General features: G+C 41.0%; 10 protein-coding genes and 1 long non-coding RNA gene across 38 annotated transcripts; 6 read left to right on the top strand and 5 right to left on the bottom strand.

Annotated features, from left to right (window-relative positions):
- Positions 1-28,633: 28,633 nt before the first annotated feature.
- On the bottom strand, positions 28,634-169,148 carry LOC134553570 (uncharacterized). 7 transcript variants are annotated; one of them, XR_010081099.1, is made up of 6 exons: positions 169,094-169,148; positions 168,308-168,425; positions 101,484-101,555; positions 40,321-40,387; positions 38,832-38,903; positions 28,634-34,019 (listed from the first exon to the last, which is right to left on the bottom strand). It is a non-coding gene; the product is annotated as an uncharacterized LOC134553570 (long non-coding RNA). The 7 variants fall into 7 exon arrangements; XR_010081100.1 differs by having other exon boundaries at positions 169,001-169,135; XR_010081101.1 differs by lacking the exon at positions 101,484-101,555.
- Positions 169,149-172,442: 3,294 nt separating this feature from the next.
- RNF144B (ring finger protein 144B) lies at positions 172,443-262,545 on the bottom strand. Of its 8 annotated transcripts, none has more exons than XM_063403366.1 (9): positions 262,408-262,545; positions 248,049-248,096; positions 208,953-209,141; positions 195,328-195,432; positions 187,286-187,346; positions 182,410-182,614; positions 181,118-181,262; positions 179,290-179,379; positions 172,443-179,092 (listed from the first exon to the last, which is right to left on the bottom strand). In XM_063403366.1, exons 3-9 carry the CDS (start codon positions 209,115-209,117, stop codon positions 178,952-178,954), a joined length of 912 nt encoding a protein of 303 aa, XP_063259436.1. In that variant the 5' UTR covers positions 209,118-209,141; positions 248,049-248,096; positions 262,408-262,545; the 3' UTR covers positions 172,443-178,951. The 8 variants fall into 8 exon arrangements, with proteins under 8 accessions (XP_063259436.1, XP_063259454.1, XP_063259445.1 ...); XM_063403384.1 differs by lacking the exon at positions 262,408-262,545 and adding an exon at positions 262,048-262,378; XM_063403375.1 differs by lacking the exon at positions 262,408-262,545 and adding an exon at positions 262,126-262,378.
- On the bottom strand, positions 262,175-268,891 carry LOC134564991 (basic proline-rich protein-like). The gene is made up of 4 exons (XM_063424631.1): positions 268,882-268,891; positions 267,803-268,527; positions 267,047-267,391; positions 262,175-262,822 (listed from the first exon to the last, which is right to left on the bottom strand). The coding sequence occupies exons 1-4, from the start codon at positions 268,889-268,891 to the stop codon at positions 262,175-262,177; spliced, it is 1,728 nt and encodes a 575-aa protein (XP_063280701.1).
- On the top strand, positions 268,004-285,238 carry DEK (DEK proto-oncogene). The gene is made up of 11 exons (XM_063403295.1): positions 268,004-268,197; positions 269,874-270,023; positions 271,708-271,809; positions 272,329-272,438; positions 274,316-274,410; positions 275,782-275,902; positions 276,945-277,127; positions 278,945-279,077; positions 281,310-281,458; positions 282,726-282,794; positions 283,681-285,238. Exons 2-11 carry the CDS (start codon positions 269,885-269,887, stop codon positions 283,690-283,692), a joined length of 1,113 nt encoding a protein of 370 aa, XP_063259365.1. The 5' UTR covers positions 268,004-268,197; positions 269,874-269,884; the 3' UTR covers positions 283,693-285,238.
- Positions 285,239-288,804: 3,566 nt separating this feature from the next.
- On the bottom strand, positions 288,805-316,367 carry KDM1B (lysine demethylase 1B). Of its 3 annotated transcripts, XM_063403248.1 has the most exons (22): positions 316,283-316,348; positions 316,034-316,100; positions 313,474-313,576; positions 312,484-312,611; positions 310,561-310,650; positions 309,653-309,764; positions 308,850-308,966; positions 307,819-307,857; positions 306,522-306,726; positions 305,270-305,454; positions 304,178-304,354; positions 303,184-303,258; positions 302,423-302,560; positions 300,812-300,983; positions 299,867-299,994; positions 298,330-298,461; positions 297,841-297,915; positions 296,846-296,962; positions 295,856-295,981; positions 294,309-294,431; positions 292,247-292,399; positions 288,805-291,716 (listed from the first exon to the last, which is right to left on the bottom strand). In XM_063403248.1, the coding sequence occupies exons 3-22, from the start codon at positions 313,561-313,563 to the stop codon at positions 291,633-291,635; spliced, it is 2,466 nt and encodes an 821-aa protein (XP_063259318.1). In that variant the 5' UTR covers positions 313,564-313,576; positions 316,034-316,100; positions 316,283-316,348; the 3' UTR covers positions 288,805-291,632. The 3 variants fall into 3 exon arrangements, with proteins under 3 accessions (XP_063259318.1, XP_063259327.1, XP_063259336.1); XM_063403257.1 differs by lacking the exon at positions 316,034-316,100 and having other exon boundaries at positions 316,283-316,367; XM_063403266.1 differs by lacking the exons at positions 316,034-316,100; positions 316,283-316,348 and adding an exon at positions 315,874-316,014.
- Positions 316,322-326,001, top strand: TPMT (thiopurine S-methyltransferase). 4 transcript variants are annotated; one of them, XM_063403329.1, is made up of 9 exons: positions 316,322-316,448; positions 316,893-317,053; positions 317,807-317,899; positions 318,988-319,120; positions 319,605-319,657; positions 323,186-323,260; positions 323,982-324,067; positions 325,031-325,075; positions 325,867-326,001. In XM_063403329.1, the coding sequence occupies exons 2-9, from the start codon at positions 316,914-316,916 to the stop codon at positions 325,980-325,982; spliced, it is 741 nt and encodes a 246-aa protein (XP_063259399.1). In that variant the 5' UTR covers positions 316,322-316,448; positions 316,893-316,913; the 3' UTR covers positions 325,983-326,001. The 4 variants fall into 4 exon arrangements, with proteins under 4 accessions (XP_063259399.1, XP_063259389.1, XP_063259407.1 ...); XM_063403319.1 differs by lacking the exon at positions 316,322-316,448 and adding an exon at positions 316,455-316,600; XM_063403337.1 differs by lacking the exon at positions 316,322-316,448 and adding an exon at positions 316,459-316,596.
- Positions 326,002-326,155: 154 nt separating this feature from the next.
- NHLRC1 (NHL repeat containing E3 ubiquitin protein ligase 1) lies at positions 326,156-333,465 on the top strand. Its single transcript, XM_063403280.1, has one exon. The coding sequence runs from the start codon at positions 329,245-329,247 to the stop codon at positions 330,400-330,402; it is 1,158 nt and encodes a 385-aa protein (XP_063259350.1). The 5' UTR covers positions 326,156-329,244; the 3' UTR covers positions 330,403-333,465.
- Positions 333,466-344,694: 11,229 nt separating this feature from the next.
- Positions 344,695-449,180, top strand: KIF13A (kinesin family member 13A). 4 transcript variants are annotated; one of them, XM_063403138.1, is made up of 40 exons: positions 344,695-345,254; positions 345,470-345,560; positions 384,912-384,924; positions 391,064-391,124; positions 398,546-398,638; positions 399,130-399,310; positions 400,182-400,269; positions 401,528-401,662; positions 402,178-402,290; positions 407,419-407,530; positions 407,936-408,148; positions 409,753-409,863; positions 411,016-411,150; positions 412,295-412,425; positions 414,220-414,306; positions 414,421-414,587; positions 419,727-419,937; positions 424,452-424,614; positions 425,232-425,372; positions 427,014-427,163; positions 427,322-427,486; positions 428,040-428,213; positions 428,767-428,918; positions 429,032-429,164; positions 429,258-429,404; positions 430,375-430,413; positions 431,714-431,813; positions 431,905-432,031; positions 433,094-433,149; positions 434,197-434,321; positions 435,332-435,508; positions 435,882-435,974; positions 436,808-436,960; positions 437,353-437,430; positions 437,937-437,984; positions 438,448-438,559; positions 439,514-439,665; positions 440,210-440,293; positions 445,692-446,793; positions 447,661-449,180. In XM_063403138.1, the coding sequence occupies exons 1-40, from the start codon at positions 345,200-345,202 to the stop codon at positions 447,945-447,947; spliced, it is 5,955 nt and encodes a 1,984-aa protein (XP_063259208.1). In that variant the 5' UTR covers positions 344,695-345,199; the 3' UTR covers positions 447,948-449,180. The 4 variants fall into 4 exon arrangements, with proteins under 4 accessions (XP_063259208.1, XP_063259182.1, XP_063259192.1 ...); XM_063403112.1 differs by lacking the exon at positions 440,210-440,293 and having other exon boundaries at positions 344,698-345,254; XM_063403131.1 differs by lacking the exons at positions 344,695-345,254; positions 440,210-440,293 and adding an exon at positions 355,095-355,147 and having other exon boundaries at positions 345,546-345,560.
- Positions 449,181-451,771: 2,591 nt separating this feature from the next.
- On the top strand, positions 451,772-460,978 carry SIRT5 (sirtuin 5). Its single transcript, XM_063403204.1, has 9 exons — positions 451,772-451,924; positions 452,157-452,295; positions 454,334-454,467; positions 455,943-456,168; positions 457,557-457,644; positions 458,035-458,088; positions 458,957-459,080; positions 460,343-460,458; positions 460,809-460,978. Exons 2-9 carry the CDS (start codon positions 452,181-452,183, stop codon positions 460,882-460,884), a joined length of 933 nt encoding a protein of 310 aa, XP_063259274.1. The 5' UTR covers positions 451,772-451,924; positions 452,157-452,180; the 3' UTR covers positions 460,885-460,978.
- Positions 460,979-461,112: 134 nt separating this feature from the next.
- NOL7 (nucleolar protein 7) lies at positions 461,113-465,310 on the top strand. 3 transcript variants are annotated; one of them, XM_063403236.1, is made up of 9 exons: positions 461,113-461,294; positions 461,821-461,881; positions 461,961-461,984; positions 462,030-462,070; positions 462,224-462,255; positions 463,190-463,304; positions 463,895-464,016; positions 464,096-464,173; positions 464,943-465,310. In XM_063403236.1, the coding sequence occupies exons 1-9, from the start codon at positions 461,113-461,115 to the stop codon at positions 465,014-465,016; spliced, it is 729 nt and encodes a 242-aa protein (XP_063259306.1). In that variant the 3' UTR covers positions 465,017-465,310. The 3 variants fall into 3 exon arrangements, with proteins under 3 accessions (XP_063259306.1, XP_063259297.1, XP_063259288.1); XM_063403227.1 differs by having other exon boundaries at positions 462,021-462,070; XM_063403218.1 differs by having other exon boundaries at positions 461,961-462,070.
- Positions 465,311-465,716: 406 nt separating this feature from the next.
- RANBP9 (RAN binding protein 9) lies at positions 465,717-505,226 on the bottom strand. Of its 5 annotated transcripts, none has more exons than XM_063403160.1 (14): positions 504,512-505,226; positions 496,081-496,192; positions 485,410-485,462; positions 482,789-482,956; positions 479,707-479,729; positions 477,575-477,759; positions 476,661-476,773; positions 475,234-475,342; positions 473,633-473,823; positions 471,830-471,977; positions 470,003-470,121; positions 467,764-467,915; positions 466,996-467,107; positions 465,717-466,659 (listed from the first exon to the last, which is right to left on the bottom strand). In XM_063403160.1, exons 1-14 carry the CDS (start codon positions 504,972-504,974, stop codon positions 466,529-466,531), a joined length of 2,079 nt encoding a protein of 692 aa, XP_063259230.1. In that variant the 5' UTR covers positions 504,975-505,226; the 3' UTR covers positions 465,717-466,528. The 5 variants fall into 5 exon arrangements, with proteins under 5 accessions (XP_063259230.1, XP_063259221.1, XP_063259239.1 ...); XM_063403151.1 differs by having other exon boundaries at positions 470,003-470,124; positions 504,512-505,225; XM_063403169.1 differs by having other exon boundaries at positions 470,051-470,124; positions 504,512-504,974.
- Positions 505,227-515,307: the final 10,081 nt, after the last annotated feature.

Raw genomic sequence — 515,307 nt, 5'->3', positions numbered from 1 at the left:
TGGCCATTATAAATGTTGTTTGCTAGTAGACCTGTGCATACACACCTATATGTTTCTGTGTGTAATGATACATTCTGGATCATTGAAATCACATGGATATGTCTCCTACCTCCCAGTTTTTCCACACAACATGCTATCACACAGTTCCCTGAAACTTGCCAAGTCCTATGATACTTGTATATTAGTTATCCTTTCATTGCAAGTACTCTGCTTATGGCTAATGAACCCGTACCTCACTCCCAGAATAACAAGAAAAGTTACTTTGGTGGGCTGCTTTCGACTGACAACATTTACAGTGTGTATCCAGGAAGATCTACAGTATTAGTAAAATTAAATGTCAGAAGGAAGGGAATTTGGATTATCTGCATTGAGCAGATCATGGATTCACAACAGCAGAAGGGGCTGCTTTCTTACAGCAGCTTCACCAAATGTCCAGTGACTTTTCTACACAGTAAATAAAGTTTTTGCTTGTAAGGATGGTGCTGGGAGGAATTTATTTTCTCTGACAACTGCATGTCAACTGTTCCAACTTATCAAGAGAAAAAAGCTGTCTTAAATTGCTCTATTAGCTTGTTGAGGAGGAAAGCATCCATTTTAGCACAAAACCGTGTATGGCTGTTCTTTAGACCAAGAGAGACCTTTGCTTATCTAACTACTTCCAGAGGTTGTTTTATTCCCATCAATTAGTTTCTATTTCATCACCTAAGCAAACAACACTCAGTAGTCTATTTTTTGTAAGGTATAGGCTTTGGCAGTGCATTTCATCTTGTCTGCATTTTGTATGAAACAATACTTTCTGAAGTTCCTCTGGAGGGAGGAGAAGGTAGTGGGGAACAGATGGAAAGAACCCACCACCACCAACTTGACTTTTCTCCAGCAGCATGAAGCACTGGAATTAACTATTCCGACTGTCTCTCTTGGATCATTTCTTGATGTTGGGGAGGTTGAGTGATAAGGCAGAGTTCTTGTTTTTTCCCCTCCTACTCCTAACTGACTGAAAGGGTTATATTTAAATAATGGATCCCTTAGTCCTGTCTGCTCTGCAAGCTGATGCTCAAGTGGTTGTTCCTTTATTGTAAAGTTGATAACACATTTTTTAAATGCAGAGCCTTCACAGCAGGCAGCTGAATGGCTGGCCAGATGGCTGAGTTGTTATTCGAGAGTCCCTGAACTAGCAGCTCCTTAGTCATCAAGGTTCTCCAGTTATTGTCATCTCCCACTTAAATGTGTCTCCATTGATTCATATCAGTACCACAAAGGGCCATTTATTGGACTTAGCCCTAAGAAACAAGGATGGCAAAAATGTATGGGAATTGCTATTCACAATAGCCAAAAGTGGCCCATACCCTTGCAACCAAGGTTCTTGCTTTTGTCATTGCAGGTACAGCAGTTCACAGTAAATGGCATTCAGTATAACTAGAGACCAGAAAAAAAATCATCAGCAAGGCATTGGTACAGACTTCTAAAAGCAAGACTGTCAGGGAACCACTTCTTAATCTCATTTGAATTCTAATGCAGCTTTACATGTGTTGGATGCATATGTTTTTTCACATTAAGATGTAAAGTTTACACAAATCCGAGGTGTGAATGGTTCCCCTGAGTGCTGATGACAAATATTCCAGTATCAACACTTAGCTGCTAAGCTTACCTTAGAACTTGCTGGGGTGATAAGCTGCTGGTAATTTCTCTGCCAGCATTAGGCGGAAACAGCGGAGCTCCTGTGCACTTCTCACAGTGACTAACTGGAGCACAGGGTATGTATGAACTTTCCTAGTCCTGCTGTTCCAGCTGGCTGGTAATTCATGATTAAAGATCTACAACATGAGAAGTCGCAGCCCAGAATCTTTGAAGGAAGTTGAAAACTAAAGTCTTGAGAGTCCTGGGAGTAGATAGCCATGGTCTTATGCAAATGAAGCAGAAAAGTCAATTAATTCTTCTTGACTGAGCATATAGGTACTGATTTTTTTTTAATTATTCACATATACTCTCAGTAAGAAAAGTTCCAACAAGATTTCTATAAAGGAAATGGCAAAAGAAGTAAAAGGCAGAAAAAAATATTAACTTATCTCTACTTTTAAATGTCTCCTAGATATCTTGGTATTTCACTGATGGTTGTAGGAGAGATAAGAGAATGCCCAGTTTCCACAGATAACTTTATCTGGTATAGTCCCCACAGTGATCTCAGAGCAGACAAGGAGAATAAACAATTGAACTAACAGGGCTCTTTCCTCTGCAACTTCTTTAACTCCTGATGATCCATAACACTTTAGTGGAGATATAAGGCTTTTCTATTAATAAAAATCTAAGGAAGTTTTGCAAATCAAAATCCTGGGGGACTTTAGCCAGAATCCAAGAACCCAAATAATTTCTGTATCATATTTCATTACAGGAAAGCTTAGGGAATTTCCACATGAAAACTGAAGGAATGAATCTGAGCAACTGTTTAATATCAAAATGTCAGTAGAAGAGGTTTTAAAATACATCATCAAAATTAATAGTAAATTCTTACATTCATGTGGTGTTACCCAAACTTCTGAAGAAAGTCAAACATACAAAACTGGCTTTCATATCAGACATACAAAAAAGGACAGGAGTGATGCCACTATCGAAAAAAAGGCTCTTCAGGGGAGCTGGTCAAAAAAACTACAGGCAAATTGTCCGAGTTCCACATCAACTGTGAATAAGAAAGTAATCAGTTTACATAGAGATAAATTTGTTATAACGATATGGTCAACAAAGATTTTCAGGAAGGAATTCACATCATCAAAATTTATGAAGGTCTTCGAAGGGTGAACAGATAGAAAAGGACAATGTCATTGATAAAGTTTACTTGCATATCCAAAAGGTTTTTTATGAAGCCTTACATCAATAGATGAGTTTCTCATGAGGGATGGTAACTTGGTAAAAGACAGAAAGCAGAGAAATATATGACCAGTTTTCACAGTGGAGGGAAGTCTAGTGGAATCACACAGTGATGTGTACTGAAACTATATTCACAAAATAGGATGAAAGGCTCAGTAAATAATGAAGTATGTTGATGCTACTAAATAATTCAAGGCAGCAAAAATGCAATTTGTCTGCAAAGAGTTTGGATATATCTCCTGATATTGAGTGGCTGGCAAATAACAGGGCAAAGTAAATTTGATTCTGACAGTTGTGACATACCATGCACAAAGAAAACAGCATCTGTGTGTGCACACATAGACACAGTGTGTTCTGGCTGAACTCGAGCCTCTCAGGAAGGACACGTTGTGTCATGTGGACAAGGCTCTGAACACATCCCTTCAGTCACTATCATCTGCTAAAACAGCATATAAACTGTTAGTAATTAGTAGGAAAGAAATCAAGGGCAAAAAAAAGAGAAAGCATCAATACATGTATTGTATAAATTGTATAAATATTTTGTGTTGCACCCACCATTGTGAAGAGGAATTGCTAGTCTGAGGCAAAGTGCAGAGCAGGCAGCTGGGATGACTGGGATTTAGATAAAGCTTCCATACAGGAAGAATAAGGTCACATCTATGTTAGAACGTAATTGGGTGGACTGACAGATCAAAGCAATTGCTGTTGAGAGCTCTGCTCCTGAAGGGAAATCATTTCAGGCCAGAAATAGTTCACTCACCTGGGCTGAATGTCCTTCCCACACATGGGGGGCAAAGCTGACAGCAGAATCAGTGGCAGGTTGGACCCTTCTGTTTCTGGTAGCACTTGGAGCATATTTACAGCAACCCTGGAGCAGAGCTTCTAGTCTGGCACAGCCAGAAGAAAACAAGCAATGTACCATACGTGAAAGTAGTTGCATCAGATCTCACTTTGAGTAAAAATGCTAATGCAGATGCAGAATGGTTGGATTGTTGCTTGTTTGGGGTTTTGGGGCTTTTTTAATTTCATAGGATTTCCTTGTTCAAACCAGAAGAAAGGTGATTGAAAAAGGCTATAATAGGGGTCAATAAAATTAAAGATTACTTAGGAAAGGTAAACAAGGAAAAACAATTCCCTCTTTCTTCTATTATAAGAAGTAAAGATATCTAATGAAATTATGAGGCAACAGGCTTAAAAGCAAAAGGAAATACTTTTTTACACACTGGATAATGAAATTGTGGAACACATTACCCAGGATGCTTGCAAGGCCAAAACCATAAATAATTTCAAAAAGAAATGATACAAATTAATGGAAGAAAGGTACATGATGGGTTAAACCTGATAATGTGGATGAAATTTTCAGGTCAGGAAGAATCCCAGATTTTCTGAAGCTACAACCACTGTGTACATTCCTTACTCTTACTCTTCCACCCGCCACAGTCAGAGATATGATGTGTGCTCTGGCCTAATTTTCTTCTCAGAAAACTATATCTTAAGGTTGCTGTGAGCCTGGACAACCCAGTCTACAAAGTTTAAGGACAAAGATGCCATCAGATTTAACCCCTCACACAATTTTCCATTTTGATAGCAATTCAGCTCTCCATGTTGGCACCTTCTGGTTTTAAGCTCTCTCTGATTATCATGAGTGCATTATGCAACAGCTCCTGTATGCACATTCATAGGGACCAGCTCAGGCTATGTTCACCTTGGCTGGAACACCTTTCAGATAGCTCAGTTCAGTTGAGCTTTCTGAGCCTGAGGAACAGTCTGAAAAGAGTGAAAACAGAGAAAAGGTGGTAAAAATTACTTTGGCTGTTCAGTGGTAAGTTTTGTAGCCAGACGACCATCTATATAGTAGAATTAATGGTGCTGAGAATTCTGTACCTGCACTATATGTCTTTCTGTGGGGTTTAATTTAAACTAGATACAGTTTGATCCCAGAGATATGAATACTGTGAATAGTTGGATCGAACTAAGCGTGCTGCTGGAGCACATGCTACAACTGAGTTTCATCCAAATGGAATCCAGTTTGCACACGGCAAAGCCTCTCCACAGTAACAACCAAAGCAGGGTGTGGGGGCAGTCAGGAGATTCATTGCAGGAATGCATGCCTGATTCAAACTCAGATGCTAATCTGGTACCCCCACTGACTACTACAAGAAGGCTTTGTAAGTGGTTATTGTCAGTGTGCCGTAGGGCAAGAGTTTCGCCTACTGTGAACCATTAAAGTTCTCCAAATTATTTTCCTTCTTCTCCTTTCCCCTCCCTACAATTTGCATTCTGATTGTGTCAATCCATTTATTTAGCAGTTAATTCACTGCTTGTAAGTCAAAAATATGGCTCATTTAGCTTACAGACAATGTCATTTATTTTCCTTTCATTTTTTAAGCAAGAGGTTGAATTTTTTGTCTTCTTTTTAAATAAAGCTTCCTAGACACCATCAAGAAGTCATATGTGATGGGGGCACACTCGTGACGTTACATGCTGCCATGATCACAACATGTAGCTCTCAACGTCCTTTGTGGCTCTGAAGCAAAATGCTTGTATATCTTTGCATTCAAAATGTTGGCACTGTCATGCGAACTATTATATCCACACAGGAATGTGTCTGCTTTCCAGAGCTGGGAAGGTGGGGTGAGACAGAGGCTGAGCAGCCAGGGTGGGGATTCACCATATTCACTTTAGGGCCAGCATGTTTGTACCTGACAGAATTTGAACTGGGTTTCTGTGGGTGACTCTCTCACTGGCATCGCTCATTACCAACAGCAAACCATGATTTGGGAATCTGCCTTTTCAGGAGAGGAAAGTCAATAACATCAGGTTTTAACTCCACTACCAGCAGCATTTTCTCTTTCTTTGCAAGCTCAGGCCAACACAACAAACTCTGCCCCAACCTAGTGTTAGAAACCTTAAAAAAAACCCCAAACCGAAAAATAAACAAAATCACAAATAAACAACAACAACCCCCCACAACTCCAAATAAGGCACAATAAATGTGACACTGACATAATATCTACATTTGACTATAAGGGCAATATAGACCAGTTATCTGTGTATTTATTCTTCACTGAAGAAGGCATAAGAAAAGCAGATGTCCTTGTAAAGAAAGCATCCATAATCTCTTGGTTTGCAATATTTACTATTTCCTAGAAAGGGTAAGATGTGACCAGCATGCCCATATGATATAAACAGTGCTGGGAATTACAGTTCTGTAATTCAGTTCAAATGAGCCTAGATCAGAGGCAACTGGTAGGCTGATGAGCTGCAGTTTACAGGGTGGAAGTCAGAGCAACCAATGGGATTTAATAAAATAATTCCAAAAAAAAAAAAAGGTACTTGACCTTGCTATGCCTCCTCTTCATCTGAATGAAAATACATTCATTTACTGAATTAAACCAGTGAGCATATCTCACTGGTGGCATGCACCATCATTCCTAACACTTCCCCAGCAGCGCACCAGGATATGGAAGCTGAAGTCCAGGAGAAGGAAGTTACCAGTGTTGGTGTGCTAGAAGCATGCTAAGAGTGCATCTTTCCTCCCTCTGAATGCTGATTTTTCTTTTAAGCTACCAGTAGGTGAATGAAATGACATTGCAACTACATTCTTTGAAAACAAAAAAAAATTATGTCTCTTGGCTTAAAAGTCATCACAGTTTTACTAAACTTTTGCAACAAATATAAAATCATTTTCTGTGTTAGTAATAATTCAAAGTTCTGATTGAACCTAGTTTGAATTTTTCCTCGCAGCTCTGTGTCCAAGTTTCTTATGTTCACAGTACTTCATACTATCACATCAAACTACAAATCAGTAAAACGAAAGTGGTGGAGCTCAGGTGCAGCTGGTCTTTGCTATTTAAAAAAAGAATCCAACTATCAATGATACCCATGGGAAAAACTGTTGTGGTTTAATAAAAGGGTTGTTCCTCAAACTATTCCTCAGGAGCTGCATTGATTGACAACATCCAGAGTATAAGTAACATTTAAACTGCCTCATACAACAGAATTTCAGAGCAACCCACATCATTCAAGCACCAAGGGTAGGAGCTTTCTCCCAAGATAAAATGTGCTGCTGTGATTTCACTTGCAGATGAAGGCTGGATGTTTATTGATGTGGAAGGCAACAGTTTAACAGTGCATAGTAATATGTAGTATTGTTACAGTATGTACAGTATATTTACAATACTACATTAATATCCAGTTCACACATGAGAGTTGTGAAGTTGAAAATGTGAATACTACTGCAATAAGACAGTAAGATCCTTAGGATGTTGTGATGTTAAATTTACATCAAGAATGAAAGCTGCACTGAGACCAAGTTAGGGCTTATGTACTTCCACAATTTGCTTTCTCCTTTTTCAGTTCCTCTCCAGCCCAAACCTGTACCTTAACTGAAGGTCGCATATTGAATCTGCTCTGTGTTCAGTCTCCTTTTGGAAGTAAATTCTCTTCTGCATCATGTTGAAGTAGATGGCACTATCCTTAATACCTTCAGCTTCATTAACATTATCTCCCTTCTCTTGTTACAGCCTGATCATAAATGTTCACAACAGTGCACTACAAAAGGTTGAGTTTTAATGACATTCTGAGGCTATGATATATGATCACGGATCCTACGCTATATGTCTTTCTACAAACAGCCTTGCAAATAGCCCCTGTGTTAAACATAAACCTTTATATCAGAGCACTGTGTTCAGCAATTCCTCAAGGAAGAAAAGGCCACAAAAAATATCTTACAGAATTAATGAAACATCCAGGGGCTGATCTGGACAAAATTTCCATTTGTGGGATTTTTTAATTCCATGTTGCAAATAATAGGAAGGAATGGTACATACTCTTCTTTTCATTTCTACATGCAAGTGCTCTCGTAGAGACAAGTAAATAAAATGGAGACTTACAGAAAACCAAATTCTTGAAGGACAGTTATCAATGCTATAGCATACTCAACTTCCTATGCAGCTAGATATTTATATGCTGTCAAAACGTAGTATTTTTTTTTGCTGTAAATCCTATGGATCTTTTCAAAGATTTTTACAAAGAGCAAGGAGATTATTTAAATTTTTTTTTTGCACATCTGACCAATTAAGATCTTATTATAAACTAAACTTCTAAATCTCTGAAGCAAAGTAACATCTAAAAAAGGGAAACAAACAATTAGACCAAAAGACACTTCATCAGGATTCACATGCAAACTGACATGGTAGGAAGCTGACAGAGATTGAATTTCTGAAACCCAAGTTGTATTCACAAGTATATTCAAAGCTGGCTAGAAGGATCTGCCTTCTCTAGATCAGCTCATGACAAATCCAAAGAGAAATAAACCTAGCAAGCTTGTTTCCTTTCTCGTTTCTTATTTTTCATAATTGACTTCTATTAGATTTGATTACAAAGTGTACTGAAATTACTGACTCACCAATCCCAAGAAGGCAAGTCTTTAAAGTAATGAGATTAAAACTGTTGATCAAAGAAAATATCCATAGATGCAAGGCTCTGCTTTTGTTGGTGAAATGCATTGTTAGAGATCTGGTTGGACTGATGGGTATTTCATGCTGGCCACCACGGACAGCTGCACATGGGAAGGATTGCTCCTAAAACAACAGAAAGCCCTGCCCACAGGAGATAACCCCTAGTGGAAGTTCAAAGGTTTCTTCATCTCTCTTTTCACAGATACTAGAAAATGTAGTAAAAACAGGAAATGAACTGTCCATCATAAGCAGACTCATCCCAGTGTCCTTTATTAGTCCAGAAGCTCTGGGAAGGTCTTTGTGCCTGCCGGGAAGCTCTATGAATATGGAGGAATTAAAGAAAATTGTCTTTGGAGGATGTCACCCTTCCCAGAGTTTCTGTCAAACATGCCACAGTGAATGTGCCAGAGCATCCTCATCCTGAAAGGCTGGTTCATACAGCTTCCCAACACCAGTTTGGATGTTTCCAGAGGAGAAGAAACATTAAAATCTTCCCACCGTTTTCAGGGCAAATGCCAACATTTCATTTAAGTGAAAGAAAAGGAAAAGGATCCAGGTGGAATGGGTGCTCTTGGGGACTGGGAGTTGGGGCAAAGTGAGCAATAAAAAGAGCAGCCAGGCAAGATTAAATTGAACCCCTTTAGCTGCATGGTGATTAGATTGAATGTGTTGTATCCACTTGGGCAAGAAGGCAATTTGTTGCTCCACATGGCTATTAGCAGGATAGATTAGCTTCATGGAAATAGAAGCTCTAAGGTTTGGGATAAGCATTCCTGAAGGAGAAAAATGGATACAGATAAACTTCAATACAGCTTTCTTTTTTCCATTCTCTTCCCATAGAAAGTTAGGCAGGCATACGGTACAGACTGTGCTTCTAGAACAGAGAAAAACAGGAGTGTTTTCCCTCAGTCCTACTTATACTCATCCACTTTGAGATCCCTCTGTGAAAAAATAGAAAGTAATAGAGAAGAAACACAGTTTGAACAAAAACAAATAAAAAGGGCCATTTCTGTGACCTTGGTGATTGTTTTACACTCAGTCTGCTTTGAGCTTTGCTGATGGGACTCCTCACCAACACATACATGGGAACAGATTTTTCTAAGTACTGTAAGTGTTCACAGTGTGAAGATGGTAAGGGGGTTGCAGGACCCCATTAGAAAAGACCCCATGAAGCAGAGCCTCAAGTGGCTGAATTGTCCTTGCCACGATCAAGTTTCCCTATGAAAAAAGGTCAATGTCTGTTCTGCTTCCAGTGTACCTCAAAATTCCCTTATTCTGAAGAAACAAAAAATGCTTTGGAGGCAGACTGTATGCAGAACTCCTCTGCAAGTATTGTTGATGAAGAAAGCAAAGCAATGATACCATCTTTCCCATCACATCTATGCAGGCCATGTAAACCACAGGAAGAGTGGCAGCCCTCAGTAAACAGTACACCACAGAGACACTCATTTTATCATGGGTCCCTCACACCCTGTGGAGCTGAGAATGAAGAACACTTTTCTCCAGATCTCAGACTGAAACTTACCTGTTTCAAAAGTGGAGGATGGTTCTTGTAACCACTAAGTTCTCTTTTTTTTCCCCTCTAGATTTTCATCTGAAAATAAACATTTTTTTAAAATCAGAATACTTCCTGACATGACCAACATTGGGAATATAGATGATTGACACCAAAACCTTTTTCTCAGACCCATGCTGTTCCAATTACATTAATTTCTTTCAAATAGGCATTTAAAATGCAAAATTCACTCTCTGCTCACCCAAATGGATCCAACTTAGATTGTCCTTATAAGAAATATGTGCCAGTGATACCCACACTGCTTGCTCCTCCCTGGAGATCAGTGGTGTAGGCACAGAGTGGAGGCAGATACCACTACCAAGAAGCAAGGATGGTCTTGATCCTCTCTGAAACATGATACATCTCAGCCTGGAACTGGCACTTCTTGGCTGGATAGGGCTTTCTGTTTCTATTAGGCTAATTCCCGTTGTAGTGCAGCCTCCTGATCTTACATGGGGCACAGAGAGTGACCTGAAGCCAAAGGCAGGGGTGCACCAAACAGGGTTGTTACGAGCCAGGTACTGAGTGGCCCCTTTTCTATCCAGTTCTCCTCTGCAAATCACAGGCACTGAGAATCTTTCACTAAAAAAATATGATTTTCTGTCACATTTGGAGTTATTTTCACATCACAAATCTTCCCTTGATCAAGCCCCTCTTTGCTATTAAAAAGATTTTTAAGGGCTTCAGGCTGCACAATTTTATATGTTTTAGCACAGCATGTTCATGAAGGAATCAGCTTGAGGCAGGTGTGATCTCAGGATATGTCAGTTGACCTTAAAAGTAACCATGAATTTTAGCACAGTAATTTCCACAGGCAAATAACCACATCTATCCACATTCATGTCAAGAGGAAGATTAGAACTAGAATCTCCAAATGTCAAGCTCATGAAAGTAGAAAAAAAGAAAAAAAAAGCACATCAAGAGCAATGGCAGAATCTCCCCTCCTGACCCCATCAGAAGAGGTGAACTCCAACAGGCAAAAGGAAATATAATGACAGTGCCAAAAAAGCAGTTATGCAGCTTCAGTTGCAAGGTTATCACTAGGATATCACTAGGATACCTCATTAAGAGCTCACATCTAACAGGACTTCTGGGCTGAAAGCTCAAAGGAAATTTTGTGCAGTACTTATATTGAGATTTGCACATCTTCACACTTAGACCTGGGCTTGACTTCAACACATACAACACCTCAGCAGAGAGATGAAGAAGAAAGCTTAGCTACTCAAACAGTAAAGCTTGGTTTGCCAGAGAGAAGGTACAGATCGAATTTTCACCCTTTCTATGATTCCTGCCCTCTGTGTTTTGACACAATAGAATGTCTTGACCATAATAAGAATAAAAAAAAAAATGCAAGTATAAAAAGGTCTCACAGCAGATGTGGAAACAAAAGAATAATTTTTCTCCAAAGAATTGAGAATGAGACCTGTTTACTTTATAGGAAGAGAAACTAGATCAGGAGTTCTGGCAGCGGGAGGAAAGGCATATGCAGAGACCTGCAGAAAGAGAGATGATTTGGAAACATAAATCCCATTGCTGGGGTATCAAGCCAGCTGTAGCATCAGCCCTATAGATGAGACTAATCATCAGGTAGGTCCAGTTAGTTTTGGTTCCCTGTTCCATAGTGAAGCTTCCTAAAAAATTCCTGAATTCTCAGTAAAAGGCAGGAAAATTCACCTGCAAATTAACCATTTATTGCCAGAGACTCAGTGCATTTTTTAAATCACAATCCCTTACTATAATCAATGTGTGTGCTCTCCAGGAATCTACACTAGCTCATAGCCAGGGAAGAGGGCAAGTGATAGAATAAAGCTAAGAAGAATCCTCCCAAAGAGGACAGAATTGAAAAAGTAACCCACCGCAACAGATTCCAAATGCATCTTTAATTTTACATTATTACCTGTCTCCACAAGGATTTGGCCAAGGAAATTTTTAAAAATGTCACTGAGTATTGACTTGGTCAGGATGGTGGTCAGGATATAACTGTGGTGAGGGCACTGCCTCAGCACTTTCAGCCCCTCTTTTTGGCAGTCTGAACACTAAGTCCTAAATCAGCCTTGGGATTGAGCCTTACACTGAACCCCGTGCCTGTTAGCACCACTGCCGCTGAATTCTCCTCCCAAAATACTACAGGATCAAAGTACAAGAGAAATCAGCTCAGAAACTGCTGTGGAGTGATGTGTGGGAAGTAAAAGCCTCCCAAACACTGCAATTTCCTTCAATGATTTTGGTGCTATTATATGCTCAATTTCTGCCAGAAGTTTGTGTTCTGGCAAGCTCCTAGCTAGCAGCATAAGAAGGGGGAAGACATTTCTTTTAAGGATTTTTTTCCTCAGTTATGCACCACTGAAGAACCTTGTGACAAATTATTTTGCAAAGTGTGTTAAATAATATAAAAAGGGCGTTCCAACACATGATCACAGATAATTACGTTAAGAGCAACTTAACAAACAGCCCTTTCTCAATCTTGCTGCTGTAATTCCCCATGTGCATTTAACCTGCCTATGGTGGAGAGGCAGAATGTACCATTTAGACCTTTGCTGTAACTTAGGGTGTCAAGGAAGCCCCAATTTTGTGAAGAGAAACTGCACTTTTACAGAGAACTCACTTGAAAAACATTTGACATGGCATATTTTGTGCCAGCATCATTTCTATTATGAAGCAAGAGAAGGAGGGGAAAAAAAAAGGGGGGGTGGGGAACCCACCCCTGCCCTGGAATTTTTTGGTGAACACTGGAATAACAAATAGGAGGCACATGATGCTTTAAGCAGTGAACAGGGAATATGAAAGAGGAACTGGAGCTGGGGCAGCTGAGGGGAAGAGAGAAGGGCAAAGGAATTTCCACGGGAGAAGGCTGTAAGGACACAGGGCACAAATCCATAAAAGCACAGGCTTCACAAGCTACAGTCATACAGCAACTTGTTTTTCAAGGGTGGAAGCCATTTCACTATTAGGCCCCATTGTGCTATTTTGAACAAGAAACCTTCTTTTCATTACCAGGAACCAACATTAGCCCTCTTATGTCTGTCAGACTCAATCTCAGATGTCTGGCAATTACTTGAAATTGAACTCAAAACAATACTGAGGTTTTATTGATAGCTTCTCATCAGTTGCTTGCCTTTCAACCAATAGCCTGGAGAGCATCCAATTCTCCTACACCGTGCCCAACAGGGTCAATTTTCAGCAAGGTTATTGACTGGGACTTGACATTTAAGGAACATACGACCACTGTGGCATGAGCAGCTTTTTACCAGCTCATAAATATTGCTAGGTTGAAACGTCCTCTTTCACATGCTGAAAATTGAAACATTATTTCCTTGTTTCTCTTCTGGCTCAGCATTTTAATACTGTAATTTGCAGTTTCCCTAGATTTCCAAACTGTGAAGGGATAAATGATGCTGTGAGAGTTATTTCAGGTAGCCAATCCTGGAGCCTGTGCCAGCTGGACTAAACAAAATCAGTCAAATCTTGTCTAGCAAGAATTTCAAAGAGAAGAAGCAATAGATATGTCAATACTTCATGGATTTTTTTTTAATGAAATCTCTTGGCAACAGGAGAACTATTGGGGTTTTTGTTGTTGTTAGTTTGATCAGACTCTGGCCTTTTACTTGCTGGGAGGGATGGAGGATTCTGTCAAGAGAAGGTCAACATCTTGAAGATATGACTTGTTTATAGTGAAATTGGCCTTTGCAAGGCTAAACTGCTATTGTATGCCTCTGATTCCTACTTTTTAGGACTCCACTTTAAATCTAATGCTAAAGCTAATGGTCTGTTGACTGATGTGTTAAACTTTAAATTTCCCAGTGACTTGGAAATGATCTACCTCCTTAAAAAGTAGACACTAACTGAAAAGAGAAAAAAACACATGGGTTTCACACACTTGTTTTCATCTAAAATTCAGCTTTATGACTTCACTCACTAGAAATCTGAGAAGAAGTCCAGGACAGCCCCAAAGGCAATGTCCTAAAAGAGGGCAGAACTACTGGAGACCTCTTGGCCCCGGCTTTAGGCAGAAGTTAACAGTGATTCTGAGCAAATTAAAATGGTTTTATAATTTTAGTTTCTAGAGTGTTTATTAATTACTGCAATATAAGGTAAATATAAGCCTTTGCAACCTCCTTCACACACATCTCATCAAGTTCATTTCAGAGCAGAGACTTCCTGGACTCAACAGGCCCATTGGGTTAATATTTTTATGACATCTATTTAAAGGATGAGGTTCAGCTATAGTGCATTAAGTAATCAACACATTTTGACACCTAGTTTGCGTGACATTACTGAGACACAGCTTGGCTGTGAACTTTATGTCCTTACAGCTGAAATTTTGTTTTCTTTATAGAAGTTCACTCTCTCACCATTGAAGATCATCAGTTGCATTGGTCTAAGGTGCACTAAAAAGAGAGCTGGTTAGAAGGACATCAGACATGCTCTTCCATCAGAGAATGTACTTTGTTTAAAAAACAAAATAAAGACAAAATCCAATTACATTAATATTTTGGCATTATTGTGTATTTTTTTCAATTATGATAGAACACATTATTCCAAGAATACAAAAATACTTCATTTGGAGATTATTTTTCACTCTGTGTTACTGTATAATGTGTTATTTTCCTTATTCATTAAAAATATCTGTATATCAAGCATCTCTTCACTTCTGACGTCTTGAGATTAAAGGATAAAAATATTTCTACTTATAAAATAATATATAATTTATATAAAAATACTTTAGGATTCAATATCTCAGTCAAGTAGAAACAAAACATTTGGATGTTTTTTATTTGCTATTTTCACAGCACTGATTCCCTGGAAATTTCAAAGTCTTGTTTTGGAATTCAGATTCAGAGAACTGATCAATTTGAAAACGTTGCCATTCCCTGAGGAAAAGAGCTTGTTTGTCGTACGTGGGTGCAGCTGTACCCTCTGCACACAAAAGCCCAACACAAGAGAGATGCCACAGTTGGGTAAGAAATCTGATGACAGGACAGGCACTGCCCAGAAGGTTGTAAGTTTAGCTGGATTCCAACACTAACAGTAAATGTGTGATACCCACAACTATTATAAATGAAACCTGTACCCTTTCATCAGTGATATGACCTTAAAAATAAGAAAAAAATTGATCAACTGTGAAAATAAGCAAACACCAAACATGAAATGAAACCCAAGTTCCCTACAGTGCTAAATGGTTTGGGTTTTTTTATTTTAGCAGTGTAGTTATGTGTTAATTATACATATTGCAAAACATTTTGCTGTGTGGTAGAGCAAGAGCACAATTTTATTTTAGAAAAATATTAGTAAAAGTAGCAGTCTGACTCAGTCGAATCGAAGCTGAGATTTGGAGGGACCTGAAGTGCTATCACTTAAATCGGATTATTTATGCACCAGCCAGGTGAGAACTAGCGAGAGCTATGTGTAGGCAGTCAATTCTGAGACATTTGGGTTCACATAAACCTATAAGTGTTATTTTCAGATGCTTTTCTCACTCTTCATAGAGTAGCAGAAAGTCCTTGTGGTAAACTAGAATGACAAGGACTACTCAAAAGCCATTAAAGCAGTCCCACTTCCAGCTCTTCATTTTAGTCAGAAGAAGGAAAAGAATGGATGTTCTCAGCCGTGCTGCCAGGGGCTGGTGGAAGGGGCAGCAGCTGAAGAGGAAAGAAAAGGAAAACTGACCAATCCTCAAATTACCCTGACCCTCAAAGCCAGCAGGCTGCTCCACGGGCAACTTCATAACTAAGCCATGAATGATCCAAAAAGCCTTTAAGGTTAGTCTCCCACTTGTTTTGCTTGTTCATGAGAATATGTTGCTCCTGGGAAGTGATGTGGCCAGCATGTTGTGAGTCATGAATTGCACTGATTGCAAGCACAGCTGGGAATCCTCTTCAGCCATTCCCAATTGCTTCCTTTCTCTAGCCTATTTTATCTTTTGATTTTTTACTGGCAGAATAAAAAAGTTACATTAAAAATAGGGCTTTGTTGCTTTTTCTGGCCCCAGCACTTCTTGGCAGCTGATTTCACTATCTCTTTCCCTTTCTTTTAATTTTTTAAAATCTTCATTTATTTAGAGAGCATCAGACCCACCCTTCTATGTCCAGAAAGTCTCTGCTCCTCATTGGTCTGGTGACTTGCTGTGGCAATTTTTGTTTGCACCAGGTATCACACCCCCTTCTTTCCCATTCTGCCTCCTGCCCTGCTCTTGCACAACCACCCATTTTGTGTGTGGGCTTGACATTGGAAATATCTTTTGTTAAACGCTCTTATTGGCTTTCCAGCAGAACTGGTAGCTAAAACCCTGGCAATGTAACTCAGTAAAACCTTTTTGTGTTTTTCTTTGCTCTTTTTTTCATACAAGAGCCCAGAAATTTTCCCTGCAGTCTTATAATTGTGCTGCCATTATAGGATAGGTCTTTTAAGCCAATCATCTTAAATGCCCATCTTTCTGTGGCTGGCAATATTTTGTGTCAGAAAAAGCAAATCTCCCTCTCTCCTTGCTGTGCAGACATCCCGATGCAGAAATTAGGCTGTGAAAATCTATCTCCTAACAATCCAAAATAAGAAATGAGTCTCACATCAAAGTCAGTGAAAAGTCTCCCACGGGCTTCAAATGGCTTTGAGTCAGATACTGAGGGTGAATCTGAGGTCTCTGCACTATTCAAGTTCCTCTTTAAACAAGTTGATTGATGAGAATGGGTATTATTCATTATCAGAAGAGTAGTATCAACTTTGGAAAACTTTTCCTTATTCTGGGAACTGCTTGGCTACAAGGGATTGGGACACTGAGACCTGCTCCCTTTCCCTCTCCCTCACACGTACCCAGCAGCTGCCTCTGGCATGAGAGGCACTGTGGTAAGCTCTGCCTTTCAGCTCAAATTTTTTTGCTTGCAATATTTGACACATATTGTATCCTGTTTCTGCTGCGTCAGCACTGTTTCTATAAACATGTTAGCTCATCCACGCATGAAACTCACAATTGTTTTCCCACTTGCAAAAACAAACCACGTCCAATAAACCCAGGGGATGGGGCAGTTATTCAGATTTCTACTAAAGCTGCTCAACCTGAGAGAAGTGGTTAATAAAGTTACTACTCTCCTTGGCAATCCATCAGCTGCCTCTGATGTATGAAGTGTTGCTGACATGTCAGGAATGATGACATTGCTTTTCAGCAGCCTCATCCTCGTCCCTCTGAGAGGACTGAGCAGGTTGAGAAGACTGATAGGTTGTCTCTCCTGGTGGTAACAGGGGTCTGGTTCCCTTTCTGTTCAGTGCACGGCAGAGGAAATAAAGCACAACAGCACCGCCTACAAATTCTGCTTAGCTGGGACTGACTGCTGGATCCCAGGCTTGAATGCTCTGGGGCTGCTCTCTCTGGGAGGATACAGAGGGGAAGTTAGGTGGATAGCTGGAAGCAACCTGGGGAAGAGGGAGCAAAGGTCTCTTGGCTCAGGAAATGTGCACAAAAACAACCTGTTTGTTCATGCAGGTCTGTTAGCTAGACAGGCTCCTGTTCATTTCTGAATACTGAAAGATAGGAAGCAGCAGGAGCAGCCAGGAGATACATCTACCAGTCTCTATGTTTATCTTTATACACCACAGCAGACAGAGCATCTCAAGATGCCTTTTAGCCCTGCGGGCAATGAGAGCATGGCAGCCTGAATTCATCCCATCTACCTGAGCATTGAACCCTTTCACTGATTTGGGAGAAACAGGGACAGATAGACAGACAGACCACATAAGCTGTGCAAACACAGGGCAGGAAGAGGTGCCCTCTGCCAGTACCTTCTGCTCCACAAACTGGCTTAAGTCAGCCAGGACATTCCCAAGAGAGTAGGCATACATTTTGTCTTCTGCACCAATTTCTTTGCTCCTGGATTCTGTTGTCATTGCCATTTATCATGTGATGTCTCACACAGACTTTATTGAGGGCAGTAGCTGAGACTACCCCAGGTGCTGATGACAGCATTCCCTTCTCTGCCCCACCCCTCTCACAGTTTCTGGTGGGAGGCTCCTGCTGGTGCAGCTCGCTTAATTTCTGACCTGCTATTACTCACAGACCCGTCTGCACACCTTCAAATTGTTTGTAAAACAAGCAAAGCCCCAAACATTCCCAAAGCATCTCTGTTAGAGATGGAGTCTTTGTGCAGGTTCATCCAGGTTACATGTCCCCTGCTGCCACTTGCTGTAAGTCTGGTGCTTCTGAAAAGATTCATCCTATGCCCAGTAGAATTTAGGATGCCTTAGTTTGGGTCTGCGTTTTGGAGAAATAGGGAAACCTTCAAATTTCTGAAAATTGCTCCTTTTGTTAAATCTCTTTCTTTATGTTAACATATATTCTTTCTTATATCTGCCTTTTTTTGTATCAATATTTTCATATTTGAAACAAGAATATTGAATTAATACCTTTCACAAAATCAATATGAAATAATATCTTATTAACATCCATTGAGCCTGTTACATTTAAGCTCTGATCCTATCAACCAGTGAGTTTTAAACAGCCTGTTTAAATAAAATCATGCATAATACATCATTCCTCAGGGATGGAGACAGAGTCTGGACCTAGCTGTTCTTTACTATCAGGAAGCACAGCCCTAGGGTCCAGCTGAAGGGGGGAAAGAATAATATTGAACTGTGACAATGCTGAGTACAGACAAACCATGGCTTTCAGGAACAGTTACTTTGTCTTTATCCTCCCAAAGTAAACTATATTTTACACAGTCTATAGACTTTGTCCTCCAAAAATGGAATGATAATAAAGGTATGAAATCAGCTATGTCCTAAGAAACACTTGTTTTAAATTAATTCCTGATTGTATTAAGTGTTATTATTTATATGTCTGAATCCACACAGTATATAATTTCAAAAGTGGGTGGGTTTGATCCATGGCAAGAGACTAAAACTCAGATTAAATGTAAAAGCAAATTGAAGTCTTCTAAATTAATCTGTGAAGCTTTATACATGCTGGAGCAACAGAACTAGCAGTTCTGGATAACAGAACTGTATCTGGACTGAATTTGACACATTATAAAATTATTATTCAACTGTCTAAGGCAGTAAAGTCCATCTGAACAAATCATCATCTCCAGCTTAGGATCATGAACTTGTGTGAAAAAGATTTGCACTGATTTTAATTAGATTCAGGGGTTATTCCACAGGGGGTTTTTGTTGTTGTTGTTGACTGAAAGATACATGTTGTATTTAAATGACTTTACAGTAATGAGTAATAGTTTTCCCAGTGAATCTGTTAAAAATACACCAATGTAATTTTAAGAAAATAAATGCTATATTACCCTGGCACATGAAGTAGGTTCCCTCTTCTCATAGAAAGTGCTCTGGAGTCTGAATGTCTGAAGAGGACTAAAATGGGCCTTAAACAGCTGTTTTAAAGTTCTTTATACAATCAGTGTAAGAATGGTACAGTGCTACTAAGAATCAGGTCCCCCCTCCATGTGATAATCAGATAACAGTTGAATACTCTGTGTGCATTTTCCTTCTGACTCCTGACTTCTTGACTGAATCCTCTTGAAAAGCCACAGAATGTACAGAATTATCCTGTTGCATGAGACAAGTTTTGCTTTGGGGTTTTAAGGTATGCTTCAGAAATGTCAGGGGGTTGAGTTTCGTGGGTTCAGCCTTTTGTAGCAAGCTACCTGGGAAGAGAAACACATTGCAGACAAGTGCTAAATCCCAGCTAAAGATGCACAACCTTCCATGATTCTGGTCTTCTTTTAGCCTCAGGAACAACTTCTGCTTTTAGAAACACTAACAGTTAAATCCTTTTGAGTCTTGGATGAACATTTACAAGAAGCAAGCATTTGTCCTCAAATACCAAAGGCTTTTGAAAAGCTCTGTCACTTCTCTCAGATGATGGAAAACAGCATTTGTGGAAGAGACGCTATTCTCTAATGACTGCCTGCTTTAATCCAGAGCACACCAGAGGCTAAATAAACTGAGTGGGTTAAGCCAAATGTGCATACAGTTCACATAGGCCTTGCTCAGGCTAATGGATCATTGTTATGCCAGGATATAATGGATAGATTGGCAAGTGTCTGTCCCTTGCTTTTTTGATGCAGTCTCTGGATGAGTGTGTAAGGCCACATTTGCTTGCTTTCCACAGTATTCTTTCTTACAGTCAAAACTTAATTTGTATTCTCAGAATGATATAAAAAGTTCCAGAAATAATTCAAAGTAATTAAAAATAAAAGGGCAGGAATCCAGTGCCAGGGAGGGGAGCATTTTCTCTTTTAGCCTCTGTTTGTGGATCCCATTGTGCCAAGACAGAAAACAGTAAGATGTTCAAATATTAATAAAGTGGTAGCACAGCCAAATTAAAATGCCCCAATTCTCATAAGTAATGTTTCCAGCAGAGCACAAAAGAATAATCAAGCCCCCAAACTAGTGAAGGAGAATTTATGACCCACCATCTAAGCTGCCAACAACTCCCTACATGCCGTCACTGACAATGGCCTGAAATTGCTCTGCCTCTAAAACTTCACCCAACTCTGTGCTACAGAAAAATCCAGTGCCATGAAAAGTCTTTTGCTCACTTCTTGATGCAGTCAGTCCCTGCTTAGCCATGCCTCCATACCAGCACAAAGACAGGCAGCATGGTCCTCTTTGAAGCAGCAACTCTTGCAATATGAGGAGTGGCTCAAGTTGTGCGCAATGTGCAATCCCACATTACCATGCAGGGAAAACCGTTGGGTCCTGGGGTCATCCAAACTGAACTTGGACACTGAAATTAGTGCATCAGCAGGGAGAAGTAGGATTTTGTAATGCTATTTTATTTTATTTATTAAGAGCAGATTCAGACTTTAAATTTCTTGAAGGTGCTCTTCAAGCAAACCAGCTTGAAGGAAGAGCTTAAACACTGACCTCTCTGCATGTCATATGAGCTCATCCTATGTGCTGTAGACACTGCACTACATCTGGACTGGCCTTTTCCTGTATGGTTCAGGCTACACTTGAAACTTGTGTGCTGTGATATCATAAAGAATTTTGTGGGTTTTAGCATGAAGTGAGGCAAAAACTCCAAACACTCTCTTTCCTATGCAGCTCTTCTCTGTGCTACATTCAAGTCCCTTCTAACCATTTGAACATTAGGACAAACTGAGCTAATAGGCATCTTATTCCACAGCTCTGATGAATTTGAAACATAAAAGTTTTCTTTACATGTCCTTCCTTTGTCATGCATTCTGGCTCACCTCAACTTTTCAGTGTGGCATACCAAATTTTTATTTGTCTTCCCATTATGCATTCAATAGTCAGACAAACCCATCTCTCTCTAGGCAGTTTTTCCATTCCAAAATCTTTACTACATACATTTCAGCTGTGATTTTGGTCCAATCCTTGATGAGATATGAAACATTTCCTAATATCAAGCATCCTAATGCAAATTTTGCAAAGCAGCACCTGTCATTTTATCCTTAATCTACCCATGACAAGCTTCTCTGTCAAAGAGCTGATTTCTCTAACTCATGTGGTTTGCCTTTTACCAGATCTTTTTCTACTGCTAAAGAGATATACTGTCCCTCACTTTTCACCTCGTATTGTTAACACATGTATAAACTCTATGCTTCTCTGTCTCTTCATATAGAAAAGGGAAATTGCATATAATCAAAGGAAGTGGATGTAAATCAGTTTCAAGAAATGTAGATTTAAACTCTTCTACTCACCCTTACTGATCACTGGTAGTGACCACTTTCTACAAGTGAAGACTGAAGATAGGTGTGTTTGGGAGTGCCCCTTTCAGGGTTTAAATGTACAGCTCATGCATGCATCCCTGCCATGCAAAGCAGTAGGAGACTGCTGCACACATTCCCAAGAAGACTCACTGCTGACTAAACTGTTTGTGCCTATGCCCTCCACATCAGGTATTTATCTTCTGCTCATCATGCTGGAGTCTAATAAAAGCTTCACTGTCTTCCCCTTGTTATGCTATATGCCAGTCTTAGGCAGATATGTGTCACTGGATGTGCACATTTTGTAACTCTCAGTGCATGTGGGCTTAATCCATCTTGCTGTAATAAGTTCCATGAGTTAAATGTACACCACATGCAAAAGGAGACTGTTTCAAGACATCCTTCTGTCCCTAGCACACTCAACAGCAAAAGTCTACAGAAATAATACAGGAGGCTGCTTGGTCCTTTCAGTTTACTAGAAATTTTGTCTGATTAAAAATAGACACTTTAAGAATTAGTTCAGGTTTGCATGTTCCAATTCGGGCAGACAGCTGTGGTACCTTCATGACAGCAAAATCAATGCTGACAGCCATACATGGACAGCATTTACAGAAATGTAAAAAGAAAGGTTCCTGGCCTAAGATTCCAGCCTAATTGAGCCAAACGCAATAAACATGATAATTATTCCTTCTCACAGTGAAGTGAACAATTCAATTTGGAAGGAAAGATGTGCCATTGCTATTCCCCAATCCTGCTGTTACTTTATTTTATATGCCCTGTTACTGCTCGTCACAGAGATTTTCTGCATTTAGTTAGGGAGTACCTTTGCCAGAGAGTTCAATTTATGGCCTAAACTGGGGTTAATGTGGCTTCTGAGGGCTTGTCTACATGGGGTCGTTAGAGTGCGATAATGGAAGCTGTTAATTTCCATCACGAAGCCTTTCTGGACACTGTGGGCCGGGCGCAGAGCGGTCGCTCACTGGAGCTTCCTCTGGCCGCGCCGGAGCGCGCTCTGCTCTGACAGCTGTGTGGCTGCGCGGGTGCCGCGCTCTTCCCAAGCTCGGCGAGGGATCTGGCTGCGACAGCCCGCACTTGGCACTCCAGGCAAGAGACTGTCATCTTTGGGGAGAGCTGGCAGGCCAGCCCTCGGCCTCCCCTCCGACAGCCGTCAGAGACTGCTGACTCCAGCCTGGGGAGCACACCTGCCTCACTGCATGCCTGCCCCCCAGACTGACCAGCCCAACACACACCAGCCCCAGTGCAGAGTCACTGGGGAGGCTCTCGAGCAGCTGCCATCCCACACCCTTTGCAGATCCTTGAACGATTACAGCTCTTGCAAAAGCAAACGGACCCAGTGTGCGCGTTTTATGTGGGTGGCGTCAGCCCTGTCTGCCCAGCAGTGTGCAAAAAGAGCGCCAGCCTGGGGACTGTGTTGCTGCACCATATTCCTCCAAACTACCATGCAGAAGTGCTCCAGTCTGATGAGATCACAGAGTAGTTTAGCTATTTCCTCTTCTCTGCTTAGCACCGAAGTGTGCCACGTCTGAATTTCTTGCAACATTACATATGAGGTTAAAAGAAGGAAAAGGTGATGAAAGACTTTTCTCCCACAAGGAATGTGGCATTATCTGTGAAAATCTGTGCAATGCTTGCTTACTTTGGTGTCATGGCCTTTGTTTCTTGCTTCAGAACAATGGAGATGTCTATAGGGGCCTGGAAAAGTGGAAACTTATGTGGTTTCTGTCAAGGACAATGCTACCACTCACCTGCTGTCCCCTGATCTCCCATGCAGGGCAGCCTGGCATGCACTGCTGCAAGGGGAACATGCTCAACAGGCAGCGTGCACTCATGGGTGCTCCGGGGGAAAAAAAACAGTGAACAGTGGTGAAAGAAGGAAGATGCACAGATGTTTACCCCATCACCACAGCACACAGTGGGCCTGTTGCCAAACCTCGATGCTTTCTCAAGCTCAGAGGTGGACTCAGGTGCACCTCCGGGTGGGAGAGAGCATGAACAAGGCTTTTAGAATAGACTAAAAACATTGGTTCTTCATGGACAAGCCAGGCACAGCTGAGCACACCACAGCTTAGTCCATGGGTAGATATCCTGAACTTAACTTCTCCCAAGCATAGCACAAACCTCAGGTCCATCAAGTGCCATCATTGCAGGTGGAAATGTGTTCTGCGACTCATTCCACTATGCAGAAATACCTGCACACACCACCTTTTTTCCCTGTTGGGTTCTCAACTACACTAATAAGGTGGCAATTTTTATATCAAGGAAAAGTTAGCACATAGGTGAGAATGCTGCTCACATTTGTTTATACCAAGGCTGAATGACAGAATGTGGGGGAATAATTAGTGATTAATACTCATCTATCTCCTAGTTTCTGAGGTAGACTGGTGTCTATTGTGGAAGGAAATCGCTAAATAAACTGCTGGTGTCACAAAGTAGTTAAATAAACTGGGCCAGGAAAATGGCAGTTTCTCCAAAGGAAGGTTAATAGCTGGCCTGGAAAACAGGAACTAAAGGAGAATAATTGTCTGCATACAGGTGAAAAAGAGAAAAAATAGACTGTCTTAGAAACTTTCTTCTATCTCTGAACCAAAATATCCATGACCCCACTCTGATCCGACTGGCAAGGAAATTCCATAAAAAGCACAATAAGTACCTCCCCAAATGACTGATGATCGGATACACATCCATGGAACCCTTGACAGGAGAAAGCTTCACTTTAAAGAGTTGAACCCTGAGCAGAAGTAGAGAACACATGTTAAAAACCAGATAGAGGTTATACATATAAAGATTGGTTAAAAGCCTGAAAATAAGAGGGTATAACCTCTTGTCTAATCTTGCTGGGGAACATAGAGCACATATAAACACTTCACCCACAGGCCATCCCATCTGGGTCAGGGTGAAATCTTTTATTGCTCTTCCCAGAGTCCCTCTTGGCGGTGGCCATAGCACAGGGTTGTTCCCAGCACACTTGTCCCCAGCCCCAGAAATCTTCAGCAAAACTTAAGCCATCATTGCCATGGACCTTGGGTAAAAGAAGAAGGAAATAAGGTTTGATAATATTCTTCCCCAAACCAGAGGCCGTGGAGTCTGAGTGCCTGCTGCACACACCAACAACCCAGCTTCAGTGGTAAAGCTGCATCAGACTAACTCTCATTCCTCGATCCTCCCTGCTGGAACCAGGGTATACCTTCCTCCTCCAAGGTGGAAAAAGCTTTGACTGTGCTAACTTGGTTTAGTCGTACTCATTCCCTTTTATTTCACACAAACTTTGGCAGAGGAGATTTGGGTGTGAGGCATGTATTTATAGTGTAGCTTTTATGTATTTCCAGTGTAGCTTTCATTAATTTCTTTGTACCTTTGCCATTGGGATACATTGAAAAGAAATGCAGCATTCAGCATCACAAATGTTTTCTGCTTCACCTTATCTTTCTCGTTGCTCAGATGTCCAAGGAAGCCCATGGGCTTTGAGGGAAATGCATTTCATATGTCAGAAAGAAAGGTAGAATGTGAACTCAGTTTCATCAGCTCCATTTTGTTGTGAGCTGATACTCTGCTTGTAGCAAGAAGTCTCTCTGTACGGGCTAAGTTTTCATCAAATCTTGTGAATGATTTTTTGTTGGTATTCTCATCCCAGACAAACCATACTGCAATCTATCACAATTCACTGAATGCTCAGCGTACTTGCCAGGCTGCTTCACAGTTTTGCCGTGCTTAGAGGTGCTGATGAAAACATATTTTCTGTCTGTTTGCTATTACAGCAATTGCACTTATTAAGCTACACCTTTTTCACAGTTAGTATGGAAGAAGGCAAAGAAAAAAATCCTCCCTTCAATCACTGACACCTCAGCTGTTTTGACTGCAGCAGTTGAATCCAACAGATTTTGCACTCAAAAATGTGAGTGAAAGTTGTGTTTGGCACAAAAAGGGCACAGCCATTTTGAGACATGTGAGATCCCTTCCCTTTTAGCCACAATTTCACAAGCTGTGGATGCTCCAGTTTTCAAACATGCTTGTTACAGTTAGCTCAGATCCCAAGTTCTCTGGTGTATATAATTCCTGAGAAAGCAGTTCTTCTGGCAGATTAAGGGAACAGTTTGCTTTTGCCTGAGGCCATTAACATTTTAATAAAATGGTCGTCAAATGTGATAACAATTTATCTTTAGGGGACTTTATCTATTATTAACCTTATTAAGTAACAAGTTTATTTTTGCTGACATGTAGATTTTCCAATCTTCGTCAAGACTGATTCTGGTTTTTTCTTTTAATTCCATGTCCATTATGTTGTGTTCCATTGTTAAAAGTATGTTTTATGAGTCTGTTTGGTTGGCTTTTGCACTGATTTTTCAATGCTTTCCATCTCCTCTGAGTTACGAGGAATTTATGATCTCATTAGAAGTGGTTGTAGTATTTTACTTGTCTATCAGTCATTTCCATACAGGTAAAAATTCCAGTTCTTCACATCCTGATTTCTCAAAAGGCACTGGATTATCTAAAAATTATTTCTGTCCCCTAAAATCAAATTCAGAGAACTAAAATTTGTCTAGCAGAAGCTATAATTATCCAAGGTTTCAAATGTCTGCCAAGATTACCAGGGTTGCCATTATTCAGTGTAATTAATGCTTTCACCAATTTAGAAGACTGTACAAACATCATGGCCTCATGCTACTAGACAATGAGCACTTTCTATGAGATGATAAATGTCTTTGCCTCCTGTAGATTCCTCAGTATCTTGCAGGTTCAGGATCCATGGTGGTCACATATAGGAAAGGCTGAACCAGTTAAGAAAAAAACAGCTTTCAGCCCCAAGTCTCCAATGTGGCCACTGAATAGAAAGCACAGTCTATTACTAGAAGTAAACATAATCATTTTAATTTTTTTTTTATAAGTTTACCAACAGTTTAAATAAGAGTTCACTTCATCCCTTCTTTATACTCTCACATAGTCATGCTATTACTGAGCTTGAAACAAAATGCTCTGGAAATTTCACAAGAAAGAAAAATCCAAACATCTGTCGCAAGCTCTTGCTAAACTTCAAGGTGTTTATCTGCACGCCCTTTACATTATTTCTATCTTAATTGACAACTACTCTTTCTAAATCCAGCCAATAGGGAAAATGGAGTAGCTGTGCAGGGCTTGTTGTCAGTGAGTGTGCTCCCTTCCACTGGATTTACAGGTGACTGCACTGCAATATCTGCTGCATGCCAGACTTGGTTCTCCTGGGTGGAAGTCTGCACCCTCCAGAGTAGGTCTCTCTGCTCAGTCATGAAGCCTATGGTGTAAACTGAGCAGACCTCTGCTACAACTGAAAAAGGAGGTAAAAATCACTCGTTTGTGGACAAAATTCTCTCTCCTACACCATCTTAACTTTTTTGCAACCTGTCTAAGAATAGTCCATGAATCAACAACAGTGGAATGAACAAAAACAGTGAACAGGTTCCTCCCTAGATTCTAAATAGAGATGAGTTTGAAAAGATTTATGGAGGATTTTGGGCTTAAAAAATTCAGAGTAATAATGATTTGTTATTAAAAAGTCATAAATTGTGACAAATACACAGGAAGCTCATTCAAACACATTCCTTTCAAATCACTCTGCATGAATCACTGACTCTGCAGAAGATGGCCTCTTGAGTCAGTAATACAAGGCTGAAGATTGGGATGGCATTCCTAAATCTACCACAAAATATGTTTCTGGCATTAGTTAAAAATTGCTCTGTGGGCTTCCTCATCAATCAGTGTTGGGTGAACCAAGCTTCTGCCAACACTTTTATAAGAATATTAGTTCATTTGTGTCATTAAAGCCTGATCTAAAAAAAGATGTCTGAATGAAAAGAATTTTTAACAATCCTAAAGATCCAATTTAAAAGCTAAAGTCTTTTCCTCTGAAAAGATTCCTGGAATTGTTTAGGTCTGAACATATGCCTGTTCCCTCTCAATGTCAGGAGACAAGTCATGGGTCAGATCTGTGTCAGCCGTGAGCTGTGAAAGAAGTCTATGAGCAAGCTCCATAGGCTGTTGAAACAGCCTATTTCAGTTCTATCATAAAATTACCAACAATGAAGAGTCTTCAGGGTCCTCTGTAAGAGGACAATTTAGCAGACAGCCCTTCTCTTGGCAGCACTGTTCCCTAGGAAAGTCCTCAAATGGAAGCTGTTGAGACTTGAGTGCTTGGCCTGCCTCGGGAGAGCGATGAGCGGAAGACCTCCCTGCCAACACTCTTCCAGACACAATTGCTAATTGGTATTATTTTCTCTTTAAAATCCAGTACCAGTGAAGCTGCCCTCACCACTGTGAGCAGGCAGAACAACCCACATCTACTTGATTTCCTGCTTTATTGCCCATTGAAAAGAAAGGCAGCTTGCCCTGGTGCTGTACAACAAGAGGCTGTGAGACAGCAGACATCCATTTCCACGCAGGGTACAAGTTTGATTGTGTTTGGCTAATTATCTCATTAACCTATACCTCAAGATCCCATTACTGTAGTGGTGGGTGACTGAATAAAAGGCAGCAGCAGCAGGCCTGGACTGTGGGATCTTTGCATAACTTCTTTGGGGTGTTTGTATCTGCCTGAGCCAAATTATCCTTAAGAGAACAGCAAAATTTAGGGTTTTATTATGATCATGAACAAATAGCACTACTATTTCTCTCTCTCCCTACTCCCCCAGTCATCCCCTCCCCTTTATTTTCTTAATGAAAATTTCACTAGTGTTGAATCACTCAAATAACAAAGGCTTGAGTTCTAAACCAGTCACAACTCATGTGCAAGCATGAGCAGAATGGCTTTGTGGCAGACTCCATTTCTTAATAACATTTGTCAGAATAATGTTAATGCCACTTGAATAGTAGATGTTGATCCTATCACTCACACAGAGCTACAGGAGGTAAAATACTATGGAACTACCTGGTCTTTATTTTCACACCAAGTTCTAGAAGATTGTGAAAGAGATTAGAGGTTCAAAATGCACGTGCTAAAAATCCTAGTGATATAAAATATTCATAAACCTAAACAGTGCTCACACCTAACCAGTAACAAAAGGTTGACATGAGGAAAAAATGGTATCAGGGTAAGGAGCAATTATTTTTAATAATACTAGAAATTATTTAGATGGAAAAGAAGAAAAAACCTTATACTAATTAGAATCTACAAACTGTTTAGGGAGGGAAAAGTTCATGAACAACCAGTATTACCTATAGGAACTTTTAAACCAGAAAAGTACAGGGCTGGTGGAAAAGTACACTTGAGATGAGCTTAAAGAAAGGGCTTATGATCTTTCAAAAAATATTTTCAATTCCCGACTAAAGAATATTTTGAGATAAGGAATCCTGTTTCTCCAGATAACATTCTCCATTGCAAAGAATATTTGTGTGATCTATTCAGTCAGAGACAGAGATTATCACTACCAAAAACTTCAGAAGTGATTCTGGGAATTATAGCCTGGGTGTTCAAAATTTGGTGGAGTTTTGCTTATTTGGCAGCCAACCTACAGAGATCAAATAATTTACCCTGCCCTATTCTTAACAGCAGAGAATTAAATCCAGACAAAAGGCAGGCTTCTCCATGAGACACATTTTGTCTCCTTAGAGTGGGAAATATCTTATTTTTTGCCTAAATAGGGATCAGCAAAGACCTCAAAATCTACATGCCAACAAGCAGCTCTTTTAATTAGACTTCTCTTCCGACTATCCTGTTGAATTAGTTTCCAGAAAACTTAGCAGATAGTGTTTTTCATTACTGGTACTCTCCCCATCTGTCCTTGTGAATAGAATATCTGTGCAGGAAAAGAATTTGCGAGGCTGAAGCCAGAGAAGAGCCTGCTTGGAGATCATTATATTGGCAATTGTGGACAAAGGAGAGGTGTAAGTCCCTTCTATATTGTGAGAGTTATCTGCTTATTGCTCACTGACAGTTTGATTGACTGATTTTATTTCTCTTTCAGTAATGTTTGGTGTAAGTTCTGGGCAGTGTTTCTAATATCACATGGTTACTGGTTGGTGATTTTCACCCTGAAGTTTAATTTCTTGTGCCTAGAGGCCACAATCTGGGCATGTGTTAAATTACAAAACAGCTGAGAAACAGGATTTGCAAATGAAACCTCCCCTCTTCTAGTTTGTATCTGGATGCTTGTGTTGGGATGCACACAGTATGGGGTTTTTTTATTAATGTCAGCAGCAGTGATTACAGCAATACTTACTGCACAGTCCAGCATTCCTGCCTGCCAGGGGCTTCCTGCGAGCACGGGTGTCATATTTCCCACTCTCACCCTCACTTTCTGTCCCTTGCTCTTCACTGCTCAAGATGTCAGTGATAACCCTGAATTTTTCAGAGTCTGCCGTAGGAAGGACACCACCTTTGTCTATACACCTGCCACCTTCCCCCTCCAGCCTTTGAGATAAGTGCAGCTGAGTAGCCCTTGCTGTCAATCCCTGGAGCTATCAGGCTCAGACAGTGCTTCCTTAGGCAAGGACTTTTGTCTGGAAACCCTCCCTTCAATATGCCTATTGATGCCCACCTTCCGTGAGCTTCAGAGGGCGATTTAAGAGGATTCCATGATTCTGCGGGGACTTCAGTTGTTTGGTTTTTATTTTATCAGGACATAAAGCAAACAAAAGGGGGACAGTTTTAACTGTGGCCATTGTGCGTGATGAAGTTTTGCACCTTATTATTTTTTATGTGGAATGTTCATATTCAACTAAGTGCTCTGTCAACAGACACTCCAAGTCTTTGAATAAGAATGCAACAATACATCCAGGACCAAGAGTTTCTATTTAGAAACCGAAAGATTGTTACATTGCACAGTGTACCAGGGTATGTCACATCATACTGTGTGACATCATTTGACCTGACCTCATAGAAGCTGAGTGGCATTATCCATGAGCCAGCACAAAAGAATTATATGGGATATTCTGGCCGGTGCTGGAGTCACCGGTCCCATAAGTATTAAAATAAGTATGTGATAGACAATAGGCTACCAGTTTTGCCAATTGCCACTCACCTACTGCTTTAAAACCAACTCTACAGTTTGCCATGTCTTTCCTCCTTTATCACAGGTGAAAGAAGACCTGATATAATTGGTGATACAAAAGCTATTCCTAGGCAGGAAAAAGGGAAAACTTTTTTGTTCATAAAATTATTTCTGACACTACCTTGAAATTTTCTGGTCTGGGTAATCCAGAAGTGGGAATGGTCTTTGGTAACACCTAATTGGCACAGTTTTGCTGAAGTGCAGTTTAAGCTTTATCATCATGTGTTTTCTCCTGGGGCCAAAACAAGTCTTTTTTTTTTTTTTTTCAATTTAATATCCTTTTCTGGTGCTAGACATACAATAGCATTTCCATGAAACAGTGCCTATGACAGTTATGGAAACAATTAAAGAGCCCAGAAATATCACCTCCAATGAGATGAGCCCTGCTTAGACTGGAAATATTGATCTTGGCTAAGTGAAGATCTCTGTTGTGAAACAGCAAATTCCTGCAGGACATCAGCATGCCACACAGCACCCAGGTGCTGAAAATCCTCACCATGTGTGCTTCTGTATCTAGGTTCCCTCTGTTCTTTGCTAGACTAATGGAAAGTGATGCAGAAACAAGCTTGGGGGAATACAGGAAGACACACACCTTCCTAGGATAGAAGCTCTCCCCTAGAAAATGTGTTAAAACATTTAGGAACAGACAGCAGACAGGCTATTATGGTAGCATTTGATACTGAACCACATAAGCAGACACCAGTACAGCAGCTTCAGACAATTTTCCAGTGAGCAGTGTAGGCAACAGATCTGCTGGACATCTTCATGTTTTCATCTATTTGGACCTGGGCCATTTGGTTCAGGTAGCCTTGTTAAAAAGGGATTTGCAGGTCTTTGTGGTGTTACAGCCCTGCCAAGCTGGAAGCTATAGACAAGGTCAGTGTCTAGGACTCTCTTGTATTAAACGAGCAAGTAAGCTTATATGCATTGCAGATTCCCTGCCCGTGAGACCTCTTGTCTGAAGCAATCTGCTGAAAGGTGATAGGGTTGAAGTGTAGGCTAGACAACATGCATATGGCAGAGGGTTTGTAATATTCTAAATAGCATCCACTGTGTTTTCCTGGGTCAACATACAAAGAAAGAGTGTTGGTAAATCAATAGTTTAATCCAAGTGTGACAAGACAATTTATCAAATCTCTTAAAAAATTGCTTCTCTGTGAGACAAAGCAGCATTGCTGGCAGAAGCTGTTTTACTCCACATGGCGTAACGCAGTTATAGCCAGGGAGAGGTGCCTACAACCTCGCCTTTCTGTGCTGAGAGGAGGACGAGCTGGGCCACCCCACTGTTTGTGCTTGGGAAACACTATTAAGCACACAGTGACATCTTGCATTATAATATTATAACACAGAAGGGATGGAAACAATGGCTGTGTGTGTTCAGCCTTAATTACATGGGGGAATTTGTTTTGCTTTCAGTTGAAGAACAGGAGCAATTGTTCCCTGGGCATTATAAAGACACAACTCACTGATCTGAAAGACTTCATCTCTTTCAAAGGCATGGTAGGGATGCTGCTGCAAGAAAAGGGAAGGCTATCACTGTGTTACTGTGACACCTGCATTGGGGAATAAAAGAATTGGGCACTTGCATTTTGCCATTTGATAACTTTCTGTGAACCAAGAGCAGCATTCACAAAGCCTGGGTTCCTCCAGTTCAGTCCTGAGCTCTGTATTCAGACATTAAATTCCCTCAGCTTCTGAAATCAAAGGGAACAATAGGTACATGCACAAATTAGCAAACGCGTGTGATCACAAGTGTAAGGCCTGCAGGTTTGAAAGATCCAGGCTGAGACTTTGCAGGTGTACATCTCTACATATCAAATAGAGGTGCCCTTCTAAATTCCCAGATTCAAAAATGTGCTCAGAGCCCCCATCAGGATACATATATTAAATGTGAAAATTCTTTGACCTAAGGTCTGAATAAAGCAAACTAAATTAAAGCCAAAGGAAAAGAACGGTAGGGGAAAAAAAGCCCCTATCCCTTTCAAAAATATGTATAGTTAGATAGAAGCCAAAGCTTTTATTCTGAAAAAGCCTATGTATTATTTTAAAAGAATTCTTGAAAATAGTTTTTTGTGTATCAAAAAGGGGTTATACCTTGTCCTCATATAGAATATTCTTATTATGAAATAATGGTTATAAACAAAGAACACTGAGAAAACTTTTTTGTAAGACCATTAGAGCCTAACAGCTACTTTAAACCCACATATAATTGCTCACAGGATAAGAGCCTCTATTCATATTACTCAAATACCTTGTCTCAGCTGGAGACAGTTGAAAAGAGTACAGTGTGCCACAAGACTGAGTGAATGAGCTCTAACCTTTCCTCACTAAAGCAAAGCAAAAGATACCAGGCTTGTTTTACGCTGTGGATAATGAACACAGTTCAATCTCTCATTCAGTTACCTTCTTCATGGTCCAGGCTATGTGTCATTGTGCAAAAGCTGGGGTTTTATTATTTTTAGTGGGTTTTTTTTCACTTTTTCCTTCAGAGAGAATTATGGATGAGAAGGCAGGAGTCCTGTCTAGGAGAATGCCTTGTTCTTGGCTCCTCCTAGTTCACAATTTTAGCAGCAAAAAGCTATAGATATTTCAGCATCCTTAACTGGCATCAGCTGATGTCAATGCACTTTCTGTGAACACACTCCATTTAAATATCTGTGTCTGTACTGTGGGACAGTATGACCCACCACATTCCCCAGGAGTGGTCACCGACCTTTTGGAGGGTATCACAGTTCCTTCCCTGGTTATGCCCCAAACTCTCTTCCAAAGGAAAGCAGGGTGAGAGAATGGAGGCTGAGCAGCACAGTGCCCTAGAGCATCCCTGCAAACACTGCAGACAAAGCACGTGCACCTGAAGGAGAGATGTAGCTCCTCTTTACCATGGTTACTATCTAAAGTTTTGTAGCTGGTTAAAACCAAACAACACAGTACATAAAAGTTCATATTGATGAGTCAGTACAGAGTGATTAGGAAAAAAAAAATCCAGGATGCAAAAAGAAAACACCTTGCCTTAATTCTTTCACTGAAGCTGAAACACTCCAAGTAGCCAATTGTAATCTGTGTGATTCTGTACAGCTCAGGGAAATGGTAACAGAGTCTTAGTCTTGAAAAGGTTATTAAGAGCTTTAATAATAGATGTTTCTTGCTGCATATTGAGGTTTTCCTCTTCCTTTTAGCTCACAGACATATCTCCTGTTTATTTCATGTAGGAAGTAGCCTCCTGTTTATTTCATGATCAAACTCTAGTTGGAAATAAATTTCTTTTCCCCATCATTTTCTAAACTGCACAATTCAACATGGAGCAGAGGCTAACTGATGATCACCTTCATGCTTTTACATATTTCCTCCAGAAAAACAATTCAGTATTCATGGATATTCACACAGAACTGTAGAATAGCATGCAGGAATAGCATGTAGAATAGCATGTACTTTCCTGAAATCAAAAGGACAAATATAATCAGTACTTTGGTTTTTTTATGTTACATATCTACCACATTAAAAAAAAAACATTATTCCCCAACATCCTTCCCTCAGAGATATTTCCATTAGGAAAAAGCTATATAGGCAATTTCTGATTGTCTTTCAGTGAAACTAAATATTCAAGTTCAGCTACACTGCATTTAGCATTCATTGTCCTTCAGGAAGTGAAGAAAGAACCCAAATTGAAAGCACCAAGGAATGGAAATACTTACTTTTTTTAATTCTTAGTGCATTCAAATATCATGGAGCAAGTCTTCAAATAGGCAGGTATCAGATTCTCATCCCAGAGGTGAAAATGGAAACAAAAAAATAGGCAGGAGAAGAACAGAAAAAATAAATAGAAAGATGGCATGTGCAGATAAAAAGTAGATGAGGAGAGAAGGAAAAACTGTGACAACAGGGGAACATCCTGTGAAATCGCATGTGGAATTTTACATGCTGGCCTCAGAGACAAGCAAGTCCCAGGATGGTTCCTGGGGCACAATTCCTCTCCACCTCTGTGCTACCACAGTCACCTGATAATGTGGTAAATGGAGGAGTCAATACCTGCCTTTTTATTTAGTAGTTTTCCAACTCAGTTGGTATGCATTTACCACTGCAGAAGGGTAGACAGGACTTTTTGAGGACCTAATTTTATTTACTTTAATTCTCCATTTTTTGACAATATCTTTCACCACCTGATTAAGATTTCCTAAAAAGCCCAAAAGTTTTACACACAGCTGCTAATGCTACTGAATAGCTAATGAAATAGCTAATGGAAATAGCCCCAGTCACCTAAAGAGATCTAGGAAGTTGACTAGGAGGTTGTTGGTTTACCAAGGTGAACCATTCTGTTATTTCACCCTGAGCAACCTCATCTAGTGGGGGGCATCTCATGGCAGGGGGGTTGGTTCTTCAAGGTCCTTTCCAACCCAAACCATAATATGATGCTTTTATGATGACTCCTGAGATAAAGGGCTGCACTTTCAGAGTGGTAGAACCAGTGCAATGCTCTGTCAGTAATGACACTTTGAAGAGTGTGTGGAACAGCAGACAGGAGAACGGGAGATCAAACAAATGATGTTTCCCTCTAATAACTATGGAGCAGTAGCTCCTTTTTTTAAGGAATAAAATAATTTCTGGAAGTATTTTTCCCTCATAAGGTCGCAGTAACCATAAGTGGAAATTCAGTGATTTTTTCACTAAGTTTGTTAAGCAGGAGAGATTTTTTCATTTCCCCAAGTCCTCAATAGGATGCGTAGTTTCAGCTCCCATGTCTTCCAGCTCTAGAAGCAGTTACTCTAATCATGGGATGTGATAGAAGCCAAGGTCATCAGCAGTGAAAACCTGTGTCTTTGCACTCCCTCACGTGTGTCCCTCCGGCCCCTGCAGCTTCCTTTCCTGGCAGCAGCTGCTCCTGCTCTTCATGCTGCTCTTAAAAGCAGCAAGGAATGGGAAAGTGAGGGTAACACAAGTGAGCAGCAGCAGCAGAGTCGTGCAAATGAGCCGGCACAACATGTCCAGCTATCATGTTCTGTGTAGCTCCTTGTTTGATGCACCTCTAACAAATAAACTGGCAAAAATCTAAAATACCTAGGAACTCCTACTCATGTTCAAATTTGTTTGAAATGAGCAAGCGTTATTGGAGGGATGCACAGAGAAGTAAACAGATGGAACATGATCTATGGATTCTGTGTATATATGTACAAACACACATAAGTCCAGTGATTTTGTGGAGCTGGGTTTAACAAGTTCAGCTGGGCAGCCCCAAGTCCAGCTTTCCACACACTTCAGTGTGACAGCTTGATCGACTCCAACATTTCCATTAGAGGCATCTCAGCATCCTGGGCAGTTCTTGTATTTCTAGCTTACCCTAGGAGAGGGAGCACAAGACATGGCAGGTTTTTTCTCCAGGAGGCTAGAGTTTCTTCACCCTCCAAATTAACCTCATCCTTGACTCTCCAAATGGATTGAGGACAATCTGAAGTGGTGCTGACCTGAAATTTGGAGTTTCTGCCAGTAATGATTTGCCCCCCTGTGCTAGTCCCAGTTCATGCTTCACCTCTGAGGAGAAGGAGGGGTTAGAGATCAGGCTGCTGAATAGGACAAGATCTAACTCTGGACTTTCTTCAGCTCAAACAGTGGATTCTGTTGGAATTCCAGGTCCTCTACACAAACTCCTCAAGTCTTTCAAATAAGTGCTCCTCTAAAGATAGTTTTGCATAAGCTGTGCAATACATGAGACACACACAAGAGTGAGTGGGGATGAAAGACTATCCCCATGAGAGTTAAAGCTGTGCTGCCAAGCTCCTTAAAGTTATGGCTTTACATCCTGAAGAGTATCAAGATGGTGGCTCGCTAAGACTCTAGGATAAAACAGGACCTGTACCTTTCACTGTGCAGTATTTCCAGCTTAAACCAAACTGCCTTTTAGTGGCACATTGCTGCCCAAGAACCTGTGCCTCCAGGGATGCCCTTCAGCACAGTGGGAATTTTAGCTCAAGTGGGAAGCTAGTCCCATGTAGGAAAAGTGGGAGCATAATACTCCCCATCTTCAGCTTCACCACACCATGGTCAGAAAACATGTTTTTCTGGTGACCAAATGTGGTTTGGTTCTGTTATCTCTTAGCTTATTTCATGGTTTCTTGATGATATAAAAAACACCCCAAAAGCACTTTTCTGAGAAAACTCTTTTGGACTTTTAATTTCAAAAAAACCCTCTCAATTTCTTCCCCCATCCCCCCTTTTCTTTTATTTTCCATCAATTATCAACAATCATTAACACTAATATCAGATTTTTTTTTGATGGGTTATAGTTTCCTGGTTTTTCCCTGCAGCTGTAACTACCTGTAACATTTTCTTGCAATCTTCCCATCTAATTGCCTTTCTGTAATTAAATATAACATTTTTCCCACGTGAATTATCACTAGGACCTAATCCCAGATCCCCAAATCTCATAGTAAAGATCTGTTCTGTACATGCTGACACAACAGTAGTCAATTCATTGAGCACAGACTCATCTTTTCCACGAAGACATTTAGCATCTTTGCTAAAACTGTCTCACTAGCAATTTCAGCTAATAAGAAAATGAAGTTAGTGCAAAGCTCCTGAAAATAAATTCTGCAGAAGACATCTCTCTGCTTTAATAGAGATTGAATGCAGTCCATTTCTCTTTCCCCGTGTCCCAAACAACACATCAAAACAACATTTAGCAAGTGAGCTTCATTTCACAACACCCTTGCATCAGAGGTGGACCTGGCAGCATAAATGCACTAGAGATAGGAAAGTTGGTTATTTGTGGTTTGTTTTTTTTTTTTTCTTTTCTGTCCAGCCTGTTTTCTCCCAGTGCTTTAGGATTGCCCAAGATTACTGCATCATCTCACTTGAGTCTCCAGTGGCTCTTAACCCTCTGCATTACCTAAGTGCGAGCACCAGAAGCCTTTTCCCCTGCCCCTTGGATTTGATTGCAGAAGTGTTGGGGAGCACTGTTGTTAATTCCTGGCATATCCCACCTAAGTTTGACTCAAACACCATGAAATCACAGGTGGGAGAGAGGGAGACAGTCGCTTTTAAAAACAGGCATTCCAAGTTCTCTTTAACCAAGAAAGGGGGAAAGAGCTGGAGACATCACCCAGAGCAGGTCATCTGTATGGGGATTTTCCCTCATTTTTCAGTTTGCTTAATGGTTTCAAAGCCTCTATTTTCTCAAGTGCAGTGGTGGTTCAATAGTATATGTGCAATGTTACTTAACTTGCAATTTTCTCTCCAAGTCGTGTGGCCTCCATAATGTGGGTCTTTTTAAGTTACTCCTGTGCTCTTTGGTAGGAGTAACTGCAGGCCAGGTATCGGCATGTTTGATGTGGCTCATCTGGAGATACATCTCAGAAAATTTGGCTCATAAAACTCCTTCTCAGATTTCTCAGCTTCTCTGCCCAAGATTATTAGAAATGTAACACTTGAAATCCGTTTTCCCGAAACATTTGGTCTAGTCAAGAGCCTTCACACAATGTATGTGGCAGGCAGATGCAGCGGGGACACAAACACGGCTGAGACAAATGCTAACCCATTCAGCAGAGGATGCGTGGATTTTTTCTTGTTTACTGCTGCTAGACAACTCTATGCACTGCTGGTGATGGCTGTATCTGGGTTTTGGCAGGGGGGCGCGGTTTGTGTGCTTACATCTTACCCAGTAGCTTTGTTCATGGAAATAAAAGTATTCTTAACAGCTTGGAAATCTGCCTTTTCTTTAACTTGGAAAGGCTGAATTCAGTTCCCAAGGACCTCAGTGGGAGCTGGATTAAGCTGTGTGGCAAAATCCTTTACCTCTTACCATGCTGCCACTGCAGCAGGTGCTGAATTTACTTTTACTGATTGGTTAATTTATCTTTTTGGGATTGCAATGTACCAAAAAGTCCTACTTTTCTTCCCATATGTAGGGTTTTAATGAGCTTCTGCAACCAAAGACACCCAGACCTTCTCCTTCTAGAGTCTGTAGCCATTTCAGAGCCCCAAAGCTTCAGCCTCCACAGGAGCTGTCCCGCACCAAAGAGTTCTCTGTGCCGATCAGGGAGATTTGCAGTATTTTTCACTGGATTTTTTTGCATACTCCATCTCCAGAGTATGTTTATCCTTCCATATGGCTATCTTGCCTAACCAAATCATAGCTCTGGGTAGAACTGCAAGCAAGGACAGGCATTTCCTCTTACAGGCCAAGGGGGAAGAGGAGGAACAAGGACTTTTCAGGTGAAGTTTGATATGAAATCTAAAAAATAAATAGTGTATTTACCTTAGCTGGTATCCATTTTCAGTTTGATAAATACATACAGTTATCCCCAGGACATCAGGTTAGTCAACATACCTTAAAAAGAAATAGAAATATGCTATTTCTTCCTTTATAAAAAGCTCTGCCAGTCTTTGTTTTCCTGTCTTTCTTTGCTTCTCTTCAAACTAATTAGTTTGATATCTTTGAAGACCTTTTTAAAAACAGTCTTCTATTTCAAAAAAAAAAAACCACGTCAAATTGAGAAGGAGGCTCACCAGAAATAGAGCAGTGTTTCTACAGAAATAACTCTGATTGATGAATTCTACATAAATCACTAAATAAAAATCCTTTAAGATAATTAGGCTGCCAAGGGATGGCAGCTCATCTGCTGAATTTAATAATTACATTTTAGGTTCCCAATGTTCATTGGAAAGATAATCTTCACATGCTACGGTGTGGTGTTCCATAAGACATCCACATCATATATGCTTGTGTTTGTTATTCTTTTCAGAACATGGTGGTTAATTTAACTCTTGTTTGATATGTACTGAAGTACCTGAAGTGCCTTCAGGCACTCCAAAGATTTCTACCCTCTGATAATAAGACATGAGAGAAAGCATCATGATATTTATAAATTGTGAAACTAATCACACCCAGACTTTGTTACTGAATGGATCCTGATATAGTTACTCTGGATTTATGCCTCTATAGGTTGAAAAAGAAAACCATAGCTTTCAGACAAATCAAAAATGGCAACACTGCTTTAGCAGAGCAGGTAGAATCTGTATTTTGGGCTTGCTCTGTTTTACAACATCTTTAATGAACAGCACCTAACTACAGGCAGCTATAGATCTAGTCTTATAAACCAAGCCAAAATAATTAAAAGAAAAAATAAAAATGCACGTGTTCCCAAGTTTTATCATGTTCTCACCACTGGAGAAAGGATTTTTAAAACAAGCCCTCCATAACATTTTGAATGTTCAAATACAGGGCTGAAACAGAAGCTGTAAGCACTTACCATGCCTCAAAATAAAGTGAAAAATTTCCGTTCAAATTAGAAGGAAAAAAAAAAAAACCAACAAACTGGAAAGGCAATCTCCTCATCTGTTTCTGTAAGTTACTTTTAGAGATGGGCACAAACCATACAACTCAGATTCAGATGTAAACCTAAGATAATATGGCTCAGAATGGAGCTGGGTAACGTATCCAGACCACCACGGTTGCTGTCAAAAAGGTAAGAACTGGTTAGTCAGCAAAGTCCCCTATCTCACAGTATATTTCCTGATACACTACATCATCTTATATCCTGTGTTGATGCATCATAGATCTAACACCTTAGGACCCTGTGACAGGTATAATATCTTTTTTAAACAAGTATATGGCTGGGATAAAAATTTTCACTAAAAGGTTTGAGTCTCATTTATGGAATCTCCTACAAATCTATTTCACTTAGTGAAAGACAAATTCTACTTAAAAATCCAGCAATAATGGATATTTAAATACAGCAACTCACCTAAAATATGACCCAAATCCCAGTCTTTGTGTTGACAAATTCCTGACAATTCCAGTTTAGTCTGGGACTAAAAGCAGAAGCAGACAAATATTTAAATACATGAGCTTTTACAGAATGCATTCATACTGAACACAAAAGGAAGACACAAAATGGAGATAGTAATATTTTTCATTTGAGGAGAAAGGAGTTTATTAAAGACTATCATTCAGCTAATCTAATGTGTTGCCAATATTTGTTATTTGATACCAAGGAAATAAAGAGACTCAATAAAGCAACTTGGATGATGACAAGTAATAGGGTGCTAGGTCCTAGACACCCATATTGCCTCCTTAATCATAACAGTTCCTACATTGTTTAAAATATAAATCACACAAAGTGGTCAAATACAGCTTTAATTCTCAGTCTAATGATTACATTGGTCAATTTCCAAGACCACAGCTAAAGGCCATGAGAACTTTTTAAATATTTTCCCAACCATACACATATTGTACCAAGAATTAAAAAAAAAAAAAAAAAAAAAAAAAAAAAAAAAAAAAAAAAAAAAAAAGGCAAGCAACCAAGAAAGAGAAAGAGCAGAAACCATACAGAAAGCACAACTGTGAAGTAAAACATTCAACAGGGAGTTACTGCTCTGCAAGTGAGCTTTGAAATTACCAGGAGACATTTGAAGATTTTGATTCAGCATCCCACTGAATTTTCATGATCATTTTGGAAGACAGAAGAGACCACATATGTAGTACCTTAGACATCTTTACAATGGGTTTGAGGAGTTTCAGGTTTCTTTCTTTCTTTTTTCCCTCTTTTTCTTGTGAGAAACAGATTATTCATAGAAATTTATTTCAAAAGCTTTCCCTTCACTTTCCTGTGCAGAGCTACAACAGAGTGCTATTAGCATCTGGTTCTGCATATGCCTAGAAGCACATTCATTTCAAGCCACTTTCAGAATCAGGGCCTTGACATGTGATAATTCCCTAAAATATCTGATATGGATGGAGTTTTTTTTCTTAGAATGAACTTGAAATTTCAAAATATTCCCAGCTCCCTGCAAGTCTCCTCTCAGGAGACTAACCTTCTGGGGAATCATTTCTCATAGTGTTCCAATAAAGAAGCAGCCTGACAAATGCCTAATATGATGAAAAAAAAACCCTGAAAGACATCAAAATAAAAATATAAATACAAATTTACAAGCTGTAGTAGTAATAATTAACCAGTCAGGAGAAATAGCAGTGTATAAAGATCTGCTATGTGAAAAGTATTGAGTATTTTAGCAATTATTTCGGAAGGTACTGAACTTTCCTGGAGACTAATTATTCATCCATAAAACTTTCCTTATTTCTTCCTCAAATTACTGCAGAACTTTCTTCTCCTCAATGAGATCAGGGGTGTAATGACATGCATGTATACAGTGCACAGACAAAAACACACCCATAAAAAAAGCCACATCAGATACCACCCCCAACTTTCCCCAGTTGTACATTTGATGCTTGCTGGTGCCATTAAGCAAACACAAAACAACAGCAAGCGCATTCTGTTGAAATGTTTAGCTAAATGGAACCAAAACAGTCACAGTTCACAATTTCATAAATACATTAATTAGAAGTGTCTCCAAATAGCATGTGATTTTGAATTATTAACATAAAACACTGCATTATAAATGACTGCAAATTGCATTCCTTAGTGCTCTCCATGCTTAATTTATTATGCTGTAGGAAAATTTGCAAATTACTTCACTGTTTTATATTTAATGGATAGTTTTATACGTATATTGTTTCATTAAGATAAAATTAAACCACTGTGTACGTATTATATGCCTTTCCAGTGACATAAATGTCACTAGAGACCCTCTGACTTTGTCAGAAGGGGAGCGTACTTTCTGTCATCTCCAGGATTTATTAAAGTGGTTTTGAAGAGAAGTTTTGAGTTTCTGCCCTTTCCGTGCCCATCCATAATCCCTTCTTCCAGACAGCCCATTTCCAAAGATTGCAGATGGCACTGCTGAAAAGTTTCCTGCATTTTTGAAAGTATGGAGGGGGTGTGGTGGAGAAGCCAGGGCTGCTCCATGGTTTGAAGGCAAAGGAGTTTTTCCAGGAGTGGTCTCTGCTGCTGGGGCAATGCAGGTGCTATGCCACCTGAGCTTTGTGGGTTGAAAACAGAGGTGGCAAGCCAGGTGGATCTCCTGCCCCAAACCCCACAAGCACAGACACCTGTGGAAAACCACTTCAGCCTCCCAGGAAGAGGAAAAAATGGCTGGCATGGGCTGGCTTGATACATTAACAAGGTTTTTACTGTCATATCCTCCTGCAGTAGGGAAAGGATGGAAACAAAACATATTAGGAAATCCTGGTGATGGTGGAGATATGTGCCTGGAGAAACCCTAGGGAGGGAAGGTGAAGGACACCATGTATGAAAGGAAAATTCATTAAATATGTAAATACAAAGACATCCATCTTTGACAGCTTCTTTGCATGCTGTCTGTTCTTAGCCATTTGTCTTCCCTATTTGTAAATTCCTCAGAAGAGGAACTGCCTCTAACCATGCGCTTGTTGAGTGCCTGTTTACAAGGGGGACTCAACTTCCCTGAAAACCTGAAATGCAAATAGACCGCAAATAATAGATATTATTTATGATACATAAATAAATAGCATTGGGCCATGAAGATGCATCCTAGATGTGTTTTAAAAGGCTGTTTGATTCCCTGTTTTCTGAGAACCAATAACATTTCTTTAGTAGATGTGATAGATATTTCTTTGAACCTACTTTTAGGCCTTTTAAAAAGACAGCAAAGGTACTGGTTACCTGAGTGCATGGGTTCTGTGTAGCTTTCAGAGGTGCTTTTGTTTAATAAAAATATAGCACAATGAAATACTGCAGTGTGGGTAGGAGGTGGAGAGATGGCCTGTTTGGGAAAGCTATAAATTCTGCTGTAAGTTGAAATTGTATTAATGAAATTGAAGCTACAAGACGATGCGTGCGAGAGAGAGACAGCCCTCTGAGCTATTCTTTTCAAGTAATGAAGATGAGACTCTGTCAGAGATTGAGGTGTCAAAACTGGAAGTGCTGGAACAAATTCACAAATTAAAGAGCAACAAGTCACCATGACCAGATGGCATACATCTGAGAGCTCTGAAGGAACTTAAGAATTAAGTGGTTGAGCTGCTAACAGAAAAATATGCAGCCTTTCATTAAACTGCTACCATGCCAGAGGACAGGAGGTAACATATACCTCATCTCACAAAATCTGGAAGGTGTGTTCCTGCAAGCTTGATTAAAGCTGCAGATTGCTTTTCTCTTTTAATCATCCTGGCCTCAGAGTGAAGTTGGGCACATCCAGCAAAAAGAGCTGCCCTCAGCTGACAGGAGCCCCTGGTGAAAGCCAGCACAAGCATTTTGCTGACTCAGCATACAGTGCTGACCATTAACCTGGCTGTGGCTGGGGGGCCTTGCAAGGACTGACTTCAGCGATAATTAAAAACCAACTGCCCTAATTACCCCCTGCCTTCTTAAATTGCATATACATTCCACAAGTCCCTCTCCCTTCCAGTATTTTCAGTATAGCTTAACTCTTTCCTGGGCACATTTATGAATGTGATGAGAGAACAAAGCTATCACCTTACCAACCAAGGAATATCCTAATGGTTTTATCTTCCACTTTCATTTCCTTATGATCCAGATAAAAAAAATGTTTTTTGTGGTAGCATTCAGAGGAGAAAGCACAGAGAGGAAAAATAATAGTTCAAGATCTACTTATGCAGCATGTACCATGTATTTGCATCGTTGTGTAGATTTTAAGGGGTGTGTTTGATCACCTAGTGCTGTAGAGCACAGCTGCTGTGCTGCTCCTCAGTTTGCACACCAGCACAGAGCCCAGCTGATGCACTGGAGGCCGTGCAGGTGTGGCCCCACAGCCTCAGGTACACCCCACATCCACAGACCATCACTGCAGGGCATCAGCAGAGCACCCCTGCCTTTTCTGCCAGGTGTGCATGCAGACAGGTCTTGCCTCCTCAAGGGCAAGGCCAAGGGGTGCAAAGATCTCTGATCACATCTTCTGGGAGTAACAGAACAGAGAGTTTTTGCATTATTATGTTCACATCAGATTGACTACAGTATATCTTCCTGCTAGGTGTTTAGGCTGTGACAGACAATTTCAAGATTTAGGAAAGTCATCTGTACTACTGAAGGTCTCTACTAGTCACCGGTAGTATTAAAAATATGTCTCTCTTCCAGAGGGAATACGCTTGACCTTCAAGGCCAGACATTTTTTGTGTTCTTACGGTTAATGAAGGCCCTCGGGAAACAAGTTATCTCTTTGAAGATTACAAATAGATTTCAAACTATCAAAACAAGAGCTGTGGGAGAACAGCTTAGCCACCCCCAAAAAACCACGCTGAGATTTAAAAAAAAAAAAAAAAATAGAGTAAAAAAGAAGATGGGGTTCTTCTGCAGCAGAACCTGCACCTTGTAGAAGCTTTCATGTGTGACAACTAGAGAGTCTCCTACCATTTCAAAATATTCAGAACTGGAGAACTGTTATCTAGGATACACAGAAAAGGAGGGGGAATATCTGCTTGAGAAAAACCAGACACTTGGTGCTTCAGACACACATTTCCAACCTGTAGGAGTGAGACTTACGTTGCTAGTTCTAGTGAACACCCCAAGCTGTTATTCGGGGTGAAAGAAGCTCTTTTTCCAGTTTGGATAAGAAGTTGAAAACAAAACATACACACATGCAAGAGGTTTGAGTTTGTAAAAGTATTTTTTCCCACAAATTAAACACTAGGTAAGAGCAGATGACTGGCCACGAGCACTCTTGCTTGTTTAGGGGCTTCATGGCATCCTGAAACCATTTCTCTTGCATGGGAGGACAGCTGTAAAGCAGATGTTAAGCACCTCTGATTCAGAGGCATGGGCTGGGGGCCAGCTCTTACCTTGCCAGTACTGTTCAGGCTGGCAGTCAGATTGGAGGGACCAGTGCCTGAGGGCTCCTCGCTGAATGCAGGAGCTTCAAGTGTGGGGGACTTTTTCTCTGAAGTGAGTGGTCTAGAGAGCAAACCCCTTTCTTCCACAGATGCAACAGGGAAGTGCTGGTTACATCATCTGTACACTATAACAACTTTGGGAATATGATGCTTTTTAACCCTGGATCATTCCTAGCTAGAGCTGATGCATTGGCACAAAGAAGGAGGAAGACTGCTGACAACAGCTGTCTTCTGACAACAGTTGACAAACCTGCTTTCTTCTTCCAGTGCATATATACTCATATTTTAAAGGAAAACATGGACATTTGTTCAGGAAAACAAATAATAGCAAAGAGTGGTTTAAACTTTGGCTTAATTTCTTGGTATTCTTAAAATACACATCTATAAGTGAGCAGCAAGGGATGAGAAGTCCAAATCCCACCAGTAGCAGTTTGGGTGAGCTGGTGACGACCATCGTCTTTCATGTTTTCTCCCTCTGGTGGGTCTGCTGTAGATGTTCTATTTTTCCCGATATATCAAAAGTCCTTACTTTTCTTTCACTGTTACCAAAGGGCCATTTCTCTCTTGTCTTTACATCAGTTTTCACCTTCAGAAAGGCAAATTTAAGCAGATACATCAAAGTTGTCAGAATGGTCAAAGCCACTCAGTCTTCTCCTAGAATGGACAATCCCAGGTTTCATATCATGATGGAAAGTCCCACCATGAGTGACTTTTAAAAGTATTTTCAAAATCTGTTGGAGGAACCGCAAACAGATGTTCTTGCAGAAATGTGGAAAACAGGATATGTGTGGGAGTCCTTGCTGGGACAAATGGTGGCAGTCCTGTGGATTAAGTAATGGCCATAGGCCTTACACTCAGCAGAAGCCATCGGCTTAAAAATATCTAGCCCTCCCAAGTTATTCCCTGTGCATTCCTTTCATGGCAGTCACTTCCTTATCCTAAATCGGGCAATAAGTATGGGCAAACTCACAACTTGCTCTAGTGACTTTTAACCTAGAAATGCAAGCTGCTTTTATGTTTTATCACAAGTGAATTCCACGCATGATTATGAAAACCCAAGTTTTCCCATGCTTGAGTCAAATCAAGGCCCATGCCAACATTTTTGCAGTCCCTAGGCTGGAGCAGTGCAACTTTTTCTTTGTGAAGCCATCACTGGAAAACTCTACTTGGTTCAGAAAATAGACATCCTTTAAATGTTCTGCAGTGGTTACTGGCTGCTTTTGAACAAACGTGTGGTGCTGACCAAGACTGACAGATCCCTCCATGTCAGGGACCCACTTCACAAAGAGATAGATCTTTTCTTTATGTCACTTGCAGCCACTGAGCTCTCTGGGCTTTCCTGCAGACCTTGATGCTGTCCCAGGAGACAGTCGCAGCTAGTGGCCATCTCTCTGGCTGCATCTGCTGGATGTCTCATAGTCACTTCCATCTCTACACTCTTTTGGAACAAGCAGAAGCTCAATTTCATAAGCTTCGAGTTGGCCTGAAAAATGCAAGTGTTTTTCAAATCTCTAATTGGCTTTTGGCAAAATTTACCTCGGGCTCTATTTTTTATGGCATTTTTACTGTTAGCATTATTTTCTTCTGGTTGAAATGATAGGCAGGCAGGCAAGTGACACATATGTATGAAACTCTCAGAAAGCAGATAGATACTCAATGAAAACAAAATTATTTCTTTTATTAAGGCTCAAATTATAAAATCAAGTTGACCTTGAGTGAAAACCAAGCATGGTTTCTTGGCTTACAAGCTTAAGCAACTTCAGGACTTTTGTCTTTCCCTAACAGAGTCTGGACACAGAGACTGGTGAATGCAGAGCGTTGCCCCAAGCAGGCAGTATGAAAGCGGGTTTGGGAAAGCCAATGTAATCTGTGTGTTCTTACCACTGGGACAGCTCCTGCCTGCTGCAGTTAATGGAGGCAGCAGCTCTGGTATGGTGCCAGGCTTCTCCCCAACTCCCTATCCTTCTCAATCCAGCCAAAACTGTTCATCTGGAAATTTGGGGGTATGATGAGATCAGCCTAAAGCACTTCTCCAGCCACTGCAAGAGAATTCCACAGCGGATGGACCAGCTTGCTTCTGTTTGATGTAGCACAGCACTTAGGGTAAGGTCATTAACTTTTCCAGGATGTAATTTCTTTCATTTTGTGGAAGTCTCAAGTCCCTGAGCTTTGCTCAAGGCCCAGAATCTAATGTCTTTTTCTGTTTTCTCCCTGACAAGTCTCAGAGATATTAAAAATCAAAAGAAGACTCTAAGGAGCAAATAAAGTCTCTTTCAAGTACTGTTCCACTTTTGTGTTAACTCACAGAAGCTTTTTGCTCTCTCTGCCTGGCCCCAGTCAGATCTTGCATAAAAGGGAAAAAATGCACTTAAAAGTGCTGTTTTCTTTCCACTTCCCCCTGCACCTCAAATCATTAGCCTTTCTGCATTTTTCTTTTATTCCCAGACTGGCTTGTGCCGAATCAAATTATAATACATTAAACCTCCAAGAAACACAAAGCTCTCCAAAGTGCTCTTTGGGGTCTCCATACTTGTGTTCTCTTGCTCTTTCCTGCAATAATTGCTGCCATCCCAGGGTCAGCTCCTCTGTTCAGGTCCCAATCCGACACACAGCCTCACCTCCTGTCGCTGCAAAATGAATTCAGGACGGGGTTTGCCTGCACATCGCCTCTGCTTTTGTGCATAGAAGCAAGGGAAATGCCTTGTCTGCAAGGATGCCCTGCCCTACTTTTCCAGGCTCAGTCCCTTTTTGCAGAAAGGGGTTTCTTCAACCTCTTTAGAGAAACAGGGACAGTGGTATTCCAACCGACTTCTCTGGAGCATTTTCATTCCCTCTGCTAAAGGCAGAGCTGTCAAATCACAGTCCTGGCCTGATTGTCATCTATGCCTAGGCTCCACTGATTTCGGTGAGACCATGGCCCTTACACCTGTGGAGTCAAATGATGACAGCCAGTGCTGGGAGCAGTTCAACAGCATTTGCGCTTTTGGAAGGAAACACTCTCCTTAACTTGGCCTTTACACCGAGCAGGAAGAAGGTTCTATAGGGATATCACTGCTGTAAAGAACAGCCTCATCCTAGGACAGCACAGTGCAAAGAGCTGACTATAAGGCTATTGCCAACCACACAGACATCAGTCAAAAAGCAAACAGAAATAAAACACAGTGAGGCACTACCCTGAGTGTGATTAGACTCATTAGTCACAGGTTATTGGACAGCAGTAGCTCTTGTATTCCCAAGCAGTACTTCCTGCTCCCCATAGGAGGGACATAAGGAGCTCCAGGAGGGGCTCAAAGGTACAAATAGCCCTCATCTGTGGTGGCCAGTGCTGCTTTATCATGTGGCTGCTAAAGCTCCTGAGACTTCTGCTGCTTCAGAGGACGTCAAGTGAAAGGAATGATCCACAGCCATGGGTGAGCTCTGCACCTGGAAGCACCTGGGGACCACTTCTGCCCACTCAGTGTCGTTATGGCTCAGAACACAAGAGCGGTTATGAACCCACAGTAAATGAGTCACTGCAAGTTCTGCAGAAAACCTATTACTGGGAGAAAAAAAAGATATCAGCCTGAACACTTGACATCCAAAGAAACATCAGTGTGCTCTGAACCCACATAACAGCATTTCTTGGCTTTTGCAGCGGCAGCACACATCAAAATTCTTGGTTTCATCAAAATTGGCATTGTGTGTTTCCATCAGGCCTTACACACAGAATAAATGTCTATGGAAAGGAAAATATTTTTCTTCAAGCCACCACCACAGTTCCTTTCTTTCTTCTGGAGAAGCTGAGTCTACATTTCTTGTGAGAGTGAAGGAAGAACAACAGTGAACCAATAGGCACAAGCTTCCACTACAGTTTTGTTAGAAAACTTGAATTCCCTCATGAAGTGCTACTCCCCTCCCCATCCTGATCTCTTCCTCTGAAAAGAAGCCTGCTTTCACTTTTTTGTGGTGGTTTAATAATGTGGGAAAATGGGTCCATGATGGAAAGAGGTAAGGTTGAAATCCATTTCTACTCTTGCCCTAAGCAGGAAATGAGCAGATACCTCCCAAAGTGAAAGCCTGCTTATCTAGCTTGCTGCAATGCTATGCCAATAAAGAAGCCTTTTTTCTATTTAAAGAAGTAATATAATAAAATGTTGGTTCATTTCATTATAATAGCTAGGAAGGATTTGCTACTTTCACAGCATAAATTTAGATTAATTTTTAGATTTGACAACGTTATAAAAATTATATTGATTCTGAAATTATAATTTTAGATTGGCTCTGTCATTTTAGCCTATTAGCAGTCTTTAAATGAAGTGATCCAATGTTACAATCAATCTTATCTTCCATTATGCACTTCCTGGTGCTAAAAAGTGAGATCGATTCTAATTAACTACACTGGTTCAGTCATTTGGGTAGTTCGTTCAGAAAAAAAAAATTACTGCCCTAATATCACTAAACAATTTGTTATACATTTATGTACCGAATTTATATCCAAAACCAAGTGTCACTTCTATGGTAAAACAGTATGGTTGCTGCTCTCTAAAATACAGGATGGCAACATTAGTGCTGCTGGTTTAGCCAGTGCAGCACATGAAATATTTTCAGGGTCTACTTGAGGCTTAAGAAGCAAAACAGGGTCAGGAAAAAAAAAACCTTCCTCTGCAGCACAGGCTGTAAATCTATATGTACATTCAAAGCAACTTGGAAAATGGCATTTCCAACATGTAGCTGTGGCTAAGAGGACAGGCTTAAATGCTGCTGTAAGAGACCATGATGGTGAAAATAATGCTGTGAAGCAAGCTTATGTGATTTAAATATGAATCATCTCAAATTCACTTATTTCTTCCAGCATTTCCTGGCTTCAGCTTGCACTGGGTAGACCTTGACAACCACCTTGCTCTGTGCCAGTCTCAGGCTCCGTAGACCACTAGCCTTCAAATGAACTCCATAGATATTGGCATAGGTGCAGGGCTGTGGGGGAGCAGCATGCTGTGATCCTACATCAAATGAACCTGAACATCTGATGAACTCTTGGAGAGAAAAGCAGAAGCCAGAAAGGTAGACTGATTTTAAAAGAGACAGCAAAGGCTGACCTCTGGTAAAACTTGAGGGAACATGTCAGCCTCTTGCAATTTTATTCCTTAGTATGCTTAAATCACTCTCTTAAGTAAAACACTATTACCTCAAGTACAAATCTGTTCATTTTCTCATTTATAATGCTTGTGCCTGGAGTCCCTTCTAACTAGCTCCTTGCTTTTCCCTGCTGCAGCTTTAAAGAAATGCAGTATATACACCCTCACCACTAAATCAGCTTGTCTATCTGTCACATTCAGGGCAACTTGGAAACGATCTACAGCTTAAGGGATGCTAGGTTTGCTTTTCCAATCACTACCACTACATCCTTTTGGTGGATGTGCTGGGGAATGAGTCAAGAATAAGAAATGTGGGGCTGGCATCCTGCTGCAGAGTATTTCTTGACTTTCTTCCCTTTATAGGCCCTCATGCATGCTTTGTTCCTATTCTCCTAATGGAATCATGTTACTAAGAAGCCAAAGTGCTGAAAAGAACTGTGAAAGGGAGCAATAACTTCAAAATGTTCCACTTATTCATGGCTTTTTTTATTGTTTTTCTTTAAGATTTCAGCCTTGGTCATTCAATGGAAAAAGATCAGAAATTACTGTAAGCCCCTGTATCTGCCTGCTTTGAGCTGAACAAGCATCTTGGTCAGGGGACAAGTCCTGCAGAGGAGAAAAACTAAGTGGATGGCAAGGGGACTAGCACTGTACTTCCCTGTAGGCCCTCAAGTATTGCTGCCAGTTGTCATGAAGCTTGCCAAAACTTCTTACGAAGGGGAAATCTCAGAACCCCATTTCTTGATCGGCTCCTTTCATCCTTTCCTTGAACATGTCTCAGTACTGAAGATGTGCTGGCTGAAAAGATTGACTTTGGATTCTGTGGAAGGCCAATGCAAAATCACCCTGGGTGATGCTGGAAGCTTTTGCATGGGAATATCCTTTTTATGCTGGCAGTTTATTACTCAAGTGACAGACAAATGCCTGGCAAGCAAAAGCCTCGATTTCACTGTTCCTGTTATTGCATTTGTATTGCACACTATCGTTAATTATTTGCCATCTTGTAAGAAGCCCTCGGGAGCCTGATTCTCCACTGCCTCACACCTCATGTAAACATTTACATCAGTGCAAAGTGAGTGCAAAACACTCTCACACATCTGCACACAGAGAGGTCCAGCTCCAGCGGCATTCCAGCAGGGCGATGGAGGGTGAGTCTGGAAAGCATCACAGGGTACATATGCACACCACTCTTGTTCGCACAAGACAAGCAGCATTGCTTCACCTTTAGCTTGATGCCACCAGCTAAGCAAGAGGTCAGACAGACTCCTGACTGCCTCACAGCAGTGCCCTGAAGTTCCTCGAGTCTCACCACCAGCTGCACGAGGTGCTGCAGACACTTTGCAAGGTGAGCCTGTCAGTGACAGTGGCATGTGGGTCATGTACCCTGCTTGTGGTGCTTTGTGGGGTGATAAGGGTTCCTTCCTGCTGCAGCCCTGGGATGTGCCAGATCCCTCTCCATGCCCAGAGTTCCTCCCAGCACAGCAAGACACCCCTCCTGAGCTGGATTTCTAAATGCAAGGTGGGCATTGCTGGCTGGGCTGTGGATGGGAAAGGCCAGGTCCCGGGGCACCTGAAGGAGAAGATGGCTGGGGTGACATGGAAGGAGACCATGATGCATGGCCAATGTCACCCAGGAAAAAAAAAAAGGGTGTGGTAGCAGGACAAGGTGAGAGATACTGCAAAATAGAGGAGGTGACATTTCTGCAGTAAAACTGCTTTTGTTTCTTTCCCATTTCACAGGCAGCATGTCTATTAAATGTGGCTTTTGCTGCCAAAGGACTTGTCATATTGCATTAGGTTTAGCAACTTCTGCTGTGGCAAAGTGTGCAGCGTCTCCCTTCACATAAAGAAAATATTTTCACAAGTCTGTTCAACCTGCTAACTGTGATTACAGACAGTTGGCCCCTGACATGACATTTATTGCTCCAACGTCCAAGTAAGAGCCTCACAGCACTGCCCAGCCAGCTACCTGAAGAGCACATATGTGTGTGGAGATCTTAAACAAGTTTCTGCTAATGGCTTCATTTTGTACCCTTTTAGTAGGTCTTTAGCAGCTTGATAGAATACATGGTACAGTAAAGTAGTAAAAATAAAAAGAGCATGTGCAAGCCCCCTCTTTTTATGCTCACCTTGAAATGTATGATATGATGCAATATATTATATCCATTTGCTGCTGCAAGTACTCTTTGCATGCATATTTCTACTCTGCTCAGCAATATTCATCATAACTGAGAATCACTGCAACTGTCTACCTCCACTTGAGAGACAATCTCACACAGAGTGAAAATAAAAGACAGTAAGAACAACAGCAAAACCAGAGACCTGCAACCTGACAACAAACAACAGGTTGACCTAGTAGGGCGTCTACATCAAGGAGGCTAAGAGGCAACTGGCTAGAGGAAAGTTTGCCATGAAATAAAAAACAAACAAACAAACAAACAAACTGAACCCCAAGAAAGCCCAAAGCAGAGCAAATAAGCAAAGCAGATACTTCCCTGTTCCCCACAGGATATGCTGATCATGGTCACAGCATCTACTGGCAACAACTGACAAGAGACCAACTTCTCCATCACTGCATCCAGTAACTGCGCAGGCTTCTGCAAGACTTATCTATATATTTTCCTGGCATTTGGGAAGAAAGAAAACATAATGAAGCCTTTGTCAGTACAAGAGAACATAATCTGGCAATCATTTGGTTATTAATGATTGGGCTTTTGGGGGGAGTGAGTTGTTTTAAATTGGGTTGGTTATTTTAAATATTTTGTATGAGTTTAAATCATTTAAAAATGTGTTAAATGGCCTGGCTTTTTGCCTTCAATTTCCTTTCCTGCACAAGACATGTGTAGGGCCTGGATTCTTACATGACTTGGCCTATTCTGTCTCACTTTTTGGCAGGTCACTTTGCTCTATTCTTCTCCAAACAGAAATTAAGCTCTGGCCAAGGGAGAAGCAGAGCAGAATGCAGCCTGCTACAACAGCTTGTAGTGAGTTGGAAAGAACTCTGTGTTATAGATGAGAGCTGATCAAATACCCTTCTCTTTTTTGTTGTTAATTTCACTGTCTTATTTTTAAACTTGCATGTGCATCTGCCAGCAGCACTTCATCTTGTTTTAATATTCTTATTAAGCAGGTGGATGAATCATGAGCAGACAGGATTTAGTTCCATTTTGGTTAAGGCTAGGCCCTTCAGTGATTAAGTTTCATCTACATCTTCTGCTGGATTGGGAATTCAACTGATTCTACAGCGTCAGTCCGAAGAGTCGCCCTCACAGTTTTATCATATCAGAAATTTATTTACAAAAAGACCACATAAGATTCAATGCTGGACACTCATAACTTCTTTTGCCAGAGTTCTACCCCCCTTGGCAATAAAGTAACTCATGCCCAGAAAGGATAAATAAGAGCTGTACAGCTCTATTCTGTGTTCCTCGTTTGCACTCTTTTTTGTTGGTGGTGGGTTTTTTTCAATTTTCCCTTTTATTGTTTGCTTGTATTGATATCTGAAATGGGCCTGGATAACAAAAAGAGGTGGGTGTCAAAACTCAGGGATGAAGAGCTCACATTCCAAAACAACACCATTTTTCTTTCTCCTTTTTTGCCCATGGTTGAAATACAAGAAATCATCCAAGACCAGCATACTCTGATGCAGAGATTGTTTCTTGGAGATTTCTAATATACTACAGTAAAAACCATTTTTTCCCCAAGACCCTGTTTAAGTCCCCAGGGATTTTTCTTGGTCCAGTCTTTGTTAAAATAGAAAGCATGTTTGGGGGGAATAACTAATCCCCTGCCTGAATGCGACATGCCATTTGGACACTTTGTGATCTCGTACGCTGTCTGATTTGTTTGGCCTTGTGAAAACCTTTTAAGCTAGGCTCTGGAAATTTACCCCTGAAGCCTCTTCTGGGGCTTGTGTTTTTTATTTTTCTCCCATTTCCTCAAATCTTTCCCTTGTTTCTAAAGAGTGCCATCGTCCGTTCCTGAGCCCTCAAATCCAATTACCAAACACTGTACAAATATATGGCTGAGCGTGGTCTATGGGAACAGCTGCAAAATTGCTAATATTAGGTCTAATTTAGCTACAATAAATTAGCAAGTGTGTGGAAGCAAAATGATGACAGCATAATTATAACAAAAGTCGATGTGTTGAAGTATATGGATGACAATACATACTAATTTTAGCGAAAAAACGCAGCAAATGAAATGCATGCAATGAACAGACGGGACTAATAGCTCAGACACATATACTTAATGTGACCAGTCAGTGTAAAAACAAAAAGATAGATGAAGCTGTTCAGAATCTAGTGCTAACAAGCAGTGTAGTCTGAAACCATTAACTGTCAGGGGTAATAACACTCAAAGTACTGAAGTGCAGTAAAACAGCAGCACTTTTCTCGGGATGATGTGCTGATGTACAAGCACACACCTGTGAAGAGGGTACTAAATCTATCCTCGCGTTTATTACTATGGAGGGAGGAAAAACAACACTAATAATGTAAAGTATAAACGAAAATAGCAGACAGCAGAGAGTGACATTTGCATGGTCCCAGTCAGCTTGTTAGCTGAAGTGGGTTTTAATTAGCTATTTTCCAGCAAGCAAACGAGCAAATTAGTGGCAGCCATAAACAAGCAGAGACAATCAGGCCCAAAGAAAAAAAAAAAAAGATCGGACCTTTTTCTGTGTGTTTTCCTTTTGGAAATACAATGCCTTCATGCTTCAGCTAAATATTTCTATTAACCAAAAGAATGTGGTAAAGCAAAGACCTTGGCAACTGTGCAAGTTCCCGAAGTGGCTCAAAACACGAAGTTAACCGTACAGCGGGGACACAAAGCCCTGCTCTGAAGAAACCCACATCGAAGGCTGAACCTTGGGCCTCCTGTGCAGAGCCTCAGGGCTCCAGTGCACCTCGGCTCTGCTCAGCTGCCCTCCCACTGAAGAGTGTCCACCCGTCCTCAGCTCTTGGGGCAGGGCCCCAGCCCCATCCCTCACTCCCACTCTGGATGCGCAGCAGCAGGTGCTTCAAAAAGCGAGATGCAGGCTGTAGGTGCCACCTTCTCCCTTGCACCGCAAGAGGACGAGATGGGTGTTGCCAAAGGCGTGCCTGAAGCTACCAGCTGCTCCTGCTGCCGAGGAAGAGGGATATAGCTCTGCAGGGGCTGCAGCAGACGGGCCACCAGGGTGACTGTGAGGAGGGGAGTGAGGTGAACAGCAGGGACAACCCCTGTTGCTAAGCTATCTTGCCTAAGAGAAGATGCTTATCAGTGTAGGATGGAGCCCTTGGCAGACAACATGGATTCAGGCAGTAATGAACAAACCCACTTCTGGTGCTTCTTTTATTACCTAAGTGTTACTGGCTGCATAATGAAACCTGCCCTGCTGTTATGGCAACATGAACATGGTATGAAGATCCTTCAGAGCCTGGTCAAGCAAGGCCCAAGGTTAAGTAATTCACTGTAGTACTTTTGCTACTAAACTGATTATATTAATAATCAGCCATAATGAAAAACACGGCAAGCTCATCCCTCGAGTCAGCCGTGTTTACCCTGCTGTTCCCTCTGATTTCAAGAAATGCTGATGTGGTAAAGATGGGAAACCCAATACAAAGGACAGATTGCATACTTGTATCTTATGCTGAACGTGCCCAAATCCTTCAGGTATAAAACCTGACAGCTGAAAAGTCACTTAGCAGTAAACAACTACTAGACGTAGTTGCTAGGCAGGAGAGTTAGTGGTTTGAGCACTAATCTAGACCTTGGGAAAGTTGAAGTTCACATTTCACTCTATCAGAAACTTCTACAGCCATGGGTGACCCAGCCGATCTGTCTGGGGATAAAAGTACTTCTGCCTCAGGAATTTGCTGCAAAATGCTCATTAAATCTTGGGAAGGGCTCAGGTATTATGGAGAAGGGGCTAATTAGTTGGAAGGAAGGGAAAACACCTAATAGAAATTAATCTTATTTATGCATCGCTATTGGTACATGTGGCACTAGAGAAAGACATTGCAGCAGGCTTTCGGTTGGTATAAATTATCAGAGAGCTGCAGGAGAGACTCTCTTGCCTCCCTGTCCTTGTCTTGTGCCAAGGGTATTAGAGTCTAATTAATACAGATAACATGAGTGCAGACGCCTACCTGTTGGGCGCCGTTGGAATATTAACACAAGGGGAGGGCTGGTGGAAGGCTCTTAAAGAAGGCTTATTTTATTTAGTTCATTTGTTTGGTAATGTTTTGATGGTCAGAAAACCCTGGCAATGAGTAGAGCCCAAGAGGCAATTAGCAATGGGGCAGAAAATGTAATGAGCCAAAAAACGAATTAACTTGAGCAGACTAGGCACAGACACAAGGGGCCAATGCTTTTTGCTAGTTTATAACCCCTGCCCCTCTGCTGAATTCAAAAAAGTGGGAGGAGGTGAGATTTAACATAGAAACAGCCTGCAGGATATTTCCTACCACACCCGGGGTAGCTCTTCTCCACACAAAGCACCAGATGATGTGGTGGCAGGCAAGCAGGCAGCCTGGATCAGCTCTTGCCTAAAGCCAGCCTCTGTCTGTAAAGTTTCCTTCCATTGCCACCACTGAGGAGGGCAGAGCACAGCACCCAGCAGTCTGCCACCGTGCCCAGGAAGAGCAGCAGCCAGGGGTACCCCATCAGACAGCAGTTCCTGGCATCGTCCTGCCAAGGCAGAGGGTTATCAGCAGCAAGAGTGGGGCTTATGGAGTACAATGAGCCAAATTTTGCTCTCTTTGCCTCTTCTGAGTGTCTTTTTGTCCTTTGTTTATTTTTTTTTCTTTGATGGCTTTCAGTTTATGCTATTAGCAAACATACATGCTTTGTATTTAGAATTAGTTCGAAGTCACAGGCTGATTTTGTTTTCAGCTTGTACAGAAACATAAGGCCTTTAACCACGCTCAAACTGTTTGCACATTTTGCTTTAACATGAAGTTGTTTCCCTGCATCTGACAGCAGTTCATGAACATTGCAGGGGAAAAAGCATAGGCAATTGCTCTTGCAGGTACACTGGGATGGTAACTATCCAGCTTCCACAGGGGGCACAAGAGGTAACTATAACCCAAATTACCACGTTAGCCATCCTGCTAGCCATTAGAATCAAAGATAAGGATTTGTAATTTAGAGAGCTGCTTGACTGAATCACAGAAAAACACAACTGCCCCCAAGTGTGTGCTAGGATGATTTTCAATGCATGCTGCAGTTCTGCAATGCTCAGTCTTACACAGCCCATAGGCTTTGTCCTGAGGGATATTATTTGAGCAAAAATCTAAAGTTGTTATGTGGAGTTCAGGAAGGGAAACTTTGAGGAGGAAAAAAAAAGTTCACATAATTTTAATTCCCTTCTTGCATGGATAGCTCAATGCCAAATGAAAGAACAGGAAAGTCACAAAGCACACACACTTCAACACCGCTCCTCTCTCCCTGGGTCATGCCCAATGCCATTTCTTCATGGCTAGGGGACTTTGGGGGAAGCGGGAGCAGAAGAGAAAAAAGAAAGATGATCTTTAAAGGAACAGAACTGTTGAAAACTCAGAGCAAATGAGTCAATTCATAGCTTTATCAGCATATAGCAAGTGGAATAGCAAGATATTCCTCTTCAAAGAGGAAAGTCCCCAAATGGATAAAGGTTAAGATAAAGGGGCAGAATTTCTGCCTGGCTCCATGCAGCTCACAGATGCTCTGACATTGGCTGGATCTTTCGTCTTTTTTGGGTAAAGTATTGCTGAGCATAGGAAAGTCATGACCAGCTTCCCAAGCACCCCGATGGAAAAAAAAAGCAAAGGGTCTGATCCAAATCTTTGACACTTTATTTCAACAGCTGTAAATCTTGCCTCAGCTCCTGCCAGCCGCAGAAGTTAAATGGACAGGACTGTTCATTTCTTATGCCTACACTGCTCCATTGCTTTTAGTGAAGCTGCAGGTTGTAATTGAGAGTCTGGTAAGCATCCCTTTTCACTGAGTGATGTTACAATCTTCTTTGCTGGAATTATTTTAGCCTTGTAATAGCTCTTTTTAAAGAACAGCCTGATCTACTTTCCAAAATCTTCTTCAGAAAATAAGTTGCATTCATAACACAGGAATGAGGTTGAAATCCAAGGCCTTCCCCAGCAATATCTCACTCGCCTCAGGACATGTCTTGATGATCTCACCTCTGTGTGGTGGTGCTTCAGCAGCAGAAGGAGAAACAGCTTTCAGTAAGGATCCTGACGGATCAGAGAAATAAGCCTTCAGCAGCCCAGGGAGGTCAGGCAAGCAGGAGACAAAGAGCTCAAAGTTCAGCCCCACACACATCCAATCTGCCTGGAATATCTGGGTTACTCTTCACCTGGGCACTGAAGCAACACTAGCAAAACCTGCTCTCTTTGGCTTCTCTGCCTGAAACATGCCATACAGACAATAAAGATAAAATGGGAAGGGTTGCTCTGCTCGAAGTCACCCCCACTAAAGAGTTACTGCTCATCTCTCGGGTCTTGCCGAAACACAGTGGTGAGACTCTGGGGTTTTCTTTACTGCAATAGAGAGACTGCACCAATGCCCACAGCAAAACTGAATTTCTTCTCTATTTTTCTATCCCCATCTCTCTTACTCCTTCATTTGCAATCCTCTTCTGTCTAAAGTTAGCTCTGCCATCATTACTTGCACTGAGTGCATATTAGACTAGGCTCTCAGGAATTAATGAGAAGGCTTAGCAAAGGAAGATAACATACGGATCAGGATGGCAGAACTGGGTGCTAAATAGCAGCTTCTTTATGACTGGATATTGGAGGCACAAACCTACCTTCAGTTCTCACTGATTTCACAAAGAGCTTCAGGAAATAAACTCTTGTGACACCACTTGTTTTCTGCTGGGTTGCTGTAAAAGAACTCCCGATGGACGCAAAGAAATGAAAGTCTAAGCAGACGCATGCTAAAACCTACAGAGGTAAGGTCACACCATAGCTAGCAAGGGGGTACCTAGCTTTGCCAGCCAGCGTGGTCCAGAAGGTCAAGCCATGGTGTTGGTTTTGTTAGAGGAAGCAGTCATGTGGTGTCTGTGACAATGACAAAAAAATTGCCATTTTGGAATAGGCAGTCTTTTTAATACGGGCTTTTTAAGCTGTAATACTTTTACAGTGTTTTGTGACTAATTTTCCTTATGACAAGGCAGCAGATGTATTTCTGTAGGAACTGTGGCCAGTCTGACTGGTTAGAAAGGAAAGCAGTTGTATTTTCTGCATTGACTATAATCAGGAAGAGTTAATCCAGTCACATATTTTCATGGGACATAGACCAGACTGAACAAGTCTCTCTTCTTTCCCTTCCTGGTAGCTCTCCTTCTGATAAATAGGGGAAGAGCCAAACTTCTAATTACAAATATTTCCCACCAAGTAATGGAGAGAAACTGAACATATCACTCCATTTCTTCTCTTCCTCTTTGCCTGTTTTTCTTCTTGAATGGAAAAAAGGGTACTCATTTCAAGCATCTTACAGTAAAGCATGGAGGATGCCTCAGGCTGCTATTTTGCAAATGAATGACAAAGCCCAGATATGAACTGAGGATCAGACTGTAGTCATAATAAAACTACTGTCTGCATATGTGATTACTGGTAGCAGTGGGAACATGAGAAATTCATAGGCTGAGACACAATGAGCTCCCTTACAGTCTGAGCATTCCTCTGTAATTTAGATAGATTAGGGGTGCAAATCCCTCAGGATTTAATCTTACAAGTGCATTTTCCTGGTACTTTGTACTTTGCCAAAAAGTGCTTTTCCCCTCCCACTCTTTCTATCCTTCCATATTTAGTTCCAGCAAAAAGCATGGGAAGAATGGAGTAAACCCAAAACCTGTCTTGTTCTGAAACTCAGCGATCCTCTTTGGATCTGAAAGATTAGGTCAAGCTGTATGTTGGAGAAAATTATTGACATTCCTCAAAATTAACTAATCTAGTCAGTTCACTCCCAATTCTTATTTCTATTTCTTTAAGCTCCTATAACAGAAAATATGCCTGCAGTTTTCTTGACACCAAGGTGTAGCAGTGATCTTCTCATAAAAGATACCTTACACCAAAGGGCAGATAGCTCCCTTTTTTTCCCTAAATGCTAGTACAACTAAAAGAGATTCTTGAATAAGTGGGATATAAGCACAGAAGCACTTTTTTTTTGCATTGCTAATACAGAAGATCAGATTCCAAGCTACTGAATATTATATAAATATTATATAAGCCTTTTATAGATTAAAATTAATGGAAATATATAGTCCTGTTGATTTCATTTGGCTTTGGTTCAGCCAAATGGATCACTATAGATATCCAAAGCAAAGAAGATTTTGACAGAAGCAAAAAGGCTGCACACAAGAACCAGAAATCTGGAATTTGGAAGACAAATAAGCCACCCATATAAAAATATTCTATGACTTCTCATGCTGCAAATATTTGCAGTGATGACTCTCTCAAGATTTTCAGATGATCTATGTGTTCCCTAGGTCTCATCTTTTCTGCCATGACCTTAATTTTATTCAAATGCAGCACACAGAAAAAAAAAATTGCCTTTTTCCTTAGTTTGATTCTGCCATTATATAACAGACCAAAACCCATGAAAATGGGAAATGCAGAAGAAAATCCAGACCCCAAAAAAAGCATTTGTGCAGGAACTATAAAAAAAAAAATCAATTGCTAAAATTACTGTCTTGGTATTAGCTTTTAAGCAGCAGTGGACAGACAAAAAGAAAGTCTCCTTCTAACTCTTATCTGAAGATAAGAATGCCTGAAGTATTCAGATTTGCAAAGCTGTGTGGGCATCTTGTAAATTCAGGTTTGCACAGAGTCAGGAAAATCCATTCCCTTCTAATATCAACATTTTCCCTCTCTCATGAAGTGTGAGGGATTACCAAAAAACAACCCACTTAGGGAAAACACCAGTGGTGTTTCCTCACCAAGTCCCCTGCTGCAGCCCGGTGTTCATCACGGCTCTGCTGTAAATTTCCCCTGTAATTGCTGAGCCCTCGCTCACCAGGCCACCAGCGATGACACTCCTGGACCTGTGCACAGATCCAAACAGCACAAGCACGACAGAAAAGCATTGCAGGTTGCTTCATCTGTCTCTTTTTTATTTATCTTCTTTTCCTTACACATTCCTTGGCCTTCCTATGACATAGCAACATGATAGAGAATGTGCATGTCAGACAAAAATCACAGAGTAAAGTGAGGCATAAAATTTTAGAAAGAGGTCTTCCACTAAATTCATAGTCTTCTGCTGTAGTAAACATTTCTGCTATGCTGTATGGATGATGATTAATAGAAGAGACTTGACACAAAACAAACAAGATAAAAGAATGGCACTCATTGTCCTTCTCTCAGCATATTTTCTTCTAAGATCTTTCCAGATTAGAAAAGGAATTATCTCTCAGGACTTAGGTATTTCCAGTTCTGGAATCAAAAATTATGTGTCAAATTATTGAAAAATATTGATGATATCTCTAAAGATACAGGAATTTTCAAGCTGTGACTTAAAGGCAAGAGAATTTTTTTCCTAACAGGAGAGTGTGAAGACACAGCCGCTTCCTTTGAAGGACAGTGTGAAAATTCAGACAGGCTTCCATACTGCTCCAAATGAGTGCAAAATAAAGTAGGCACTCCAGATCTCTTGGGAAGAGTATCGGAAAGAGCTGAAAAAAGAATCATACTTCTGGAGCAGGGATAACTGGCTTTCTGAAGGGATCTAAAGATAGAGATTAATTCACTTCCCAAGACAGTGCAGTGGGACAAACATAATTTCCTGGATGTTACCGGTTAATAATGCCATTAATAGCATGGTAGTGACAGATCACACCTGGCCACAGTAGCTGTGAGATAGAAGTGACAGGCTTTCAGAATAAAACACTTCATTGATATTGTGCAAGCTGGCACTGAAAGATGGCTGTAAAACAAAAAGCCCTAACTGCTGATGAAAGTGGGAGCACCATCCAAATTGCATCCTCAAAGTACCTGACCTCAGTGGGAGAGCTGCTGCATTTTTGTCTCCCAAAAACTCTGGTTCCTTTTGGGCAAATTGCTTTAGTGTTCATGGGTCCTGCTCCTCCCTCCTCAAACAAGACAAACCAGCACCAGATCTCTCAGAACACCTCTCCTGACACCCTTTAGGAAAGCTGTCATGTCAGAGGCCACTTTGCTTTTCAGTCCTGACTTCCCTTCCAGCACATACACACACAGAGGAGGGACAGGGACAAAACACTTCAGATTTCAAATCACTGACACAAACGTTCTTAACACAGACTCCTGTGAGCAAAAAATATTCCTAGATTCCTTTGCTTTAAATCAAATATTTTCATCCTTAGAAATTTCTAATGGTGCCTTAATTCTGGAACACGCAAATTGCCATTCAGAGTACCAAGGTTTGGGACCTAGGCGATCCTTGCCAACAAAGATGACAAGGAGGCAGCTATAAAAATTGTGTGATGCTTTTCCCAGTACTTTTTTTAAAATTAATATTATTATTTTTCTTTGTTATTTTCTGTAATGAAAGAGAGAACCTTGGAGATCACAGGAGGTTGATGTAACAGGCAAACACAATATATTTGTCATAGTTTTCATGTTATATTTCCCATATGCATATTAATGCTCCCTTTCTATTGGCAGAAGAGAGAAACTCTTGTCCCACCATCTTGTTATTGGTTTCAGCAGCATAAGCTGAGCTTTTCTTTATAAGAAGAAATGATTCATGAATCCATCCCATTTGTCTTTGGTTTGGATGGGAGCATCTCTCTTTCCCCAGCAGAAGAAAAATCGTCACTACCTTTATTTTTCACCAGGTCTATAATTGATTATCTCCTTGCTGGGGAAGAAAGGGAATAGAGACTCTTCTGCAAAACAAGAAATGACCCATTGCTGGAAGAACTTAACCCAGACATAAAACCGTAATTGCTAGAATTTTCTTTGTTTCTTTTTTTAATCACTGCCTTTTCAGACAGAGGCCTCCTGCAGGTACCCTCATAGCTGCCACCTGAACATGAGACCTCTGGGTGCAAACATATGAGCCCTACCTGTTGCATTAATGTAGGATTTCTATCAGCTGTCACTCAGAGCAGCCCCGACGTGCTTCTCCAGGACTCCCTGCTCTAGGTTAGAGACTGCTGCAGCCCTGAACAGCAGGAGCCCATTCCTGCATATTTTATTGATCTCAGTGTGCACTTAGGCAACGCTTTCCTTTTTTTTTTTTTTTTTTTTTTTTTTTCCGTTTAACATTTATTTTACAATTGTTTTCACAGCCTGGCACAAAAGTGGAGATTTGCTCTCGTGCCACCAAAGGAGAGTGCAGTGTGACATGGTAGAGTGGATGTAGTGCTGAGGGCAGTGCAACCAGGCCCTCTGAATGCCAGGGGACACTGTGTGAGTGTGAGGGGGGATGGGATTGGAGGCTGCTGCAGCACCAGGTACTGGGAAGACAGAGACCAGCAGCATCCCTTGACAGTCACCACACAGGCAGCTGAAAAAGCCTGTCATACTGGGAAGGCTCAATAGTAAAAATTTTCCTCTATTTAAAGAATGATCTCATTGGTGCCCTCAGGCTTGCCCTGGTAAAAATCTCCTGCTCTTCGACCTTTACAGCTGGACTGCAGCCATACAGACATTGCATTGCCCAGCATTTTATTTTCACACACCTTTAAAAAGAGAGCTGCTAGAAATCGTTTTCAAGTTACAGAGTATTTTGTTCCCCAGACAATACTTCAGTTTCCTATAATCACTGATAAATGAAGAAGTGTTCTGGTAATAATACTAGCAAAGATCATTCACTTTCAGAGAAGGATATGTTAAAAATATTCTGGGAAACTGCAGGTAAAGAAAAAACAAAAGCTCTGCTTGTTTGCTCTCCCCTCCCCAGCTCTGGTGAGGGTTGCAATAACCCCACAAGCCAGTCATAGCCTGGGCTGCATTCAAAGCAGCATGGCCATTGGGGCAAGGGATGGGATTCTGCTCCTCTATCCTGCAGCACATGCAGTGCTCTATCCAGCTCTGGGGCCCCCAGCACAGAAGGACGTGGCCCTGATGGAGAGGAGGCCACCAAGACGATCTGAGGGGTGCAATGCCTTTCCTAGGAGGAAAGGCTCAGAGAATTGGTTTTATTCAGCCTGGAAAAGAGTAGGGTTCAGGGTGAAGTAATTGTGACCTTTCAGTATGTGAAGGGAGCCTGCAAAAAAGGAGGCGAGTCCATTTACAAGGATATGAAGTGATAGGAAAAGGGGGAGTGGCTTCAGACCGAAAGAGAGTAGGTTTAGATTAAATATTAGGAAGAAACTTTTTACTGTAAGGATGATGAGGCACTGGTACGGGAGGCCTAGAAAAGCTGTGGGTGCCCCATCCACATTCAAGGACAGGCTGAATTGAGATTTGACTGACTTGGCCCAGTGAAAATGACCTGCCCCTGGCCTTTCTGTGATTTTCCTCAAGAAATGCACAGCAGGTTGGGGACCAGCACCTCCCCCTGCCCTTAGTGGGGCCAGAGCAGGACAAGAGAGCTGCCCATGAGTCAGCAAGTGGGGCTAATGCCCCAACACTGAGATGAGGGAGCAGGAATGTCTTTTTGCAGGTGCTCCTTTGTGTATCTGGACTCACACTGACTTTCATCCTCCCTATCTCAGCCAAGAAAAATGCGGTCCGGTGCTGACAAGAAGTCAGTTGCCACAAAGATTTCCCCTCAGCTCTTCAGCGAGGAGCACTTTTCTGTCTGCTCTGCTGAGGAACACAGACTCCCCCCAGGTCTAGGCCCTGATTTACCCCATTTGTACCCACAAGCAAGTGCCCAAATGCTATGGCAGCACACAGCATTTTACACTCACCTTGCACAGGTGGCAGTGGGAAATAAAAGGAGATGCAAGCTCAGGCTTCAGCAACCTACTAACCAGAGAAGCTACAGAACACAGGAGACTGCAGATCATCTCTCAGAAAACCAAAGCATTGATTTTCATTAAAAATGCCCAAAAATGCTGTGTTTTGTAGATTTGAAGGGGAAGATGGCAGAAACATTTCTGTTAGTCTTCAGTGTTTCTGCTGAGACCACCTGTAATAGAATAAGAAAAGGAGGGCACAGGGGATGCAGCCCGGGTGCAGCAAGTTATAATGATGCATCTCCTGGAGACAACATTGCCTTCAGATGAGACATCGCCCCAAGAACACTGTCACTCACGGCTTACTGCAGGTGTCAGGTGCTCCAGCTATTGTTATTATTATTATTAGATATTTGCCAAGTGCCAGCGGTGCACCTGGTGCTCATCATCAGCTCAAATAAGCTGCTGATTTTTAACAGTGGACTGACTGCATTTCCACTTGTGAAAATTTGCCTGTTTGCTTCTTCAGGCACTATCTTCTCCAGGGGGAATTATGCAATATACTTTTGTTTCCTTCCTCCAGGACTTTTGGTACCTGTTATTTTTTTTAAAACACAAAACAGCCCAGCTCCTCACCACGGTAAGCCAGTCTTTTTTATCCGTCATCTCTTCGGGATCAGATCACTAATTCACGTACAGGATAAGACAACTGCCAAATTATTATACTACAAAGAGAAGATCTTCAGACACCTGTCATCTTGATGAAAGCAGCACCATCAACTGACCTTTGCCAGTTCAAGGTCGATAATGAGACAAGTCAGGCAGGAAGAGCAGCGTGTGCTGACTCCATTAACGCTGGCTGTGTGCACACTCAGTAGCACTGCGTCTCCTGTCAATTAGTGTGGGTAAACTAGGGACTGCTGATTGCCAGAGACATGGCATAGCGAGCTGCTGCTACCTTTACTTCTACACCCTGCTGCATTTTAATTAGCTCAGTTCCCCTGACTATTTCTTCAGAGCTTCGTTACTGCCGTCTTCAAGAAACCCAAGGCAAGCCTTTTACACTGCACACAGCTAATGAGAGGAGATGTGAGCATCCTCGCCACAGAGCCGGATAATGCCGGACTGTCTGCATGTGCACATGAGGGGGCACAGGAAGATTTAAGGGCCTTCTCAGCATAATGCAGTGTAAGCACTGCTCAGAGATGGCAAAAGAATAGAATGAGCCAGAGCTCACAAGGGAAGGTATTCCCAAAATGACCAAAAATATAGGATGGAAGAATGGTGCACGGTCCATGATGTGCACAGGTGAACGTGTGTGTGCTTGCCTAAGGTGTGGTTTCATTAAGGATTTTTGAAGACCACCCGCATACACCACAGTTTAATAGCCTGAGGTTGTAAGTTTGGAAATAAAGAGTAGCCCCAGGGGCCACCATCTTTGGCTCGCACAGTCCACACAGGACACAGACAGCAACCATGAAGAGCTGACAGACAAAGGACCTGGAGCACCACTCAGTCATTTCTAAGACTTCCCATGGAGTGCCACAGCTTTTCAACAGAAAGACAGGTGTTTGTGATGGGTTTTTTGCTGTATTTTTAACCTTTTTTGCAGCCAGTTAGTCAGTTTTGCAGTCACATGATATCAGTGTGGCTGTTCTAATTTTCCTTGAGTTTCAATTATATTTGAAACAAATTGTGATAGACAATTGCTGTCCTTACAGAGAAGTGCTGGCCAGACTGACTTACAAAGAGCTCCAGGTTAAAATACTAGGGTCTCTACAGCTCTCCCTTCACAATACCCAGCTGTGCTTGGTGCAGGTCATCTTCGTGAGGGATCCATGTTGGCATTTTGAGTCAAAGTCTTGATCCTGCTTTGTTTCCCCAGCTTCATCAGCATATGGGTGGTTTTGCTGCTACTTGGCCCAGACAGCTATATACCCCTGTTATAGCTCAATATGAGTGTTTCCTGAGTCCCACTCCCAACCCGTATGACCACCAGCATTCATTCCATCCTCACAACAATAGCTCTTTTAATTAACTTTTCTCATATGTCACTCATGTCCTCGCAGACTCGCAGCTAATGAGCCAGAAAATCTACTTTGGGATTGTTTTCCTCAGTGAGCACTGGCACAAATCTTGTAGATGCCACAAAAAGTTGTGATGAGAGCATTCATGTTGGAGAAGCTGTGGGATGGTCTGAAAAAATTCTGTTTTCTGCATGGCTTCAGGAACTTCTGGACAAGAGGTGGAAAATTAATTAGGCTGGGTTTTTTTTTTTTTGACAGTCCTTTTATTCTCAGCAATTGGTCAGAAATTAAGGATGTGTTTTCTTCAGTTCGGTAGCTGCTTTTACTGCTTTAGAGGAAAATGTTCCTCAAAAAGATATGTCCCTGGGAAACCTCCCTCACAGTTAGTGACCCAGCTTCACTTGGTGTTTATTGCTGTCTCTGCATTGAGCAAACTTAGGCCTAGAGACAGCTGTGGATTAAAAGTGGCTTCAATATCCTTTCAGCTGCTTTTGAACATGCCCAGCAACAGCTGCTGTCCTCTAAGTGGCTGCTCATGCAACAAGCCAGTCCTCCAGGAGAGGATGCTCCCATGAGTGTGATATGATGGGAAGAAAGCAAACCCAGAGAAGCTGGCTGGACATAGGGGAAATCTCTCATCATCCTGTCAGGAAGTGGTGCAGGATTCCACCTCCAGTGAGCCTGTGGCTCATCACAGAGTTGTTCTACAATGGCACATTCTGGCCTTAGCATATCCTTCCATCACAAAAAAAATAAAACTAACCCACCCCAAAACTGAAACACTGCCTTCCCCCCCACACACACCTGGAGTCCTTTTTTATTATTATTTCCCTTGAAGGTCTAAAAGAAACATACTTTGCACACAAGCGTGAGATATCAAAAAAAAAAAAATCACGTCACCAAAACAGGGTTTGTTTTTCTAAAGTGCCTCCACCTGATGGGGTTTTTGTTTTCTGTGAAATGAGGCTGCTGTCAGCCTCTGCACATCCCTCTGCATTCTCCCGAAACTAACCAGGAGAAAAATAATCCTTTCTTTCTTAAGGCAAATAACCATTATCCAGAAAACCCTGGACACCCAACACTGGTTCTCCTTTTATTCCTCACCCACAAGCAGTCAGATTGCTTCAACATTCATGTTGTGCTATCTAACAAATGCTTGCTAGCCACCTGTGTGGATATCTTTAAAACAGTAACTTTAAAAAACACCCACCAGCATCCAAACATATGGATATGTGCCTGAGGGTTGGATACATTCTGTACATACAGTTAATCTCATGCTCGGTGCAATCTGATACTCCATCTATGCTGTTGCAGGGACACCTCCCTGCATCCTCCCACAGGCTCCTACACAGCAGCTCAGGATCAGCCAGCGGGTATCAGCGACAGCCGCAATCTAAATTCTCTTTATCATCCCAAAGTGCTGGCACTTTATCGCACCACCCTGATTGATAAAGATAGAGCTGACATAAAGGAATTGTATTTCAAAGCAAATGCGTGAGGTCATACAGATGATAGCAAGGACGGGTGCATGTCTGCTGCCACAGGGGAGCCTCGCCTTACAAACCTCTCAGCGGAGCAGGTGAAGCCGCTTCTACCAACTCTGGCTATTCTATTAGAAATACCTTTTTATTTATTTTTCATAATGCTCCAGCTGTGCATGCCCACGCAGCATGAGGCTGACTTGAGGAGCCTGAAAATATTAGCACTAAAGCTCAAAATAGAAGCAAACCACTCCAGATCCCAAATCTCTTCTCTACAGGTGACAGGATCGCTGCCTAGAAAAGTGCTTCTTTTCCCATGCTTGATTATAATTTTTCCATTAAGATGAATTAGCTCCTTGACAGAAAATAGTATTACTAATAGAGCTAAGCCTACTTATTCCCCCACAAAATTGCTGCATTTTCACTGGGAAAAAAAATAAAAATTAAAAAAATATCTATTTTTGCCACACACTTCACTGAAAGCAAAATATTTCTGACATGCATTTCATTGGAAACCAAAATTTTTTGACTGGAAATACGGCTGCAGTCCCTCAGGAGACCTGCTAGTTCATTGACTTCCTTTTCCCCAAGGGACTCTATGCAAAGAGAGCATAGAAAAAAAATCCACTTGCATTTGCACAGACTCTGTATTTTTCGCTTTCCCCACACTTCCTCAGACCACATTCACTGCCAATCCAGACAGCAGACGAAGGACATCCCTTCTCATTCCCCGAGCAAAACGTAGCGATGCCCACCACCCATAGCAAGGTATCAGAGTGGCCATGACAGTTACACGAGAGACCAGGAAGCCAAAGGAATTTTTCCCGTAGCTCTCTCCTAACCGGGCTGTGCCATTTCCAGCCTGCACAACAGCATCTCCTTCCCTGCAGCGCCCGCACCACATCTCCGGGGAGAGCAGCTATTCTGCCCAAAGAAAACTGTCCTGCAGCCTTTCAAGCTCCACACATAGGTGAAAAAATTGTGGATGCCCGTCACACCTCATGACTCACTTTGGGGCTCTGGCGCATCCATGAAGTGTACTCCGAAACGTCTGTCACTCTGCATCTCCTCTGCTTGGCTGACAGCTTAGTGAGAGGCTGGACTCTAATAAACAGAAGATAGCACAGTGGCAGCAGCATCCAGCCAAGGCATCTATCGTGCCTTGAAAGACAGACACACACAGAAGATTTTTGTCTTGATCATAATTAAAGACTGTTCTCAGTCAAAAAATAAGTGGCAGCTGAGGTAAAAATTTGCTGTGGTGTGCAGGTGTCTAAACAAGCAAAGTAACAGGATTTTTTAAAGCATGGAGGCACCTACCACCCCTTAGAAATAAGCTGACAAGAAAAGCAGAGGAAAGACAAAGCAATGCTGATCAAAATAAAGGAAAAGAAGGATTTAGGGATTTATGTTTGCCCAGTAGTCAGCTACACAAATTGCTTGCGCATAAGGGTTTAAAATGTTTCAAAATATGTTTGAAGCATATCTAGGCTTGCTTATTTGCCAGGGAATAATATCTATGCATTTCTATCTGTTCTGTTCTAAATCACCCAAAATAGACTGTAATGTTGCTAATAAAGCAATATGAATCCAAAAAGAGCAGGAGCAGAAAAAAAATCGTCCCCAATTAAGGAAATAAGAAATAAAAGATATGGATGAGTTCTGAAGCTGAGAGTAATTCATGCAAACAAACAAATCACCAAAAGCATGCTAAAGAAGCAGGAAGGAGAAAACATGTGGTGTAGAAAATACCATGTGTCCATAGGAGATGTATCTCAAGAATCTCTCAAGCGCCAGTGTTATCTGCCTGCTAGGAGTGTAGGGATATTTAAGCAACATGAACCATTAGCACAAATTCTCGAGACAAAGAACCAAAGAGGAGAGAGACCAAATGGAAAACCATGTGACTTTCTGGTTTTCCCAAGATTGACCCGATTTTGCCTTGGAACAAAGCCGGGAAAGAAACAAACATGGCCCTTTCTCAATGAAAAAAATAGAAGCTGAGACCTGGGCTAAACTTGAGAGATTCAGGGCCAGGTTGTGACCATTATTTCATAGTTTGGTACCCATGACAGCTGCCCTCCATCCAGCCAGCTTGCATGGTTTCACCTCTGGGTGAACATTTTAAGGTTTGGTCACACTGGAAGAAGCTTTACCTTAAAGATAAATACTATCTTTTGCTGGGTCATTAACTACAGCTCATGACTGGACTGTGAAAAGCCACATTTCAGCATGGGTTAAAAATGTAAGGGTTAATTAGTGACCTTCACTTTCCTACCTTGGCCACCAGAACAGAAGTAATTTCAGCTGGGTTTGTGCTACAAACATCAGGTCCTGGCTGTAAGGCTAAAAGCAGCTTCAAATGCTTTGTTCAACTCTCAGCAAGGAAAAAGTATTAGACAAACAGCCAAGTACAGACCACATTCTGCTTTCCCCTAAACTCACATAAATTTATGTGGGGCACCTCCACTAGCTTCCATCCCCACCTGTGTATGTGTGGATTGTATGAGAAGGATTTGGGCCTGTGTTTTAAAGTTACTTGTGAGAACCAACATTCTGAAGCCACCCTAGGAAATGTGTGTGAAAGAAATCTCCTTGGCTTCTTTCTCCCCTAGCAACAAGGTAGTAAACTCCATGGATAGTAGAAAATAAGATAAAGATAAAAAACTCCTAAGAGCTATCACAGAATGGATAAAACAGCACGATATATGAGGAAAAAAAAGAAAAAACAAAGACCTCAAGACCCTAGCAGTGCTCACTAGGCAAAGTGAGAATGGAATAAGTCTCTATTCTTTTACTCCCTATTAAAATGTGCTCGTTCCCCCCTACTGACCATATTATTTAATTTTTTTCTGGATGATTTTCTGTGATAATCACTGGAAAAAAAACAAGAATAGAAATCTACTTTGTCTCTTGGGCCTTGGCAGAATTATTTTAAATTCAGCAGAGCACAGAAGAAGGAGGGAAGGTTTGCATTTTCTGTTTGAGTCCTGGATCTTCTATTATACAGCAACCCTCCATTATTTCAAACATGCTCATTAGGTGCTGAGCTAAAGGTAACTATAATTAAATTCAATTTTCCATCTAGCACCAAGGTGCATAGGTTTCCGGGCACCCAGCTCCTTGTCACCTTTCCTGTGTACTTGTGGCTAAGTATGAATATTAATGAACTCTGAGTTCTCCTCACCCCTCCCATTTCCCCATTTTTCCACAACGATTCTGTCTTTCTGTAATGAAAGAAGAAAAAAAAGGCAAAATATAATTAGCTTCTCTACAAGAATCCCTCAGTCTGCTCTGGCATCAGTGACTGAGCCTCCCACCTTGCTAGTGGACAGTGTACTGATGAAGAAAAGAACCTTTAATAAGACAGGGGTTTGATTATAATCAGAAGCACTGACAACCTTCTGAGAGCCCAGGAATGAAAATAAGATTTCTTGCTTGTGTTTCGGGCAAGGAAAGAATCTTGCTCACAAGAACAATAAATGTTTTACCCAAATTTGGGTCACACATTTCTTGATAGAAAATCTGAAGACTCTCATAGAGAGTGAGGACAGAGGGTTTGGTCTAAAACTACCAGTGCTAATAGGAATAATGACATCTCCCCTCTGCCAAGCCATCACTTCTCTACAGCTTGCAAATTAGCTCTAATACTGGAGTGGGAATCCATAATTATCAAGCCACAGACTTGCTACAGACTGCCAACACCAGTCCTTCAGGCAAAGCCTCCTTTCACCAATCCCAGGCACGGTGAGGGCACAGCAAGTCAGTATGTTCCACCACAGGCTGAGCCCAGCTAGGGGAGCAGAGGCAGAGTGCAGATGTCACCACAGCCTATTTTATCCTTCCAAACTTGCCTCATCTCAGAGAGCCAATTCCAGGGCAGCACTTCCGCATCGAGGGCAGGAGAACCTACAATGGAAAACTGATCACAGGATAAGGTACCCTACCACCAAATTGGAGAGAGCTTCAACAGGGAGGGAAGTATACCAAAAAGCAGCTCAAAACACAAGTGGTTGCACTTACTAGCCTAGACAGGAGCTGCCACCTCAGCAGAAAGAAGACCAAGCCTCTCTTTCTTCAGCTTGCCTGTTTTTCCTGGGCTGCATCACCACAGGATCAGTCCTACCAGCTCTTTGGTTCCCAACCCCACTGAGCACCTGTTGCAGCAGCCCTTTTCTCAGAGGGTAAAAATGATCTGAGGCACAGATTTCTTGTTAAACACAGCATAAAAAGGGTCCTGGTTTATTCCTCTTCATGGCTTAGTCATCTTAACTCCAACTATTCACTAACTCTGACTGCAGCAAACTCATCCCTTAGGTTTTCCCTTGCAGCCTCTGACTGCTGGTTCTTTCCTGCTAAACTGTGGCTGCAGGCATTGGTTTGCAGACTCTGACTGCAGGCTTTTACCCAGCTAGACTGGGACTGCAGGTTCCAACAACAGGCTCCAACTGCAGACCCAGACTGACCTCACAGCAGTGATTCTCCCTCCCCAGGATCTTTCTTCATGATTCTCTCCTTCATGCTCCTCAAAATTCCTCCTCCCTGATGATCCTCCCCTTACCAGCTAAGCCCCTCTTTTATCTCACTCATCCTTGTTGGATATAGCTATTACTCATCAGGGGTGAGGCTGTATTGGTTAATTAACACAGCTGGTACTTATCAGGGGTGAGGTCGCCTGTATTCTCCTACAGGCACCACCTCTACTGAAGCTCAGTGCAGCAAGAGCATCCATTTCTCACCTTCCCTTCACCCCACAAAAAAGGCTGGTGACCAGGACAGTTGCAAGGACCTTCTCAGTGCCATGATTCATCATTCAAGCCCAGACAAGTCCATGGGCTCGTTCATAGCACACATAGCACACCCCGTTCAGCTCTCCAAATGGGGTGCACATGTCACTGCATCTTGAGGTCCAAAAGCATACTTGTCTTTTCACACCCACACCCAAAAGGTACAGGCTTGCACAGAGCGTGTCTGCATTTGGACTGATGAGTGTTCCCCAAAATAAAAGAAAAAAAGCTTATTCCAACCTTCTCCAAATTATTTTATATTAATAACAATTTGCATTAAAAATTAATTCCGTTTGACTGTGTTCACACCTCAGTGGTGTTTACTGACTGAGAGCATGCTGGTAAATGTGTTTGCTGAAGAAACATTCCCTGCACTGGCAAATTTTAGGCAAATATTTGTGGTAAGCCATTTTCAAAACTGCAAACCCAAATATTTATCCCAGAAAAAGCATTCTAGAAGTCCACTCGCAGGACAGAAACATTCCACACAACCTCTGTTTCTACCAGTCTGACAGGAGCCCAGCAGCTCTGAAGACAAAGAATCCTTCAGAGGGGTACTGGGGACAGCTGATAAAATCCCAGCTTGCTTACAAGAAGACCAAAACCTGAAGGGGAGGAAGGAAAAACTTTATGATGCAATCAACTCATGGCAATTATTTCCTCAGTATGCCTATCACATTTGGTGAAATGAGGAAGTGCACACGAAGCCTGACATAGCTCCATGGAGGTTGAGGTAGAATGAGGTTTATTCCCTTCTGTTTCTGTGGCAAAGAACAGTGCTCCTTCAGATTGTGTTTTTGCAAGCTATATGCCCTCAGAAGGAGGGTCAGCTGGATGATGGCCACTAGACCTCAATTAGACAGGAAAATACTATGTCAATGGAAAGCCATACAAAGCTGCAGAAACGTCCTTATGCCTGCACAAACCAGAGAAGAAGAAAGCTGCTTAGAAAGAAAATTTTCTACTAGATCTAAGCCAAGCATCTTTAGTACATGTTTTGTTTGGTATTCTGGTACACAGAATCTATCGGAAAACGAAGGTGCCTTTAGTTGCCAAGGGTAGCAGATGTGTTTGCTGCAACCTACTGCCAAAAAGTAAGTTACAAAAGGAGAAGAGGGAAGTTCAGCTCCTTCAGCATAGAGAGCATGGTGTCCAAATACTTCAAGTCAACCCATTTGCAATAAAATTTAAAGTATTTAACTCAGCAGAGACTGCAGCTGATTATTTTTAGTCTAGACAATAACACAATGCCCAAGCAGCAGCAGCAGAGTTCAGCCTTCCTGGAGTGTAGTTTTGTCTGTCACCCATAAGGGATATGTGGGAACAGTCAGAAGACCTACCCTGGGCCAAGCTTGAGAAACTGCAGAGACAGGACTTGTTTGAGGATGTTGCTGCTGCCTCCTCCAAATAACCTGGGTGGTTCAGGCTACCCAACAACTTGATCCTGCAGCCCAGTCCTGCCTGACCAGTCCTCACTGCTCCTTCTCATAGGCTCAACCACAGAGGACAGGGCTTGACCCACCTTTGGCACCATGTCCCCAGAGCTCAGTACCTCCCAGTTCAGTATCTCAATGGGAGGGCAGAAAGAAATCTACATTGCTACTAGCCTGGTGCAAGAGACCTACTGCACTCCTAAAACACAAAGTATTTTAATTTTTTGAGTTCTCAGCCTTTCCATTTTTCATGACCTAAAATTTCATTCTCAAAGGACTTCCTTGAAGGCATTTTAAACAGAACTACACATAAAAAGCTCAAATGGCTGACAGAAGATCAATAGTGTTTTTCCCAATGCAACCTGTGAAAAATTGTATTTTTAAAGTGCACTTTTAACCTCTCTCAAACTCCCCATCTCAGTGACAGCCACATGGCATATGGTTCTAGCCATCAGAAAATTTAAACAAGTATCTACAAAGATAATGAAGCAGTAAAACCCACAATAGAGATTAAACTCTTTGGAAACCTGTAAGTGGAAAAGGTTTAGAACAATGCTTCATTGCAAATTGCAAAACAATCAGAAGATAATTTTGTTTTAAAGCAGAAAAGAATATGAAGACGCTGTGAAATTGTAGAAGAATTTTTAATGTAAGGCAGAGGAGTCAATCATCAAATATTGGGCGGGCTACCCTATGCTTGCCAAGGGAGCAGAGGTTGATCAGTACCAGCAATAAAACATCCAGTCAGAGCCTGCTGGGGGAACAAAGTCTTTGTGCCACAATGAGAGTTTACCAGGCAAGGAAAGTTCTGGACCAGCATGCACAATCTTCCAGCAGAGTAAGCACTGCAAAAGGTTCAATGCACCTACTGGGGAGCAGAAACACAGAGCTCAGAGCTGAGACAGGAGGCGCAGTGTGCTAGGCAGTTCTCACCATTTCAAGGACACAACACCATAAGCAGCCAGATGAAGAGTAAGGTTTGCATCCACAGCATGGTTTCTTAGAGGCAGGCACCTGTCACAGGACATGGTATCTTTGCAGAGGCCACGTTTGTGCAGAATTCTTGTGGGAGGGAGGCAGAGTCTGGCCCCTGCCTATTGCCCCTGGTGCAATCTCAGGTTTGAGCTCCAACACGACTTCAAGTGGCACGCTGTCAGACAGGATGCTGCACCACCTGCAGGGACACCCTCTGAACCACAGCATGGCAGAGAGCCTCTCTGAGTATCCATGGATGGCGCATGGCTGAGAATTCCCCTTTTCCTGTTGTCCCTGGGAGGGGGAGAAGCACACAAGCACGACTCCCTGAAGATTTTGCAGGAACCTATGCACCCGTTGTGCCGCATGAAAGTTCTCATGTCAGAGTTCTGGAAAGGTTACAAACTGCTAATTTTGCAAAGACTGAGAGGGAAACAACATGGCACCTGAGTGATGCAAGAGCCACAAAAACTTCCCTACTGCAGTATCATAAAAACTGCATTTTAGCCTCTGAGAAAGGCTCCCAGCTTTGTAAAGCCTTACATACATTAATAAGCCAAAGTATTTGTGAGTCTCTGTAGCCTAATCATTAACATTTGCAATTAATGCAAATGTCATTCACTATGGCTGCACCTACATTACCTGCTTAGCTATCTGCTACAGAGTCTGGCGTTCCTAAGGGGTCGTGGTATACTCTGCTCTCACTGGGCCTGGGTTTTCCTTGTGGAGACTAATGTGCACTAGTTTCATCCTAAGAAAACCTGTCCTCAGGCTCAGGAACCCAGAAGTGCTGCTACACTCAATGATATGCTCTATGTAAGGACAGAAAACCTCACCAAATGTGCCCCACAAGCCCACGCAGAAAGGTGGACACTCAAAAGCACCTTCCATTGAAGGCCAGCAAAGAGAATAAAATATGTTTTCTTTATTGCTTCACAAGAGATTAATGCTATTGAAAAAGGAGTAGCCAATAACAAGAGCAGCAGACAATACTTTCTGGGATTAAACTGTAAAGAAATATTTGCAGGAAACTGCACATTGATTCTGACTCTGCAAGCTTCAGGGATTTTTCCTGGTTGTGAGTCCAAGCTTCCACCTCCACCCCACCGAAGCTGATGGAAATGGACAGTGCTGGCTATTCAAGCTCTCATTTTCAGAAGAAGAAAAATGACAGGAAAAACATTTATATCAGCACAATCATTCCTTTGGCTCTTTCACCCTCATTCTCCCAGTCCTAGCTATTAAATAGATTGCTCTAGCTAGAAAGTTCTTCATACAAATTCCTTACCTATACACTACTGCTGACTGTTTGATGATGCTGTCACCTTCCCAATGCCACAATGTTTTTTCAAAAAAAAATGCAGGTTTTTTTTTTTTTCTGGTGACATACTATTTAACAAAAAATCATCAAGTCCCCAACTTCAGATAGAGCAGAAAACCATCATCCTGTGACCAAAAACCGCAGAATGCCTGAGGTAGGAAAATACTATTTATTCTTGTAATGGATTTTATGAACAAATCAAATGAGGTGAGATGTTTCTGAAAATTTGATCATTCATCACCAAAGCCTTTTCCCATCTTGTACTCATCATTTCTACTACCTGCCACTGCTGGAAATATGTCCTGCTCATAGAAATAGATATAACACGCACACACCCACTTACTCATGTGTACACACTCCAAGCAAGTGCCTGGCCTTCTTTGGAGAGCAGCAGATTTATAAAGATGCAAGGAACATTTAATCAGTCATTTTTATTTGCTTTTCTTTTAATAAAAAACTACTGCAGCTATGGAATGTGAACTTTTGCCTACTTCTTAAATGTCGGACCATTCTCCCTTCTTTTGTCTTCCATCTCAGAAATAGTCTTAATAAAGCTGCAGAGGATATGCATCATATTTCTCATGTTTGATTTTTGTCTCTCAGAACAGCAACAATTTTAGCATTACAGAGATATAAAACATCCCAAGCATTTGAGTAAACTTATAATTTAGCTATCTCCATGCATTTTTCTGAGGCTTCAGGAAAGAAGATGCTGTGATCATGAAAAAAAAGTGGGTTTAATTTTGGTAAAGTTTTGCACATGTGTATACATATTTTTATGTGTGTGTTTTAATGTCAGAAAATACCAGAAAAAAGTTTGGGGTGTTGTGGGAATAAATTTTCAACATTCTTGCTCATTTAAGGGCAGCCAAAAAAAGTGTATTCACAGAAGCTTGGCAGCAATCCCTCATGGAGACAAATAAGTACATTACAAGACAGTGCTGTTCCCTTTCCACTGTGTAGCAATGTAGAATTTCACACTCTGTTCACATTGTAGAATACTGAATAAAATTTATCAATGCTGGAAAGGTTCATTTAAAAAAAAAAAAGCAAAACCCAATCCTTGCTGCATGAGCACCCAAGGTTGTCAGCTGCTGGTGTGGGAGGTGCTGTGGTGGGCTCGAAGAATGGAGCACAGCTCTGCTGGGCCGTACCATTACGGGCTGCTTTGTCTCCTCATCCAGCAGTGTGGTCATTCCTGGAGCCCCTCCATGGCTTGCCCTTGGGAACTTTCCCTCCGTTTTTAAGACTGAAGGCATATACTTCTCTGCCATTTGTGGCTCATGGGAACAAAAAAAAAAAAAAAAAAAAAAAAAAAAAAAAAAAAAAAAAAAAAAAAAAAAAAAAGAAGTAAAAAGGTGTAGAATTTCTCTCATTTGCTTTTCACTACCCGGGTGGCCAGTGGTCAAATGTGACAGCTGATAGAAATGGTCTTTGGCTGTCCACCATCCCTGATTTTCAAGCTGTATAGAAGCAACGTTGCAACAATAAACACTTTTGAAACTACTTACTTAAGACATCATGAGACCCCAGTTCCAAGATTATTGCCCCAAAAATAAAACCACTGAGGTTATTTTTCTCTTCTCTTACCCCAACATCCTCTTTTTCCCCTTGCTCTGGAAAACGCTTTTCCTGCATCTTTCATTCTTTCTTCCCTCTTAGGTGCTGTTTTATCTCCCAGGTGCATACAAATTTCCTTCTCAATATCATCTTACGGATTTTCTCTGTCTGCCTCTCAACATCCTTAAAAGATACTCTCCCAGAAATCAGTCTCCCTGGACAGATGGTCTTCAGCTATCCTGTACGTCCAGAGACTCTCTGGACTTTGTGGCTCATACAGGATGTATTGAAACCAATTGCATCTTTCTGGCTCCCTCAGGGAAGCCCTGCAGCTTCTGGGGTAGTAAAAAAGCTGAGCTGCAAAATTTGGGAGGCAGAGGAATCCAAAGGAACACCAAGAAACATACATTCAACATCATTCTTCATATCATTCTTCATATTTAATAACATCATCTTTGCCAGAAGTCACCCTAAATCTTCACCATATTTCCTGCTTTAATTTTTATATCATTGAGACCCACATAGATCTAAACTGAGAAAACATTTGGGTTGGACTCCAAAACTGGTCAAACACTTCTAGTCACTACAAGATAACACAATTATGAAAATTTTTTCAATAAATGAAGCATATTAAAACAATTTTTTTTAAAAAAAAAGAAACCCCTAGGGTGACCATTACAATTTACTTTAAAATCTCAAAGATGTTAATGGCAATGGCTAGCTTGTTTCTAATACATTGGGAAATAACAAAAAAGAATATATATAAAATCTATGAATTTTCATAGTTTTAAGAAAATGGACCATTTTCCCTGATAATTGATTTGTTCATGAAAATACTTCCCTCACTGCCCTCATACTGTAACAATATCAGACAAGCCAATCTGTTCAGGCACTATTGAAGGAGGAATTTTTTTATCCTTTTGTTTAAGTGTAATTATGAAGTGGTTTCACAAATACACTCAAATACTGCCAGACTGAATGAGAGGCAACTTCTGAAATGCATGTGGTTTTTACTTCTAGTATGGAGATTTCCTTCACGGTGGAGAGACAGGCTTGAAAAGGCATGAATGCCTCCTGTGCCACTGTGATGCCCCCTGAATGCCCCCTGTAGATGAAGACCAGACACACTGCCTTCAGAGCTTAGACCAAAAGGGCTTCATCTTCTTTGGTCTGTTAGTTTTTGGCTTCATCTGGGTCAGATAGTCTGGGAGCAGCCATACAGGCTGGAAAGCTGCTGTTAATCTGTTGAAGCTGGTGTAGCCTAGAAAATGCATCAGTATCACCGTGTATTGTTCTGGGAACTAGAGAGAATCTCTTCAGGACTACCTTTCTTTAAGTGAAGCCATGTTGATTATTGGATTGAGCTTGGAGAATCACTGCTCTCATGGCAAATTTCTCTTCAACAGCAGCTACTGCTTTAGAGGAATTTGCTGACAAGAGAGGTTCCATCTATACTAGTAAAAGAAGGATGACCAGGAACATCCTGGGGGAGTAAGATCAATTGGCCTGTGTCCATGAAACTAAGTTCCCCTACCTTTTCAAAATGCATCCAAGCTGCCTCTCTCCATGGAAGTGTCATTAGCAATGCTTGTTTCCCAGTACATACCCCATTATCTAAAGCACTTCTTCCTACTGGCACCACAACATCTGCCAAAAGACCAGGGACAGGTAACCTGAATGATGTGCAGAACAAATATTCTTACCTACTCAGAGAGACTGAGGGGGAAAAGCAGCACTACAACAAAAGCTCCTCAGAAGAATGCAAGACTACTGCGTGTGCAAGAAAGCTGTGGGAATGTCCGACAGGCTCAAGGGCATCCTTATGATGGCCTAATTTTTTTCTTTTTTTTCATTCATCACAAAGCACAACACTAAAATGCAGTTCTACAATTCTAAGGTAAGTGTTGGGGTGATGTGTTTGCTGGTTGTCACAGGAAAAACTCTCATGAGCATAAACGCGGGCATGTTAGTGCATGACCAGTTTATCCTCTCACTGCCCCATATTTTCTGCAAATGTGGCATCATTCCTTCATTCTCACAAAGTGAGACATTGTGGAATCACAGGAGACAGAGCTGGAAAACACCTTGAGATGTCCCAAGATAGGACAAGCTATCTCAAGCTCTATCTCAATGCCATTCCTAGTGGTTGCTTGTCTCCCCTGCTCTGAAAAATACCTCACCAATGAGGATGGTTCCCCATCTCCACAGATATTCTTGTCCAATTCCTCACTATCCTTGTATTTTCTCTTGCTTTCTCTCCCAGGTCCTTCTCTCTGCAGCTTATGACCAATGTTTCTTGCTTTGCCTGCTACAGATGTAGAGAATGGATCATTCCCCTCTCTTTCCACTTAAAAACGGTTATCCTGTCCCATTTCCTCTATCAATCTGCTCTCCCTTAGAGTAAGTAACCCAAATCTTTGCCTTTTTTCTTCTTAGGCTATGTGTTTAGATCACATTTTTTTAATAACTTAATCTTCCCTTCATCCTCTCCAAGTGATCAGTGCCTTTCATGAAGCACAGTGCCAGACAGTGGACACGAAACAGCTTTAGCAGTGGAAGCATCATTTCATGTATTTGCTGTTTACGTGTCTCAGGGTGGACTTTCTCCTCTTCACAGCAGGCTGACATTGTTCACATCTGCTTCGCTTGTGATCCAACATCGCTCTCAGATCTTTCCTGGAAGAAACCAACAGTTTCTCACCCTTATTTAATTAATGATTTTTTTGTTGCCCCCCAGTTGCCCACAATTTTTGATGTGGAATTTCATCTTATATTTAGGAAAAATCTTCAGTTTTTCAGAATTGCTTTTAATTCTAACTCTTTCCCTGTTTGCTTGCAGTCTTTCTCAGATTTGTTTTAGCTTTGGGTTTGCTAAATCTCCCTTGATTCAGGTCATTAAAGAGAGCATTGGATGAAAGTGGATGGAGAACAGGCACTTGTGCACTATTCACAAGGCGAGATTTCTAAAAAGATGGCACTTTATCACAGTTCCATAATAGATATTTTGACATTCCTTTCCCCCTTTTGCTATCAACCACCACTCTTCTGGGCTGTGAGTTTCAAATTTCCTCCTACACAAAGGCTGTAATAAGATCCTAGAAAGCATTTTCTAATTGATAACTCTGAACTTCAGCCAGGAATATAAATCTGAGATCTTTAAATTATCCTAATTGATATCTGTGGGGATTCGTGCTTACTACTGGACATTTTATATCTCTTGCAACTGAAAAAATGGTTTGAAAATCCTGTGGCCTTCTTTCTGATGCTCTGCATCCCCTCATTGAAGATAAATTTTGTGCACATTTTTGCGTCACGGCATACAATTTATCCTTTACTTTTTGACTGGTACAAACTTACTTTTTTTTTTCCTGTGCTGCATTTCTTACCACCTGAGTCTTTTTGGTGTGGCAGATCTGTGTGTTAAAGGTCTGTGACACACAGGTAGCACATTCCTTGTTTTGAGCACTGCTGTGAGTCAGGAACCTTTTTGTTTCAACCCTGATTTTGCTATATAGGCAGCTGCATACCTCTAGAAGATATTTTAGCTCCCTACCTTGTTTTAGTATCAGCCAGTGCTAAAACAACACAGCAGACAACATTGTCTTCCTTGCTTTCAGTGATAGTCCAAAATTAATACCTGCAGTGAATTGCACCCAGCTAAATGCACTTAGCTACAATTATTCTTTCAGGTTTTCAGAGCATATTTACAAACATCTTGGAAACAGGCTACCAGATCTTCAGCTGGTGTAACCGTGCGGCTCCACAGATGGCCAGGAGAACTGTTCACAAAGGCATTATGTTATCGAACTCTATTATGTTATCGGGTTCTGTAAATCCTATTTGACAAGATCTGCTATAAAACCAGCTTCTGCACCCCTGAGCTTTATTGCAAAACACCTGCATTTATACTTCTTTCTTCTGCTGAGGGCAAAATATTTCAGAAGCTGAATCTCTTAATGGAATTGATGTATCAAGAAGAGCAGGTGGATTTCTTGGGAAAAAAAAAAAGATTTTAAAAAGCAAACAAAGGGAAAGGAAGCAAAGGAAGAAAGTATAACTTCACTAAAAAAAGCTTTCCAGCAACAGAAGACTAAAGAAATGCTATTAAAAATCAAACACTGGATGATTAGGAGATACAAAAACTGAGGCAAAGAGAATTAGGACAAGAGAAGCAGAGCAGGAATACAGTCACAAAGGTCAATTGATAAAATACGTAGCAAGTGCTGAACCAACACCAATCAATACCTCTCAGTATGAACTGAATCACAGCCTAACAACCACATCACATCCACTTCATGGTGCTATCTGTCACAGCACAGCAGGAGGCACTGCCCAGTCCACTTTCTTCACGCTCACATGGACTGGCCTTGCCAAATAGTCCAGAGGAGCAAGGTGGGATGTATTTCACCCTTGGTGCTCTGCCCCTCCAGTACTGAAAAGCGCCTAAAATACGCAACACCACAGATTAACCAAGCAAGATGGAGCTGGGAAGGGCAGCGCTGAGTGCAATGCCTGCCACACCTTCCAGCTGGGGGGCACTCCACAGAAGGGAGCATCCTGGTGCTCTTCCCTCCTGTGCACAGCTGTGCACCCTGCTCATCACCCCAGGAAGAACAAAGGAGGCTTAGCCTCACTGCCTTGCCTTCTGAGTTAATCCCAGGGTTCCTCTGCAGGCTCCATCTCCTGAACAACTTGCAGGTCAGCAGGGAAATCCCTATACCCAGCAAGATTTGGTCACAGTGACTCCATCCCAAGGTCAGCTCTGGAGTAAAAACTCTGCCTTCTCCATGTAGGAGGATGAACTCACATAGAAAATAAGTAGAGATTGGATTGAGAAGAGGCTTAACATCAAATGGTGATATCAAATTCAAGTCTTTTTACATATTCTGGAAAAATCTTGGCACCTTTCAAATCAGTAAAAGTCTCCAAAGTGTTTTAAAAGGCCCAAGAATTCATGGTGAGCTTTGATATAATGCTTAAGATGTTTGACCTGCATCTTTGCCAAAATGCAGGTGGATCTCATTCAAAATTTTTATAAGGAGGGATAATCAGCAGTATATGCTCCATAAAGATACTGCACTATTGCTTGGATATAACAGCACGTTTGGGGTAGGCTGCAGTTACTACTGTGTGCCCAAAAGGGAGTGCTGAAAGAAAAAGATAAAACCCCGCTTTTTCTCCAGTTACCCTTACTCCAGAGAAGCATCGGATGTTTAATGGTTTCTTATCCATACAAAGCCACAGAAAAGCACCTCTCCATCTCGAGCCCTGCCTGGGCCTGGAGGCTCCCCAGGCCAGCGCCGTGGCTGGCATGCCAGTGCCTGCTGCCGGCGGGAGGGCCGGGACTGGCACTGCAGCTGCCGCCCGCTCCCCTGCCCGAGCGCAGCCTGGGGCAGCGCAGCCGGGCAGCGCACCGGGAGCCTGGCACGGATCCGCAGCCAGCCCCGCGCTCCAACACCTGTGGATCCGCTGGAGATGACTGCAGCCCCTCGGGCAGCTCGCCTGCCAACGCAGCACACACAGATGCTATCGAAGCAGTAGCCCTGCAGAAGACTGGGGAATGATTTCCTTGGTTTTATCCACACCTCTTCCCTGTCTTTCAGCTGGTCTTGTGCCTAGGACAACACCTTTTTTTAAAGCGTGTGTTCTCCTCTTGCTTGTTATGATTTTACATTTTGAAGAGGTTAATCATCACTGCCTGACAGATATACCGAATTCAAGATTCTAGGAAGCCTTCTGGTTAACTCCTTTTCTAAGAAAATTAAATGTATATAACAAATCCACAATGGGCTGAACAAGCCTCGCATTTCAAAACATTTCATCTCACCAAAAACATCTTTCACAATCTTAACTGGCTGAAGCATGACTAACCAGCAAAGCAGGCTTACACCACTCCTTGACTGTTATAGTCCTTCTTCATAGCATAACTAAACTTTCACAAAACATTCTTTACCATAGTTTTTCTTTTCCATTTTCAGTAGCAACATGCTATACAACTTAGAGGACACTTCTTAAGATTACCATGCATTGCTTACATATTATATGTATTAATATTATATATACTCATACAACACATATACCAAGATCTCACCAATATAAAGAAATAATTCTTACCGCATATGTCTACAGAGCTGTTTGCAAGATTTTGGAGTCTAATTAACTGAAAATTCTCCCCAAATGAGAAAATTAAAAATCACAGGGAGATTGAGAAGTGGCACAGGAGTGGAGTTGTCTCAGGAAATTAATCAAAATGTGCATAACCAATTATTTGACAGATATTACGTCTAATTATAGCCAGATATCGCAGCTGACAGAGAAGGTAAGGTAGCTTTTTACATAACAGCAGAGCACAGGACATCTGTCACCGAAATCTATTCCATGGCTAATTCTCTTAGTATCTCACTTAAGGCTGTGTCTGATCAAAATCATAGATAAATAACTCTGTACATTTCCTATTCTGTGGCTTTGTAAGCAAATGAAGTCCACAAGCTCCTAGGTCTGGAAAATACTGTCTTGTGTGCTCAACTACCTGCCCACGTTCATGGAGAAATCCAGCTGAGCTTGGTATCTTGACCCATGCTTGCAATACACTTTTGTGCCCATGTTATCCCATACCATTTGAAAAGACAAAAAAAGTTGCTGAGTTTCTAACACACATTATTTCATCATTTTATGTGCTGCTAATCTTCAGGGCTGAGGATGACTTTGCTTAGTTTCAGAGTCATCAAACTAAACTCAGTCCACTGGGATTAATTCATCACCAGCAATGCTGGCAAGATTTTTATGCTGCTCCAAATACTGCCACTGTAGAGTTCAAACACACATGTACCTGTGTTTGCACATGCCCACACACACGTAAAGGTGTCTGTATATAAACTGGGTATACACACATATGGAAGCAAATGCAGTTTGATCATGTTTTCCTTTAAAAATAATTTTAGCCAGTGGCATTGCAAAATCTGCCTGGCCTATAACCAGGAGCCTGCACCTGCACAGATCCCAGTTGCAGAACCCATCCTGTAGTTGTTAAGCAATTTGCCTGTTAAACACCGCTGGCAAGAGTCTGGCAGATCTTACGCTCAAAAAAACCCAGTATTTGTTTGGCTCATATGTTACTAAGACACTGCACTATTCCTTAGACCATCTAGAAAGCTGCTGTTGTCATACTGACAAGAGGTTTTGCTTTTCCCTTTAAATTAATGAAACGTTCCTGTACATGCAAGGAGCACAGCTCAGAAGTACCAAATCCTCCCTAAAATTATATTTCTATCCTAGACATTCTTCCTATATTTGGAGATGTAGGAAGGAGCAGGGCTTATCGTTCCCTGCTCCCACTCCTACTCTTTTAAAGAGGTGCTGGCTCAGGAAAAGGAAGTTCATACTTTTTCCCTTGGAGAAAACAATTGCTTTCTATTTCTCCTCACTTCACTCTCTTGCCAGACTTTTTAGATAGTCTTTCACTAATGTAGGCCTATCCCTCCTGGTCAATGCAGCTGGCATGGGCAAGAGCAGTGAAAATGCACTGCAGCTCAGGCTTCAATATATGACAGCAGCCAGACTAAAGATGACCCACAGATTTTGAGTTCCCATGGTTCTCTGAAAACCACATTGCCCTGTCTTCACTGTTACTGCCCTCTTAGCACATGCTACTTATTAGTGAGGGGCAGAAAAACATATCCAAAACCACCAGCAAAACCAAGATTTGCATAAACTCTGTAACAGGACTGCAAATAAAGGCTCTCAAGGACATCAGGGAAATGCTGGCAGAAGAGGTAAGGAAGTAAGGGCTGAGAAACGTTTTCCATTCATTTGATTCCCCAGGTTCCAAGAAAGCCGAATTACTTATTTAGAAAAACACAAATGTTGCATCAAAACTACTTGACTGGATACCTGGTTATTGCACATAATGTCCAAGGCACTACAATTTGGCTGCCTGCTCAGCTCAAAAACAGTCAACCAAAATTAGTCATGCTCTCCATTTCCATGAGCTTCCCTTTCTGGTTTCCTCCCCTTCCTTTCTGGGTAGAACAGAGAAAGATCTAACATAACCAAGTACACAGACCTCTGGTGAAAATTTTTCAGCGTTTTCTGGAGAGAAGCACAAAATCACTTCTCATAAAATCACAACCTAATTCTCTGTCTGGAAGCACATCTGCTAACCTGAAATGGTTAATATGCTAATCTTTGCCCTCTACAGTCAGTACAGGGCAACAGGTTGACAGATTAACCCTCTAGAGGTGCCAGACTCAGATACATGCCCTGGACAAGACAAGACAAAACAAACTTTGGAGATGCCTCTCTCTCCCAAAGTTAACAGTAGGAGGATCCTGGAAAACTTTGGGTCATGTATATTTATAAGGGCAGTAATATATGAATGACTTGCAGTGAAGGAGCTGAAGTCGGGTGAGAGGGGTCCTGCCTTAAATATCTTGTGGCAAGCATAAAGCACACACAGAAAGGCATGGCAAGACTAGAGTGCTGATTGCTATAGAAACCACAGTGCCATTTCTGTGTCTTTTTTTCTGTGTCTTAATTTTTATTTCTCCTGCAAGTCTGGCACAAGTAAAAATCTGGACTACCAGTCCTTTCTTTTGTGGTTTCTTTTTTTAACAGAACAAATTTTAAGGCCATTCTTTGCTTTCTTTACAATTTCTCCCTGCATACACACCAGATGAAAAGCTTTCTAGCATGCCATTAATCTGCAGGTGCTTTAGTGAGGAGTTGATGTGCAGGTTTAACAAACTACTGAAGATCAGTGCTTGAAAAATGAGGACCATTATTATTCCATGCCTTGCAGATTATGAACTGATAGCTGTAGCCTCCATCCTTTGCTTGTGCTTCATAACTTGGAAATCTCTGCACATTCAGAGAAGCATTCAGTTAAAACGGAAATGGATTTCTCTGTCTAATTAGACTAAGTGCTCTCTCCTAGCCTTTGTCCTTGTCTTTCTGGGATCTCATTTACGGTGCTATTTAAAAGGAGCCACATCTGTTACAATGAGCTGTCTGTCAACTAAACACCCCATATCAGACACAATTTTCTCTCACCTTTTACTTATACTTTTCAATAACAAGATGATAGATGCAGATTTTAGTCAGCAGTTTTTTAAAACTGCTGAAAGGAAAGTTTGCCCTCCTCCCTATTCTCTTCCAGCTTGCAAAATGGTCCTGATTTAGACACACTATGAACACTGAATTAAAAACCTGCATTAGTTTGGCCTCTAAGTTTGCTTTTATTTAGACCACTAAACTAAAAATCATCCTGGTCTTTGCATGTTTTAATTGAAAATACTGCTAATCGCTCAGTAGCAATAGACATATGCCTCACTGTAAATTTTACATTCACCCCTAGCAGCTGCAGCTGGTGTTGATTTAGTGTTACCCTGATAACCCTGCTGGGTGGTTTTTTCCTTGATTTACATTCCCTGTGAAGGGTGGAGGTAACATTTCTGAGAGTGTGAAAACAAAGTGACCTTACAGCTAAACTCTCCTTCCTACAAGCACCAAAGCACTGGTTTTCACCATCTGACCTTTAAAAGTGAAAATCCAAGGGTCATCCTGAGCAACTCTGCTGCAATGAGCTTTGTTTTAATCTACCAACCACAAACATTCAGGGTCAGCTCTGACTGTTTGTTCATTGCTTTGATTTTCCTCCACTGGTGTTTTCTGCACATGCACACGGGAAGGCAAACACAGCCCAGGGGAAGGAGGGATGCCCTGCAGGGCCGGCTGGCTGCCGGAGTGGATGTGCTACGGGTGCACAAACACACACAGCACCATGCTAAAGGCTGCTGTGCCACCTCCAAGCCACTCAACCATGTTCTCCAGCCCAGTGCTGGGCAGAGAAGTTAACCTGGGTCCTGCAGCCTCATCAAGGCTTAGCTCAGGGCATCAATTATGCTGCTCAGGCAAGGGCTGCCACAAGGACTCAGCTGCAGTTTTCAGGCTGGGTGTTCTCTCCACAGCAGCTCGCTGTGTTGCTTTTATAAGACAGCTCTTTCTCATGGCTCTCTTGTGCATTTAAGCTATGAATTCTTAGTATTTGTTGGGCCTGGTTCATCAGTGATCTGGTTTCACTAGGTCTTCAGAGGTTCAGTCATGACACAAATAATGATTAATTGTAACAATAAAATCCTTTGTCTGAAATACCTGTGTATCATTTGTAATGGATAGCTGGTCAATACTTTACTCTGAAACTTTAGCATCCTCCAAGGGAAAGAGCAATTTACTTTTTTTTAAAAATCCAGTTCCTATAAGTGAGTCATCAGTTACTTGCAGCTCTCTGGTGTACTAATTCTTGTGGATCTGAAGTCCAAGTTTTAGTCTAACATTTCAGACTCAGTTGAAAAGCAGACACTGCCCTTCCTCCATTAGTTGTATATCGAAAGCCAACCCTAACATTCCATGTGGGAACTGTGAGAAGAGCAAGCAGCAACACAGCTCAGCCTTTACAAAGACCAAGGTGTGCCTCTGCCTGAGTGGAACAGCTGTGACAATAGGTGGCACCAACACGCAGGGCTGCTAACTGCTTCTTTATGTCATTTTCCACCATTTCCCTTCCAGGCAACAAAACTCCATTGGCACCAACTGCTGCTAAACATCTAATGTTTTGAAATATTTGGCCTTTTTGACTGCAGTAGGATTTAAATTAAATTTTGACACATCATCTTAGCATACCCCTTAAGACCTCTAGCTCTGGTTTACACCACGAGGAGGGTACGATAGATGCAGCCCTTATCTGATCTGAGCCAGCCACAAAGCAGGCAGTCTTTGAAGCATTTTATCTTACAATACAGATACCTTCTCTTGGATTGTATTTTGTCTTTGCCAAGTTTAGTGTGAAGCACAGTGTACAGCCAGAGGGAACAAAATCTATGTTTTTAAACCATGTTCCTTAATGAGCCTGCCCCAAATTAAAACAGCCTCTGTTATAACTTCAAAAACCTTCCCACTCCTCAGAGATACACTCACTGCATATATCTCAGAAGCAAAGTTCATGCCAAAGGGCTTTTTTATACTCTTTTTTTCTAGCTTAGCTGCCAAATGCTGCATTAACTCAGTAGCTGAAATGCTGACTCATCAGACCCTACTCGTTAGAAATGCCTGTGTGCTCTCAAATAGAGATTGCTTTCTTTTCTGAGAGTTTTGATGCCTCTTCTGTGACAAGTTTCAAGCTTTATGGCCTCAAAAGATATTTTATTATTATTTGAATCTGAATTGCCACCATAGATTTAGACCTAATGGCTACCTTTTCAAACTCTCTCATGTCTGGAGTGACATGATATTATTATTACTACAATTATTACTATCACTGTTGTGATGTTTAATATTTTTGTTGAATTGAATTATTTGCTCTGGTCTTTTTACAAAATTTCCTCATTTGAAAGCTGGATCACAGGTGTTGCTATCTATCCATCTTACAAGGGATATTTGTTTCAAGGGACCCCAGCTCAGCAGGCACACATTCTTTAATTGAAACCAATTTACAATGCCATCAGTTCCCTGTACTTTCAGATTTCACTGAAATCACAAGATTTCAGCAGGAAGTTGGAAGTAAAGACAAAATTAACACAAGAACAGAAATAACGAGAGAATGGCACAGTGATGCTGAAATTGCAGGAAACAATATTGTTTGGGTAGTTCAAGGCAAAATTCATTGCTGTGTAGAGATAGATGATGTGACCCAAAGTATGTCTAGTGGGGGGAATAATCATCTTGCTCAATAAATGTAAGAGATCTGACAGTATTAATTTTCTCACACACATTTGGTGAACACAGTTTAGAAAAAAATTACCACCTTTTTAACCTCAAAAATGCTATAAAATTTACAACCTGACTTATGAATCTTAAGGGCCTGAGTCTGGCAGGATCTTTTCAGGTTATTTCTCTCCTTAATGAATCTAGAACAAACAGTTTAGATTAAATTTGCTGATAGGCAGAGAGTATATAGGACACAGGTTACGATAAATTTCATAACAAAAAAAATCAAACCACATCTTATTCACATAAACCTGGTGATGAAGAAATTCCAGCAAAATTTCTTTTTTACATTCAAAGGTACTTGGGTTTGGCCTGAATCTTTTCAAATACAGCTCCTGTTGCTATTTACAATGTTATCAAGTGATAGTGGTTTTTAAAACATTGTAATTCCCCTTACACTGATATTTTACGGGCTGAAGTCCCATGATCCCTCATGCAGCTGTCAAAACCTCCAACTTTCCCAGGACAACTGTTTCAGTTTATTTAAGTGCTGTCAGTGCCAAAATCTGGGGCATTCTGGAAATCTGATGGTAGCATAAAATAAACTGAAGCTGAGTGTCAGAAAAAAATGGAACAGGGAATATATTACTCACTGACTGAGTTAATAAGAAAATGAATTATATAATGAAAAACCTTCTTTGAAAAGAACAAGCCACCAGAAGAATTTTTAGTTTTGCTGCAAAACCCAGTACTGAAAGGCTACAAAAAGTAGGCGCTTCACCCCAGAACTGAGGGCTGGCTTCACACCACTGTGCAAACACAGCTTTTGCCACAGAACAGGCACGTTCTTTTATGGCTTAATAAACATGGCAGTCATCCAGTCACGTCCCATGCATGCCAAACCTTTACTTTCCATACTCGGCCCTCACCGTCAAAGACTTTTTTTCTCTGGTGAGACCCCACCTGAAGCGCTGCATCCAGCTCTGGAGTCCCCAGCTGCTGGAGCAAGTCCAGGTGACTGACACCAAAATGATCCGAGGGATGAAGCACCTCTCCTATGAGGAAAGCCTGAGAGAACTCAGACTTTTCGGCCTGGAGAAGAGATGGCTTCAGGATGAACAAATTGTAGCTTTCCAGTACCTAAGGAGCCTACATGAAAGATGGAGAGGGACTTTATACAAGGGCAAGTAGAGACAGGACGAGGGAGAATGGATTCCAGCTGAGAGTAGCTTTAGATGAGATATTAGGAAGAAATCCTTTACCAGTAGGGTTGTGAGGCACTGGAAAAGGTTGCCCAGAGAAGTTGCAGATGCCCCATTCCTGAAAATATTTTTTAAAGTCAGGATGGGATTCTGAGCAATCTGCTCTAGTGGAAGCTGTCCCTGCTCCTGGAGGGGCCATTGGAACTAGATGATCTTTAAGGTCTTTTCCAACCCAGGGCATTCCACAATCCTATGACTTAGGGTGACTTCTACAGGGCCATTTGCAAGGACGGGAGAGATACTAAGACCTGACCCTAAAGGAGCCAGGCAAGACACGCAAAAAATGGACAGGTCTGGGAAAGGTAAGAGCAAGACAAAGGTCCCAGCAAAAGTTTACAGAGGCCTTTTCTCCTTGTATGTTTGCTTGCAACTTGGTTGAGGAAGAACCTGGTCTACCTCAGTGGCAGAGGGGCATTTTGGAGGTCAGGGCTGGAAGGCAGTGACGGGATCAGCCAAGAGGCCACATATCACAAGGCTTTTCCACTGCATGTTTTAGATTTGCTGGCCTGCCAGGCTGTGCAGCTTTTCTGATACAAAATGTAGCATCCAAAGAAAGTGTGCTGATCAGTCTTAAGGTAAATGCAGGGTTACAGACTTAGTTTTCAAAGTTTCCTTTCAATTTATTTAAAAAAAGATTAAATTGGTGCCACCGAATTTAATGACAAGGCTACCCTGCTGAGTGTGGAGCCCAGAAAGCTATTGTCTCCCTGGTCTATGTATCCTAGACTGTGCTAATGTTTCCTATAATGCGGCTAATAACCAACCATCAGCAATAAATGCCTTGTCATCTCATTGTTGCACTCCAGCAATAGCTGGAGCAGTGATACTGACAAATGAACCTGTGTAATCACTTTAGATTTCTTTGTTACATTTCACAGTGTGAAGACTGCTTCTGCTCAGCACGTCACAAAAAAACAAACAAGAGCTATAGCTGTCTCTTCCATCAATCTCAGCTTATTTTTGTCAGTCCTCTGCCTGTATAACCACAACCCCACCACTGCTTGACAGTGAATGGGAGAGCTGAGGGTTTGAGGAAGGGAAGATGGATGGTGGTCAGAGCGAGACAGATGGACCTCTGCACTCTCCTTTCTCCTTTGTAAACATTTTTTTGCCTTGAGAGAACAAGCAGGCAGGGGGAAACAACTTTTTTCTACTTTCCAAGGCTGCTTCATAGGGAAAAAGAGAAAAGTGGGAAGGGGGGACTCTCATTAAAATCCAGTCGAGTCTACCATTTTCTCTTTTACCTTTTCAATCTTTTTATAGTTTCAAATCATTAACTATCAGCATGAAGCTCAAAGGTAGCAGTAGCCGTCTATGAAACAGTGACACATTTGACAATAATGCTTTTGAAGAGCTTGTCACATCCTCTTCCCAAATCAGTCTCATTAATGCTCAGACTGTCTTCTCTTTTCTCCCTGCTTCTTTTCTCCTGATTTCTCTCTAATTAGCTTGTTTTTTTATGCTCCCTCGTTCCACAGTTTGAGCTTAAAAAAAAAAGAAAAAAAAAAGAAAAAAAAAAAAAAAAAAGAAAGGAGGTGGATGTCATTTCCATGAACCCCAAGGCCAAGTTAATCAGCAGAATTAATGACTCTATTACCCATTAGACTTGGGGCTATGGTGCTTGTATGGCAGCACCCAGTGTTCTCGAATCCCACGCTTCTTCACTTTGCTCTCGCAAATGTAAACTTTTGCTGCCTCCTGCAAGCACACTCCCTGATCCAGCCAGCCTACCATGCTCTCCTTTGTCACAGCAGCTGCCATGACCCCAGGGGCAGCCTGGCCATGCCGCTGCTGCCCTCCCTTACCTCTGCAACAGGGAAAGAAGCAAAACCTGCCATCTGGAAAAAAGGAGATGGGAAAAAGTGAGGTGGCATCACTTTTCCTTCTCCCTTTGTCACATTTATCTCCCCGGCACCGTGCCCAAGGTATGCCAGTCCCACTCCACGCAGATGCTTTGGGCTCCTGACTTGGAAAGATGGCTGGCAGATCTCAGCGCTTTCAAACCCAGAGTGAGGCACAAGGCTCTGCAAAATAGGATGCCTGCAGGACTTATCTCCCCCAAAGTGCTTTACATCTTCACAACCCACCCATGGAATGGGCAAAACGTCACTTGCCTTTTCGTGGAACAGAAACAGGAGCAGAAAGATAGACTTCAGTGCCAGGAACAACCCAAGGGTTAAAACTATCCAACCGAGATGTGAGCTCGTTATGTCTGTGCCACTGGAGGATGACCACGAGGATTGAAGGCAGGGAAGAGCTTGTACAGGCCAGGAGTCTCTCTGTTAGGGCAGTGGGTTCCCCAAAAGCCATCTGCAGGGTTTATTTTGAGAATCCTGTCACGGTACAGAGGGCCTGAGCTGCCCTCGTCAGCTACCCTGCTGAAGGGTGCCAGTCCTGGCTCCTCCATCACTGAGCAGAAGAGCAGAGGCATCCAAGACTCCTCGGCATGGGCAGCAGTGTTGCATTGGAACCTGCTTTTTCATAACACCAGCGTGGCACCACTGTGCAGATGAGGCCAGGACTGAAACAGGGTCACCAGGACAGTTTGCTCTGTCTGCTGTTCCTCACTTCTAGGAACACTTTCACCCAGGAGGAATTAATGATATTGCTTGCATCATTGGAGGGAGGACATGAAAAGGCCCTGAGCTGACAGAGAGCTGATCTTTTTGTGTCACTGAGTTTTGCGTGGAAATTTTGGATAATTTTTTCTTCTATTGATCCAATTGCCTGATCCACACTTTTAACAACATTGCATTGCTACATAGTCAAAATACAGACAGTCCTGCTCCCCCATACTCACCTACCTTTGTTCAGGAAACAGTGATCAAGAAAAGGATATGATAAGAAAGGGCTTTGCTTAGCTTGAAGAATGAGAGAGACTTAAATTGTCTTTCTGAGAGGATAACGCTATTTTTACTCTTGTAACCGAAATAAAGCATGATCCCTAGGAATGATTTGCACACCTGCTCTAGTCAGTAGCCATGCAGCCTTAAAAATCAGTGGCAGCTCTTCTTTGATCTTGCTAGGAGCGGACTGACTTCTGGCAGGCTTCTTGTGCCAAAGCAGTGCAGGAGGGCATCATCCACGGGACTCAAACCTCCCAGGAGGCACAGCAGCCCTCACAGAAATGTCTGTGTGCCTCTGGAAACACCTCGATCCTTTTAGTCTGGGTGATCCCTGCACTTTTTGGAAACAGAAAATTGAGCTTCCCTTCACACCATTTGCGCATTGAAGCCATTTTGCTGATAAAAACGCAGCCTCTGCACTGAGGTCCAGAGCCTCTCCCCACAGGAAAGTGCAGGGCAACAAACCCAAGCCATATGAGGTACAAGCTGCTTGCATTGCAACTAGTGGGATATTTTCAACTACCAGAAATAGAAATAAAAGGCAAAAGGCAAGTCTTACATGTCAACGCATCTGAGAGCATCTAGAAAACACAGACACCTCTTCATTATGGACCCCATTAACTCACTACACAGATTTTAAGATTCACACACAGACAAATCTTGATGTAGCACAGATGCAAACTGGGGGCAGACAAGACTGAACCCTTCACTTCTCCTTCTCTGCAGAGCACAGCATATAAATGAAGGGGACAAAAATAGAACAAAGCCTCAAAGTGGCCGTGTGTGGTTTCCTGCTCCTCCAGGGAGTGAAAAGGTTGGAAGCACGACCTCTTCCAGCTCTGCTGCCTGCCCTGGACAAGCTCAGCCTCTTGCCAGAGTTTTTATGTGATAGCTTCATTATGGCCACCCTGGTGATCATAATGACCTCTCCTGCTCTCCAGCTCTGTCCCTGACCATTTCTCTCTCTGAGTACTCAGCAGTGCTGATTTGGGTGGCACAGCTCATCCCAGCCCACATCCTCCTCCACTCAGGTGTGAAGGTTTACACTGCAGCAGCTTGCATGCTTGCACAAGCTGCCTGCACAAGTGCTGAGCAAAGGCCACGCTGAGCCCCAGCTCGCCACCTTCTTTCTGTGGGTTGTAGCCAGAGGGAGGGTAGTCTCATCTCCCAAGTGCCAGCAATAGGACAAGAGGAAATGGCCCCAAGTTGTTCCAGGAGAGATTTAGATTGAATCTTAGGGGCAAAAAGTTCTCAGAAAGAGCTGTCAAGCACTGGGACAAGCTGCCCAGATAAACAATTGAGTCACCATCCCTTGAGGTCTTTAAAAGTCATGTATTTGTGGGCTTGAGGGACATGGTTTAGTGAGGGACTTTGCAGTGTTAGGTTAATGGTTGGACTTGATGGTCTTAGAAGTCTTTTTCAACCTAAGCAATTGTATGACAAATTTCCTTATATGAACTCCACAGTGCAGCAGAAAAAGTTGGCCTGAAATTTGCCTGTGAAACAGGGCGAAAAGTTACCTTGGTGTTCACCGAGGCAGAATAATAATCAGAGCAAAAATTAGGATAAAATCCATGAGTAAAAACCGAGAAATAGGCTAGCCAGTGATTAGCATTAGCATGTATCCCACATGGAGCCATTATATTTTGCCACCATCTCTTTTCACGCGCTGTTGTCTCAGATTCACTGGACCAATGTGACTGAGCAACTGCTCCCCACACCCTAAACTAAACAGACCTGAGAGAACGTCTTTGATTTTGCCTGGCCTTAAATGCCTGCTCAAAATTCAGTGCTTTTTTACATATAGCTTTAATATGCGCTTTTCCAAAGTGCTTTCAACAGTATTTATAGCAGGCCAGGGATAAATTTGGCCCAATGTGTTTAACTACCTGCTATAGAGCTAAGGCACAGGAGACATCCTTGAGTCCCAACTCATCTGCCCCCCAAAATCCATAATAATAATATTTTTATTTTAGCACTTATACCTGAAGGTCTCTAGGTACTTTAAAAAAATGTGGAGTAGTAAAAGCAATTTAGTCCCCAATACTTGCGTATTTTAATTCATGGTATATTATTGTTCCTCTGCACACATATTGCTTTAGTCATCTACATTTTTATGCCCTTTCTTTTTACTGTAAAACTGAATTCTTAACTATATTTATGGACTGCTGTATTTTCCCTGTACACCTATGCACCTTATTATTTATTCATAATCTCCCATTTCCTCTTAAGCTATGGTTTGCAATATATTTTTTAAAATCAATAGTAAAGCTTAAACTCCAGGTTTTGACTTTTTAAACGAGAGACTGCACGGGGCTAAGCAATGCTTTGTTTTACACAAAAGAGCAAAGACAGGATTTGGCCCAAGAATACATCACTCCAGGTAAGCAGGAAACCATTAAGATTCACACTGCATCCTTCATCTTTGGCACACAAACTATGAGCAGACAGGTATCAGCTGACTCCACACTCATTGTGAGGAAAAAATTTATAACATCTCATTTATGATCAAAATTCCTTGTAGCAGCAGGTTACCCAAGGCCTTGCCAGCATGTTTCAGCATTTCTCATAGCACATTCCTGGAAGTAAGGATGGTCCTAGCAAGTCCTTCCCAAGACCACTGTTCCCCCTGAGAGCACCAACACAGACAGGTCTGCATGCAGCCATTCAGTACAGGAGTGCTGTGGCACCAATTCTCTGTAGTCAGCAGCGTAGGATGTTTAAAAACATTGCACTGCTCAGACTGGTGTTTTTCCATATCTTGTTCCCTTGAAGGGCTTTGCCAGAGAGGAAAACTGAGTACAGTTAATCTGAATTAAGTGCTAAAAAGGATTATTTTAAAATGCATTAAATCTCTGCTTACGTATTCTCCTTCAGAATTAACTTGGCCTTTATGAGACTTATCTTCCTTTACCTTAATTCTGAACAAGGACATGTACACAGGGATTTAATGGAATTTAATCAGTTCACTTTAAATTCAGATCGTTTAGCTAGCTTGGGTTTCTTTTCTTCCACATGCCTCTGTGGAACCTATGACTAACATATCTGAGGAATGGCTGATGGAGGGAAAGAATTTGTACAGCATTGTAGCCATTTTCCTGAGACATGGTGTCTGCTTCCTATTTTCACATACGTGTATGCACTCAAAAATTCTGACAAGGCACCCGCACGCCCCTGTAGCTTTCAAAGAAACTTCCTTCTGAAAACAACCATGACCCTCTCCATCATAACCACACAAAGGCACTCAGCAATGGCACTCAGGAAGCCAAGGTGGTTCTACCAGGGCAGACACAAGACCCTCCTCCACATAAAATTGAGACATCAGGATGCAAGGGGGCACCTCTACCATTTTTTGTTCATGGCCTCCTAAGAACCAAGTCATGAGGAGACACAAACACTATTTCTTAGAGTAACTTCTGTTTACCAAGCTGTTATTTCCAAGAGGACATGACACAGAGGTTTTTTTATCTAGCAGCTATTCCAGCAAACTAAAAACAAATGTCCCCCTGGAGTTACAGACCAGTTCATCCCACTTGATTGTTTCTGGCAATGCTTAAATGCAGATCATTTAAGCTGTTCAAGAGGAACTACTATGTTCCCCTGACTTTTCTGTTCCAAATGGGAGGAGAAATGAGCTGTGAATGCAAAACCTTGCTGTCTGTCTTACAGATTTCTCTCTTTCCCCATATATTCCAATATATCTAAGCCACCTTCTTCTTCATTCAGTATATTTCTCTTCAGAAGTCATATATTCCACTGTTCATCTCCTAAGGGCAGCCAGAATATCACATGAAAGGGAGTTGTCATTTCTCTGCTATTCCTTTGGGTTTCATATAATAATTCAGAAAGGCCCAGACAAGCCTGTAACCTGCAGGATTTTGCAAGATCTTCTTGCATGCTGTCCTTTCTAAAGACATTTGAAATCAAATTCTAAACACCAGCAGCCTTGGTGCATATGAGAAAAATATTTTTTGTTGTTGGGTTCGAGATGGAGGAAGAGACAACAGTGAGAATCAGGAAGGCTGCATTGGATTAGAAACAAGGGAGGTGTAGGCTGTGTCACTGCCCTCTCACAACTTATCCACTTAGATTGCATGAGAAAAGGTGGAATTTTTACATTGTACATGTCCAGCCACTGCTATCTACAAAAAAATTGGTTTGTCATGAACACCTGGATATGTCTCACCAGTGCTCTCTGTCAAAGGTAGATGCATAAGCATACGGGTTTGTTCTGGGTTTCACACTTGTTCCTAAGGCAGTGGATCAATGTCTTTCCCTCCTCTGTGTCTCCATATGGAGTCAGGCAACAATTCCTCAGTGTATTTACAGCACTGCTCTGTCCCTCTGCTTGCATCCATCCTTCTCTCTTTGGCTCTACCATCATGTTGTCATCAAGCTCTGTACACTAGAGGGGAACTGCCATGGATTATCCTTTCTCTGACTTATGTACAGAGCAGTTAAAACCCCCCTATTGCTCTAGTTTCAGGTCTTCTTTTTTTTCTATTCAAATAACCAAAGCATTTGTTACTTCCCCTCTTGAGGCCTACAGACTCACCTCTGCAAGGAGTATCAATTATTTGCTGTGGCATCACTTCCTCTTCCTTCTAAGCACGTTGTGAAGTTGATGTCCAGCTTCGTGCACCTCACACCTTTCATATGCACTCCAGCCTCTAGCTTCATTTCCCACCAAATAGCTCCTCCTGACTGCCGTGACACCAGCTTTGTTGCCTGCTCTTCAGCTTCTCGTGATATCTCAACATGCTGACTAATACAAGTCTTCACACAAACACCCTGTCTACACCTGTCCACCAGGATTATCCACCAGTCATCCTCATTCTGCTCCTCTCTGCAGGGAAGTCCCACAAAACCAGCCCCTCAGCAATGGCTGGAGCAGCCATCAGCCAGATAAGGCAATCTGCAGAGTATTTTTATCACAATTGCTTGCAAAGCTTAGAATTACTTTGCTCTTCTTTGCCCTTTCTCCCTTCTCTTAGGCTACATAAACTTTCAGCCCAAGAGAAGGGAAGGGTGTCCATGCTTGTACAGCATCAAGCAAACACTGCTACTCCTGAGCCCCAGTTGCTCCTACTGGAATGCAGACATTAAAAGATAGTGTCTTCGGGCACTGGAAGCACCCTGAATGCTAAGATAGGCATTGTCTTGTCTAACACACACACATTAGGTGCTCATGTAGCAAATAAGTGAGAGGCCCTATTGAAGATACAGTTAGCAAATTGCCCTTTTTTCATACATCTTGTTGCAGTAGGAATATCTGTCACTCTCTTAGTGGTTTGCTGCTTGGAGGGTGATTTTAATTAAAATGTAAAATGTCAAACATTAGTAAGAAAGAGGATAACCCTGTGGGGAGTGAGGATGAATCAAATTTATTAGTCACTGAGCAGCAGGCTGGTAGCCCTTCACTTGGAGAAATCTTAAAGGCAGTTAATGTGAAATAAAGAATCATTCTAATCTCCCCCTATTCAAACTAACCTTCTGAAAACACTATCACAAGTTTTGACTAATTCCAGAAATTAAAGACAAATCTGCTATAGAGATAAAAAAGCCTCATTTTGTATGTGTAGAAAACACAAAAGTTAAGTCCCATTTATGAACTGTAAAGGAAAATGTCTCTCTTAGGGGCATTTCTCCCTGTTATAAAGAAATGGCTGTGTTAGCACTGTACACATTGTGCAATAGGATTGTTAGAGCCACTGGCATTTGGTAGCAAACACGAAAACCAACCCCTGGGACTAGTTTTTGGGAACTCTTTCCAAGAGCAGAATTTGCTAGTCCACAGTGCTCAGGAACAAGGTTGATTATAAAACTCTCAGGAGCAGAGAAGGTCAGGACTGCAGCACATGCAGGCTTCACCTGTCCTCATATTGGCCTGATAGTCTCTGTAGTTCTGCTTTACACTGTTCTTGAATCTACTGGATGGTTCTATCATCCTTATCATCCACAGAAAAATAGTATCTCTGTTATTTTGCAACGCTCACTTTAAAAAAATATTTTCACTGTACTTTTTACTTTGCTAATATAAAGTTAACAAACATTCTTCTTTTATTTTTTCAAGTTTCAAATTTAATAGAGCCAAAGGAAGAGAGAACAACATCCTATCTATCCCATGAATAGATTGCCTTGTGGCTTGTTCCCCATAAAGGTAGCTGAGAAGCTTTTGGGTACTTTCAGAGCCCTTTGCCTAACAGAGCAATGCACACAGTGACAAAGTTAATGCTGTCTTGCAAAAGAGGGGCTGTGGGTGGAGACCTCCAGGTAGATTTTTCAGCTCTACAAATGGATAGTGACATTTTGTCTGAGAACCTCTATGCATGGCAGAAGTCACAGATTTTGGTTGGTAATCATGTCCTTGTGCTTATTTCCAGCCCCTGCACACTGTTTAGTCATAGGGCAGGTAACAAGCAGTACTCTCTGGTCATTCGTGGTTCACATTTGGGCTGTGATCTCCTTCATGCTAGGGCTAAGCTTCCTTTTACAAAGGGGGAAATTCCCTTCCTTGAGAAGGCATCAGCTGCTACAGAAGGAATCAAGGCAGCTGTCTCAACAGAGACATTAAATACAGGATAATTTTTGTACCATCATTTCAAATTGCAATGCTTTTATTTTTTTTTTTTTTTATTTTTCTAAACTTATGATAGGGTGTAAACTCTTGTGAACATTTTGAACAGCTTTTAGCTAAGAAGATTTTTAAGCTTTCAAATTAAACTGTTTGATTCAGCTTGAAATCTAATTCTATATGGCAGAAAAGACAGGCAGCATTTGGGAGGTGGGGGTAGAAAAAAAAGAATAGAGCAACAATATAGAGCTTACAAATTACAACCAAGTGGAGCTGTCAATAAGATCTTGCTCACCATATTGTCACAGAATTTTCCTTCTGTGTCACGTTGGTCATTACTGTAACACTACATGAGAAATCACTCCATCTGTTAAAAAAGAAAAGAAAAGCAGCTGCTATCCTCCTGCAAAGATAGAATTAACGAACACACAGTAACAGTATTCCTTTAAACTTTTGCAGCCACAATTTTAGTCCCATTTTATTTGTTCCACACAAGCCACCAAGCAATTCCACTGCCATAGTAAGAAGGCCCTCAAAAAGTTCAGTAACCAACATGAAAGGTGCTACCTACAGAAACTGTATGACTGTGACAGCTTCTTGCTCTGATGATTTGGGGGCCTTTGAATTTTCTCCAAATGGCAAGGAAGGGGAGTTTAACATTTTGGGGAGTGGAGGAGTAATCCTGTTCTTGCAGGAGACTAGGAGAAATATTCGTAGAGATTCAAGGTTATTTTGCTAACTTAGCTTGGCAGTTGAAACAGGTGAGTCCCATTACATCCGAGCACATAAAATAAAAGCATTTGACTGCATGAAGCCATGGAGCCTGGATCAAGAGCAGCAGGTTGCCAGCAGAGGCACTCAGGCTCAGGAGGAAGCCTGGGTTAAGATTTTATGGCTTGCCATTAACACTAAACAACACATGGACCCCCGGGAACTAGCTCCTTCAAGATCACAGCTAGGCTGTATATACCAATAAAAGGGCTGGGTGTGACTGCACCTGTATGCCATGGTTTTCTGTTCCGATATTGTGCTAGAGGACAGCCTGTAACCTCTGCAATTCAGGAACATTGATCCAAGATCAGGGAAACCCCAAATCAAGCACCTAACAGAGCACAAATCCTAACAGTCACGTTCCTCCCATGAAGGATGACATCACTAAATATGACTTAGCAGCAGCAAAACCAGACACGACAGCCAGTGCATTTGAACGGCTATTGAAGGACAAAGGCTGCTTTGGGTGTGATCAGGTGGGACTGTACTGGAGACAGCACATTCCAGGTAGATGGAGCTGCTTGTTAAAGAACGTCTCAGGCAAGCTGCAGCCTGCCTGGGGGACACCCCTTCTTCTTCATGTTTGTGTGCCTTCTTGCCCTCCCCTCCCCTCAGCCTTGGCTCTGGATTTACACATCCCACCAATGTGTGCCCTCGCACTGGCAGGTCCTGTGCCAGCTTGAGCCATGACCAGCACGCTCAAGAGCCATGGAGCAACCAGAGGGTGTTCCGATGTGTCGCCATGCTCATGCCACCCTCCTCACACTCCTCACCAAGCACCTGCTGTTGGCCAGGAACAGGGATAGGAGCCTTCTTAGAGGCACAGAGTTACAGTGAGTACAGTGGCCATCGTGCAAGGGTGCTTGTTTTTTGGCCTGGCAGGTTGTTTCCACAAGCCTGTAGGCACATCTATGCCAAAAGAGGAAGCACAAAAGGCAAGTGCAGCTCCAGCTGTTTGAACAGAAACCCTCTGTAGTCAAAGAGGGTTCACCCCAGGGGCATTCCTGATCCATTTACTATCCTGTAGGACTCTTCAGTTCACTAGGGAGTGATTTGCAACTATTTTGTGGCAGAAGGAATATGGCATTAGGCAGCATCATTCCAACAAGCTGCAAGATGGTACTCTAATTTTCTGGAAAGAGTGAATTTCATTATAAGTGCGTAAGTTTATCTGTGCATCTGGTCTGTTAATTCATCCAAAGGCTTCACCATTCTAATAGGCTCAATGGCTACTATAGCTGTTAAGGTACCTCAAAATAATTATTAAAAGTACTCCATTAAATAGAGTATTATTTACTTTGTAGCAATACAAAGATCTAAGTGAGATCAGAGTTCCATTTCCTAGCACAAGGGATAAAAATCCAGCCCCAAAAAATTTTTATGGAGAAGGCAAGTAATGGGCAAAGGGAAATTAAGACACAGAGATTTGAAGTACTACTTCAGCAGGGTAGTAAAGCAAGAAATATTTTAACCTGTTTTAACCCCATTGACACATTTATAAGCACGATCTTTACGTTAGTATTAATGTAAGGTATTCAAATGAACTGTACTGCTAAAAAAAGTCACCTAAAAAAATTTTTTGAAACCGTACCCACTAAAGATGATCAGGAATTTTTCAGAGCTTGAATCAAATGTCATCAGAGAAAGAAGCATGATTTTTTTTCATGGAAACCCATTAGTTTCAAGGCGGTGGAGGGGGGGAAGCAAAACAAAGCAAAACAAGCAAGAAAACTTGTCCTGCAAAAGTTTCCGCAAACCTGGGTGAAATTTCTGGCCATGTGTAGAGAAAGCCCCAAGTGATTAGAGCCCACTCTAACATGATTCCAACCACAGCCTGGCCCAAGGTTTCCTTCACACTGGAGCACCTCATCATGGCAGGCTGAGTCCTCCTCACTTTCCCTGCACACTTTTGCAAGTGAATACAGCTGAGCTGATGTAGATCAGATTTTTTGTCCCTGTTCTGAACAGGACTAGAAGAACACTAGAAGAACACTAGAAGAACACTAGAAGAACACTAGAAGAACATTTAAACAGGGTCTTCCAACCACAGGATTCACCTGAATGGCTCTGGAGCCTTGAAATCAGCAGAGCACTCCTGCTGCCTACCTCTGCTACATACATGCCTGTGACAGAACCACTGTCTTAGCATATGTTGTGGATTTTAAACACAACAAAATATTCTGCAAGGGCTGCCTGACTTTCCAGCCCTATTGTTTTCACGAAGGATAGGCCAAAGGGTTTGGATGCATGCAGGGATTTTAAATACCACGAAGTTTGTTGGTACCACTTATGTGGCTTTGGTTCAAGCCAACGCCTGTTTTGACAAAAAAAGGAAACTCTGTTTTTTTGAGGCAACACAATATACAGGCATTCAATGCATCTGCCAGCCTGTCATCATGCAGTTTTTAAGTGTAAAGGGTCAGCAAAACCAGTGCACCACACATGAACTCTTACATAGCCCTATTTATTGTGCAAATGAAAAACTGTTTTACACAGCAGGCCCAACCAAGAGCTTGGCACCACAGCAAGAACTAGTCTCTACAGCAAACTGGATTTTATCGCAGGCTGAAAGACTCTTAAAGTCCTTGAATACAAAGAGCTCCATTTAGAAAGAAATTGCAGTATGTAAATATAATCCACAATCAAGGCTCTCAGAGTCACAAAATAGCATGACTATATCTCTGATTACTAATTTAATCAGGCACCACAAGCACTTAAGTGAAGAACCCCAACCAGACAAAGGGAGCTCCTTACAGCTGTTTTTAGCAGGCTGCATTTTGCAATAGGCATGTGAGCACAGATCCCAGTTTGTAAGAGATCCCAAGTCTGAGGGGCAACATTTACCAAAACAAAGTGGGATTGCAGTGATGTGAATCACAAGAATCTGCACAGACCCAATCCTGCATTACTAAACCATGTATTTGTCATGGTGTGAGTGACATCCTACTGACATCCTACTGGGAGTCTGTTATCATCCACCCAACCAGGAAGAAGAGGTGGACAACGTATCCTATAAGCAGCTGGAGAATGTTTCAGGGTCACCAGCCCTTGTTGTTGTAGGTGACTTTAACCTACCAGACATCTGCTGGGAACTTAATACAGCAGAAAAAGAGGCAGTTCAGGAAGTTCTCGGAGTGTGTGGAGGACACCTTTTTGTCACAGCTGGTGAGTGAGCCCGCCAGGGGAGGGACTGTGTTAGACCTGTTGTTTGCAAATAGAGATGGGCTGGTGGGAGATGTGGTGGTTGGAGGCCTCTTGGGGCACAGTGATCACGAAATTATAGAGTTCTCGATATTTGGTGAAATGGGAGGAAAATCAATAAGACTTTTACACTGGAATTCCGGAGGGCAGATTTTGGCCTATTTAGGAGACTCATTCAGAGAGTTCCTTGGGAAGCAGTCCTTAAAAACAAAGGAGTCCAGGAAAGGTGGGCGTGCTTCAAAACAGAGATCTTGAGGGCACAGGAACAGACTGTCCCTGTGTGCTGAAGGATGAGTCGATGAGGCAAACGTCCAGCCTGGATGGGCAACAAGGTTTTGAAGGAACTTAGGAATAAAAAGAGGATGTATCATCTTTGGAAGGAGTGTCAGGTCTGTCAGGAAGTATTTGAGGGGATTGCTAGGTGTCTTGGGTTGAAAAACATGACCAAAAATGTGTATTCTATTTTCATCTGTTGAAACTGGTTGGGAGATATTGTTCTTTATCTCTTGTAACTCTAGGGGTGGACAGAGGATGGATGCCTTCTGTTAATGGGACAACTGATAACACCAGATAAGGCAGTGTCTTCTTATCTCTTCCTCCACCCATCCTCCTCCAAGGGACATCACCTGTGAATGGGCCATCTAAGGCCTCTCACAGGACTGATAACATCACCTCATCCCATTGTGAGATGCTCCACACAGTGGGAGGAGCCAAAGCCTTTCCACCGGGATAAAACCAGCAATCCCAAACACCAATTTAGCCGGTTTTTCTACTGAATTCTTGGAGGAACACTGGACTCATCTCGCCAGAACTGCACCCTTTTTTTTTCTACAGGATCATCTCTACTTCACAGAACAACTTTTGTTACTCCAGAAAGACTTATCTGGACTGCTTCCAACACCCTGACAACAGGGTGTCAGGTCGTATCTCTGACTCTGTCAGGGTTTTCTAGGACTTTTGTTTGTTTGCTTGTTTTTTTGTTTGTTTTTTTTTTTTGTACTACTCCATTTGTATTTTTAATATTCCTAGTAAAGAACCATTATTCCTATTCCCATATTTTTCCCTGAAAGCTTCTAATTGCAAAATTGTAATAATTTGGAGGGAGGGGATTTTTACATTCTCCATTCCAAGGGAAACTCTGGTTTTCCCTGACAGATACCTGTCTTTCCAAACCAAGACACTAGGGCATGTAGGAAAAAAGTTAGGGAGGCTAAAGCTCAGTTTGAGCTTAATTTGGCAACTTTTGTAAGGGATAATAAAAAATGTTTTTACAAATATATTAACAGCAAAAGGAAGGGTAAGACCAACCTTAGTTCTCTACTGGATGTGGGAGGGAACTCAGTAACTGCAGATGAGGAGAAGGCAGAAGTGCTTAACACCTTCTTTGCCTCAGTCTTTACTGGGAAGATGGCTCGTCCTCAAGACAACTGTCCTCCTGGGCTGGTAGATGGTGTCAGGGAACAGAATGGTCCCTCTGTTATCCAGGAGGAGGCAGTCAGAGAACTGCTGAGCTGCTTGGATGTTCACAAACCTATGGGCCCAGATGGGATCCATCTCAGGGTGGTGAGGGAGCTGGCAGATGAGCTTGTGAAGCCACACTCCATCATTGACCAAAAGTCCTGGCTCACTGGGGAGGTTCCAGATGACTGGAAGCTGGCCAATGTGACATCCATCCACAAAAAGGGTGGGAAGGAGGATCCTGGTAATTATAGACCAGTCAGCCTGACCTCAGTACCTGGTAAAGTAATGTAACAGTTTATACTGAGTGTCATCATGCAGCACTTACAGCATGGCCAGGGTATCAGACCCAGCCAGCACGGGTATAGGAGGGGTAGGTCATGTTTGACCAACCTGGTCTCCTTTTAGGACCAGCTGACCCGCCTGGTGGATGCAGGGAAGGCTGTGGATGTTGTCTATTTGACTTCAGCAAGGCCTTTGACACCGTCTCCCACAGCATACTCCTAGATAAGCCAGCAGCCCACTGCTTGCACAGGAGCACTCTTTGCTGGGTTAGGACCTGGCTGCATGGCAGGACCAGAGTGTGGAGGTGAAGGGTGCTGCATCCAGCTGGGGGTCAGGCACCAGCGGTGTTCCTCAAGGATCTGTGCTGGGGCCAGTTCTGTTCAATATTTTTATTGACAACATGGATAAGGGTATTGAGTCTTTCATGAGTAAATTTGCAGATGACACTAAGCTGGGAGGGTGTCGATCTGTTGGAAGGTAGGAGGCTCTGCAGAGAGACCTGGAACATTTGGATGGATGGGCAGAGTCCAGTAGGATGAAGTTTAGTAAGTTCAAGTGCCGAGTCCTGCATTTTGGCCACAATAACCCCTGCAGTGTTACAGGCTGAGGATGGTGTGGCTGGACAGTGCCCAGGCAGAAAGAGACCTGGGGGTGCTGGTGACAGCAGCTGAACAGGAGCCAGCAGTGTGCCCTGGTGGCCAAGAAGGCCAAGGGCAACCTGGCCTGGATCAGGAATAGTGTGGCCAGCCGGAGCAGGGAGGTCATTCTTCCGCTGTACTGGGCACTGGTGAGGCCACCCCTCGAGTGCTGTGTCCAGTTCTGGCCCCTCAATTCAGGAAGGACATTGAGACACTTGAGCACATCCAGAGGAGGCAAAGACTCGATGTGGCACTCCATGCCATGGTTTAGTTGAGGTGTTAGGGCATGGGTGGGACTCGATGATCTTGAAGGTCTCTTCCAACCTAATAATTCCATGATTCTGTGATGCAGGCAGCTGGATTTCAGCCCGTTTCACTTTCTCCCCATCCACTTTGTTCTGTCCTCTTTCATTGAAACCCTTTGGAGTGACTTGTCTACCCCAAAGGCACCTTCTTTGCAGTGTTGTGCCAGGCCACCAATCTCAGGTGGATACCGCTGACACAGTAAGGCAGCCAAAAAGGGTATAACCTTTACATATTAGTAGGTCCTATGACCAGCCCACTGCTGCCTACAGACATGAATGATCTCCATTAGCTTCATTTTCTGATAATATCTCAAAGTGATATTAAAATAGCTATATGACACATTCCTGCTCCTCTCCCACCTTCCTCCCCACTCAGGCCTAAGTAATCAATGGGTAAAAAAAGAAATTCACAATGCCACATAACAGGAAATCTCTGATTAGTTGGGTGTATTAATAGCTCAACTCATTTTCTGATGTAATTGCTTTAATTTTTCCTGCCCCAACTGGTTTTCCAGGAGAAAAAGGAAGGTTCATTTAACTATTAAACACAGAAAATGTTGGGGTTTTTGTTACGGCTTTGCACGCAGATGTGAAGCAGAGTGCTAAATATCAGCACTCTGCCTGGTTGAAGACTGTTGTGTTAGCAGGAATCCTCACCTATTCGTACAAACTAGCGTGTACCAGATGGCTCCATGGGAGTCAGGAGGCTTGAAATGGAGCAATCATTCAGTCTGCAGATGGAATATACAGTACGCTCCCAGTTAAATAAGGGGCTCATTTATTCAGATAGATTCTGCATATATGGAGCGTGTCTCAGAGGATAAGCCAGTTTCTATCTCCAGATTTGTAGCAAAATTCTAAGCTAGGTCCATCCTCCATACACTTCTGCTACCAGAGTCCAAAAACCCAAAGCCCCCTTACTTAAAACGTGAAAATTTGCTCAAGCTGTGCTGAAGTATAACGCTGAACACAAAATCTACAATTTTAAAAAAATTTTCTCAATCTGGAAAATAAAAGGTGCTCCAATATTTTTTTCCAGCATTTGTTATGCAAACATTTGGACAGAACCTCCAAATTCAGCATAGAACTACATGTTTATATGCTAGTTATGATCATTTATCACCAAAAAATAAACCAATGACTTAATGCCAATTAAGACCTGCAGCAGCAACACCCACTGTTGCCATGCAGGGTCTCAGCAGTCAGCCATGCCTGCCTTTGACTTCTGCAGAAGCATAGAGGCAAGATATCTGCCTAAGGAACAGGGGCAAGAGAGATTCTGCCTCTTGAACAGACACCCTTAGAAGTCCAAGCTAGAAGTTTTTGACATGGGCCTGTTGTTATTTGTATAATAATATAAAACAGAAGAAATCCTGAACAAGATTAGGGTAGGACTCGAGCTATTCAAAGACACTGCAAAGCAACCTTGGTCTCAAAGACAAAGACGAAACAAGAATCCTAGCCTCAGATTTTCAGTGGTCTACTGAAACTTTTCTAGGCAAATAAATGAAGAAAATTATGAAAAAGCTTTTTCACTTGTCAGGATGAAAAATATTCTTTGTTTCACAGTGTAAGGCTTTGTAGAACCTATTCTGCAGGGAAAGGAGTATGAAAAGATATCTGGGTTTTGGTTTGTCTTAGCCAAAATCCATGAAAACACAACAAATGCTCATGTTCCACACAGAAGGGAAACACCTCCTCCCATGTTTTGGCATCACAAGCCAAGTGATTAAAAACATACAAAGCCTTTCTCTCCATACAAAGTCTAAAAGTAGATCCTGAGAGTCTGGTCAAGCTATGACCTAGATCCACACCTAGACATTGTTGCTTTCCACAGCAGTCCTTCTGGGACACCGAGTTGCTTCAACATACACAGCTGTGGTGATTTAACACCAGCAGGAAATTAAACTCCAAATAAGAAACTCCCCTTCCCCCCACCTCTTCTGGTAAAGGAGGGAAAAAAGCAGAGGCTATGGGTTGAGATAACATTTTACTGAAAGCAAAAAGCAATGGAATAAGTGATGCCTAATAACAACAATATTAATATTGTTAATTAATATTAACAATAAAAGTATACAAAGAGAGAAGGTGTTTCACCCACAAAAAGATATCCACTATAGGGAATAAAAACACACGGGTGCTGACCCGAACCCCCTCCCACTGTAGAGGGGAAGACAAATGTGGCACACTTCCGATGGGATGCCCAGCTTTTCCTCCCAAAACCAAGGCCCCTAGTGATGATGTGGATAGCGCAGAACAAGCTTGCCATGCCCACACCTTAGCTCTGCCCCCTCCCTGCAACCAGGACAACCATCCCCTTTCCTGCCTCGTGGAAGCACCAGCACCTCCTCACATGAGCATTTCCAATAATTTTTGGCAGCCTTCACAGAGGCAACGGGATGTCTTCCAGGCTTTGCTGGTTCTGCCCTCTCCATACACCATGCTGCAGCTGCCTACAGGGAGATCTCACTTGATCCTTCATTTGGCTCCCGGTACCTGACACAGGCAATGTAGCATGTGATAATGGTACAGTTTACAAATGTGAACATCACAGGGTAAGTATTGATTTATAATGACAAGCTGGAGGAGCAGGAAGAGGGAATTGTTAAGGGACTGCCTCCTATCACTTTCCAAGGATGGGAGGAACTCAATTATACCCAGCAGCCTCACCTAACATAATTGTATTCACTGGCTGTTTGCCTTTGAAGTGCCTCTCCTGCAGTATGTCTTGGCAGTGTATTCTGCCACATCAAAAAGGAAAAAGTTTTACTACCTGTGCTTTTGGAGGGCTCATTAAAAACACACCAGGTAGAGAGATGGAGCAGAAAATTGTTATCAAGTCCTCTGGGGTTTTTTGTTTTGTGTTGTTTTTCTTCTCAGATCATACAGAAGCCCATGCACTTTGTGGACTCTGTTAGAGAAACGTTGATCACACGGAATGTTGTTAATTCATCACAGCTTTGCCAGGCTACTTGTCTTCATTTGCCATGAACACAAACAAATTCTACAGACATACCATATCAAATCTGTTCTCCTGAAAAGGCACATTCACTGGTGAAACAAAGAGAAATGTAATGGCAATTAATAAACTAACATTTACTGCACTAATTAGCATCTCCTAGAGGGCTTGATTATGTGTTTACACCAGTTAGATACAGCGCAGTATGAGAAAATATCCACATTTCATACATCAAAAGACATTTCTTTCAAATTTCCTCTTCCATTCTTACAGTAGTGAAGTGTGAAGACAAGAGCATGAAGGAAGGTAGAATAATTCATTACCTTGTCTGCTACTGATTTGTACATTCAACATTTTTTTGGAATAAACACAAAGTCATAAATTAGCTTGTAGCAAAACAGAATTAATTGAATGTCTTAGTAGGATCATCAAACCAAGGTTTAAAGTCAATTTATCTGCCTAGGATATTGCTAATGTAGCTTCAGCTCATTAGGGTGAGAGCTGATGCTGTGGATGGGACACACAGGCTCATGAAAACACACACCAACCCATGTCTTTCCTATGTAGGGACAAAAATAGCTCATATATGTCATGCACAAACATGCATATGCATGTACATGTACTGACACTCACAGAGAAAAAAATGTGAGCCATAAAATAAGTACTCTCAAGAAAGGGATTTTATATCAAGGATTTCAAATGGCTCTTGAAGACATCTAGACATATTTGTAAACCTAAATTATCCCAGCTTCTACTGGGTCCTTGTAGCACCATGTTATTTCCTTAGCTCATGAACAACATAGATACCACAATAGGTACCAAGAGGCGGTGTGGTAACATCAGCCCCTCCACCTAAGAGGTAATATTCCAAGGCTGGAAACAGATGCAGGACAATTAGGACACAGAAGTCAATACTGTGGGTTTGGGAGACATTTGGGGAAAAAATACCATAATAATCTCTGTGGATACTTCACTACAGCCAGAATGTTTCCTGTCAGGAGGGCTTTGGACAATAAATGCTCCAGCTAAGCAAGGCAGATGGAGTGCTGCAGGAGTGGCCGTACACGGAGTGTGCTATCGGCTCCGTCAGGCCGCTCCCACAGGCAGCGCGCTGGAAGGGCTTCCTGAGCTGATGTCACAGAGAAGCAGGATTTAACAAGCACCTGAAATGTAGATCAGGGCTTGAAGCTTATCCTAATGCTCTGTGCTCCCAGATGTGTTCTCCAGCAAGAGCAGAAGATTTTCATGGGACTGGTGAAAAAAAAAACCCAAGGCATCAGGGTTAAAAAGCAGCTCCCAGTTATTCCAGACCAAAGGAAAACCCCAAGCTGACAAACGACAAAGTACAGCCATGGTGTGTCATTAAGTGGAAGGATCACACACATTGCAATTCAAACAAATTCTGGGGAAGGAAAAGGCAATGCAGTGCAGCACTTCAGCACAGCTTCAGATGGAGTTTGTGATGGTTGCACAGGCTGATGCCAAAGGCCAAACACAACACCTGGCACATGAACAAAGTCAGTGCACTGAGACAAGCAGTCAGGACATAAATGGCATTTCAAATCTACAAACCAGTGACACACAACTTGCCAGCTGTGAGCATCTCACTTCTGTCACTACATACCCACCTCATGCTCTTATTCCTCTTTACTGTTTGCATCTTGGGAGGACTTACAGTCTCAGCCAGCTGTGCTGAGAGCCACAGAAGTATGTGATGGCAGAGTCTGTACCTCACAATGTAGTAAAAGGAGGAAAGTGGCTGCAGCAATGATAAGAAATTAAATTATGAGACCTCTCATAAAGGGTCTTAAGTTATAGGCTGCTCAAGTCACATCTTTAACACTCTCTTAAGCAAAGCAACACATTACTGCTTACAAACCTAAAGATTCAGACAGCAGAATGATACAGGCTGCAGTCTCCAGAAACACTCATGTTCAGATCCTCCTGAATAGGGCACTCAGAAGTTTTTCATAATGCCAGTAGGTGCCTACAAATGGCTTGCTGAGCAAACTTACTTTAAGAATTTCAGGGTGTGGAAGACACTTCAATCAAACCCTCAGTCCTTTAGTTTAATCAGACTCTTAAGTGTTAGTCACAGCCTGATAGAACACTTCTTCATTTACCAGAAGCCTCTGAGAGGTGTTAGCAGTAGCTTTACCTTTCTTCAGGGTCAAAACAGTCACCCTAGAAATCTTCCATCTTGCCACCACTTTGGTTCAACAAGCTGGCTCTGACACAGACTGTAAGTCTGGTGAGCCTGCCACATCCTAAATATGGGAGCAACCACCTCACCTGCACACCCAAACCACGAGATCCAATTCTGTGTGTGGGTATGTGCAGGCTGCCCTGGGCTCAGTCTCCATTAGGCAAAAGCAATGCCTGTAGGTGATTTAAAACATGCAACAAAGGCTGCTGCTGCTCAGGTGACTCCACTGAACATTCAGGCCTGACTTTTTCCAGGCTGCCAGTTTTCAACAAAATTGGATCAGTTGCTGCTTTTAGATTCCAGGGGACAGTCATGGTAGGAATATCCTTTTTGCATCTCAGGCTGTCCAGAAACTGTGACGTCTGCTGCTGCAGTTGAGATTTTTGCCACTTTGAAATCACTGAAGCTTCTGTCCTAAGTTTCAAAGATTTCCAAGTACAGCAAGCTAGCTCTCTGAGCATATGGATGCATAAAATGGATGCAAAACCATTTTTGCTCTTTCTTCCTTTTGACCACATCTCTGCTATCCTACTGTCCTTCCTTCCACATTTACTGATCTGTTTGCTAGAGGCAACACAGAAACATCTTAAATGGGATATATCCTGCTGGGACATGGAATATAGCTGGCAGCACCACTGCCTTCTTCTAATGGCCCCAGCTTTCAGTTGTCTTCTCCCTCGCCAGACGTCTGTCCTTCTGTGAGCATGGCTGGCTGCAGTCCATCTGATAGGAAGATGATGTCTGGCAGCTCATGCTCAAAATAGACTCTTTGATGTAGCCCCTCATCCTTGCCAAACACCCCAGCACTAGGCTAAGGAAAAGGCAGGACTAAATTGTGTATACAACTGTATAATACAAGACTAATACAAATATTTGTCCAAATACCAACCAGCATCAAACCCAGCACCACTAGTTCTAATGGACCAATGCCATTTCACATCAGTCCTCCTAAACAGGAGCAAGCTGTTCACAGCACGTTTAGCTGTAGAAACAACAGAACTTCTAAAAAATTCTTTATGAAAAACCTATTTTCCTAGTACCTTAATCGTCCCTCTTTTGGGCAAAATTCCACTTTTGTTTAATGGAGGTGATTTAGGACTAAGAAGTCTTAGAAAGAGTCAGCAATAAAGTAGAATCAGGACTGCTCTGAAATCCAGCCCATAAACTGTATTGTTCAGACTCCAGACTCTCCCCTGTTATATAGATTTCTGACATGCATCTGTGTGATTTCGAATAATTTGCATTTGTAGTTTCCCATTTGGTGCACACAAGTTACTGCCTTCCTCTCCCAGAGAGCAGACATTTGCCTTTCTGCTGTGTCCTCCTCCTCTGAGGAGGAGGAGAAGGTCCTTCTGGCCCATGGGGTGTGGCAGGGCATAGGTTCTGCACACTTCTTCAGCAGCTAATTTTTCAGCTACTCAGAAAAGCAAGAAGAATTTCAAAGTATGCCTGCTTGGAGAAAAGCAATCTGATTGTTTCCTTGCATTAGAAATGGCCCTGCTTTAGTTAATAAAAAGATTGTTTATTTTTGGTGAATTTACATTTGTTGGCAGCTTGAATGTCACTCCAGCTCCACTGCTTCCCCGTCCCTCCCTTTCATGTGATCTGAAAGCAACTTTGGTTTGTTTCTCACTCACAGCAAAGCAGAGCTGCAATAACAGCAAATGGTCCTTGGAAATCACAGTCACATTAGGCTTCTGTTCAAATAGCTTTTAGGGCTGCGATAATAGGAGGCATTCCTAATAACTGGTGACTCAGTGAGACCCTGCACAGAAGGCCTCCAAATGACAGTACACAATTTAGAATTTAATCTAGAAACAGTGGCGGTGATGAGATTCCAGCTGGGGACCTTCTGGTCTGGAGGCCAGCACTGTACCACACAGTCTTCTGCTGCTACTTTATCCGACCAGAAAGGAGATGAGTCTACTCTCTTCTCCTGAACTTCTCTACGACTTTCAGGGTGGTGTTTGACCCGTGAAGCAGAGAGGGCCTTCACTGCTGCCTTGGCTCTGGAGACTCACAACCCTGAGCCATGGCACGTTAAACTGCTAATATGGGGACAGCATCCAGTCATGCAGCATTAATACTAAAGTTAGTTCCTGAACACTGAATTTCAGCACACTTCGGTTCACAGGCCACCTGTATTGTGCTTTTGGGCTGCCATTGGTCTGCTATAAATCTGGGCTGGATGCTTGCCCAGAGAGAGCAAAGACAGAGTTTTCCCCATGCTCTCATCTCCACCCAACACACTACGTATGTCAAAATCACACAGTGCTGGCATGACCTGTGCTTAGCAACCCAGAAAACATAAAGAAAAGGCTTCTTTTTTTGAGAGGAGAAAGCCATGGCCCTGGTGACGGAAGAATTATATTTTGTTTCTTAAAATAGAGCTTTTGAACACTTAGTCTTTGCCTTTGTTATGTGCAGAGAGGGGAATGTGGCACAGATTTGTCTTTCCAAGAAGAGCCTTGAGTGGGCACTGGAAAACAGACAAACACAGTGCTCGGGAAGCAAGAGAATGGATGAGGGCTTTTGGGTACACACATATGCCTCCTGCCCTCCTACTTAAAGTTCCTCTGATGTGCCCTGGTAGCATCCAGTAAGAAAAATGGAAACCTCTCACACACAGCAGAGAAAGGAAAACTCCAGGAAAGCAGGTTGAAAGGAGAAATAATTGCACTCAAAGAGCTGGGTCCCACTTACAAATAGCCAGGACAGCATTTACTGACTAGTGGGCAGACAAAACAAATACCAGTACTATGGAATTTATTTATTCTTTTGCTATCAGGGGTCTTCCAATGGGGTGCAATATTTGCTGACATAGAGTAATTTGAATTAATCACAGATAGTTCAAAAAGACAAAACAGTTCACTGCCCAGATATCTCTATTTAAAATAGCTTTGGTTTTGTTCATCAGTGTAAGGCACACGGCTGAGAAATGGCAAGGTGCCAAAATGAAACTGCTCCTAATTTTCAGAGGAGGCCACCGGCTAATTACACAGACTGCAGGTGTGAAGAGAGAAGCTCAAAGTAATCAATAGTAGTAATTAATCTGCTAGACTGGAGCTAAAGAGCTAACAGCTGGACATCAGAAATGGACACATGCAACAAGATCAGCAATAATTACCTCTTTAAATATTGAATTTCCATAGCAACAATTAAGCATATAAATAAAGGCTTGAAATCAAGGCTCCGAGGCATGATGCTGAATTGCAAACACAACATTCTCCAAATCAACCCTTTTAATAAAACAGTAACAATATGCTTGGGCTGGGTCGACTGGTCTCCGGTGCTAGCAGAAACTCAGCTTCTGCTGCCTCCAGATTTTTTGGCTCTTCCTCCTTGGTTGCTTCCAAACCCTCGGGTTCTGCTGTAACTTCTCTTCATCCAACTAGCATCTAAAGAGACCTAGTGCAACACATGCCTGCTACTCGCCCCCTCTCTTCTAAGGCTGTCCTTGTAACAGCTTTGTTTTTTCCATTCTGGAATTCTTCAGAATTCTCTGCTGAGGCACCATTTACATCAGGCTAGCAGCGCCATCTCACCCGGGCAGCATCAAAGCACTAGCTGGTAGGTGACCTTACTGCAGCTTTTGCTGGGCTGTCACAGAATGGATCAAGGGCCAGAGGAACAACTCTGCTGTTGGTTGCATTCGCAGCTCTCTGAGATGGCTTCCATGGATCCTGTTCTTTGCAGACTGCACCTAACCAGGCAGCACACACAGACCACGTCACTGCAGTTCAGATGAATTTTAGCATTTAATGCTCCAGCTCCATCCTGCTCATAGCTTTACTGCAGAGATGAGTTGTCTTCTCCTTCACAAGAGCTAAATAGTCAAATTTCCAACATTTGACAGGCCACATAATAATTCACACCCCAGTAATAAGAAAGAAAAAAATTAAAATCCACTTGGCAACTATGAAGAGAAGCTATATTGAAACACTGTCAGGGGCATTATCCTCTCTACAACTGCTTTAGCACAAGAAAAACTAAATCACACCTATAGAAATCCAATAGAAAAAAGAAATCCTAAATTACATACTTCAGTTTGATCCCTACATTCCCAGAATCAAACTTGGAGCTACATGAAAATTTGAGGATCTGATTTTTACAATTTTTAATTTTTCTGCATTTTAAATATTTATTTCTCCTATCATTTATCACTTCATTAATCCTTCTTTTCAGGATTTTTTTATTTTTCTTAAAAGAGCTAGAAGAAAGGGACACATTTCTATAGGCTAATACTGCCTCCAGTTAGATAACTCAGCTGAGGAACAGAAATGCCTTGAACTTTATATTGCTTTCAGCAAAACATTATAAAGGTCCACAATAAGTACTCTTAGGGTAGGATAGGGACCTATATTTTTTGCCTCAGAAGGCAGTGGCATTTCATAATTACCCTCATGTATTGATTCCCCCAACCATGTCAGCAATATTTCTTAATCTCCATGGTCTGTAAATATTTCTACACACTGTATTTCAAACTCTTCTGTAGTACAGATTTGTGAGGTGCCTGTCATGCTATGATGTTTTACCAGTGCAGTGTTTTTGCAGCTTTATTACTAACTGTGTTTTCTGCCTTTCTAACGACTGGGCAGCAGTTCCATTCTCTGTGAACAATCATTCAGGTTGCCAGGTGTTACCAACATATCTAAGTTGAGTTTGCTTTAAAAATTATGTGCTTGGCCGGGTGACACATTTGACTTTGTATCTGGTGCATACGGATTATTAGCTCAACCCAGCCACCTAGCCCAAAACCAGCTTGATGAGGATCATCTGCTTCTCTCCCAGGTTTTCATCCATGAAAGAAGCAGCTCAGTTGTCCATAGGTGACACATCACAGCTATTGAGAAGTGTTTGGGAGAGGCAGAAACATGAAGAAAGCTTCTTCCCAAGCTCCACTCTGAGCAGCAATCCCATCTGCTCTGACACCTCAGTGGTTGGCGGCTAAAGATCAACATCCAGGAACCACAGAGGTGCCTGGCCCTGCTGAAATGCCGGGAAAGGCCAGAGGAGACAGGCAGCAAACTCAGTTCCCCAACAAAAACAGCTAGAACAAAAACCCAGCAGATCCAGCCCTCCAGTGCCTCATATCTTCCATCTTATGAAAAATGATGCATTTACGTGGTATGAAATACTGCCATTCTGGTTTGGGGATTGAAAACAGACCACAGGAAGGTCAGCTCCATGGGACTGAAGATCAGTGTTTGTTCTTAACTCCACTACAGCTCTTCTGTGACACTTCAGCCAAATTGCTCACGCCTACCTTGTTGTATCCATTCATAAACGTGTTGGACAGACACATGAAGAAATGTAATTTTCTTTCCTGAGTCATCTATTTGGTTTTGACAGTCGAGGATCTCTTTCTTGGGAAAGCTTGTCTAGATTAGGCAGAGAATTCAAAATTAGCCTACCTTCCCCTAAAATGGGCAGACTACACATGGTGGGGGCCAAGGTCTGTATTAAGGTCCTTCCCTATCACTGTAGAACATCAGAGCTCACTAAATCAGGCACTCCTGTTTCCCAGCTGTTAGAGGATTCCGAAAACAGTACTTGACCCCAGTCCATCCTCAGAGTCTTTTTCCCAGTGACTGTTCTTGTACCACATCATTACCCCCTTCACATATGAAAACAAAATTGGAAAAATCCTGTGAAACACTTTTTCTCCCTCCATTATTTGGGGTATGTCAGGAATCCTGTCCGTGACCTGAGGAAACAGGGAAGCAGAGAAAGAGGGATCCTGTCATCTCAAGACACAAACATAATAACCAGCAGCTATTCACTCTGCCCAACTCTAGGCAGTAAATTTAGGTGCCAGCACTGAAGGAGATAAGTTGCCCTAAGCCACCCATTTATTGAGAGAGGAAGTTACCCCTCTGAATTTGTGCTCAGAGGAGATTAAATTCTTGTTTGCCCTCATCTACCTGGTGCCCTAAGGCTCCTAAAATGCATGTTACACGTGATTCAGAGGTTGATATGTTCTAAGTCAATGTTGACATATGCTTAAAGGTGGAGTTCAACAGTGTTTTGATAGAGTAGCAATTATTAAAATATAGTGTAGAAAAAATGATAGTTTTTAGTGTAAGTATAGCTGGAAAACAAACTAGGGATGAGAAAGGGATTTTTCAGTTTCTTTTCCATATAACTGTCTTTGGGGGAAGAAACCACAATAAGCTGTCAGGTCAGTGTCAGTTCATCAGAGAAAATGCCAAGGCTGCCTTCCCAGGATATTTTGAGAGCATTCGCACTGGAAATACACAAGAATAAGAAGTCTCATGACATTTCTGCCAATTCATGTCTGGATTGCATTATCATTTGAGAAGAGGCTGAGTCCCTCCCAGAACAGGGAGTCATTTCCATGAAGAGCTGTGAAATGGAGCCAAGGCTTAGAGTGTATCGAGGGGGAAGCGAGTGCAGCCTCAGGTCCCCAGATTGCCCTGCAGCAAGTGGGGCAGCCCCTCCAGGTCCTGCTGCTGGCAGCTGGGGGCAAAGCCAGGAGCCCTCCTTTCTGACTAAAAGCCACTAGTCTATTTTCAACTTGGAGGTAGGAGCTTAACTTTAAAGACACTTCTCTCAAAACCAGAAAAAATTGGCCTCTCCTAATTCACATCTCCCTGTGATGGGCATTTGTTCAGTCTCACCGAAAGGCCTCCTCTGTCAAGAGAAAAGCTCTCCCACAGGAAAATTACCAGAAGAAAATATTCTATCTTTTCTCCTTTAGCACATGGGAGGAGTTTCTGCCATCGCCTTGACCAGAGCAGGAGCCTGGAGACATTAACCTTGCTAGGCAAATGATAACCTCTGCAAATCCCTCTTCAGCACTATGAAAGAGTTTACAAATTTCTCATCTAGAACAAGCTTGCTCACTACTTAGCAGAATCAAATTGACTTGAATCAGGTATGTCTAGATCATGTGCAGGTGTGTATATTTATATATGTGTGTGTGTGTGTGTGTGCATGCACAGGTGAGCATACACACACTCACGTGTATACAATAAACAACTTCATAATTATTGTTCCAGTGTACAATACACTGTCAGAGAAGCATCTCATTGTTAAAAGGTTAAGCTTAAATAGTCCTGCTCTCCCTGTTTCCTCCTGGTCAGATTAGGGTTTCCCACTGCATAGCTGGCTTGTTAATTTATCCTGTGCTTTCCATGTATCTCTCAGCCTTTTCCTGCCACAGCACACAAGGCACTCACAAAGAGGTGAGCTTTGTGTGTACGGTGCTAGTGGATCTTGACAAGTGCCTCCTCTAGCAGGGTCCATGTGTTCCCTGGGCTGGCAGTCAGCCAGCAAATTCCAGCTTGACCACCTGCATGTAGCATTCTGGGACATAAAGAAGATGATGAGGAAGCAGAGCATTGTATGCCAACAAGTAAGGACTATCCTTGATGGCAGCAGAGACAGAAGTCGGCCTCATAAAAATCTCACAACTCTTTGCCTAGAAAATGCCACCCATACAGAATAGTATGGACCAGACAAAGGTTTACCAGGTGCATCTGAAGTCATCTCCAACCCAAAGAAGCCACTGAAATGATCCTACAAATTGCTACATTTTCTTTAGATCCATTTCATTGACAATATGGTCAGTCATCTCCAGAAGAAATGTCTGCAACAGGACAGGGGTAGAATAAGCACTGAAGTTCCTATTCCTGCATGCTATCATAAGCCACTTTCTTAATGACTTTGTGTGAGGATATCCATTTTATCAGACCAGCTAGGCAAAGAGACATAACATTACACAGGCATTCATCTGCTTGGATATCTATGAATTAGAAAAACACTGTCACATCAGGGAGCTGCTGCTGAGTGAGTGCTAAGGTAGAAATGTGTATCAGTCTGACACATCACAGCCTGTAGATACTGAAGGAGACATTTCACTAAGGTCACATGTCTAGTGCCAGCAGACAGGCAGCTCCTTGCAACCCTTGGAAATGACCCAGAGCTTAATACAGACAGCCATTTCAGGGAGACTGACATGATTATTCTCTGTATTGCAGCACAGCTCCACAGCTAAACCCACCACTCAGCTCAGAAGGACTGAGAATTGAACTAAGTTCTGTTTTCACATATCCTCAGCTGAAGTCATTACATGGGAGGTGGAAAAGGTGAGGGTTGTCACAGAAAAAACAGGTAGCCAAATATTTCCAATATTAATTTGGTAACTTGTAAAGCGCTTGGACTACCATACTTGGAGATTAAACACACACACAAGAAGAGTAGGAGCGTCTACGGTGATGTGCAAATATCTGGCCTATATAAACCCAAGTCCTAATTACTGGTTTTGTTGTCTTCCTTCCAAGTATTATTACATCTTCTCTGACTTGAACTGTAAAATACTTTAAGAGTGGAACATTTCCTACTTTGGTCTTACACAGGATCTAGTGCAATGAGGCTCAAGCCACCATGCTACCAAAACACAACATCTTGAACACTGCTGTTTGGTACATGATTTATTGCTGCTATTCTCATACATGCTGGCACAGAGGAGACCCAGTTTAAAACAAGATGATAGCTCTAAAGACCTCGGGGTCTTTACTCTCCAGATCTGTATTGCTGACCCCTCCTGCCCCACCCTGCCTTACACATCCCCATTCCAACTTAGTGGGATGCAGACTAGGGTTGAACCTCTGCATCCCACCAGCTGCCACTCAAGTACATGTTCGTGATCACTTTCTCTTCCCACAGTTTAACATCTTCAGTGTTTAGCAAAACTACATGTGCACAATGCTTGCCATGCTGTTCACACAGAAAATCAAAACTGTTTATTTTTGCAACAGGCAAATTGTGGGCTAATTTATACAGATGTATTTATTCAGTGACTCATTAACAATAAGTATCACGAACCTAATTTACTGCAACATCAGCCCACAGATTGTGGCAAATTATGTTACAGAGAGAAACAGGACCCAGGTCTGTCAGAACTGACTTTTAGAATTGAGGTTTATTTTTAGCATCCATTTCACAGCCAGCTTCACATCAGCAGGATGGATTTTGTCAGTACTCTCTGCCTATACTTACTCACCTGTCTTCAAACCTTTTTTATTAATATCTGTTCTAGTGACAATTTTTTTTGCATTGCAAGACATAAGTGTTCCTGAGGATTAAATACAAAAGCAGGGTAGGGTTTGACTGCTTTAACAAGCACTTCAGTAAAATGACATGAGTAATTGATTCCTTGTACCTTTACCCAAAGAAATATTTCTGGGGCAGTATAAGGAAAGGAAATATTTAACTGTTCTGGATCAGTTTTTAAAATTAAGATTTATTTTGCCCAGAAAACAAGTGCAAGCCAAACCTTTTCTTCAGATCCAGTTTGAAAACAAGTTTGTATTGAAGGCACTTGCAGTGAAAGAAGATCATAAGTAAGTATGAACACGCACAGGCTGCAAAAGGAGACCAGACTCTTGCCTGCAATTGTCTAGTGGTCAGAGTATTCACCCTAGAGGCTGAAAAGCATTTTTCTTCCCTCCACCTGTTTCAAAGAAATTAAGCCATGCTCTCTAACCATCAGGAGAAAGTTATAACCATCAGGTAGGCTGCAGGGTATTTAGTTTTTCCTTGATTCTCTCCTATTGGAGCTGTTCTGTTTCTCAATGAATATGTATGAATTCATTAAGAGAGAGAGAAAGAGAGACTAATTAGTACACTTAGCTGGGAAGGCTGGTTACCCTGTCCCAATCCCTGCTCTAGTGAGTATCTCATTAACCATACAAAGAGGAACCAGGGGCAAAAAACAAGTTATAAACATCCCTCTTTCCAAGCCAGAGCATCCTATAACTTAGCAGGCAGAGGCCACATGCACACGTGATTAAGTGCCCTGAGAAGCAGACTTGACACTAAAAGATGATCCATAGTGACCATCTAACCTCAAAAACTCTCCCCCTTTTCTAAGCATTTTTGAGGCAGAAAAGAGGGGGACAGGCAAATGTCCCATTCTGATTTTCAGACACACATTCAGAAATTGAAGTCCCTAAAACCCTCAGTGCCTCCCAAAAGCCTCAGAGTACAAGTCCCCTTCCTTACTTCTGTAGATCAACACCTGTTAACTTGGTTAGATGATCCCAGAGTTTTTTAAAATATAAACAGTGAGTATGTTTTGACTGCTGGGTTTTTCTCTCACCTTGCTTTTCCCAGATTGACACATGCAAGATTTAGTATAAGCATTCATTTATTACTTGCATTCAAATTTATACACAGCCCATAAAAGATTAATACATATCCATGAAGAAGACTTTTATATCAGTCAGATCAAAATTAATGAAACCAGTCGAGTTAGTAGGTGGTTGGTTTATATGTTTTTATTCTAACATTATCCTATCACGTTATACTACCCTGAAAGTGGTTTAATGTATTTTGTACATGTTGTGAAATGCTTTTGTGGTCTCTTGCCACTGCACCCTGGTGAAAAACGCCCCCTGGTTAGAAGTGTTTGAATAAATTACTAAATCAAGCACAAAGGAAGAAAGCCAGTACAGAAATTGGGGAGGAGGATAAATCAGTGTGAGGAGAGAATATATTCTTAGACACAAAATCTCTTGCATAATACTTTGCTCAATAGATCATATTTTTCTTTAGCACTGAAGGAAGAGGCTTTTTGCAGATTAGAACATTTTGAGCATTTGACTGAAGGCAGAGAAAGTTTTATTTATAAACAGAACTGCAAAGAAACAATAAGCACTAACATCTACTAACATCTGTAGTAATTTGTGAGTTATGTTTCTGAGTGCCAGCCTGAGAATATGAATTATTTCTTAGCACACCATGCATTTCATCATCCAGTCCAGGTCAATGAAAAAAAGAACCTGTACACTACCTTTATTTGTCTTCAAGACTAAACATGTACAAGATAAGGACCTTTTTTTTTTTTTTTGAGAACAGACATTTTAATACTGTAGAGCTTTTAAACCATGAGGGAAGAAATCATTTCCTCTAACCCTTCTTTTTCTCTCCACTGAAGGTATAAAAACTGTGTCCCACCTGTTAATACTCACAGACCAATAACTTAAATTTTTGGCACTTATTTATAGACTCAATAAATCCATCCACACCTGCTTTTCCCTTAATTAGCTGACTATCCAAAGGCTGCAGACTGGTTGCTGCCAGTTTCCTGTGCTGATAGGAAGATCATTTAGGGCTGATGTAAAAGCACAAAATAAATGAATAAATAGATCTCATGCAGAAACACTAACAAGGGAAATATTAACACAAGAGGGAAAAAATAACACAAAGTGAAAGGAACATGTATCACTGGGGAGGGTTGGTTGCTTGGGGTTGCTGGATTTTTTATAGCCAAATCTGAGAAACATTTAAACCTCTAAACCATCTTTAGGGTGATACATGAGCAGTGCAGGGCCCAAGTTCAGTACTCTTGCAGTACTTCCAAGGAGTTTGGGATCACCAGAGAGAAGATGAATTCTTTAGTCTCCTCCCTCTACACATTTTATAGAGAGAGCTGTTGTGGTGGTAGGAGTCAAACTATTATTAGATTAGCTATTACTCAAAGGGAGGAAAATGCTTGAGAGAGATTTACTTTTCGCTGTGCTATCAGCTGAGATGTTAGAATAGTAGGCGTTTGAAGACTAAAATGACAGGAACATTGTAAGCACCTAAGAGGGCAGGGATTTGGTTGTTTTTTTTTTTAAAAAACACTTGAGTCCTTTTTTTCCAGGCTAGTAACACAAAGGCATCATTTACTACATTTAGCCAGTGAACATCCTAGCAAAGAAGTTAGTCTCTCATCCTCAGATAGGGGCACTGTTGAGGCAACATGCTGTTTGAACTTGCACCTCACCCATTTCAAAGGATGGAATTAACTCCAAACAAGGGTTGCAAGTTGCACAGAATATAGGGGTTTTCTTGAGAGCTCTACTGCTTTTAAGTTCCTGCCTTAACACAAAAGGTACTGCACCCAGCACAAGGACACCCTCATCCACCTTACACCCTCCAGACAGAGCTGTAATTACAAAATCTGGTCCTAGCATTGCTCAGATTGTTCCAAGTTTTATTTTTAGGAGAGCAGCTCCAATAAAACGCTCAAGTGGAACTGTTTCCAAGGCTCAAAGAAAAAAAATTGCCTGGTGGTGCGTGTTAGGACAGGAGAAAAGGAAAACTGTATAATTAAATACCTAAGGATGAAATAGAACAAGTAGGATAGTAAGAAATAATTACTCATCTGAAGGTTTGCTTTGACCCGCTATTCTGCAGTCACACCTATTTTACTATTATGTTACAATAACCCATTTTGTTCTGCTTCTAGGCTCAGACCTGTGATATTGCATTAGATGAATTTCCCATGTTGTCCTTTTCTGCTTGGGAAGCAGTATAATTATAGCGACTGATGTGGGAGAGCAACAGTTTGAAAATGTTGCCCGAGGCATACAAAAGTCCTGTGACTTGTTAATAAATCCCTTCTCTCTCAGGGGCTTTTTTTAGCTCCTTCTTGAAATAATGTTATCACTTCATTGCAACGTTTTCCTCATCTTGCCAGGTTTGCCAGAAACCAGGGATGAGAGAAGAGGTTCAGGTGCATCTGACATATCAGAGGGCCAGCTTGGCTCACATATAGGCCAGGAAATCTTTCCTGTTAAAAGGCTGAGTCTTCAAAGAGGTCTGAAATCTCTGCCGACTCAGACTACACCTTGCCTGAAATGCAGGGAGGCAGGATGGAGAGGCATCAGCCTGCTGTTGCAGCCCCCACAAGAGAAAATACTGAAGACTTGGAGAGGCAGACCATAATTTTGAATTCCTTTCCTCTTCTGCTAGCCCACAGACATTTCAAAACTTTACTATAATTTCCATTACACAGTAAAAAAAAATATTTTGTTACATAAAAAAGAACACACCCACTTGATCATGACACTCTATTTCCTTTTTACTGATATAGATATATATATCAGGCAAAAACCTATGTGTTAACTTCAACTGCTTAAGTCACCACTATTTTCAACAACAACAATGAAAAGATGAAAAAAAACCCATTTCTATTACTATTGAATAAACCTAGGAAACTCACTGACAAATATCTTTGCTATCAGAAAGCCTGGGCTGCCCGGTAATATGCATCAGTCTGGATAAGCAATCCTTTGAAAATGAGAAAATTCAGTTGCATAACTGTTCCCTGACCTCGGTTCCCCAACAAGAGACTTTGTAGATGCAAGGGGAGGAGGATGAGCATGGATGACCACAGGGAGACAGCATCCAGCCCCTTCCTTGTGCCAGTGCTAACTGCACTGCAGGAGGGCTGTGCCAGAGGGAAGCTATGCATATCTGACCCTCACCCAGACACACAGTCTACAACAGCACCTCACACCAGCACTAAACCTGTCAGTCAGTGTTATCTTATGCCTTTCTACCATAAAAATCCCAATTTTAGGTACGTTTCCTTACTGCATCTCCATGCTGAAGTGAAATTCTGAAGTTCCTCCTCACGCATACACACAAGTATGTGCATTCAGCTTCTCTTCTCACCCACCCTGAAATTTTTTTCCTTTTATCCTCCAAGCTCTGCCAAACTCCAGCTAATCCTCCCACTGTTCAATACAGCTCCAGCTAATGCAGTAAATGCAGCTGGAGTGGTTTCAGATAATTCCCAGTGAGCAGCACCAGCTCCAGGGTCCAGAGTAAATGTTTTATTGGCATGTATGTTGATTCTGTACTTCCTAGATTTGAATTTTCCATTTGGAAAGGTCTCTGCTACAACTGGGTCATCTTAGCTCTGCATTAATTGGGATTTGTTTGGGTTTTTTCCTTATAACCCTCAGAGCTTCTTTGTGGTAAGGTAGCTGTAATTATCTTCAAAGACTTTTTTTTCAGAGTTTTTAGCATCTCACGTTGCATATCACCTCTAGAATCAAACTGAGATTTGTAAAGCAAATTACATCCCAAACACTGAATGGAGAAAGCTGTAAATGTAATTTGAGCAATGAAGACATCTATTTACAAAAAGAGCACATCTCTGCAGCATTATAGAGGGAGAAATCCCAGTGCTAGGTGTGGGGGGAGAGGCTCTTCATGTGCTGGGACACCAGGATGGAGCCAGAAGCTCATTGTAGCTTTCAGGCAAACATTCAATTCCTAGGAAGCATACTCAAATCACTTAAAGCAAGGATGATGACTCTGCAGCAGATTGGAAAGCTGTGGTGGGCTTTCAACAATCACCACTCCTAGGGATGTAGGGTAAGCATCATCCTCCTTTTCTGCTTTTCTGTCCTCATGAGCAGCCCCACTAACACAGCCCAGTGGGAGGAATTGGTGATTTCCCCACCCCACCACCTAAGGAGCTAAGCAGCTCCTTTCCCCAGACCCTCTGGACCAGGAAGGCATCCCCAAAGTCACACTCCTCCCTGGGTCCTAACAAGTGGCAGCCAGCAGGAGCTGCCACAAACGAAGCCAAATGAGCCCACCAGGTGTAGCTCAGCACTGTACAAGCCCTACCAGGTAAGCAGTGCTGACATTTCACTGTCTCTGTCTAGGGACAAGTCAGGCAGGGGTGTGTCACCTTCTAGAATAAACATCTACAAGGCCTGGTTGACCACCTGCTTCAATCCAGCTTCCACACAGTGTGCCCTGGGAGAGTCTTCTTCAACACTATGCCAAGCTGTAGCATTATGACTCTATTCTGGTGGTTTGGCACAGTTTCAAGATTCTCCAAGTCTTGTATAAATGTAAACTTCCTGCTGAGACTGAGAAGAGGGTGAACAAGGTTCTGCAGCTTCTCCTTTTCATCACTGCTCAGCTGTACACCACTGTAGAGCAGACAAAGAAGAGAGCACACAACCCCACAGTGGCCACAGAGATGAGTGGGCAGTGCGAGCTGACCCTGTATGAGGTACCTGCTCTCACAAAGGGAAGGCCCCTGTTAACCCCAGGCCTGCAGCATGCCATCAGCATCACTGTGTTCCAGCAGGGCAGAAGGTGGCAACTTCCCCTCCTCCTCCTACTCCAGCCTCCATGACCACCCTTTTCCTTGCCTTTCTCCAAACTGACCACCTCTCCAGCCAGAAAGCAAAGATTTCCTCCCACACACCCTGTGAGTGTGTTCTCCCACCCAATGTCTAGAAAAAAAGTCAGCAACTTGACCCCACCCAGAGCATTTCAACACATGACAGTGTCACCTTTGCCACTACACATGAAGCACACCTGCCCACACATGAACAGTCACTTACAGGTGATGCCTCTGGGTGGCTTAAAAGCAATCCTACGTTCAAACCAGCTATATAATGTATTAAAGCCTGGAGTGGGAGTTTTCCTTAATCGTCACTAAAGAACATGGCATCCTTCACTAGAGCAAGCTAAATGATGTGGGCAGAGTAATTGTATTGATCTTGATCAGAGGTTGCTCCTTCAGCAGCACAGGAGATGTCAAAATTTGACCAAGCAGACATTTCTCCAGAATGACACAGTTGTTCCAATGTTGACAACCATGGGGTAATATGTTGCTTTTTCCTCTTCTCCCTGCCCCCCTGGCTGCAATGTCACTGGGAAAAAAAGTTCCCTTATCTAGCAAATAAAACAACCTTTAGTTTTGACTCACATATGAATAAACAGGATTGAGCAAAGCTTATTTCTTGAGAAAATTCTTCCACATCCTCTATGTCCTACCCTATCCTGCTGCAACACAACTTGGATTTTAATTCCTCAGCTAAAGTGTTTGGCTTCTGAATTCCATGCAGAAGTTTTTAAGTAGAGACCACTTTTTATCTATTCCTACAGCTGCTTTCTTACAATTACATTAGCTATCTATTTATTTTCCTGCTTGAAAAAAAAATTGTCAAACCAAACAACTCACCATTATGTCTCCTAAAGTATATATGCACTTTTTTTATAAAGCTCTGGAAATTCTACAGCGCTTCATGCCCTTCTTCTCCTAATAAGACTCATTTTAAAGGGCACCAATATTCCCAAAGAAATGGGGCAGCCTTCTCTTACTGCACCAGAAAACACATTTCAAACATAAACAAGCTAGCAGCAACCATATCTTTGTTTGGCAAACGGAGTAGTCTCATCACTTAGTCCTGTTCATAGCAACACACAAAGGAGTTCTCTGTAGCCAGGGGTAATAGCTGATCCCATAATCTGGCAGTAACACTTAGAAAGATTAATTACCCTATTAAGATCTTAGACACTACTAAGAAAATCTTTGTATAAACCTTTTAACTCACAACAAATGCAGCATATTTGGTGCCATCAGTTTGTTGCACAATAAAGGTTCTCACCCTCCCACACTTGCTCAGTTTAGTCTCTGTCTCCCATACTATATAAACACACACACGTGCTCACAAACATAGCACTTCTTTCTTTTTTTTTTTTTTTTTTTTTTTTTTTTTTTTTTTTTTTTTTTTTTTTTTCCTGTTTTCCCAATACAAAGGAATAAAGTACAAGTGTGTTTGGAGCAGATAAAGTAAAGACTCCTTCTGTCCCCAAATTGGCTGCCTCAGAGATTAAGAAGCAAGAGCAGACACTGGCTGATTCAAAGGCTGCTGCTGTGTCAGAAACCAGAGGCACCTAAGCAGATTCAGGTTGTAAACCCTACACAAATTATAGATCCAAAAATATAAGGAGGGTTAAATTATAAAAGCACGTTATCAAAAGACACCTTCCAAAGTACATGGTTCCTGATTAGCACCATCAGATGCCAATGCAAGCTCGTCACCTTGGCACGGCCTCCCACTTCCACGCTATCTCGCTCTCTCACTCTGTCCTTCCCCGCCACATCGTCACCAGCAAGAAAAGCTGCAGCGGTGTGAACAGACTTAGATAAAGCGAATGTGAGGCATCCAGCAATGTTTAAGATCACCATTACTGCCCCGGCTACCCACAAGGCGACTGCATGTGATTAAAGTCTGCCGCAAGGGAAAGACGCGTGCTGCGGGCACAGCCTGGGGGGAAGCAGCGGGCGGGGGCTCTCCTCTGCTGGGAAGCAAGTGGGAGGATGCAGGGAGTAACTCTGTACCTGCACCCCGCTTCCTTTATTTCCATCTAGGGACTGAGCACCAGATTTTCCACTCAGGGAACACTTGGCCTGAAAGTCAAAGATGCGGTTTAACATTTCACAGTCCTTTTCTGAGGGAGCACTTCCAAAAAGAGCGTTGTAAAATCTTTGATGCTTCCGTCTGGTAAATGAAGGGCTGGGAGCAACTCCTACCCCAGATCTTAAATGCAACAGGCATGAGCAGTAACTTCCAGTTGTCAGCACACTGCCCATACTACAAAAATCACATCTTTATTGCATTCCCCCCCGAATGCTTGTTGTCTGAGCTTACTGTTTTGATTTCAAAATATATCTGAAGAAGCTGACCTTGGAAACATACCAGGAAACAAAAAATAATAACATTCACATCCTAAAGCATAGTTTTCTTATTGCTCATCACTGCTTTTCTTGATAATTGCCAGGTCCAGGTTTTGTCAAGGATGATTTCATTTGTCAGTGGATGGTGTGAGTGGGTGAAGGCCAGCATTCCTGGTACACAGGGAACATCTGACACAACTACAGTCCTTCACCAGGGGTTGTCCGAGCGAGCATCTTTTGTTATTCCCATCCGACTGCAGCCACACAAGTAGCTGCTGCTTTGCAAATCAGACCCAAGTGCCCAAGCAGATTCCTTGCATTCCCAAAGCTTTCCCCATGAACACTCTCAGGCATAGCCCACTGTGCAATCATGTTCATATATAAGCAGTCAATGACATTATTTGCAAAAGCCTACGCTTAGGATGACCCATTTCTTCCTCCCTGACATCTGGTAGGTTTTGTGCAACTCAGTGGCCAGGACAGAGTGCAGTAGCTCTAATAATCTTCCTCTGCCATATCCAGGTCCCTTTCAGTGCCTTATGGCCCGCGCTGCTCCAGCCGCAGCGATTATGGAGACAGCAGTTGTGCTGTAATTAGGATCCTCCTGGGCAAACCAATCTGAGTTAGCAGCAGAGGCCAGCTGCTCCTCTGCCAGCCACATCTTTCTGGCACACCCTCCTCTCGGGCACTCATCCCCTCCTGGAACCCGTCCTCTCTTCCCGAGCACCGGCAATGCTCGGACGGGCTTTGGATGAAGAAATTTGCCTCCTTTCCACTGCTGCCAGCCCCATCCAACACTGCAGCCAGACGAGGCTTTCCCCAAGGAAGGCTGAGCCCGCAGCACAGCAGAATACCCCCCTGTCCTGTCCTACAGGGACCTGATGCTGTTTCTGCCCTTTTATGCTGTTTTTACTGCCAGAAGCCACAATTTGCACAACACGGATGTGGACATTTCTTTTTGCATCAGAAGATAAACGCGGGAGGAAGGAGGGGGTGCGTGTTCAGTATAGTTCCGCCCTGTCCTTTTCCCCTCCTGATAATGACCCAGACAGTTACCAGTGTGATCACCTCTGAGTCACACATTAAGAATCTCATTATAGTTCCATCTTTTAATTTTCTCCACAGTTAAAGTCCTGCACCATTCCTGCTTCCTTTCATTACAAAAGAAAAAAAAAGTGCTGACTTTTCTGTTTGATTTCTACTGCCACAAATAACATATAATAGCTTGTACTTAAATGTATAAATAAATTTTAAAATAAAAAAAGAACAAAAATCCACACATGTGGCTTTTCTCTTGACTTGTTTTGTCTCTTTTTTTTATCTGTTCAGGCTTGAGCAACAGACAGGCTATGGTCACATTCATTCTTGGTCAGTTTTGCTTCCTATTTTTATTGTTATTTTACTTACTCTTTTTATTACTATTACTTTCATGCTGCGATTAACTGTCTTACCTTTTGTCTTTCATTTTAAATATTATCTTTAGAAGTCTACTGTCATCCCTTGAGAGCAGCCCCTCAAAAGCATATCTTCCAAGGGATGGCAAAACCTTTGCCTGCAGCATTTACAGCATGATGCTATGACCATGGCTGTCATAAGAAAGTCTAGAGCAGAGATGCATGTTAGTTTTCTTCATACAGGGACAGTAGATCATTCTGACACGTCTGATTTAGCCAAACCATATCTTGTAGGGAAAATAGGTGATCCCCTTAATCTTAGATGAAAGTAAAAACAGCGAAGCTACTCAGTGCCAGCCTAGTGACAAAGCTGACCTTAGGTAATTTTCATAATCACAAGTCTAGGGCAGGTTGGTAAAGAGCTACAGGGTTTCATGAAATAGATTCTGAAAGCAAAGGGAAGTTGTTCTCCAGTACTTCCCATGGGATCAGATTGTGTTTACAACCGTGTTCCTATTCCAAGGTTGAAAATGCCATCATCTTTCTCTTAAATTCATTTTAACTTGCTGTGTTTTCAATTAAAAAAAAAAAAAAAAAAAAAAAAAAAAAAAAAAAAAAAAAAAAAAAAAAAAAAAGTTTCTATCTGCCTTTGTTAACGATTTGGTTTGGGTTTTTTAATTCAATTCTGTGAAAGGAAAACAGCCCACCTACTCCAATTCTCCAATTCTACGCGTTCCTCACCTACTAGGTGCTGAGAGCCTCTGCTCTCCTGCCTGGAGTGGATGGACGGAGCAGAGACCGGAGAGGGCCATAATTCCATGTAGTTTTCCTCCCTCTAGCGATGGAAACCGAGACTGCGGGTCACCCCTGCTCCGAAAGAGGACAGGAAGCTGTAAGGAAAGCCCCTCCAAAAGTTCGGCACCTCGCAGTACGCTAGAGGTGACCTTCAGACCATCTCCCAGACCCCAGCACACGAGTTGTGTGCCAGGAGACCACCGTGTGCCAGCCCAGGGGCTCAAGAGTCCTGCTGTCCATTCTCCACTTGCAAATAAACCCTCTCTGCCAAGAATTAGGGACAGAATTTTCAGCCTTCACCCAAGAGGCGTCCAAGTACATTTCCTTCCACGGACAAGAACAAACTGGGGTGATAAGCGTGAACTGCTTTGGCTCTTCCATTGCATTTTGCCTGGGTTCAACGATTCTGGGGCTCATGAAAGAGCATGTGTCTTCACAGGGCTTCTCAAATATTTACAGAATGTGTTTGGTATCCCCTGCTAATAATAGCCCAGTAGGTCCCCAGATAGAGTGTGAGAGACTGAGGCACTCTTGTTCTGGTTGCTGTTTCACAGCCTTGCTTCACAATGCTGAAAGGCTCCTCAGTTCTTGTAAAAGGGTAAGAGACAGGGAAACAGATTGCAGAGGTTCCCGAAGCTGTTATTTTAGGAAACACTGCTTCATCGGTGGAATGAAATGCTTTCTCCAACCAGAGTTGTGTGAGGTCCACACTTTTCTTCAACTTACGTGTTGGAATTAAGAATAAAACCCCACAGAAGTGGACAAGCTTGCTAGACAGATTTCTTGGGCTTTCTCCTCTGAAGAGAAAATTACTTGGTTTGACCACAAAACATTTCTGATGCCAGATGCCAAAACCAGAAAACACTGTTTCAAATCTCCCTAAGCTTTTCAATGAGCCATCCCAACTAAAGCTCACCTATGCAATGGACAAAGCCAGAGTCTCACCCTTTGCCCACAGGGTCAATCCTAAACGACCTAGCTCTACTCAGATTGGAAGAAAGCAGTTTCTCTCTCGCGGTCTGGGATGATAAGAGTGTTCCTAGGCAGGGACATACAGGAGAAACCATACTTCCCGCACCCTTCCTTTGATCTCTGACACACATACACACACAGAGTCCCCAGGAGGGCTGAAATTCCCACTGCAGTAGGAAAAGGAAGTCAACAGCATCAACCCTCTATGAAATCTCTGTGGGAACAAGGACAAGGAAGAGGGGTTACTTTGTATTGTCCATTCCCGAAGCAACACAAACACAGGTCCTGTGCAGGGCTCCCATCTCGTTCTACATCCTCCCCCCTCAAAAGCCACAGCTCTGGTCTCTCTCTGAAGACCCTCCAGCGTCATATCTGCATGTCCAGAGATAGCACCTCAGCTAAGATGGGGTCCAGGGACAGAGCCGTGCAGATGGATGGAGATAATCACTCCTGCCTGCACATCACTGATGCACTCAGGATCAACAAAATCCAAACTCCTGCCCTAACAGGGGTAGTCAGTCCCTGTAGCCAGCTGCTAACATTAGAGAGGGACCAGGTCCGCCCCAGCTGCAGGTCTTGTTTGGTGCAACAGGGCAGTTGCAGCCTGCAAATGAGATCCAGGTCTCGACTGTGTTCTCTCTCTTTAAGCTTCACTCAAGTCCCACTCAATCTCAGTTTGACTCCAGTGTGCAATTAAACTCTGCCCTAAGTGAGAACACTCTTTTCAACTGGGCTCAGAAACTCAGTTTGCCCAAAGTGTGTTTTAGGAGCAGCAAACTGAAGAGAATGGCTGCTGTCAGGCATGGTGCAAAAAGGCATCACCACCAAAAACAGTCCGCCAGGCAGCAGGGTGGGAAGCAGGTTGATCCCAAACTGAGCTGGGAAATTTTCTCCTTCCACACGTGTGCTTTTTGGAGTTTTACTTTTTTTTTTTTTTTCCTTCTTTTTTTTTTTTTTTTTTTTTTTTTTCTTTTTTATTTCCCTCTTTCCCCCTTCATGATCAAGAGGGAAGGAAGAAGCAGAAGTCACTAGCTGTATTTTGATGCCAGAAGCATTAACAGAACTGCTCAGTGGTGGCAAGGGTGCTCTGTGGGGCACATCTGGGGCTCCAGGAAATCTGGAGCAGGGCCAGCCCTCAAGGAGACACATCTCTCTCCTGTTTTCAAGAACACAAAGGCAGGCACAGCAAGGACAGAACCATATTTTGTATGAAAGTCTTGCATGGGATGGCAAGGCAGCCCAAGGAAACAGATTTGATGCATAAGAACACACAAATTCCCTTCTCTCCTGGCTTTATGCACAGTCTTCATACCAGGCTATAAACAAGTACCTTAAAGCCAAAATGATGCTTCAGTACTTAGAGTGCCCCATACAGCACAGACACTGCACAAAAACCATTTGCAATGCATTTGTTGTTCTCTGCACCATGGTGCTGCTCTGGGCTGAGCTCAGGTTCTTACTGGGACAGAAATGTATTGACTCAAAAGCCTTCAAAGTGAAATACTCAACAGCTGTGGGTCTGCACCCTTCCCCAGAGTACAGCAAGTGGCACACAGGAAAAAGGGAGGAGATTCTTCTAAACAAGTCTAAAAACTACCCTTAACAGCCAAAAGACGTGTTAACATTGGCACCAAAAAGAAGCAAGGACGAGTCCGCCAGTTAAGGAAAAAAAGACATGTAACTGCAGTGGAATTTCTAGGAATAGCTTCATTTCTCGTCTCCCTCAAGAATTCATGTGAAGAGCTGGAAGTACAGTGGATGAAGCTAGGCACGCACAGATGTCCCAAGGATGTACTGAGGGACGTGCCAGGGCAGTTTCTCCAGGCACAGTTCCCTGCAGATGGCTGTTGAGTACATCCATATTAGTCCAAGGGTGTCTCTGCACACCAGCTGAAGTCAAGGAGATGGAGCAGGGTTGCACAAGCAGAGGCTGCACAGAGAGCCCCCAAGGCTTCCCTCTTCCTAGTCACACTCCTTCTTCCCACCTCAACCAGCACTGGCAGTCTCACACACAACACATAGGGACAAACTCTGACCATCAGCACTGTAGAGTTTGCATTGGCTGGGCTTTGCTGCATTTGATTCACAAGAAATTATCTGCCTTAAGCACTCTTCCACCGCATCCTACAGAGAGAACTACTCACTTTGGGCTGCTGCTGCTTCATCCTCTTGGGCAGGTCCTTTTGCTTAACCATTTTCACCCTGTTGGTCACCATTAGCTTCCTCCTAAATCCCAAAAGCTCCTACCATCAGTCTCCACCCCCTGGGAGCACCCATCTACTGGCATCCCATAGGACGCCCTAAGACCTACAATATTGGGAAGAACAGATCCAAAAAGGTGCACAAAAGGTGCACCTGCTTCCAAACTAGCCAAGCTGAGTCTCCAAGGACATCACGGCATAGCAGTCTGTGTCGTCACAGACTGGAAGAGTTCCAGACTGTGGCTACACAGGTACTGGACCCACAACACTTTGGTCCCTCCCATCCAAGCCAGTACAGGCTATAGCAGCGTGGGGACACATGCTTTTGGGTGACTCAACCTTCTCCATTCCCAAATCTGTAAGGAAACCTTGGAACAGCCCAATGCTCCTTTTCAGCTCAGTTCTTCTGGAGGCAACAAACACACGTGTGAGTGTGAAAGTGAGCACATGAGGAAGATGGGAGCTGCAGAACATATGTAAGTACACTTGTGGTTTCTGTGCATTTGATTCCCGATGGTTAAAGCATCACCAAACACATCCCAGCAGTGTTTAACAAACCAAGAGCCTCTCCTGGTTACTAGATACAGCAATTTTCTGCACAGATACTGTGATTTGTCCTTCAGAAAACTTCGCAGCCTTGTCATGAATCTCTATGATTTACAGTACCTGCTGCTAGCTGGAGCTCACAGATGGAGCGCCAGTACTCCAGACTGACAATACGCAGCCAGTAACGCTGAGCAGGGATGTGTCACCTCTATAAAGGTTGAAAATAGGACAAAAATATCAAAGAACAGAATAAACTTCTCATAGAGACTATTTTAGTCCTCTAATCTGAATATTCAGGCTTAATTTGGTATTTTACATGGGGCCAATTAGACATCCACAAAATGACACAAGACTGGTTTGCCACTGATGAGTATTCTGGGTTTGTATTTCTTCTGTCAGCACACTTAGTCAGTTTGTTATTTCATGGTCAACTTACAGGTATCTTTCCAGGGAGGTAGCAAGGAAGGGAACATATTACCTTAAAAAGATATTAATTTAAATTCCATTAAGAGACCATTCTTTCCCACTTACATATGCAAGCTTGCTTAACTAGGTTGCCTGCCATTTTCAAACACCAGAATTTCAACTTATCTACCAAACTAAACTTATCTAGCAAACTAGGGTACAAAGTTACCTTTGTACCCTAGGGAAAAACTGTGTGGAGGAAGGAAAAGGGGGAAAACACATATACGTGGGCACATATGCACATTTGTCTGGCTTTTAGAAATAAGGAATAACTTCTTTTGTTGCAGCAGCATCAGCTCATTTAGAAGAAAAAAAACTAATAACCTGATTGTGGGATTAACCAGTTAGATGCAGCTGTTCCAGCAAGGGTATAGGGTGCTCAGAAGGGAACATGAAACTGGCTATCAGTGGAAGTCCCTGCCACATCAGTACTGTGAGCCAGCACTTCTCTGTTTGTGGCACAGCCTGAAAGGGACTGCATGCCTGCCTGTCTGATGAGCAGATCACTTAAGAAGTGATGAGAAACACTTCTAAAGGAATGATGAGAAGTGTCAAAACATTTTAACTGTTAAAAGCAACAAAAGATTTGATTTAGAATTTTTTTCCTCTATCCAGCTAGAATTATTGTCATCAAGGATGCCTGAATCTTCTCAAAAAAAAAGTATCTTTTTTTCTTTTTCTTCTTTCTCTCTCTACTAAATTTAAAAAATATTCCTACAATTTCCAAATCAATGACTGGAAACTAGGATCGAGGGTTCAAGGAATCAAGGAAGCTTAACCCTCCTAGCAGCCAGTGCAAATTCTAGCAGACTTACTGATGCACATTAGGAGACAGAGAAACTACTGACGTTGAGAAGTGATAGAAAGTTCTATCTGTGGCAGCCATAAGTGCCATAGACTCAAGGAGAAGGACACAGAAGACGATCCATGAATGTCATGCACATGCTCCCTTTAAACACTGAAAAATCACAGAAGGGACCAGAACAACATCCAGTCCCACCTCATCAGCATGACCCCAGCAACATTTCAGTTTCAGCATAGATAACCAGAACTCTGCAGGGTGGCATCCTCACCTAAGGAGGTTTAGGCCATGCAGGGACACCACACCTGCTCAGCACAACTCTGTGCCTGAAGGGCCATGCTCTGTGCAGGGGGAGCTGCAGGGCTTGGTCTCCATCACTGCACGCACGGAGAGCGCATGGGCACAGCCATAGCAACCACTCAGCAATTTCAGGGTAAGAGGGAGAATTGAAAACATAGCAAATGGTCAGAGTAAACAGACCCTTATTTTATCTTTATCAGAACATATCTAATAAGCAAAACTACAATGACTACACCAATACCAGCCTTCACAGCAGCTGGCCTCCAGCATTCTTTCAAATGATACCTTCACAAAAGCAAGAGATTTTCCCAGCTGAGAAAGTAAACAAGCCAAGCTTAAGACAAACCTGGTGCTGACTCAGGAACACATTTCTAAGCTCTCACTGAAGGAGAAAGTAGTCCTTGTGCACTAGATTTGGCTCCTGGGGCACTCTGGTCCCACAGGAGTTTGGAGTGGCAGCAAACATCAGTCACAATCTTATGGGGTGAGGATAAGATTCAGGTCATGAAAGGAGTCTCAGCTAGAGACAGGTCTTAGAAGAGCTCTTAAACTTAAACTGTTTTTTCCTAGGAAGAAAGCAGATTTTTAGTGACCTATGTCCAAAAAACCTAGAACCAAAAGGAAGGAGTACTAGTTTTATGTTCGTTCTCCTTACATCTTTTACTTCTCATTTCCTCTCACGCACTAGGAACTCAGGAAAAAAAAATCACACACAGAAATAAAGAACAGGGCAGCCTTGGAGCTGGTATCACATGCTTCCAAGACAGGCTGAAGCTTTTTTCAGGAGACTAACAGATTAGTCAAACACCGGCCTACTCATTTTTATGACTCCCATCAAGAGCCTTCTTGCCCTGACAAGCCTTCATTGTGCTCTCTGCGGGCAGCAGCCAGTGCAGACCTCCAGCATCCGATGAACCCAAAAGGATCGGTGGCTGGAGGGGAAAGTGGACAAAAAGGGTGACCCTCCTAAATAACTTTTGCAAAGTGACTCATCCTTTCACTGACAGCATTAACATCTCTGCTGCTGCCAGCTGGGCAGCTGCTCCAGCCCTTGGAACAGTGAGGGAATGTTTTGTTCCAGAGATGGGAAAAGGGGGGCGCAGGGGGAACAACCCTTCTGTGTGCATGTGAGCGTGCATGTGTAATTGCCGTATGATTTCAGCTATTTTGACCTAATAAGAGGGATTGCATTAGTCACCAGCCCTGGTACAAACAGATGGGTTTGCAGGAATTTAAAACAGAAGGGGAAGGGGAAAAAAGATATGAGAGATGCTACAGTCTCCAGGGCAAAAGGGCGTCCTGGCCATGGGAGCTGGGGAGGTCCCACACAGTAGAGCTCCACTGAGAGCAGCTGGCCCACAGCACCTGGTGGCTTCCCACCTCTCTGCAATAAAGTGCCAGGAGACCCCAACCTTCATCCTAACAACTGGACTCAACACTCCACTTGTGCTAAAAAAGGTTCTCATGAAAAAGAAAAAGCACAGCTGACGTTACACAATGGTTTCTTTAAAACCCTCCATATTTTTGTCACATTGTAGGATCAGCTTTCAGGTCTTCGTTATAAAGTTGCAGTATAAGTCAGTAAAGCTTGCTTGGGACACAGATTGCCTGGTTTTGCTCAGGAAGCATACTTGGTTCCTGGCTAAAGAAAAAGGTGTGGTAAGGCAAAAATCAGCTTTCCTACACTTTGAAGCATCTAGATTATCCAAACATAAGCCTCAGGTCCACAGGCTTGAGCCCACCAACATTAGGAAAGCAGATTCAGTGCATCTGGAGCACTGTTCCCACAGCCAATATTTACTTTTCCAAACTAGACCAGGAAGGCTTTGCCATCATTCATGGAAACATGGGCAGTTCTCTACTAAAAATACTTTCTAGCCTTCCCCCTTTCCTCCTCCCTAAAGCATTTCCTATTTTCTTTCCAAAAGCTTTGCACAGGCTTCTGCAGATTCTACTGCCAAGAGGGACTGGACACACACACATCTTTCCTGCCTGGCTCCAGCAAGATTCCCGCCATCCATGCAAAAATTCCTCTGCACCCGAGAGTACAATTTCACAGCAAACTCCCATTGGCTTCTACCTTGGAGTATCAATTCTAAAATCTCTCCCCCGAAGCCTCTAACTCCCCCACCCTATCCTTCTATACTTACTCTTTACCTCAGCACCTTTCATTAAACCAGTGCCATCAATGCAACATTCCAGGTACCTGCACCAGAGCATTCACCAAAACACAGGTACAACCATTCCTGCACAGGACTGGAGGTGGGACGTGACAACAGAGAAGGGGGTTCAGCTCTAAGCACAAGAAGCCCATCGACCAGAACATCTACTCTTTGTGGGGCACCTCTTCCCAAAAAGATGGGAGCTGGGAACACTAACACCAGGCCTAAATGTCAACGCTGAGCCCCAATGTGCAGAGAAAGGGAGGGGGAAGCTTCTTGCACTAAATTACAGGTCTGAATGTCAGTGACAGGAACCCCAGTCAATGAAAACTTGTAAGAACCTGCCTAAGCGCATACATTTTCATTTTGAAATAAAGAGAACAAAATTGGGAGCATAAAGGTTTTAAATTGTTGATTGGAAGATTTGTATGTAGACAGAGTATTGTTTTCTTCTCCTGGCTCACTGGGTAGCAAAACAGAAAAATTATGTGTAATTAAATGGAAACAGTATCAATTAGCTGTGATTCTCCAAGCTGTGGAATGAGTAAACCAATGAGGAAAAACTGTTCTTGTCCTCTGGCAGCCTCTTCATGTCAAGATTATTCTGAAGATATCTTAAATCCACTTAAGCATGAACTATGCAAACAAATTTCAAAAGGAATCAGTGCAGGTGGAGGGTTATTTACTAGCCAGCGTAATACTCAATCAAACATATCCTGAGGAATTAACTTGATTGCTAGTACTTGAGCTCATTTCATTAACATTACATCTTTGTCCTCTTTGAGTTATGCCCCTGAAGTTTAAAGACTAATCTAGATAGGGACAGGCTTATCTTTCACCACTATAGAAAGTGGCCTTTGGGTCAACACTTTTAGATACTCCTAGAGGAAGGACACGCACAAGGACAGCAAAAGTCAAGAAGTTACTGTATCCAGTACACACAAAATCCTGAGCTCTGAAAGAGTCAGGCAGACTCCACCAAGATGTTGCCTGTAAGTCCCATTGCACAATAGCAAATTCTGAATGAAGCAGTGTTTTATTACAGACTTATTTTCTCCTCTGAGATATTGTTAAGTCAGAAATTGCATCACTTAAATCTATTAAGTAACTATAAGAACAGCTTGCTTCTCATAATTTAAAAGGAGTATACTGAGTGCACAGATCAGCAGCTATTAATATTCCTGGTTCATATTAGTGTTTCACACAAGAACAGAGTTGGACCTGAATTGGATGTAGACAAATACTTCCAATAGTTCTCATTCATAAGAATAATTGCTGCCATGTGAAGGACATCATTTAACACTCCGTGGTGCAAATCCAGCACCTCAGCTCAGACTTCTACAAGAGAGAGATCCACCAAAACACCATCAGCACAGTGTTCTTTTTTCATGCATATTTTTGGGCTCAGCACCAAATAGGCAGAAGTACTTAGAGAACATATTAGCAAAAAAAAAAAAAAAGAAGTCACAACTTGACTAAGTCACCATTTGAAGACATTTCATAGTACCAAGATACCTCTGAAATAACATCAACTTCTTCCTGTCCCAGGGATGATTTGTTTTGGTTTGATGGTCTTGAGAACTTGATATTAAAAAACCTCAACTAAAGTTTTTTCTTTTGAGCAAACAAATGGCAGCTCGCATTCTCTGAAACCTCAGGACTAGTCTGCTGCTGCCTACCTGGGGATTTTTGGGGATATCAGGAGTGCACCTTGGAGCTGAAAGGAACAGAAATGGTGTGTGGTCAAGAGGAACCTCTTCTACACACCAAGGTTAGCCCAACACGATGTGTCCTGCCCATTCTCCACCATGGTGTGACTCTAATAGCCTTCCTCCAGGCAGGGAACGTGCCACCTCCATGGCACAAACTATTTGTCAAGTAGTTATTTGTGAATAATTCTTTTAGTGCTGACACATTTTATAAGTTGGCTGATGATAATTAACAAATAGGGAAAAAATACAATTGTGTGGTAGAATAATTTATTGCTAATTATTCTCTCAGGTCCAAGAGAGCTGCTGACCTTCTTGATACCTTTCTTTTAGTTAAAGGAGTACAAACAGATGCTGACCTTCATCAAAACAGCATCGATAGATTTCCTGAGGAAACACAAATGAGAGTGTAAAGACATGACCAAACATATCCCAGCCAGTCACACATTAGTCATGAAGAGCATTTTCCAAAGTGCTTACTTGGTTCTAGTGCTTTGTGTTTTGGAGGAGAGTGAAGGGCACGTCACACCTCTGATAACTCAAGTACAATGGTCTTGGAGTAGAGCACTTGAAAACCCAAGGACATAAAACAAGTGGATATTTCAGATCATTTTATACATTGTTCTGCACTTTTTTTTCTTTTTTTTTCTTTTGTCAAGACAGCTTCTGGACCATTGTTACTCATCATTTGCATCAGGTTTTAAGCTGGGGACGGCAAGAATTGTGAGTTTGAAATGTGACACCACACATCACAATTTAATGAGGCCTCTAGGGCTATGTGCAACACAGCCTCATTCCCCCTGCATGTACAAACACACTCAGATGGTGAATCAGAACCGAGAGCATCTTGCAAAGCACCCCAGGGCTTCATTTAAAGGAAAAAACCCTGAGATTTGTCAAAGACACTACAGCTCCCTGGAAAGAATGAGATAGTCTTTCTGAGTATTTGTGCTGGTGGAGAATTAGAGATCCTTGTCATGAGTGGAAAATGGAATCGTTCTGGTTTTTAATCCTGAGCAGCAAGTCATTTTAACAGCAAGGTTTCTACAAAATCATTTTTCTTGACCTGAAAGGGTACACACATACAGCCTCCAACAGATGTGAAAAGCAGCTAAGTCTGTATAGATGCTCCATTCAAGGCCCTCCTACACAGAGATGCCAGTGTTACATAAAGACAGGTATTCATAGCATCCTCTTAGAGCAATTCCAGCCATCCAGCTTGGACATTATTCACAGCAGCTAAACTCAGAAACACAAGTTTCCTCTGCAGTCCCTGGAGCAAGGAGACTGACCAAGCACAGCTGTGACTACCCATGCTAGGCTAGAGTGGGATGGGCTGAGTGAGGACCTTGACTGCTCCCTGTCAGGGACTTTTTGAGATAAAGGTCAGTGACCTGCGTGCCACAGACCTCACACAAGAAAACCAGCTGAAACCAGCTAACAGGCTATAATCGGGCACTTTAGGCAGCTTTGAAATAAAACTACCAAAACATCATATGACCTCTTCCCTGGCTGCTGGGGTGAAGAAAGAATGAGAATTGTAATAATGAACTTTTGCTTTTAGTCTTTAAGGATGAACTGACAAAAAACACTCAGTACAAATCCAGATCTCAGTTTCCTTCTAAGGCTCCCCAAACATGTGTTTCACCTACTTGTGCACACTCAAACTTAAAAAGCTGAAAACACTACCTTTGACCTAGCAGAGAAATCATTAATTACAGAAGGAAGACTAAGCTTCATCTTTCAATTTTCACAACCCCATCTCTCTGTAGGCTCTGCAGCTATGATGCATACATAACTTACAGGAGATCTCTGTTTTTCCAAACACAAGCAAACTGCCAGCAGTACTTGCTGCCCCTCATTATGAAAGTTAGTACCAAACTCTGTTACTTACACATGGAATCATAGAACATTAAAGGTTGGAAGGGGACCCTAAGGATCCTTTAGTCCCAACCTTCCTGCCATGAACAGGGACACCTGCCACTAGACCAGGTTGTGCAAGGCCTTATCCAACCTGGCATTGCCAGGGATGGGGCATTCATAACCTTCCTGGGCAACCTGTTCCAGTAACTAGCCACCCTCACAATAAAAAATTTCTTCCTAATATCTATCCATAATTTCCCCTCTTTGTGTTTGTGAATAATCTGACACTTAGAAATTGAGACCTTTAACATAGGATTCATATTTCCCACATGACACTGCTTTAAGTGTCAACAGTGGTCTGACAGACCACTTTTCCTACCTATGCCAGGTGTTGCACATTGTCCACAAAGCCCAGGTTTTAAACTTTTGAAAGGTTTATTCAAGAGCCTCCACCACTGCTTGCATATCAGAAAGAGTTGGAAGGGCTGGTGACACTCTTGGACCTCACAGCTCTGTGATGGCTGGAAATTCAATTGTTGAGACATCTGGAAAAGGCAATTTTTGTCCTATATTGCAAAGGAAAGCAGACAAAGCCATAAGATATTCATCATTTGACCCCACACAACACTCTGGCTTTGGGCATTATGTAACCAGCCCCATCCACAGGGGTTTAGTACCAGAGCTCTGCTGACCATGATATTTCAGAGAAAAAAATAAGAGCTAAAAAAATCAGGAGACAAATTCCCCAAGCTCACAAAACCCCTTACTGGCAAGCAAGAATAAAGTTTGATATCCGTTCTGCAGTCTGTGGCCCAGCAGGAATCACAGCATTCTACCTCATGGAAAGAAACTCTTCCTTCCTGAATATCCTCAACAACAGGGATTAATGGAGGGATCCTTGTACTAAGAAGTAGTTGGTGAGTTCACATACAGTCTTATCACTAAAAAAATACACCAAACAATTTTTTTTTCCTTTTTAAGCTGCAAGTGAAGCTGTCCTCTGCTGAGCTGCTCCTCTGTTTGCACTGCTCAAATACCTGCAGCACCATCTCTCTTACCAGGATTAAACTCAGGGAACTGGCAGGAACTAGACAGCAGCTCTTTCACAGAAAAATAGTTCTGGAAAAGGTGTCTACATCTTCCAAATATAGGTACTTACATGGAATGATCACATTATCCCTCAGTCTGTTTCTAATTCACTGAAATGCACAAACCTCTTTAGATTCATTTCACAGATTTGCTAACACCCTCATCAGTTTGCTGCCCTTCCCTCAGATTTTCTTTGCACCTCAGCACAGATTCTAGTAAGAGTTCAGAGATGGACTATGGTCTTTTCAACATGAACTTGACAGTTATAGGTAGGAAAAAAAGACAAGAAAATAAAAAAGGAATATCAAAAGATAGGAAGGTAATTTCTCAGAGGGCATAATATTTATATGACTGTTTCCCAGCTTTGACAGTAAGGTCCCTTTCACAGTATAGGTACAAATTATCATCCATGGTTCTCAGAACATTAGCAAGCAAATGTCTGGATTAGTATGTCTAGCTGGAACAGAAGGAACTGCAGAATGGATTTCAAAGGTAAAGAGCCCAGAACACCTGAGCATCACCAGTGAGCACAGCACACTGTACTTTGAACACCAGCCAGTGATGCTACATTGAGCTGAAGCACAGGAGGAACCAGTTTCTTACTTCAAAGAACCAAAAAAAAATCCAGAGTGACTTGTAACTCAGCAAGTAAAACACTAACTCCTAAGTTGAAGATAGGACAGAAAAACAGTGTCTCCTACTGAGAAACAAAACTAGAAATAGTTCTTCAGAAACATGCCTCTTCCTTTACTCACCATTTTAGCAAAAATACAAAGGAGGAAAGCACTCTTTCACAAACTTAAGAGAAAATCAGTAAATCCTTTAAAAACAAGTACTTACCTAGGACTTTTCCCAAAGCTGGTCTACTTCCCTCAGGCACCACACAGAAAGCCACCCCACTTTCTGCAGCTAGTAGCAATGAAGCTCCTTTACAAATACCTGTCTTGCTCTCTGTAGACCTTTGTGATCCTAAAATAATTTTCAAATGGAAACAGCGGCAGGACTAAGGGAGTGTCAGAACTAACATGCTTTCATCCTCTTCTCTCTTTGGTTTCATCTTTGCACTAGAAGATACAAGTATTTGCAATGCTTTGTCTTCTAAAACTATTCACTTTTCTTTTACTTTAAAATTATACTTCCCTTTGTTACCTTTAATGTTCTCTTTGCATGTTCCTTACTGTTTGCAGAGCCATCTTAAGAGTCCTTGGAAGACAAGGCTAAATCCCATTTTTGCCACCACGTAAAAGATGTTATCCATGAGGAAACCAAATTCAACTTTTCCAGTAACAGCAGAGAGAACATATGAGGAAGGGATTTGGAGAAAGCTAGGTCTGACCAAACCCTGGTAATTAGTGAGGCTTGGACTGAAGATAAGAAATAATGTCTGTGGTAGGAGATGCAGGTGGGAAGCTGAAAGTAACTGAAGGTTTGGGGGCTGGAAAGAAACCCAGGGGCTACAAGGGTCAGGCTGACCATGGCCTTTCCAGAAAGGTCTTTTTCTGTCCCCCCAGCTTTCCGTTTCTCTAGTCTCTGTGACTAATTTCCTAGCTTCCACTCCTTTTCCTCCTATTACCCTCCTTGAGAAAAAGCAGAAGCTCAAGGGGTATTATGAAGTACTGGATATCAGCATTTGTACATCTTCTTGCTGTCAACTCCTTCACATGCTTCCACCTCCTCCTGGAGATGGTCAAGTGCAAGGCAAGGGATGGGGTCCCATCTGGCAGGGCCGAGGCAAGCAGGCCCTCCTTGTGGACCACAAACACCACCCACACAGCTCGGGTGCTACACCTGCAGTGGTGAAAGCCATGCTGAGCCCGAGAGAAAGGAGGGCAGACACAACCCCACACGTCAGGATTGCTGGGGAATCAGCGGCGCCTCAGCCATGCTGGATTCTGCTCTCTATTAATAGGGCACCGGCTTCCTGCTCCTCCAAGAGTCAGAGATGCTTTGAAGTAAAATCAGCTTTTCCGGGGACTGATCAAAATAGAAACCCAAGCTGCCTAAATCTGCAATGGAAATTTCAATCAACATTAAGTTTTTAAATAAAATTTGGACTCTATTCTGGTTCAAAATGAATTGAATAAAGAAATCAGATACACAAATAAGGCTTTTGGTCAGCTTTTGCTTTACATCTGCTCTAATAAAACTGCCTGTAAAATAAGCATTAACTCTAGGAGATCCCAAGCCCTCACTTGTGTTGAGACACTGCCAAAGATGCCAGCAATCAGCCCAAAGGAAATAAAGAATAACTAGAAATTTTGTACAGGTGGAGACCCCATCCTCCAGTTCTGACAACTCCCAGCCGGGGAAAGTCAGCCTCCCAAAGAGTTAATGTTCAATGGGCCAATAAAGTGTGATTGATTCATCGATAACACACTGCTGTCTTGTGGAGAGGGAGGAGGCCATCTCCAGAGACAAGTGAGGCAATTGTTTGCTGTCCCTGGTGCCCGCCGAGTGCCCCGCGGTAACCCCTGTGCTCTGGAATACTCACGTTGGTTATTTCGAAGCGGGGTGCAGGGCTGTGCTTTCCCATGGCTGCCACTAATGACTTGCAGCTGTTGCTAATCCGTGCCTCTGATTTCCTTTGATTGCTGTGTGTATGGATGCCTGTGGTAAACAGGCATCTGCCAGGTGCCAGCACAATCAGGGGGGAAAATATAAAAAGTTCCCTGTTTCAAATTCAATGTGACATTGTGCTTGTCGAGAGGCAGCCGTTTAACTATTTAAGGGGAACAGTTTCCTGGGCTCTTCACTGGCCTCCTGGCTATGTAGGAGATTCTCATGCATTCTGGTGACAGCAATCTCCCAGCCCCAGCTGTAGGAAATGGCCATGGGGAGAAGCTGGTCTCTACAGGAACTGTCCCAGCCATGTAACACAGCCCATGACATGAGTTTGGCTCTGCTATCCCAGAAAGCAGGGGCTCTCTGTCTCCACTCACTCCTCCCTCCTCAGGCTCAGCATCCCAGAGCTTTAGAAGGACATTTGTTCCCATGTGAACACTCAGGCTGACCTCAGCCTGCTGCCCCTTTCTCCTTGACATTCTCTGCTCCTGCTTCATGGAAAGGCGCTGAAACACCTCAGCTCACAGTTCCAGGCTAAAAAGAGTGGAGAGGAGGCTTCCCACAGCCCATTCGGGAAATATATGTCTCGATGGAAGCCAAGGCTAATATTAAATTTTCCAGAAGGAAGCATGAGGGTCTCACAGTAAGAAATGTCCCTGAAAGTGCTTCCCCAGCAGGTTGCTATACCCTGTTTCTAGCACTAATGTTTTGCCTCAGCCTCACAGCCCCTCCAAGCAATTTCTCTGGGCATTTCTGATTTCCCTCCTGTCACAGCAGCCAGCTGAAGATGCCACACAGCTGCTCCTCACCTCCATCCATCATCCTTCCTCCTGGAAGCAGGTAATTATTCCCAGCTGTTCATTACTCAAGACCATCACACCTGACCCATATTGTTTGCCTTTCATTTGCACCTCGGGTACAGCAAAGAAATACATAAAGAAAAGCCTCAGAGAGGAACTGATTATATGTCAGTGTTAGAGAAAGGGGGATCCTGTTCTCTCCAAAGCTGCTTTTGTGGTTCATTTCCTTGGGTTGCTGCTCACTTGTGCACCAGGTCACTTTTAAGGGCAACAATGAGTCAAAGGCTCAAGTCTCCTGGAGCATTTATAGGTGGCCTCAGCATTGGCTCGTTCTGGTTTCCCTGCCTGCTCATCCTGCTTCCCTGCACCTTGTGAGCAGTCCTCAGGCTCAGGAGAGTGGGAAGCTCTGTGGAGCACAGCATAGGATGCAATCCTCATCCCCACATCAATGCTGGAGAAAAGTCATGGATATTGAAATTTACTGCAGTTTCCTTAAGTCTTCTTCCATGTCCTATTAGAAAGACCTCGGATTAGGAGAGGCCAGTGATGTTGCACCTGAAAAGGCAGAGGGTACACGACTGCAAGAGTTATGTTCTCTGAGTCATAGCTGTGGGGTGGCATTTCAGACCTCCTTCCCACTCAGAAAAAGAAGCCTGAAAATGAACCACGTATCCAAATGTGCACACACGATTTCTACAGCCAGAGCTGTTCACCTTGGCTACGAGCTAACAACTAGGATAACAACTAAGATCTATTTGACTCATATCACTATCACAGCTGACACTATCCTTTCAGTTTTGTACAAAGTGCTAATTCTAGCTCCCTACAGAGAGGTGACTGAAATGGAAAGCTGAGCATCCTACTCTCCTAAGGCAAATAAGGTGCCTTAGAAATCAAAGGTCTCTCAGTTAAAAATTATAGGGCTGAGCCTGGTTTCAGAGAGCCAGGATGACAGAGAGAGTTGGAAAGAAGCTGATCCAAGTGGAGAAGGAGAAAGGCCCTTCATCAGTGTGCCACAGTACACAGCCTGTAGGAGAGATGCAGTGGGGTTTTTGAGCTAGGGGGCAAGTGATAGGCAATGGGGATTTTGAATAAAGAGGCAGTCTTCTAGTGTTTGACTGCTAATGAGCCCAGGGTAACACAACCTTGTACATGGGAGGGACCACGTGACTTCAGAGACAACTGAGTTCTCCATCAGCCTTTTCTCCTCCATGGAATAACTTTAACTTTTAGCTTTGGTCATTATGTCATATTTAGCTGACGTAGAAAAAGCACACCAATTTTGGTCACTGAACAGGAGAAAGCAAAACGTCCTCTAGCAAATATAATGCACACCCAAAAAGTTTTCGTTAGCTTAAAGACTGATTTTGGGCTTGGAGCTACACCAGCCCTCAAGACTTCTGCCAAGGAAGACTGCTCTGCCCCTTTTAATCAACACTGACACTCCAGACTTCCTCTGGGCTGTAAAGCAAGGCTCTCTACACTCCTGGGTTGGGGGGAAAAGATGGACATTGGTAAGGAGCAGCAGGGGAAGGTTACGGCACCCCCCAGTTAGCCTGTCAGCTCCCTTCAGAAAGTCACATATCCTTGTTCAGACGTGGCTGGGGACCCAAGGGGACAGGAAGGTTTTGCATTTCACCACTGAGACTCCCAGAGGTTTTGCCAAGTACTTACCAAGTTATTTAGAAGGAAAACAAGAACTTGTCTGGGCTTCTCCTTTGTTTCAGTTCTGCTGTGGATTAAGGCACCTGAGCTGGCAGCTGCATCTCTTTCTAATGACACAAGAGAGAAGGGGACATTCATGCTGTCATCCCTGCTGGCATATCCTGTTTCTGTAAGTTCGCATCTTGTAACTAGCCTAAGCTAGTCAGCACTGTGTTTTTCAAGGAAAATAAAAACATCTGAACTTTGGCACCAAACCCCTCTGGAAACTGGCCATTGCCTAGGACGTAACCAAGCCCTTCAGCTCAGCTTTCATTACAGCAAGATTTCCCAGGAGAAAATGCCCAGAGGTCTAACAGCAAGGAGTTTTCTTAGGATTTACAGTGTCACAGACCCAGTTTCTGCAGCAGTAAAACACACAGACATGCCACCAATCCCACTCAAAAGCCACTCAGAGACCCAGACCCACATGAGCTCTGCTGGGAGCACACATCTGTTATCAGACAAGGTAGGAGGGTGCCTGAGGGCCGGCTGGCTGACAGTGGCAGTGAGCAGGCTGTCCCAGGCATCCCTTTCAATGTGGCAGCAGGCAGCACACAGAACAGAGGGGCCCAGGGTGCTGGCCCAAGCATGGTGCCAGTGATGCCAAAGGAAATACCCTGCCTCAAGGAAGGCCTGTGGGGTCACTCCCCATGAGGGAAAAGTGAGGATCAGACCAGACACAGAGTCTGACCTTGCTTCCCTGCATGGATTTGCAAGGTTACACCCTCTGTCTGCTGAGCATTGTTCCATCTCCGAGGTACACTGGCTAGCACCAGCTCCCAAGGATGGCAACAGCCCCTTTTACAGCTCCAGCCTCCACAAAATAATAGAGTGGGGCAAGCACCTCACGGTGGATGGATACACTGCTCAGTTTGCCATTCTAATCTCTTCCCACCATACCTAGGAGCGGTTATGAAGATAAAAGAGAGGCTGGAAACTGTTATTGTATCAAAGCAGATCTGTGGTATCCAGATTTTGTGCAGTTCTATCGTATTCTCCTCTACGGGTTCTCTATTTTTAAAATCTGAGCTACAAAAAAAATAAATTACTCTCGACCTGAGTGTGAAAAAGAATTTTCTTTTATACTGGAATCTTAACTTTATCTGATAATGAGACCCAAGTAATTTCCTTGAGTTTCAGCTGCAGCAAGTAATGAAACAGTGAAATCTTTCTTCACTGATTAACAGTATTAGGCTTCCAGGGAACTGAAGCAATTCTCCAGTCTCAGGGAACATGAGAAATTTGCAGGTAATCCTAACCTCATCCATGTCCCCTCTGACTCCCCAGCTCATGTCTCACTCAATACGTTAGATTGGCAGCAATGCAGCAGAACATAACTTCCCAAATCATTAAACTGATTTAAATCTCTTGGGGAGAAAAAGTTTATGGGATTTGTGTTGTTGTTTTCCAGGGTTTCAAATCCTTAAGGGACACATTTCAAGACACTTTCTTAACTAGGAAAGGAGGCCTACTTGTTCTCCCTTGGTATTTCTAACTGTGTCATCTCAGATAAAATACAGGGAAGTTCAAGGAGGTAGTTTCTATTACCTTTAGTGGGCTCCTGCCAAACACCAAACATCATTTTAATCCAGAAAGAACCATATTTCCCTATAAACCTATGTCTGCATTCAGGCTGTGCTGTGAATCCACATCTTAAACATATAAATTACCATTTGATTGTTACATGTTATAAACATAGATGGTTAATTCATGTTCTTATGATAAATTAGAAATTTATAAAGTTGTATAAAGTGATATCAGGTAGAAGTTTATGTTTTAAGAGATTTTGCAGCAGACAGCGAAACTGACAGCCCTGAGACAGCCGTGCCTCCATTCATAAGAGAACAAAGGGATTTTCCGGGAAAGCCCGCAGCTGCCCAAGCACCAGGGAGGGGACCCCGGAGATAAGCTGGCACCAGCAACTCACACCTTGGGTGCCACCTTCACAGACCATCAAGACACCTCTTCGATATCTCGACCACTCGTCAACTATAAGGATCTATTGAAATTGGACATTAACATTTGAACTGGGAAAAAGAACTCTTTTCTGCTTGGTTGGGGAGCCTCCCGAATTTTGTTTAGTTAGTGGGGAAACAATGGGAAATGTGGGGAAATATTGCCGAGGGCAGAATAAAGTGTATAAAAACCAAGCCCCGAACCGGGCTGATTTGTGAACCGTTGGGGGAGATAGCAGGCTGCCAGACCCTGTATCTCACGGTTCACCCTTGACATTTCCCGGGAAAGCTCTGTCAAGTTTCTCCACTGTTGGTGGGTTATCAAAATTCTGTAATTTGATTTGTTATTAATAAACCAAATTATTATTTAAAATTGGAATATCTGATTGGCATTTGTAACATTACATAATTATAAATTTTCCACATTTTAATTATATAAATTCCACATCTTCTCTTACAGGTTTTCTGATACATCAGCACGCACACCAAGCCTCAGCACTTGTACTTCACAGTGACCATCAGCCAATCTCCAGTTTTCTTTTTGTAGCCAGGAGACCACAGGCAAAAGCAGTCACATTTTGGGAAGAGGTAAAAATGTTGTAACAGAGACCATTTGTGACAATAACCAATAGCTCTGTTACAGAAAGAATAATCTAGAGTCTTTTTAGAGACCTTTTTTGGAAAATAGCTAGCCATTTTGGTGCCAAATGGACTATAAGCATCTGGCTTCCAAAGGACACTGAATATCTGTACACTGGCAATAAGACACCTCTGCAGGTTTCACAGGCTAGCCATCAAAACAAAACAAAACAAAAACAACCAAAAAAAGCCCCAAAAACAACACAAACAACAACAAACAAACAAACACCAAAAGGACACCCCAAAATTTAGCAACCACTAGGCTGCAATTCCTTCTTTTTCAGAGCTGAGAAAATGATGTGAGATGATGAAGCTGCAGATAAAACTTCCAGAAGGTTTTCCTTTATTTCCACATGCTGTATCCTCTGTACTGATGCTTGCAGACCTGCTGCTCCTGGTGCCTGCGCAGCGTATGGTAACTGAGCATGACATTAATGCTCAGCTCTGTGGCAACCACATGCCTGCCTACAACTGAAGTCAGTTGCACACACTCATGTATAAGCCTACTATTTGGGTATTAATTGGATAAGCTTTCAGAAATAGTTTAAGCAAATTAGTTCCTGACACATTGCACATCTTGAGCTTTCCATTTGTGGCCTTTCATTCATAAGCGATCATCCACAGAGTGAAAAGAAGCACACTTCACTCTAATTAGGGAGGAGCTAATTATCCTCCATCAATTAGATCCTACAACACTTTTCTGTAAACAGTTGCTGGAAAGGTACATAACAGATTAGTGACTGAAGACCTAATTAATAAGGAATAATGAGCTCCTTCCTGCAGGAGATAGAGGAAATGTGCTCTCACTCCTTGAAAATGCCTCATGATAAGAGCCATAAAACAGACCATAAACGTGGCAGGAGTCATTTGGTTAGAAAACATAAGAGTTTTCTAATTTTTACATCCGACGTGCAGCCTGTACTTTCCCGACCTCGCTGTGCAGCCGTGCCACACCACTCTGCCTGCCACCAACAGGGTCGTGCAAATAAAGTGAAGGAAATGCTGGATTTCCCAGCTCTGATGCCTCATCTGCTATTTGTACTTCTTTTCATTAAATTAAATATGTGTATTTTCCTTTGCCTATTTATAGAAAGGCAGCAGTTTGGATTTTTTCCCTAATTGGCTTCACATGTGATTTTTTTCCGTAATACACCCCAGCAGTTTTATGCTGCTCTGTCGCAGTCACTGTTAGCTATGAGTCCCCATTTCTACCTATCACACAACCCCTTTGATTTCCAGGTCTTGGCTCCTGGTGCAGTTGGATGCTGCTCTCCTGCTCGGTTTCCTCTTTCTTTCACATCAGGATAGCTTACCATTCTGCTTTTGTTAACAGCAGCTTCAGAAACTGACAGTTCATTTATCTTTAGGATTATCTTCCCACAAGACACACATTTACCTGTTTCCCAGGCTTGTTGATGTCTGCTTTTTGAAGTTCATTACTCTTTTTCTGCTCCTTTCATTCCTTTCTTTCCTCAGAACAGCAATTCTGTTGTTTCATGGTTGCTTACACTCAAATGTCTTTCTAACTCTGGTTTATCTCCACCCTTTCATCCCGTGCAGAGTCAAATTTTAAAACAGACACTGCTCCGATATTTTCAATATTATAAAGTCTGAGCTAGAATCAACAGGGAAGTTGAAAGTGATGCTCTGTTTTTTATGCACCAAGGTGTCTCACCAAGATGTTTCTCTCACACTCCATCCAGTGGAAGAAACTCATCAGGTTACAGTAAAACCAAATAAACCTGGACTCCTTTAAAAGTTCTTAACTCTACCAAGTATTCAGTTAAAAAATATCAGAAAATACATATTCTGCAGATAAATAAGTTATATCAGTCAATGAAAAATTCTATGAGTGTCCTACAAAAATTGTTCTAACCCACATCAAAAAAAGTCTAACTTTGAAGCCTTTGAAAAGATAGGGAAATAAATTATTCCTGAGGAATCACTGACTGAGGTTACATAGAAATAAAATGAAAGGGGATATTTTTTAAAAAAACAAGGAAGCCACTCAAAAGATCTCAAAAAAACCCAGAAAATGCCTTCTTAGTAGCTGCCCTCTCCTGTTAAAGGATCTCCATTAGTGATTATAACGTGCAGATGGAAAAATATTTCTAAGATGGACCTGATCCCAGACTGCTCCAGACTTCAGACCAAGAAGATTTTGTTAGGAATGAGGTGAGGGAAAGCCCAGGTGTGATCTGGCTGGGAGGGAAGCAGCAGCTACTTCAGCCTGTTCCTCCAGCATTTACAGGCTTTAGACACTTCAGCATTTTCCTAGAGTGTGTGTTAGCCTGCACAGCCAGGAACAGGCAGAACAGAGGGATGGACAGTGATTTAACACACGTGAAAGCCAGACATACTGAAGCTTCAGAGTTTTGAGGAATGACCACATGACAGAGCACTGATAGCTTTCTGAAAAACAGAGACTGATCTGAAAAGACCAGTATTAGAAAGCTGCAGAGGAAATGGAAAGAAAATTTGCTGCTCCTATACATAGCAATTTGTGTCTTCTGCTCAGGATGATGAGTAGGGCATCAGCTGGAATATGGTCTCCAGTTTTGGGCATCACAATGTGAGGAAGACAAGGTCCAATAGTAAAACATTTAGAGAGACACAGAAACAATCAGGTCTCGAAGGGATTACTTTATGAGAAAAATTAGTTTGAACAATGCCAATTTATTCAGAGGAGAGAGGGCTGAGATAAGTGGGAGGGGTTTAAGAATTAAGTGTTTTATCCAAGGGAATCTGTTCCACATACTGAAGACAAGAAACAGATGTCCTGCAGTACCACATTAGGGAGGGGAAAAATCAGGTAAAACAACAGGAATAGGATTAACCTGACTAAACACAAGTGTCTGTGCTGTAGGCATCTTGAACTGAAGACATCAACATCAGTAAAGGCTGTGATGAGACTCTTTTTGTCCCCAGTAGATGACTACAGTCAAATTCAGCTGAACAGAGAGACTAAATGGCCATTGAACATCCTAGCAGGCAAGAATGCTGGGTCAGAATACAGAGAAGAAGGGAAGTCTGGTTTCATGAGGCAGGTTTCATTGCAGCCAGAGACCAGATCTGTGACAACATCCACTGCAACAGATACAGAACAGCTGGAACTTCTCAGGACTCTCATTCAATTGATCTTCAATTAAAAGTAAAACTTATATTGAAAATACTTTTGAACAAAAAATGTGCCCATGTGTGCCAAGACAAACCTGAACGCAGCATTTAACAAGTATCTTACTAATAAATAATTATAAGTAAACCTAAGTCACTGTGAATATTTATATATTTAATAGTAATACACACAATACTTAGCTATAATACGAAAAAGTAAACTAAGGTTTAAATGGGAATATGTTTGAGAGGGCTGTTACTACCTCAGCAAAACAGGGAGTCTTGGAATACAGACATTTGATCAACCAACTGCCTGCTTGGGTGGATCCTGCAGACATCAAATCAAACTGTAGGAAAGCCATTCTGAGTAGGACACAGACAAACCTAAATAAACTAATACAGCAAACCTCTAGTGAACTTGGGCCAAAACCCATTGCAGATCAATTCCACAACACTCAGGGCTACCTCTGCATTTTCCAGGTCCCACAAGGCACAGCTGAATTGTACCAAGGCTGAAAGAAGAATTTTTGCTCTGGATGCAGACCTGGCACTTTCACTCCCCCAGATGTTGTACCAAGCCACCACCACAGAGCCCCTCTGCCACCACAGCTGCTGAAGAGCTAGGACCATGGTGATTGGCACTCTGGCCACTTACAGCAGTGTCCCAGTTGCTTCTGCAGGCATACACGGCTTGGCAGAGGTTCAGGAAATGAGTGATCTCTGTCTCTATGGGTTACCAAAACAAACGCTAAATTCCGAAACATTTTTAATCCACGCAAAGTTAAAACTTAGGCTTGTCAAAAAATTTCTGTGTACAAGGCCAGCTCCCTTTTCAATCACCCAGCTCAGACACTGTTTGACAGAGCCCAGAAATGCAGCTCCATTGGGACAGACAGGGACCTGAGATAACGCTGTTGAGTAGGACTGATTAGGATTGCAGTGTCAGGAATTTGTCCCTTGTTACCTACCACAAGGACTACTGGACAAACCTGATGGCAAACCACCATTACTTTCCACCTCAAGGGCGCTGCAAGCAAAGGCCAAAATCATTCTCATTTGTATGAAAGCAAGCATGCCTTCAGGTGCAGAAAACCGCAGTGAAGGGGTTTTAATTGGACATTATTGTCCAGATAGAAGCACTCACTTTTTAAAACATCTGCAAAGCATCATGACCCAGTGAAGAAATGGAAGACAGTCTCTTGCCACCAAATCTAACAGAAAAGGGAATCTATGTGGATGCAGTGATCCTCTAGCTGCTCTTCTTACCCAAGGAATGCTCCAGCTGGGAATGAATAGATTCCAATGTTACAAACCGAGGTGATCACATCTGTTTTATTTCTGCACGCATCCACCACTAGAGGCCCTTGCATATCTCCTCCTCTGGGGAAGGCTGCCCTCAGTTAAACCCCTGTGGCTGAGCACAACAAAAAATTACATACTTTTAAATCAAACTCTTTGCTTGAGGAGTTCCAGCCCAAATGACTGATAAGAAATGATGGCTGAAACTTTAAGCCTGTGATTTTTCCTGCTTTAGCATCCGACACTCAGCCTGGGGGCTTTAGGTTTGATACATATACTTCAGCAATCTCACTTAGGTTTCTTGTCTAACTTATATCTTCTGGCATCCTTTCAAGACAAAGCCAGGCCAATTTTTTAAATCCATCTATTTAATTCAAACAATATCAGAGGATTATAGTTTACCCATGTGCTTACACGTGTTTATCCAAATTCCAAAAGACACGTACAGTTTTCTGCCTGCCATGCAAGTAAAGCAAAACACTTTCTCAGATGTTTTTCTTTAGTTTTACAAGGAGTTTTGAGATCCCAACTTTGGTCCTCTGGTGCAGCTGGCTGTGAAGCTGATCTGAAGGTTTGCCATGAGGAAAGGCTGTGAATGCGATTTTGTATATAATATAATAATTCTCTTTTTCCTCTTCCTCAAATGTTACTTCACTGGACTCAGCTTCTGAGTTGGTTCATTGAAGCCAGCTGGTCATTTCTTCATCCTCAGATATACTGGATAGAGGATAAGAGAGGATAGAGGGCCTCAAGTGTGACCTCTGCTAGATTCTGCTCCCCTATCCTTATACTAGCAAAAGATAAAAAGTAACATAGAACAGCTCTGGAAATGTAAGGAAGATATTGCAAACATTAGGATTGGACATCAGCAACATAAGAGTCTTAAGAACGATCATCTAATAAATTTGGGGTATATTCTGCTGTTCTTGATAAGCCCTGAGCCCAATTACTCATGGCTTTGTTACACCATGACTTTGGGAAACACATGGCATCTTAATTTGGCAGCTTAAAATGACAGATTTCCCCAGGAAAGCTGTTCTAAGAGTAACACTCCTAGTTACAAACTGGGTCTGGTTTCCAGTCTGGACATACACCATGTATGGTGGATAATGCTCCACAGGAGTCTCTTCCACTCATAGCTGCCATTATTAAACCTTTTGGGTACTACATGCCCAGGGTTTGGTAGTTGTGGGCTAAATTCCTCCAGATGGTCTCAGTGGGACAAGAAAATGTGCAAAATCCTTCCTGAGTAGTGACTCTTGGTCAGCAAGTGTGACCAATGGCATCTCCACTGCTGCAGAGGACACACCTATCCTATATCACCCAAAGTTCTACTCTGCTCCAGAATTAAAGCCCAGATATAGTGTGGCCAGCTGTTTCATCAAGCTGGCCTCCTGATGGGAGCAGCAAAGGAGGGATGCAGTGGCCAGCAGGAGCTGGCTGTGCCCAGCAGCAAAGCTGCTGCCCCCACGCTGCAGCCTCCTCAGCCACAAGCCCAAAACAGGTACATCTCTCCTGCTTCTTACTGGGGACAAACTGGGGCAAAACAGGGGCTCATCAAACCCAGATGGACCTCATTAGTTATGCAGTGCCATGGTACGTGCCCAGGAAGGGAAAGTTGGGCCTGTCTGCATGTGGCAGGTGTGGAAATGGCCTATGTCTCACCTTGTGAAAGTCACTGCTCTGCTTTTTGTGTACCTTTCACCACCTTAGTCTCCTTTGTACTCCTCCAGGAGCTTTTTGACTTTACCTCTGTCCAATTTTGTACCTCCCCAGTGATCAAAAAGTATAGCAAACCTATCATGGCAAAGATAGATTCACCTTCAGAGCAGGGAAGTACTTCACCACCATCCCCTCATGAGGCTGTCTGACCCACCAGCAGCCCCAGTTCACCTCTCACATCACCACCTTGGTGCACTGTCAGCTCCTCTGGGGTCACACACACATCACCTTCCTGTGTCCAAACAAGCCTTCTGACTCCAATGAAGGGGACTGTCATCCCTAATCCCCTTGTAACAGTCTTTAAAACATTATAGATGGATAAACAGTCACCACATTTTAAAGGCCATTACACATTTGTTCCCTTTTTAACAAGGGATCATTAACCTTGTTTTAAAAATACACTGGTTGGAGAGCAGTAGCTGGAGTGTTATATTCCTGTTTGGCTACATGCACTGCCCTTGGTGCCAGCACTTTGCATCTTATCAAGGATTTAAGCTCTTCTGGGATGATGGCAAGGTTTTTTCTGATGGCTGAAAGCAAGGGTCACTCCAAGTAATTACTACGGCTGCCCCCAAAGACACCAGCAGCAGCAATGATTTATCACTGTTGGCACCACTGCTCCCTGAGATGCCAGGGAACAAAAAGGACTCAAGGAATGGAAATGAGACACCTGCAGTACTGCTAGGCATCCTGCTTTCAGCAGCTGAAGGCTTTTAAGTGGGCCTTCCTGCAAAGCTTCAGGCTGGGAGGAAGGCACAGAAAAAGAGGATATAAGGAAAAGTCATTGTGTAATATGCTGTTCCCATCACAGATCTTGCAAGATGCTGTTTGAGGGTGGAGGGAAGAAGCCTGCTAGGTGACAACAAAGGTGGTTCTTGTCAAGGATATTCAGAGACACAGGAGAAAGGTTTGAGTACCTGTAACATAATATACTGGGATGAACAGGCCACAGCAGCAGCACACACAAAGACGCTCCAGGAAGCTTTCTAAAAATGTTTGCAAGGTAACAATATTATCTTCATCATGTTTTTATTTTGAAGCAGTAAAAGGACTCAAGTTTTATAGTGAAATTTTGCCCTAATCAGAATATATAGAAGCTTCTTTAATTTCTGTAGAAAATGCACAGATTTCCACTTGTAATCTCTAGAAAGTCCAGTAATAAGTTAAGATTAATTGTGATCCTATTAATTTTATAGAGCTGGGAGGGTCAAGATTTATGTGATCCCAATAAACCATTTAAACAATCCATTAATGCCATATTTGTCTGCTTATCTAGGTCTGCCTTATACTTCTCCATGGGAAAAAAATATTATGGGTCGTGAGCCATCATTATGAGGGGAGCATGAAGCATTCACAAGCATAAAAATAAATAAAAATAAATAAAATTTTCTCCCCTTTTTTATTGAGATCACTCCAGATTCATCAGCCAAGTTTATCTCAGGGGCTCATTGCCCTGTCAGGGGCATCACCAGGACACTGTCACAAGGAATGAGCACAGCCAGGCAAAGCCAGCCTGCTCCAACGCCAAGCCACAATACCGTGGAGGAAAAATCCTAGCTTTAATTTTGTCTCAAATCGGGGAGAAACCTTATACAATAACAAACAGGTTTCTTGACTAATAACCCAACCGAAAACCTGTCTTGGCGTGCCGGAGTTTCCCAGGGTTGTTTTGCAGGAGGTGCAGACTGCAGACACCTCGGTGGCTCAGGATCGTTTCCCTGCGTGTCTCTGCCAGTTCAGCGGCTCCGCTCGCAGCCAGGCACTGGAACCCGGCGGGTTTTGACATTTTTAGGTACCCATGAGCGTCACTAGATGGCAGCAAGAAACTGCACTTGGCAACCCGATGGGCATCTGCCCACCCGAGTGACCTCAGATTCCCCCGGCCTGCAGGCAGGGGCAGCTTCTGGGGGCTGGGAACTCACTTTGCCCGGGAGCATTGATCCCGGGACACCCGTCCCGGGATTAGCTTGCTGCCCATCACACTCCAGCAGCTTTACAAACCCAACAGCATCCTTAACACACAATAAGATCACAAACAGAGCCCAAAACCTCACAAGTTTCACAATGCAGGCGAGTGTTGTCTTTCCAAGAAGCTGGAGGGATGTTCCCATTTCCAAATTCTCTTTATGCCCTTTCTATCATGCCTGCCTTATGTCATTTCTTGCTTTCCCAACACTGAATGTTGTGCATCCAGGTGGCAGAGAGGGATCTGCTGGAAAAGCTCTCAGCCAGCTGCATCTCCAGTCCATCCCAAATCAGGACCTCCAGCGGGAAATGCCTCCTCAAGAGCATCTTTCCTCCACTGGCCCCTGGTTTCTTTAGCAGATGCTTTCTCAAGCTGTGCTTACACCAGCAGGGGTCACAGGCACTTGGTGTCAGCAGAGTGCTCTGCACTGTGCTTTCTGAAAACCTTCCCCAGTTGCCAGATATCTGTCCTTAGCCTTCCATACCCACCCACTATCTCTGCCTTTTCCCCTCTGATGGAGCTGTTTTCTCCCAATGATAATTTGGAGATGCTTCTCAGAGTGTTCACACACACACTCGCTTCTTCTTAGCTCTAAGGCCTCTGCTTCTTTCACCAACCTCTCTTTTGCCTTATTTTCTATTAGAGCACACTTTTTATATAACTGTACTGATCTGCATGACAGAATTGTCTCTTACTGCCCCAGCTCATCCCTCTGTCCTGACATACCAACAGAGATGCCCTGCTCACCTGCCTGATGGGGTGGAATGCCAGAGAAAAGAAAATAACTGGAAAAACCCATTGGATTTGCTTCATTCTCTTTTCAATATTCACTTAGAGGCCATGGACAACTTTGTTCACCCACCTGACCATGCACTGTGCACTTCCCCACACCACATCCCATGACAGCTCGTCTCAGGGGGCAGAAGGGCCACTCACATATCCTGCCTTTGTCAACACATTGGTGCCTCCTGAACAGGGGTAGAAAGAGCAACATAGAATAGGATCTTTAAAATATATGACAACAAACTTCTCTGTGGTACAAGAACTAGGAGCAAGGGGGCTGCTCACAGCTTTGCTTTCCCCAGCTTTATTTCCCACACAGAGGCACCCAGCTGTGCAGCTTCTCAAACCGTGCACCCCTCATAAGCCTCTGAAAGCAAAGACAACCAGTGGCCACCTTGAGAGATTGTTTTAAGGGCCTTCCAGTGCTGCTCAAGGGAAGCTGAGGAGGTTGTACTGGGGTACCTCATTTGTCACACTCCATTTTTAAGCTGGTTCTTTAGATGAAGATGACAGGACAGGATTGAGGTGACTCCTTTGCCTACAGCAGAACAGTGCTTATGTTCATGCCACACAATATAGAATACATATCCCCTGTGCTTATTTCTGCAAGGTGCCTGACTCTTCCTGAAGGGATCCAAACCTGCCAACAGCAGCCTTGAATCCCTCCTGAATCAGCCACAGAAGGTAAAGAGAAGCCCACAAATTCCCCAGTCTCATATCCATAATAACCACCTTTCTGCCCTCCTGGCACAAGGGGAGGCCATGAGCCCCTCCTACCAGAGGAAGGATGAGATGTGACAGACAGCAAAAACCCCAGTTACAATTCCCCTTTGACATCAGATGCATTTAGCATCATGTGCATATAATCCCCCTGTTCTATCCTCTCCTCTCCCCAACACCCAACCCCTGACACTTATTCCAGAGCAGCTCAAGGAATCCCATATCTCATCTCTCCTCTGCAGCTTGCTCTGCCACAGGTGCCTGGTGCAGGAGCCAGGACCTGCCCCAGCAACCTTCTGCAGCCCAGACATGCCTGGGCAGGGCTGGGGTGTGAGCTGGGAGGGGCAACACCCCCAGCTCCAGTCCCAGTCCACGGCAGGGGCTGAGCGTGTGAGAGCTGCCAGTGCTGACAGCAACCTGAAAGAGTCAGAGGTCATTTTGGCAGACCTCTGCTTTGTACCTTAAAGCTGCACAAACATGGCTAGCTAAACTGACTTCCTTCTCCCTTCTGTGTTAGCACTGCCCAGGTTCCTTCCTTCACTGCCCTGGGTTTCTAAAGACAAGGGGGGAAATATAGCAAAGTGAAAACAGGGAGTTCTTTCATACAGTCTGTGTGTGTTTCCCTGTTAAGGCTGTTTTCCTCCTCTCTGCTAAAGCTGCTCCTTCAAAACACCCTCTCACCCAGACCCCGTTAGTCTGCTGCTATACCCCTCACTGTCAGGGATTCTGTTCAGAGAGACTCATTTCACTCAGAGGCTGCAATTTCACCCTCTCTCTTTTTCCCAGCACTTAATCCAACCTTCTGTGGCACTGCCTCACTGATATTTGCTAGCAGCAGCCAATCTTCAGCCTCACCAGCTTTCTATCCAACCCAACAGCAGTCCCAGGGAAACTTAACAGGCAGCAGAAGGGAATCCTTGGCATTTCCAGACCCTTCAGAGCCCATGCCAAGAAGAAAATAAAGACTTTAGCAGGAAAAGTCTCACTGTTTTCTGCTGCCCACTCAGAGATATTAATTTTCTAAAAGGCAAAGCCCTGGCTGTCATCATCAGCTGTATTTACCACCCACTGGGAAGGTCTCCCCCTGGGCCTTGCCACAGTGGCTGCTTCTGCAGTTCCAGAGCTTTCGTGCAGCTTTGGCTCCAAAATGGCACACAGCTGAAACCTCTGGATTAGCCCTCTCCTTTCTCCTGTGGAGAGGGCAGCTGCCTGGCAGAGGGGCAAGAACATCCGTGATTTCCCTTAACCCTACCCCTTGCCATTGCCTTGGGTCACACCTGCAGAAAGGGGAAGGGCAGCAAAGAAAAGTTCCTGGAAAGCCCTTCAGTACACAGAAGAAAACCAGGTTGTTTCCAGACTTGTAAAGGCTCTGCTCCTGCAAGTAATAGTGAAATTTTCCATACTGAGAAGTGTCTGAAGCATTTCAGAGACATCCTTTTACTTCCATGGAAAGCAACTGTTTTGCTCCCACAGAGCCTCACACATCACAGCTGAAGTGCAGAGCAATCCATGGTAAAACCCTTATCCCAGTTAATGGGAAGTTGCATCACCCCAGCAACACAAACCATGTTTGGATGTGTCAGATGTTACGGCATTTGGAGAACATAACCTACTTCCTCTGGCTGAATTTTCTCTTATTTCCAGAGAATCAACCACTGCAGCTCAGCCAGGCAGGGGAGTAGAGCTCGCACTCAGCTGTGTTGCAAACCAGTGTTTAACCCTCCCACTGCTGCAAAGGGGAAATGGCTGTGTATGGAGCTGTGTAGGGCCAAACCACACTAGCTCGTTCCATTTCTATTCACACCCTTGCCAGGGGTCAGAGAAGAGAGATGGACACCATCCATCAGCTTGCATGGCCCCATCCCCTCCTGCCCCTCACTTCCCAGGTTTGAGGAGTTGGCACTTGCTCAGTCAGAAGCCACGAGGTGCCCCATTATCCAGTCAGCAAGCCCACACACAGGCATGATTCACTTTCCTCTGCAACCCCTCCAAGACCCTTGTTCTCACTGCTGACAGCCTCCAGGCCTGGCCCAGCTGTGGCAGAGTGCATGACCACGGTGGATCTGCACCTCTGAGAAAAAGGGTATGCTACCTTCTGGAGCAGGAATGTGGCTCTGCCCAGTGCCTCAGCTTCACCCATCCTTGAGGCCACAGAAGGAGAATTTTGGGGGGAGTGAGGAGGAGAACAGGGAGGGACAAGGACATAAACACAGCTTCCCATTGTTGCTCAAGGATGTTCAGGTCAGGTGCCTACAAGAGTTATGCAGCAGAGCCCCATCTGCAGGGTCAAGTCAAGGAAGATGTGCCCACCAGAAGCCTCAGTATAGGCTTGAAAAATTCCCCCAAAGAGGTGGGAGAAGATTAGGCACTGGTGTCTAAGATGTCAGCTCAGGGCTCTGTCCCACTGCAGTGGTGGATCCACTAGGCAGAAGGTGTGACCTCATATGATATCCCATGACAGCAGGGCAGAAGGGTCCCCACACAACCCTCTCTGTGGATAGCTGTACCTCTCTCGTGCCCTGTGGAGCCAACACCAACACCAGCTCAGCAACACATGCAGGCCTCCATGGGGTAATTCATGCTGTGGTGTCCATCCATGTGCCAATCCTTGAACTACCACTGTGAGAAACCCAACTTCCAGACCATCAACACGCACCTCCAACATCCAGAATCACTTCTGATTTCCTCCAGGAGTGTAAAGTCTGACAGTGTGCCCACATCAACTATTTCCCAGCAGAGACTGAGCAACATTAAAGGAAAAAACAGCTAAATCACTTCATTAAATCAGCTGGCAAGGTTTTTTTGCCTTTGAGTCAGACAATTGTTGTTACCTGCTTTTTGTTTCCTGGCCCCTGTTTTGCCTGTTTGCCCATGTAATCCCTCACTCACAAGTTGTTTCCATGCCATGACACAGGCAGGAGGTTCAGAGCACAGCCTGCAGCTGATGCCTCTCCACAGCTTATCTGGCAGCTCCCTTGGTTCCCAGGAACAGAGGTGATGTAGCACAACCTGCAGCAACGTTCTGATGGAGGCTGTGATGGACAAGGAAAACTTTAAAAGTGCAAGACAAATCTGACACTCATTGGTGTTTCCCTCTTGCTCTCCTCCCTTCCCACACTCACTTTCTCCTCTGCACAAAGTCACTGGTGAGCAGTTGCTGTTCCTGCTGCTCCTCTCCCACACATCACCTGCCCTGTGCTCCTCAGGGATGCAAAGAGGGTGGTGAGCTGGGCATTTGACTCCCAAATATTACCAGCTTAGCCCAGAGAGGCAATGAACCAAATGGAGCCCATGGATTTACTGTGGCTACCAGAACAGTAAATATTCGGTTTTTCTTTTTTCTCTCTCTTTCCCACCTTGGACTTCAACATCTTTCCCCCACTGCTTTCCCAAAGATGTAAGAGAAACACAAATTTTACAGCATGAAACAGTGCAAACGGTTTCTAGTTAAACACTATTTAAAAATAAATGGCATCTTTGCTTTTAGTACATTAGCATCCATTTTTTAAAACAAATCTTGGGGAGGAAGCTATTATACTTTGCTTCATGCGGTCTCTTCTTCCTCTGTCCTGCCAAGCCGCGGGAATGCTGCAGCCCAGCAGCAATCCCAGCAGGCCCACATCAGTGCCAGCTTTACAGGAAGCTCTGGATGTGCAAAATCCCGTAACAAGAGGCAGAGGGCACATCTCCAGCCAAAATCACTGTCATTTCAAAGAACGAGCCAGGGCTAGGGGGGACAAGGATGATGGTGACATATGATTTGCAAAGAGCAAAGTTCATCCTTCCCCAGAAAATGCCTCTATCCTCCCCCAGCAAAGCAATGTCCTACACAGCTCAAGTGCCTCATCACCCCTGGACTTCTCCAGGCCTCAGACAGCCAGGTGCTTTAGTCTCACATTTGGGAAGAAACTGGTCACTTCAGGTGTTCCAAGATCACCGTGCATATAAATATATAGATAGATATATGTTAGATAATGGCAATTACATGAAATGATATGATAGTATAATGATAACATGTGAGCAATGGAGCTTATAATAACAGCTCCACTGCCAGGTCATAAGCAATCCTGGTTTGTCACTGGTGCTTATCCTTCCAGCGTGACCTCAGCTTAATGCCAGTTGCAGACACGGGCTGACACCAACCCCTGGGTCTGAGAGGGACTCTCCTTCCCAGAGGAATGGAAGCAGGAATACTGAGTACCTCGCTGCTCCTGTACAGATCAACCTGAGGGAGAAGAGGTGAACTGCAGACATACCTCCCTGCCAGGGTATGTGTGGGAGGGCACACACTTCCCTCTAGGTCACCATCACAGCCTGTGTCAGAGAAGCCTTCATAGATACATACAGCTGTAACACCCATCCCAGCCTGCACAGGCTCCAGGGTCTGCTGGAATCACTCAGGAGAGGAGGTGTTTACTGTTCACTTAGAAAAGCCACCAGTCTCTTTAAAATCGAGTCTCTTCTTGATTTTATCTAGGAGGCTGGGTCTCACCATGCTTCAGTAACACTCAAAATACATGGATGCAGGATCAGAAGACACGAGGTGTTTAGGAAAGGAATGGGGCACCACCCCCCATTCCCTTGGGTGGTGTCAGCAACAGATGAGGCTGCTGGAGGGAGGCAGGCATGCAATCCCGCCAGCCTCCGTGCCCACTGCCATTCAGGGCTCATCTCCTGCAGAGCTGTCATCCCACAAAAGTTTATACACAGGCACAAACTTGGCACAGACAGTGCTGGCAGCAGTGGGACACACATGCACATGTAACACTAAGCACAACCACAAACCCAGGCCTGGCACCTTCAAAAGCCAAGCCACAGCTGGGAAGAGTGACCAAAATCCTTAGAGGGATTATGAACCATCAGAAGCTCAGAATTAGGGACTTGCTTTTAATTAACCAAAAATACAGGCTTGATTTTTTGCTAAGTTACCCCCTGTTGTTAACATACATGCTTTTTTCTTTGATTCTTGTTATTGATCCCATATGCCTCAACTCTGGCAACTGAGCCAAGTCATCTTACAAAAATTAACAAAGTAGTCTTACACATTACTCCCATGCTTTGTTCTCCTACACAGGCACTTGCCTTTCCCTACTTTGAAAGTGTTTTTCTCTCTCTGCAGTCAGATTTGTTTTTTCTCTGCAATATTCATTTCCAGAGGGATTTGGAGGGGCTCAGAGGAAGAGTCTTGCCACACCAAGAGCTGCCAGGAAGCAAATGTGAGCAGAGCCCTGGAAGGCAGGAGAGGCACTGGGGCAGCAGCAGCCAGGTTTCCCCCAGGGTCCCCAAACCTGCCTCCTTTTCCAGGCTCTTGTGAAGCATCTTTTATATGCCCTGTTCAGGTCCCAAGCTGGGATTCAGGACATTGGACAAAAAGCTTCTACAACCATGCCCATTCTCCTTGTGTTTCCTCTATAAAGAGGTCTCACCTTAAGCACACAGGTAGTTTTACTGGCTCATCTGAGATGGGATTAGAGCATTGGTGAAAGAAGTCAACCATTATGTGGAGAAGAGAGGTGAAAGGACCAAATTCATCGCAAAACTCTCCCTTCATCTCACCATGGTAGGACCCTGTCCAAGCTCCCTACAAGTGTTGAACAGGTCCAAGCCAAGCTCTGTGCAGCAGCACAGTCCTGAAAAGGAGACACATCCACCACCTCTCACAGCACTCAGGCAGAGAGATCTGGAGTGGCTGTGCCGGGTGCCAGTTCAAATAATCACATAACAGCATGAACAGCTGTGCCACTTGTCTGGAGGGAACAGGCAGAAAGAAAACCCACAAGCACCACAGTCTGTGTGAGGGATGGGACATTATGGGAAATCACTCATCTTCATTAATAGAATTAGTAAGAGGGTCATATTTACCAGCTGAACTTTAACTGGGACACTTTTGGCTAATGAGTGAAGTATCTTTTCCTCCAAAAGCTACCTGCAACACAGACTGAAGCCTTTGATTAAACACACATGTCACCATACGAAACGTTATACATTTGGTGGAAGAGAGAAGAGGAAAGTTTTCTTACAGCCACCCCAAGCCTCCACCCTGTCTACCAAAGCTCTCCTGCGGCCAAGAGCCCTAGACCACATACCAGAGTGATGTGAAGACAACATAGCTCAGAGGTGGTAGAAATGAGAGTAAAATCCAGCCAATCCACTACTACCACAAGCATTCTTCTGGTTTCTGAGCCACCACAGATATATCAGGCCCTGCCACACTTCCTCACCCAGCCTAGAGGGACTCAGGTCTGGCTGCAGCCCAGAACATCCCTGTTACCACTTTGAAACCTCTGCCCCTGAGGAGCCACAAACTGCTCCCTACTGAACCTTGTGATGACACGGGCTGGAGGCCCCAGGGCATTTCATGTTTTAGTTGCTTGTAGCCATAGCCTGAGCAAAGCTAGAAGTTTCCTTTCCATTCTGATTATGTTTTTAAAGTGACACTACCTCATTTGGTGCCACTGGTGCCAGGACACTGCTGATGTCAGCCAGCTCTGTAGCAGACGTGCCACAAGGCTTCTCTAGCCGAAAGATCATCAGGAACACTGTCCCTTCCAGGCAACAGCTAAACAGGCAAAGTATAGGTCAGCAAAGCTGAACACAGCGTAGCAGAAAACAGATTATTTCCCCTCTCCTGGCTCAACAACAGAGCTTAGTCAAGCTTCAGTATCACAGGGAGTCAGATATAATCCCTTGATCAATCCCATTGCATATCTCACTGTCCATTCTGACTGGGAATCTCAGGGGGACCAGGAGGAAAAACCTGCAAATAGGAGCAGGTACAGGTGAAAAAAAAAAAACCCAAAGCTTTCTCAAGAAACATTCAGCTGAGCAAGGCTCAAGGTCCTGAACTACCTCCTCTAATATCTAGAGCACTGCCTCTGGGCACTCTCACAGGGCACTCCCTGGAGTCCTCTTCCTGGGGCTTGACCCACAGACCCCCACCCCACAAAATGGTTAGGGTTGTAAGGGTCCTTAAGATCATCTAGTTTCAACCCCTTGCCACAGGCAGTAACAATTTCCAGAAGACCAGGTTGCTCAAAGTCTTATCCAGCCTGGTCTTGAACACTTCCAGGGACAGAGCATCCACAACTTCTTTGGGCAACCCAACCAAGCAATAGGATGTTCAGACATACTCACATGGGTCAATCTAACAGCTCCCAGAGCAGCTTCCCCACTAGCTGTAGTGCCCAGGATGAGCAGGAGCTGCCAGAAGCAGCAACAGTCTCTTACCTCTCACAGCTGGGAACCACACACCTTATCACAGACACCTGCGCCTGGGCTTAAATGCAGATTTTCTAGCCAAGACCCAGGAAAACACAATTACCTACTAATTGGCCGGTCCTCCTACTGATTGGCCGGTCCTCCTACTGATTGGCCAGTCCTCCAGGTTTCTCCAAGTCTGACCTTTTAACAGTGGCATAGATCTCAAGAAGGTGAGACTGTGAAATTATTGACTGTGCTTGATAGTGGATTATGCTAAGAAAGGGTCAGCATCAGGAAGGATTTTTCATTTCTTTGCTACATGACACTACTAAGGAAAAAGACATGGAGTGCTCTTGCTCAGTCTTAACCCTTCTGCAGATGCTTTTTATAGCCCCATTTTGAGAAATCAGAGATCCTGCTGTTTTCCCCTTTTGGATAAAACACAAGCACTTCTTCAGACAGGTGTGGACACAAGACTTGTTTAAAAGCTCCAACACGGTTATTCCAGCATCCCTGCTGAATTTTAACGTGCACCTATTGCTAGCTGCACTGTTGCTAGCACAGCTAGAGCTCAGATTAGGGGAAGGAATGATAGAAAAGACTTTGTTTTTTTTTATTTTGAGTATCACAGTACAGATTTGAAGCCTTGAGTTTGTCTGCTGGCCCCCTGTGAGACTCAGCATGGCAATGGCTGCAGACATGCCTCACTGCAGAGGTGTTAACAAGGTGTTCTCTGGGCTGAGAAGCTCAGCATGAGGTGTCCCATGCAAGAAGTAACCCATGGCACCAAGTGGAAAGTGTTTCTCTGAGAAGTAGGATTTTGTGGGTGGTATGGGATGTTGGGTTGGTTTTATTTTTATTTATTTTTGTTGCGGATTGCTTTGGGTTTTTCGAATTTTTGTGGTTTTTAATTATGTGATGTGGAATTGCCTGCCTGTGGAATTCCATTTTATGGAACTGGTATACTCTGGTTCACCCCTGGAAAATGTATGGTTTGTCCCAAGTCTGTACCCTCCCTGCAGTATCCTGTATCTGTAACCTCATTGGCTGGGGAATGTTACCGCGCCCACCTTAAACCTCTGTGTTAAGGGTGCAATCCGAGAGGGCTCCTCCTCTTTTGCCCTGGTGGTCCTCGGGGACTGCTCCCTCCCCATCCCTCTCCCCTTCCCCCTCTCCCCTTCCCTTCCCCCTCTCCCACAGGACCATGATCCCTGCCTGGAGTGAGACTTTGAATAAACCCTCATCTCATCAGCACCTCAGCAGCCGTCTGAGTCTCTTTGCCTGCCAGCACGGAAACACCCACGACGCTAGGACCCGGGGGACTCCTGGGGGACCCTCCCTGGGATCCCCCCCAAAATTTAAATTACAACAATGTGATATCCGTGGAAAGCTCTGTAGAAAGACAAGCCTTTTCATTCTAATTTTCCATGTTTTCTGGTTTCCAGAAGCTAAGACTGGAACAGCTGTAGAACTTGATAGAGAAAGGAGATGCCAAGCAGGCACCAGCATCAAAGGACATTGGGAAAGGCTTTTGCAAGGGCAATCCTTCTGAGAGCTCTGTAAGCAGAGCAAGGATTCCCAGGAGAAGTCACGGGCCCCACAGGGAAATGTGACAGAATGATGATGGGGTGGGCGGCCCCACCCACAGGATCACCCCAGAGCAAGAATGGGAGACCAGGAAAGGTGTTTTAAGAGGCTGATATGGGTCATATTTGTCAAACTGAAAGAATGGATCACACTGTGGGTAGTGTAGAAGTGGGTGTGGGTGAGTGGATGGATGTGCACACACAGAGGTTAAGGAGGTAAATGACATCTTATGTAATCTCAAAAAACATGGATAGTTTAAAACTGAGGGATTTGGTTACAAATAACTCTGAAATAAAAGGCTCTTAAAGGAAACTAGACCTCATGACAAGTGCAGGAGCTGGGAGGGGGAAATTGCACCTTGAAGGTGGGACCAAATCAAATTTGAATCCATTGACTTTTTATGTTCCAGAACTGGCCAGGAGATGTTTGGGTTGCTTAGACTGGTCTGATTTGGAAATTTAAATACTGAAAATTCAGAAATGTGTATCTTTTTCTTGGAAATATTTGTTGGTGTTTTTTTCAAAGTTGCCAGGTGAGGAGCTGGCAGTTCACTCGTCCACCAGGTGGGAAGCTGGGCAGTGTGCCCACCATTGGCAGCTGGTAGGCTGGCAGGGTACCAGGCACACTGGCTGCCAGCAGCTGGTGTCCATCACAAGTCTGACAGAACAGACACAATCCCATCAGAAAGACTGTTCCTCAGTGATCAGCAAGATCCTCTGAAGGAAAAGTGCTGTGCTGGAAACCTTCAGTCTGCTACAAGTCATCACCTTTGTTAATGTGTGAACTGGTAAGTTTGTCCTGCTTTGATGGACAAGACTAGAGCCTTGAACACCCACAAATTAAAAAATAGTAATAATTTTACTGTGTTTAAGTGGAATAATATCAGTGCTGAATTTACTCTAAGCAAACTAGTGGGAGAAAAAATGTACATTCATGACCATAATTTAAGCTCTAAGTGAAAATGGTGGTATTCTCCTCAACCTTCATCCTGAAAACATGTTCTCAGAGGCAAAACTTATAAGACCTTTCAGATAATGTATTGAGGTGAACAGCCCCACAGATGACATGCAGGGTTTCCAAGGATGTGTCACCCAGTTGGAAAATCCTACCTTCAGATGCTGAGTAATTGTAGCTAAGCTAGAAATATATAATGGTAAACATTGCCATCATGTGTGATGCTCAAAACCACAGCTGTGATTGTCTCTCATAAGCACTGCAGGATGTGGGTGTGTGAGGAAAGTTAGGAGCAGGGATGTCTGAAACTGCACGGTGGGAGGTAGCATTCCACCAGGTCCTTCGGAAACTTGGAGCAGGAGCCCCGTTGTTCTGCACGGACAGGCAGGGCTGAGGGAGCAAGTGAAGAGAAAGGGGGTTCTGAAGGAGCAGACTTTGCTTTGTGCAGCCTGTCACACATCCCACATCCACTGCCTGGGGTAGCTCCAGCTCCTCCAGGTGCTCCTGGTAGCTCCCAAGCCACAGTCTCCACCAGACTTTCCCACGGAGCAGATCTTAAGTAATCCTGCATCCCACCCACAGAGAGCAAATGCCACTGCTGCCTGCACGCCACTGCAGCAGCTTCCAGGGCTAATCCAGAGCCTGCCCCACACTCTTTAAAAGGATTTTAATGTCAATTATTCTTGAGAAAGTAAGAGTCATGACTCTCAATCTCTTTTACCTTCTTTTATCCTCAAAATTTCCATTAAGCACATCTGATGTATTCAAATTCTTTCCATAAATTTTCTATGTTATATTTTTAAAGGCAGATGAAGATTACAACAAAATGAGACAATGTCTTTACACTAATTTTTTAATGTTGCACATATTGCATTTTATAACATCAGAAGAAAAAAAAAAAACCAAAGTAAACCTTAAAGAGAGAAAATAAATACCATTTTAATGGATATATGCAGAGAGAGTGCAAAAAACTGCATCTGTAAAACATTTAAATGCTGAATCATACCACACACAAAAAAAATTACAAAAGCACTTATTTCTTTATATATGTCAGCTTTCTTCTTATAAACACAAAAATATTTTAACAAATCTTACAAAGATCAAACCCTTTTGCCCTTCACCGGAAGAAAAGTGGTGAAGAAAGTGTATTACCTGGAGGAGAAGAAAAAACCCAAAAAACCAGATAAACAGAATGTAAAATCTGCGAGGGGCAGGACAGGGGTCGGTGGCTGCTGCTGGTTCACACCACACGCACAAACACTGTCAGACTTGGACACTTCCATCTACACACATTTAAAACACGGGCTTTATTCAGAAATGAGCAATGCTGGGGCAGTTAAAAGAGCTCTTACACATTGACCCTTGGTGCCTATGATGCCAATACCAGCCTACAGAATAGTTATGCTCCTCTTCATTCCCAAGCCTTGCTCATTAGAGAAAAGTAAATGATCAGACTGGCTGAGCTCCAAATAGCTCATGTGAACTGAAGCTTCTGTGACACTGAACCAGGCCAGCAGCAGGAGACTTGGAAAATGAACAGATTTGCTCTGAGTTCTGGGGAGTTTTGGACGTGGGTGGGTAACTATGGAAAGGGCAAGCTTGAGATAAGACCCCTGATAACCATCTGGGATACAGTTGAACATGGTGAGACGGCCCAGCACAACACGTGCCATAGAGGTGGTGGCACTTGGATGAATCATCTGGATGAATCCCTGCATAGGCCCTAGGAAGCCATAAAGCTCAGGCACCTTTTTGAAATTTAAGCAACTCACTGCACACATGCTGCAGCATTGCGCATTCAACCTGTCTGGGATCTTCTGGCACATGGCCACCAGAAGCTGCAGCTTCTGTCTGGACATCCAGAAGGCACAAGAAAATTACTGACATCCTTCATTTTCATCCAAGAAAAGAGCAAGTTTCTTGGGAAGAAGGGAGAAAATGAGGTTGTGTCCTCTAAAGAGCTGGTGGACCTTGTCAACCTTTTATATCTCAGATTAAAGTATCACCTTTTATGGCTCAGATTGTGATGGTCAATAAAATTCATTGCTAGGAAATTACCTTTCCTAACAGTAGAGATTTTCTCAATTCAAAGAATTAAGTTGAGGGATCATAAAAAGCCCTCTGATATAACTACCAAATAGTAGGAAACATTTACTGTGAACTGCACCAGATCACAGAAATTTACTTTGCCAGGCGCACCATGACCTTCTCTATGGGAAGCAGAAGAGAAAAACCTTTCAATATGAATGCAATTAAAATAAATCTATCATACGATAAAGGCAATGATACTTCATCCTTAGTATTTTATAATTATTAATTATAAATTATATTTGCATTGCATTAATTATAATAATAAATTATTAAATCACATTGGGTATGACAAACTTGAGGGTCGTGACACAAGACAGACCTTTGGGCTTCCTGTTCAGCAACACCATTCAGCTCTCACTTCATTACTTTACTAACTAGAGGACAAATGAAAATGAGACTGAAGTTCTCTAGAGTCTTAGCAATAAGTTAACCTTCCAGAAGACTGCAGAAGAACCAACTCTTGCTGTTCCAGGAAAGGTAAATTTTCACATCTTTATTTTCAGCCATGTAAATTATGATCTCATCCCACACAATCATGGGTGAGAGATGTCTGATAACTGTTTTATAACTAGCACACTCTGTTCAACTGCCTCAGCATATTTATAAGATTATCTTCCTGGGTAAGTATACCCTAGAAAGCCCCCAGAGAGTCTGAATCCCTAAATTATGAATCTATACAAGAAAGGTATTTTTGATTTATATAATAAAAATACATATACAGGATGTAGACTTAAATTTCTTTTCCCCAGCACATTTCCAAAGAAGTCTGTTTAACAGCAGAAGCATCTCTTCTGTGAAGCTCAAAAACTGTAGGGCTCCCTTATCTATGAGCTCTAACAAAGCACCCCTTATTTAGGTCTTGCAAGAGAACTTCTTAACTCAATAAGTTTGTCTAAACAAGCCAAGTCTGGAATTTTTATCTTGGGTCAGGTAACTCAGCATCAAATTTCTTTTTAAAACCTGGGAGAAAATGGTTGGAAGATTTTATCCTCATACAAAGAAATCTACTACCTTTGCTCTAAGAATCTTTGGCCTGAAATACAGGATGAAAAATAAGATCATAAAAGGAATTAGTTTAAGAAAGAATGACTGGGAGAAGGAGATTACAGTGCAAAACCGATTTCAATTTTTTAAAGCAGCAGGCACTACAGCACAACCACCCATTGTGGTACCAAAAAATGGAGCAGCCAAAAATTGATTTTATTGTCCCATTGTGGAAATGCAGTTGTATCTTTCCACCTGTATTTATTTCTTCATGCAAATATGGAGGCAATATCCAGCTTCTCTTAGTTCATTCAAGTAAAATTTGTGTACATATCAAACTTATCTTTGGACTTCATGCTGTGTTACTGGACAGACAACAAGACTTAGCATTCAGCATCATTAAAGCACTGAGAAACATTCATTATTGTTACCCCTCGTGCCCTTCTTTGGGGGAAGCAACCCCATTCACCAAAAATAAACCATCACTTACTGAAGGGCAGCACTGAACACCCACTATAGTTCTGGAATAAATACTGCAGAGATGCACTTACACTGTAGCATGACAAATATTTTATTAAGAGATGGATTTGGGAGCAGGTATCATCATCCTCATTTTAATTCAAGGACATGGAATCCTGAATAGGATCTTCAGCTGTATTTGACACAGACCTAGTGACTGATGGGAAATGATGTGAAATGTAGCCAAGGAGATTTGTGGCCAGATGCAGCACAAATCCGTATTTCTAACACTGGTCTCTTAAGTTTAGGGGCTGACTTGTAAACACCTAGAGCCCAATTTTCATAAGGTCTCAATGCTCCTGGTTCAGAAGGAATGGAGTACTTTCCACTTCTGTTCTCCAAGAGAGACGTCTGTGAATGCTCTCAACGTGACATTAAAGGCCTAAAACCACCAAGGTGTCTCTCAGTGGTTAAAGGCCCAAGAACAAACTGGTGCTGAGTCCAGGGTGGGCAATGTGCTCCTGTGTTACCTGCACTGCCACAGCCCTGAGCTCTCCCCTGGCTGCTGGCCCCACACCAGCCACCTGCCACAGGGGCAAGAAGAGAGACGGGAAGAGCAGCGAAGCCTGGTAGCAATGTGCACTACTGCATCACACAGATGGAGCTCAGGAGGGTGGATTTACACACACCTTTATTAAGAAGAGTCAGATGTAGTCAGAGTCCTTTTTTTTTTTTTTTTTTTTGTTCTCCCTAATTATTACTAGCATTATTTGTCATGCTTTCAATAAATCTTTTATAAAGTGACTTTAATGCTTCTTATAAAGTGAAAAAAAAAAACACCAAAGCAACACAAAAGCAAAAGCCAACACTGTAAAAAGATTTCTGCCAAAATGTTTCTCTGGAAACTCTGTGAGCATAGCCAGTTGCTGCAAAATAGCTGCCTTCTGGAAAACAAAGTAACAGGGCTTTCCTGCTCCAGCACTTCAGCACAGGTACTGCTCCACCTGGCCAGGCTAGGGTCTACTTAAAGCACATACTCAAGTATTCCCATGCAATAAAAAGCCAGGATACCTGGGGCACTGGACACAGCCTTTTAAAGAAAATTGTTGTTGTAAAGCTTTAAGTTTAAGCTCTGAAGATGTCTAGAACTTCTTTCTTGGTCCATTTTTTGCACCTACACAGCCAAAGGAAGGGGTCCCTGTAGCTCATGCTCTCCTTATCCAGCTTTTGTGTAAAGACCTCCAGCAAAATCCTGGACTACCAATCCCCATCTAGATTTCTTAGATGCCTGGACTGGCACAGAGACTGCCAGGCTGTGTTAACTCCTGCATGGTTAATTTATACCAGTTTTGGTACACCCACCAGGCACCTAAACTGCTGCAAGACAGGTGCCTTCCACTGCATTTTTTTAACAGAGGGAAGAATGTTTTTTTCATTAACACAACAGTATTAATGAAAAAAAAAGATCTGACACCTTCATTCCAATAGGCATTTTAGCAAAAACAGGCCAACAGAAAGAGGGAGAGGACAAGGAAAGAAACCAGACTAGCAAAGGATGCACCAGTTATTGGTAAGATCAGAAAACATGAAAAATCCTCACATTTTAACATGCAAAGGATATTGGTACATTGCAATGCTGGTTATGCTTCAAGAGACTGTACAGAGCTCCTACATCTTTGTCCTTGAGGCTTTAACAATAAAGTAAGACTTGCAACTTCAAGTTCATAAATAAAATGGAAATGACAGTAGTGCCATAAAAACGTAGGTAGAAAAATAGTGCAAAGCCAAGGGCTGGACACTTTAATCTGTCACAAGTACCCCAAAGCACTACCATTAGTGCTCTTCAAGAAAACACATACAGAAAACATTCTTTATTTATTATAAATGGCAGTTGCCTGCATTGCACTCTGTATTTAGAATGTACTGTCTACCGTTCTGCTTCCCTTCAAAGCTGAGGATGAAGAATAAATACAGCCTTTCACACTGGCGAGCACTACCTGCCCTCCAGCCACGACTGGTAGCAAAGTCAGACAGTATTTATAAAAGAAATCAATTAAAAAGTAAAACAGACAGTATTATTAAAGGCCTCTGTTCTTGCTAGTCTGCTCAACAGACTACACTTTCTCAAAAGAACACCTGCCACTTTTGTTACAGTAACCAGAGAGGGAAGTTAAACAGAAAAAAGGTCACATTTACAGCTGCCAAGAAGGCAAAGTTCCTGAGGCTCGGCCAAACACCACACAGTCACCCTGGCAGCACTCTCCGGGTGACCCGCGCTGCGCGCTCGGAGACAGCCGGGCGGAGCGCGAGCCCGGCACCGCGCGCGGGCCGAGCATCTCCTTCAAACCTCGCAGCCCAGGCGGAAAGGGGTTTGGAATTACAGCCAAGCACACGGTGCAAACCTGTACCTGTTCCCACAGATACAGAATGCACACACGGGAGTCCACAACAAAAGCGCCACCAGCCCCGGTTTTGAGGAGCACCATCCATTAAGGAAATAAACTCCAGGGAGGAGAGTCTGATCCCAGCTACTCCTGACTGAGCCTGGAGTAATTCCAGCTCTTCAGTGAGCTTTCAGTGAACTTATACAGGTGTAACCGATACCAGGGTCTGAACTGGTTTGGTGGTGAGGCACCAAATTAAAATGAAGCACTTATTAAATGACAGCCTTCCAGATTCAGAGTAACTAAAAATTATCAGCAACAGAGTTTGTTAACCTTGAGCAGGACGAAAGAAATACCCACCAAAGGACAGAGCTCACATTTACACAGCATTTCTCAAGTATTCACTTCAGCAGGTCCATAAGGTTTTGAAGGAAGGCTTGGCTTAGCCTGGTTTCAATAACTTTTTAACAGAGTTCTTGCTGCCAACCCATGTAAACTGTTGAAAAAAATCTACTGACTGCCTATATGTACTTGGTATATCTGTGCCCATGCCATCCCTCTGTACGCATGCAACCAGGATCCCAATGCTCTGCACTAAATGGGAACTGTATCACAGCCTTTCTTACAATATTACCTTCACCATGAGTTTGCTACACCCATGGTACTGACAAAAGGCATGCCCAATGCTAGGGAAATAGGCATACTCCTAATATTTCATGCTAGATATGCCATGTTTGATGTGGAAAAAAAAAAAAGCAGCTTTCTCAAGGTAGTCCAGTCTCTCAAAAGAGAGCCCTATCTTAAGAACAGTTTGTTGTTTTTTTACTTCTGTAGTTGAGATAAATGGTAAAAATCAAATGCATTTCAATGCTGAAAGAAATGCCATGGCAGCCAATTGACGGGAAATTACCAAACATATTTTCTGAATGGTTTGTTACATTTAACTGGACACAAGCTAGCAGACAGAAGAACCTAGTCAGGCTTTTCCCTCTCCCTCTTTTACAAAAGACCCAAAACTTTCTGAGAAATCTGAGTGTCACCACGAACCAACAGCAAGCACAACAGTAATGACTGGATCTGCAAAGACAGAGTAATGCAGCAGGATCAAGTCACGTGCAGCTGATGGAAAATGGGAATGTTCTATCAGTCTTGAATGGTAGACCATATTTATGGTATAAAGTACTGAATGGTGTCCTGTTTTCCTCTTCAGGAAGCAAAAACCTACACTATATGTACTGCGCAATAATCTAGACTTTTCCCCCACTAGGACTTGTTAGTGATAGAGTAACCTGTCGAGAATAGGCACTTATCCTAAAAATTGGCAAAAAAAAGGGAGCATTATTTGGTAGGTATGGCACCAAAACACAACCCTTGTGCTTTCTCACATACATATGTAGTACAGATGGAGACTCAAAAAGACACAGTTTTAGGTTGTCGGCAGGCTGTGCTTTTTCTTTTTGTTCCGGCAAGATTTGCAAATGCAACAGATGATGCATGGAGATGCCACAAGCAGCAAGGGGGAGGTCACCAATGCTATGATACCTAGTCCAACGAGGATCCCCACAACCTGGAAGACAGGGTGGTGAAAAATACATATTTAGATAGCATGGAAAATAAAATATGCATGTGCATGCATAAACATAGCATAGGTCACCAAAAAAAGGATGAAAATATGAAAATAATAATCTTGGTTCTTCTCTGAAGGATAAAATCTCTCTGCTTCATGCACGCATGAAAGCTGTGCCCAGCTGGCTAGGAACACACCTGTGTTCTGTTCCACATCACTGAAGCCCTTGAGTGGCCCAGCTTGTTTCTGCAAGGGCCTCTGTCGTAATGTCGTAAGAAAATATCATTCTGAAAAAGAAAAGGAGAAGCTGTAAGAGCAGGTTACAGAACTGCAGGGAGAGGTTCAAGACCAGAGTGAAAACACAACCTTCCTGGCACTGCTTTGAAAATGCCAGCTGCCAGCAAACAAGTTCACCTGTCTTCTAAATAATTATCTAGAGCAACCTCTCGCAGTTTCAGAAACTGGCATATGTTTGACACCTGAGCTATCATACAGCATCTTTCCTCTGCCACTTTTAAAAAGCATGAGCACATGAGTTTCACCCATTGCACAAGTACCTGGTCTATAATTTGGTGATGATAAAGGGGACTGAAAACAACAGGCATTTCTGAAAACTAGCAATGTGAGGGATCATCTTCCTGAAGTATTCTACCTTCTGCTCTCCTGATGTATCTACTTTACAGTAATTTTCTTCTTAGACTTAACAGGAAAATATAAAAAATACAAAAATCCTGTTTAATTTCTCTTCTACCATTAATACTTATTAAACTACCAATTCTTTTCTTCAGAAGGTGACTCATGCCCTGCCTTACCCTCCCTAAACCACTGTGCTGTAACCTGATGCTTCTTCCCCTTTCACTTTTCAGTTCTGCTCTCTGGCTTTGCAGGTATTACCTTCATCTACGCCTCGAGCTCCTGTAACCCCCACACATTTAGAAAAACTACATTTGAATCACACAGCTACAGTTTCTTTCTCTCTTTCTCCCTTTGAACAGACAAAAACTCCATAAGGGCTTGTCTGTGGAGCCTGCAAGAATGTGACACTCTTCTGGTTCAGCACAGTGTTAAGCAATCACCGTGTACTGCATGTACTCTGAGGCAAGCCCTAAGAGTCATGTTGAAAAAGCACATTCACCCACACAGAAAGGGGACATAACACTAAGGGAAACCTGTTTAGCGTGCTAAGTAAAGGATGAAGATTAAGGAAGTCTCATTGTTTGCTAGCTGTGGAGTACAAAAAAGAAGACAAGAAAAGCCACGCAGCACATAACATTTTATTTCAAGTGCTGGTAAAGTCCCTTTCACACTCCCACAGTTGTTACTGATGACTGTGCCAAAAGGGCAAGCTGCCATATATATAAGTGCATTACTTCCAGAACTCTTATGCTGCTAGGATACTTGAAGTCCACACAAGTTGAGACTGGTCTGCAACCTTTGAGAAATCATCAGCAACATGCACTTCACAATCCACGTTCATGATCCAACATTTTTACCCTCAAGCCTAATAACCAATCTTTCCCTTCAGCAAACATGGCACTAGAGATGGACAAGTACAGGAGACCTACTCCTCCCTAGCAGGGAGCCCTTAACTCACCACACCATGGACCAACCCCCTTCATCCAGTAGAATACCATTTTTTAGACAGGCTGTTTTTTACTGGTGAAACAGGGGGAAGACATTTATTTCCCTCAGTCTCAACCAAACTGTTTTCAGGTACTGAAAGAGGGAATCTGAGCAAGGTTCTGCTGGAACAAACCTCCAGAAAGCATTGTGTTAGTCCCATTTCCCTCAAAAAACTAATGTGGGACCCATAGACATGGCTACAGCCCTTTATGGAAGAAACAAAAACTATATTGATATAAATAAAAGCACTGGGTGAAAGAAGAGAAAGAAACTGAGTCAGATGCTGAACGGAGGCAAGAAATTTGATAGGACAGCTACAAACTAACAAAGAGCTTGCACAGGGCCTCAGACTAACCCTAACCCCATTTTTCTTTAACTTGGTGTTTTTTCTCCAGCACTTACATCCAAGTTCTGTAAACAATACCAGCAAAACGTGTGCTTGCAGTTCTTGCACATCATCTGAGCACAGCCCTCGTTTCGCTCAATATAAATTCGACAGACTGGGCACTGCTTAATTGGTGACTCTGTCTCCGCTCCAATAAGGGATCTGGAACAGTAAGGAAACATTAAAGTGAGATGTGAACATAACTGTTGGTATTCAGGTCCACTGCCTGATGTGTATTGTGCTTATGTTTCAGAGCATCTAATGTTGTTGTCCTAATGCACTCAACATGTGAAGCTTCTTATATTCAGTACAATACATTGAAGCACACTCACTACTAGGTGTAAGACTATTAACATCACATAAAAGTGAAAATCCCTTGCCTTGTTCCTTTGTGCTGTATAAAACCAACACCCACTACATCCACAATTAATCACCTACAGCATTAAAACTTATGACTTTGTTACAGAGACCTCGCACAATTCATTTAACAGGACTTGGTTATGCAACTCAGAGCACTGTCCTTGTCTGAATAAAATAGGCTTTCAGTCCACCACAGCCAGAGATCACACCCAGAGAAGAAAAATCATAGCAAGAGCTTTTTGGCAATTCCTAGTCAATAGAGTCTCTAGCAAGCAGAATACTCTAGGTTTTAAGTCTTTCATTTATTGAAAAAAAAAAGATAGACAACTTTGAAAGCATGACTCAACATAACCTGATTCTGAAAACAAAGATGGATAGCCAAAGACAACATAATTTAAACACAGAAGTCTCTCTTCTGTAGATTAATGACTTTTACAACCTGATCTGTAGGTTGTCTGCACTTAAGGAAAATGAGCATAAATCAGGCTTCTCACACCAAGTGAAATTTACTCTCTGTGTAGGAGTTAAGGTTTTTCTATGCAGAGATTCTATAAATATTCAGCAGGGGTGATTTCTTAATCACGGCATAGGCAAAATTTAGGTCCTGCAATATTGGTATATTGGATTTTTTGTATGGGCACAGGTCATAATTCTAGCGTGTGAACAAAGCCTTTAGGCAGATTTAAAGTCCTGGAGGCCTTCACCTTTCAGAAGAGTCAGTTGCAATCCAAGCTTGACAAGTACACAAATAATATTAAGTATTAAAAAATAAAATCGATCATTTAAAGCAATATTTAGACTGGGATTGCACTGAGGAAACACCAGGAGAGATGGACAGTCTCTGAGCTGAAGCTGTGGACCCAAAGGAAGTTGCTCCATGAACCCGACGTGAGGCCCTGTGATGAAAAGCGCCGAAAGACTGCATGGCCACTATGGATTCCCATCTTACCCCTGCTCGGCTGGTACCAGAGTAGTTTGGTTTTCCTGGCACAGGTGCTGCCTGTGCCACGGCTCCTTGCAAGAGGAGCAGAAGGTCAGGTGGCAGGCGGGGCACTCCACTGGCACCGGTGCTCCCGACTCGCTCGCTGCGATGTGGCACACTGTCTGGCAGTCGGCTGTGGGGCACCATGTTCTCTGGGGGTCCAAGTGGACCTCTGAAATGCAACAGAGAAAGAAATGAAACTCTTTATACAGTCCCCTTCCTGTTCCAGTGACATGTGTCTAGGTATACAACACCCTGCACAAGAGCCAAATTCTGTGGGAGCCAAAGTGCTCCACACCCATGCCCATGGGCATTTGGGCCTTTTCTTTAGTCAGGTCTGTATTTGTGCTCTGCTAAGCAGTTGCACTGAAAGCATTGCAGCAATAAAAATACACTATACAGAATCTGTTCCTTGCCTTTTTGTAGGGAGGTTCAAAATATGAACCTAATTGCTGCTTGCTGAGAAGCACATGTCTTTTGTAACACTAGGCCACTCCATGTCTTTCACATGTGCAAGCCATGCAGTAACTTCCATATAACCAGCAGAAGGACTGTAATCAAATTAATATCAAGTCACTTTCCATGCCTTATTTACTCTCCTCTATCTATAAAATGCAGTTACTATTCACTCTATCATATCATTACTATTTGTCTGGTATCAGATTATTACAGGAGCCAAGATTCAGGGTACACACACTGAGTTACAGTCATTACCACATGGCAGAGAATGATAGATGTTGATCCTCTCTCACTTCCCAATCTTTATTCAAGGTATTTGCAACAAAAACCCAGCTGGGACACATTCGCTGTTGCTCATTTGCTACTCAATTCCATGAGATGCAGCTGAACACTCACACCCTGCAGAACCTCCCCAGAAAAGGGCTGTCATGCCTGCAGGAGCTACCTTGTCCCTCCTCCTTCCCTGGGAGCTCTCTGGTACCACCACTGAAAATAAATTGATGGAGGGGATATCTCCAAAGTCAGGGGAAATCCGGACTCTGAGATGGCAAAAGCCATTACAAGATACCTCCAGCAGATAAAATTAGTTGTACCACCTGAAACAAAAAGCTGCACAAGGACCTCGTATGTACATTGTCTGGCAAATTTTGGCACATATGGACGTTCACTTTCTCTGGCAGCAGGACACACAGGTACATAGTGCTCTGACTTCAGAGCTCTAATTTCTGAGTGTCCGAGTGCTCCAACAGACGTAGAGAATTTCTATATCCATGCAAAGGTTGTCACCTACAATTTGGGTGGTGACTGCAAAACACCTGTACCATCTACCTTCAGCCACTTCATGGATCTACTTGCATTCTTCTCTCTTATTGTCTTGTACATGCTTTCTTTGCCTCCCAAAACAAACAGACATTTTGCTTTCTACTGAATAAAAGCAACAACAAATTAGTTCTCAGCTTCATTTGTAGGGACAAGAGAGCCATGGCTAAACAAGTAACTTTTCATATTTACATACTTTTAAAAGGTAATGTCCTGACTGAGAAATCTTTATTTCTCTAGATTCCTTTGGTGTCTCTCAAAAGAAACCCTGAACTGGGTAAGACTATGGCCTAGTACTTGCTATTGCATTTAATCCTTCACATCATAGGTTCTGCATGTTTTCTGTTGAAAATTCAGCTTTAGAAACCTAAATTCTCCTATCCTGTTTTTGGGCAAAAGACAGAATGTCTGGTTTTGACATCATTGGGAGGTGGGGATTTGGGTTGTAAACCTGTCTTTTACAAATTTGTTGCAGCAAGATGTAATGCATGACATGAAACTCCCTCCTCTCCCACTTCCTCCATTTTACAAAGAACCTACAGATGGTGTTTTGCAATCAATGCTGTCTCATACTGTTTGGTTTACCATGGAGTAAAAGCGAAACCAGAAAAAAACTAAAAAGGCACAGCCAAAAAAGGGAAAGAGGCTATCATCCTGCTCTGGCAAGTTGCTCCATCTCTTGGTAAGGGCCATTTCTCTCCCGAGCCTTTCCCCTGCTTCCCTGCAGCCAGTTCAGCCACAACTCCCTCCACTCTCAGGAGGAAAGCCTTCCCGAACAGTGCCAGTTTCAGGCAGAGATCTGGCCAGTTTTCACAAAACATGCAAGCAAGCAGGTGAGATGTGGGTGGCAGACAGGGGGAATGCAGCACCCTGAAGAAGATAATTTTTGGCTCAGAAGAGGTACTCACTGAAAGGATAAGACTATGTATTTCACAAAAATCTCCATTTAAAATGGACTACTTTTGAGTCAGGCATAAAATGGAGATTCTCTTAATCTACCACTCAGCCTACTGAATAATTGTCACAGAAACAAACATAATGAATGTGCCCTAACCACTTACCATTCCTCTATTTCTTTACTTCCTTTGACTACATCAACCCCATTTTAAACAGACGTAGAGCAATTCCTGTTTCTTCTAATAAATACACTTCACAGAAGCTCTGTGCCTTGGCCCTCTCTGGATGCAGAGAAGTTACAGATGTGCAAAGAAGTCTTGTTTTTAAAAACACATTTGCATTCTAAGAACACAAAACCCACAAGAGAATATCATATTGTCAGTGCATCTATTATTAAATTTAAGAATTGTCTATAGTACACCATTCTATACCAATTACTTCTCACTATGTTTTCACACAGTATTATTGGCCCATTTAAAAAACAAAGCAATGAAATTGAGATGAATTATACTCTATTAACATAGCTAGCAGAGATGGAGGATGGGGGAAACAGCTGTTAGATGTGTAAGTCCTTCTTGGGGTGCTCCAAATTTTCCTCAAAATTCATCTCACAATGGAAAATGTCTGGAAGGGCTATACCAAACACTTGAAGATAGGGAAGGAGTCTCTGGACAGATTCTGGGTCAGAATTTGTCCCGCACAGATGTCATCAGTGAGGTTTATTGCTAGTTTCAGAAAAGGAGTGTGGGAGCAGGGCAGGCAGGCCTTGCCAGGTAAGGCTCAGGTCTGAGAATGGAGCTCCAGGACAGCAGAAGTTTAATAAACCAAGTCCCACTGACGAGTGCAGAAAGGTCACCCTTGGGGACAGCACTAAATCCAGGACAGGCAAAGGTCTTGGCTAGGTCTGGGATTTGTGCTGGGTGTCCAGGTCAGAGCTTTAGCTAGCAGGAATCGTTGTTCCCAGACATCAGTAAGCCAGATTTATTGCTGGGGCCAAAAGGCAAGGCAAAAGGGCTATGTCTAAGTCTGCTGCTTGGACACCAGTTTTATCATAAAGGAGCATGGACTGATCTTAGAATCCTAAAGAAGAGAGATAGCAGAGGTGGAAGAAGATGTGTCAGACTTAAGTAGGAGAGAAAAGAAAAGGAGGATTTAGAAAACCAAGTTTCAGGCTTCTTTGTGTGGGAGGCGATATAAAAAGAAAAAAAAAAGATGTAACAGTGAGTTGGACAAAAGATCACGAGTTCAGCTTTGGCTAGTCATAGAGGAGGAGATACAAGGAAACCAATACTTTTAGAGTCTTCATTTAAAAAAGGTTTTATATAAAACAGATTAATATATTGCAAGAAAGTCTCTTTTTCTTAACCCTTTAATATGGTGATTTAACAAGCTCTGATTTCCATTGTCTGGGACTGTAGACAAGCCACTGATTAGCTTATGAACTGGAGAGATTTTGTAAGGAATTAAGAATGAACAAGAAGGTGGTAAAACAGGAGAAAGAAATAAAAATAAAAGTGAGGTTTGGGATTTTTTTCCTTTTTTTTTTACCTGAGTGCCTGAAAATCATAGCTACAATCTGCACTTACGCATAAACTCTAGGGTATATTTGAGTATTTTGCAGTTTTTGTACTTTGTGGTCATTCACAAGGACTCATGTCAGATGACATTCTGCACAAAACCTACATATCCTTCTACCCAACCAACTTTTCAAGTGCATTACTTTGCCTAATTTTTATAGAGCTCTGCACTGTCTTACACAATCCACTGCATCTAAGCAGGCATGCAGAGCAAGAATATAAATACAGTCTTTCAAGGAAATTTTGAGTACAGGCAGAGTGGGGCAGTGTCTCAGACACACCACTCTGCACATTACCATGCACAGAGTTCTTTGAAAAACACTGCACCTTCCACCTGAAACTTTCAAGCTGGTGACAGTCTTTAAAACCAGGAATGGAATCTCAACCTTCTGACTAGCAAGCTTCTTCTTCAGCCTTGGAAGGAACCATCTCTTGATGCAGAAAGGTGACCTCTGGGCATAGGAAAGCTTGGCCTCAGTGAGACCTTCAGTTTCAAACTTCTTTACAAAGTAGGCCTTCCTCAGGAAGGAGGGGACCTACTATTCCTTGGGAAGAAACACTCTACTAGATAAACACATATGAGGCTTCTACATAAGCAAAGCTATTTTGCAGGGATGCTTAAAAAATTCTCATTGCATTTCAGAATAAGTGTCCCCCAGAAGCTCTGAAGATCCCTATGGATGTGTAAAAGGACTGTATGCTCTGGCCTGCACCAGCCTCTAGCACCTTGACAAGTTCTACCAGTACAACCACCTCAAGGACCCAAGATGAACATGCCATTGGAACAACAATGGACCCCAGGCACATAATCTGAGAGTGTTGCCCACAAGCTTGAGTAAAAGTCTGATAATTCATTAAGATGCTGCTTTTTTGATTCTGCAAAACAGAGAATTTTGAATTTGTCTGTGGAGCACAGTCAGACCTAGTGACTGCTCTTAAACAGTCAAAGCAACATTAATATTAAACATTTCAAAGCAAAGATATCCTCTCGGTCTCTTCCTTAACTCACTCAACAGCTCTGTCTCTGCCATATATAACAGTGCTGCCTCCACTGACAAAAGAGAAGGTAATAGAAACAAAAAGGTTCACACCTCGTTCAAACTTCAGCCTCTTGTATAAGTCAAACTGTTCAACAGGAACCAAACAGGCAATCTGAAATGAGAAATACAGAAAATAAGCATTAGAAATACAGACTTTAAAAAGTTAATAAGCACTATGCTCTACATGCCTGCTTTCCTGAGCTGGCTGTCAAATTCAGCTTTTTGTTCCTGCTTGCTTTCTGTACCACGCTCCTCCATACCCTGACTTCTCCAAAACTTAAAAAAGTAGTACTTAACCTCTCCTATTTCAGCCACACAACCCAGTAATTCAACCCATGTCTTTCTTACCATGCACATGAAAAACCTTCTCTGTGGATTCCGTATTTACTTCAGGCTTCCCAGTTTTATTTCATGTTAGTTTAGTGTAACAGAGGGTGACATGTTGCCAGCCCTGGAGACTGCAGCACGCTGCTCATGCACAAGAATACAGGTAAAATGAATGGTTCTTCATGCATGTCTCCCAGTGTTAATGGCAGGGATCACTTAGCTCTCAGGAACTGAAAGCCAGTCTGGTTTCCATTTTTTATTCATTTCATGGGGTTTGGGCCAAGACAGCTAATGCCACTGCTGTTGGAATCTGCCTTAGACATGGAGCAGCCTACTGGGAACCTGAGTGAAGTCAACAAATGTAGCTGGCATAGACAAACAGGCTTTGCTGATACATTTTATACATTACCATAATTAAACTAGCAGCCTAAAAGGCTAAACACTCTAATCTCCAATTAACAGTCTACGTAAGAAGACCAAGTGCCCTATTTAAAACCAATAAGCAAACCTGCATACAGGGTATGGAGGTGTTTAAAAGAAACTTCCACTTCAGGAGCCACACGTTTGTTAGATTCAGAATGTGGGATCATTCTCTTTATCTGATCCATTTCTAATATTGTAGCAGCACTGGAAATATTTTTCTCTTTTACTGAAAATAAACCTAGATTAATATAAGACCTGGGACCTGATAATTTGAAGCATTGTGAGACAGTGTAGAACTGACAGCTTCAAAGTGACAGGCTTTCAAATCTCACATCCAGTATCCAACCATATTCCTTCAGATTATTGTAAAGGGCAAAATTTGCCCTAAGTGAGGTGGACACTGGCCCTTGCTGTCCTCCTCGGTTGTGGGGTATAGCGCTCATGAGAAGAAATATAATGACAAAAATCCAATATAAATTCAATATCATGCTGTGAATATATTTTCTTTCACAGGTGGAAAAAAGAAAATAAATTTGTATTATAAAATACAAAATTGCTTTATTAATATCTCAAATCAATTGGACTTGATTGCATACAACTGTATTTTGTAGCAGATGTTTGGATCATTTATTTAACCTAAGCCAGAGTAATACAAAAATGAATCCAAATTATGTCAAGATTTAATAATTTAAAGATCCATATGGCTGTAATTAATTAATATTTAAGATTAATATGACTGTAAGCCACAGAGATTTTTCTGGGAAACTCTTCACCTCTTCATCAGAAGTCAGCTGAAACACTCTTGTAAAACACAAAAAAACTAAATCAAATTGGCAAAAAGAGTGAAGTTTAGCAATTTCAGCAATGACACATCCTTTCAGTTTTGCCCACTCCTCCCCAGGGCAGCTTCGCATATAAATAGTTTGGAAAATGAAAAGAGTCATCTGCATTTCTCTAGCTGGGTGAGCACTGGCAGCTACTTTAAATTTTCCTTCATTACAACTAAATTAAAACAGTGAGTCTCAATGCTGTAAGAGCCACTTGAGTGAATTGTTTAGTTGGCCAGGGTCCCTCTGTACTTGCTTTCACATTTAACAAATAGTTTTTTCAAGAGCAGTTCTATTGAGTCTGGAATTTCCCATGTATTAAAAATCAGCCTTTTTGATTACAGTGGGAGTGGAGTTACGCATCTTAACACAGATTTCCACAGGAAGCAGAGGCAGGGCTGAAAGCTTCCCATTCTCCTGGGGAAAACTTGAGTTTGCCATGCCAGCTTTTCCCCCTGGCTTCACTCAGCTCCACTCTTTTTCCTGCGTATCCTCTCACAGCTCAGCTTCCCCACAGGCTTCTGGGACACATGGGCCAGCCTGGGAGGTGCTGAGCCAAATCCTCTCACAGATTTAGTATCTTTAGGCATGAGGAAAACAATGTATGAATTCCTGCTGCCTGAATTCAGTGCCACGTGAAAGCTGTATGTGCAAACTTAATTAAAAAAAAACCAAACAAATATGAATATTGGGTCCCCATTAAAAAAAACGCAAATCCTTTCCTCAGTGAACTTTTAATCTCATTTATACCTAATCAAGAAGGACAGTCATAAGTACAATAAGGGGATTAGGTGTTTATCTCCTCCTACTTGGCATCAGTTTAATGTTCCCTTCCAGACAATTTTTCAAGCCCCACCTGGGTGTCTGTCCCTCCCAAACAGCTCCTCTCTTGCACAACCACTCATGTCTCTGGGCTGGTCAGGGCATGGAAATCTGGGGCAGCAGCAAACCAGCAACCCAGCAGATGACAAAGAGCCAAAAGAGAAAGTCCATGAGCATATTAGAAAGCAGGCTTTTCTTATTCTAGGCTACGAAATTGTTCAATGTAGGAAGAAATGTTAGAGGACAGGTTTGGGGTACTTTTTTTTTTTTTTTTTAATACTGGGGGTTTTAATAAAAAAAATACAGGCAAGAACTCTCCTCTCCTGAAAATATCTCGATTTGAGACTTATCGGACTGTTAGGAGTTGAAATAAGTTTTCTCATTTTCCATACCCTGTAAACAATATGTGCAGTTAAAATACTCTTGCTATACAGCACAAGAAAACACAAGAGCTATTTCTAAGAACAGAAGCATTCACCTGAAGTAAAAATATTTATGGACAAAAGCAAAATTTTGAAGGCTTACTACCACAAATGGCTCCAGCTGGACCCCTGTCCAGCATCCAAAAAGATCATGTCATCAAATGTATCACAATAACCGGGTCCCTGCTACTACATGAGACAAAAGATCAAAGAAAGGAAATTGAAAGGGTTCAAAATATTTTGGTTCAGTTTATACCAGGCGAAACTTTTCCAAGCAGTGCAGTAACCAGGATCCAAGGAAGGAAAACTCCGCTGTTTTTAAACACTGGCTACCACAGTGGAAAGGGAAAATCACTGCTCCACCTATTCTCCGGCTTTCAAGGGAGATGCAAGGAGGCAATCAAGCAAATTGAATAGATCTTACTTCCTTTCACACCCATATGAATCAAACCTTGATAATGCCAAGGGAGGGAAGTTTAGCAGGACAAAAGCTTCTCCCTTCTCATTTTAGCAGACAGGCAGCAAGGGCAGATCCTGCATTGGCAGCAGAAGCTAGCAAAGGGTGGCATTGCCCACTTCTGCCAAAGCCCCACTCACAGACCTCTGTCTCGTTTTGCAAGGAGTGTAAAATGGTTTCAACAGGGGCTCTGGTTTGCTTTTGAAAGGGGTATGGGAGCTCAATCTCTTTATTGCTAGAAATTACACCCACAACTTTCTTCGTCAAGCTACCTTGCTCACTAGAGTCATAAGGAAATACTAAATTATTCATGTTCTTCATTAAAGAGCTCTTCTCTTATTTAGTGACAAAGAAAAACAAAATTAAGGCTCTCTCACTTGCTCCCCTAGGTTTTATTTAAAAGCAAGTAAATAAGAACAAAATTTTTTATTTTGACCCTGATAAAGATAGGTCAGCCTGCAACATTTTCTCACGTTCCTTCTCATTTTACCATTTCAATCTCCTCTGCAGGAAAACCTAAACCAATTTTGAAATTAAAAATAAAACTGATATTTTAAACTGAGCCCCAGTGGGATTTTGTGTTTGGCTATGTGTGGAATATAATGCAATTAAGAATTCTAAGATCTGGGTTACTGTCCTATTTCAGCATCACTTTGCAAAGTGCTGACAACCCTCTGTCAGGTTAGCACTGGTGTGGATCACGGATTTACACAGACAGAGGGCCAATGAGCAGAATCTGCATTGCACGCAAAGGGGTAATTCTTGACAAACTTGAGAGCCCAAATCAGTACCTCCTTTAGTAATTGCTGCATAGTTTTAATGCAAATCAGATTATGTATACACGGATCACTGCATCAATGTTTTAAACCTTAGAACAATACAGGAATCAGAAACATCACAGCACAATGCCCTAGATATTATCCAAGTGAGTATTGGAGTAGAAACCCCTGTATGCAGTAGAGAGTTACCCTGATTCACAGCTTACACTGGTGACTGGATTCGCACCAAGCAAAACCATTTCAAACCATGATAAATTACCCCTTATTTAGATTAGGGATATTAACTGGTCCAATTAAATCAATGGAGCAAGTTCCCAAGAGACACAGGAATATTCTAGACAGAAGTAGTCTGCAGTTTAAAAGAGAACTGCATTAACATAAGATGTTCCTTCTACCTTCTGCTTCCAGGAAGAAATCCAAATAATCTTTGTTTATTGTACCATTAGAGCTTGAAAGGGCAAACATTTTGTTTAACAAGACTGCTTTTAAACTTTCCTTGTTTTATGTAACCAGCTATTTGAAAGAGAGTCTGTAGCCAAAACCATTGCCTTACCACCACCACCCCTCATTTATTTCTGCTGAAAGACAGCTATACTACAAGCAGCTGCTATCTAGATGTAACAGATCAAGATACAACCTAGGATTGCACTTGATTTCAAGCACTTCAGTGGAACATTTCCTTCTGTTTGAATGCACTATTTGTCAAAACAAAAAAACTGCTAGGGAATACACCAGTTTCAACTAGATTTTGTTGAAAGAAAAAGAAACCTAAGCCAGAGGGTTTCAGAAAACATATTTTCAAATTACTAAAAAAGTACAATATTCTAGTTCAAATGGCTTTTCACTTTATGCATTTTAAGAACAAAAACAAAAAAAACCAACAAAACAAAACATTTTTTTCTGAGGTCCCTCTGGACCTCAGAAAGTAAAGCCTTAATTCCCAACATCTCCTATAATCTATGAATAAGCAGTCTTACTCCCCAAGCACCAATGAAATATTCAACTGTTTTAGAGAAACACATTCCAACTATTCACACTTGCTCATTTCTTCATGAGATGTACAAGAAGAAATTCTATTCTGTGTTTAAATTGTTAACCAGAGTTTTTTCCTCCCTCCATCCCCCAAAAGCAACAGAAGAAGAGCACGAATCAGAAGCAAGGCAAGAGCTTTGAAAAAGCTCTAGTAATTTAGGACCAAAGTAGACAAATTTTTCAGAATTTTACTGAGAAAATAAACAGGAATTCATTCTGATTTGTCTAAATGAAGACAAACAGGTCAATGGAAAGCACTGAAGGAATGTTACACACCTTGAATAAGGACCTTGAGAGAGAAAAAGAAGAGGAGTTTTCATAGCTGTACTGTGTTCATAGCTGTGCTGTGTTATAAATGCTTATAAGCTTTGTTATTAATTGTTCAGTTTCCTTATTGAAGAAAGTTCAATCCAAAATACACTGAAGTCAATGAAAAGGTTTTCCTTCATTTTAAATTATGACTAAATTCACCTTTATCCCCCTTGTGCAGGCTATGGCAAAAGGCATTTAAAAGAGCAAACAAAAGAACTGTTTTAGCTAACATAACCAGATGCATTTAGGCCAAAGTATAGGAACCAGTTTAGCACCATATCCGTGACAAAGACATTTTGAACTGAAATTTTTTCTGCAAACTGCAACAGTACCTGATGAACAGCAGTCACAGCATAGTCTGGAATGAACACGAAAGATACACCTTTTCAAAACACTGATGCTATCTTTGAGGAGACAAAAATTCCCTTTTATTTTTGTTTTCCCTCACAGTACAAACAACATGTCATTCCTCATACCAGGGTCCTAGTAAGGAACCTTGTCCTGCCAGAAGCCTGAGACAAAACATCCAGACCCCCTAGAAGTGAGAAACCTCATACTTTTACACCAGGAGTTTGAGGGTGTGTAAGGAATGAATTGTAACTCTAAATAGTACTTCCATGGCAAACAATAGCCCTAGTTAAGCACATTCTGTATCATCTGATAAGGTTCTGCTTTTTCAAGAAATAGCTTTAAAAGGCCACATTTTCACAAAGAATAGCCTTTATTCATAGAGGGAAAAAAAGGAATAGAGTGTTCACATATAAATCTGTAGTTTACATACTGTTCTTTTAGATTGTGAATGGAGTCAATCTATTCTTTCTGTCATTATAGGGTTTTTTTCCGGGTGTTTTTTTCCTTAAAGAAATAGGTATTTGGTAAAATACATAAACAGTAATTTTAACCAGGTTGGGGATTTGTTTGCTATTCAAGCAGAAGGCTTGTGTTTCAAGCACATTGCCAAAAGGGAGTGTCAGAACATTCAGTCATCAACAGGACACTAATGCACATTTGGGCTGTTTAGTCATTCTGCTGTCAGCCCAAGGATTAGGCTAGTGGTCCATTAATACATGTCCCTGGACTGTCCTTTACTAAGGGGAAACATATCTTTCCTAATTCCTACAACATTATAACCGTGGTTGAACAGGGCAGAATTCTTCCTGTCGTTTGGTAATTTTCCTTTAAAAATACGTTTTCAATAAAGGATAGATGCTTCCAATCTGGTCCAATGGGTTTAAAGGACATTGCTACAACCTCTCTGTATTTTTGCAGAAAGAGGAGGAAGAGAAACAGCTGGCTACTTTTCACAATAGCTGGATTCAGCCAAATAAAAGGCTCTACCATATGCCTGCATGCCATAACAAACATAGCTGAAAAGTCCCATGTCCTGATTCAACTTAGCACAACATTTCAAATGTATGCTGGAGACCAGATCCAGAATTTTTTCTGGAGAAGAAGTTTTTTTTTGGTATTGGGAATAATACCATCACTGATGGCATTTGAATAGGATTATATACTTCTGCCACAGTTATGGCATCTGTGTGCACAAGGCTCAAGAGAATCCAGAAGACAAACTTCCCTTCCTCAGTTTAGGGACGGAGATCTAATTCTCCTTGATTTTATTCCTGCAAACAAATGCTGAGAAAATGCACAATACCAATCAAAATCTCTTAGCTATCTTATTTTTCCTGTTTTTGTTGTTGTTGTTGTTTGTCCTACTTGTATTCTCAGGCCCAGCAGGGATATTCCTGCCTCACAAAGCAGGCAAGCAAGCATCCCTTGGGTGTATCCCTAGAGACACCTTCCATATCTCTTAAGACCTACTTCTACCTGGTGTTGTGCAGGGACCTTTCTTTCCACATAATTATACAGTCCAGCATGATTATATTGGACTGCAAATTGGCTGTTGCAGCCCAAGATCAACACACACAAGGAAACTCTGGCCTGGAATACCATCAATCTGAGATCTTGCTCTTAAGAAAGATGCAAGAATTTCAGTGTTTGCAGTCGAATCAAATCTGACTGAACTGACAGTCTAATGGAGGCTCAGCAATTCTGGGGTACAGGGTATTCTGGTTAAGTCACCTGCACGGGTAATTCAGAGGCTGTTCAGATGCCAAGGGAGCTTTTCCCCCAAAGCACACAGGGAGGGGAAAAAGAGCAAAACCCTTGAAAAGCATCTGTTCGTTTCTATCTCTGTCACAGTGGACACGGGAAGAACTACACGAGGACACGCTGATGAGCGAAGCAGGAAAAAGGGGCGAGTTTATTTACAAAACCTAGTTTTATACATTTCTTATGGTGCCCGTGGATTGGAGGATGGAATTCCACCTCTCAATCCACGTTGGTCAAGCTAACTGTCAATCACATTTCTCCTCCTACCTAGAAATATGTAAACAATAAAAGACAGTTAGCAAAACATGGCCAGTGTTTATAGTAGAAAATGTGATAAGGTGAAATTTCTGACTCCAATATGAAGAATATAACAGAAGGCTTAAAAAAGTCTTCAAAACCAGGGTGACATATCTCCTCTTGTCAGTCAGGCCTCTTGCCAAAAGCTCATTAAAGGTAAATAAAGGAAGGAAAAAGTGTATGATTATATTTATTATTATGCAGATAAAGAAATTCAGGGGATATATATGTTTAAAAAAAAAAGAGTGAGAGAGAAAGAAAAAAGTATGAGAAGTATAAATACCTCTGTTTCTTGTAGGGTTCCATGGTTCAAGCATACCATGTCTGGACATGTGATAGGGGAACCACAACCCTCTTGAATTGCTAGCTCCATGTACTGTTTTAGACACTAGAAACAAGAAAAGAAAAGAAAAAAACAGTTATAGCCCACATGTTGTTAACAACCAGATGTCAGAGATGCTGTGCAGCTCCCACCTTCACCGCCTTAATTGGCTGTCCTGAAGCTCCAGCACACAGCAAACATCAATTATTATAAGCATGAATGCTACAAGTCATTACATTGGAAAGAATGCAACAAAGAACGATTAATTATGCATGACTTCATCTGCCGAGTACTGCATTTACCTAAGTCAGCAAGTCAGACCTTTCAGCCCTAACAACTCCTATGCTCTGCCATACTGGGATTGGAGGATTTGCCAGAGGTGAGTATCTTTTATCCTAATTAAACAGGCTTTGTGCCTTTGTTTTTTACTCCTGTGTTCTTAATTGAGAGTCTCAGCCAGCAATCTCCATTGTAGGAGAACTCATTTACAAGAAAGACACTACCGTTCTCAGCTGTACAAAAGGGGAAAAGGGGTTTAGCACCTGGTTGGGAGGTTATAATCTGCCCTAGAACATGTGCAGCTACCGGTTCTTCCTCCCCCTCAACCTCCGCCACAGATCAAATAATTTCCATAACTTATCACAATTTACCATCAGCCTCTACTCTATCCAAAATCTATTTCCAGCATGGAGGCCACCTTATGAATGTTTCCAAATTGTTCCATTACAAAAACAGTAGGCTTCCCCCTCAAGCTCAAAAACCCCTCAATTCTCCCTACACTTTATCTGGCATGCCAGTTTCAAATATATTCAACTTGTCTTCATAACAGACATGATAAAGTCTTCAGTAAAATCACGGCCCAAAACTCATGCAACGGACCAAAGAACAGTGCTTGAATTGTTCCTCCAAATTGCACAGGTAAGTAAGTAAGGTCACTTCTAAATAAAACCAAACAACAAAGTCTCCTCAAAATAATGGCAAAGCATACAATAAATTGCAAGTCACCATTAACAGAAGAACAAAGCATGGACTTCTGACAGATTTTGGTATCAGTCTGCATAGTTTACTGTAAATGAAAATAAACATATGCTTATTTTCTGTAAATTTACTGTAAAACTGCATAGTTTACTGTAAATGAAAATAAACATATGTTATGAAAAGTAGGACTAATGTAGTTTTTTCTCTACAGTTTTCTATTTCATGCCCACATTACAAACCTCCTCCCCAGTACTGCTGACTTCTTCCCTCAATGCCCCACCAATTTTCAAGAAATATGTCAAAGTGAAACACGGTTTTGGACCTCTGTCTCTCTGCCAACTTTTGGAAGAAGCACTGAGTTCAAAAGCTAATAGGTGAGTGATGAGGAAATCACAGCCGTTCTGAGTATGGCAGCCTTAGACTCTTCAAAAACCATTGCTTTATTATTTATAGGCACGTAACATTCAAGTCTGTTTCAGTCTGAACTATTTTGAGAAGACCTTGCATACTGTGCGCTGATTAAAGAAATTTTCTCATTTGTATTTTTTATTGGACAGCTGATTCTCTCTTAACCGTCAAGATAATTAGGACCTTTATAAATGAGATTTCCTTATTATTCTGTCTCTCTACTGAAATGTCCACATCCACATTTTGCTTAATTCTAATGAGCTATACAGAGATATTAGCTCAAGCAAGTAGAATCATCTTAACTTATTGGCATTTTAAATTAACTTACTTTTGATTTGTAAATATTTGAAGTGTATTCTCTTAGAAGAACATTGGGATATAACCTAACTGGTATGCTTTAAATATGTATCTCGTTAAGCACTAATGTATTCAGATCCAGCAGGCACCCCTATAAGAAAGCAGCAGAGCAGGTTGAAAGGAATTGATGGTGCAAGTAGTACGTGGGAGGTGAGGGAGATACAGGTGAAAAGCAAAAAAGAAATTATGTCAGTCGCTGAAGGCAGGAGTAGCTCCCTAGAGATTATCAGCCCAGATTTAACCAGGAGTTATTCTTTTATTACTCCATCAGCAGTCTCAGTGCCCTGTCCCATCTTCTCACCCAACTTCTCCCAAAGGCATCCAGGCACAGTGCTTTTACAAAGTCAGTTTATCCACTGGATCAAACCACCCCCCAGCACAGCAGCTCCCTCACAGAGCAGCGAGCAGCAAACAGAAGCAGGTTTGGAACCACAGTGGTGCCTGGGAGTGGACTCCTGGTGACACTGGAGCTGCCAGGGCCCTGCCCACATCTGTCACCATGGTCAGGGCAGTGCCAGCAGATGACAGGGAAACCCCAAAAAAGCATGCCCAGAACCCAGGGTGGCTCCCAGTGCCATTACTGATGCAGATGGAGGCTGTGGGTGACCTTGTCCCTCAGCTCCATATTCATTAAGCACTGAGCATTGCCCACATGCTTCAGCACACGTCACAGGAGAAATGGGGCAGCAAGTACTCACTCCCTACACAGATTTTCTCCCTGGCTTGTACCTGTACCCAGCCTCCTCCACAAATAACGTAAACAGAAAATTCTGCCCTCAGAGTCCCTTCCCCAAGGCCTGAACACGCTGCAGTGTTTTGAGTGCACTTCTTAGATACGTGGGCAGAACCTCCTTACATCTCACTCCATCTCCTCATGGGAGACCTGATTACTTTCTGGATCAAGTCTCAGGGCAGCATTTCGTGAAGGGCAAATGTCTCCCTCTCACCAAAGCATTTAGGTTGCCTTAATTCCTCAGCAAGCATGAGAGAACAACCTTTTACTTTTGCTAAGATCCTGCGTTCCGTCTCCTCTGTGGTGCTGCCTGATACTTAGTAATTGTTTTGACAGCATGGTACAGAGGATTTGTATTCTGGGGCCAGCTCAGGTCAGGTAGTTACAGGGGGAGGACAAAGCCTGAGCAGTTACTGCAGGCCCAGCAGCAGCCCAGAGGCTTGTTCTTAATTTAGACTCTCAGGACAGGAGCTCGGAGCACTGACAATTATGTTTCCCTACAAGGATGGGCATGAAGCTCTTAAGGAGCTTCGATCCACAGTATGGATTTTGCAATCAGTTTCCATATGCAGCATCTAAGTCATTAGGGGTACCAAGCCAGGAGAACAGAGGTTTCTGGGGATGGCTAATGGATCTGGATTCTTCTTCTCTTTTAACCCACTGCTTCATTGTAGGGAGCATAGATGGGCAACCAAGCCTTTTGTCATTCTTTTAGAGGTTGCTGTGGTCTCAGCTTGGAGAGATGTCACCCTGTTTTTAAAGACTTTTCTAAGCCTTCTGATTTGTCTTTCATATTGGAGTCAGAATTCTTACTTTCTCACACTTTCTACTATAAAAAATAACTTTGTTTTGCTGTCTTTCATTGTCTACATATTTTTAGGTAGGAGAAAGTTGATTGACAGTTGGCTTGACCAATGTGGTTTGAGAGGTGGGATTCCATCCTCCAATCCACAGGCACCTTTGGAAATGTATACAATTGAGTTTTTTAAATAAACTCAGGGCTTTTTCCAGCTCTGATCATCACTGTGTCCTCATGCAGTTCTTTTGTGTCGAATTGCGAGATAAAGATTTTGGTTTTGGGCTGTGCAGTGCCATGGATCTTCAAGTACATCCCAGAAAATCTCCCCCTTGAATTATTTTTATAAATATGAAATATTTTGTCTTGACTTTCTGTGCTTGGAGAAGGGGCTTTGGGTGCAATGCAATAAGGGCTTAAAGTTGCTGGGAAACTTGAAGGAAGCACTTAATATTTATTGCTGATGGATTAAGCTTTTCACCAAAGTATGTACATGAATGAAGATGTGAATTTCTTGTTCCTTTTTAGCACCAAAGAAGAAACTCTGGAAAATCACTAAAATTTTAAAACATGCCCTAACTTTGCAGCGAAACTGTTTTCAGAGGGCTTTCACCATTATTTACAGCTCAGCTATTCATTTAGTTGCTTACTTGAGAAGTGGCAACTAAGAGTATCTGAAAAGATGCAAGCAAAAACGTGATGAAAAGATGTTTCCATGTCTGTATAATGAATCACGACTGACCTTCTCAACAGTGTGTCCTCCCACACTTTGGAGAATACATTATTACAGACATAAAATGGCAAGATTTTTTTCTGCATTTTGTCTACAAAAATCAGCAGTATCTCAGGAAAACTTCATACACTACATATGCCACTTAATTGCTCCTCAAAGTGAAGGAAAAATCAAGATGCTCTCTGCCTTCTGTGATACAAAGTGTTGCTTGAAAGGGTCTTAATCTTGACATCCAAGAAATCATGCAATCTCAATGCCCTGGACTACAGTCTCCCACCAATTTCCTGCAGTGTGGTGACTTTTGAGCATGGAGAGGAGTCAGTGGCTGGAGTAGCCTCCACACAGGATCTGTGGCTTACAGTGACATTAATGCCTTCTTCTTACTTTCCATGGCCAGAGCCAGCAAGTTTCCATGAATGTGTCATGTAGCCAAGGCAGAATGGTTGAAACAACAAACTAAAAATCTACCAAGGTCTTGCTAAACAGGTTAGAATCCTGCTGACTACAGATAACACCCTGGAGGTTTGATTCCATTACGTTCATTCCTCAAATAAAAAGCAGACACCAACACAAGTAGTTTTAATTCCCATACCTGCAAGTGTGCTCTAATCAGTGACATTCAGTTTACTCAGATTTTCCCCACTGAGCAACTATATCATGTAAATAGCTGTGTTCTGGGAAACATAATAAAATCCTGAGGCATTCAAGCAAGAGAAATCAATTCAAATGTGATAACGTAATTCCACTAGTAAAACTCAGTACATCTAACAGAATGTTTTGTTGCTGACCAAGTATTATTTTCTCTGCCTGAGATTCATAATGTATAATGACATTTTTTCCCAATAATTTGCTGTCCAAGTGTTTTGGGGCAAGACTTTTTCCTCTTACGCTGATTTTGTCTTTCAGGCCATCACATTCCTCTGTTTAATGAAATAAGATAATACCCAGTTACCTACTTCACAAAATTCTGCTCATGATTATCCAGTAAGCTAAAGACTATAAAGTACCTGGATCAAATTATCATGCAACATATATGGTTTTTTTTGGTTTTTTGTTTTGTTTTTTTGGTTTTTTGGTTTTTGGTTGTTGTTTTTTTTTTGTTTGTTTTTTGTTTGGTTTTTTTTTTGCCTTTTTTTTTTTGCCTTTTTTTAAATCTTGCAAGACTTGTAGGAAAGATTATGATTTAGGCAAATTCTTACAAATGCCTCAAGTATACATGTATACATTCCTCTCCTGGAGCTAAAGGTTTGTTGAAAGAGTACGTTGAAACGGGATGGAATCATCTTTAAAAATACATTGAAAAGCCTAATCAAGGAATACACAAACTAGTAATATACAATTGCTAGTTTGTGTATTCAATAAATACACAAATACAATCTATACAATATAGATTCCTTCTTTAGTAATAAACAAAAGTGCTTTCTGTGGTCAGCTTTGAGCCTGAGAAAGAAAATTCTGTTCAGGCCATTAATGGATTTCTCATTTCAACACTTCTGCATGCTGCTCTAACTTCAAATTTTTTCCCCCAAAATATATTGTACAGAGGATATTTTTAATATACTGACCAATAAAAAGATGTCTGGTTATGTATTTACTCTGCAAAGAGATCATAACAGTCCTGCATTTTAACATAAAAATGAGTTCAAAGAGTAACTTCAGTGTTATGTTGCTAGGTACTGATGTGACAAATGAACTACATCCCTTTCACTGTGAAATCTGAAGTTTTATTCAAATCCACTTTCAGATAATTTATGTATCAAAGACAAAATATAGATCTCAATCATTACTACATGCTGCTTTTCAAGTACTCGGACATGTTCCATTACCTTGCTCCTCTCTAACCTGCTTCCAGCTCTTCAGCTTCCAAAATGCAGCCTCATTAGTTTGGATACAAAAGCATAAAAAACCCCTCATGTCTGACATGACAAAACTGAACAGGTACCTTTATTAAAAAACATGAAGGGAGGGCTAGGAAAAAAAAAAACGAACACACTGGCTTCTTTTCCTATCAAATGCCACCAATACTGCTGCCAGCCACTGTGTAGCAGTTGGTACAGGATAAGTAAGTGTATTTCTCTTGAATTCAGTTATGGAAAGGCAAAGAAGAGATCTACAGTATTTTCCAGACAGCACTAGGCCATGATCTACATTAAATGTGAAAATGCACAAAATGATTGAAGGCATCTTGCCAAAACAAGAAGGTCTTTCCTCCTAACATGTAACTTAAAGACAATTTCCATAAAAAAAAAAAAAAAAAAAAAAACAGGTCTCCCTCTTAATATCCACAGGACTGATTTACAACGTTAAATCTCTCTTCCAGATTTGTTCTCAAAACTGTATTTGTTTGGGGTTTGGGTTTTGTTTAGCCTAGGCTTTTTTACAAACTCCAGGTTTGGGGGCAGGGCATGGAAATACTGTATATGGAGAGAATATTTAACTTTTCAGTTGACATTCCAGAGTGTCTCATGATTCAGAACAGATGAACCAACAGGAATTCAGTTTTTATTTTAGTTCTGGGCCGTGGTCAAGTACTTTTTATTCAGTAATGATTCAGTAATGCATAAGGTTCATTTATTCTTACACTTTAGAAATATTACCTGTTCGTCAGTGTGTACACAATCTAGTATTGCTAATTTTGGTGAGACACTTGACGTCAGAATTAAATTTAACCACCTAATCCACCCAGTATCTAATCAAATGTGTACAAGGATAAATATACTCCCCTAGACAGTACTGATAGTGTTTATGGCAGATCTATATAATGTTTAATAATGTGTTCATCATTGCCGTGACATGTGCACTTCCACGTGGTGCATCACCAAAATGGATCATTTTCAACGTGTGGTACTCAAACTTCTCGAGTATCTCTCACAAGGTCTTAAAACTAGATGAAACAAGTGAATTGGCAATTAGATGGAGGGATTTGCACTTCACTTGGAAAAAAAAAGTGAGGCTTTTCCAATTAAAGTTTTTAGAAACTACATGACAAAAACAGAAATTTCTTAATTTGCTACAGATAGACTTATGATAGGCACAGTTTAAAGTCAGAAACAAAATTCCAATGAAATGTGCATATTGCCCAGTCTCTATTCTAACTGCTGAGGACCAGATACAGTGATAAATGAATGGATAGAAGATCAAATGGATAGAAGATCAGGCCACATAAAAGTTTTATCAAGAAAGATGCTTGAAAGAAAGTGAAAAAATGCCCCTGTAGCTTCAAAGAACATGCAGTCAGTCCATGGCTCAGTATGAGGGAAGGAATAATATCACTAACAAGAATTTATTTTTGTCACGACCAAGTGAAAACACTAAGCAAACATGACAATGGCATAATTGCCTCCTCTTGGTCCAAAAGCCTATTTTTTATGGGACCCTTCAAATGTACCTGAGAAATACATTGTAATCAGCTTTGTCTCAACATATCTACCAGTGATGCTAAATTCTGCTCAGAAACACAGTCTGAAACCAATTTACTCATGGCCCAACACATCTTTGCAGCCTCTCATAAAAAGCAGGAAAGGTTCCTGGTAATTGTTGCCATGAAGTGGTACCATCAAACAGAAAAGGACCAGAGAACAGGACCAGAGAAACTCACCCTTTACAAAATAGACCCAGCTGCAAAATATAATTTCACTTGCCAAAAATCCGTGTCAGGCCAAACCTGGCCTTGCCAACAGCTACCAAACAGACATGAGCATGAGGCTTATGTCACAGTCTGGCTCAGTTACTGTGGCACTTCAAGGCACTGACAACTCACTTCACATCGATTTCTTCATTGGTTAAATGGAGATAACACCAACTCCATCGATGCAATGCTGTCATTAAAACATTAGTTCCCTCTTTCTGCTGTCTTCCCTTGGCCACAATCCAGAGGCTTCCACCTCTACTGACTTCAGAAACATGCAGGCCCTCTTCCTGAATAGCAGTATCCATCAAAAGTCAATGGATACATCTGTACTCTTTTGATACCCCAACTCTGCCTTTGGTGTTACTCTGCACAGAAATGCAAGAAGTTCTTAAACCATCTAAATTACTACAGAAGTGCTCTGTGCTCAGAGCCAATATTACCAGGTGTAGGAATTCTCTTTTTTTAAACTTGAAAAAAAATATTCTGACATATTTCAAATGTTGAGATGGGAAAAAAAAATCCCAAATGTCAACACTTCTAAATGGAAAATAACCTGAGGTGAGCTTTATATAAAGTAAGTGGGGCACTGCAGCACAAGGTATATTTAGGAGGAGGAAAAGGTAGTCAGTGTTCTGGTGCAGTTGTGAGAAAGTGTCTCATAGGATGGGGAGAAAAAGAGGAGAACAAACCCCTTCTTGAAAATGAGCACAAAGAAACAGAAGTGATACTAAAACCCAGTGTCAGCTAGATGACGGCAGATCCAAATATTCCCTTACTAATAAATTTTACTAAGTGTTATTTCAGTGGATTATTCATATACAGTTGTTTCACTTAGCAGGTATCCCATTTTTTGCCATCTGCCTCTTCCTTGTCCTTGATCTGCTCAGTCTCCTCTGGTCTCAGATTTTTCTGCTCATGTTTTTTGTGAAGACCCCTCACATCAGTTTTTCCAGTTTTCTAGTGCTCCCCTCCACAAGCTATCTGAAACTTCACAGCACTAAGGGCAAAATGTCACAATTCAGCCACCCAAAGGAGGCAGGACAATGCACAGCTGCTCTTGGAAAGCTTAAGGAAAGTAGAGGAGCCTTAGAGTGTCCTGTTGATTAAGTTCCAACAAAGAAACTCCCATTTCTATACAAGTTTCTTCTCCTCCTCTAGAAAAAGTAGCTGGCAGCAGCCTCTTTCCAAGGCTGAAGCCCCAAAGCCCATGCAGGTGGCTGCCACGGCACCACACTGTCCACAGCAGCAAAGGAGCCTTTGGAGCCCATGTCTAGCCCTAGTCTTGCTGTCACACAAAGCTACAGCAGAAAAACTTGTTCTCCAACTGCCTTTGGAACACTTCCTACTTGTAGAAACTCAAGACAGCACAGAAGCTACCTGGGCTTGCATACTGACTTCTTCTTTCAAGGCTGCATGAAGTTTAATCTCATTTGGACTGCACTGTATGCACAAAAATAACAAACAGGTAGATCATCATGGTATTTGTTTTGCACATTTTGTAACCTAGTTGCCTCACACACTTCTCAGAAGTACAAGACTCAACAAAGAATTTGCCTGGGAAAAAAACAAAAGCGTGAATCATGCTAAGTTCTGCATAAACCTGTGCCAAAAACACAGAATAACATACTTGAAAGCATCTTTTCAGTTTGTTACACATTGTCTTCGACATCTCAAACCATGTGCCAGTAAATAACACACAAGATAGATGGACATGAGCTGCTGCTTGACATAAACAGCAGCAATCCCATTTACTGCTCACCTAGCTTTCATTGGGGCCCTGAAATGCTTAACAGGAGGGGAAGAAAAGAGGAACGAAAAAGCTGGAAAGAATTGGTGTGCAGGGACAAGCCAACACTGGGGTTTTTACTGACCTCTAAGACCACATTTCTGCAACAGCACTGCACTAGTTCCCTCCTGTCACCAGGGCAATCTTACCCCACCTGCTAAAAACCTCACCTCCATGACTGCTTACAGGCTACAGACTCACACCGAGTCTTTCACAGGGCCCTTGGTATTTCCAGTGTTACTGCCAGTCCTGCACTTCTCTCTTCCAAAGGGTCGAGTATGCTGTGCCGGACACCAGTCACAATTCCAGCCAAGGGGATGGAGATGCAGGTGATCACACCAATCACTGTCTCTCCCTGCTGCTTTCCCAGTTTCAACCATGTTTTGAAAAGGCAGGAGTCTTCTAGATGCACGCTTTTCAGACAGTCTAATGAGCACCAAAGCCTGGGCAACACCCAGTGTGCTGTGCAAAGGCAAAGCAGGGAGGGTGGCCCCACCAGAGCACTCCTGAGTCTTACCTGAGTGAGGCACTGCAAGAGCTCTCTGGGCAAGAAGGAAGGAAAAGAGCAAGCATTTAGGAAATGTTATTAGAAATAAGTATAATATTCAAACTATTATTCTCTAAATGGATTAATGGAGATCAAGATGGATCAATCAAGAAGTAATTAATATTAGTTTGCTTTGGACCCAGATGTATTAAAGTGCACTAAAATACTGTATTTTTTAACACTATAATGGTGTGGACACACAGAGTGTATAACTATTTCACATACATATGTGAGCCCATGACCACCATGGGAGCCAAAACCTGAGTAGTTGCATAACCAAGGAAGAAGAAATTCCAGTACAAGGTAAACCTAAAGGACTGCTGATAAGGACAATTCCCCAAATATACAAGGATGAGTGAGAAGACAAGGAGCAAGATGAGCAGTATCAGAAACAGATGAGACCCCCTCCCCTTTTGGGAAAGGGGCAAGTTAAAGTGACAAAGAGACCATAAAATTGCAAGCAGTACATATATTGCTGAATATCCATATGTAAAAGTGTGCATCACAGTGTGGCACTCTGCAAAGGTTTTATAGATACAGGAAAGGAACTGAATAATGTGAAGTTCAGTCCTCTAAAACTTTCACATATAAAATATATCTCACATCCCTTCCCAACCCTCTTCAGAGATCAGTCATTCATTCACAACTAATACAAACCCAATGAAACCAAGTCATTAGGTACACTGCAGCCATTTCTGAATTCTTGGGATGTGTAAATGTGTGCTTTATCTCACACTGCAGTGGAATCTCATGCCAAGTGCAACACATGTTGAAAAATACAAGGCTGATGCCTCTTCAGACCTGACTGAGCTACCAAGTAAGACGGCAAGTATGTTCTGCAAGCCATCTGCTTTTTCTGCTGAGAACAGAGAGAGTAAAAATGTTTATAGTTATTTGAAAAACTCCTGCCCTACTATCAACATTCCACCAAAATGCAAACATACACATTCTAAAACACAGTTTACTTACTTTGGCTAGACACAGCTTTTATGGGGTATTTTGTTTATTGCAAGGGTTTCTAAGCTGAAAAAAATAGCTGTACACAATTCTTAGTTTGAATGCCTTTTACAGGCTACAAATGGAAAGGAAATATAACCTCACCCCCACAGATATCTAGACAGTAACAATTTCCAATTATTTCCGCAGCCACATATGCTGTGAAAAACAATCATCATTGCAGCATCACCATTAGAGTTAGGAAGAAAAAAAAATACTTTGTATGTAATAGAACAAAAAATTAACAAAAGCAATGGTTCCAGCTTATTAGAGCAGAACCTATCATGTCAAGACTTTTTCTATTTCAAGTTTAATACTACTCCTGGATCTATAAAATTACCCTTAGTGAGAGAAGAATAAGCTATACAAGCTGAGTGCACTGCTGGCTGAAAAACTGCAAAACTGATTTGTGCTCAACTCCATAGCTCACAGTGGATATTCTTGCCCCAAAATCTTTCTTAAGTGTAGTGTGAAGGTATCTAAATGTCCTGGCATGGGTGAGAAGAAATTTAGGGCATGGCACACCAGTAGAGCTGCTGCAGGCTGTGCCCCCAGCAATCCCTCATGCAAGTCCCAGCACTCCATGTCAAGCTGCTCCTGACACTGCTTTTTGGAGGCTGCCCAAAAGTGCAACTCATATGGCCTCCCAGAAACTGCTCTGGCCTCAAGACAGAAAGCAATGTAGCCAGGTTAAGAGTTTCCAGAGCCCTCTTTGTTATAGGATACAAGATCTACATGTCTGGGCATGCATCAGCCCAGACACATCCATCGGGAGGACGTTTGGACACAGACAACAGTCAGACAAAGGCTGGACTTGGAGCATAAACACAGTTGAGACATATTCTGCCCACAGAAATAAATAGAGCGTGTCTAAAGACTTCTCCCAGCTGCATTTGGGCTCACTCACAGCTAGCTCTTGGTTCAGACAAAGTCAGTGAAGTTTGTGCAGATGCCAAGTAAGTGTGACTGTGCCCTCCACGTCACTGTCACAGCACTGGAGCACCCAGCTCACAGCAGACACTCTTCCTGGTGCTGGCTAGGGAAGGAGTGTGTGGATGCAGTGGCAGCTGTGGCACCAACATGGGACATGTGGGCACTGCAACATCCCCAGCCATCCTGACCCCTCCCTTTGGCCAGTGTCCTGTTGGAGTGCAGAGTCCAGCTCTGCCTGGCACAGTCCTCAGCAGCCCACCCTCCCCTAAGGGTTACTCTACCCAGCTAACACTGAGGTTAATGTACCATTAATGATACTAAATCAGAGACACTGAGTTCTTGGATAGGAGTGGGACCACTGTAAAAGTATCAACTTCTCCAATTTTCTTTTTTTTGTACTTAAAGCAGTATTTTCACACCTGCCTTTTAGGTATGTGTTCTTGAAACTTTTGTTACAAACTAAAATACAGAAATGTTTTGTGCAAGTAGGTATGGAAAACAAACTTCATGAAGTTCAGGTTGAAATGCATATTAATCAATCTTATCCTACTTTCTTGAGACACACAGCTTGATTCTTATCCTGTTTAAGCTACCCTGAATTCAGCATAATTGAAGATATTCTCTCACCCTAGCTGGCTTCACAAATATCAAATTTCTTCACAAATTCAAACAACCAAGGGTAAAACTTATACATACTTGCTTGATGCTTGTCCTCAGTTTGTTTTTTAAAAATAAAATCAAGTACATTTAAAAAAACCCATAACCCACTCCCCTTCAAAAAAAAAAAAAAAAAAAAAACCAAAAAACACCCCCCACACACACACACACACAAAAACCCAACCCAAACAAACAAAAAAAAAAACCCCAAACCAAAAAAAAAAAAACCCAGCAAGCAAATGAAAAACAAACACCATACCAACATCCTCCAGTGACTTCCGACTTGTTTTCAGGTGATGAACATTAGTTACCATTAGTGAGGTACATCAAAGTCACTATCACCACAGAAACTAGGTTCATTTTTCCCATGCTGACAAAGAGACCAGAAGAGTACTACTATCTGTAGGGCTTTTATCAGCTCGTTCAACCTCTCCCTCTATCATTTCCACCAGCTTTATTTGATCTGAATTTGATTTATTTGATTTTTTTGCAGGCCAAAAAGTCCTTACTGACTACTATAGGCATTGCATGACCTGGACAACATCTCTGCAGCACAGAGGCAAAAGTTCAACAGGCCATTTTTGTTTAAGTTTTTTGATTGCCCTTAAATGTTACATAGAAGACTTTAAAGGTCTCTGAGAACTCAAAAAAGCATAGCAGGGAAACAAAAGCTCACAGCTATCCTATGATGCTTCAATGTTTTGCTTCAGAAAAAAGTAAATACTGAGATTGGATGCAAACTGTGTATGTTCTCCAACACTCTTAAACTGCATCTTTTTCCCTTTTATTACTGAGTTTTACTAGTAATTGCTATGGGAATATATGTTAGTTACAAATTATCAAAAGCAAAATGACAAGAGAAATCTTTTAAATAAGGCAAGACAGGCTAACACCAAATGCTCTTTAGAAAAGCATCCTGTGTCAGCATGGGTAACACATGCTTCTTGTACAAGACAAGCAATCCCACCTCACAGTTCTGTCCCTCTCCCACAACCCCACTTCTGCAATGTAAAGGCACTGACAGATCTTACCGCTGTACAAAAGATGCAGCTGCATTCCTGAAGAGTGGTCATCTTATCCAGGGAATATTCACAGAGACATAGCTTGCAAGTGAGGAGAGGCTCCAGAGCTAACTCTCCAGCTTCTGACTTGTCAGCTGTCATGGTGTGAGGACAAGCCTTCCCAGCAGAGCCCATTCAGTCGTAAATGGTGCACTCAGCCTGAAAAGAGAAATCAGCAGCTGAAAGATCGCACAAGCCATGCAGTCACTTCCACCGCTCTGCGAATTCACATCTCAGATCCACAAAAGTACCTGCATACCCAAATGTACTACTCAACATCTTGGGACCAGTCTCAACTTCAGGCCATTCAAAATTTACCAAGAAGACCTGAACTGGCTGGGTTCTTTGAGAACATTCACCTTGCTGGCACAAAGCACCTCAGTCAGGCTGCTTAACACCAAAGCAAAGGATAAAACCAAACAAACACAAAACAAAACTCACACAGATGGGGCATTATACATCTATCTATCTAGATATTTTTATATATATCTATCTCTCACTCTACCTTTTCAAATGAGTTTCGGATCCATATTCCTCCCACCCAAATGGGATCCTCCAGCCTTCATTACTCCCACACAGTTCCAGTGAGTGTCTCTACTCCCACTCTCTATTACAGTGGAGTGGCTTGGAAACTCCCCTAGGCAGTGCAAGACAAGAACAGATTCTCGCTTTCGAAGCAAGCACTTCAAACATTTAGTGTGCAATGTAGGTGGTGGGCACCAGGAATTCCACCTTCTCCACGAGCTGTCACTGAGATAGGGCTGGCACTCTATTGCAAGAGGGGTGGTGAAGGCATCTAAACCCAGGAAAGGGCTTCTGCTTGCATGTGCTACTTCACACACGGCTGGAACTTAAACAAATGAGTAAGAGCATTTCATGTGCAGCCCTCTTTTTTTGCATCACCTTAATGACGCCAGAAAGTAGCTTTTGCGCATCCCACTTCCTGGCATCCAGCTCTTCTCTTTATTTCATAGGCTCCTGAGGCATTTAACTGATGTTTGTGAACCAAGTGCACTAGCACTTCAACAGAGAGATGCTCACCAGAGCCATGTTTTCACGACACGTCACAGCAGTGCTTGGGGATGAAATTGCTCTTCTTTGATGAGCAGCAAATAGAACTGTCATGCCTGCATGTAATGCTTTCTGGCCTAAGCATTTCAAAACATTGCACCATAGTCATAAAAATTCTTAAGACCCTCATTCTTACACAGTGACACTGGAAAAGGAATTTAAGAGAATATCCTTGTGCTTAAGCTCAAACAATGCAAAGCCTATTTGCAGATTTTGCTCACCTCAGCACAGTGGGGTTTTCCACAGTATTTAAGGCACAAGAAAATCTATCCCCACCTCTAAGAAACTTGGCCCAACTTCCACAGACCTGCTTCTGAATAAACTTTGCTGATGGCAAGGCAACCTTCACGCATATTTTACAAGCAGAGACCTGATGGCCAACTGTGCACAGCTGCTTGCAGCAGCACCAAGAGTGCAGCTCTACTAATTCTGAAAAGCTGCATGAAGGCTTCATGAACATGAAACCAATCAAGGCCTATTGATGTGCCTGTCAGATCTGACATCTCATGAGGCAAACCAGAGACTTGAGCCCTTTGGTCCTCCTCTGCTGGCCTCCCCTGCAGTCCTGAGCACTGTCTGGGCAGGGCTGTCAGGTCACATTTTGCAGCACGTCCCTGCTGCCATTCTGTGGCTGCCAGAGTGGCCAACGCAGCTGCAGACTGTCAATGCATATGTGACATACTGACTTGCAGTGCCTGCTGAGTTCCTCCCTAGGGGAAGAATGATGGGGCTCATGCAGTTTGTGGAACCTTTTCCTGTGCCTCCCACCTCATAACCTTACTCACAGCTGAGCCCCATCCCCAGGCTTGTCCCCAAAGCCTCATGCCCTGTGTTCCCACAATCTGCAGGAAGATACTTTTTCTTCAAAAGCCACAAAATCACAATAAATCTGGGTCAGAGAACACTTACCCCTTTTTAATTTTTATGCTTGGCAATTTCCTAGCCTAGTCTGTCAGAGAAGCCGTCAGATTTGTACCTTGGAATGTCTTTCTTGTAAGCACAAACAGTTTTAACAGACATGAGCGTCATGGCCAAGATTCTTGCAACCAAATTCCTGACCACAAATACAAAGCAAACTCTCTTTTTATGGCTTGCCATCACTGTTCATAACATACACTATTCCCACATTATTGTTGTTGCTGTTCTGGGCCCTGCTACCATGATGCCCATCTCAATTTGCTGCATACAGCTGCAGAGCTGGAGCTCCAGCATGGCCAGAAGCCTTAGAAGGAAGCCTCCCTCTGAGTCAGGAACTGCAACAATCTTCTGTAATTACCGCAATAGGGTGGGGGGAAACCCTGAGTCACTGGAAATGCTACGGCAGATCAGGAACTACCTGTTATTAAACCTACATGCTAGACGTTATCTCAGTATTTAGGAGAACTGTAACATATTTACTCAGGCTGCTTTTCAATGGCAGCTGCATCTGTACAGGTGAGCTACTCACCCTCACTCTGCACTCACCTGAAATTTCTTCATTTACACAGTAAAAGGCAGCAATGCTAAAAGGACAGATGCACAAAAGAACAGGTAGGAATATTTCAAGATGTGGGAATGGATAAAAAGTCAGTTTTCTTCTTATAACTAAAAGGGTTATAACCCTGCATGCAGGCAGCATTAAGGCAGCTGTAGGAAGATTCAGGTGTATGATTGAGGTTTAGGGCTAGGAGCTAATTTTAGATGGCCTAAATCCAGCACTCAGTGTGACAGTGAAGAGCAGGCTGCTGATACACCACTCCGCACTAGTAGCAGCCTAATGCCACAGTGTGATGGCTGTAGGGACTCATTATGATATCCCATTGCCATTGATGATAACCCTTGTCCCTGAAGACTGACGGTTCAATTCAGTTTTGCTCCCTGTCCCTCCACACATTCGCTCTTCCCTCACACCAGGATGCCAGAGCACAGCTGAGGTTCTCCCTAAAATAGGCAGAGCACCCTGTGGAAATCTCCAGCAGACAGCACCAAGCAAGCCTGGCACAGCAGAGGATCCAGCCCCAGACAGCCCAGGTTGGCTCCTCTCACCACAGCCTCATTAACTGTATTGGAGTTCATCAAACAAAGCGAACAGGATCAGAGAACATGGAGACAGCTCCATGTCCTGCCTTCTCAGCCCTTGGAAGACTGTAGCTACCAGAAAGAGCGCTCCTTCCATGGTCCCTGAGAGGCCAGCTTGTCCACAAGCAGCTCTCCAGGTCAGGCTGGCACAGGCAAAGCCATCCTGTTAGCACTGAACACCTGCCTGTCAAAGGGAGAGCAGAGTCATGGCCTGCTCCTTTTCCCAGAGCAACCCAGCCCACTGGTCCTTGCCTCTGCCCACTAGAAATGGGACTTTTGCTACTGCTGCCAAGGGACACATGACAGGGGAAGAGCTCAGGGTTATGGAGAACAGTAGCCCCATTCAACAGCAGCTGGGCTCTGAAATCAGGTCTGAAAGCAGGGGAGATTCATTCTCATCATCATCAGATCAGATGGTGATAACAGCAGGGAAAGAAAGACATATCCTTCTCCATTTCCCAGCCTCTACTCCTGTTCTTCCCCAACACTTCAAAATGCATTGTCCTTTCTCAGTCTCTCCAACTATCTCCTCAACTTTATCAGCCTGGCAGAACTGACTTTTCCAGGTGCTGCAGGGAAGCTGTTGCTCTGAATTTTTATGGCTTTCACTTTGCTATGCTTATCTCACAGACGGTCATTACTTAATTACAGATTCATCAGTCCCCTTTACAGAGGATTAAAATTCCTATTGTAATTACCAGTGAGTTGCCAATAGGTTAGATTGAAAATAAAGCAGGTTGCGTGTATGTGTTGTGCAGGGGAAGAGGGAGTCACTGAGGAATGAGTTAGGAACAAAAAGTAAAAGCCCATTCTATATTTGGTGATATGAACAAAAGTGATCAGATATTAAAAAGAATGTAAAGTTTCTGAAAAACCATGGACACTCATACAAGTACAACACATTGTTAAACATTAAAACCTTCCCTTTCACGCTTACAAACACAAATGACCTGTTTAGGAAAGCATCCCAAACAAAGCAATGAATGTGTCACTGACACTCTAGTGCAGCACGTCAGCTCTGCAAAATACTCCACGGAACAGCAGCACAGGCTTCAGTGGGATGTCGTGGAATATGGAAAAACACTTCTTGAGGGCTTTCTAATCCAGAGAAATATACTGGTCTGAATCCTGTACCAGTGTGAATCATAGCAAGGAAGGGTCAAACTTGCCCTGGCATGCGTAAACACTCAGGAACTCTCAAGACCCACTTTTTTTTGTCTACTTCTATCAGCCTCATACACTCACACACACGCAGATCATACTCCTTTCACACTGCACAGGATTTCCAGGAAATTGGACATCTTTCCTGACATTGTATGCTGCTCACCTCATAAGAAGACTCATACTTCCCTAGCTGTGACCCTGATGGTGCTGATGCCACAGGAGAAGGCAGGACCAAAAGGCTGAACGAATGTGAGCGAGTTACTGAGGGTCAGCGCTGTGGGGGTGTAAAACTGCTCAGTCACCACAGCTTGCCAAGCACTCAGACCTGCAATGTCTCCATTTCATTCATCTGCCTGCAGAAATTTTTGCTTGGTCTCTGGGAGGTGACAAAGCTTCGTGCTTTCTTGAAGCACTGAAACATCTCAACATTACCCATAAGCAAGAAAATGTTAGAGTGTGCTCAAAGCAGAAAGGGCTGAGAAGGGTAAGTACAAGCAGAAACATTAACACAAAAGCATGGAGATTTTGAGTGAAAAACAGAAGAAAAGCACTGGAGGAAGGAATGCAGAACTTGTTGGCCTTCAGGGCCTCCTGACAGCAGAATGTCTGATGTCTAACCTTGAAAATTACTTCCTAAGAGCAAATATCTGCAGTGCCTGCTTCTAGACAGGTACTCACTGCAAATCCTGGCACTAGTGTCCCGAGGTGGAAACTACTAACTCCCTGGGATGGGGGTGAGAGAGCAGCTGGGTGGGTGTCTGGGAGACAGAAAAGGTCAAGCCACCCCAGCTACACAGAGGTATCAAAAATCGATACAACCTACTGCTGAAACTCTCCCTGTAAGCAGGAATTTTAAGGTGACATCCTTGTTACAGTCACACAAAGGCTCACTTGAGTCTGCCCAGCTGCCTCAAACCATGACTACTACCAAAGAACAGAAGTTACTTTGTATATTCGATAGAGAAAACAAGCCAGGCAGTCTCCTGAACCGCAACATCAGGACATTGTCAGTGTGCCTGCAACCAGCTCACTGTATTCGGCCAAAAAAAAAAGTGTCTGAATGTGATTTTCATCACTTAGAAACATCACATGGAATCATTAGAGCCTCCTGCACTGAAGCTGGAGGAGAATGAATGGAGTATGTTCAGCACCACAAGTTACGCTTTCATTTTTCACATGCTGCATCCAATTGCAAAAAACAGAGCTCTTGGACAAGCTACTTCAAGTCTTGTGTTTACAAACAATTCTGCTGAAGTTAGTCAAGCTGTATGCTTTTACCTGCAATTAGAGTTTAAAGGAAGCCAAGAAATGCACAAGTATGGGACACATTGCTCTAGGAAACATGAATGGAACAAAAACGGTCCTTAACGTATTTTTGCCTGTGGGCTGGCATGTGGGTGAGACCTGAGAGGGCCCTCTGCCCCAGTACACCCATAAACCAGCACCCAGGCATGTGGAACTTGCATAAACATGGTGAGATAGAAAACAGGTATAAGGATACATGTGGGGCTAACATCCAGCACAGCACTTCCCCCTTTTACAAAAAAAAAAAAATAGCATCAAAACACACTCACAGCATGTGTGCAACACTCCTATTTACTGTACCAGGTATTTACAAAACTCTCTTAGAGAAACATTTGCAAGCACTGCAAGTAATCCTTTCTCATGCCCTAGAGATTTTTCAAGTACTCCACCCATTATGAAATTACTTCAGTGCCATAGAAAAACCCGGTTTGATATTGTTCACTCAGGATTCTGTTGTTTCCTGTAACCAAGGTACCCTCCTTGAAAAAATAAAATAGAAAAAGAAAACTACCTGAAAAACATGAGTGTTCCAAACCAATGCTAAAAATCAGGCCCTTGGGGAAAAAGAGCAATTACAGAAAGATTTAAAAAATGTAACACAGTGGTATTAAGATAATGGGGTCAAATTACAAGATATAAACTGAGCTATGAAATTAGGGCTTATGAAGACAGCTGTCAGAAACCCACATTTCTATCAATTTCAGTGAAACACCATCATTACCAGTTTTGGTTACAAGTCCTTAGCTGTCCCAACTCCTCTCAAGATAACGTCATTCAAAATTCATTCCTAAGACAGCTTTTTTAAACTCAGCATCTCTGCTCAGAGAGTTAGTCCGGCTCAAGTGCACTAGAGCTTCTGTGGTCTAACAGACAGACCACTAACCCAGGATGCATTAGTTTCTCCTTATGATATGCACTGCCTACAGAGCTACCTATCCAGTCCATACAGCATTACTTATCAGGCAGTGATCCAGTTGGGCTATAAAACATATGATTAAAGCTGCAATTTAAAAAAGCCTTCATCTTCAAGAATGACATTTAATCATATGTTTAAGTGCTCCTGTGTATCAAAGTCTGAATGTTCTGCTTTATTGCAATGAGGTTATTAAGAAATTAAGCAAGTACTTAGACTTCCTGAAATCACGGTCTCAAAAAAAAAGCAACCAGATCCACAAATAGAAGGTCTCATTTTAAATCCATTTTTAATATATTCAGAATTACTGTATTATATCTGAGGCTTAAAACAGCAAGCATTTGATTACATGCATGTACGAGAAGAACCCATTTCTGGATTACCATAATATGCTACCAAGCTGAAGCATTAGAGAGAATAAAAGCATTTCAATATCTGTTATCTTTCAGTAAGGCTAAAGAAAAGTCAGATGTATAATATTTCATGACGGCTTTCTATGCTGTAAAATTTTTATTGTCAGAAAACTTGTTTAAAGGACAAGCACACTAAGTAAATATGCTGGTACATGAGAACACTCCAAAGGCAATTTCTCTCACTTGTTTTCATTGGAATGCCTGGGAAAAAAAATCCAAAACCTTGAGCTGCTGTTCAAGAAGCAGTAGCAATATGGAGTATTTTCATATCATGCTAGCAACCAAAAAATAAATATATCAAATACTTTTAAAGGAATGCAGTGAGTGGAAAGTCTCTTGCACAACCTGTCCTGCCCTCACCCTCCCCCAAAAAAAAGGTTAAAGGACTGACTATAGTAATTCAGTATTCATAGCATTCATTGAATATGATCCAGATTTTTGCCAGGCATTTTTATACCAGCACTTTGGGATATTTAAAACACACATTGAACAGCTTTGCAAATATCACACGCACCCAATCATTCCAAAACAATCTAATAAACCAAAACACCACTCGGACACACTTATATCTGTCTCCACAAGGCTTTGAGAGTACACTGGTTGGATAACTACTGTACTGAAATACCATGAGGTATGAATAACTTTGAAAATTTAGAACACCAGCTCTTCACAGCAACTTCTTGTGACCCTATATGTCAGTATCTCCAAAGGGAGGTGGGTTTTTTGCAAGATGACCATGAATATTAACTGAACATAGCAGAATAGATTTTGTTTTCCTGAAACAGTTGTGACTCTGTAACTGTGGGAATCCTTTATAGATTTCCTTGCAATACTGCTTGAGAACAGGCAAGAGGGGAAAAAAGTGGAGTTTTCCCCCTTCCACTCTTAAAAAGCAGGAGAGTCCAAGAACAGGGAATCTATCAGCTAATGGTGAAATAAATGCTGCTACTCACAGATTAAGGGAGCTAGGAAAAGCACTTTTGGATCACTTAAAGATAAAAAAGTGTCAACTAAAAGAGAAATAACTCAGCCTGTTACTAAACTGAAATGCATAATCAAAACATGTTATTTGACTCTTTCTAATACTGACAGGAGCGACTCAATGGCAACACTCATTGAATCCCTGAGAATGGGAGCAGTACATCCTGCCTGGGATGAGGTCAGACCATATTGCAGAAGCCACCACTTTCACTCAGTTCTGTGCTTGAAACTAGGCCATATCCAAGTTCTGGACACAGCACTATCAACACTGACAGGCTGGAAAGCCACAGCTTCCTGCATCACATCTACTGGGTGTGAGCCCTGGGCAGGCCTGGGGGTTTCAATCTCAGGTGACCCAGATGTACCAGGCTTACTGTGCCTGGGCAGTGGGATGGTGCTGGCCCCAGGCACAGGCTTACGGTGACACGTCTGGTCCTGCAGGAGGTCAACAGCAGGATTCCCCTAAGGTTTTATGTTCATCTTGGTCACAGCGCTCAGCAAAGTTGATCAGCACAAAATGCAGTGAAACAAAGTGCAGCCAGACATGAGAACTAGAGTGTTTTGGCATCAAACATTTCCAAATATTTCCAAAACATATTCAAACAACAAAATTATACCAAGTACTGGTTACTAGGTCTGAGATTAAAATCTAAAGCTTTTCTAAATAACATCCTCTGTTCTTAATGACACTATGCACCCTATGTTAATGCTAAGCTATAAGGAATTTCCACCCAAACTGGTTTGGTGCACTTTACTTTTAACATCCTGTTGACAGGCGGTAATATACCACTATTAAATAAAAACAAATTCTTCAAAATTACAAATTATAGATCTTTCTTTCAGACCACATGAAGGCTTTTGGTAACTGTGGCATTTACTAAGTAAAAGGAATTGAGCTTTTGGGAGGTCACATGGGTTGATAACTTGGCTAGCTGACTCTGCTGAGACTGGAATAGAAAGTCAGATGTAACAATTTGCCTTTGACACAGAAAAAAATGTTTATTTTTGTTAATCGGATAACAAAACCTTGGGATATGCTAAATCCCTGAGCTGGAATGTTTACAGTTTAGATAGGGTGTGTTCAGAAGACATTTGCAACATTGGCCTATTATAACATCAAGGATTTTTAGGAGATATTTGTAAACATGCATTGTTAAAGTGAAAGCAGTGGAAAACAGTGGAAAAGCAGTGGAAAACAGAGGGACCAGCTTCATGCGATTGCAGTTGCACTCTTCTTTTAACAAGAAGCTAATTGGGCTCTCGGGGTCCCCTGGCTGGAAACTGCCAAAGTTGTGCCTGGAGCAGGCAGTGTCCTGACTGCAAGGCAGGCAGGTCAAGGCAAATAGAGATGTGACACAAAGCCAGAACTCCAAAGGGCCAGCAAGAAACTTCTTGGCGTCAAGAGAAGCATGCAGAGTTTGCCAGAAGCTAAGGAACAACTCAACTGACAGGAACAATGAAACTGATCCTCCACTGAATTCTGCAAAATGCACTGAAAGCCATCTGCTGAAAAAAAAGACAAACATGTGTTTATTCTTAGAAGGGGTGATCTGAGAATTTTTCTTTCGGTGCTTGCAATAAGATGATACCTTTAACATCTCTGTCATTCTGTTTTGTCAAGCCACAGAAAGTGCAACCTTGCAAGAATATCATCCTACAGACTTTTTTCACTGCAAGCTTTGAAAAGCACTTTTAACCATTTTGGATTTATATCAACAGAAATAACAGAATAAGCTGATTTTCCTTCTATAGCAATTTTTGTGTGACTGCTCAGTAAACAAAACTAATACATATAATATTTTAATCTGCCCCTATCTAATCTTACAGTCAAATACACCACTCATTATTATACAGAAAATTTGTTATTCGAGGTAACCAAAATAAAACCAAAATCTGAGGATTAGACCTTGGGGAAGTCACTATCTCTAACATAAGACATTGCCATTAAGCAAACAACATGAACAGCTACAGATTATGCTGAAATTTGGCAAGAAACAATAGTAGAGGTTTAGACCCAGACATGAGGCTGTTTTGAAATTAAACACACTTACTAAAGTAACTATTACTACTGCTTTTCATGACTGGTAATTAATAATGATGGTGTACCCCTAAACCACTCCTCTGCCTGCTCCTCAATGAGTCCTTCCAAAAGCAACTGGGAACGAGGGAAGGACAAGTTCCCACTCTAGCCAGATCTGCAGAGGCAAAAATGAGAAGTAAACACCAGTAACAATCCCCTGACTGAGCATCTCTCTACTTGTACTCTCAGTATTCACATTTCATCACCCTCTTTCCCAGCCCACACGTAGGAAAAGGTAAGAGCCCAGCATGCTGGGAGAGAGATCCTGGGAGGAATTCTGCTGCAGGCAACTCCTTCCATATTGCCCACTGTTGCAGCATGGAGGAGCCCCATGTGCCCAGGCTTTGAATTTGGGGCACCTCTAACCTCTGATAGGTACATGCTACTGTACATGCTACTGAACAGAAGTTGCAAACTATGCTGGAATAGCAAAAATGCCTTCAACTACTATTAGTCTTACACTCCTGACTAACTTTAACAGCCATATATTTTTAAAAAAACCTGTATATTCCCATTTTTATAAATACTCATTTTTAACATATATTACCTATTTTGTTCTGCATTTTATTAACAGTGTAAGACAAATAAGACATTTTCTTAAACCTGAGTAAAGAAGCTGTTTGATGGATGACACTGTCTACCGCACAACACAAGGCTGTCTCATTGCTGCCCTGCCCTCTCCCACCCTATTTTCCACATCCCCCTTCTGTCTCTGTGCTTCAGGCTCCAAGCACTCACAAGAAGATTTTTGCCTGTACTGTGCCAAGCACTGGGAACACAGTTTCTCAGGGGCTTGATGCAACTACTTAGAAATCCAGATGTTAGTATAAGACTTGCAATAAAACAGAAGTGTCCATCAAATGCATTTAGAGGTTTGCATTCATCACTCCCTCACTTCAATTCCAAATTTCAACATTCACTACAGAAATAATTACAAGGGAGAACAGCAACTTGTAAACATACGAGATTTCAGCCTGAAGTGCCTCAGCATCTGGTAACAATTGGCTAGTGTCTACATGATCTTAGCCAAGCAGTCTAAGTCCTGACAATGGGAGTGTTTCCAAAGGAGTGTTTTTCAATGGACCTGTGCATTATGTGTGCAAAGATAAGCAACTGGGAGCTTATCTTTGAAAGAAGACGCACCACCTCCCAAACTCTCAGAAAAATGAGTAAGTAGAACTGAAAACTCATAGACTTGTTATATTATAGGCTGACAGTCTTACAGAAACCTTTCTAGAAACTTTCTGCCAGCTGGTCTTTTAATTACAACCGTGACAACTAATGCCCATAGGCAAAATAGGCATTTTGTCCTCATTGATGTGGAATTCTGAGAAACGACAAGAATCCTTGACTTTTTCTCTACTCTTCCCAAGTGTATGTTTCTTTAAATTTGTTGACCCATCCTCCCAAAATGTGATAAGCAAAGTTAACAAGGGGGCTGAAATTGCTCAAGCCATGCATACTGCTTGGGTATTTGCAACAAAAACATTGACCAATCCAAAAAATACATGTCCTTATAGTAGCCTTGTCTAAATCATGTACATGTATGCGTCTTCTGCTTCACTCCTGGCAAAGGGCACGATTGCCTTTCCCACAGATTTTCTGTGGAAACACAGAAGAATCCCCACCACTGAAACCATCAATGCAACTGTGGAGAGGTCAAGAGGGTGCAAGATTGCATCTTCTCTATTGTGCAAAATTTCAGCAAGCAAGTTATTGCTGGCCCCATGGATGTTATCTTAGCCCTAAAATGGGTAAATCCCATGGGGAAGAGCTCCAGTATCAGGGGTTGGCAGAACGCCCGCTGATGTGAAAAATGTTCCAGTGAGTGCAATGGTAAACAGCCCACAAGATCAGTCCATTTCCCCAATGACTACAGATTTGTAACCTTCTTTTTTTTGAAGGGGGGGAAAGACTGGCTTGTTTTTCTTCATCATCTTCCTACATCCATCAGAATGCTTCAAAAACTAATCACAGGCAGAACACATGAACTCCCCCATCTACTGCTCTGACATAACCAGAGCCAGCCTGCGTGGCGCTGCTTCTACTTAATTCTGGAATTTTCTTTGCATGCAAAGGATTAGCATAGATGCTAGTTGTCATGAAATGTGCTTTTCCTTCTATGTACATAGGGATTTAGAGCATGTAATTTTGAATTATTTGCAGCTATATATACACGTGCAAAGAAATCTCCCCTACACCACAGCAACATACAGTACATAAGAGTGTAAGCAGAGGTAGCTTCAAAGGAATCATTCCAGTCCCTGAAAACAGATCCAGCTCTTCTGTTCCAATGATTTTTCCTTTTTGCAAATATATAGAACACATAAATGTTTTCAGATCCGTAAGTTTCGTTGCTATCTGAAAATTCAACAATTTGTATAACCAAACATGAATATCATCAAAGCCTCTGTCAGACGTCCAGACAACATCCACTCCTTGAGTAATGACTCATGTCTTATACCTTCCATCCTCTCCTCATTTTTACAACAAAGCAAAGGCAGAAAACCTTGCAACAGACACAAATACTGACAGTCTCAATTAAAGGGCAGAAGCATGAGCATGACAGTAAAATGGTAATTTTTCCTTCTAGTAAAAAGTGATTCTGTATTCTGTCTCCTAACCAGCATCTAGACAAATGAGAGAAGTGGGTGCATAAGAACTAAATGGTTCAACAAGTCCAAGTGCAAAGTGCTGCACCTGGGGCAGGGTAGTCCCAGACATGGGTACAGAATGCGAGAAGAACTCATTGAGAGCTGCTCTGCCATAAAGGACTTGGATGCTCTCATGGATGAAAATTGGGACATAAGTCAACAGCATCAGTGCTTGCAGTCCAAAATGCCAACCACACCCTGGGCTGCATCAAAAGCAATGTAGGCAGGAGATCAAGGGAGGGGATTCTGCCTTCTACTCTAGTGAGACCACACCTGGAATTCTGAATCCAGCCCTGGGGTCCTCAGCACAGGAAGCACATGGCCCTGCTAGAGCATGTCTAGAAAAGGGCCATGACAACGATCAGAAGGCTGAAACAACTCTCCTCCAAAGACCAGCTGAGAGAGCTGGGATTGCTCTGCCTAGAGAAGGGAAGGCTCCAGGAACACATCAGTGTGGCATTCCAGTACCTAAAAGGGGGTCTATAAAACAAGGAAAAGTAATTTTTACACAGGCAGATAGTGACAGAACAAGTGAAACAGTTTTAAACTAGAAGATGGGAGATGTACATTAGGTGCCAGGAATAAATTCTTTCCTCAGAGGGGTAGTGAGACACTGGAACAGATTGCCTAGAGAAGCTGTGGATGTCTCATCCTTGGAAGGCCAGGTTGGATAGGACTATGAACAACCAGTTCTAGTGGAAGATGTCCCTGCCCATGGCAGGTAGGTTGGAACTAGATAGTCTTGAAGGCCCCTTCCAACCCAAGCCATTCCATGATTCTATGCTCTCTTGTATCTCCTTGCAACAGAAAGCACGTACAACAAGTATCCATGATGGCTGTGTCTACAACAAGCTCAGGAAACACACAGGAAGAAATTCCATGCAGGAACCATTTAGAAGAGACACAGAACGATTACTGAACACTATTTTCTTACTGATCAGCACAAAGTTATTTGGCACAAGCATCTCTGTAAATGTTTGTCCAAGACTAGGTAAATTTGCAGTGTACGATGGCCCTCAGACCCGTGCTTCTGTCAAGCGAGAGGGCTCATAGTCTAGCACTGGAGCTCAGCTATGCTTCAGCAGAAATACAGAATGCTGGAGGCAGAGCTTAATATCATTGCTGTCTTTCCCTTTGGATCTGTTCTTTCTTGTTTTGTTCAAAATTTCCCTTTGCAAACCAAAACAAGATTAGGTTTCAAATGGGATGAATGTAAGGGCAAAGAAGGCAATTTGTGAAGTGCATTATATTGGGCTCCACTTTAGCATGAGGAAGCCAGAGGAAGAGGAGGGAACTGTACTCAGCTCTGGGCAAGTACCAGAGGAAAAGCACAGCTCCACAATCGCTTTCAGCCTCACGAAGCTGAAGGCAATGTCTGCTTTAGGATATGCAAGGAGGTCTGATGGACTCAGTTCACAGCGACACTGGCAGCCTGCCACAGTATTTTGTTCGCATGTGCCTGAGATATCCATGGGCCCAGAGCTGTAATTATGGTCTCACATATCACATTACTACTAGCCCAGGAGATATTTGTGGATCTGATATGTACAACGTGTAGGCACTGTGAAGTTTCAGGCACATTCAAGAAAACCCCCCACTCCAGAAGAGAGACAGCAAGTCTGTAGCAGTTCTCTCGAGCTACATCAAAGCAACACACTCCACTGGGTCTCATCACTGAAAGGTCTGGACAGGGTGAACTGCAGGCACAGGGCTCAGGCTCACACCACAGATATTATCAGAGGCATACTAATGAGCTGCGAACCAGGTTAAGCATTAGTACTGTTTATTTCCCTATGGAGTGGCTTGCTGCTTCTCACAGTTGCCTTTTAAACTCACAGTAATAATATGGACACGTACATACTTTCCTCCACCAAGACAGAAAGGCCAGACAACCATGTCCACATCATTTATTTCTACAAAGCTTATGAAGCATTTAGAGAATAGAGTGCAATCCAAAGAACTTAGCTAGAGAGAAAAAACTCCATATTTGCTATTCATATTGCTAACTTTTGCCCCAAAGCCTACTATCACACAAACAGAATGACCAAAATGTCACATCTGTGGGAAAGAAACCCACGACCACCAGCAAGGTGCATGCACAATATACCTCAGCATGCAGAACAGAAAATACTCCAGGTTGCCAAATGCTAGTTCCACATGAAGCCTAGGGAGGTTTCTGTGTCCTTGTGTGAGCAGACAAGACTTTGTGTGAAATACCCCCATCAGACAGTAAGATGCTTGGGAGAAAAGGAGTCTGATTCTCATCATACTGGCTTGGCTCTGGAGTAGCTCTGGTTTATTTTGAAAAGTTACCTCTACTTTACTACAGCCTTAGGTACTCTGCAAACACACACTTCTTAATCCATAATCTAAAGCATTACTTTCAGCACCATAACTGCAGCCATGCCCCAATCAATGTGCAGTACTTGCTCCAAAATAGCTTACGTTCATTGATGGAAGGGTTTCAGCTACTTTCATGTTAAAGCAGAAACCCAGACACCCACTCACATTCAGGCACAGACAAGTCCTATAGAGGATAAGAATCAGGACAATACATTTGTTTTGAAAAATATAAGGACTGGATTTTGAAACTCCTGTTCCCGTTAATACTGGAATCCCAAACCCAGTGCCTGCCCTTAACCAAGACCACTTGCCCTTCAGGCTGAGGGCAGCCAAACGTATCAGATTGCTCTGCTTGCTCTCAGGCAGCTGGAAAGCTGCATGGGGGTATTTCAGTCACGGCCTGTATCCCTGCTAACATTTACCTCTTTAAAGCATTCAGTGTCTATTGACCAAGAGGATTCAAAGTCATCCTGCAATGCTTTCTTTACTATGGTAATTCTAAATATTTTACAACTTACAGTGCTCTCTTAAGGAAGACATTTGATATTGCTATATGCAATTAGGAAGCAGAGTGCTTTTGCATTACAGAAAATACAGAGCTTTAAAATAAACTAGATTGAAACATCTTCATTACTAAAGCTGCTTTGCACTGAGAAAGCCTTACGATGAGAAAGCAGTGCAAACATTCCAATAAATGCAGTTGTCTATTCTCAGTGTCAAAAATATTTTAAAAGCAAACGAGAAAACAAAAGTATGGTATATTTTGTATGTGCTTACATAAACCACATAACCCTAAACCCTAAGCAGATTAGAAGTGTACATTAACACGGATTAGAAGTTAACACTTACAATACAGATTTTTTCCTTCCTGATAGCAGCTCATGAGACTGTGGCAGAAGAAAATGCCTTTAAACCACGAGGAAGTATCAGCATTTTAAACTCAGGCTTCCTCCAGCTTAATCCGGTATTTTTTTCAGTGTGAAAGAAGTTCTTCTATTTAAACTAAGACATACTGACAAGTATGCCATTTTAGCAATTGCCTTCCACACAGATATATCCTCATACTGCAGCACTTTTAAACACTTCACACAGATATTTCTTCAAAAGTTACACTGTCAAAAGTAATTTCACCCTTTTGGGAAGTACTTAATGTCTATTTATTTTCAGCCTTTAACAGTCAGCACACCAAGGTTTCCTTCAGCCTCAGCTCTAAGCACCACATAGGTTGATTTTAGCCAAACCACAAATAACATTTATTTTAGCTATTTAATCATTCTAGTCCTTACCTTAAAAAAAAAATAGCCTTTTCCACTTTCTTCCATTAGAAGCATATGCTGGCTTTCTGTTCTTTTAGGGTATCCTTGGCTCTTAAGGAAGAAACAGACAGAACGCTGTATTCCAGCATACCTTGGAAGGAGAGTGGCACCCACTGCCAGCTGTGTGACTTCTCAGCGGCTGCACTCACACTCCGGCATTCCCACGAACCACGGTGTCACACAGCTCCGGAGGAGCAGCGAGGAGCGGAGCAGATTGCTCTCGCACGCCCTTCCTCTTCTCTGGGTATCTGACAGCTGTACACTTTTAAGGACTCCAGCAGGACTCGTCTCCCAGCCCCTCTGCCACTCGGAGAAATCATCCCCTCCCTGCTAATAAGCGCACGCTGCCATTACATCCTAAACGCACCCCGCAGGTTGTATGCAGTAGCTGTGGGAAATCTGCATTTCTTTATACAGGAAGCCTGAGTACAGCACTTCCTACTTCCCATCCGAGACTCAGTTCAGCTGCAGGTGATTATTTAAACCCCGTCAGCTCGCAGGCAATGCGCACCCTTACGTTCTGACTTGGGGCTCTGGGCAGTTTTTAACCACAGCTCCCATCCGAGCCCTGACAGGTAAAACTGAAAGCAGCAAGGCATTGGACGTGACACTCATCGAAGCCCTCCCAAATGAACCTGTTTGGGGAGAGCAGGTTGCATAGCAGCTCATGTCTGAAACCTTGCTGCTTCTGCTTGTGAAAATTGTCGTCTAAAAAAAAAAGTGCTTTCTTCACGTTGGAGGGGAAGGGAGCAAAAAAAATCTAAACTCAAAAGTAAAGTATCCATGTAATCTCAGATCTGAGTGTTTAATGATGATGATGCCATTTTATTCTGTCAATACTAAAATTTCACTCTTTAAGCACTCTGTGTGCAAGACGGGTCGGGAATCCTGCAGTTCCGTATTCCAGACCTAAGGGTGTGATTCACAGCAGCCAAGTAGCAGGAGAATATCTAATTGTGCCACATGACACCAAACCCTCAAGAACTTTTCCTGCTGTAGGAAATGCACCACACCCACAGATAAGAAATATAGATATATCGGAGTGCAGAGAGTGCAGAAAAATAGAAGGAAATATAAATGTTAATCTACAATTTTCTTATTAAATGAATTTACTTTGTACTTCATGCAATCATGTACTGGCATTTTGCCTTCAGTACTTTCTTATGAAAAATTATATATAGGCATTTCTTCCGGGGTGTATAAAAGCTCACAGCTGAGTTTTTCGTTATTTACAGACAATTATACTGCATCAGATTAATTTAAAGGGGAAAAAAAGTGCAATTCAGCCTCCTTGCTGAATTATTCCTTTATATTACAGTTTTGCTTGAATTACCATCATATACTCTTTTCCTTTCAGAATAAATTTTAACTTAGAATTTATCTATATATAACACTGGATGTTAGATATAATTTTAGGTAAAGTTATATAATATTTATAAAATTTATATAGTTTTATATCTACACTTTTAAATATATTTATATATTATTTTTATATACTCAGGGAGGGAGGGGAATAATAACCAGAAAAAATATAGCCGTTCCAACATGTGGAATCTTGTGGATCCCTGTGGTGTTCATCAACAGGGTTACAACAGGATTAGGCAAACTAGAGCCATGTCACATATCCTGCCACTTGAGCTAGCAGAGCATTTCCCAGCAGAAGCAGACATGTATATTCTCAGCAGTGGCCAATCCTAGACAAGATTCAAGAAACACTGAAAGCTCAGAGCTATTTTTTTTAGGCTCTAGAGCAGTACTGAAAATGTGGAATTCTTTGGAAAACTTCACAAATAGAAAATAATTCTTCTTTGGTGGTTAGATTTTTATCCTCCATGTTCTGTTCTAGTATGAAATAGCTTGAGCCTCTATGACTACTCTCTTCACTACCTTCCCTCTGCTTCCAGCTCCTATATTTTCCTCCTGCAGCTGCCCCCTTTGCTACTCTGCCTCCATCACACAAGTACTTGATGGGCCACCATGAAGCTCAGCAAGAAAACTCTTCCTATTCTCAGCCCCTGTGCTCAGCACCACAGCACTTGAACAGCAAAAGGCAATTATCTCAAGGAGGAGAGTGGTGAGAGAGGGAGGATGAGGGAAATCAAGTTATTCATGCAGGTGTAGGGAAAATGGCAGGGCAGTAAGTTCAGAAGCAGAGCAGGGCAGCTGCCAGCAACAGAGTAGCAAACATAGCTATCTCGTTTGGTACTTACTCCTTGGTGGCACAACAAAACAAAATCAAGCTTTACTGAAGTAGCCTCCACCAGTGAAGAGATAGAACTACAACAAAGATTAGTCACCTTCTGTTCAGTTAAATGATGAGGCCAGCTTGTAGCTGGGAGGGGGGGGTGGGTGTTGTGTTCTTTTAAACTATTAATAGATTTAACATATTAAAATGCACAAAAAATCTGGGAACTTCAGCTACAAACATCCCATCATATTTTTATCCCATTTCCTAATGCAAGTTATAATGTGATTGCGTACATGTGCAACATTGCTTACAACAAAATTATTTTCCCTTAGGCATCACAAAATTGCTGAGAAAAATTATCAAAGTTTCTCAAGACTTTTAATTAACTGGAAATGTTAAGATATACTTGTTCCAAGCACTCCACTTCTTGGGCATCAAATCCTAAACTGTGGGGCCCAGATTTACATGCCAGAAAATCACTTACTGATGCTCTGTGGACAGCTGGCTATGCCCCTGCTTCCATCTTCTCTTCAGTATTTGCCCCTGCTTTTGTGCTTATGCAGGATCTCCATAGCAAAGAGGAGCTGAAGGTGATGTGGCACTGTGCAGGGGATCAGGCTATAGGGACTTGAGATGATCAATACTGATGATCCTTTCAACTGACATCACCAAAAGACGTGAGCTGGACTTTTATGAGCTCTTCTGTCAAAATGATTTCTCTTCCAGCTATACCTTGGGCCCAGGTTCTTCACAGTTTCACAGAAGCACATCTTCTTGGCAAGCTAATTTTGTGAAGTGTTATGAGTCATGCTAAAATTGCTACCCAGCTCAAATCCCTGAATCTCTTTAACCCAGATTGATTGGTTTCCTTTCTGAGCCAACAAATAAAAAAGTTCACATTGTCACACAATTCCAGACAAGGCACAAGCTAAGTTCTCCCCATTTGGTTTCTTATTGGGTAGCAGTGATGTAAAGCACAAAACTGCAAGGGTCCAATTAATTTTTGGACACTCCTAACTGATGCTTTTATACCTCCAGATTGGGGGTATAGCTGAGCCTTTGAGATGCCAAAATGCAGTATCACTGGAAACTTTTAGTTGAATTACTAGCCAGAATAAGAATAAAGGCTGGCATAGTTAATTACTAACACAGCTGTGTCATCCTTGCAGTGACTTGAAATAGTTCAGAAATGACTAAGCCACTCTGCATTAACTGAAATTACTAATTAATTTTTGACATAGATGGGTAAAAAAGTAATAGCATGACCAGTGAAAAGATCGCTCACATCCCACAAACAAAATACCATTAACAGCAAGTGAAAACACTGAGTTAGTGTATAACTAGCAGTTTCATTGTAATTCTACATAAAGAAATAGGACTAACTTATGAGGGGGGAAAAAAGCAAATTTCACTACTCTGTTTTGCCGTTTTCAACTAATAAAAAACAACCTGAAAAGCAATTGCTATCCATAGGTGTAATATAAAAACAGGTTTTATAACAAGCTTTTTAAAATCAGACCCTAACTAAAAAAAATGAATCCTTATCCATTTTACTTAGTGTACATGCAAATAATTTCTCCATGAAAAGATGTAAGAGAGACAGTTTCACAACATAAATAGATACTAATAAGTAACATAACCAATGATGAAAACAAAACAGGAAGGGGTTTTGCACAGGGAGTATACATATATTATCTGAAGTTGCAAGTGTGACACCCCTGATGTCATGCACTATTAATAGTTGTCTTCAGTGGGAACTATTTTAAAGGGGAATTACACCACCAAAAGTCATTTGTGGAACCTTCATAAACCAAATGTTTTAAAAAGGAATCTCTATTCCATATATGTATTTATACAATCACACAATGCTAGAAATCATATGTTAGTGCAGAAAAATACAGAGCTATGTAACATTTTGCATGCAGACAAGCTTTAATCAGTATAGCTACAAGAAAATCAGGACCACATCTTCTCCTGTTTAAATAACCCTATTGTTCTACAATTCTGCCTTGGTATGCAAGACACTCACTGACAAACCAGGCTTGAAATCTTCATTAATCCCTTTAGCTAAAACATAAAACTTTATTATAAGGAGTTTTCTATTGGAGAGAAATAAATCAAGTTCAATTATTTTGAAAGAATAGTAGGTGCAATGTAAGAGCTTTTTATTTTACAGTAAAAAAGGGAGTGTGATGGCACACTGTCTACTGAACATTAATGGTTACGATCTCAAAATGTGTGGAATTGTCTCTGACACAAAGATCAGTGGTAGGTGACTTATATCCTGCTCCTACGAACAAAGCCAATTGCAATATTCATTAAATTTTGTTGGCATAGTGGATCATCTCCAAGCAAAATCATATGGCTTCCATAAGTTCTCTATTTCTTCTCCATCCATTTTTTTTCCCGTGTTTATACTTCAAACAATCTTTTGGTATTTGATCCATATGGAACCATGCTAGAGGGAAAAAATAAAGCCTCATCAGAAAACCATGAGACGTCAGACTGCTACCCCAGTGGGCACATTTCAGGTACGTAGAAATCTCAGCCTGAAGATCCAGGCCAATGGCTTTGACAGACAGTATATTACTGGCATTCCAGTGCAACTTTTCTTCTTGGGACCTGGAAGTATCGAGACAAAGTGTACTTGCCCATAGCAAAACCTGCTAGTGGCAGAGCTTTACTGGCAATACCACCAGGAGTAGCCTTTTTGCTGCTGGCAACCAAACAGCTCTGCAACAGCTCTACAGAAATTTCTGCTTAGACTACCTCCTTCCTGCTCACTAAGTGTATGAAGAACCACCCTGCAAGAAGAAAACAAGCTAAGTTGCTGTGAGTCTGCTGTAAATAAAGCATGGATGAGCTGCCACTGAACAGCAGATGTCCAGCCCAGGGGCAGCCAGAGCAGCACCCTCAGCCCAGGGCATGTTCTCAGCCAGCTCCTCACACTCAAGACGCAGGGAAGAGGCAGGCTACTGCCATGCTCCCCCTTGACCTTCTCCTGTCACAAAAGGTGTGCCAGCCATCTTCTTGCAAGGCATTTGTGTCCCTCCCCACCCACGCAGGGATCAATGAGGTGACAGCACTGCTTCTGCACACACTGCAGCCAGGGACACGGGACACCTCTCGGGCTCAGAGGCCACCCTGTGCCAGCAGGTCTGGTTCCCCAGCTGGACAGCACATACAGCTCCCCCCAAACCAGCACCACCTCCTGAACTGATGAAAAATAAAATGGAACCAAACAGGCTGCTTTGCTCTCATATTCATATGTTACACATACAGAAGTGGAGTTGCTTAGTTCTTATGGGCATCAGGTAACAGGTGAAACTCTCTAGCTGTGAAAAGAGTAATTTATAAAGCAGCATTGAAGAAACCATACTAAATACACATGAAAGAAGAGACACTGAAGTTGCCCTCTTCTCCTGCCTTCTCCTAAAGTCAGCACATATTTTTGACAAGAGTATATAATGATTGCATGCAGATAACTTCAGGTGCACATAAATTAATTTATTTTCTATTAACTGTGCTTACAGCTAACTTCAGAGCATGGCACAGACTTTCAATCATGCACAGATATTTTTCTTCCTTTTGACTGTGTGCCCAAAATGACACATTCTGTTGACTTTTATGTCAACATTCTGTTGACTTTTAACAAAGTGTTTTGCTAATGTACCTGGAATTGCAGTGATTTCAGACATCAGAATCACCATCACTTTAAAAACTGAGAGGGGAAAACCATCCTGGCAGCCAACACAGGAAGCTTCCTCTGTAACAGAGGAGGTCATCAACCTGTCCCTGTCATGAGATTAAAATGTGCACTGTTTTCATTTCTCTGCTTCTACTGTGTTTTCTGTCCTGCCTCAAGCTCTTAACTGCTTTTTTTGGAAATATTAAGAGACAGTTTTATTCCTTCCAACCCAAGCCTGTCTCCTAGGTGATGGCTTTGCCTTAGTCTGATGAGACTATCTATATGTTTAAAAGACAGGTAGAATTTGGAGGGGATCGTGGCAGGGGGCACTTAATAATACATTTCAGCCCAGACCTTGTTGTTTTAACTAACTGTTGAAGTCAAGAATGGGCAGGTCAGAGATGAGACAGAGCTGAGGTTCTTAATTTTATGGCTATAAAAGCCAACAATAGGACTTTCACAGACATCTGGCAGGAAGGACCAAGGTGTGGAGCTAATATATACATTTGATTCATAACTTTTCTTTAGTAGTTAAGTATGACACACTTAGCCTTTGGTTAATTTAGGGTGAGAAATAATTTCCAAGAAGGGTTGGCGAGGGGTTACTCCAATGGACTGGCTATGCAGGGAAGTAATGGAGCTGAAACATACCCCTAGGGGAAAACCAACAACTTGTCCCTCTCACCTAGCATCCCACTCCTTACTGAACTTCCAGGAAGGGTCTCTATGCCATTCTTACAGTCTCCTTTCCCTACCAGAATTTACATCTCACCCATTTATGATGAGATCAGATATGAAAAGATTTGTCCAGAACCAGTTTTCTTTCTATGGAATTTACTCATGTGGTCAGATAACACAGCTAGTAGTTTCTAAGGATTTCAGCCTCTCAGTGCACCACAGCAGGGCTGTTTGAGTGAGCCTATCTTCTCCCTGCTGCTTTAGGCTGGCCACCTTTGTAATGGCAGCATCCAACAAGGACACAGTACCATTGCCCAGATGAGAAGCAGCAACGTGTTAAAACACGTGCAGCTGTTTGCTGGTGGCATTCTTATCACATCACAGCTGTAGTAACAAAATCCAAGATTGCTTCACATTCCGGTCTCTTGTTAGGATAGTGATAAAATTTTTTCCCTCCTCTGCTCAGAGCAGAGCAGACAGCAATTACAACAATCTCCTTGAAAGGACACCTTTAACATGCACCACCTAGCAAGCAGTTGTTAAATTCAGTAATCCCAAAATTAGGATAGTAAGAACTCAAAGCCAAGCACATTGCTTGCTTGTTGCAAGTGACGCAAGGATTTATTCAGTTGCACTGAAATAATTTCAGAGGGGTTTACTTAATGCTTTTTATTTTTCTATCTGTTACAACCAACTGCCAGGTAACTTCATTAAAAATAGGTGCTCTTAACCTAGTAATTTTTTAAGACTCTTATAAAATAAGGGATACCCAGTCAGGCAGAGAGAATCTCTAGGAAAAGAAACCTGAGTTTTACAAGACTGATTAGGGGCAGAAGGGCAAGAGGCACACCAAAACCTTTGCTTTTCCAAACACTGCTAAAATCCAAGCAAATAGTGTTTTCTGCTTCAGTACTATCTGGGGTCATTGAAAAAATTACAAGTGAACTCATCTTTTTCTTAAGCTTGACTACATCTTTGAAAAGCCCCTGGTTCCATTTAACTGCCCTGTACTCATCAGGAGGAAATTTCAACAGATCAAGTATTTCCTCCAAGTTTTGATTTTATACATGTATACGTATTTCCTGGGATACAGCAAAACACCGTCAGGGAAAAATGCATCAATAAATTTGTTCCCACAGAGAATTACTTTGCATTATACAATATAAACAAAGCTTTGAAGTGTGAACTCTGAATTTTTTGTTTCCAGGAGTTCTATCTTACAAGGTAAAGAAATCTGTTCAGTGATTTCTGACTATGAGCAAATTTTTCTAAAGTAAATTTTTCCTTACATTATCTTTAGGATAACTCTCTACATGCTTGCAATTTACATATCTTGGGAAAAACAATATCCTAAATCACAGGGAATGGAAACGCTGCACTGTGGAAGAAGAGAAAGAGACTAGACAAAAGGAGAAACAACTAGCCTATTTGCAAGGAAGAAGTTCTGACACCTCTCTCACTTACCAAATGAGCAAAGCTGGGTCAGATCCCACCTGCAGAAGGCAGATGAGAAGAGATTTCCAGGATCTTGAGATCTGCCAAGGAGGTATGAGAGAACATGAAGTTTAAGGAGGAACTTAACACAAAGTTCAAGGAAGGTTTGGTGCATGAGAGGCTGGACGTGACCCAGCTATGTACACTTGCAGCCCAGAAAGCCAATTGTACACAGGGGTGCATAACCATGGCCAGAGTGTGAGGGAGGGGATTCTTCCGCTCTCTCTCATGAGGCCCCAAATGGAGTGATGCTTGCCCCTCTCAGGTCCCACACAAGGGAAGGCCATGGACCTGCTGCAGTGAGTTCAGAGGAGGAGCACAAAGATGATCAGAGGGCTGGAGCACACCTCCTACGAAAACAGGCTGAGAGAATTGGGGTTGTTCAGCCTGGAGGAGAGAAAGGTCCAGGGAGATCTTACAGCACTTTCCAGGGACCTACACAAGAGCTAGGGAGAAACTTTTTACAAAGGCAAGTAGTGACAGGAATGGGGGCATGGAGAGTCAGTTTAAATTAGATATTAGGAACTGAGGGTGGTAAAACCCTGGAGCACCTGCCTAGCAAGGTGGTGGATGCCCCATTCCTACAAATGTTCTAGGTGAGGTTGGATGTGGCTCTGAGAGATCTCATCCAGTTGAAGAGAGTTGTACTAGATGAGTCCCTCCAACCCAAAATGCTCTGTGATTCTAACAGAGGCCAAAGGCAGGGAAACCATTTTACTCTCCTGAATATGGAATTACCAGCATGAAGAGACTGAACATGACACTCTCCTGTCTTTCTTGTTTTGATTCATGAATACAGTACATTTGCTATACTGAAAAAAAAAAAAGCAAATGAAAGGGAAGAAGAATCATATATACTTACAGAATATTTCTAACACTGCATGAAAAAACACTAAGACCTTTTAGCTTTGTATATCTTCATGGTTTTTTGAACAAAAAGATGACAAACAGCACTTCCCAATAGCCTTGCAGAGAACAAACTCCGTGTTAGAATCCAGACATGTAAGCATCCCCAGCACCCCTGTTGGTGATCACAAACATCTCACCAGTCTCTGGGTGTCCCAGGGAGCAAGCTGCCACAGGCTTCAGCTGGAAAGCTGCACAAAGCACCTCTCTGGGCTGCCAACACTGGAACAAATAGGCTGCTTCCTACTGAGCAAACCTCAGAGTAATTAATTATAAAGCACAGCTTGGTAAGAACCAAGAAACTCCACCTGAGATCCTCCTGAAATATGGTGATCATCACACTATGCCACAGAAACAGGGTTTACAACAATGGCTTCTTGCCTTTGGCTTAAAAATAGTATCAGATCATTATGTGAGATGTAGCACTCAAACTTGTATGTGGAAACCGAATTTGGATAGCGGGAGAATGTAGCTTATTTCAACTATGGATTTATTCCTGATAATACTGGTTTAAAGATTTGAAGAATTTCTGGCAGTTCTGTCAAATTGTTTTTTTAAGGATAAATGTTCCTTTTTCCCCAAGCAAAATGACAGGAAACATGAATCAAGACTGTTCAAAAACTAAAATAACAACTTCCTTTGTCCTTATTAATAGTATTTTTGGGTTTGTGACCTGAGTGGGCATTTGTGTGTGTGTTTACTGTGTGAAATGCTTTTCTAATGAATCATTATTTTGATGCAATATTTTACATAAAGCCAACAGTTGATCTTTTGTGTTATTCCTTTTGTTGTCAATAGGATTAGGAAGGAGAGGAGAGAACTGAAAAACATGTAGGAAGAATAAAAAAAATAATGTTTAACAGGAAATCAGATGTTCTCTGGATGCTCTGCTGCTGTTAATTTCCACTAAGCACAGCAGAGTATGACGGGAATGGAGATAGTGACAGTGAAGGAAAAATTCCAATAATGTGCTTTCTTCATTCCTTGATTGCCTTTCCAGGAAACATAGAAGTTGCTTCAGCCTCTTTCAAATGGCAGAAAGTGCACAATAAATTTTTTATCTCTTAGTGATAACCAAAAATGTGCAACACTCTACATACCAAGATGTTTTGAGTTTCAATACTATTATGGGCCACAAGGCCCATCCATCACCCTGTCTAGACCACACAAAGTCTGTTATTGGCACTCTACAAAGGTTTAAGATTCTGTCACATTAAAGCATCCTTAAACTGATGATCAATATCTCTGCTCTCTATACCATCCATTGCCAAACAACTTTATTTTTTCTATGGTAAAAAGATTCCAAAAAGCTTATGAATTTAAAATAATGAACACCAGTACAAGAGTTTCCAGCATGTTGCTGAAAAATGGTCAGTGAATAAATTATTTTCCTCATTCAGAACGCACTGTAAACCATGGTTTTCCTCAGGAATGAAGGTTTATTATATTTGGCAGATTTTATGCTACGAACTTGTATGTGAAAAAATGGCTGAGCAGCAAAACTGACGAAGCCTGGTTTCTAAGGATTTGTGTGCCTTAACACTACTAAAACAATAACCCTAGTTCCCTGGTATAGCTTCCAAAGTGCCCCTGGAGCAGTCATAAACTGCACTGCCCCACATGCACACTGATTAGTGAGCCTTACTTGCGATGCCAGTTTTTTGACTGCATGCACCAGAAAATGTACAACGGGGGAGTCCTGCCTGCCTTTTTACATCATTGGCTCAGAAATTTGTCAAGTGTATCAGCAGACAAATACTGTAATCCACATAAGCTCTATTTCCCTAAGAAATTCAGCTAAGCAGGAGACTTAAATCAGCTCAAACCTTTAAAGATTAGATTGATCATTTCACAAAATCATAGCAAAAGTCAGGGCACTTTACTGCGTACTCTTCAAATGTGTGACTATGTACAGCCTTTCAGTTTCATTATATACAGTAGGAAAAGGAAATGCTTTTATTTGCCATTCTGGTTTTGACCATTAGAAATCAATCTCTGAAGTTTTGCAACATGCTTTCCAGCTCTTTAACAAAAAATACCTGCAGCACAGATAAAAGGTTTAGATTTTTTTTTCTTTTTTTCTAGGCTTTGCCACAAATACCCTCTGACCTTGGAAAAACACAGTCATTTTATCATCTGTAACACCACAAAAAAACCTCCACAACCTTACTTACTTGTATACAAAGTATACAACAAATGCCTCAGCTGTTCTGTATGGTTTATTACAGACTGTAGAGTGTCTTGCATTCAAGGGCAAAGCAGTGAAATACAAATTTTCCAAAGAGAAATCTGGAGTGAATTAAAAGATGAAAAGTTAGTCACTATAAAAAGAAGTTTTCTAATGAACATCACTGATCTGATGAAGTATATTTGTTTGGAAGATAATAAAAATGATCATTCAAACAATACAAAGTGTCTGCATGTGTTTCTATCAATCCTCCCTTAACTAAGATAGAAGAGATAAAGGCCTAAATTCTACCTGCCTAAATACTAGATTCTAATACAAAATAAATACAAAATGCCTGCAGAGGAGCCAAGGGGCCACTGATACCTCTCATTTCTGAATCTCTTCCTGTATTCTTCCTCCCACCTTCCCACCATCTTCTCTCTTTGACTCATGCCTTTTCTATCTTGTTATCTCAGCCACACAAAATGTTTGGCAGACAGTGTCTAAAACTTCCTGCACTACCTGTCTGAAACCTCTCTGAATCTAGTCTAAAAGCCTAAAATCTTTTCACCTTTTCTTCAGAATAGTTACTTCCATCAGTAAGCAAAAGCCCAAATATCCCACTGTGAATATGGCACTAGCTCATGTTTTTTTGTATCTGTAGAAATATATAACATGCTCCAGTGTGCTTGACCTTGTTTTTGCCTTAAAGGCCTTCTTGTGAAATGTATTGAACAAACAATTTTCTTCTAGTATTTACACCTGGGTTCCAGTGTTACTGCAAATGCAACGTGCATGACCATGACATTTTAATGTTTGTCATTAATGTGTGCATAGGATTATCAGAAGGCAACTCCTTCAGGTAACACCTATTTGACAATTCCTAACTGCTAACATTTCTACTTTTAGAAGTAATGATAAGAGGCTGTACTTTGTGCGACTATGAAGTAGCCTGGTATCAATACTTTTTATGTCACAGATTTTCTGTACCCTACTTCAGACTGTGGTCCCTCTGCAAGGCATCACCCAAACACACTGTCAGAAAGAGCTCACAGGCTCAGTTGCAGTCAGAGGGAACCAGAGGAAGAGTTGTGAAATAACATAAAAAGCAAGGCAGGAAGACTGTGACAGGAAGAAGATACAAGACACCTTTGTGCACAATGAAATCAGTCAGAACATTTGACATTTCTTCTTCAGCCTCCTTTCCTCCTCAGAAAGAAAATAAATAGCTGCAATTTTTGACCAGCATTAACTAGTCATCACTGTTGGCTAGCCACTGGTACAAGTCATAGATGAAGCAAAGAAGCTGAAGAAGAGCTGTTTCCTTTATGAATAATAAGGCAAGGTGCTTTTTTTTTAATAGATGGGCCCACATAAAAATTCATAACAAAACAAGCAAGGAGGACATCAACGGCAGAAGACAAGGGAGTAGCACTGAATTGTGGAGGACCAGAAAGGTAGAGAGGAGAAGCAGCAAATCTCCCTGCTGAAAGGCTGTGGGAGAGAGGGTTCCCAGCACGAGCTACAGGCCAGTGTAGGGACTGAACAAACAGCTGCACAGCCACAGCCAGCACCACAGGATGTTTGATGGTAACACCTAATGCCTGAAAAACGCTCACAACAAAACCACATATTTCCTTTCACTGTTTCCAGAACTGGTCATTTTGTCACTTAAAAAAACCCCAACAAAATCCCTGAAATAACAACAAACATTTTCAAGAGGTTTTTATCTATTGGCCAGATCGCTTCCAGACTCAAGAGGCCCATGAAGCACTCCTGCAGCAGTTGATCTCAAACATTTTATCACAAAGCTGACAGTTCCTGCATGGCAAGAAGTGAATAATGCCTGGGAGATTTCCCACCTTCTCAGCTTTTCCTAGTTCATCCACCAACCTCCTCCCCACCTGCCCCCTCCCCCTCAAAAATCCTCACTGTTTCAGACAGGTCTGTGAAGAACATGTTTTAGTAATCAGTAGGGTGCTCCAATTACTTCATCATGACACAAAAATTGCCAACACCTCAAACACGGAGGTGTTTCTGGCAGAGTTTGTGTTTTGCCATGTAGCCTTCCTCCACAATGGGATTCACCTTAATAAAAGAAGACATTTTGCTGACATGCACAGCTGAGAGGAACTTTCCCTGGCATTTGTAATTGGAGCCTCAGTAACTGATTGTCCTGAAAAATGATACAGGGAAACTATTCTAGGAGGGATTAGCTCTTAGTTAGGAGATAGAAACAATGCAGTGTTTAAATGCCACGAAATCAAGGAGCACTCCACAGGCCACTCTGGAAGAACAGTTCTGTGTGGATTAGCTTCTTGAAAAACAGACATAGAAGAATACAGAGACCAGGCTCTAGAAAGCTTCTGTTTGTCTATCTGTCTGTCACTGGGGTTGGCTGTAGCCAGGCACAGAGGTTAGTGATGCCCTGACTCAGCCCTCTTGCAATGTGACACAAAGCTTTGCCTTTTCTCAGATAAAAAGTCCCAAGCTCTGCTGACAAAGTCAGCAAAGGATCAACTATCCCAGTCCTTAGTTAGACACATTTCTCTTTCCAAAGTCTGTTTGAGCCATTTAATTATCATGAATGCTGTCTATCAAGCCTGTCTCCAGGCAAGTGGCAGATTCAATATTACTTAAGACTGTCTGGCAGAGTAATTGAAATCTGTGTGTGCAGAACAGTACTCTGGTTCCCTGAAGCTCAGATAACTCTTGAGCATTGCCTTGCCATGATTTTAGGCACTGGGAAAAATTTTGCCTTTGAAAAACATCATGGGCTCTGGAGCTCCTCCATCATTTCCACTTCCACTTCTCACAAGTGAGAACAATTAATCTTTTTTGCCAGCCAGACCCAACTGAACAAGCTCTCCTCTTTTTTATATACATATACATATACTTTTCAGTCCCTTCCCCCCATATTGACACCCACCACAAGAAAACTGTATTGGTCCATTTGTGCTCCCTGCAGCTATTCAGCCTCTTCTGGACTGTGCTACATTTCTGGACTTCCTCTCAGGACAACTGCTCCATGTTGGGTAAAACTACAGTAAAACAAGAAAAAGCCCACACAGGGGTCTGGCCTGAAAGTCAAAAGGTTCACTCAGCATGTTACCACCACCTGGACAACCTTTAGTCATGTATTTTGATCGTACAATTGCATTATTTGTCTTAATACCATGCACAAAACAAACCTGATGGTATCTAATGAGCTTTTCAACTTCTGCAAACGGCAAAATCACTAATGCATACTAGCACTGTGTGTGAATTTCCAATAAGGTTTCCAAGAGGGTAAAAAAAAAAAAGGGTGATAAAAGCCCTCTGCTGCTGTACCCCATCTCCTTCAAAGAGCTGAATAAAGTGCTAAATGAACATGCTACGGGTCACCTGAAAACCAGCTCTGATCAGTTATTCAGTGGTTCTTCAAGGACAAAATAAATACTGAACACTTCAAAATGCAGGTCACAGCTATTATTTACCCTAGCTTAAAAGGGGAATAGTCAATACAATAGAAGACTACTTAGTCAAAGCTACTGCAGTAGAAAACACAGAAAATGTTAAAGAGAATGCAAATTAAGAGGTGTGTTAACTGGATAGTGTCTGGCATTAGTGAGAAGAAAAACTGAAGAAAAACACACTACTGTGTAAAAGGTGAACAATGTCTGAAAAGAAGTTCAATTAGGACCAGGATCACAGGGTTTAACACATTATCCCCTCAGAACACACCAAACAGGTTCATGAGGATCTTTGTTAACTGAAATCAGATAGATGATGCTGGAGGAAGAAGTGATTGGTGTTGCCAGTGGCTCACTTGCAGGACAAATGCCTTTGAGTGCACCAAACTACTCTTTACCTTGTTTGTTTGTTTGTTTGGACACAGTGACCCTAGCTTGCTCACTAAGCTTTATTCACTCCTCTTGCTGCCTTCTTTTTATTTTGCTCTGCATTACAATGTGTGGGATAACATTGTTAAACAACCGCATTTGTGAATGTTAGAAAATAGTATCCTTTTGAAATAATTCAGTGGCAATCAGCAGAGGATTTGCACACAAGGACCAAAGATGATTCCATCCCCTCCAAAACTGTGGCTTGTCAGAACTGTTTGAATGTCCCTTTTGATGCAGCTTCATGCCAGTCTCGATTTTAAAGATCCATTTCAGCAGAACTACTGCCTCTGCACTCTTTTAAACTATTGTGAAGAAATATGAACACAAAAAGATCTATTTTTATATCAATATTGTAAAGGCACATAAAAGGGAATCTAGCTTTGTCCTCATGATTTATACTGTCAATAGAAAGCTTTAACTAAGTTACAGTAATATTACTCAGTTGGATTTGGGTTTTTGTATAGCAAACATATGTGAGCTATAAATCTCAAGAAACAAAAAAATCTATTTAGCTGTAGGCACTTTTATATCACCAGCAGGCTTAGCTATACTTTCAACATTTTATCTGTTCAATGCTAATGGCACTGGATTAGGCAGATTAGATATGCCTACCAGTGCAGCTCCCCGATAAATTACAGGCTTTCTATCCACAGCAGGCCCTCAATAATTCCATTTTCTGTAGAAATGAAAATGTGTCTTTGGAATAAAAGAAAGCGCTCCATCTTCCAGCCATTCAGAGAAAGTTTTGCTGGTATACAGCCATATGTCAAAGCATGCCTACTGTTCTGTAAGTCACCCTGGGAACAGCAGGACTCATGAAGCCTGTTTTCCTACAGAATTATGTCCTACAATTAGCACCCACAGCATAATGCAGTGCCTGAGACCTCCAGTGCAACACAGCTGTATTCCTTATGCTCCCTCACAGCAATCTTGCACAGTCCTGAGCTGCTCCATCACACACAGCTCTGCCAAAGTGTCCTCCCACAGAATGTCTCCACTGCCTCCTCTCCATGCTCTTCCACTTCCTAGAGTCACCACCTCCTCCTTCCCAGCTCCTGCCAGCCGAGTGCTACATCTGCACTGATGGGTGATGAGCAGCAGCTGAACTTAATGGACTAGACCTGAACTCTGTCACCTCCAACCTGGCAGGAACCACTGCAAGTTGGGCAGTGAGTCCAACACCACAAGAGGGAAGATGGACAGTCAAAGGGATACACAGGGTGGTTGCACACACTGTGTTTTCTTTGAAAGCAGAAAATCTGGTCTCTTGAAAAGGCTGCTGAGATGCTTCTTGGTGCTCCTTTTCAGGAAACACATCAGTACGACACTTACCAGGAAATTCAGCCTTCAAAAATGTCCTGAGATAATTATTTCATTGCACAACTTCTGCTTCTGGGAGTTTATTCGCACAGCTAACTCAAAAGAGAGAAAATAGCCAGTAAGTGTGTTATTAAGTTTTATGCATTTTCTTGAAGCTGATAAGAAGCTATCTAAAAAGATCAGTGCTGCTACCTCAGACTGAGGTTCTTAGCCCCATCTTCCACCTACAGAAAGGCCTAGGCATGACAGAAGAGGGTGCACTTTGCAGTTCCTCAAAAAAGATGGACTTGTGGCAAGCTTTTCAGTTTCCTCTAGCTGTGAAATATCAGAGCTGTATCAGCAAAAGAGATTTAACAAGGTTTTGGCTGCTGTGTTATAAGAGAGATCTCAACAGCAGTCAGGCAGTTTTTGTGTTTATATTTTTAAACTGTGTCATGGAGCCTAAAGTAAAATTTGCTCTATGGAGGAAATGTGCAATTGGAAAATGTATGAACTCTTGGCAAAACAAACATGGATAGTTGGGGCAAGCCCACAGGATCCAGCCTATCTTTGTGACTCTTTGGATAGGCTGTCCCATGAAAACTAAATAAAAAGCAAGAGTGGAAAGATAGGGACACAGTCATGGATACACTGAGAGTGTCTGTGTGCTTTGCATTGGAATAAGGGTTATTTTTTACCACCACCCACATAAAATTTCCCAGTTTCAGCTGAATATCTCAGCTAAAAACTGGGAGACATCAATTTTAGATAATGGGTAGAGAAAAATATATCTGCATACCTAACACAGAAAAGTATTTAGGTGTGATTATAGTCGCCAACACCCACCTTCTGAGATTATGAATAAGCTGAATATGAATATGAAAAGCTATTATCATTAATTATATTGCTTACATGGCTTACTAAATATCTGTGGGTTTTATAAACTTCGTCAAAACCACAGACCTCTTCAGCATTCCCACCCCTACTTGTATAAAAAGTAATGGGAATTGATTTGGTCCCATTACCACCATTTTCCATCAGCAGAAGTCAGGGCCTAAAATTAACATTTCACTTTCTTCTCTTCCTTTTCTTTCACTCCCTCTCTACAATCCAGGAAGACATTGCCTTTTCCTCTAGAAAGAGCCATGCCTTTGAAGAACGATATTAACACAACTTATTATAAACTAAGAGGCATTGAGGCAAATAATACTATATATGAAAGAAGATTCCCCACATTTGTTAAAATTCCCAATGCAATCTCTTTCATCAGAAAGACAGAGTTCTAAATGTGGTTTTAATTCTTCATTTTACTGTTGATGATGATTAGGCTTGGCATAATTACTTACTTACAAAATATCAAAATTATACATTTCATTAATATTTCAAAATGTATTTTACCAGCAATATAGTCAAATGTTGTCTACAGCAAGTTTTTGCTTCAGAATTTATGTAATACAGAACAAAATTGTTCTCCTTCAAAGAGTCCTGTCCTCAGACAAGTTAGCATTTTATAATTACTTGATTCTTTTAAATATAAGCCTTTATCTTCTAATAATGTGAAATACATTAATCTTTCCTGACTCTATTTGTCACAATTTGGTTTCCTCTTGATATGCTGCAATTTTTGGAAATTGTTTGAATCTTGCCCTAAAACCTAGAATTGAAAAAGCTAAAAATATTGCAATACATTATTTCAAGTAGGAATTACGTATATGTATATATTAAGTCACATTAGCAAAAACTTAGCAGAAATGAGCTCGGGCTTCCCAGAATCACAGTATTTTGCATTCTATTTTTTATTCAAACAAAGCCGAGTCAAATAGAGCTAACCATGACACAAAAGACTGAAATAATTTTTAAATGCATTATGTTCTTTTCACTGAGCATTCAGTCTGTTCAGCTTAGTGCCAACACAGGCTCTCCTTAAATCCCAGACTGCACTCATGGGATAAACTGCTGATTATATCAAAGGAATCTTCTCATTGCCAAAGTATTTGATACCTGGCTGGCATTTTCCCTAGGCAAGTGTGTTTTGCAAGCTCTATGAACTGTGTTGTAGCTTATGCTATTTTGGTTCTATGATAGAAGCAGCAGCTGAGACAGATCCAAGTCTGTCATCTTCTAATCTAAGTCACCGCATACATCATGCTTCATCAGTGATGAAAAATAGAAATACAGCAGCTGGACATGTCTTTGGCCATAGAGTGTCCAGAAAACATTTTAATGAAGTCTAATGTCCATAGCTCAGATTCACTTTGTGTGCAGTAAACTGAACTACACAGACAGTGCATTCATCGCAAAGAAAACAGAAATTACTTTGATTCTCGTAATTGTTAGGTCTAATATTAACAGTGTTCGAGGAAAGAGAGCTATGCTGTCCTCCATGGAATCACTTCAAGGCACCTCAGCAAGATGGATAAAACTAAATGCTACTGCCCTGAGGATGAGAAGAAACTAAGTACTTCTGTCCCCATTCCTGTGCCAGCAATATTTGGAAACAGCAGCAGAGCAGGGATATAGGTAGGGCAGAGGTGATACGAGTGGGGTTATAGTAGGTGGGGAAGTTGTTGAACTGCAGTGGAGAAAGGGTGAGGACCTGAAAGAGATCTGGAGGGATTCTCAAATGTCCCTAGGGAGTGAGTAGCAAGGAGTTAGAAGGTTCTGAGAGGGGTTGAAGGTTTAGGAGCAGTCAAGGACGATCTGTGCCTGTAGCAGGCTTTCTTTGCCTCCTTTCCCCAAACCTTCCCCACTCCTCCTCAGTACAGCGCATCCCTCAGCCTATTGCTTTTCAACACTATCTTCTTTCCCTGTCTTTTCCCAGACAGGCAAAGCACCCCAATTCCACCTCCATCACTCTTAGATACTTAGATACCATTCGCCAAATATTCTCTTTCTCCCACTTTCCCCGAGAGCTTCTAGCATGTAAGAACAATCAAGTGAGCTTGATGGGACTTGGAGGAGAGGAGATTATAAAATGGACCACAATATTCTTTCCTTGCTCTCTTCGCAAGCTGTTCTGGCCAGTTGACATCTCACTCAACATCAGTAAGAATCTTTCCTGACTAGGAAAGATTCCTTCTTGTAAATTCATAGCCCCCTTTTGAACAATGGACATTTTGAGTCACCAAGTCTCAGGAACCTGAAAGAAAAGCCACATGGGAGTAGATAACTCTGATGTCAAAACAGTTCAAATAAATCTCCTGCTCCTGGACCCACTACAACATTATATTTCTTTACTTCCAAAAATTCCACTTGGAGGCAGAATGCTTTGTACAGAACCTCACCACCAAGGGCTAAAAATAAGTTTCATATACCTGTGACTGGAAACAGTACATCAGGGCTAGGAAAATCCAAGAAAAATGGGAAATGTTTGACAGACAAAGAAACTGTCTCAAGTAAAATTACCCTGCTGCTGCCAACATTATTTAAGACAGAAGAATCTCCAATGGTTTCTACTGGTCCCACAAATAAACTATCAGCCTTTATTTAAAGTCTCATTTGCTGCTTTGATGATTGACTTGCTATTGGAAAAAAATGCCCTTCATTTTTCTAAATAAGCAGCCCTACTCATTGTTCTCTACAAAGTCTTATTGAAACAAGTGTACATTTGTGTCTATGTAAAAGCTTTACATCTGAAAGCACAGTTGTATTAATTTTGGTTCATAATTTCAGGCTTCCCTCTAACAATAAAAAAATTATGCTACCTAGAGTGATGTAAATTGGGTACCATAATAACTAATCCAATTTTTAATGTCTCTCCCTTCTCTAATATCAATTATCTTCTGCAACACCACTGTGTCCTTGAAAAACATTCAAGCAAATTATGCACAAGAACCTCTATACAAGGAAAAATCAAGAGGATATATGAAAAAAAAAAAATCTAACTAAAAGGACTGGGTAAACCAAGACAATGAGACCACTGTTCCCCCACAGCTTATAGAGTGGCCCTCTTTTATGGCTTTTTTCCCCATCAGCATAGAGTAGGTCTTACAGCTCCTCCTCTCACCTCAAATGGCATCAATTAACACTGGAATAAACACACTCAGTCCACACATCAGCCAGTGTAAGATGGCAAAGCCCTTACAGGCTGCACTAGAAATTCAGACCAGCTGGGAATCATTTTTGACATCCATAAAATGTATCATCTTTGACTTTTTTTTTTAAAGTAAGTTCAAAGTGATTGAAAAAAACTTCCTAAGAGGCATAGATGCATTTCGCATTCACGTCTGCATACAGCAATCACATTTATTAGATTGCAAGGCAAACTTGGACTACATAATACAGGGGCTATTATAAACTAACCATCATGTAAGGAAAAACATTTAAAGGTGGACAGACAAGCAGAAAGAAATATAAACCATGCACATAAGATACCTTAAAATAAACCACTTGGAAAGGGAACATGAAAAAATCTTGAATGCTAATCAATAAAATGTATAAAAATTTAAACCAGTAGGATGCCTACATATAAGGGCCAAATTTCTCAAAAATTCAAACACTTGCTACATAACAACAGACTATACTCCTCTCCTTTCACAGACATCAATTTATTTTTTCTTGAAAATGGAAGCCTTACACTATTCTAATGAAAACAGTAGTTTTGATTATTTAACTCAAGATACCAAAATGCCTCAGACCTATCCTTCATGATAAACATGACATTGTATTCTTTTGGTTTAGTCTAAAGAGCCCTCTAGTGCTCACCAGCAGCAGCCATAATACATTATTTCAAGTAAGAAAGGAACTTCCTTGCAAATGTCTGCCTATTAGCTCCACCAAACACCTCCAGCTAAGGGAAGAAAATGAATTTGAGGCACTGGGTGATACATCTGCATGAAGAAAGTAACTTAAATTCCATAGTTAAGACTGTTATTTGGAAAATATGCTTACATTGTTTTCTGTATAGTTTTGAAGGACTCATGGGTTTAAACAACATTTCAGTCATCTACTAATAACAATCATTGATACAAGTTTATTTATATATAGAAAAAGAGCCTTCAGTTTTCAAAATTATTCAGCTGTCTCAGTCACCACTGATGAAAGTCAGTGACTAATGGAGTCATGCTGCAATTATCTCCAGAGAGGTATTTTTTTCCATAGAGGTTCTATTCAGGTAAGTTCATGAAGGACCACCCCATTCCACTATAAACAATTAATTCACTTTAAACAAAAACCTTCAAGTTATGTTATGGAGAAAATGTGCTATTAGCTTAAGATTTCTTATTCGTTCACGTGCCCCACTCCCTCATCTGAGTCAACAAAATTGCCTGTGGAGATAAGCTGTGAACCACATCATGACATTCCTCAGTGCTACCATAGGCTGTAGAGAAAACATACAGAGAATATGTCTTCAAGTTCCCTATCCACCATCTGAGAAAGGATTTCTAACCCATTCCTCCACTGCAAAGAGCTGCAAGACAGAGATGTGGCAATCCATAAAATTGCACAAAATTTTCTTACATTTTGTCTGGAGAGAATCTATTGATGTAATGTCCAGTATCCTGAGTTCCTGTTCCTAAAAAGTTTAGCTTAGCAGCACAGTACTTGTTATTGAATCTTCCAACCTCCACCAGTAACAATCCCAAATGGATTTACCAGTAAAGGTTGATTGCCAGCTATCCCAGAATGAATACCATTCCCATTTTTAAGGGAAAACTGATTCTTATCCAAGCAGCTATAATATTAGAATGAAGTTACTACAAAATTCTAACTAGTTTCCTTTTCTTATCCTAATATCAGCAAGTTACTGTCACTTACACCTTAGAAACACTATTTTGTCAACTGTAGTCTCAATCCAGATGTGAAAGAAAAATACATTCTCTGCATTTCAAATTTAAGAAACTACTTGTACACATACAAACACGTGCCAGAGAGCCATTCTTTCACTGTGTAACCAGTATCATACAAAATTCCATACCCAGACTTTGCAGGAAGCTTTAAAAAAGAAAAAAAAGAAAAAAAAAAAAGAAAAAAAGAAAAAAAAAAAAAAAAAAAAGAACCACAAAACAAAATAAAACAAACCACAAAAACAAAAAACAAAACAAACAAACAAAACAACAACAACAACCAAAAAAAAAACCAAACAAAAACAAACAAAACAAAACAAAAAAAAACCCCAAAAAACCTGCGGGGCTCCCCAAGGCACCAAACCTCCCCTCTAGTTTAGCTGAAGACTTATCTATTTTGTATTTACAGAGGTAGAGACAGAGCCTTTGGTCTCAGCAAAGGGTTGGATGTAACACTGCCACCGTCACCGTGATTATGAGGTTACTTCAGCTCCCACAATTCTCCTAGAAAAATCACTGCTAAATTAACAGGATTAGGAAATGTAACACCAGCCTTTGTCTGAGCTCTGTTAGGCAAGCTGGACATATGAAAAGCCATATAGTGACTTCTTGTTCACTCTTCCATTAGGAAGAATATAGAATATGCAACATGGTCTTAACTCCCACATGCTTACTTACAGGATTCTTTCTTCAGGGACTTGAAAGAATACCTCTGTGTTGCAGTCACTGTAGGAACAAAAAGTTTAAATTATTTTAAATATGGAATGAAAATGTCAATTCACTTACCTCAGTTACAGAACATTTGTGCAAAAGCTTTAGAAATGTTCATAACATCCTAGAATTAGCACAAGCTGCTTATCCAAAAGTAAATGAAATTTATGTTTCCTATGAAATCAGTGAAATTATCTAAGGAATATAAGAAAAATGAAAATACATTAAATCCTGTAATGAATTTAAGTCTATGGAATTGTTCCACTGAAGTCATTAACGACAAGGTCAAAGCACATACAACTTCACCAAGAACAACAAGACCAAAGGAAACCTTGTTTTCCCAAAGGAAATTTACTGCTACTTTACTATTATTATATTTTCCCATGTAAATTAGAGTTCAATTCTCAATGTCCTGTTAGAAATTCCCTCTTCCTGTAAGTCCATCAGAAGATGAAATGCAGCATAAAAGAAAGCAGACTGACACTAGAACAAATTAATTATAATGCTCTGACACAGGAGACTGGATTGTTTTACTATATTAATGATAATACAGATTAGTTTTGAAGAACCCTACTGGTCCTAGTTCACAGAAACTAGATGCCACAAGACTGTTTTGTTAAAACAAGCAATAATTTCCAAGGTCAGGAAAGAACTTTATATGCCATTATTTGACAGGAACATTTTCAAATATTTCCATGGCTCAAAAACATGTTTGACAGCTGCTCTCAGGTCAACTGTCACAAACACAAGGTTTTGTTTTCACCCTGACATAGCCAAAACTATCAACTAACCTATTCCCTGAGAGAGACACAATATACAAAATTCATTCAACATTTTTTCTTCTCCTCCTTGAAAAAAGGTCAGAGTAAGGAAAAAACCACGCCCTACCAATCCCTATTGAGAGATGACTCTGCAAAGGTTAACTCAAGTAAGCAAGCATATTTTATTTTCTTCATCTGAAAACTGAAAATCATAGCATGAATATGCATCTTCTGCAAATGCTTTAAAGAAAACTGTAATTCTGTACTGACAAAGGTTACAAGTGCTTCTGTCTTCATCTTTGAAAAGTACATTGAACAAAAATAATTTGCAAGCTGTAACTTCACACTTTCTGTTCCACGGTTGATTAATGACCTATTTTTCTTTTCCACTTCTCAGAGGGATTTCAGAAACAAACGCATTTTCCTGCTGCAATCAAAAAAGTTTATGGATCTCATAAGACTTTACTCTGATCTCTTCAAATGCCTGTTAACATTACATGTGAAAGATGAGGAGATTTATATATTTTCCTGAGATGCTTTCAACCCATTTCAAGTGAAATAAAGGTCTGACACTTAAAATTTTACAACTGTTTCATATAAAGTCAAGTATGAACTGAGCTCCTAGCTGAAACTGAAGCTACTTCAAATTCTGTGGAACCCAGAACAAAGAAAATGTTCACTTCTAGCTATGAAAGCTTTAAAGAGAACAGCCACAGTCCTTCACAGGCCTCACATTGGAAACTGGTGGAAATATACAGAATTAAGAATGGTGTGACATTAAAATTCAGCACTTCAGATCATAATAGTAAACAACCAGAAAAGCAGCCAAACTCTTGGACCTTCCAGAGGCAGCTGGAGTGCTCACCTCTCAGCAGTGGCTGCTCTCCTGGTCCAGCAGTGCTGTCCAAGCACATGTCCAGGGGCTGCCTGCAGCTCTTCACAGACTTCAGACAAGTGCAGTTTTGATTCCCTGCATTTACAGCATTGTTCCTCATGGTAACAGACCACATGAGAAGTAGTATTTGGCACATAAATCTCCAATATTTAAATAACATTATGAAACCTGAATTTAATCAGTTATTAATCAATTATTGTGTCTGTAATTGTCCTTCCTACAAAAATACTCTCAAACCTTTATGATCATGACTTCAAAGTTCATATTTACCAACACTGACATAATAAAAAAGAAAAAATGTAGTAGAACTCAGCTCCATACATTAGAACAAGCAAGTTTTCTCTTCTAAAATAAACATAATTGGGAAGGCAACAGGATTTGTGAACTTTTAAAAGTGTTCTTTGTAAAAGTCTTTATATACATTTAGCAATTTATTCAAAGTTTAATGAAAAAGTAGGGGGGAAAAAACCAACTGCTCTGCAAAGTTGTCCAGCTCCACGATGCTTCACTGTGTACTTTAATATCTATGGCTCACATGGCATAGCTGAGCCCTCTTTACGTACAGGGAGACTGCTCTAAGGTCTACCCAGAGCTTTTTTTGGGCTAAACTACCCCAACTCTCTCAGCCTGGCTTCATATGGAAGGTACTTCAGACATCTGATAGTCTTCATGACCTTCCACTGGACTTGCTCCAACAGATCCACATCTTTCTTACGCTGGGGGCCTCAAAGCTGGACACAGCACTCCTGGTGGGGCCTCACCAGAGTGGAGCAGAGGGGCAGAATCCCCTGCCCCAACATGCATCACACTTCTTTTGATGCAGCCCAGAATGCAATAGACTTTCATATTCAGTTTTCACCCACCAATTCCTCCTAGACTTTCTCCACAGGGCTGTTCTCAATCCACTCATTGCCCAGCCTGTATCCATGTTTGGGGTTGCCCCAACCCAGGTGCAGGACCTTGCACTTGGCCCTGTTGAGCTCCATGAGGTTTGCACAGTCCCACCTCTCAGGCCTGTCCAGGTCCCTCTGGATGGCATCCCTTCCCTCCAGCCTCACCACACAGCTCGGTGCCATTAACAAACTTGCTGAGTTGGTGTTGCTTGCTCTACTCAACTACAAGCAGTAGTCCTAAACCTAAAATAATATTAGTGAACAAAAAACTCAATGTTTTGTCAGGACACATCCCCCTTTCCCTTGTTAATGTCATCAGGTTGTCTGAGTTGAGCTTGAACTAACAGCTTTATATGCCAAACTCTTCTGTCAGAGGGTCAAGGGAAGAGAACAAATAATGAATAGGCAAATGTCGAATGAGTGCTTGGTGGCACTCATCCAGAAGATGAATGTAGAGTGGCAGGAGCTCAGTAAATCCACACACATCACTATTCTGGAAGAGGGAGGTCCTCAGGGACCTCCTGTGAAGTCCCTCCTGCCACCCCAAGGGTATCACCATATGCACGCTCTCAATCCCTCTACACATTGTGGCAGTCCAGCTTCTGCCTGTGTTTTAATTCATTCCTGCACCCTTTCATTCGCTAGTTGGATCTCCTCAGCTGATGGACAACAGGAGTATCACAGCTCCTGTAATTCCCAGGCAGCAACTCAGGACAAAGTAGCACATGCATGTGTCTTCTGAGAATAAAGAACCAGGATACAAACCACACAAGGGCAGTCAGAGGTAATGAGCATGTAATCAGTGCTGAAGGACACACTGCACACTCTGCGATTTTTTTTTAATGCCCGCCTTTTACAGCTTTTGTAAATTAACACACTTAGCAGACTGGTGAGAATCTGAGTCATCTGTAACAAAAAAATCAATGTATTCAAATGTTTAAAAAAAACTACTATAAATTTCATGTTTTAGGTGATGCTAGAATTGTAATTTATCTTGTTTTGCTAATAAAAATATGTCCATGTATACTATGTAAACAACTCTAATGTTTTATTCAATACATAAAATTTTTCAATGAACTATTATTCATATTACTTGACATTTGGTTTTAAGACCAAAGTCAGCTAATCTCTGTGGATACTGCAAAATCTGATGATTAAGACTGACTTTATTAACACATACAGAAAAGAGAAACATTTCATAAGAGCTAAAAAACCCCAGAAGCATTCAATATAATTAAAACAGTAGTTTGTTTTGTTAATGACAAAGTAGTTCTAATTCTTATTAAATTTTCCCTTTATGACAAAGGGAAAATGAATCTTTTGTTTCAAAACCAAGTCATTACAACTGTGAGGATGGAAAGAAATTGAAATTTTACTCGAATTTGTACTTTGTTATTTTAAATATTTAGATGCAATATGTCTCCAACACCTTCCAATCTGGTGCAACTGTGGGTTTCCCCTGAAAGAAGAGCTCCTACTTGCCTACTTCCCCCTCACATCTCTCTTCCTTAGCTTCCTCTTCACCAGACCTGGTAACTGTGCAACCACAAAGACAGTCCTGCTGACTGATCTGACAGAAGATTTAGTCAGTCTTCTGCCAACCTCCAAAAGAGAAAAACCATTTCCATCAGACTAGTTTACTGGACTTGCCCCAGGAACAGAGGAAGTATATGAACTGGCACAGAAATGCAATAGAAATCCCTTTCTTCCTATGGGAATGGCAGTCATACTAGATAACAACATATCCAGCCGCATGCTCAGGGCAAGGTTTTAAACTAAAACTGATCTAATTTGATCTTATCCCCCCAAAAAAGAAAGACAGTCCTGACTTCTATTTGTGCCATAATAGCACTGGTGTAGGCATGTGATCTGCAAGGTCTGGGCACTGAGCAGAGCCTTAAATGACAAAAAACCTGATTCCTTTCCAATTGGTCCATGTCTATTGTCCAGTTAATCATGCGGGTAATAAATGCTAGAAGTAGCATAAAGGAGAGAGGCAACACTTGGTGAGTTGCTGGGAGGAGAACAGAGACAGAAGCACAGACTGAAGGTATTTCTATGCAAAGTCGAGGACAAGGGCAGTTCCTCCAAAGGCCCAGAGCAAGGTAAAGAAGGAGAGGAGCTCCACCTCGTGAGGCCAACAGGCACCAATCGGTACATCCGTTCTCTGCAATCCTTGCACAGTCCCTTGTGATGGATGAACGGTCAGGCACGTGAGAAACTTTCTTATGTTTGAGTGGGTTCTACAGTTTTCACATCCTTCCACTCCCCAATATTGATTATTTTCTTCTGACATTTTAATGAATGACAGAGTGATTCTGCTAAAGCAACACTGCTTTTGCAATAAATAAATAGGAGTTCTCTTCCTAGTCCACTACTATTTTAATAAATAAACAAACCAAATCATTTCACTTAAGCTGGTTTTTTTTTTCTTCCCATCTTCATCTCATTGTACACTGGAAGGATCTGGAAATCTACTGCCATACAAATGTGCAATAACTGTACATGTAACATTTGTCCCTTCACCCTTCTCCTTATCAACTATAAACATCAATTAATTCATTTTTTTCACTTACCTACAGATTTGATTTTAAAAATATCCTGAAACACTTGAGTTCTATTGCACTTTTTCAAATGTATCTGAAAATGTCAACTGGCAAAACAAATTTAGAAACAAATTTCTATATTATACTATATTTGCCAGAATAAAATGCAACACAGCAAAATGGGCTAATACTCAGCTCTGCAATGACGACAGAATGCAAGAAAGCAAAAAATCTGCATTCCAAAAAACAGGTTTTTAAAGTCCCAATATGCTGTAAGGATGTAACATTTAATTTGCATGAGCAAAATACGGAACGGAAATAGTTAACAGAATAGAAGTCTGTCAAGACGACTTATACCATCCTTTACAGAAGAACCCCAAGCACAAAACCAGGTATCCTGAGAAGAAAGCAGAAACCAACACCTAGCAGTAATTCCAAAGAAGCTGCTTCCAACTGCTCTGAACTGTTTCAATTCATTTTCATGACTGTTTCTCTGAGGTCAGGAGCAGAGCCCATGCCAAAGAACATGATCTGTTTCACTAGTCAAAAGGGAGTATTTGGTTTGGGAAGCATCAGGAATGTTTAAGAGGGCATATTTTGGAGCTTTTTTCAGGTTACTACCAGGAAAATTCCAGATTATTTGGTCTAGTTTACAGGAGAAGAAAGTGATGTGTAACTACTTACAGCTTATAAAGAAGTTCGATATGCATTACTACACACTGAGTTTGAAAAGCAGTCAGTGTTCCCAGCCAGAACCACATAAATGAGAACGATTCCACATGTTCATCCAAATCAATCTGTACAGAATATAATCATAACTCCAGAGAAGGAAGCTTGCCTTATCCCACCACTAACTGCATTCAAAATTTCCTCTTGCAGTTTCTCCAGGATGGCCTCACTGTGTGAGGATCTTTGGAATCAGGAATGTCCACATGAGAAGCAGACTTTCATAATGCTTGAAAAGTGTGGAAAGATATTCAAGAATACATTCAAGAATTGCATGAATGAAGAAAAAGACTCTTACAGCTTATCTACACAAAGAAATTACTCTGTATTAATTGAGGGTGTGAATATATAGTACAAATTCAAACACTCAACTACTTCCACGTGCAGTGAGCTGAACACTCCAGTAAAATGAGCATTATAATTCAGTAAAATTTACATTGAACAAGAATATTCAGTAACATGGAGTCGGTGTGGAGCTACCCATGTTTTGTACATTCTGCCTTTTTTCCCCAGCAAATTCCCTTGGAAGAAGCATTTTCAGTATCAGTAAAATACAAACTTAAACAAAACAAAAATCAAAAACAAAACAACAAACAAAACAAACAAAAATAAAGAGACACCACCAAAACACCACACTATACAGTTTAACTTAACAGAGATTTCCAGGAGACAGCACATTCCTACTTCACTGTTTGTAGACAGATGATTTGCAGAGATGTTCTTGCTACTGACACAAGTCCTGACAAAACCTGCAACTGAAGATGTCAGGGAACACTGAAGATGTTACCCCTTTTTGCTGCCTGCCCCATTTTCTGCAAAAGATGACCCCTGCTGCAGCACAATAAGCAATCTGTCCGTGCCTCGTGTCTCCCCAGCTCACAGTTCCCTGTATTTGCCTTCTCTGAACGTTTGTGCTATGTACCATCTGTGAAGCACCTTGGCTGCTCAACAAGTATCCACGTTGTTCTGCTGTGCTTTGTCCAGCAGACTGAGGAGAGGAGCAGAACAGAGAACTAGATATAGTAACCCCTGCAATCATCCTACCACAACTTAGAAGGGTTTATAAGCCAGAATTTTTGGGAAGATTAATTTGAAAAAGCTTTTAAAATGCATTAATTAAACCATAACTAAAGTTAAAAAGTGACTGTAAAATTCTCTTGTTTAACTTACTTAAGAAGTAAATTTAACTTAATTTACTTTAGAATTCACAAACAAAAGTCACTTCCAAATAAAAGAATCCATAACAGATTTGAATGTGATTAAATTGATAAACTTTTGAAGTTAGCTCAAATTCATAATACAGAATGTCCATGTAGTAATTAAGAATATTTTTCCTGAATGTTTCTATGTATGCAAGCTTAGAGACTGCTATTCATTTTTTCTGAGACACAAAATGCAGTGAAGACAGAGGGCTGTGTTTAGAACTGGGCAGGAAGGTAGCTATGAAGAAGTGTGAAGTGAAAGCATTTCAAGTAAGTATTTTTGTAAGGCACTTGCAAAAATGACAAAAATGGCTCTGTTGCCTAGCTCATTTTTCAACTGAATTACTTAACCAGATGGAAAGCCAAAATATGTGACCTTCTGTGCCAAGTAAGGTCGCATATCTGGGTTTTGGAGTTTTTTGAATAAAGTTTACTACTCTGAAAAGACAAGCAAAACTTTTTTGGAAAACTAAAGGTGAATGCATTTTCTAAAGGATAGTTGCTTAGACAATGAAACAAATAAACAAAAAAAGATACAATTTAACAACATTCAGACTTCTATGAAAATACATACATGATACCACCCCTGTATTACTGACAATTCTGATGCATACTGCAAGCCAAATTCTACCTTGGCAAGTCACCTTTTAAACACATGAGAAAAAAAAACCAGAAAATTGCATATATATGCACATTTCAAATAAGAAATAGCCACAACGTAACTAAATTCTTACTCTGATGAGATCCGTGGCATTTGTTTGTAATAAGCTTTAGGTTCTGTAGTTAATGCTAGATCCTGCTTCACTTTTCAGCATCTGCATTCTCTCACAGCAAAGCCTGCTGCAGATTAGATGGAGGCTTAAACTTACAAATTGAACTGACACTTACAAGTCAGAAGTGACACACAGAAACTCTGCAATTGAATCACTCAGCCTGGGTACACTCCCAGCTGGCTTCAGTAACAGGATACATCAGATTGCAATTTACCATGGACAAAAAAGACTTTTCTCACAGTTGCTACACCCAGGATTTCGTTAAAACATTGGAAAGATTTTACGAGGCTTTAGGACCTGACAGATCTTATAGCAAGTTTTAAGGAAAATTAGCAAATTGTTAGTGTCTTGGACATGTTTACTTTTAAAGCCCAAAATGGGAAGTGTTATAGAAACAACGAGACCTAACAATATTAGATAGTACAATCTTATATAAAGCTTTAAAATCTGTTACAGAGGTGTCAGCTATGTCACATTATTAAGGTCTACAATCTTGCACACAACTGTAGACACCCTGAGTGTGTGAAGCATCCATCTTTATTTAGTGAGCAAATCAGGAAAACGCTCTCATAGGTACTTACAGAACTGGGGTTTCAGGACCTATTTCTGAGAGGAAGACTTCTTCCAACACATCAGAGTGTTCAGGTTACAAAGTTCATGTGTGATCAAGGATCTTGTAATCAATGCTGCAATCCACCACCAAAAATTCTAACTCTCATAAGTAATAAAAATTGCTTTATGTAGCAGGTATTAAGTATTTCCCCTAAGGCCTAACTAAGCATCCAAAGAAGCCTCATCCCACCGAAGGCAGCAGCAAGTGTAGTAGGTATTTATTAATTTGTACTAATTTACAGCAGTTTAAGAGCACAGTGGTACAAGCCTCACCAAATGGTTAGCAACCAGGGTGCAAGTCTTTCAAAACAGCATAAAGCAACTAAGAGTAAACTAGAAACAGACACCAGAATTTAAAAATACTTTGTCAATCTTTCTGTTCAATTTCTGAAGCAATGAAACCCTCAATGAGAAATGGCCAGGCTAAAATTGCAGAATTATACAGTTGTGTTTATATAACACCAGCCTCTTTCTCCAGCTACATTTCAAATGGAAAAGCATACAAATTTTTTAATCAAAACCAGCCAAAGTATTTTCCCATAAGCTTTCCAGGAAAGTCAATCTCTGGACTAAAACCAAACATAAAACTTTCATCAGGAAAGGAGAATATTTCATTAAGTTGTGAATATGCAAAGACAACATTCAGACATAAAATGATGGAGAAAATTCTTACGTAAATTTCCACTTAGCAGCTACTACACACTACCACCTATTATAACAGCAACATAACTTATTTCAAAAAACTCAACTGAATTCAAGGCACAGGCATTATATTGTGTGCTCTCTATTTCTGTCTGATTTTTATACACTAATCTTCAGCATCAGGAATGAATTATCAAAAAGCATGAGAATATGTTCTACTCCACAAAGCTACTTTTGTCCACATAACTATGCATGTTCTGTTCCAAAAAGCAGTAGATAATTTCACAGAATCACAGGATTTTGAAAAGTTTGATGGTTTTCATTTTTCCAGTGCTAAAGACTTTTAGCTTATTTATAAAATAATTACTTGGAGAAGCTGGGATATTTATTTTGAAATATATATCACCTTCCTCTCAACTGAAGAAACAGTAAAAATACCTGCAACAACAAAGGTTTTCTAAGAAGAAAAAGTCTGAAGTGTCTTGTAAAATTATTTATATAAAAACGATAGAGTAAAACTTGAAACACTCCAGAAACTTTTGCAGAAAATGACCAAATCCAAAGTCTATTTTACCAATTCTTAAATATTTGTAAATTATTGTAATGCTCCTATCCGTGGATATTGGATCACTAATATTATTTAAGTGAAACAGATGTTCTACATAATGTTCTAAATAACACATAATTTTAATCAACACATTAAAAAATACCAGTTTTGAGGTTAATTTTGCATTTCCAGATCTACCTTAAAATTTGCTCACAATGTACATAAAAATGTGGGAGTGAGAATACAGGAGACATGAGACCTGTGCATACTTTATTCTCACTAACACCTCTTTGCCCTAAAATAGGGCACCTACAGTAACAGATGTTTGGTTGCTTTGTGCTGGAATCCTGAAAAGCACCAACAGCTGAAGTTCTGAAGTCACTCCCAAAAACTGAAGAAAATAACTGTGTTACAGTTTTCACGCCAGCAAAACATGCATCATAAAACACACACACATTCACAAACACAGTAAAGAATATTTGGAAGCGCAGTCAGCCAATATCAACCTGATTCATCAGCCTATATCCAGTTAGTGTTCAGGTTTCTGCCCTGAATCCCAGCTGCCTTCCATGGATCCCAGCCCAGCATTTCATCCTAACATGCTGAGCTCTAGAGCACCGTGAGGCTGCTGCTTCATAGGCAGCAAAACCACCAAAGGAGACAGAATGGACATCAGAGCCATTTCCAGATAAACTGTTCCTGTCAGCAATTAAAGGTCCTCTGGGACTGTACAGTTTGATCGGTTTACTCTACCCTTTTCTACTGACTTTTAGGAAATATGTTGTAAATTTCCATTTTATTTTTCCACTGCCCACACAGTATGGATGGAAATCAGCAAACTTGCAGCCTATTTCCAGTTCTGCTATTAAATAATATTCATATTATGTTAATCCTCAATTTACTAAGACATAAAATGGGAAAAGAAAAAAACCCAACCAACAACAACAACAACAAAGCCACTGACTTTACCTGAGCAGCTAGTCCAAATTTGGTGTTTTGTCTCTCACTTAGAGACACTAACTGCCAAATTCCAACTAGTTTAAGAATTTTACCTAGCTCGTCTGTGAATTTTCTGGAAAAGCTTAACAACTACCCACGGATGCTTGTGGGTAGTGATGTGATGTTATTCCTGGAAAGTCTATTTGTAATGTCCACATTTCACATGTGGCATCACTCATCTTCAGGCAATTCAGTACTCAAATTCTGCCTTCTGTGACAGCCTTGTAATAGTTTTGACTTGTACAGGGATTGCTGTAACTGAAGTATTTTACAGAGTAATCTAATTTTTAGAATTAAAGTAAAACAGTGCATTGATATCAATTGCAAAATAAATAGGACACTAAAGTACTGATTTCCATGTAAGTGGAAACTCTTGCTTTTGGGTATTTTGACCAGAAAGCCCAACTTTACAGGCATGACTTAAAATACAATATACAATTCCATGAACCATTCTGAGAATGTAGGTAGCTTCCATTCATTGGGCATGACACAATGTTTCATTTTCTTGAGTGAGGTTCAGAACATCTCTCTTAGAGCATGGTGCTAAGAGCACCAAGGCTGTGGGCTCGGCCCCCTATGGGGCATTCACTTAATGGCCGGAACTTGATGATCCTTGTGGATCCCTTCCAACTCAGAATATTCTGTGAATCTGTCATTTTTTACTCCATATTTTACCTACAAAGCCCAGACACAGAAACCTTCACTAATTTGTCTTTGATGACACAGGAGGTGACTATCAGATTCATACACATGGGACTTGCAACTTGTCTTCTAGTTCTATACTGGAAAAACCTTTCTACTTTTTCAAAGATGAAGGTTTAAGCAATATTTGGTAAAACATTTAAATCTTGAGCAAACGTTTTCTAAAATCCATCAACACATGTAAATACACTATACTAGGAAGATTTCAGAATGTCTCTGTTATTGTTATTATGCGAAAAGGACTGAAATACGAAAAAGTCTGTTTACAGGAACAATAAAATTTACAACTACATGCTTCTCTTCTGTACACAAAGCAAAAGCTAAGCAGCCACTCAAGATGAGTGAATTTAAGTCAGTGTCTTCCTCCACAAAGAATGGCTGAAGTCTGGGGTAACATTTGAGAGAAGTCAAATTCTGCAGAACTGGCTCCAGCTTTTGTGTAGTAGCATCTCTAATCACTCCTACTCCAGCATCTTCATTCCTTTATACCATACCTTGAATTTCACTCACTCCTGCTTGTTACAAGCAAAATTATCCACCTGAGGTTTTAAGACAGGGACTTTTCTCCTACCTATTATAATTCCTGCAAGCCAGATTGCTTTATCTGGTAATTACCCAGGTGCAGTCTTTATTTTAAGCTCTGGTAAGAAAGAAATTTTTATCACCATGTCCACAGCTGTTAGTCAGGAATTATTAGTTTCACAGCTTTCAGACATTGCCACATCATTTGAATGCAATATACAATGGCACATTTCAGAATGATGAGCTTCTTCTGCCAGTACCTCCACTGGAAAGAATGGTGAGTGACTCAGTTGTCTCAGCCTAAATGCACTCTCCCTTTTTATGGTTTTTCATAATTATTACTGCATATGGATACATCTTGGAATTACATCATGTATGCATGTCTGCACAAATCTATCATGCTCCAAACTTTAAATAAAACGCACCAATTAAAGCTTACTTGTAAAAACGATAAATGAAAAGGCAACAAGGTGGAGAAATATAGTGACAGAACCAATGTTTCCTCCAAAATAAGGACACTACTATCAAATGTGATAGTTCAGGTAAGTGTTATAAAATTTGTTTCCACTTAAAAGTATTGTGACAACATTTAAGTAAGATTTTGACAATCCGTTTCCATTCATTCATACTTAAATATCAAATTTCTTCATAATAAATAAAATGAGGTATTTTCCCTTTACATACTTTAAAAATTTAAAATATGTCTTTCTGGGTTCTTATACTGAAAACAAACTTTACCTAAATGCCTCCTTAAATACACATTAACACAGAACAAGAACAAACCAAGACCTTATCTACAGAACAGTAAATCATCTGTCCTATGCTAAACCCCTCCTACAGGAGCTCTCTGCAGGCTTCCTGCAACTTTCCTTGGTGTCCTAGGCAATGGTGGAGCCCACCTCACACTAAGAGGAAGCCAGATGCAGAAACCAGTGAAGCCTCTGAAGTCCAGCCACAAGAAAGGAAAATATGAGCTTCTTATATTTAAACTGTCTCTCTTCAAAAAGTCATTGCTGGGATTCTTCTAACACTTTAAAAGCTTCTCTCATCTTTGCAAGTTTATTATGCGCGTACACATAAAATAGTTTCCCTAAAGCCTTTAGTTCTGTCATATCAGAAAGTCACCAGGACTGAAAGCCTATAGCTTTTAGCCACATAAAACAGCTCTGCAGTTTCTTGTCTCTACTAAAAGCATATTTCCAATTCTGCAAGTCCTAGTAAAGACAGAAATCAATTATACTGTGCATTATCCAATTTACATACAAATCCTGTATTAAAAACTTCTACTTCAGCTGGCAAAGTAAAAAAATATGACAGAAGCTATTGAACAAATTCAGGCTCCAGTTACAGTCAGGTAAATCTGCAGTGACAGCTCTGAAACAAATAAAGTTACCATGGTGTAAAGTCTGAAGTAGCTGGGAACAGAACTTGGTCACCTGGCAGTTACTTACTTCACTAAACCTAAAGCCCTGCAAGGGTCAAACAATGAATAACTACATAATCTGTGAGAAGAAATGCCTAGAAACCCAGGATACAGAGGTGAAATGAGGATAAATGCATTGCTTCCACACTGAACTTTATGGCTTTTGTTAGTCTAAGCCAGGCCATGGATATTACCTTAATATGCTATGAATATTTTCAGTGCAAAGTTACATTCATTTAAAAATAAGGCATGATTCATACAGAATTTGCATGGAATTTGAAAGTAGGTTGAATATTACAGCCAGATGTATAAACCTTTAAACAACTTCAGTTGGGATTTCTTTTTCCATATAATAAATGCACTTGTTTCAACTATGGACTGGGAACACTTGGATACTTTAATATTTATTTCTGCATCTAGTTTATGTATTTCATGGTAAACACTAAGGGCCTGAACCTGAGAAGTGTGAAGATTAATCACAGCAGTAGTCTCTTCAAAGATAAGATGCTTTTGTAGAGTTGCACTTGCACCTTACACATAGCAAAGCATCCCTAAAGAAAAGGTACGTGAAAAATAGTTACAAGCAACAGAGTGGAGGCATAAATGAATGTTATTTAAAATAAAAAGGAAACCTCAATTAGGCTTCAGAACATTACTTGCAAGGATGCAAAACGAAATCCCCACTAAATGCCATTATCCCATTATGTTAGCCCTGGAGCATACTTGCATTCCGAAGCTTCCAGTCCAGAAGAACCCCACGCAAATCCCAAAGCAAACTTCAGTTAAACTTTAAAAGTTCACCTCTTCTGCAGAAGGTAGCGCAATTAACACACATGCCTCGAGCCAGCAATCACCTCCTCTTCACCTGAAAGGCGGGGGTGTACAAGCTTCGGGAGAAGGAGGGAAGGGGCTCGGCTCCCTTCCCCGCGCTTGCAGGTGCCGGTGGCTGCCTGCCCGGGCCCCCCGGGGAAGAGCGAGGCGCCGGCGCTGGGAGCGCAGCGCCTCCCGCTGCCGGGGCGCGGCGGCCGCTCGGCACGGGCAATGCGGGGCGGCCGAGTCCCGGCGCTCGCTGCCGCTCCCTACCTTTGCCTGGCCGCGGGTTTCTCCTGGTGCGGGGCGGGCGGCACTCCGGGGGCGGTATCCCGCGGGAAGGCGGCCGGGGAGCTGCTGCGAGCCCCCGGTCCGAGCTCGGGTCCTGCCGCCCTCGCAGCTCCCCTCCCGCGCCGCGCATCTGCCTCCCGCCCCGGGGCTGGCGGCGAGAGCGGGGACCGGGGGTGCTCCGGCCGCCGGGGGTGCTCCGGCCGCCGGGGCCGCTGCCGGTGGCGGTCCTGGGCGTGCAGCTGCAGGCGGCGCTGCCGCCGCCGCGTCCCACAAAGGACAAATTCATTCTGCACGTCGTGAGCGCGGCGGCGGAAGGGCTCGGTGCCGGGGGGGTGCCACCGCTAACGGGCGGCTGGTGCGGGAAGACCTCGCTCGGGAAAGAAAAGCCTCTTGTCTTCTGGACAGCGTCGAATTATATTATGTCAGGAAGACAAGTTATTACCAAGATCACCTTAAATTATTAGAAAGCCACGGTGTTTTTCTTTTTCTCATCTTTGATTCTTTGGTGTTTTGTTTTTTTTTTAAATACAGGTTGCCAATACCTATGCACAATGTGTGTGGAAAACCACCGGTTTCAGTTTGTAGTACAACCTGATGGGCTTCATGTAAACTCCTCCTAGTGTAAAGTAGTAATAGCCCCAGCAATGTTTTCCTTTTACAATAAGTTCAAAAATGTGTAATTGTAAATGAATTGTACAAATACCTATACACGTGTCAAGTGAAAATTTATAGACTCAAACCTTAGGGTGTAAATGAATGGACAGTGGTTCTTTTTCCGAAGTGTGAGTTACATAACATTTGCATAGTTCGCTGGCACATCCATGCACTATTCATTGAAACACTGTCCCAAGGTAGCAGGAGGCCAGTAACGGAGTGAGCATTCACTGCGGGTCAGATTCTGCCCTTGCCATGCTTTGCTCTGGAAACCATGCTGTGAACACAGCTCGATAGTGAAAACTGCGTGGGGCACTAAGGCAAGGACTCTTTTACACCCCTCTCCTTGCTGTCAACAGCAGAGTTCCTCAGGGCTGTTGCCTGCGGGAGCTACAGGTCATCTGCGCACAGTTCCCAGGCTCTTCCTTCTACATACTGGATCTAGCATTAGATCTAAGTACTTTGTACAACACGTAAAAGCTGTGCATGCTTTGACTGAGCACAGAGTTGTAGGTGTTCCCAAACACACAAGGCAGTAATTTTCAAACCCTGCAAAGTAAGATTTGACTTCATGGTAAAGTGGAAGGTAAACAGAAATCCCCACACAGAGCTCAGTCTGACAACACAACAATGTTGTCACTCAGACACAGATGAAAAATGAGCCTTTATATTCTACTTTGATTCGTTGTCTATCTCTGATGTTTCTTTGTACTTTACAATTTTGTTGAAACTTGCACATACCCTGAATCATGTCACAAAAAGGGATTTCTAAAGTAGAGTGAAACTGTTTAGATTGATTTCACATTGATTACACATTTCATGTTTGCGAGTATTTGTATTTACAGGGACAACTCTTTAGGCTTCTTAAGGGTCAGGCATGACAAGCCTGATGATGGATGCAATACCTTACTAATCCTGAAACACTTAGATGGGGTATAAAGTAGGAAATGAATGTAGGATGCAGGACCACCTTAGGAAACTCTGCAAACTGAGAGTTCTTATCAGTCAACACATGTGAAATACCTTGCACAAATGTGCAGTGAACACCTGAAGATTCTCAGCTTAGGTTATTGATCATATCACAACTTAACTGCATACTACTCAAATAGTTTTCAAGTTCTTGTCTTTTAAATTGTAATAATTACCACAATTATTGGTTCATATTTAGATTCCTGCTTTCAGAAGCAATTAAATAACCCTTAGATTCAAAAGCCATACACGACTCCTAATGTTAATAAAGATGTACTTGGCATTTGCACAGAATTTTCTCAGAATTTCATAGGCCTGGCATTTTGACATTTCTAGGAAACCTTGTCACATGGCAAAAAAACCCTGAAGTGTGGACACACACAAATATATATTTCAATGACTCATACAAGAACACAAAGCAGCAGTACCTACATTACTAAAAAAATATAATCCCATCATCATTGCTGCTGTGGTATTTTATGGATAAAATTCCAAATGAGAGGTACTTAGTGTTTACTTGGATGCAGGACACTTTCTCTGCAATCCACAGACAACCGTTTCTGTAGTTTTGCCCACACCAGACTTGCCAGTTTCTGTGCTGATGGCAGGACACTACAGTAACAGGTCACTTAGGAAAGAAAACAAAGGCAACCCTGAGGGATTTTGTAAAGGGAAGCCTACACTTCTGCTCCCAAAAGCTTCTCATACGTTGTTTTGTGCTCTATACTGAGAGCCAATAAACATTGCTTGTTAATACAAGCTGCTCTGAAGTAACTGTTTTTAAAACAGAGCTGTTTTTATTAATTAACAATGACAAGTGATGATATTTAAAACTGCCCTGCCTGGTGCACTTGAGCATTAAATACAAGCTTGCAATATATGCTGAAATATGCAGCTTCCCCTTTTTACAGCCCCCTCAAACCAGTTTTCACCATTTAATGCTACTGAGCAATGATGTCTAAGAAATCTACCCTTTGATATCTAAAAGTGAGCCCCAGGTACCTCCAAGAGAACTGTGTTTCACAGAACTGGCATCTGCAGATGGAGCTAGTTGTCAAAACTCTAATGTGTGTCCTTAACATTAGGACTCTGACAGTAGAGGAGCACCCTCTCTGTGATGGAATAAGGAGAGCACGCTATAGGAAACAGCTCTTAAGAACCGCTTCAAATGACTTAGCCCTTTTCAATTTGTCCTTCTTCCAGGACTGGGGCTTTTAGGTTGCATTTAGAACCTTTCATTACACTGTCTAAACACCTTAGATAATGCTAATATTTTATACCAATATCATTATCTCATCCAGGTCTTTCAAATCTCAGCTGAAATAATATAATTAAGTGAACTTCATCAGACTGGGAGAAGACAGTAATATAGTAGTGTTGATACAGCAAATCATCCCAAACCAGTATATTGAGAATCAGCACACTTACTCACAGTCAAAATGAGAAGATAAACCAGTTTCTAACTATTTTCTTGAATTTAGAAATTTCCCTTTAAAACATATCTGATTTTTTTTTCAAATTGGTCCCCTCCTTCTCCCAAATTATAGCTTTGCAGATTTTTTCTGAAGTCTTCTTAACCCATATTGTCTCACTCTTTTCTGGGAGATGCAAAAAACAATTATTAAGCTGTGGACAGCATACTGAAACTATTCCATAAAACTGTAAACCAAAAAGATAATATGAAGGACAGAGAAGGTTTCAAAAAACACAATCAAGAGAAGTTATCATAGCTGTTGAAGTCCTGCCAGAGGAACCTGAGACAAAATGAAATTCACTGAGTATATCAATTCCAAAAATACTGGATTTCGTTTATGTTTAAGGGTCTGTCAGCTACTAAAATGGTATGACTTCACTAAAAGGATCAGTGAAACCATTATCTTCTATTTCTCCTCAAGATGAAGGATGTGGTATGTGTAGAATATCAACATACGTAATTCAGTTAGGCAAATCATCTCCATTGGGTAAATACATCCCTCTTTACAAAATGATGGTCTAATTTATCATCCCAACCTGAAGCACAGCCTTTGGATGTCTTATGTCACAATTCTGAATTAATCCAAATCTATTCATCTTACAGGAAGTAGTTTGTTGTCTTCAAACATCTGTCTCATGCCATTTGTGTAGCCTGTGGCTCAATGATATTTTTGTCTCCTTATTTTGTGTTAACAATAAGCTTGTCTAATTATGTATTATTGGTAAATAATTTACTGTTCCCTTTTAAAATGACCACCATCTGTGATTGCACTGGCTTTAAAAACAGCTTTAAAGTAAGGAATCTGCATCACTCTTCCTTAATTGGGCGATGATTAATATACACTCCCCAGACTTTCCTGCTATACACAGTATATATATTGTAGTATTTCCTAATATGTTTATCCTACAGATTGCCCAGAGCAGCGTGGATGCCTCGTCCCTGGAAGTGTTCTAGGCCAGGCTGGATGGGGTCTGAACAGCCTGGTCTAGGGGAAGGTGTCTCTGCCCACAGCAGGAAGATTGGCACCTTTAAGGTCCCTTCCAACCCAAACCATTCTTTGATACTAAGTATTTTGTAGTATTCGTGTTACACGTATTTCCTGGGTTTACTACCAATTCCATGGGACTATGCTTTACATACATCTAAAATGAACAATTCACAAAAGTGCGACACTCTTCTCTTTTCCTCTCTTTTACTGTCCCTTTACCTGGTCCCTCTTCAAGTAAGAGCTGTATACTTACAGCTCCTCACACTAGCCAAGAAACTGCTTTTGGGATAACGCAGCTCTCACACAAGTCACCTGCACTAGCTAGTTCGGGCTGCTTTCCTTCAACACACCGTGTGCACTCCCGACTCCGGTCGAAGGCAACACGGAGACCGGCCTGGCCTCCTCTCAGGCACTAAGATTAAGTCTTAAACTCAAGAATTGAACTCGTGCCACAGCGTGGGGAGCGGGACTGGCCCTCGGCTCTTTCGGGGCCGCCCGTGGCCCTACATTTTGCAGGAGCAAGGAGGGCACCTCACTCGTCGGCCGTCCCCTCCCGTTGGGCGCCTCCCGGCGCGGCCCGGGCGAGGCGCGGCCGTTGCAGCCGCGCGGGCCCGGGCGAGGCGCGGCGGCCGGGATGGCACGCACGGGATGGCACGCACGGGATGGCACGCACGGGATGGCACGCACGGGATGGCACGCACGGGATGGCACGCACGGGATGGCACGCACGGGATGGCACGCACGGGATAGCGGCGGGAGCGGGAGCTGTGCACCAGCGCCCGCGGGCAGGAGCCGCGCGGGGGCGGTACAGGGGAGGCGGGAAGAATGCCACACTCCTTGGAATTGTTAGTCGTACGCGCTCGAGAAGCAGTCACGTAGAACTGGTAGTAAAAGTAGGATATATGTGTAACACAAATACTACTAAGTACTTAAAAACGTAGAACGGTTTGGGTTGGAAGGGATCCTGGAGATCATCCAGTCCCAACCTACCTGATGCAGGCAGGGACAGCTTCCACTAGCCCAGGTTGCTCAGAGCGCCATCCAACCTGGCCTCGAACACTTCCAGGGATGCGGCATCCCCAGCTTCTCTGGGCAACCTGTGCCAAAGGTACTGGGAAACACTACAATTCACATACTGTGTACAAAAGGAAAGTCTGGGGAGCATACATTAATCACCGCCCAATTTAGGCAGGATAAGAGGTGCGGATTCCTTATTTTGAAGCCTTATTAAAACGCTGCAATTACAGACGATGCCAGTTTTAAAAGGGAAAACGCAACGTCGCGCCGCTCACAGCTCCCCGCCCCCGTCTCCTCCCCTCAGCGGGAGCGCGCGCCCGCCGCCGCGCGCGGCCTGACGTCACCGCGGGCGGGCGGGCGGGCAGGCGCGCGTGACGCGCGCCCTCCCCTGCCCTCCCCGCGCCGGCCGGGCCGCGGGCGCTGATTGGCCGCCGCCTTCCCGCTTCCTCCTCGCCGCCCGAGAACCCGCCATTTTGAAAACCTTGTTGATTCCGGGAGGGAGGGAAGAGGGAGAAGGAGAGGCAAAGGGAAAGAGTGGCTGGCGGCTGTCGGGCTGCGCCGCGGCGGGGCGCGTGTGTGTCGCTGCGCCCGGACCCGCCTCGTCCAGCGGTAACTGCCGCCTTCAGCTGCTGCCGCCGCGCCTGAGGAGGGAGCCGAGGCTCGAGCTGAGGTGGGTCCCGCCGCCATGGCCGTAACGGCGCCCGAGAGCGGTCCCGCCTCGCCGCGCCCGGGCCGAGCGGGGACGGACTGTGACGCGGAGAAATGAAACGCGGCCGCCGCCGCCCAGCTCCCGTCCCGCCCCGGGGACGTGCCGTGTGCGGGGCGCTTGTCACCGGGGCTGCTTTCCTCCCGGCCCCTGCCCCAGGTGTTTCCTGGGTGCTACGGTGTCCAGCGGCGGGAGCAGGCGGAGCGGTCCTGCGCACGGCTGGAGCGGGAGGCGATGGCGCCTTGGCCGCCGGCGCCACAGGGCGCTGCGCATCGCCGTCGGCTTTGCATCCAGCTTACAAATCGAGAAGGGGGGACAGGTGGAGAGTCCCCGTCTGAAAAGCCCAAGCCGAGAGCGGGAGACCCTTTTCCGGTAAAGGTGGATCCCAGAACCCTTTTTTCCCTGAGCAAAACGTCGTCCCGAACCCAGGTGGTGGAAAGCTAAGAAGTCTCTAACTTTTCCCCTTCTGTTCTCATTGAAGGGGGAAGGAAAGACAGCTTGTAGTGCTTCTCTTGCTTTAACTCATGCCTTAAAGTAAAAGTCAGTAATTACCGTGAAAATGCCGGATTACTTATTACACATTAAATACTGGTAATAATACCTTGAAAGATAGATTTTTTTCCTGGTGATTTAGCCAGGAAACTTTACTTTCCCCCATACTACTGGTAATAAATACTAACTCACGTTTTCTGTCATTTGGAAAACGACTGATCTCTGGCACCTGCTAATGCTGCATATAAGCAGGAGATTTAAATGTTACTTATTGCACCTGATCTCTTGCAGATAATACTGGCTTTAATATTGCAGAAAGAAGATGGTTAATTGTCTGAATTACTGTTCCGGATCTAAACAGTGAAAATTTTTGAAAGCTAGAATTTTAAGAAATGAAATATATGGTGATCTTGCTCTATAAGATAGACATTTTCTGTTAGTAGGGGAATGGTACCTGCTGAACTAAGATATTTGCGTTTTAAAGTTCACGTATTGGCCATTTCAGATGCTAAGAAAAGACTCTTAAATATGCTCAGTATGAAGCATTTATTCTTTTTTGTTGTAGGTCTACAAATTAAAACCAGGAAGTATTTTCATGCTCAGAGATGCAGCAGCTGTCTGGATTACGAAAACAGTATTAACTCTTTCCTGAATTGCTTGCAACTTTTTTTTTTTTTTTTAATGTTTCTGTTCTCATTCCCCGCCTAAATAAGTAACTTGTTTAAGTTCCTAGGAAACTTGTATGCATAGTTAACCATGATCAAAAATAAGTATTAGGTTTTTAGCAGGGTACTGTAAAATTGTGATATCTTAAAACACTGCAGTTTTTAATAGGTAACAGTATCAGCTGCTTTGAGTGGGTGTTTCCGAATGCTTCACAAAAGCAGCTTGAAGACTTGTGTGTGATTAGAATTTATAACCTCTTAGAGTGTTCTTAACCAGACTAGTTGCAGAATGGATGGCAATTTCTTCTTAAAAGTTGTGTGTATTGTGTGTATGCTGACCGCCTTAGTGATTAGAAAATGCGAACAATCACAGTCCCAGCACACTGCTTCTGCTGCACAAGAACATAATTTTTGAAAGCAGGATTCCTGTGTTTTTCATAGATGTTGTTCTACTGATGATGCTTTCCCCAACTCTTTCTACAGAAGCATACACCATGTCTTCTGTTGATTCATCAAAAGAAGATACAATGTCGTCAGAAAAAACAGATGAGAAGCAACCTGAAACTGAAAACAAAGCTGAGGAAAGTGATGAAGATGAAGAAGAAGAAGAGGAAGAGGAGGAAGAAGAAAAGGGTACTTGTTTTTCTGTTGAATAGGTTGTTCTTTAATGAATGCCAAGCTATTGAATGCAGTCTCCTGTGATTTTGGCTAATTGTACAATTATGGAGGAGATTCCATGGTGCATGTCTCTCACAGGTCATAATAGCTTCCCAGTAGACTATAACAGGCAGTGCTAAAAACAGGGGTGCTGATTTATCTCAGAAAAGATGGAAGGAATTGCTAGCATCCTGGACTTCTATACTAAGGATTTTTTTGTTGTTGTTGTGTAAATTTTTCGATGATAATAGGAGGTAGTGTCCCTTATCAAATTATTTTTTGCCAGTAACACTCTAAAGTAATCTGTGTTTGCAAAAGAGAAACATTGAAGTGTGCAGTAGCTTTGGAAACAATACGGATTTCTTTGCTTAACTACAGTGAATTAATTTTCTGGATATCCAAATGTAATTGTATTGGGTGAGCGGAAATACCTTTAGACTAATTTTGGTAATAAAAAATTGTACTAATAAAAAATATGTTGGGATGAGTGAGCAAGGCAAGTTTTTTGTTGTGGCATGTAATTGAAGGTAGTCAAGGAGAACAAAACAAGATGAAGGAACCACTATGAAAAAATGTTAATTCCTATTGTGAAGTCTCCAGATGTCTGTTTTCAAAAGGAAAGCATTTGTGGAAATACAGCTGTAATGTGGCACAGTGAAAACCAAGTCACTTATGCTCTTGGATTCTTGAAAGATAAAGTTTATCTTTAGGAAAGATAGTAGAAAGAAGACAGATTATGCTGTTTGGAAAACAATGGAGTAATTAGCATTGGATTTTCAGAAAAACAATTCTTTTTGCACTAGTTTTGATTGTGTTCATACAGATTTTGAAGCTGCTTTCAGATGTTAAAGTCAGGACAGCCCATCTGTTTAGCTCTATGGAAAATATTGCTTGAGGTCAAGTATTTTAGTATGAAATGTTTAGGTGAAGCTTTAGTTTTTTCTTTGGAGTGGTATCATTAAATTTGCTATGTGCAGGGTATACATGAAACAATATAAATGTATTCATTAGTAAGTAGTAGCAGAATTACTGGGAATAATATTCTTGTAGTGTTAGTGACACTCATATTGTGTCCTGCAGAGTGCTTCTCTGTACCCTGGGATGTGCAATACAGTCCCACTACACTTGTGCTTCTGCCTCTCCTGCTGGAATGGGTGATTTCTCCAGTCCAATAGTGGGAAACGAATCTGTGTGCAGGCCTCCTGGACCCTGCTTTTGCTCACCTGGTGGTAGTATTCTTCAGAGTGCTGTGTGTGGAGCTGTGTGCATACTGGCTGCAGCATCCAAGGAGAATGTGCAGACAGGGTCAGTTTCGTGTCTGAAAAGGACGCTGAAAGGAGAGAAGGATGGGTTTCTGAAAACTCACAGTCCTGCAGTCTCCATCACGGTGAAGTTACCTTTAGGAAATGCCTGGTCTTGTCTTCGAGGTTAGCTTGGAGACAGGATTGTGGTGAGGAACTAGAGAGACTTGTAGTTATGTACATGCAGCTCTGTAGAATCACATTGGCTTGTTAGCCAAAGGTCTGAAAGTGTCATAGTGCCTGGTTATATCATCATCCACTTTTGATTTGTTATTTGGAGGAGTCAGTGTTGTGTTGCCTGTAAATTCATTCAGATCTGCAATGAAGAATATCGTGTTTAAGGAAGCTGTCTTTTGCAGAGAAGAGTCTCATTGTTGAAGGAAAAAGGGAGAAGAAGAAGGTTGACCGACTGACCATGCAAGTGTCCTCACTGCAGAAGGAACCTTTTACAATTACACCAGGTAAGCTCGACTTCTCACATACGAATTATGAGTGTTGGGAATGATAATGAAAACTCTAAAAGGATGAAATTACTGATTTGTTGTAGGTGAGGCCTAATTCATGAGTCATGATCCTTTTTAAAATAATAAGGCTATTAAATGAAAACCTTCTTTTTTTCTGTAGCATCAGTTTAAACTGTAAAAGAGTTACATGATGTTTAAACTTACTTGGAATAGGATCTTCAGTACTTCACCACTACTAACAAAGGCAGGAGCAGCCAGAATAGAGAGAAATGCCAAATCCTTGTACCCTGATCTAAGTAGTATCAAGTAAGGTAAAGTAGTATCAAGCAGGTAAAGAGCCTGCCAGGATGCCTAACTGATAGGAAAGAGCCTGCTTAATGTTTGATCTATTCTAAAGTTGATGCTGTTTTTAAGGAACTCCTTTGCTTAAAAAAAAAAAACAAAAAACACCAGTAGAAACTTTAAATTATAACCATAGGTAAAAACGAATGTGATGAATTATTTTAATTGTTTCAGGAAAAGGACAAAAACTCTGTGAAATTGAGAGGATACAGTTCTTTCTGAGTAAAAAGAAGACAGATGAACTCAGGAACCTGCACAAACTCCTCTACAACAGGCCAGGCACTGTAAGAATTTCAGCCTTGTTATATCCATTAGTTTTCATGTATTACAAACACATACAAATGTTTGTAGTGCAGTTTTTTACAATTGCTCATATGGATCTATTTCTGAAGTGCTGTTTATTACAAGCTACTTAGAAAATGGTATTTGCAGGACGAGTTAAGTAACCCTTCTGTTTAACTCCTATAAACTCTCTTACAAAAATTCTGTAGCAGGATGTACTAAATAAAAAATCTCTTGAAAGTAGATTTGATTTTTTTTTCAAATGGAGGAATAGTGAATTACCTTACAAGGATGAGTTGGAAATAATTCATGGTTCACATGCTAAAAGCTGCTCACATGCAGATGGCACTCAAAATACTCCATATATTAACATTTTGCTACTTATCTACTATTTTTCTCTTTGTTTGCACTAAGCAGTAGAAAGATAAAAGTGATGAAAATCACTTTTGTGTTTAAAATCACTATTGTGATTTAAAATCACTATTAAGATTTTAAATGTAACAGTTTTCCTAAGATAATCAAAATATGGTATTGTCTGTTTTGTATTTTAGAATGACACTTAAAAATATAATGGCAAATCTTTCTTGGAGTGATTTATGTATCACTGATTGTGCCTTAAAATTCAGGGTAAATATGACCTGTTTTCCTTGCTAATGGAGGCAAAATGTGAAATTGAGGCAGATTAAATTGTACTATTTCTATACATTCTCTATAGTTATTGGAACTTTAAAAAATATCTTTGTATATTTTGAAGACTTGAACAGCTAGCACAGAAACCAGAAATTGAATAGCACTAGTACACATGCATGCTAGCTGTAATTTCTCAGACCTCTGACTCTGATTCAATGTTTGTTTAAATGACAAGGAATGATCTGTTGCCACAAGTATTCAGAAAAAGAATATATCAGTATAGTTTCAGTCAAAACTACATTTAATCAAAGTTTTTGAGAGCTCAGAATACTGTTTAATATAGTGGAGGTCAGATCTTGTCTTGTATGCACATATTTGTGTGTACTTTTAATTGCAATTAACATTTTTAATAAAATATACCAGTATCACCTGCAAATTTTTTTTTAGGTGCTTGAGAAAGCTCTTTGGAAAAGGAGCTTTTGTAAAATTATAAACCAGTGGAGAGACAGAAGAAACAAAACTTGTAGAAGTATTGAAAGCTAGTTTAAATTATTCTTGATAGTGTTATAAAGATCTCAGAAGATCAAGAGATCTAGGGTTACTTTTTAATGTTTTTTTTCTTGGTAAAAGGAGATGAAGTGAAAACAAAGAACTTAAATACTTTTGTGATCTTGATGGGAGCAATTTTCCTGTTGTAAGGGCTGTTGCAACAGAATTTCAACTCAGATCAGACATCAAGTGTAATGGTAGTTGTAGATTGGGTGGTACATAAATGCAAAAATTAGTCCTACTAAATAAGAGGTTCAAAAATACAGTCATGGTCCTATGTAAGACTTCAGAATAGCTAGTAAAGCAAATCTACTTTAGCAGATTATAGACTAAAAAACAAAATTCCCTATTTTGTAACAAATTACATGACACAAAGCATGCAACAGGTTTTGTAATGTTATAGTTTTGCAAACGTGTAAATCATCATGCAGTTCATTCTAAATGAACCTGAAATGGCAAGTGACTTTGTCTAGTAAGTTATTAAAAGTACCACAGTCACAAGAAGTTGGACTTAATTGTTGTAGTTTGTCTGTCAAGTAAAAGCATAATCCATATAGTTTATAACTTAAAAGGTGTAGCTTTGTCAACAGAAAGCTAAATACTAGAACAGATTTTTCTTGTTTGAAAGGTTAACAATTGTAGTCGGATGAAATCTTTTAAACTGCTTGCAATGGAAACTAATCTGTGTGCTCTGTTCTAGGTTGCATCCCTAAAGAAGAATGTGGGTCAGTTCAGTGGGTTTCCATTTGAAAAAGGAAGTGACCAATATAAAAAGAAGGAAGAGATGTTAAAAAAGTAATGATCTCTTGATACTTAACAAAGCTTGATTCATGCACTCTTTGGTTTTTTTCCTTCCAAAATTTTACTTGAGATTAAATATAAGATATAAGCCAGGTGGCTTTTCACTAGAGCTCTGTAATTTTTTTCTGAATTCATTTTAATCACACAAACTGGTCTCTTAATACAGCTTGAATTTTATTAAGAGTTAAATTGTGAACATTTTATTCACAATTCCTACATTCCTGGCTTTAACTATTGCATGCTAACTAGCAGATTCTTCTGCCAAGTGAGAGGAAGGCATTATTTCCCCGAGGCAAGCATTGTGAACATGTTGTGCTTTATTCGTGGTGCAAACCTGAATCCTTCTGTGCCTCAAAACCTTCCTCCTTCAGAATCAAAGCAACTTCTGCTTATTATATATTAAACATACTAGAACTGCTGTAGCAACTAGTCTCACAAACTTTTTTTCTTTCTTTTCTACTGTCTCCTTTCATAAGCTGCTTTTCCATCAACGAGAGAAGCTGCTGCAGCTTAGTTTTGGCTGGACTGAAAGGGTTTAAAATGCCCTTCCATAATAACATTTACTCAATATATTCTAAAGTTGTGGAGATTTTTAGAGCCTGTTTGTTGACAGTGGAAAAGCTTCCAGAACTTGGAATTTTCGATTTTTTCTTCTTCAGATAAGCAGTTCTCCAGGAGTACAGTTTGTCAAATACATGGAAATCCAGAAGAAAAACACTCCTGATGGGAGTTTTGACTATTTCCCATGGGTTTAATTGGATAATTCCCTTTACCAAAAAAGGGTTGCAAAATAAAGTAATTTGCACTTCTTTTTTTCATGTTTTCCATATGAAACAATCGCTAATTTAGTCTTCAGCAAATATTCTGACACCTGGTTGCATTGAGTGCATATGAAGGTGCAGAGCCCTGTGTGCTTGTGTTACTGTGGTGCTTCTGCTGCTGTTTGTAGCTCTGTGTGGAACACAAACTGTTGATCAGTTTAATTTGTTCTGCCTCTGTGGTTGATTTCTGCCCAGATTTTACACTTGCGTGTAATATTTTAACAGCATTGAACAAGATGAACAAAGGTGAAGATGTATTTTGCAGAACCTTACTATTCGGGCTATAGATCATAAAGAATGTAATACTTTTTTTACTATGATTTCTTAACTTTTTTAAAATATTCTATTATACGGACATAAAGATTTGGGAATTGTTTTATTTTGTTTTATGAAATATGGTGGTGATTTTTTGCTTAGCTATAGGTAAGACTGGAAGTGTAATTGACTTTGTAAACCAGACAGCAGCTTCTAGCAGTCGTAGGTTGACTGTTTAGGATGTGATACTGAATCTTTTTTTTTCTTTTTTCTTTTTTTTCCCCTACAGATTTAGAAATGCAATGTTGAAAAGTATCTGTGAAGTTCTTGACTTGGAAAGATCAGGAGTTAATAGTGAGCTCGTAACCAGAATATTAAACTTCCTAATGCATCCAAAATCTTCGGGCAAGGTGAGATGCAGGTTGTTATACTTGCTTTTATAGCTCTGTTCTGATGGAAAATACATCTGTTCTCTATTGCTCAGTTTGCTTATTTCCAGTGATAATACAATTACTGTTCTAAGTTACTGAAGTAGGAATGACTTCTTGAAAGAGAGTAGTTCTACTATTGCAGGTGTCCATAATGGGGTGAGGACCTCAATAGAAATTCTGTTTATATGTAGGTGTACCTATTACACACTGTTAGTGCACAGAAGTGTGAGCTCACCATATGGAGCTTATTAGGATATCCATTCCCAAATACCAGTTAGCCTCTGCTTTGTGGGTGGAGGAAAATCAAGTGTCAGATGTTACCTGTGTTTGCTGTATTTGGCAAATGTGTGTTACCACATTTGGACATCACCAAATGGAATTTTTCGCAGGGTACAAAAACTTTGATTTTGCTAGTGCACTAAATTCAGAGTGCCAAGACTGCTAAACTCTGTTGTTAATTTCTTGGACTTTCAGTTTTTAATCTAAAAGTAATACTAAAGTAGTTGCACTGTTGCTCAGGAAATTAAATCTATTCCCAACAAACACTGGGAAGTGATGTGAATAAGGTGTCAGCATGCTGCTTTAGGGACACAGGTACTGAGTTACAGCAAAATGCAGGTTTGCATGAGATGTGACAAAATTCTCGCCTTTAAGTCTTCTGAGTTGTCAGCTGACTTAGAAGATTTGTTTTATTTTGTAGGTAAAAGAACATTTTCGTAGGTAAAAGAACAATCTAGAAGTAACTTTTCTTGCTTCCCTTCTCTAAAGGCCCAGTCTGAAGATTTGCTTCCTTAGGGAAGAGGTGCACTTAGCTTAGAACTGAAATTTCATTTTGCTTAGCTCTGTCTCAATAGTGAATATTTGCTTACTGCAAAATATTATTTAAGTGTACATAAAATAGTCCAGGGTTGTGTTAAGACCTCTCTATATTTTTTCAATATTCTTTCATGTTATTTGAAAGAGTTTATCTTTTTACACTTTTGTATACCTACTTGGATTACACACATCTCTTGTCTCTCAGCCATTGCCCAAGTCCAAAAAACCACAGAGCAAAGGTGGTAAAAAAGAGCGCAGTAGCTCTGGAACAACAAGAAAAGCAAAACGCACCAAGTGCCCAGAGATCTTATCAGATGAATCCAGTAGTGAAGAGGATGAAAAAAAGGAAAAGGATGAGTCTTCAGAAGAAAAAGAAAGTGAAGATGAGGTAATGAGTCATTTTGTTTTTCAACATTGTCATTGCTATTAATTGGTTACTCTTGGAACACAAAGTTGGGGAGTAAGTGATATTTAAATAAAAGGAAAGGGGATACATCTGTTATTTGTAAGAGGTCTTTTTAATTCTTAGTGTGTTGAATTTAGAGAATCATTTAGATAAAAGACAGAAGTTCTGGTTCTTGAGTGTATATGTGCACCTTATAAAACCATTTGCTGTGTTGTGCCATTGTGTCATTTTGGGACAGCCAGGATTCCTGGTGTAATTGATTTTATTTCTTATATGTGTGATGGCTTGTGATGGCTTTACTGTAATTTCATAATGCAGTGTTTGATTTGATAATTAGGACTTAACTTCGAATTCAGTAGGAGTCACTGACCTATCTGACTGCATTGCTTTGAGATCTTTTTTCCATATTCCTCTTGGATTTTATAGCTCTCTCTTCAGCTTTTGTTTTTTAAAGTTAGCAACATAGTAGGCAGCCCCAGAAAGATCCCTGCAATCTCTGAAAGTGTCTTAATCTAATTGTATTTTGTGTTTTCTTTAAAACTTTTTGCGTACTAGACAAGACGCATCAAATCATGGAATAGTTTGAGTTGGAAAGAACCTGTTAAAGGTCATCCAGTCCAATCCTCCTGCAATGAGCAGGGGCATCTTCAACTGGATCAGGTTGCCTCATTCAGCCTGGCCTTGAATGTTTCCAGGGATGGGCATTCACCACCTCTCTGGGCAACCTGTTTGAGTATTTCACCACTCTCATTGAAAAAGAAATTCTTCCTTATTTCTCCTCTAAATCAACCCTCCTTAGGTTTAAAACCATCACTCCTTATCAGAGCCCTCAACAACAAAGTGCAATTAGTCAAACCGCTGGTGTCCAAGAAAGTTCTTTATGGAAACTATGGAACCCTTGGCTGTAACGTAAGGCCACTGTTTACTTGGGTTACATTCTGTCTGTTGAAATGGAAGTGTGTTAGGTTAATAGCCTGAGTGATAGGAAATACTAGCAATCTTTTGTTAAAAGGCAATTAATGTAACTTAACAATTGGTTTTGTTGGGGTCATTTTGATAGATGTTGGGTTTAATGTAAAAAGATAGTTCAAGGAAGTTCCTATGCCTCCATGAAACAACCTTAATTCTTACTGTGCCTTTTTCTTTACTTATAAACACTGAAAGAGACCTGAAATACTAGAAGTTGACATATGTGTTAATTTCTTCAGGGGAAAAAAGGGTTTCTGCTGTGAGGAGAGGAGAATCTCTTTCAGAGGCAGGAGTTGTCTTTTTTCCAAGAACTCATTTATTAAAAAACGAAAAAAAACAAATAAAAATCTCAAACCCTCCAAACAAACAAAATTGTAACAAACAAAAGGCATAGCAGTGAACTCCGTTGATCTGAGTGCGTCATCTTTGCCGTCTTTCGGAAGGTAGGAGTTAGGTGTGTCTGCAATGGCTGAGTGGACTGAAGTCTTCAGAAACTGAATTCAGGTGCATGGAATAAAAGCTTAATTATTACAAAAGCAGTGGTTTGTCAAATTAGTTTCAAAATACAACCTGGTGAAATGAAAAATGTCTGTCTGTACAGCTTTAACATTGCAGCATTTTTGAAAGAGTTAGGTTTATGACAGCTTTTGATATAATACAGGTAGAAAGATGTAGGAAGTGTATTTGTTTTGCTGCACCAGCTCTGTTGGAAACCTAGGCATGGAGTAGCTGGAGTAAGTTGTCCTCAGAGTGGAAAGTTTTTTTTTATGGAAAAGAGTCAGGGATTGTTCAAGTAATACCTATTTAATTTTCTGATTTTCTTTTTGTAGCCCCCTAGAAAAGCATCTAAAAGAGAAAAATCTAAAAAGATGACTTCTAAAACCAAGAAAGCTGTGAAGGGTGCAAATGTCAAGAAGGCAGATAGCAGCACTACTAAGAAAAACCAGAACAGTTCTAGAAAAGGTAAATGCTTTAAATTTTTCATCATGTATTGCCTTGTAGCTTAACTGGCATGCTTATCAGAAAGCAAACTTTTGCACAAATACTGTGAAAGAAAATGGAATTTGTTAAATTGTTGGTTTGCTACCTGATGTTTCTTTCCTTGAAACAGTATTTAATAAAAACCCTGTTGGTTTGGGTGTATTTCCTGCAGTGTGCACATGTATAATAGACTGAAAGTATCAGCCAAGGTGTCCATTTTGCTGGAAGAACATTGGTAGAGTTCTCTTTGGGCCTCTATAGTGGCCTTATGCAAATTTTGTAACTGATCTAGTGGTGTGTAACCAAGTAACCCCGTGTGTGTCTTTGCTGTGTTCAGCAGCTTGATACAGGTTTTCTGTTAACAGAGATACGGTTTCTCCATGCGTCCTTTTGCAGTTGGTTTTCACCAATCTCACATAAAGGGTATACAGCCACTGAGTTTCTTAATAGCTCTGTAAAGATTACAGCAGTGAGGGTGGGGACGGTGGTGTCTTGCTAAGCCCCTTTGCAAACAGGGCCTGGCCAGGGCTGGATGGTTCTTGCAGACGCTCGGTGAGGCCGTTCAGCAATGGGCACTCAGATAAGGAGCTCCGGCAGCGCTCGGGGCTCTTGCAGCAAGTGTGGGGCCAGCAGCTCTGGGAGGGGACTGGCACCTGTTCAGCACCTGGGAGCTGGGGGCTCCCTAGGGCAAGGCAGGCATGGACACCGTGGAGTGAGTCCAGCGGAGGGGCACGAACATGGTGAGGGGGCTGGAGCACAGGAGGAGGGAAGGCAGAGGGAGCTGGGCCCATTCAGCCTGTGGAAGGGACAGAGGAAGGGGGATCATCCTGCAGCGTGCAAGTCCCAAATGGGAGAGTCTGGGCAAGGCAGGGCCAGGCTCTGCTTGGAGGTGCATGGGGAGAGGATGGGAGGTGACAGGCACAAATTGCCACCAGGGAAACTGCAGTTATTTGTTAGGGGAAGAAACTTTACCATGTGGGTGGTCACAGAAAAGGGGCCTGGAGAAGCAGTGGAATCCCCACTGGTGGAGATGTTTGGACATCAGCCTGGCAGGGGCCCAAGTAACCAGCTCCATGTGGCCTTGTTCCAAGTAGCAGCTTTGGCACCATATGATCTCCAGAGATCCTTTCCCACCTTAAATTCTCTGACCCTCTGTGATAGTAGCAAAGTCTGTCACAATTGTAGTCTGAGTTACTAATGCAGTTTATATCCATACTGCAAAAGTACTTTGTTTAATACTGGCATATGCATGCTGCAGCACAAGCATTACATCATATTAGTTACCCTTCTTGTCAGTGCTTTGCAAAAAGGTACAGGTAAACTTTTAGACATAGAATTGTACTAAATTTCTTTCACAGCCTTATTTCTCAGCATAGTAACTGGCTGTTGCTCAACTCAGTGTATTTTCAGTTTGACTTCTAAATGTCGCTGAGTTGTGTGTACACCTTATTTTGTCATCAGCATTTATGTGTACATAAATACTATAAATGTGTTTTTCCTGTAAATTACATAATATATTCGTAATTTCTTATTTATTCCTCCTGCATTTCTGTTTCCAGGGTTTTTTTGAAGTATCAAAATCAAAATATTAAGTAGGTCATTCTGTAAGGTCATTATCTAGTTTGGCATCTGCTCTGAATTTTGTCTTGTTGGCAGTAGAGGAACTGAGTGGATGGTGGAATCATTCAGTCTAATTCCTTTTCTGCTGGAAAAGATTGTAGGAATGTCCTGTGCTCCTTCACTTAACTTCATTTACAAAGTTCTCCTTATTTATTCTCATGGTGTTTCTGATAGTAAGTTTGCAAAATTACAAGATCCTAGTGTACCACACTGCTAGGGGAAAAAAAGAAATAAAAAATCCTATTTAAAGGAGATAATTACTTTTTTATTTTCTTAGGGCCATAATACCTGAATTAAAATTGTTGTAATAATAAGTCTTTTTCATTAGTTTGACAGATTAAATTAGTCCCATACTTTTTAGAGTTCCTGTTGTTTTGTAAACTTAAGGTTCATCAATAATTACACAAATTCATAAATAAATGTAGTACTGATAGCATTAGCTTGGTTTTTAAATGGATGGTCTAGCAAGATGTCTGTTTTAAAGGAAAACATCTGGATTGGATGTTTGTGGAAAGTTCTGATGGCTTCTGCTTTTTAGGAGGAAAACAGACAAACTGAAAACCTATTACAATTCAAATTCTTCTTCATATTTAGAAAGCGAGTCTGAGGATAGTTCAGATGATGAACCTTTAATAAAAAAACTGAAGAAACCACCCACAGATGAAGAACTGAAGGAAACTGTCAAGAATTTGTTGGCCAATGCAAACTTGGAGGAGGTTACAATGAAACAAATCTGCAAGGAGGTGAGTAAAGACAATTTTGCAGTCTCTTTATAGGTAGTCGATTGTTTGTGAACTGACTTTTACCAGCATTTCAGAAAGGGAGGCTTGTACTCTGCCCTGTTATTCAGAAAGTAGTTTTGCATTGGCTGATTTACTTGTTAATAGCTATAACAATGAGAGCTTTAATCTTTAGATATGCAACACTGATACCAGCATTAAAAGGGAAATACTAAAATTAGCTACCTGGGAAGTAGCAGTATTACCTCCAAAGCAAGTGCTGTGTGTGACAGTGAAGATACCTGCTATGTTTAGACAGCAGCTTTGCAGTGTCCACAGGGAGGGCTGTGTCCTGTGCTCTGTACATTTCTGCTGCTCACCTTGCACACTCACTCGTCATACATTCTAAGTCCACTCAGCTGTCGCCTGTCAGCATCTATCACAGTAATTCTCAGCTGAGTTAGTGAGTTGAATCAGTTCAGCAAGAAATCCATTAATTGTCAGAACAGGTGGGAACCGTGTGGCCAGAAAAGGGAAAGGCGGGGAAAAGTGACCAAAACACAAACAACAGTTACCTTGATATTTTCTGGTTAACTCACATGTTTGGTTTTCCTGGTAATTTCAAGACATTGTCTTGAGAAAACTAAACTAGAAGTTATGGCAAAACTGTATGTAACTTCTTTTCATATTTATAGTCATTCTAGATGTCTGAAATTTGGTATGCTGAAATAAAATAGTGTGAATTGGTTGTCAGTGTTGGCATCTGTTTTTTGTTTGGTTGGTCCTGTCCCACCCTGTTAAGAGTAGTTGTACAGTAGCACTCAAATGTGTTGACTCTTCTGTTAGTCTCTTGAAAGGATCACAGTTTTACTTACTATCAAATACCAAGGCTTATTTATTTTGCATTAATTGTTTTGCTTCCTACACTAATTAATGCAGGGCTATCTAACTACCTAAGAGAGCATTTAAAACAAAAATTGGAGAATTCCTACTTGTGTGACTTGGCAAGCTAGGCATTTCAGTTTGTTGATGTAAAAAATTATAGTACCAGTTTAGTCAGTGACCAAACGTAAAGGAGTAAATGCATTTAAATATTTATGTGGTCGAAATAATAACAGGAAAATAAGCTTGTCTTTCCCTAATTAACAGAGGGCATTTTGGCAGTTGTAGTAGCAGAAGTACCAACATCAGTTTTTGCCCTAATTCCATTTAAGCTTCTTCTATTCATACAATCCATTGAATGAAAGTAATTTGAGGTTTGTTTTGTGGTTTTGTTTTTACTTTTTTTTAGGTGTATGAAAAATATCCTAGTTATGATTTATCTGACAGAAAAGACTTCATTAAAAAAACAGTCAAAGAGGTAAAGATTTTATTATTTAGAAAATATTCTGGGTTGGGGTGGGTTCTTTTTTTTTCAGCCTGGTGTGGCATCCTCTTACTCCAGTTTTAATAGCTTCTTGTATAACACTGGAAGTTTAGTGCTCACTTAAACCTTTGATGTTTGGTTAAGGTTTTTTTCCCTTGTGTTTCCCTCTTTAAAAAAATAATTGCTTCAGATTATTTTCTTAGCATGCCACTACTACTCTTATGCATTTCTTTGGTAAGCATAACTAGAATTAATGTTATCATAGTTTTTAATGACTTGTACTCCGAAAGCTGTGTATTTGCTTTAAATTACAACCTTGGCTGCAAGATGCACTCTAATTCAGGCACTGGTCACATACACTCATAGACAACAATGCATGAGGCTCTACAAGCTCTGCAGACCTGTCAGCTAAGGCAAAAGGGAATAAAGATGGATACTTTTCTCTGTGTGCTCCTGGTAGTTTGCTGTGCTGAAGATCAGGCCTTATCTGCTGTACTTATGACAGAGGGTTTATTGTCCAATCTGAGGTTTCTAATTTGTAAAAAAAAAAATCAGGTTTCGTTATTTTTGCTTGCCCTGAAACTAAAAATGTAACTACAGAAGTGAGGTTCACTTAGTGGAGTTAATAAAGTAACTTCATTTTCTTGTGCCTTCACTTGGAGACGTTGGTACATGGCTATCTAGAATTGCTGTGTTTATGTCTTATGCGTAACTGTGTCACTATCAGCAAAGGCATGAGAAAGCAATTTGTCTGCTCTAGGGATGGTTTGGGGTTTTTTGTGATAGCAGAGAGTGTGTTTTCATGATAATTTGATACAAAAGGAGAGGTTATGTGATTGGATTGAGAAAAAGGAGAAAACTAATACACTTCTCTTTTCAGTTGATTTCATGATCTGATTTGACTGTGGGAAACGAAGATTCCTGGGTTTATGTTTCCATGGATTTCAAGATCTGATAGGCACCAGCAAAAGGAATGTGTCTTACCCTTGTGGTATTTAGTCAGAGCTAATTCTGCTGATCTAATGTTAAGAGTGTTAATGTAAATTGCTTTATGTGGTTGTTTTGGTTTTTTTTAAACAGAACTGCATTTGATGCAATTTTTAGTTTCATGCATGGCAATAAATGTTCCCTTTTTTATAGTTTTGTACATTTTGAATGCGTTGTATGACTAGATTCATTAGAGCCATTGTAGCTTTTTAGTGTGGACTACCAGCATACAGGAGATTTTAAAATCGACTAAGATGAAAGCTGCTTATCTACACGTATACATGCAGAGACTGGAATATTGCAGTATTGGTTACAAAGATATTTTGAATACATATTACTTCTGACAATGAGAAGAGTTAGTCACGTATTAATCTCTTTTATATTCTGATACATTCTACAGAAACGGAATTATTCTGAATCTAGATTACAGTCTTGCATGTGTAGGCACTGAAAGAACTTTCACAGCATGGTAACTAATTGGCATATAGATGTTATTTTTGTACTTTTAAAAGGCTTATTGTTGTGTATATAAAGTTATTTCAAATTTCTTTTGTGCAAATCAGTTTTTAATCTTGGTATCTTTGAATTTATGACATGGAATGTCAGTGTGAGGCAGCGATAACAAGTGGTGTGCAGAAGTTTCATGAAAATGAGCTGAGGTTTCCTCATTTGTCTCATCTTACCTTGTACAGAAACTAAGCTGTAGGCTTATACCTGTAGTTTAACTTTTGTTTAAAGACTACAGACATTGTTTCAATATCTTGGATGTAGTAAATAAAATCCCTCCAAAGGCAATAGGGAAATTTCAAGAGTTCACTTGGCACAATATCTTCCATCATAGTGTCTTGACCTGATGGCCTAGCATCTCAGAAGTGGTTATCCAAGATATACAGCTGGAGGCTTGATAGCTTTGGAATTCCACTGTAGGGCTTCCAAATCAGGCAACACTGATGTGAATGTGCTCAACCTCTCTTCAGTGTGGGAAGGCTTTTCTGAACCTGACCTTCATTGCCTAAGGATGGACAGTGGTACTTTAAGCCTGCAGTCTTGAACTTTGGCTGGCAGCTTTTAGGATCAAAACGAACTCTTTGCATAAATTTTTGTTTAGGTTTTCTCCATACTCCTTGTTTCTAATATGGGAAATAAATCATGAAACTAAGAGCTGTGTGACAGTGCTCTGTACTGTCCAAGTGTGGGCTGCCATTCACACCATGAGCACAGAATCCCTCTGACAAGTATTGCTGGAAAGACAAAGCATATTTTTTTGGATTTTATTATTGTACAGTTGAGAATTAAGGGTTCATAAATTATCTAAATTCCAAAAATGTTCAGCCAGTTAAACTGTTGGTCTTACACACTTTTGAATTTCTTTGCGTGTAATCATTTATAATAAGGCTGAATGTAATGGGGATTTTTTTGTATTCAATAAATGTCTTTCACAAAAATGTAAATCAGTTTTAATCTAACATTTGCTTACATGTATAGTAAAAAAAAAAGCCTATACAGGAAAAAGGTTGTTTGTCTTTATCTCATCTGCTAGAAAATACTGGCTTCTCTACTTTAGAAGACATTGCTGAAATGTATGCACTCATACCAGGATTTTATATCTTCTGTGAGGTTGATTTGTGTTTTGTTTTGGTTTTTTGGGGGTTTTTGTCTCTGAACTATCTTAGCAGAAAGAATTTAATTTGCAGTTAAAAACATCTAAAATTTCCAAGTCAGTCTTAAGAGCAGGAAGTTACTTTTATTAAGTTTTGATGTTTTACAAATAGTTGAACTGCCTTTTGATTTTTATGTAAATGTACTAGTCAGTTTTAATTATATGAGTCAGAAAGTGTTTTTAAGAATCACAACTCTTAAGTATAAACATTTTTAAATAGTTTAAATTCTAATGAAAACTTAGAAAAGGATAGCATACTTCTATTGATTGTATATGTGCATTAGTTGCCACTTTGGAATTGCACAGATGGAATGGAAATGAACTTGACATCCTTCAAATACTTTGTTTAAACCTCTTAACAACTCAGTGTTAGTCCTGGAGGAGAAGAAATGCCTGTTTCCTTGCTAATCTGTAGCAGTCTGGCTGCACCTGATACCGGATTCCAGTTCTTTCTGCAACTGAGAGAAAGGCTGCAAGACAGTTCTAAAAGGTAAATAAAATGTCCTGCTTATCTTGATGCTGTTGGATTAGAAGCACATCTGGTCAAGGATTGAAATCCTGTTCACAGAGTCTCAAAAAATAGAAATGGGTTAACTGGATAAAAGATAACGGAATAAATTGTTCAGGTATGTACCTTCCAGATGGTTAAGGTAATGCCCTGACAATTGTATTCTAGAGAAATAGTCCAATCTTGGTTTGATTGCTTCCAGCATAACTCCTACAATCCAATGTATTGGCTCCTCTTTAGTGAGGTTTGGTATTCAGTATTTTGGTCGGTGACTTGCAAAACCACAACTTAATCTGAATGATTTGCAGGTATAAACAGCTGTTCTTATGAGCACTTGTGGCAACAGTGTATGGGGCCTGTAGGAGAAGGAAGATGGAGAGGGCTAGGTGGGAAGGAGATCAGCAAACTGGGGTGAAAAGAGGTTACATGCATTTAGAGTTACATGGCAACCCATGGTATAGTGGTCAGGCATGTCTAACCAAGATGAAATTACAAAGACACAGCTGTAATTCCATCTCACTTTTTTCCAGAAGTTCTAAACTAACAGCCTTCTTGGACGTGAGCAGGCTGTTTATAGGGTCTGTGGTCTTTCTATGTTATCCTGTTACAAGGCACATGACAAAGCAAGATCTAAGAAGTGTCTGAGTTTATATTAGCCACTGCTAAGCTGCTAAGCTTGAAAATAACCCTTTTGGAAGCCAGTACTTAATCTGGACAAATAAAGCCCCTGGCTGTCAGCATAGTGATTCTAGTAAAGTTTGTTATTAGCTTTTCTGTTTCAGAGAGAGGGTGCCTCATGACCACTTGGGCAGATCTAATCTTCCTTGTTTTCAAATCAGAAAGTCGGCTATAATACGGTAGCTTCAGCTGGACTAGATGAAAACATTCCTGAAATTACTTCTGGTGGTAGTTATTTAGGGAGAAGAATGGAAAAATCTGTAAGATACCAGGATACTGTTTGCAAGTAAGAAATTTCGTGAAGTAAGAAATGTGGTAAAATCAATATTCTGGTTGCTGAGAAAAGAAACATCTTGAATGCCGACAAGTGCGTTGTTTTTGTTCTGCAAAGAAATGTGGATCCTGCCTTTGAATTCAGAAGTATTTATTAAAGCAAGATGCTGGAAATTACAGGTCTAAAGGTTTATTCTTGACTTGCAGAAGAAACAGGCTGACAGGAATTTCTACAGGTTAACAAAAGCAGAAGCAGCATCCTGCTTCTGGGATGAAGTATCTCCACTGAGCAGTGAGGGTGGGGACGGTGGTGTCTTGCCAAGCCCCTTTGCAAACAGGGCCTGGCCAGGGCTGGATGGTTCTTGCAGACGCTCGGTGAGGCCGTTCAGCAATGGGCACTCAGATAAGGAGCTCCGGCAGCGCTCGGGGCTCTTGCAGCAAGTGTGGGGCCAGCAGCTCTGGGAGGGGACTGGCACCTGTTCAGCACCTGGGAGCTGGGGGCTCCCTAGGGCAAGGCAGGCATGGACACCGTGGAGTGAGTCCAGCGGAGGGGCACGAACATGGTGAGGGGGCTGGAGCACAGGAGGAGGGAAGGCAGAGGGAGCTGGGCCCATTCAGCCTGTGGAAGGGACAGAGGAAGGGGGATCATCCTGCAGTGTGCAAGTCCCAAATGGGAGAGTCTGGGCAAGGCAGGGCCAGGCTCTGCTTGGAGGTGCACTGGGAGAGGATGGGAGGTGACAGGCACAAATTGCCACCAGGGAAACTGCAGTTATTTGTTAGGGGAAGAAACTTTACCATGTGGGTGGTCACAGAAAGGGGGCCTGGAGGAGCAGTAACCAGCTTCACTTGGCCTTGTTCCAAGTAGCAGCTTTGGCACTAGATGATATCCAGAGTTTCTGAGTGTAAGAGGATGGCAGTATGATGTAACTTGCCCTGACTTTTCACCTGACTTCGTTCACTGGACTGCACTGTTTCACTTATTTCTGATCTCAGTTAGACAACTGGGCCAAAAGGAAAAAAGTACCATCTGTTTTTTTGAAGGATTGTAATTTTTATGTTGAGTATGATGAAATCTGCTGATTTGTACATTATGTTAAAAAGCAGTATTTAATTTCTATTTCAGAGTATTTCATTTCTATTTTAAAGCTTGTTTTTCTTAAAATGAAGCTGTCATTTTTCACAAGCAGTATCAGCTGTAATGTGCTGACATTGGGAGAACAGAACACATCTTCAGGATACAAACTTTGAACTGCTCACCAATTATGACAGGGTTAGGGAAAAGCAGTGAATCTTGTCCCCAGTAATGCTTTCACTGGTTCAGACCCACACATGGGTGAAATGACTTCTAAAGCAGTAAGAGTATTTTTTTTCTCTGAAGGCAGCTGCTGTCAGACTTAGACTAAATGAACACCTAACCTCCCTTTCAGAAGAACAATGTAGATAAGTGTTACTAGAATTTGTCATTGTATTTTAGACGTTTTGAGTATGTAGTCAGGCTTGCACATGTTTATAGTGGTCTGTGCTAGTAGGAACCCTACAAAGTGTTTGCACTACAATTATTCCATTAAAAGTTTTAAGTGGTTATTTGGTGATATTTTAAAATTATGGGCCGTGCTTCTAAACAATCATAACTAGCTTAAATTTCCTCTGGCCTAAGGAAAATAATCTAACACAAGTTTATGAGTTGCTTTGTAAAACTTGGAGGCAAAAGAAAGTGACTACAGTATTGTCCAAAGAACAGCACAGTTAGGCCTTAAGCCTCAGATAAGGCTGTAAAGCAGCACTTCTGAGGAACTGTCTAGCTGTAAGAATATACTAAAATGAAATCATAATACAAAACGTAATTAAAAAGTAGGCTTAGGCACTAGTTAAAGAAAAAAACAGCCACAATGGAGGCATCCCGTGGATACTTTCCAGTTTTATTCTGCTGCCATAACATAATCACACAGAAGAACTGATGTGTAACAGATCATGCTCTGCATTCAAATCTTTTTAAAAACATTTAAACAAACCTACTCAAAGAAAACATTCCCCAGTTCTTTATTTGAGGGAATAAATTAAACACAAAAGAAAAAATACATACATGCTTGAAATAAATTTTAACATAGATAGTAAAAAAATTTTGGGCAACATTAAAGAATGAAGTCTCAGAACCAGCCTGATGTTCTAACATGTTTCAAATGAATGTAAATTAAAATGGAACATACTAATTATATTTACTCCTCAAACTTCAGTGCAGCACAACACAGTTTAAGTGCCCGGCACCAAAACAATACACAAATAATTAGTGGACTAGGCCATTGGTACATTTATCATTTGTTATCAGTTTTTCTAATGCTGTAAATGTGCATGATCTAAAGCCAAATGTGATAGTATTTCTTCATGTCCATCTCTATTCTCTAGAATACAGCATTTATCTAGCTGCAAACTTGTAGGTAAATTGAAAACCCCAAGTACAAATTAACAGAATGACATCAAGCATGTTCTTACAAACTTTGGACTGGAGAAATGGATGCTGAGCTAAACTTTCAGATCGTTCCTACCTGAAATGTGACATGTTTGTTACTAAGCTGACTGAAGTTTTTAAGCAAGGTCAGCTGAAGCATCCATTGAATATAAGGTTTTGGGCTTGTAAGTAGTAAGCTTTTTTCCCACAACCAGAAGCTCCTTTCCTAGTAATTTGTCATGCATGATAAAGTGGGAAAGAAACTTGAAACTCTACCATACATAGCACTCAATCTTTGCTAGTTATGCCATAAGATGGCCTGTAATATATGAAATTAACAAAGTGCAAATGACTGCCAAAAGCAAAATTTGATGTCCTGATTTTTATCATCAGAAGGCTTTGTCTTGCTTCTTGCAGCCTTCAAATTGCAATTTAAAAATTGGAAATACTTTAAAACTGTACATACCAGCATTTATGTAGAAGAAAATTATGAACAGTTACACTCTTCCTAATAGTCCATATAACTCAGCTTTCAGAAGCAGAACAGAATATATATATGAAAAACATCTAGTTATATAAACATCTTCACCTTGTAAATTAGAGATTAAATAAAGGGGTTGTAACAATATCATAACTACTCTAAAAACAAAATATTACATATTTGAAAAGAAGAATTGCATTTATTCAGTAGGACCCTGATGGTGTTCAAAGCCAGGCTGGGTAAGGCTTTGAGCAACCTGGTCTAGTGTGAGGTGTCCCTGCCCATGGCAGGGGGTGTTGGGATGATTGTTAAGGTCTAATCCAACCCCTTAACAACCTATGATTTTTCTTAAGGTTGCCTATTGTGTATTTCCAAGAATGCAGCACTGTAAGTCAAAAATATTTGCTGTGTCATTCTTAAATGAAGGGATTAATGAAAGAGAAAAGTCTATGCATGAGAATGGGGCAGGATAGAGTAAGTGCTTATGTTCATTTCAGATATCATAACATCTATGCAGCCAAGTTACAGAGAAGGTATGGGGGAAGAGATGTAAAAGTGGATCTTAATTTTTTTTTTTTTTGTTAATACCAGTATAGTGGAACAGTATTACAATAGGTATCCCAGTTACATCTCTGTTATTTCTGTTGAAAAATATTTTCCTCCCTGTCCCATGGAAAAACTACTAGATAGATGTCTAGCACTTACTGAATTACTCTCTCAAAGTTGTTTTCAATAATGCTTTCATAATAAAAGAAAAAAATAAACTTCCAAGTCAAAGTGCAAGCCATCTTGTTTCAGCCCTTCATGAGAGTGTCAAAATTTTTCCTTATTCATCTTCACTTATTTTTTAATATAAAAGTTGAATGAGCTATTAGGAAGTTATAGTCCTGCACCCCCCACTGTACAGTCACATCAGCAGATACTTCCTCTATTCAGCCCAAATGAATCTGGAAGTTTGTTTTCAAAATAATCATAGCAATATAGTATTTTTAAGCTGTCCTGTTTCTACAGAAGCAATGAAAAAATCTAAACTCTTAGCCTATTATTGTAACAAGAATTTATATGAATAAGTAGCAAAGATATTTCAAAGTTTTTTAAAGTAACATAGAAGTTAATTTTTCAAGTTTTGATTAGCTACAATAACCTTTCTATGATTGCACTGTAAACTGTTCCAGCTCTCTTATATAAAGGAACAAACTTCATACCCCAAAGCCCACTTTGTGGATGCTAAGAATATGAAAAAATATTATAGAAAAGGTTATTGATTGCAAGTGGGAAAAGTGATAGTTGAGCTCCTTCCTACATTAATCCTAGAATTTTTCTAGGTCATTCAGGCTCTTGGAAGCCAGTCTGAACTCCTATGAGCATAATCAACCTGAGAAGAACAGTTAGTGGAAAATTCCCATATCATTACTAACTGCCAGCATTTTTAATGCTGTTTGTTAACTTAGTCTTGATTTCATCTGACCTTCTGAAATGAAGGTTCACAGTAACATCACTTGAGCCATACAGGAGACAACTCTTGACAAAAATTCTCAGTTAAGCTGTGGCCAGCAATTCCAATGGTACTCCTGCTAGTAATAATACCTTAGGTGGAAAAAAGCCCCCAACAATATGTATCATCAGGGCTTAAAAATAGGGTGGGGTAGAAAGAGGAAAAGGAAGATGAAGATTTTATCTTCAGGTACCATGTGCTATTCAAGTACCACGTAGGAAAAAGGCAGCAATAGGAAACTTGAAGATAATTTTACCCACAGAAATCAATTAAAAATATATCTATAAACACAAAATTTCAATACTTAAAATGCTGCTATTTTGCTGGCTTCTCGAACCCCACTCAAGTAAGCTCCTGTAACGGTCTGAGGAAAGTGCCTATTTGTGGCCTGTATTTAAAAAAAGAAAAAAAGTCAGATGTTTCTAAAACTCATACTACAGAATTTTAATTTATAATATCAGTTTTGTTTTCCTAAAGCATATATCTACTTTTAATAGCCATGAAAAACTCCTTAGAAAGACAATTAAAGGAAACACTTACGATTTTTAGCAACTTCAAAATTTGCAAGCAGGTCAGCTACAAAAGCAGCAGTCTGTTCTGCTATCTGCACTTTAGTGGGGCAGGTCAAGTTCTGCCTCAGTACGGAATACACCTACACCATCATGGTGTATTTGTTACGTTACCCACAAACGGAGTAACAGAAAGACAATTTGACTAAAAATGCATTTTTCCTTCTGCCCTGAAATATTTGGCGGACTCCCCATGCCCAGTAATAATACGAATAGATTCTTCTGTGTCAAGAATCATTAACATAGAATAGTTATATACTATCATTACATTAATGGTTCTGGGTAGCAAGAGATGATCTTCCACAAGAAACTGCTCCCAGTAACCTTAATCAAGGGCAAAGATACTTACCTCACCAGCAAAAAAAACTTTTCCTTGTATGTCTTCAGCTATCATGTCGTAAGCTTCACCGCTGCCCCCTGTTTTCACAAAACTGTAGGCCATCTGCAGCCAAGGGTCATTGCTCCATCGAGTAACAAAGAACTTCACTGGGTCAGGAACCTCCTGCATAACCAAAATAGAAGTTAAACAGCACAAAGAAAAGTTCAGAATTGCACAGCTTTTTCTCAAACAGTTTCCAGTAATCTTTAGAGTATGTAGTATTATTAAGATACAGATTGGATCTGTATCTTAATAATAAAAAATAGGAATTAAATTCCTATTTTTTTTAATTGTAGTATTAACCACAAAGATAATTTCATTTGCTAGACTCGCCTGATGCCTGAAACATCACAGCTGCACTATTCTGAATGCAACAGATGTGCATATGGTAATACATCTAGAAGTACACAAGAAAAAAAATCCCTTCAAAATGCATTCACACATGCTTTTGTAATCCACTATAATACTGATATTGTTCAACATGTTTGTATGTATAATGTAAGCAGTTTTTGTCTTGGTTAGGCATAATGCCTGTTACATCTAGCTTGTTAAATCTCCAAATGCAATTTTCATTTTGGAGATAATTTTATTCCAATGGATAAATAAGATTACTTATCTAAGATCAGAAAATGTGCTGTCTTGAAAACTAGGTTCAGGAAGAAAACAAAAACCAGAAAGTCAGGGTCTGGCTGAGCCACAACAAATAATAGTGTGTATTCTTTGTCACATTGCAGCATGCAAATTCCACAGATTTCTACCAAAAAGAGCGCAAATAACATTTGTGTGAAGGCTTAGTCAACTACAGCTGTGTCTTACTCTGGAGGAGCTCATGACAAGTGAACAGAAGCAGCTCTGGTTGCCTCTTGCACAACGTCTGGTATCAACAAATAAATTCCATTCAGGCAGCACGTAAGAAACTCAAGTTCAAGTGATCAAGACAAGGACCAGCCAAATATGACAAGTTGTATGGATGTCCCAGAAGTAGCTCTGGTACACCCCTGAAGCTATCTTGTGTTTGAAAAATCCCACTGCATCGTCCTCAGTTGACTGAAATTCACAACTTCTGTAAACCATGGAAACAGCTGTGAAAATCACTCTCCTGGACCAGAGTGGCACTGGCAAGACCCATTTGCTACATTTTCATGTGATCAGGATACAGGTATGTGAACTTCCACCACACGTGGTTCTAGTAACAATAAAGCCATCACCAAACATATGTTTCTAGGAATTGTTGAGTTTTCAGATATTGAAGTTATTCCAAGATCATTAATCCTAACATTTGAACCATCTTAAAACTTGAGAGATCGCCCCTGAACATAATCATTCCTGGGGATCCAACTGTTCTAAGTAGGTTGAGGCTAGAGTGGAATGCAGACAACATTGCTATGTGATAGTGTTTTGCTTGCCCCAGATTTCCCTGATTTTCCTCTTAGTTTTTGTCCTAATGATAATCTGGGGGGAGGGAAAAAGGTAGAAATTTTTATCTAGTGTTTTATTTACACTCAGGACGTAGGGCCCTTGCTATATCATTATGCCTGTACCTGCACTCCAAGATAGCTGAGAAAGGGTTGTTAGTTAGAAGAGAAATGGATTGGATTGGTTTGGGGGTGTTGTGATTTCAGTTGCCTTGGCAAGGGGGAAGGCAGAAATCAATCAAATTCATCTAACTTAAAAGTGACAACTAAGTAAGAAGTATGTTTTGTGTTACCTGCCTAAAGTACTGCTTTTAATTGATTCTGCTTTTTAAAAGCATTTTAAAGGACAATAGTTAATTTCTATTTTTCAGTTATATACTACTGTCCTTCAGAGAGATAAAGATATTTCAGTATTCATTTTTCACACAGGTGACCAAAAACTGTGATTTTTAGTAGGTCTCAAAGAGAAATTACTCCCTGAAACTGAATTTCCTGACAGGAAAAGAAAAATAGTTTTAAATGTCAAAGGTCTGCCTATACATCATGAAGTACCACATTTGAAAGGTTTATTATGGTGACAAGTTAATTCATCTCTTAATAAAAGAGGGTTCTCTTACCTGCTCCTTAAACAGCTCTCGGAGTACAGTCATACACTGTTGCAGTACTTGTTGATCATCTAAATTCTTAATGGTTGTCACAGCATCTCCAGTGACCACTGACATTAAAATGCTTTCTTTGCCCTAAAAACAAGACCTTATTAAGTATTTAATAAACAATCTCTTTTGATTGGTATTGCAAAGATATTTTCAGCTGCAAGGCAACTGTTGTTCTAGAGAAGAGTGGGTTTGATTCCTTGGAACAAAGGGTGCATATTCTACAGTATTTATGCTTAGATAACTACATCTTCTGATGTCTTGTTCACAGAGTCAGCCCCTTTTACAACTGAATTCTCTGAAAACTTCCTATCTACACACTTAAAGGCTGCACCCCCCCAAAAATGACATAGATAGTGTTATTCTTTGTGCATCCTATTAAGCTTCAGTTTTGTGCTAAACTTTCACCTCAGCTGTAGTCCATTTTCAAAATGTGGTGATAGAGAGAGTCTATTTAAATACTAGTTAAATATGGTTTTGATTAGACCAATACTAGGTTCTTACCAGCAGATTTTGGACCAAGAAATGAAAGGTCATGTCTACTGGTATTTCCTTCCACTTCATGACACCATGCAGAAGTTTGAGAGGTGAAGTGGCGAGTAGGGAAGAGCACACAAGTTCTCGGTGCCTTTAAAGAACTCTGCCTCTCTTGTTTATGTAAGGCAATAATTCTTCTGTTACTAACTTTGATAACTAGTAGGGAATAGCTATTAAGCAAAATAAGCATTATATTTAGGATCTCTAGACAGCATCAGCACACCGAACCTCTTGTAGCATGAGTTTAAGAGTACTGGAGAGAACTCATTTAAGCAAAGTTGTATACAAGCACAAATCAGGCAGTAACAGAGCACAAGCATTGCAGAATTGTTCCCTTTTGGAGTAAGACATCAGGTTACAAAATGGCCTTTTAATTGCTGCCAAGTAGTAAATAGCAGTTGTAAAAATACGAATGTGTCTGCTTGGAACTTATAGGGAAGAGAAACATGATGTTAGTCCACTGGTTTGAATTTGCTTTGAAATTCATGAGTATGAGACTGACCCTACAGATCTGCATTTCATGCAGAGCTTGGTGTTTGCCTTTTCTCCTGCTATTCCAAGTAGTTACTCAGACTACTGCAAGCCAGTAAGCATTAGTAAGTCAGCATGATCTTTTAAACTGCATTTTTAGCTGATTTAATAAGGGAACAGAAGTCCTAAACTGCAATGGACTAGTAGCCTTTTTCTCACTTTAGTAGGCTTATAGTAAGGTATTGCAGCCTTGTCTTCAGCAGAAGTTGAGAACATACTTGCTTGTATATTAGTCTGTATCCAAACAATGGAAAACATTCCCATTTATTGCAACAAAATATTGGTGAGCTTTATCTAGATAAATAACACTGCTTTTAATAGATGCAGATGGGGGTGGGGGGGCAAAGATGAAGAAAAATTTTGTTGTTCAGTAATTATTGCACCCAGATTTCAAACTGAATTTCTGAAGGGCCAAGAGAAAATACAGTTGGCATGTATCATACCTCAGGATCCATGTCATAGAAGACACTAAAGAGCCCACGTTGGCTGGAACTGGGTGGAACATGACCAAAAAAATCAGCTCCTTGAATTTTACTGTCCCAAAATCTATACGGAAACTGCAAGGCAATCTAGAAAGATACAGAAAAATGGAATTTAGCCACTTCATACTACAAAACTCATAACAGGATATGGTATATGTTCTTCTAATACATTTTCCTGTTCCCACTCATTTAAACGCAGCTATTCCTATGAGTGGGTCTCAACAGAGAATATATGAACCTGTCCTCCAAAGGGGAAAGGCAAAGAAAAAAACATGCTGATGTCATAAGTTAGAAATGCACAGAATATCAAATCCACAATTGAATTAATTGTCTAAAATGCTCAAGAAATTCAGCAGAATTTTTTTTGAAAACCTAATGTATAACTTAAATGAGCAGCATCCTGTATTTGGAGTTTCTTAATCTTGTCTTTTAAATTTCAACATTCTTATAATCCTGTTTCTGGCATTGCTTTCTTACTGTTTTGTTCTCAGCACACATCTTACTGGGGATCTTTTCAGGAGAGGCTGTGTTTTTGTATTGTGAAAGGGTAGGAGATTTTACACTGGTCAAACACACAAATTTCAGTACTTTTTGCAAATAAGTTCTGAATTTACTAGGTTAAAATGACCTGAAATGAACACATTATTTGAATTCCGAAATATCCAAGACCATCACGAATCAAAATTAGGCACAAAATATTTAAGCCATGAAATTCTTCTGTGAACAGTTTCTTTTAAAATGCCATTAAGTTGTGAAATCTAAGAAACAGAAATACCTGTAATCCCAAATAACATTTTGCTCTCCTGAGCTACTGTATACAAGTAAAACATAAATGTATGTTTATGCATCATAAACCCTAAAAACCCTGATAAATACACTGCAAAAGCAGCAGGGACAAAGCAGCCAATGTTTCTATGAAAAGAAAATTAAAGATAGTGTGAAATCACTTACTTTCTCAATGACTCCTGCTCCCAAACTATTAATGGCTTTAATTTTTTTTTCTGACAGTGGAGGATTAAACTGAATGGCATTTTTCTGAAGAAGGGCCAGTGGTACAGTCACTAATACCTGAAAGAAATAGCTACAATCAGAATAGTACCAAAACCTGAATACATGGCACTTAAGCCTTATAGCATCCTCCTAACTATCTTGGATTATGGTAGTAGGATGCAGCATAATAATGCTCCAGACATTTCTAGCTTACTGTCTGGTTTTAGTTCCCATCAATGGGAAACACATGCCTTACATTCAGGTGAGAACAGATCCCACAGCTCATTGATTTTAAGTCATAATCTGTTGAAATGCTTGTATCACAGTGGCTAACCATGCTACCATGGTTATTCAGTAAATATAGTCAATGGTACTCAGATGAACAAAACTGTCTGTTTGAAATGAGAGATAGATAGTCAGTGGTTTGGTTTTGTTTGAATTACTTCAGAGATTCCGTCTCTTTAAAATACACTCACTGACACTGTTGATGTCAATTCAATCTTTATCGAGTTTATGCATCATTTAAAAAACTACTGAAAGCTAAATTATGCAGCATGAAGAAGGTGGGGATACAGAAAATAAGAGAAACTGAGAAATAGGGGTTTTCAAATCCTGGAAATTTTAACAGGATACACATGCTAAATGGGGTAAAGCTGAGCAGGGAACGGAACTAGATAACATAAATGTCACTTGAAAGAAATAAAAATCTCTTTGATTCGTATTTTTAGAAGTACCCCTTACAGTCCTTAGTTTTTCAAATCAACTCATACTCAAATCTCAAGCATGCTTACCAAAAATGAGACTCTAGAACACCCAAATAAAGGGTACTAAAATGCATAATAAGTATTCATCTTTGAATGGGGAGAAAATGGTCTAAATAGTCTTCTGAGAGAAAGAAAATAAGGACATGTACTCTGTGTTCTCTAAAGTTCTTAGTCTTGAATCATGCTTGGTACCTTTTGTGTTGTCCACACTGTTCCATCTGCAGTAGTGACCTGCACTTCTTCACCAGAATAATCAATACTCTGAACCTATTGAAAGACACATTGAGAGACTGTACTACAAAATGTACATATGCAATGCATATTCCAGCAAGAAATAAAAAATAAAATAGCCCTGGTCAGCAAACATGAAAGTGAATAACACAAATTTCCAGAGAAATCCTGAAAGACAAAAAGTAGCCTCCATGAAGCTGAAAAAGAAAAATCATCGTGATTCTAACATGTAACATCATCATATCATAATATTTAAGTACTGATAGTCCTCAGGGAGAATTTCAGAAATACTGAGATTGTCCTCTTGGTTTTTTTAAAAGACCAATTATCACAACATAGCACAGAAACAATCACAGCACAGATTCACCTGGTCCCAAAGAATACAAATATATGACTGAGTGTTTCAAAGCAATCCAAGACAGGCACTGCATCAACATTTTCGAGACTCACTGGGAAATTGAGCCGGATGTCCAGCCCTTCTGCCAACTTATCAATCACAGTTGAATATCCCACAGTTAGAAGAGTGTGATCTCCAGCAAACTGGGCAAAAAATTCATTGTGGTCCCATGAGCGTGCAGATACCTGTGGACAGAACATAACTGGCTGTTTCTACTGCTGAGGGGATATGGGTACTGTGAAAAGTTCCACAGTTTAGAAAAACCCACCCTAGCTCCTTTGCAACTGGGAAAAAAAAGTGTATCACCAGAATTTATGGCAATGCTGACAAAATCAAAATGCTTATTTACCTAATGCTAGATTAAGAAAAGTCATAACATGAGTTGGTCACTAGCAGGGAATTCTTGGTTCTGCTTAGTAGAGAAAATAAGGAAAACAGTACAGAAATCCACGTGAATTGCAGTGTATTGATATCAGTTGTCTGTATCTAGCAAAGTGATCAGATTTTACAGCCTTAGGACTTAATATAAAAATGGAAATATCTTATTTCCCAACATGAAGGTGAAGATGAGACAAAAAAACTCCAACTCAATGGAATTTTTCTGTCACTTTGGAGGTTCTTCCATGATACATTTCACTGACCTTGTCCCCGAGCCACTGCAACCTTATAGTTAATAAAGCAGTGGTATTTGCACTAAGCAATTGCCACTTAGCAGTAAAAGATCTGAAACTATTCTCAAACTACTATTCAGATGCCAATTCCTATCATTGCAGATGCCTAAAATCAATGATATTTTGATTTTAAAACTGAAGATAAGGTAGATTTTTGCATCTTTCTTAATTCCCCTGACTGCTCGTAGAATATGAAAACTTGATCTATCAAACTATTTTCCAGTGTCTGCTCTGGTATAGCATTGTCTTGCAGATTTTTGTTATGTTCTTGTGCGCTTCTCAGTTCAGATTTGTGCATCTGCACGTATCAGTCCCACTGCTGTAGTACAATTGACACTAAATGTCTTTAAATGTAGCAACAGTACTGAGTAAATGCACTGCCAACAATATGAGTATTTCCTCAAGCTGCTTGGTTAAAACTGAAGTCAGGAGGGCAATCAGGAAGCCAAGAGAGCACCTAGGACTGGTGAACTGTGATTCACTACCGGGGGGTTGGAACACTTTAGGAGTTAAATGTGTTTATTCTCAAGATACGTAGTGGGGTAGAGAAATACCTCTGTTTCTAAACAGAACTGAGAAGCAGAAGTCACACTCAACATCTGAGGAGAAGTAACTATCCTGTGAATCATATCACCCAGCATCTCAGCAAAATGCTTAGCTCCCTTCTAACCAGCTAGTCCAATTTCTACTTGAAGAGCATCTCACTGGAAGCACATCAGGAACTCCCATCACATTAAATCTGGCAGTGGTGGAGTCAGTGTCTCAGTGCTTTCAAAAATAGGTTATGGGTGTAGGAATAGTCAGGATAGCTGATTCTTCCCCTAGGGCCATAGAATGGATCAGGTGATTTCTCAGTGTTGCTTCCAACTCTGTATTCTGTGAAGCTCAGTCACTTCAGAACACACCTGTCAAAACTCACCTGAGAGAGATTGCTGCCACAGGCATACTCCAAATTACTGAGATGGAACTGTAGTACTTTTTCTTCCAGCTCACTGAACTGGATTCCAGACTCCTGAATAAAGGCTTTATAGATCTCCTGTATTTTTTCTGTGAAAGAACACATTTGAAATAAGAATATATGACAATTTGTCAGAAGTGCTACTGCATTTCAACATGCTTTCCCTGGATCACGAGATATTCACGCTTATTGCTAATTTGTACAAAGATGTTTTTCTTCTCAGAGAAAGAAAAAAAAAACAAAACCGCAAGATCTTTCCAGTGACAGAGAACAACTTTGTTGTTTACTCATAGGTTTCTGAGTGACACAGAAGAGAAATTAATTGTTTAGCTATCATCCATATACAGTTGAAGATTTCAGGTAAAATACACTTTAAGATAATAGAGGATCCTTGCAAATAAATCCTGATTTATTTTTACAAAAATCAAAGAACTAAGAAATTTGATCTAGGGTTCACTGAAGAACATAGGAGTTATTCATTCTGTCTTACAGAATCCATGCTGAAGAGATTTGGGAGGCAGACATTTCTGAGCAAGTTTATTTTTTGCTGTTGAGTTTACAAGCTGTAAATGTGGTGGGAGGCGTTACCAATGGAGATGGGACTATTCTTGCCAGCAGAAGGCTTTGATCAGGCTCTTTTTTAGGCAGATAAGTCAAAAAGTATAAGAGCTAAGTCTAGCTATGGCCAGCTTCAGCCAGAAGCAAGTCATTTGAACTGCTAGTGATACTAGTTATACTGGAAAAACTACCTCATGAAAACAAGATGCAATGTCAGAAATATCTATTGGATTTAAGGTCAGATGGACATCCATATGCTTCTAATAACGTCTGATGTAAGAGCCAGTTTATTATAGAACTTTATGAACACAGCCAACATCTTCTCTTTGCAATACATGTCTCACTTACCACCAAGAGGAACATCTTGATGTTGGGTTTTATCTTTTCTCCACTCAGAAACAACATCTAGGATGGCATTGAAATGAAAGTCCATACGTTTATCAATAGTGGGATCTGTTATCCTTCCACCTTCCTGGATCAAGTCACATTTCTCCCCTAGTTTGTGCATTTTAATGCCAAGCTTAAGAAAAAGACATTTTATTGCTTATTTAAGTATGGAAAAACTACAGCACCCAGCCTGCTCAAAGTTAGTTAACCTAAGGTGAGTGCCTCATGTTTAAGTGATACCATTTAAAAAACATAAACAACTTTAGTAGAGTAACTCTTGCTGTCTTCAAACTGGAATACTAACAATCCTTTATCTGTTAATTGTCCACAGATTGTTTTTTTCCCACTTTTCCATCTTTTCCTTTATTGGAGATTCACAGAAACCTTGCAACTTGCCTGTCAGGCAAGGGCTAGTACAGAAATTTAGAGTCTGGTAATGAAACGCGATGAACCAGTCTCCTTTATTTCTACCTAAATTTATTTTCACAGTCACATTTAAAATCAGTTACTTTCTACAACTTTCTGGTGTCTGAGGCCCAAACAGTTCCTGAATGCAGGAATTGACAGGATATTGCTTGCCACTTACCACCAATGTTACTAACAACCAAGCAAAGAAAGAAATTATTTGGAATTAAACCTTGCTTTGCTTGTCCAACCTGCATCAAAAACACAACAGAGCTAAATTCAAATAAAGATGGTTTTGTGTTCTACAGAGTCAATCCAGAAAAAGTAGCACAAATATAGTGCTAATTTCTTCCTGGAGTCTTGTTACTCAGGGCATGCTCCAGTGTTTTTCACATAGCCTCACATCTCTCTAGGCTGTTGGTCACCACTGCAGATCAGCTGTACTTTCAATTAAAAATTACATTAAATGACCACAAAGGGATGAGTATCTGAAGTGTATCTAGAAGTAATTTTTCCCCATTTTATAAATAAAACATTATTTTTTTTAAAAATAGAATTTCTTCATGCCACTATAGGGCACTAAATAATTAAAACGGCATGGTCTAGTTTTACATGTGTCTCTGAACAAAACCCATACTCAGGTTCCACATAGAAAAATTCAGATTCCTACCTCCAAAGAACCTAAACCAAACCAGCAAGTAATAAGAATTCTTAAGGAAGTTGTACTGCAGCACATTTGCATCAGTAGCAATTTAGTTGTTAATCTTAACTTGTGCAGAATTTAACTAGAAATATCGAGAGGCAGCAAAGGCAAATCCATCACAGAAGCAGTATCCTCCCACAGTAAAGCCTTTCTCAGCCCTAAGGAAGGCTGCTGGGGACCTTTTATATTACTCTCTCTGGAAAAAAGGGAAAAACTGGTTTCTTCTGGTTCTGAAGTTGGACCCACCTTGTTTTTCTTTACATAATGTGCCTGAAACCATTCTACAGCCCTTCTCTATTCCAAACTGTTATCAAAGATATATTAGCAACATGGAGTTTAGTTACAATGCAGGACAGGATTTTAATCATGTCACAAGAAAAGGACTCCCACCCTCATCCAGTCATCTGAACCTGGCTTTAACAAGTTTTTCACTAGTGATAATCACAACCACTGCAGGAACCCACTTGCTCACACATTAGTGCCATTGGGTTGTTGACACATCCATTGACGATTTGTGCACCTCTTCCAACAGTGACTCCTGTGAATGTCTTATCGTCCCACACTCGGCCACCAATTCTGTCTTTAGCTTCCAAGACAATGACCTGTGGCAAAATGCAGCTTAGTAAATTGGATGATTTAGTTCTATTAAACGTATGTGTTCAACTCCAGAGCAAAGGAGAAAACAAAACACACACACCCTCCCCACAGGCAATCCAGCAATGTTAGCAATCTTCACACTTTTTTCCATTTCTGGATTATTTGTAGTTAATTCATGCATTGAAATCATCTTAGAAAGGTTGCACTTTGGGAGATATATATATATATATATATATAAAAATATATAAAAATATACAGATATATATATATATAAAACTGTTACTTTAGAAACAACCCTAACAAAAATAAGCCTTCTTTTTTAAAAAGCTGAAGATTTATTCGGGAAATCTCAAAACTGGAGTTCAAGGCATGCTACAGGCTATTAAACACAATGATCTGGGTGCAGCATCTATACAAAATATATGCTGCATGCTGTTTAATTTTAGATAATACAAATAAATGCTGGTTTTAAACAGCAGGTTTACTCAGTAAAACCCCAGATTTCACAAATTAGGATGCCTTATACATACATGTTTGTAACAAGAATGTAGGCTTTTTCTTTGTGAAGAACACTTTTCAAAACAGACGAAGTCTGACTTTTTAAGTGATGTACTCTAGAGCTTCTTACCTTAATTCCAAAGTTGTGCAGTTGTCGGGCTGCTGCTAATCCTGCTGCACCAGCCCCAACAATAATGACGGATTTCTAAAAAATATTAAAGTATTTAAATAAAAATAATTAGAAATAAAATAGAAACTGTAATTTCACTCTCATTTGCTGAAGGTAAAAATGTTTGTACATTTAAGAAATCTAGGCTCTCTTGTCATCTAAAGTAATCTGTGATAACTTGTAAAGATGGCAGTGCATTTAATATTGAAAAAAGATCAGTGGTATCTTTGAAAATAAAGTTTCTATGGACTTCAAAAGAAGATGCTTCAGTTTCTTTTAGCAGAAAGAGCTGAAGTTATCAGTAACAAAAGTAGGAATCTAATTGAATTTATCAGATAAGAAACATACTTACCTTGTAAAGATCTCAATCATAGATTGGGTTGACCAGTAAAACTATTTTATAAATGAAAAATATCTACAAATACATTTTCCAAAAATGACTTAAAATTTCTAGAAGATATTCTGTCACAGAATACATTAATAAGTTTTGCGTGCTATCTAGCAATTTGGTAGTCATAAACATGTTCTCTTTTAATCATAGTTCTTGCAAACCAACATGGAATAGCAGTTTGCTCACTTTTGGAAGCAGAGGTGTATTACAGGAACCACAGAACCTGTATATTTAACACAGATCCACAGAACCACTTATAATTTTCACACAATTCCTATCCATTTGAACAGCACATGCAAAGTACAAATCCATGGGAATGAATTCCATAGATTTTAGTGGGAAAAATATTTTTTGAAAGGAATCTAATTTATGTACTTTCCATACCCATTGAAGGCATAAGAGAACAATGTTAAAAACTTCCCATATACTAGGTTTTAGATGTAATTTAACCTATCATCCCATTCATTTATATGAATGAGCTAAAAATCCAGAACCAAAAAAATTATTGCATGCACCATGTAGTTTTACAGCACTAATAATGTAGGGATTATTACACCAACTTACATTGTGGTATTCCTTAGGAAGAAGGTACTGGTCAGGACTGACTGACAAAATCCCTGTGTTAATTAGCCCTTTCCTTGTCATAAAATACAGGATCCTCTCCATTTCCTGTACACAGCGGATCCGCACAAGCCCCCGAACAATTATATGATGGATGCATTTTTGAGGGGTGAGAGCCTCCTGCAAAGGAAAAAGGAAGAATAGAAATTGTGGATTTTGTAATGTTTATATCATATTTAAACTGTATGTATGTTTGCATCATATTTAAACTGTAAACCAAATCATAAAAAATCATGACTCAGGCTTCTGAGAGCATTTTAAAATAATTTTGTAGAAATTTATTGTTAGTGAGCTTTACACAGTAAGGTAACAATTTATTAGGCAAGCATGGAATAAAACCAAATGAGTCTACAAGAAACTTTTGATAACTTCATGGTGTGTTCTATTAGAACAGGAATGGCATTGAAATAGATTCATGTTTACAAAATGAATCTACATGGTGGCAATATTCACAATGGCATTCCAGTAATATCTATTCCAAAATGGCATTCTGAGGGAAAAGGAGATTAATATCCAAAACCTTTCACATAAATGCAGACATCCATATCAGCTTTGGTACATAAAATTTCAGCAGTTCTATCAAAGGCAGTCCCATAGGCTTAGTTTAGATAAAAGGAGAATCACTTCCCTGTCCAACAATCAGGATAAAAAAATCATAAAGCACCACAAAACACTGTTTAGAGCATTCCTTTAAAAAGTTAATAGCAAGGCAGGCACTGTAGAGTTTTAATAATTTTTAATAACTTTTAATTTTTATTGCAGAAGAAGCTCCTAGGCATTATTTTAAAAAAACTAAAAAAAAACCAAAAAAACAAAAAAACAAAACAAAACAAAACAAAACAAAAAAAAACCACCCTAAAAAGAAAACCCCACCACTGTCATCCCCAGCAAGCCTCCAAAACGCAGCCAGTCTTAGAACGGATTTTCAAGAACATGGGACCAATTTTCTGGTGCATAAGGAGACATCCCAGAAGTAAGTCCCCGTCCCAGAAAAGCTGCTATTAAACAAACAAATTTACTATCAGCATCTCTTACCTTGCAATTTGTGTACCACAAAGCCAAAATCAAGTTTCTCAACGCCAGGTACATGGTAGGGTCTCGTGAATATTCTGGGAACTCATAGAGCTCATCCAGTTCCATGACATCTGGCCTCACACAGAGGGCTTTCCCACATTCATTGGGCTGGTAAAAAGGCTGGAAATACTTGTTCATGCCTGCAACTGAATAAAGACACATCAGGAATTAGTCACACCCCATCATATCTTCATCACGTCCTTCTCCCTCTAAAACAATCCACTGACTTCACACAGATAAGTGAGGAAGCTTTCCAGCCTCTAGGCACCTCCAGAATGATTCTATTCACACGGCTCTCCTCTCACGTGCCCTCTAGGCTGTGCATTAATCATTGTCCTGCTGCCTCATGGGTATATCTTGGACCTATCAGAGCTGAAGTTTTGTCAAAGAAACATCAATGTTTCATGGCACTCCAATGCACTGAGGAGTCCAACAAGGAGTAGGATCTAAAGTCAAGTCTGAGGACTAGCATCACTGTACAGACTTAGGCAGTACTCTGAACTCCTTTCTTCTTCAACTCCCAATACTGCCTTGAAGGGGTAATAATTAATCATCTTCCACATTCAGTGTTGGTAGCTCAATGTATGAAGTTTTCTGTTAAGCAGATACAACATCTGTTGAACATATGAACAGATTTCTTTTCAGCACCTAAGGAGATCAAAGCCTGCTAAGACAACACAGAAGCTGAAACTTCCTCAAAGCACTCTTTCTGAGATGAGTACAACAATCCTGAATTACCTTTCTTTATACCTGACCTATTCTACTGATCTGCACTTCCAGGCTGTCACTAGCAAAAAAAAAATAAACTACACAGAATCTGAGTGCTTAAGAAATCAAATTCTTTCCTTCAAAGCCCCCAAGATCCACAATATCAATACTAGCAGAATCTTGGGGGGTGGGGGGGGTGTGATAAATCTTTATTTCCTTAAGAACGCAAACAGTCTTTAAGTACCCACGTGGTAATTTCCTGTTTCTATACCACATGACAGTGGCACACAGAAAGCCTCTGCAGTCTGTGCTTACTCCCATAAGAAATGTATTACCTTTACCTTACAAACAAGCAAATGGCATCAAACAACAGAGGCAGTCATACAGAGACTGTGTGTTAGTGCCGAGAACAGAACCAGGGTAATTAATGTGCCTTATAAACTCAGTTATAAGACAAAATTTCTCACACCTGTTTAAGCACCAGAGCCCTGCCAATGGCCCTTACCAGTCACATTAGGCACGCTCTTTAAGTGCTCTAACTTGACAAGGTTGGATTCACCAGGTAACCGATTAGTGCTGGTACAGGATGGACTCATGCCCACGCAGTCTGGATAATATGCAGCTAGAAAGGGAGCTGCCACACTGTCTTTCAGCAAAGGAGGGAGTATAAGCATGGAGTACCACCAATGGTCTGAAACTTCAGCCACTCTCTGGCCAAGCGGAGAAGTGAAGGAAAGAGGGGAGAAGAGAACACGTCAGTACTTTGAAAACATTGGGAGATGAACCAATTTCCCCCCTCCCTCCAAAACTGAGACCAAAAAGCACTGCAAAAGGACCAATCTCAGAACTGCAAGTCATAAAGACATTTTCTCTCCCTCTTTCCCCTTCCTCAGCATGATACAGAAAACCTCTAGTACTGATCTCTTCTCAGACACGGAGCTGAAATTTCACAAGCTCCACACAATGTGGAAAGCAAAGAAATGAGACATGCCATAACAACAGGGCCCTTTATAAAACATTTACAGTCACTTACGCATCCAGAAATCTGAACTTAGAACTAAGTCCACACTAACTATGCAATTTAATTTAGATTCTGCTATCCCCTTCAAAGACCTTCTGGAACCCTAACAAGTGCTAATTATTCACCCTTAATTTACAAGTCAGACATGCATTAGGGAAACAAAGCCACAAACCTTCTACAAGAGTCAGCAATAAGCTTGAATGTGTTCCCTGTGATAGAAGTACACTTGTGGACGTGGTTTATTGAACATGAGTTTATATGTGATCAGAAATGAAGGGTGACATGATCACAAACCCCCTGAAACATATACCAACATACATCTTGTATGTACATTTTGTATTACGAGGGAGAGGAGAGAGAAAATATGTTTAGGTGTTCTCTTGCAGTCTTCAAAAAAGAGAAACTAGCTTGACTAAAGATAGAAACCACCTGAAAGACAAAGAAATTTTAGGATGGGCAATTTTACTTGAAAGTGGCCAACTGAATACTATTTTGCCTGATCAAAAATAAGAATTAGGAGTAAACTTTGAATCACAGGCAATGACTGAAGGACACCACAAACCACTTGAAAGCTACTTAGTATGGTAAGGGAAAAGAGGAAGATGAGAAAATAAAAGGCCCTAGGCTCTGTTGCAAATAGTGTCTGACAGTTTGCTGAGCGAAATGCATAAATACTGATATAATTGGCCAAAGAACCAAAATAAAAAAGGAAATAAATATGCCATGCTTTCAGATTGCTTTCATATTCTAGGACAAATGAGGAAGAATAGCCTCTACTCACCAAGTCCTCAGGCATGGAACACTGGTCTGAGCCCTCAGTCTGAAAGAAAGATGAATGGTATGAGAGGTATTTTAAAAAATATTTTAAAAATTTTTCTGTACAGAAAAAAATTAAATATAAAGCAAAATAATTTTCTATGGCATAATTCTCTAAATTAAAAAAAAGTGCTTAGTGTTAGCCTTCTGTGGTAGACATGATTATTAAAAAAAAAAGTAGAGAAATGTGTAGGTTAAAAACACAAGACACTACAAAGCAAAAGCACTCTAAAAATTTTTCTCATTTGTTAAGTTAGTTTTTACTGATGAGACATTAAAATATACATTCTGTTCCATAAAATGGGGTGGAACACTGAAACAAACAAATCCAGAAAAAAACCCACAGAATTTTAAAGAAAAATTCTGGAAACATCCCACATTTTTCCAGAGCAACTCTTCTAGTCTAGACTATAAAAGAGAGTTTCTTATTTATTTTAAGACTATCTTTATCACAGAGTTTCAAAGTTAAATGCGGAGCCTTCAGGTTTTCATATGGTCCTTATTTTCATGTTATGTTTTTTCATGTTATAAGTGCCATACAGATTCAATGGCACTTTAGGACTCTTTCAAATTTCAGGAGTTATCTTCCTGCTAAAGCTGAAACTTTTAATGTAAAGCTCCATGACAAACTTGATAGCAATTAGGAAAACCTCACTGAGCTTTTCAAACACTTTCCTCAATAATGAAGAAAGGCCAAACAAAACTGAAATGAGCATTTTGTGTATGTCTGTTTTGTACATGCTGATAATAATCCCCCAGCTAAAGGATTTTACAATTGAGTGTGCAAAGATATTTCAGATACTTCTTTCTTGCATTTCCTGTCAGAAAACAAAAAAGTCCAAGCAGCATGTAGGCAGCACTGTGCAACTCTCCAGGCCATCAGACTTTCATTCTGACATTGGAGACACTGAGCAGCAAGCAAGAAGAAATTAATTTCTGCAAACAAGAAATACCAGCTTGTTAAGTTTCAATATGAGCAAAACTGTTGTGTGCTACCTTGGTGGAATTGTTCAGTTTCATACCACATCTGTAGGTTTTTGCTATTTGTGGTGTCAGCTGGATTTCCTTTGTCAGCTGACGCCATTTACCACATTCTGGCTTCGTGCACTGCACCTACAAGTCAAAAAACAAACATGTTTTTACTTGTTGCTTGTGATTACAGATAAGATTAGTGCAACTTAAATAACTAATTAGAAAGAAGCCAGACGTGAGAAAGTTGTAAAATATAATTGTTAGATACGTTCTTGTGTAATCATCAGGTCATAAGTAGTGCTTGATCTACAGAAATCTTGTACCCATCTCCTGCAAAACTGAATTTCTGCACAGAACCTAAGGCCAAAATTAATTCAGTTCCCCATTACTATGGTCTTCACTTTGCAAGCATTACTTCAAAAATATATTCTTCATCGCCGAAAGAGAAAACAAACCTCAAACAAAACACCACTACCACCAAACTTCCTTCCATTCCCATGTTTCTTCGGCCCTCTTTACCAGGGAAATACAAAATCTGATTTCAAAGTTTTTCACACTCATACTTTCCCTACCAAACCTTATTCTACCTGAAAATCACAACTGCTGCGTCACTGAAAAGTAGCTGAAAATTTGTCTTTGTGGGTGTGGAGAAAATCTCCAACAGTGGAAGAGCTGATCAGAATTTTTATCTCGAGCTTTTCCCCAATCCTCTAATACTAGGACAAAAAAAGCCACAAAAACTCAGCTGACTTGCTGCTTGAACAACAGAATATCAGAAACACATCAGAACATCACATTCCTATTAAATAAATCACCTTTCACCTTACCCAGTAAGGAAGCTGTTGATCAGCCATAAAGGCTTTTGGACTGGGCTCACTTTTACCATTGCTTGTCCAAATCCTTTTCCAGGCAGTGTATTTCTCATAACCATCTTTATGGCTAAGAAGAAAGAGAAAACAGCAAGCAGTCAGAAAATCTAATACCTAGTTTGCTTCAAGCAATAACAGTTACTCTAAACACATTATATAAGGACAGAGAAATAAGTCTGTAGAGAGCACTGTATTTCTGCTGTTAAAAGGAGAGAATCATGGTTCTTACAATAGCAATAAATTGCATTCTGACCATTATGTCCAGTTGATTATGAATTCCAGTTGCTTATCACAATTCCTGGTATCTAAGGCCTGGACTGAGTGATGGGTACTGCTGAGCACATAAGCACACAAAAGTCTTGGTAGAGCTGGATATAACTCCCACTCAGTTGGGAAGGAGCTTGGAGCTGACAGCACTCTGTCAGCCTGACAAGATTCTTCATGGTCACTGAACCTCAAGAGTTAAACTGATTTCTAACTGCTTTTGATTTACTGCTTTAGAGAGGCAAGGTCTCTCAAATGCAGTGTAAAGTGAACTTAAAAAGTAAAACACATTTGCTCATAACTGTTCTCATAATTTAAAATTCTCTGACATTGTTTTTAAAAAAGAAAAAAGCTTCAAAATAATTGCACACACAAACCAGCCTGCTTTAACTAACCAATTTTGTTCACGCTGCCCTGTTTTAAGTTGATCAGTCCATACAACACTTGCAGTTTTATCATTAATGTCTAAGCCTCACTCTGACCAAAGCAAGCACAGAGGACCAACTTTGTATTATGTTTATGTACAGAATGTTTCAACAACCGTAACAGCTGCTAAACTGTAATAAGCTCTGAAAGAACACAACCTTAATTGGTAAATCTACCTTCGGTAATAGTGGTCAAAACATTCATTGCAGAAGTGTTCCCCACAGGACAGATGATACCATCTAGACGTATATCCGTTTTTTGCACATCTGTAATGCAGAACACATAGAAATAGTTCTATAGTACATATAGGGAAAAAAAGATCTTTCTATTGACAGTAGCACCTTCTAGAATGTGAACAAAATATTCAGAACAAGCCAGGGCTTTATGTTACATTCATGAAGGCTGAATTACACAGGGCACTAGAGCCATACAAATAACAATAAGGTCATTTCAATTGTCTCAAACATTTCCAGTTTCCAAACTAAGCAACACCAGATGCGAGGGAGGCAAAGTGTACACAATGTGCAGTTTTATAGTTGGTCTGGCTTCCAGCAGCCTCCCTCTAACAATGGTCAACTGAGCCTGTCTTTAGTACCCTTTAAGCAGGCATTTCCTGAACATGAAACAGTGAATATGTGCTGTGACACACAAAGCATTTTGGAAATGTGTAAGATGACAAAGCTCCTCTCCACAAGAACTTTACAAGTTCCTTTACTTTGTTGCATTTTGTTCCAATATTAGTGCAGAGCTGGGAGGGATCATTTAAATTAGCATTTTTCTTGTACATGTGATCAGTTGATTCATAAGTCATTACAATGTTCTGTCCCCAGAACAACTGACAAAACTATAAAGGCAAATCTGAACACAAAACAGATGTTGCCTATTTTTTTCTCATGAACAACTTGTGATTTTAACGCAGTGAGACAAAACCCTAAGGAAGCAGTTATGCATTCTGGGCATTTGTTCTTAACTACTCTCAAAAAGAAATATCCATTACAAAGATTACATTAATCAGACAAAGCAATGGTTCTTCACTTAGAATATTCTCATTAAACTCATTGAAATTATTCAAGATAAGTGTGCAAGGTAAAAAGCAGTGACCTAAACTACTAACTCAAAAAGCCCTGAAATGAGCTCATCTCAAATAGATAAAGTTAAAAGTATGTACGTGGTAGGGTGGGGAAGGTGAAAATCAAAATATTAAAATAACAATTCAAGAAGATGAGTAAGCAGCATGCATTGTTTCCTAAATAATAACTGTAATATCACCAGTGCTGATCTCACAGGTGCTCACTTCCCAGACGAGTCTCTCAGACAACTGCCAAAACATTTGGCTTCCCTATGACAACATCCAGAATACACTGACTTCCTGCCACCAAAGAACAATTCATGGATATAACTAAATGAAGCACATAATTAGTTTTATTTATTTTCTATGCTATAAAGAAGGAAAGTTGGTCTCAATTATCAGAGAGGGAGGAGTGCTACATAACTGCAGTGTCCCTGCTTCATAATGAGATCTAACATGTTGCCTATTATAGGTGTACCTTGCCAGTATCGTGCATTCAAAACCACCAGGGTCAGAATGCAAAAGCACTTGTGAAAGTGCAGAGAAAGTGTATATGAGCAAAGAGTTCAGATAAGTATGACTGTCTCTCCTAAGACCTAAAATTTAAAGGCTAGAATCTCACCTCAGACTGCAGAGCATTCCAGTGAGAGTGGTAGGTAAAGACTTTCTACAGTAAATGATGATTTCATTTTCCATCTTGAAAGCAAGTTAGCTTTCTCAGATCACACTAATACACTCTCACAGAAGCAAGGCATGTTCCAGAGGACACCATTAATAACATAAATAAGCATATCCCAAAGATACTCTGTATCTGAATTAGGAACTTGCACAGGAGAAAGCTATCCATGACGGGAATAACTTGTGACGTTTTCCTGGCATTTTAAGACTCCTATTAGCAGTCTTTCTTAGAATCTTTCAATTCTCCCTCTACATTTAGATATGAAGGAATTTTTGAGACTATAGGTAGAATCCTAAACTTCAGCTGCAGATTTAGAAAGTCTGTGAAAAATGCAAATAAACAGTAACAAACCTTTCTGCTGCACTGGCAAAGCAAACGGGACATGTTGCAGTGCATCCAGCTTTTTCACACTTTCTATATTTCTTCTCTGATGCTTCATCATCATCATCTGCTGCTGCTTCAGATGCTTTCTTCTTCACCTAATAAAGAATAGATGGAATCTGACCATAAATTACATAAATGCATCTTCTACAAAGCAGCATTCAGACAGTTTTGCAGCTTGTGAGTGGGATCCCATAGTTAAAACGATCCTAATGAAAATCTTTGTAGCCATTGTGAAATAGCTGCAGCATGAAACAGCTGTCAAATTAGGTCAGTGTTTTCTACTAAAAAAGAACAAACAAAAACCCACCAAAAAAAAAAAAAAAAGCCCCAAACCCACAGTAAGACTGGAAATATCAGTTAGATCTAAAAATGTCTTGTCTTGGTCTACTTGATGGCAATGAAGAAATTAGAAGCGAAGCTTACAGTTTAAATAGTATTTGAAGCTCCATCATGTGTTACTGAGTCAAGCCTCATGCATTCATTTTAATTTTCCTTCAGAAAATCTCCTCTTTTATAATACTTATTGATATTAATTACAAGTGACAATCCTATCTGTGCCTCAAATAAAATATAAGAGTAGGCATAGGGCATTTTTTTCCATACAAAACTGTATACCAAATGTCTCTACTGAGCCTCAAAGGTACTGTGTATTATGTTGTTTTAGGCCTCTGTCTGGATGGGCAGACAGCTTTGTGTGACTGTACAGAAATCTGTGATTGTATTTTTAACACATTAAATACTTACAGGTTATATAGAGTATTTATCTTTTCTGAATATTATCTGCAAAATGAGACACTTGACCTGCTTATTCACAGAACTAATTCACTCTCCTTTTCTGTAGATACATACTTTAAGACCTAACTTACCCACAAGGAAGCCCACTTTCTTTACAAATGTCAATAGAAAATAAAAAATAGCAAAGTACAAACTCATGTGTTTTTAAATTATTATAAATACCTGTCTTCCAGAACTCCTCACAGGAAGGTTGTCTGGAGACTGATCTGAAGAACATGCCTTTTTCTTCGTTCGTAGCCTTCCCGTTGACATTGTATTGTTAGATCTGAAAAAAGGTAGGCAATAATTAATTAACTTAAATTGCTTGAGTTTGCAGAGCTAATGACAGCCACTCACAATACTACTTTTCACAGAGTTACCTAGGTAAGAACCTGTTCAGCTTGACTGTTAATTCGAGAAATAAATGGGAATGAGGCATTACGGGAAAGGAACAATACTACTATTTTAAACTGAATTCGTAGTTAAGATTAGGTCCCTGAGTACATCTTGACAGGCTGTTCCAGATCACCATATCCTGGATTTCAATAATCTGATTTGCATTATGGGAAGACCTGGACTGGAATTTGGATTGGCAAAGTGAACAGACATCAGCTCAATGCTGGTGCAAGCATTCAAATACCACTCAGAGTAACACTCACCCTGCTAACTACTGATTTATTGGTAGCAAGAGATTTGCACTGTAAAGCACTTTTCCAAACAATGTACTGAAGAAACATGTAATACCAGATGAACAACCATTCCAAGACTTGCACAGCCACCTATGAAAAGTCATCAGAATTTGAAGTCTAGACTACCATTATATTGCAGCTGTAAGTGATTGAATATTACAAAGTTTGCTGTTAAGTATTCTATAGGACAAAATGAAAGATTTATGGCATGAGAGCACTCTATAGCTGTCTGACTGCATTAGAAGGAGCACAGAATGGACCACAGTTAACCGTGTAAACTGGAAACCAGAGGGTGTGAGAAAATATGGTGTAGAAATGCGAAAGCATATTTGAAATGGTATTATCAAAGGCATTCTTTTCACAGGGAGTAAAAGCACAAAGACAGCCTATAACAAGAAGTAAATCTAAAGAGCACTCTACAACATACAGAAAAGAAGTTGAAATAAACCCCTTGTACTACAGCACTGCATCATGAATGTTACCTTGTTGTAATAGAGATCAGTTTGTAATAAAGTTTTTGGGAGTTTTTTTTTAATATATATACATGAGACTTCGCAATTCTCCCTATTTCAGGATGCAACTTCCTTGTTCAAGCAGTCAGTGATGGACAAGGCAGCAGTATCTTCCTTCAGAAATTCCATTAAAAGTCAAGGTAACAGGAGGAGAGTGAGAATTTTTACAAAATTTTATATTAAGCTGATTCAAGTCAAGTAAACTGGTGCTTCATTCTCCTCTCAAGACAGAAGAAAATATTTGTGAGAGGAAATCACATGAGGATGTCCACATAAGTGAAAAATTAGTTCAAACAGCCCAATACAAAATTAAACTTTGTTTCTTGCATGTATCCCCTCCAATTACAACTAGCCAGAGGTAGAAAAAAAAAAACTCCATCTCTAGTATCTAAAAAAAAAGAAAAAAAATTAGCGTCACTTTACTCTAACTTACCACTGTATGGGGGTGGATGAAGCTGGAGAATAAAGAAAACCAACCAGTTTCATTTACATGAGATTTCCCTAAACTGCTGTAAACGCCCCAGAAAATGGTGGCTTTTTTCCCTTAGAGCTTTCTTTATGTATCAGTGGCACAACAGTATCTCTCGGTGTCACCTAAGCTTCTGATGGTAAATAATCCTCCCGACATGCCATGGTCTCTACAATCAGCGGCTTCCAACAGAGCAAGGAGTGCCGAGCAAGGCACCAGGTGACTCATTTTGGTGACCATCAGGTGATCACAGTCTGCTGCTGCTGTGGGGCCCTTTTATCCAAGAAGGTAAAAGAACATGCAAATTTTGCATTGTACGTGGGGAGTAGAAAAAGTGTTAGCTACCAATCACTAGGAAGTTTGGTAAGACGATTTGTGATTCAGAGAAGCTGCCCGTTTTGAAAGGCAGAGGTCAGTTGTACAGAATCGCAGACATGTTTTTTGCTGCTACCCCTTCAGTCGGGGTAAGGGAGAGGTGGGGAGAAAGGGAGAAAAAGATCAGGTGTATGATACTTTGCCTCCACTTCCCCTGACAAACAAAAAACCACCCTCCCAAAACCCCACAAATTTTTATAGAACGAACAAATATGGCTTACTCTACTAAGCTTTACATGACTTTGCATCCTATCCTATAGACATCTTACTGGCTGAGAAAATAAGCCCTTTAAAAGGAGAGAGATGCATAATGCGCTGTCACATTCGATAACGTTTCATCCGTCTGTAATGCGTGGCCTATATTGGAAAGCTTTGTGGGGTTTACCTGCACAGTTGATAGCAAGTTTGTGTTTGGGGAAGAGGAAAAAAAAAAAAAAAAAAAAAAAAAAGAAAAGAAACCACACAGACACCCACTGTCAGACTGTCAGAGACGGAGAGGAAGCGAGAGTAGCCTGATTAACACGGGGAGTGCACACACCTCTACAAGTCAGCCCGAGTAAAGCGGCGGCGCCGCGGTGTGACAGCTGGCGGCGGGCGGGGGTCCCGAGGGCACCGCCGGGGCAGGGCAGCGCCGCGGCCGGGCTGCCCCGGAGCCGGGCGGCGGCGGGGCAGGCGGGCGGTCGGCGCCTGGCACTCACCTCGGGGCCGGGCCACTCGGGGACCGGAGACCACATTCACGCGTGTCCGCGCCGCCTCCTGCTAGAGCTGCAGCGGGGAAAAAAGGGTGGAGAAGGGAGAAGGAAGGGAGGGAGTGGGAAAGAGAAGGGGTAAGGAAGAGTGAAGCGGGAAGGTGAGGACGGGGGCAGCGCTGGCACCTGCCCCGCCACTCACAGGAGGCACAAGCGGCCCCGCGGCGGGCGCTGCAGCTGAGAGAGGGAGTCACTTACCGCCGCCGCCATCCCCACAGCCATCCTCCTCCTCCTCCCCGGTGCCGTGCACTCTCAGCCCGCCTCCTCCTGCCGCTGCTTCCGCTCTCCGCGGTGCGTAGCGAGGGGGAGGGCGGGGAGGCACCGCCCCGACCCCGCCGCCCTCGCGGGACCCGCGGCCGCGCAGGTACCGCGGCCGCCGCTGCCCGGGCGGGGGGCGCCGAGGGGCGCCGAGGAGGGCGGTGCCGAGCGGCCGCGGCTCCCTGCGCGGGTCCCCCGGCCCCGAGCTGCCGCTCGCCGCCGCCTCCTGCCCGCGGGTTTCACGGGAGAGGAATGTCGGTATCTCCCTCCTTCGTTACCGGGGTGCGGGGGCTTCCCGATGGGTGCGAAAGGGGAGGGCACCTGCGGTCCCGCAGTGCTGGACAGACGCGTTCAGCCGCCCCCGGGACGGGCCGAAGCTATCGCAGCAAGAGTGTGCTGATTGCTCTGTCGCGTTCGGTACCATTACGCTGAGACTGTCACCGAATTGTGATCTCTTGAGATCTACTAAATTTATGTCCGGTTCGAGGAAGTAAGAGCCAGCTCCAAACTATGAATTGGGTGGGGGTAATTCTTCTCTCTTTTTTCATAGCTACACGCACTCCCTGGAGACATGGACCACGCAGCGGATGCATCCGGGCTCCTGGAAGGCTCTGATGTTGCGTCTCAGAAAGAGAGAGTGGTGACAGAGGAGGAATGGCTACAAAAATGGGAAATGGGTAACATCGGGTTTCACAAGGAACAAGGGCATCCGTACGTGACTTCACTCTTCTGCCTAAGCTGTTTAAGTAATGCAATGAGATGAGTGGCTTGGCTCATTCGAGAAACTTTTAATTGAAAATGGAACTTTTGCAAAAAGCAAATAATCTTACATGGGCACAGCTTGAAACAAAAATGAATATAGATAGTTTTGTGACCTACATTTGTCAAAGGACAGAGAAAAGAAAGGATTGAAATTAATTTACAATTTTTACTCTTGAATCAGGTTTTAAACCTGAGAGCTCGGATAGTTTGGCTGGGAAATCTTTAATTTTCTGATGGAGAAGCTTTGCACTATTGTTCATGCTGTGAAACTGGAGCTTGAAACAATGTGCAGAGGGCATCAGAGCACCACCATGCAGTAAAAGGACCTAAGAGAGCAAACCTACAAGACCTGTAGAAGTATTTGCTTGATGCAGAAGTTCATAATCATTCTGTTTAAAATCTGTGATGAGCCTCTTAGAGCTGTGTTGGTTGGATTGTTTACTTGCAAAGACAAACAGAAAATAGAACAAACAGAAATGTGTTATTTCTGAATGACATGAAATTGAGTTTCTTGCTTTTAAATTGAAGGTGAATGCTTTTATTTTATGGTTTTATTTCTAATGGCATGAAGCAGATTGAGCTAATAACATATGTGCCATCATGGAGTTTTCATGCTACCTGGCATAGTGTGTAGCATTTGGCTTTTCATGTGCCAGCACAAATACTCTCAGAGTTAAGTAAAATGTGTCTGTTCTTTTGCAGGCTCCTCCAAAAGTATCTGGATGTTCTTTTAAATGGCAGGAGTGGACTGAGGATATTTTTCCCACTTTGTGGTAAAGCAGTAGAGATGAAATGGTAAAACACAGATAATAAAAGAAAAAACCTTACTGGAGGGAGGGAGGGAGGGAGAGAGAGGGGGGATTCCCAGCTTTATACTGGCTGGTGGAAATGTGCCACATTTCTACTGCTAGGAAAGCAGTGTCACTGGCAGCTGAAGGGAGGAGGAAGCTAGTGTTTTGTACAGTAGCATAAATTGAATGGTCTGACCTGAAAGTTCTCCTGATTGTCCCAAGTTTGGCTTGGGGGATACTGAATTTAGATGGACAGAGTGACTGAAGCTATGCCCTTACCACTGCTTCTTTCCATAGCAATGCCAGCTTAAATTGCCCACAATGAGGTCACTTGTGTCAGACAACATTTTCAAGAGACTATGTGGCATGCTGCTCTGGAAATTTAAGTGATATGGGCTAAATGTAATTTCCTATTTTTTTATACTTCTTATTTTACTTTTTACCTTTTTCTTTTTACCTTTTCTTTTCTTTTTTTTTTTTTTTTTTTCCCCGGGAGCGGGGGAGTGAGGGAGTGTTGTATTTAAAATTAGAGCCTATATAAGCCAGTGTTTTTTCTTGGAGGGAAGGAGCACAAACCAAAACCTGCATCTTCAAGTAATCCATCTATCAGGTTTTATCACAGTAACTACTTCCTAGGCTGGCTGTGGGCTCTGACACACGTTGATGTTTTGCTGGGCTGCAGCAGCACAGAGGTTACCTCACCTTCTTTGCTGCCCATTCCTGCCAATCCACAGAGGCAGCTGGGTGGACAGTGGGCCTCAGTCACCTCGGTTCAGAGCACAGCACCATTCTGAAATGGCCAGTTTCTCAGTGTGATCACCTCTGTTTTCATCGAGTTAGTAGGAATAATTCATTAAATATAAACAGAGCATTTAAGTCTTCCTCAACTGTATGCTGAGTGGTGCTAATTTAAGCTCAGATCATGGAAGGGAGGTGTTGGATATAATGTGAGTGCTTCTGAAAGTCAGGATTAGACATATCAGGGCATCCTAAAACCAGGCTTTCCCTAATGGATAAATGATACATGGGAGATGCACATTTTGCCCAGCCTGTGGGGCTCATGTAAACCTGGGCCCTCTCTCTCGTGTGCAGGCTGGCGGACATGGGGCACAGCGTTGTTGGTGTGGAAGTCAGTGAGCAAGCAGTGAAGGAATTTTTTTCAGAACACAATCTACCTTATTATGAGGAGCCAGTCCCTGAGATTTCAGGAGCAAAAATGTTCCAGGTATGTCTCCTGTGTTGTCAAATGATCTGGTGTGGTTAATCATGCAATGCTGGCATAACTGAGCAAACAAGTCATTCTGCTTTTATGCATCTGTTTTACTGGTAATCATTCACCTCACCTGAAGAGGTCTAGAAGGAAGCTCTGAGTTGTATTTTTGGACTGAGAAGCTATTCTTCTAAACTTACTACTTTGGCCTTCTTATGACAGTGAAGCACCTGATTGTAGAAGGAATGTATTTTAAAAGTGGACAGTTGCACGCCTTGATAGATAAGAACCTCTCTGGAGGGGATCAGAAGAGTTATCTCAGTAAACTAAAACTAAAAATATTTCTCAGTTTTTCCTTGTTACACATAAATGTATTTTTTAAATTTCATTTTAATAGTGTATGGGTATATTTTGAGATGTGAAGTATAATTATATACTTAAGAGTGTGTATTTAAAGACGGTTAGCTGATAAGGATTGTTTCTTTTGCTTTTATTGTAGAGTACCTCTGGCAACATTTCCCTCTACTGCTGCAGTATTTATGATTTGTCCAGGTAGGAATACTCATCATGTTTTACAATTCTCCATAACTGAATATGTGTTATGTGAGAACATATTCACATATGTTCTCCATATGTGAATATGTGTCCAATACTATTGTTTTATTTGAATCAGGCAAAGATTTGTCAGGTCCTCTCAAGCAAACTCCTATTAATTTGTACAAGAAATTTGAATGGCCATTCTCCAGCAAAAGTCTAATTCTATTATTAATTGTTAAGGATGACAACTAATTATCTTTAAATGTGCTTCTTCTTCCAAGCCATCCTGTGAAAGTTATCAAAAAACATTTTTGCCTTTACAGTAAAACCAAATTATCTTTAACATTACTGATGGATTCTATGAAGAAAAACTTTATCATAATTCCTTACTCAGTGTAACTTATTAAAAGTAAAAAGAATATATCCAGAGGTGTCTTAGCACAATAGTTTCCTCTTCTTACAGTTCTTACTCAGATGTGACTTTTCTCTAGATTATAAGGTTTTGGTGAAGTTTTTTGTGTTTGTTTGCTCTTCTTGCAAACAACTATCATGCACAAGAATTTGTTCCGTGGCTCTTCAGTAAGAAGGAGGTAACATCTTAACATTTACTTCAACGGGCTTTCCAGAACTAGTACCTACAGCCACAAAAGGTAGTTCAGGACATCAGAACACAGTGTTTACCATTGATCTTTTTTGTTTCAATCTGCCAAAACACTGGAAAAAAGACTATTTGTTACTAAAATCCAGAGTCTTTCAGACAGTAGACCATGACTGTGACTTCTACTGCTGCAGCTGACTCCAGCAGGTTTGAATAGTGTATATAAGTAACTAGTCTTGCGTGTGGAACTGATGGAGTGTGTATGAATGTGACTTTGTAGATACTGCCTGGTTTCTTACCTGCCTTGTCCCTCCAGTGTAGCTACCTGCTACATTGTAGATCCCTTTAAATCTGTCTTGCTGTGAGTTGGCAAGCTGCCCAAGAATTGCTTAAGTTTCTCAGAAATTTTTGAAAAATTCAGTCATAAGTTTTGTAGCAGGTCGTGTGGTGAAACCTGTAACTTCTATCACAACATGGTGCAGTAATACTTTGAAATAAACAAAATTAGGTAATTAGGGACAATTTCAGTGCATATCACTGGATCCAAAACATAATTTGTTGTCTCAAAATAAATTGGCAGACATTCTGTATGCAGAATGAACTGTATTCCCAACACCAGTCAGCAAATACCTGTGACTAGAAAAATGCACACACACTTCTAGTTTCTGTGTACAGACAATTTGATTAATTACCCAGTAATTATGGAAATTAAACTTATTTCTCTCTTGCTGAGGCTGGCCTACTAACAGGTCCCTTTCATCTCTATTAGCCTAGCGTTCATTAGAAGAAAATTCAGATGTGCTCCTGACCTTTGTCAGAATGGGATATTTCGAAGACTCTTGCAAGTTAAAGAGTAACCAGAATTACTGCTCTTTCTGGGAATTCTGGGACATATGTAAAACAGTTATATTACACAATCACTGTACCTCTTAATATAATTATGGCTGCAAGACTTCAAGAAAATCTAAAATTGCACTTATTGAAACTACTAAACATATGCAGAGATAGAAATTCACAAGTTTACTGTTAAATACAATGGGTTTTCTGCAGATACGTGAATTTCTGATTTACATGTTAAATTTTGTTAGTTGTAGTAGTACCTAAACCATGCTGAATGCAGTATAAAGACATAGCAGTGTGATACAGTGAAAGGTACACCTAAGGCACGTGCTTCCTCATACCTTAGCTTCAACCTGACTCCACATCAGGATGAAAGATAGCTGTGTTCCTTTTTTGACCTTTTCCTCATGGCTTCATTGTATTGTGAAGGAAATTGGATGTGCAGAGGGGCAAGGAGCACCCAGACACTCAGCAGATCCTGAGATCTGGGCAGCCAGGAGACCAGGACTGAGACAAGGCCACAGCATGAGCCTGCCTGCAGTCTGGGATGTCTGTAGGCCTTGATGAAATCCCTGGGGTGTAAAGTACATTAAATGCATGTATGGAACCACTGCTGCCATTCCAGTTAGACCAGATTAAAGGTGGAAAGAAAAACCAAGTGCAGAAAACCTCAGTGGCTTGCCTGAGGTCACCCAGCAGACTCAGCTATACAGAGAGGAGAACTACTTCCAAGCCTCAGAAGATCAAGTTTGTCACCTGCCCCACTAGATGTTTCTTTGTCCCCTGCACGTCCACTGCATGTTTAACTGTCTCTTTAAAAATCTCCTTTCAGTTACGAGGCTGGTTATTTAAATTAGGTGCTTAGACTTGGCAAAATTTAAAAGAAGTCAGCACTTGGAAGTGTTATCATATCTCATCACAGTAGAGTGGGAAATATAAGATCAGCTTGTGGGTTAGATGCCAGAGACTTAAGCAATGCCATTGCAGTGAAAATAGCAGTGGGTAGAGAGAAGTTCTCATGGTTTAACTCTGGCTAAGGTGGTAGAACTATGCACCACACAGCTGCTTGCCCACTCCCCCATCACGAGATGATGGGAGACAGTCAAAAGGGTAAAAGTGAGAAAGAAACGTGTGTGGAGATGAAAACAGTTAAATAATTAAAAAGAATTTCAAGTTGTAAGGAAAAAAATACCAAACAAACCACAAAAAAATACCAGCCAAAAAGAGACAAAAATAAAACCCAAGACAAGTGGTGCAAATGAAAGTAGTTGCCCACCACCAAGCAAGTAAGCAACTGATGCCTAGCCAGCCACCAATCAATGTCCCCATCCACCAACCTCCCACCCAGTTTTATTGCTGAGAATGAAGCCAGGTGGTCTGGAATATCCCTTTGCTCAGTTGGGGTAAGCTGTGCCTGCTGTGTCCCCACCCAGTGTCTTGTTCATTCTTGTGCTCTCTAGCTTTACTCACTGGTGCCAGGGTGTGAGGAGCAGAAAAGGTGTTGGTGCTGTGTAAGTGCTGCTCTGCAGTAACTAAATTGTCAATGTGTTATCAACATGACTGCAAGCCCAAATCCAACACAGCCCCATGCAAGCTGATATGAAAAAAGGTAACTCTGCCCTAGCCAAAACCTGTACAGAAATTAAGACAGAGGTGATGCAATTGGACTCTGACACCTGCCCAGTAGGCAGAAGGGTATTGCACAATTCCATGCCCCATTTTTTTAAGTAAACTTATTCCAACTTTCCTTAAAATTATTTCCTTAAAATTTATTCCTTAAAATTTACTTTATTACTAGCTTACTGTCTAACCTCCTATCTTAATAGTTACCAAAACCAAGGCTCTTTCGTATCCCCAGATATTCTTGTCTTTTTGTGTCACCAATTCCCACACCCCTTTGCTGTCACAGCAGGACAAAGAACCAGGAGGGTTTCTTGAGTTCCAGATCATGTTGATTTGGATTGTGAAAATGCTGCACCATAACAAAAAGGTGGTGGGGAATCTGCATCACTACCTGCAGAATCCTCGTGACCTTACAAAAGTGTCTGAAAGAAGATGAAGGTCCCTTTTTACTATTTTTAAGCCTTTTCCTTATCTCCTTATAGCTCAATAGTTGGCAAGTTTGATGGGGTTTGGGACAGAGGAGCTCTTGTAGCCGTGAATCCACGTGACAGACAACGGTTAGTAAATTGCATTGTTACTGTTTTTTACCTGATGTACCAGTGAGGAGTTTTTGATCCCATGACTTGTTCATAACTCCTTTTTCATTTAAAGGACCAACCTACACAAGTTCTTCTCTACCCCAAGCATCTGCTGCAGTTGCAGAGTGCTGTACTTTTCCTTCAGGAAGCCACCCTGCCTCTTGGTGGGAAAATGTGTGGTTTGCTCCAACCCAGCAGAAACAGACCTGCAACTCTCATCGGAATTCTATCATTTCCTTTTCACTACGTCTACTTCTTCTGTCTTTGTGGTTTTTTTTCCTCACTTTCCTTGATTACAAATTTTTTGTTCTTGCCTATAGCCAGCTCAAATTTAGTTTGAACCTGCTCCTGGGATTTTTTTAATTAGATACAGAATGTTCAATTCACAATAATTTTAAAAGACCAGTACTGTACTATGTACTGTATTTTCGACTATGGCAGATGAATACTTTGTCTGTTAATCTTGAGCTGAATATGCAAAAAATATGCTTCTCTATGAGGAATAAAGATAACTTTTATTTTATGTTTTTCATGTGTGGCATGAATTTTATGCTCCTGAAATTTAAACTTAAGTTTTGCTTAGTCTTTGTGCAGTTCAGTTCAAATTCTGTCTGCATAGAAATGCGTTTTGTTGAATATTTTGAATGCTATGCTTGAATGCTTTACAAAAATAATAAAGTATCTTTTTTTTTCCTTTTAGCTATGCCAGTTTGATGATCAACCTAGTGGAGAAAAACTCTTCTTATCTCCTTGTTACCGTTTCATATGATCCAAGCAAACACAAAGGTGAGAACTTTGTACTGTTCATGATGTGGTTTAGCTCTAATACAAATTGTATAAGGATATAGTAGATGTATGAATATCTTCCTCAAGATTTTTATCTGCATAGCTTTGTTAGCTGGTGACACCAGTATAACTGTGTGTTAAAAAGTTTAGATATTGACCAAGCTTAGGACTAAATTTGTGTTTTCTGTAGCATTCAGACCTGCTGAGGGTAAGTTGAGGACAGTCATGGTATATTAACAATAAAATGAAACTGTAAGTGTGGCTGCTACAATGGAACTGGAAGTCAGAGCACTTAGGAACATCCTGTCTGGCCTCGGGAGCTTGAAACACTCCCAAGAACATCAGCTTCATGCTGTTTATCCAGAGTTTGCAACCCAATGTGTTTCCCATCTTGTGGCTCTCTCTCAGCCACTACCATGCTCTGAATGTACTTGGAGAGGTGAAATTCTGTAAAATCACAAGGTATTTTTCCTTTTATACTCTTTGTTCTATGTACTGAAGTGGGAGATCTTTTAGTTAATATTAACTCGGAAAAGAAAGAGAACTTCTTCTGCTTTTGGGCCCTTCAGCATAATATCCCCCCCCAAAATAGGTCTTGCTATCACAAGCAACAACAGTTTAATACATTGCTTTCCCTCTGACATTGTTCAGCTCTTAGCCTTAACCATGCCACTGTAGTATAAAGAGATTGTAGACTGGATTCACACAGCACACTGAGAGTGCTCATTCATGGTTCCCTGCTGCATCTGGAGATGAAGCAGCAGCAACACCTGAAGCTGTCTGGACTGCCAAGGTGCCATGAGTTCCTGGACATGTTTTCTGGTTCCTGCTGATGGTGCTACACCCTGGGGCCTAATTACAGGACAGGTGCTGTGAGTCAAGGGGTTGGCTCTCCTACTGCAATGTAAATTTTGTCTTCTTCCCATGTCTCCTTTCTGATTAGCTTCACCCCTTTTCTTTCAGGCCCACCATTTTATGTTCCTGAATCTGAAATTAAAAGTTTGTTTGGTGAGTAAAATTTCACCTAACCTTTAAATTTTTTTTCCAAAACACAGAAAGATGTTTATATGCCTCTACCTTGCCCTTTGATGAGTTATACAGTCACTTGCTTCTTATCTAAAGGCTGGAGTCATGGAAAAATACTGGGAAAAATAAATATCATTTAGCCACAGGGATTTTGCGGTCATGGAAAATTCTCAGTTCTTCAAAGATATGAAGAAAACCCACGAGACAAGCAGTTTCTTGTCTGCCTTTAGTACCTTTTTATTCTCTCAGGATTCATACTGCATTCAGTAATCCTGTAGCTGCAGTCTTAGAGTCCTGTTTGACCATTTTGTCTTTGCCTGCACCTCATGAACCAGTTGCCCTGGTTTTAATACAAGTCCTACCAGAAGTTTCTACTGTACTTTTGTGTCAAAGAAGAAAAGTAGCATGGCACTCAAAGAAAATGCTAAACATGTACAACTCAAATCCATCAAAATAATGAAATTTGGAGCTCTGTCAAGGAGTTTAATGTTAGGAGTTCCTCCTGATGTGCTGTAATACCTCACTTTTAAATTTACAACTTTCTGAGACTCTGGCAGTGTTTGTGTCATTGGCATAGACAGTTGCATCCCAGTGTAAAAGAGAGCAATTAAGTTTCCCCCAGTGCATTTATGTCACTGTGTTAGACACTGTGGGGAAAGTTAAACACTGTGGGGAAATCTGTGGATTAGGTTGTTTTTTTTTTTCTGGACAGTTTGCATTTTTCATTGACTAATCGTTCACTAATTTTTTTGTTATTCTTACCTCCTTTTCAGGCAACTGCTGTGAGATTAGGTGTCTTGAAAAAGTCGATGACTTCTCTGAGAGGCACAGACAGTGGGGGCTAGATTATTTTCTGGAGGTGCTATATCTACTAAAGTTTGTCGCTTGATTAAAATTTATTAAAATAACTTGCCTCCCACCAAGCTTTTACTTACATCTCACATTTTAAAATGGGCATTGTTAAAGCAGGGGTTTTGTCCATTTTGCTTACCAAGTCAGCTTTCCTACACAGCTGCCTTTACTGCCTTGAGATGTGAACAGCTTTTCTTAAACTCCATACACAAACAACCATTACCAAAGTACACTTTTTTCTTCTGTATCAATTCAGATCAGGAGAACTGTGAGAAAGAAATGTTCCTGTTCCTTTTCAGCCATTACTGGTCGATGCTGTCTGCCTGGCACTTTGCAACTGAGCCTTGTCAGCCGGCAGCCCTGGGAGTGTGGCAGCTGCGGTTCAAACACTTTTCTGGGGCACTGGCCTTGCACCAGGTTGGGCAGAGAGAGGTGGGAAGCTGCTGCAAATTGGTTCTCTCCATCCCTGTGAATATATGTCAAGCGAAGAGCTGGCAGAATGGGCAAGGCAAGGCAGCAGCTGCCAAGAGGAAATTACCATCCAGCATGAAAGGCTGGAGGGAAGTAGACTGAATGACAGTAAGGGGGAGAATGTGGGTGGAAAATGTCCTGGCAGTCACTCACAAGTGTGCTGCTCCCTCATTTGAGAGTGCAGCTATGGGCAAGCAAACCAACAGGGCTTGGGTAAGAGGCTTCAAAGAGTGCTGAGAGAGCTGCAGATGTTATCGCTAAACCATTCTCCATCATCTCTGAAAGGTCACGGAGTATAGGAGGGGTGCCTGAGGACTGGAGGAAAGCCAGTGTCGCTCCAGTCTTGAAAAAGTGCAAGAAGGAGGACCTAGGAAATTATAGGCCATTAATCTCACCTTCATCCTTCGAACAACCCATCCTGGATGTCATCTCTAAGCAAGTGGAGGAAAAGAAGGTTATCAGGAGTAGTCAACATGGATTCACCAAGGGAAATGGGCTGGGTTAGTGGCCAGTGAGGCAGACTGAGAGCTGGCTGAGTGGCAGAGCTCAGTGTTGAGATCAGGATAGTTGGAGGGCTTTAGCAAGCGGTGTTCCCAGGGGTCAGTACTGGGCCCAGTCTTGTTCACCCTATTAATCAGTGACCTGAATGGACAGAGTGTACCTGCAGTAAGTTTGATGATAATACAAAACTAGGGGGAGTGGCTGACACACCCAAGTGCTGTGCAGCCATGCTGCAAGACCTGGACAGGCACACGAGCCAGGCAGAGAGGAACCTAGTGAAGTTCAAAGAAGGCAGGTGCAGGGTCCAGCACTTGAGGAAGAAAAACCTAGGGCACCAGCATAGGCTGGGAGCTGACCTGCTGGAAAGCAGCTCTGCAGAAAAGGAGAAGTGAGCCAGCAGTGTGTCCTTGTGGCCAAAAAGGCCAGTGGTATCCTGGGGTGTATTAGGAAGAATGTGGTCAGCAGGTCAAGGGAGGTGATCCTGCCCTTCTCCTCAGCCCTGGTGAGGCCACATCTGGAGTGCTGTGTCCAGTTCTGGGCTCCTCAGGACAAGAGAGACCTTGACATGGAGTAGGTCCAGCAGAGGAATATAAAGATGGCTGGGGACCGGAGCTTATGAGGACTTGGACTTGCTTATGAGGAAAGGGTGAAAGAGCTAGGATTGTTTATTCTGGAGAGGAGGCAACTAAGCATCAGTGCTTACAACTATCTTTAAGGGCAGTTGACAAGAGGATAGGATTAGACTTTTCAGTGGTGCCCAGGGACAGGGAAAGGGGCAAAAGGCACAAACTGAAACACAGGAAGTTCCATCTTCCAAATATAAGGGAAATGTTTTCTACTTTGAGGGTGACAGAGCAACATCTCCCATTTGCAGGTTATTTTGAAAGGTATGATTGCAATGTAGTGTATCCTAATTGATTAAGAATAGAAGGCGAGTAAAAGCCATGGGGCTTTTTAGAGTGCCATAGTCCTAGAGCTACAAATGGATCTGCTGGTTTTAGCACAGCAGTCCCCACACTCACAGTTCATTGGAGCACTGAGTATTGCTTGTAGATATACATGTTTCAAGGTTGGGTTGACAGAGAGAAGAAGAGATGTAGCTGGTGGGCCAGTGCAAGCTGGGAGCTGCTGGTTTTGTTTTTTTTCACTCCTGGCCAGTACTGCAGCTACCAGGTTAAAGCATCTCCTTCATTTCAAGTTTTTTCCGGATGCAACATGAGAACTTCTGAAGTTTATCTCACACTTCCAGATACGTGATAGCTGCAAAACGCCAGGCGCTTGGCATGAGGCTGCCACATGCTCTGTGGTATCCTGCACAGGATTCCCAGGCATGCAACAGCCTGGCAAGAGCAATGCCACGTACCAAAAAAGCCATTTTAGGATGTGTGAGATCTATGTGTACCCTGCAATTACTCTGAGAGACTCTGTAAATGCACCTAGCAGAAGGAGCACATGCTGTCCATGCACCTTACAAAAATTTGTATGCCTGTCTGAGAAATGTGTCTACTAGTGATGAGTGTAAATATTTCCTAAATTTTGCCATAACAGTAGAAAAATCCAATTAAATCAAGGTACTCAGAGGGATGGAGTGCATATCCTATGAAGACAGGCTGAGAGAGTTGGAATTGTTCAGCCTGGAGAAGGTTCTGGGGACACCTTAGAGCAGCCTTCCTGAAGGGCCTGCAGGAGAACTGGAGAGAGACATTTTACAAGGGCATGTAGTGACAGGACAAGGGGAAATCTGACAGAGGGGAGGTTTAGGTGATATATTAAGAAGAAAATCCTTAGCGCAAGGGTGATGAGACTGGAACATGTTGCCCAGAGAAGCTGTGGATGCCCCATTCCTGGAAGTGTTCAAGACCAGGTTGGATGGGGCTTTGAGCAACCTGGTCTATCCTGGTCGTCCCTGCCCATGGGAGGGGGATTTGAACTAGATAATCTTCAAGGTCCATTCCAATCGAAACCATTCAGTGAGTCCATGATTCTGTGAAATTGTGGCTTATCTCCTTATTTTGGTAGGGGCATAAAGAGAGCTAGTACGGTGACTTGGTAGCTGGATGTCTGTGAGAATGTGGTGGATATTAGAACATTCTGGCGGGTAATTGAATATTCTGGTGGATATTTGCATGTTCGGGTGGATACACGAGCGGCGGTGGGTGCACCCTGCGGTGCCACAGGGACACTCGGCGGGAAGGGGGCGCGGGCGCTGCTCCGCCCCCGCTGGCCCGCAGGGGGCGCCGGCCGCCTCAGCCGCGCTCAGCGCCCGCCCCGCTGGGCCCGGGGATCCGGGGCCGGTGCGGGGCTCTGATCGCTGTCCTTAGGCGGGGATGGCGGCGGAGGACGAGGCGGAGCTGAGCCTGCTGGAGTGCCGGGTGTGCTTCGAGCCGTACGGCCCCGACGGGCCGCGGCGGCCGCTCAACCTGCCCTGCGGGCACGTCCTCTGCCGGGGCTGCGTGGGGGCCCTGGCCGGCGGCGAGCGCCAGAGGCTGGAGTGTCCCTTCTGCCGGCGGCTCTGCGGCCCCGCCGACACCAGCGACTGCCGCCCGCTGCTGCAGCTGCTGGAGCTCCTGGGCCCCGCCGGCGGCCGCCTCGCCTCGGCCCTGGGCGGGAGCGGCGGAGGGGCGGCGGCGGCCCCCGCGGGGCTCGGGCTGCGGCTGTGCCTGGGGGGCTGGGGCTCGCTGGTGAACCCCACCGGGGTGGCGGCCTGCCCCGAGTCGGGCCGCCTGGCAGTGGCGCACGACGGCAAGAAGAGGATCCACGTCTTCGGGCCGAGCGGGGTCTGCGTGCGGCGGTTCGGGGAGCGGGGGGACGCGGGCAACGACATCAAGTATGCGCTGGATGTGACGGTCACGGCGGACGGGCACGTGGTGGTCACCGACGGCGGGGACTGCTCCGTGAAGGCCTTCGATTTCGAGGGAAGGGGGGTCCTGGCCATCCGGGAAGGCTTCTGTTTGCCCTGGGGCTTGGATGCCACCCGCAAGAGCGAAGTAATCCTGGCCGACTCGGAGGCAGGCGCGCTGTACCGCTTGGCGGCCGACTTCCGAAGGGGGGAATTAAAGAAGTGTCAGATGATCCGGTCCCGGCTTGTCAGCCCCAGAGCTGTTGCGGTCTGCCGGACCTCGGGTGCTGTCGTGGTAACAGAGCACCTGGGAGCCCGAGGACCGAGCAAGGGCAGCACCCGCGTGAAGATCTTCAGTGCGGAGATGGATCTCATCGGCCAGATGGACAGCTTCGGTGTGAACCTCGTTTTCCCCTGCAGAATACACGCCACCGCTGTGGCCTTTGACAAGGAAGGTCGTGTTGTAGTAACGGATGTTTGTAGCCAGGCTGTCATATGCTTAGGGAAACCGGAGGAATTCCCGATCTTTAATCCTCTGATTAGCCACGGGCTTTCTTATCCTGTCGGACTGACTTACACGGCAAACAATTCCCTCGTCGTTTTAGACAGCGGTGATCATTCAATAAAAGTATATAGCTCTACCTGAGTGGGCTTAGGTGCTTGCTGCTGCAGGCCCGAGCTGCTTCTGGCCATAAAGCATGCGGAGTTCTGGAGTTTGTAGGAGTGGGGGGATGAGGCAGTTTGGGGAGTTTGAGTGAAATCACTCTCTGACCAGCACGCCATGTCTCCTGCAAAACTTGGATCGTGTCTCTTGCCTACCTGTGGGAGAGGACCTGGCTGTTGCTACCTGTAGCCAACAACAAAACAACCAAACAAATCATTTGGCATTTCAAAACTATGCCATGCCTTGACAACCAAGTGGTTTGGGTTCTTTTTGACAAGTAATCAAAGACCAGCACCTGTGAAAGTAACACATCAACACATCATTTATTTACATTTCTCAGCACATAGTTTTCACTATTATTAATTAAGTATAGATACACTCCTGACAGAACTGTTTCCAGGAATTGTGCACAAGGAAGAAGATTGCCTTGACAGAATGATAAGAGAATTGGAAGCCTCCATTCAAGGTTGCATAAATCCAGCTAAAAGCATTGTGATGGAGGAGGTACCACTGATGAGTGAGTTACGAGAAGTGAAATCATGTTCAAAGATTTTTTTTTTCTGTACCAGGAAAATGCATTTCTGGGGGCACTCTTTTCTAGTTTACTGCCCACCTTTATTAAGGTTGCACTGGAGCACTTTGTCTTTCTCTAAAATGCTGAAGTCAGTATCTTTACCTAGAGATAATCTGGTGTGTGGTTACACAGTGTGGGCTGCTTTGCCTAAAAACACCTTGAAGTATTCACATTTAGACCCCAAATACTCCTGCATATGCAAGTTTGAGCTGGCTGTACTGCTAACAGAGCTACATGCAGGATATTTTCAGCCCTGTCTGTGCCTATTCTGTCATTAATATGGTGGTTTTGTACTCCAAACTCCAGGATTCAACTGCAAATTGAAATGTTAGTGAGAAGTAAGCCTCATTTTTTTCCTAGCTTCCAAACGAGCTTTTGTTGATTGTGAACACACGGGAGATTTAGATCAGTTTATACTCTCTTATTCTACTCACACTAATATTATATTCTCACAGTTTTACTGTGGGCACAAGTCCTTTTGCCTTATTGCATAGTGGAAATTATGGTATGTATGACTTATTTTGAGAAGGATTTTATACCCCCACTAGAAGTCACTCCTGCATTTTTAGGCATTTATTTGCTGCTAGAATGACTACTTAGATAGTTCAGCATTAAAATAAAGCTAGATATAACTGTAAATTATGTCTGAGGTAGAGATGAGTAGGTTAAAATGGAATAAAACTTTTGGGGTAATTGCTTTTTTTTTAGTAATTGAAATCATTGATATTACCTAATGTAATTTCAAATTCACAGGCAATCCATCAGTAAATTTTTATCTGGCTTTCAGTCTGACTTTAGGGCATTTAATAACTGCATGTGTTACAGCACCAGTGATTTACCAAATACTTGCATGAAATTGGAGCAGTTTAGCCCTCTAATTCAGCCATGGTTAATCTGTCTCATGTCAACATTTATATAAACATGTCTATTAATTGCAGCTATTTGTAAAGGTTCATTGAACAGTAGCCTGCCAATAAAGTGTGATTTGCTTACTCCTATATTTTAGTAATTTAGTGATAATTCCTCATATCTTTTCCTCACCTGTTTCCTTTTACACCATTTCTGTATTGCAGTTGCCCTGTAGATGGTTTCTTCTTCTGTTTGGTGATATCCTGCAGAAGTTGTTGTAGGGCCATTTTTTGCTATTGAAAATTATATGGGTGTGCACAGTTGGTGCTTTTCAGCCTTCTCTACTGCCTGGCCAAACAGCAAGTGCCTTTGGAAGAACCAGAAATCCTTCTTGGCTGTTCTGCAGTATGAGCTGGAGGGCCCTGAGCAGGAGCCCACTTGGGAGGCCAGGAAGAAAATTTACTCAGAGAAGCAGACCCCTGGATTATATATTCCTTTCTAGACACCAGGGAGATGCCTGCCTTTGATAGAACCAATTAGAAAACACTTCCTTTGAGGGACTGCTGTGTGTCAAAATGCATGCAATGCTATCAATGCTGTTTTCATACATAATTAATACTTTGTCACAGTAGCACTTCCTCTGAACCATGGGTTGTGAGCTTTCATCTTCTCACTCTCCTTTATGTGCGCCAGGAACTTGTTTTTGCTACTAAACTAATGGACAGGCAAATTTCCTAGGACCTACTGCCATGTAGGCAACTTTCAAGCAGTTGAAATGCTGGTTTTTAAACATTTTGACTCATACTATTTTAAAATTTACAAAAAGTACCATTGTTGCCCACTGTTTCTGCCTCCTTTGGTAACTAGAAATCACTTGATTTTTGGGTTTGTAAGCAAAATAAACTTTGGGACTTTGTTCTACCTAATAGATTTTTTTTTTCTGTGTGCCATCTCCTGCAGTTGCTGCTTTACCTACCTACTGAGAGCAAATCTAGATTTCTGTGAACAATGCAATTGTTTTCCTCTTACACTACAGCTTGGTGCTTAGTGTTGTACAACACTGCATCAAAGGAACATTACATTCTGCCTTACGTAATTTGATGCAGGTGACTTAATTGCCATAATGAACTGTATGAAACCAAGTATTAAAAAATTTTTGTTCTTCAGTGCGTAAGGGAAAATGCAGTCACAAAGCTAAAATCTTTCTTTTGAAAGAACACAAAATCTTGTGTTCTGAGAGAGGGATGGCAAATACTGAAGGGCCATGCTTGAACTGATTCCTTAGGTTTGGGGTTTGAGTGGTTGTGCTTGGGATGGGGATAACTAGATGTGTGCTTACCTTTGGAACAGAGTGGTGGCCATTCCATTTAGAAAGGAACACAGGAATGTGTCTAGTTGCTTCAGTGATAATTATTGTTGTTTTTTTTAAATCCATCACCTTTGCATAACTCTCTGCACCTCATGCTCTGGCCATTGGATTAAAACCAAATAAATATAATGGACAATATTTCTTTAGTGTCTTGTCTTCAGCCACCAGTGGAGATTGCTATGTCTACTGTGCACACACACACAAAGTGCAATTCCTATTTGGTTTATTTTTAAGCACTGATCTCAGGTTGCATATAAATATATCAGGGTATGTTTACAGTGGTAAGGAATTAAAGGAGTCAGAGGAGTTTCAGAAATGCATATTGAGATGAAGTTCTGTAACATATATATTTTTTGTTTTGCTTGTGAAGAAAATAATTTTAGATAAAGAATATATATATTTTTCGGATTGCTGAATAAGGGAGAAAGGGTGAAAAAAGTGTAAAATTTATTTCATTTTGGCCACTGTCCATTTGAGCACCTGTCCATTCCCTCCAGTTGCATTGCTGTGCACATCAGTTTGATCTCTGTATTTTCCCAAAGCATGAATGTAACATCACTGCAGGATTTTTAACATGGACTGATTTCAGGGGAAGAGGGGATCTCCTGTAATGTCCAGCCCCTAAACCACTAGGAATTTTATAGAGCAGGTCCATCAAGATGATAGCCTTGAATATAGGAGGAGACCTTTCAGTTCTGGAAGGGAGGTCAAAAAGCAGCTTTCTTCCCTGGAACCATGGATCACAATGCTGTTGCACCCCACACAGGAGGAATTTCTTTTCTTTCTCTTCAGTGTCGGGATTTTTTTCCCTGACTCATCTCAGAGGCTTGTCTTACCGTTTACTTGTCACCTGTGAGTCACAGCTTGCCTCCACAGGAGCAAAGCAAAAATACACATATATTTCAAGTGAGTTCTAAACCCCACTCTTCATTCAGACATCTCAGGAAAGCTGACAGATCGTTCAGAGAGCAGCCAGCACTTCTTTGATTCTGTTACACAAACATCCAGGCTTTCTCTAAAGTGCCTCCTTTGTGTAACATGTCTGACTCTCCTGGACAGCCTCAAAGCTCTCTAATAACAGAGAGGTTCTCAGGGAGCAGATGATGTCTTGCACTTACACCTTTTTCTCACTACAGCTTTCCAAGAGATTTACTGATATTCCTGAACTTGGCGCTGCAGTCTCTCCGTGAGGCAAACACAGTACAAATGTCTTGGCCCTGCAGCTGCTGACAAGAGAGCTGAGAATCAAGGGAAGCCTTTGGCAGACTTCAGGCTAGAGCTCAGAGTTCCCATTACAAGGTTACCTTATTAAAGCAGGGAGAGTCTGTGTTTAATTACTCTCTTGTCTGGGAGGTGCCTTCCTGATTTTGGAAGAAGTTTTGACACTATACTGATGATCTTTTTGTTACTAATTCCTTTGGTGTTTCCTACAAATCATGGAAATTAGTACTTTTCCAAACCACAGTGTATTCCTAGATAATTGCTTCCAGTGTGCTCCACAACAGAGTGTGATTTCAGTTTTGAAATGCTCAAATTTCATTCACATTGAGGATAGAAAGGAGGAGAGGAGATGAGCCCTGAAAAGGAGAAAAAATTAATGAAAGGTGTCAGTGGCTTAAGCAGAGGGTGAACTCCACCAAGTCGGAGCACAGAGCACACCCATCATTCCAGTAAAGGGAATGCATTCTTAAGAGGTGAAGCATTCCAGCCTGGAAAATGGACAAGATGGTAAGGGCTATTGCCTTTTGATTAGTATTTACCCCTGCCAGAGGAGTAACCTGCATTTGAACGGACTTTCCAGCTACAATTAGACACTTTTCAGATGTCAATCATTAGGAGTGCTATCAGTTACTTGTAGCTTTTATTATTTGTTAGTTTGTAGCAAAAATCTGTGTGGGGGTGTGGGGAATTAAGATTTGGAGCAAACTAGGCATTTTAGGGAGGTATGCTCCCTGTAATTGAACGAATATATACATAGCATTTTTCTAAAGATCCCTCTTAATGTAGGCAATTTTTATTCTTTGTTCACAGGTGAGCACTATATGGGCAGAGAGTTGAGGTCAACAAATCCTGTTTTCATGGAATATATTGTTTTTTAAATTGGAAAACTATTATTGTAAGATTATGTAAAACGTTTTCAATACTTTAAATGTCACTATATGCCTTGTAATGACTAAAGGGCAGCCACTTTTAAGCAAGACATAAGATTAGAGATCTAAAATTACAGCTGAGAAAAAGAAAGAATTGACTTTGATAAGACTCTGAAGATACTAAGAGAACCAACCAAGCAACCAAAAAAAAAAGAGACAAAATGTTTTTTATCAAACCTTGCTTATAACTTCTAGTACAAAAAAATGATCTTGAAAGAACTATACACCTACTTAATCACAGGAAGTAACCCTTACTATGAATTTTTCTATATATAAATAAATGAAAGGCAAACCCCACTTGATGGTCACCTAGCACGATTTCATGAATAATATGGACCATGGAATTTAACCACTATTAACCAGTATTTAGTAACCACTTATCTGTACTAAAAGTAAGAAACAAAGAACAATTGTATCTTTACTACTGCAGACTAAGGCACTTCCATGAGAAGAAATATAATGTCATTATAATATGCTTTATAAGAAATCTAGCAAAAAGAGTCAGACAGATTAAGTATTAAAAATATATAATCACTTTAATATGAAAAGGATGTGCCTGGCTCCCTTATCTGTCATTGTCCTTAATTAGGTAGGAAATAGGGCTCTTCTGTGAGTTCTCTGCCAACTTCCCCTCAACTTACAGCTTGATATTATGGAGCCAGAAGTATTTAAAGTACGTGTATTAGTCTTTTTCTATTCCTAATATTACTTGAACTGACTTGTTTGAGTAGAGGCTTGCTCTATCATGAGTAGTTTGTCTCTGCAGTCATGAGTAGTGCAAATGGAATTGTCCACATAAATAAATGCTGCAGGACTGGGCTTGAAGTCAGGGAGATTCAGGCTAGTGCAGAGGTTTGCCCTGAAGAAGTCTTTGTAGCAGACTTTATGATGACAATTTCTGGGAATGCTGCTTTGGGGTTTTATGTGCTGAAAGTCCTGTGCATGTTTAGAATATATTATAAGCAATTATCACTTTCAGCATCAGAAATCCTTTGTGAAAGAAATTTATTGTAATAGTTTAGCTTTTCTTATTTCTTCTTTCATAATAAACTGAACCCTTGTTTGGTTCCTAACAGTCCTTTGGACCAAGTGGATCGGTACCACACTTCCCTTTTGGCATGTGCAGTTGCTCACTAGCCAGCGAGCTGGGGCAAGGCCCACTCTGGCCTGGGCTTCAGTGGAGACCTTATACCTGAGCAAGTCTTGCAGATCCTACAGAGGAGGTTTTTAGTCTTAGCCAATGGGTTAGAAAATGTGTGGTGTTTACACTGTAGTAGAGATGACACTGTAGGTTCTGGTCTCAAGAAGACTCCGTGAAAAATTTCTAAGGCTGCAGGGTAGTTAGCCGCTTTTAGTTTTATTTTGCAAGAATTTGTAACAAGAATTGCTGCCTTTTAAAGACCAAGTGAAAAGAGCACTATTTCTTCTCTAGTATGGCAAAGTGAAATTGAAGTTACCCCAGGCCCAGCATTAGAGCTTTCTGTAATTTATTTTGTGATGTTCATAAAGCTCTTCAGTACTTGGATGGTGTTATCATTAAAATGCAGCTGATACTATAATGCACATATTTCCACTGTGTCAGTGTTACTGAGATCAAAACAAAACAAAACAAACCCAACCACATAGAAAAGTGTACCTTAGAGGCAGAAGTAAATCTTGTCTTTCTTGTATCTCTCTCACTGGAGAAATAAAAGCCACGCAACTGAATTATTGTCAGACATCTATATCAAGCCATGGACTTTCACCCTTTTGTTTGACTTGACTTAAACCTCAAGTCAGTGTTCTTGATAAGGCTAAGGTTTTGATTTCTGAATTTCAACCACATTGCTCCTATTTGTGACTTCTGTGCAACCCTTACCCATTCTTCCCAGCTGGTTTGGTCCATTCCAGGACTGTATTTCTCATTAGTTTGCTATTTAGTCAAACTGTGGTGTATATGTGTGTCCTCACCACTTTGCTTTCAGAAGAAAGGTTAATTCCCCCTGAGGTTCTGTCCATGTTTTGGTTTTGCTGTGTTTCTTTTCTAAAACAGCCTTTCATCTTTGCTGTCAGATTAAAGGGAGGAAACCTCAGATCACAATATGAATGGTGGGAAAGGACCTAAGTCATTCAGGGAATGCCTTTGGGAGACAGGCAATGCAAGCTTTATTACAGGAGAGAAGAGGGTGAAGGACTGTACAATTCAAACTATGTGTGGACTAACAGTTTTAAGAATCCTTCTACCCCAGCTCCTCCTGTGCAGCTCCATTTGTAATAGTGACTGTGGGGAAATTTAAATCAGAAGTCAGTAACTTGCAAGTGACTGATTTGTTGGGGGGTTTTCAGTCCTCTGCAACAGCAGCAGGCTGGTCCCAGTGACCATGACCCTGTATTGGATTTTGTGGATGACTGCTATAACTGGTCTGGGTTTTCCTATCAAATGCTGATGTAGACAACCTACAAGAAGGTTGGAAGCTTCCATAGGCCATCTGTTCCTCAATTTATATTTTTACCTGCAGAACTGCAAGCCTCTTGTGTTAAAGAAGACAAAACTTGAAGTGACATGACAATAAAGGATTCCCAGTGGTTGCACTCTTTGGCAGTCTTCAATAAAAAAATGAGAGTATGATCTGTTGCTGATAATTTTGGTGGTGGTGTTAGTTACAAGATTATTATTTTTGGTATGTTTTTAATTTTGATGGTGGTAGTTATGTGATTATTATTTTTGGTATGTTTTCTTCAGACTGGAGAGAACTGGGAGGAGAAATGATGGAGTGTTTTGTTTTCTAAATAAAAGATCTTAAGTCTTATTTTGCACCTTAATTAGCACCTTCAGCACTTGTTTCTACCTTCTGCAGGAACTGATGAAACCTGCTCAACTTAACGTGAATCTTCCTGATGACTTCAGTAGACAGACAGCAGACAGATCCAAGATTTGTGCTGAGCTTACCTCCATATGTTTTAACAAACACAATTCCACCGCCTCTCTCAAGGCTTTGCCTCACTCAGCTTCCTTACTTTGCTGATGTGCCAGTGTGTACTGTTGTCCTTTCTAATCTCTTTCAAGCAAGAGCTTCTTTCCTTCTCCACACTTTATAAAGATAACACGTTTGGCTAGAGGGCTTATTTACAGGCATCGCTAAAAAGTAATTGCATAAGGAGAAATTTTGGCTTGGCCAGCATGGTTAACAGCTCAGCTTACTTAGTAAGCAAGCTTGGTGGATGTACTCCTCCCTCCCCACCCTCCTCTTTCTCCCAGGGGCAGGGCCCCAGTTCCAAATCTCTCCCATGGTAGCCAGCAAAGTTCAGCTTCTCTCTCAAAGCAGAAAATAAGCCACCGAGGGGACTGTGATTAAGTGCAGAAGGGTTAACAGGAAAGCTGCTCTTTTGTTCCAAGTGGCTGCTGCCACTAATCAGGCTGTTTATATTTACAGCTTTCCTGCTCATCCCTGCTGAGCATAAGGCTCACCTCTGAAGACAGAGTCTGAGCACTGCTGTGTGTTTGACAGACTGCATGTAGTATGTTTGCTAACTGAAGATGCTTGAAGGCTGCAGATTCACTTTTCCTACCTGTGGAAAGGCACATAGCTGCACTTGGCAAATGCCTAATAATCAGTGATGGTCTGGACAATGCTTGTGAGCCAACTCCCTCCTCACAAGGGCCCTTAATCTCAATTTGGGACATGCAGGCACAAGAGAACTGCATGGATATGCTGGAGTGATGCTTGCATACCAGACATTCCTGATCATAAAGATGAAGGGGGTGAGAGCTTTCTGGATAGGGGGAATAATGGCAGGGTTGTCCTTTACTTCAGCTCACTGGGGCTTGCCTGATTTAAATTGTAAATAACTTTACCAGCTGTGGCACTTTGTTTTTTCTTAGGCAAAGCATCTGATTTCTACTAATACATAGCAGAAAATGAAAGAAAATAAATGGGAAAATCTCTATTAATGTAACATCAGTCCCTTTTCATAACTTAATAGTTATATTAACCACAGATAGGTGATGTCAGTTCCTTTGAGACCTTGTGATCTTATTTTTTAAGAGTACAAAACTGTTTCCCTTCCCTTTCCACTACCATAAAATATTATCATCACCATGGTGTTTTAAGACTGTGTAGTGGCACATGTCAGCAGGAAAGGTTCCCTGCCATCACGACATCTAATCCAATCAAGCTCACTCTTCAAAGGAGCTTAATTTAGTCCTCTGGTCTTCTGTGTAAAAAGCCATTCATTCCTCTGGAAGTAGAAGTCAATTCATTTCCATCCTGAGACAGAAACACAGAAAGATTGAGGTTGGCAGGGACCTTTGGACCCCATCTGGTCAAACTCCCCTTCCCAAGTAGGGCCACCTGGTTGCACAGGACCATGTCCAGGTGGCTTTTGAGTATCTCCAAGGATGAAGCTTCTGTAACCTCTGCGAGCAGCCTGTGCCAGTAGTCAGTCACCTTCACAGTGAGGAAGTGTTTCCCAGTGTTCAGAGGGAACCTCCTGTGTTTCAGTGCATGCCCATTGCCTCCTGGCCTGTCACTGGGCACTACTGAGGAAAACCTGGCTCCCTCTTCTTTGCACTGCCCCTTCAGATGTATCTATACATTGATAAAATTCCTCCCTTTGAGTCTTCCCCATGCTAAATAGGCCCAGTATGTATCAGCCTTTCTTCTTAGGAGATGCTCCAGACCTTTAAGCATCTTTGTGCCCCTTCACTGAACTGTCTCCATTATGTCCATGTCCCTCTTGTACTGGGGAGCCCCAGACTGGACACAGCATTCCAGGTGTGGCCTCACCAGTGCTGGGCTAGGATCACCTCCCTTGACCTGCTGGCAGTGCTCCTTCTAATGCAACCCAAAACAAAAGGTCTGTATTTAAAAGAGAGTTTACAGCCATTTGTTCTTGTCCTAGTGTTTTTCCTGGAACTTCAGTAGCACCATGCTTTTGACTGGCCTGAAAGAAAGCATAAACAGCCATATCCCTTCTCAGCCTTTATTTTGCTAGACTAAACAAACTGAACTTTTTTAGTCTGCTCTTCTTTGATAATGTTCACTTTTCCACAGTTCTCCCAGTAACCCCTAATGGGTTGGTTCTGTTTTGAACTCCTCTTTCTAAATGCTTAACTGAGTTTTCCAGATGGAATCTCAGCCATGCTTTTTACCATGTCATCTGTACCTCTTCTTTCACTGCAGGAAATAACTGAAGTGATAACTGAACTACATGGGTTTTCATTCAGGTACCACTTGGCTGAGTCCAGGATGAAGACCCACATTTGTAATGTTTAGGTGCATATATTCTGCATTGTTCTTAATGCTGGCAGTTCAAACTGCTTCATTTTTTTCTGAGTGTCAGAAAAGCATTTGTCACTGCAGCCGCTTTCTGGGCCCAGAGTGTTGCCATAAATGTGTTGGACATAGAGGACAATTTTCATGCCTCCTGCACAGCTTTAGAGACAATCAAAACAGATCTTTGATAAGACAGAGGTGGCAACCATCCAGCCTGACTAACGTCCAACTTGAATTTGGAGCAAGAAGGAAGTGGAAATGCAGCCTGAAAAGTGCCCTCAGCCAGGTCACTGGCTAAATTTCTTGCACTCTTTTGTAAAATCAGTGCATCTGTCCAGCAGGGTCACTTGCAAAACCTAGTGACATGTGACAGAAATTTGGTTCCTGGTGTGCAGCTATGGGCAGACATTTGCTCCCCCAGGTGTTCTCTAAATGCATCTTATTAAATGAAACATTCAAGTTTGTCTGCATAACAGGACACTCATTTGTGTCCTGTCACAAATATAGTCATATTTTATCCCACCCCTCCAATATGAAATATTTCTCCCTTCCATAACGACCCCATGCCCTTATGTGTTAAATGCTATTTTTAAGAAATGCACTAATTATTAGCCATTCTTCTTTTTCAATAACATGAAAAGTGAATGATTTATCAACTATTTTGTTAGAGTTAAAGTTTCTTCCTGTTTTTTTTTTAAGTTTGGTTCTTCCTGGTTTAATGTAAGTGTAATGTATTAGATTATGAACCCTAAAAATATCTGTCGGTTTTATATTACAGTGTTTGTTCATTTTACCTCTTTCTGACTAGATGATGCTGTAATGTGTTTGGATTCAAAACAGAGGGGTTTTTTCTCTGTGAAGTCAAATTTTAAAAATACTTAGTAAAATTTTGGAAACACAAAACTCTTATTTGGGCCAGTCTTATAAAATACACTCCTTGGGTTAAATTTAATAGTAAAAACCTTCATAGTAAGCATCTCTTGGATTTCAGATGCTATAGAATTAAATACTTTGTCTTTCTTTTATCACTTTCAACACCAAAAGAATAGCACTGCTTTTCCATGTTCTCACCGCTGCCAGCTCCTCCTCTCTGGCTCCTGTGACACAAGATGAAGTTAGATGTGCCAGTGACAGCATGCATCAGTCAGACACAGCAAGGTATGTGCTGGGGATGCTGCTGACAAGATGGATATTCTTGGCAGGCTCCGTGACATTTCTCCTTGCCCTTTGCTGAAGAAAGGAGGTCACTGGAACACCATGAGGGCTTCAGGCATCAACCTGGATGCACAGCATCACTCACTCCCCCATTTCTGTGTCACGTAGCAGAGCAATTGATCCTCCTGTTCAGAATATATGGGAAGACATGGGCAAATCCCATCAAATCGCATTACCTGTGTTATGCCTTGGGAAGATGAGGAGCATTTGGAACTTCCCACCAAACCAAATGGAAGGAGCAATATTTTCTTTATGCTCTTTGCTGAACTGTGGATCATTGGGCAAATGTACAGAAATGCTCTAAGGCAAGAAAGAAGAATGAAACAGATGGAAAACAAGGAACAGACAAAGATTAAATCCTGGCCCTATTAAAGCTCCAAAATCCCTGTTGTCTGCAGTAGTACAGAGTCAGAATAAAATAAAGGGTGGAGGAAAACAGGGAGAGGAAAGGGAAATCAGGGAAGAACAGCTCCAGATGATTTTATCCCCATGTTTCCATCTGAGTTCCCCTCACCCACCATCAGTCTTCACCTTCTCCAGCTCTCATCTTTTCTCATTGCTGAAGCAGTAAGCTGTTATTTCTCATCCGGTATCTCCCATTCATCCATCAGCATGTCTGGGATAGCTGGCAGCTAATTCCGATGGGTTAGCGACCCATCAGTATCCCTTGCCAGTTCCCACGAGGCATGTAAACTGATCAAGCTAACAAATTCTGACAGGTGAGAGACATTCATCCTCAGTTGCTACCAGTAGCAAAGACAGAGATGTAAAGGGTTCCATATGGTGTTCAATGGGGAGATACAATGCCAGAAGAGAAACGTCTCATCGGCCTCAATTCACAGATTGTTCTTTGATCTACCTAATAATCTCATGGGGCCTCTATAACATGACCCTCTTCCTATTCAGCCCTAATGGCAAACGTTTAGGGGAAACTAGAAATACATTCTACTATAAGCATGCTGCCCAGTAGGTGTGGTCAAGTCACCGTACAAATGTTGCCAAAAGCCCTTTCTGGAGCAGGCAGAAAAACCTGGCAAAACCAAGACAACATTTTTGGCAGCTGTTTCTCAGGGTACATGGATGTGAATGAAAGAGTAAAAATCCCTTTCTAAACTACCTAAAACTAGAATAAACCAGAACTTCACAAGAAGTGAACAGTTACAGTCTGCGTTAGAACAAACTAGGTTGCTTCTGCCTTTTCAAACAGTTTTGCATGGCTGGCTTTTTGTACCTGTAAATGGCAGAATATAATTCACAAGCCTATACTAGACATTCATAAAAATTTCTTCCCAAGACTCTTCCCACAGCCAAAATCATAGTCAATCTCATAAAGACTCCCTTTAGTTTCTCTTCAACTAATGTAATTGTTTTTATGTAATCTTGCTATGATGTAGTTTTTCCACTAAGAGGTGGAAAACTGAAACGGAAGGGAGTATTTTCCCTTCCATCTGTTGGCTGTCTTCTCTTTCCCAGCAGTGTCCAAATTTCACAGAACAACTCCCTTTCTGCACAGCCATTTCAGACCTCATGCCTTGTCTTGAGCCAGCACTCTACTTTGATCTGGGTTCTTACAGTCTACAGCAGTAAATAGGATGTCTCATGTCAACATCACTCCTTTTCTTTACTCGTTGGGCCACATGCTTATGATGCATTTCATAATGAACTTCATTCCTTATGCCTGCTTCTACAGGCAAGAAGTCCATGTGCACCAGCTACTTCTGCTGACGTTCTCCAGATGCCTGGCTCTATTTGGTAACCTTTCTCTTTTGCTGTGCTAACTGTGCATCTCATTTCCTTTCAGCATTCCTGCGAGTTGCGACCATTCGGGACAGCCAGGCCTCCTCCAGAAACAATCCTCTCAGAGAGTCGCTTTGCAGGGCCCTTCTGGTTGGTGTGCTGGCAGCCGGGAAGGGGTTGATCTTCTAAGCCTCCCTCCATTGTTTCCACCTCTGTTTGAAAGGTCTGCTCTTTCTCAGTGCAGCTATCTATTCATCACCCGTTGTTTAGCCCATTCTCCCTACAGTGGTTTAGCCCCAGAATAGACAGAATAATCCCATTTGGGTTTGAGCCTGTCTTCCATAAAGAAAATGTTACAGACATTGCTGTTTGGCATTGGGATTCCTGCCAGTTAGCTGCATCAATAATAAGGATTGATTCTTTGGGAGATATTTTACTGAAGCTAAGAAAACACTTCTGTGGGGAAAAGGTTTTAACAGGACACTTTGAAAAGAGGCCTATTGCATTTTGAACTAAAACTCTTTCTTGGCTTGCCCACTGGAAGCTCAGCCATCCTCGGAGCTCTCGGTTGCTGGATAAAACACCACTGTTTGTAACTTTCCCCCAATCCTGAACTGGCCACTGCCGTGGGCACTACCCTGTCCTGCAGTGTTTGGGTTGGCACTCGTCAGCGGTGGCCCGTCGCTGCCTGGAACAGCAGGACAGCGCGAGTGGCCCCGGTGCTCTGGGTAGTCCTTCACAGCCAAGGAGGTGATGTGCAGGCTGAAGCCCGGGCAGGGCTCCTCGCTCCTTCACCTCGAGGTGCTGCACCGCCTCCGGGCCTCCACGCACGGTGCACCCAGGTCACCCTGGGTTGTGCATATTTTGTCAAAAAAACCATCCCCTGACGCCGTAACAGCAGAGGCAGATGGTGGCTTTTTTTCCTTTCCTTGTCCCAAGGAAACCTGACATACAGTCGGGCAAGCCGGTGTCTCTGCGGCGGCGGCGTACCACTGCACAAGGCAGGGCGGCGGCTGTCGGGCGAGGGTGCACCTCGGTCCCGCAGCATCCCCGCTCCGCCAGCGCCGCCTTCCCGCGCAGCGCGCACCGCTCCGCGCCTGCTCCCTGGGAAGCGGCGGCCGGCCGAGCATGGGGCGGGGGAGAGGGAGCCTCCCCACGCCCCCGTGCCGAAGGCGCTCGGCTCTTTCCGTCGCTCTCCGGCGCCGCCGCCTTTCCTCGCCCTCCCGCCGCCTGCCCGGGCGCCCGCACTCCCGGCGGCGCGGCTGGAGGAGGAGGAGGAGGCGGAAGATGGCGGTGGGGATTGGCAGGGAGGCGGCGGCAGCAGCAGCGGTTCTGCCAGCGAGCCCGTCGGCAGCCAGCGCCGGCGCGGACCGCGGCTGAGCAAGAAGGCGGCTGGGGCTGCGCCACCACCGCCCTCCCCGGCGCCGGACCCTCCTCCTCCTCTCCTTCCCTCCCTCCCTCTCTCTCTCTCTCCCTCCCTCCCTCTCTCCCTCCCTCTGTCGCCTTCCCCGCCTGCCCCGGCCCTCCGCCCTCGCGCCCGGCCCGGCATGGACGCTGGCGCTCCGCCGTGTCGCTGCCGCCGCCGGCGCTGAGCGGGGCCGCCCGCCCGCCGCTCCCGGGAGCGGGGAAGATGTCGGACACCAAGGTGAAAGTTGCCGTCAGGGTCCGGCCCATGAACAGGAGAGGTAACCGGGGTCTAGGGGCACCTCGGGGCGGGGGCGGCACCGGAGCGCGGCGTCCCCCCGCGTTCTGCCCGGGCTGGCGGGAGGACGATCCCCCTCGCCCGCCCCCGCCGCCCCAGCCCCTCGCTCCCGGGGGAGCCGGCGGGGGCCGAGCTGCGCCGGGGGAAGGGGGCTGCTCGCTCGCCCTGGCTACAGCCCCCCGCCGTGTCGCCTTGCAGAGCTGGACCTGAATACCAAGTGCATCGTGGAGATGGAAGGGAACCAGACTGTGCTTCACCCGCCGCCTTCCAACGCCAAGCAGGGAGAAAGGTAAAACCCCGAGTCGCCGTGCCCCGAGTGAAAGCCCGGCTCCGGCTCCTCCGCCTCGCCGTCGCAGACGCCTCGCTTGGCTTTGTCAGGGCAGCAGCGGGGTCCCCAGGGTGTCGCTCGGTGCTTTTCGGGGCGGCGGCGGGAGGGAGATGGCGAGAGGCGAGCGCTGACCGGGGCTGCTGCGTTGGGCTTGTATCCGTGGGGAAGTAAGGGTAGGTTCTTTACCTGGGTTCCTGAGGGAGTCGGAGGTGCCCAGTGTGGAGACAGAAGATCCCTGTTAGTCTCTCTGGTTTAGAAGTTGGTTCTTGATTGTCTGCTCAAAAAATAAACTGTTGAGTAGGTAAGAACTGTGTGTGCTGTTTTCAGAAATTTCCCTTGAGTGTAGGCTGTTAACAACTTGGTGTAACCTGTGGGGGAGCAAGAAGTAGAATCTGATTTTTATGCTACTGATGGATTTTTTAAAATATAACTTTGTTTACTAGGTTTTAACCTATTTGCGTTTGAAAAGGCTGTAATTGTTAGATCCTTTATTAATTCAGTGTTATTCTGTGAAGTAGCCTATGAGAATATGCTAAAATAATTTTGAAATCTAGCATTTAGTTGTGATGCCCCAGTAAAGAATACCCTTGGAAAAAATCCAAAATACCAATGCACTAGACTGTAAAAATAGATCAGAACAGGAAAAGATTTCTTTCCTTTGAGGGAGTGTGGGGAAAGACAGGGAGGTGCAAGGGGAATAATTATGTTGTATGCTCGTGTGTTTAGTTACATTGTATTCTTATCTGCTCGGTTACCTGTTGACTGCTCAAGTTCAATGGGTATGTTAAATGCATTTAATGCCAAGGAGTGAGAAACCGTTTGAATTCAACCTAGCACCTTCCTACTATTTCAGCCTTTTAAAAAGTATTTTTGACTCAGTTCATCATAGTTGTGAAGAAGCTGTAGTGTGAGAGTATTCTTTTTTTTTTTTTTTTTTTTTTTTGCAAAGGCAGTGTTGTGCTTTTATAGCTTCCAGCAGAAAAAGTTGAGACCTTTTCTATTCTTACATGTCCAAGGTGTGAAGGTGCTTCTCACATTAACCCATGTACTAGAATATAGCTGTAATCACACCAGTTTATTTTAGATCCAGCTTGCATTGTCTTCAGAACCATTGTTGTGGCTAAAATGCTGGCCTATATCTTGAAAGATTTGTGCTTGTTTCCTGCTTCTTTCAAAGATCTTTGTGTGATCTTTTATAATTTGTCCCACCTCTCTGGGTCTTAGCAGCTCGTCTGTGAAATGGAAATCTTGATGGTTTTTAAAAACTATTTTGTTTTAGAATGTATGGGGTTTTTTTTCAATAAACAGGAGTTCATTGAAGTGTGTATATAGCTTCCATCACAACACTGCTGTAGTAAGAATAACAAACTCCTCAAAGTGAGTGGAATTGACAGGTATAAAACATGAAATATACATAGAGTTTATAAAGCAAAAACAGAATTAAGATTTAAAAATCACTGTTTCAATAGACTTGAGGGGCTAAGGGCCAGATAGTTTAATGAAGAGCCGGTAATGTGGGAATTTTGCTTGTTGTGCACGTTCGCCTGCAGGTATTCAGTGAGACTATGCAGTGACTGGCTTTTGAGAGCTTGTGTGTTTGGTTTATCAGGCTTTAATATCTATAAAATATATAAACTCTCTTGGTGGGAACTGGCTTGTGTTTCTACGTCAAGAGCCTCGTGGGTGAGCTGTGACGCTTGTATGCAACCTCACCGTCGGCAGCTGTGTTGGCAAGGGATGGCTGTCCTGCTTACAGAACAGTGTGAGGCTGGAATTTGGCTGGCTGCTAACTTGTGTGTTTGAAACAACTGCCAGATGTGTTATTGGAAAGAACAGTCAGAAATACTGATCAGAAGTAACTCTCATTAGTGCAAACAGATAGCTTGGGTGCCTGCTTGATGGCAGACGTTGCATGTAATCTGTCAAGATGCCTCATGGACTTTCTAGCGCCTCATGAACATCCTAAGGTTTCCTTCAGTGCTAAACTGCTGGTTTATATTTTTTACTCAATACCATTGAGTGTTAATAAAAATAGTTTAATTTCTCACGATGAGAAATGGACTCTGTTCTTCTGTGTGTACCCACCATAAAATGTCTGTATAAACTGGCTTTGAATTGCTGAGTAGTTGCTGCTTGTACTTGGATTGATGCCTTGGCAGGGTTAGAGATGTCAAACGGATTTTTGGTTTTCTTTGTGTAGCTTTGTGTAGTTTTTATATAGCTTAACTGGATTTTTCTTTCAGAGCAACCACATTACTGCAAAAATGCTTTAATTTGTTAGGATGATTAATTGGTCTTTCTCTGTTCTATGCATTATTTTAATATTCTGTTTAGTCTTACCTTTCCCTTTCTGTGTTTTATCTTTTTATATGGAAATTTCCCTTTTCTAGCTGGATGGAAGTACAAGTTTGTGCTGCATTTTGGAATAAGAATAAGTAGCCTTCTAAAGCAAATTTGGTTTCCAGGGCTGCTTTTTTTTAATTCAGTTGAAGCCAAGAGACTATAGGGTGTACTGAGTAGAATTCAGGACCATGCCCTTTATTTGCTTTGTTCTCTCAGTTATAATTTAAAAGGTACTGACAGAATTTTCTAAAGTAAAATTAGGTAACTCTTTAATAACTATAAAATTATAAAATTTGCGCTTGGAAGAACACCCAAGGTTAGGAAAATCGTATTTTGCCTATGCTGTATGGAGTTTTTGAATTAAATCTAAATTCAGTTGCATTACTTTAATTAGTCTCTAGGCATTATTAAAGATAGTTCTGAAGGATTTTAGATGGGCAAGTAATGCTAGTTTTACAGGTGATGTAAAGGGCCTAAATCCCAGACAATGCTGTCATTTGTCCAGCTTTCATTATTGTATTAGAGGTAAAGTTATAACCATAAATTAGAACAGGATTTTGACTGCATCTTCTTACTGCTAGACCACACAGCACTCACACTGTAACAAACACAGCTACAGAATAGTAATTGTTATTAAAGGCAAGTGTTCTGTCTTTTTATAAGCAGCAGGCCTGCTGTTGCCCACAGGCACATGACTTCTAGTGTTCTAAACTAATGAAGGAGGAAAACCAGAACATAATAAAACTGAACAGTCCAAGTCTGAAAGGCACAGGAAAATCTTTAATCAACTGAAATAATAGGAGACAGAGTTCAAAAAGGAATGGTTTTCATTAGCAACTATCAGGTATAATCTCTGGTGCTGGCAAAGTTTTTAGGAGTTTGTTGTTGGACTTCATACCTTTAACCCATATTTTGCTTTTACTGGTAGCAGTAGTTTCCTTTAAATGTGCTGAGGTATGCTTGTGTGTTCTGTTAGGTACCTCTCGTGTCTCTCAGCCATTTCCTTCCCAAACCAATACAGATTTCCATTTCTTCCCAAAAAGAAAGTGTCTGGGAACTCCAATTTTTTTCCTGTCCTTACCTGGGAACCTGAATTTCCTTTCTGAAAGTACTCTCTTCACAGAAAAAACTTATTCTAACTTACAGTCTTTTAGAAATGGGTATTACATTTCAAAGCCAATTGAATACATCCTTCTGTCCTGCTATAAATCTTTGCATTTGGTTGTTGGCAACAAGGTGCAGTATTAAAATGTAACTATGAGATAATTAGAGTATGGAGTCACAGACAATCCTGCAAAATGAGTAATTTTTTGCAATGGAGATTTCACATCTCTATGTCTGCTGAAGATCTGACTTTACATTATGGATGTTGTTTTTCAGTAGGACAAATGAGGTCTTGCTGGGTTAGTTCCTCCTCTGTTTGTGATTGTTAAAATATGCTTTCCTTCTTTTCTTCCTTTCCTTTCAGCTACACTTTTTAACACATAGGATCTAATCTAGGTTTTATTTTAGATCCTTGATAACAGTTCTTCATGACACAGTTTTTCCTTTAGTAAGCAAAATATTTGGCTTGACAAAAATAAACAAGAACCATGGAGACAGTAGAACTGAAATGCTATTTCATCTGCAGTTTGAACTGAAACACAAATTTGTTTATTGGGCAATCCATTCCATTAGAACACAGTAGCCTGTTGCAAACTTTGCCTTAATAAAAATCTCACAGCAGAAAATAAGAAAGAAGTCCTCAGATTGTAGAGCTGAACTCAAAATCTCATGTTTTTCTAGAAGTATCTTTCTTGCCTATCTTAACTCTTAAAAAAAACCCCAGCATGTTGTGACTGGTTTGTTCTGTCCTCTTCCACCCTCATTTTGATAAGACAAGTAGTACCAAAGCCCAATTCTACTTATAAAACCCCTCTTCTTACAGTGCTAAATGACTAAAGATTCCAGGAAATATGGTGGGGTTCTTGGTTTTTTTCATAGGTTTAAGCTCTTTAATAAAATAAATAGCTGGGAACAGATGTGTGTGCATCTATCTAGTTTTTGTAGGTCATAATACTTTCAAAGATTAATATCTGAAGCATGGATTTCATCCTTAGGCAGCTTGTCCTAAAACTCATTTCCAGAAAACAGCTGTTGCTCCTTCTGCTTTGGAGAAAACATGATTTTGGATGGTCTTTAGTACACGATCCTTCCCATGATGGTTGCAGTACTTCATAGTTTTTGATACTTTCCTTTGAATAGCATCAGAGACGAGAGAAGAGCGCTGTTGGTGGCCTTCATGATCATGGTAACTTTTTCAAACTGAAACTTCTGGAAGCTGCATTAGGACAGCTGCTAATTAGTTCTGTATCTCAAGAAATGACCAACCAGATCACGTCTTTGATGTGTGAACTTCAAATTATCACCTGTTGCAGGTGGATCATAAAACAGTAGAAGGCAGCAACTTTTATCTTTGCAGGAAGTTGTAAAAGTAATCTGACTTTGACCTGTCTAACTTTCCTGATAGACATCAGTGTTCAGGATGTGCGCTGTTAGCTTTGAACCTTGGCAGAGGAGATGGATGTGAATTATGAAATGTGTGGTTGGAAAATATAATTTTGGGAGGTACTTTTGCTTTGTGCCTCAGATGCAACACTAGATGCACTTCCTTGAAACTAGTGTTCTAAAATTTCATGTAATTTGTAACACAATGAGGCACAAACTTGTAGTCCAAAATGTGGACTGTGTGATATGGCCCTTGGTTCTTCATGAGGTGACCTGAACTGTAAATGCAACATCCATTTTTTAAGCATGTTTATAAAATCCAGACTGCTGATAGGACCTTGTGATTTGCTCTTTAAATGTGATTGCTAGAGGAAACTACTGTTGAAAGCTGTTGAGATTGTGGGTAGCAGCCTGTAGTACTTAGCTGGCAAAATTTCAGAATAAAAATAGATAAAGCGTTTCAGTAGAAGAAAAACTGTACTTAGAATGACCATGTTTAGGCAATTGTTGCTTTGTAGCCATTCTGTGCTTTTGGACTACTGAGTATTACGTTCAAATATTTCAGAGTACAACACAGTTGAATGAGGTGCAGCTTCAAACCTGTCCAATTTTTCTCTTTTGCTGTGCTGCAAGTACCTAAGCTATGGGACAGGAAAATATGTGTAAAGAGATCAGTAGGCCTATAGACATGCTTAGCTTCTGTGTTTAAAAGGTGCAGCTATGCATGCATCTGTTTATTTCTGCAGCCAGGGGCTGGATTTGAGCTCTGGATTACTAGGCAATACACCTCGAATATGTTGCCTATTGAAATTAATTACGAATTTATAAAAAATTGCAGCTCTCTTTAAATGGAGGGGTTTTTTGTTCTTTTTGGGGGGATGTCAGGACTAAAGGGAAAGTTTTATTTTCACCTCCTTACCCCCTTAGTGTACATAGAGACAGTTGTCTCGTTTTGGAAACAAGATTCTCTGCTCTGTTCTGGATCTAGTAGGTTTATTAAATGTGCACATGGTTAGACCCCAGACTTCTAATTGACTGTACTTCAATAGTTAGAAAACTTAGAGTTAAATCATGCTTGTAAACATGTAAACACCAGCTGCCCCTCCGTGCAGGTCTGTGTGCCGGGCAGAGCTGGGCTGTGACTCTTGGCACAAAATTTCGGGACAAAGCGAATCCCTTCTTGCTCTGATCAGGCCTCTGCGGGGCAGCCTGTGCAGCAGGCAGCTGCTCTTCAGGCATTCAACATGGTGGTACTTCTAGTAATAAGATTAGAGCTAAATCTTTAACTTGACGAATGCACTTGTTGCTGTTGTGTTTGAGACTTTATCAGATTTGAGCTCCTGCATTCCTCTGGTGCAAGCTGAGCAGTGGTGGCTGCCCCTGGCTGCGGTGCCAGTGTCTCCTGCAGGACGGACTGTCCTTAATGATGGGAAAGTAGTGCAGTGCCTTTGCTTATTTGGCCTGCCCTGGGCATGGTTGGAATCTATTAATGGAAACAATTACTGCCTGCCCGAGCGAGATGCCAACTGCTGCAGCAGTGCTGTGCAGATGCTCTTGCTTAACTGAGTGATTTCTCTGGTTGTTTGATATTTTGGGAGAATTTCTTTTACTGATGGCAGAGTGGAGAGGAGGCTTTCACTCTTTAAAGAAGTGTGAAAGTGTTGGCTGGAGACTGTGAGTGCAGCTCACAACAAAAAGACCCCTGCTGTGCAATGATGTGCACCACAGGACTCAACTCTTGAGCTAACTTGTGACCCGAAGCACCAAGTTAACGAAAACACTTGTGTCCTTGCTTGGAAGTTGTTAATTAATTAATTTATGTTGCTGTGTGTGTTACAAGAGGCAGCACAAGAGAAATAACTTTGTCTAGCCAGTACCTGACTTTGTATGTTGATATGAAATTGGTCCTTAGAGTTTGAGGTTTGATGGAGCTTGGGGTGATGGTGGTGTGCCTTTGTGGTTCTTCTGTGTGAAGCTTGAGATGGGTGTTTGCTGGGGAGTGATAGAGGAGCTCAGTAAGTTATCTTAGAATATGAAGGTCAACCATAAAAATGCATTGCTGACAGGAGTTGAAAATCATTTTGAGCTCCAAATATCCATGTTGATGAAGAGCAGGAGTTACACAGGCTGTTTTCAATGCCATGGGAGAGTGTCTCTTTTATATAATTTCTCATTTTGGGTGAAAAGTGAGCAAATGGCTCTCTGATAATGTTGTGCTAGGTTAGTGTTATTGTCTGTAATTCTGGCCTTTATTTTTGATAGTTGCCTTCTAATATAAGAATAATATTTTAAAAGCCCAACCCTCAGCCATCAAGACATCTATAAATTCATAACCGTATTCTGAACCAGTGTATTCTGTAGTCATCAGCCACACTCTAAATTTGCCATTTTGTTACATCCTAAATAAAGACATCCTCACATGCATACTTACCAAATACTCCTACATCACCTGTGGATAATGTGAAGTGACTTGTAAGGTGGAACTTTTTCAAATAGGAAATAATTTGAATGTTCTGTCTCATTTCACTTGGATTACTATAGGGGAATCTGTGTAGTCACAGCCCCTCAAGTCCCTAATATCTTATCATCCTGTAGTGACATATTTGTTATTTAAGTGTTATAACTCGGGACAGAAATTTATACCACAACTACTGCTTTTACAGATTAAGCCATGAATATATTTTGGTGCTTATTAATTTTACAGGATTTATTTTGAAGTGCATCAGTCATCAGAGCAGTGGAAATGTGTGCCTGAAGCATTTCTGGGTGCTTGTGTTAGTGTGTGGTAACTAGCATGGTTAGTGACGATGCTGCAGACGGGTGCAGAGAGCTCACTGTGCACTAGCAACAGGTTCTGTACCCAGCTGTTTTTGAAAACTGGTCTCCACCAAGCCTGTGCTGCTGCCTCTTCATATTCAATAACAGCATAGACAGCAGGCTAGTAGTGACTGGAGATTCACAGTGTCACTGCATCTCCTTTTTGCAGTGTGTATGTATATTCCAAGAATTTTAAGCATTTCATAAACATGAATCAAAGCAGCTGCTGTGGCTGGAATGGCATGCTTATCTCTGCATGTACTTAGGAAGATACTGCTCCATATGTTTAAAGTAGTGCCAGAGTGCATTGTGAACTGTAAACTTTCTATAAAGTAACTTGATGCTTTGTTTTAAAAGCACATTGCTGAAAATATCAACATTTGAATATTCTTTTCTGATTTTTTTTGTATTAGAGAATATTTTAGGCTTACAAATACAGTGAAAAAATACACATCATATTTTATTTATCGAGCTTACATTTTCTTAGTTTATTCCACAGTCTCTTTTTAAACACAAATGTCAATCCCAATTAAATAGTGCACAAAAGCCTCTAGGCAAGATATAAATTTTCTTCTAGTGTAAGGCTTCAAAATTCTGAATCTCTCTTGAGCTACTGCAATAATTTTTCTAGTGTTAGATTTTTCTAGTGTAAAAGTATGTGGAGCAGTCTGTTTTGCTTAATAATTCTTACATGATGACAAGGAACAGCAGATCTTAGATAAGAAACTAGAGAATCTGATACTTCTTCTCATGTGGTTTCCACTTTCTGTCTGATTTAATTTTTAAAATCTTGTCCAGTGTAGCTGAGGTGGCCTTCCATAAACTTGCTTCTTTCAGAGTTGAAGCAAAAAGGATCTGTGAGGTGGAAGAGGTAATTTATCTGCCAAACAAATTACGGGCACTGGCTGCAATGTAATTTTTAAAACTTCAGAGTTCTTATTGTTGTTACTTTAAATTCAGTTTTACTTTGTGATTCAAAAGCCCAGGCTTGTTTTACAGTTGACAAGCTTTTGCAAAAGATAAATCAACAGAGCATTCCAGTGGAGGCACAGAGCTGATGGAAGTTCTCTACTGGCAAAGCTGCTTTATAGCCCTGAATGAGTGGCATCCTGTTCTGCTTTGGAAACTTTCTTTATCAGCATCTATCAGAGTGAGTTTTTAGCTATGAAGTGTGATGGGAGTCTGCAGTGTGATGGGAGTCTGCAGTGCTCCAGACTTGTTTTGGCTCAGTATTGCCACCTCCCTGAATGATGCAAGTCCTAAACATTTTGATGAGTTTTGGTATTTTTTCCTTCCTGTCATTCTGTGTTGTCATTCTTTATTTTGAGCTACTTCTCCATTTCTTTTAGACTTCAAATACATTTTCAGAGAATTTTATCTAGCAAAATCAGACTGAAATAGAAATTGGCCATTTGGTAAAACAGAAACATTCATTCATGCACTGCATATAGCTGAAGACATTAATACATTACTTACATATCCTCTGAATACTCAGCAACAAGTAGCTGAGTTTGAATATGTTTTCTTTAAAGAGACCTGTGCAGTTATGTAAGGAGGTAAGAGCAGAATGTGTTTGCATACCTCCTGCACTTTGGTGTTTCATTACATTGAGATAAAAATACAGTTCTGAGAGTTTTAAGTGTGTAATGGACCATCATCCCAGCACTCATGTTTTGCTGTTTTGGATCTTCTTTCTGGGTCCACAGCAGATAAGCTGTTGTGAAACAAACTCCTTGGAAGGCAAGCTAGTACTTTCCATAGTGCCCATTGCATTTAAAAGGAAGGAACTTTTGAATAGTTCTAATTCTTCTGGTGTAAATCTAATCCTTGTACTTGCATTTTTGATAGGAGTGCCCTTGAGAAATGCTGCTTCAGTGTCTGCAGAGAAACTGGCACGTAAGGTAACCCAAGAGATGGCTTGTTAATGGATTTGCTGCTGATGTGGTAGAATATATGGGGAGAGGATACTTGGGAACCAGGACAACGAAAGGCAAAAGAGAGCTGCAGAAATGTTTACCCAACAACATGATGAAACTCCTTAAAATACTTATTGGAGAAAATCAAACCAACCAACAACCTCTTCTGCCTTCCCCCACCCCCAAAAAAAAGAGCTTGTTTTCATCCTCCTGAAAACCTGGCATTCTCTGGGGTGGTACTGGTCTTCATGGGTGTTCTGGTTGAGATCCAAGCTGAAAACAGAAAGGAAAATCAGTTGTTGTAAACAGACCATTGAACACTGGACAGCTTGCTATGTAGCTTTCTTGTCAAGAGCTTCCAAGTCCTTAGAATGTTTATTGTTTGAGGTGTTTATAACATTGTAGCTAAGTCCATGGCATGTTTTAGTGCATGGCTGTAATCCATATTTTAACACTGAATTTTAACTGTTTATTACATTAAATGTAATGAATGAGAACCTTTGTAAATTGGTTGTGAAATAATCTAGCGGGAGACAACTTGTGTTCGTCAAAAGGATGATGAAGTGTATTTGAAGATAGAGCATTTAGGTGTTCTTCTCAGGTCCCATTCAATGGAACAATAACTTGACTATTTTAATAAATTTAGTAGATGTTCTGTCTCTCTTAGCACTGCAGTTCCATGATTGGATTCCTCTTTACTGTCAGAATTGCTGGGTACTGAAGGAGGGAGATGTCTGACTGCTGCATGGTGAAAGTTAGAAGTTAGCTTTTGACAGTTCTATTTTCAAGTTCTCGGCAGGGTGTGGTGGATGAAGTACTGAACATGGACAGACATCAGTCTAGTCTTTCCTTCCTTGTTTACTTCTTGGGGTAAGCTGTATCCTCTCAAGTAGTTTTTGAAGTTTCAGTTTTGCAGATGTGAATGTGACAGTGGCACTCTTTTTGTCAGAAATGCTAATGCTGTCCTTGCTGCCATCTACACTCACAGAGGTTTTGTGTGTGCTCTGAGGAATGTGGTGTACCTCTGTTTGGAATTTCAGGGTGTCCTCTTGCAACTTTGGGCTAGTTTAAACCCAGAAATGCAGACTGGCAGTGTTGAGCAGGCTGAATGCCCTTAGTGTTTTGCCAAACATGTGTATTTTCTGAGTTATGGTTCTTCTGGTGTGTGGTCTGACCTGTACTATTGGTTGCTATTTCAGAATTTCTTACCTGAATGAGGAAGAAATCCACGGCTCATGTGCAAGATAGATCAAATAGACTGAAAACAGTCCCATACTCACATGACCAAGGTGTAAAACTACTTTTATTAGAATCTCTCTAAGTCAAATTAATCTTAGTCTGTCATCCTTTGTCTAGGAGGTTGTTGTAGGATGACTTCTGAAGGATCTCATGGTTCAAATGTTTTTTTCAAGGTATTGGCATCTTCATCATGGTTCAAAAAAGCAAGGCAAGTGAGCTTGCCTTTGCTCAGATGGAAAAGGGAAAGTGAATGCTGGGTCTTTATGGACTTTGAAATGGGATATTATAAAATGGAATTGCAGAACTGAATTTTGAGTGAGGAATTTTTCATTAGCAGTGTGTACTGAGGAAAGAAAATAGAAATACAGACAACAAGCAGTTTTTGTGTGGGAAAAGAAAAACTAAAACTAGCTAATTTCATTAATTTCAAGAAACATTTGGAAGTGATAAGAGTCTGACAACCTGTTGACTAGTAGCTGTAATGAGCAATGTCAGAGTTCAGTGAGCTCAAAGTGTTTGATTTGAGTAGGAAACTTGCCCATTTTTTTTTCCAAAAAATTGTTATTAATAATAATTTTTTTACAAATATCTTGTATTTGAAATACTTTTATAATTATCATCTACTTTACTTCCAAAATGTAAGAAGAGTTATAAATTCCCTGCAGAACTTTTCCTCTTAACGGAAGGAGCAAATGCTGCTTTGTGTTGGTCTCCTGTGGCATTTTTGGTTGGTTGGGGTTATTTTTGTAGTTTTTTCTCTTAAAGTACCTTTAATTGAAAAGTATTTGAAATAGGATACCTGCCTTAGCTGCTGCTTCTCTTCTGGCATGCTTCTTGAGTTTGTCTCAGTTTGCAGGTGTAGTAGATGAAAATAAATTAAGCTGGTGTGGAATTACTGATCAAACAGCATGTCTTAGCCTTTTTTTTTTTTTGAGTAGAATGGCAATTTAGGCAAAAAAAGGAAACAGCTGACTCCTCATTGCATTGAAAATTGAGAACTGAGGATTGCTCTGACTTAAAATATTAGTGATGATGGTCAAAGTGGGAAAGCTACACTGAAGAATCAGTGTGACAAACTTTTAAAATAATTTTGAACTTAATGCTGTATTTGGCAAACCTGAGTTTTGTTTGCAGTATTGCTCTCACCTTCCTTCTCCTTCACATTCTTATCCTAGTGTTACTAACCCAGATCTGCTGACCTCATTCATGCTGCTCTCTAATTAATGTAAGGCTTATCAGAGTTCAGAACCTGTGTGCCCTTTCATATGACTTTTCAGTATGTTTCAGACCAATCTGCTTGCTCAGACTTTCTTGTTCCTTTATATGTGGCTTCTCATTTTCTTCTAAGGACTTTGTCAACTGTTTGAGAGACCACAGGTAATTCTGCTTTATTTCTTCTTGCTTGTTCTGTGTAACTCTTCACTATGCAGGCAGATCCCCGGGTAGATCATTTAGGCCGTGCGTTATTTATGGCAGAGATAATTAGCTGAGTTGCAGCTCCTGAAACAGAAGAATTGCGGCTCAGTGTCGTGGAAGTTTAGCTGATAAGCTTTGTGGGGCCTCAGCTCCTCCCGTGCAGAGTCAGATCAGGAGACTCAGTGCTGGACTCCCACAGTCTGGGTGTCTAGCAAAGCTTCATTAGCCTGTGTTGCCCGTGCTGTACCTGGTGTTCGTGGCAGTGTTGCAGTCAAGAGCAATGCCAGAGGCAGGAAAGGGCAAAAGGTGGGTGGGTGGTGGGTGTGGGTCTCCACTACTGCTCCCCTAGTTCAGATGCAGTGCAAGAACAGCACGTGTTCAGGTAACGAGGCAAAGCTGATGGAGAAACGCTCCTAAAACTCATGTGCAAGGACTGGCTATATAGAGACATCTAATGGACACCATGGTGTGGATTTTATGTTTGGGAATACCTGCAACATGCCTCTGAGTGTACATTCTGTTATCAGGGATTTTCTGTTTCCAGAGTGGTTCAGCCTACACAGATGGTACTAAATGCAACTGTAAAGCTGTGTCTTAAGTAGTATTTCAAGTATTTTGTTGAATACTAGAAACTAAGTAGTTGAAATGCTTTGCCAAAAAGTGAGGTTACACTCACAGATTGATTTAAATACACCTGTTGACCTTAATCATTGAGCTGAATGTTAAGTTTGAAGCACAGTTCTTTGCAGTACCAGGAGAAAAGCAGTCATCAGGAAGGAATAATTTTTTCACGGTTCTCTCCTTCTGTGAAGGAGACTTTCCACTGTGTAACTGCAGTACAGCATCACTGGCAAACACTTCATATCCCAGTGCAGAATCCCAGAACTCCCTTCTTAAGTGCCTCTGAGTGGGTGCCAGCACAGGCCACAGACTCTCCTGCAGTCTCCGGGTCAGCATGCAGGGGCTGGGCCCAGTAGCCAGCCTGATTTATCACCCTGCAGGCTCTTTAAACATACAGAGCTAATCTGAGTACTAAACCTCATAATTTCTGTGCAAGCAGATCCATAGATAAAGTTTATGCCTTTTTCTGTTCTCTTCAAGATTAACTTCCTTCTTTTTCTACCCTTCGTTCTCCTGACCTTCTACCTGCATTCTCCCGTGTTCTTTCAAGATACCATGTAAAGCGTTATCTCCGAGAGTGGTGGTGCTTTGGAACAGAGCGTGACTGCTGTTAGCAGCTCCCAGCAGCACTCTGCTGCTCACTCCAAATTGGAAGCTTAGATTACATTTAACCATCTGTAGTTATTGTGGAAGTGTGTGTGTGTGTCACTCGTGTCTCAGCTCTTTTGTCGGCTTTCTGTGTCTCACTCCTCTGAGTAACTTCCCTTATAGTAAGTACTCACTGACAGGGATTGGGGTTTTTTTATCCTATTACTAACTGCTTGGTATTTATATTTTTGTATGCTAATTGGCAAATATCTTTCTCCTGCTCTAAACATGTCAGGACTGACAGCTTAATTTGATTTTAAGACACCTTATTCAGAGTTTGGTTGTTTTTTGTTTTTTATTCCATTTTTTTTGCTGCAATAAGATAAATCCTATAACAGAATAACTTTTTTCATAATGCAGCTGTGCGTAGTATACTGCTGCTGAATGAAAAGGCCTCTGCATTTCTGCAGGGTGGTATAGACTCTCCCATTCTCAAATTCTCTCTTCCAGGAGTGCTCCTTTGCTCACTGTATTCATGCTGAAGCTGTGCCCTTTTTAGTTCCTTATCAGGTGCTTTCCACTGCATGAAAGGGTCCATGCACCTTATCTATCTTTAGACATTGATTTATCTCTTTGACACTTTCTTGCTTTGTTTTATGCCCCGAGTTAAAAAAAAAAAACAAAAAAAAACCCCACCACACCTGGCTGGACTCAGTGTCTGGGTTTTTTTCCTGCACAGTAAACCTGCAACATGGCTAAAATTCTCATAGGTAATGGCAGTGGGAAGATACTTCAAAAAACTTCTACCTTTCAGTATAATAATACAGTAGTGTCCCACTCCTTGTAAAGAAATATTCATAAAAAGATAAACCTGTCTCTGCAGTCTGTAGAGATCACAGCTCAAAAAACATTTTGATAGGGTATTGTTAGCTGCAAGCCAATGAAAGAAAAAAGATTCCAGTAGAAGTTAAAGAAGAATGAACAAATTTTTAAGAAAGAATGATTATCATATCTCTAAAATATTTGAGCTGTATGTAGGCTTTAGCTAAAATTCCATTGAGAATACTGCATTTTGTTTGAACACGTGTTTTTAAATGTCAAAGTGTGTGTAGAGAGAAACAAATTGTTTAAGGAAAAAGTATTTTGTGACAGCAGCACGCTGTGCAGGCTGCCAGTCAGAGCTCCTGTGAACAGCTTAGGAAGTCAGTTTGGAAAGGTGATTATGATGACTGGCAATCTTTGATTAAACCATGTCAGGAGCTAGGTAGCAAAGTTGATTTTGTCAGTACAGCCTTTAAACTATTATAGGACCTGAAAAGATGCAAAATCAAATTTTTGTCAATTATTATAGCCCTGTGTAATTTTAGAGGCTGGATTCTTTACCTCCCTATTTCCTGTTGTTAGTGCATTGTGTCTGTAGTGTCTGTCACTGTATCTCTTGGAGCTTAACACCAGTTGCTGTGACAGAAAAGAGTAGATGTATCCATCTTTCTTGTAGTGGCTTTGACTATGAGAATAATGATTTTGCCACCAAAGCCAGCATGCCACTGCAAATTCACTGGGCAAGTTCTGTGAAGAGAGAAGCTGTTGATCCCAGCTAGAGGTTTTCAGAGCAAAACCCGCTAGGACTTGTTTCAAGCACATTGCAGTGTTTATGTGCAGAGCAATGCGCGGAATGAATTGGTTATCAGAGGTTTGGTGAAGCATGTGACAGGAGTTACAGGAGTAGTTGGGCTGGGCATGCTGTGTGAAATGTTGGATTTTTGGGGAATGGAACAGGCTTGAATTCAAAATTAAAATGGATTTTTAATGTTTCTCTTAAATTTACATTTGAACTAGGGTTTGTTTTGTTTGGGTTTTTTTGTAACAAAGGCTGCAAAAGCTTAAATACTTCTTTTCAGAGTTTTAAAGTTTACAAGTCAAAAACCAAAAGAAGAATCCACATATTTTAGTGAACAAATGTAATGGTGAGTTGGAGATCTTTGTAGGTTGTATACCACCTGTGATTTTAAAATATTGTAAAAACAGTGCGTTACTGGTTTTGGTTTGGACTTAATTATTTCTTTTTACGTGATATTTGATAAAATGTTTTTAAAGTAGACATCAAATTGCTCCTATTTTCCAACCCTTTGCCAGATTGCCTTTTCTGAGCACTTAATTCTCTGGAACCTCAAAAACAGGTGAGGATTAATCAGTTCTGAGCATATTCTTGCTGTCAGAAGGATATTTTTCATCATGTTCCCAATTTTCTTGAACAAAGTGTTCCAGCTGTCTTCATTTAGTAAAGATACCATCAATTACAAGTAATTAACAGGTTAAATGAGATTATGATCTGTGGGTTTTCTTTTTGAAAGGTAAGATGACTAAAATGTCTGTTGTAATCTAATAATTCTGCATATGGCAGATCCAACCTGAAGTAGTTTCCGAAGAAGAAAAATGTATTGTGGATGCTTTTTCATATTGGATATTAAGAGTTTAAAAGGTCAAGATATGAATGAGTGCTGAAATTCAGCAAGTTGATGGAGAGGCCAGATTGCTTTGGCTTAGCAGTTAAATCTCTCCCATGCACCTTCTTACTTCTGGCTTTTTGAAATGAAGTGCTGCATAATTTAGTGCTGAAATTTGCAGGGCTTTTCCACAGAAAAGTGTGTGAAACTGTAGACCATTAACTTGGACTGGATGAACAACTGACCTTGAACTCAAGAGTGTGATCAGGTAGTGCCTTGCACATCAGGTGAGGTGATATCAGAAGTTCCTACCCTTCAGCTGTTAAATACTGTGCCCTGAGAGGTAATGTCCATGTCAGTGAGGTTCTCTGTATTTCAGTTAATGTTTTTCAGCTGTAATAGTTAGGTTTTAAATAAGAATATTAAAAAATAGGTATTTTACTCTTGATTATAGTAGGTGGATAATTTCATACAAGAAACAGAAGGTTTCGTTATGCACTAAAGACTAATATCTGAAAGCGCAAGTCAAATGAAGGGTTTGGGGTTGGGGAGGGGATGCCAGAAGTGCATTTACTTAGTTATTATAAGAAACTGCTAAAGGAAAGAAGGAATGTATCTGCTAATTTGAGGAAACAAGATAGATTTTTCCTTTTGCCTTTGATCACCTTGTGCTTTTCCTGTTTCTGGATTGTATGGTGGGTGAGACAAGTCTGTCTTCTTTCTGAAGTGTGGAGTACTTTGACCTCCTGCTGCTTGGACAAAGCTGGGGTGGTGGTTGCCATCTCCTGAGTTTCTGATATCACAGGAAAAAATCTTCAGTCTTCAAGACAGCACTAAAAACTACACCTGCAAAATTTTCTTTCTTTAATACTCAGGTTGCTGGTGGTGTATAATATTGGTCAATCACAACAATTACAGTAAGACAATTTTAAAACGTGAACAGTTTCTTCTGAGTCACAGTATGGGATTTCCCAGGTTTCAGAGAAAGTACGTGATAACATGTTTCTAACCATCTAATATAAGGTGATAATGAACTTCTTCTCATTGCCCATCTCTATCAGCTAGGACCACTTTATTTTAAAAAATAGCTTTTCCTTTGGTGTTTGTCTGCTCTGTGTGTTTGGGCTCAACAGTTTAATGAAAGATAAGAATCAGAGATGACTTCTAAATGTGAAAAATTGGAGTCACTTGCAGGCAAGGTTGACCACTGAGATGAGCACAGCTTTGGACAGAAGCTGTAGGAGGACAAAAGATAAAAGAGCATTGTGTATTATGAGCTGTGTCAAGAGGGTTTCTTACAAAATGTGTAGGTGAGAAAGAAAAGTTTTGGGGCACCATGATAGAATCAAAAGCTGGTAACAGTTCACAAGAGGATTTCTACTGCATTTTTATATTTAATAAGATAAATTAAACTGTTCAGGTTCTGTTTCCTTGGTGTTGGTGCTTAGTGATGCCTAAAGTAACATGCTGTGACTTCAGAGGGAAGGGAGAATGGAAAGCCCACTACAATTGTTGTTAAATTTCATCGTTATTGTCTCCCAGATTGTAGTCCCAAAATTCTGCAATTTGCAAGCAGAGGAGCATAAAAATTCTCCAGTGTGTATTTAAGATGACAGATTGCTTGAGCAATCCAGTAGTTTGTCTCGTCTGTTTAAATTATAAAATGACATGTAAAGTCTGAATCATTGTGCAATTAAGTGATGGTTGAGTGATAACAAAACTGTTTCCTGAACACTTGCTTCAGAGATGCTCATTTTTCTGCTGCCTCTAATAGCATTAGAGAGCTCTCTGATTTTAGAAATTTATTTTGGTTTGTATACAGGAAACAGCATATTGCCTTGATGGAGCAGCTTTTCTTTTTTTTAAAGTAATTTTGGCTCAGTTGATAGACATATTTGAAAAAACTCCAGCATGTAATTGTGAGGCTTTTTGTGATTGTTATTGAAAACAGGTGCCAAGTAAATAGTCTTTTTTTTAATGGTGAAAAGGTTCAGGGAGATGCTTAGTCATCTCTCTGAGGTAAGCAGAAACTTTGCTATGCAAGACTGCTGTTAACGAGCTCGACTTTTATTATTGCCAGCTGAACAAGCAGCTCAAAGCAGCTAACAGAATTTGATATTAGTCCTATACCAGCTGGAGTCAGCACAGATGGCAGTAATAGTTTCCATCACAGTCCAAAGATAAATGTCTGTTCTGTTGTGCCATGGAAGAGTGTTAAATAGAGATCCCAAGTAATGCATTTACTAGTACTTGTTAAGACATATTGAGTACCTGTAAGACCAAGTCCTGAATGTTAAATTTCTCTGAACAATAAAGCTGTATGGACTGCCATGGTGTGAAGAAAAGCACCTTTTTAATAAATAATAAACTTACTTCAAGAAGGAAGTGATGTATTTGTAAAGAGACAAGGTTTATGGATCAGATTGTGAATATGTGCAGTTACAGTAAATTAGAATCATCAATATCTTGGATTTGGAGGACAGAATTGCCATAAAATGTTTTCTTTTTCCTCAGCTTGTGGCAGAGGTGCAGAACAGAGGCAAGGTTTCACACAGAGGCTGCAGGAGGTTGTAAATAGAATGGTCAGTGTTTAGCATTGGAAGAAAAATCCTGTGATACAAATTGAAGCTTAGATGAGGTGATTTAGTTGGAATTGGGTCAGAAGGAACTGGTTGCCATTGGAAAGGGAAAATTGCTGTAAATCCCTTATCATAATTTTCTGAGATTATGGAAGTAATTTACAGTAATGAAGAATAGATGACTTTTAAAAGCTCTTTAGGAATTAGTTTGAAAAAAAAGGTTCACAAAAGTAACTTGTCTGTTTTGACTTTCTGTGGATGCAGAAACATTTGAAGCTTGTTCTCTGAAGAAATACATCTGCTTGTGTGTTGTTTGGGGTTTTTTAAAAGTTTTTTTCCAGACTTAACTGTTCTCTAGGTTATGGCATGGAGGAGAACAAATCATTAAATAATTGCTTTGACTGTGGAGCTCTTTGCAGGATGTGGGTAAAGCAAACAACTGAGCAAATCTGGAGGGGAGAGGACTTTTTCATTGTTCCCTGCCAGGGTCACCAAGCCTCCACTTACTGTAGGCAGCAGGCAGAATTTCTGGCATCTCACACAATCCTGCAGGTAAAATGAAGCTTTGGAACAGCTTTGGATTACAGTGGTTCACATAAGTTGGTTAATGTGCTGATATACTGGAAGAATATTTCTAAGGCTGAAATATTTAAGAATTCTTAGCACTTCTTCCACTGTTAATCTAGTGTTGCTCTTGATAATGAACAAAGAGTGAGGGAAGCCTGGGTGTGTGTCTGCTGCTGTTGGGCACCAGAGACAATCAAATGTTGCCATGCTGTGCCCCCCTTCTGGAGAACAGTTACTGTCAAGGAATAAAATTTTAACTTTGGTTTTAGGTTTGTGTGCCAGACTGCCAGGTTTTAATACCACATTAAGGTGTGTAAGAACATTAATCTTTCCTTGAGGAAAATCTGGGAGATATTTTACTGTGGCGGATAACTCAGATCTGACCATGAAAATGTGATCGGGATTCACTGAGGGGTAGTCAGTGTATAGAGTATACTTTTTAATTCCCACCTCCCCTTTTTCTACATGTATGATGTGTGTTTTTGGAAGAAAGTTGCTATAAGCGACACATTTTTCTTAAGAAAAACTTTTTTGAGACCATTTCTAAAATGGGCCGAGACAAGCATATGAGATTTTAGTTTGCAAAATCTAGTTTTAAGCTTCTGAGTTTGTTGGAAATGCCCACTTCACGCAGATTTCCCTGTATTATTATCCCTGCTACTGCCTCCCCCAATTAAAACATATGTTTCCAGAATCTCCCTTGGAGTTGTTGGCTTATGTGTCCCTCTGAAAGCTTAACTAGGAGATAGCTACTCCTATTGCAATAACAATAGATTTACTTTAGAGGTACTAAACAGCTCTCTAGGAGTGGCATTGGATGGATTTTATTCCTTTGGGAAGTTAGTAGCCAAGATGCCAAGTTTACCACGGGTGCTGTCGTTTGTCCATTGTTGTTGTTTGTCCCAAAGCATGAAATAGAGAAATTACAACTTTAATTTAAAGATCTTGCTGTTTTGGGGTCTGATGCCGATACATTTGTGGTTGTGGTTTTACAGATAAGTGTCTGTCAGTGTTAGAAGTACCCTCGGAAGAAGTGCTGTGTGCCAGTACTCATGGTACTATTCAGAACTTAGACCTTTTTCTGAAGTTCTCTGTTGTTTGTTTCTCTACCTTTTAAACAGAAAAATTAACAATCTCTCAGATTGGTTTTTTTTCCAGGTCTCTGATTAGCATAGTAAATATTCTAGAGCTGTATCATTGTTTATGGGGGGGTGTGTTACAGATTTACTGCATTTCTACAGTGCTTCCCTTTTACTACAATTTAATGTTATGTTTGACCTGAAGTATGAAAGGTCTGGAAGGCAGGTTCAAGGACTGGGTTGCTATTGAGGCAAGACTCCTGGTTAATTTTCATACTAATAGTTAGAAAATATCAATAAGGAAACAATTGCTTTTGCTGGTAATTGTTCCTTCAAATGCTCTTTTGAGGCTGTTCCTTCAGGAGGAAGGCACTTTGCTGGAGCTTTGCTGGTGCTTTGATGGAGAATATTACAACACATTTTTACCACCTTTTCTGAGGAGAATCTTTAGGAAAAATAGTAATTATCTGTGAAGTATTAATGTAGTGTAAGAAAGAAGAGCTCATCTCCCGTGGCTCACGTGTTCAGATAATGATGCTGAGTGTGCAGTTTTGGTGCTGTTTGTGCTGTGGGTTGAGCATTAATATGCAGTATACACACGTAACATGCCCCAGGACACAGACACATGAGCGGGTAATCCGTGGCATTTCAAGCACTCTGTTTTGAAAGATTGCAGACACCTCGTGAAACCCCTAAAGGTGATCTGTCTGTAGAAATAAGACTACGTGTATCTCTGGATGGATCCAGGCTGCATTTCTCACTCTGAAGTTCCTGCTTTTCAAGGCTCAATCTGCTGTTTCTCATATTTCTGAGTTTCTGGTTGGTGTATACACCTGACTTGATCTAAGGTGGATAAGGCTTACACCTTGCAATTTCTGCTCTGGATTCATAAAACACTATTTCTTTAAGTTCTTGGGAAATCTTGTAGGCAAATACAGAAGGGTGGTGAGTGTAGCCAGCCATTGGATTATTATTGGCACTATTGCACCTGTAAATGCTATGTTACAGTAGCTTTTTTCTGCTTGGTTTTTACATAGTATTTCCCGTGTGGAACAGACCAGCTGATTTATACATTCTTTTGAAGTATTTTGGAAAAACACTCATTCTCTGGCCTTGCATTTCTTTAATATTGCTCCTGTTATATGAAGGTATTCTTTTAGAACATGAATTTAGAATGAATTTTGCAGACTGCTGGGTTTCCCACCAAGATCACCGGTGGGTAACAGAGCTCTCCCCACACACCCTTATCTTCTGTTCATCACATCTGACTGGACTGTTGCTTTGGAAACCGTCGTAATGTCGCAAGTGACTTCATTATGATTAAATGAGGGGAAAAAAATAGAACAAAAGAGCACATTCCTGCTTCAACATGCAACTTGGAAACTGAAACTGTCTCACATACATTCTCTGTATTTCAGAGCACTTTTTGGTAACAGCACAGATATGTCCTGCTAATCAGGAATAAAATTTATACTTTGAACTTCCTGTTATTTATTTTCTTTAAATAGAATCAGTAATAAACTGATGAAGTTCCAAGGATAACTGGTTTATACTGTATTAAAAGCTGTGTGTGGTTCTATCAAAAAAAGAACCATTTAGTGTTTGCACTTCTTTGTCCATCACAAAGACTTAATGAGTTGTCTTTAACACTGAGAGTGTTGTAGTTTCCTGTTCTATCTGGGAGTATTTTCTATTTATTTCTAGTATCTATATAAATATTTGGGTTTCTGAAGCAGGTCTGTAACTACAGCTGACCAGAACATTATAAAAATGTGCCAGGATGCTGCAAAATTTTTGGCGCTGTCTCAGCATTGTTACTGATCTAAAGAGATTTCCATGTATTTTGTGGTTATGTTGGAGTTCTTTTTCTCAGTTTACTCTTAATTGCTTGTCTAGGAAATTTAAGTTTTCAATGCTATATGGTAAATAAATGAAAATTCCTAGTGACTGAAGAAGGAAAAAACAGTGTTATGGTTTCCTAGAGCTGTCCCCTGTCTTTTTTTCCCCTTAATTCTCCAGAAGCTGTTTGCTGAAGGTCATGTCTAGTTTTCTAAACAGTAAACTCTTCTGTGTGTGCAGCTTGCATAGAATGGTCAGGAGGCAGATCAGTGATTGTTGCTTGGCGGTGAGAGGGTGAGAACAGGAGGGGACTCTGCAGGAGCTCCCACACTGCTGGGCGCCGTGGTGTGTGTGCAGGGCTGGTCGGGATGTCCCGCTGGTTAACTCTGCTCCTCAGCGCTGGGTCTGGGACACTCCCTGGAGTCTGTAGTAGCTCAGGTGCCAGCGCTTTGCTGCGAATCTCTCTGGGATTGCCTTGCTCTGGGCCTTACAGGGAAGGGGGCTGGCAGTCAGAGCACTCCTTGCTACGCCTGCTCCTGTGCCAAGCTGAAATCACAGGTCTGTGGAAGTTTCAAGTGCTTGGCTGGGACAGCTTGATAACTGCCACAACAAGTGAAGATAGCTTGGGGTGTGTTTAAATCCATATTTTTTTTTTTTGTTCTTCTTCATTCAGCTTTATTGTCACTGGTTTGTTACAGTGAATGAAGTGGTTGATGTATGAGATAGTGTTACGGAAGCTGATGAAGTATAGAAAATAAGCGAGTTATGAGATGTGCTGCAGAGATGCCAGACTAGTACTTTTTTCTTCGGCTATATCCATATGAACAGCTAAAATTGACATTTACAGCCATTGATAAACTTTTAAGTCATTAGTACTTTCAAGTAAATTGTCATTTTCTTCCCTAAGTGTCCAACACCTTCCTTTTTTGGCAAAGTGAAATGAATAAGCCTATCCTGAGTAATACATGAATTATCTTTTCCATTATCTCTCAGGAAGTTCTGATTGTTTCTGAAATGCTGTGTACTACTGATCTGCTACCTGAGGAATGTGTCCACTCCCTGTATTGTATAAGTACGTGGTGTAACCATTAATATGAATCTGTTGTTCTCTTGTTCTGTCTGGAAAAATAATTAACAGCATTGAAATAGTATGGGTTTTTGTACCAAATTTTTTTTTTCTGAATGTATATTTTTATCATCTGTCTGCGTAGCTGCAGATGAGCATCTGATCACTAAGAATCTCTGCATAATATCATGTCTTTTTGCTTTTGTGGCTGGAATCTTAAATTAAATACCGAATCATGAATTTTAATCTTGATGTTGATCAAGACAGCCTCTTAGTTATGGTATTCCTGTACTATCAAGGAAAGTATTGATTTATCCAGAAATATATGCATTTTCCTGGATAAATCAAATACTGATAACACTCATATACAAAGTATACACTTGTTCAGTCAGAAGTCCATCAGAGTTGTCCATCATGAATTACCATGAGCTAAATAAAAGAGATAGGATGTGTAAATAGGTATTTAATTCACAAAATTCAGACAGACTTACATTACTGAACATATTTGGTATTTTTAGCAGATACATGTTGAACTGAGGCACCGTATTTGTGAGAGGCCAGTTCTTTCTGAATTCTATTTATAGGCTGGCCTGGAATGCTCACATGATGATATTGTTTGTAATCTTGGGTATTTTTCTTGCCAGTGATGCTATGGCAAAGAGATTCTCAGTATTTCCATTATACAGTTCTATTTCTAAGCTGTATACCTAGTGAGAAACATAAAGCTTGGCTTGGAGGTTGAGGATGTGACTCCTGTGCAACTGGAATAAATCCTGTCTTTGTATTTTTGGAAGAGTTATGTGATTGTAGTGACTTGTATACATTTCATTATCATGTTGCTACAACAAATATTAAAACACATGGCAGTTAAAACAAGATCTGAAAAGTATCCATGGAAAAATGGTCAAAGAATAGACAGAAAACTGAAACTGCAGTGTTGCAGTTTGTGAGTTTGCTCTGGTACAGTGAGTTTAATCCGAAATGTTCAAGCCATAAATGATTTTGAGCTCAGTTAGTGAGATTCTCTTAAGAATACTGGCCAAAATTAATGTTGGCTATATTTCAGATTTTTTGTTTCAGTGTTCTTTGGTTTTATTAGGGTCACTTGAGTTCATTAGCACAGTGTTTTAAAAAGAAAAACAAAAAACCCCAAACAAAAACAGTAACAACAACAAAAACCCCACAAAAAACTCACCCAAACAATTTCATTTGGGGCGAGTAGAAAAGGAGGAGCAGAAAATAATCAAACTGGCAGGAAAAGAATACCACTTACATGCAGTATTAAAATATGTCAAGGCATAATGGAAAAAACACCAATTTTTTTTTGTTTAAATTTTGTTTTGGTCAGCTGCCTAAAGGAATATTTCTGTCTTTCACCTGATGACCACTGATGGTCATTTTCTTGTGGAAGGAAAAAGGAATCTTTCTCATCCAGTTGCTGCCTTCACTCCCTCTTTCCTTCCCTCCTGGATAGACTGTGATAATATTGTCTTTTCTTGACAATCTGGGGTTTCATTTGATTTAGAATAAACAATGTTATTTTCCTGAGGATTTTTTTTTTTGAGTTAGTGAGACAGGATTTAGAAAATGCTTGCTTTTGCAGCACTGTACAGAAATTGTATCTATTTTACTGCCCAAGAGTCGAGAGTTAGGGTTGTCAGTGTAACTGAAGGAATTACCCTAAGTACCTTATGTGGATTAGTCTAAAAAAGTGCCATTTGGAAAAGCAAGCTTTCTGTTGAAAGGTTATCACTTTTATATATCATTATGTTGTGCAGTTAACTTATTTTTGTCTGAGATTGACAGTAATTTTTGTGCAATGGATGCATAAGTAAAGGAATTGTTGTATTGAGCCTTTGAGGTTTGGTTCTGTTTGTTAGGGGTAGGTTCCACTGCCTACGAAGAGGTTGTTTAGATTAGGAAAGACACATTAAATATGAAATTGCATTTCTGCTTTTTTGTTACCTAGTTACCTACAGGTGTTGCACAGAGGAGAAGGTACATTTTGTTCAGTAGGGCGAGCAAATTTTTTTCAGAGGTAGCACAATGTACATTAAATAAAAACAAAATTGCAATCCCAGAATGTAGCCACTCAGTTTATACAATACTGAGGGATATGGAAAGCTGTATTTGAAGGAAGCTTTTGTGTGTTTCTCTTACCTTGATCCTCAGTATTTGGAAAGTGGGGGGTAGAAAAGCTAAGATGTTTGTATAATTTTCCATTGCAACCCGTTGAGAAGAAAACTGCAAATAAAGCAAATAATTGTAGTCCCTTAGATATGCTGTCTCTAGCCTTGCTTCCTTTTTTTTTCTTTGTTGGTGTGTGTTTGTTTGTTTGTTTTTTCCCCTGGAATACAATTTCTTGGATTAAGCTTTTGAATTGTATGATGCCACTTAATTCGTTTGCAATATATTTAAAGAAAATAAGAGTACTGAGTATTGCTTCATGTCCCAAGCTTTAGATTTGATTGTGTCTATAGGTCAAAAGGTAGAGGGATATTTTGCTTTTGAAGGATATGGCAAAACTCAGTACTGTCATTTTGATTTTGGACTTTTGTATCACTTTTTTTCCTAATTGCTGCATTCTTCTAATCTGCATCCTTTTCTTCTGAAACAACAGTGAATGGTGTTCTAGTAATGGCCTCATCATTTCAGATCATTTCAGACCAAGAGGTTGTGTAGTTAACTTATCAACACTTAATTTAGTTTAGAAAAACTAGTGTCTAGCAAAAATATTGATAGCATTTTTAAGACTCAGACTTATTTTCTACATTTCTTTTCAGCAATTCCTATATGAATGGTATTGGGTGTAGGTTTTGCAGATGATTTTGTTCCGTTTGGAAGGGATGTGCTCTTTCTGCAAGTTTCCTTAGCCTTAGTTTTTATAAAGATTTCTGGAAGATTCAATGCTCAAAATAATTTTACAGTTCCAGTGAGTTATTTTAAGCTATCAAGGCACTGATATTCGTGCTTCGAGTGTTTTGGAGGAAAAGAAGCCAGCCACAACCCACGGACTTCTGACTTTTAGCTTCTCCCACTTAATAAAAAGAACAGACTCAGTAGGCATGAGACACACATCCAGCCAAAATCCTTCCTTTCTCCCGTTTCTCAGATGTTTCTCTGAACATCTTGTGTGGAGTCCTGAAGAGGTCTCTGCTTCGCCTGGTATTTCTTCTTTTACAAATGAAGAGCAGGAGGGGTGAATATGGGTGTGATGGAATATGTTGGTAAGATGGTGTTGCTGTGGCTGCTGTTGGAGTGTGGCAGCCACAGAAAGCTGTGGGAGGACCTTCAGGAGGGTTGTGACTGAATGATAAAAAGGTACATGAAACTCACTGTGTAATACAAAGCTCTTCTGACCTTATGTACCCAGCCATGGTTTCTGGGCTCCCTGTTCCCAGGCGAATCATTTTGGAGTTGTGTTCATTCGAGGGAAACCTCAGCTCAGTGCTCAGCAAGTGGGTGAAAAACGGCAAGAGACTGTCATGACCTACTGGGAAAGCATGTTGGGAAAGAGCAGGGAGTGAGGGAGGCAGTTTCATGGCTCTGTACAGCTGCAAAGTGCTCTTCACTCTTGTGTTTTATTCTGACCCTGTTGTCTCAAAAAGGTCTGCTGGAACTGGGAAGAGAGAGAGAATGGCAGTAAGGGTGGTGAGCTTACAGGCCACTTCTACATGAAGAAGCAATAATAAAGCAGGAAGTGTTTAGTGTAGAAGAAGACAGCTGGGGAGGGAAAAGGGATATGGCAAGAGAGATGTACATCCACGAACAACAGGAGGATGGATTTACTGCCCGTTGCCTTACAAGAACTTTTGGACTTAAATTATCAGAAGGTGGATTCAGAGCAAGTACAAAGATATGTCTGTATGGAAACAGTGGACTTTGCCACAGGATGTCAACTTTTAGAAGTCTGATTAAAAATGGTTAGGTAAATTAGTGTATAAAAACTGAGTCATTGGAGGCTATTAAACATAGCAGTCAGTTCCATCTGTAGTTTCTCGCTGTCCATGGCTGGTGAGAACACCTGTGTTTTGCAGCTGCTCTAGGCTGCTGCTGGGTTTTCTGCTGTGCTCATTAAGTGGCTTGATTAAAGGACCTGATGGCTGTCAGAGGCAGAATCTGTCCCTTCTGTGAAATGGCAGTGGTCTAGCAGTCAGTACAGCTTCACTCCCTCTCCCTGGGTTCATTGCACATTGATGCTTGCTGTGTATGTTCTCTGCATTGGTACAGCTGGTTTCTGGTTCTGTAAAACTAAGATAATTTTTCAAATAAAGAATGTCAAACCAAATTAATGTTCTTCCCAGCCCTCCCATTGCCTTGCATTTTTTCTGGCAGAAGTATAGCCGAGTGTGAGAGGCTGTGGCATGGAGCTAGGAACAACAAGCTGGAGAAGAGCAGAAACTTCTTAAACTGGCTTTTCCTCTTGGGCAATTGCAGTGAGGTGTTCTTAGAGCAACCGCTGCCAGTGTCTTAGTCTGAAGCTTACTCATTCTGCCTCAGACCTGAAACAGCATACACACTTGAAACCTTACCTGTTTTTCCTCCTCTTCCATCTCCTGCAGAGATAAAACTATTTCACCTGCAGCCTAATTAAAGATACAATCTCTGCTTTCAAAGTTTTCCTTTCTCTGAGATATTCTCAGAAAGAATTTGCTAGCTAAAGTAGTTCTTTAGGTTTCAAAAATAAAGACATTTCTATGGTTCTCACCTCCTTTCTGGTCTCTAATGCAAACTGAAATGTGTTATGATCCTTCCCTTTGCAATTCACAGGAGAGTTAGGCAGCAGTTCTTCAAGAGTACTGAAGGAATATAGCAAAGTCTGGAAAGAGTTATGCTTTCTGTGCAGAAAGATTTTTTTCTTTCCATATTTTCCATTTTTTTGAATGCAAATGTTCCTTCATAAGCAGCTCAGTATGAATACAACATCGGAACAGTGCCATTCTAAGGGACTCTTGGTAATATTGGACTTGGTAATATCTTGGACTTTTGTATTCTCTGCATTTCAGGTTCACTATGCTTAAGAAGTATAAATTCAAACTGGTTTAAAGAGGACGAGAACTACAAAACTTCCCTATGTAGAAGTGTGTTTAGAGCTGCGAGGGAAGTGCAACGTGAGAGCACATGTAGAAAGCCAGGTTTGATTGAAGGGTTAAATTACAGGACAGTGATGGTACAAGAACAAAATAAAAGAGATTAATTTTCTTCAGTATCAAAATTTGGGAAAATTTTCTGGACAGCAGGAGAATGAGTCAAAATAATCCAAAGTCAATGCTGTTCTGCCTCATAGAAGGGCTACTCAGTCTCAAAAGCCTTTATGGCATTGTTGCCTGTGACAGTTATAGGCTATATGACATGGAGATTCTTGCTCTCTGTTTTATTGCTTTATTCAGCTAGATAAATGTGTATTGCCAGATGTAAACTCACTCTTTAGCTGTAAGAATAGACATAAATAATTTTTTTTCTGTCTTTTCAGGAAATACTGAAAATCCATTTTTGTTCTTAATTGTCTGATCACATTAATGACTTATGTACCATTATATTGTGACCTCTTTCTAAAAGACATCAGTGTCTGTGAGATCAGAGATGATTTCTGTTTCTCTTCTACTGTCTTGTAAACTGCATTCTTGCTGTGCTTGTGATCCTGTGAGTTCACATTTAGTCTTTGAAATCACCATTTCTTATAATGAAAACTGCTTGTAATACTTAAACAGGAGTTTTATTCTTGACCTACACTGTAGTCTTGCTGTTGGTTTTCAAATGAACTGAAATTTTTATGGGACAGAGGCCAACTCTTTTGGGTATTGTAAAAATAAAGTCTATTGTAACAAAACAAATAAATTATGCTACTCTTCTGTTTTTGAGGTAAGCACTACAAATGCCAGCATTTAGCTGTGGACTCATTCTCCACTGAGGCACTTCAAAGCTATAACTGCCTTCCCTCTGTAGTAGAGCTCTCTGTAAAGTCAGCAGTAAATCAGCTTTGTCTGTTTTACCCATTTACATTGCTGACTTGCACATGCAAATCTTTTAAGATTTATTCTAATTTGTACCTTATCCCTTCTCAGTCTTACTGAGTATTTTTTCGGAGTTTGTCTTTAGGCGTTTTATTTCCACTGCAGCTGTACCGTCACTTCCTTAGTAATGACTGTGACCATCTGCTTAGAACTAGAGAATTTGCTGCTGTGATGTTAACAGTAATGCTGTCCCAGCCTGGTCACTGAAAATCAAGAGATGAAACCTGGATGACCAGCCTTGCCTGGTAACTCCAGTTGATGAGCACAGTGAATAATATTCTTCGCAGAAGACTGCCTGGGTTTTTTTGAGATGTGGAAAAGATTTGATCATAAAGGCCAGGTCTGAAACCCCACTGAAGGTTACTGAGCTGCCACAAATTTTATATTACATTGATTTTTTTTTTCTGTGTGACTGCGATATATGGGTTGGTGTGGGAACACATGATATAAGGATTTTTAGAGGTGGTTTTTTATTGATTTCTTGAAAATTGACACAAGTCTGGGATTATAGTAATGATTAGAAGTTCCTGAATTTGAAGCCTTGCAGATCATATTTCACGCATTTATATATTCATATTTTATATATTTATATATGTAATGTCCATGCTACTGCTATGTGCCACATCTTTAAAGTGATTTTAGCTTTTTTCACAAGAGTGTTGGGATTGGAGACCATCTGGTTCAATCCCCCTGCTCAAGCTGGGTCATCCAGGCCAAGCTGAGCAGAACTGTTTCCAGACAGCTTTTGAGTATTCTAAGGAGAGGAGTCTATGACCTCTGTGGGCAGCCTGTGCCTGCGCTTGGTCACACTCACAATGAAAAATGGAACCTCTTTTGTTTCAGTGTGTGCCCATTGCCTCTGGTCCTGTCACCACTGAAAAGAGCCTGGCTCCCTCCTCTTTGTCCCCTCCCTCAGGTATTTATATACCTTGATGAGATTCCCCTGGAGCCTTCTCTTCTCCAGGCTGAACAATGCCAGCTTCCTCAGCCTCTCCTCACAGAAATACTCCAGTTCCTAATACTTAACTTTTTTTTTTGTGATTTATTATTCTCCATCATATCAAGCCAAGCTTCTTTAGGAACATGAATTCAGCCATTTAGAATTTAACTAGATATAGCAAAAGAATTTGGGTAGTACTGGACTGAAATATCATTTGGGTCTTTTAATTTGTTATCTGTTAATGTATTTCAGTCATAAGATGATCCTTGTCTTTTTAGCCCTGCAAAGATGTTAGACTTGTAGTGCTCCTACAAGTCTAGGTATTTCCTATTTTGTTGTACAAAAGCAGTGCATACTTCATTTTTCAGTCCAGGAAGACCTAGGGGTCTTGGTCTTTTTTTCCCACAGTTCTTATTGTAGTGGTTCGTTAGAAGTGTGGTGTGTTTGTCACTCCTGTAATTTGATTTTTTGTAAGGCGTCTGGAAGGAGGTGGTTGTCATTTCCTCCAAGTACAGTTTACATACATCCCATAATGCCTGCTAGAGGGGCCTGGCCTGCAAGCTTTGCTGAAAAAAAGGAAATGCTTGTGGCTCACAGTTACATAATATTTATACAAATTGTCACAAATTCACACCTCACTGAAGAAGGGGAGCCTGTTAAATAATTTTTTTCTCATATCCCTTGTTGTGTAGGATGTTCTCTTTTACCTTTCTGGTGTCTACTAGAAATGCATCTAACCTCTGTCAAAGGTCCTCAGATGAAAAAAAAAAAACAACAACTCTGCGCATATCAGAGTTGCCACCCATCTCTGCTGGGAATGATCTATTCTCAGATTGTAGAAATGCATTCAGGTTGTACCTTTCCGTGATAGATTCAGTAGCTTAGTGCTTGATGTTATCTCTATAAAGGTGGTTACCTGCCTGATTTGTTAACTGATAAATTTGGAGCACACACAGTGAAGAATTTTTCTAGCCTTTGGATTAATTGTGTGGTTCATTTCATGGCACACACTGGGTTGTTTCTTAAGCTTCATGGAACTCTGTGGAAAGATTTCTAGAAGTGTCACTTGCATGACTGCTATATAAGAGTAAAGTCTCCTCCGTACTTTCAGGTATTGGTCTTGCAACAGCTCAGGAGATCTTATTCATGTAGAGTTGATTTGAGTTTACATTCTTGGTATATTGTTCCACACAATAAACCTCATTTATCCCATGAATCACCATCATCATCTTTCTCTGCATTAGATTCACTTTCTGGTAAATGGTAGCAGTTGTTAATGCAAATAAGGTTATCTCAAAATGACCAAAACAGCTGGTGTTGCAGCCAACTGAGGTAGACTTTTTTTTGCAAAATGGTTTTGGTGAATTTGCTATGCTAAAATGTCTTGTCGTCAAACTTAGATTTTCGTTTTAATTACAAATTAATGAATGGTATTTTCGTTCTGGTAAGTTCATTTAATATTCATGTCAATAAAAACACATACTAGGATGAAACAAAAACAGTTTTTGTGAGTTTTGCTAAATCTCAGATAACCTTTTCATACTGCAGTTCTTTGAAGAATGTTAACATAGGTTTGCAAAGCTGTGTGAAAGGATGAAGTGTCAAGCCCAATTAGCATCTCTCTTGAATCTCGTTAGTAAAATAAAGTAGATGACAATTGAATGATAGCTTTCCCTGTTACGATAAAGGAATGTGACAGTGAAACCTGGGGGTCCTTGTCTGTTGTTCAATCAGAGTATATGGTCAGGACTGGCGCACATGTAGTAACTGCTCAACAATATCCTTGTCCTGATTGAGTATGAAAAATATGCTTATTTTGCAGCAGAAAGAGTGGGTTTTTTCTTTTTTTCCATTTGTTGAGGAAATTAAGATGTCACAACCAAAGTTCAGATCCAGTTATTTGATTTACACCTATGCTTTAGTTCTTTCTGTTACACAGTCGTTCCACTGATGAGAGATCTTCTGTCTTCTGCCTTGTCAGTGAAGCTGTGAATTGCTGTTTATGTCCTTTCAGCAAATTGTAATGCCTGAGTTGTGAACCAGCAAACTAACAAAGTTAAATTTAATTTATGAAATGCTGTGTTGCTTTTCAAATTTCTTTCACATACCCTTGGAAGTCATCTGTCTTGGATTAAGTACTGTATATAGTGATAAAATAGCAGTGTATTTTTCAAAAGCTTTGAGCACTACTTCGACAAGGGGTATGTCTTCACTGGTGTTTTGATGGTTTTTACAAGCAGCATTTCTGAAGGAATGCTAAAGGAGTAGTAGTGTTGAAAGGGAACATTTTCCATTGCTGTGGGAAACTTAGGATGTAGTTAATAGCTGTCAGTAGCCACCTCCAGTGGTGGATTGGGTGTGAGAGTCTCCATGGAGTTTGTGCACAGAGTTGAAATGCCAGTTAATGTTTGGGGTGTTTTCTCCTCAAGAGCACTGGTAATAAATGCAACAGGATAAGAATAATAGGTGCCTAATAAACGCCACTGCAATTTTATTAACACTCCTAGAATGTATTTCCACATACTTTCCAGAACTGTAGCATGTTTGCTCTGACAGCAGTTTCATTGCATTCAGGCAAAGAATCATTCATTGGAGACTACCCTTAAGGGCTAATAGATCTTGGATTCTGAGATCAGATTCTTTTTCACCTCCCTCATTTCCTTGTCTTGATTAGTTAAACCCGATTAGGTGGTAAAAATCTACTCCTTTAGATTGTTGCACGTTCAGTTTTACTGAAAAGGAGGATCAAAGATTTGGTTTGAAAAGGACAGGACTACTTGGTAATGTACCTAGGGAACATTAGGTAGACTTTCATTCCTTTGCCTCTCTATCATGAGGCTATAACTGGATGTTAGTAAGAACAAGCTTGTTACACTTGTGGTTATATTATTCTTGTAATTGGTGCAGCAAGTTTTCATTACAGTAACTAGAGTCTTGGATAAGCTTTGAATTAGTATGATCAAAGACTTGGTGAAAATAGATCATTTAACTTGGTGGGTTCTAGATGGAGTCTCAGCAGGATTGCGTTAAAGCTCCTGAATCTCAGAGAAGACTGACAATTTTAATTAGTTTTTGCCTTTTCAGTGAAACTAAACAAATTAACTGAAATGGGTTTTTGAAACCCCAACTTATTTTATGTGGGAGAGTATTCAGATTTTAGTTTTTTAGTGAGTTTTCTAGCAGAGCAATAAATTAATCTTTCTGCTGGTAGGTGGTGACTGCTCTCTTAAGGCAGTTGCTGTTTGTGAAGTGATGTGCAGTTGCATGTAGGGCAGGTATCAGTCTTTTTTTGGGCTGTCAATAGAACTTGTTTTTACATGACATCAAGGCTTCTGTGTAAAGGTTAGAAACACTTGAACTTCACATCAGCAAATTGTTGGCATCAGAATAATAATGCCGTGGGCAGTAAAAATACTCAGAATTTGGGAGTGAAGGTAAGTTAGCAACTAATGATGTTCCTGGACAGCTGTCACTTTGTCTTCCGTCTTGTAAATGTCAGAATATAATGCCTTTCACTTACTTTAATGAGCTTGGGTTGGTTTCATAACCTGGTTAGTTTCCTTGCTGTAGTGACTGAACTTCAATGGAACCCTGTTATGGTGAAACATCCAGGTGTCTTTGTTTTTTTTGTGTCATGGAACTCACTCTGCTACTGTAATGTCTGTTTTGTTTTACTTGCACTGAAGTATTTGTTGTTCTGATTTCAGTGTCTGACTTTTCTGTCTTTGCATGTGGTAGGTTTCCATAAAGCGTGTGAGAACAACTTATTATTACAGTATGCGTCTGTTTCTCATGGTATTCCTGATTATGATCAGCTACCACCTTATTATGCAGGCACTTGCTGAAACTGCTTTACTTGTTAAAATGTTTGGGGGTTTTTTGCTGTTCTTCAAAGGATTATTTTGTCTATAGGACAGGCTTTTGCTGGGTAGGAGGATTAAACAGGGCATGTGCTGCTCACCTTATGCAAGAATATAAAATAACTAATTATTTATATTTGTGTATGTATGTGTGCTCACACAGAATGTGAAGTCTTCCAAGAATCCCACTAAGGAATCGTGATGCCAGCTTCATTAGTCACCTGTATAGGAGGTACAGACGAGAACAGAGATGGGTGGGATGCTGTTCCCTTTAGGGACATTGCCCCTGCCATTTACTTCATTCTGTGTTTAGAAAATTCATGGGAGAAATGGTCAAATAACTATCCTTTTTCTGTGTTCTTTGTAGAGAAAGGGGTGTACTACCAGTAGTTCGCAGTGTGTAATCACCTGAAACTGCTGGCTGTGGCAGACTGTGATCCTTATCTAGGTAGTTTAGTACAGTGTTCATCAATAATAAAAGCCTTGCTTTTTAAGGTGCTTGGTATCAAGCCTGCAGGTAACAGCCTGCAGTGATAAAGCAGGAGACAAGGAAGGGTCCTAGAGCTGCATGACCTTACTGGGAAAGATAGGAGAAACATGATCTCTCTGCTTCTGCATAATTTACACTGTTTGCAGTTAGGAGTGCTGAGTGCTTGCTGTCTCTGCTGCTGCCACTCTGGAAGCTGCACACACATGGATAAACAAACAGTGCAGTTACTTCTGTCCTTGGATAGCCAGGCACACTCCTTACCACCATCCTTCCACAGGTTTTCTCCCTTGCACTCTGCCAGTGAGTGAGGTAAACACGCACTGCTGGTGACAGGCTCAGCCTGAGCTGTAAGGCAGCCTGATTTTAAAAAACTAAACCAAATTTAAAAGCACTCAAAATGCTAATACTTGTTTTGAACACCTCGTCCTTAGATTCCAGAGATGCTGGAGCAGTGAAATGTAAGAAATGTTATTTTTATTAGGGTGATCTTTGCAATTTGATCATTTTTATGCTTACAGAGGAAGCACTGTTTTATATGACAAGTTGAAAAAAGACCTGAAGACTTTTCTCCATTTTCTTGTATGATAATTGCTTGTAATAATTCTTTTGATCAGTGACCCTGAAGAGTATGTCAATGACTATGTAACCACTAAATGTAAGCAATTATATATTTGGGAAATCAGTCAGACTGTGAATTTGCTGTGGTTACACATATAATGAGAGCAAAAAGTTTTTTCCACCTCAGTGTCTTAGATGTTGACTTTTGGTGTAGTCAGTTTACAAGAGCTGCAGACTCATCTGGTTCATGCATTCATAGATGCTGTGTGTGGTTCTTTAAAATAGCTGGTTATGGTTGCTTCATCTTGATTAACTAATGTGAGAAAGCATAGAAAACAAAATAAGCCAAATACTTTCCAAAATGTGAAATAATTATAGTACAATTGTGACCTACTTGGCTGCTTAGAACAGTTCAATTGGAGATGAATTGTGCTGTGTGCATGTTCCGAAGAATCTAAGACCTGTTTTTCAGAGATGCCTTGTTCCAGTCTCCTTTAATGTGGAGCACCTGGTTTTACACCTACCTTCTTTTATAATGTACCTTGTCCCTATTGAAGGTGATTTTCTTTACTGAGGGTTGGGGGTGAGTGGGGTGATGAAGAGTCATTACATGAAGTGTAAATACAGAGAGAAAATAGTTCTTTCAAGGTGTTTTTTTGTTTTGTTTTGTTTTGATGTATAAAATGTCATTCCTTCTGGTGGAAGCAACATTTGGTTGGGAATGCTGACTAGCGTCACAAAGGGACAAAAAAGGCCTTGTTTTGAAAGTTACTACGTCTTCAAGATGGCAGTATCGCATACTTCTGGATGCTCACAGTGCAAGAGTGTCTTCTGTTGCTTCCTATTGCATGGGACTAGTTTTCTAGTCAGAATAGGCATGTATCAACTTTTTGTATGACAAAAGGAGACTCCTATGAGAGAGAATGTAGATAGTTTAAAAAAATGAAGAAAGAACCTTTGCTGCTGTTATACTGCTAGCAGAAAGCACTCCTCTCATGGTGTGCTGTCCCAGAAAATGGGCTGAGGTGCTAGAGAGAAATTGTGAGTGCAGTCAGGAAGACTTTTCATTCATGTGCTGACACAGAACATGAGAACGGACATTTTGTGAGTCACTTCTCTTGGCAAATATGGGAAGTATTGAGTACAGCTTCAGCAAGAGCTAACAGAAAAAATAGTTGGCATTAGCACAAACCTTTCTGTAACCTATCTTTCTTTATCTAGCTTAAAGTTTGAGGTAGCTAAGCACTCTGAGATCTTGATGTGTGTTGTCCAAGCCAGGTAGGAGAGGCTTAGTACTGTTGTGAAACAAAAAAGCCTGAGTAGGTACCCACAGAAGACACAATGCTCAGTAAAGTTAGAAAATCCTTCTAGTGATATTTTATTAAAGTCATGATGGGTTAAGGACAAAGGCAGGAGGAAGTCTAGAAGTTCAGTGGGCTTTGTGGTCATGAAAGTCATTCTTTTCTTTTGACCTGTGAGAATATTTTTCAGACTCTTGTAGGTTGTATTTCAACCCTGAAGGTTGTATTTGCTTGGGTTTTGAATTCCAGGCATGTGAAAAAAGTCAGTCTTCTGTCTGAGTGTACAGATGGAAGATGTCCATCAGGTTAAATCAAAATCTGCTGTTGTGCAGATGCATTACAAGGTTAGGTAACTTTGGTAATTTCCTGAAGTACATACTCTGTCTGCTTTAGAGGAGATTTTATTGTCACTCAAAAGACATATCTGTATCTTGTCATTGACACCATGGATGACTAGACATGGAATTAAAAATTCCTGGAAATAAAGGTTTTAGTTGTTGTACCTCTGATCTGATGTCCATATGTGTGTTGTGTGTGTCTCTGCCTCTCCAGCCCCAGCTGTGACACTGAATGACCACATTTGTATGGTCACTGTTTGGTAAAAATTGAGACATCTTCAATTATCTATGAAGCTGAAAAATAGTGGTTTCTGGATATGTAAAGAGGTCAGGAAGCACATACTTTAAAAAGAAAGACAGCAAAGCGAACAAAAAAAAAAGTATATCATAAATTGGTTATACTAATGTGGGATTTTATTGCACATCTTTAAGCTGCCACAGATGTGATTCCTAGTGAAGTGTAAACAGTTCTTTAGTTATTAGTTTGAGTCCTTTGATTGAAGTATTTTGGAGTGTTTCTGTCTGAATCACTGCCAGAACAATGGTTACACTGAGTTGATTAGCTGAAATACCCAAATAGCTTAAAAACCTATCCTGTGAGTTAATGTAGCTGACTTATTCCAGAGGCCTTTGATCATACTGCTGTTGGTGATGCAGGGAGTTGCTGAAGTTGGTATTAAGAGTTTGGAGCACTTGGATATGACATATGGTAGGAAGCTGCAGCTCCTTTTGCTTTGAAATCACAGAGATCAGTGATGCTACTGGGAAGCTCTGCTGTCCACCAGGGGTTTGAAAAGTGACTATGATGCTTTTCTTGAAATAGACATCAAAGTAAAGTTAGAGGAGACTTCCAAACAGGTACTGACGAAGACTGCTTAAGTAAGTATCTTAAGAATTATGTGTCAAACCATTTGTTTACTTCAGTGATGTTCTGTGCCCTTTCCAATTAGGGCTTATAAGAATGATCTCAGGAAGAAAAAGCAGTTGATAAACCTTCTGTTGGATTTTACATACAAATAAATGGTTTAGGACTTCTGCTGAATCTGTACAGCAGTCTATCAGGAATTCTCTAGTAAAGCTGCTATAATCCTGAACTATTTTTCAAGGTAGGAGTGTGTTTAAAAGCTTTCCAAAAAGCTTTGGATGACTTCTTATAATAGGAACTTCTCTTGGAAGTTTAGAGGTGGTGCTGGGACTCTGTCTAGACAACCTGATAACATTGTAATTGCGTCACATCTGAAAATGGATTAAAATGGTAATATTCAGGGTAGAGCTAAGTGTATTTTTCAGTCGATAAGAGTGCATTCTATGCAAGTTCTGAGCCACCTGTACATGAGCTAGCCATGGACTGAGCTGTGTAGCCACCACTAATGAAAGGGTAAAGCTGCAGTGAGTGGTTTGGCTGGAGGCGAACAGTGTTTGCATTACACTAGTCCCGTGTCCCAGCTCTGTAACTTCTGTTTCAGGTGGATGTCATCTGAGGTATGAGCTGAGAGTAGGCAGAAAAGATTGCATAAGATGTGTTTGTGGATTAGTGTCCCTTCAGAGTGTTTTGCTGAGCCTTTGTATTGTGGGTTGCTAAGAAAACTGCTCAAAGTGTTTTGGGTCTTCCCTGCCCTCCCCTCAACTTGGTGGGATTGGTATGTACTGATTAATGGATGAAAGCATGGCTTGGTCCCAGGTGTTTCTGCAATGAGAGTGTAGCCTCTTGATATCTTTGAATTTTGTGTAGTGTGTCTGTTGCTATACCTTTCATCTGTGTCCTTATCTTATAAACCGTACTGCAGTCTCTGCTTGTGTTGTCTATAGACCTTTCTCATTGTGGTTTTCCTCTTCATCCACATTTTCTTTCTTTCCTTCATCCATGTTTTTTTTTTTCCCTTGATATGAAGAGCAAGTGGAAATTTACTATTTCCATATATAATTTAAACATATGCCTAAGGTTGTAGTTTTGACAAGTGGCCTAAGTCAGTCTAGTTCTGCACTGTATGTTCACCTCCTCTCTTGCACGGGCATCAGCGAGCACAGGGCTGCACAGTGAGACAGGGCAGTGATCTCACTTGAAAATCCCACCAGAAAAACCCAAGCTGATTTAATTTATAGTGTGCTCATATGCCTGCCAGCAAAAGCATAAAAGCATTTAAGAACAATTCCAAGTACTCTGAGCTGGTGTCTTTAGACTGGGAGTTTGTCATCCCTGTGTTCTTTCTGATAGCACTCGTTGGAGTTCAGTGTGAAGGGTGATGGTTTTTGGGTTGGTTTCTTATGCGCTCTGTGGGCTTTATGTGACCAGGGCAAACACAGCCTACACAGGTTTCTTTTTCTTGGCTTCTGTAATCTGTGCAAGAAGCATTTGCTTGACTCTTACCTTGGACATGATTGTGCAGCACTGCTGAACTCAGTGCGACTTCACCCTGGCACCTTGTCTGCCAGTTTGCAGACTCGGTTTACTTGCCACCAGAGATGGGCTGTGTTTCATCTTTTATGACAAAACAGATACTTGTCTTTCTTTTGGAACACAGCTCTGTTAGTTTTTTATATCCATAAGGAATCTGACAGTTTCTTTTTAATGTTGGATGGTATTAGTAATTAAGTAATTACTGGTTAAAAATATGTGGTGTGTCATTTAAATATCTTCTGATCTGATTGCTCTTAAATCTATTGTGGATTAAAAAAAAGTTCAAATTATAGTAATGACATACACTGACTTTGTTTTTTTTTTTTTTTTTATTTGCTCCCTTCTCTTTATGTGAATGGTGTATTCATGCTTCTCATCACTGTTGCTGGGTTTATTGCCAATCGCCTAGAAAACCACCAAAGGTAAGTATTTTTGTCTCTTTTTACATTTGTATCTGCTTGAAAATATTGAGTAGTGAAGAAGTATTGGAGATATTGTTGTAGTATGTGAACAACAGCTTTAAAAAAGGAAAACATATTAAAAATCTGTTATTCAGACTTTAAAGTTAAAATCATCATAATTTCAGAAGAATATATTTTAATCCTACTGACATACAGGCAAGACTCATGGCTTGTTAAAGCCTTGACCAGGACAAGCCAAAATTTTAATGCAGTCATAAAAACATTTGAAAGATTAAATAAGTAGTGTGTGTAAAACATTTCATTGCACACAGTTCTGTTTAAAAGTTCAAACACTATTTTTAGAAGGCAACAAAAACATCTAATAATAAATAAACCATTTTTGTTTGCACTTGACAAGAGTCAGGAATTAGTAATTAGTGTAAAAGTTGCCAAAGTACACCAGAAATCATGTGGAAAAGATTGTCTGTATTTTTTGTAGTGCAGGGGAAGGGCAGGACAATTCTATCGGTTAATATGTTTAATAAAAGAGAGTTTGATCATTGTTGAATTTTTTTTTAAAGGAACAAAACTGGTTTTTTTTTTCTGTTGTTGTAATTCCATCAGAAAACATTGTTTTTACATGAGCCTTCATTTTCTATAATGCATCATTTTTGTTCCATTTTAGGCAGATAAAGTTATTCTGGGTGTTATGTAAAAGCTTACGTATGGCCTTGTGTTTCCTTGACAAAATCAGAACAGCTGCATGCTTGTGCGTAAATGTCACATTATTGTTAGGTATAGTTGGGTGGTCATTAATATCCTTAAGCTATAGTGCTGAGACTTATGATGTTATGTTTATGATGTTATATTTATCAGATTGAGACAGAAGAAGGTTAGTACCATCTGTGGAAAATAGGCATTGCTGAGTTTGTAAAGATGTGGTATGAGATTTTTTGATTTATACAGTTTTTAGGGTATTGCACATAGTTGATTTTAAAATCAAAAATTTTTAAAGTAAAATTTTGTAAATATTGGAAGTCTCTTTATCTTTAATGTGCTACTTTATCATCATACTTTATCATGGATAAATTGTTTTCCAGTTCAACTTGGTAGCTCAGAAGCTGTGATAGAAAAAATTATATAAGGATATTTTGCTTTTTGTGTTTTGCTATTTCTGCAAACATCACATTTAAGTGTAATTTTGTGACAAAGGTAAAACAATCATTCTGAGCTAAGATCTGTGAGCTGTGTCCCAGAGCCTCTTCAGATTTTCTCTCCACGCTTCTTTAGGTGTTTCTGCACTGAGAGTGTAGCCTCTTGATATCTTTGAATATTGTGCAGTGTGTTTGTTGCTATACCTTTCATCTGTGTCCTTACCTTATAAGCCTTACTGAATTCTCTGCAGCCCTGTCATAGGTCTCGTGTTTGTCATAGTGACCAACTTTTTCTTTCGGTTCTTTCATTGCTTCCATTGACATTAGGCTGACTGGTGTGGACTCAGTCTGCCATTTCCTGATGTATCTCCTGCATTTCTTACCTCCATCATCAGTTATAAGAGGGATATAGGAACAGCTGCCTGATGAATGAAAACTTCCCTTCCTCAGTTCTCCTTTCCTTTTTAGGAAGCCCCATAAGTCACCAACCTGTCAGACTGACTGCTCCTCAATGAAAGCAAAATGTGATTAATTGGCCATCTCTTGGTCAGATAGAAATGGCTGTTAAACATTGGCCTTGCATTTGGGACATTTGATAGCTGCATAGACAACATGTTAGGGATTATGTCCAATCTGGGTAATGCAGTGCTAAATGCTGGAAGCCCCAGACTCTGTCTGGCCTATACTGAGGATTAGACTTCAGAAGAATAAGGAATGTGAAATTAAACTCCTTTTGAAACTAATTATGTAATTTGATTTAAACTGGCAAGCAGTTAATATTGGGTATGGTGCTCATTACCTGTAAGTAGTTTCCATAAGTATACTTATATCATAAACCCTTAAAATTATTATTTCTGCAAGCCATTGATTAGGAGCCTTAAGGAAAACAAGTTGTGCAGAATGTTGTTTTGGCTTTTTAAAATGCAAATACCTATTTGGCTGTATTTTCAGATTCTGTGATATGTTACTGCAGCAGCAGGCACAATGGCTCCTCTAGTTTAAAATATCATTAAAATCTGGAATTTCATTTTAAAGCCCCAGGTCCAGATGAATTTGAGATAAAATTCCAGATTTTTCATTGACATGTGATGGATGCACAGACCTTCATGCCAGTTTGCCTTGTTGAAGAAGCCATAACTTCTAGTTGTCTCCTTAGCAAAATAACAATCAGCTCTTTTAAACTGCTGCAGGTGTTTGCTGAAGCCAAGTCCCATATCTTTTGTTTTTCTTAAATGTTGTGGTTACCAGAACAAATATTTTGTACAATTTCTAGTAGTTGCTAACACTCTGAGTATAGTTCTCTATAACCTAGAAATGGCCTGCATGACTTACTTTGTTTAGGCTAATGTGCACTCTTACAGTGACTCTGGATACAGGAGTACCAGGATCCAGCACTTCCCAGCTAGTTCTTTCTCATAAATTTCCATTTTTATATGATTGTCCTGAATGTAACCAGTTCATCCCTTCATTCAAAATCTTTGATTTGTAACCTACTACCCTAGTGTGGCAGGTTTCTGGCAGCTTCCTTTTTATCTACCTTTCTCTTTTAGATGTCAGGATGAAGTATGAGAATCTTGCAGGAAATAAGAAAATTTTAAGGCTTGTCTGTTTATTCCCTCTGTTGTTTAAAAGCCCAGAAGGCTATTAATGAGAATAAAGAATACTATTAAACACCTTCCAAAATGTAGTTAAAAACTAATTCAAATAGGGTGCTTGAAGTATAAAAAGTTCTATTTGTGTCACAGGTATCTCTGTTCAAATACATTTCAATAGTTTTGATGTAGTTGGTGATACATTTTTGGTGCAAATTGGTAAAGATTTTTTGCTAAAAAGGCATTTTCAGTGCCTGAAAATGCCCAGTTTGAATATTGGCTACTGAGTCTGAACTTGGACATCGACAGAAATCCTCATGGCTTTGATAGTCATATTTACAGGTGGTTTAATACCCTTTCCAGGAAAATGGATTCTGGGGAGAAAAATATTAATAGGAAAAAGTAATTATTCTGCACACTTCTATCAGAACAGAGAGTAATACCTACCACTTCCATTTTAAGGAAGAGTAATCAGTGAAGAGAGGAGAAAGAAGGGAGTACATTAGATAATATTTAGAATACTTAGTTGTTTCTTCATGGCATATGTTCTGTGTCTTGACTCCAAGTATGCTTCCATGCTCAATTTGGGATTGCTTGTCCTGCTGTTCCTGCACTGAGCATCAGAAAAATATAACATAATTATCTTTTTTGTCATCCTTTCTGTACAAGGGTTACTCTTTAGGTAGGATGCTGTCCTACAGATATTTCCCATAAAATACCTTCCTGACGTACATGTTGAAGAGCATTGCTGATTGGGACCATGTGTCTTGTTCCTGTGTGCCTTAATTTCACCCTGTTAAGTCCTGTGTTTGCAATCTGTTTTCCCAAAGGTCTCAGTTGTCCATAAAATTGTTTTGGTTGGGTGAATCCTTAAAGTATGGTTGCTGGGAATGTTCAAGGTTGCTGTTTTGTCATCACTAAATCAAAGTAATGTTTAAGTGTTAGCCTGCCTGTTTTAATGGAGAGGGGAGTTTTGCTGCAGCTGCTCTGCATGTTTTGCAGATAGTGCATGCCCCAGTGATTTCTGCCTTTTTGCCTGACACTTTTCTTTTTTTTTTTTTAAGTAATCTTGTTACTTCTGTTAGAAAGATTTGGCAATTTTCCAGAACAGAATTTATAAATAGACCAAATCCATGCCCTGGCTTTTTTAATGTGTATTATGGAAGCAAACTAAAATGCTATATTTACATTTGTTTTATCTTAAGACAGAGTTTTTCTCTTCCTATTGCATAATCATTTTTGACCTTTTGAAAACCAGTCTGACCAATTTTTACCATTTAACAAACATCCCAATAAAATCTACTTTTCTAGGAGAAACACTTGGCTGCAAGCCCATATTTTAGTTTTAAGAGTCTCTTTGCAAGATCAGTGTTTAAATTAGAAGTCATTGAATGATCCTGTCATCATTTGCCATGTTAACCAAGGGGAAAATGTGTAGGACAATAGATTAAATTGGCCTCTAGTAGTGCTGTATTGACATTTAAGTCATTACACATGAGCATGTATAGCCGGGTAAACTTTTAACTGGTCTGTGTGATCCACTGCAGATAACATTTAGTTTTAAGGGGGGGGAGAATGGTCAGTTTTGGATCCTTAGTGTAGGGTGTGGGAGTTTTTTGGTAATTTAATTGCTTACCATTTGATCATTGGAGGGACTAAATATTGTTAGCAAGTCCCGTGAGGAAAATTTCCATAGAATTGAAATATGAGAAGAGAAGCAGTAGTTCTTGGACTACAGAAGTTAGGAAAAGGATTAGTGTTCTTATTGATGACATGATTTGATGCCTAGATTTGATGATCAAATACACAAGAGGGGATTTAAAATGCCCCCCACTTATGTGAATGTCTGAAGACAAGGTGGCGTAACTGCTGCATTTTACTTGCAGTTCAGTGGCCAAACGACATCTTTGACTCAGCCACATCGGGGAGCATCCTGATTCGTGGTGATGTCTGATTCTATGTGTGCTGCAGTGACTCAGGCCTCCTGTTAGATTATTATTATTATGGATTTGTTTGTTTTTTCTTCAGAAGGGAATTCCAGATCTCTTCACTCTTACAGACTAAGTGTTTTCTCAGTATTAAGGCTTCTCTCAGGCCATTTGATATGTTTTGGTTTAAGCTGGAGGAAAGGGAAGGACTTAAGGTTACTGTGCTAACCTGGTGTTACCTTCTGTAATATTTGCAGCAATAGATGTTTTGGGAAGGGTTAGATGGCAACGTATCTGTAGATTATGTTGTATGTAACTCTGAATAGCTGGGACTTTAAGATGTTCTTCATCCCCAAAACCCAAATGAAAATGATCTATCTTCTTCCTCACCTCAGGATTTGTCTCTAGGGAATTTGCATATTTTGGCTAACAGAGCCTGTGGCTCTTGCTCTACCCTGACATGCATGGTTTGTCTAACAAAGGAGAGCACCTGTTGGATGACCAGGCAAAGAAAGTCTTAACCAGGCAAAGTTTTATAAAAAGGTGGTTTGAGATTTTCCTCACCTCTTGTGCCCCCCACCAAAAAAACCCAAACTGAATAACAAAACCAGAATCTGTAATGTTAATTCATCCACAGTCAGTTTATCATGGCAAAATATGGAAAATACACTTCAGCTTAGGGTGTGTTTGAAGCAATCTAAAGCTGTAAAAAAATGTTAAATGTGTGTCATGATGTTCTGGAATGTGCAGAAAAAGAAACTTGGATCAAATCCCAATGTGTTAAGTGGTTTTACAGGACACTGTTCCAGGTTTGCAAGCCCTCTGAGCACAATATTGAGTCTCATTCAATTTCTACCTCGCTGGATCTCTTGACTGAACTGATGTTAAGTCTTTTCATTAGAGCAGGCTCTGGTAGCTTGTTTCTCTAATAGAACTACATCTTCTGTTTGTAATTTCTGAGCTTCCTCTACTGAGATTCAGTGCTGTACTGCATCTTAGTTTAGGTGAATAATCTAATACTGTTTATTTACACCTTAAAGCTTGTAAGTAGTAATGCTCTTGATTGAGTACCAGAAGTCCATCCCATGGTAAAACTTTTGTGTGTATTGTGCTGATGTCTGCTAATTAGTCATCTCACCAAATTCTGTGTATTGAGTCCTTGTGCTGCTGTTTTGTTATTGTTGGTGCCTGGAGAAGAGTGGAGTTAATTATTAGGTTTTCTCTGTGTTTTGAAGTCTGTATTAGGGGATGGAGTAAGCAGTAATCTATATAGTGTATCATACAGATAGAAAAGAAGTATTGAGCTTTGTAACGCTCATGATTACACAAAAGTATTCCTGCTGATTGTGCCCTTTTACAGTTCTGATTTAGGATCTGCAGAAATAGTAGAGCCCAACTGCAAATACACTGTCATGGATGTGTACTGCTTTAAAACAAAAGTCTTGTAGCCAGGGTTCCTAATTTGTCTTTTTATGTGCTTCTACAGGTGTTTGCCTTTGATCACTGCTTCTGGTCCATGGATGAATCAAACACCACAAAATATGCAGGTAAACTTTTTTGTATATGTTGGGCAGTGTAAATAATTTGAGAACGTGTGGGAATTTGGGCCTTTGTTTTGTGGAGTTGGTTTGGGGTTGGTTTTTTTCTACATTTTGCACTGTGATGTTCAAGTGACTTCTTCACAGAGGCAGACTTACCATTTTTACAGGGATTGAGTCATCTGGGTGCTGGTCCCTCAGCTAAGAATGAATGCAAGTTTTAAGGTGCCTGGTACACTGTTCAAGAGGGATGCTTTTACATCTAAGCTATAACATTTGGGTTTTTATCACCTGGAAGTGCTTTTTGTCATTTCTGTCACTTACAATTTCATGTCTGCATCAGCAGTTACTTCTGACTGATGCTAGTGATGAATGTGTGTTTTCAATGCTTTGCATCTCTGTGCATGAGGGGGGAATAAGGCACGTTCTCCTCAGGCACTGTGGTTACCTCAGGTCTTTCAAGTGATCCATAGTCTGACTGTTCAGATCCCTAATATGTTTTGAGTGATCAGTTTTGTGACTCCTTCCTCCCAAAAGCTGGATAATCCATGCAAGATTGTAATCCTAGAAGTTTTCTCATAACTGGATTTGTCCATTAGTATATTCATATTTTATAAGAGGACTTGTTTGGTAAAGAAAGCTCTGAACACTGGGATTTCAAGGCTGTGGTCCATGGAAAGGAAAAAACCCAAGCATTCAGTTTATATATTCATATTATGAAATTTTGTGGCCCGTAAGAAATCTTGAAAGATGATAGGGTTCATTACCTCAAAGTTTAAGATCTGTAATCTCATAAATGAACTGCCATATATGTGTGTTAAAAATATATCTCTGACTACTGTAGGCTCTGGTAGGAAATCCCAAATCTTAAGGACTGCTCTTGGTAATAGATTCTGCTATATTTCGTACTTGCCTGGGCAAAGAGAGGCTTCTTCAGGAAAAAAGTTTTTCACTGGTTCAGCTTTTAAGAGCTGTGTTTGCACTGAACAGATGCACTGCACAGTATTTGTAGCTCAGGCTGGGAGAGCCACTGGAGCCCACAGCACCTTTTTATGTGCCTGCACTCCCCTGTTTCTTTTAAAAGGAAGGAGGTGATGGTGTACACGGTATCTTGGCCCCATGTGCACGTGGGAGCTGCACCTCTTGGGTACACCATGGCACTAAGCCACAGCAGACACGGGATAGACTCGAGAAACACTCCTAACCAGTTAAACTTGTTTCTGTCTCGGTTCAACCCATCTCCAGGTCAGTTCAGTGGGGTTCTAGATCTATTTATTTTTCATTTGAGTCAAATCTAGATCTCTGTAGCGTGTTTCAGAAGTTGTAAGTGGATTTGTCTTATCTAAGAAATGAAGTTATCTGTATGTAGATTAACCTCTTGTTGGACTGGTTTGTAGAAAACAGTGCCTCACATCTCTTCTATTTTCTTACTGGCTAGAAAGTGATGAGGTGGGGTTTTTTTGCCTATTCCAGTTAATATTTCTCCCTGGGGAAAAAAGAAAACCAAAACTGGTTTTCGGCTTTGGGTTTTTTCCTTGTTTTGTTGGGGCATAAGGGGCTGGGGTTGTGCTGTTGGAGTTTTTTTCTCGGTGGAAGGCTGTGTGGGAGGCTTTGATGGTGTTTTTTTTTCTTTTCAGAAATATGCTAAGAATGTGAACCTAAAGACTTGAATACAAAAAACAATGGTTTCACTGATTTTGTTGTTGTTGTGTTTGTTGTATGGTCTTGAAGGCATCTTCTGACTGCCAGCCCTTATGTTTTAGAACATAATGAATTTGATACAATATCAAAACAAAAGTAATTAAAAATCAAACAAAAAGCGTTTCAGGCCTAAGTTACTGGGTTGTTGACTTGCTCACCTGCTTGGGCATGAGCTGATACTATCCTACAACAATAGCATTTCTTGGATTAGGTCCAACAAACCAAATGCTGATATGGCAATAGTACAGTTTTTTTACATATTGTTAATATTAAGTCTCCTTAAGTCTGTTTTCATAACTTGGCCTCATTGTGCATGTTTGTTAACAAAAGAAAATTACAGTAACTGGATTTGGATGGGATTTCTGATAACTTCTTTGCCTCATGGAACAAACCTCCATTGTCCTAGGCACTTGCAAATAACCATCTTGTTTTACATCCAAGGACTGTTAATGCTTTAACAGTCTTTGGTACAATCTTAGAGTCCAAACAAACGATCTGACCACCTGACTTCTGGAGCTAAACTGGTAACTCTTGGATGCTGGGCTACAGAAGGAATGCTGATCTGGAAGCTAGGCGCATTAAACACTTCCTGCCCAAAGTAGCTCTCTGTGGATGTGTAAATTTATTGTCATTGCCAAGAGCAGGGATGAGATGCACAATTAAAAGGAAAAATGTAAAGCTTGAAAGCTAAGTCCAGACTGCTTGAAAATGTAAGTTGTGTATGAACTTGAGGCTGAAGTAAAATTCTTAGAAAAGGCATGTGCCACAAATTTAGTTCCTTAAAAAACCCTTTTACCTGTATCACAGAAATACAGTGGAAGATGATACATGAAAGGTTTAACAAATACTAGGCTACCCTGTCAGTCATTGCTCTCTCTGCAAACCAAATGTGCTCATCTTGCATTATATTGAATGGATATATAGTTGTGTATATCTGTATACACTGTATTAAAGATTTAGCTGATAGGCAGCTGGGTCACGAGAACACACAGAATGTTGTGCACCACTGACAATATATGTGGATAACTCTTCTTGCTGTTATTTTTTTAATACCCACAAACCCAGAGTTTGTCCACTCCTGGAAATGCACATTTCTTACAGGATCTTTAAAATTATCACACATGATCAGACTGGCTTTATTTATCTCTTTATTGATTAAGCTATGCTACTACAAGCACTTACTAATATTGTTCGCTCAAGAGCAAGATTCCTGTTTGGATAAAATTATTTCATGAATAGTTGAAAACAGTTCTCAGGATCTAGGGTTGTAGGGCTGACACTGAAATGGTATTAGCCATCTTTGTTTTATGAGAGATTTTCAATTTATTTGGCTGAATACAAGGCTTATTTTCTTTGTACTATTTTTCTTTCTGTACTCATGTTTGGGAAGTACCTACCTTATCTTTCCAGCACTTGAAAATATGGGTATTGTTGCTGTTGGCAGCAGAATTGTTTTTTAAACTTTTTTTTTTTTCCTGTTGAAATGGAAACTGCATTCTTAAATGATCCAGTGATATCACCAATAGAAATAATGAAGGTAACCTTCATGTGACAAAAAACTTGTACAGGGCATTTCTGCAGCTGTCCTTGCAGAACTGTTTCTCATAAAGACAGCAGAGAGTCTGGAGTACAGAAGAGAAGTAAACTCTTTACAAGCCTTTGTGGAACTGGTGCTCTGATCTCTGCTCCCTGAGATAAGGGGGCTCTTTAACAACTTGGTATGTTGTGTTAGAGAGAGCCCCATCCAACCTGTCCTGGAACACTTCCAAGGATGGGGCCTCCACAGCTTTTCTGGGGAATCTGTGCCAGTTCCTCAACACCCTCACAGTAAAGAATTTCTTCCATATATCCCATCTAAGTCTGTGCTCTTTCAGTGTGGGGGGGCTTTTTGTTTGGTTGGTTTTTACACTGAATATTGATGCTGTGCATTTCTGAACAGTTTGTGACTGTCATTCCAAGCAGGGAATGGTTTGTGCTGATCATCACATGCTAGCTGCTGCACCTTTTTTCTGATGATCTTTCTCTGAAAGACATAGTTAGGTGTTTGGTGAAAATATAGATCTCTCATTGGAAAGGGATGAAAAATAAGTCAGTGAAGTAGGTTTTGGTGGGGGACAGATTTACTGTAGGACAGAACGAGTTTGCCTGATCTGGAGGAGGGATGAGCTTTATCTATGGGCTGCAGTAGAGGTGCTTTGAGAGTAAGAAAAATAGCTTATTACCATTTGTTCTTGACTTGAATGGGTCAAGAATCAATTCATGGATGAAGGACACACCTGCTTGCCTTGAAAAGCTCACAGAGACAACTGCTCAGCATTTTGGTGAGGAGGAGGATACTGAGAAATTCTCAGAGATGAGAACAAAGGATTCTTTTTACAAGCCTGGACAACAGTGAGAGCCTGCTGAAGTCTGCAATGAAGTGGATTTTTAAAAGGAAGAAAAGAAACCCTTCAGTTTGGGAAAGATTCAAGAGATGGCATAAATAGCTACTGCAGCACTTAGGCAGGTCTATTCCTAGGACCCCACACTGTATTAACTTGTCAGTGGATTTTTCATGAACTCCCTAACCCGCATCATGTTTGGCCTGAAATCTCAGCTCTCTGTTCCTACAGGCTCCTGAAGGGCCATACACTTGACTTTGAGCTAAACTGTAATTTTATAGGAAATATGTGTGCTGACTGCAGCATTTTCCTTTTTAAAAGGAAGCAAACCAGGGCACTGGTTTGAGGAACTCACGAGAGAGAGTGAATTGTGGATTTTGAGCAGACACAAGTTCTTGTCTGTTTGTCATTTTGACTTAAAAGTGAAGGTGTTCCTGGTCTGCAAGAAAAAGTCACTAGACTTTGCTTCCCTTTCCTCAAAAGGAAGGGCAGAGGGGAGATCCTGGCCTGTGAGGACTGGCAGCTCATTTGCTTACCCTGGGCTCCCTGGCAGCCTTGGGCATGCTGTGCCCAGCTTGCCCCTGTTCTGAGCAGAGGGTGGGAGAGGGGATGGATGTCTCTGACCTTTAGTTGTCTCTGTAAGATGCTAAATTGTCTTAATTGGGACATTAATTTGGAATTCCCATCTTAAACACAGTCAGGGTTAATGTAGGGGAAATCCTCCTGTTAGGCAATTTTTTAAAAAAAAATTCTCCCATTTACTGAAGATTAAGTCGTAAGTTAAAACCCCTGTTACAGCCTTAAATGCTAGGCATCTGTGGAAGAAAAGTCCTGTAAATAAGAAAAAGTATGAATTGGAGGCAGTATAGATTTATTTAGCAAAACAGAAATGCAGCAGTGTTTACACTGGATCTGTATTATTTCTTTTGATGTAAAGAAAATTGTAAATTTTCTGTAAATTTCATACAGAAAATTTACAATTTACAATTATACTGTAAATTTCATACAGAATTACGTCCACATATGGACATAATTCTGTATGAAACAGAGTTTGTAATCAGTGTGCAGACCCACTAACAAAATTCATGGGGGAAGCAGTGAGGTTTCTTAATGAAAAATAGGAAAATATCATGGATGGTATACTGCTGCTCTCAGTTCCCTTCATTTGCAAATTAATAAAATATCCATAATTGAAATTCAGCATTTTGTGTTCTTTTCTGTGAGTGCACTTAAAACCAAACCTTATTTTATCCCATGATCATTTGACTGGTTACCATAAACAACACTCTTTAATGACCCATTTGTCTATGTTGGTATTACTGAGCTCTTCAAATAGCTAATAAAAATATCATTTTAGAGTTATATACCAGGATCTCATTGATTTTGTGTTTGTGATGACGGTTTGAAAATGAAGTATCTCCCAAAAAGTAAATCTAGTTTGCTGTGAGATTTAAAGTGGATTATTTCCCTGATATTTAGCAGTAAAGGAATCTGTAGATCATCCTATGGTCATTATGACCATGCACAGTTTTAAAAGACTTTGGTATTTGCTTTTTTTCCCTTTAGGAAACATGGAGGAGATTATTGGTTTATTGCTTGTCAGAAGTGGATGATAAAATTTTCTTTTCTGACAAATGGTTTTGTCTTTCACTCACAATCACTGTGTAATGTATATATACACTTTATTTTTCTTTTTGATATTTATACTCAGCTTCAGTCTTTGCTTGATTTTGTGTTCCAGCTCAGCAAGATAATAAGTGACTCCCTCAGGAGCTGGTTAAAAAGCAAATCTTTGTTTATTCTACATTCTCATTAAAATCTTCTGCTGATGTATTTCATTCATCAGTAGTTGAACTTTCTCTATTTCCAGGTTGTTGAACAGTGCTCTCTCAGCATAGATACTATGAAATGACCAAATGACCCCTGGTTGAAGGAGAAGTGACTGAATGCTCATGGTGAAGGAAATGGAGTTACTCCAGCATACAGTGGATTTTCCTCTGATTTTAGTTCCTATATTCAGCATTTCTGAACTGTGTTAATCCAAGTCCAGTGACGCTTTAGAATTTAAGAAATTCAGCTAGAAAGATACACAAAGACCATTTCATAGTCCATCACTGCACTAGTTATTCTTTACAGAAGGGAAAAAAAGGTTACAATTAAAGGAAAATGAAAGTAATGTACTTTCTTGTCCTATTTACATGCCTCTAAAACATCCTGCAGTCATTCCAGAGGTGGCTCTGCAGGAGTTTTCTGGGCTATGGAATGTAGATATTCTCATAAATAATTGTGTAGTGAGATTTATGCTTGTATATGCCATTTTGAGAGTACAGAAGTTACCACTGCATCCACTGTAAGAAATAATTTCTCCTTGCTGGCAATTGCTGAAGCTCCCAGACCAAGATGAGAGAGGCAGCTGATCACAGTTGCTCAGAAAGTCACCAGTCAGTGAATCTAAGTTTAAAACCATACACCTGAAGGTGAATAAATGCTGTCCTTAGCTCAGCTCTCCTTGTTTTGGGTGTACACACAGCTGGTGTAATTGTCTGGTCAGAACTCAAAGCAGACAACACATTAACCCTCTTTGTGGTGTGCAGATTCTGGGCTTTTCTATTAAAGAAAACAAACAAGCAAAATCAAACACTATGACTGTTTTCATCTTCTACATCTGAAAGAGTGAAGTGCATCTAAAATCTGTCTGGCTCAGGGAGACAATTTTCAGACTATCAAAATCTGCAGCTGATGTTTTAAATTATGGATTTGGCAGAATGTGTCCTCAAACCGCTCTGTTGAAGTCTTGTAGCCTCCTAATACACATTTTCTTCCTGAATGTCATTGGAATGCTTTTATCTTGGTTCCAGCATCACCTTGCCACAGGGAAAATGATAATGGCTTATGGTGAAACTTGAGGCCAGTTCCCAAGAGAACAGCTACTTTCCTGTATTTCCTGTATTCCTGTGTGCCCATAATGTCCCAGTTCACCAATAGGTTTCACTGAGATTTTGTTACGAAACTCTTGGGTATAGTCTGTGATTAAATAACTCATATTAATTGCAGAAACTACTCTGAAATAATAAAAAATTTAGACATTTGGGTTATTTTCTGAGCTTTTAACTTCCATGACACCTTTCGAAGAACTGCTAACTTTACAAGATAATCAGCAATTTACTTAAACATGGGTAGCAGCAGTTTTGATCTTATCACTTAGTTGTACATGAGTAATATGTTTCCACCAGTGCTCTTAAAAAAATAATGTGCAAACCTTTTTTAATTCTTGGGGGTTTTTTTTCTTTTTTTGTCAATTATAGTATGTTATACAATTTAAAATAAACAAGCCCAATTATTTTCTAGGTCAAGAAGTGGTGTTCAAGTGCCTTGGAGAAGGAATTCTGGAAAAGGCCTTTCAGGGATACAACGCTTGTATTTTTGCCTATGGACAGACAGGTGAGTGCCCTAAAGGGGGAGAACACTTTGCGAACATGGGAAGTGGGAACAGCAAAACAAATATTAAGGTAGATAACATTTCAAAATTGTATTTTGAAATATCATGATATTTCATATACATCTAGTACAAGCAGTGACAAGTGAATTCTTAAAAGCAGCTCTGTCAATACGGTCCTGGTTGCTCCTGTTGGGGCTTCTTTCAGAGCCTGAAAGGAGTAGTTCCTGCTTGAGACTCATTCAGTTTCTAGTGTTTAAGTGTGTTCAAGGGCTCCCAAGTAATGTCCTTACTGAAAGAAACCTTCAGGATTATTTCTCTTTTTGTTTACCTTTACCTTGTCCAAAGAATAAGCTATCTGTCTGGAATAGCATGCCATGTTGTTCTGATACATGCTCCTGGAGCAGTAAAAAGAGAACTAAAATGTGCTTCTTGAATGAGTAAATAATTAAGACGTTATATTCTAAAGCATTTTCTTCTCCTTTTTTTCTTTTAGGTTCAGGAAAGTCCTTTTCCATGATGGGCAATGCAGAGCAGCTGGGTCTGATCCCACGGCTCTGTTGTGCTTTATTTCAGAGAATCTCTGTAGAAGAAAATGAATCTCATACTTTTAAAGTTGAAGTGTCCTATATGGAAATCTACAATGAGAAAGTCAGAGATCTGCTTGACCCAAAAGGGTGAGCAGCTTCACTTTCCCCCATAGCCTTCTATATTTTTGTCTAAAACTCTAAAAATAGGAATTGGTTTTGGAGGTTTTTTCAGAATGTATGTTTATACGACTTCTTTAGAGATGATTAGATATCAAGCACCAGAAAGAAGAGAATATTCATGTGAAGCTAGTATATGAAACAGTAACTGGTGTGATTTAAATTAAACATTAGGATGTGATCCTACTGATGCAAACAAATACTGTATGAAGTACTTTACCACCAGAAAGCAAGACCACATACAAGTAAATTCTGGGGTATTTTTGCCGAATGATGCAGGCAGTATTTGTGCAGGAATTTTCATCAGCTAGAAGAAATTTGAAGCTTATTTACAGCTTGGTCCTTATGGTTTAGATGTTGAACTTTTTTGAGTGTGAAAAGGTGACACCTTAGAATATACTTTCTTCTGTTTTGTCTACACAGAAACAGTGGCTAGGCACTCCAGCTTGGAGATGTGTATGCAGGAAGTAGTTTGACAGGACTTTTTCAGCTGAGCATTGATATATGTGGTTTATATTTCAATTCTTGAACATTGTTGCTGAAGGTGTTGTATGTAAATTAGTTAACAAGACAGATTTCAGACTTACTCGGTATGTGTCAATAAAGTATAGAGAATGTGAGAAGAATGGAACCTTTAGCAAATTGCTGGGGGAGGATCAAAACTGGTTAGATTGGTTTGAGTCTGTATTGTTTGAGTTACAAATTCTGGAACACCTTTTTCTTCCTGTTACAATTAAAAAAGACATAAATTGACTTCTGCTATATAAAAGGTACCTATTAATACTGTATTAATACTCATGCTAATGAGTAGATTGTGCATGAAGTGTACTTTGTCCCACAGGAGTCGGCAGTCCCTCAAGGTCCGGGAGCACAAGGTGTTGGGTCCGTATGTCGATGGCCTGTCTCAGCTGGCTGTTACAAACTTTGAGGTAAATCTTTGTAAATAACACCTATGTACATGAGCTATAGGACTCTCAGGAAAACTAATGTCTAGCCAGATATTTTGGTTCTTGAGTGATTATGGTCTCTGGCAGTTGCAAAGATGTCCTCTAATTCTTCGGGAATATTTATTTCATGTGGAAGCACTGAGTTTGCCCTTATGTTAGTTACAAATATAGTAGTGGTAGCTCATTCATTTGCAGTTTCACTGCATATAACATATGCCATGAACACAGGAAATATGAAGATTCTAAAATACATATATTAGTCTTCCAGCATGAATTTGACTTTGTTCTTGAATACTACAACTGTATTATATAGGTATGTAAATAGATAATTTATAACTGAAATCACAACAGTATCTAAGCCCACTTAATTTACCAGAACACATTCAAATCAAATAAATGAGTATTGTGGAAGCCAATGAACCACAGTAGGCACAATGGAAATAATTAAACCAGTGGAGTTTTATGAATTGTGTATGACTTTCTTTTTATAAAGAAACTGATTTGGAAATCTGATTTGGAAGTATTTTTTTAAAAAATTTATTTTTTTGTGTAGTGTAATGTTTTGCTTTTTATGGTTTTTTTTTAAATTTTATTTTTCTGCAGCATCTTTGCATATTTTACAGGTATAAAAACTGCTTTTGAAGCTTTTATGGTGAATTACTTACTTTGAAAGCACACCTTTTTGCAAATTCTAGTACATGTTGTTCATGCTTAGGTTTTGGCTGATGACTTCTGAAATGGTTTTGGAAGGCTCAGCAAGCGCATATGTCAGGCTCTGCATAGTCATCTTTGTCTTGCACATGTGGGAAGGTACAGGTTGAAGTGAGGTAATGTTTTAAGCCAATTAAGTGAAGATAGCATTAGTGCAGGTCAGTGAAGAGGTGCCCTGTGTTCACTTGTGTAAGTGAATCTGTGCTGGCCTGATTCCTGGCCTTAAACAGTATGATTGTAATGTGAATGTCACCAATGTATTTCAGCAGCAGATAAGGAAAAGGTTCATTGGCTGTAGTTGCTGGGCTTTTAAGTGAAGCACTTAAAGCAGAGGAATGATTTAACATTGTTCTGTGGAGTTATATGCCTCTGTAGCAATACATCTCAAAATGTGCAAAGAATTTTCTCATTGCTTCTACCTTCCGTTCTTCCTCTCTCCCACACACCCTTCCATCTAGGTGGGGTTTTGTTTAGCAAGCACACTACTTTGCTTTTATTCTAGCATCCCTTTTTACTCTTTCTGCTCTAGGATATTGAGTCACTGATGTCAGAGGGAAACAAATCACGAACAGTTGCTGCAACCAACATGAACGAAGAAAGCAGCCGCTCTCACGCTGTGTTCAATATTATAGTGACTCAGACACTCTATGACCTGCAGTCTGGTGTATGTATTTCTGTTGATTAATTTATGAACTTGTGGTGGGTTCTTCTTCTTCCATTCTCTTCCACATGCATCATCTGTTGAGCTGTGCTTTGGCTTTTGATGCCATGGAATGCAGTAATCAAGATTGAGAGAACCCTGGAGGAGCGAGGGAGCACGCTAGATAAAACAAACAGTTGGATCACTTTTTAAGATTATGTTGACACCATGAAACCTTCTTGGGTCTTGACTTTTGTGGAGTTAACAAGTTTTAATGGCCTATTCTGCCATAAGAGTATTGATGTTACCACATGGCTGATTCTGGCTCCTTGGTGCTTCGGGGCTTTACTAGAAAACATATGGGTGGTTTTTAAAGATCTGTAAGACCTCTGACAATTCCTTCTTCTCTCATGTCTGGACTGTGATACTTGAACACACATTATTGTGAAGAGCAGTGTTTCATGATGCCAGTGTCAGGTGTGTTGGTGCTTCCTGCCAGTGTTTCTTAGCTGTTGTTCTCCCATGTCCCATCTGTGCAGAATTCTGGAGAGAAGGTCAGCAAGGTCAGCTTGGTGGATTTGGCTGGGAGCGAGAGAGTGTCCAAAACGGGAGCTGCAGGAGAGCGCCTGAAGGAGGGCAGCAACATAAACAAGTAAGGCATTGGCATACGCAGGCTGCAAACCCTGATCTTGAAGGACTCAGTGTTGGTTCCCTGGCCTTGGTGTGCTTGTCAAAGTCAGCTCAAATAAGCTTCATCAGAAGCAGTTCAATATGGCTCTCCCAGCTGCTTTGTGCTGAGCAGCATGTGTTTCCTGACATTGGCTGAGGGATCCTGAGTCATACTTGACTCACATGAGAGCTGTATGAATTTTATCTGGAAAAAGTGACAGCAGTGCTCTTTAATTAAGCATATACCTTTTGTGATTCATTTATACACCCTGTCCCCAGGCTCATGTGTTTGTCTCATCATCTGCTCAAGGAAGAATGCAAAATTGCTGAGCTGAGTGGCTTTGTTCCAACATGAATTAAAATATGTAAGGGTATAATGCACAGTTTGGGAAAATCGGATCAGAATTAAGCTGTGTTGGTTAAGCATTGCCTTGGGCATTTGTGCTCAAGCAATGGCAAGTTTCAAAGCACATTTTTTAGCCATAATTACTGTATTACTGTCCAAAAGCAAGAATGTAGCACACTATTACTGCGGTCCTAAAAATACTAATTTTCTGGGAAAGAAAGAGTGTCACTGTTACATTAAAAGCTACTTCTTTTTCAATTTATTTCAGAATGTTACAAAATGTTTTGGTATTTTAAGTTAGCAATGACAGCACAATGTATGTATGAACAGCACACACAGTTACAATGATTCAAATTCACCTCTTGTTAATTTGAACATGTTTGCTGTTTTTAGCTTAGTTTCTAATCTACTTTGTGTTTAATACATCACACTCGTAGCCACATTGGCATAGTTCTTATGAAACAAAATGATGTGGCTGTCTTTGCCTAATGGCAGATACTGTAACCTTACCCCACAGGTTCCTGGTTAAATTCAGATTTGTTTTACGAGAAACTGTATTTGTATTTTGCATAAACAAAGGTGAAATTAAATATTTCGTTATAATTTTTGGGAAAGAATTCAAATGCCACCTCTCCCAACAGCTATTAAAAAATTGCAAATATAACTGTAGTTCCTAGATAAATTTAGATTTGTTTTACTAGAAGCTCTATTTGTATTTTGCATAAACCAAGGTGAAATTAAATGTTTCTTTCTAATTTTTGAGAAAGAATTTAAATGCCGCCTCTCCCAACTGCTATTAACAAATTGCAAATATAACTATAGATACAGAAGGACTTCAATTTTTTTTTTTTCCTTTGGGATAGTTACTCAGTGTTAAACTTGTATGGTATCAATGCAGTAGAAGAGGATTGTTTTGCCTATACTGAACCTCTTTGACAATACAGAACTTCAGATAGAAGCATTTCTGTAAAAGGTATTTTAAAAAGAAAACTGGACAGCTCTGCATTTTCCATTCAGTTAAATTCTTATATGATATAAATCTGTAATACTTAGTCCATTTATTTAACTTTCTCTATTTGAAATCTCTTTTGGAACCGGTAGGCTAAAGATAATTCTTAGTGCTGTGCTTGGCGTCTTCTGTTAGAGTTTTGCTGTTGGAGCTTTAATGAAGTCTGACTTTTTTAAGCCTCAAAATAGATATACATGTTTAGTCAGACTAGTTCTTCAGAGAACATTGTGTGCAATCTTCTTTAGTGTGTGATGCAACTTACTCATTAGGGAAAGTTATTAATTGTTTTCTGGAGTGATAGAGTATATTTAAACCATATACCTTACTATGTCAGCTCCTTTTCATATTAAATTTCTTTTATAAAAAACCCCAGTAACGTGTATTGGTGGCATGTGTTGTGTTTAATGAGATGAAAAATGAAGCTGCTGGCAAGTAAACTTGCTGCTTGTTTTATGTTTTATTGCCTTGAAGAAGAATGTGGAAATAATGTGCCTGGTTTTTTTAGTGTCTGTACCGTTTGTTTCTGATGAAAACTGGCTTGAGCTGTGGCTAAATGCCACCTTGGTCCCACAACTTTTCCTGTTGAAAACATTCTTTCCTGTCTTGGGGACAGCATGTTGCAGAGGGTGGCTGCTCTCCCACTTACTGAAGCAACTGAGAGTGCTGTCATTTTGTGTTAACATCTTCCTCAAGTTGTAATAGAGATTACTTCTGTTTTTTTCTCAGAGCTCATGCAGAGTTGCCGTGGTAAAGGAGGTTTTTGGGAGATTTGCCATACCTCATAGAAAAGCTGGGTGTGCTTGTTCCTCCCCAGGATGTGCTAGTTCCCCTACCCAGGGTAGCAAAGGAGGTGCTTAACAACTCTTTGTGGTGTAGTCAAAGAAATTCTTGAATACATTAGTAGGAGGAAGCAGAATAAACAATCTGTCAATTAGTGGCTACAAGAAAAAAAACTTTCTGTGAGCAGTCTGCAATTTTACCTCTGATTGGTAAAATCATAGCTGTTGTCATTTGAACTTCAGAATGCAAAAAGAAGATGTTGGCAAGGAATGAGCTGGGACAGGTCTGGCTCCAAGCCAATTTGAGGGTTTTACTATTCAGAGTTAACTAATAGAAAAGTGAATTCTGATCATTGAAGAATTGTGTTCTAAGTTGTACAGAAGTAGCTTGAATGGGAGTCGTCTAGGGACAGAGTTGTGGCCCTGTGGTGAGGAAGTGCCACTTCCTTTCGAATGCTGCTGGCCCAGGCCCATTGTGGGGGTGTGCCCACTAGCAAGGACAGCCTGGTCACATCTGAGGGACAGGGACAAGGAGAACAGACAGTGTGCAGAAATGGCACTTCCCTGTAAACTGGTAGCAAGTCCACTCTGGTTCTTCTGGACTGAGTCAGTCTGCTGTGTGCTGTGGGCTTAGGTCATCTGCTTGATTCATTATATAAGTACTGAGAGATAGGATCAGAGTAATGACAGATCTCTGATGCATCATTCAGCACGAAGCAAAGCAGCTGATGAGTCCTGTAATCATTTTGTTGGGCAGCCATTCCTTTTGCTGCTTCACTTAAAGTCTTGAAACAGCTTTGTGTTATGAAATTTCAAGCAAACTACCTGAAGGATTCTAATTTGACTTTTATTGCAGATGCTAACAGTTACTCTTAAAATAAGATCACTATTTTTAAGGAGCAATAATGTTATCATATTTTTTAATCCCATGTTAATAAACTGTGTACCTTATAATTTCCTGTTCATTAAAATGCAGTACCCATAACTCAAATTGGTGTTGCAGCCCAGTTGGGAAATAGTTTTCAATCACAGGTCTTTTTGAATCCCTGTTCTTCCTACGTCCCTTCTGACTGTCCATTTCTTCCCCCTCCCTCAGAATTTGGCTTTGGTTTTCACATTTCCCCTCATTTAAAGAGAAATCAGAGGAAAGTAGTCTAGGGTAGTTTTTTAGCTTTATGCTCCTTGGCTCCACTGGCAGTGCTGGTGGTGCTTTTCAGTTGTGCTGGAGGAGGCTGCTATAGAGCAGCATGGAGCATCCTGCTGCTGGCTCCTGCATGTTTAGCTGCTGTCATCTCTCTCTGTGGAGATTAGAGGCTGGAGGCCTGAGCTAGTTCTCCTTTTTCTATCCTCCTCTCACAAACATTCACAGGTTATTAAGCTTTTCTTTAGGCCACAGAGATAAACTTAACTTTCTATTTTTGCTATGAATTTTTCAGCGATGAATCAGACAGTTATCCTACAGGTAAATTTACAAAATTGAGCACTCTCTTGGGAATTCAGATTACCTAACCTTTCCTTAAATTTCCTTTAATTTTGCTCCCAGGTTTATGCTATCTTTATATGCAATATGGGATACCTTTTGTGGCACATACAATGGTTCTTGTTAACTTACCCTTGGAAATCTTCCTTGAAATATTCTTCTGCAACATTTTTGTCATTTTCTAAGTGCTATTTCTGAACCAGTGACAGTTTCAAGCAGCACTGAGGCTCTGCTATAAATACTGTGCAAATGCTGCCTATAAACCAAAATAGTATTACTTCTTTGAAGAGAAAACACAAGAAGATGGAGTAGAACAGCACAATTAAAGATTTGTTTGACTATCTAATTGCAATGGTGCTGAAGCTTTTTCCTTGGTTCTTATAGAGACTAGCTGGATATTTGAGCAGGAGTGTGACAGACCCAGAATTCTCTTGGGCTTCGGTGATGTCTGCTTTTAAACCCTTTAGGCATCTGTTTAATGTTCTCAGGCTCCTCAACAAGCTCATTAGCTTAAACACACTCACCCCAAGAGCCCTGATGTCACTTAAAATTTACACAGGGGTTGTATAAGAATTGCATAATTTAGCACACATATGCTTTGCATGGATTGCTGATGCAATTACCCCTGTTGTTGGAAGTTATACATGTACCAAAATGCATGAGTTGGCTATTTTCTTCACAATTCTAGAGCGTTGTTTGGGATTCAGCTGCCTGCTAAGCAATTTGGGGGCTTTTCTCTTTCATACTTGTGTGGTGCCTTTGTAACTGGGAGATTGTTTGGTCTGTGCCTCCCAGAAGAAGCTGCTGAGGCTCTACCTCAATTCTAACCCAACCCATTTGTCAATGGACCTCCTAATCTGCCTCTTCTGCTCAGCAGCCTTCTATGGCTTTGTGATGGCTGGCTGGTCACTGATTCACCAGGCAGATGAGTATTCCTGGACCATAGCTGGATTTGTTCTGAGGATGCCTCCTTATGGCTGGAGAATTGTTCACTTTTAGTTGGCATTTGAGTCAGTGTTCTTAAACATTGCTCCCAGAGACAGGGGCTCTTGCTGTGCTGCCAGCACTGACTTATAACACCATCATGAGACTGCATCCAAATCAGAGAGATTTTTATCCTCCGAGAAAAGGGGATGTGTAATCAAGGGTGGTGATTTTTCACATACTGAGGCAGTCTATTTTACACTTCTCAAACTATTCTAAATATTTCAACATAGTCCCAGTCTTTCTGAAATACGATCTCAGTACCACCTATGATGAAACACTGTTGATAACAGGCTTTTTCTTCCAAATATATAACTTAAAAGAAATACAATGCCTTATTTGGAACAGGACAGTGGGCTAGCTGATCTCTGGTGGTTATTTCTAACTGAAATTATTCTATGATACTTTAAAAATTGGATGTGAAGTTCTGCAGAGCAATCCCTTTCTTCTGTGTTTTTTTTAATCTGCATTTGGAATATGTGTTAAAGCTGTTCTGCTGTTTTGCATTTATAGATCACTTTCAACACTGGGCTTGGTTATATCATCGCTTGCTGACCAAGCAGCAGGGAAGGGGAAAAACAAGTTTGTGCCTTACAGAGACTCTGTACTCACTTGGCTTCTCAAGGTAATTTATATTTTCTGTTCACCATGTTCACAAGATGCCAGCTTACTCATTTGTAGGATCATTATAGTCTGCCTCTGTGCATGGGCTTCTCACCTTGTTTTTAAAGAAATGAGTGAAGGAACTCTCATAGCTATGTTATTCCAAGTAATATGGACAGCTAAGTATATCTTGTGTTAATTCAATGTAAAATCCCACTTGACTATTTTCAGTTGTAATGGAATCAAAGGTGGTGGAGGTCGCTAGAAATGTTTATGGAACACACAGATTAGTTTATATCCAGAGTACATTGCAGTGCCTAAATAGTACTTTCAGTGCCTTTATTAAATATTTTAAGTCTCTTTGTGAAGATACTGTATAGTCTCAGAACAATTTTTAACTCTTGAACTTTCTGTGGCTGCACTACAGGACAACTTGGGAGGAAACAGCCAAACTGCCATGATAGCTACAATTAGTCCAGCAGCAGACAACTATGAAGAAACACTCTCAACTCTGAGATATGCAGACAGAGCCAAAAGAATAGTTAATCATGCTGTGGTGAATGAAGATCCAAATGCTAGGGTCATCAGAGAATTACGTGAAGAAGTTGAAAAACTGAAAGAACAGCTCTCACAAGCTGAGGTAACCTTATACACAGTACAATGTAAAATGAGTTTCTCAAGGAAATGTCACATTCTGTGTGAAAGACAGAAAGACCATTCCTTACAAAATGTGGAAAGGAAGAGTCTTGCACCCATTCTTTTTTCTTTTTTTCCTTTTTTTAAGAAATAATTAACCTTTTTTTCCTGAATCCAACATAATGTATGCTTATCTGTAATAACTTTTACATGAGGACAACATTGTACAGATGATGACCCTTTTCAATTCTTGAGGAACTTAAGGCCAAGCAATAATTGATGCAGCACAGATAAGGACTATATTACATCTTCTTTGTGTAAACTCACTTATTAGCAGATTTCTTTTTTTTTCATTGGTGGACTATATGTAATGTCAGATGGAAAAGTGTGAAAAGTCATAAATCTGTTATTAGACAAAAAAATTTAGGGAATATTTCTCTCTGACATTTGTGAAAATCTGTTAAAAATTGTCAAAAATGCAACACTAAAAACCATCAAAAGCTTGCTTCACTGCCTTAATAGTTGACACTGTGATTGATGCTTATCTTGGATTTATACTTCTACTTGAAGAATAAAGTATCCAGGTAGGATAGTTTATTTGGTATATAGGATATCTGGACAAATTAGGTACTTAACAGATTGGAAAATACTGTTAATCTTTTCAGGGAAGACATAAAATACTGATGGGAAAGGAACAGAACTGTGCTTGAGGGTGAATTTGTGTGCTGTTTAAATTTCATTGTCATTTAAGGAATAGTGTTATTCATGTGAACACTTCCTTATAGACTGAAATGGGAAAATCTTCTTCAAGGAAAAGGAACCATTCATTTTTTTCATAAATAAAAACCTGTTCTAAGCCCTTATTTTAATTTGGAAAATATTATTGTAGCATGTTGTTAATTATGTTGGCAGGCTGCAGCTGAACACAATCAGTAGAAAGGTGTCCAAAGTCTTACTAATTATTTTCTTAAATGTTTTCTTCTTTACCTTCTGTTAAAAACAGGGTTATATAGGGTTATAGACCAGCTTTTTCAGTTGTTGCTTGGCTCTGGACATGTTCAAGCCCTTTGCTTTTGTTTCCTGTTGTGAAATGAGAAGCGTGTTAGCTCCAGAACATGCCTTCCCTTGAAGGTAATCAGCAGGGTCAGACTGAAAGCTTTAATGCAACTCAAAGAACACTTACAAAACCAAGACAGAATGGAGGACTAAATGTCTAGAGGAATTTGTGTTTCAAACCACTCTTGCAAGAAAGAATGTTGCACTTGATCTTCAGACAGCTAGGAATTGAAGTTTTTACATACTCACATATATTTTTACAGACAGTGAAGTTTGAGTGGCCAGGCCCAGAGATTTTTTTGTTCTTTCCATTAGCTCTGGAGCTACGTCAGTCTTCGGCTATTTCAGATCTGGATCCAACAAAGGTTGTTTCTGTCCTCCTCCTTTGCAAGTTTCCTATTTCTTCAACTCCTACCTTGAAAAACTTGGGAACATAGTAGAAATCTATACTGGTTGCATTTGATAGGATGTTGCTGTGTTCAGTTTCCTTGTGCAAGCAGATGTCGCAGTGGTGAGAGCATCTGAGGGGTTTTGCTAATTTCTACCTTTTAGGCCATGAAGGCACCAGAACTGAAGGAAAAATTGGAAGAATCGGAAAAACTAATAAAAGAGCTGACAGTCACCTGGGAAGAAAAGCTAAGGAAAACTGAAGAAATTGCACAGGTACTTCAGAAATTTTTAGGAGGAAAGCAAGATGCTCATATAGTACTAGTCAGCTGAACTTCATGAGCGTTAGTGGAGAATGCTGTTTTCCCACTACCTATTTCAAATGTCTCTGAATTTTTGTCTTTTCCCCTTGTTTCAGTTTTGGGGTAGGTTTGTTTGTTTGGTGATGTTTTTTTTAAAATCTAGATTTTATTAGCATAAATCTAGCGGTGTAATGATTGATAAAAGCCAGTATTTGATTTTAAAATAAAACATCAAGATACATTTGGGCAGCTCATTTATTTATAAGGCAACAGTGGGACCATGGACATGTTTCCTTGAAGTGACTAAGAAATGGAGAATTACAAAAGGATCAGAATTGTGAGTGGTACTTGTTGCTTTTGCTTGTAGTGACCTCTGACCAGAAAAGGAAGATGTGTACATGTAGTCACTAATGTTTGCTTATTGTTATTTTTGTACATAAAAAAACCCTTCTGGATTCTAGTGTAGTTTTCCATCATTTTCTCCATCCATAACTTGAAGAATGAGTGGTGTTGGTTTCTATTTCTAGTCCTAATGTTTGAGAAGCATGTTTTGGTGCAACCACTGTTTAAATAAATTAAAAAGAGGGCAAGGGGAAACCCCAAACCTAGCCAGCCAAACAAAAAATCCCAACACCTAAACTTTAGCAAAAAAAGAAGACTCTCGTTATCAAGTAAGTGCTTTAGCCGAATTAATAATAAAATTGCAAAAGAATAAACCTAAACTGTGGCATGCTATTTTGTAAATCCTCTATGACTATGATTATCTTTGAAGTGATTTGAACTGAATTTCATTTTTTACTTACATAAAGACTCAAAGCCACATTGTGTTACTTACAAGTAGGTTTAATAAACTCAATAGAGCTGTGTAGGTTAGTCTAATAATTTTAATAGGACTGCTTAAGCAAGCTCTGCTTTGGGGAGGCAGGTGTTTGAGGATTACATCTAACTTTTTATGGTTCGTGTGTAAAAATAAATTCTACTGACCTTATGGTACCTGACCGTAAGTGTCTGGTGCTGATATACAGAATGCATATTCAGTGATGCATCTGCATCTTCAGCTTTACTTGCTCTGTGCTTGTCCCTACACTTTCCAGCAGGCAAGATTAACCTATTTGTGTGCTTGCAGGAGAGGCAAAGACAGCTGGAGAGCATGGGAATCTCCCTTGAGTCTTCAGGAATCAAGGTTGGAGATGACAAGTGTTATCTGGTGAACCTGAATGCAGACCCCGCGCTCAACGAGCTTTTGGTTTACTATTTAAAGGTAAGGAGATTTTGCACAGAATGGAAGGACACTTGCTTTGAATTCCTAGCTCTAATTTACTCAGAGGGGATGTAAGTTTTTTTGCTGCAGCAAAATAGGATAGGTCTCCTTCCTGTTTAGGCTTTTGTTCTCCCTTTGCAGTTCAGCTTCAGTGTTTTCCTAATGGATCTCCTGATTGCCAACAGTGGGAGAAATGCTCAGTGTAAGCCAGTATTGAGATCAGCTCTGGATTTCCCAGGCAGGATGTGCTTGGCCAGTTGTCTTCTGGCCTGAACTTCAAGCAGGAGGTTCATGTTAGATGCTGCTTTTTGTTAGGGAGCTGGGGATAGCTTTTAGTATGTGAAGAGTTAATCATAAAGAGATGATATTCAGTAGTAATCAGTAAGAGTAACGTAGTCTTCAATGAGAGGGAAGCTTATGAGAGAGGAGGTTAAGAAAAGCACTGTTAAAAATTTACAGAAATGTACTTTCCCAGTGTTGTTAGCTTTCATATAATTCTGTTTGGCATTTCCCATGCCAGAGTGAAGAAATGTCAAATACAAACCTAGTAGGTTTGTGGGGAAATGTGAGCTGCTTGTCAGTAATATATGAAAGACTATTTTGTCTGTTTTTATAGCTACTCTTCTGCTTTGGTAGCTGAAGGAGGACTTCTGTATTTGAGCAGTAGCAAATAAAACACAACCTATCAAACACTAACAAAACACACTATTTCAGCAGAACTTAAAATATGACTTGGTATTATGTAGAGAATAGTATGTTTAGTTGAGTTGTTCTAGCTGTTTTCTGAAAAGCAGAGAACTCTGCACCTTGTTTTACTATCCATGCTGTTCTCTTAATTATGCTTATATGACATGGCTGATTTTCTTCTGGTTTTTGTGTTTATTATATGTATGCAGGCATAGGATAAGAATACTTTAAAATCAGAATTTTTGTGTCAACTTCTTTATTTTGCTTTGGATAAAACTGTATGAAAATGAAGTTCAGGGCAGAACAACAGCTGGTGTTTGACTGTTGCAGTCTTCAGATCTGCTGTGGCACCACTTCTGCTCGACAGACACGCAAACTGTGCAGTCTCAGCTAATATTTTCTTAGTTACGTCAACAGTGGTAGTTTGCTTGTCTCTTAGTAACAGCTTGTTTTCTAGGATCACACAAGAGTTGGTGCAGATACCTCTCAGGACATACAGCTCTTTGGTATAGGAATCCAACCAGAACACTGTGAGATTGATATTGCTTTAGATGGAGAAGTTACACTCACACCAAAAGAAAATGCAAGGTAAGGAAGATCAGCAGCACTTCCCATTGAAATGGAAATTTGCTTTCCTTTGACAGAACGTGACTTTCATGCATTTCTATTTTACACAGAAGTATCTTATGTTCTGATCAATTTGCATTTTCAATACACTTGACTAAAACAGATACTTAGAAGGAAATTCAGCAATTAAAACTAGGATTTCCCTGCACATGTGAACACCCACCCACCCACCCACTCTGCAGGGCAACAGGCAGTCCGTGGTTTGGCTTGGAACAAGCCATCTAAAGAAGGTATTTGGTAGGAGTGAGATGCCATTGCCTGTCTGTAGTGGATAGCAGTGAGATCCCTGAGATGCTGCTGGCTGTCCTGGCCTGTGTGATGGGATAGTAGCCTGTGTCTCGATGCAGAGAGCAAATGGTGCCTCATGAGCAGTCCCTGTTTTAAAGTTCAGTATTTTGTGAGGAAGAGGTGCTTTAAAGATCTGAATTCTTTTCTAAATCCTTAATTACCATTGTGTCTAGTTAATATGCAGTGTAAAGTCAAGCTTCACCTTTTTTAGTATTTCTGTATTTAATTATTTTTCATTCCAGAAGCTCCTTGGGTGGAATTGTAAATGTTTTGTCACTTGATCTTCAATAGCATGTGACAAAGCAGTACCTTTGTCCTAGTTAGCACTCATGCTGCTTGTCTGAAATTTGATTATCTAAATATACATATGTATATATATATATATGTACAGATTAGTATCAGAATGACAAACTGGAGTTTGAAAGACACTTAAAAAATCTGACTTCTTTCATTCTTCCTTTAGTAAAAATAATTTGTATTTTTCTTCTGCAGCCTACAATACAAAATTTCAAACAGATGGGATTCAGGCTTGTGGTTATAGGGTTACAGTACTGGAAATCAGTCATTTTGACTGGCAGGAACAAGGGCACATGTCAGTGGAAAAAAACCATATTTTGTTTTACTCATGGCTGATCTGCAATGCTCAAGTAACCGTTCTTTATCTTTTATCTCTATCTTTATCTCTAGATACTAGTATCAACAGAAATTTAGCTACCAGAATTTAATTGGAAAAAGTTAAATAAAGATCTGATTTAAAATGAAATGTTTACATGTTTGTGTTGACTTACGAGAGACAGATGAAATAAGAATGCTGCATCTGAAAGGCCTTTTTCATTTTACTGAAGTTTTTTCCCCCTTTCAAATAAAATGCTCTGCTTTGTGACTCACACATGCAAAAGTTCAACAGCTCAATTTTTCCCTTTTTATAATTGAAACTTAAATACAAAGAAACCTACAAAGAAATACAGCAGTATACCAGATGTTCACAAAAATAGACCCTTGTTAATAATAGAGTCCATTTGTTGAAAGAATAAAACTTGGATCTAAGAATCATTGCTGATGCTTGAATGCTGAATATGTTAACAACATGTTTTACAACTCAGTGTTGACTAAGTTGTATCTTGGAAAGCTCTATCAGTAGGATTTGCATACATTTAAGTTTGGACTTTATAAGTTTATAAGAAACAGGCAGTGATCCAGTTTGAGAAACAGGCATTTAAAGAAAACTTTGTAACTGAAGTCAGCCATGTCTGTATGTTTACTGGAGAGTTGTACCAGCCGAAGGCAGAGGGGAAAGGTAATTCTGACCATAGAAACCAGACCAGTAACTTTGCCATTGATCCTTTCATGAGAACCTAGCTGGTTTGTTGCCATATGATACAAATGGCTGTCAGTAGATGGGAGAAACAGCAGCTCTTCAATCTTTTATTTTCAGGATTTCACTGAAGTTGTATTTTTTTCTTTCAGATCCTGTGTAAATGGTGCACTGGTTTGTTCTGCCACTCAGCTGTGGCATGGAGATAGAATATTATGGGGAAACAACCACTTTTTTAGGTAATAGTTCGTGTTTATGTTCCACCCACTTTACATTCAGCCTATTTATTTTCCTTTCGTTGTTCCAGGTTGGTTTTTTCTTTTTAAATTAACTGAATTTCCATTTTTACTCAGAATCAATTTACCAAAGAGGAAACGTCGAGATTGGCTGAAAGACCTTGAGAAAGAAACTTCCTTAGGAGAGCATGATCTGGATGCAGCTAGTGAAGCTTCTTCAGAACCAGACTACAACTACGAGTTTGCACAAATGGAAGTTATTATGAAGACACTGAATAGTAATGGTAAGGGAAATGCCAGATAAAAATGTTCTTTTGGATTGTCTAACAAATTCAGCCTGGAACTCAATTTCTGGGTAAAACAAACAAAACATTTCTTCCAGGGGTCTTTAGAAGATCGTCAGGATAATATATTTCACAGACACAATGTTAAGTGTGTGCAAATATATATATATATATATATATATATATATATATATATACACATATATATGTAAAAAAAAATGTGTGCATGTAGGTATAAATACACACACAAATTAGTAGTTGTTTTGTGCCCTGACATGGTTTTATCTGTACCTCTGCTCTTTTATAGTGCAGTTGAGCTGTAACCATATGCCTGTCAAATTATCATCCAAGTTTACTAAGTTCTTGTTTTTGTGAATTACTGTAGAAAAAGGGGTGCACCATAAATGGCTCAGTTAGTTTCATCCTGCATTTTTAATCAAATGTTACTGACACCGTTTTAACCTTATTAAAAAACCAATAGGCAAATGCCAGCTTGTTTTTCAACACTTGATCACCCTCAATATTTCATTTGCATCTTTATTAAAACAAATTGTGATGCTTTTTTGGAACAACACAGTAAGATATAGATAAAATAATGGTATGGTGTATATAAACAATGTGGCTTTTTCAAGATTTCCAGAAAGCAGATCATGGTTCATGTGATACAGTAAAGTATAAAGAAATGCTGAAAAAATTGGTAAACTACTGAATGCTTTGTACAGATATTTTAATACACAAAATCAGAGAGGCAAATACCTTGGGGTTTGGTCCCTGACCGAGAAAATACAGTAGATGGTGTTTTGTTGCTTTCTGTTCTCCTTTCTTCATATCTTCACAGTATTTCCATTGTTTGCTGTGGTTTGCATGTTGAAATGCAGCATTTACTTTTTATTCAGTCTCTTCTTATTCTTTTGTTTTGTCTCTTTTGCCATTGAGTACAGCATGACAGTTTCATGTGTTCGATGCAAAAATACTTTGCAGGATTTTTACAGTTTCATTTTTAGTGAGATTGCTTGTGTGAGTTACAGATCACTTAAATTGTTATGAAATTGCTGTTTGATAACAGAAATATTCTCATTATGGTTCACTCATACCAGGAGATGAATTTCAGATGAATCTGCCATCCTGGTGGTCTTCAGTGTTGTCATCCCTTGTGAAGATTCTGTTGCCCGTTTTAAGGCCTCAAACCATCCCCTATCTGTGTCAAAACTGGGACAAAGGTTTTGAACTCAATTGGCTTGTGCATGAGGCTGCTGGAAAAGTCTGAAAGCATTAATTGATGCTTGATCTGCTTGTTACTAACTGGAGATTTTACTGAAGTGTATGAGTCTCTAATGAGTCAGTGTTCTTTGAACAGGGGGTCACATTTTTATGGTTTTCATGTGCTGTTATTCAGCTGATTGAAATGGTTTTTCACAAGATTCCAAGTGTCTTTACATTTTAGTTCAGTAAGCTTTTCTGATTTGCTCCAGGCCAGCGTTTGTTTTGGTTGGTTGCTTTCTGCATCTTGCTGAAGAACAGTTCAGCCCCTACTGTTCCTTAAAGCTCTTTCTTCCCTACTGCAGAGCAAATGTTTGCAGTCATACACGTCACACTGTTTCAGAAGGGTCATATCCTAATTTCTGCAGCTTCTGCTCTACACAGGTGTTGCTGAACGAAATTGGAGTAGTTAGTGATAACAAAATGCTGACAAAACAAGTGACTGAGGATCATAGCCTGGTCTTTTGATTTGAAGTTAGATAAACAGAACCTAGCAGCACTTTCTCAGTGGTATAGCTAAAGTACTTTTTTTCTGACAGGCTTCCAGTTTGTTGTGTGAGAAGTAATGCAGCTTTGTTACAGGACTCATATTTATTTATTCTTCCTTAAAATGAAAAATAAATATGGGTAAGAGGAAGAAATAAGTAAATGACGAAAGAGTGTTAATTCGATTATACATGTTCTCTGGAGAAGTCCTGAGAGGGGAATGAAGAGATATTTTAAAAATTTGATTAGATAATTATTTTATAATCTTGTATAGATACAGCCCAAAGCAAGAGGGTTTGGTTTTCCTTTGTTTTGATTTTTGGATTCCACCCTCCCCCTGGATTTGTTTGAGAATTATAATCCTCTTTAAATAAATATCCTGGCTTCTCCAGGGTGCAAACACATTTGTTTCTATGGCATGTAACCAGTACAACAGTGTCACAGGCTCCATCCGGCTCCAAAGAACCTCTGAGGAAAATGTGTAACACTGAAAACTGCTGTAAAGAAAACATCCAGATCCTTTCCTTCCTTCAGCATGTTAACTTTCTTTGTGGGATTCTGTCGTATCAGCTTTGTACTGCTAATTTGTGATGCTGGTCAAACACAGAATGCATCAAAGAAGTTTATTTTATTCTTGTATACTGTGCAGTGGTTAAGTAAACAATGTGATTAGGTTAGGCAGCTTCTCATTTTAGCAAACAAAACTTACAGCTCAGGGAAAGGATTTTCATAAAACTTAGCAAAGCAGCCTGTGCCATAACCCTCTTCCAGCTTGCTTAGACAAATATACTTGCAAGAAATCTTAGGGAATTTATTCAGCATCAATGTGACTGGATTAACAGATTCCAGATGTGAATTAGGTGACATTGTAGCAAGGTACTAAATGCTGCTCATCCTATGAAGAAAATACATCTTTATGTTCAGTGTTAGTAGTCTATGATTTTGCAGGGGATTAACTGCATATGAATTTTTTTTTCAGAGTCATTGAACTCTGTCACATAAATATGTAAAGGATTGGGACTTGGAACTTTTAATGCTGTATGGAATTTGCTGTGTATTTGGCAGGCACTGGGTAGAATCTTCCTTAATTTATTTGATTTTGCATGAGGAATCCAAAACTCTAGAAGATGGTGCTTTAATTTAATTTAAACACTGTTGTAGTTCTTTTGAACTGTAAAAAATCTTGACTATTTCATCAGATTCTACCTAGATAGTTTATAACTCACACCATATTTTACTTTTTTGCTGTGACAGACTTAAGGTTTTCTTAGTAAAGTCTTTCAAAAGCTAAATTAAAAAGTTTTCTAAAATTATGAATTTACGTTTTGCATTACAAGACAAGCATAACCCGCTTTTTTCCTTTTTTTCCCAAGCAGTACAGGTTTATGTTGCAATTAGAAAGTTTTATACTAGGTTCTTGCATCTTGTTCCAAATATTTATCATGGTGTAATTTGATCCTATGGTGGTTGTGATCCTTTAAATCTAGGTGGCTGAAAAGATCACTTTTATTAAAGAAATCTGCTTCTTGAACTCATAGCTGTTCTTTGAGCAGTTTAGGAAAGTCTCATCTTAATGAGTCAGCCTTAGGTTAATTTCCTGTGTTAGCAAACATAATGGAGGGATTTTAATTTCTTCCATGTCTCTTCTCTATCATCTGCATAATACCTGATTTTCTCAAACATTCTTATATATAACTAAAATTGATTTGGGGAATTATGCAGCAAAATCCATGCTTTAGGGTGGTTCTGGTATTATCTAGAGGAATTAGGAGGTTAATAATGGTGCAGATGAACATTAATAATTTGGTTTGTAGTCCAGAATTTTAGAATTTGGTTCAGTCAGGGTTTTTGTTGCACTGTCTGTTTAAAGCTAATAATAGCTAACTTGTTTCTGAGAATGTCATGTACTAAAAAGTAATATTTCTAGTTATTTTAAGGCACTTTTATGTATCACTGGTTTGCTATTCTGTTACTATTTATAGTGCCTGATTTTTATCTTTGTGCTTTATAATTACCATTGTGGTGGTATTTATGATGCCTTTGTGTGAAGCCAGTGATTTCTTCCATGAATAAGGCCAGGACCACAGAAGCAACTTGCTGAGGTGTTTGCAAAAAGCAAGGGGAAGATGATTTATAACTAAATCACACAGATCTGTTTATAGGTTTTGTGGGGTTTTTTTGAGTGGTACACCCCTAGTTCCAAAATGGGACAGTGTAATTAAATCTAGGTTTATTTTTCTCCCTCCTTTGCAACAGACTGGCATCCTTAAAAGTTGCAGCAACTATTTTTACTTTTATTTGTTGTTTGGTTTTAATAATGAAATGGAAGAGGTATTACAATCAGATATTTTAAAGCTGAAGTTTTTTGCATTTGAAAATCCTGGCATGTCCTAGAGCTGCAGTATTTCTTCCCCTAACAGTCCACCACTCCAGCTTTGGGACTCCTCTCCCTTTCTCTTGTGGTGGACAGAAGCAGCGATATGTTGGGTGGTGTGCTGTCTAGATTGGTCCTCTTGCAAACCACTTTTTTGCTGTATTTGAGCTTTCAGAGATGTGTGCATGAAGCAGCTATAGATACTGGTAGCACATGGAGTTTACTCTATTAAATGGCTCTCTCAGAGGCACGGGCTGGCATTGGCACTAACCCTGGGAACAGAGAGTGATGTTTCATTCATTTGAATGCACTTCAGGTGTATTCCTGGCTGACTGACACAAGCAGTTTTTCAGGATAGAGTATCCAAACAGATGTTTGTTCTGTGTTGATACTGAGATGAAATGTGGTTTGTAAAGCTAAATGCAGAAGGCCCCCCCACCCAAGGACATATTTTGTCTGCCTCAGTGCTGTGCAGCACATGAGTGCAGTGTGATGTGTGACCGGCCAGACCATTTGTTTGTTGGGGTTTTCATCTGCAGCTCTCCAGCATGTTTCATTCTCTGCCAAAATAGAGAAAGTACATTGCTCTTTACTTCCTTAAGTCATTTCCTCCTCTGGGTAACATCATCTTCCCTTGTGTTTTGCTTTGTTTTCTTATTAAGTTGTTTCCTTTTCCATCCATTTTTTTCCTACTGGGATTCTGGAATATATTGTAACTACACAACATTTAAATGTGCAACAGACAAAGGTCTTAACCATTGTTCTAGCCTTTTGCATGCCATTTGATTTTTTAATTTTAGTTTGGGTTTATCTATTTAATGCAATATTCAATAACTTTAAATTGGCTTTTGTTTTGGGGCACAATTTGTGTTTGCAGGCTCTGGGGTACATTGATTGCTGTTACCAACTAAATGTTGTAATGCTGTGTCATGTAGTGGGTGTCCTGTAATGCAGAGATGGCATTTTCTCACATTTTCTGGGGGTCTTCTCTCTTTTTTCCCCCCTTCCCTTCTTTTTAGACCCAGTACAAAATGTGGTGCAGATCTTGGAGAAGCAGTACTTGGAGGAGAAGCGGAGCGCTCTGGAGGAGCAGCGGGTGATGTACGAGCGCGAGCTGGAGCTGCTGCGGCAGCAGCTCTCCCCAGAGCGGCAGCACCAGCACGGCAGCGACAGGCTCTCCTACACTGCTCAGGCTGCACAGCAGAAAGTCAATCTCTGGACAGAGGAGAGGTGAGAATACTGGAGTTAAAACAAACAAATTAGTAAGAACTACAGAGGGTGAAAGATGGGGCTTGAACCTTGCATCCAAAATTAGCAACGCTTTTTGTAGAGCTGATGTGCAGAACCAGATCTGCGCTTCCACCCGAGCGTTAGCATTTTATTTAAGACTGAGTTCTGATGTTTAATGTGCACAAGATTTAACTTACAAAAGACATAAAAATGTAGCTTTTTTGAGCAGTATTATAGGTCGGTTTTCTGTGGGGCTTTTTTGGGTTTTTTTTCTTTTTTAAACTTGAAAATTGCATATGAAATGTTTGGTTTAGCAATTCCTGTTTTAGTTCGTGAAAGAAAGGAAATAATAGTGCAGAACAGTAAATGTGTCAACTAAGGAGTCCAGTAAGGAGTGTTGTATTTTGCAAGTATACAATGAGAGCAGCAATATTTTGCAATCAAGAAACCAAAAAAAAACCAGAGAATGTGGATCTATGTGTGTTGTATGTATGTGTTTCTAAATGTAAGCCCAGCTTTAGAAGAGAATTGCTCTGGTTGAGCTGCTTAGGAAGTAACAGGCCTGCCATGAGGTGGATTGGCCTCTTTGCAAAGGAATAGCAGGCACCTGAGTGCAGCCTTGGTGAAAGACCATCATGAGGCTTGTGGGGACAGTTAAAATGCAGTTTAGGAAGATGTGAGCAGTGTTTGCATTTTGATAATGGAAAAAGCTTGCTCTTGGTGTTGTTGCGGAGAGAAGGATGCCAGCTCCACAGAGAGAAGTTCAAGGGGCAGCAACCAAGATGATTTCAGTTTTCTGAATACCAGTGAGTATTCTGTCATGGGGCTAATTCAGCAGGAGGAATGCCTAGATATTCCAACAGGTTTCTTGTAAATTTATTTCATCTGTTTCCTTATTCACTCAGTGCTATTTTCTATATGTAGTGATTTTGAGTGCTCTTTTGTATGTAATTATTTTTGCTTTATTCTTCACCATTAAAAACCAAATCCATTTACAACAGGGATCTAAACCAAGATAGTCAAAATTGTTTTGCATCTTTCAGTTGAGAGTGTTAGAAATAGAACAGATCTTGGTTTAGTTTTTTTGCAAGATTTTGTTTTGTACTTTCTGCCCAGTTTAGCCTGGGAAAAAAACCTAAACAAATAGCTAACTGCTGACCAGCGATGACTAGAATGTTTTTCATGGCAAGTGTAGGGAGAAGTAGTTCTATGATTCAACATTAATTAAAATAATTGTTTGCCCCTGTAAAAGCCAAAACCAGAATCATTGGGAACTGAATGTAAAATGTCACAGAGTCGTGATTGGGATTTGCAGACTCTTTTAGAGCTGCACAGGGAGTGCAGAGTGAGAATCATGTTAACTGGAGGCCTTCTATTCAGAACTGCTTTGAGCACAGCAAGGCCATCAAGAAATCGTTGTTAGCACACTGCAGTAGCAGAGAAGAGAACTGGGCTTACTGGCAGGGGAGGCAGTACCTCCAAAAAGATGCAGCAGAAGGGAAAAGAAAGTAGCAAAAACTTGCCTGGCCTTGAGAGCTGAAAGAGAAAATGGTAATTGATTTGTTTAAAACTAACCACCATAACCATGTAATCACAAATAAGAGAATCTAGAGTGATATCAAGGCTGTGTTCTGTCATCTTTCACTTCCCAGTAGTTGTTAGATGTTTCTGAGGAGGAGCTGTGCTTTGAACAAGAAGTTTTGCCTCTGAATTTCATGGCTGAATGCTTTACTCTGTATAACTGTTGAATTGCTTGAAGCCTATACTTTGCTGCATTGTATAAAAGAGGAGAATGAATTCTCTTTGGAGTAATCCATGAGGAGTCTGATAATGTTCTGGTGGCACTGCCATTGATTAAGCAGTTTTCTGAAAGAACTTACCAGTTTCCTGTCCTCCAGAAGATCCTCTTAGGTATATTTTTTATTTTTTGGTAGTTCTAAAAGAGGTTTCGGCTGCTGAAAAAAGGGGGGGGGGGAAGAGAATGATTTAAAATAAGAAACAAGAAAAAACCTCACTTTGAGTGGTTTCTGCTGTAAAAGCATGGCAATATGTTGTTGAGAGGATGTTTACCAGCCGACTGGCCAGAGGGCAAGAAATCCTGGGAAGAATAGGAAGACTGGATGTAAAACAGTGCAAAAGTTCCAAGAGTTTGGATTGCAGGGGATTTGACTGGTGCAGTTTTAGCTGTCTCTCTGTTGCTGTTGCAAATGAAGCTGAGCTCTACTGGATCGGCCAGCAAAATTATTTTGATAGGGATCAGATGTGGGCATGAGGCTGTATCTATCAGATCAGCTGGAACACATTGCACAGAGGTTATTCCCATTTTCTGATGATTTTGGAAGGACAGATGATACCTGGCCTGGTGTTAAATCCTCTTGGCATAAAGTTAACCCATTGTAACTGAACAAATTTCATTTATTGGGGTAGTGGTGTACTGGACCAGGGGTTTAGTCCAGCATATCCTGTATCTGGCATTGGGAATCTGAGAGACTTGCAGTGGTACCTCGAGAGTGTCAGTTGTTTCTCCTTGTCTGGCTTCAATGATTGTTTCAGGATTTCATGTTCAATGAGTATTTGATCCAGTTAATACCCTAGTGGAGCTTGTCATATGTTTAATGTAGTAAGAATTAAGAAATCCCATCTGAAGCTCTTTTTTTTTTTTTTTTTCCCTAACTTTCTGGAAGGGTTGTGGCACAGCTATCTCCAGAAAAACATAACTATTATAAGAACTGCCCATAATAATTGGTTGAGTTACTTGTAAGTTTGCCTTACAGTCTTAAACCCTTTATTTCTCCAGAATCTAGCTAAGATTGGTGTGGGAGCTTCCCAAAAAGCTTTCCAGATGCTGGTGTCCCACATTAAGGAAGTGACTGGCTGTATCTGAATCCGAACGTTCTTACAGCACTTACATGCAGATAAAAGCTGCCTTCTGTTTCCCAAGTTAGGCAGCTGTTTTACAGTGGCTGTAGGTACACTCAGATACACTCTCAGTATCAAATACTTTCTTGTGATTAATTTTTTGACTGCCTTAATTTGCCATGGGAATCCAGAATTTTAGCTGTCTGTGGCATGTGTCACTTGATGGGCTGGAATTGCTTGTTTAATTTTGATAGCCTGGATAACAGAAGCAAGAGGTGGAGGGAAAGGAATTTTCCATCTAATTTTGGGAGGAGATGTGGAGGAAGTTACTAAAAATCCACTGATAGCAGCAGCTATTTAAGACCCAATAAAACCCACCACTGTTGCAAACCTAGGCTGGGTAGGGGAGAGAGACGAAGCTGCATATTTTAGCATGTTCAAGGCACTAAGATTCAGGGCTGCTTGCTAACAGTGCTGCTAGTTTACCACCTTGGTTGTATCTGAGGACTGTCAGAGTGCGGTTTGAATTAGCCACTCCTTGGGATTTTTTGGAAAAAAGAAACACTCAAGTAGAATTCTGTTGGTGACTGAGAGGCAGTTAGAAGCAGGCAAACTTCATAGGATGGATGGCCCTTGTTCCTCCTACAGTTGTGTATAATTTAAGGTGTTTTGTAGAAATGAGAAATGTATGTGCTGAACATGTACCATATTTCAGTAGGATTTTGCATAGAAAGGCTAAAAAAAATCATACAGGGGAGAGCTGGTGACTGAAATATCCAAAGTTTGATCTTGAGTTTTATAAAGGTGATGAGACACAGTAAGAGCTGTTGAGATTACAAAGAAAGGCAGAATGAGCTTTGCTCAGAGGATAATCATGATAATTTTAAAAGGTAATTTAAATATGAGAATCCCAGGTGAGGGCATATCTAAATACACAGGTGTATGTATAGTATGTGTCATAGCAGGTTTGCCAGGTGTTGCATTAGAGTAGATTTGCTCAGACAGGCCTGAGAAACATCTTTGGAATTTGTCCAGAAACTGAGTGCACAGGCTTTAACCTGTACTCATTCATCTGTTACTTAAAAGATACTTAGGGTAAATAGGATTTAAGATTTTTTTATTTATGTATTTTTAGTGTCTACACTTGAGTAAGTGGGGGGAAGTCTGTGGTCACTGCAAAGCCCTTGGAGTGATACAAAGCTGCGACCTGCAGTGAGTGCAGGTTCAAACATTATGGTCTGAGGAAGAGCAGGTTTTATCAAGATGAAGTCTCACATGTTGGGACTGGTAGACTCTGTGGAACAGGACTCCAGATTAAAGACAAAGAGAGCTGCAATTATTTCATTTCTTGAAAATTCGAAATGTCCTCAGGGCTTTAAGCAAATCATCACTGTGCCAGCTCCCATATTACTGTGACCTTTTATTTGGGCATCACTGTACTAGACGTGCCTCAACAGTAATTTGTTTGTTTAATATGTGATCGCTGCTTTCCCTCAATAAAATTGTCTGAGTGTTCTGTGTTCAGTGACACAGTGCTACTCAGCATTTCCTCTTAAAATTGTTTTGGAAAAGTCTTTGTTAGCACCTCTATTTGCAGCTTTCCAATAATAGAAATAGGTTTCTGTGTATTTTTTATGTTCCCTACTGCACCACAGGGATGAATTGTTTCGACAGAGCCTGGCTAAACTTCGAGAGCAAATAGTAAAGGCAAATACTCTGGTGAGAGAAGCAAACTTCTTAGCAGAAGAAATGAGTAAGCTAACAGATTATCAAGTAACACTTCAGATCCCTGCTGAAAACCTCAGTGCCAACAAAAAGGTAATGATAACAAAGACTGCTGCAAAGCGTAGCTTTTTGGCCAAACTTTGTAGACATATGTAACATTCATCCAGCTTGAGCCAATAGAATGTTACTTTTGTTAGATTATGCATTGGCAAAACAGAAGTACTACCTGATTAATATACCAAAAGAACAATTGAATATGGCTCTTGCTGTTTTCAAGTGTGTGATCACCGTGTGTGCATGCAGATTATGAACAGACATTTGTGTTCTGTTGTTGCAGAACCTGCATTTTAGTTATGTCTGCAGAAATTAATGGGTTTTGTTACGCTTTCCTACAATTTTGTGTCTTAAAGGGTTATATAGTGCTGCTGTAAATATGATAGCAATTGGGATAATATGCTTGTCCTAAGGGCTTTGATTGAGTATATTAATGTTCCTGTGGGAATGGTCATTGCTTGAGAAGGATAAAGAGATCTGGATCTTCAGAGATGTGCATAGGCCATGCTGTATCTGAGGACAGAAGTAGCATGACTGGCATACAGAGAGAAACTGCATGTTCTGTATTTTTTTCTTTTCTAGGAACGCAATTTGGTTAAGAGTTAAACTACTTACATGCACCTTTCCTGCACTGATTGTTTTTTCTTCTGATTTAGAGGGGTGCAATAGTAAGCGAACCTGCAATTCAAGTGAGAAGAAAAGGAAAAGGTACTCAAGTGTGGACTATTGAGAAACTAGAGAACAAATTGATTGACATGAGGGACCTCTATCAAGAATGGAAGGAGAAAATTCCTGAGGTAATTTATATATTTTTAAAATGGATCAAAGATTGAGTTCGTTTTCGTTAAACCCCTTTTAATATGTTATAGAGAGCAAGTGCAATGACTTTGTATATGAAAGGCTAGGGTACTATATTTTATTTTTAAAAACCAAACCAAAACAAAACCCAGAACAAAACCAGTATGACTAATAGTAAATATCCAAAATGCCCATGCATAATAAAACACAGGTATGTCTTATCTCACGTGTGTTCTCAGATGTTAAGTGTGCTGAGGTCAGATACAGTTGTGCTGAGCTAGTGACTCACAATGCCACTAAGAGCATGTGTTCACCTGGCGTGCAGATGACCACCAGCTCTGAATGGAAGCAACAAGCTGCATTAGAAATAAAATTAATAAATTGCAGTCAGTGTCAAAGCTAACAAGGATGCTGCTTAGATACACTCAAGGTGCAGAACATACCAGTGGGATAAAGCTTGATTTTAAACTAGGAAATATTCTTTTATTTCATTTGTATACTTCACAGCCTTAAAGCAGTGAAGAAATCAATTGAAGACACTTAGTCTACATCAGTATTTGCATCAAAACCAGGTGGTATTTTGTGAGAATTTAAGTAGCACATTAGCCTTGGCAGATAAGCATGTGATTTGGCAAAATTTTGCTTTTTATGGAAAAGAGATGTAATAATGGGTATTCCAGAAGGCATCATCTATGTATCCAAGTAGAAGTGCATAGGAAATATATCTTACTGTCTCGTGGCTGTTAGGAAGCACCTAAATTACTTGTATCAAGAATCATTCTTAAATATGTTTGAACAACTCTTGTGCCTTTGTTACATGCTTTGGACGGGACAATGGGAATCTCTAAAATCATAACACAGGGGAGGTCAAGCACTTCATCTGTGCCCATTGAAGACAACGATGATTTTGCTGCTGACTTTAGTAAGAACTGATAGCACATATTTGAATACATTATGTCTGCCTGAGCCAGGATCATTCTTTCCATGACCTATGTCGTCCATAATGCATGTGTTCTATGTGCTACATAGAAACACGTAGGTCAAATGCATGTGTTGAAGACAAAAGAGGAGAAGTAGGGAAGGAACTAACAAAGTCACTGAAGAGTGCATATCGAGCTAGGAATCTGCATGAATTCTTTGTGGCTGTATGGGGAATGCTGCAGGTATGATCTCAGCTCTATGGGAGTCATAAGAACACTTGTTGGCTTAAGTAGGAGTCATCCTTGCACCTTCCCTTTGCCCATGTAGTGGTAGCCAGCAGCCAGACCAGCACAACCTAAGGATGGTTTGACCTCTTGTTTAAGAAGTATAAAAAGAGCTGAAAAGGTGAAACATCTTGAAATCAATGGCTACTGTGATTGCTCATGGAAAAGTCTGCTTTGCCTTGACATTGCTAAAATATGCAGGTCATCATATTATTATATCCCTTAGTAAAGAGAGGGTTGTAAAGTGTCTCATCTCAGAGATTTCATTTCAAATTTGTAATATGATTCTAGTCTCTTTCTGCCTGTGTAACAGGAAGGAACAAAGATGGGTAGTGAAGTCATTTTTGTGCCATGATCTTTTAATACTATGAGGTTATTTGATCTCCTGTTCCCATGCTGGTGGTTTTGTGACATCTTTCATTACCTCCAAAACAGATAAGGAAGCTGATTGGCAAGAGGGGTGATCCTTTCTACGAAGCGCAGGAGAACCACAACTTGATCGGCGTGGCCAACGTGTTTCTGGAGTGCCTGTTCCACGACGTGAAGCTGCAGTACGCCGTGCCCATCATCAGCCAGCAGGGCGAGGTAGGGCTGGGGCACGCTGAGCGCTCCTGCGGGGCTCCTTGTGCTCAACCCCAGCACCGGGGTTTGGCAGGCAAGGGGTGCCTGCTGCCGCCTTGTTCCCCAGTTAATGAGCGCTCTTCAAGGGCCTTGCACGTTGTTCTCTGTGTGATTGCCCTCAGGTGGCAGGGCGGCTGCATGTTGAAGTGATGCGTGTCACTGGGGCTGTCCCAGAACGGGTGGTGGAAGGAGATGATTCATCCGAGAACTCCAGTGAGAGTGGGAGCCTGGAAGTCATGGATAACAACGGAGAAGTTATTCACAGAGCAAAAAAGCTCTCCTGCAGGGTGAGTACGAACACCTGATCAAGTACACAGTTTGAGGCCTCTGTAACTAAGTACTCAGTCTGATGTAAAGTACTAAGCTATGCTTAGACTATTGCTTGCTGAAAAGAATCTGAAAGGACTTCTCTTGATCCAGCTCAGGGGAGGCCACTCAGTGGCTGATTTAATTTGTCTTAGTTTCTAGTAGATGTACATCTGCACCATAAATACTGGTGTTACAAGGACAATCCTCTACAGACACAGAAGGAGAAACAGTTTTTCCCTCTAACCATCTCCTGTAGTTTGATCTTCTAATATAGTATCTATGGGTGGTGTATGGATTTAATTTCTTCTGTGATAAAGCATTTCATTCTCCACTCAAGCTTATCAGCTTCCTCAAATAAAACATGTACATGGGTGAGATCCTTACATCTACGTTTCTGTATATGCAAAATCAGACTTCTTAAATGGGAACATACTTACTGTCCTTTAAAATTTCTTCTTGGCTGTTGGTCTTCAATTTGCAGTTGAAGAAGAAACAGTCATTCTCATGACAACAATGATTTTGTCTCCTCAGGTAAAAATAAAAGAAGCAACCGGACTGCCACCTAATCTCTCCAACTTTGTCTTTTGTCAATACACATTTTGGGATCAATGTGAGTCAACAGTAGCAGCACCAGTGGTGGATCCAGATGTGCCTTCACCTCAGAGCAAAGATGCTCATTTTACAGTGACCTTCTCTCACTGTAAGGTAAATATTTTTGTTACGAAATAGTGGTACCAGGAGGATCATACATTTGAGAGAAGCTGTTTAGAGTATGACCCTTATTTTGCTGGGGGAAGAAGAAGGAGGGAGTCAAGTCATATAACTAATGATTTCTGACTATGCTTGAGTGCCATAATACTTGACTTCACCACTTCTTCAAAATGTAGCAAAAGGGAAAGATCTTTTGATTAGTGGTCTTTAAATTCAGGTGTTATCTTTAATGTGTGGAGAAAGCTATCATTTGTATAATGACACCTGACTATATACTTGTTTGGTAAGCTCAGTAGGTTAAAAGAGATCACTAGAGCTGAGACATCACTCTTACAGAAATTTTCAAAGTATGGAATGGGGTATGCAGGAGCATGAATTGCTGAGATCATGAGGTTTTACAACTTCCATGTCCAGAGTCTAGCTTTGTGATGCAGACTATATGGTTTTATCAGGCAGGAAGTTAGTTGTCTGGTGTGTCCTTACAAGCAAGTTGATGAAATACAATTATTTAATATGGTTGAATGTGATTTGTTTTTCTCATTGCCAGGACTATGTGGTGAATGTCACAGAGGAGTTTTTGGAGTTCATTTCAGAAGGAGCTCTTGCTATCGAGGTGTGGGGCCACAGATGTACTGGCAATGGCAACTCTGTTTGGGAAGTTGATTCTCTTCATGCGAAAACTAGGACACTGAGAGACAGGTACAAATAAACTACAAATGAATGTTTCCATCAACTTTCTAAAAGTGTTTTAATACCCATGGTGCACAAATACCTTGAGGCAACCATGAGTTTTTATGGGGATGTCTTTTTAGATGGAATGAAGTAACTCGAAGAATAGAAATGTGGATTTCCATACAAGAATTGAATGAGATGGGTGAATACACCGCAGTTGAACTCCATCAGGCAAAAGATGTAAACACAGGGGGAATTTTCCAGCTTAGGCAGGTGTGTACCTTTTCCTTGCCACCTTATTCATGCTTAAGTTGATTTTTTAAATTTTATTCTTAGTTTCTCTCTCCCTCTCAACTTCCTGCTTAGGGTCACTCTCGCAGAGTTCAGGTGACAGTGAAACCCGTGCAGCATTCGGGAACTTTGCCTCTCATGGTAGAAGCAATTCTTTCAGTCTCTGTAGGTGGGGTGACTGCCAGATCAACCAAACTGCAAAGGGGCTTGGACAGCTACCAGGTAAGACAGTTAATTTCTCAGTTTGGTGTGGTTCTGCTGTTCTAGACACAGCCCAACAAAATTCCAAAAGGGACGTTAGCACACTGGTACATGATTTCCAGTTCTACGCATGTTTGAGGTTAACACATGTAACATGAGCCTGTGGTGCTAAACCTACTTCTTTTTTTGCTTATAACTCAATGTATGACTGATAAAGTACCAAGTATGGTAGAAAAGAAGGAATATGGAAATTGTTCCTACCTTTGTGTGTAGAGATAATTAGTACTAGATTCACAGTGCTATTAGTTTCTCTTCCTTCGAGGCGTGGTGAAAGCTGAGGAGGAGAAAAGCAAAAAAAAAAAAAAGAAATTTAGTAGAGAAAATGTAGTGAGATATTATTTAGCTTTTTGAAAAGCACCAAGTTGTTATTTGATAAGAATGAAAAACAGTCATCACTGAATGTGAGAGGGCTATTCCACATAGCCAAGGAAGGCCTTAAGAAGCATAATTTTTTTCAGTTGATACTGGACAAAATCATATTGGAAATAAAGCATGATTTTAGCAGTGATGGCAAAGAACAAGTGGAATGGGCCACCCAGGGAAGCAAGGTGCCTTTTGTCAGAAGGTTTGCATTCAGTTCTGCAAATATTCTAACCTTGCATACAGATGAAACTGTAAAACTTGAGATTAATGATCTGCTTGCTCAGTAATTTTTCTGGCACTGGATTCTGTGGGGTTTTTAATTATTTGTTTTAATAAACATATTCACTAATACTCAAATCATGGCTGACCTGCTAAAGTCTAATGAAAAAACCATCTTCCTACCTATTAATAAGACTAGTTATTTGAGTGCTGTGATTGTAACATTTTACATGTTTGTGGCAGAAATGTTGGTATTCATGTTTTGGGTTATTTCTGTTATTTCTGTGAATTTCTGTTGAGTGAAATGCATGGGTTTTTGTGTTTTACGAAATGTATTTTCTCCTACCAGAAGGAGGAGGATGATGGTGGTGATATGGATAGTTACCAGGTATTGCTGCTCTTGCTGTCAATCCTGTGGCATGGGGCACAGCTAATGCTAATGGCCAGCAACTCTCAAATGAACAAGCAAAAGCAGCTTTGAAATACACACGTGCTGTGCATTCTGGAAGCTACCTGGGCTATAAAACACTGCTATTTCAGTTTACCTTGTGACTTTATACTCTTACCGTGTCCTCTCTTCTCTAGTACTCTGCAATCAGCTCTCCTAACTGGCTACATGAATTGCTATGGGAATAAAAGCTTTGAATCTTTAATTTAGAATGAAAGCAGTTTCTGATTATTATCACAGGGAAAAGAACCAGCAGCTGCAGGCATCTTTTCCAGGCAAATTATGCAGCATAGGATATTTTGTTTGTTTTCTAAAGAAAATATTGTAACCTTTTATGTTGTGCAGTTTTCTGAAATGCTTGAGTGAGAGAGTGGAGGAGGTGAATGGGGGGTAGATACTGAAGCTTCAGTAAAGCAATTTTCTTTTATCTGCACAAAACCCAACTTTGACCCTGTTTTCCTGTGTGACAAGGTTACACTGTCACAATTTAGACAGTGTAACAGAAGACTCATTTTAAAAGGTGACAAACAGCAGAAGAGGAAATCCCTCCCCCCAAAATAAAATAAATTTCAGATTTCTACATAGAAGACTTTTTTCTAATAGGCAGTCCCACAGAAGTAAAACCAGTTAGGTGAGAATGCTGACATCCCTTAAGATGATGTGTTAAGTTTCCTAGCAATCTCAAAAATGTAATTTAAGGTACTAACTTCTTGCGGGCTGTTTATGCGCTTCCTGACACATCACAGAGAAGAACCTCACAGATTTTCTGTGATACCACAAAGCATGATTGCATGATGGGTCTTGTTTGCATGAGAAATCTTTTAATTGCACTGATAGCAGCTGCTAGCAATGGAATTTTGTGCAGGTTTGAGGGTGTACTGACCTGTCTAATCTTCAGGAGATCTTGCGATAACTGATGATACTGGGTTTTCCTCTTCCATATGCTATTCTAAAGTTTGATTGCCACTTCTGTGAGTAATTAGCTATGGTGTGTAATCTGTTCAGCAGCAGAGGCAGTCACATTTTCTTTTCTCCTGTTGAAATCTGAGACCTGAAAGCAAATAAACTTCCCTTCATGGGTGATGAGGTACTTAATTACTGTGCATGTCATTTGGGGGAAAGAAGTTTTCTGCATCATGCAAGCCATTTAATATAAATTGTGATTAAATTACCACAAAATTCACTGCCCTTTATTCTTACCCATGTAGTCTAATGACTTTCTTCTTTATTTCCATGTTAGGAAGAAGATTTGAACTGTGTGCGAGAAAGGTGGTCTGATGCATTAATAAAACGCAGAGAATACTTAGATGAGCAGATCCAAAAGATCAGCAACAAACAAGGTTTGCAGCTTGAAATCTCTATCATCAGTACTTTATGCCCTATACCACAAAAAGTGTGTCTCATCTGTAATCCTAATCTCTTCCACTGCAGAAAAATCTGAGGATGATGTGGAACGAGAGGCGCGGCTGGTGGAACAGTGGGTGGGGCTGACGGAGGAGAGGAATGCCGTGTTTGTTCCGGCACCAGGCAGTGGAATTCCCGGTGCCCCCGCAAATTGGTATGTTCACTAAAGCCACTGGAGTTGCCAGCTTTTTGTACGTAAACTGTGCATGCTGCAAGGTCCAAATCTAAGGATCTTTTGAAGCTTCCAGAGTTCTCCTGTGATGCTACAAACTGCGTTCAGCTGACAAAAAGTTTAGAAGGACAGATGCTGTTCTGAATGTAAGAAAGATTTGCTTAGCTAAGGTATTACATGAAGTAGCTTTGAAATAGCTTTCATGTATTTAAGCTTTCAAGCTTTAAAGTAGCTTTGAAAATCACCTTTGAATATAATATTTTGTAGTATTTTGCAACTTTATACAATTGAGAAAATTATCCGGCAATTTGATTCTTTTCAGAAAAAAAAAGATTGAAAGATGAATGGTAGAATACATGATAATGTCATTGATAAAGGATGGAGAGGAAAGAAACTGATTTCAAAGGATGTGTTCTTTGTTTCGTCTGAATTTGTAATATATTTCTCTTTGATTTCATTTAAATTTGTGTTTTAACTAAGATCTTTGGAGCTGACGTGCAAAAATGAGGAATGCAACATGTTAGGTTTGGGAAAGTATGGACAAGAACTACTGCTCTAATCAAGTGTATACTAATGTCTCCAATAGAATTCAGGGAATAATGTGGCAATACTCTTTTCTTGCCATTTTCCCCCTTGTCCACCTGAAGTGTGCTGTGGACATACAGCTAAAAGTGTGTTTATGGATATAAAGACTGCCAGTAGTTACACATCCAGCTGTTTGGAGTGTTGCTGACCTTTATAGAGGAGATGACTACAACCAGTTAACTTGATAAGGAACAGAACAGGATGTTTAAAACTGGTCCTCACAGCAACTGCCACGTGCTGTGTGGTGTGAATTGAGTTTTGGCAAAGCTCTAGATTTAGCTCTGCGTGTAGTTAAACAAAATGCTGTCTGTGCCACACAGGCATTCAGAGTAGCCATCAAAATGTTGACAGCTTTAGCCATTGGTTACAGTTAATGAATATTGCGTATAGATCTGTTTGCCCACATCAGCTTAGGTGTGAATTTGCCTTCTTTTTTGCCAGCAGTTTGTTTTGTTTCAGGATTCCACCTGCAGGAATGGAAACACATATACCTGTCCTCTTCCTTGATCTGAATGGTATGTTGAAAAAACAGATTAAGAAACTTGTGGAGGGGGAAATGGGGGATTAATTTGGGTCAATAAATGGTTAAATGGAAGAATGAACCTGAAAGGCGTAAGAAATCAAACAAGTTGGTTGCATATGTTGGCATAATTAAGAACAATTATTTTAGCATAAAGAAAAAGTCAGGGGGCACAGGAGTACAGTGACAGGCTGTACAACAGAAAACAGTGTAAGAAAGCAAACTTAGTTTGAATCAAACAGCAGGTGAGGAAATCCTGTAAGCGTTTTGATGGACAAATGCACATGTTATTAAAGCACTGATGGAAAATCTCCCAGTTCTTTCACAGCTCCTTCCACTCACCTATCTGTAGAGTCTTAAACAACTCATTTAATGAAGACTGTCTTAGAGCTATAATGAGCTTTTTATAGAGAATCTAAGTGTTCTCCATTTCAAGGTATTTAGTTCTAAATGTGAGAAGAATATTGATATATATTTATTTTTACACAAATGCACAGTGTAACAGGAGACTAGAGGTAGCTCTACATTTAAGGATTATTTAGGAAGCAAATCTGATTATAAAAGAAGGAGGATCCACAGGTTATGTCACATCCAGCACTGAAGAGGGCCACTATACATATTTATACAGGCAATGCATCAATACCTGCTTTAGCAGATGCTTCTGGAAAGTGAAATACCCTCTTCCTTCATCTGTGCTCACAAAGAATGCTTTTATTTGGTTGGTTTTTTACTATCAGAAGAGATTAGCAGACAAAAGATTTAATAGGATATTTAAACAGGCTGACTGTGTCATTACACACCTTTTGTTTGTTTGTTTGTTTGTTTATCTAAAAGCCTAATGTAGCCAGAACTGCTATTCTCAATTTCTTTTGTAGGCTGAAATCATCTTCAAAATGCTGCATAGTAATAAGATTAAGTAGGATTAAATATATTATGAAATATGGGTAGGCCTTTATTACAGCTTTGTATTACAACTTTGCCTCTATATAGTCATATCCTTTGGTGTAAAACTATTTCATTCTTTGCACATTTGTTTCATTAGCTGATGACCTCAGTGCCAATGAACAACTTATAGGTCCCCATGCATCAGGAGTTAACTCAATACTACCAAAGGAGCATGGGAGCCCATTCTTTTATCTGCCGATCATAAAACACAGTGATGATGAGGTAAATTGTTAGCAAGCCTCCTTCTTGACAACTGCAGCTTGTGTTAATGCTTTCCTCTTATGTTTTATTTCCTACTTCTGTGTATTTAATCATTATTATTATTACCTTTTTGTCTTAAAAAGTATCATCTGTATCTAGTGCTGCCTTTATTTTCTGGCCTATTTATTTAGAATTTAAGAGGTTATGAATTGTTAGCTCTTTTGCCTTAATTCAGAGATGATGAGTCTTAGCTCTTGGCAAAGAATAATTCAGCTGCCTGACTCAAAATCCCTTTTCCTGCTTTCCTCACCCCTTCATCATTCCTCTTGCAGGCTCTTAACTCTTCAGAGAAAATGACTTGGTTTATTGTGTGCACTAGGCAAAGCTTAATAGTTAAATATGAATTCTTTCATTTGTAGTACAGAATTACTGTTTTTTAAATATATGGTTTGGGAATTGTTGGAAATGAATCCATTCTGGTATTTCTTAACTGATTCCTTATATATTCTGTGCCTACTCAGGCCATTGTTTGAGATCATTTCCAGAAAAATGAGACAACAAAGTTGAGGAGAAGGCAGAGGAAAGGAAAAAACCCATTCTGCAGAATGGATGCAGGGTTTTTCTGTGGGGGTTGTTATAACCTAATCCAACAAAGATGAAAGATTTTACATTGAAATTAATAGATTTTTAATACAGTAGCAGTAGGATTTGTATTCCTTCATCAAGTCTTGCTTCTGCTTTCCTTTCTGTCTCCAGCCATGTGAAGACTTCCTTTTGGGGCAGGGTTTGCACAGTGCAAGAATTGTGGAGATGATTGTTTTCCCCTGTATCTTAACACTTATTTTTTGCTTCTTTGGATAAATTCCTTACTATGAAAAGGAGGTTTGATTCCACTTTGTTCAATGATGCTGATTTTTCTCTAGTTAAGGAATTCTTTTACTTCTTGTTAAATCTTTGCAAATGATACCTGTTGTTAGAGTAATAGAATCTTTGATTTCCCATTTCTTCCTCCACTTAATTTGTCTGCATAGGTTTCAGCCACTGCTGCCTGGGACTCTTCTGTCCATGATTCAGTGCACCTGAATAGGGTAACTCCTCAAAATGAGAGAATTTACTTAATAGTGAAGACTACTGTGCAGCTCAGTCACCCTGCTGCAATGGAACTGGTATTACGCAAAAGGATTGCAGCCAACATCTATAACAAGCAGGTAATAAGTTTATATATTCTTTTATCCCTTGTTTTGTTTCATACTCTTAATTTAACAAATGTGTTTTCTTAACTGCTTGCTTATTTTTTTAAATCTTACAAGAGAGAAATGAAAACTAGGTTTTTATAGATTGCAGTGAAGCTGTGTACTGGTACATTTCTTTGAACTGTCCATTTTTCAACTGATTGAACTCAGTTGTATACTGAGCACAGTGCTATAAAGAGGACTTAAAATATCATAAATGCTAAAAAAAGTAATTTAATAAATTATGATTCTTGTTGCCTTTGTAATCAGATTTTACATTGCACCTTTTTATTTCTTAGGATGTCATAAATAATAATTATCAAAACAGTAACTGAAAATTTCTTTCTAGAGTTTTACCCAGAGCCTGAAAAGGAGAATATCCTTGAAAAATATATATTATGCCTGTGGAGTGACTTATGAAATAGTATCCAATATACCAAAGGTAAATTATGACATATTTCTCTGGAAAATTCACAGAAACCAACAGAATTGACCTAGTGCAGTGGGTGATGCTGATTAGAAAGTAAATGTCCTGCTTTGCTGATATGAGGCAGCTTGCCAAAGTGGATATACTGAAGTTCTGTGTGAGATCGTGTTTATCTTTAAACAGTTGAAAACTGTAGGGATTTATTTTCTCTTCTACTGTGTTTAACTGAGTTTTTGTAGTAAAGTTATGTTTGAAAACCCATTAGTGTCTACAGGGAAAATACAGAGGATACTCAGAGGATATGTTCAGATCTGTGAAAACAGCATAGCTGGGAAGCTGACTTCACAGGAATATAAATTACTTTTTGTAGAATAAGCTCATACGAGTTGTAAATGTATTATAAGATTTATTTTAAAGATAAACAAACTGGACAAATGAAAACATAGTCTTGTCACCGTGTAATTGCCACTTTGCTCCGGTACAATGTAAATTTTAAACTCTAGGGAAATCACAGCATATTTTAAGATTTGGGAAGGAAATTATATTTCCTTGCCTAGGAAGTTGTCATTAGTTGAGCCTTAACATACACAATTTCATACACAAAGGTTATATTTGCATTATTTCTGGAAGTGCTTTTACTATAGCAACTACTCAAAACTTCTCCTAAGCTTGATCTCTTCAGCATCATTTGCATCTTTATGGAACGGCCCTGGATCATTGACTGTAATTAGGTTTGCCGATTAAGATGCCCAATTCAAATTGATTCCTGGATTGAACTGGTTAAAAAAGTGAACTAAAACAATTGTCTTTCCTTTTTGAAACCTTGAATGGTGTAACGTCTACTTTAGGCTACAGAAGAAATTGAGGATCGTGAGACCTTAGCGCTGATGGCTGCAAGGAGTGAGAACGAGGGCACATCCGATGGCGAAACCTACATTGAGAAATACACACGTGGTGTGCTGCAAGTGGAGAACATTCTGAGCCTTGAACGACTAAGACAGGCAAGCAAAAGGCATTTCTTGCACCCTTTGCACTGGATTATGAGAATTCAAGAAGAGATGATTGATCTTTTAAAAATACTGTGTTGGTTTTTTGAGAGATCATTGGACAGATAAATGTAGGATGAAGTTACTTCTGTGAAATACAGATTTCCAGAGGTGGTAGATGTAGTAACTAAAGCTGGCAATGATGTAGTGCTCAGAACCTGAACAAGCAAAGGCCAAAGAATGAATTTCAGACAGAAGCTTTGGTGATTATGTGTGTAAATTAAGTTTTGTGAATGCAAGGCCTAATTGCCTCTGTTAGCTACACTGAAAAAATGTCTTATCCTGCTTGCTCAGTTCTCCTGAGGAGACCACGGCATTGCTGATAGTGTTTTGTTCTCTTTACACAGGCAGTCACTGTCAAAGAGGCTCTCTCTACCAAAGCCAGGAACATCCGCAGGAGCATCAGCACTCCAAATGTGCACAATGTAAGGACCCTTCAGCGTGAGCACTGGTGGGGCAGGGGCTGCTGCCTGTGTGCTGATGTAATGCTTGCAGAGGGAGATGTGGTAATGGTCAGCCTGTGCTGGGACTGACCAGCCGGTGGGAACGTGGTCATGAAGTGAAACCCCTCCCCAAAATTGTCTGTCCTAGGAGACAACAAAGTTAACTAGGAAGAGGGAGGGTTGGTTGAAACTCTTCTACTTTTGTAAGGATATCCATCTAAGAAGTACTTTAGGATGACAGCTGCCCTGATTCACTTTTACCTCCAAGTCCCTTTAACTTTTTTCATGGTATAAGGGGTATTTTCCATTTTATGCGTTCTCTCACGCACTCATACAGCAGAAATGTAGATGTCTTTATACATAATCTGATCCGAAAAGAGAGAGCAAAACAGTTATTAGGACTAAATGATCATAGTGTTTCCACAAGGTGTTATATCTCACAAATAAAAGGTAGGCATTTTGTCATTCTGTCTGTTGGTGTTCCGTAGGTGTCCTGTAGTCGACTGGATCTTTCTGCCTGCGATGAAGATGACAAGGTATGGAAATGTTGCGACAAACAGCTCACTTTCCCACCCCCACCAGATGCAAGATGTGTTTGAGAACTGGGGAAAAAAAAAAAAGGAAAATAGAAATAGTATTTCCTTTAATAGTATTTAAAGCACTCGATTTACATAATATATCTTCGAAGTTCTGCACCAATTACATATAATTTTGCATTAAACCTTATTGTCCTTCTCTGCTTTTCATATTAGAATTATATGAACTGATATTTAAGAAACAGAAAGAGCAAAACTTTAAATACTTCACTGACTAGCTAATTAGTTTTTAAACAATCCATTTCTGTGTGACAGTAAAATTGTCTGAAGTCAGTAATTGGCATACCTTTGGTTTGTGGAGTTTGGCTGACTTTTAAAAAAAAACAAGCACCTGAGTTTACCTATTATTTTTTCTACATTTGCTTGCATCATCATGCAGATTTAAGTATTTTTTTTTTTTTAGGGTTGGTCTGAAAGTCACCTAGATATATCTGACTGTTGCTCCAGTTATCAAGACGTATCGTGCTATGGTACTTTACCCAGGGAGTCACCTCGCAAGAGCAAAGATGGCAGTGGTGAGATTTCAGATACGTAATGACAGTGCTGGTGGATTCTTATTTACTGCATTAAACTGAAAATTAAATTCCCAGTGCTCTTTTCCTAATAAATGTGTTATTCAGCTTCTACTTAAGGAACTAAGCATTATCTGGAAATAGGGGAGAAAGGGAGAAATGCATAAGACATCCAGGAAAGGGTGTAAAATTCAGGGTATCCAAAAAAACAAGAGGAGAACAGAATGTGCTAAATATAACTCAAAATTGTAGAAGAATAAAAAAAGAAAAAACCCACCCAAAACAAAACAAAAACACACACACACACAAAACCGAACAAAAAGCAGCTGCTCTTACTTATAAATTTGAAGATGAAGATGCTTTTTTTAAAGTGGGAATTGTCCTTAGACAGGTTCTTTACATGATATGTGGATATTGGCTGTGCCTCCCTGTCAGTGTGTCACAGGTGCCTTGTTTCCTTCAGGTCACATTGACCAGGTGGAAATACTGCTGCAATAAAGTGGGACTGGGGGTTTATTCATCGCTTCCTTGCTTATAATTTCCTTTTTGATCATCCTGGCTGTGCAGGATGGCTGGCTTGGTTACAGGGCAGATTTGCAGTTTTGTTGGGAAGAGGTCAGGTGAGACACAGGAAGCAAAGAGTTTCTCAGTTCTAGTTTCAAGGACACTTCCCACTTTTTTTATGACCAAGATGAAAAGGAGAAATGTTTGAGCCTCAGAATGAAGCGGGAAGATAGTGCTGTTCTCTGCTTTCCTTCCATTTCCAGACTTCTCTGAGGATCTCAGTGATTTCTGCATTATTTCATGTCTAGGCCAGTGGTTAAATACTAAAATATTGACATTTTTCTGTAGCCAGCAACTTGTCAATTGCATGGCTCAAGCTTCAGCTGTTTTGAAATATCACTTGCAGTCAGGATATGAAGAACTGAAATACACTATTTTTGCTTTTTTACCTAGGTGTTGTAGCTGAGAATTCCCATGCTTTAATGGCTAGCCCTTTTAAAGCATTTTCTCCCCAGCCACCCAAGTTTTTCAAGCCCTTAATGCCAGTGAAAGAGGAACATAAAAGGAAGACCCCACTTGAAAGCCGACCTCTACTTAGTCAAGAGGTAATCTTTGAAAACCATCTGCTTTTTTAAAGGAGATGGAGTGACTTTGTGTACTTGGCAAATCATTTGCATCTGTTGCAACAGAATTTTGTAATTCTCTGGTAAATTTATTCAGGCCACTCTTGATATGTGGTGGAGTTTTTCTGTTTGTGTTTTGCCTGGATAAAGGTTTGTGTGGGTTTTGGGGTTTTTTTATTTCTTGGTATGTATACTCCTTTACAGGATACTTCTATTTTAAAGTAGCAGTAATCTACCGGGTTTTTTTATTCTTCAGTCAGATGTTGGTGTGATTTTTTTTCATACATCAAATGTAATTCTGTGAAACTATCCTGGGCTGGTTATAATTCTGGCCTTTATTCATCACCCTCAAACCCTGGGAGGAGCACATGAGTTCCCCTACCCATTAACTTGATTTTTGATGTCTGTATGGCCAGCATGGGTGCTTCACCTTCATCACACCTTCACACCTTTCTAACTTGGCCCCCACTTAGCACTGTGGCCAGAGCGTGGTTGTGTGATGTGTTGTGTGTCTCAACCTTTGCAGAGCATGCCTCCATCTCAGGTGCACTGTGCTGGCTGTGCTGTGCCTGCAGGAGGCAGTGCCAGCAGCAGGCCTCAGGAGAAGATTGTAAGTTTTGTATGAGTTTCTGTCTCCAGGCCTGGTGGTGGGCTTGAGGCACTCACGCTACTGCAGCAGGAAAAGGAATTTGTGAGGTGGAAATAACCACTTTTGACTGATTGTAGGTTATGGTTGTAACAGTTGCTTGCCTGGCTTACAAATGCATTCTGTTATTGGAACTAACTCCACTGGGGTTTGGTGTATTGTTTTTGTTTTGTTTTGGGTTTTAATGTTTATATGTAATTTGCCTTGTGGGGTGGGGGAGAGGGGAGGCTGTAGCATTTACAGGGCACAAATGATCAAGTAAAGGCTGGATTAGTGAGCCGTGCTGTTGTCACTCTAATATACCTTGTATGTTACCTAGATTTTGTGACTATACCCCAGAGTAAATGGAATGATCCCATTTGGTGTAAGTAACCGTGCATTTAGGTGTGGGTACACTATAAAAAGCTTATAATTGCCTGATATGGAAGTAATATGACTAAAATAAGATTGCTGCTCTTACTTAACCTGCAACCTGTATTCATCATAATTCAGGTGGAAATTGAGGTGGAGGGCTTCTGTTTTAATCTTCACCTGCTAAATCCTTTTCTCACTGCTGCTTCAACAAAAGGTGTATCATCATGTCTCCTGTATGATGATTTTGGTTTTGGGGCTGTGGAACATGGCTGCAAAAACCTGCTTTAATCAGAGCTTTAATTTTAAAATTCAGAACCTTCAAATTATGTCCTGTAAGTCCTATGGGACACTTTTCCACAAAACGTTAGTGAAGGGTTCTTCCTATTCAACAGTTATTTTCATTCCTACCATATAGCCAAGCCATTAAAAATCCTCTTGTGGATGTCTAATACTGTTTTGTAGGTTGTTATACCAAAGTATCCTGTGTGTTCTGGTGTGTATATATTTGAAGCCTGGCTGCTGGGTTTGGGTGGCAGCTGTTTTATTCTTGATCATGTTAATTTTCCACGAGGTAGCTGACGTGCTGACTTGCACTGAGTCACTGATACAAACAGCATGAAGGTATTCGGAAGAAAAAATACTCTAGTGGGTTGAAAAAACATCCCTTGGAACATAAATTGTTACAAAACTTTCCATAGCAACTTGAGGGCAGTTTTGATCCCTTGAGTAAAAACAAAGTCCCACCCCATGCATGCCCTGAATTAACCCAGGCACTTGCCTGTGCTGCTTGCCACAGATACGCAGAGGCTTTCAGAGCTGGAAAAGGGCAACATCCTGCCACCAGGCTTTGCCAACTAGAAGGGAACTAATTCACTGAACACTGTAAACCTGCTGTAGCAAACGGGACTATGGAAAGAGCTGCTCTTTCAGTTCTCAGCTGCTTGACTCCTGCTGACTTCTCCCTTGTATTGAGGCAGCTTTTTGTTCGGTTGCATAGGAAGTCAGATCAAGGGAACTGATCCTCCCACTTGATGGGCTGACTACCATGGAGTTTTTCATTTGGATCTAGTCCTCTGCCTGATGACTTTTTAGACCCTTGAGGGTCCTGGGGAGACAAGCAAGAAGTAGCAGCTGCTAGTGGGAAGGAGGTTGACACGGCTACTTGGTGTAGGCCAGACAGCCTATGCTGTTATGTTTTGCAAATGATGCTTCTGGGGGTTTTATTGCTTTAGGAAAGAAATCTTTGTAGGATGTAGGCTTCCCAGGCTACCCCATTTTCAGAGCTGCAGTGAGTCTTATGTTTTAACTAGGCTAGAGTATTCCAATATTCAAAACATACCTGTCAAAGGAAGCAAACAAGAAAAGAAGGCAGTTAAAAATATTTTTGTTCAGTTGGCCTGAAATAGAGCATTCAACCTGAAATTTGAGAGAGTACTTACACGTGCTTGATATTGCAGCCATATCAAAACAGCATGATCTAGGGGCATGTTCTACATAATATAGGAATACAGTGACTTATGTTAAGGTCAGATTAAATGTTTTCATATTAAGTGTATTTAAATAGTGCCAGTAATTAACATGTTTAAGGAGCATTTGCTAAGAGGAAACCCTTCTAGCAGGCAATAAATTTGAGGCATCAGTGGTGCAACCATGATATAAATATTACTGATTTTTAAATTAGTAAAATGGGAACTAACTTGTTGAGGTTACTTGAGAGATGTAATTTAGGGATTTGAAACCTCATCTGCTTTAACTTTTAATGACATGTTATCTTTGTTATGAAGCAAGTGTAGGGAAGCTGCTCTGTGCTCTTGCTTATTTTACTTCTTTACTGCTAGAACTTGATGTACAGTCTTGTGTCATTAGTTCTTGCTGTTGTGGTCTTTCTGTTACCAGTTCTTAAATCTGCTTTTCATTATAGTCATTCTGTTACATCCCAGGGAAGTTGCTGAAGTTTCTTGACCAGTTTTTCGAAGATTTTATCTTTATTTATACTAGTAGCCTGAGCTGTACGAGGCACCTTCTTTCTTTTTTTCCCCATCTCACATCCACAGAAATTTGAAGAACTCTGAAATTGCTTTGTTTCTGGAATTTCCCAATCAGGAAACTTAAGAGGAGCTCTGAAAGGAAGTATGTCTTGTCCCCACCAGGGGCATCTTTTGTTTGTCACAAGGTGGTGTCTCCTCACCTATTCACAGCATTCTTCATAGCCCATGCTCTTGTAAGAAGACTGGTTCTCTGTACCTTAGCTTTTGTACTTAGGATGACAGATAACCCTGAAATGGCACATGACTGACACTGTGGTTACTTGTTTGGCCTTTCCTCATCAAGTCACCAATGTCTGTGAGTCTGTTGAGCCATTTGTCAGTTACAGCCTCTTGTCCAGTCTGATTCTGAACAGTGACACCACCAAGGTGGGTTTTTTTCAGTCCAATGAGGAATCCTGCAAGTTTTGAAGGAGATACAAAGAACTCTGTTACAAAAATACCTTTTGGTCTCTAGGGGACATTTAGCTAGTATTGACTAGAAATACTTCCTTCATTAAATGTTTATTAGTTTGGAGTTCATATGTAATCTTCAACTTTAAGAAATATATTTGGTAAACTCTTAGTTTTGAATGTTTTAAAAAAACTAATCCCAACTTATAAGGTTCTGCATAGAACAAATCTTAGTTTTGCACAAGTAAAATTGGCAAAAGGGAAGAAGTAACCAGAATGATTGAGAAAACATCCCTCAGAGATGAGCAACTGGTATCCTGCAATATGCGAAAAAGGTGCTTTGCATAAGGCTTTAGTGCTTGGAAGGGTATTCGTAGTCTCAGTAAAGTGGGTATTAATTTTTTCCTTTACTTCTAAGGGAACTGTGGATTTCAGATGTAAGTAGCAAGATTTTCAACACTATAAATGATACTCAGTAGTCTTACATGACCATTCATAACACTATTGGTCCTCTCCAGAGAAACAAATAATTACAAACTAAAGCCTTCATCTAAATTCTGTATGAGAAACAGCTCTGAAAGAGTGCTGTGAAAATTAGAAAGCAAAGAATACCAAGCTTTACTTGAGCAAGTATTAATAATCTGAAATGTGATTGGATTTGTCAGATATACTTAGACAAATAGAGACATCCTGTTCAGATACTAATAGCTGTGCCAACAAAAAATTATTATTGAAAATCTTGAGTCACCTTAAGAGGCCATTCTGTATGGGCAATACTGAATTATGTTTGCTATGAGTTTGAACATGGTAGGAATGCACATGAGACCTTGTTACAGGTAAGGGCTGTCTGACAAGGGGAAAGGCTGGAATATCTGGAGCTGTTCAGCCTTAGGGAGACCAGTCACAAGGACATCTTATCAGTGTATAAAAACACCTGATGGGTCAAGGCAGACTCCTCTCAGCAGTCTCCAGTGACAGGACATGAGGCAAATCAAAACACATGACATTCTATCTGATCACAAGATGGAACAAGAAAACTCTTTGTCCACTGTGATGGGGTCAAACTGGAATGAGTTGTGGAGTTGTGCAGGAAGATTGTAGAGATCTTAAAACTCACCTAACTGGACACTGTCTTGGACAGCCTGCTCTGGCTGACCCAGCTTGAGCAGAGGGAGATTGGGCTAATTGACCTCAAGGGGTGCCTTCCAATCCAAACAATTCTGTGGTTATTCTGACATGGGCAAATTGAGCAAATCTGTTTCATGTCTGGGCATTTGAAGTTATGTTTACAAAGTTATTTGAGCAGCCTTGGCTATTTTGAAGTGAGGAAACATTTTCAAGGGAATGTTTATCCTGATGTGTTAGTACTCTGTGGTCATCTGGTTAACTGTTCAGCTTTTCCTTTTACACTGGTGAATCACAGCAGGTGTCTGAAAGCATCCAGGTACTTCAGATATCACACAGGATCTGCCCTGATAGGAATTTAAAATCTGTGATGCAGATGAAGGAACTGAGAAATAATGGGTGCTTGAGTTTCTTTAAAGGACTTCAGCAGATTTCGTTTTTCCTAAAATCCAATTATTTCTAGTAGAAATTTCCTGTAAACCAACCATTTTTAATATATGTGTGTGTATACATACACCTATGTTTATACCTGCATATATATGTGTAAATTAAGACACACATGTACAGAAATAAGGAAGTACCTAAAAAAGCATCCCTGTGGAGTCCTGCCTGCAGTATTTTGTCTTGGTGGAGCAGCCCTACCATGTTGCTGGAGTCTTTCTCAGATTCATCTTTACAGACTCAGGTCCTCAGCTTCAGATGGACTCTGTGAAGGCCACATCTGTGGTCTGGTCATGGTGCATGCCCACATATCACCAAGGGGAAATTCAGGAAAGCACCTCCAAATTCTGCCAAGATGATTGGTGTCATTTCCTTCCCTCCAAATACATACATGTATGCATACAAATGCTTCCTTGAAGATTTGCAGTAATATTTGATCTTTTTGCTTGTATATTCACACATCCTGAACATGTTCAGCTGTGATAGCCAGGGGTAAGCAAAATTATTTAGCCTCACTGATATCAGGTTAATAGGGATTTTCTATTAACCTGATATCAGTGAGGCTAAATAAAATCCCACCGTGCAAAGTTTTTAATGATCCCGAAGTTTTTTATAACCTGTATTGCAGCAGAGACTCTGTAAGGCCTTTACCATTCATATTTATGTTCATCTTGTTAGGCAGTGAATTAACTCTATAAAATACCTTCAGTAGGTTTAATTAGTCTAAATCATGGGGAAAAAAAGTTTGTGGATGAAAATACATAACTTTTATTACTTTATATTTTCTGAACTATTTAGAATTTATTTTCTGAAAATTGAATAGCTCAGTGTAGATAGGATATGTTCCCTGCAGTTCTTTTCAATGGTGTCTTCCATTCTTTAGTTAAAGGATATTAAGGGTACATATTTCTCCATGCTCAGAAAGGAAAAAATCAAGGATGGTTATTATTTTGGAAACCTCACTGTCACAGGTTCCTAATCCTAATTCCTCTTTTCATTTGCAGGACTCTGAGGAGGAAGACAGTGAGTTGGAGGCCATTAATAAGAAACTGATAAGTCCACAAAGTTTTCAGAATTTCCGGCCTTATGTACCAGAGGAGTTTGCTGACTTTAGTATTTACAATGCTAGCCTGGAGAACAGGGAGTGGTTTTCCTCTAAATCAGACTTCATGAGCTCCCGTGCTCTCGACAAAGAGGTGTCCCGCAGCCCCACCACTAGCAGCATCACTAGTGGCTACTTTTCCCACAGTGCCTCTAACGCCACCCTGTCTGACATGCTCGTTCCCTGCAGTGATAGCACAGACCAGCTAGCCAGTCACACCAAGGAGCTGGACTCTAGCGATCCCTCGGGATCATCCCTTGCACACGATTTAAGATCTTCTTTGAACAAGGAATGTCGAGAGTCAGAAAAGGAGTTAGCGAGAGAGAAGTTACCTGTGGTACGATTGAAAGAAAACAGTGCCTTAACAGAGCAAATACCACGGTCATTCAGTGCCACTGACAGAGACTCTCAGCAGTTACCCAGAGCTGGATCTCTCTCAGCTCTAAGTTCCTTGGATGGCAAAAACACGGTCGAATTTTCAGCATGCGAGGTGACAATTGAGCACACGAAGGATGTTCTGGAAGATCACTCCTTTACTGAGTTCATGGGCGTTGAAGATGGGAAGGACTTTGACCATTCAACAGCTCCACAGTCGTGTTCCCTTCTGTCCTCTAATGGAGCAAGCGCTTCGGAGTCACCCCGAGGCCTTGGCAAGGGGCAGAGCCCGTGCATGGGCCAGCAGAGCTCTGCAGCAGCAGCAGCGGGTGACAAGTGGCTTGTGGATGCTGTGGAAAGCCCTTTTTGTCCTGGACTGGTGAAAGATGCCTCAGACCCTGAGACTTATCCCGATGCTTCCATAGACGACTTTATTACAAAGGACCACTTGGATGGTTCTGATTGTGAAGAAGGTGCTTCTGCAGATCAAGCCCACGTCTTGCCAAGCTGGGTGGCCGTGGGCGAACAAGTCTGTGTTGGAAGTAATAAGATGGGCACCGTGAGATATGTTGGAACAGTGGATTTTTCAGCTGGAATCTGGGTTGGAGTTGAACTCAATGTTCAGCTGGGTAAGACTAAATGTGTTCTGGGTTATCTATGCAGCTAGTGTGACAATTTTTAACGTCACTGTACAGTCATTCCTTACCATTCAGTCCTGGGAAGTACCTCCAGTTTCATGCAGTTTGGTATCTGATACACCCAGTTCTCAGCTTTCTGGTTACAGGGATGCTCTGATCCATTTTTAACTGTCTGAAAGCCCTGCTTTTGCACGTTGTGGTAGTTCCCCGTTGGTACCCATCTGTTTTTACAGATCAGAGAAACAAGCAAAGCCTAAAATTGGCAGGTTTTTTAAAATCAGTGTGCACACGTTTATGAACAGTACTAACATTGTGCATCACTTGTCAGATAGGTTTCCTGTCAGGGGCTTTTAGAGATTTATTGTTGTTTTCCACTGGGGAAAGATGAATTCCAGAGCACCCATTTTCTGTAACTTCACTTCAGAGGGGTCAGAAAAAGTCAGTGCACTGCAAGTGTTAAGGAACTTGTATAGAAATGCTTCAGGTCATTTAAAAAGATGTTTTTAGTGATTTAATAGGTAATATCACTTATGGCAGAAGTTTGTCTCCAGCTGAATTTTAAGTTTTGCAAGCAGTTGATTTTTAGGAGTTTATTTTGCAAAACGAACACATGCTTGGCTTTTAAAACTGTTTGTTAACAAAGCAGTATTTTAGAAACTCATCTTTTTGGTCACGTTTCAAGCCCTCCTTTCCAAGTTTTGTTCTCTCTGGTGTGTGGTGAGCATCTAGCTCTGTCACTCAGCAGGAACAATCTTGACTATCTGACAGATAACCAAAGCTATTCACACTTCAGCGCCTCAGCTGTAAGTGCTAATGGCAGCACCAGCATTTAATCCTGTGCATTTCTTTCCATTGAAGGGAAGCACGATGGAATTGTGAAAGGCAGAGAGTACTTCCACTGCAAACCTCGACACGGTGTTTTCGTTCGTCCTGGGCGCCTCAGCAAAGCACCAGCTCCCGCAAGGAAATGGAGTAGCACTTCCCGGTCTCAGGCATCTTCCACTTCAGAGAAACGGAAGAGTTCTGTGCTTCAAGGCTCATCAGCCACTCCCAAGACAGGAGGAGACGTCCTCTGCCATTCAGGAGATGCAGCGGCTTCTGCTTTTTCTAGGAAACAAGAAAACAGGAAATCTTGGATTAACTAAACCGCAGTATTTTTGCACTTACTACACGCATCACTGTGTAGAAAACTTTACGGATTTTTGAAGCTATTGTACATTTTAACCTGTCTATACGGAATGTGTATTCTCTAGAGTCTTTGACTTAATTCTCTAATTTTTTATAAATAATATATATATTATATATATGAATGTGTATCTATAGTTTGTCTGCCAGTGGGCAGATATGGCTGCACACTAAACACAGTTAAAGCTGATTGTAGATAACTGAGGTACTGGACTGTTTGTTACACAACAACTTGGGAGATATATTTTAAACAACAAAAGATATTTTATTGAGGAAAAACCAGGATGTAAATCCGTATTTGGAAAAAAAACCCCAACCGCTACAGTTTGCTGTTCTTGATTACCAAAGAACTTGTTTTAGACTGACATATTTGCTGTTTATATCTTTCTATTGTAAATGTTTTAACTGGTAACTTGGTGCCATGTTTCTTTCAGTCACTGGGCACCGTGCAGCCTTCCGTGTTTAAGCACACTGAAATATCCAACTGCTTCGTCTGTTCTGTCTTCCTAGAGGCCTGCCACTGTGCTGACCTGGCACTGGAATGACTGACGATGCCTGAAGCTATGAGTCTGGCATTTCACATGTTAGCAAACGCCAGCCGGGCAGTCTGACTGCAGAAACAGTATTACTGCAAGGGTGGGAGAGGACAACATTCTGGGTTTTTTAGGGGGTTTTGGGTTTTTTGGGTGCAGGGTGGGGAGAAATGGGAAATAAAGAAGCAGTAAATGGATCATGACTGCAAACTTTGCACTTGTTACTTGCTGGTTTATTATCAAGATGAAATAGAACCTGCTAAAGTAATTTTAATCTGTAAAGTTTATTTTAATAATGGGAATGATGGAGGGATTTATGTCTGGTGCTCATGAATTCCTAAGAAGGTTGTTCCACATGTAGATACTGTAGATGCCTGTACAAGCGTTCTGGATATTTGTAAAGCAACATGGTAAAAAATGAGTGAAGTGAATGGCCTGCTGTATCTTTTTTCTGTTCCTTAGCAAGTGAATGATTGAGATACCTGGGACCTTACTGAAAAGCTGCTGTTCTTTCTTTGATTTTTGTGTACAGTAAGCGGACTCTCGTATTTTACTATTTACTGTAAAGAACTGTAATTTATATACTGCCATACTGTATTTAATTGGTGCAGACCTATTGTGTGTTAGAATACAGACTGTTTACTTGGGATTTAAAAGAAATGTTTTGCTTGTGTTTGGTACAATTAGGCTTCATGCTCAAAGAGGGAACTGTCTCTAGCTGGTGCTGCTCAGATGCAAAGGATTTGGTAAAAATGCTGAAGGATAGTGGTTGGAATGGGAGACTGGATGATATGAGCCCGTCTTACCACTGAGCCTCAGAGGAGAATAGCAGCCCCTGTGGATACACATTCCTCACCTTCTCTTTGGGCGGAGCTGGGGAACTCCTGCCGGAGAACAGAATAATGCAGGTCAAGGGGAGATGGGACAAGTTCCTGGAAGACAGACAAGAGAGGATCGTTGCTAAATATAAAAAGGCCCAGCTGCCTGCAGCATGGTTAGCAGCTGGGAGGGCAGCGTGCTGGAGGAGGCAGTGAAAGGAGGGGCTGTGAAGTGCAGTGCACTTGCCTTTGCCATGGCTTTTGTCCATTCTAAGACAGGATTCTTATGTGTTAATTGATTTTGGTGAAATGCGTATCTTTGCAGAACAGTTCATGTTTCTGGTGTCCACCTAGAGTTGCTCTCACTGCAATAATGACACTGCTGCTGGAGATAACTACTGTAATAGAAAAAGGTTTTATGCAGAATTATTTTATCAGGCAGAGATGATTGTGGAACACTGCCAAGTATCAACACCAAACACCTCAGTGTCTTGAAGTTACGTTTAGATGTCACTTTAATCTTTCTATAAACCTTTTAGGAAATCTACTTACACGTTGGTATTAACGTATTTGTCCAGGACCACCACAAACAATTTTGAAAATCAGTGGCCATTTTCTTATGGCACACATTCAGTAGTTACACCAGGTTAGCATCAGCCAGCATCAGCTGGGCTCTTCATTGTTTCAGACAGCTGAGAATACAGAATGCATGACGGATTGCTTGAGAAGCACTGGGTATGGAGTATGCAATCTGTATATGCCACAGAGACCAAAGGAAGCAAACCTCGTGTCCTCCTGTACCATTTCACATAACCTATGCCATTGTGAGCTCAGTTGTTATTAAGAGACCTGTACTTTTGCAAACCTTGCATGTTGACATGCCCTGCCCTGGGTTGATGCAAAGTTAGAAGGAGCACAGCTAACGAGTGCAACAATGTGATAGGAAAATTAAAGCTCTTTGGTTGATGTGCTCTCAAAAGTCTAACATAAACAGAACCATTTTTTTCCTGTTAGCAATGTTAGACTAGGATTTTGCTGTCTTGAACTTTGGATTCAAAGTGGAAGAAAATCGTGGTGATAGTGCAACTGCAAATTGCATTTTTTTTTCCATTTTAATATTAACTAGCAGCTAAAATACACTGCCTAATAAGCACAATGTACAGTCAGTGGCAAGATCTCAATTTAAAATACCAAAGACGAATCATGATACTGAATAGGCAGAGCCAATCCCTCATTCAACAAACCTGCCATCCTGTTTGCTTCCCCAGTCTGCACAGAATTAATGGATTTTGACCATCAGGGTCTTTAGAACACTAAGATCACGCTGGCCTTCACCTTGTTTTCTGAGTTCATGATGTGCTGTTTTTCCGAGCGTGCACGCCTTTATGGGGGCACGGAGTGCTCGGGAACAGCTGTCACAGCCCAGCAAGCACCAGCACAATAATCACCAGCACCACTCGCTGCGTCACCATTCCGCCACCAAAGGCTTCCTCCGAGTTTGCAGCTGGAGGCAGAGTGCGAAGTGCTGGTACTCTGTGAACAATAACAAGTGCCGTGGAGCAGTGCAAAGCGGGAAACGCCGGCTGCCAGCCCCGGGGGCAGCCCCTGCGTGTTCCCTGCCCTCGGGTGAACTCGCCCACGTAACTCGCCCTGCGCCAGCAGGAGGGGGAGACAGGACCGGGGCGGGACAGGCTGCTGGTGGCCTTGAAAGGGCTCGGTGGCACTTGCCTTTCAGCCTTTTCCCTCTTTGGGTGCACGTTTTGGGGGGTCTCTTCGTCTGCTTACCTGGTAATTTACAGAACCCGGAGGGAGGGGGGAAATGTTTCAAAATCTCTGACTGAAAAGGGCCGTAATCGTTTAAGGTTGTTGGAGAAGGGTGCAGAGGAGGCGGCTGGATGAGAGCAGGCGCTGCCTTCTCTATGCAGCAAAACATGCTTAAAAAAGAAGAAAAGAAATTGTGTGCTGTCCAAGTGCAGCGGAGTTTTCATCCGTGAACGCGTAAACTGCGAACGCCCGAGGGTGGACCGCAGAGAGGGATGACGCTGGAAAGCCACCCAGCTTTCCTGACCTATTTGCGTCTCATTCCAGTTGATACGTGCGCGCTCGGGCACGGTGCCACCCGCGGCAGCCGCAGCGCATCCATCCCTCCATCCGCGCATCCGTGCCGCCTTAACTCCGCCGCCCTTCCCCGCGGGAGGGCGGGGCGGCGCTGAGGCCCGGCCCTGCCGGCGGCGCGGGGCGGGACGTGCGGGCCGGCACAGCTCGGCCTCGGCCCCGCCGGCCGCGCTGAGTGGCAGCGGGCGGGCCGTGAACCCGCGGCCCCGGGGCTTGCGTGAGGGCCGGGCGGCCGCGCGGGCGGAGCCCCGGCCTGAGGGCCCGGCGGTCGCCGCCTCCGCCGCCTCCCCCTCGCCGAGGCCCCGCCCGCCCGCGCTGTCCCCTGCGCCCTTCTGCGGGCCGGCAGAGGCACGTAGGCTCGCAGCCCGCCGCCGCTCCGTCCCTTGCTTTACCAACCTCTTCTTAAAATGCCAGCGGGCAGTCGGGTCCTGGGAGCTGCCTCGGCTTAGCAGCGCAGTTCGGCAGCGTCGCGTAAGTTGAGTGTCGGCCGAAAGGCCGAGCAGGGCTGATCTCCGCGGTTCGGAACAAAAGCGGCGATCCCGGCCCGAGGGTCTCGGGCCGGGGATGATTCCGTGCGCTGCAGGTGCAGGAGGAAGCCGTGGCGAACACCCGCACCTGCTTCTCTGGGGAGAGCCCCTCGCAGGAAGCCGGCAGAAATACGCACCCTCGCTGGGCCGCTTATGTTTGATTTATTTCTCCCCAGGTGAAACACTTCCCAGCGATCCTGATGTGTCTCTTTCAATTTACCGCTAGAAGGTTGGTTTCCCAAGCGCATTGTGGACTTAAGGCCTCGTCTTCAAAGAAACAAAAGTTTTGCTTGGAAATGGCCCGTCCTAGTTCAAGTAAGACGTGTATTTGTTTGTTTTAGCATCCCCGACAGGTTTTTAAGGTGGATTTGAAGTGCTAGAAGGTTTCGTGTGCTAGGTGAAATCCATGGCTTAATTAAAAATGTTTCAAACAATATGAAGTTGCCTTTTTTGTCCTCCAGCTAGTAAAATTGCCTTTCTATTGTCCATATTCTATATAGTTCCAAACCTCCTTGCAGTCAGCGTGGTTGCAACATAAACACGTTTTTAATGTTTATAATTTATGCACATGAGTATGAAAAGGTCAATTGCACTTCACTTTCATAATCCTAATGAGTAATAAAACTAATTCCTTATTTCTTTGTACAAGAATGGTCCTCAAGCATTTGTAATAGCTCAGGAGCTGGGTAACCCCAGGAGCCCTGTTCAGGCTAGCAGTTGTGCCTGACCTCTTTTCGCTTGTTTGGGGGTATTTCGGTTTTGTTTTTCAATCTGAGAATGTGCCTTAACTTGAAACCTGCACACGGGTACGATAGCAGCCCCCATGTCGAGTAGCCGAGGCAAGCTTGCGTTTTCTGCTGCCTTGAGCATCCGCGTTTGGCTGCTGCCAGAGCCCTGGCTGGGAGGGCTTTTGGCCTGAGCTTTACACGTTCAGGACTTGTGAGGTTTGGAACAGCAGGTGGGGCATCAGAATAGCAGCGTTCTCTGCCCAGTCTGGTGGCTCTGTGCTGTGGGTCTGGGGACCTCTCCAGTGGCTCTTTCTCCCTGCCTTTGGCTGGGCTTTTCTCTGTACGTGTGTGTGGAGGCGGGTAGTTTTGGTTCTTATTTGAAAGACCACCCAGTAAATGGGGAGGATTAGAGTTGTGGTGAGCAGGTCAAAGTTCAGCTGGAGGCTGCTCACTACTGGGATACTGTAGGAGTCCGTACTGAGGCCAGTGTTGTTTAACACCTTCATTAATGACCTGGACGATGGACCAGAGTGTATCCTTGGCCAGTTTCCATATAATATGAAGCTGGGAGGAGTGGTTGATGCTCCAGAGTGTCCTGCCCCTGGAGAGGAATAGCCCCAGATGCTAGGACAGGCTGGTGTGACCAGCTGGGCAGGAATGTCCCTGGGAATCCAGTGGGCACCACTTTGACCTTAAGCCAGTGATGGGCCCTTGTGCCAATGAAGGCTCCAGGGCATCTTCTGAATGCAGAGACACACCCCATGGTGTTTGTCTGCTCTGAGGGTGGTCAAACTATGGACTGAATTGTGCAGGAAGCTTATGGAGTGTCTGTCCATGGAGTTATCAAAAGTCATCCCACAGGACACTGTCCAGGGCAGTCTGCTCTGGCTGACCCTGCTTAAGCAGAGGGGGTTGAACAAGACAATCTCCAGGGATCCCTTGCCTCCTCAGCCATTTTGTGATTCTGACCTGTGTTCCTTTAAAATTCATATCTGAAGTAAACTGGAAGAGATATATTTTGTCTGTAGCTAACTTCTTCCTTTTTAATCTTGTCTTAACTCACATAAAAAGGCAATTTTCCATCTTTCACCCAAACTACTATAACATGCAGGGGAAAATGGTGGGAATAGCACATTAAAAAATATAAAATACAGTTACAAACCTAGAAAACAGGAAAAATGCCTCAAAAGAAAATGCATTTTCCCAAATTACCTTAATTTTGAAGGTGATACTTGGTGGGAAAAAAAAACAAAACAAGCAAAACCAGAAAAATGAATGTACTTTTTCTCATCTCAGGATCTCACCTAACAATTAGGAAGCAAACTGTTCCTGGTTGTTGATGCCAAGAGTTGTTATTGAGGTAGCACCTGTTATTGGGGTAGCACCTTTAGTTTATAATATAATCACATTTAGCACATGTTGTCCTACTGAGCTTGCTCAGACACATATTTTGAGGATCTCCAGGAATTGCCCTTCAAATTCCTACATACAGAAGCTCAGGAACCAGCTGGTGTTCTGAAATTAAAGCCGTGGGAGGTGTGTGTGGAAGCCATCTCTGGATGCATAAGTGTGGCCTCTTAGGTCAGAGTGAGTGCATGAACAGCTCCGTGTTTTCCCTGGCACAGACATGGCTGATTTCCGAGAGGTGTTTGCCAAAGCCAAGCACATCGCCATCATCACCGGAGCCGGGGTCAGTGCCGAGAGCGGCGTCCCCACCTTCAGAGGGGCTGGAGGCTTCTGGAGGAAGTGGCAAGCCCAGGTAGGTGCTGGTGGCCGTGCCTGCGCAGCCATGCCGCCCTGTCCGTCACGCAGGGGAGCGTGGAGGGTCGGGAGCAGCCGGGGAAGAGGGTGGAAGTCCTCCCATGGCAGCGCAGCAGGGCCAGAGCTCTCCCTACAGCTGCCTCTGCACTTCTTCCCTGTGCCCTTGGGCATCTGCTTCTGTCCTTCAGTTTATCAGTTGCTTGGGTAAAGCAACAATGTTGCAGGCAGCTCTGGGTCTTTATCCCATCCTTGTTTTCCTGCAGTTCAGCTATTTGCTCGTCTTTTGACACCCTCACTGTTTTCCTACCATGTAGGGCCTTTCCTGTTTTAAACTCCTGAGAGTTTAAAAACAAACCAAAATATCAAAGGAAGAACTGACGATAGAGACTCGTTGTTTGCTTTTAATCTTGGTGTCTCATAACAGCCTTTAAAAATGCTTTAGGACTTGTTTTATTTTGGGGCAGGTTCTTTAATCTCTTGCAGGCTCTCTCTCTTGCTGGAATGATCTTGCCAGCACTGGGAGCCACAGAGGTGGGAACAGACACTGGGAGTACAGCTGAAAGCACCAGCAATGTGAGCTCTGCAGGGGCCTCGTGAGTCTCATCGTGCCTGGTGCTGCAGGTGTTTCTAGCAGTTGTTATGCTGTCAGTACCTGCTAGCCCAAATGCTGCAATCACACCTGCTTTCTTTGTGGTTTTTAATTGCAGCATTCCTGAAAAATCTGATGAAGGTAGAAAAGCATCAGGGAGATGAGTTTTTAAAATTGGTTTGGATCTAAAGATGAGCTTTTTTTTTTTTTCAGTGACCATCAATTCAAATAAAGCAAGTGTGTATATAAGTGCCTGGTCCTGCTGCATCAGAAACTTCCATTCAGTGTTTCTGTGTCAGTAGAACTGTGCACTGAGGCGCTGGCTGAGCTGCACCTCATTTGTGAGAAAGATAAAGCAAAGTTAAAGTTACTGTGAAAAGCAGCTTCAATTTTACCTGCACACAAAATACAAGACATTAGACTTTGGTTTTGACAATGGATATAATTTGGCTTGTGTTACACTTAAAGCAGAAAAGAAATTCCTTGCAAAGGAAATATATTCACATGATGCTGAGCTTTATGGCTGATGTGGAAAAGAGAGTCGTGGGTGCCAAAAAAAGGGTGTGCATTGGAATATCTCATCTTGCTTTGTGCTGAGCTCCTAATAGTTTGATAGGGCAGCACAGGGTATGGTTTGAGTGTAGTGTAAACCCACATACCACACTATTGCTGTAAGTTATTTCCTCTGTTGATCTGACCCTTTAACTTGTCACCCTTCTAAGGGCTGTGGAAGAAAATTCTTATCAATTGCATTTGGTTATAAATAATCTGCTTTTGATGACCTTGAGATGCAGGCAGCAGTACAAATGGCAGAGATTCAGCAGGCTTCATCTGGGGAAGAGAGTCTTCTTTTGTTGTAGGGTGACCTGTTACATCTCCTGCAGGAGCTGGCCACTCCAGGGGCTTTTGCGCGCAACCCTTCCCGCGTGTGGGAATTCTACCACTACCGGCGGGAAGTGATGCTGAGCAAACATCCCAACGCGGCGCACATCGCCATCGCCGAGTGCGAGAGGCGCCTGAGCAAACAAGGGAGGAGCGTTGTGGTCATCACCCAGAACATCGACGAGCTGCACAGGAAGGCAGGCACCAAGCACCTCTTAGAAATTCACGGTGAGAATTAGCCAGGAAACCCGGGGTGGGGAGTGGGAGGAAGGGAAATCAGAATAAGTACAGAGAGAAAAGAATTTCATCTTTAAAATTATATATAACCTCCATAAAGTTATTTACAATAACACCCTGTTCTCTTTTGGAAATTGTTTCAGGTGCTTTGTAACCTCTGTTTATTCCTCACCTTTAGAATCACAGAATCTCATCCTTCTGTTTTTAATGGATTCTGACACTACACAGGAACTGGTTTTCCCTGCTCGCTTGCAGTTTTCCACAGATCCACTTGAATTGATGTGGCTGTGACACCTGGCTGATTTCACTTAGGAAAGCAGAAAATAATCCCCAAGGATTCCCCTGTGTGGTGGTGGTGGTGTCAGACTGCCACCAGTAAAGGGTGTATTTGGCAAGCCTGGCCTCACCAGCCCTGGTGCTTTCCCTCTATCCTGTTCTGTCTTGTCCTCACTTGTGCAGTGCCTACAGGAGGACAAAGGGACTGGAAACAATTGAGATTCCCATTCCTTTCTTTCCTGCAGCCAGTGGCCCTCCCCCTCTCTCCCCTGTAGTCAGTGGCATTCCTTACTCCCACAAAGCGCCAGAGGAGTGAGAGGCAGGTGCAGCACCTGGAGGTCAGCGGGGCTTTGGGATCTGAGGAAATGTACTGGTGTGGAGAGAGAAGGAGGGTGTGGAAGCCCTTCTCCATCCTTGGAGGTGACCCCACTCATTTCTCCACTCCTCAGGCCCTGCCATAGGGTGGAAGTCTCCCAGGCTGACCCATCCTGGTCCTCCAGCACTGTGATGCTTTTTGAGTATCACTAAAGGTGTAAGTGGGATTTCTCATCACCACTTTTGTGCTTTGGACACAGGAAACCTGCACAAACTTTTTTGCAGTCGTGAACCCAATGATGAAGCCTTGGCAACAGTTTAATTTTGGTTATTTTGTATTCCTTACAAAACTGACACAATTTTTAGCTCTTGGCTGTATTGCACATCTCGACAGCACGCTAGTAATGGTACAGAAGTTTTGGAAGTGGAGTTTTGCATGAAACAAAATAGTGTTGACTAGTATATTTTATTTTATTTTATTTTAAGAAAATGTTTCTGATGTAAGAGGAAAAGCAATAAACAGAAATCATCTTCCTCAGTGATATTTTAAATTATGATTTTCCTGCAAAATACGTTATGGGACCGTGTATTCCTCATGTCCTGGGGCAGAACAAGGTGACACAGTGGAACTGTCTTTGCTGTTGCGTTCCTGTAGTAAGTCACCCACGAGGTGCAGCCTTCAAGGTCTGGAGATAAAGGCTGCCCAGGATAAACACAACCACTTACCTGCATGGCCACACCTCGGAGCCATTGCTTCATCCCTGATGTTTCCTCTTTGTGTGTTCCAGGTAGTTTATTTAAAACTCGGTGCACCAGCTGTGGAAATGTAGCTGCGAATTACAAGAGCCCAATCTGCCCCGCATTGGCTGGGAAGGGGTAATCCATTCTTTCTTTCACCATTAAAAAAGGAAGTGTGCAGGGGGATGGGCCATATATATACCCAAAGATTTTTTAGGGTGTTTTTTTCCCTTTATATTTCACCAGACCTTTAGATAGTTACATAAATAATTGTTGTTCCTTTGACAGTCTTGGCCACCTTATTACATTTGCGCAGTTCAAGGATAATTCTGGACAAATTCCTGCCTGCCTTGTGTGTGGTATTTTAGGATTGTAGTAGGTGTTTGAAGTTGGCTGAAGTTGAAAAGATTCCTTGATTGGAGAGTGTGCTTTAGAGAATATGAAGGCTTTTAGGGAATGTTAAGTTTTTATTAATATATAAAGTACATTTTGTACAGCTGGACATGTATTTCCATTTTGTAACTACAGGGCTCCGGATCCTGACACAGAAGATGCCGCAATTCCAGTTGAAAACCTTCCTCAGTACGTATGGACCGCTTTGTTTGGCCTGTTTTACCTCTTCGTGCTTTGTGCCTCTCAAAGCTTCGTGTTACTGTTCATGTTGTTTTGGAAGGATGTTCCACAGGAGACAACTCTGGAACTGTGCCCCAGGAAACTGAGTCCAAAGTTACAGGGGCATCAGAGAAAGAGCGTGTAGAAGTTACCATGGTGCTAAAGGCATCGCACCTTTGTGTACTTGAGCACCAAGGTGAAATGTGCCCATATTCGTGGGGTTTGTAGTAAGTGCAGCAGTAGGAGATTTGCACCAAGAAAGTGAGTGCTGCAGCAGTAAATATTTTTTTATTTTGCAGGTGCCACCCACTGTTGGTCTGGGATACTGTGCTGGGATCCCTCGCAGGCACAGAATGTGCCTTTTTTACACTGGCTGAAGCTTTGCCTTAGCTAGTTGCAGATGGAAAAAGCTACCACATTTTTCATTTGATTCCTAAGGAAAAAGAGGCAAACACCATGCTTCTGTCTTTGGGTTAATTTTCTCCTAAAACCCTGTTAGTCAGTTTGTTAAAGCTGATGGAGGCTGTTTTAACTTCCATGCATTTCAGGAGCTGAGTAAGGGGATGACAAAACTAAATATCTGCACTGAACAACTGTTCAGCAACCCCTCCATGGGCTCATGCAGCACGTGTACTTCCAGCACGTGTGCAGCATGGAGTGAGCTGCCTTCTGTCCAGCACGTGGCAGAGGAGGGTGTGGGGCGGGCTGTGAGGGAGGAGGGAGAATGATGGCAGGTAAGACCTGCCCAAGCGAGAATGAGTCCCGCTCTGGCGTTCTGCAGCCTAAGGCGTCCCCGTTGGCAGCGTGCCCGTGACGCTGTCCCTGGGTGTTTGCACAGGTGTGAGGAGGACGGCTGCAACGGGCTCCTGCGGCCCCACGTCGTGTGGTTTGGTGAAGCCCTGGATCCCGGCGTGCTCACGGCGGTGGAGAAGGAGCTGGACATTTGTGACCTCTGCTTGGTTGTGAGTGGCGCTGTCCTTATCTGTCCTCTGAACTGGCAGGGAGGCCATGCTAAGGGACGTGGCTCCTCCTGGGCAAGGCAGATGCATTTGTGCTTCCCTGAGGGAACTAAATGCCCCAGAGGGACTCTCTGGTGTCCAGTGCAAAACGTTAAAAGACCTTGCAATTTCAGAATGTACACAGTCTCCTTAGAAGTGAACAGGTACACAGGGGCTAGAGATTAGACAATGTTGTTTGGCTGCTGAATTTCACTCCCCCTCTACTCTGCTCTGGTGACACCTCACCTGGAATACCGTGTACAGTTCTGGTGCCCCAGCATAAGGACGTGGAACTGTTTGAGTAAGTCCACAGGAGAGCCACAGAGGTGGTAAGGGTACTGGAGCACCTTCCCTATGAAGAGAGGCTGAGAGTGGGGCTGTTCAGCCTGGAGAAGGGAAGGCTCTTGAGAGACCTTAGAGCAGCCTTCAGTGCCTAACAAGGCTTGCAAGGAAGCCAGAGAGGGACTCCTCATCAGGCACAAGGGGTAATGGCTTTTAACTGAAGGAGAGTGGGTTTAGATTAAATACAGGAAGAAATTCTTTACTGTGAGGGTAGTGAGGCACAGGAACAGGTTGCCCAGAGAAGTTGTGGATGCCCCATCCCTGGAAGTGTTCAAGACCAGGTTGGATGGGGCTCTGAACCTGGGCTAGTGGAAGCTGTCCCTGCCCATGGCAGAGGGGTTGGAACAAGATGATCTTTAAGGTCTCTTCCAGTCCAAACCATTCTGTGGTTCTAATTTCTCAAACAGTGAAAAATACAATTATTTTGATGCTCAGTTTAAAAAGCAAGTTACTGTGTGCTGCTTATTTTGCAAGGTGGTTTACATGCCCTGTAGGTTCCAGATCCCTAACCAAAACACTTGCTTAGATTGTTGTCTTCCATTTACAGAATGATTTCAAGTAATAGAAGGAACGTTTTGTTGGGTTTTTATTTTTCCTGAAGACAAAGTGTGCCATTTTGTTTCTGGGATTTTTTTTTCCATCCACAGTTACAAACGGATTTCTTTGGGCTGCATCAGAGAACCAATTCCTGGTTATTATGCTAAGTTAAATAGCTACATCTGCAGTGACACTACTCAGAGATTCCGATTTGGTTTCATTTCTGTAGGGATCTTCCAGGCTTCAGTGCAGCGCTGTGAGAATGGCCCTCACCTCGGGGCTGGCTTGGTTGGGTCTGTTTGCGCAGGGTCCTGCTGCTCTTGTGACCTCTGTGCCATTGCCCGCAGGTCGGGACCTCGTCCGTGGTGTACCCTGCGGCCATGTTCGCCCCGCAGGTCTCGGCCAGAGGCGTCCCGGTGGCCGAGTTCAACATGGAACCCACTCCTGCCACCAACAGGTTCAGGTAACGCTGCTCGGGCAGCCAGCCCTCAGCCCCTCCATCCTGCCCTTGTGTCCACCTCCTGAAACGCCGGGTTTAGACAAATACGGTCCAGTTTCCCCCCAGCACTTACGAAATATTAAGTTTCCATTTATAAGTAAGAAAAGAGGATTCTGCCTCCATGGTGGAATTTTCACTAAAGACACAAACCGTATTGTTTGAGGGGTAAGGCTGAGGTCTGTCCCTACGCCCCACAAGGCCTTAATACCCTCTCTCCTCCTCCTCCTCTTTCCTCCCCCCCTCCCTCCCGTCCCCCTGCCAGACTCGCCGGGTAAAGCGGCGAGCAGCGCCCTAAACCTGCCGCTTCCTTCCAGGTTCCACTTCCCGGGCCCCTGCGGGACCACGCTGCCGCCGGCGCTGGCGCGACACGAGACTGAGATCATCTCCTGAGCCCCGGGATCACCTCCGGAGCGCCGGGGGCGGGCGGGCCGGAGGCGGCGGCGGGAACTCGTCCCCAGGGCAATAAAGGGGCGCGGCGGGCGCAGCTCCGGTGTCCCGTGTCTGTGCGCACTCCCGCGGGGCGGGGCGGGGCGGGAGGCGCAGGCTGTGTCCCGGCGCTCGGCATTCCCCGGCGGAAGGCGGGAGCGCTTCCGGGGCGGGCGGCGCAGGGACGCGGCCATGGCGCGCCGGCAGAAGGTGAAGGCGGCGGCCGCGGGCAAGCGCGGGGCTCCCGCCGCGCTCCCCAGCCCGGCCTCCTCCTCGGAGGACGAGGCGGACGAGGCCCCGGAGGAGGTGCCCTTCGGCGTGGCGAGGGAGGCGGCCGAGGCCCAGCGGAAGCTCGTGGGGGAGGCGGCGCGGAGGTGCGGACATGCCGGGGCCTCCTGCTCCCAACAGCGGCTCTCACACGAGCGCTTCCCTCCTGTTACCCCTTCGCTTAGCTCCACTCTTCTCCCCTTTCACCCCTCACCTCCCCCTTATCCCCTCGCTTACCTTTCTAATCCGCCCTCACCCCTCTTAACCCCCTTTTTACCCCCGTTCACGCCTCTTGCCCCCTCTTATCTCCCCTTATTCCCTCCCTTATCCCTACTTATTTCCCCTTGTTGCTTCCGTTTTCTCTCCTTATCTCCTCCTGGTGTTACCCCACCACCCCTCTTATGCCTCCCCAGTTCCTTCTCCTTATCCCGCCCTTAACCCCTGGCCACCCTTCACCCCCCTAAACCCCTTTCACTTTTCCTATCTCCTTTCCCTTATCCCCCCACTTGCCCCTCCTCCCCACCTCCTTTGCTCTTCCAAACCTGTCCAAACCCTCGTTGACCCCCTTTACCCCCTCCCTTTACCCCCTCCTCGTCCCGTGGAATGCTGACTGTGGCTCCCGCCTCCCCGCAGGCACCGGGAGCTGCTGAAGGAGAAGCGGCGGCGGCACCAGGAGCTCTTCGCGGAGCAGAAGGTACCGTGCTGCCGCGGGCGGGCTCTGGGTGCGTGTGCCGGCCGTGTCCGTGCCCGCCTGACCCCCCTCTCCCCCACAGAAGCGCCGGCTGCTGCCTGAGGCCGTGCTGCAGGAGCTGCAGGAGCTGCAGGAGCTGCAGGAGCTGCAGGAGCTGCAGGAGCTGCAGGAGCTGCAGGATGTGTCCACACGGTGAGGGGCAGGGGAGGCGACAGTGGGTGTTGGGACAGCCCCTTCTGGTCCTGCTTGGGAAGCCGGACTGGAAGGGCGGTTTCGTGGCTTTGGGTAAATGAAGGGAGTGTGCATTGAAGAGCAGTAACCTGTTGTCTTCCCTTTGCTCCCCAGGCCCGCTGAACAGGCTGTGGCAGATGACTCAGGTACGCTGCAGCTCGCTTTGCTAATGAGGTGCACATCTGGTACTTCAGGAGTTCATTCCTGTACCGGAGTTGCGGTGGGGAGCTCTGGTGAAGAGACCTTATACAAGTCTTAAACATGAACACACTGGACAGACTGTCTTTTCCCCAGGAAAAGAAATATCTGAGGAAAAATCTAAAGTCAGATTTAATCTAATTCTTATACCATTTACAGAAGTCACTTGCTGGTGGTGATTTCAGTTAAATAGCCGGAAGTGCTTAAGGAAATCATGGGCAGGTGTTACAGCAGAAAAAGCAAGGATTACCAAAGGTGGATTAATATTTAGCCCTTAAGTTATAAAGGCTATTCCTGGGTAGAGTTGCTAAATTGCCTCAATACTTTACATATCAAACTACAATTTAATAGCATCTGTAGAATATTAAGTAACTTTTTTCAAACTCACAATTACAAAATCAAGAATCTAGAGTGTTTATGACTGCTGAGTTTGCTTCATCTGTACTTTTAAATACTTCACAAAAAATCTTTTATTTAAACGGTTCTCTCATCATCTCTCATCTCATCAAACCTCACATACTGCTGTATGGTGTAACTGCTACTTTTTCTGGCATTTATTTAAAAAAGATCTGTTTTATTGACATAACAAAGAGATGAGCTGAGAATGAAGCAAGACTGAAGCCAGAGCTGGATTTCCCTTTATGGGTTACCCATAGCTGTTGTGCTGCATTGAATTGTCCCATGATGAATCCCACTTTGTTAATGCCAAGCAAGAGGAAAGATTGCTAGCAGAACTTTGGGTTGTTCCCCTGAGCATGTTTCTTCCCCTCTCTCTCAGAGTTGTTCTTCCTAGTCAGTGCTTTTGAAAAATGCTGCTTAAGTCCGGTTCCTGTTTCACTGAACAGTTTTGATTTGTAACATTTGGGAAATTTTGTTTCCAAGATACTCTCAATGACCAACTTGAAGCTGGGGCTGTACAGGTGGAACAAGGCCCGGCCCAAAGGCGAGGCCAAGCCGAAGTGCAGGAGAAGAAGGGCAAGAGGAAGAAGGCTCCCAGGTAGGAGGAGGAGATGATTTTGCCTGGTGTGGGAAAGGGCGTCACAGCAGCTGTCACTGCATGGCTGTACCGTCTTCTGCACTTTCTGTTCCCCCGTCTTTCATCTGATGGAAAGCACCTTTAATATCTTCTGGTTTAGAATACTTACATATGTGTGCATATATATATATGCATATAATCTTGATATATTACATATATGTAACTGCTGTGAGATAGCTGGGCAGTTGTAACCACAGCAGTACACATTGTGTTGTGTGCTGCTATAGGTGGGGTGAATTCCTGCATTTCAATCTGTTTTTCTCTCGCCTCTTTATTTCTCTGTCACTGATGGCCCTAGAGAATAATTGCCCTAGCTCTTGGTAGGATGAGCTTGGGACACCCAAGAGAACTAAGGGCACACAAAGGCATATGCCAACAGCTGAAGAGTATTGCTCCAGCTTTTTATTTTTTTAATACTGCCACAAAGCTCATCTGAATATCAGAAACCATCACTGGCTGCTGCTGTGCTCAAGCAGCAAAGCTTGACAGCAGTGTCTGTTGTTCTGGATTCTGTAACCACGCTACAGGGATTTGCATCTCTCTTTGACTAGGACAAAAGGGAACTACGTGGCTGTGTGCCTGAAAAAGCACAGTGGAACAGGCCTCCACCAGCAGCTCGCCAAAGACTTCCTAAATGCCCAGCTCTACGGGCCACACACCAACCGGGTACAGGGTAAGCACTGCTGCCGGGGGGGTCTGGATCCAGCCTTGCCTGCCTTGAACTTGCTCATTAACACTTGTCTCCATTTCAGCAAATGAATTTTTTTCCCTTGCAAACAAGAAGGACCCAGTCAAAAAAGCTGCAGTTCAGTTCGTGGACAAGTCCTGGGGTGAGTATAGAAAGTCAGAGTAGGTATTATTTTATGCGTATGTGGCTGAAAGTACACTTGAATAAAACCAGGGTTTTTCCATGCTAGTAGAACATCCTGGCTTGTGATCCTCTAACTCCCAGCTCCTGGAGAGTAAGGGAACGGCAGCAGGGCACTGCAGCCTCAGTGGGTGTCATGAGCACACCCCTGGGGATGGTGTATGAGACACAAGTTGAAAAAAATTACCTCATTTTTGGTATGTTAAGAGACAGCTCTTGTCCTAGAGCCAGGCTGCTCAGTGAAATAAATCCTGCAGTAGCTGTTGTTTCAGCCTCCAATCTCTGAGCTGTTGGAAGGCATTTCAGATGCATCTCAGACTTAAAAGCAGGGATACCAAGCTCCCAGAACATCTGTGTGAGCACAGGGAAATAGCACCCATTTCTCCTCACTTCCATAATGGATGGGACAGTCTCCCACCCACACAGTGTGTGAGACTCACGAACACCAAAGGGAAAAGTTACTGATCCTTAGCAAGTAGGGCCTGCTTTCCATCTGTGCTCCATCACTGAAAGACCACTGCACCCCCCCACCCTCCTGAAGGAGCCTGGTGCAAACTGGTACTCCTGGCCCGTGGAATGCACCCGGGGCATGTAAAATACCTTAGGAAGTTAGCAGTGTTTGAGGGGGTTGTTCTGTTCTGAAGTGCTGCAGCAGCCACGGGAGTGCTGCTTCTCCAGCACATGGCCTAAGGAAAATGGTAACTAACAGTTTTTTGGGGTTTTTTTTTAAGGGCAAGATAAAAAGGAAAAAGCAGCAAGGTTTAGGAAACGTTGGCTGGCAACACAGATTAAAAATGGAGTCTGAAGACGGCTTTTTCAGAAGATGCTGCTAAGGACACTCAGTGACATTTGATCTCAACACACCACAGGTGTTTCTTCCCCTCTTCAGCACCACTTTGCTTTCAGCTCCAGGCTGCAGCAGGCACCGAGCTGTGCCTGATCGGAATTCCTTGTTCTCCCCCCCCTTTCAGAAGTTCTCGGGGAAGATACAAAGCCAGGCCAGTGTTGTAGAACAGCTGGTGCTAGGACCAGGCTTGCTGAGCTGCCTCCATGAGGCAATGCCTTTGCAGAGAATAAACATGAGCCATGTTGTACCTACTGTTGTGGATGCTGCATTCCTTACAGCAGGCAGTTATCCTGCTGCTTCAGTGATTTGTGTCTCTAAGGAAAGGCTGTACCCGTACAGCAGGATCATTAAATCAGCTCCTACAGCAGGACACTCCTCTCCCGCCTGGTGATGACTTTCCAGCAGTCAGGGATCCTCCCCATCTGCAGGAGTCCTGAGTGAGCTTCCTGCTCTGTTAGCTGGACTGTGGGTGAGAACACAGCACAGTGCTCTTTCACTTGCACCGGCCCAGCTCCCGTGGGAAGGGGCAGCCCCGGCTCCAGGGATGAGCACGGCCCCACAAGAGCCGCTGCTCTGGGGTGGAGCCTGGCACCAGACAATGCAGCATACACGTCCCTGCTACCGTGGATGTAGACATAAGTTTTTAATGGCTGGTTAATTATGATATCACTACATTTTATTGCAATATAGTACTATTTAAGCACTTTTAAAAATGCAAGGTGTACAAAGATTAAATTAAGACTGTAAATTGACTAAATATTTGGTTTTTATATAAATAGGTCATAACCACACTGTGTTGACATGTAATACTGTTATAATACAACAGTTAAACTGGTGAGCCTACACAACAGAAGCTGTCTGTAGTTAAACAAGGAAACAAAGTTGAAAAGACCATGTTAAAACAAAAAACTACTAAGATCAACAGGTTGGGATTGTAAGTAGCAACAAACATATTCACTCAGCTCCTGAGTAATTCAAGTTTTACAGTACACATTAAAAAATATCATTTCTTCCCATCGACACTATATATCCAAACCATTTGCATTTTGCAAATTACACTGATTGAACTATGTAACAATGGGGGTGGAGGTTGGCAAGTCATCCTGCTTGACGTTTACATCACCCACATGCTAATACATCCATGTTTTCTATTCTTCCGTCCCACCACAAGGTAGCAGGATTTTTGGTTTGTTTTGGACAATCGTTCAAAGGATTGGTACTTGTCAATTTGGATGTCTGACGTTACCAGTGATATTTTCAACTCTTAGTTGTCTAAGAGGTTTAAAGATGGAAATCTTCTCCTAACACTAAGTTAGAAATCATTTGCATCATGCTGTAAACTAGGAAGCAACATAAAGCGACAGACTTGTCCTTAGTACATAATTAAAATTCCAAATTCCAGTCAGCAGAGCTGGTCTACCTTCCATGTTGAATATACCACAACACCTTTCAAACCTTCAAAATGCATAGCTAGTGTAGGTAGTCTTCCACTGTGGCAAACGCACAGGATCCAATTCCTGACCGGGCCATCAGTCCTAGACACTGTGACGCCTGTCCCATGGCGATGGCAAGCGGGGGTTGCTTTGGCAGATTGTGAGTCTCTGAAAAAGAATCACAGTGGCAGTTAAGATACCTGAATAATACACTGAAATAATACACTGAAAACTTGACATTTAAACTACTTAAATCATTCGTGACATTTGCTCTTAGAGCAAGACACAAAGCAGGAGCAACAAAGTGACGGTGCACAGCACCGTTATTGAACGGGCCCATTTTTGCTCTGAATTTCAAAAGCAGACAAGTACCTGTTATTTTGCATACTCTCCCAAACCATCCCTCTTCCTCCCAGAAGAGTGTACCCTACACTGCTATCCTTGGGGTGGAGCAGCAGGGCCACCCTGTGGGCCAAGGGGAGGCACCCAGCAGGCCGCACTTACCGAGTATTGCACTATTCAGCACAGAGCACACTGGTTCTCTTTGTATGGGGTCAAGCTGATTTCCAACAGGGCTGCTCCAGGGATCGGAATAAGCAAGTAAACTGAATGCATCCTGTGGGAAGATGGCTTTTATTACACCTGCATCTGCACACTGCTAGTGAAAAGAAGGGCTATTTTGTTCAACTATTTTGATTCAGAATCACAAAGGTGACTGTCAGTGTCCATCAATACAAAAAGATAAACTGTGACAGGACTTGTTCCCTTTAGTGTTTTTTCCCCGAGAGCAAGGCAAAAGGTAGCATTATTTTACTAAGTGATGGGGTAAGAGAAAACAGACTGAAAACTGCACGCAGTCTTTGGCAGGAGAATTCCTTCCCAGAGTAGTCTCAAATCAAAGCAAACTAATTAACATGCAGAGTACTAATGACAGCACATTTTGGGCATCTCTACCAATCCTTTTGCAGTTCATTTATCATTAGAGACAAAACCAGAACTTTGATTCAAGAGGCCAAGGTATGTGGTCACAAATGACAGAAATGAAAGTGCTAAATTAATTTGTGTTTTTAACTGTGTAACAGCACAAAATTATCTTCCTGTGCATGTGCTACACAGACAAAAGGAGAAGACAGTGCTACACCACAGCTGACCAGAACACTCACTCTGAGACATGTCAATAATGGCAGAAGTTAAAGCAGAACAGTATTCCAGCACAGCATGCTGTGGGAAATTCCTGCTGGGCAGCAGAGTTTACAAGAAGATTAAACATACCTTGAGCATTTTCTTATTCACTGTGTTCTTGCCACATTCTCTTCTTAGCTGCTCACTCATTGCTTGCAATTCTCTTCCAAAATGGATCATCCTTTCAATGGCTGCTTGGCTGCCACCACACAGCTGGCGTCTTAACTGACTTGAATCTACTTCTAAAGAAACGATATCGTCATCATCACCACTGACAGAGCCGAGGGGAACAACCTATGGATCTACAGACTGATCTCACTCAAACACAGCTGCCTGCCCAGAGAGAGCAGGTCAGCCAGAGCCCCCTGTGCTGTCCCACGCACTGCAACCAGTCCTTATAAACATTTAAGAGACCTGGTTAACTAACGGCAAAGGCGGTCACAGCATGTGCTGTCTATTTGCAAGGGGCAATTTTAAACTAACTAGAAGATAAACCAGATTTTTACCCTAAAATTTTACGGGGGAATTAAACAATAACAATCAAATCCACACAGTTCTAACTTTCTTTCTTCTTCAGCATTGCATTTCTGAAGATACACCAAACTGGGAGCTAATAGAGGGTAAAAAAAGCTGAACTTCCTCAATGGCCATGATGGCTTCTGCTACAAGACAATCATTTAGACTGTTCATGCTCATTGCAGAACACATAATCTCAATCACTTGGGTATTTCAGCCTTCTTTCGTCATCAAGCAGGACATTACAATTAATTTCTTGACTGTTTCCTACAATATTCCCCAATACTAGTTATTTTAAAAGACATTGATGCAGCTTATGAACAGTAAACCAACCCTTGGCTTTTTTGAAAAATCTGCTTTTTTAAAATTTAAAAAATTTTAGCACCTAAAGCACCACATTTAAAAAAAAGACATTTATCCACATTCCTTGTATTTTTTCATTAATGGAATTAAGTTTTAAAATTAGCATTTTGATAGACTCCTCTATTACAAATCCACTCTTCTTTCTTACTTTAACACTACTATCTAGGGATGTATTTTGACTACTGTTTCACAAAAGGATTTTTAACTGGCCAGTTTTTTTTCCTTAGATGTATCACCTCTGGAAAATACCTGCCTACTTAACCTTACATACACAGCACTAAGGAGAATATATAGGTATTTCAAAAAGTGAAAAACCACTAGACTCAAACTGGGAGCAGGGCAACAGTGCAGGTGAAGCACCCACAGTCTTCAAGCAGTGGAGTTTGTCCCTAGCTCACCCTAACCTAAGACATGACTTTCCAAAGGCAGGAGACAACTACGTTACAAAAAACACAACTCTGCGCCCTGTGCAGCTGCTGCACGTCTGTCACAGCAAGCCTCTGCGCAAAAGGCTGCAAGAGAGCGAGGACTGTTTTGGGGTTTCTGCCACAGAAATAAGGTCTTGCTATTATCCAGTTTCAGAGCATAATGCAGGGAAAATGGTCTGGCAGCTTGCATTCCTCCTTGCAGGGCTGTAACAGGATGACATTTGCTGTTGCACAGTTACCTGCATTTCCCAGCAAAGCTGCAGGATCAGCAGCAGCGCATGGCCCGAACTGGGAAGCGCTCACAGACCTCTGCACGCACTGCTGCATTCTGAAGGTCGCCAGTTTCACATTTCATTTAAACTACACGTTAACTGACAGCTGCTTAAATCAATTGTTTGAGTACCAATTCTGCAGCTGCACAAAGGGCAAGCAGAGGGGATTTAAACACTCATTTGTCACCAACATCAACAGGCATGACAGAGTATAAAGCAAATTAAGTAAAAGTTAATTTTTAGCTCGTAACTATATATAACTATATAAATTGGTATTTTTTGGTGGAAAACATGGGGGAAAAGTTAGTTTTTCATTTTTTACATTTCCCAAATAAAGCTCTTGAGCATTAAATATTAGCACTTTGCATTTCAATATAAAAGATTTAGAATTTTTGTGATTACTGTGGAGCACAAAGATGCCATGAGAACCATGAATGGGAAGAGGGAGAAGCAATTTCCCAACTCTAACACAGGTTGCTACACAACTGGGTGTTTCTTCTCAAAGGTACTTCCTTAGAAATTAATGCTAGTTTCAGTAGCCATGAGCTACCCATTTCCCCTGTTCTCACACTGATATTGGACCACCTAAATCAGTGGTTCTAAAATTTATGTCTAGTAATAGCAAAACAAACAATCAGAAAATTAAGATTTGAGCTAGTAACCCTAATTTCCAAGTTGGGAAGCATTGCAAGTAAAAACATAACCTTGTTGCCATCACTTAATAAAAATGTAAGAAATATCACTGCAGACCCATTTCTGTGTCACATTCTTCCATTTCGTGATCGTGTTTAGAACTACCATTTAGGAAGCCATTGGATGAAGTCTCAGAAACCCCATTGGAGTAATGATCTGTTTCCATGTCTACATCACTGCTGAAAAGAGAGTAACAAATACAAGTTTTACTCATATTTAAGCACTTAGGTTTTATTTACAACTTCATCACAGCACTTCCTCATCTTAGCTACTGAAAAGCTGCTGTTAGACATTACCAAGTTAGACCACAGTTTCTTCGATAGCAAGTGGTGACACCAGAGCACCATGGAAAGTTTCAAGGCTGCCTCAACATTAGTTTTCAGTAAAATACTATTTTCAGATGCTGAAAAATTAAACATGTCCCCCATTATTCAGGAGTATGGAATATAACACTTTCTAAATACACACCAAGAAGTTCTTACCTTGTTTATGTAACTGTATGTATGTAGGGCTGAAGAAAATGCACTGAGGAAATATACTACTCCCACTGTTTAATATAGTTAATATTTATACATAAAAATATAGTTAAGTCAATATATATCCTAGTTTCAAAATACCATATTTACGTAACTAGTTATTTTTTAAAAATGCCTTCTCCTCATATTTACTCTGTGGAACAACAGAGGAAAAACAAAAAAAGAAAACCCCAAAGCAAATGCTGAGTAAAGCAGAACACTGAAGAGACACTCAGTGACAAATGCAGAGCATTCAACTCCTCACCACTGTTTGCTCGCAGCAGCTCACAGAAGTGCTTTTAGAAAATGCCAGCGTGGCTTTGGGGACTGAGCTTTGCTGACAGTTGCATCCTGGCCTGTTCTGTTCCATCACAGAGAACAGCAACCTAAAACCTCTGTCAAGACCAAACAGATTCAATTTGGAAGTTTAGTATCTTGCTTCTAAGAAACCAAAAATACTCAGCTTCCTTTGAAGAAGGAAACCAAAAGGCCTCTCAGACTGGGCAAGAACACAGCCAAGGAACTGTCTTCCTCCATGAAAAATCTCCAAGTTGCCTGGACACTGCCAGGCCTTCTGGCAGAGGCAACTGCTGATGCTAACAGAAATTGTGGAAAGTTAACAAGTAGACTGTTATTCTTACCTTTTTATTCCAATTATCACTATTCAACTAAAATACTTTTGGTCACCACCACCACATCCTTGCATTGTATGTGGTAGTTTTGGAAATCCATTCAGGACAATGCAGCTGAGAGCTGTTGCATTTCATCTCAAATTAGGTTCTGCTGCATCCATGCAACCCAGAGCTTAATATGTGCTGGTTGTGAATAACCTCATTAACCCTGGTTAGCAGATGTATTTCCATTCTCTGAACTGAATGTGTTTGCACTCGTGACAGTGACTGCAGTAGGCAAACAATCCTGGTGAATACAGTGAAAGGGAATCCACACTTCATATGCATCTCAATTGTGTTTACTTTGCAGATACTGCCACCAATGCAGAGTATCTGGAAAACTTTTCATTACCTATGTGCAACACACTGAAATCAGTGTCAGTGGCTTCAATTAAAATCCCAAGTGCCAAAGAGCTAACTAATCTTCATTATACAACTTCAAAATTGACCAGAGTTATAAGCAAGGTAATTTATTTTTCTCCATTGCATTTCTTTAACCCAACAGGAGAAAAAGGTCTATTGAGCTTGAATTGTCAAAACAACCAGAGTTATCACAAGCTGTTGGCTCCTTACACTATGTTTCAACTGTTTTTGGGAAAAAAAACCACATTAAATCCCACTGAAAATTCTTCCCTGCCATGCAAACACATGGAGAACACAAGCCTTAATGTGATTTAGAAGCATCTAAGTTCATTTACCTGGAATAGCTGTTAACCTGCTGTGATCTGGATACATTTATGTTGTTGAGCTCCGGTACGTTCAAGCTGGTGCTCGAGTGTTTATTGTGACAGTAAGACTGATGAGCTTTATTTGATATTACTCCATTACTGCAACTACTTTCAAACCCTGCAAGAAAATTGTAACTATTGTAGTCATAGAGTGGTACTTACAGATAAGTCTGTAGAAATAAATAAGTAAAGCGTTTACTGACCAGGAACAACTATGCTAAATTTGTCACACAGACTCAAGTACTTCACCTCCATGTTTCAGCCATTTGAACCTTTAATGCTTTCAGAGTGCAGAAGTTAAGCATTATTTAACCAGTATGAACACAGACACAAGATGGTTTTTCCAGCTGTGCTAATATACTGGTAAAACAGAAAACTGCACTCATATAGAAGAGTTTTTTAGAAAATCTTTTCTAGGCCACTGTAATCTTAATCAGTGGAAGCAAACATTATTAATTCTTGATCACATAATTCTTTTGATAAAAGTGCAGTAGAATTCAGTGCTGAATACTTTGCATGTTGCCATACTTACATACGATCTCCCTCCTTCACCATGTAATTATTTTAATTGTTAATATTGTGCTTTGCTAAGTAAAATTATAGCATGCTGTAAAATTATGATGCCTAGCTAAAATCCCTTCTGACCCCTCTAAAATATAACAGGAAAACTACCATTTGAAACAAACACGTAATTGCCAGTTCCATCAAACCAAGAGCTCCCTAGTATGTTCTAAAATAGAAACAGATCACAGAAAAGGCTTATTATAAATAAAACAGCTCCTGCCATTTACAAAATCCCAAACATCAATTTTAATAATACATTCATCAATCTGGCTCTGTTTTCAGAATTACAAAAGTTACAAGTACTTTCTACAATACATCCCAATAACCACCTGAAGAACAACCAGAAAATCTGAGTGGCTCTCCACTGACACACATGATGGTACTCTCCTGACACAGACGAAAGAAAAGCAAAGCTGCTGTCCCTTCCAAGGGCAGCAGTTAACTCTGGAGGCCAGGCTACACTGGCTTTCCACTCCACCCCAGAGAGAAAAAAATATAAAGTGCTCCAAATCAGCTCCAGTTTGGATTTGGAAATGGAATAGAAGTGACAGCTGATGGTCTCTGCTACCTCAAGAGTCTTAGTTCTCAAGGATGTCATGTTCAAGTCCATTTTAACAAACTCAGCTTCCTCTCAGTAGAGGTGCTTTGGAAGGCACAGGGATCTCCCCATAAGCTTGGGGCAGCTCTGAACATTAATGGATTCCCACTGAAGATTTCCCATTACTTAAATGCTCTAAGAAATTTTTCAGCCGTGCAGACTGAAATGTGGCTGCCAGCAGAACGTCTTTTACTCATCCACACCGCCCAGCTTCTGGTGTTTCCTTCTCAACCACAGCTATTCTGACTTCTCCACCAACACCACAGGAAATGGATCATATACACCACTTACTGGATTTAAACCACCCTGCCCAAGCCATAAATTGTCATCAAAAGGACAACAGAAATTCACATCAGAACCTTCCACCTCCCAGAGGGAAGCGCTTCTTAGAAACTGGTGGCAACCTACTTTACAAGAAGTAAAGCCAAGAGCACATGCAAAAATTAGGTGATGAAACTTCTGGTTTTCCCAGTGACTGGAAATCATGTATTTTAATCATTAAAATTTTACTGTTACACACAGCATTCAGCAGAAAATCTTAAGTTAAAAAAAAAAATCCGTGTGGTGGGGTATGTCCACATCTGTGTGGCCTATCCTCCACGTGAACTTACCCGTGAAGTGTGTGCTGCTCCCTTTGCCTGTTGCCAAATTGTGAATGTTCATTCCATGGCTGGGACTCATGCTAGGACTACTGAATGACCGTGGGCTAACAGGGTAACTGTCTTGAGATTTTGGACTGTGGCCTCCCAAACACCGCACTTCACTGTCTGTACCATTCACCATCTCTATGAACTGGCGCACCCTAAACAAAAGGCAAACAGTTAAGCTAATAAAACCATTTCCACATTTCAAATTACCAATGATAGCAATGATTTCATTTTAGTGTTAAATATAGAACAAGTCTGACTCAACAAAATACTGGATGTCAATAGCCCAATCATCAATAAGCTCTGGAACGTTCCACCAGAAATACACAATTACAAATTTATGAGGGAGCAAAACAGGAATATTATCCTTGGAGGACAGCCTTTGTCACTAAGTCCTCAAACTTGAGAGATTTAAACTGTATTTTCTTGTTCTAACTGTTTTCTTTTATTGGCAGGGGCAAGGTTATTTCTTGAGAACGATATGTCCTTATGTTGTCATGTCTGTCATTTCTCTCAAAGTAAATGAGAACAGTTTGACTGGCTGGAACATTAAGCATTAAAGAGTAACTTTTAACATTAAACACCTGCACTAGAAAACAGTTTGAAAAGTGAACTCCCATACAAACCTTCCCTTTAGAGGCTGTTGCTCTCTGGCAATTTCATTTTAGATAAGGAGGTTTTACTATGGACTTTAAGGAAGCTCAGAACTCCTGCTTTATACTTTAGGCTTCGGAAGCCTCAACAGAACAGCAAAATTTAGAAAGACAAAATGAGAAAAAGATAACCTACAATTGATGCTATTGAGTGAAGTCTTTCATCAAAATGTTCGCATTTTGTGAATTCTGTGATAAGTCTGGAGTACTATCATGTGAATTCTGTTCAGCACTTGAGCATGACAGACTTCAAACACATTCCCAGTTACTTAACTGAACATAAAATTAAAGTGCTTTGTTCTTAGAGGAGATAACACATTTTTTCCACATTCCAACACTGCATTGTGATAGGAAATTCTGGAGAACAGTGCAGCTGGCAAGTAAAAGCGCCAGAATGAAGGTGACTATTGTGTGCCTGGGAAGCCAAGAGAACTCTTTGGGATTACAGAATTTCCACAGTTTTAGCCAGAGGTTTCTAGTAAAGTGGCATGGAATGAAACAGCTCATTTAAACTGGTCTTTAAAGTCTGTCACCCCTTTGGAGGAACAGACTAACTTATGCCATCAGGATTCTTAACCTTTTTGAACGTGTCACTATGTATCAGTTTCCATTTTAAGTTTTACTTGACACCCAAATGGACTAAAACCCATTAAAAAAACCTACAGAACTTAGTTCTAGAGAACAAGTCTACAGGGAGATGTGAATTATGCTGCAAACCAGGACCTCGATGACAAAACCTAGTTAAACATGTAGCAAATAAGAAGAGCATAAAAAAGTGAAATATACACATTTTCTAAAAAGCGCTGCTTAACTTTGTATAAATTTCTGTGAAAGCTTTAAATGAGTAACTGTCTTGTCTCAGAAGGTACTGTGCCATCTATAAACACACATCTGTATAATTTGAAGACTCACTTTAATGCAAATAAGAGATTAGGATTTCTTTCTAGTAAACTTGGATACAACTGTTGTGTTGTTTCAATGGCTTCTCCCATTCTTCCTGCTAAAACCAATTTCTGAATTCCTGTTCACCAAAAAACAAATAAGAGATTAGGATTTTTTTCTAGTAAACTTGGATACAGCTGTTATGTTGTTTCAATGGGTTCTCCATTCATCCTGCCAAAACCAATTTCTGAATTTCTGTTCAGCAAAACCAACATCAGTTAAATGGAGAGCTTATGGATTAATACACATACATTAACGATTAAAAGACACTGCAACCATCAGTCAACAAGATTTTTTTCCTTTTAGAAAAAATTAGTGTAAAGAAAGATCATGCTTCCTTAAAATGTTCAACAGGAAAATTTAAGAACTGCACTCCACCTACATGTGTCTAAATGAGAACTCAGTATTTTTATTTATTGCCAGCATCCAACTGCTTTGTAGTCAGACTGTACATTTAGAGCTGGAGTAAGACTGCAGCCACTCCTGTGTGATTTATTTCTCATTTTCACAACTTTATAAATACATACCAAACTACTGTCACTCAAGAACATCCAAATTGTATCCCACTCCTACAGGTTCAATTTTGACTAAGAAAAACAAAAAATTAGTCTCCTTCACCTACAACACATACTTCTAATCAAATTACAGTTGAGAAAAATCTTTCACAACAGTCCCTGCTTTAGTTGATGCTTCTGTGGCTGTAACTTGGCTCAAGCTGCAAACAGCCTCCCAGCTCTCTCCACCAACAGAGAAACTGATCCAAATGAAAACCAGACCAAACAAAAGTGTTGTTCTACAACCAGAGCAGTTTCCCCATGTGGTACGTCATACAGTAACCCAAATGCTGATGGTCATAGAGCAGGGATTTAAATGGAAGGGGAAGGCACTGTTCCATCAGGCTGCCAAAACAGCACTGGCATGGCAAGTTAGAACTGAACTGCTGCTAGTTGTCCTTGTCGTCTTCCCCCTCCCATCTGTAAGCAGGAAAACTTAAGTTTCATTTAACTTCTAAAACATTCTCTAAACTCAATCCCTTTTCACAGTTCAGATAAAAATATGTTTGTCAAGACTAAGCTTTATATTCCTGTTTGTGACTAACTATTAGCTCTCACAAACACTCAGAGACATTACACACACTTGTTTCAGACATATCACAACTTTCCATTCAACACAAAAGGTAATTTACCACATTCTGCTACATCAAACAAGTTAAAAAGTATTACTGCCCAGAGTTTTCATACACAGCTGCTCATACATGTGTAACATCAGGTGACAGCAAAGAACTGGGCTATGGAGTAGTGCTGCAAGCAAATTCTACAATGCTGCTTAAGAAAAAGCTTTATGTAATAGCTGTTTAAGGGAGGAAAAAAGGGATGCAATGTGCTTTCCAGCCTTACTTTGTCTGTTCTTAATGGAAGCTAATTCTTCTAGCACAGTCTGGTCTGTGGATCTGGCGAATGCCTCTGCTGTTGCACAGTATCCATGGTGAACTAAGTAAGATGATACCATTCTAAAAATAAACAAAAACAAAACTCAGAAATACTCATTAAATACAGGTGAGAAACCAAGAACTCCTGAAGGTAAAAACCCTTTGATAAATAAGCTGACTGAATTGAAAAATTCTACTTGAAATGCAGAGATTTCTGTACAAGTCAGGCAGAAGTAATTGAGTTAAAAGTCAGTATAATCTTCAAAACACTGTACAGAAAAAGAATTTTTAAAAATAATAAATGCATAACTTTGTTATGATGAATTTTACTAACAATTATTCATCACCCAAAGGCAGGGTCACTTCAACTATGAACTGCTGATTAAATTGGGTTTTTTTTCCTCATTACACACACTGAAGTGAAATTGCTGCACAGTAAGTTTTTGTTTTCACTGAAAAAACAAAAAATGCAAAGTCACAACCACCATTTTTCCAAGAAACACTAATGAGACACAACTTAATCTGGCATGCCAAAGGCTGAGAATGCAAAGGGAAATTTCCAGAGCCCAGAGTATTAAAACTGCCCATTACAACCATGGCAACTTTCCTACAAACTCCCCGATCTGTATTAGGTCAAATCAGAACAGAAGTCTCAAACTCATCATTATCAAGTCCAAACTATTAATGATACAGACGACTCTGCCACAAAATCTCTTCATGCTCCCATTTACACTGTTATCAAACCTGGTAACAAAATTACTTGTACTATTTTTAATAGTATCCATCACTTTTTGCACAAGACAAGAGATAGAATGTTTTAAAGATCTCTGAAATCATGCAACTAACAACTTTTTTAAAAATTAACAATATTACAAGTCTTACTTCTGAATCATTGTTTGCCACTCTCCTTCCCGATCTCCTATTGGAAATCTGTCAATCTGTGCTTGAATTTTGGTTCTCCACTCTCGCATATAGTCTTCAATATCAAATACAAATGGGTGTTGTCCAAAATTAGCATCCACAACCTCTCCTGGTGTTTGAAGCCCTACTGTAGGGTACAAGTTTGGCTGCAAGAAATATTTTAGTTAGTTTTTGACACTTGTTCTAAAATCCCCACTGTTGTGGGTTTGGGGTTTTTTTTTTCATCTCTAGTAATAATCTCACGGCTTCTAGCAGCCTGCTTCAACAGTAAAAGCAGCTTCTGACAATACAGCAGTACAATCACTGACTAATTTTATTCCCAGTGCTCATAATTCTTTTTAGTTTGGAAGAAAAAAATCTTACTGACATGCTAGTCAGAAAATACACTTTTTAAAGTGTGCTAAATGTTACAACTTTTGGGTTGAATTCCACAAAATATTAAGTAAAAATTTTTGATGATTTTTAAAGACCTGCTTTCTTCTTTTAAAAAGAGAACAGAAATTAAACTTACAAAATGGGTCATTTTCCTTTTACAGTGAAATACTTAAAACACTGCTGAATTTTAATGGTAAGAACTGACACGACAGAAAACTCAATAGCCTCACAATCCGATTGTATGGCCTAACAGTGCATGGAAGCTTTTGTGAATTCCTGGACTTGTATCTAGGAAAATACTTTACAACATTTACTGTTGTCTCAATTTTATTTTTTGCTTAGAGATTAAGCCTCCATGCAAATTGAAAATATACCAAATATGAGAAAGGCAAACTCTGCCTATTGGGATATAGGCAATTTTCTTAAATGCAACGAGCATCTCAGCAATGCAAGGCAATCAATTTTGTGAATGGGGTTTTGTTGCTGGGGTCTCTTGTGTGGGTGGGAGGAAGTAGTTTAAATTTTTTTAGAAGTTTATTTAATAAATATAGCTACATTATAATTACATGGCACACAATGGTGGCACAGTATAATGGCATGTTGATCTACAGTACTACTATGCTAAATAAATTAAAGCTGTCAGTAAGAAGTTATCAACACACAGGTCAGTAGGAACTCTGGAACCCAGAGAACCCAGTGAAATGGAAAATACTTTGGTTGCTCAAGCCACGCCCAAGCCAATCTTGCCTGTCTTTTCACAAATACAATATTTGCTTTTTTAAAGAAACATGCTCGTACTGTTACCTAGTCTAAAATTATCAACAAACCACAAGTCTCAAATCTTTTAATGAGATGGAAACCATTGATTCTAGGAAGGGATTCAGCTTCATACTTCAGATTACAATGTCAGTTTTCCTGAGCTGGCACCATGTGCTAGCAAGGAGTCCTGCTAGCATCCTGAAGATCCAGAACAGTGGCAGTGGTTTCCTACACAAAACATTCAACCCTGCAGTAGCACTAACAGGCTCCTTGGGTTACTGACTTCATTTTTCCTTAATATCTGTCCTTGCCTCTTAAGGCCACACAAAGGGAGTAGCTGGCCAGATGGACGTGCATCACACACTGCACCTTAAACAGATTAAATCAGAAATGAAGTCGATGAGAAGAAAACCAAAGTAAGTGCAGCATCATGCCTGTATCAGTAGTATAGGGAACAGATGCCAGTTTTAAGGAAAGCACAATTTAATTGACCCAAAAGCGACAAGACTTCAGATATGTATGCACAAAAAAAGCAGCTTAAAAAAAGAATTTGATACATTTGATTCTATGAAGCAAAGACTGTGAAAATCAGGCATCAAGAATGAGTTACAGTCACAATATCTCAAGCAGCCATCCACCATGTTGGTGTTTAATACAGCTCTGACTTTGTATGTAAGGCTTGAATGTGACAAAGTATGGAATAACTATTTGTATGTATTATTTTCTGCTAAAAAAAAAACCTGAAAAGGAAAACTTCTTGTAAGGATCAGTGTAAAACCAAAACACTTTCTCCTTCAATTAAAAAATCACCACTGAAATCATGATCAGAAATATCTAATACTAAACTGGCTACAAAGATTATCATTGCAATTCTAACAAGCATAAGGTAAATGCTAGTCTGATCTGAAACATCTGTTTATGACACAAAGGAAAACTGTTTGGAAATGCATTTATCTTACCGGTAAATCTGTGAAAGCGATGCCTGTAATAAAGAGAAAATTAACATTAACTTCCATGTGTCTGGATTCCAGGCTCATTTTCTTAAATGTATCATTATCTATTCAGAAATCTCACCCAAACTATCTCAGAAATAAGTTAAGTATGGTGAAATCCACAATGCTTAGGCACAATTCATGTTTTTAAATAATAAATGGTGATATTTGGCAAAATGTAATGGTCATTCAAACATGCTTAAATTGCCCTTAATTTTTTCAAAATAGGTCATAAGATTTAGCAAAACATATAGATATGCAGATTACAAAGTCTGAAAGTTCTGGCTACATACTACATTTAGAGAATAAAGGTAAAGATACCTGAAAATACTTTTTCACTTTCAAGTCATGATGCTGCAACATCAAGATTTAATGGTCTTTTCTTGTTTGCTATGTATTTTCTTCATAAATACTCACTCACAATCTTTACACAAGCAGCACATGTCTATAATACTTCAAACCAGACTGCAAATGTTTCACGCTAATCCACACTGGCATGCTCTGGTTTTCAAACAGAACAGCTTAATATCTCGTTACATAATTACAAGCATCCATCTACCCGTAAAGCCTAGGGAGTGATTTTGCTGTCTCAGGATTAGAGAAAAATGTGACCTCTATACACTTCAGGCAATTTCAGGGGGTGGGAAGCTTTCAGTTAAAAAAACTGTATCAGTCATCTCCTTCTGACAGCCAAATAATAACAGTATTTCAGAATTTCCTTTACTGGTGCAAGTATTTTTTTTTATGTGGAATTATTCAAATCCACTTATCCCTTCAAACTTCAATTTGTTTTGTACCACCATCTTTTCAAATTTAAGATGAAAACAAAGCTTTTAACCTTTTGTCCTAAATTCTATCTTTATTTTCAATCTCTATTCTTCACCAGGATTTCAAACCTCAAGAGCATCTGAATTCCTTACCCACACCTTCTGAGACAGAAGGATGACATACCGAGTGAATCTATTTCCTTCCACCATATCTCAAAGCTATCATTTTATTTATTCCCTGCTCTTACCCTAACTTTTTCTAAGCTATACCACTTTTTCTATTTGGCAATTTTGACAACCAACTTGCTCTTTCCAAAATGGATGCTGTGAGCATGACAAATAAATGATGACTAAGTGATATGTAGGTGCTGGGGTTTTGAGGGGCCGGGAGGGGAGTTGGTTTTGGCCTTTTTTCAGTCCAGGATTTCACACTTGCATGAGAATTGCTTAGTTCTTTCTGCAGCATCAAATCCCAGACTGAGCCAGAGACTTCCTATATTCTAGACCATATATGTGGGCCCAGAGAAGAACCATAAGTGTCCTCCAAGTCACGAACGTAGAGGAATTCTGGACATCCAGCAGCTGCAATAACTCAGTGAGAAAGACAACATTTCTGATTTCTTTTTCCACTCAACACCGAATCAATTTTCTCCCGTCAGAAGCTAAAGCTAGCAAAGCTCATGACAGCAGAACAGCTGTCAGGTTTCCTTCTGAAATCCAGAAAGTGTTTGTCAGACTCAGTCTATGACAGATGACATTTTATTAGCCTCCCCTCACCTGTGCCATTCTGGAGTCCTCTAAAAATAGATTTTAATCTTTTGTACTGTTGTTTCAGTTGGCCTAATCCAGCCTGCTTTAGGTTTTCCACTGAAAAGGAGGGTCCTGCTCTTGCCTTCCTAGCTCACTCATGCTTTCATGTGACCAGAGGGTAGTAAGAACACTCCTGTCTCTTTAGTTGATCAAATGATCCAACTTCCCTGCAGGTACATTGTGAATGTTTCAAAAAGGGAATAAGGTAAGATTACTTTTCTCAGCTTTAACCCAGTTAAAGATTAGGGCAAACACAAGCCCATTATCTTCCATTTGGACCAATTCTGGAACAGAATGCCAAAAGAAACAACTACAAAGTGGATGGCTCAAGTGTCCCACTGCCCCAGGTCTCAAGGTATACAGACTCATTCAATTTAGAAGGAGCATTAAATTATGATAGAATAGAATCACAGAAGTGATTACATGGAACTGACCTCAGGAGACTCCTAAGCCCTGCTGTGAGTAGAGGCAGGAAAACTCCCAAGTCAGATGTGTTTGGCCAAGGCCTGAGCAAACCAACTGTCCGGCTCATTCAGGGCGGCTAGGAAAAGAATTTAAACCACATCCTTCTCCCTTTTTCCAAACCTACTTTGTGTTTGCCAGTGTAAGAAAATACAACAGCAACTTCAAGAACACCTATCTCAATAATCTCTTACTTCATTTCATGCTACCCTCTCCTCTCCTTATCACATTTCTACCTATCACAGAAACCTTTTTCTTCTTTGAGCTTTATCCCTTCAAAGTTCCTGCTCCCCTCAGCACAATTTCAAGATCTCTTCCCAAGCCCATACTTGTTCCTTAATGCAGGAAGTATTTTTTTTCTTTCTTTACACTCTGTATCTTTGCTCATTACATTACATGAAGTAACTGAAATAGATGTTCCATAAAAATTTTTAACTCCCCCCACTCCTGACATCTTCAAATTCAAAAATTGTCTTGCAGTGTTGCATAATACTACAATTTACTGTATGAGTTTAATGGACTTAATTTTAGCTCAATTTTTATAATTTATGGCTTTAGCCCAATTATGAATGACTCCAGACTGGGAATCCAAAAGACACTATTCTCCAACATATGTTCAAAATAACATGCATCCAATGTAAGTTTTTAGTGAAAGCTGGGTGTTACCCCTATAGCAGCTGTAATTTTAGCTATATCCATTCTCCTTATCTTCAGTTGTCTTATTATCTATTACGTTATGACCATCAAGCACTATTTGTAGATTTAGAAATGGAATTCATTAATGCGGGCGATGTGGAATGAGATGCTGAAAGATGAATCCTCCCAAGTTCACAAGGAATGTTATTGCAAATGGCAGAGAAGAAATAATTTTTCCCCGTTCTTTAATTACTTCATAGACTATCAAACTACCAAGAAAACTATTCAAACCCGTTGCTCCTGATGTGAAGAGGGCTTCGAATTCACAGACTTAAGGACATAAGGCTGTCATGAAAGGCAGCACTCCTCCATACCCAGGCTGTGTCCGTTCTTGGTGTAGAAGCAGGTGTTATTGATAAGGTTGACACAACAACCAATGACATCGCCCGTAGTGAACGTGGGGCCGTAAGGTTGTCCTGTTCCAGAGGAACAGAATGAATGTCCATCATCTCCATGGTAACCATATGAATGTTTATCCCAACCTAGAGAACAAAAGCATATGCAATTTGTTCATTTTCTTCATCATGAAATAAAATAAAGACCGCGCTAAGTTGGTATCTATATAAGCCAGGTTAATACCGTTAATTACCATGCTCAGTTTTCTGCTTTCTAGTATTTCTTATCTAGGAAAGCTGTGTAATCTCTAAAATGACAACTTCTTTACCAAAACGGCTGAATAAGTAATTGCATTTGTAGTATGTAACAGGTAATGCAATTTCAGCTAACACATTTTTCTCTTCATGCCAACAGACAATATTACCAACACCAGAAATATAATCAGCTACAAGGCTGAAATTCATAAAGCTATATACAGATCTGACATGTCCCAGTAAAGCAGTGAAGATTCTCCTGTTCTCCCTTTAATTTTGCAAAGCTACCATATGTCATAATCAGATTCTTCCTGGCTAAAAACCAAACAGGCATCTCTGGGGAAACATATTTCTAGTCCTGATTATTCTCAATGACTATTCAGCAGCAAGCAGCCTCTGCATAATAACAGAATCTCCAGACTAAAGTGTAACTAGCTGTGCTGCCCCTGAAAATAAAAATAAATTTTACATAAAAGGAAAAAAATTAGCAATACAGGTGAAAATCACAGCCAAGAGCAAATCATTATACATGCAAACATGGTGCTGATTTTGCAGGTGAAGAAGCTGTAGAATCTTTAAGAAGCTTCATACTGTTGCACTACTCAATGAAATTCACAGCATGCAATTTTGGTCTCTGCTCTTTTATAAATACCTATCTACACTCTCTGCAATTCAATACTGAACCTGTTCTGTCAAGCTGCTGCCTAGCAGGTTAATTTGGAAGTATTTTCCACACTTAGACCCTTAATCTTTATCATCAGTAGCTTCAGCTAGGTACCATATTAAGCATCTCTCAGTAAATTAAAGACAACCCCAAATTATTGCAGTTGCATTGATTAGTAGTATCTTTGATAATTATAGCATCCTAAATCATACTCAAACTTAATGCCACTCAGTAATAATTCATCAGCCTTAGATGGGCTCATAGTGTAATGGGGACTTGCAGTCATAATATGAATCTCTACCAGAGCATTTGGGTAAGAAAGTTAAAACTCAAAAGTAAGAAAATGCAGATAGTCAAGTATCAACTCAACACAGTTTTAGATTTTGATAATTTCAAGGAAGTCAGCTGATTGGTTGGTTTTGGGTGGATTTTTTTTTGTGTTGGGTTATGTAACAAAAAAAAAATTCTGTATTCTGTATTCTATTTCATCTGTTGAAACCAGTTGGAGAGATCTTTGGTTTTTTTCCTTTATCTCTTGTAACTCCAGGGGGGAGGGAGGCAGATACCTTCTGATAATAGACCATTTGTTAAAACCAGGCAGGGCAGTGTTTCTTATCTCTTCCACCACTGTGCACCCTCCGGGGAATATCTTCTGTTAATGGGCCATTAAGGCTCACCAATGACATGACACATTACACCATCCTATTGTGAGATGCTCCACCCAGTGGGGAGGGAGCCAGCCATTCCTCCTAAGATAAAAACTGAGATGTAGAACACCAAGCATCCTCTTTTCCACTGGATTCTCAGAGGAAGACCGGACTCATCTCACCACCACTACAGGATCATCTCTACTCCAACACAACCACATCTGTCACTCCAGGAGGACTGATTTGGATTGCTTCCAACACCCTGACAACAGGGTATCAGGTCTTATTCCTGACTCCATCAGGGTTTTCTAGGACTCTTTTTTGTTTGCTTGCTTGTTTTTTTTTTCGTATTACTGCATTTGCATTTTTAATATTCCTAGTAAAGAACTGTTACTCCTATTCCCATATTTTTGCCTGACAGCTCCTCATTGCAAAATTGTAATAATTTGGAGGGAGGGGGTTTTTACAATCTCCACTCCAAGGGAAACTCCAGTTTTCCCTGACAGATACCTGTCTTTCCAAACCAAGACATTTTTACACGTTTAAAGATCTGTTAAAAACCCAATCGTTTATGTACACGCACACAAAAATTTCTTAAGTACTATTCAGAGATACTACAGACAATTGCTAACTGGGCTACACACTCTTACTATGAAGATGGAAAGGTAAAGGTACAGAAACTGACAGAAGGAGAGCTCTCTCCATATTTGACAAAGTTTTTATCATAGTAGCTCATCTTTATTGCTAGAAATCCAGCGTACAGAGCATGGAAATCTACAGCTTCAATTTATCAGGACACATGATAAAAATTTTAAAATGTATTTGTTTGCTAAAAGGTATCTGCATAATGTTATAAATAACAGTAAAAGCAGACAGAAGTAGTATAGGAGCAAATGTTCAGTAGAAGTTAAACTTTTCAGCTGCAAGTGTTACAACTCTAGTAACAGATATAACACAGAGGTGTCATGCTACATTCCATTGATCACCAAAGGTGAAGCATATTTTAAAAAACAAAGTAAGTAACTGAAACATACCTGGTAGTCTGTTCATGTTCACACCCTGTGCCGAAAGCCCAATTCCCATGTAACTAAAAATGAAAGAACAAAAGAAATGCATCTGTCTCTTACAAAAGTACATATGTATGTGAAACATTGCCAAGAAACACTATGCCGACTAATCATCTATCAATCAAGCTACTGAGAGGTCATTTAATAGTGGCATAAGAACAAGGGATTCCCAGTATATATGGTTTAATAACGACAGATCCTGTCTTTTCAGGAGGGAAGGACAACTTTATTTTCTTTTTCGCTTCTGGGGTTTTTGATGGAGAATAATGGTATTAGCTAAAATGTTTAAAGCACGAACAAAGAAAGGCAAAGGTCACAGTTTATTTTGAAAGGAGGGGTACAGCCACACACAGACCAATTTCACCATCTTCAACATACCCAATGATGTTCTGCTGACAAACTGGAATGAGTAATTTTATAAAATACATGCAACACTGCATTACTTTAGCAGCAAAAGGCATCCTTGCACAGCACTTATGAAAAGATCACACTAAAATATTGAAGGCCTGGATTGCAGAGCAGAATGTTAACTTGAGAAATTTACCAGCAATGACACTTAGTTGTTTGCAATCTGATGGCAAACTAATGAGGGGAAAATATTTGCACTATACTAACCAGCAATCTGAAATAAAGTCCAAAAGCCAGCTTTATAAAAAGGTTTTAATAAAGTCAGTGTCCAGTACAATTGCTAACAATTTAATAACAAATGCTGGAAAGCTGAAATTCAGACTTTCTTCACCCCTAAATAACATTATTAGTAGGTAGCAAAATCAAATTTGCATGTTTTTTAAGCAAAACTAATGCCATTACCAAGACAACAAGAATATAAAAAGCTTGGCTTTCAACACTGTCCCTTGCCCAAAATAACGCAACCCCCCTCCAACAACTAAAGCAAGCATCTAAAAATCACCTAAACCTACATTTCCTACTTACCAAATCAAAGTATTTTGATACTAATTCACATCAGTTAACAAAATTTTGCTATGAATCAATAAACCATATGAAAACAAAGTATTCAGCTGTGGCAATCTAAAAACTGTTTAAGTCAACAAACGTGACCTTTGTATTCTTATCTCAGAAAATGATTTTTTTAAGCAATGATTCCACTTAGAAGTGCAAGTTAATCTGCTATTTAAAATGCTTTTGACACAGAATGAAACTGAGCAGGACATCTCAGAAGTGATATACTTAATTGTGTACAGGAGTTTCTGCTTTTTCTGCAGATCACTTCCAACAGTTATCTTACCTGATTCTATGTCTTATACTTACAAAGCCCTCCTCTGATAATTTCTACTGTATAATAATACCATCTTCCTCTCCCTCAAACATGCCAGCATGAAATGGAACCTCAGAACCATATATAGCAGATATCACACTTAAAAATACTGAAGAGCTGAAGCAAAGGGCAACAAACAAAAGGATTAGTCTTTGCTGCATTGCTGAATACATTACTGAGGCACCACTGCAGCAGCAGACTCAACAAAACAATTATAAATGAAAGCAACAAGAGGAAACCCCTTGATTTTGTCTTAGATAATAAAGGCAGAGCTGTTATTAGCATAGTCTGGGGTCTGACGCATGAAGGATATTCATGTAAAGACTGAAAATCTCTTGTTCATTAAAGAAAAGATGTTTACTTTTAAAAACAATTTTAGATATTTTGAACTCCACAGACTGCAAAAAGTCTTTGAACAGAAGTAATATTAAAAATGCAATGAAGGTTTTGTTTCAGTACTTTTACAGTAACAAGACTATGGTTACACAAAAATGTAAAGTATTAGACAGAAGATCATTGTCTAGGCAACCTTTTGATATCACCACTGTTTTCTTCCTCAGATAGCCTAACTTCCAAGCCTCCTCAGTAACAGCTGTAAACACAGACAAACTGTATTTAATACAGCTAGGAACAAGGAACCTTTACCCACAGGCAGTGACTGGAAAGCACCAGGCACTAACACCATCTCAGGAAGGAGACAGATGTTCAAAAATATGTATTTTTCCCTGGGATTCACTTACAACTACTTGAAACATTATTTCATGAAGGAGACTTGCTATTAATAGAAACTGAAGTTAGATGAAAACATTCCAAATAATTAACAAATTTACTATAGACATCTCACATCATACAAAGCAAAAGGAATGTCTACAACTTATGGTTTGAAGTGAGCAAAATTAAAGGCTCATCAATTAAGCTTATTCATTATTTTTTACAGTTGATAGGTAATCTCATGTTCAACTACATTAGTACACTATAAATTGAGGGGGAAAACAGCACCATGACAGACAGGCTTTAAATGCTCTAATTATTAGCAGGAGCTGTATTTATGCCAAACCACTGTATATAAATTTCTTACTTTTTCCTCATAGTGTAACCTTCACAGAATCAAATTTATTTTTTTGTTTGTTTTTTTTTAAGACACTTAACCCTTGTTCAGGTCAAGAGTCAGGGTCTGCAAAAACAATTGCTTCAGTGAGAGGAAGTAGATAAATTGTCCTCCTGTTTGCTGCTTGAAGTTCACATTTCATGCACATCCGGATCAGGAGAAGAAGCGTGGCAGAGCTACGTATTTAAATTTTCCTCCCCTAGTCTATAACAAAAACGATGGGCAGCACAACAAGCAGCCCAAGTGCAATGCAGGCCCAGAACGCTCAAGTCCATGACACTTCTTGCTGTCCTGTCATGTTAATAGGTTTGGTCTAGGAGACCGAACCAGACCTGTTCCTCCTGCCTGTAGCTATGTCAGGCCATAAGAGCTGTCCTGGGAAGTGCACGTGTCAGCACTACAAAGCAGCACCCTCAGTCCATCCTGTAGCACCTTCCAAAAATGGACCTGACGCAGCACGGCTTGAGAGACCAGAGAGGGTGAACAATGGTATGGCTCTGATGCTGCCTCCCTCAGTACCTGAGGGCTGTCCCTCCACCTCAGCTCCCTACCTAGCCAGTCCCTGGCTGCCGCAGTGGGAGCATCATTTATCCAGGCAAATGGCCCTGTTTTATTCAGCAGCCCCTCTTTCTGAGCAATTTCAGCCCCACAGGCTGCTACTCATCACCTCATTAACATGCTCAACTCTTACAGGAGTTCATAAAGTAACAACCACTCATCGAAGACATGAAATCAACCCATGAGAGACTGAAATGAAAGACTATAGCTGGAAAACAATTTAAAGTGCCACCAAATTGGTACTGAGGACCAAGAAAGCAAACGTATTTTACAAAGTCTTGGCTTTTCGCTTCAAATTGTATTTATTCTTGTTCCAGTCCAGTTCAATTAAGATATAGGTTACCATTTTAGTGTCTCAGCACATTTTCTAGTTAACATTTCACAAGGTATATAGAAACTTTAGGAACACCACAAAATTACAGAATTTAAAATTCGCTGAAGATTCAATTTTTTTACCACACAGGCAAAGAGAAAAAGTCAAGAAAGAAAGACACTATGATATCTACTTTTTTCCTGTAACACATACTAAGAAACCTAGGCTTCTCTGCAGAGAAATGTTTAATAAGCAGAAAGCTCACAATAACTATTTTCTCCTCGAGTATCTTCCTAGTCAAAGAGCTGAATTTACATTTTTGCTGGAGCCTAGAGTTTCTACTTGGATGCCTGAATAGATTAATTGTGTGAAATATAAACAGCCAGAGCTAAATAGAAGGAAAAAACAACAGTAAGAGATGGTACAGAATTGCAGATACTAAAAGTTTGAGAAATTTAAAAAACCCAGAAAGAGACACAACTGATTTTTATTTGTAACCATTCCATTCGATCTTGTAGCCCCTATGTTGAAGGTATATGGAAGATCTTTCAATATGAAAGTTGATAAAAATCAGAACTCAGATTAATTATCACTGCTCTCTCCATAAAGAGGAATCTCAAATCTGTACCAAACCAGAGATATCTCAGAAAAGCTGAAGATAAATTCAAGTACTAAATAGCCACTTCTCTAGTAAAAAAAAAAACCCAAAAACCAAAAATTCCATGCTGTATTTATAAAGACAAAATAATTTAGCAGATATTTACACAATAGTATGTAATAGCCTGGCTACTACAGAAATTTCACATGCTATCTGCAAAGAGTCAAATTCATTCTGATTTCCACTGTGCTTCCATATGCTACTGAAGACATTATAACCTGGGGAACTGCCAGATGATGCTTCAAAAAACAGCTCTTTGGGTGTTGCAGAAAGTAAGGAATCAACGTGGTACCTTATTCCCTACATGCTATACATTTAAAGGAAGAAACTTCAACCATACAGTGTCAAAATCTAAGTAACCATCATATCTGTAGGGAACCTATGACAAAGCACCAACAGATGTTCACAGCCATAAATAAGGTGACTGAAAAGACCTTGATGTTTTGAATGCATTGAGTATTAAGAAAAGTAGAAGTAACACTGAAAAAAATGTGAGCTACACAACAGGTATAGTTTGTTTTACCACTATGTTTGTATCTTGGAAAGACAACAAACAAAAAAACTGCATCATCTGTAGGTATTTAAAGACTCAATGAACTTCTATAGGGCCCTCACAACTGACTCACAGGGACATAAAAAGTTTCAATAACGTTCTCCTATAGTTTTCTACACTGTCATTATGAGGCCAGAAATAAGGCACATTAAAAAAGAACCCACATTTTTCTTTAATACAGTTACTCTGCATTAAAATTTTGTAGAAATGTGCCAATTCAAGATCCTTATTGTCTGCACAATCACAGTAAGGAATGAGATGTTAATCTATTTAAATGTTACAAAATATGCCATAGACAGTTTGAGTCGTTCATTTCAAACTGAAAACAAGTTTAATTCTATGAATTATTTCCAAGGAAACAGTATTTTGAACATGATAAACCAAGGTTTCAGATTAATGCAGTTCTGCATAGAGAGGAAAAACCAAAAATAAATCAGGCAGTCATTCTGCATAGTGCTCGAAACTGTTACTCCTGTAACATTTTGCTTGTGATTGCTCTAATGTTCCTAGAAGGATTCTCATTTACTGACATCCCTCTCACTTTGAGATTTCACCATTTCATCTTGTGACACTTGTTCCCAACCACTAGAGCCTTTCTGGGGGTCATACTGTCAGAAAAGAATAGCTGCAAAGAAAAAAATATAATGTAAATGTGTTTACTACAGTAAAATTATCATCTGTACACTGTATTTATGTTAATGAATTTCAGAAGAAAGAAGTAAAAGATTTTTCTAGAAGCTTAGACCAAGAAATTAAATATATTCTCTTGACTCTCTTTTTAAATTACAATTTTTAATTTCTAGTCTATACCAACAAAGAAAAAACTTTTGTCACAGTTCCAATATTTCTGACCAGTTAAACACAAACCTCAAACAATCTTATTATACATTTAATGTTCATTTCTGTCAATGCCTGGTCTCAAACACTCAGGTAAAAAAAGAAATTACTGCTATAGTTTAAAAAAAGATACACTTGCTGATTCATGACCTGATCTCTTCTTGCAGCTGCTACAATTCAAATGAAGACACTAATGAAGGAAGGATACTTCAAACCTTATCAGATTCTACTCTGTACACAAGTACTCTGCTAATAATGCTGCAAGGCCTACTTATATCTAAATAGAGACTGAGTGAAGTTTTGCGTGTTGCTTTAACAAATGCCTGCTCTTGTAACAAATAGCTGCTGCAGACATATTAAAACTATAAGAATAGGTCTCAGGACTGCATAAATTTTTTTCAGAGTACATTAGTAATGTACAAAACAAATACAAACCAACCAGCCACTGACAATGTTGGTTTATGCCTCTGTTGAATGAGAAAAGGGGTATCCTGGATGATAAAGGATAAGCCAACTTACTGTAACACAAACACCTTGAAATAAAAAAGTGTAGTTTGTGTTTGAAGAGCTACACATATATCTTTTAGAAGACAACAAAGCATTTGCATTTCACAAACATGACTCAAACACTCTAAAACAGTTCCACCACAGGCATAGGTGTCAGGAAAACTCAAACTTAATTCTCATGGTATTTTTGTTTTTGATAGTTTTTCCTTTTTTACTTCACCACCTACTTCATCACATACACAACACATACTACACAAGATACTGCCAAAACAACAGATGACTGACAGTATATCCAGTGTTAAAAACCAGCCATAGTGTAACAAGTGTCTAAAGCCTTATTAACACTGCTTTACCAAAAACATACTGGTTACTTGCATGAATTGCTGCAGTAACATTTCATTTTAGTGCACAACTTACACATGTGCTATAAAGCTTGGCCATGAAGATCCGCATCAGCACCGCCACACCACATACTAAACAACCCTGCTCACAGAAGTGCAGCCTCAGTGCTATCTGCTAAAAGAATACAGCCTTTCTAAACTTAGTTTTCATTGATTCTTCTGGATGGCTAACCAGCCCCAATCCTTGTTTTCATTCTTCTTAAAAAAAACCCCAAAAAACGAAGTGTCCCATGCCAGGTTAGATGGAGTGTTGAGTGTTGCTTTGAGTGTTCTGGTCTAGTGGAAAGTGTCCCTGCCCTTGTGGTGGGGTTGGAACTCAATGATCTTTAAGGTCCCTTCCAACCCAAACCATTCTGAGATTCTATGATTTTGCATTTTAAGCATACATCTTCCTCACTTGCACTGAAGACTGTCTAGAAGCACATGGCATTACTATCATTTGCCCATTCTTATTAATTCTATTTACAAATCAATGAATAAGAATGGACAGAAACTCAAGACACTGAGGGTAAAAATATTCTTCCCAGAAGTTGATTTTCCCTGGGAAAGAAACAGGTCTCTCCTGGTGAAAGATTTAAAAAGCCAAAAGGCTGTATTTAAACTAAAATTAATGGGTATAAGCTGGTACCATGACCAAAAGTATCATTCCTAGTCCCCTTGCTCCAGATCCTGCTTTCAGTAGAAGTACTGCTTTTAGCCTTGTTTCACCCTCTTCTGCTGTCATAGCTACTCATGAAATGGCAGAAACAGCCATACTGGGGAACAAAGCTGAATGAAAACTAACTCGCTCTGGAGGTCAGCTTCGGAAAATGAGTTATCCAATCAGGTTTACCATGAAGCTGACACAGTCACAATCTGGGAAAAGGGGCATGAACTCAATGAGTGTTCAGAGACTGCTTCTTCTCATGGCCAAATTATTTATTTATTTTTAAGTTAACTGGACATTTCAAGAGAAATGCAGACATAATTTACTGTTAGTTAACAGTCCCCTTCCTACCATGCTTTCTAATCATCACCTTGGTACTGTTCCCCATACACCCATTACCCTTCTACTGTTACTGTCTCCAGTCACTCAAATAACCATCCACAATGTTCCACGTGAGGCAAACAAAGCAAAGCAAAACAGAGAAGAATACATATAAATAGAGGCCTTTAGGCTACAAAAGACAACATGAAACTAAGAAAGAAAACTGAAGAAATAAAGAACAACAGGAAATACTTACAAAGCAATATGACAGTTGGTTAGAATTTTCAGCAAGAATTCAAAAATATTTGGGATAAATTATTTCATGTATCCGTACTGTAGCAGCACACTAGGACTCCTTTGTCATCCACTCTACAAACACCACGACAGGTTTTGTTTGAATGATAGTTCAACCTTACAACTTTTACTGAACTTAATTCTCACTTCCCTTTTTCTCATCCAGTACCATCAGTTACTGATCCTATCACATCACATGGAGGTATCAAAAAGCAACTTCACTTTTCATCTGCTCTGCAACACCAATTTCTGTATCTTCTTCCATCCTAGTAAATCTGTTTTTTTCACACTTTCTTCAATGTGTTCATAATGCCCTCAAAGTTGGTCACGAAATTCTGCAAAATTAACATATTACACACCTTCAAATTTCTACTCCAGCCAGTCATCCACCCAATATATTAAAGAATTTAATGACTTAGGTCATTAGAGTGACAAAACCAATGCTGTGCTCAAACACAGACAGCTACAAGAAGCCCATGTTATATCCACACCCTAAACAAAAAAGAGCTGTGCTTCTTCAGAGAAGAATAATTTTTGCCCTGCTACTTTCAGATATGCAAGATCAGATTCCAGGAGCAACACCTTCAAGTGCTACAGCAGCATGAAAAATTGATCTACAGCAGGTTTTTAGTAAAGGTTTCTTGATTATTTTCAGGCAAGTAGAGCACACAAGCAAGAATGCTGTTAGACATACTCCTATAATATAGTACGCGGACTAAATACTTTCAGCTGGGTTTATTAAAAAAAAAACCAAACAAAATTAGAAGTAGTAAAGGCTACTACCAAAGGGAACTCCAAACACACACCACTAAATTATCCACTGACATTTATGAAAGTTGGAAGCTGTATTTCAGCTTACAGATGATACCTCAGTTGCCTCGGGTAGTCTAGGATTTACTTTAAACAGTACTACAAAATACAGCTCTACTGCTTCCACAGCTAGGCTTAGACCTTGAGAACACATGATTTTGCAAGTAAGGCATTTTAGCTAATTGACCCTATTAGTTACATGCTGGTCTACAGACATAGCACTCCTGAACTCCGTTCCCGTTACCAGATGACAAAAATAAATTTTAAAAAAATGGTAAAAATGTACTTGGAGGAAGCAGGGTGAAACACAGCAGGCAGTGGAAAAGAACTAATAAATCCAAACAGACACAAACTGGTTTCCACAGTTCTGTTTCTCTGCATTAAATTCTCCAGTTTACTTATTGTGGAAAAATTTATTAGTTTGAATGCAAGGTAACACTGAACTGTAAGAGATTCATCCTGCATCTCATCAAAGACCTCCTGGACCTGTGAACAGGGTCTAGATTCACACATTTAACATCCAGTGAGGTACCCCATGTTGACTCCTGGTCTTTATCTGGTGTGTACTGTATTTCCCAGCTACCATACCATCTTACACAATGAAAAAAATTAACATCTCAGCTCATTATGCAGTTAATGTTTCATAAAGTGACACTAAATGAAAGTCACAAGGCTGAAGCAAGGATGAGGCAGTATTAACTGAAAAAGTATCCCTCCATTTTTCATGCAATCTCAGCAGGCAACTTTGCAAGTCATAGCTATGTACATCTTACAAGTAACCATTTAAATACAAAACCTTGAAAAACTTTACTCAATGACATTTCCTCACTTTTGTAGGATTGCCTTGAGTGGTCTACTGAATTTGAAATTACTAAAATCCAACAAAAAGTATCTAAGGTGAAGTGTGAGAGGAGCTATGTAAAACCACATACCCACAATATGTGGACACTTTTTGAAATCCATCACTTCAAAAAAGCTACCTTCCAAACTAAGCAGGCAGAAACCTATTTCAAGACGAGACACACCACGAGCAAATCACAGTAAGAACCTCTCATAAATCCACAGCAGCAGAATAAAAAAAAAATCCTAAAATTAAAAAAACACCAGAAAACAAGAAACTCACACACACCCTCCCCTAAAATCCGTAGCAGAATGTTACTTGAAAAACTGATTTCTACAACCTCAATTTAAAAATAATTAGGTCTTCACAGTGTAACAAAAGTAGCTATGGATGTAAGTTTTTCATAGCAAAGAACTGTCGCAGGGATAACTTTTAAGAACAGAAATAACAACAAACTCATAAACGCCCCTACAAAGCTGCAGCACTACTGAGAGGCTATATCACTATGCAATATTATAAGGAAAACAAAAAAGTTTGAATTCTGTTTCTGACTTAGAGAAGGCTTATAGGACTCTGGAAAAATGGAAGGAAAAATCAAATTGCAGCAAGACAAAGAAAAGACAAAGATACTGAATTTCATCCATAGTTCTTTTCTCTCAAGATTTATTTTCACAACAGGACATAAGCATCTGCAACATGCTTGTGCAGTACCTAGAACAGGGACAGCCAGTCCTGACTAGAACCCTGGAGCAGAACCAGAGAATGTACTACACATTAGAAAGCACTCCTACAGTGTATCAGAACTAACACCCATCCTCTACCAAAAGCAGTGAAAGATGAAAAGTAATTAAAGTGCTCTAGCAAAGATTTCATTTGCACTTCAAGACTTTCCCAGGTGAGATTCTATCTGCCTCGGCAGACATAAAAGCATGTAACACTTATGCTTCAACAGATTCATAATTCAGATGGACTATGGGAAGCAGCAGCTTTTTACTCATGAATTCTTGTTCTTTCCATAGGGTGACAAATTCAGGCACTTATTCAGAATATTCCCCTTTATTCTTATTACTGTTCATCAACAAGTAGCCTTAAGAATAACCTTCTATTTCAAAATTGATATGACCTCCATGAAAAGATCACACTGAAGAAATAAGTTGGTCTGCTACACACCCTAAATATTACATGAAAGTCTGTAAATCCACGCAGCCCAAACCAAACATCTTTAAAGGTAACAGTACGATCAAACCAGCCATTCAAACCCTAATTTTTTTGTCATGAAAAAAATGAGACAATGTTTTGGTATTTATTGTGTACACTGATTTGTGGACAATAAATACCACAACCAACTCTTTTTAAAGAGTCAAATATGAGAGTGGAACTTCTCAAGAATAAGGAATCAAGCTATATAAAGTGGTAAAATATGAAAATAAATTTTGATACCAGACATCTACTGACTGAAAGATGATGTGAGGCAGTATTTCAAGAATTACTTAATTAATAATGCACTCTGCTTACCCATCTCTTCCCTTACTGACAATTTTAACTTCGAAATAGTATATGCCACAGGCTGCAGGTATAGGATGTGTAGCTCGAACAGAAGCAGCGTCTTTTGGAGTTTTTCCATGACCTGAAAAACAAAAGCATTCAAAACACACAAAAAACATATTTTAGTTAATTGCAGAAGGTGGCTCAAAGGTATGCGTGCCAACTATTCAAATAAATAGGCTTATGCAATGAGCAAACAACATACAACATTCTAATCAACATGATTTTTATGCTGGGGTATTTTGTTTAAACATTACATCTGCACCATAAGCACCTGTATTGCAACTAAGGATGCTGAAAGAAGTCCTGGGCATAGTAATCCAAAAAGGTCCTACAATCATTTGAAGGGAAACCAGGAAAAAGTTTCACCATTCTAAGTAACACAATTGACAAAAGGCTGACTGTGTTTGAAAGAACTGTATGATTTCTCAAATGTACGGGGATTACTCATTTTTATAGACTGAAACATGGCATCGGAGAGTTTCATCTAATGCTTAGTACTTCTGAATCTACAAGCTACTGAAGACACTTCAATTCTAACATCCTCCAGAATAAACATCAGCCATTACACAGAACACACTACTCATAACTAATTTCCATGTTTCAAATAGTGTTGCAGGACACCATTAAGCCTTACAGCCTGCAACTGAGCTCATGCAGCTCCTACTCCTTTTTCTTATTAGGCTCACTATACATTAGCTCTGCCACAAAAATGCCCAATTTCAGCTCTTGTCTACTCTCAGGATTTTCAACCTAAACCCAAGAGCCACTTGCACTCTACAAAAACTAACCTTCTAAAAGCATCATCCTCTTCACAGCCCTTTCCAAAGGCAACTTGGAAGCATGCTTTTGACCAGATGTCTTGTTTTAGCAACAACCAGCTCAAGAAAGCACAGTGTCTCCCAGGTACACCCAAATTCCTCAATTTTTGTGTCACAGTCATGCATGGGGCCCCTGGACATAGTTTAAAAAATTTAACAACCAAGATGGAAAGTATATTGGATCATGGCAACAGGTAATGTAATTCAGTACAATGGAAACCAGGAACAGACTGTCACTGCCGTAAGAGTAATTCTCGCAGATCCCATGCCTACTCTTCGTATGGATCTGTAGCATGATGAAAGGAGCTCCCTGCTTTGAGTGTGCTGTACTAATCACTTGTGCTGCAGCACTCCAGCTGCCATTTCCAGTCCAGATATGGAGGCCTACTGCACCTGCATAGCAACTGATCTGCATATGCAAAAATCCCACAACCAAGCACACTTCTTCCAGGGGCATTAACACTGGCATTACTGCTCAGGCTCAGATTGATGTCTCAGGTGCAGCAACACCAGTAACACAGCAAAGAAGAAACTGCAGCAGAATGACAGTGTAGGCAGGCAGAGTGATCAGGCCCAGCCGGCCTCTAGTACAAAACCTCTAAGGGCAGAGGGTCAGGAACTGACCTGTACAGAACCTCTGAGCACAGTGCTCCCTTGTGCAAATGTTCACAGAACTGTCAGTGCTTATCAGCCTGCAGAGCCAGCACCCACCAGCTCCTAACCAATGGCGTGTGCTCAGCCAGGGAGAACTCTCACCATGGCTGCACCAGCAATCAAAACTTCACTGGCACACCACACGTTCTTCACCCACTGACCTTAGTTTTACTCTACCAAGTTTTCTCTGGTGTGAATGGCTCACCACAGTGTGCTACTACCTGAAGAAAAGTGGCCAACCACCTTAATTTTCTGAGTACAACTCCACTGCTCGCTTCAGTGTGTTGCTAGTACTACTAAACATTTTGTATAGAGATCCTTCGATTACCTCACAGGTTTGACAATGTTATGTTTGCTGTCTACTTTCTGTGTTTGATTTCTGATGTATCACATGAGGAAAACCTAGTTATTTACTCCTCTATACACAATGTTTTATTGTTCACTACTTTTAAGTTATCTCCTCAGGCTGTGACAACCAGTGTAACAAACAAGTACATAATCTTAGAGCTTCCATGGGTTTGTTTGGTTTTCAAATGCTGGTAGATCACTACTTAGCTATTACAAATTATTATGCCTAAGTATGTAGAAATTCTTCAGCTAAAATGGCAGAATACTGAACTCCTAAGACATCACTTAAGTTTAAAGAAGTCTGATTAAACAATGTACTGGAGGAAGGAAAAATACTTTCTTTTTCAATGTCTTTAGGTTTTTGCTTTAAAATAGATTGCAAAGAAGTTCCCTTGGTTACTCTATGCACTTGACAATCTGTGTAGTTTCAGTCTGAATCATTCTCCTTATTTGGGAAAGTCTTCCACAAAGAAAAGACTAAAGCAGTAGGAACCAGCCAAATATTATTGAAAATGTAAATCTATTACCCAGCAGACTTAGCTTTGTGAAATCACAATCTAAGTGTTTGGAAACAATACCTATTTAAGGTATTCTTAGCACCTCTTCCTGAAACTCCCCTTCTCCCACCTCCTCCCCAATCCAGGAATTTATTTGGAAGGACATACCAGGAACCAGATTGATTAGCTGATGGGGGTTTAAGAAACCTACCAGATTTTTTTAAGCAGCAGATAAGTTCCCTGATCCAGTTCACAACACAGCCAAATACAGCTGTCACACTGCAAATAAGAGGTCAACACAGGGACAGAAGTAACAGGATACCTCACCAGTATTGCCAAACACTTCATGTGGTGAAGCAACATGTTTGGGGAAGTCAGTGCTCAAAACTACTTTCATCCCATTAAAACAGGAGACACCCTAAATTTAGAACTGCTGTCCTTTTAAGATAATCTCCTATGAATTCCATTTTACTGCTTGAGCATACTGCTTTTACTTCTATTTACATACAATTAATATGTCTATGAGAAGGCTAAACATCACCCAGTTAACTACTTATATTCCAAGTATACACTGTCTAAACATGGTAGCTGAGTGTTTCAGTATCACCAAGCCACACTGAATTATGTGTGGTCATAAGATCCTAGTTTATCAACCTGCTTTAAAACAAGAAAGATGCTCTTAACTAAACAGTCAGCTGAACTGCAAGATGTCTTACTCAAGGATACTACAGATCTTAGTGTTCAAGCAGACACTGTGCAAGCTTCTAGAACAGCAGTTAAGTAAAACACTGCCTTGAGTTCAGGATGTCCTTCAGCTTAAAATGGCTGGAAGCCAACAGGAGAAAAACACATACACCATTTATGCCAAAGATGTTTTTTGATTTTTTTCAGGCACTTGTGACCATTGTCACCAGTGGGACTCTTGAGCTGAGTGGCCCATTAGCTTCATGCCTTATACTGCTGCCACAGTCTCTGGTAATCTGATTCCTCACTTCCTTGCTTGTGAATAAAAAAGAACTTTGACACCCAACTCTTTGGAATCAGAGGTTCCAAACACATGAAGTAGATCACACAAATACTGCCCAAGGTTTCCTCAAAACAGACCCCTTTCACAGTCATAAGCTATAGGCTGAGTATTTAAAAAAACATTTTTGAAGTATGTCATATTTATGACTAAAGATTTTCAGCATTAAAAAGAGAACTCTGCACACAGATGCAATGGGGGCAGAGAAGGGAAAACAGGTCTGCTAATCTTGAACTTTACACTGTAAACCAGATCATAGGTAAGTTCAATTACTAGAACTGTTTCCACTTGGGCTTTCATTAGAAGTATTTGACAACCATGAGTTGACCATGCTTTATTTCATTTTTTAAGCATTCATACTAATGATTTCTAGTACAAGTAGTACCACGACTCCTGAAGCAAAATTACAGTGAAATTAATCTAAATTGAAATTCTATCTACTTGGAAAAAAGCTGATTCAGACAAAAATATGTTTGAATAAGCCATCTCTGCTTTCAAAAAAGATAATCTTTGAACCCATATCTACATGTATAATGCATACACACCAAATAGTGCAAAAGAAGTCTATGGGAGCACCTACCCAGACAAAAGTAAGCGTGTTTATCCAGTTTAAATCCTCAGATGAAGTTTACATAAGCTGAACTGCATTTATTTCCAACAGGTGGTTCAATGACTTGCTCACACTGCCAAAAATACAATAATCAAAGCCTAATCTTCTGTTGAATTCATTAGGAAAGTTTCACTGAGACAAGAAAAGGCTGCCCAGGGAAGTGGTTGAGTCACCATCCTTGCAGGTATTTACAAAACCCGTAGATGTGGCACTTGGGGACACAGTTTAGTTGAGGACTCAGCAGTACTGAGTTTGTGGTTGGACTTGGTGTTCCTAGAGCTCTTTTGCAAACTAAATCATTCTATAATTCTACAAAAAAAAAACCAAATCAAAAGACACAAAACACTAATTTTACTTTAACTTCTTCCCCACTTTTAAAAAAGCAAGATATCTCAGAGCTACAAGGCTGTCCAAAACAGGCAAACTGTATTGAATGTACCCTGAGTGTTCTTTGCCACAAAAATTGACACCATCCTTGCAACACTGGGTGACAACATAGAACTATTAGTATAAAATCCTCTTCATTTTCCAACAGAAAACGGAATGCATAGTTTGCACTGAAAAATAGCTTATTTTGGTTTTTTGTTTTGCACTGCAGACAGTTCAAAGGCAACTGCACTGTAAATAAATGTCTGGCCAAGATTCCCTGGCCTGTGATACATTAGAAAAAGTTCATGCAATGGCAGCTTACTAAAAATTGCGTAACTTTCTCCAGCTTTTTTCTACGATTGTCACGAGACTAATTTAAGTGCAGTTTCTATAGGAGTTTCCATGATTTCAGCACAAATTATTCTGTTTGTTTACCTAATTCTATATAGTTTCTTCCATGGTTACAAATCTGCACTGAGTCTGTTTTTATCTCCTTATACTACACAGTATAGATCACTATCTACTGGAAACCTAATTTGTCTGTCTAGTGGACCTTTCGTATCACATACAGCATTTATGAATTCCCTATTTTTCAACAGGCTCCACATGTTAACTCTGAATATTTTAGAAATATGTAGGAATATTTTTAAAGATATCTTGCCTTACTAGCTACATAATTTTGTGCAGTAACTGCTTTAGATGCAGCATGCAGTTATGCTTTCTTTACCACTTACCTACAGCTCAGAACTGTAAAAATTATTATTAAATGACATCAATTTTTTTCCTGATACAGTTTCTCATTATCTCCCTTACAAAGATACACAGCAAACAACAGGTAGTAAGACAGTGTTAGCTTTCTATGAGCTTGCACAGCTGACAGCAACATAAAAATATCTGTCCATATGAAAAACAACATTATAGGTTTAGTCTTTAATATATTTACAGTATCACTGATGCCATTGTGTACGTATTTTGTATTAAAATTTTGACAAAGCTACCTAATCTGTTAAACAAAAGCACCTCCCCACGTAAATTTTCCTTTCCAAGTAACACTATGATTCTGAGACATAGCACAAAAAAGCACCGACTCTTGGGTGCTGTTGATCTTAAGAAAATTTAAAGAGCTTTTATCCTGATCCTGGACTCTATTTCTTTTTTTTAAAACCTCCACCACTAGATCAATGCCTGGTTTTGTGTCAGTTTTCATTTTTAAGCACTCGGTAGGATGCTTGCAAAAATCTTCAGATCCAGAAATGCAGTACACAAAACATCCCAGCTGAAATAGGTAGAAGGGGACATCTACTGCACTTCATGTTTCCATATAACTTATCCATTGGTAAGCAAAAAAATGAAAGGAATCTTCAGAAATTACATTGAGAGGACCATCATTCCCTCTCACAAACCAATGAAACAAAAGTATCACTGCTCGCAATACATCAGCACATGAAAATTATGGAGCTAACTATATGAAAAATAACTTTGAAAGCTTTTGTGCTGATTGTTCCTCTCTACCCATTTTTTCAGTGGCCCAAACGCATCCAAGGTGAAGCCAAAGCACTCCTATTAACACTTTCAGTCACAGAACACAAGGAAATTACTCCAGAAAAACAGTTCTATAGCCAGAAATCTACAGGGGCTGAAGAGAAACATTTAGTGAAGAGGGCACCTATACTACAGTAATAGAAAATAGTAAGAACTGCTCTAGGTTACTGGCTTCTTTGGACAGATCTATCTTCTTTCTTGAGTATTTTGGTCAAGAATACAACAGTTCTTTATCCCTCCTCAATACATAATTCATATTTCCTTTCAACAAAAATATCCAACATTCTCCATTACTACTTAGCTAATTTCAGAAGCACTGAAAGTGCCAATATTACAAAAGAAGACACTGTTGAGTGCTTTCTTTTGAGAACTGATTTGCAGAAACACTATTTCACCATGCTAAGCACATTCTTACTTGCTATCTTCCCTTACTCTCCTCATTGAACCTCCTCATTTTCTTCCCCTTTTCTGTATTCTTAGGGCTGAAAGATCCAGGAGGGAGAAAAGGCAGGAGACGTTTAGCACGTTTGCCTCCCGGCTCTCAGGTAGAGATGCTCTGGTACCATTCACTGGTTAGCCCAGTTAGCAACTCCAGGTGCCAGGCTGCTAACATCAACATGGAGCTGCCCTAACAGCCACCTTCATTCAATTACCCAGAAGAAAAGATGGGCCACTTACGGAGCCATTCACTCCCATCTGCACTTTGGAAAAAGAAAAGCACAGACATACTGTATTGGCAAGTCTCCTTTTCAGAGTCCTCTGCGCTAACCAAGGAACTCTTCAACCTTCAGCACTTACCAATTATTTAACAGCTGGTGTAAAGGTATTTCATTGTTATAACCTACTAACTGTGCTTTATGACTTCTGTAATTTCTTTGAGGTAATGATTTTCCTTAACACCATGGCAAAGGAGGTAAGTGAAGAAAAACAGGCATAGCACAAGGAAAGCTTGAAAATATACTTCTGCAATAAAACTGAGAGATCAGAGAGGTTCTACCTCTAAATTCTAGCTCATGAGAAAAAGAAGTTGGCCAAAGCAAAACAAACCAGCAGGAGTTGACAGCCACTAAGCTATGATCATCTTAGAAGAAAAAACAACAACAACAAAAAAAATCCCAAACAACCCACCGCCACTAAGCACCAGAAAATACAAAATGTTTCTAAAAATACAAGGTCATAAAACACTGAACAAAAGCCAGGAAATTCAGAGTTGAGTATTCAGTTACACATCCTTAAATCACTCGGTGCCTCCCAGAAACCTGCTCTACAGTCATCAAGCTCCGTTATTATCTTTGTACAGTGCATTAAACTTAGCATTTTTAAAAGAGTATTTTGTGTGTAATAATAAAACCTCTCTATTAAAAAAACCTCCCAGAGTACATTTAATCCTTTCATGGCAGCCAAATCCTGCCATGTGTTTGTGTTGCCGTTTTCCTCCTCCGATTAAACAGTAACATGTTTATCAAGATTTCCCTTAAATTTCTCCACAGCAAACTCTGAGAAAGGGTAATTGCACGGTTGTTTTTTTCCCCTCCCACTACGTTCATCTGACTACAGACTGACAAAAGCTCCAGCTCTTCAAAGCCATCTCAGAAGTGGCTTTGAATCCACAACACTTCTACTTTAGGACTTTGGGCCTAGAACACCAGATGTGTCTGTGTTTTTCCAGGTCAGAGTGTAGGCTTATGTTTCCAGATTTTATGACATTTCATAACCATCAACACAAGTTTTTCTTCTAATGACTCTTGCTGATGTTATTTTTTAATACAAAAGCCTACACTTTTTTACCTTTTATTTGAAAATCTGTAACTTTAACTGTGAAATGTCTAGGAAGAAAGTTTTAGTCACCTTTATTAACATAAGTCCTATTGTCGTTCCTTCCCTCAAATCACTCTGTGCCATAGTTAGGCGAGACTATTACCAGTGACTTTAAAGTCATTTCTTTCACAGTTTAAAAATAAACCGTGTTTTTCTCAGTGCTTTCCCCTCTCGTCATTTCCGTGTTCAATAGCTTAACGCTTGCTGCTCTTAACTCCATTTAACCCTTGCTTTTCTCGAGAGAGGAAAAAAAACCCCAGCCACTTCTTTCTCTCGCTCATTACCATAAACAGGACACGTCATGCCGAGCGTCCTTTATTCTCCTGCCTCCGACCCAAACGTTCTGGCGATACCTGAATCCACGGAGGAAGTCTCGGAGTTTACATAATGCCCACTCCAGAAGCATAAGGAGGCGGGGGCGGCCCCTTGTGTCCCCCCCCCTTCTCCGCACGGCGACAGAAACGGGGGGGGAGGGGAAGGGAAAGGAGAGAAAAATAAACCTGAAATAAGGGAAAACAAGCCCCTTATCGCCAAGCTGCGGGGAGGGGGAGGGGGGAATTTAAGGGATCGGAAAAGAGGGAAGAAGAAGGGAGAGGAGCGTGTGTTATTTCCTGTTATTGTTACTCCTGTGCCCACTGCCCGACGGAGGGGTCGGACAGCCCCCGGCCCCGGGGGGGGGACAGGGGGTGTCGCGGCGGCCCGGGCCGCCCCTCCTCACCTTTGTAGTGCACCCGCAGGTTGTTCTGCGAGAGGCCGATGTAACTGAATTTGTCCTTCGGGCTCCAGGAGCGGGGCAGCGGCGTCTCCTGCTCGTCCACGGCCGGGTAGAGCCTCTTCAGCCGCCGCTTCAGCTCCTTCTCCTGCTCGTTCAGGGCCGCGTCTCCGTGCGGGAAGGGCGCCGGGGCGCTGGTGCCGCTCCCCGCCGGCAGGCCCAGCGCGGCGCTGGCACCGCCGCCCCCCGCGGCCGCGGGCCCGCTGCTGCCGGCCGTGGCGGTGGCGGGTGGCGGCGGCGCCGCGGTGGCCGGAGGCGGCGGCGGCGGGTGAAGCAGGAGCGCGGCGGCCGGAGCGGGGCCGGGGCTGGCGGCGGCGGAGGGGATCCCCGGCGCCGGCGGGGGAACGGCGGCCGCCAAGGGGAGCTGCGGCGACGGCGGCTGTTGTTGCTGCTGCTGTTGCCCGGACATCCCGGCCCCGGCCTCCTCCTGCTCCTCCGCCGCCACCTCCCGCGGCGGTCGCGACTGTCACCGGACGGACCCGGGGGCGGAGCGACGGGCAGGCCCGGGGCCGTGCGGGGCGCGGGTCACCCCCACAACCGGAGCGTCTCGGAAGCAGGCAGGGGGCGGGTTGGGGAAGGGTTGGCGATGACGGCGGCCGGTGGAGGTGCCCGATGGGAGCGAGGGGCGTCGCGGGGCGCGGCGGGGCCGGGGGCGAGGCGGGCGGAGCGGCGGCGGCGGCGCCGGGCGGAAGCGGGAGGCGGGCGGGGAGCGGGCGCCGCGGCGGCGGGGCTGGCTCGGCCCGCGGCCCCTCCTCCGGTCGGGGGCGCGCCCGGCGCGCACACGCTGCGTCCGGCCCCCGGCGCGCCCCCGCCGCCGCGCGCCCCCGCGTCAGCCGAGCCCGCGGCCCGGCCCCGCCTCCTCCTCGCGGTGGCGGCGGGGCGGGGCCTCCGCCCCTCGGCGGGCGCGAGGCGCGGAGGGAGGGGAGCGGGGCGGGAGAGCGCGAGGGGCGGCACGGGCCGGGTCCCTTGGATCCGGGGCTGGAGCCAGCCGTACGCTCCGAAGGTGTTGTGGGGCTCTCTGGCGTGACCCGGGCCTGTCGCGAGCTGTTCTCCAGGAGGAAGTCTGAGCGAGCCCCCGAGGGTAGCGGGGGAAGGGGCGCCGACCCTCAGCGGGTTAGTGAAGGGTGTTGCTGCCGAGGGCCGGCCAAATGGTGACTGACCCCTCGTTATGAAACTGTCATAGAATCAGAATATGCCGCTGGAGAGCTTTGTCCAAATGTCTTGGTGCTATGACCACTTCCATGGGGAGCCTGTTCCAGTGCCCAACCACCCTCTGGGTGAAGACCATTTTCCTGATCTCTGCCCTAAAACTCCCCTGACACGGCTTCATGCTGTTTCCTCGAGTCCTGTCACTGACATTGCAGTCATGACACTGCGATGATAATTCTCCTCTTGGTGTTGACCTGGGCACATCAGACTTGTTGAAAAGTTTTCTGGTGTAACCCGGACTTGTTGGAATATTTTCTCTGGGACAAAATCAACCTGACCCTGAGAGGGGTAATGAGGAGAAAGACCCTCAGCGTGTTAAAGACTGATTCAAAAGGATTGACTATCTGGCGTGAGTCCATCGGGGATTGTCCCCTCCTGATGAAACTGAGCAGTCATAGCGCTGACCCTTTTTCCTCCTGGTATGCCCTGGGCTCATAGTGGTTGGCATGACCCACAAGCAGTGCGGGATCAAACTGCAGCTCTTGTAAAAGAACGTAAACTATGCACGTACACACACACACACACACACACACACACGTACATACACACACTTCTATATATCTATGTACATACACACACATATATATATGTAAACACCAGTCACTCAGTGTCATTTCCCTCTAGTTCACTCCGAGTGATCCATTAGCAAGAACCTCGGTTACCCTGCCTTCAGGTTTGGGTCATGATGTTGAGTTGGAGAGGAAGGCGAAGGCAGCATTGCAGCGGGCTCTGCTGCCATTGGGGATGGTGGGTGGGGAAAACAGATGGAGACAAGCTGGTGTGTGGCACCAGGGAGGCCATGCCTCCTGACAGGAACAATGCAACTCTGCTGCCCACACCTTGTGTCCAGCACTATAGCTGGTAAGGAGAAATGCCGCTGAGAGCATTTCCCAGAGGTGGGAAAGCTTGGGAATGCCTCAGCTCAGGAGGACAGGAGGAGCAGTGCAGTGTTTCTGAGGGGGTTTTGTTCAGGACCTGTTTTCCTTCTTTGGTTTGTGTGTTGCGGGTTGGTTTTGTTTGTGCTCAATGTTGTTGATTATTAAGTGGTTGCCTGCACTAATATATTCACATGGCAGTAGTGAAAAAGAAATGGTTTACAGATTGGCAAGCTTGCCTTGGAAAACTTTAGAAAAGGAAGTGAATGTCACTGGCAAGTCTAGAACCTCTGTCCTGTTCTGGGCTGCTCAGTACAAGAAAAACAAGGAGCTTCGGGAGAGGGTTCAGCAGAGGCCACAAAGACGATGAAGGGTCTGGAGCATCTCTTATGAGGAGAAGCTGAGGGAGCTGGACCTGTTTACTCTGGAGAGTAGAAGACTGAGAGGGCATATCATTAATGCACATAAATATCTCAAAGGTGGGTGTCAAGAGCATGGTACCTGACCCTTTTCAGTGGTGCCCAGCAACAGGATGAGGAGAAATGGCTATAAATTAAAACAGAAGTTTCACCTGAACATGAAGAAGTTTACACTGAGGGTGGCAGAGCACTGAACAGGTTGCCCGGGGAAGTTGTGAACTCTCCCTCTTTGGAGACATTCCAAATGCACATGGATGTGTTCCTGTCACCTGCTCTAGTTGACCCTGCCTTGGCAACAAAGTTAGACTGGATGATCTCTTCCAGCTCTAACAATTCTGTGATTCTGAAATGTTGATGACTTCACAAAGCCTTTTCCAGCTGCCAGCATATTGGCGTATAGGCACAGAAGCAGGAAATAGAGGAGGTTAATTATGCTTCATCTGTGTGAAATGGTGTGTGAGGTAATGCAGGTGTGACCAAGGCTTGTATGAAGCTAAACATTTCTCACCAATAGTTACCAAAATATCCTGTCACATGTGACTGCTTTGTGATGTCTAATAGCATTTAGGGCTGGACAAAATGCAGTTATCTAAAAATACCCTATCAGGAGGAGCTGCAAACTGTACAACAATAGAAGTGCCTAGGATGGATGTTGAAATACAAGCTGAACCATGCCTCAGGGTCAATTACCCTGGCACTCTAAGCTATCTCCCACTATATATAAATTTGCTTTCTAATATCTAGATGATGTCGTAAACTGTGAAGCTTAGTTGTTTACATTTTTATTAAAAACACAGTATTTGGCTCACTATAAACATTGGGAGATACATTTGTTGTGTTCATAAGCATAGATGTGTCTTAACTCTTTTGTGATTGTCAATAAATTTTCTGCCATATCTACTTCCTCAGTTGTGTCTCACTTCTAGCATTTGTGCCAAAATGCTTCATGTCATCCTTTGAGGGTGCCATCATCAGATTCATGTTTCTTGAACAGTAAGACAGGAGAGCAGGTGTTTCTGCACTTCCTTCTTGACATTATTCCCTGCTTTGCTGCTCTGGTTGCTTTTATCACATCTTTTGCCATCTTCCAAGGATAAATAATCCTAGTGTAACAAAGCATTGCTTTTTATGAAAGTCTTTTCTCCAAATTATGCCCCTAGACAAACACATTCACATCACTTTTTCTGAGTGAGGATAGATTGCGCATGATGCCAGAGGTTTTGTAAAGGTATTCTAATACTTGGTGTTAACCAGTATGTTACTTATTCCTCCTGTGTTCTACTAACTTGTTTTCTGACTACAGCTTTGTGAGGATTAGAGATAGGAATTGATATTTATATAACAGCGGTTTCTACTTTCCAGTTTAGTATAAATGAATGGGAGCTTGTCAGATTTAGAAGCAGTACTCATGTCCCTCTGTAATGTGTTGTTTTGCATTTTCAGTATTGAATTTAATTCACTATTACATGGTGCATTCTGTTTCGTTAGCACTTCCTCATCATCACAGTCCCCTCTTGTCTTGCTTTGCTGAAATAATTATGACAGCTGCAAATGTTGCCATCTCACAATACAGCCCTCTTTCTAGATCAGTGGTAAATACAGCAGCAATATGAGACTTGCTGCAGAGCCCCGAAGCTGGCTGGCGTTAACCTTCCACCATCGCAGAAACTCGCAGTTCAATTCTGTTCTTTGTTTTCCATCTCCAGATTTTGAACCATGATTGTACTTTTCTTTTTGCCCAGTGATTATTTAGCTGCTTGAGTCCTCTCTGGCTTAGAGAGTTAATCAAAGGCCTTTTGAAACACTGTAAAACATTGACTAGTCCACCAAAATCTCTTTGTTTTTTGGGGGTGGTTTTTTTTTTCTTTTTTTTTGACGTTTTTAAAGAATTTCAGTGGATGGATCAGCTAGAGATTATTTAGCTTTGCAGAAAGCAATGCCCCCCTTTTGTTAGGCCTAATTTCGACATTCAGATGCAAACATTCTCTTCTGTAAGCTTGGTTTTCATTTATGTTTACTTTAAGGGACCATTTCAACCAAAGAAAATGTAATCAAAGCATTCCAGGCACTGAGGGTATTTGTTTGACCTCTTGTTGAGCCTATCAACAGGGAGTCAACGTGTGGAACATGTGTTTTAAAGTGAGAGGAGGTGATCACTCCCTCAGTCCAGGAGCCATATCCTCCGGGCAGATGTGCTGTGGGCATCAGCTCACCATCGCTCTCCTTGGGGAATCCAGAGCCAGAGGAGAGTGGAGAGCAGCCCCGACTGAGAGCCTTCAGGCAGCATCAGTAAGAATTAAGCTGTCCTGATGGCACAAACTCATCTTCTTCTCACAACAGAGCTTTGTGCAGGGCCTCGATGTTGCAGAGGTTAATTTAGCTCCTGGATCCTGTGTTGGCTGCTCTCTGTGTTTTCATTAAGAGTGAGTAAGTGGGCTATGGCCATCTGTGCCAGTGATGCTGATAGCATTCTGGCTGTCATCAAGAAACAGAGGCACGATTCTCCTTGGGAGTCTATTTCTGTATGTGTCCTTTGTCCCTGCTGTAGGACCAAGCCTCCTAGTTGCACATGAATTTAGTGCTTGTGCTGCGGCTGCCAGCCTGACACATTTCCAGCCACTTCTCTGAAATTTAATATCTCCCGTTTGTAGTGATGGTAACTGTTTGCTGTTCTTTGTTTAGTATTCCTCCCAGTTAAGCTTTTCCAGTACATAGTTTCTTTGTAACTGTTTTGGAATTAATTTTCCTGCTTCTAGAAGCTGCTTGGAAATCAGCAGTGTTTTATTTATTGTTGTGCCTACCGAGCTGATTTACTGGTCCTAGCAGGAAAAGAAAACCACTGAGAAGTAGGCAATGATATTTCAACAGTATGATGGATAGATGTCTTTAAACTACCCGAGCCCTTTTCTTTTTGGACCCTTTTTTAGCCCTGCTGATTTAATTGCTTATGTATAGGATAGGCTTGATGAACTGACAAATGGAAGACTTGCCAAAATGAATCACATATGAATTATAGGCCATCATCACCTATTAACTTTGCTGAATCAAATGGTAATCCATTTGCAATTTACACTATTACTATATTGCTGCTCATGGTGCTTCTGCTTTGATAAAGCTGAGCAATCCACTAATAGAAATAATTCTGTTGTATGACTCAACTATGCCTGTGCTATCTTAGGGCAAAAGTGATTAGAAATCTCACTTGTTTGCCAATGCTTCAGTTGTGGTATTTATATATCTACACAGTATATAGGGAGAGATATAGATGGAGACGTATCAACATTTATTTAGTTTTGGTACTTGAACATCAGCATGCATACACAGTAGGATCAGGCTTGTTCTCTTTATTCTGTTCTTACCTTTCTGGTCTGTACATGAGCACTGTGATCTACAGGCACACCAAGTTTTATAGAAGTATGATTCACTCTTTATATAAAATCTCACCAAATTTAATCTCTGCAGTCCAATTTTTCTTTTATTATTCCTTTGCATTTTGTTAATGAGTTTAGAGTATTTGTAGCTAACTTCCTGCTTTTCTTCCAAAGTAACCATTCATATTCCTTTGCCATATCCTCTTTCCACACTGAAGAACAATTATTTTGGATCATTTTCTGGTACATATAGTTGTGGATTTTTTTACTTAATATTAAAAGTCAGTTTAAGGAGAACTGAAAATCTGTTCACTGGAATAGATCATAAATAGACAATTTTATAGTCTCTGCTGCCTGGGTTACTGTACAAGCATCGTACTCTAACTAAAATGTCAAAATGTGCACACAAATAAAATACCCTCCAAGCTGAATAGAATGTTTTTTATTCACAACACAAATTTATGTGGGGGCAGGATAGAAAATATGATGAGACACACTGGCTTATTCCCTTTGTGAAAACAGATATCAAACCATAGCACTATTAGACAAGTGATTCTCAGCTAGCAGGACAAGATCCATTTCTGAGTCATCATGAATTTCTGCCGAGGGTGGAAGCAAGTTGGCATGATTTAAATGTTGAAATATAAGAAAAACTATTGAAGAGTGACTAAAAAAACTCCACAGTGGCCAGAATCTCTATGGGAAAAGAGTTTGTTTGGCCAGATCAACCACAACTAAAAAAATCCTGTTGTGGTATGCAACCAAGTGAAGTGAGGCTGAAGGACAGGAGGAGATTTAATGAAAGAAGTGAAGAGCTCACCACACAGCCTTCTTGGACTAATGGATGGAAACACTCTGCGCTCCCTTTTGTCTTACCCTGGCTGGGCACATCAGCAGCCTGACTCCTGCATGCAGCTGGAGGAATTCCAGCACCCTTTGTGCTAAGGGGGGCAGGTGGGTCCCAAAACTGCTGAGTTTGGAAACTGCTATGTGACCAGGCACCATAAGACATCCTCTCTATGATGTTTAGGATGGAAATTGAAGAGTTATGCGCTTTCGGTAAACAAGTTGAAGTTCCCCTGGCAAACCAGGCAGTGTTTTGTTTCCAGCCTGTGCATTGGTAGGGTGCCCATTACCATAGATGAGCAAGCTCAAAGACTGCAGGCTTTCAGAAACACATGGGATGTGTCAAGCTGACCCACTTCTTGAAAGCCAGGCTAGGCCTTTGTGAAATGTCCTGTACTTGTTAGATGTTAGGACGTCGAGAATGTTTAAGTCTCCACTGACGCGATAATTATTGTTATGGTGTTTATAGAGGTGGGAGGGCCCTAAGGGAAAGGAGGTCAAAAAGAAGAATCAGGAAGTGAGATGAGTAAGGTTCCAGGAACTGCACACAGATAGAGTTTTGTCTTGCTTTTCTCTTTAGCTGACTTGGCTCTTCAGTAAAAGAGATGCTTACATACGAGAAGCTATTTTTTTCCTTCTGCATCTGTCACACATACAAATTTAAATTCTCCACATGTTAATTTAGTGGCAAAAGTAGATTTTAAATGGACTTCAGTGATGTGAAATTGTCAGGTGAAAACACAGCGTTCTAATAATCTTCAGCTATTGTAGCTGCTCTCACTCCTACCAATCTGTAGTTTGTCTCTTTCACATCTGTTCCAGGCAAACAAGTTAGCATTGAATCCTGAATATCTGCTGAAATCTGAAATCCTGAATATCTGCTGCCCTTCTTGGATTGTCGCATTTCATTGTACATGACCAATCCCTTTGTTATGATTTATGGAATATGTTAAATATAGAAGAAGCCTGTAGGATGTACAGACAGTTGCCTCCCTTTATTTCAGAAGTATAAAAATGTGTCTATAAAGCACATTATCTGACAAAATGCAAAGTATTTTTCTGACTTTGTTCAGTCAGAGTAACCTTGGAGAGTACTTGCATGACAGAGCAATTAAAATATTTCAAACAAGGTCATGATTTTGCAGGTGATTGTTTTTAAGATTAACTTGCCATTATGTATGCTGTCATGATTGCAGTGTATATGCTCAGAAGCTTGGAGGAAGAGTAGCTTCCTGTTCTAGTACATATTATTATGATGATGATGATGATGATGATGATCAGCAATTACTGTTGTTTGCCAAGCCAGACCTATGCTAACCTCTGTCATCAACAATATTGTTTAATCAGCTTGAAAATTACTAAATCTTATCTACTTGACAGCTTCTTTTATCTTACCTTGAGAATTTATCTATGTGAGGATATTATAGAATATGATATAAAAATCTTCAGTATATAAAAATCACAGTATCATCACTGATTTGTCACAGCTGCATGGCACTGCCCACTTCAGGAATCGAAAAGCTGAGAAAATCTGAGGGATGATCTGACTCCTCTTGCCTCCATGGCTGGACCTGCTATGCCATGAGCATTCCTGGCAGGCACTTGCTTAAACTCTTTAATAAACCTCCTGTGACTGTGATACTAACAGGTTTCTCTTGTGTTTTGACAAGCAGCAATGCCAGGGAATGCTTGAGTGGTTTGAAAATACGTATTTAATTTGGATAGTCTGAAAATTAAATGGAATACAAGCACATCTGTTGCTTTAAATTTTTTTTTCAACTTCTTTTTTAAGTTTTGATCCAGATTTACACTGCCACAGTGAGTGTTCAAAACTCATGAGTCAATGCCCACCCACAAATGGAGTTGTCTTAAAAGCCCATTTTCTTAAAAATAAGACATTTAGAGAAGATAGGTAGGTGGTTGGTTATTTGCCATCTGTTTTATGAGTTTTTAGGAGATTTTCTTTTCATATGTACAAGCTTTGTGGTACAGAAAAATTAAAAATTTGCTTAAAAATATAAAAGGTAGGATTCTTACTGCAGTCTCTTGACTTTGACCCCAGAACAAAAAAGCTTTGAAGAATTTGCAATGAAATAATAAATATCAGCAACCCTTCATTTGACCTGACAGTGTTCTTTTCAGTATTACAGCTTTGTAGAGAAACAAACAGTGATCTGTATATATAGGTCCCCTCACATTTAATATATTTGGTATGTTTTGAGAAAGGCTGAGGAAAAGTGTGGAGTGTGAATCCTTTTCATCTCAAAAAGCTCTCTGTTGTATATGCTAACTGCAGTTTCACTTTTCTTTTTCTTAAGGTAATGAATGCATAATAAAGCTTGCTGTTAGGCAAATGCTGTCTGTGCTCCTGGGTCTTAATAAGCTAAGTCTTGTGGTAGAAAAGAATTTATTTTAAAACATAAAGTTTTCAGTAAAATAACAATTCAGTGTTGTCATGAATTTGTCACTTTTGGCTTCTTCTTGGTAATTAAAGGAACTTTTTGATAAACAAGTGGTTTACATAATTTTAATGGTCTGTTCTAGGATAAACTTGCTTGTTAGAGAGTCCTTGTTTCTTCTAGTGAATATATTGTACCCTTGTGCTAGAGAGTCCCTATTTCTTCTGGTGAATATGTTACCTTGTTGATGTGCCAGGCAACTTTGAGTAAACTCTGTGAATGCAAAGACCTCCTTTTGTGCAGTACCTTGCACTCAGCTGCTGGGCTTGGTGAGAGCACAGTTGTAGCAACTCGCGAGTGTCCTGGAGTGCTGTATTACATTCACATCACCCATAGCATTCACCCCTGCTCTGAACTCACCCTTCCAAGGGTGCAATCCATGGGAGGCCCAACGCTGTAGAGAAGGTCGGTCCCTGCAACACTAACCAATAGCAGGAAGCTGTATTGGAGAGCCAGCCATTAGTGAGAGTGAGGCAAATCCCATATGACAATCATATCCGTGGGTTAATTAACTTAGATTTTTTCTTGTTTGCAACAACCTTAGGGTCCATGCTAAAATGAAGAACCTGAAAATACCTTTTTAGAAGTTGTTGCCATACTGCAGAAAGGTACAAACTGGTGCATAAAGAGATGTGTTTCAGTTTTTGATTGCCATAAGGTTTCTGTGCCACCCAGGCCTCTTAGCCACTGAGTGACACACTTTGGGAGTGCACCAGCAGTTTCAAGCACTACAAGTTTCTTTCAAGCACTACAGTTTCTTTCTGTGCAAGGCTTGCACCGGTCATGGATCAGCTGTTGGTGAAGTTTACTGGCAACAAATGTAGTACTCCCAGTAAGAGTGCTCTGTGTCAGTACCAGAAGCATGAATCACTTCACTGACCAGTACATTGAGCCTCTCATCCAACTTCTCACCTCAGCTGTGTCAGCATTTAATGGGGAAAGAAAGGGGCCTGGAGACATCCCTCCCATTCCAGCACATTTGACAAAAACATATGAACCAGTTCCAGCTTAATCAAGCATTCTGTGTTCTTAAAAAATTGTATGTGATCATACAAATTAGGACTACCAGGATGCAAGTGCACTCAGAAAGAATTAAAGCTGCAAAGCCTCATCCAAATTATCATATTTCTAATTATTATGGATGCTTGACTTTGAAACCTTTATAATGTCTTATGATATTTTTACAGGCATGAGATATTTACATTAAACTCATTGTATGATAATCTATGCCCTTTTAAATAGTATAATTTGGGGGAAGAGGGAGAGGTGTTTGCTCTTAGTGATTTCCTGTAGTACATACTTGGCTTCTGGAGACAGCGTTATTGTTTAAACCATGCTTTTCCTGTCCGAATCCTCTGCCTGCAGCATGAAACTCTTCATTTGATGCAATTCAGCACAAGGGTCTTTACCTGGCCCCTGTGGATCCCACAGGAGCTGTTTGGTGCTGCCCAGCACCCTGATCACCACAAAGCCAGGCTGTGCTGTAGCCCAGCCCGGCACAGAGGTGGCCCAGCAAGGGTGGCAGTGGGTATGGGCAAGCTCACTGTACCTCCGTCCTGCCCG

The sequence above is a fragment of the Prinia subflava genome, chromosome 1, assembly GCF_021018805.1.
Source record: "Prinia subflava isolate CZ2003 ecotype Zambia chromosome 1, Cam_Psub_1.2, whole genome shotgun sequence".
In the NCBI taxonomy this organism is placed as follows: Eukaryota; Metazoa; Chordata; class Aves; order Passeriformes; family Cisticolidae; genus Prinia; species Prinia subflava.
This window is presented reverse-complemented; position numbering and strand designations above follow the sequence as displayed.

Excerpts from the sequence above, each read along its gene's own strand:
- RNF144B (XM_063403366.1), bottom strand. The coding sequence starts at position 209,117 with ATGGGCTCTGCTGGGAAGGCTTGTCCTCACACCATGACAGCTGACAAG. Across the intron at positions 187,347-195,327 it reads GAACCCTACAAGAAACAGAG|ATTGCCTGTTTGGTTCCTGT; the intron begins GTATTTATACTT and ends TTCTCATTTCAG. Across the intron at positions 179,380-181,117 it reads ATTGTTTACAGAACTTGGAT|AATGATATTTTCTTACGACA; the intron begins GTAAGTGCTGGA and ends TTTCTTTTTCAG.
- LOC134564991 (XM_063424631.1), bottom strand. Across the intron at positions 267,392-267,802 it reads GGAGACGGGGGCGGGGAGCT|TTCTACGTGACTGCTTCTCG; the intron begins GTGAGCGGCGCG and ends TTTTACTACCAG. Across the intron at positions 262,823-267,046 it reads CGGGAGGGGACGGCCGACGA|AAGACAAGAGGCTTTTCTTT; the intron begins GTGAGGTGCCCT and ends GACGCTGTCCAG.
- DEK (XM_063403295.1), top strand. The coding sequence starts at position 269,885 with ATGTCTTCTGTTGATTCATCAAAAGAAGATACAATGTCGTCAGAAAAA. Across the intron at positions 270,024-271,707 it reads AGAGGAGGAAGAAGAAAAGG|AGAAGAGTCTCATTGTTGAA; the intron begins GTACTTGTTTTT and ends TGTCTTTTGCAG. Across the intron at positions 274,411-275,781 it reads AAGGAAGAGATGTTAAAAAA|ATTTAGAAATGCAATGTTGA; the intron begins GTAATGATCTCT and ends TTTCCCCTACAG.
- KDM1B (XM_063403257.1), bottom strand. The coding sequence starts at position 313,563 with ATGTCAACGGGAAGGCTACGAACGAAGAAAAAGGCATGTTCTTCAGAT. Across the intron at positions 302,561-303,183 it reads TGCACAACTTTGGAATTAAG|GTCATTGTCTTGGAAGCTAA; the intron begins GTAAGAAGCTCT and ends ATTTTGCCACAG. Across the intron at positions 291,717-292,246 it reads AAGTTTTTTTTGCTGGTGAG|GCCACAAATAGGCACTTTCC; the intron begins GTAAGTATCTTT and ends TTTTAAATACAG.
- TPMT (XM_063403309.1), top strand. The coding sequence starts at position 316,595 with ATGTCGGTATCTCCCTCCTTCGTTACCGGG. Across the intron at positions 323,261-323,981 it reads AATCCACGTGACAGACAACG|CTATGCCAGTTTGATGATCA; the intron begins GTTAGTAAATTG and ends TTTTCCTTTTAG. Across the intron at positions 324,068-325,030 it reads TGATCCAAGCAAACACAAAG|GCCCACCATTTTATGTTCCT; the intron begins GTGAGAACTTTG and ends CTTTTCTTTCAG.
- NHLRC1 (XM_063403280.1), top strand. The coding sequence starts at position 329,245 with ATGGCGGCGGAGGACGAGGCGGAGCTGAGCCTGCTGGAGTGCCGGGTG.
- KIF13A (XM_063403138.1), top strand. The coding sequence starts at position 345,200 with ATGTCGGACACCAAGGTGAAAGTTGCCGTCAGGGTCCGGCCCATGAAC. Across the intron at positions 398,639-399,129 it reads TTTTGCCTATGGACAGACAG|GTTCAGGAAAGTCCTTTTCC; the intron begins GTGAGTGCCCTA and ends TTTTTCTTTTAG. Across the intron at positions 407,531-407,935 it reads TACTCACTTGGCTTCTCAAG|GACAACTTGGGAGGAAACAG; the intron begins GTAATTTATATT and ends GCTGCACTACAG.
- SIRT5 (XM_063403204.1), top strand. The coding sequence starts at position 452,181 with ATGTGTCTCTTTCAATTTACCGCTAGAAGGTTGGTTTCCCAAGCGCAT. Across the intron at positions 452,296-454,333 it reads AATGGCCCGTCCTAGTTCAA|ACATGGCTGATTTCCGAGAG; the intron begins GTAAGACGTGTA and ends TCCCTGGCACAG. Across the intron at positions 459,081-460,342 it reads TTTGTGACCTCTGCTTGGTT|GTCGGGACCTCGTCCGTGGT; the intron begins GTGAGTGGCGCT and ends CATTGCCCGCAG.
- NOL7 (XM_063403218.1), top strand. The coding sequence starts at position 461,113 with ATGGCGCGCCGGCAGAAGGTGAAGGCGGCGGCCGCGGGCAAGCGCGGG. Across the intron at positions 461,882-461,960 it reads AGCTCTTCGCGGAGCAGAAG|AAGCGCCGGCTGCTGCCTGA; the intron begins GTACCGTGCTGC and ends TCTCCCCCACAG. Across the intron at positions 463,305-463,894 it reads AAGAGGAAGAAGGCTCCCAG|GACAAAAGGGAACTACGTGG; the intron begins GTAGGAGGAGGA and ends CTCTTTGACTAG.
- RANBP9 (XM_063403151.1), bottom strand. The coding sequence starts at position 504,974 with ATGTCCGGGCAACAGCAGCAGCAACAACAGCCGCCGTCGCCGCAGCTC. Across the intron at positions 482,957-485,409 it reads GAACATGAACAGACTACCAG|GTTGGGATAAACATTCATAT; the intron begins GTATGTTTCAGT and ends TTTGTTCTCTAG. Across the intron at positions 466,660-466,995 it reads GCTGAATAGTGCAATACTCG|AGACTCACAATCTGCCAAAG; the intron begins GTAAGTGCGGCC and ends ATTCTTTTTCAG.